The sequence below is a fragment of the Ammospiza caudacuta genome, chromosome 17 (genome assembly GCF_027887145.1).
Source record: "Ammospiza caudacuta isolate bAmmCau1 chromosome 17, bAmmCau1.pri, whole genome shotgun sequence".
Taxonomy (NCBI): Eukaryota; Metazoa; Chordata; class Aves; order Passeriformes; family Passerellidae; genus Ammospiza; species Ammospiza caudacuta.
Window position 1 is genome coordinate 12,699,082 of NC_080609.1, and position 535,574 is coordinate 13,234,655.

A 535,574-nucleotide genomic window follows, 5' to 3' on the forward strand; every position below is an offset into this window, starting at 1 on the left:
GGGTGGGGAGCTAGTGATGGGTTAGAGCACAAAGCCTCTTGCTGCTCTGTGGAGAAGGAGAGAATGGAGGGGGGATTTTGCTTTTGAGGTAAAGACACTCAGCATTTACAGCCTGTCCCACACTGAGACACCCTGGGTAGGCCCTGACCAGCCCCTGGCACTCTGAGACTGGAGGGGAGCAGATGGCTCTGTGTCCATGGGTCCACCCAGGCATCCACGTGCCCCTCAACCATTGGTGCCCAACACTGTTCCAAGACTCCACAGCTTTTTGCCCCGTCTCTAAAATACTCACCTGAGGTGAGAAGGGAGGTGGGTGAGGCCATGAAGCCACTTCCAGGCCACACTGGTGGCCAAAGGACACTGGTTTGTCCTGATCAGCTCTAGTTGAATCACACCCACCCATGACCAACAAAAAGTGAGGGTCTGAGAGCTGCCAGGTGGGTGTGTGGGAGCCCATCACAGTGAGGTGAGGTGCTAAGCTCCCCAAATGCACCCTCTGAGGCCCTGCTGCTTGCCAGAGTTTTGTTCCCTTGCATCCTGCTCACAAGTCGCTTTGGATGGACATCCTGAGTCCTGATGGATGAGCACTAGGGCCCAGGAGCAAACCATATCCCATCCTGTTATTTCAATGTTTCAAAGCGATTTTGACAGGTATTCTTGCAAAAGGTTATGTTTGTTCAGAAAGGAGCTGAGCCAGGAAGACACAGAGCAGGCTGGGAAGTGCACGAGTTCATTCCCCGTGGTTATTTGTGTAGACAACAAACCATTAGCAGGATTTCATAATAAAAGGCAGGTAATTTCTGCAGGAATGCATTCGCTCTTCCTCCAGCTCCTCCAGGTGCCCCAGATCCTGCCCACAGCACAAAGCTTCCCAGGGTTGTGTCCTGCTCACCAGGCAGTGAACAGGACCTGGAGGGGGATTTGGGGGTCACCCCTCTGTGGTTGAGTGCCTCATGGCAGATCCCTCCCCAGATCTCAGCTCCAGCACCTGGACCAAACAAACCTTTCAGCTGGAACAGCCTTTCTTTGCAAACCCTGAGTGCCTCCTCATAGGACTACAGAATGTTTTGGGTTGGAAGGGACCTTAAAAAAAAAAATAAAAGACCTTGGAAAAGATCTTAAAATGATCTAGGATTATAAAATAAAAAGTCATCATCATTTAGTTCCAGCTTCCCAGCCATGGGTGGGGATGCCACCCACTAAATCACGTTGCTCAAGGTCCCAGCCAGGAGAAATAAGAGTTGTTCAGCAAGGATGGATGATGGAAACAGTAGTGGGGCCTCCTGACACTGTTTCATGGTCCCACAGGATTCCTTATCAAGAGGCTGGGGTGCTCCAAAGTGATGGCAGCTCATGAGTTCATTTGGGCTCAGATGCTCCAGTGTTGACAGTCACTGATAGACACCCAAAGAACCCTCTCAGCTGATCTCTGCATTGAGACCATTCCCACACCAGTTTGGAAAAGGCACCAGGACCATCTCCATGGGACTGGGAGCAAATGGCCCAGCCAGTGCAGGGTGAGGCATCACTGTGGAGGCAGCAGCCAGCTCAGCTCTTTAGCTGGGGCCAATAATTTTGCTTGTCTGCCTCTGTTTCCTCCTCTGGAAATGCTTCCTTGTGGCACTGAGGGCACAGGCTGGCTGGGGAGGCTCAATTAATTAATTGGCTGTCTGTGAAGCCCATTTAGCTCCTAGAATAAAAGCTGCTATCGAAATGCAAAGCTGTTAGTGGTGTAAAACAGCAGGGGCAGATGAAATCAAAGCCTGATTCTGTTTTCACACCAGGATTTCACTGGTGATAAACCAACAGAGACCGACAGGAATGTGATACAGCAGGGCTGGCCTTTCTAAATTAAACACTTCCCACATGCAAACGGTCTGCAACTGGAAAGAAGGAGAATTAGAAAAAGTCCAGGCCTCTCTATCTCTAAGGCATCTCTAAGGCATCACCAGTACCCCATTGCTGGTGGGGCCTCCCCACAGTTCTCAGGTGGCTCCTGGGCTGCTGAGCACCTTGCAGCCCCTTGCTCTCCCTCCAAAGCAAGGTGCAGTCCTGCCAGCCATGCTCCACATCCCTTGGCAGGAGATGCCATAAAATGAGCTGTGAAAAAAGCCAGACAAGCAAAGGGAAGAGGTCCCCAGGGCCACCACCCCATGGATGAGCCCAGGGCTGGCTCTGCACAGGGCCTGGAGAGCTCTGTCCACAGAAGCTTCCATCCCTCCAAGACAGCTTCTTTACAGACCCACCTGGGGACAGAGCAGGGATTTCATCACCTGTGACCTGCTGGCTGTTTCTGTTCTTTGTTCTGTCTCCTGTTCAACCACCAAAGCTCTCAAGCTGCTTCTGCAAAGAGAGGTGATCCCTTGTGCAGCCAGGCTGCTCCTGCTGCCCCAAACTCATCCAAAGGAAGAGGGCTCCCCACCAAGCTGAAAGGAGAGGGCACAGGAAAGGCATGTTCAGTGAAGAGGAGGGGAGGCTAGGGGAACAAAAATTCACAGTTCCCTGCAGTACAGCCATAGCCCTGGGCTATGTGGACATGCATTCTGTCCACAGAATTGCTGCTGTCTCAACAACCTGAATTCAAGGGCAAAACCAAGACAGCACTAAAGATCCTTCCTCTGATCCCTCCCTCAGCACCCCAGCAAGGACAGCTCTGGTTGGAGTAAATCCAAGCCCACATTACCTATGGCTCAGTCCTCACTCTGGCCCAAAGGACCCTGCCATGTGTTACAAAGCCTGTGTGGCATCTAGAGCCTGGATATTATTTAAAAACCTGTAAATTAGCACAGAAACATCCCATTATATAGACATGCACCATTTAAGGCCAGGATTCCTGAGGGCACCTGCCAGCCCTGGTGTGCACATGGGGTGTCCATCTGCTCCACAGCCTGGCCTGTGGGACAGGCCATGTTCACAGACACAACGTGGAGCAGCACAGGGGGGCAGTGGGGGCAGGCAGTGCTGCCCAGCTCCCTCCCTGATGCAGCAAAGCTTGAGAGGGGAGCTGGGGGCTGCCCCCAGAGCTGGTGGGTGTTGGGGGTGTGAACTGCCCCCTCCCTGCCCAGCATTTGAGCCTTCTGATGGATTCAGCTAAGTAAGCCAGGCACAGATCCCATGGGAGGGGTCTGTGCAAAGGGGCCCTAAGAAGGGAAGGTGCTCCATGCACACCCTGACCAGACAACAGCCAGAATTCATTGACTCTGCTCAAATCAAGCCTCCAGTGACCTGCAGTGCTTCCTGGGGCTGCCAGGGAGCCATCCCTCTCCCAGCCCCACCGGTGCTTATGGATCTGCCCATGCATCAACACCTGGGTGATGCCCAGGCTGCATCAGCTGCACAGCCAGAGGCAGAGCAGAGCTCAGCCACCTCCAGCATGTCCCTCACTCCCAGCAAGCTCTGCCCATCTTTGAGGTCAGTCCTTCCCTCAATCAGGGCTGGGTTTGGTGAACCGAGAGCCCCAAACTCCTCCTGGTGGCTCTGCAGAGATCGGGAGCTGCACTCAGCCCCGGGCAGACACCACTGCAGCCGAGTGTGCAGCAATAAATCACTTTGCTGGCAGGAGAGGGGTCAGCAGGGGTGGAGGACACTGTGCTGCAGGTGGCCTTGTGCTGTGACCGTGTTCACAGGGGTCTCAGGTTGAGGGAAGAGACAAGGATTTGACTCCATGTTTCAGAAGGCTTGATTTATTATTTTATGATATATATTACATTAAAATTATACTAAAAGAACAGAAGAAAGGATTTCCTCAGAAGGCTAGCTAAGGATAGAATAATAAGGAATGATAACAAAGTCTCTGTCTTGGACTCTCTGTCCGAGCCAGCTGACTGTGATTGGCCATTAATTAGAAACATCCAATATGGGCCAATCACAGATGCACCTGTTGCATTCCACAGCAGCAGATAACCATTGTTTACATTTTGTTCCTGAGGCCTCTCAGCTTCTCAGGAGGAAAAATTCTAAGGAAAGGATTTTTCATAAAAGATGTCTGTGACATTGTGCTTTGGGCAAGGAGGGGCCTGGGGATGCAGCGGAGGGATGGGATGGGATGGGATGGGATGGGATGGGATGGGATGGGATGGGATGGGATGGGATGGGATGGGATGGGATGGGATGGATGTGGAGAGGCTGGACCGCACCCAGGAGCGTGGATCAATGGGGTGATTGAAGCCAGCACACACTGCGTTAGGATATTTATAGCACAGCCAGCGGAGCAGGAATTTGGGGGCCCAAGTCAGAATTTATTTGCATCTATGAGTTCTCGTCAGGGGGAGGACCAACACCAGCACCCAGCAGTGCCTTGCTGAGTGTTTTGGGACCTGCTCACCTTGGCTTTGGCTCCTCTGGGTGCACCGTGTGTCCCTCTCCTCTGCAGGGCCCTTTGGGGACAGTGACACTCCCCAAAGCTTGGAGCTGTGAGCACGTGGATGCACACAGGCACAGGATGGGCACAGAGCAGAGAGGGAAGGGGATGGACTTGAGGGGATGAAGGGTTTATTTGGGAAAAGCACTGATCCTGCCTTAAATGCCCAGGTCTTGTAGCATGGCTGCAGCACTGCCATGGCCAGGCAGGTGTGGGCTTCAGAGGTGCCCCAGCCTCTCCTCCAGCTCCTCTCTCCCATTTTCCTCACCACAGGCTTTCCACCATGGACCCTGGGGCATTTTTTTCTCTGAGATTAGATTGTTCTCCAGAGAGAGGAATAGAGCACATTTCATTTCCTTCACCTCCAACCCCTGATGCCAGCAGTGCCCAAGGCACTGAAGATGGTGAAGATGCTGGTGGGCATGGCCAGTGCTGCTGCAGAAACCAACCCAGCTCCTTGGCTTGGAGCAGTGACTTTGGCTTCACCTGAATTTACTTAGGCTCCAATTTTTCCTATCTCCTCCGTGTCACAGCTTCTGTTTTACCCCTCTCAGCCAGCTCACCAGCACCACCAGAAGGGTGGCAGAGAACATACAAATGCTGCCTTGGGAGTTTTGCTCATTTCCCACTTTTCCCCCAACCCTGCCCAGAACTTAATGGAGGGAAAAATTTGATCCAGAGTGAAGGCATTTTTCTGGACTCAGTTTCTTCTGTGCAAGGGATAAGAAGACACACAAGTACCAGGGATGTGGATTTTCATCACGTGGGGAGTAGCCAAGCAGGATGTCAGTTTTCACTTTAGTTTTGCTGCCCTTTCCTTTGGTTCAAATTGGATGTGAACATGGCTGTATCCATCCCCCTGCAACCTCCCTGTCCCTGCAGAGCAACCAGAGGAGCCTGCCAAGTCTCTGAGTTTGTGTGTGTGCCTTTTCAATAATTCAGTGGGGATGTTAATCACAGGCTTGTGCTGTTGTTCCTGTATGAGCTCGATCACTTCTCACATCCCACCAACATCTGTTTTTTCACACTCAGCTCAGCTGTCTGGCAATAGCCATTTGCTGCTCACCTTTACTTGCCTTGCCATTAAAGAGCTCATTAATGCACTCCATCCTTGCTTTCTTTGGGACAAAAAGATTTCCATTTCTGTCTTTTATCAGCTTTCACATGGCTTACATCCTGTCCTCCCTTCACCATGCAGTGCCCTTTTCTAATGAGCTCTTCTCTCCTGCTCTGTCTCATCCATTAAGATCTGTGAGTGTTGTCCCCTGCATTGTCTTGCTCATCTCCTGGGCTCTGCTCTGGGTCTATCATATTCCTCAGTGTTTTCAACTGTGAAAGGAAGCAATCAGCCCCACACACAGCATCCACATTTCCTCCCACCTCATTTGCTTTCCTAGCAGCCCTCCAGTCTGGCTCATCCCGGCCTTGACAGGCTCCTCCATCCTTGCAGGAGCCCCTGGCTGGCTTCACCTGGCCTGCAGAAATCTGATGGAATGCCTCAGTCTGTGTGTGGCACCTGCTGGGGGCCTCTTGAAGCTGTTCCTCTCTCTCAGCATTGCTTTTATGCAGCATTGAGCTCTCCTTGGGCATCTCCTGCCTTGCAATCAACAGCTCCCAGCCCGTCCAGATGCAGGAGGCCTCTCTGGGCACTGCAAAAGCTCCTCTGTGGTCTCACAAGTAAACACTGGCACTCTTCATGTGATGCAGCTAAATTAATTAATCTTGCTCCACCACATTTGGAGCCTAGACACAAAGGTTTCCATTCCCTGAAGCTGGAGCTTAAAGCCTGCTTGTCCCACAAGTTCCCTCCTGCCCAGCTGGGATTTCTGTTGCAATGAGATTGGAGAGTGGCAGCAGAGCAGCTCTTGGGAGTAGCTCCAAGGGGCTGGCAGAGCCCACAACCCCTGGAAAAGTGGCCATGGGCACAAACCATCTGCCACCATCCAGCTGAAGCACCCCTTGTGTCCAGCTCAGCTCAGGCTGACAAAGAGCTGTGTGCACAAACCTGTGATGGTGTTCATAGGGGTTCTTGGAAGAGGGAAGAGACGAGGATCTGACTCCATGTTTCAGAAGGCTTGATTTATTATTTTATGATATATGTATTACATTAAAAATATACTAAAAGAATAGAAGAAAAGGTTTCATCAGAAGGCTTGCTAAGAATAGAAAGAATGATAACAAAAGCTTCGTTCTCGGACAGAGAGTCCAAGCCAGCTGTGATTGGCCATTAATTAGAAACACCTCTATAAGACCAATCACAGATGCACCTGTTGCATTCCACAGCAGCAGATAACCATTGTTTACATTTTGTTCCTGAGGCCTCCCAGCTTCTCAGGAGGAAAAATCCTAAGGAAAAGATTTTTCATAAAAGTTGTCTGCGACACAAACCCAGTTGGGTTTTTTTCCAGCCATCTCAAGCACTGCAATTTATCAACTTTCCATACAAACCTTCTCTCAGTTATATCCTCAGATCATCCCAACACTCCCACCCACCACAGAGGGTGCACACACACACATCTCTGCCTAGGAAATCCCAGGTAGAAGCGCAGCAGTCCCAAGAATGACAAACCCTTCGTGAGCTGACAGGCCCTGAGCTGCTCCACAGCTGCCTCCAGCCCTGCAGAGAGGCCACAGCTCCCAAAAGAGCCCTGCAGACACCGGGGCTGTGGGTGTGGAAAGGCTGGAGGCTGGGGAGGGAAGTGCCTGGTATGGCCTCTCCAAACCTGGCATTTCCCTGGCAGAGCTCACAGACAGGGAGGACAGTGAGGTGAGGGGTGGGCTGGCTTCTGATCTCCCCCCATCTCACACTGGGGCCCTGAAGCCCAGACATATCCCAGCACAGCTAAGAGGAGTGGAGAAGCAGAGATGGAGGTGCTGGAGCACAGCTGGGAGCTCCAGAAACCACCTGAAAAGGCGAAACACTTTTGGATAGAGTTGTGAAGCTCTTCTGGCTCAGGTGACTGAGAAGTCCCTGGCCCAGGGTGGCTCTGGAGAATAGCACACCCAAGAGAGCCCACCTGTGGCTCTGAAGGATTGGACCATCCATCTCTGAAGCTGCCAGGAGATGGATTCACCCACTGGTGCGAAGGCTGAGCCAGTCCCACTTGTCTGCAAAGCCACAGATGTACACGGGTGGAAATCCAGGTCTGAGGAGAGAGATCTGCTGGAAGCACAGCACGGAGCCCTCACAAAGAAAAAGAATAAACCAAAACATCACAAGATGCCAGCAAGTGGGAGGAGACAGCTTATCCAGGGAGCTAATTTAGCTGGAAGGAAATGGGAAGGATGCAAGATGTTCTGTTATTAAGAAAGAAAAGCAGCGTGCAAGAGCAAGGAACCAGAGGTTGCAGTGGCCAACAGAAAGTGATGTGGATTCATTCGAGTTTAAAAAGCAAAAGCAGAGCTGGGGCAGATTCTGGACCCAGAACAAAGGCTGTTTCTACCAAGCTTGAGAGGCAAAGGTTAAGATGAGACTTGCAGAGACCTCAAAGCCATTGAGGTGGGTGAATTGTAAGTGGCACCGTGTTTAATCTGAGCAGAATGCATGAAACCAGATAATGTAATTGAAAGGGTTATTTAAAATGAGTGTTCAGAGGGGAAAATAAAGCATTGCAGAAAAAAAAAATAATACTTAGCACTTGTAATGTGCTTGGCATCTTCAAAAACTGGTCAGCCATTAACTCATTGCTCCTCTGCTCAGTCCAAAGGCTAATAAAAAGGGACGGTTCATTTAGTTATTTCACAGCTGAGCTTCTCAATAAGGCATGAGGAAGTGATTGCTGCTCTCTAGCATGTTGGTAAATAAACAGTTGGAAGTAGGAAAATACAAAATCCTCTCAGTGCTTGGTCACAGCTTCATGCTTAGCTCGCTCCTTCCTTCCTTCCTTCCTTCCTTCCTTCCTTCCTTCCTTCCTTCCTTCCTTCCTTCCTTCCTTCCTTCCTTCCTTCCTTCCTTCCTTCCTTCCTTCCTTCCTTCCTTCCTTCCTTCCTTCCTTCCTTCCTTCCTTCCTTCCTTCCTTCCTTCCTTCCTTCCTTCTCTCCCCTCACCTGACTTGACACCAGCATCCCTCTCACTGGACCTCACGCATCATTTATGGGCAGCTTTTCCATGGCACAAAGAACATTTACATGTGCCAGCATTAATTCTGAACGCCACATCAAAGCCATCTCTGCCTAACGAACCCCGCGCGCTGCGCGCAGCAAATTCCACCCCAAAAATAATTAGCGGCGCACGCCACCAAAGCGTTATGAGGGGAACGCTGCACACCACCTGCTGAAGCAAAATGAATGCCTGATTTATTTATTTTTTGTCACTTTTTAGCAATATTCAGGCGCTGACTCAAAGCTGTGCTCTGTTCTTTGTAGGGCCCCGGGAAGCGTAACGTTCCCACTCTGCTTTCCAGTCTGAGAAGAGATTGATTTGGGAGGGTTTTATAGAACCATAAAAAGGTTTGGGTTACAAGGAACGTCAAATATAATCTAGTTCCAACTCCCTCACCATGGACATGGGCAGGGCTTATGTTTTTCTTACATCACAACTGGACAGAGCTGTGCAAGACCCTGCTGATTTCTGCAGGCCAGAGGTGCCAGCTGAGAGTTTGGGTGCAGGCAGCTCTGTGACCCTTTCTCTGAAGCTGCACAAGTCCCAGACCTTTGGGATGCTGTCACCAGTTCTGACCAGTCACAGGCTGGTGGCTGGGAGCAGGACAGGACTCACCGAGTCTCACCCTGCTCTGACATTCCCACAGAGTCTTTAACTCCTGAGTGGGATCTCACCGAGAAAAAAGGAAATTGAAAATGAGATCAGGAGTTGAAGTTTTTGGTGCCCCTATCAGCCATGGTGCTCCCTCCGTGTGCTGGCTACAGGCAGCCCAGCTGTGAACAGCTCAGGGGACTGAGGTGGCTGCACTGAAATGATTTCTTCAATCTCTGCCAGAGCTGCCCAGCCCAGCTCACAGCAGAAGGAACAGCATGTTTAGCTCAAAGCCTGACGTGGTGCCATTGCCCTGGAAGACCCAGGTCACAAACCACCATGGTAGAGACCAAACCTGGAGGTGGCTGTGGGTACAGGGGGACCAGCTGTGTCAGGATGGTGCTGTATTCTCCTAGTTCTGTCCTTCTGGAGTGGAAGGAAGGTGCTTTGCAGGGCACTGCTCTCAGCCTGTGTGTCTCTCCAGCATCAAGCCACGGAATTCAAATTGTCAGTCTCTGCCTTGTTAGGATGCAAGGGGTTAAACTGTTCTTCCTATGCAAATTAAGCTTAATTAATCCTTTTCATCAGTTGCAAATATACCTTCTGAACCCTATTAAAAATATGAATATGCAAATTCAGACCTTTTTTAATACTCATTTTCAAGGACTTGGAGTCAGGCTTGATTATTCGATTCCCGTTAACAGCCTGTAAAACCTGGTGCAAAATTTAATTTCCATTTTAAGTTACAAAAAAAAAAAAAAATGAATCTGTTGGTAATTAAGCTAATTACAGTGTTACACTAAAGAGGAGACAAACAAGGAGGACAAGATCATTCATTACATTTAACACTGGTTACAGGACGTGGGGACTGTCCTGAGCTAACTGTGAAGCCAGGAAATGGCAGTGATATAAACTGGGTGTGTGTGAGGAGGCTTTGGGGGGCCTGGTGCTTTCCTTACCTTGGGAACAAACCTGCTTCAGTCCCATGAGCCATTCTCCTCCTTCTGTTAAGGACAGAAGCAAGGAAGAGGAGGTGCAGCCAGGCTGGAGTGTCCTGTCAGTGTTGTGGGCTCTCTGACATGCTTGAGGTTGGAGCTTCAGAGTAACCCATAGAACCACCTTATCTGCCTGAGCTAAGCATCCTGTGCAGGTGAGATTTCCATCTTCCCTGAGCACTTTCTCTGTGTGTGGAGTGCAGAGGGGAGAGTTGCTCACAACTCCCTTTGCACTGGCAGAGCCATCAGGGAAGAGACATGACAAGACTCTGCAGAGACATCTACAAGCTGCCATGACCAGGATGTGACCTCCTACTGTTCATGCCCATGGCTGCACATGTTGGGAGATGCCACCCAAACCAGCTCAGGCCACAGCACCCAAACCTCCCTTGTGGTCACCCACCAGAGCTGGGCAGTCAGTGCTGGTGGCTCTCAACTTGCCCATCAACCATCCCACACCTCCAGGCATTGCCTTCATGTAATTTAAAAAATCAGCAATGCTATAGACTGTTAATTATGCTTTACCACCACAATGATCTCTTAAAATCAGTCCTTAGAATACCCAGCACCTATTCTCCAAGAGAGCCCAAAAGGAGCTGAGGAAAGGCACAGGAACATGGAGGAGGCAGGAGAGCCCAAAAGGAGCTGAGGAAAGGCACAGGAACATGGAGCAGCCAGGAGAGCCCAAAAGGAGCTCAGGAAAGCACAGGAACATGGAGCAGCCAGGAGAGCCCAAAAGGAGCTGAGGAAAGCACAGGAATATGGAGGAGGCAGGAGAGCCATGCTGCAGAGAAAGATGAAGGAGGGACAGTGTGATTTGCCATCACTCCATTGTGAACAAGGCTGTGCATGGTCAGTGGGGAGTGGGAGGCACCTCCAAACTGAAGGACCCAAGTGACATCCATGGTCTGTGTTTCTTTTAGCACTCCTGGGCAGTGGTTATGGGGCATCCTGGCAGATGAAGCAGCCACTACCAGCAAAGTGAAGCATCTGCCATCATACCGCACAAATGTCACTCAGCAGATGCTCCTTAAGAGGAAAGGTTCATCTGCCAACCTTCAGAGCCTTTCATCTGCCTGGAGAACATTTCCCACCATGCTGCTACCAGAAGTTTCTGATCACATCAATGGAGTGAGAGAACAGAGCTGATAAGGGAAATGCTCTCACCCTCCAGCCAAGCCCTTTGACCTGCCTGGTGCATTTTGTCAACTGTATCATATTTTGGAGGGAGTCAGGGATGCAGAATTACCTTCTCAGTCCCTGCAGACAATCAACTTGCTCCCTGAACCATGAGATATGATTGCCCTTATTACTTTGGTTTGCATAGCAGTGAGCCTTGTTAATGGTCATAAAATTATCCAGTCCTTATTTAAATCCTACAGCCGTCTGTGTTTCCATGACCTCCCGATGGTCTCTGGCTTTGCTCCAGGCTGAAGAAGCATTAGAAGGACCAGGAAGGAAAAAGAGACAGTGGGATGATTAAAGAAAAAAAAAAAAAAAAAAAAAAAACAGAACAACAACAAGCAACAGTCAACAAAGAGAATTCAAAGTGAAACATGGAATATTAAAGGGGAGCTCAATCAATCAGCTGGAGAGTTCAAAAAAGCATAGCCTGTCATGAAGAGAAGGAAGCAGCATCAGGTAAAATTAGCAACCCTAATAAACTCATCAGTGCTGGAGCCTGGGCCAGGAAACAGCACAGGGAAGATGAAGGGGTTGGTAGAGGCTTGAGCCCATGTTGGGGATGTAAAACAAAACTGACACAGCCCAAGGCAATGGGCTTTGGTGGAGGAATGTGGTTTGGGTGGAGACCAAAGACACGGGCTTCTTCCGAGACCTCCAGCAGCAAGAAGTTGCCTTTGTGCTCCTTAAATTACATGGCAGCATTTTCTTTAAAGTGTATTTTTCTTCTGCTTTTTTCCTTGTTCTTGCTCTGAGGGAAAACACGCACAGAAGGAAGGCTGGAGACACAGACACTGTGAAGGAACAAGAGGGGCTCCTGGGATGGCCTGTCCAGGGCTGGGCTTTGGCCAGTCATCTTTCTGGAGCAAAAATGTGCTCTTTCTTTTGGATAAAAGATGGTCCCCTTGTCCTTTCAAATCACATCTGCAAACCTCCAGAGTAGCAAGATTTTACAATAATAATCCCCCAAAAGAGAAACAAGAACTGGAAAACCCCCAAGCAGCCAAGAACTGTTTTAATGTAACCAAGCTCCAACACAGATTTCCATCAATTCTGCAGCAAACCTGAGTCATGAAATTAAAAGTAGCATCAGCATATTTCCTATTAGCTATGGTTCCTTTTTCAGAACAGATCATACATTCCTACCCTATTTTTCTAGACACTTGTGTCAATGCGATATCATCAGATGCCGTTCAGTCTTTCCTCTTAGCCTGAAAAAAGCTTTCCTGTTGGGAAGGATGGGATTTTAATATTTAAAAAAGACTTTGTGAAAAAGCTTTGCTGATTTTTTATTTATTTATTTATTTATTTAATATCCCTCCCCTGATCAGAGTGGGTGCATTTTGTAGCTTTTAAATATCATGCAAGTTTTAGCGACGCTGCGATTAAATCTGAATCTGCTGTCACAGCAGGCAGCAGGAATGTGATTCACACCAGCACAGAGAGCCTGTTCTGTCCTCCCCAGCTCCTGTCCTTAGCTACAGACACCTGGCATCAGGCAGAACCATTGTTTTTCCCAATGTCCCTGAACAGCTGAAAGCTCCAACAGAACCAATCCTGCCCTGGCTGTGCCCTCTCACACCCCGAGCAGCAGGGGTCTGGCATCAGCTCGGTGATGTCTGAGGAAGGCTCTTGCCTGTCAGCCCCTGGGGTTTATTTTGGCACCTCTGCCCATCAGCCCAGCTCACACCACTCTCAGCTGCCTCTGAGCCCACTGCTGGGCTGGGAAATGAAAAGGGCAGGTGCTGCTCGGTGTTTGTTTGGAGTGAGCAGAGGAGAACCAGCAGCATGGCTGGCACTGCAGCTGCTCAGAAATGGAGGTGGCTTCTCCTTCCATCCATATCCCATTTCTTCCATCCATCCCCTGTTCTGCTCCTGCCCTTCACTCTCTAGCCACCCCTCCATCATGGCTCCAATTCTCTTTCCTCTTCTCCTTCCCTTGCTCCTGTAGTGTTACATGGAGAAGATCCAAACTAACATCCACGAACTCCAAACTTCTCATGGCTCATCCCAAAAGGGTTTCCCTGGTTCCTTCTCAGGCCTTGCACACTTCCAGGACAACGTGAGTAATACATGACAACACCAAGAGCCAGGAGACACAAAGCAGGTGCAAAAACCTCCAGATTCAGGGATGTGCCCTTAGGAGAGGCAGAAATCTGGCAAAACCTGCCTTAGCCCAGAGCTCTGCTGCTTTACCCAACAGCTCTGTGCCCATTTGTTGTTTGCATATGCACACAGATGCACAGGGCTGATTGGCAGCAGAACAGGGACTCACAAGCAGTTCGAGTGAAGGGAAGCTTCAAGCAACACTGCAAACAAGACTGTGTTCTGACACACACATATACACACACAAAATCCTGCAGCCATGCACCAATAAATCATATTTCACAGCCTATAGCACATAAACCCAGCTAGTGTGCATGGAAACCCAGCGAGCACACACGCGCTCGTGAGCGCTCCCGCCTCTCCCCTCCAACCAACTGAAAATTTATTATCCAGCTCCCAAGATTTTCTAAAAGGATTTTCCACAAACAGGGCTGGAGCTTTGCGGGTGATGAGCCAAACCCAGATGGGATTTGTGCCCTCACCACCTGGGGTGGTGGCAACTGGGATCTCTTTGCACTGCCCTGGGGGCTGCACTCATGGAGGAGGGATGCAGGGAATGGTGAACACGGCGGCAGTGCCTTTGATGGGCTGCTGAGCCCATGTAGCTCATAAAGGATGGAGCAATCACAGGGAAATTCAGTGTCACAGTTATTCCTTGCAGCTCCCTCATGGCTCAGACAAGCAGGATAATGACAGAGATGGGAGCTGCCGTGGTATCAGGTACAGCCATAGGTTTGTGGCTTCATCCTGAACTCAGTGTTGGAACTATAAACTGGGGAGCTCCTCTTCTCCACGGCCCACAGCTGGCCCAAGTGGCTTTGCAATGGTCACACCTCCATATGAAAAACTCCCACGCTTCCATGTGAGAGCCTTAAAGATATCAAGCTTCTCAAAAATCCCCGTGAACTCACTGTGGAGCAGCATAATGCCACGAGCAGGGCAGGGATGCTGCTGACCAAAGCAGGACAGTCCAGCAGCTCCCAAGCCATGGACAGCTGCTGCACCACACCACCACAACCCAGCCAAGCACCCATCCTCACCACACACCTCTCCCATATTAAACTTAGTTGAACAAATCAGTCTTGCTGGGAGAACAGGGAGCAGAGCAGTAACTCATGTCTCCTCCCCACCGGAGGCGTCTCGCAAGCCTGCTGTGTGTTCTCTCCCAACTTATTATCCTCTCACTCTCGGGAGGCAACTTTCCAGCGGGCTGAACGTGTTTTCCCTTGTCGCTCTCCAGCATCGCTTCTCGCCTCACCTGTGTTTTGCTAAGATAGAGGGTTTATTGTAAACTTATTAATTACTTCATTTCTCCTGCAAGGAGCCAGGAGAAAAATTTTCCGTGGCAGCCAGGATCCGCTATTGTGTTGGCGGCGGAGCTGAATGCGGCTGACGTCAGGATTCATTTTCCCCATGACTGGGGAAGGCGACTCTCCGTGCCACGCCGTGCATATGAATCAGGCAGCCTTCCCCTGGCACAGCATGCCCAGCAATTCATCTTCCACCGGGACTTCTTCAAGCAGAAGAGAAAATGACAAACTTTTGCTATCGCGCTTCCCTGCAGAGAGGTGAGTTGAGGAGATGGGGGCTGCAGCCTCTCCAGGTCTCATGTTTGTCCTTCCACCTCTGGTCAACAGCAGATGTTTTCCATGCCTGGAGACACATCAACAGGTCTCCAAGTGACTCCAGCAAGCTTGGCCAACCCTGCAGTCACTGCAAGTATCTCAGCTAACTTTCCAGCCTGCTCACTGCTACCTTTTCTCCAAGCCTAGGGAGTGTGTCCTACTGAAATCAGGGGGAAATCAATATACACAGAGGTTTATAGCAAACTGATTTGGTTTAAGGCAGCTGGGGTTGGGACTAAATGATCTCTAACATCCCTTCCAATCCAAACCATTGATGAATCTATAAATCTGTGAATGAGACTTGCCTGGAAAAACAGAGATAATGATGTCCTCCCTTTGTGAAGCACATCAGATCATTGATGTGCTCTTCCTCTACATGTGGGAGAGCAGAGCTAGGAACAGAGTGCATCCCAAATAAGAACCATACACCCAGTTTGGGCAGTGACGATTTATTATTATGACAGAAGAGCTACATCCATTATGATACAAAATGTCAGACTTCTGGAGATGCTCCACCCTCCATGCAGGGGAGGAGGAAGGAGACCTCTCAAAACAGATACCCACAGGGTGGTGGCAGGCAGCAGGCTAAAGCCACCAGCACTGAACACAATGGAGCCCAAACTGCTCCTTTCCACAATTCTACAGTCCTGAGATAACCAAGATAACCTATAGTCTCAGTAAGGAACCAAAAGCATGGCAGTGACTGAGCCACAGAGGTGTCAACACAGGTATAGGGGCTTCAAATGGCCATTTATGCTTGTGCTTTTTCACTCAGTGATGGCAGACTCAGGTCACTGATATCTTAAAAATAATTTCAAACTTGCTGAGTGATGAGATGTTTGCAAGAGCGGGAGACTTTCCCTGGGTATCTGTCCTCAGGGACCAAACCCTTGGCTGCCATTAGAAGAGGAAAACCATGCAGCAGAAAGCACCAGCCTGATGCAGGTTTGTCTCTTTGCTAGGGCTCAGATTTAGGGAATCTTTTTGGGGAAAGATGTGAATGGTGATGCTGAGGCTCCTCAAACCAGCAGTTCCCACCATATTTCCAGACAGATCCTGACAATCTGGGTAGTGATGAACACATGGCCCAGTTCAAAGGCAAGGATTGGATCCTGGCACAGGAGAGCCCTGGGACGGAGCTAGACTTGCCCTCCCACCAGATAAAAATTATGCTTTTCAGAGGAACTGGTGGGATTTGTCACTCAGCATGAAAGAAGGGGGAAGAAGTTCCTTGCAAAACAGAAGCAACCCAACACCACAAATTAGGGGTGGTGAACAGGAGAATTTTTCCTTGCTACCTCGAGTGTGCTGCCCAGGAGGGCCAAACCTGGCTGGCAGCTGGCAGTGGGGCACTAAGCGATGGTCTGGCGGCTGAAGAGGTCGAGGGTGAGGGCGCTGAGGAAGGCTGGGATGCTGTCCTGGCGCAGCAGGTGCAGCTCGATGAGCTCCCGGATGGTGCGCGAGAACTCCGTCTCCAGAAGCTGCATCTTCCCACCAGAGGAGCTGGAGGCCTAGAGGGAAAGAAGAACAAACCCATTAATACCTGAAGGTTTTAATGCTGCATTTTTCCACCAGAGGAGCTGGAGGCCTAAAGGGAAACAAGAACGAGGCCATTAATACCAGAGGGTTTTAATTCACCTCCCTGATACAGCAGCGGTGCCACCCTGAAGCCGCCTTTGGCATGGATCTGCTGTCACCAAGGACATGCCATCTGTTTGGCACATGGCCTTCCTGAGTCCTGCATCCCAATGTCCCCATGCAGGACCCCTGTGAGCCTTCCCTGGTGACAAATGTGGCACTGGGGAGATGTTTGACCATCCTGGAAAGAGCCCAGAACAGAGGTGGCCACATCAGGGTCACTGTCACCAACACCACCCAAGGTGGCAGGAGCTCTGCGCAGGGTTTTCTCTCCATGAAAACATTTATCCATGAAGTCATGCCACATCTGTAGGAGAGAGCAGACCTGTTCCTGATTAGCATAACTCCTTCCCAAGGAGTACTGATCCACCCTGCATCCCTAAAGTGTTTAAATCAGCTCGGCAGCACACAGCCGAAGCCACCAGAGGAATTATTCCAGGGATGCTCTCAAGAAAATAAGGAAACTCAACATGTGGGAAGACACTACAAATCTCCTGTAACATATAAAACAAGCAAAAAAAAAGCTAAATGCAAGAGAAATAAGGAATGCTTGAAGCCTCTCCTGCCCCCAGAGGCATGAAAGCAGCTTGTTTATTAATAAACAGCAAAAATATCACAGTGCAAATGCTAATTTTTTTTCCCCTGCCATTTTCTTCTTCAAAATACTCCCATTCCTAATTGCTTTGCAGCTCTGCTTCCTGTTGGAGGTGAGGTGGGACAGCATGAGTGGTGCCAGGCATGGCTGGCATCCCCCTCCTCAATCAAAGGATGCCAAGACCCAAAGTGGAAGATTGCCATGGGAGGGGAAAACATGGCTTTAGCTGCTGAGAGCCCCAAAGAACATGCTTCCTTCCCATTTCATGTTCTCAAGAGCCTGGACAGATTTGATTATGAACCCTCCATGTTTGGGTCACTTTGGATTGTGAGGAGTGCAAGGTACAGAGGATGCTCCTGCCATCCCCCAGCCAGGCAGGGAATCAAAACAAGGTTTTCACGTGGAAAAGTGAATTAGCTTTTGTTTAGATCTTTGATTTGGCTGGGCTGTTTTTCAGCAAATCCTGTGCTTTGATCTGCTGCTTACCAGAGCTACCTGGTACCTCCTGTGCACCTGAGGTACCCCTGGAGCAGATCAAAGAGGGAAGAGATGGCAGATGAAGGAGCCAGTTGGAGGCATCAGGAATGATGTAAATTCCCAGCCCACACAGAGCCAGAGGTGTCACAGCAGAGCAGAAACACAGGAGATAGGTGCTGTGGCAGCAGCACAGGTTTTATTTTGCAAATCCCCCCCAGATTCAGCTGATGAGTAGTGCCAGTTTTGGAGGAAGGTCCGAGAATTATGAATGCATCACTTCTATCTCCGGCTCTCTCAGTGCTGAGCTGGATTCATCTGAAATGGGAATTCAAGCTCTGTATGAAATACACAGCCTCCCTCGCAGATTTAAAACACTCTTTGGGCACAGAATTAATTTTCTAAGAATTTACAAGCAAATCCATTAATTGGTTTACTAGTTTAATTAATTAAATTCCTTAAGAAATTTAGCATCCAGTGCCAGACCATTTGCTTGTGTTTTATGACCTCAAAAACAGAGCAACATAAATGTTTTAAATTTTTTTTCCTTTGAGATCGCTGGTGCCATGGGTGAAGGCTACATTTGAATATCTTCTCCTTTTTTATGAGATTAATGGTAGTTTCTCTCTGCTATTGTTCATAAAGTTTCCTCCTGCAGCAGAGGCAGAAGAATAATGTTCAGAGAAAGTTATGTGGATAAATACACGCTCCTGAGAAAATTGCTATTTCCCATTGAGTTTTCTCAGCTGTCAAGGGAGGCAGCATCCTCCCTCTCACCCCCACAGCCTCTGTCTCCCCAGGAACTCTAAAAAATCAAAGAAAACCCCCAAATGCTTCCAAACCCCAGCCATCTCACCCAGGTTTCTTATGATTGCTTCTGTAACAGGCACAAGGCGAGAAGGCAGCCACTTGGAAAAAAAGCAATTCTTCCTCTGCCAGTAGATGTTTACATGTGAACTTAGAGGATGGATGCACTTGCAGTGCAGCTCATTCAATCTCACATTGCTTTAAAAAAAATGGAGAAACTTTTTTTTTTCCCCCTAGGAGTGTTTTAAAATTGCTATCATTGTAACTTTTCTTATTATTTGTTTTTATTGCTTTTTTTTCTTCACCCATCTGTTCATAATGTAGTATAGACTGGGATATATAGATAGATTTGCTGCTTTGGGTTCAACAGCGGGAGTACCTCTGCAGCCTGTGCTTTACAAATAAAGTGATTATATGAAATAATAGCAATATGTTCCCATTAATTCACAGGATTTCTTTTCAAAAGCCAGCCTGCACCCTGCCTGGTGCACTTGCTGGCAGAGAGGGAAGTGCCCGAGGCAGGAACAGGAGGGAGCAGGGATCAGAGCAGGGCAGGGGGATGCACAGGGGTGTGCAGGAGCTGAGGGGAGGAAGGACATGGGGGGATGCTCTGCTGAGTGAACGCTGCAGGCTCTGGTGTTCCACACCACTCAGGATCAATGCAGAGCATGCCTGTGGTTCCAACTCTAAAAACTGTATTTCTGAAGATAAGAAATATGAAATTTCCAGCAGTTCAAAGCTGCAAGGGCACTCAAGTCCTGCTCTTCACTGTTCATAGCTAGGATTCCCTCCACCCATTTTTAATATATTTTTTATTCATTTATAAAAGTCTCAATCCTCAAAGACAGCTCCTGGATATTCCTGCTGCAGGTGCCAGCACAGATCAGCTATTCACAGCACATTCCATATATTGCAATCACCTTCACTCTGCTGATGCATTCCCTACAATTTTGAGTTTAGGTGAAGCCAAAAGCCATCCCAGCCCATCTAGGAATAAAATACAAAGCTGAGAGGGGCATAAACAAGTGTCACTGATCCATGGGGACAGTCCATGAGTGGGAATGGGGTGAGAGAGACCAGAGCACGTTCAAAGCCAACCCTGACTGCTCTGTGCCCAACACTACTGACACCACTGCTACAGTGTGCTGTTGCTCTTAAAGAGAAGGGGCAAAAAGCAAAGAAAAAAGAAAGAAAAAAGAAAAAAAGCATCAACATTTAGAGTCGAACTGAATACACGGGATCAAAGGAAAAGCTGGATCTGCGAGTATCCCCATCCACCCCAGTCAATGCATAGAGGAGTCAATGCAAGAGGACACTTTGAGGACCACCATCGTGCTTCACTCTCCCTTTCCTCTCTGTGCTGGGCCACACAAGTGCAGTGCTTCACTAGAGATGTAAATATTCCCTCCTAAACCTCAGTTTCCCTGAGCACAGAGCAGCAGCTCATCACGATGAAAGCACCATCTCTCAGGTACCCTGTACATACCCCTGTTTTGGTTTCTTCTAATTCATGGGAAAAGTCTGTCTGGCTCACTAAACTACCAAGATTCAGGTCTCTGTTATGTTTTATTCAGATCTCAAATACTTGCAAAAGGAAGGAGTTCAGCTTTCACTAAGCTCTGTTGCCAGTTTAGTCTGATTTAAGGGCTATGGGGGACCTTTTCTAGAAAAGCAAAGGAAATTACTCTTTGTCCAGTGTTGCTGCACACCCAGCTCTGCTGGGCTGGGTGGGACATGACTCTGGTTGGAGATTTGAAGGGTGACAGCCTGTCTGTCTCCTCGCAGGCTGTGCTACCCCATAGTAACCAGATTATCAGGGGACAGACCTCTCTATATTACAAACCACAACAACACTGGTCTATTTAGCACAGAACAACATGAACCTGCAGTAGCTGCTCTGAGAAGGGAGCTGTTAGCACAACTGTTTCTTCAGGGGAATCAAGATCATCAGCCACCTGCCAGAAGGAAACATCATAAATCTTCCTCTTAACTCTGGAAACCAGTAAATTATTCAAGGCTTTATAGTTCAGATACACATGTAAAAATCTCTCCAATAACCACCAACGTGGTAGAAAAGCAGGTTCTTCTCTCCATCTCAGCAAGGAGCAGACAATGCAGAAGATGTGAGGGAGCAACAGGCATTCCCAAATGTCCCTCTTGGGGATGGACCTGCAGCTGGATGAACTGGGCTCATAAAACTGCAACATATGGACTGTAAAAGGCTCCTTAACTACTGCCACTTCAATGTAACATGTACAGGACTCTGTCTGCACTGCTCCTGCTGAGATGGCTCTTTGCACCCTTGCTGGTGTTGCACACAGACTTTCCTGAAAGCCAAGACCCAGCATTTCCCTCTCTGATTCCTCCAGCTGCCGAGGGGGACCTATGTCAAAAGTGTGACAGTGTCTCCTTTACCCACTAACAAGCTACCACATGGTTCAGAAGTGCACTCTCACCCAGATACACCCAGGTTTTATTTTCGTGTACACCCATTTCCTCTTCTCTCTGACATATTTTGGTAGCTAAAAACAGTGGCTCCAAAAGTGCCATCGGCTATGAGCTGACATGCAGCGTGAGTTTAATCACACAAAGGTTGCTTCTTAAAAAATATGGGTTGAGTGTATGACCCAAGGTCATGTAGACTTTCAGACACTGGATTAAGACTGAAAATAGGGTGGCTGCACACCCCAAGGAGAGAGCTGGCATGGGGACTTGGTATTATCAGAAAATACGGAGCAGAAATGCAGAAACGGGAAAATTCTGCACAACATGAATTCTATACAACAGAATTCTATACACCTTGAGATTTCAAAATGAAGTGAGGATTTTCAACCTCTGATTTCCACATTGAGAAAGCACAACTGCCTTTGGGGATGCAATCCATGCAGGACATGTGTTCCAGCAACTTCAAACACACACATCCAGCGTCGCAGGTGGATTTCCTGAATGGGTTTTGGCAAGCTGACAACAGGGATGGTGCAGCTTTGTGCCAGGCACAGCAGGCAAGACAGTTGTGTCTCAGCTTGGGAACAAAGGAGCTTCCAACACCTCCACAGCATGCAGAGGGATGAAGTCCAGGGTTTGGCAGGGCTGCCAGAGCCACCCCTTGGCGTGGTGACAAACCTTTGCTTTGCAGATGCTGCTTGGCCACGCTCTATGGCGGACGGTGCTTTCCAAGGCTAAGATGCATTAGGGGTCAAAAGGGGCAGGTGAATCATTGCCTGGTGACATTTACCCAGTGAATGTATCTGGAAGGCCCCATCTCATCTGCTCTGCTCCTTCCATAAATCACTGTCTGTGTTGTGTCCCCATGGATGCCAGCTCTGAGCACACAGAGCAACCAGCCCCGAGTGTGCTGAGGGAAGGGGCACCACAGCTTCACACCCAGCACTAGGGTTAGGGTTAGGGTTCTACCTTGGGTTTGGGATTTTAAACCACAAAGCCCAGAGCTCCAGGCACACTGCAGCTGCAAAAGGCATCCCAAGGAGAACACAAAACTGCCACAACATGCCTTCTACCACAGCTTATTCCTTGGAAACAGAATTAACGCTAGGCTGGGGTTATGGTTAGGGTTAGGGTTCCAGCTAGGGCTAGGGTCAATGTGCAGCTCCATAGGCTGCTCCAGCACTATGGGCCATGCTGTGGCCTCTGTGCCTGAGTTCTCACTCCCCCTTTCCCTTCTCCTTGTGGTGTTCCCCACCCTACCCTGCAGAGTGCTGTGCTGTCCACATTGATGTGGGTTATGCACATCTCCCCAGCAGATCGACCCCTTTGGCAATTTGCCTTCATCACACGAATCCCTCAGACCTCCTCTTCCAGCGGGGCAGTCACTCCCTCTTCCCAAAGCCTTCATGTGCCAGCAGAAGCCTTCAGGGCTGGCTGTTCCAAGTGATCACCTCCCAGAAAGCTATCACTGCGTGTGCTCAGAGCTTTGGGCACACTGCTGGTCCTGAAACATCCCTCAGCTCCCTCACACCTTCCCCATGGCACCCACTGACACCCACAAACCCTGCCACAGTGCAACAAACCTATTTGAAATTTTCCTTTAAGAAGCTGCTGGCTCTGACCTTTAAATGAGAAAATCCTTTTGTTTCTGCCTCTTGCTTCAGATGCCAAGATTTTTCTAAATGTCAAAGGCCGCCTTGTCCACGTGCAGATGTTGAGGGGGGAAGCAGTGATGCTGAGCAGGCTGGCACCCTCTCCTGGGTCTGCATATCTGATAAATCACCACTTCACATCACCCCAGACAGACAGACAGACAGGCAGACAGACTCAGGGAAGCCAAAAAACTAGAGTGCCCAGAAAAAACCCAAGGAAAAAAAACCAAGGAAAAAAAATGTGTGTGTGTTTGTGTGTGTGCACATGCAGAAACTGCCTGCTGAAGTTATAACAACCCAAACACGAGGTTTTGAGATTTAATTGCTCAAACTTGGCTCTCTCGGGTGATGATATCATTATCAAAATACCCCAATTGAGTTATGCCTCACCAATCAATCTCTCCTAAGCATCATGCACTGCTCAAATACCAGGTCCCCAGGTAGCCTCTAAATCACTTTAATTACAGGCCGTTCATTTAAAATTAGGGAAATATTAAGGAAAGACAAAAAAAAAAAACCCAACACAAAATTGAACCACAAGATGTGCTTATGGCTGGAAATATTTATGAGGTTATTTAGCAAACTGTTTACTGGTTTCCTTCTTTTTTGCATGGTAACTGGCAGGTTCCAGCTGGCCTGACAGGATGCCTGCCCATAGTGGCTCCTGCAGGATGTGCAGCACTTAATCAATCAGGTCACCTCCCTTTCACAAATAACCATTCCTCGTCTGCAGCAAAATCCCCCCCCTTTAATATCCTCATTGTAACCCAAAGAAGAAGAGCACTTCCTTATAATAATTGTTTCTTGCCAAGACCTCTGACCTCTGTGTCACCAGCTTGGTATATAAAGTGAATTTATGAGGCAGACAGGGATGGATGCCTGTAAAGAGCCTTCCAGGAAATGTAATGAAAAAGCTGCTTTTAGCTGCTGAGCAAAGAAAAGCAAATGCCTGGCAATGCCAAGAAGAAAATTGAATGCTGGGATGGGGTAAGTGAGAAACAGCCCTGTGTGCACTGAGATTTATAGCAAACATTTCCTTTCTCTTTCTTATTATTCAACGCTGAGACGAACCACAACCCCAGAATGTCTTTGGAACAAGAGGTCAGCTCGTATCCTTCCATCTTAATCAGAACCAGGGCCCAGGCTCTGTGTACACGAGTGGCAGCAGTGATGGCTCCTGGATGCTGCACCAGCTCAGCAATGCAGGGCAGGGTGTGCTGCACCAGCCTGTCCCCACAGCTCCCTGCTTGGATCCAGGAGAGCTCTCCTGCACCTCACGTCAAAAATGGAACATGAAAAAGAGCAGGGACGTGTGCTGAAGGGCTGCACCCCTCTCTGTGGGGGAAAGATGCTGGTGTTAATCCTGGGGGACAGTGCTCTGTGCAGCAGAGGAGGAGTCAGCACCTCCTTTCAAAAGGTTTCTCCCACAGGTTAATGCCCTTTAGACTGTCAAATGCGATGCCATAAAAATAAGATCAAAGGCTTTAAAATAAGGGAAGCGTATTTTTTGATTCATACTATTACTATTTTATATCTGAATATTCCTATAGAGCTTTTCATCCTGGAAGACAGGTCTTTGAACTGCTGTGATTTCACCTATCGCTGAGGAACAACCCCCGGGGTAAAATGTGACAGCTATTATCAGGGTGCATTAATGTTACTGAACAGTTCAGGACAGACAGAGACAAATATATCCAATTTAAATCATAGGATTGAAGAACTACTGCTCAGTGTGGATTAATACCCATGCATTTTCCAAAAGTGCTTTGAGAGTTTTTAGAGAACAAGTGCAGAAACTAAAATTCCCTGTTTCATCTGTAGGATTCATTCAGGCTCCTGTCATTATGCTGCAAATTGAACATTGTCAAAGAGGGAAGATGGCAATGGAAATGATTCACCAGTAGCATCTACTTTTGCATCCACAGATTCTCTGATGGGATGTCCAAAGCAGCCAGAAGGAGACTCACCCCGTGGACATTTGCTGAGGTGATACCTAAAAATGGTTCCACTGAGCACATGGCTGGTGAGAGTAAATCACAGCAGACTACTCACATCACAGAGAATGGAAAATCACATGGGATGTCACTCCAAACTAATACTGGCAGCCAGCTGTAGTCGGAACTTGAGCTTATAAAGTACAAGTTTTTAACAGACTTTAGATCTGCTCAATAGTGTTCACCAGCCAAATATGCTTATAAACATCAAGCATGGAGGAGTAGAGATGAGAACGAGGCATGGAGCTCCCAGAATTTTTCCAACCCCATTCCATATAAACCCCAAACTACGGCATTAATCCTTTAAAGCCAATACCTCCATAAAAATCTCAGGATCTTTACAAATCAGAGTCACTCCTTGACACACAGGGAAGCTGTGCTGCTCCCACATCCATGGCTATCTCTGACCTACAACGAATCCCTTTGGAAAGAGCAGCCAAACGTGTGTTATCCCAACTGCTGTCACACCACACGTGGCAGGGCTGGACTGCTCCAGCACCCTGGCTGCAGCTTCCCAGCCATCTGTGAGTGACTGTGTTGGACTGGTCAAGCTGCACAGTGAGTAGCTAACAAGCATTAACAACATCTAGCCCATGTGTTCTGTCTAGTAAAATGCCAACCCATCTGTCTGTAACATCAGCGACTCCGTAGAAGCCATATGCAGGAGAGACATAAATTAGAGAGAGAAAAATCTCCCGTTACTTTCTCTGCAGTGACTCTGCAGTTGTCACTGGGAATGAGAGGGACTGGGTGTTTTTTAAGCTCTGTTTTCCCAGCCAAATCTCAGGCTCATGTAGCTCTCCAGCCCTGCCATGCAGAGGCAGTTTCTGGTCTGCCCCTGACCATGGTGAACGTGGCTTGGGACAAAGTGAAAAGTAGCTGCAACTCAAGCCAGGCCCCAAACTGCTCCCCAAGGGGAGCCAGCAGAGGGCAGAGAACATGAGGGAGACACCAGGGACTGGCAAGTGAGCCCAGCATACAAGAATCCCTCAGTTAGACAGGGAGCTCATTAACCAGCCAAGCTGCTTATCACATTCCTCTTCATCTCCCTTGCTGAAAGCTCTCTGAGCTGGAAGGAACAGAGGAGCAGTAAACCAAGAACATGGAGTTTCTGGAACATGAGAAAGAAGCACCTATGGGAGAAATGCAAAAAAAAATTATCTGTGCAGGCTGTAATTAAGACTGCCTGTTGTCAAGGCAGGGAGATACTCCACTTGTGAACTGCAGCTGGGGCATGAGGTCTGAGAGATAACAGAAGCAGCACAGTTTGCCAAACCCTGCCATCAGTGAGAGATGTCTGGAACCATGGAGAGTTTTGACAGCAAAACTTTTGAGGCTGCAGCGTTGCCTGGGAGATAGGCATCCCTTCCCCAAAGCAAACCACTGCTCCCCAAGAGACAAGAGCTTGCTGGAGCCTTCATCCCTCACTGACTCACACCAGACATGCACTGTTCCACTGCTTGGCTGCTCCTGCATCATGGTCCTGCTCAGAAGCCTCTGCCTTCCTGTCTCTGGATTAGAGGAAATCAGCAGAAAGTGCCTGCACATGAGACAGAGTGAAAATAGGTCATACAGACCTCAGGACTCACCAGCTGCCAACTGGAAATGAACCCCTGATTTTTTGAGCTGGGCATGGATGGAGGGAGAGTGCCTGGGGCTGGGAATGGTTAAATGAGCAGAGGACACACTCGTGGGAGGCACATCTTGAGTGGCTGCTACTCTGCCACATTGCAGATGCCATCATGTGATTAACCCATTTATCCTCATCATCATTTTGGTATCCTTCTGGAAGCCTTGCCACGAGTGGGGCGGACAGAAGGCTAAAGAACTGAACAAGATCCTGTGATCAGTAATGGCTCAAGGGACTGTAAGTGATAAACTTAATGACAAGCAGACAATTAGCCCTTAGCTCTGTGGCTGAGGGATGGGACAGTATATGGAGCATGCCCGTTCCTGGCTCATTGAGTTCACAAGGCTTGTGGGGGAACGAGTAACAGATGGACCTGATGGCAGATTACAGCTGAAATTCTCACCATGTTTATTCACTACCGTCTTCTAGCTCTTGTTTGTCATAGTCTGGCACCCCAGGCTAAAATGCAGGTTCAAGCCTTGCATCAAGGAAATTGGTGACACTTATTTGTCACCTCTGCACAGAGGCAGCGCTCTGCACCGCAGACCAAACACCTCTCTTCTAAGAGCAACAAGAATTGGTCAATAATCACCCCTTCCTCTGGGACCCTGTGACTTGCTTACAGTCATGATCTACCAAAGTGGAATTTAAGTGTTTGCTCTGGGAATAACATTAGTTGCCATTGCAACATCAATGACCAAGTGCCACGATGCTAGTGTGGGTTGAGGAAGGTGCTTTTGTGCTTTTCCTGCTGTTGCTTTTTTGCTGGCTCATGTTTTCCTTCGTTTTTCTTCATTTGAAATCGCTGTCATCAGCACGACTGCCAGCAGGACCAAAGCAAGCCTGAGTTGTCAGTACCCAGCAAGTCAAAGAAGGAAGTTGATTCTGAACATGCAAAATGATTTTCTTGTGTCCTCAAGAAGGAGTTTTAACTCTTAACAGCTCACAATCCCACATTCCTCTGACTCATCTATAGCCATAAGTGGAAGTTTATACTGAGAAGATGTTATTATTTTTATCATGGAGCTGATGGATATCAGTAATTCTATTTGTGGAGTTACTCAACCGGACTTGTAGTCCACAGGCAGGAAACCTTGAAGAACTAGATAGCAGGGAAACCAGTAAACAGGCCTGTGCACGTTGAGTACATCCAGCTATATTGAAATGGGCTTTTAATGGTAAAATCCAGTGTGAAACAAAGACACACAGGACTCCTCTCTCCTTGAGCAGGTCTGATCTCACCATAAGAAAGTCCATGGCTCAAGAGACATAGGCTGCAGCTAAGGAATGAATAAATAGGAAGATTTCAGTATTCACTGAAACAGCAGGAGAAATTCCACTGTATCCCTGGAGGGGAGACACAGCCCTTTGGGCGAGGACGCGCTTGCTGAAAGCTCCTGCTGTTGCTGCCTGTGCTGTCATTTGGCACTAAGCTCCTGAAGAACATGGCAAGACAGCACTGCTGGTTCTCATGTCTGGATGAGCATGCTCCTCTCCCCGAGGGGAAAAGGAGAGGTTTTGTGTTTAGCAAGTGCACCATGTTCGAACAGCCTCTGAGGAGCCTGCCTGGGGCCCCGGGGCTCCCCATCTGACACACATCTGACTGGTTGTCTCTTCCTGCTGGTGTTCTCCCACTGACGTGCTGCCATCCTCCAGTCAGCTCCTTTTGCTGCAAGTGCAGGGGGGGAAGAGATTTATGCAGACACCATGTATGCAATTATGAAAACAGAAGACAAGACACCCGGATATCATACAAACTGATGCATTTTTGCTGGCAGGCTTTTTGCATGATCCGGTAACAGCTGTCATGCTCCAGCTTCTGTCATCTGAGCTCTGCTACCACTTCAGCATCCTTTCCACATCCTTTAGGAGGGCTTCCTTCCCTTCCTGGTGCAGCCTGCTCCAGATGCCACAGCAAAGTGGGCAGCAGTGTGGGATGCAAAGGGGACACAGTATGGCTGCTTTTCATAGCAGCACTAAAATGAAATGTTCACTTCTTTAGGCAAGACACTGCTCATTAGCAATGACCTCGAGGCATGCAAGCTGCTCAACCAGCAATCTCTCCCACTCTGGAGCTCTTTAAAATTTGCCCTTTTCCTGTGCCAAGTCTTTCAGCAAGCTCCCCTGAAGTGCAGTGGTGATCTGTAGACATACATACACATTGTCCTGTGCTTTCTGGAGAAATGTGGTGATGGGGAGCTGGTATGCAGCTTGGACTTCATACCTTGTTCCCTACTCAGCACAGCATTAAAAGGGAGGGAAAGAACAAGCCTACAAGTTTCCCTGCCAAGGCAGCTCCTGCTGTGAACTCTAAAGCCTGGGAGCCTGTTAGTGCCCACATCCTCCTGGTTTTCAGCACTCCATGCTATGTTTGCTTTTGTAAATAGATTTAACCTTTCTAAAATTAAAAACAGAAGAGAACTTCTCTTGGCAGAACACCAGTTTGAGAAAGATGGAGGAACACAACATTTCCCAAACACTTCAAAACTGCAGATATGTGTTAGTCTCTGCAGTGAATGCTGGTTTTGCTCATTACTCTGAATGTTAATACATTAATAGATCCTCTCTTGATTAATGCCTGCACCAGGCTCTCTTTCTAGGAACACATATGGCTCTTTCTTGCCACAATATTGGAATAGAGAGCCAAAATATTTAAACACTACACTAATAAAAGATTTTATCACCCCCATCCTGATGTAAATAACTAAGGCTGGAGCCAGCTCTTAGCTCTATGTGCCTATCTTTCAAAGAGTTCCTAGTCAAATATGAATGAACTGGCTGAGGCCCATTTTAAGGAATTGGGTTACAGTGCTGCAGCAACAAAGCCACTGTGACATCCTCTCATCCCACAGGATGCTGTGGGTCTGCCTGAAAGGATCACATACTAGTTGGGGTTTTAGACCCAGGTGTGTGTGCAGTGGCTAGTTCTGCCTGCAAGAAAAGGAAACACATTTTTTCTTTCCCCACACCTGCAAGGTTAAAATATTGTCCTGAATTAAGATGATTTTCAGGGGACTCCAAATGCTTCTCTCCCAGATATCTCACTCAGCAGATTTACCCCATCTACTGAAGGATGTGGGAATTACCCAGCACATAGCCCAGAGGGTATGGTAAAAATTCTGGTAGTGTATGTCGGGACTTGTTTGGAGTTGTAGGTCAATTGCCAATACAGAATTGCCTAAAAGAGCTGTTCCTTCCTCATTTTTTCCCATGCTGTGCCATTACCTTTCCTCTCTGCCCTATGTCCTGCTCTAATCCTACCTGTCTAGTACCATCAGCTGCTAAAATAAACAGCAGTTCCCACTTTGTGCTACTTGCCAAGCTGCTGATCAGACCTGTCACTGGCTAAGTGTGACACAACCTCACTGCTAAGAAAACCTTTAAATTAAAAAAAACTCTTTCTACATTTCGACGAGTGAGACCTGCAAGGGGAGGGACTTCAGGTTTGTACTCCAGAAAACATTTATCACTACAGAGCTGAAACATGGTGTGAAAATAAAAGCCCTCCAAACCTGCTTTCACACATTCCCCAGCGAGCCCAGAGGTGTTCCTGCTATGACCCACCTAACAATGCTCTTGAGAATTGTTTTCACAAGCAAAATATACAAACATAACAGCAAAAGAGTCAAGAAATATTTCTTCAAATGCCTCAGATCTAGGCTGTGCTCTAAATACACTGTAGAAAAGCACTGGTATATTTTCAGATGTTACAGAAGAACACAGGAAAAGACCTCAGCAAATCTGAACTGTAATACAGAGCAGGTCCTGACTAAAGTGTCAGGATTACTTGACATCACTGACCTCCTCCTGCTCAACCAGACTATTTTACAACTCAATTACATTTATTTCTGTATATACAGATGTACATGAGATACTTAACATTCTTTCTTGTGCAAGAAGCAGACAGAAGGCAGAAGATGCAGATGAGAAAACGAGCGGCTGAGCTCCCTCGGAGGTTTCATGGACAAAGATGTTTAAACGAAGTAATTTAAAACCAGAAAGAACCTCACAAACACAGTGCTTCTAAGCATCTCATTTCACTTGCTTGTTTGCAACTACATTTGAAAAAAAATCTCAGAGGGAATCAAACCACTTTAGCTGCTGCTTCCTCATCCCTGATGTCCTCTGGAGAACATCATCAACCTCTTTTTCCTACCAGTTACACACCAGAATTTCTAGAACAAGTAACTCTACAGCAGTGAGGAGAATTGAAATAAATTGCAAGTCATTGCTTGTCACACCTCTGAAGGGCAGGGAAGCACCAGCATGGCCTGAGACTGACAGACAATGTTGCCCTGTTCTTCTAAAGTTCTTCTAAGCCTTCCGATGTTTACATTTTTGTAATGGAGTTTCTCACGCACTTTTCATGTAAATAACGATTGTTTTACATTCCTTTCTGGAGGAGGAGACAATTAATAGACTGTTGGGTTGACCAGTGTGGCTGGAGAGGTGGCAATTTCATCCTGTGATCCATGGTCACTCCTGGAATTCTATAAATATCGAGCTTGGGAAATAAACATCCCCTTTTTTACCTTGAACAACTCAGAGTGTGAGTGCCGTTCATTTTGTGTGGTATTGGGACAAGACAAGAAGAAAGTGGCTTCCTACACCAGCCGGGCAGCACAGAGCCACACAAAGGATTCGGTGCTCCAGGCCCGTTTGCCTCCTTTGCTGCAGAAACCAGAGCTGCCCCCAAAGCTCTGTGCGAGATGTGGGATGAATTCTGCAATAACCAACCCCAAACTCGGTGGCACGGTGGGAATGCCCACGATGAAGCTGGCAGGGATGCCCAGGCACCTGCAGCATCCCCTGGGCACCATCCCAGCCCGGGCTCAGCCTGCCTGGGGAAGGGCCCCTCAGTGTGCACAGGGCTGTTCCAGCCCAACAACCAACCCATTCATCCCCATGACTGCCCCTTTCAGCACGAGCTGACACATCCTTCCCACAACAGAACCCTGCAAATGACTTTATTTAACCAGCAAAACAGATTTGTGTTGTTTCTAAAGACAAATGAATCTAGTTTTGGCTGCAGAGGGCCGAGCTGGGCTCCTCTCTGTGCCAGTGAAAGCATCAGGATTGTGGAGGAGACTTAAGAGACTGTGTTTACTTTCAGTCTCCCATGGATCATGACTGAACAGAAAAAAAGGGCTCACACAGCACAACAGATCAGGCTGTAACTGTAAAGGAGTCCAACACTGGAGGCTGTTTCTCTCAAGCTCTCAATGAATTATTTTTTTTTTTTATTTAGTGAAAGACTTCCCACAGTTTACTGGTCTGCATTGAGAGTGGGGCATTTTGGGGAGAGAGAGGATGGTGAAGCAGAACATTTCATAGAATCAGAGAATAATTTGGGCTGGAAGGGACTTTGAATATCATTTAGTTCCAACTCAAGTGGGATGCTGCCCACTAGATCAGGCTGGTGAAAGAAAATGTTTTTCCTTATTATTTTGTCACTTTTCACTACACACATAATCCCAAATGTGACAGAGCTCTGCCCAAAGATGCAAATATTTCTGTGCTGGAGGTTCCTAACTGTGTGCTCCCAACAAAAGGAGAATGGGGAAAGGAGTCCCCAGAGAGAAACAATGAAAAGTGCCCAGGGTCACAAAGCAGGGCAGCAGCAGAGGCAGGAGCCATGGACAGACCCTGCAAATGCCCACAAAACACCCAGGCCGTGGAGAAATCTCTGCAAAGACAGAGGCAGATATAATGACACAGATTTATCCTTAAGTTGCTATGCAGGGAGTCACAATTCTTTACTTAGTGCCCTGTTATTTAACCTTAATGCTCCACTGACATTATTTTTTTTGTATGGAATGTTATATATGTGTCTGTGTACAAATTTGCAAAGTATAAATAGCATAGATCAGAGGTGACCTTTAAGTTTGTGCATGTGGAGATTCATACAGCATGAGGGCTAGCTGGGAGGATGAAGTCATTAAGATGTGTTCTCATCTAAAGTTACTTATTAATTATTTGTAAGCTATTTTCTCACTTATTTTGTTATAATACCCCCACATAGTCACTCACCAACCAGTAAAAATAGCTTAGCAGTGAATACGTGTTTTGGAATTCTGTTTGCCTATTTTTCCTTTGTGCTGCAGCTGCTGTTGCCATGCTGTCGTTGCTATGTTTTCCTTTTTCTTTCTTTTTCTTAAGAAGGGAAAAGGCAAAAAAAAAATCTATTCCCTAAACATGCTAGGCTCATTTCATGGAACAAAATACCTGAGGTAGAGCCTAGAGGAATAATTTGGCTGAAAGAGCATTATAGTGTAGAAGAAAGCCTTTTTGGCATTAACATGCAGATTCTTCTCTGAAAGAGTTAATGAGACTACAAATATCACTTACATCAGGTAAAGATGACTAAAAAAGGAGTATTAATATAGCCAGAAAATGGTCAGGGAAAGGTAAAACTCCATGCTGAATAGGCTGATAAGAAGGTGGAGGGAAAAATAGATTGAGAAGAGTAGAGGTGGCCAAGTTTCATCTGGAAGACAAGACAATGAAGTTGCTCAATAAGCTTGTTAAAACAGTTCTTAAATCTTGAAAGCTGAAGTTTGTCTCTGTGGGACAGCCCTGAGAGATACAAATGCTCTTTCCAAAGGCTGCAAGTCCAAGGTGGAAAATTTGGTTCTGGGTTGTGGGTCCCAATCGTCGCCTTCTGCCTCTGGTCATTGTATGAAGAGCAGGCAGAGCTGGCCAGACTGGGGCTGGGGCTCAGCAATTCAGCTCTGAAAAGACAATTTGGGTTGCCCATTCCTTCTCTGTCTCTGAGCTCCAGAGGAACCTGGGTTATTCCTCCATCCTCAGTCCCCTGCCAGCCTCCAGGACTGAGTCTCCGTGGAGCAGAGTTGGCAACATGATCGCAAGAATCAATAGTTTCAGCCCAATGACTGATGATTTAGAGCACAAAAACCCCCTGTGAGATGGCAAAATGACTTGGGTGGCTTAGGAGTGTGGAGAGCTGTGAGGGACCAAGAGAACCTGTGAAATTTGGGTCACTGGGCAATGCTACAGCAGAAGAAATTCGATACAGACAAGTGCAATGTAGCACATGCTGTTCTGCCAATTTAAAGGACTCTTAAGATGCTGATGTGTTGGAAATGATGTAACCTCTGAGAAAAATAAAAAGCCAAGTGCCACCGTGGCCAGCTTCTAGACAATTTCTCAGTGTACAGTGTCACTCAAAACATCAAGTAAAATGTTAGAATAAAATGTGTTTGAAAATACAGCTGGGAGAACCATGTCATAGTTTTACACAAGCTGAGAGCATGGCCTCTTCTCCTGAGCAGTGAGTCAGCCTGGGTGAGTTCAGTACAGCATGAGGGCAAAAGATAAATTAGGTTTTCCTTGTTTGAGGCATGTGCTGTTTAACCTGCCTTTCTTCTCATCACTGACTGCATCCTGGGGTCAGTGGGAGAAACATTAAGGGCTGCAACAATTTACTGCAGAATTAAGACAGGCAAGAGTAAACAGAGGATGGTGAATGCTGGGTTAGATGCTACACTAGAAAAGATAATTCCAGTATTTCAGGTGCTCTTCAGCCACTACCTTCCTTGACTGAGGTGGGTGAGAGTTACAAAGTGCAGCTGGATTCAAGATGCCCCTTTCTCTTCATGGAGTTTGGCTGCATTAGCTGCCATTTTTCTTCATGGAAAACCATTCCTCCATAGGTCAAACAACCTCCAGTCCTGACCTGTTTGCTAACCCTGACTGTAAGCTTGAAGCACAGCTCAATCAAAACCAGTTCTGCCATCCTCTGTATATTAATTATTCCTGCCTTTACCCACATCCCATCAGCCCCAGATTTTGGGGTGTGACAGAAACCTCTCTCCATGAGGACTGCCACTTCCAGCCAAGCCAAAGAAATCACAAAGAGTTATGTAGCCCCATGATTAAGAGCTGTGAGTCAGGAGCTTCCAAGTTTATTCCTCACTTTGGGTCCCAGCATGAACTACACAAGCAGCATCATTTCTCTGCATCTCAATATCCTCACCCTCCAGTAAAACTAATAACAACTCCTCCACTGAGCAGGCCTGCTGTGAGAATCAATTGGTATTTGTAAAGGCCTTTGAGAAATGTAAGGCACAGTCTGTATGTGAAAATTATTGATATGATTCATTACCAGGCATTCATACTCTATTTATGCAACTCCCAGTCTATTACTAAATATACTGTCCATTTGAATATTGAAATCACTGCTGCTAGTAATTTCTGCTAATGTTACACTGGTCTTTCAGAGGTAGCTTTTTTGACTTGAATGGGAGAATTGTGGAGGCAGTGAATAGGGGAACAAATGCCAGAAGAGGAATTTAAAAGAGGACAACAGCGCTGTGCAGACTTCATGGGAAACAATAAAAAAATCCATTTAACAAATAACTTTGTGCTAACGCTTTCCTGACTCCTCTTCCTGTTCTCTTTTTTCCTCAGCTGAATTTGTGTGGAAATCTGATCTCCATTAGCCTTTGTCTGGGAGATGAAAATGAGCAAACCTGAGTGCATTGTGTCTCTCAGACAGACCACCTGCCCCTCACACACTCTCAGGTGATGACGGAGACCCTCTTTGTGACCAGTCTCCTCTTCAGAAAATGAGGATGCTCTGCCCAAACCATCATCCTACAACCCTCGATCACCAGCCCCAACTTTCCCCTGCCTTTTCCTTTGCCATGCTACTGAAAGCAGCAAAATCTGGGACTGCTTGGAGAGTTTCTGAGAAGAGAGAGCATATGTCTATACATTATATATTTATTCACACACTGAGACATGTTCTCACTCCCAAGACACACACGGTATGTTCCGACTTTCTCACTCCAGCATGTTTTGCAAATTTCTTCTCCACCCCCTCCATTCCCTTGTTTCACTTTATCGGTATCTTGTTTAAGGGAAATGCTGCTTGTTGTAAACTGGAAATGTTAACAGCAGGTCAGCAGACCATTTATTAAGATGCAGCTGTGGGACAGGGAGCAATGGGGCACAGCTATTTTCCTGGCTCAGCTTCTTCTCCTTCCAGTTGGAAATTTTGTTTTCTTGCTGTGATCCTTCTCCTCACTCTTGGTGCTGACAAAATGTTGCCAATATCCATGGTGTGGGAACTCAAGGACAATCGATATTTCGTTTGAATCAAATGCAATGATTTTTTTTGTTTGTTTCGTTTTCAAAGCTCAATGTTTTGCAATTAAACATGTCAAGACATGGGGAAAGTTGAGGTGGGAGTTCTTTTGGGAAAGGCAGGAGAGAGAAGCACAGAAGTAGAAACTAGAACAAACCAGCAGTGAAACCAATGGAAATCTGCTGCGTTGTTTCTCTGTCTTCTTAATACATTTTTTACAAGAAGTGAGATCTTTGATTACATTTTTGATTGGGAGAGACAGGCATTGCCCTGCCCAGTGCACAGTAAGAAGGAAAGGAGCCTTTCATGTTCACAGATATCAGACATCAAAACAGCCATTCCCAACTCTTAAAAGGATCAGATGAAACTGCAGCTCAAACTGTGCCAGGGTACTTTGGTGCAGGCAGGTTCCCAGTGGAAGGCATTCTCAGAGCTGTAAGAAATCCTGTGGATGCTGACACTCCTGTTGAGTGTGGGGAGAAATACAGGAAATTTCTCCCAAAGAAGGCCAGGACCATTGTGAGGGTGTTTCAAAATGAGCAGACAGAGAGCCATGACAGCCAGGCTGCAGAGAGAGCTGCCAAAAAGGAGCTCCTGGCTGTACAGAATGGGTAGGTGCTCCATCAGAGGGTCCAGGCAGGACAGCAGAGCACAGCCAGGAGCAGGACTGTGCAGATGAATCACATCTCTCCTTCCTGGGGCTCACTAAAACTCCCAAATGTGCTGATGCCCAGCTGCAGGACAAGAGCACTGACAGCCAGCTCCACATGCAGCACAACTGGTCTCTGTCTTCAGAGCTGCAGAGCCCCAGTGGCCCCCCTGGTTTAAAGCCCACCTTGACACCCAGACAACCCACAACAGCTGAATTGTGTGAACAAGAGATCAGAGCTCTGATCCTGCATGGCTCCAGGTGAATGTTAACAAAGGCAACCTGGTGTCCTGGCTTATCCCTCAGCACCACTGCAAATGGCCCTTCACCTGGTTGTGGGATCTGCAAAAACTCAAAGGCTGAAATGAGACAGGATAATAAATCAACACATGGATACATTCAGAGTTCAGTTCAGACTGGATCCAAGCACCTTCTCCTGCCACAGCTTGTCAGCATGGATTACAGAAGAAAAAACCCAAATCCCTGACAATTTTCCAAGTCCAAAGCAGGGTTTGTCTAGGTTGGTAGCAAACATGATGCCCACCTTCCCAGAATTTGGCTCAGCTGCATAGAAGTCCTGAAAGCATTGGCTGCACCTGAAACTAACTTGGATGCTAATTCAGACACCTGAACCTTTTCCATGTGTCCCCAGTGCTGAATACTGATCCTCAGCCATTAAATGGACTTGCTGGTGCAGAAATAATCCTATCTCATCAGGACTCCAGCCTGTTTCTAATCCTTCTTTACAGAGAAGTGTCTTCTAAAGCCTTGCAGCATCACCTCACCTCCACCATCGTCTTTTGTGCTCCCTCCAAGTCAGGATATCATATAGAGAGTGTTGGGACTGCACAGCCACCAACACCAGGACACCATCCACTCCAGCCTGTCCCTGTCTGCGGCCTCCAGCCCTGGCAGCAGGCCCAAATGGCATTAAGCTGACTCCACGCTCAGACTGGTAACAGACACATTGCAATGGGCAATCGCTCCTTCTACCAAGGCTGCTGCAGGTTTTTACCCTGTTTTCCCTTCTAACACAGCAATAATGTCAGAACAATGGAGTCTGGAGATTCCCACAACTCCCCCTCAATGGTGCACTGACACCCAGCCCTACATCTGCATTAGGGATGAGCACAGCCATCACTCAGACTGGGGTAAGGAGAGCACAGGGATGACAAAGAGCTGCAGAGGTGCTGCTGGAAAATTCAATCCCATCTTCCATATCTATCCAGGAGATAAACAGCCCTTATTTCCTTCTGCACACATCTGATACACACCAGCAGCGGCTTTGAGCATCCCTTCTGCTGCTCTGACCAGCAGCTGCTCCCAGGTCACAGCCTTTCCACTCTGACACAGGCTTAGCTCGTGAGGTCCCAGCCTCCCTTGCACAGGGTGTAACTCACAGGCTCACTTCCCAGCTGGATCAGCTTGCAGCAGCTTGTCCACTTAGCACAGAGGCAGGTGAGAACTCGCTGTACTCCAGTATTGGCTCGTCATTAACCAGCACAAACGCTGCCATTGATTTCTGTTACATTTCTGCTCCCACCAACTCTCTGGGAACACTTATCCCAAAGCCTGAAGTGCTCCTGAACACACGCCCTCCTTGTTTTCTACTGCTTATTGATGCACTCAGGATCTCTTGGTGTGGAAGGCAGACAGGAGGAAAGCTGCAATCTGATTTCCTCCCCAACATCACCAATGGCATCAAAGCAGCAGTGGCAGCACAGCCATTCTGTTGCTCTTATGGCTTTTTGCTCTGTGAGACATGTAGACCTTTGATGGTGTTTGAGGCTTTGATTTCACTGGCTGCACTGATTTGATGACACCACCAATTGTTATTTTTTAATCTTTGCCAAACAACAGTGAGCTGCTGAAGCTCAAGCACAGCCCCATGCAGTGATTAGCTGCATGGTGGAAGAAAAGTAAGATTCCTCCAACACTGAGGCTTGAATAACAATGAGGAAGATTAATTTTTCTAGGAATGCTTTCGTGCAAAACGGCCTTTAGAAAAATCCAAGGGATATTTGGTCCTCTGGATGATGAGAAGAAACCAATAAACAGTTCATCCTGCAACCTGAAGAAATATTTCTATGTATGATCTCAGAGTTAGAGGATGAACTGGAGGTATGGAAACAAACAACACGTGCCATGGACTTGTGCAGAAGTCTCCTCCCAGGTACAGCTGCCTGCTGTTGATGTCACCTGGATCCTGCTCACCCACGTGCCATCAGAGCAACTAAAGCCAAGATCCCAAGCTCTGTGCACAGCACACCTGCTGAACAGGCTGCTCTCTATTCTCATGCTACAAAGAGAGAAAAATGAGGAAAACAAGGGAGCAAATTCACATATCTAGATATCTATGACATCTAAAGGGAACCTGTGCTGGTGAGCAAAGGAGAGAGGCAGGAATGGATGCAGAACCAGGGAGTTAACACAGGCACTAGCTGGGCATGTTCAGCTCAAGCATTACCCCAACCAATTTATATGTAACTACCTTAGCTGAAATGCCACTTAATTTAAAACATCCAGGAAACAAAATAATGTCTTCAAGGTCAGGTGAGGCCAGCTTGTTAAGGCAGGACAATTTTATTTCCTGCTGACTTGCCACCCATTCTAATGGTCCACCACAAGAGACCTGTGAAGGTGAAAGGAGCCGTCCACAATTCCAGACTTTCAACAGCCCATGATGTGCAACCAGACCACTGGCAGCTTCCTTCTCATGGCTGGTACAGTCAAACTGCCCAGCTCCCAGTCCCAAATGCCCACCTACCTGCTGGGGCTTCTTTGAGTTGGAAATGAGAGCAGAAACCTTGGAGAAACATTTCAAAAGATGAGCCTGTGGTTCCTCTGCTCTTCAGCCATGTGGTGGGCACCAGAGGAAGGGACATCCCTGGACAGCACAGTGACACTCAGAATACAGGGATTTATAAACCACACTGGATGCAAATGGCTCAGGAGCCCCTCTGCCCGGGCACAGACTGAAACACTGAGGAGGCTGGGGGCAACAAAACTCAATCCACTGGTGTCAAGGGACACCTGGGATCCTGGAGCAGCCAAAGGCATCAATGGCTGCATGGCCACCTTCACCTTGTCCTGTTCACAAATGACCATTTCCATAAACGCTGAGGGATCTGAGAGAGGAAGGTGCAGAATGAAAAGCTACACAGCATCATCAGGAGACAGATTCTGGACAGGCACAGGACTGCACCTGGTGAGCAAACAAAGCCCTGAGGCAATGCCTAACATGATTAAAATAAAGACATACTCCTCCACATGCTGTGCTGCCTTGTACTCATGCTGTTCCTCAGTTTTTCGGTTTGTAAAATAGAGGAATATTTGCTGTACCTCGCAACAGTCCTGGAAGGCTTAATTCATGTTTGTGAAGTGCTTTCAGATCTTAAATTGGAAGGCATGAGAAAGCACAAGTTGTTATTATAATTGCATTATTAAGTGCTGTTTAAAAAAAAAAATCAGCTTATGTTTCGTAGAATTCAGGTCCTTCCTCAGACTAGCTCTATGTCCCTTGACACATGAATTTGACAATAACCCAAATAGCCTTGATCTTTTATTCCCAGCAGGGCTTTCTTTATACCTTAATGAGGTCTCTTCTTCATCTTTTTTCCACAGGATAAACACCTCATCTCAGGATAACCAAACTCTCTGAGCTGCTGTGTGTGAGCCTGGTTCCCTGTGCCAGACTGGATCTGCTCTGTGACACCAGTCCAGAGAGGGGTCAGGAGGAATATGGGTGGGATGTCACACACCCCTCACAAGATACCATGATACACTTGCAGATTTCCATAAGATATCTCTAATTTTTCTGCCACATAGGACATTCCTGCAATACTCAACTGCTCCTGAGAGCCATGCCAGGTTTGGTCCCAAATATATCAGAGTTTTTAGCCTTCCTGTGCACAGTGCCTGATATTCAACCTTATTTCGGTAGCATAGCAGAGAAAGCTTCCAGGATACATTCCTGACTATATTTCTGTCTTGGAACTCCAATATTTCACTTCCCTTACCCTTACCATTACCAAATCACTCAGAGATCTACAGCCTTGTTGATATTGACTTTCTTCTCTCCTCAATCCTTCTCTCAGGTTCCTTTTTTTCCTCTCCTATCATCTGCAAATTGCATCATTTTTATCTTTTGCTATGCTGGAAATCTTATCATGAAAGAGAGACTTTTCTTTTTTCTTTTTTTAATTAGTACTTGGTAATATTACCAAGCTGTGAGTTTATGGCTTTGTAGATCTTATATTTTTGACACTAATTACTCACAAAGGCTTTTAAAGCAGCATTTCAACATAGCAATTGGCATGACTGTAATTAAGTAAGAAGCAGCAAATTTTTTTTTTTACATTTCAGAGGAAGTCTCTAGCATTCCTGCCCCTTATCACAGCTCAGCCCCTGGTATTGCTCCAGTGAACGAGACCAGATGTTGAAAACATATTACTCCCAATGCACACAGAGCTCTCCCCACCCTCACCCAAGCCCTTGGCTGATGTATTAATAGTGCTGTCAGCACAGAGCACCCACAGGGATTCACCACTTGCCTATTGCCAATCTGAAGGGCTTGGCTAATTTTAGATTTGTGGTTTCTGCTACTTGTGGGAGAGTGTTTTCCCTCTGTTCAAATCTCAAAGACTCGTGTTGTACAGACCACATGACTGCGCTTGATTTATTTCCTCCCCATCACACCCTCGCTGGGACCCAGAAGGAACATGGAGGGGATGCTCTGGTTCCCATACTGATGCTGGATGTGCTGCCTGGAAGGTGCCAGGGCAGCAAGAGCTCTCATGATATGTTTGTAAACTAGCTGTTATGGAGATGATCAATTAAAGGCGTCTCAGTGGGGAGAGTTTCATTCCACTGGCCTAATTCATTTTCAAATTACTCCAGGATGCTGCCTTTTACTATTACATTATTTGTTCTGAAACTCCAAATTAAGATTTTATAGTGCCATTAATTTTTATGCAGAAAATACCATTAAAATCAATGTTTTCTGCTTAGAAGTTGACAGTTGGAGATGAGTGATTGCCCAGCCTGTTTTCTGCTGCTTTACTGTCCTGGAAGTGGATGGGTCCATCTTCATGTGCTGCTAACTTGAGCAATGTTCTCACTGCCCCCTGCCAAGCCCTGAGCACATCTGTCTCAGGGAGCTGTGACATCCCCATCAACATGTGTGTGTTCAACACCACAGGTTGTTTCCAACACCTCAGGGCAAAGGGCATCCCTGGCCATGCCAGCTCCTCCTGCTGCACCAGAACAGCCGCCCCAGCAAGGTCTGCACCTGGGGCACCACCCTGGCCAGGCTGCTGAGGTCACTGCTCTGTGCAGGCCTGTCCCCATCTGTGCCTCTTGTCCTGTGAACAGCCTGCACACTGAATTTTTGGGTGATTTTTACAAGCCACCAGACCTGGAGCAGACAGTCCCTTGCCCAGCAGTTACACCAGTCCTGAGTGGTGCTGGCAGTGACAAGGACTATTCAGGTGCAAGTGGTTTCACATTTTACACTACATCGGGAGCACTTCATACTGATGCTGGCAGGGTGAACAGCAGTACCAGCCCAGGAATCAACTCCCAGGAATTTTGTTTTCTAATTCTGAGGGAGCCTTCAGGGAGCTGGGCAGAGGAGAACATATAATGACAAAAACATAGAATGGTTCTTTAAAGATTGTCCAGCTCCAACCCCTGCCATGGGCAGGGACACCTTCCACTATCCCAGCACCATCCAGCCTGGCCTTGGACACTTCCATGAATGGGGCAGCCACAGCTTCTCTGGGCAACTGTTCCAGCACCTCATCACCCTAATAAAGAAGAATTTCTTCCTTATATCTAATCTAACCCTGCCCTCTATCAGTTTGAAGCCATTCCCCCTTGTCCTGTCACCCCATGCCCTTGTTAAGTCCCTCTCCTGCTCTCCTGTAATTCCCTTTTAGGTACTGGAAGTCTGCTATAAGCTCTGCCTAGAGCCTTCTCTTCTCCAGACATTTTATTTATTTCAAGACATCTTTTGAAACAAACAAAAAATATTTGCCCATCCCGTGGCAGCCAGAGGGAAACAAAAGAATAAAACAGAGAGGGGAAAGTTTGATCCTCTAAATATGAGGCGTATTAAGCAAAACTGCATGTGATATGTAGTGAGTATCTGTGACAAGAGCAAACTGATCCTGCTGTTGGAATATTCATGCAAATAGGAGCAATTTCACTATGATTAAAAAGGCAATTAACTGAAAAAAATGCCAGCAATTTCAGAAGCAGCCTGTGTGTCAGTGAGGCCTCCACGCAGTGCTGAACTGACATTTTGCTCACTTTCATATTCCATCAACGTGGTACTCACTACTACAGCTTGAGAGTACTAATTACCCCAACTGGAGGCAGATGCTCTTAGAAAGACTCCAACAAAGTCTCCACGAGGCACTCCATACACCCTGCACAGAGAGGGGGCAGTGCCAGCATCCTGCCTGTCCCACACACGCTCCAATGAAAGGCACAAAGAGCATCCACTGAGAGAACCAACCTGGAAATATTCACCCTGTAACACACAAAAGCATCAGGGAAGGAAGCACAGGCAGAATTGGAGCTGCTGTCTTCTCCACTGTCTGCTGGTGGGGTTGAAAGCACTTCCATCTCTGTGGTCAGATCCAGAATAGGGAGATACTGATGAAAAATCTTCAGTTACCCATGTGATAATGGATAGGATGCATAGGATGAGTGCAGTAGCCAATAATCCCTCATAAAGCAGAGAGATTTGGAAATAGCATCTGCTGATAAAACCTGAATGCCCAAATAACTTGTGCCCCCTCCAGAAGAAAGCTGAGACCAATGCACTGGGCCAGGAGCACAGAACCACCCATTTTCTGAGCTCTTCAACTCCCAGACCACCAAAGATGTCCCAAAGTACCCCAAGGAGCTGGTGAACTAAGTGTACAGTGGGCTGGCTGTCACCTCCCAGAGCCAGGCAATCCATCCCCACCAGCACAGCCTGCACACACCAAAAGGCATCAGCAAATCCTTGCACAGCTGCTCCATCAGCTCCCCAGCACCAGCACAGGCAGAGCCACTGCAATATGCATGAGGTGGCTTCAGACCTGATCCCTGTGCAAGCTGAGTGTCCTCTGCTTGTCTTTGATGATTAACTGAGCACCAGGCTCACCCTCTGCTCAGGACTTTCTGTGGCTGAGGTATTTTGCAGCTAGTCAGAAACTCAAATATATTTCCTGTCCAGCAGATACTGTCTACTCTTTAGAGCAATTTTTATTAGATTTGTAATCCGCTTTCCAGTTCTTTCTCTCCCCTTTTAATATTGTATTTTAAGCTCTTTACCAGGAGTTCACTTTCTGAAGGCCAGCAAGGAACAGTGGACAGCACCTTTGGGTTTAAAAAAGAATATGCACAGAATGTTAATGCAATAGAAATATGCAGCACTCTGACCCCTTTCAATTAAGGTGTCATCTCCATCACCTTTAGCTGTCCTCAAAACTTGGATGTGCCCTGAAACAAACAAAGAAAAGACCCAAGAAATCAGTGCTATGAGCTGAACCTGAGACCTTTAACCATTTATCTCCCCACATGACACATGCTGTGACTGCCTCTACTTATACAACCTCTCTAGACCAGTCAGTGCCAAGGGCTGATCAAGGGCAAGAAGAAATGAAACTGGAAATGTTAAACAGAACAAGAAAGGTGTTTATGTAGGGGTGGGCTTCATCACAAAAAACTGCAGCCACTGGTACCTGGAGAAGCAAATGTGGCACTGAATGGCTGCACCTCTCTGGATACACATGAAAGGAAATCCCAACCATCCAAGGAAATTTGGATCTCTTCCTCAGAGCATGAATCCAAGCTGCAGGGATTAATGGGCAGGGAATGAAATTCCTTTTAATCCACCAAAGAGTAGGCTGAGAGGTCACATAGACACAGGAGGGTAAGAGCAAACCCCTCACTTTTCTCCAAAGGGGATGAGGCCCTTGCAGAGAGGAGAATTGCAGATGTCTTTGACAGGTTCTCCAGCCATGTAGGACTTCATGAAAACCAGGAAAGGCAGAAGGGAGAAGCAGCACAAGGCAAAAGGCAAAGGAGTAGACTTGGTGTGGAGCCCTCAGGAAGCATCCCTGTGGTCCCTTACTACACCATGTCCTCTTTGCATTCAGATGAACAAGACAAGACTTGAGGTTCACTAGAAGCAAAAAAAAAGTCATTTTTAGATCACTCTAGCAGGTGGAAATACAGGACTACAACTCCTTTGTACCTCCACAATTTGGATGAACCAGACTTCCTTCCTGTAATGAAAGGTTCTGTGGACCTCTGGGGCTCCTGGTGAAACATGTCTCCAGCCCTGCAGCTCATTTCAGTGCTGCAAAGCCCTCTGCAAATTGAGAGGTACCTGAGGTTCACCAGGGTGCCTCAGCCCTGCCTTTATTAACAGAAACAGCAAAGGGAACAGCATTTCCCTGGCTTGCCAGTCTCTGGAGAAAAGTAACCAAATGAATTAATGTGTGGAAATCAGTTTGTCAAAAAGGAAATGGAAGAAACTCTATTTCTTAATTAGCACCACTGGAGATTGGGCTGGTAGGTCTTTGTGGCTGCACTGATTGTGGCTCTGTGGCCTGAAGCCTGCCCTGGGTAACAGCAAAATATGGACAACATGAACTCCATTCTCACACACACATTCTCTTTGCACCTCTTCTTTGATGACCATTCCAGGATGATCTCCTTTCCAGGTGAACAAAAGCTCCTTACGTTTATTAATTAGGAGGACATGCTGTCCTCCTAATTCCTCATTTTGGCACCGGCCTCCCTGTACAGAACAGCGAGCAGGATGCTATAGCCTCCCTGCATCATTTTGCTTTATGTCTGCAAACATCTGTACACACAATTAGAGGGCCAACTCCTTTTATGTCCCTAAATGAGTAGTCTTAATCACCGCCATAAGAAATTAAAGCCTGGCTGGGCAGCACAACTCAGCAATGCAATGCTGAGCCAGGCTGGCACTACCTGCCTGCAGGATCAGCCCTGGGGAGAAATCTCCCATCCAGCAGCAAGCTCTTCAGGCTTTTCCTCTCCATGGAGGCATTTTCACAAGTCTAATTACAGGGAAGCAGTGAGATGCCTCCCTGCTGTGCCCAATGCTTTTCAGAGGCTTTCCAGGGTGCTGAGAGACCGAGCAAATGGGTGCTGGTGCTGCTTCACAGAGATGGTTTTTGGGAGCAAATGGGTGCAAGCTGGGGTTTGGCTGCCACACTACAGCTTCCTCTGGCATGGCTGAGGGAGTTTTAAAGGGAATTGTGTGATGATATCATGAAAAATGGTCAAAGCAATGGGTGCCTGCATTCCTCCAGAAACACATCTCCTTTCTCCCCTCACATCACCTTAGGCCTCTCCACCAGCCTTTGACGTGCTGCCCTCTTTTTTCTCTGCCTTTCTTTGGCATTTCTCCATCATCACAACCAAAGTGCAAAGCCTCACAATAAGCCCACTTCCACCCAGTGAAACCATCCAGGTTCCACAGCCCCCAACAAAGGAAACAGGCCCCCAGAGGCTTCCTCTCTTGGCTGAGGAATCATAAAATATCCTGAACTGGAATGGACCCACAGGGATGGGATCACTGAGTCCAACTCCTGCCTCTGCACAGTACAACCCCAAGAATTCCACCTGAGAGCAATGGCCAAACTCTTGGGGTAGTGACAACTGCCCTGTGGAGGAGAGCTGGTCCCAACTCCAACCCAGCTCTGGTGCTGCACCTTCACTGGCTTTCCACCTTCTCCTCCTCCCATCTGTGCCTCCTTCTGCCTTTTTTCCACCCTTCCTAAAGCCACCTCTTCCTTCCACACCCACTTTCCAAGCAAGACTCCTCCCTGAGCAACCTTCAAAGTCTATATGGCCAGAAAAAATTATGGCAATATAGTGCATCTAGACCAACAGCAGGAAGCATTTTGTCCCCTGGAAAGGAGCACAGTTGGTTTGATTTGTGTATGTGCAAAATATTAACTCCATTTTCCACTTCATCGGAGCCAGTGCCTGCACGAAGCCTCTGCCTGTTCTCAGCACTCAGGTCTCCAGGAGTATTTTGCTCACCTTGCCATTAGATTTTATGGCATGCATTCCAGTGACCATTTTGGATTCCAAAAGAGTGCTCAAAATACACACAGTCCTGATTTTTCTCCTTTAGATTTATGATCTGTTCTTCCGCTATGTAGCTTTAAGTAATTTTATTTCAAGCAGGACTATTTTAAAAGAATAATCTGTATGTGCATGTCAGGAAAAAGAATTAATTATTGCTCTAATTAAAAGAGAACTGTTGAAAATAATCCCTCTCTTTTCCTGCTGATTTTGCCCTTTTTCTGTAAGCTTTACATTTTTGCGTGTATATGTTTCTCAAGTAGTTTAAAATTAACAGGGCTTATTTTATTTATGCAACAGTATCAACCAGGAGCTGTGCATCAGCAAAATGCACATTAAGCTGATGGCAAAGGCAAACATCAATGATTTTGTGTAGGTCCCAGCTAAGTAGTTGTTGTTATTATTACTATTATTGCTGTTGTTGTTGCTGTTATTATTACATAAAACCCTGGATCCTTTAAAGAAGCCTAAAAGGCATTTCCCTTTTCCCGAGGCTGCACTTCAGGTTTAAGGCTCTGAAATGTGTCAATTAAATTTTGTGACTGCAATGTGCTTTAAAAGGCACGTCCCTGGAGAGCCTCCTCCTCCTCCCTGAGCAGCACAGCCCGATCAGGGCTGCCGGGATGGACCCAGCCATGGCTCAGTTCCCAGCCTGGGGACACCACTGGCTTGGAATCCCCCTGCACTGCCTGTTTTCCTCTCTGTGTGGCTGGAAAGGTGGCTCTCAGCCTGCCCCACGTCACGGGGTCCCCAGGCAGGGCTGCTCAGCCATATGGGAATGTTGGCTCCGTGGAGCGTCCCTTCCACTGGGGATGGGGACAGCTGGATGCAGCCACCTGGCCCTAGGAGCTGCAGCCAAGCTCCAGCACAGCTATCAAAGATAATGTCAGCACAGCCTACATGCATCTCCTCCTGTTTTGCCTTAAGGGAGAAAAGATTTCTTTAACCACAGCTTTACAGCAGTGATAGACAGGGAGAGATGGGAACTGCACAAACCAGCACAACACTAGTCCCAGACATAGCTCCAGACATTTCCTCCTTAAATTAAGGAGGAAAAAAACAGATTAATCCCTGGGAAGATGTCATTACACAAAAGTATCTGGCCATCCGAAAGCCAATTGAGTCAGTCATTTGAAACTAAAAAACTTGGGAACACAAAGCAGGGAACAAGCAGGAGCTCACGATGGAATGTGTGGAGTGATCCACAGAGACCCAGGATTATGTCACAGAATGGATCAGATTGGAAAGGACCACAGTGAGTCACCTGGTTATAGCTCCGTGCTCAAGCAGATTTTCTAGAACACCCTACTCTGGATTGTGTACCCAGACAGCTTTCAAATGTCCCCACAATGCTCCATACCAACACTACGGAAAGCCTCGGCACACTGAAAGACTTGCCAAAGTTTGCATTTTAAATCATACAAAATCCAAAGTGTTCCACCCAATCTGAAAGGAAATCCTGAGCTCCCAATCGATCACTGCAATGAATTCTTCCAGCAATACTTAAAGGAGAAAGAGAGAGAAGAAAAGGAATACTGGACCACTGCATAATTCAGAGTGTTTTGACAGTCACCTTCAGGGCATGTCACACTTGACTGCTCATCATTCTCGAAGATGGATATGAAAGGGGCTGGAGAAAGAGACGCTGGATGACATAATGAAGAGGCAATTAAAGAGCACAGAAAACGAGAAGACAAACCAGCTGCATCTTTCTGTAATTTACAGGACATGGAACAGGCAGTGTGACTGATTCACACATTTCTCATCCTGCGGGAGGAGCGTACGTACGGGTAAGAAATGATGTGCAGTGTGAGGAGCACAAACTACATGGCCTCCGTTGACATGTCACTTTGTGACACCTCTCCCTCTTCCCAGGCAGATGCCTGTGGAAAAGCCATCAGGTTTTAGCACTTTCTCCAAGCACTGATGGTTTAATGAGACACCATGACACTCGCTTTTAAGTGCAGACTCAATTTTTGCAGAGCTCGCAGTACTGGGGGAATGCCTGCACTGAAGGGTGGAGGGACTTCAGCACAGTGACCTCCACATGTAGGTTCAAACTTAAACAAAAGTAATTTATAGTTCAGAACTGGTAAAACACTGTCTGCTAGTAATTTGCAGTAGATCCTCCTCAGATGATGACTCGGAAGAACTGAGCTTTCCCTCATTTTCTCTTTCTAAATGTTCTTCAAGCAACTCTTCCTTACCTTATCCACTATCACCCCCTAGATGCTGACAGTTCACAGTCAAGTATGTCAAATACATCTGTCTTTCCAGGGTACTGTAGCTGTATCCTGACTGGCTTGATCTTTTGTAAAAATGTTAAAAATATCATAAACACTGTTATACTTAACAAGGAAACAGAAAACATGGGGAAAGCCAATGATTGGTGTGAAACAGCTTGTTCTTGAATATCTTTAGAGTGCTGTCTGCAAAAATACAGGCAATGGAGAAAAGAAACCATGCTGGAGAGATCTGGGTGGCTGCCCATAAATCCAGAAGAAAATTAAGTCCCCAAAGCTCTGAAAGTTGCCATTGCTCTCCCTGAAATGAGCAATTGGGTAATCAGCGTTAATATTAAACAGCTTGTTCTGAAAAAAAAAATATAAATAGACAGTTTGAGAGATGCTGCCTTCCAGCTCCAAGAGACAGTCAGAAAACCTAAGAAATGGGGCATTTGGCTTGTTCCTGAACTCACATATGTAGCTGTGTTAACTGTGACAATGAAATACCAAAAATGGGGGTTTCAGCTCTGTATTGGGAGGATTTACTGGTGGGGAGGCAAAGGGCTGGGTGAACCATGGCAGCATTGCCTCCTGCCTGATCAATCTGCTTGCACAGCAAGTCCACCTTGAGTCAGGCTCCCTCCTGTTCTGAGTGTGAAACATCAATAAGAGACTGGATATTCCAAAACCTGAGTTTACAAGTGCTATTAACATTGGACAATTTTTATTCCATATATATATATATATATACAGAAATATATAAAATACATATACATATATATATATGCCCTTACCATGTCAAGTTTCCCATGCTAACTGAAGTCCAAAGCCCTTTAGAGACCATCAGCAAGTAGCATTTGTGTAGACAAACATGTCAATAAACTGCAGTGCATTAAGCTGAGGACTTTCTAGGCTAGATGCAAGTTCTGTGGCCTCTGGAAAGCAATGCATCTTTTCCCAGCAGCATGAATATTTGTTTCCTGACCACTTGACACTAAAGGGAAGATTTAAAATCAGCCTGAGACAGTAAGATTGTCTAGTTTGAGACTTACACAGTCAAAATTATTCTGGGGGGCAAAGCTAGAGGCACACATGAAGCAAAATATGTTAAGAAGAGCAATTTTTCTTTTTAAAGTGGCATCTGCATGCCATGGCTGGAGCAGTCAGGGTATTAGCCTGAGACAATCATCAGGTAGAGCCACTGCATCTGTGAACAGACACAACACTCATTCCTACAGCCCCAGGGATGCTCAGGCATGTTCCAGCTATCTCTGGTAGGTGTTTCAATGCATTTCCCCTCAGATGGGTGTGACTCTGGCACAGTCACACACACAGTCCCACTGCATTGTATGGAGTTCATACAATCATGGAAATGGATTCATTCCCTGCCTTTCAAATGGTTTCCTGCTGGAACCAGTTAAGGGCAGAGACACAGTTCCTGGTGAAACAGCATTTTGTGCCATTGGTATTTACAGGAAACCTGGAACTAAACTAGGAATTTATCAGCAGATTACGGCATTTATCAGCAGATTACGGCTTCAGGGACTGGGCACTCCTGAAGAAATAAAAATATACCAACTTCTCTGTCCCTTCCTTGCTCCAGTGGCCTTACAGTAGGTGCACTTATCCCACTCAGCTTTCTTGGAGGCTATTAATTTTTGGCTGCTTGCACAGGTCTATCACAGGCCGTTCATAACCAGCCTGCAGAGCACTTGTGCCACCACCAGCCATCTCCTTGAAAGTGAAGGTCAGCTGCATCAGGACCTCTGAGTTCCCTGTGCACCACCATAACACAGCATAACGGTGCCAGGGGCCACAGCACTGCTCCGTGGGCCTCTGATCCATCAGCCTGACAGAACCAAAGGTGCAAATGCTCCTTTCCCTCTCTCCCACCTGTTCAGGGCCCTGCATCATCCTCCTCCCTCCCTCCCCAGGCTCTGGGCACAAGCTCATGTGCAGGCTGGTTCCCAGCTCCCAGTTTCACATTCACAGCCACAGCTCCTGCAAACGCAGCACTACCTGCCTGGAATTGAAAAGCTGGACATTACCACCCTGGCCAGCTCTGCTGACTTATCATTTTGCTATCACCTGTGCCTCATTATCATGCAGCTTCTCGCCGGGTTCTTGGCTTTCCTAATGCATTCCTGGCTCTGCACCTCTCTCTCCCCTTCTTATTAAACATGGGTTAGATGTTATCTCTCAGCCCTGCTTGCTCCACCTTCCCTCTATTGATTATTTCCTGGGAGCTCCCCCAGCAGCACGTTTGACCTTCCCCTGGAGGAAACAAAGCCCCAATGTCAGGCGACTCTCAGCAATATGAAATGGCCACTTCAGCTCACTCCCATTTCACAGACACAAAGAAAAAAAAATGGAAAATTTGGTCAGAAAAGCTGCAGAGGATGATCAAAATACAGCATTCGAACTTTAAAGCTCCTCCCTTGCTCAGAGCTGCCTGTGCATCACTGAAGCTGCACTGCAAGTGTTTGCCATGCCCCAACCCACCTCCTTCTCTATTTTATGGAAATGGTGGAGCTTTTTATCTTGCACATCAACTGGCAGAGAGAAATCCTGGCAGCTTAATGGCATCCTGCAAATTCATCACCACTTGAGGTGCCAAGGGCCTTGTAATGACCATCCCACATACTCCTGCAAGGATGAGGTTGGCACCACACACTCGTGGTCTCGGGAATCTTTGGTTTGACTTGCATTTATGTAGCCTTCCCATTTTTAATGCATTCAGAGCTGAGCTTGGGAAGAAAAAGGGGGGAAAAAAAAGCAAAAAAAGCTTAAGAATCACTTGGGTTTCTGCAAATCAGATGAGTTGGAGGGAAGTATATGGGCTGTACCATCAAAGGAGGGGCAGGAGCACAGCGGGAAGGTACAGAGCTGACGGCAGCCCAGCTCACTCACACTGCTGAGCTTGTGCACAGAGCTCACACACAAAAGGAGGAACTTTAAATAAAGATGAAGCGGATGTGGTGACATTGTTGCACAGCCAATGAATTCCACCTGCACCTCAGGGGTCACCTGAGAGAGAGAGACCTTTCCAGTGGCCTTTTCCAACCCTTCCATTTCTCACCAGCAGGTATTTTCATACTCATATCTGGTCTATTAACCCTTAAAGCTTCCCATTGCTCTCCTCCTATTTGTTATGTCCATGCACTCCTTTAACCCAATGCTGACCTCTCTGTTTCTTGCTCCACAAACCCTCTTTGTCACATCTATGCTGAGGGCAGTCCTTGGTCTTGTCTTCTTTCAGTGATTTCCCCATCTCTCACACTCAGCCACCAAGACCTCCCTGCCAAGCAGCTTTAATCACCATGGCACACAATTTGTTTTTTCCTAATACATTCCTCTGTCGGTCACTTGCTGGGTAAGACCATCTCATGACCAAGAGCATGAACTGCTGTGTGGATACAGAGCTGTGAAAGCATCAGTGTAAAGTTATTCTGGACGCCAGAGAGCTGCTTCACTGACCCAAACCCACAAAGACACCACTCAACATTAACACAACAGCACATATTTTCAAGCCCTTAAGCTACAAGTCACTTGGCTGCAGTCTATGTTCTTTGAAGGAGAGAACATCTGTAAGAGAGGAAAGAGCAGAGGGGAACCCTGCAGCCTCCAGAAGGTGATTTTATCAAAGGTGGGAATGGAATAGAAGTGCAGCTATTGCTGTCTCATGGGCTTGTAGAATTTAGAAAGATATCCAGGTGACATAATATGATTCAAAAGTTAATTAAAGTGAGTGATATAGTATAACAGCCCCAGGTGTTTATTTCAAGCAGCCTGTTTCCACAGTACTTGGAAGGAATGAACGGGGCAGGGGGAAATCTAATAAAAAACCTTCCGCGTGTTGCATTAAGAAGTAATCACACCGTTAAATCATTCTGGTTCTGGAGCACTTCTAATACCTTAAAATCCTGGCAGTTCTCTCCAGCTCAGGCTCGTTTCCATCGTTGTGCTGTCCTCCTTCCCAGGGCTGGCACGTTTTTCCTTTTAAGAAGCCCAGGAGAGAGCTGCACCACGCAGCATCAGGGCCAGCAGCTGCAGACACATCAGATCCCTTCTGAGCACTAATGCACTGCCTGGGCTGGCACCATCCCCTTCACACGGCTGCTGGGATGGAAGGGAACAGCCTGGACACAGCTCTGGGCACGTGGGAAATGCTGACAGACCTCAGGAAAATCAGCAGAGTGGTGGCATGTGAGGTGTGAGTAGGGAGGAGCAGAAGGATCCATAGGAAAAGAGCTTTCATCAGTTGAATGATTGGGAGAGATTACTTTTCTCCCTCAAAGATGTTTTATATGGAAAATGCAATTGTAAGAAATGGCACAGGGAAGACTGAGGGACAACAGCTCCTGTTATTTCTTGGGAAATCAGGAAATCTCTCAGCATGGGCATTTGTCTTTCACAGGCAGAGATCTTTCACCAGGACCATGCTGATGGAGAATCCTGTTTTGCAGGACATTTGTGCCACGTGCCTCATTATCATCTGCCAGCAACAGCTGACTCTCTTCAGAGTTCATCACCTTTTCTTCTATGGGTTCAAAAATCTTCTAAAACTTTTGAACTTCAGACCTCAAGATCTGTGAATTCCTAGCCAACCAGCATCTCTGTGTAGCATAAATCCAAGTGACATAGTATTTGAGCAAGAGCAGGAAGATAGAAGTCTCAAGAGTCTGAGGTGAGGTAAAAAGAAAGAAAAGAGGTTTCAGTATCATCAGTGTCACCAAAGGCCCTGAGTTATCTCACAGGCATCATGTCTAGGAAAGTTCCTCTGCATTCTGAGGAAAAGTCCACTTTTCTGTAATTCCTCAGGCTAATAAATGGCTCCCTCTCCTCCCTACAGCCTCTCCTGTTACCAATTCTCATGCAGCATTGCCAGAGCCTCCTTTCACTATTAATACCACTCACTGTGAAATGTAATTACCAGCTCTATCACAAAGCGTCAGGGACATTTATCCACTGTACACCCTCGTTGACTCCAGATCACATCACTCACTGGCTGGCTTGTTCTGACAATGCTGTCCAAAGGAAAAAGTGTCTGCACAGGCTCCCAGCTACCTTGGGCTACTTAAGTGGAGCATGAAACTTCTTCTGGGGGCCCAAAATGGGTTCAGTAGGCAAACACAACACCAAGAAGCGAAAAGAGATTCCTAAATTATTACAGACTCATAATTTAAATCCAAAAGAATGAACGATGATAGGCAGAGAGGAGTGTTTGGCTGGTGAAGATGGATTAGTGAGCACTCTAGAAAGCAATTCAAAATGATAGAGTGAAATTAATGGCTCCCTCCTCTAGGCTGACACAAGCAAAATCCCTCCTTTGCTTTATGCTTTAGCTCTCCTCATTATGTTTTGATTAAAACTGATACAAAAGAGTTCACTTAGCGTCCCTTGCTCATGGCTTTCTCCTCCTGCCTCCCTCTTTACATCTCCTTGCAGCTGTTTCCACCAAGCACACAGGATACCCAGAATTCACATTGCCCAGCCCTGTGTCATTTGGTGAAGCTGCAACTCTCACAAAGGGCAGGGACTCAGCCAGACATATCAGCTTTAGCTTTATTTAAAAATCCTATTAGTTAGAATAGAAAATAACACAAATTCTTACTGATATCCAACTGAGTCTTCTATTAAGTGCTTCTAATGCCATGGGGCTAGAGGCAGCTTTTCCTGCCCTGTCTGAATATCAAGTATGTACTTTGAAGGTGGTACCTTCACTGAACTCAGTATTCCTGGAGCTGCTTAAAAGCACACAGCTTATGCCTATAATGGGGAATAGATAAAAGGTGAATTTTGTTTACTGGTAGAGTGTTACCATGGGGCTATGAACACCCAAAGAGAACCCGAGAAAGGCAATTCAAAGCACTGCTGACAAAATAAAATAAGAATTATCAGCATACTTGAAGAGGAAAGAAGTGGAACTGATAGAGGATTAGTTATGTTAAGTGCTTATCTGTCCCTGAGTCTCCAATGTTTAGACTGTGTTGTCCAAAGCCAGCTAATGATCTGTACACCAGCACTTCCCTAGGCAGAGACAGGGAAGAGATGTCTGTGAGAAACCAAAGTATTTTAGAGTTTCCTTTGTGAGAAAGAAAAAAAAAAAAAAAAAAAAAAAAAAAAGAAAACGGGAACAGAGAAATTGCAAAAACTTTCAGGTTCTAAAAAACCTGGGGATTAAACTGCTGCAGACGAGGAAGGAAATGAGGTAGGCGTCTTTCAATTAAAATAAAGCACAAGAGTGTGACCTGCTACGGTGTGTTTGTGCTAGGTACACATCCCAGCAACACCCCCAGCAAATCTCCGTGCTCCAGGACCATCACAGAGCTCCTGGAGCCTGCCTGAACACAAGGTGCCTCTTTCCACCTGAATGGGCTCCTCTGTTTCAGCCAAATGCAACTGGTGGGGGAGAGGAGAAGGAAGGAGCTGAACCTCAAACCTTTCCCACGCTCTCACTATTGCGGTGTCACTCTCAATAATGATGAATCTGTGGATCATCTTCTTCTAATCTCACACCATAATGATGTCTCCTGCTTTGATTCAAGCCCTTTTAAGCGTGATGGTGGCAGATGGCAGGCTATTACACAGCATGGCCACACAGCAATGGGAGCAGGAAGGATTATCCACAGAAATAGTGACTCTTCAAAATGCAAAAGGTGAGGGCCCATGGAAGAGCCGTGGTTTTATTTTTACACCTCAAATCAGTTATTCGAATGCATTATGAATGCTGTAAATACACCCCATGGATATAACGAAAATACATTATTAATTGACACTCATTATTAATGAAGTTATAAATTCACAAGTGATGGAGCCATGACGGTGTGAGGGAAAGGCCATGAATAATAACTGGAGATAAATAATATATGTACAGTTAGCTCACAGGATACTATGCTCATATGACTGTAGTACCTCATGTTTATTTAACTCAGCATTGCATTGACTTTTTATTCTCTGCTAGATAATAACAGAAAGAATTACAGGGACTATAATTTCTATTAATTCAACATAACAGATCACAATGGACAGCTGATACTTCTGCAGGGATGCTCCTGAATCTTAACTAATACTAAAATGCTGGAATCCTCCTCTCTGCTCCATTGTGCTCTTCCTCTATGACATCATGCTTTGCCTCATTCATCCACTGCTGTCACATGGAGATTGTCACATCCAGAAAGTCACAGCAGCCCCAGAGATAAACTCGTGACCAGCCCAAGTGGCACACGAGGGTGACTATCAGTGGAGAAATGGCAAAATCTCTGGGTCACATCCCAGTGTGACAAACAGCGCAAGGCAAGCCGTGCGCTGTGTGCACATACAGACAAATTTGTTTTGGTTCCATCTGTTAGGACTAATTTGTTAATTATTAAATGGATAATTTATCATCTCTGCTTGCTTGATCGGTGTTTATTACCCACGGTCTGAGGCAGAGAGTGCTGCGTGAATAAAGATGGGATTAATTAATTACAAAAAGTTCAGGCGACTGCAAACTTGCAGCGACTCCTTCCAGTCCCTGTCTACTCCTGAACAGAAAAGAGGCTGGGGGATGGAAAAAGCATCAGGAATTCAAGCCTTAAATGTCAAGTCCTTCTTTCCTCACAAATTAACCACTGCTGGATGATGAAAATCAACCTCTACCTCTTAAGACTTCACCTCAGCACCTTCCAACCAAATTCTCTTGAAAATCTCTGGATCCAGCTATCCTGTGAATGACAAAGTGTGAGCAAGTGGCTCTCCAAGTCAGCACCACAGGGTCATCCCTGCCTCATACAGAATGGTGTCACTGTCCCCTGGCCACTGCCAGGAGGTCAATAAACCACAGCCAGAGCCAAGCAGGTCACCCACCTGGGGCTTGGGGACCTTGGCTCTGCCTTTCCTCTCTCAGCTGTTGATCCACTGGTGCCCATCCACTCCTCTCATAGTGTAAAATTCATGATGTTGAGAGGTTCCTTCAGCAGTCACTCCCTCCTCACTGCTCTGGTATTAGAAATCTGCATTTGTCTTTGCTTGAATGGAGTCTCAGGACCAGCACAATAACCAAAGCCATACTAAGAGGTCAAAACAAGTAGGAAGCCAGAAGCTTTCAGGAACATCCTGATACACTGAACCTTGCAAACCCTCAACTCAAGTGGTAGAATGTAAAAGGGAAGGCACACCTGAAATCCACCTACTCTCACTACTGAAACGTGTTCACTGAGGTTCAAACAACATTTCATGAGGAATGTCAAGATAGAAAAAAAATTTCTTCTGAAATATGCTGGCCTATGCAAGAGGCTACAGGTGAAATAAACACCAACCTGCCTAAAGATACAGGAAAGATCCTGAAATTCAGGGATACTGAACTGCAGGAAACAAGAGAACATAATTCACATGCTATCAACTGAGGCTACAAATGCAACAGGTAATGGATAACTTCCAAGGAGCCCAGCACTCAACTCACCAGATATTCAGTCTTCTGAAGGGAGACATCAAGGGAAATATTAAGGGAAATCAAAGGCAAGAGATGGTAAGTTATTTGATCAAAGACACTTCCAAGGTTAATGGGCAGGCCACAAACAGCAATCATGCCTCCACTCACGCAGCCAGAAAAATAGATACATCATGTTTGGTTTGTGGTAGGAAAAGATCTTCCCCATAGAACTCATTCAGCCAGTTCTTCAGGGATTTTCAGGTGGGTTTTTGGGTAACTCTTGCCCTGCTATGCCTCTCTGTCACTGCATATTTGTTCTCTCAGTGCTCATGACAAATTTAACAAGTATTTTGTACCGACTAAAGTTTTCTTGCTAAATAAATTAATTATGACAGAGTAAACAAAAAACTTTTTTTAAAATGCATGTTTTCATGTGATTACATCGTTAATTGGCTGGTTTAAGATTTGAAATTTGATTTAATTTTAAACTTGATTATCCTCACGGCAGGGTCAGGCTGCCAGAGACACAAACAAGCACAGAAGCCCTTTGGCACTCCCAATCCAGCTCCCAATGGAGCCCACTCTGTGCTGCAGCATTCCTCCAGCCCCTTCCCTCTTTTATTATTCTTATTTAAGAAAGGAAGATCAAATTCAGGCCAACAGCACACATACGCTTCCTAGCACTCCATTACTAATTTCAAAATGAGATGGTGGCCCTGGAGGCCTATTAATCCCAGCTCTGACAGCTCCTTTCCTTAATTGTCTGAATGAAATCTCCACCCCATCCCGGCTGTCCTTATCCATAAAATGAGCAAGTATAACGAGAAGCCAGAAAGGTATTCCAGGGAGTGGATAAATTATGTTTGGGAATTGCTTGAAAGATGGATGCTATGAGCTGGGACAAAGAAAGCCACTGCACTGTCAGTCCTGTGACAGAACCCACATGGCATGATGAATCTGATGAGGTGACAACATCTCCAGTTTTCCTCTGGAAAAACCAGCCTAAAGTGGGAATGCAGCCTGATCCCTGATGAAACACAGGAAAGGCAGTTTCTTTCCAGCAGAATTACCAAGCTGTTAGTAAATGTTACCACAGATTTCTCTTTCCTGCTTCAAAAGAGCCTTTTGCACTATTTTGCTGCTTCCCAGTACCAGTATTTGTACTCTCAGGTGCTCTGCTCATCAGCACTATCCCTGATTTCTCATAGGTTCCCAAATTGTGGAGCTCAAAAGAACCATAAGAATCAGCCAATCTAAAAACTGATGAAAAGCGCAAGCTGGTGAATTAAGCAAAGCAGTTCCTGCATCAGGCTCATAATTACCAGCTGACTTAGAACATTTCTTGTACAAGAATATCCCATCTTCATTTAGACACTTCAAAGTGATGGCAAATCCCCTCCATACTGAGATAAATAGTTCCAATGGCTAATTACCCCTGTTGTAACAAAAGCATTTCCTTATTTCTGATCTTTTCTGGTTTCTACTTCCAGCATTTGATCTTGTTATGTTTTTGTCCGAGAGATTAAAGGGCTCTTCACTAGCCACAATCTCTTCCCATATAGGAACTCAGACTATGATCAAGCTGCTTATTAACCTAGCCTTTGTTAAGTTAATTAGAAGGAAATTCTCCAGCCTCTCATTGGTTTTAGATCTTGAGGTGAGGTAGAAGAAATAGACACTGCTCACCAAGGATTTCCCCTATTTTTAGAGAAAACAGGTTAAGATAATATCTTGATGAAATAGAGACACATGTACCACGTGCTTTATGCTGTCCATTCCATCTTTATGTCACCTTTCCTGCCTCCTCTTATCCTGGAATGGGCTGATGCAGGAGGCGATGCTGGAAGCTGATTTCCATCGGAATTTGCACATGTTGAAGATCACTGACCCCACCTCAAAGGAGACAGAAGAGAGGGAAGCAAATACTGAGATACCAGGAGGTTCTGCTGGAAGACCCAAAGGAAGCACTCTGCTTTTCTGGCAAGAGGCTGCTTGCTAAGTCAGCCCCTGTCATCTCTGAAGGCCCTTTACCAGGTTTTCTCTCTTCCCAAGGCTGCTCTGCTCTCTCCTGCCTGTGTGTCAAACGACCTACACAGTCCTCCCTTCCCCTAATGCCAACGGGAACTCTTGGACTACTTCTCCCTTCTCCTCCTACTTCTCTCACACACGTTGTCTTCCCTTCGCTGTCTCCTTCGCCAAACTGCCTCAAAGAGTGCTCTCACCCTTCCCTTCCTCCTTTTGCTTCACATCTTCTCTGTGGGAGGACTCACAGGGCTGCTGCTCTCCTCTGCATCCATACAATCCCTCTTCTCAAATCCTGCTCTGAGCAGGAGCTGGTTTTCTGCTCCCTCAATGAAGCTGTTGTGGTTCTCAGCACTGGGAGCTCACATGAGCACAGCTCCTATGTGAAATACTCCAAACCCAGACACACCCCACCCTCTTCTCCTCCCCAGCCCTTTGCAACACCCCTGTCCAACTCTCAGCCCTGCTGTGCTTCTTGCTGCCCCCTGAGCATCGCTGTAAGCACCAGCACTCCAGGGCAAAACTGCTTTACTGCCAGTAGGATCTCCAAACAACATCATCTTTTTGTGACTCACTTGCTGGGAAAGGAAGATGGGAACAGCTGTGCTGTTGCCTCAAGACTGATTCCTCCATGCCTGCGCTGCCTCACAGCCACAGAAATATTCCTCCTCAAGAAGCATCTCATTCTGACTTATGCTAACCACTGCCTGACTTCATTCATCATTGATTGTCTCCTCTCTGAGAACCAGAGTGCTGCTGCAGATGCATTTTGATTTGCTTTAAATTGAGTGGTGATGGGGGTTTCATTATGCTCGTGGAAGTGCTAAACAGCAGCGTGCCAGTGGTGAGGGAGCACAGTGCCATGGAGGAGATCTGGTGGGAAAATATGAGCACCATGGTGGGCATCTGGGGGCAAGCAGGGATAGAAATCCCCCAACAAATCTAAAACTGGAACTACAAAGAGGTGTTGAGTCATTAAACAGCATTTTGCCCCCATGAATGAGGTCTAAGTAGAGAGAAGGAGGATCCACCTTGCCACAGGAAAGGAGAAAACATGAGGGAGACAGCAATTAAGCTGAGGGAGTTGAAAGAGCTCACACTATTCCCCTGTTATCCCGATCTGATTTGTGGAAACTAGGCAGACTTGGGTAAAAAAGGTTGGGGCCATCTTGGTGTAAAGAAAAGCAGGGGGAAAATTGAGGAAAAATTATCAGCAAACAATAGAGGATGAATATAGAAAACATAATTCCTGCCCATCATTATCTCGACTGTCGTTAGTACCTTCTCCTGCAGAACAAGACCCCAAGGCATTAGTCAGGAAATGGTGGGATTCTGCTCAGCTCATCTGTGGGGCAGGATCCAAGGGTACTCTGCACGGTTTTCTCTCCCTACAAGCAGTACCAACCCCAACACGCTGTATTCTCCTGATCTACTCAAGTGGTTTAATTAGAAGTTAATTTATGAGGTGGGAAGGGACTAATGGCAAGCAGCAAGGATGAAATGAGCCATCCCAGGAGAAGGGTGGTGAGACAGCAGAGCTGGGCTCAGCCATCCCATGAGGGGTGACATGCCCCAGTGTCCCCTAGACAGGGAAGATTCAAATCCCCTCTTCCTCAGAACAAAGATTAGCATGGGTGGATCCTGGACACAAAACTGGGATGGTTTCTGTGGTGCTCATGTATCTGCTCTTTAAGAGGAACTAGATAAAGAGATAAAACCCTTCCTGTTGAGAAAAACTACTGCTCAGTGCCAATGATTTTCTGTCGCTTCTTGCCAGAACTCCGGGTGACAAAGTCTGGCCTGGGGACCTCTGGGTGAAAAAGTCAGGCCTCAATTGACTTGTGTTCTGGCAGTGAATGCTGTCTAGTGGTCTTCTGCCCACTGACAAAAGACAACTTTTCCCACCACTTGAGGCTGTGATTTATTAGTCCAGGGGATGAAATTCAATAAAATTAGCTCCGCCATCATCACCTCCCAGCAACTGTCTTGCTGCTCTGCTAATTTCACAAAGACACCCTGAGAAGACACCCAAAGCCCAGCCCCAGCGAGGCAGGAGGCTCTCAAGTACATGTGTCTGTGTCACCACAGCTTGTTGTGGCCCTTGGAAAGGCAGCTGCAGAGACACAGACTGTCCCAGGTGCAGAGCAAAGCTGAAGTTTGTGCTGGTGGCACAGCCAAGGCTCCGCTGTGTCAAAAACTCCTGGATCCAGAGTAAATGCAGGAGGCTGTTAAAAGAGTCAGCACATCTCCCACTGAGGCCTTTAGGCAACAGCAGCACAGGGAGAAGAGAGAAACCAGCTCCTAAGAGGTGGTTTGGACCAGTTGTGTGAGGGTACTCCGGACATAAATTTTGATCTATTAATGAGTCACAGCGGTCACATAACCAGCCGTACCATCATTTCTTCCTCTCTAACAGCCCCTTCCGGAGATCTAATCTCAGTAAAATGCTGGAGGAGCCTCTCAAATGGCCATGTTTTACTGCTGTCACTCTATCACTGCTTCCTCACCCAAAGGGCCGCGGGGAAATAACCTCTTATCTCAAAGAGATCAAAGCCCTGTATTAATGACTGGGAGCTGCCACTCATCCTGTGCTCAGACCACCTGAGGAACCTGCTGCTCTGCCCAGCTCAAAGCCTGGCTTGTTCATAGCAGCAGCATTAATCTGGAGGACGGCTTTTCAGTACAGGCAGCTTTTATTATTTATTTAGTACTCAATATTTATTATTTATTTAATACCTAAAACACAACAGGTCTTTGTGGCAACATGACAGAGTCCGTTCCTTGAAAAGCCTTCAGGCTGATAAAGAGGAAAAGACTAAAATAAGATGAATGGGGTTGAATGGACAAGAATGGGCTTGAAGAGATAAAGTACTCCTCACTACTCACCTCACAGAGCTATTTTATACAGCTTTCTATATGCATGGAACACATGCAATGGAATGGCTCCTTTATTTGGATACAAAATGGGGAATTGAAGGGAAGAAGGAACAAGTGGCTGTATGGACCCCAAAGAGAACAAATAAGTTGAGAGATGGGAAGGATAAGGAGCCTGAAGTCTTCTCCAGGCTCTCCTTGAGGCACTTGGCCATATTAACAATGTCCAATCTTCCTCTGGATCCAAGGCTCCCCATGCAAAGCCTATCCTGCTGCTGCACTTCATGTTGGGCTGGTTGATATAAACATTTGCCAGCTCTTATCCAGCTTCTGTGCAGCCATCTTACCTTTCTCCTTCCCATATCTCAAAGATAAAATATCAGGGAAGACCAGCTAGAGAACTACTGATCTGGCCAGCCTGCCCCAGAGAGCAATCCATGCTTTTGGACTCTGTGAAAAGAGGGACTGAGTCTGAATCTCTCAAGAATTTTATATTTATGTGCTGAGAAGTGCTCCAGAAGAAATTCCTGAGTATCTTTCTCTATATAACACAGGGTGAATATCTTCAATCTGTAGGTCAACAGACAATTTATGATCATTTAAGGTAAGGAGCAAGAAGAAACATCATTAGGATGTGATGTGGCATGTTAGCAAAGTCTAGGAAATAGAGATAGGTAAACCTGAAGGTTTTTGACTTGACAATTATCAGAATTATTATTGCTTTTTTTGCCAAGGAGATCTCTTTGCAATGTCAGCTTGGTCCTCCCATATATCACTTCCCAGCAAGATCCCCATCAGAGCTGCATCTTCCAGATGAGAAGCTGTGGGGAATGGGATGCTTTTGATGCCAGGAGAACCTGCTCAGTGCAGCCAGGCTGGAGCCAGAGGCTGCTCTGCCTCTGCCCTGGGTGTGCCACTGTGCTGAGACTCCACAAAGCTCAAATCCAGCACAAAGAGAGGCTGCAGGAGCATGAGCTCATCCAGAGAAGGTGATACTTCTGCTGGCATTAGGAATGGTGCATGGGAAGCCATCTGCTGGGAAGGAGCAGTGCCTGGCTTTGTGAGGATGCTCCCTCCTCTTTGCCACTGCTCTCATCACTGTTGGGCTGGTTTCAGGCTGGAACTGGCTGCTGCTCTACAGCAGCACCAACACCCCATCATCGCCAGTCCCCTGCCCAGTGATGCTCATTCCTTCATTTGTTCAGGTTGCTCATTCCTTCATTTGTTCAGGTTTGCCAAATGTCTGCTGACTGTGCTGTCCTTCACCCTGTGTGCAGCTGCCTCCCACCCTGTCCTGAATCTGGGGACAAGCCCAAGATCAATGATGTAAAGAGATCTGTGACCATGCTGTCACTGCCACCTCTCTGCCTCTCAGCTGCAGATGGAAACAGGCAGAGGAGGAATAATGAAACAGAAAAGAAAGCCATCGCTTGCAGAAATTGTAGTGCTTCTGCTTCAGACATTAAATACAACAGCCTACAGCATTCCCCTGGGGACCAACTCCAAATCCGTGCACACAGACTTGGACATTTCCTGGATAAAAGCTTCCCTGCCTGGGTTCATTTCAACTCTAACAAGTCCATTTCTTAAGAGAGAGACTGAGCTGACAGAACGCAAGGTTGGAGGCTGCAGGCCTGAATGGATTTGGGGGATTGCAGGTCCCCCCGGTCCTCTCTACCAGCACAGCACTCTCTGCTCCCACTAAACAGCCAGTCTCTGCTTTGAAAGGCTTTCTCCAGCATGAGAGAAGGGAAGCTGTGGCTGGGCATCCTCTTGACCCCAAAGAAGAGGGAGCAGAACAGCACCGATGGTAGCACTTAATTGAGGGTACCATCATGCCAGGAAAAACTGAGTGTTTAGCTCTCCAAGAGAGCTGCATGACCTTTCCTGTGTGCCTGGAGATATTCAGCACTGCACAGTTTGGGTAAAGAGGGTTTGTAAAAAGGGAAAACAACAGAAATCCCGGTTGTCTACACTGACAAAAACACACACAGAAGGCAGAAGAGCAGCAGAAGATTTTCATGCCTTGATGGAAAGACTGCATTTAAATAACACAGAGCACATTTCCCCCTGGTTCCCCAGCGTTGCTTGTTGAAGGAAATCCGTGTGGTTAATCTGGCAGGAAGAACACATCTCTGTGATTTTCACTGAGCTAATGGGAGCCAACAACCTGTTACCTGTAACTCTGAGGACAGCATTCCCACCCATCCCAATATTTGCCTAATAAAAGGTCACCCCATTATACGGCACCTATTTGCAAAATTAAGAGCCTCTCTCCAGCGGCTAAATGCTTGCTTTAGATTCGGAATTACTGTAATTAAAGTTACATTGTGCTCGGATTGGTGCCAATCAGTGGGGAGCTCCAGGCGTGACCCGCGTTCCTGGCGCCCGGGCTCCCACTCCATTAGCTCCAGGGAATTAGCTGTCATTAACGAAGAGATGCACACTCCTTCGTGTTGTCAAACCGCAATCAAGCGGGTCACAGGTGAAGAATAAATACTTTCAGAACAAGCCCAATTACACCATTTACATTTCATTACAGAACCTGTTTAATCCACTGATGGGCTCCCAAAGTTCTTCTGCCTAATAAACAGCATTTCAGAGGAATTAATAGGCCCTGCAAAACATGCTAATTACACTCTTTTGCATTGCATTTGCAATATTGATTTTAAAGTTGCCACTTCCTCCCCCTCCACTTTCCTTTCCCAGCCCCAAAGCCTTAACTTTAAGCAAAGTACACTCAAACCAACCTAATTACTTGTGAGTTTGGAAGCTAATGCATCTCTCTTGTCAAAGCTCAGTTCCAGCAAAGGCCAACGAACAGGGACGGATTTTAACGTCCATAACTTGTGCAAGTTTCTGCAGACAACCACTGGAAACAGCTGCAGAATAGCAATTACAGGCAGAGAGCAGGCATCAGCAGAGATTTGCCATGGCAACCAGCCTGGCTGGGCCCGCTCCCCAAAGACGCCTCCTCCTCCCAAAGACCAGAGCAGTGGAACAGGTACAATGACAACACAACCACCACAATCTCATTTTGATTTGCAACCCGAGCTCTTTGATGCTCTCCTAGGCACTGAACTGTTTAAAAAACAAAAGGAAAGTTTATTTTCAAATGGTGGGTCTCAGCTAAACCGTTTGGAAGGGAGGAACAAATCAGCCATGCTGGTGGAACACCCCGGCTGGGTGTTTATTCACCCTGGCTGCTCTGCCCAGCTCCTGCCACGGGCTTTCAGTTCCCTTCCTCCTCTTTGTGCTCACTCTGCCTTCCTCTCCACTTCTCTCAAATCCATTTTCTCTAATCAGTGGGTTTACTTCCCCACCTCTGACTTTTTGCACTGGCTTGGATGCTGTCACTTAACACTTGGGGTTTCATCCCAAGCTTACTGACAGCTGAAAGCTTTTGGAGGAGGAGATGGGAGAGGGAGAGAGTGCTTGTGGTGTTTCTCCACAGCACCTGCAGGTGGGAGCCAGCAATAGAGGACAGTAGCCTGCTGTGTTTAATTCCTTTGCTGACAACAAAGGAAGAAAGGAAAGCCAAAGGAAGGTCTATGAGGAGACAGTGAAATACTGTCATCCCACATATGGGCTGACACCTACTCCTACTCCTCAGAAACTCTGACCCACAGCAGCTTTCAAAGGGAAGGGACATAGAATCAGATACTGCAGAAATGGACATAAGGAACAGTCAGAGTTTAATGAAGACAACACATGCTGCTCAGCCCTGCTGTCCCTCCACTGGGAGTCTGGGCATGTCCTCAGCTGCACTGAGGAACCACAAAACACACCCCATGTCCAAGGATTTAATCTCCCTGCTATCCAGTCTGTGTGAATGCTCATGCAGGAGCAAGTCAGAACGGTTTGTGTTTGCCCAGCCATCCATGCAAGCCTCAGTGTGAAGTGAGGACCAGGTGCTGCTCAGTGCCCCAGGTGATGCGGGGAGCGCCTGCCCTTGCACCGTCTGGCCAAAGAACAGCCCAGGAGCTGCTCCTGCAAGCAGGAACCTCCACCCCTGCATGCCCACAGCCCTCTCCTCTCCTGGGAACATCTGCCTCACAGGAGGCAACCCATGCAAGAGGCATCCAAGCCATGTGGGAAGATTGGCTGTCATCTTGTACCCTTTTGTACCATTTATTTATCACATGTATGGAATTTCTTTTGCGCCTCGGAGATTCTGTAGGGATTTACAAACATGAAATGCTACAAATAATACCTTGGGATCTCTTCCCCCTCACAGGCACCAAACTGGATTAGTTAGTTATTGTCTGGGAAACACTTTGAAGTATCACTTAATGCTACTAATCATGCAGCACCTCTTTAACACCATCTACCAATGCTAGCACAGGCTGGGGAGGAGATATAAATACCAACCAAGCCTTGTAATTACACTGCAAATACATCAATATTTGTCAAGAACTACTCCTAATCTCACAAAAGTGCCACAAGAAATCAAGACCTACGAGCAGTTCTGCATCTCTTCCGCAGGGCACACCCTCAGGCAATGCAACATCTCTTGACTGCACACTGTGCCCATTGCTGCCTCAGACAAGGGTGGTTTTACTGCAAAACCTTCTGACAAACCCTTACTGCGGGTTTTCTAAAGCAGGGCTAACCCAGAGCAGCCCTGTATAGTTTGCAACAGCAGAGAAGAGCACAGGACAAGGAGAGTTTGCAACAGAATGGCTAAGACCATCTCTAATTTAAGCTGACAGAAAAGAAAAAGATATAGTCAACTATTGGAGGCTTGGCCCTTCTTAATCATCCACAGAAAGCAAAAGCTCAGTGTTGCCATCTCATTGCACAGGTAAGATTAAAGACAGGGAGAAGATTTTTACCCCGTAGTTACAATGATTAATGTTCCTAAACAGACATATAGTTTGAAAGCACTATTACTGGAAAAAGAAAAGTTGTTGCCTCATTCTCAACCCACTATTTTCCCTGGGCAGTGAGCCAGCAGCTGAAGAATAAGGAAAGTTGCTATTTTAAGAGTTTTCTTGAATTGCAAGGTTTGGTAATGAACACAACTTGTTACCGTCCCCTTTGCTGAAATCAGGGGCAAATGAAAAAGGTATGGATGAGTGCTCTGCTGAGCACTCTGTCCTCAGTCAGACTTGGAGGAGGAAGACTGCTGAAATGCTCCTGACAGCTGTCCCTCCATCCCAGCCTCTCTCCTGACACCAGAACAAACTTCACTCCCTCACTGCCCACAAAGAACCAGGAGCTGCTCTGCACAACTTTGTCTGCTGCTCTCAAGAAAGATGCAAGAAAATTATTCAGAGTCCCAGAATGGTTTGGGTTGGAAGGAACCTTAAAGATCATCTAGTTCCAACCCCCCTGCTATGGGCCACTGAATTCAAAGAGCGAGACACAGCAGTTTTTGACTTTTTATACAAGATAGGACACTATATAAAGCTACCGATCTCATAATGGTGACATAATACACATTCTACAGGTGATCATGCTGGGAAAAGAAAAGGTGTGAGCTTCCATGAAGCCAATGTTCCTCATTAGTTGCTGCAATACTTCTGAGAACAACTCCTGCCAGAGTTGGGATGCAACATGTGTGCTGGCACCTTGCTAGGAGACACAGGAAATAAGCTGGAATAAGTTCCTGCAAACCCAGCTTGTGGCCTGGCTGGGCATGGTGTGCTGCTCTCAGTTCCTATTGTACCTCATCATGCCCCAGTGTAATTTAAATAGTTCACTGTGGGAAGTGAGAGGAGAATATATTCCATAGGTTTTGTTTCCTGCTTAGTCTCGGGAACACTGATGTTGTGAGTTGTTGCTCTAATACCTTTGTGAAAAAAAGCCCAACATGACCTTCTGCATCCAGGGCTTCCTGCTATTATAAACGCAGCAAAACAGCATGCTGTGTCCTGCCCATGAGGCAGACAGACAACAGACTGTGGTCTAATTAGAAAAGACATGCTTCCCACATTATCCATAAAGCTGCCTCAGCCTACAACTAAGGACAAATAAATAACTGTCAGGGCTAATAAGCCCAGAATCATAAGAGGAGGGAAAAAACTGAAACTGGATCTACTCAGATCTCTGTTATGTGATCACAGAAAACACGTGTGGTAACAACTGTGAATACAAACAAAACCAGCTATGGTTGAGCCAGCTCCTCTTCAGCAGACTCAAACATGCTCCACCTCAACAGATTGTGCCAACCCCTTGGCATTTCTCTGAATTTCCAAACTAATAAGAGACACAAACTGCCATAGGTGATTAATTGGAGCATTTGAGCATCACAAGATCTTCTTCATTTCAGCATGCCAGAACACAACAGGAGGACATGAGGAGATACCCAATGTGGGGAACTGAAGAGAACAACCCTGAAATGATGAAGATTGTGAGGGTGGCACAAGCTCTGAGGGGTGGCTATATCAGGAATTGTTTAGAGCATTCTTGAGATAAAATATGCTTAAAGGGATGATGTCTAGAAGCTTCGTGTGCATTACCCATTTGGATCACAGCCTATCATTACACAAGTCCTGAATCTAAATCCCTTCAATTTTGAATTCCCTCTCTCCACATCTCCATAGGAAGAGACAGACCAATTCCAGGCACTCTTCTGAACGTCTCTGGGAGCCAGTTGTGTTGTTGGCACCCTACACCTACAATTTTACAAAAGCAAACTCCTCACCTCATTGATCAGCTCATTGTGATTGAAAAAAATTTAAGAATCCATAGAAAGGATTAACTCCAAGTGACAGTTTCCAACAGAACACACAAAGAATAAGTTGGAGTTACCCAAATTGCCTCAGCTTAGTCTCTCCATCCCTTCCTCAGCCACTGAATGACAGCTCTAGAATCTGTTCAGAATTAATTTTCATCAATCTGTTTCACCTTTATGCTCACAGATCTGAGGCAGGGCACGGGCCCTGGACATCTGCAGGGTGTTGGAGCAGCTCCCACTGGGAGCCTGTCCCTGCCAAGTGACAGGGGAGCATCCACTGGGACGCAGCAGTGCCAGCTCCCAGCTATCACTGGCACTGTGAGTCAAACGTCACCGCTCGGGTGCAACCATGCCTGACAGAAACACAGAAACACTGGGTGATGTTTCCAGAGCTCTCTCCTCTTTGGTGAGGGGAAAACAGGGGCTGGACTCGAGACCAGCAGGCTGCTCAGAGCTTTTCCCACAAGAACAGTGACAGCAGGAGCCACCATATGGGATGAGACAGGGAGCAACTTTGCCTCGGCCTTGTTGATTGAACAGGGCTAATCAGGCCGAACTTGGGGCCCATCTGCTGACCACTGATCACAGGCTACAGAACCAGGACACTGCCCATGAGCTGGCAGGACTACAGGCACGGACAGTGGGGAGGGAGCAGCATCCACACACTCATCTGCTCCTCGGTTCCTCCAGCTCTGCTCTCTAGCTCTGTCCTGGAGGGAGCTGTCTCTGCAAACAGCAAGGCAGTGCCATGTGCTGCTGCTGCCTCAGATCACTGATCAGCCTGGAATATGCATCTTTGGAATCAGAGAGCTATTTCTTCTAAAAGCAACATCTCTATGCTCAGAGACTCGATCCTCACCAGGTATTTTTCAGCTCTTGGAGGCCACCAGACTTCCCTGCTCTCATGGCTGCAGTGTTTGACAGAAGCAGTAACCCCTTTGTGAGGGTGTGGAGCCCTGCCTGAGCAGGGGTCAAGGAGAGAGCTCCAGACCATGGACCTTCTGCCCTGCCCCAGCTTCTTCTGCCCTTGAAAAAGGTCTGAGCTGGGCCCAGAGCCATTCTGGTGGGGTACAAGGAGGCAGCCCTGGGGCAGTAAGGGGATGTGACCTCAAGAGACACAATCTCTGTTAACATGCATTTCATTTCACCACAATGGCAAGCTCAGCATGACACCAAGGACTCAAAACCCCCAGCTTTTGCCCCTCCTAATTTGTGGGTGCACCAAGAGACCAGCCAGAAGCTTGGGAGCTGATAAGGTGGACATCTGCCGCAGACATCTTTTATGAAAAATCCTTTCCTTAGGATTTTTCCTCCTGAGAAGCTGGGAGGCCTCAGGAACAAAATGTAAACAATGGTTATCTGCTGCTGTGGGATGCAACAGGTGCATCTGGGATTGGCCCATGTTGGTTGTTTCTAATTAATGGCCAATCACAATCAGCTAGCTCGGACAGAGAGCCGAGCCTCAAACCTTTGTTATCATTCCTTATTATTCTATTCTTACCTAGCCTTCTGATGAAATCCTTTCTTGTATTCTTTTAGTATAGTTTTAAGGTAATATATATCATAAAATAATAAATCAAGCCTTCTGAAACATGGAGTCAGGTCCTTGTCTCCTCCCCAATCCAAAAACCTCTGTGAAGACTGTCACAGACATCCATAAAGGTAGGAGATTACAGCAAAAGCTCTAAGCCAGACTTTGTGTAAGTGCATCTTGGCCTCCAGGGCACCTCTGCATCCTTGGCTCGTGCTGAGGTGGCTCATTGGGTGCCTGTCCATGCCAGATACGTTGATTGCTTTCTGCAAACAGCTTATCTGCAGAGAACTGGACTAAACCCAACCTCATTTCACAGAGGTCACTGCTCCAGAGGGCAGCATGAAATGGCTTCTCATCTCCACTTCACCCCATCTCCTCACCTAAAGGACATCCCTGTTCCACCACCACTCCCCCAGCGCTTGTCAGAGCCAGCAGAGCTCTGCCTCCACAATGCCTAAAGGAAAATTCCCCTTTCACAGGCTCAATTACAAAGGAAAATCTCAACATCTGCCCATGTGAGTCAGCTATTTCTCTGAATCCCAACAACCTTGTCTGCAGGAGATGGCTGGGAAAGGAAAAACCAGAAAGACAAAAAGGGTTGTGTCCTAAATAAAAAACAAGTCCAAACACTTGGGGAAAAAAATGAAAAGGAAAAAAATCCATTTAGCTTTGTAAGGCAATAACAAGCAGAGCAATATGTAGCTTCAAGGCTACATAGCCAGGTCAGAAAATCCTCCAGAGAGAAAGAAGTAGGCCACAAAACTCTCATATTAGCTGCTAAATCTGCTGCATTACCCAAAATTTGTGGGGGAGGCCCCTCTGATGGCTGAGCCAGCTGGCAGCTCTCCTTTGACAGGTATTTATTCACACACTGATGGACTGTGGAAGCAGCTCTGAACTCTCCAACAGAAGATGAGATGTGGCCAGGATGCCAAGAGCTGCAGGTGATGCCTCCACCTTCCCAGAACTCACAGAGGCACCCACTGCTCCAACAGCCAACATCTGGCTGCCATCCCTGCATTAATGTGTGCAACATCTGGAAATCTGGAGAACAGCAACCCCCAGTCTGCTCCTCTTGGATCCACTGATGCCCATGGTACAGGATCTTAAAGACCATTTAATTTCAATCCCCCTGCAATGGCAGGGACACCTTCCACCATCCCAGGCTGCTCCAAGCCCTGTCCAACCTGGCCTTGGACACTTTCAGGGATGGGGCAGCCCCAGCTTCTCTGGGCACCCTGTGCCAGGGCCTAAGCACCTTCACATTAAAAATTTACCTCTGGCTCTAAACCTGGCACTTTCAAATCTGGTGTGCTGAGAGATGGCTTTTGCAGATGATTTTATGGAGGAAAAGTCTTTGAGGTTATTCATCCCTATCCTGCTCAAGGGAAATCATTTCAATGTAATGAGCAACAGCACTGCTGAAGAGAACATGCAGAAAAAACTGGAAAATGCCTCATTTTATCAACAGAAGCAAGGTCATCCAAACCCGGAGATGACGACATTCAATATTAATATCTCCAAGCAGGGTTTGAACCTCTTGGTAACCATCCACTCCCCAGAGAATTGTCTTCCAGTAACTTTGATGTGCATTAATTAGGCTTTCACAGCTGGTAAGTGCCATCTGCCTGCCACGGCAGTGCTGCAGAGTCCATGGCATGGCAGAGGATGGGCTGTCTCACCCACAGCCCCTGCTGGTCCAGCACCCCTGCCTGCATCCTCCTGTGCTTCACGAGCTGTCCCAGCATCCAGCACAGGGAACAACTCAACAGGCAACCATGCAAAAAACAAAGCTGCCTCCTCCTGACACACACAGCTCTCTAAATCAAGTCCGGTTTTTTTGGAGTTCATTTCCAGGAACTCCATGTGTTTCTGCTGCTCCAGCCCTAAGCAGTCGTGTGCAACGTTCTAATGACGTTCATTCCACTGATATAAGGGGCACATCGACCACACTGCTCAATTTATTTCTGCTTGGAGCATCCAAGAGCTGCTTCTCAAGGAGTTTGAGAAGATCTATTAAGAGTCCAGCTCTGACTGGTAAATAATGTCCATTTCTGGAGTGGCACCATCAATCCAATCAGCAAAGGCATTTAAGGACAGGATGTACAATACAGGAAAATGAAATTACTTTGAAAATATTCCTCCTTGCTTATTTGCCAGCTAATGACAGAACCAATGCCAAGCATAGCCAATCTGTGTAGGGTGTTCAGAGAGACAGTCCTTATGCCAAGATATATTTTTTTTCCTTCTCATCCACCTAAACACATCCCACACATTGGTCCTCCCCCTCACTCGAGCCTGGCAACACCTCCAGAGGCTTCTCCAGCAGTACAGACACAGCAAAATTCCCAATGCTGCATGATCAGGTCCCTTGCTTTATCTCTTTTTAATAAAATGTCCTGAATTTTGCACTTTTGGCAAAGTTGTGGTGTTGTCTTCCCCTTGTAAATACTGGCTGTTGAGAGCCATTTGCAATGTAAAATTTCTCTAAGGAAAGGGAGGAAGGCTGATGCTCTGATGTGTTTGATACTACCCGTTATGTCATCCATGATGCTTCCCTGCTACTATTTTCAAGAAAGTCTGGATGATATTCAGCATGCAGAAATACAAAACTAAAAAAGAAGAAAGGCAAGACAGCTCAGCAAGCTAAACTCAGAGAGTTAAGCCTAAGTTTGGGAGATCTAGGCTCAGTTCCTTGCTGTGCCAGACTCCCTACAGGACCCTCCTGCTCATCCCACAGAGATTAACAACATTCCCTGACAAAGGTACAGCCCCACAGCCCTCCTGACAGACCTGAGAAAAGCTTCCAGAGGGTTTGTCCCCAGCAAAGTCCAAAGGAGCACCATTAGCCACGGCCTTTGCTGCTCCAGCTGTGCTCCACAGCATCATCCAATCATACCTTGCACCTTGCCCCATCCCTTCCTCCTGTGAACTTCCATGTAATAACTGAAAAATGTGACAAGCCTAACTTTAATCATGTTTTAACTCGGGTTGGTGTCATTAATCTTGCAGCCACTGATGGGTAATTTAATTAGGGTGCATTTGTAATGAATTACAATCATAATTTAGCGCTATTGTTCCTCACACGAGCAGAGGGGAGTCAGAAAACTGGCACAGTTGATCTTCTTAATTACACTCACACACTAAGCAAGGCACCAGCAGCCCCAGCCTCTCACTGCTGGCTTTTTAGATAAAGGAACATCAGCACCAGGGACCCTCCACATCGAGCTGGCAAACATCTCCAGGCGTGTTCTTCACCATCAATCAGTGGTGGGTACAAGGCCTGGGAGATGGAACCTTAGATGGGGGAGCTGAAAAACCCTGGGCAAAGAGCTCAGGGCTGAATCAGAGAGAAAAGTACACAGAAAATACACAGACAGAAAAGTACACAGCCAGAACAGAAAGTGGGCTTCGTTCTTTCTCACCACCTGCGAACATCTGACACACGTTCAGGTATGGCAAAACACAAAATCTGAGTAACTGGATGAATTATAAACCCAGAAGGATCCCAACTAAGTGATTGGATTTATTAAACATGCTCACTTATGGTGTTGTATAGTTACATGAAGGGCTAGAGTCACTAAGGATGCCCTAATGAAAGGAGAATATTTGCCCCAGAGCTTTAAATTCATCTCTATGCAACAATATCAGAAATTTCCAGCCAAAACCTCCCATTTCTGCTCAGCTCCTCCACTGCTCCGTGCAGGATGCGTGGCAGTGAGTGCCTGTATTTATTTCAGACATGACTTCAGTCTGCAAAAGAGGAGCAATCTGTTGCTGTGGCTGAGAGCCAGCCACTTCCTCCTCTCCATCTCTGAGCTCCACAGACAGACTCCACCAGGACGCCGTGTGGTGCCATCCCTCTTTGGCAGCCAGGTTGCCCTGCCTCTGAACCAAACCCTTCTGAAGAGCTGCTCAACTTTTGCTGCTCTCAGGGAGGCGTTTTATGCAAATTTATATTTGTTTTTATATAAAAATTGTGTTTTACACAAGGGTTATTATGCACAGGACAAAAGGAAAGCAAGCCCTTTGTATCTCCTCCAACAGGGTGGTCAGGACTCCTCTCTCGGTCTCCACTCAGAAGAAATCTGTATTTCCAGATATCAGAGTAAGCAGGAGGAACAGCTGTTCCCAATATTCCCCAGCTGGGACACCCCAGTTCTGGCACATTCCTATGGGGAGGCAGAAGTTAGGTCAGATTTTTAAGAGAGAAAAGAAACATGAGGCTCTGGGTTCCATGGTCTGGGACAGTGTCCTAAGGGCAACATGGCTTTGTCTCTCCCCTCATCAAACATATTCACTGAGATTCCAACAGAAACTCCATCTGAATTGACTAAAAGTGTCCCAAAGAGCTTTTTTTCCACAATTAATTTTGTTAGGTATCATGAAGGACTCCTTCCTAAATGTGTGGAATTTGCCTGGAAACCAAAGATTCCTCAGGCAGTACAAAACACTGAGCTCTTGTCAAACCCAGTTTTTAAATCAAGGTTTGGGAAGGAGCTTACCAATTTGGACTGGCAAACTATGATCCCATGCCAGCACAAAGAGTGAGGAAAAATTATGTGCAAATCCTCTGTGGTAGTATAATATGGGAAGAGAAATAATTTGATGTCGCTCAGGGCAGAGGACAACCAGGCCTCTGTTTTGGTAGTGCTTTTTCCAAGAGTTAGCAAAATTTGGATAAAGTACCGGACAGTAATGAACAGAAAATAGGGAACAGTCTGGATTATACAGTAATGCAACTTTTTAATTGGTGGCTTATATTTATCTGAAACATTGTGCACTTTCTTTAAGATAGGCCCAGGAGAGTACTGACAAGTACTAGAGAAAGCAAGGAAAGAGGTTTTTATAAATCTCTCAGAAATTCTGGAAAAACTACATGAAGGGACAGAAAACAAGAGGCTCATAAAAGAGGTCTATAAAATACCAAGATTATAATAAGGGAAGAAAGAGCACTGCTCTTTGTTCAGAAGAGAAAAACAGGAGAGAACTCAGCGGAAAAAAATACAATGTAAGGACTTTAATTTTCATACAACATGTGTTAATTAACCTGTGCAACCACGGTTGTAGGGGAGCAGAAGCACAGAATTTAATGAAAATTGGAACAGACAACAACATCCTATTTTCTAAATGGTATTTCTGCCATTTCCATTTTGCTTCTGCGAATGAGATATGGTCAGGAGGAACCTCTTTTTAATCATGTCATTAACAATGCAGTCACTGAGCAGCATTTAATTATATTTTCCTAAGTCACGGCGCGCTCACAGCTGGGAGCTCAGATGGCAAAACCCTTCTGAGTGACTTTTCCTGGAAAAGGTCCTGCCTGCTCTGCCCCTGCTCTGCTCCAGGGGCAGGTGAGGACCAGGATGGGTGTCCTGTGCTCCCTGCCAAGTGCTGCTGTGTATGGGGATGGAGCACAGCTGGAAATGTGTGCTCACTGTCCATCATCAGCACCAAACCCTTCCCATCACGTTGGGACACTGCCAGGCCACAGACATGCTGCAACTTCACACAAAGTTTCAGGCAGATGCCTTACCTGCTCCCATCCCCTGCCACTATAAAAGCTGAAAAAATACAAGGGGGAAAAAAATTTCTTTTTATCGTTGGGTTGCTCGCCAAATGCAGAGTCGGCGTTTTTCATACATCACCATCAGCATTTCTTTGTCAGTCGCTTTTCTCCACTCGCTTTCACGTAGTGAGTGAAAAGGATAAAATACCTTTTCTAGCAGAATGATTGTGAAGCCACTTCAAATGAGGGGAGGGCTGCAGGTGCAGCTCTCAGCTGCTGCACTTGAAGATGACGGGGCTACAGGCTGGCAGCGTCGCTCTTGGGCTGCAGAACCTCCACTGCAGCACTCCCAGCCCTTCCACTCCCAACTCTCTGAAATCCTTACTTTACAGAGCTGACATCACTCAATTATTTTTTCTCCTGGAACTGATTTTTTTTTTTTCAAGAGATGCACTGGTAAAAAGCACACAGTGCTCATGAGATGCGCCATCCCAAGTGTAATTTTCCGTTTGTAAATATATTTTGGCCACCACCCAGTCTGGGTGGGATGACTGGGAAGCAGCTGATATTTGAAATCTCAACCATAGCATGAAAACAGTCTTTAATGAACTGTGCATTTGAGGGGAAAAAAAAAGAACTGGCTGCAAAATAACAAGTGATAACCATTGGAAAAAAAGGCAAAGCATATGCAGGAGGAAACTCCATTAAAGCAGCAGCCATGCAATTAAAGATGGATGTGGGAAATGTGTGTGTGAGCAGTTCACTGTGCTGCTGTGACCCACAGGCCCATTAGCTCTGGAGCACTGGTAAGCTGATTAGCTCTGGAGAAGGATGATGGCAGAACTCATCAGCTAAGCTTGTTAGCTGCCACACAAAGTTGGTGTACCTTGGAAGCTTTGCAAAGCGATTAGCTCGGGGTGGGAGGAGGCAGCAGAGCCTGCCACAGGAGATGAATAACCCAGAGCAGTCACTGCGTGGGCACCAGCTCCACACACACAGACTGGCTGCCTGGCAGAGCTGGGATCTGCCTCTGCTGGGCTGGGGGGAAAAGACATTGCCCATTGCAGGGCACAGCCTGCCTGCAGGTGCCAAGGCAGTGCCCTGGGCACAGCCAGGCTCTGCAGGTGCCAAGGCAGTGCCCTGGGCACAGCCAGGCTCTGCAGCCTCCCTGCAAATACAGTAAAGCCCCTCCAAAATCCCTGCCTGCCATGGCTGAGTGTGCTGGGTCCTCACCAGGGAAGGCTGGCAGGTGGATGCTGTCCTTGTGCCAGCCTAGCCCAGCTCAATGTCTCCAACTTGCCCCAAAACACCTCTTCACCAAGTTTATTTTAAATAAAACCAGAGGAGCAGGATAACTCAGCCCAGTGAGAAATGACAATTTTCTCCCATCTGCCTTCAGCCTGCAACAGTGATGCTCTGCTGCCATTCAAGAACAATAACTCCTGTCTTATTTGGGAAACAATTTTAAAGAGGTTCAGCTCTAAGCATCTCTCCTCCTTCTGTGGTGAGACCCCACTTCAGTCACAGAATCACAAAAGTGTTTTGGTTAGAAAGGACCTTGAGGATCATTTGAGCCCAACTGCCAAGCCCACCACTAAACCTTGTCCCCAGGTGCCACATCTATCTAGGGAATGTGACCTGCACTCCAGACATTTTTATACAGCAAGGTAACCATTTCATCCCAATGATTCATACAGCTGCTTCACATCTTCAAAAACGGCACAAACCTACTTCATGTCCACAAGCTGAAGCAAAAAAAAAAAAGAGCTCCGGTCTTTATGCCAGAGCAGTCTTGTACATGTCAGCTTCTGTTTGCCTTTTTTTTTTCTTTTTCCCATGAAAACAAGACAGAGAAAAGAATATCAAATATTAAAACCCCAAGGAATATAAATATTAAAAAAGCTTTAATCACAAACACACAGATTATTTAGGCTACATGTGGCTGTAAGAGTGTAGCAAATGCCTCTAAGGGTGAGGAAAGTTAATTCTTTAGGGTACAAACATAGAGGGAAAATACGTGTTTTAACTTAATGCTCTCTAATTTCCAAATGCCTACCTGCAAACATTCATTGTGAATGCATGGAGATGTCTGATGCATTCATTATGTCTGTTTGGTTAATCTGCTTTTACACAAAACTAAAAGAGATTATTAAACTTCCCTAAATGCCCCACCATTGCCAGCATTCTTCCCTTTCTGAAAAGCTTTGCAAGACTTGTTTGATTAAAAACTTTACTTCAATTTCGATATCCTGAAGTCAAGGTACTAGATGGCAATCTTTGTTTTTGTTTCAAAATAAAGAAACTTCACAGTTGCAGAGAAAACATGCTGCAAGTATAACTGACAGCTCAAAACCAGATGGCAAATAAAATTATCTCAAAGCATATTGTTTTTTTTTTTCACATTGCATTTACAATTTCCAACACTCATATTTGGCAACACTGCTGTCCCTCATTTTATGTAGGTTAAAAGTGAGAAGCAGCCGTCTGCTCACTTCAAAGTCAAGCATTTACCCCCAGGTAGGATCTATTTATGTGCATTTAACCAACTATTTATAGCCATTTGAAAACAGAAGGTTTCCATGAAAAGTGCTGGCACAGCCCTCACTATAACAGCATTGATAACACGTTCTCTCTGTTCCAAATGGACCTTCTAACTTGATAACTCCTTTGGTAAAGATGAACTGGAATGTGAGGACCTGTGATATTAAAATTTCCTTAAGCAACCAACCCCTCTGCTTCCCCAGATGCTTTTCTGCTGCTTGTAGCAATAAATCTTCCAGTCATGCAGCAAGGCACCAAGGCACTCATGGCTTTTATTGGACAGGCTTCTAGGGCTTTGGGAAGTATTAATAGTCCATCAGAGGAGGCACTGACACTGATCTCCAGGTAGCCAAGGCAGAACATCTCAGTGTGATGGGGCTGGTGATGAGCACAGGGCAAAAGCACAACCAGAGTGTCACCCACAGACATCATCCCCCTCCATGCCATGGATTTATCTCCCTACTGCCCTTTCTAAGAAACACAGCAGTCACACTGTGAGATTTCTGAAATGAGATCTATGCCCCAGTCCCTCAGCAAAGCAGCAAGAAAACAATTCTTTTCTAGAAGCTGATATTCATCAGCAAACCCCACCTCTCTGCTCTGCTCCACCACAGCAAACAGGGCCTTTCTCATTCCCCAGCTCGACTGCACAAAGATCCATTAGATAAAAAAAACATATCTAAATGAGAAATGCAGCAGAAAGAAATGAGTTCAGACAGCTCCTCCTCTCTGATCTGGGCTACAATAATTATGCCCTCGTCAACTGAACTCATGGCTGTGCATCCTCAGCATAGCTCATTTTACCCAACAACTTCAAGATCCTCTTCCAGAGGCTCCTCTCTCTCCTCACTCACTTTTCCAGGTGTCCAACTCACTCATTTCTCTTCACCATCCCCGCTTCCCATTCCATGGCTCTCCCCTAACACAGGTGCTCCTCGGCAGCCACGCACACACCTTGCTTTGCCAAGGAAGGTTTGCAGCTTTGAAGCCCAGACTGTTCCACCCAGGTGCCCTCCCATGCTTTTCCCCGTGCTAAAAAAGAGCCTGGAAGAGAATTTTGGGAGCAATCCATGCAGACATGAACACATTCTTCCTGCAAATTTTTCCAGACGTCCTCCTGCAGCGAGAGCTCCAGAGCCCTGGCAGTGGATCAGGACAGGCAGGTGACACTCCAGCTCTGTCCCTCTTCCCCTCACAGGCTGCCAGGCTCCTGCTGTGCCCTCCGACCTGCCTCTATTGCAATTAACAAACCAAATGAACCAACAGCCACAAGTGCAAACTCATGACATTGTGCCAGCCACCACCAGCTCATTCCCTCATGGGCTCCTCCTTCCTTCAATATTTCTTCAGGTTTGGCTTTTAGGCTGTGAAGAAAGCATCTATCTCCACTTATTTTTCCTTTTTCTGGAGAAAGCATCTATCTCCACTTTTTTTTCCTACAAGAGCCAGTACTAATGTGGTTAATAATAGCAGCTAACCTTTGGCTGCTGAAGTATTAGCAATGCCACCCATAAAGCTGTGTCATATTTAGTGAGCTGTCAGAGCAGCAGCATCATTAAAAAGCCCAAGCACATAACTAATGTATGTAAAACACTGCAAGAGATAATCATTTGGTTGGTTGGTGATTTATTCCAAAACTGATGGAAGCAAAGGGCTTGGCAGTGAGAACTGCTGAAGGGAGGGAAGCAGGGCAGGCTAACACTCACACTGACACAGTCCTACCACCTGGCTTGCAGCAGCAAGCTCTGCTGAAAGCAGTACAGGTGTTTTTTGAAACTCAAATGACCCTTCATGGTCTGTGGACTCACTCTCCTAATGAATTCTGCCTGGATTTGCAAGCTCTTTTTTTCCTTCTCTTCTCATTTCACATCAGAGGGGTGTCAAGACTTTTGCTGCCTGGTGTTAACTTTGTGTCTGTACACGATGTTCTCACTGTGCTCACTGGGACCTGCAGGCTCCATAATTAGGGCCAGATTCAAGCAGCACCAAGCACACTTGCAAAGATTTTCCTCAAACCCAAACTTCCCCACTCCTTCCCAGTGCTGTCCCTCTCTCCAGAGCTCTGCAGGCTAAAGGAGATGACTGAAGAAAAAAAGCAGCACCTTCCCCTTCTCAGCATATTGAACCTGGCTGCCTCTCCATGGGCAGCAGCTCCTGAGCTCTCCTGGTCCTGCCTCTCTCCCCATGGAGCTGAGACCCCCAGTCCTTCCCAGGAACAACAATTCCCTCTTGTTGAGCCATATCAGCCTTGCTGCCCACCCTGCCTGGCCCACAGAACCCCAAACCTGAGCTCACAGGACCCAGCACGCTCAGCAGCTTCCATGGTGGAAGCCAAGACCTGTTGATTTCTGTGGTTTCATGTAAGTGTGAATTGATGAGCTACTTCAGGAAGCTAATATTAATTCCTGGAATATTGTGCAAGGGCTGCCTGGCTGATTACCCCTCATTCCTGTCTGCTTACAAACAATGATTACAGTCTAATCTCAGCACTCTTGGAGGAGCTGAGGAGAGTACCCTTCATCTACTGTAATTATGTTCCAGCTCCCTTGGAGCTCCCTTGGAGCCAGAGCTCTTATTCACTCCTAGCATTATCTGCAGTCTAATCTAGTTGGCTGGAATGGAGGTGAAAATTACTCCAAAGAGCTGCAGTAAGCTCTGGCTGTAGCTCCAAAACCAAGCTAAAGAAACCAGATTGTTTTGTGATGGTCAGACAAAGGCACAGGATGAAGGAGAGGTGGATCCAGCACATGGCCAAAGCGAGTGCTGCTGACACTGCCAACAGTTGACATTAATATGACTCAATCCTGGTTTTTGCACAAATGTTCACCCTGCAGTATTTCCTTCAGCCTCTCAGCAGGATGGAGACACAGCAGACATCTCTGCAAGCTCTTTGAAAAGAAAGCCTTTTCCCAGTGGGACCTGGTCACACAATCTCCCCAGGCTGCTCCTCCACACTTCAGTGAGGCCTCACAAGGTGCTACAAGGCATTAGGTGTCAAAACATCACCAGCATTTTGGATGTGATGGGAAGGTTTAGCTGCTTCCAGAAGTTTTGTTCTAAATATCAAAAGTCAAAAACAGTACATGCCTGATTTAATCCTGCAAAGGCTTCCAGGCAACTTCGCTTGGCCTACAAACCAATTCTAGGTAACTGTGCAGGTCAACAACTTCTAAATCCATTTTCTGATCATGTTTTCTCCAGTATCTATAGATTAAATATAACAATAACATTGTTCCCTGTGAGGGTGGGGAGGCCCTAGCACAGACTGCCCAGAGAAGCTGTGGAAGTGTCCAAGGCCAGCCCTGGAAGTGTCCAAGGCCAGGCTGGATGAGGCTTGGAAGAGCCTGGTCTAGTGGAAGGTGTCCTTGCCCATGGCAGGGGTGTGGAACTGCATGGTCCGTAAGGTCCCTTCCAACCCAAACCATTCTGTGACCCTATGAAATGATATTTAACTGTTTCCCTTCAACATAACCACACTCTAGAACATCAACACTGCCTGCTGCTCTTGGTTAAAACACTGAGGGTTTTACACCACCTCCTTATGCAGACACAACTGAGACCCTCTGCTCAGGCACAGAAAAGACCTCTCCCTGCAAGGCTGTGAATAGAATCCTGTGCTGCCTTCCCTTGCTGCTGGGATGGCTCAGGATGATGGAAACTGTACTGGCAACCACAGCAAGGGCTGTCCAGCAAGCACAGCCTGCACTGGGCTGTCAGCACAGGCTGAAACCTTGAGCACTGTCTTATTCACTGCTGCCACAGGCACCTGTGAGACAGAACATAAAAGAAACTGCACAAGTTGCAGTTACATTTTGCCTTTGTCCATCCCTGTGGACACAAAGCAAGGGCCTGTGCTCCAATGATGCCTGAAGCACACAAGGTTTAACTGCAGCAATCTGGGAAGTGAGACATCTCTCCTCCTGATCTCCCAGAAGGCATCCTGATACCTGGGCTGCCAAAGGTCCTGTGTTCTCATGAAATGTTAAATCTAGTCTGTTTTTTTTCTTAAATCTAGTAAGATGTTTCTCTGTCCTACAGTGCTGTCACCCTTTGCTGTGCTGTAATACAGTAAGGAGAAAAGTTAATTAAGTTTGAACAACAGTGTTTAATGGCTTCTATTTAAAGCTGTTCATAAAAAAAGTATTAGAAGCCCTTAGAAATTACCTAACTTTGGAAGCCAACATGGTACCTTAAGAGAAGAAAACATGATAACCCTGCACACTTGGACTTTGGAGGTGCTGTCTTCTAGCCCAAGCAGTGCAGTGGAGCAAGGCATCCCCTCCTGCCCTACACCTGCTTATTTTTGATTTAAGTCATGATGAGAACACCATGAATATAACAAAATATCCCCAGATGCAGGGATCAAAATGAGTGCTGGCAGCATCACTGTTAAGTGCAGTTCCATTTAAATTACTCTCAGATGCTGGAGCAATGCAGCTGCTCTGTGAAACCCTGTGGTACCTGGTGGGGAAAGGAGATGGAGAAGCAAACAGGTCCTGAAGAGATGAGAAATACTGAAGAGACAGCAAAATCAGACAGCCTAGAAAACCAGCAGCCCAAACAAAGCAGCATCATCCAAGATCTCAACAGGAGAAGGCAATCTCACTACAAGTGGCTTGGGAAAGGAACTGAGGATCAGAGAAGGGGCAACAGAGGATTACCTATTCTGTTTAACCTCCTGAGATCTTAATCCTTATGTTCATCTCTAGAATTCAACAACAGAGGTTATGCTGAGACACATGATGGCATAGGAACATTGCCAGCCCCTGCACCAGAGAAACTCCAAGAATAAAACACACAGTGATTTAGACACATCACTGGTAGATGATAAACACTGGAATTATCAGAAAAATTAATAAGAAGATTGTTTAAATATTAGCCTAATTTAGCACAAAAGAGGAGATGTAGTGCAGCATTAACCTCAGACAGACCCTTTGAAAACACATCCTGGGAGTTGTGTGCTCACTACACCCACTCACCAAAGTATCTCTAATGAATTTCCTCCTACCTGCTGTGTCAGATCTGGAGGGAACCCCTCAAGGTAACTTCCTTCCTAGCCTTGCCTTCCCCTTAATGCATAGACTGGGAGTTGTTTGGATTGCAAAAGGGAAACCTTATTTTTCTTATTCTTCTTGGCAGAGAAGAAGTGACAAAGACACCCATCCATCACTGCTCTTGATGAGCATCACAGAGCCATAATGCAAGGATCACACCTGATTTATCTTCCACACAGTCCAAATAAAAACAGACCTCTGGTCTGTCTCTACTCAAACATAATAAATTGAAACATTAAAATGAAGCCTAGTTTCATCCTCCTTTTTGAAGTCAGCAAAGGGACATGCTGAAGGGAGTTCAGTCTTCTCCTGATGGATCCCACAGGTGCCCCATGATGGGGACACATATTTATTTACCTGCTGGCTGTTAAAGCCATCCTGGGTGTCACACCTGCATTTAGGCTTTCCTGTGACTTGGAGAGTTTGCTCAACTCACAAAATCATCTGCAAGCTCCCATAACACATCTCTTATCCTCAAAGGATCATGAATCATAAAAGCAGGATAATATTTGAGGACTTAAAAGTACTGAAATTGTTAAAAAAATATTAGCCTCTTACCAGCAGACAAGAAAGGAGCAATACTGTAGCCTTTGTCCAGGTTTTCAGAAACAATCCAGAGAATATGAGGCCTTAAAACTTATTTATGTATCAAATAAAACTAAACAAGAAATAATAAACCCGCAGGCAAAATTATGCTAATAAATAAATAAAACATTCTCTTCCTATCTAGGAGAATTCCCTAAAATTCTTAAGAAGAAAAAAAATAAAAAGGAAAGAAACCCTGAGGATTAGGGTTTAATTATTTGGATTTTCAAAGCCTCTGTGACAAAGAACCACCAAGAAGGCTACAAGAAAACTGTCTGAGCAATGGAGCAAGGGATAAAGTGCTATTACAAATCCAGAAACTAACTGAACTAAATTAAAAAAGGAGGTATAACACATGATCAATATTCAACATAGTGAAAGATTTCAGCGGCTGCTCCCTGAGGACCAGTTTTGTCTAACACATTCTCCAGCTATTTGCATAGGAGAGTGAGCTGAGATGTGGTGAGACTGCATATGACACCATTGGTTTGGGGGGCATTGAGCTGACCTTGGCTGCTCTGCCTCTCAGGAGCACTCAAACACTTCATCTTCACTGCAGGCTGTCTTGGGAGAGCTTCACTCGCTTTAGTTACAGAAAATATAAAAACACAGCTGTTTAGCAGTTAAGGAGAAACCTGAGAAAGCACAGAATAATGAAGATATTTACTCTTTTCTTGCAAGATGCTAGGGAAATGATACCCAGAGGAACAGAATGGCAATTTTAAAGAGATATAAAAACCCTCTTTTCTCAAGTCCTGCATTGACCTCTGCAGCTCACTGTCACAAGCTCTCTCGCAGATCAAGAGTTCAGAAAGTCCAAAACTGAATTAGATACATTCAGAGCAAAAGTGGTGAAACACATTTACCAAAGCTTATGAAAAACATCTTTTATAAAGACACCACAGTAGTTTCTTGGGCAGGTTTGCACCACTATGTGTTTTGAAACCTGAAAACAAGGGGAAGAAGAGGCTCTTCCTCTGAAAACAAACCATCTCTCTCTGTTTGAACAAAGGTGAAAACCTCCCTCTCCCTTCCAAGCCATAAAAATTAACACTTCACTAGGAACTTGCACAGCAGAACTGCAACACCTGGACAAGCTGGCAGAGCCATTACTGTTCCCAAGTCACAGATGGGGAATGGGACAGAGTGAGGTGCTCAGTGGCAGTGCTGGATTACACTCAGGGAATCCCTGGATTTTTTGGCTGTGTGCTCATCCAAAAGCTGCTGTATCTGCTGACCAAACAAGCTCAGACAACCTCAGTGGGGAAGAAGAGGCTCTTCCTCAGCTGTTCCCAGCCCTTCACCCATCCCAGATCCTCACTGCAGAGGAGAACTCCCCAGGGAGCTGCTGCTTCATCAGCACCAGAGCTGGGTATGGATGGGATAACTACAGACACTGTGGATGGGATAACTTCCCAAACCCCATTCTCTCAGCTCCCTGCAGGGTGATTTCCATGCAGATCTTCCTTTGCGGCTCCGGAGGAGCAGCAAAGCTCTCATTCAATTTGGCCAGGAGGCTCCAGCAATGCCCTCTCTCATTTTCCATGGCACGTTGCACACCCAGGTGGATCACTGAGGCTGAACCTGGCTCCTGTGCAGAGCAGGAGGGGAGGAAAACCTGCCCTTCATGGTTTCCTCTTTGGTGTCAAGCCAAGCCTGTGGCCAGCCACCAGCTCCATCCACAATCCAACCCTTGCTTCCCTCCAGATGACCAGATTTGCTCTCCAAATGTTCCTCTGGCAGACACATGTCCTGCCCCTGAGCTGTGCATTCCAATGTCTGCACATACTCACTTAAGATTAAAAAAAAAAAAAAAAGATAAAAGAAATTAGAAATTACTTTAAAACCTGTAACGGCTTGAGGAGTCTCTAGAGTGAAAGGGAGGAGGGAAGGGGGAACCTGGGTTAATAAAAGCTGTTAATTAGAGTCAAATTTGCTGCTTAATGTGTCAAGAACTAGTGAGTTACGAGTTAATCAACTGTCTCAGTTCCTTGTGAGAGCAATAAAGCTGAAGCCTGAAAATGGAAGGACAAGGTCAGAGCCTTCAAAGGAGATGTCTTTAAAATCACTCAGTCCTAAGGTCCAAGCTGTGAGACACCAGGACTCACCCTATCCTGAACATCCTGTTCTATCACTAACCATCAGCATTCCAAGCCTTCCACAGTGCAGTCATCCTTGATTTTTACCTTTTTGTCTCCTTTACTTGGGACTTTATCACATGGGACAAAAGGCACAGAAAAGATTGGTAACTCTTCAAACCCTTCATTTTTTTTTTTTTTTGTTTCTGCTGTTTCCTTTGAATGGATACTGCAAAAGCCCAAAGCAAAAGGCAGAAGAAGAAAACATGGAGGAGTTGTAGAATATCCATCAAACCCTGAGTTCAGAATCCAGTGTTCCTTGTGCAAGACCTATCAACATCTCCCTCACCATGCAGTCAAAGGAGTTGGCACAGCAGGAACTGCCTTAGAGAATAAATTAATAAAAACATCAGAGAGGAAAGAGTGAATAAAGCTTGTCAAGAAATGAAGGCTTTGGAGATGGAGCATTTCCCACATTTTAATGCATCTGGGAGACAGAAGGCAAATGATGGGTGATTTACTTTTGCCATTGAACTATGGAAAGATTTAATCTCTTTTTACTCCAATTTACTCTTTGCAAGTCTAGCCTAGATGGAGTTCATCCTTCTTCCTGCAACACGCCAGCCATCCCTGCTGCACCACTGTCACTGCTGAGAGGAGAAAATCTGCAGTGACTGTGGGACCTCTGCCATCACCCAAGAGCTTTCCCACTGCGGGAGGGTGCAGAGGGAGCTAGAAGATAAATATTTATAGCAGAGGATTCCACCAGACTTCCAAACTTCTGCTACAACAGAAGGCATGAAAAACTTCTATTTTTTTTTTTTTTATTGAGACACTCAGTTATGCACCTCCCAGACAGGCACACACCCAGCTCTAACCAAGCTGTTAATTCATGAATATCATCCATCACTGGGCATTGCTCAGTGTGGGCACCACAGTGGATCTCAATTTTCTGCTCTTGCATCTCCCTCTCTCTTCTCTTCCCTGCACAGCTGCCTCTGGAAGTTTTCAAAGAAAAATGCTTTTCCTGAGAGGTTTCTTCTCCTGCCTTACAACCTCTGCTTAGTTTAGGGGGCAAATCTAACTGCTATCTAACTGTTGTGGAGACAACATGATTCCCAAAGGTTGGGACTTGGCAGAAAGGGAGAAGAGCAGATGTTCATAGATTTCATTGCAAAATGTAATTACCCATGGCTTTGGGCACTACATACAACATATTCCAGTAAATGTAAAGCAACAGGAAGTGCCCTCTGTGTCCTTGTGGGCATCTTGGGTGCTCCTCATGATCTTACCTGTATTTTCCATACTATTCAGCAACATTTCAGCACAGCAAGAAGCATCCTTCTGAAATGTGGGGAGCACGGAGGATTACTTCACATACAGCCAAATAATATTTTTAGCACTAATTTTCTTGTTCTCTACAACTTCCAGGTCCTGAGGGAAAGCAGAGCCCAAAGCTAGCACTGGATGAAAAGATTAGCTGCTTCTGCATTAAGATGCTCGTAATGATTCAGCAACTTCAAGCCTTCTTTCCACCAACAAGGAGTCTTTGTGCTTCTTCTATAATCTGATAGCTCTAAGTGACAAATAAAAGAATTTGACAGAAGTCATTACCACCTACAAAGCTGTTGTACAATTGTGAGTACAAATGGGTCAATTGTTCCCCAGACTTGCAGCTTTATTCAGCTGGGGGAATAATCCCATCCTCCTTTCCAAAAAGAAATGTACAGTTCTGCCTTCCCTAACAAGCAATTCACCTGGAGCATCAGCAGCAGAGCACAGGCAGTGTCTCACACAGCTCTAGGGGTGGTGGTTGCTTCCCAAAGAGCAGGTGAAGTGCACTGAGGACTCTGCCATGGTGAGAGTGACCAGCTATCTCCCATCTGACACCCTTTCAGGCTCCTTTAAAAGGAGGCACAATAAACTCCAGGAGCAATCAATCCTCTGCTTTTGTTGGAAACTGTTGCTGCACCGAGCAAAATAATCTACAGAAAATCTCAGCAAACAACTCAGGGTCTGAAATTCTTCTAACAATTAGTAGAGAGCCTTTATGCACCTCCTTCCACAGCTGCCTAGTGCAGAGGGAAGTGGAGAGGGTCACAACCTTAATTCTGGACACAAATTGGCTGCTGGCTCTTCACTGCTGAAATGGGGAGAGGAGGTTACAGTCACAGAGTAATGAGGGAGATTACACTGCAATCAGGGAACAGAGATGGGAGCTGGAGAGACGTGCTGAAGGCAGGCAAAGCATCCCCTAAATTAAACCCCTATTGTTCACCTCATCTCTGCCTTGGTGGATAACCCACACAACTCTGAGCTCCTGCCAGGAGCCTGTGTGAATAATTCCAGAGCATTTCCTACCTGTTGCTAACGTAACTGTCTATGAGCACACCAGCTTTACACATCTTTGAGCCATATATATCTGGGAAGGTAAATTTTCTGTAATCCCTGGGAATATCCTCTCCTTTTCCCTTTTCCCAGTAAAACATATACTGTTGTTTTTCAGGATGAAGGGGTGCAAGTTGCACTGCAGAAAAATCATGAGTGCACTACATGACTCCTCAGCACCCTGTGCATCATTAGGGTGAGGTTATTAACAGGATTAGTTAATAATCCTGGGGGGTTGAGGGTAAGAAGCTCTCATCCCTCTGGAGGATGATATGTGAAACAAGGCAGGCAAATGCAAATTTGCAGAGGAACCATGCTTCATTCAAGAGGTGAATTAGTGTTTCCTTCCCCTGAGACACTCTGGAGATCCTCACACCTCAAGATAACCCCATGGTAGCAAAACCCTTTCCTGAAGACAAAGAACAAGAATTCCACAAAGATGGCAAGACTAGAATCATCAGTTGGCATCTGACTCAAATTCCATATTGGCACCTGCTCTACAAAAATATGAGCACAGACACAGCAACAACTGTAGCTCTCAACATTTTGGGAAATAAAATCTGGGAAATACTGCATAGGAACTGATGCAATGTGCTTTGAGATGTTCCTTCAGAAGCCTTGGTGTAAGACTGTGATGGCATCCTATATCCAGTGTGAGGCTAAATATAGCCATGCCCACCAAGAGCAGTTTCCAGCCCTATCTTTGAAACTGCTATGGATATCAGCTCTTCCTTCATCTCATTAACACTGCTGTAAAGTGCCTGGCACAAATATACATCAAATGAATATAATTACAGGGGAAAATACATTGCATTAACTTGTATGTCTGGCCTTCCCTTGCTTTTTCTGTCTCACTGCTGTACACAATTTTGTTTCTATTTTTCTTCACAATTCATCTTCTTTGTCTTTCTTTTCTTTCAGCTTTTCACCTACTCCTTATTTCAAGCCCAAAGTTGATTGCTTTCCTTTGTCTTTTTAAGTTTGATTGATTTATCCTGCACTTACATAAATTATTTTATACAAGGCATATAAACTGTAGAACTCCCTGCAGAACAACACAAGCACTGCTACCCATGTAGGTAAGGAGGAAAAAAAAAGTAAAGTTAACAAAATGCTAAATTAAGTAAGAATCTCTTACATCACACTTTAAAGCCTGCCAAATCTGACTCTTCAGATGTACTGCAACAGCAATTTTCTAAGACACAGGTCCTTTGCAGGTAACATCTTTAGTGTCAGACAGAAAAAGAAATAGAGGTTCTTCCAGCTGCTCCAGCAGGGTCTAGGAATGATGTAACCTTCCAAACAACCAGGCTGCAAGCTGCCAGGAGGTCACTACTGCATGGCCCCAAAACAATGCCATTCCCCTGGCCTGCTATAAAAAAGAAAGGGGAGGAAGCTGAGGGGAGGTGTTTACTTTTCATATCTCATCTGAAACACCTGCAGGACTTGAGGCGAGTGAGCTCTGCTGAAATTCATTGTATTGCTCCATCCATCCTCGCTTAATTCATCTCATGAAATTCTTAAATGGTACCCAGGCTACAGGCTGGCTCTCTACAGAGATGGGAATTACATCCCTAATTACAAGATATGGTACTGCCCTAATAATAAGTACTGTGCTCAAGAAGTCCCCACCCAGGGGAATGAGCCTTGACCTCTTTTAACAAAGACTGCAAAACAGTTGATAAGAACATTAAAGCAAGTCCCTGCTCCAGAAACCAGGCACTCCTTCCTGCAAGTGCTCCAGGGCTGGCTGCAGAAATCAGCTTTGAGCACTTCTCTCCAGTCTGAGCTGTGATGGTTGTCTGTCCCCCAGCTCAAATACAGCCTTGGGAATAAACATGCAGAGGTGCAGAAGAGGACCTGGAAATGTAGAGTTTTGCCTCCACAGCATTCACTAGTTTTGCCCCACAATCCCCAAACAGTACCAGGACAAGCTCAGCTCGACAGGTCCATTCCAGGCACTGCTGGAGAAATTATTCTTGACTTTTCATGCATTTTCAGGATGAACCCCCACAACCCCTGGAGATGATGAGCTCCTCTACAAAACGCCCAAAAGAACTGGGCCTTGCTACCCTATCATTATTGCTCCCTGCATTTCTTTACAAACATCACCTCTTGCCCTAAGAGCTCTCCCACCTCACACTGCAGCAATCTCAAACTGGGGCCAGGTTTACCTCTCCAGCACAGATTTGTAGCATTTAACAGCAAACCTTCTAAATTACCACAGTGCATGACCGTAAAACTTGCTCAACTGGAAATGTTCACTTATTTCTAACCTTGCCTCCAGTTGTCTTCTTTCTTTTGCCCCTGAAGCCATCTCAAACAGTATTCTCCTGGAACCTCTCTGTGCAGCCTGCCTAGCACAAACCTAAACCATAAGTCAAAATGATTTAAATTATATGGAAATATATATCTCTCCTTCAACACCAAACTGGGAATGTGGCTCCTAATGGGGACATCACTACACATTACTCATAAGGCCAAGACATGTGGCATTTCCCAGGGAACATGCACGTTCTCCTTTTTATGCTGGATGACTTATAAGGAGCCATCAGTCTTTCCCTTTTGGGGCTGTGCCTTCCATATGCACAATTTGAGTCCTTAAAGTGAACCCCTCAATGTAGATTCCACCTGCCTCAGAGAATAATAGAAAAAAAAATACACAAACCAAAAAAAAAAAAAAAAAAAAAAAAAAAAAAAAAAAAAAGTCTTGGAAATATATAGCAACAAGAAACTGGCAGGACAAACTCACACTCCCACTGTGCCAAATTGCAAGTTTAGTAATTCTGTTTTCTTCCCGCTGAGTGGAAGGTGTCATTAGCTGCTGTATTTAGAGCCACAGAAAAGGTTCTTGGAGCAGTCCCCAGCCTTCCTCTGAAGCAGGTGGCTGCTGACCACAGGAGCTCTGTGCAGCTGGGGACCTTCACCTTCATCTGCCTGCAGTCACCACGGCCATTTGAATGGAGAGGAGATAAACAGGGCAAGTGGCAGTGCATGGAGAGAAACCCTCAGGCCATGCTGTCCTCCTCCTCAGGGCTGGAATTCATCCCTGCACCACCAGCAGGGCCACTTTAAAGCCCCTGCTCTGCATAAAACACTCTGGAGTGCTTTTAACTCAAGAATAGCTTTCCTTCTGGGAGAGGATTTCTCCTCTAGGCTGGTCTCTGTGGAGCACCCATTGAACCAAATCCTCATTTCTAAAGATTACTACAACAATTCAAAGAATCATCCTCTTACTGTGAGAGCCTTGGAAAGGGAGTGCAAAGGCTTTGAAAATGCCCTGCAACCATGCAATGTGCACCTGGGTTGGAGCCCTGTTTGCTGGCAACACTCCCACAGGCTTTTGAGAATGTCAGCCCATCAGACCAGGAGGAAAAATGTCCCATCCACTGCTGGAGGTTTTGCTGTGTGATGGAGGAGGAATGGCAGAGTGTGGATGGGATGGCTCAATGGGATTGCAGATAAATAAATATACAATATTTAAGATTAATAAATATACAAAAATACAAGCGTAGGGGGTCTTCGTGATGCCTGCAAGGAGGAGGGAAGGGAATTGTGAGGAATTGCCCCCTTGGTGTGGGGCTGGGAGCACCCTGTGGTTTCCAGAACTGTTTGGGATCCTGCAAGTGAAGACCACCTGCGCTGACAGAGAATTGGGAGAATCTGTGCAAACATTCATTATTTATAAGATAGCTGTCCAGAGGCAAATTGCCTGGAATCCATTAAAGGGAGAAATCCCAGCTCCCTCTGGCAGTTGCCTGGCACAGGCCTTTTCCACTGGCAGAAAAGGGAGGGGAGAAAAAATCACTTTCATTTCTAATTAATCTTCTGGTATATAATACTTTTAATTAGGAGGGGAAAAAAAAATCCTGTGTGCTCTTGGAGAGAGGAAGGAAGGAGACAAAAGCAAAGCAGAAAGCTCTGGCATCTTGGCTGTAGTTAAGACTTTGTCTTCTTTAAACTGAGTTGCAGGTGAGCCCCAGCTCCTTTTCTCCTCATGATGTGACCCCAAAGCTTCAGGGGATGCTCTGGAGATGAGGAGTGGGACCCTGTGTGTACAGAGTTGGGATCTACCCTAGAAAAGAAAGTCCAGGTGAAAGAGAAGCGCTGGAAAAATGCCTTGGACAGAAATGAAGCAGGCTCTGTTGGACACAGCATGGACAAGAACGGAGAAAGGCCCAGGGAGAAAGAAATACAAAAAGCATACATTATCTCTTCAAATTAATAACCCCCAAAAAACACTCCTTCCCTAACCCCAAATTTCCCATCCCTTCTTTTCCTAATGTCTCTCTTCCCTGCATTCATCATTAATGCCACTGGGGGTACAGATTTGCACTTCAGTTTCTGAAAAATTAATTCAATGATTAAAATTTCAGTCTCTGAGTAATGAAAGCAGCTCAGGCAAGCTGGAGATGCCCCTTTGCAGTCTGAAGGCCTTTGGTGTGCTGCCCACTTACCCCCTGCATGAGAAGCCTCTGTAGACCTGGCTCAAGGGGGAAAATATGGTAGGAAAATGCGGCTTTAAGGTGATTAAGTTCTGGTTTTGTGGAGAAGCCATTTCAGTTTAACACCCAAAAAATTCTGTATTCACTGCAGAGAGTGAATGCCAGGTTCTTCCAAAGCTCAAGTCCTCATGGCTTTCCACATGACCCCTTGGGTAAGGGAAAATCTCCAAAGAATGTAAATATTAATCAGGGCTGTACATCTATCACTCACTGACAGGCTGATTGCAGGCTCACAGACTTTTGGTGTGGCTAATGAAATTTTCTGTGACACTGTGCTTAAAATGAAAGAATAGCAGAGAAAGGTTCTCGGAGAAAGACATCATCTCAAGACACAAAAAATATCTCTTTTCTCATCTGTTCCCAGGCTATCAGCAGGAAGGGCAAGACTCAAGGAATCTGTTAAGTGGTGAGGAAAGGGCAGGTGACACAGCACCCACCCCTGGATGGCAATTTCACCTCATTCCAGAAAAACAGAGACTCCCACAGCAAATTCAGTATCAGCTCAAGGAAGGTCCTTTGCCAGCCTCCAGCAGAGCCACCCTGCCCACCAGCTCCATGTCAAAGCAAAAAGTGGGCAAAAGACCTGCATAATTCTCCACCCTCGACTCCCAGCACTGTTATTTTTATTTATTTTAAAATAAATGTGAGAGGGATGTCAGAGCTCTGAGCAGCACAGGGAGCCAAGAAGCTCAGTACCATCTCCAGACTGAGATCGGAGAAGGACAGGGAAGGGCTGCATTTAAACCTATACATCCCAATTTCATTCCTAAGGTGCTAAAAAACAGCAAAACACAACAAATATACACAAAATCCCCCTTGCCTTCTCAATGGCATTTTGTTACAAGGCTTAGTTGGATTTTTACTCAGTGGAATAAGGACAGCTTAAAGTGAACAGAGTCCTTGGGGAGCAAAACCTTGGGAATTTGGTGGAATCTCAGGGCAGCACTGGCAGGACATGCCTCACCAGCCAAAGCAGCACTGCCTGTGCTGCCATCATGGGGAAAATAAATGGACAAAGAGAACCAGGAAGCTCTGCCAAAACCCTCCACAGGCAGGAAAATAGCAAAGCTGTGAAGCTGAGATCTGATTTTCTGTGAAGCAACAGGATTAGTGACAGCCCACATTGCACTTCACTGGGGTCAGGATAACTGAAGGAACACTGAGCGCTGACTCAAAGCCAGCTCCTGGATTCAGATGCTGTGTGGCTGCTCCTGACATATTTTATCAAAGTTTCTAAAATTCTACTGAATTGTGAATTTTGGGGGAAAACCAAATGTCTTTGGTAGCTCCAGAAGAACACATGCTGTGCATCTCACCTGCACAGTGCTAGCAGGAACAAAAAGCAACGCACAGAAACCTATTTTTCACCACATTTGCTGAAACTTTGCTGGGTGAACGTGCAGAGCATTGGCTGCTTGGAAAACTTGCTGCTTTTCTTCCTCAAGATGCAGCTTTGCAGAGATTTCCAAATACGTGGCCTTTTATGTGCTGCTCAACCTTTGAAGTTATTCTGAGCTGAGCCTTCAGCACTCAGCCCTGTGAGCACAGGGCAGACAGAGAGTCAGGACATGCAGGATGAGCTCCCTCCCAGGCTTTCATGTGCCAGCCTTCCCACCTCAAGTCAGGTTCATTCATCTTGCTCTTAAGAGTCCAGGTGGTTTACTGAACCTGCAGCTATTAAATTTTCCCTTTTGCAGAGGCTCCCGAGCAGGATCCATCCCAACCTGAGCACGAGAGTGTTGGGGGCACAGCCCCAGTGCTCAGTGCAGAGCAAAGAGGAAATGGAAATGCTGGAACAAGCACTTTGGCACAGCTTCTTGGCTGGGCTAAAGGTTTATTCCTGGGATGCTGCTTTCCTGCAGACTAAGGAAAATTAAATTTAGCACTTTGCAAATAAATAGGTTAGGGCTGAAAGGACACTATTTAGGAATTTACTGCACACAGCAGCCTCAGAGATTATAGATCCATCACCATCTATTACCTTGCTAGTTACTGCTTCCACTCTGTCTATCTTCCCTACTTACAGAGTGGTCCTTTCATCAGGTCTTTTTCTGTTCCAACTTGAAACTGTCATCACTCTAATGGAATTATATGAAGAAAAACAACTTTAGGCTGCAGTGACTGCCAAAAAAGCCAAGGACAACTCCTGTGCCTGCCCAGGACAAGGCGGTGAGATTGCTGCCTGACAGAGACACGCACAGATGTCTGACACTCTCCTGAGCAGCACACCAAGAGACAGCTGTTTACACACATGTCCAAAACCTCTGGGCCTCCCTGAAACTGTGCCTTTTCAACACCCCCACACACAGGAGGCTTCACAGGGACTGGCAAGCTGACAGCTGAAGGCAACCCTTGCTGCAGAGTCATCATCGCTACACGGTACATGGCATCACCAAAGGCACCGACACAATTACAAACCCCACCTTGTGCTGCTCTTCTCTCTCCACTTCAGAGAAAAATCATCTGCAGACAGTTGCCTCTCTGGGGTCAGAAGCATCCCAGAAATGCAAAGTAACAGCCAGCACATGAACACTCCCCAGAGCCTTCCATTAAAACAGACAAACCCTTCGCTTAAAGGTTTAAATTTATGACAGCTCCCCAGAACATGGCTGAGATAGATCTACTGCTATCAGCTACCTGCTTTAGCTGAAACAGATTAGGGACAAATTAACATTTTCAAGCCTGAGTTTGATATATTCCCTTCAAGATATAGGTAGACTGGTTTGTTTTCTTCTGGAAGCAAAAGATGCCATCAGAAGATAATCTTGGGAGTTACTAAAGCTGGAGGTCATCCTAAGCTCTCAAATTCCCTGCTTCCCCCATGATGTGATTTAGCTACAAATCCTTGTAAGACAGATTTGATATAAAATACTGTTTGAAACTTCTTCCTCAAAGGACATTCTCATGCAATTGGCAAAATAGAAAAAACATTAGATACAAAGGCCTTAAACAGTACTAAGTTACCTGCTCATAGCACTGACACTCACATGGGGCAGCAGGAATGGTTTTTGTGTGGAGCTACAATGATTCATGGACTTGCCTATTTGAAGCAAATGTGAGGAGAGGAGAGGTTTTTCTACCATCTCCATGAATGTGAATGAAGACAGTTGATACATTATCAAATCCTTAATATTATCCTTGATATTAAATTATTAGTGTAATATTAAATTATTAGAGCTGTATCCATGTGAAGGATTAACTCCTTAAGTATACAGCACATAAAGAGCTGAGCTGCAAGTGCTGTTGCTCTGTAGTGTCAGGTAGAAATCCACCAGAATCCCAGCAGCCAGCCCTTGCACAAAGCTCTCCAGGAGGATTTTCAGAGCACTGCTGCATTCTGTCACTGCCCCATGGACACAGCAATATTAATGGATTGACACCACTGATGGGACATGCTATGATCTGTGCATGGATCATCATGCTGAAGGCTCCCAATGCTGTGAAGTGCCTCAAACCCTCAGGAAATGCCACAGCTGGATGCCTGATGTGCTCGCAGCCCTCTCCAGCAGTAACTGCCCCCAAACAGTGGTAGGATGCCTTGGAGCAAAGCAGAAGGTACACTCACAGAAGTTATTATTTTTGCTTTTCTACAAGTGGTTTTATAAAAAATAACCCCTCTGTTTAGGTGAGGGAAAACCCAAGCAGGGTACAGACTGGGATCCCATGAAGGAGAGCTGCCTACAAAGCTCTTATCTTAAGCTGGCATGTCAGTTTGAGAGAAAGCACATTAACTAGTTTATGCTGTGCCAACTTCATGGTTAAGAACCATGTAAGAATTGAGCTTTTAGACTGTGAAGTGTGGAAGAAATACAAGGATAACAGAGGAATTGCATGGCTGTGAGATGCTGCCTCCTGTCTCACTCCTGGTGGTGACCCTTTGGCTGCCAAAGGGGACCTGTGACCACAGCACTCCATTCTCTGCTTCTCATTAGTGCCTCATACCATCCTCCCCCTCACCTGCCAAATGTGGGGAGAAAGAGGCAAACACCTCATCACCCAAACTGAATTTAGGCTGAAATCTTTCACCTGAAATACTACATGAAGGCACAACACAAACATTTATATTCACAACAAATAGCGAAGACCTTTATATGAGCCCAGACACACCTTTCAGATGAAGGCAATAGATGTTCCAGGGCCACACCAGCATGGGAATCTTCTGGTGTGTTTCCATACTTGTGAACAATTCTTATACACACAAACACACGTCCCTCTCCCTCCCTGAAGGTTAGAAAATCTTCTGTCCCAGTCAAGCTATAACTCCCAAAAGAAGAGATAAGTCCTAATTATATTTGTATTTCAACAACGTGCTGCTTGCTGGAGACAGAAGAGAGGCAGTGAGTGCCACCACTCCACTGGTGCCTTTGTGCAGGCTGAGCTGTGCTGCCATGACCTGGGCACTCACACGCTGGTGGGTGCTCTGCTGGCTGTTACCAGCTGTTTCCTGGAAATAACTACTTTTCCTAGAGGTCTTCTCACAAACCTGTTCCTGGAACACACAAGGAAAAGGTGGAGGAGTGGTACAAAAGCCATCTTGAAGTCCTTTGGCAATGCTCTCACTGCATGCCCTCTGCAGCACCAACCACCAGCTGGAGAGGTTTCAGGGTGTTCCTGTGGAATCACAAGTGGAGGAAAGGTCCACAGGGATTGCTGAAGTCCCTGACAGCATTTGTCACACAGGGATAACACAGAATATGATGCTGTGACAGTCCTGCTCTGGCTGAACAGAGCAGACCAACACCTGCACAGAGGCCCAGAAGGTGCCCAAGGCACAAGAGCTGACCTGTCCCTTCTCCTGTCCAAGGACAGCAAACAGAGACTGTGGAGCAGCCAGGGAAGCTGGCTGAGATGCAGGGTACCCAGAAACTCCAGGCTTTTCCCCCCTCAAGAGGATAAAAACCTCCAGCAGTTTCCACTCCTTTTCATGTGCAGCTTTGAACAGACCATATGCAAGTGACCAGGGGGCTGTGGCTCGCTGTCACGGCTCTGCAAGTTCTGCAAAATCACAAGAGAGCAGCCAGGGACAGTAACAAGCGTGCATCAAAAGCTGCTTTGCAAAACACCCATTTCATGTGTGCTGCAGTGAGGTTTGGTATTCCCCCATCGCCCAGGCTCCGAGGCACTGCCTTTTCCTTAAAGAATGCTGATCACACAACCCCTAAGTAGAACATCTTTTGAAAGTACCAGTGCCTCAAATAAATAAATAAATAAATAAATAAAATTGTTTGAAGGCATTTAATGCCAGCTGGAGGTGGTGGGCACCCACAGAAAAGAGCACGCAAGCCCTCAGCCCTCTCAGGATGTGCCCGAGGGACAATTTCCTGCATCCACTGCTGTGCAAGACAATTCCATCTGCCCTGGTTACATCTCCAACCCGTCCACACGCAGCTTCCCCACCACAGGACATTTTGAAAAGTTCCTCACACCCCTGTGAGTCCGGGAATTGCAATATCCTGCAACCACGTGAGAGGGACAGAGAAAAGCAGGAGGTTGGCTGACCTAGAGCAGAGCCACGTGGTGATTTAGCAGCAGAGATGGGAATGGGAATCCAGGAGGGGTTTTGCTCATGTCCCCTCTGCTTGATCCCTTTTTTTAACACTGTCTTCATCTCACACTGCGTAAACACATCCCTGCCAGCCCACACAGTCCTTTGTAAGCTGTTCAAACACAGCAGCAGGCGGACACAGACATCCTCCCACAGGGACACGGGCACAGCCAGCAACAGGAACAGCCACAAGAACAACTCTTCCTTCAGCAAACTGCAACCACTGGTGCTGGGGACGTGCTGGGGGGCAGAGAACAGGGAGAGGGTTCATGGAGCAGGGAAGACAGCCAGGACCTGCTGTGTCCTGCCCCATGACACAAAGATGGAGTCACAGGCTCCTGTTTGGGGCACTGGCACAACCTGCCCCATGTCCACCCCATGTCCTTCCATTGCCACACTAAGGTTTTCTGTGTTGCTGTTCTGGTGGCCTGGAAAGGCCCAGGGATGGCCTTGAAGAGCCGACGCTTCAAAGGACGAGGAGAGACTTCTGATCTTGTCTCGGTCTTGGTGTTTATTAATTGTTTATCTAAAAGATTTTCTTTCAGCCCGACAGAGGTCTGCACAGCAAGTCAGCCATGGGCACACTGCCGAAGCCCCCGGGGCGGTCACTTATCTTTATACTCTAAGTTACGTGTACAATATTTATCATTTCTCCCCAATACCTTCTACCCTTATTAACCGGTGCACTTTTAGTAATGACCAATCCCAAAGTGCCACCACCACCACAGAAGATGGAGGCCAAGAAGAAGAAGAAGAAGAAGGACAGGACACGCCCCAATTCCTCCATCTTACTTCTTTAGACCCCCCTGTACCAAAATCCTAAACCCCGTGTTTTACACTTTAGCTAACTTATCCCTTCACCATTCACCCAGTGAATTCCTCCCAGTCCTCATACAGGTCTCATCTCCTGTGTAGGATCAAAATCCTGCCACCAGACACCTCTGGCAACATTCCAGGATTCCCGAGCCCCCCAAGGGTGGTCTCGGCCTCTCTGCACCTCCATCCTGAGGTGCTGAGATCCCACACCACACCAGCCTGGATGTTCCGGTTTAATTAAATTCTTATCAGTGATTAGTGCTCCTTGATAGTGCACATGACTCACCCCAGAAAGCACAGGCTGTCTCTGTTTCATTAAATAGGAGTTATTTCAATGAAGGGGATTTCGACGGAGATAAATTGCAAGCTTATTAAAAAATAGGTGTATTCCAGTAATTTTGTTACTTGTTATTGCAGAATCACAGAATCATTTCAGTTGGAAAAGACCTGTATGATCATGGAGTCCAACTGTAAATCTAATACTGCCAAGGCCACCAGAAGCCCAGGAGAGATGGTGAGGTCCCTCAGCTGGGATGGCTGATGCCTGTCACAGCCTGGATGAGGCCATCAGCAGTTCCAATAGTGATGGGGGCTGAAGAATTTGTGTGGATAACTCAAAAGCTGCCTTTTCCAGTGCCCTCCTGCTTTGCCAAAGGAAGTGCAGACAGAGAGGCAGAGCTGATGCCAGCACAAGGAGGGAGCTGTGGGCAGGGAAACCTGGGAATGCTGCAGTGGCACTGCTGTGTCCTTGGGGAATGAAGGAGCAAAGGGAAGGGAAAGTGCAAAAGCAACTTGGTGGTCAGCAGCTGATGGCTGCAAAACAAATGGAATTGCAGAGACAGATTCTCAGATGGCATCTGAGAGCCAACCTCATGTTTCCTGTCCAAAACCAGGCCTGCTTTTGTGACAGTTTTTGTATCTGCCTCACCAGGTAACACAGCAGTCACTCCAACAGAGAGGAAGCACCCAGGAGCAAGACAAACCTCTGACCTTTCAGAAAGCCTCACCCATCCCCTTGTCCTGCTAGTCAGGAAAGACTCTGTCACTGGAATAATGCTCCCAAATCACCAACATTAATTACCTCCATGCCTGGGTCTACCTTGGCAGACTCTCAGGCATGGCAGGGAGGGGAGCAAGTGGTGCCAAGACACTGAAATGGGTACTGTGCCACACTGGCAGGTAACAGGGATGGGCATTCCCAGCCCAAAGGTGCTTTGTGCTCCCCACCAACACCGTCCATTTATTCCCACAACAGTCCAGGGACCTTGGCAGGAGCATCATCCACCTTGTACAGGTGGAGAAGAGAGGCAGACAATGAATATTCCCTCTGCTCAGCTGGAAGAAGGTTCAGCCCAGCCTCTTCAGGCCTTTGCTCAGAAATTTTGCAGTCAAAAGGAAAATCTCCTGTTAGATTTTCCCAGTATACTCGAGATGACTGGCTTCATTAAAAACAAAGAAAGAAAAAGCCCTAATGTGCACTAGGGAATAGGCAGTTGCTCAGAGAAGCATATGCAGTAAGAGAGAAACAGTGTAAGGAAGAAAAAAAAAGCATGAAGAGCAATTTGAAGCCAGTAGCAAGAATTAAAGCTGGGTCCTAACACAAAACAGACTGCTACAATATATGAAAGAAAATTACGTGTGGGAAGGTTAAACACAGGATTTGATGCTGTAACACCACAGACTGCTCAGCAGCTACTTTTAGAGGCTGCTGATTAGTGCAGCCCAGGATGGGTGCTTGCTGACCCTTGCAGGAATCCCAGCAATCATCCAGCAGGAAGGCACCACGCTCACACAGCCATGGCCGGTGCCCCTGGAGCTGAGCTGAAATCAAGCCTCCAACAACCACACAAAACACAACGTGAAAATGAAATAACTTGCAATTAACAAGAATGAGGAGTTAAGAGAGGCCTACAGTCCCTAATCAATCTCTTGCTGCCTGGCCTGCTCCACCGATGAGCCCCATTGTTAGTTTTGATTGTGTGTGCAGGAGTGTGAAGCGGCGGCTGGAAGAATACCTCTCCATCAAAACTGTGATTTCCTTCTCCTCTCAAGACTCATCAAGGGTGAAGAGGAGGAGAGGGGAGAAGATAGAGATACAAAAAGAAACAAACAGCTAGAATAGGCTTCCCCAAGACACTCTGCTAGGTTTGAGGAGGAATAACTGAAACTGCAGGTGTGCCAATAATGTGGACTCAAGAATCACAGCTCCCATCACTGCTGTCAGCTTCAGGATGAAACAAGAGCACTCAGGAGAATAAAAGTAATCCCTGCATTAACCATCCTGCTTATTCTGAGCTGTACATCATTCACCAGCGTGCCCTGGCCAGACTGGTACTCAGACTGTGCTGGAATCTCAGCAGACCAGAGTGTCTCTGCACATTTAACCACAGGAGTTATTATTCTCTTCCTAATCTCTGTAGTAAGGAGTTGCTTTTACACCTCCAAGTAGAGAGCTCTGCATGTCCCTACTTTGGATAAATGTACACATTTAATGTAAAACTAGATATTATTATTTACCCACAAAGATAGTTTAACATTTTAGAAAATGTAGTGGCCTCCTGGTCTCAGTAGTTCCTTTAAGCCACAGGATCTATCAAATAAAAGGATTTCTACTCTTTTTCTTTCAAATTGATTGACTTCAAGTGCTTTGGCTGAGACCGTGTCCTTAGGCACACAAAAAGAAAAAAGCCTGCGATTTAATTTCTTTCCACTGTTTGTTCATTTGTACAAGTGTCTCCAAATCATCTCCTCTTCAAATTTGACCAGTCTTTCTGTTTACTGAAGGACTTTCTTTGTCTGAAACAATTGTCATTGCCTTTCTAAAGACCTCATTTCCTTACTCCCATTCAGGACCCAGCCAGAGACAAGGATAAACAGCACAATGTACTCCTGGCCAGGCAATGACAGCCTGATTTGCCACCTCCTCATTCCCAGCCAGATAAGCTGATGTAGAATTTCCCCAGCAATGTTTGTTTGCTTTAACAGACATCTTTAATGGCTTGTTACAAAGGGACTTGAGGCAGTTCCTGGATATCTGATGGGTGGGCTGGTCTAGACACACCAGTGAAGCATCACACACAAGTCTGTGCCACGGCTGGACACATCTAATGAAGCAGCAACAGGAATGGAATACAAAATTGTCAAGTGCCCCAGGAGCTACAGTGCATTACAGCCCACAAAAAAAAATCATCAGAATCTAAACTCCTGGTGAGGAATCTGTAACAGCCTTTCCACAGTGTTTAATTGAAACAATAAAAAGGAGCAAACAAACGGGAGGGAGCTGTGAAGCCTAAGATGTGCCTTTGTGCCCACGCACTCACAGAGGGGCTGAAAATCACTGGGACATCCTTCAAGCTGATGAGCTCATCTGTTGCACTGATAGGGATCACCAATAAATACTGGTATGGTTTCATTGGAATTCAGTGCTCATTTATAGATGCAGTCATTGACATTCCCAGCACAGCCCTGTGATTAACCCTTTCACTGGAGCTGTAATCCCAATTAATGCAAACTGGCTGGACACATCCAGCAGGTAGATAATAAGCTCCACTATAGCAACAGCACACCTTGGCCAGGAAAACCAACATCTTTCATCTTCATTTAGCTTTGAAGGGGTTACATTACAGGAACTCCTATTGCATCCCTCACTTAAAATTAAATGCCACCAGCAGTGCTACTGAAATATGCTTTTAAAGTTTAAAGCCGAACTACAGAAGCTTGTAAAGTGCCAAGGGACTTCTCTGGTTTAATTATATAGACCCTGTTCCATAAACTGCTTGAATAGAATAAATACAAATAGCTTCCATACTTTGTGACCTCTCTGGGTTAATGAAATGCACACAAACACCCACAGTCTGCTATGGCTCAGAAATTCCACAGCATAAACACACAGCCCTGCTGGAAGCTATAGTCAGGATTCAAGCCTTCATACATACAAGAGAACCAGCTGTCTGGACTCAGCAAGGAAATAATTTGTTGTTTATATTCTACTACTATTCAAAGCTGCAGCCAGTGGGAATTGTCTGCAATTTACTTAACAGGGAGAAAAAGTCTGGAGTTTTTAAATTCATGTCGAAGTTAGCAAATCTGCTCTTCTTGTCTGGAGAGGTGGTGAGGTAAGAGAGCCTGAGGAATTCCAAGAATCAATAAATGACCCACCCTTGGCTCTAAGAAATGTGAGATCTTCTTTACCTGTTGACACTCACCTCCATCCTTCGGAAGTACTTCGGAATAAATACTCAAATGAAGAAGAGAAAGCAAGAAGAATGTGTAGAGAGAGAAATCTGTACTTTAGTATCCCCTGTCCTGCATATAAATAGTTTATATTGCCATTTCACCAAGGAGAGTTTCCTTCTACCAGTGGCAAGCCCCTGAGCTGCCAGCCAGTTCTTGTTCATGTGGCCAGCATACAATTTTCTCACATTTTCTCAACTTTCTCCAAGCATGCCATCACTCTTGTGGTGCAGAAAAAACTGCAACTTGTACTGTCTGGCCATGGCATCCAACAGACATCTCCAGGAGTCTGCTGAAGTTTCATCCATGGGATATTTAACACTACAAGTGTGAGCACAGGTCTCTGGAGGTGTTAGAGCAGCACTGCACCATCTCAACAGAGATCTGTTTTCAGGATTCAATGGCAGCACCTTAAAATCAACAGAGTTATTCTCTTCCCTGGGCACTGAGCTGCTTTTGTCGCTGCTATGTGCCTCAGGTAATCCAGAACTCTCCTAAGGCCAAGCAATATGACTGTTTTGGGGGATATTCTCCTAGTTTTACTAAAGATCCTAGGTGCTGTCTTGTACACATCCTCACTTGCTCTATTTGTTGGGTTTTATTTGTTATATATTTTTTCCCCTGAGGCACTAAAGTTGCAGAATAGGAAAACATTTGTCCTATTATATAGAGAAGCAATCTAGCAATCATCCACATGTGGCACACAGCTGTAGGTCTGCAGAAACAGAACTTCCCCACTTATTGCTTGTGGAGTTCCCTCCTTTACTGAACACCCTTCTTGAAGGAGATTTGCTCTCAGGAGAATCAGTGGGAGGCAGATATGATTTTAAGTGCTGTTGTGTTTGCCATGGAGAAGAAGAAAGTTCTCCCACTGACCTGTAAACTTGGGCTGTTGGCACTTGAACCAACCTAAAGACAGGACTTAACATCTTGGTGACTAATAACATCACACCTCAGCTCTCTAATGCATCAGCTCAGGAGGTAACAGAGGAAGAACACAGCCCCTCTATCAAGGCACAAGCTCCCAGCCCACCCAGCCACAGCAGTAAAGCAGCCGACACACAGAAGACAGACTGTTATTGCTACTCATCACATAAATGGCACTTCACACACACCAGCATGAGTTGCTGCTCAAAAGGGATTCCAATTTACATAAAGACAAGATGATGGCACGCAGACAAGCTACAGGATGGTAAAAAAACATAGGGACATATATCTCATAGTGAAGTAATGATGAGCCTTGATGGTTACATAAGGTTTTATTACTGCGGCATGTAACTGATAATATAAAAAGGTGAAGTGCCAGGCCAGATGCCTGAGGTATTATGCACAGAGAGTCTCTTCTCTTTACTCCAGACTTTGATATATAAGTGAGAGACCAGATGTCAAACCTCCTACTTTTTAACAGAAGAAAGGATCTTTACTTCCCTCACGAGCAACACTCTGCCAGGTAACAGAGGGCAGTGATTTTCCAGTCTAACCACTGAGAAAGAGCAAATACACCCTGGCACGTTGAAAAAAACCATGAACCCAAAGAATCAGGAGCAGGCAGGGGTGCACACACCTACCTTGAAGAGCAGGCAGTCCCCCTGGTGCTCAGCATAGATGGAGCTGAGCCTGTACTGGTTCTCGGTGGTGATGTCGATCTGGTAGCCCGTGAGTGTGTAGCACACCTTGCGGAACTCCTGGATCTTGGTCTGGAAAACTTCTTTCAGGCGCTGGTTTTTCAGTTCTGCACTTTCCACTTGCTTCTTCAGCTCTGGTTAAGGGAAGAAAATGGGTATTTTCTTATATGTCACCAGCACGGAGCCCTTGTGCTGTACTTGCAGTGCTAGCCAAACTGAGTGAATTGAAAAGGTTAATTAAAAAGTGAATTAAGCAGGCAAGAAACAAGCAAGCTGGATGCCTCTCCTCCTGGTCCCAGCAGACTAAAAGATAGTAAACTGGGGAGTAAGGAAAACAGACATGTCTTGGTGGGATGGATTTTTCCTTTGCTCAGCCAGTTTTTTAACAACACACTACAAAAATTCAAAGCTATAGCTTCCATTTCCCCACATGCACACGGCTTGTTTTCTACACAGAACCCAAGAGAAGGGTGCTCCTCTACAGAAAGCAATAAAGTGGAAAAATGGTCCAAAATACGCCTCTGTATGGTTGCATCAGGAGGAAGCTGCCTACGAGGTAAATCTCCTCCAGTGGAGGAGATTTGAGGTAAGTGCTTTGATCTCAAATTGACACACTGCTTAGGGAATCCCTCAAGGTTTGGGAAGGGGCTTTTACTGCAATAAAAAGCCTGGAGAGCACCTCTGCCTCTTTGCATTTGCTACCTTAACTGGACTAGTCCCTATCAGAGAGGCCCTGGGAGACTGCCTGCCACTCACCTGTGTTTTATTGCTACAAAGGGAGCTGCCAGTACTGTGAATCCTTCAAGAGGATACACAACAATTACCATGAATCTTTCACCCAAGGTGCCTTCTGAGTAATTAAACCTCAATTTATCATCCCATTAATTAAAGAGATTGGCTTTACTTTAATATACACTAGAGATGTATCCCAAGTCAGCCTGTTTTATCAACACTGCAGCCCAGGGTTAGGAAAAATCCTGACTCTTTCTAACAGCAAACAAATAGACTTCCTCAGTCGAATACCTCTTTGTCATTCTGAGGTTTAAGGCTTTGTGCTGTGATCAGAGACATAATTGCAGCATTTGCAGCCCATATGTCTTCAGTTCAGCTACTTCAGGTCCAGCAGCAGGACAGCAGGAACTCAGAGCAAGGTGACTGCTGGAATATGAGGGATGGTTTTGGCTGGGTTTATAGAGCCCATACTAAAACATTATCACTTCCCAAGTGAGCTGGAAATTTTTTTGCTGGAGTACTTGCTGGAAAGTGTTTCCATTGGCCTCCCAGGCACAGTGCAGGGAGGATGGAGGATGGAGACTGCAAGGCCATGGACTTGCCAGTGACATTGACCTCTGAGCAGCTGCAGGCACACCAGGAGAGAGACAGCCACCTCTCATCTCCTCTACTGCTCTGGTTAGGCACTGTGGGTGGAACAAAAGGATAATTCAATGTGTTAAGGTAAAGTGCCTTCAATGCCACCGAGGATGCCCCTGCTCAGAAGTACTTTGGCCTTAATCCAACTCAGTTTAATCCCCAGGCAAGGACAGGAATTCTTTAATGGTTAAAGAGAACTGCATGTTCCTTTACTTCTGAGTGAGAGCATCCACTCAGGGAGAGTTAACCCTGGCCAGCTCCTTACCTTCAGCTAATCCAGCTCCACCTTGCTGGGCAGCTTCTGGTGCTGATGTGCAAGCAATGATCGCCTTTACCCTGGGCACCCCCAGCTGCATCTTGCTTTATGAAGGGGAGCAAACCAGTTGTGGGGAACATCATCTTTGGTTCACTAAAACCCTGCTATACAGGGAACCTCCTAATTGTTGGGGGATGTAAAGCAAGTAGAGACTATCCAAACCACCCTTAATGGCCCAAAGGGTTGTGTTTTACACACAGTCCCTTCTCATGAGCTCAAAAAGGCTCTTTTCTGACCACCCACCTTCCCACTCACAGCAACTCATCAATGTGTAATTAATTCAACCCTTCTCTGGATTATTACAACCCTTTCCCCATCATCTCAGCTGGGACTGGTCTTTGATTAATCAAGTAATCAGCCTCTGAAATTGGGAGGTTAATGGGTGGCTCTGACCTGGATAGTCTCAGTTTTCATTCAGCTATGCAACTGTTAAGGACAAAATCGTATATATGAAAGTAAAAATTCAGTGACCACACTGCAGTGGTAAATAACATTTCGTCACTGTCAGAGACAGCTCTGCCTTTAATATATTGCCATGTCCAACAGCAATATTTTTTTCCTTAATAAATGCAGCCTAGCCTTGGAAAAGTAAATCTGCCTCTTCCTACTGCATCTCAGAGGTTGCTTTTCCCAACTTTTATAACCTCGGAGGTGGATGGCACCCTAATTCATTAACTCCTTGAACAGCTTTCGTTATTCATGAAGAGTTAGTGCTTTTTCCACTGTTTTGTCTCTCAGATTTGATCCTGCCAGTGGCCACCACGAGCATCCTTACCCCCACCCAACAGTGCTGGCCTAGTTAAACAACCCTCTGACTCTGCAACAGCAACTGAGTGATGGCAACTGCTTCCCTCCACTCCCCTCAGGGCAAGAAAGGAAAAACTTTGACTACAATCACTCTTTAATGCAAGAAATCTGGAGCTTTCCAGTGTAACTGAAGTACCAGGGAGCTTTCACCCCCGACTGGACTGTGTGCCCTTGCTGCCTCCCGGCTGCTCCTCCTGGCCCTCTTTCCAGAGCCTGCAGCAGTGCTGGTGTCCTGGCTGGAGGAATTATCTGCATGAAAAACCTCTCTGCGGGTTGGAGATGCCCTGTGTCAGCCACTGCCACAAGGTGCTGAACTGGGAAGCTGCTAATGTAAATGCAGCTGGATGTGCCAGGGGTGGGACAAAGCCTTGTCATCCCTCCCGTGACTCCATCAGGGCTTCTTTAGCTTAGGGACAGAGCAGGGAAAAACCCAAGCGCAGGGACACAGGAGGAATGCCTGAGTTTGCAGCTGCCCCCGGTGAAAGGTCCACTGAACCCTGACTGTAAAACAGAGATTGCTCTTCCTTTACGCCCAATTAAGCCGCAGTGCTGAGCAGCTCAGCTGCAGCTGGTGCCTCCCTCCCGCAGTGTTTATCCCCTGGGAGCAATTCAACCCGGGGCTGTTCCTGGTTTAACTCAGGACAGCACTCAGCACTGCGACCGGCCCTGCTTTCCACTGAGGGATCTGCTGGCACCACCAAGAAAGCACAGCATGAGCAGGATCCTTGCAAGAGTAACAGCAGAGGAAGGTACACTGAGACTTGAGAGAAGTCAGATGGGATCCCGCTGCTGAAACAAAGCCATTTGAGATGTCCTGGGGTATCTTTCATACCTTTTATCATACTTCTGCAGGAAAGAAGCATCCTGCAGGTTGTGTGATACCAGCCAGCCCCAGGCCAATGTCTCAGACACCTTGGGGTGTCTAAAATGGCAAAAATTGATTAATTTTAGGGTACCTATGGAGCCTCTCTGCACCATGGGTCTGTCCAAGTACAGACCTGGCACCACAGATTCCCTGCACCCAGCCAGCAGGATGGCAGCATTTGCGCAGACTTGGGGACAGTAATTAATCCTTCTAATATGTCCCCCATCAAGTGAAGATGTTAAGCTGAAATGCAGCTCATTGTTTGCTCTGCATCTGAATTCAAAGCTGTGAAAACGCTAATTCTTAAGCCTCACCTAATACCGCTAATTCCCGCCAAATTTCTCGCAGAGTCAGGAAAAATTGATTTAAAAGTCAGAGTGCAACTCAGCTGTTTCAGAGCAGTGCTTAAGGCACAGCCACAGAGGCCCTGGAAGAGAGGGAGATCCTGTTGGGATGGTCAGAGCAGGGCTCCAGTGACAGCACTGATGTGTCCACCCCTTTCATCTACCACCTACAGAAACCTGAACATCTTGATCCATTCAGATCTTCCCCAATGTTTGGAGAATTAGGTTTAATTACACCTTTAAAAGACAATATTTGAAAATGAGAACCTCTCTATTTAGAGAACTTGTTTCAGTTCCTGTATTTGTGTTTGACTTGCACAACAACACAGGTGAGAGAAGTTGCAGAGGCCATGGATGGGGAAGGTCACATCACAAACTCTCTTCATCCCAGAGAAGAGATGCCAAAGCATCTCCAAGTTTATGAAACAAATAAGAACTGAGAAAATAAGCAGGAGGTTACACAGGCCATGCCTTGGTTGGGGGTATGACTGAGCTGAAAACAAAAAATGGAGAATATAGAGAACAGGAAAATATGTAGAAATCATGTCCCATCTCCTTTGTATTCAGGCTGAGAGTATGCACAGAAAGTTGCTTGTCCTGAAGAGTTTGATGTGGGAAAAAAATCCTCACTTTAAAAAAAAATCATTAATCTGTTAGAAAATTAATATTGCCAAATGATTAATTCCTCCTAATGATACTGCTTCTTGAAACACCTTGTATTTTCACACACTTACATTGACTTTAATGAATAATTCAAACTATTTTGGATAAATAAATAAAATATGAGTTGGGCTTTTTTGGTCTCATATTGGAAATGTCACTGCTTTTTATTCCATTCCTTTGACACTCCTTACATCTGAAACTGTTCAGAGCAGCCTGGAAATACCACAGCTTTGGCTCTTGCTCCAGGTTCAGCCAGGTCAATCAATAACAATAGCAGTTTCTACACCAAAGAAAACCAAACTCACATTTTGCCTTTTCCCCAGGGAAAGAGAAGGAAACAATGCGACTCTGAGCATGCCAAAAGTGGCATGAAATTAAATGTATCACTAGTCTTTTCCAGGAAAATACAAATTTGTTCTGCCCATCCTCAAAGATGCCACAAGCCATGTAGCTGCATTAATTCAGCTGCAATCCCAGCTATTATATATCTCTCTCAGAAAGGCCTGCAGTCCTTTCCAACTCTCCATTAAAGGTTACTTTCTCTCAGTGACATGTTTGGGGGTCACTCACTCCAACACACACAGGATAAAGCATTTACACATCAATTGCTGTCCCTGCTGACCCTGCCAGGGGGCCTCAAGACAGATGCCACCAGACAGTGCTATGGAGGATGCTGCATTTTCACCAACCCTGCTTCACTTAAACAGGAGATTGCTCAAATTTTGTTTCCAGCTTACAGAGATGGATGCCAGAATCACCTTGTTCACACAATGGGAAGAGGAAACACTGTTTTCTCAGATCCAAGCAGCAAGGCACATTTACATTTATTCTTCCCCATCTACAGGAGGTGCTGCCATGCAGGGGCACTCCTGAACCACCCCCTGCACCCCCAAACTGATTCTGAATTATTCCATCCATTGCAAGTCTGTTCTTGCCATCTGTCTCTCTGCACCTGGGGCCCTTCCAGTCATTCCCCTGCTCAAACATCAAGCTGGAATTTTCTCTGCCAGCCTCAGTTTATGAGGAGCAATGTCTGAAAAGAGTTCTGTGATATTCTGTGAAGGGCACAACATAAAAATAAATTGTATCGTGTTAAATAAAGGCTAATAGGAGAAGAGCTGAACACTTTCTGATGTAGGCAAGCTTATGACCACTGCTTTTGAGAAATAAAATTCGCTTTGTTAGGTTTTATAGGCATGTTTTATGCCCTGGGGGAGTGGGACCCTGCAGCCCCACACCACCCCTACCCGACCTTACAGTCTGGCAGCCTCACACTGCTCTCTGCAAAACTTGAAGTTCGTGACATTACAGCCATGAATTATAACTTTTCTTGAAGGTAAAAACAGTTTTATATTCAACAGACTGCACTGGCTGTTCAATTTGAAACCTAAGTGGTATTTATTTGATCAGTCAACATTGGTTTATTTTTAAACCGTCTATGTACCATATGGTTCAATGCACCTCCCAGCCCCCTGCTTGCCCTTCCAGCAGCTCTGGGGAGAGTTTCCAAAGGCAGCACAGCACAAGTAAAGGTCTCCACCACCATGACCAGATGAAGCTCTTGCACTGACCAAGAACTGCCCACTAAAAAAATGATTTTCCAGATGTTTCTCTTCACTGAAGATGGTTGGCTGAAGGCTCCATTTCAGACAACCCATGTACCTTTACAAAGGACATTATTAATTATGGACTTTCTGGAAAGAAATCCATAATTAGCCTCTGATAACTTGAAGAAAGTAGCAGAAGACATTGGGAGGGTAAGGTGAGAGCAGCAGGACACTGAGGACCAAAGAGAGGAAGCTGTGGAAAAGCATGAATTCTCTCTTGCAGTACCTACACAAACATTGGGTCAGGATCAAGTGAAGGGTGATTTTCTTTTCTTCCTTCTGCCAAAACTGAGATTACAACACCAAATGGCAAAACTCACAAGCACACCTGAGGTTGGCCAATGGAGCACCCCTGAGCAAAAGGTTCTCTCAGGGCATCCCAGCCTCAGCACTGCTTGGAGCTTTCCTTGTTGGCAGAGCTGTGTTGGAGTGGGGGCAGGAGGAAAACAAGTGGGCTTTTGGAAGCTCAGCTCAGTTCCTGCAGCTGCTCTCAGTGGAGGCAGCACAGGGCTGTGTGAAGAGACCCTGGGTACCACTAAAATCTGTGGCTGTAATGGTGCGAGCAGCCTGCTTGCAGCAGTACAGAACGCAGTGGGGATGGCAGCACACACCCCAGACAGCAGATATTAACCTCAGGAGAGCTATTTATTGCCCAAGATGGACTCCATCAATTAGCATAATATGGCACAAACAGTTTGGAAATTAGGGTGGTCACACTGGTCATAAATTGTGACCCAAACAGGGAGACATCTCCCTCTACCTCCCAAACGATGATTAAGGTCTGCCAGCCACATTTCCCTTCCATATGGCAATTACAGCCCAACAGCACTTCTCAGAACAAAGTGATGTCAGCCAGAGCTGCAGCAAGTCATTAACTCTGGATGCAAAAAATAGCCTCACCTTAACAACACAAATATTCTGTGTCACTTCAGTTTACAGGAAATTACTTAACTTCTGCTTCTAGACCTAGCCAGCAAATCTCAGGTATAAGTCTTCCAGCCTACATGTTTTTCAGGTAATCTATTTTGGAGTTCAAAAAAAAAAAAAAAAAAAAGTCAGTGGGACTTTTCATGGGCTGTAGTTCAGGGAAGTCAGGTAGCAAAAAATTGGGGCATAATTTGTATCACTTGTCAGATGAAGGAGAATCACTTCTCCACTAAGTTGCTTCCAAGAAAAAGAACACTTTGAAACCACTCAAGTGTCTAATGAAAAGATTAATCCTAAGAACTATATAATTAACATATATAATATGCATTGTTAATTAGACAGGGTGGTCTGCAGAAGCATCTAATAGATTAATTTATCCTCTGCCTATCACCTCCCTTGCACTCGGCCCATTATTTTGTTTCCACTGGCACATCACTACTATCAGTACTACCCCAAAACACTGGATGCATTTAATCCTCTCCAACAGCACCCAGCATCTGCTATTAAACCAAATGAGAAAAACAGCTCCAGAAATAGCTATTTGTTCTCTCTCACAGTGAAGACTTTTTGCAGGAGTTTTACTAATTCACAGCACAGGGTGGACAATATTCAATCATGCATTAGAGAGTGCTTCACAGTTTATTAGCTGATGATGCTCAGCAAAGCTGTGAACGGGAGATTTCCACCCCTGGCAAGAGATGATTTCAAGCCTTCCCAGGAGCAAAACCATTCTGCTCTTATTCATGGAACTTTTTATAGTCAAATTCGGATGCTGAGACTCATGGAAATGCTATTTTAACTCAGTGGTAGTGTCCAAGATTATGTTACTTACAGTTTCTTGTCTTCCTCTGTTTTCTGCACTGCACATTCTGTGTTCACAACACAAAAAATCTGTAGCTTTGCAGGCAGACAAAATATAGAACTAACAAATGCCTCATGAGGTTCCTCCCATGTCTAAAGTCGCTGTTAAATAACTCTGTGGTGTAAGACAGATGCTGAGATGGGGCAGGGCACCATACAGGTACCCTTTAATTCTAATTTGGGATGCACAGACCAAACTCCAAACCCTGCAGACTCCCTGACTGTTTGGGAGCATGGCTGTCTACAAGCCTTTCTACCCACATAATAACTTCCTCACAGCCATTACAGCCCCATAATAACCCCATTCCCATCTCCAGAGCTCCCTTTTTTGTGACACTGTACCCTGCCCCGAGGTGGGGAGACTCAGAAAGGTCAGCCAAGGGCCCTGGGGTGCTGAGCACAGCCTGCAGGGCACAGCCAGGAAAATGCACAGGCTCCAGCCAGCTGGGAGAACACAATGGCACTGCCACAGAGAAAGGCAAGGCTCTGCAGCATGCCACCTTACTCGTGTTTTTAATGGCACAAGATTGTGGAGTTTGTTTTAGGGCTTTGTTCCAAAGGAAATTAAGCTTTAAAAAGCCTCCACTTGCTCCTTCTATTCAATGCTTTTTTCCTCCCCTGTTTATCCCCTTAATAGTGTTTTGAAGTGCTGGCTCTGTAAATGTATTGCTCTTGGCCTGAAAGCTCTCTGGATGCCAACTAGTCAAACCTTTCCCAAAGCCTTCTCCCTGCTCCTTGTGCTCCTGCAGCAGGACCCAAAGGCACTGTGCTCAAGAATCACATCAGATGTTTCCTCTGAGCACTCTTCTGAGTGCCCCAGACCTCCTCTCACGGGACAGCAGGTTCTGCCCTGCTTTTATTGGCATATTTTTCATGTTCTGCTTCATTGTTTGGTGTCCACTTTATGAAAACAATCCTTTAAAGATGCTCATGCTGGAGGAGAATGCTGTTGGTTCAGCGTGGAGCAGCAGCAGAGCAAGAGGGAGAAAGAGACTTTCAAACAACAGAACTGCAGGATTGTGACACAGATGGAAAGACAAGCAAACTTATTTCCCTAGAGCATGAAAGATGTTTGGAAACAGAGCCATCTCCTGGATAACCAGGCTTTCAATCATGTTACTCCAGCCTCTGGAGCTTTTATTTCCATTGCAGGAGTCTGAAGTGTTACTATGGATAAGGGAGGGTTATGTCCCTTAACCTTGTGCTGGTACTCTTGGCCAAGCATAAGGGCTTGATGTCTCCAAGCAGTGTCCACAAACTATGCCAAGGCTGGAGGACACCAAAATCATCTCTGGGCAGGTAACATCTGTCTCAGCCCAAATGCCAAGTCTCCTCTCCTGCTCCTGAATTATTCATCACGTGCTAACTTCCAAGCCAGTTCCGTTTTCAATTTTTAAATATTTAATAATTGGGTATTAAATATTCATGCAATTTTATTAGAAATTTTGGAAGATGGGCACTAAGGCTCTAATTGTAAAGTTCATCATTGGGACCAACTGCCTACTCAGAGAGACCTTCTGGCTACCTAGAAAGAGAGAAGGAAGAACAGAAAAGCTAAAACAAGTATTTATGCACCTCTCTGACTCTAGATCACAGAGACAGAAACACATATGCCTTTTGTTTCCAAAAATGCATCACCTCTTTATGAAAAAGCTGAGAAACCTACACTGGGAACGTGCTAGTCAGCTGCAGTCTAAAGAGTTTTTAAGAGCTTCATTTCAGTGCCACAGAGGAAGATGCACACCTCAGACAGCTGCAGTGGATCTGGTTGGTAAATGAAGCCTCTTATTACAAGAAAAATATGCAGAAAATCTTGGCTGGGATTTGGGGCAGATGCAGGGGCAGTTCAGCTCAATACACCCCTAGAAGGACACAGATTCCTCCCTTTTTCTGATGCCTGCTCAGAGGGGATGTCAGGAGGCATGGTCTCCCCTGAGCTGGTCTAATAACTTGGATTCATTAATTTTCCATGGCTGTTTCTCTCAGTGTTGCTCCTCCAGACCCTGTTTTCCTCCTTTTCAGTAGATGACGTGTTTAACCCTGATTCCTGCTGAGAGCAAGCCCATGTTCCTGTCCCTCTGCATTATGAGCACATGTTCCCCACTGGGGTGGAAATTGTATGGTTTACACAAAAGATGACACAAAAGGCCTGGAATTATATGCAAATGAATGGATCCATTCCTCACTTCTTACCATCAAAAGTCAGACTTTCCAACAACTGCATGGGGTAATTTCTGCACCGGCTTTCAAACAAAGGGCATCTCTGTGTTATTAACATCTCACTGTGGCAAGCAGTTTATCACCTTTCACAAGAAGTATCTGAAAGGACACCAGCAATTATTCCCAAGGAGATTATTGGGTGGCTGTGTCCCAGCAAAGCAGCTGGAAGCTCAAGAGATATAATATTCACCAGGAAAACTACTTTCTCAAGTCAAGAGAACATGGAAGAGATGAAAATTTGAAATAACTGGAAACAAACACAAAACTAGAGGTAAAATCATGCTTGTTCCCTTCACTTTTGTTCATCTCTATATCAATATTAGGAGCACATCTTCAAAAGAAAACGAAAAGCTCCTGATTATGACATAACAGGACATTAACTCTGGAGACTTATCCTGGGAAGAAGCTTGATATTAATAATAAAAAGCCCAGAAGAAGAATGACTCCAGCACCAATTCCAGCTGCAGGAATCCAGCTGATTTCTAGCTCTTGTATATTTGGATTTTCCAAGAATTTTAAACCAAGGACTGGAGAAACACAAGACAGGCAAGTGCTCTCTTCCTGGGATTGTTGTATAACTCCTGGTTTTATCTTATAATACAACCCAAGAACCAGCATTTGTTTGGGTAATGTTCATGAATGAAGTGGAGCAGAAGTCCTGTGGAATTCCAAGAAAACAATTCCTCATGGCTCTTCACAGAAATGAGAAATTAGAGTCCCTGCATGTGCAAGAAAGACAAAGAGATTTAGTCACACAAATTTCTTCAGGGAAATCAGTGCTGGAGAGGGTGATGGTGATGTTCTACTGGGTGTGCTCTGAACACAGCTCATTTCCAGTTACACAGAATCACAGAGTGGCTGGGACTATAAGGGACTTTAAAGATAATCTTGTTCCACTCACTGGACCACCTTGCTCAGAGGCCCATCCAGCCTGGCCATGGGGAGTTTGGGGGAATTAAATCTCATTAAGTGATGCTCAGCAGCTGCTAATTCCACATTCTGACCAGAAAACACAAGAAACCAGGGATGTAACCCTGGATTGTAACCTTGGGATGTCACTTTTATATTCAAAAACCAAAAAAAAACAAACTACCACCAACAAAAACAGCAAGTCTGACCTCAGAGATAAAAGTGAAGACCTCTTATACAGTGAAATACTTTTGCTGAACCACTTTGTTACCTCCAGTTCTGTGCAAAATACCTCTTCTTACTTTGATGGAAATTCTTCTGAACACTGACACCCCTGATTCTTTGGAGCCAAAGAAGCACAAGAAAATCTGAGCAAGTCTCCTGTTTGATGGTGGGAAAGAAGAACACACTATTGCTGCACTTTTGGGTGCATATTGTCAACAACTCTAAGCTCAGACTTTTCATAGAACCCATAAATATTTTTAAAAAATTATGAGCTCTGCTTGTTTCAAGCCCAAGCAACAACCATAGAGCACATAATGGTCCAAAATGGAGCACTTTAGTGTGCTCATTTCTTCACTGATGTTTTTAAAGGTTTCTCTGCATCGTCTAGGAGATATTGTCCAGAGTGAGACTTCATGTTGCTGCAGCACATTCACACAGGACATTCAACAAGGCCACAGGCAATGAGCAGAATAATACAGCTGAGGACAGAAGAAATCCATGAGGAGATAAGGACATGCAGTGACTTCAAAAAGTTAGCTTAAAGGGCAATTCATGATAAGTAATTAAAAAAAAAAAAGGTGGAGGAAAGATTTTCAGAGGGAGAACGTGGAAAAGATTTCAAGACAGAGTCAACCACTCTGAGAGCTAAAAAAATAATTAAATAGTGGCGTTTGGAAGAATGAAAAAATGGACAAATGCAGTCAAGCCCACAGCCATCCAGAAGGCTGTATGGACCTACCTGCTCAAGACAACATCTTCTCTGGTTTCAACAAGGTCAGTTTGAATAAAGGACCAAGCCAAATCATCCAGGAGGATAAAATTAATCCCACTTTTAATTCTTATCAGCTGAGGGAGTGTGATGGAGGAATAAACAGTGGTGGTGAGTGATTTCACACCTGCACGTTTGAGTTACCTTAAGCAAGGTGAGCAGGGCCATCTGAGAACTCAAATCACACAAGAATACTTGTGGATAGATCTAATAAAACAGAATCCCTGTCTTTTTTCCTAAGATATTTTATTGGCCTATAAGCCTTTTATAGACAAAACCCACACCCAAATCAAAGATTCTGCAGAAGGCTCAGCATCTTTCTTCAGAGGAATTCTACTGAAAGTGTCAAGCAAAGACACTTGATAGCTTGAGAGTTTAAACCAGAGCTTTTGGGATAATTTTGACTGCAAATAATAATAAAACACTTTGACAGCAGGGGTTTGGGTGGAGAAAAAGGGTAGGGGAAGTAGAAACATATTCTTAATTAAAATCTCATTTAGCAAATTTTTTTTAATGTGCTTAAAAATTCCACCGAGGTCACCATTCTGGAGAGATGACAAACTCCTGGGATAAAGGCTGGAAAATCCTGGTAGTCATGTCACATTTAGCAAGTCAAAGATATGTTTGTATAAGGCTGTAGAGGGCTAAATCCATTTTACATGCCGTATGTATTATTAATTTCTGACAGTGGGCTTAGAAAAACCTAATTCTCTGGAATACGAGCTCCCTTTGAGCAGAGGGAAGCCTTTTCAAAACTCATCTTTTATTGACTGAGTCATTTTTGAGTCAATCTGTCTGCTTTCGGCAAGACAAGAGTTTTAAATCTTCTCCCTTTTTTTCCTCCTTTTTGAGTCGTGGCAAGTCTATTAAAACCTGCTAATGTATGCAGCAAGGCCTCTGATTTGAAATGTAATGAATTCTTCAGATAGTGGCAGATTAGGGGGAGAAGATGATAGAAACAGCCAGAGCTGCCAAAAAAAGAACTCTCTAGAAAAAGAGGAAGAGAAGGGTGAGTGGGAATGAGAAAGATTAACCCTTTTTACCCAGAAGAAGAAAATCTTTAAGCTCCATTAATAGAATCAGTTAAAAAAGCAGAACTGGAAGAGGCAGAGCATCTTCAGGCTTGCCTGGGGCTGAATGAGACAGAGAATAAATGAATCTTTCCTCCTAGAGTCTCTTGTAAGATTAGGTAATTCCCTGAGTGAAAAAGGAATAACTTAGAGAAAATTAGCTCCATCCATATAAATAAGCTTTCATATTCCAAACTCGTCACCCAGAGCTTCCCAGGCGAATGCCCCAAAACATTTCTGCTGTTGTGTAACAGATGGTTTCCTCCTCCCCCCTTCCCTGCGTCGGTTCCAACCGCAGTATCTTTCAGGTGATCTTGTTTTAGCACAAAAATGAGCATTTTGGTTGTAAATCATCAATCCTGTTAGTGAAAGGAGGCTTGGCAGTTTTATTGTCTTTGGCATCTTTGAAGCGCTGGACAAAGCCTATGGAATCACACAAATGAGAGATTAGCACTGTCTCCATTTTACAGATAGAGAAGCTGAGGGAAAGAAAGTCAAGGATACTACTTAATTCGACAGCACAGATCTGGTGACAGCCCTGAGAGCACAGAATCTGCTGAATCACAGCACAGACCTGGGCTATCTTCCTGTTTAACAGGAAAATTCATAGCTCAGCCTTGAATTCGATGGCTTTAAAAAATAAAATTAGCCCCATAATAAAGTTCTAATGAAACAAAACCTTAGAGAGAACAGGCTGATGAAGCACAGGTGACCCAGAGGACTATAATGAAAATTAAGCTCAGCAGAAGTGATGCAAGTGAGTAAATGTGGGAGATTGAGAAATGGGTTCTGTCAGCCCAATGTCCCTTTGCTAATGACAGGCATTGAAATGTTTTAACAACTGAGAAATCCCAACTAACAGAGGCAAAATCCTTCAATTTAACATGCAGCAGAGATATGTAAGTCCATGCATGTCTTGAAGGAGAGACTGTCTTTCCCTACAGATGCAAGGCATTCAATCCTCTATCACACAACTCAAACCACAAAAGGCAAGAAGTTTTAAGAGCAAAGTTAGCTCAAAAGCTGCTGGAGGCAGAGATTGTGGAAACTAAGCACGAGCCGGAAAAAACAGCAGCAGGAAACCTTTGCAGTGGGATACAGGACACAGGTGAAAGTGTTATCTTGGAGGGCAGCAAGCCATGGGAGTCAGCCTGGATTTTCAAATTGCTTCCAGGTACTGTCTGCATCTGCTGGCAGAAACACATTTTCTTCCACCCTGGAGAATAACAATGGCTGTTTGCTTGTGTCCACATCTCCTAAACTCCATCAGCCCCTTGATGTGGTTCTCCCCAGCTGGGAAGCTGCCTTTTCCTACCTGTCTGTTTGCTTCCAAGCCTGATGTGAATGCTGCAGAACTCACGAGAACTTTTCCATTTCCACGTATTAGTGCTTTTGGGAAGAAGAGGTTGTGCTTGCTTTCATCTACGTAGACACAACCCCAACCTTTAGCTGGGTGCCAGCCCTGTGATTCAATAGCTGGCACTCTCTGCCTGAATCAGTAATGAGCTAAAGGTTATGGCAGGGAGCACGCTGAGCTCTGGATAGTCCATCTTTCAGAGGAGATAAGAGACTCAGACCTGGAATGTTACGGAAGAGGTAAAACATTTTTCCTGGCAGAGCATTTTTTATTTGGGGCTGAGGGCACAACCCAGGACTGTGGCTTCAGTCCTGTACAAATGCCATTTGGTAACCACGTTCTGCCTCCTCCATTTTTAAGTTAAAAAGACACTTCTCACTTTGTGCCATTGGGATGGCCCCTGTGTGGCACTGAGCAGCTGCTGTACTTCACACGAGCCATGGATGCACATTAGTGGAGGATGAAGCAACCCCCGTGCAGATTTCCTTTTGCTGTGAAGTTTTGCAGAGCACTTTGGGAATCCTGAGGGGCCAACACACTCATTGCAGCAAGCTCCACGTCATCAACTGTAGCAGCAGGCTCAGAGAACAGCCTACCCCAAAATTTCACTATTTTTCTTTTCCAACTTCATCTTGCATTTTCCCTGCACAGCCTCTACCTCCTTTCTTCCTGCCCTACTTGTTGGGAAGATTCTCTTGCTTTCTGACATTGCTTGAACTCTTCCATCTCTCTGTCTCCTGAGAACTCTGCACCAAACATTGGCTTAGTGCAGGACTATCCTGTTTGGAAAAAGATCAGTCAAAACATTGAGATCTCCCATGCTTAGTCACCAAAGAGATTATTTTGGTAGAGAAAAAAAAGCACAGCACTGAGGTAACCTTGACTCTTGGCTTCCAATGATCCACCCCACACCAGGGAGCCAGTGCACACAGAGTCCTGATCTCTTGCACTGCAGCCTTCCACAAGAAGGATTCACTTCATTTACGTTTAGAGAATATTTTACTCACTGCTGCTGCTGTGGACTCTTCCCACTGAGGTCAATGACACCAAGTGCCATGGAGACCATGCTGCTGGCGTGAGCAGCTCTGCCAAAACAGGTCAGAGACTCTTAGGAAAAGTGTACACTGAGGAACAAGTGAGGAAAGGAAAAATGGTACACACACAAAAGATCTGTGCGCGTGGGATGAGCAAGCAAGAAGAAACAGATTTACCCAACTCGGCTAAATCAGTGAATTAGCTCTGTGCTCGAAGAAAAAGTTATCCTTAAAGGCTGTGCTATTCAGTAGCTCACTTTACATCTGAGAAAAGTCTGCAAAAATCCTCCTGTATTATCTCTAGCCTTATAGATTTCTTCTTTTCATCTGAGGCTCAGAGTGGGGATTACCCATTAAGGTGCAGTGGCCAAATCACATTCAATCTATTCTCTGTAAAAAGAAGAAAAAGCTTTGGTTTCTCTTGTCCCCTTCCATCTCATTCACTTCTTGTGTCCACATCCAAAGCATTTACCTCCAACTTTCAATAGGTGAATAGGTTCTGAATACCAAGAGGACACAAAGGATGATACCAAATAACAATTCTCACTTCTCAATCCTACAGCCTGCATGCTACTTCTCCAGCACCACAGAACAAGGGTTCATTTAAAATATTCACATATTTCTCAACACAATCACCAGGCAGTTGGCCATTTCCAGCCAGCAAACCAATTTTGAGCAGCACAGTTCCCACAGTATCATCCCCCTTGCTCTGATCAGGGATGTAACAGTGGCAGGTTGGTGTCAGACCATCTGGGCTCAACCACACAAAACATCTGCAGTGCCCCACATCTGGCCACCCCCACGCTTGACCTGGCAGCTCCAGCTGGAGCAGATGTGTTCAGCAAGGAGTGATGTGACCAAGAGATCCAGCCCTGAGCTGTGCCAGCTCTGCCTCTTCCCCTGCTCCTGCAGCCCCCGTGGGACCACTACCAAGAGGAGTCAAACAAAGGAGTTAATAAGTACAGCTGGAGAGAGGTAATAACAGCAAAAGACAACTAGAAAAATACCTTTGCAAGCAGATGAAGCATGTAACTACAGGCAACTAAAATGTTTTCACCACGTTGAGTTTTTATAGAACTGTGTTTGCTTTTCCTTAACCACAGAAGTCGGAGATTGTAAACATCTGCTTGTTCATGCTGTCTCTCTCCCACAATGTTTTGATTTAGGTATTTTCCTGTAATGTCTGCAACTTCAACACATCAGAATTGTGCCAAGGCTTCAGTAACAAACAGTAAAAGGGATTGAAGGTATTAGAAAAGTGAAAAGCTAATAAACCCAAAGCCATTAAAACAAACTGACAAGAGCCCTGGCATCACTCTGAAGCATTCCAAAGTAGAATTTCCTGAGCTGAAATTACCTTGAATACATCTTTCCAGTAAAACTGAAATTACCTCCCTTTCAGCATGAGACCTATTGAAGCACTTGACCCTTTGGACATTATAATCTTCTTGGCAGCATTATCAACAGTTGCTTCAGAAGCTGGTGAGCTGGAAGCCCAGCATGAGTGTTTGTCATGGTTTAACCCCAGCCAGCAACTGAGAGCCACACAGCCACTCATTCACTCCCTCTCACCATCTACAGGACTCTCAGTGAGGTTTATTCTGCTGCTACCTTAATTTTATTTACTAGTCTTTGGATTCAAAACAAAAAAAAAAAAGTCAATTTTGGCTTACTGGGAATTATAAAGGACTTGTGTAATTTGGTTTCTGATGTAGTTATCAATCCAAAAAGACATTCTGTACTAAGAAGTAAAAGATAAAACCATAAAGCAAGGTTTGCATTGCAGCTGCTCAGAGTAAAAAAGAACCCAAAAAAACAACAAACAAACAAACAAAAAAGTTAGAGAAAACCTAAAGAGATTTTTATTAATGCTTTAGATGACTTAGAGAAAAAGTCACTTAATCATAACATTGTAAACAAGGAAGTTCTACAGCAGTATTTAAAAATATCCAAAATCGTTTCAGGAGCCCCATTGATTTGAATTAGGCAGCTGCATAATCACAGGGGCTGCAATTTTAATGAACATTTCAACAGGAAATGTAGAGCTGATTATATATATCAAAACAGGAAAGATCTGAATGCTGCAGCAACTCTTTTTTTGTTGTTGTTCTGTTTATTACCTCAGTGTGCAGATCCAAACTAACTCCTGAAGTAATACAGAACTTACCTGACAGCCCCTCTCTCCTTGGCTCCTAATGCTTCTGGCTGCAGCTCTGATCTTACTGGCTTGATACATGTCATTAGGCACAGCATTTTGAAAAATAATTAGTGATTCAATCAGATTTTACACTGGATCAAGTGGCTGGAAACTTCAATGCTGTGCTGCAGTTTTCCCTTAAAATACTTTAGGGCATGTTATATATACTTAATTAGATAATGTTTATACAGTGCTTTGAAGAAATAAGGAACTCCGTAAGGGCTGGGTCGCATTTTCAGAGAGGAAAAGAGCAGTGTTGAGACAGCACAGGCACAGAGGGAGAACAAAGCTCTCAAAAGCTCAACACCACCTTGTTTGCAGAAAGGTTTCAGGACATTTGAGAAAATACATGTCAGCAGCTTCCAACATCCAGGAACTGAGAAAAAAACAAAAGTTGTGAACCAGGGGATGCTACAGAGGCAATGCAATGACAGGGCTGCTAATACCAAAGTGGGCTGCTGATACTAAAGAGAGTCACAGGGGCTCTCCAGAAGGAAAACTTTGCTTATACCCAAGCCCAGGCCATTATTATTACCCTCTTAGAGCAATTTGCAACATAAGGGCTCAGACAGAGTTGTAGGCCTTGATAAAACAAAATGCATTCCACTCCTGGGAACACTCGTATTCTTAAGAGTGGGAACTAATGGAATAAAAGTACCTGGCTGCTTATTATTTTGAGGAGAGGGAAGCAGGGCTTTTTTGTTAAAGTTAGGGTGCTCTCAGGTTGCATGCTAAAATACTAAAATACACTGCAAAACACAAAAATATGTCTTGCTAGGAGGAACAGGGAGCAGTACATGGTCTTCCCCTGACTGGGCATCCAGAGCAAGCACCAGAGGGGATGCAGAGCACAGAAAGGGTGAGGGCCAGGTTCTGCTCTGGATCAGGATGAGGCACCCCATAAATCCTTCATCCAAACTTCTATTAAAAGAATTTGGAAAGCAAAAAAGCAAGCTGTGCCTAAATCCACTCAGAATGAACAAGAGATGCTGCATCAGACATTTGGCTCCCTACAGGGCAAGAGGCACAGAGAGTGCTCCAAAGAGTTTCCAGTGAGCAATGAAAGCAAACAATGTATGCAGGGAGCTTTCAAAATGATTGCAGAGAGAGCCCTGAGCTTCTGTTCAGTGCGTTTTTGGGTTTTTTATTTGCCTATAACTAAATTACATGATTTCTTTGCAAGTCTAATTATGCAGTTAATTGATGCTGGTGCCCTTTAGCATCTGGCATTTAAGATTAAGTAAATAATGGAGAAAAGTGCATGCAGCACCCAGCAATAATTAAACACAGCAAGTGTTTGTTCCCCCACCCTCCCCCGTTCTAACCTGTTACATATAAATCTCTGAGGATAACTGTCTTTAATAGCCTCAAATACACTTAAACACCATATAATGGATACTTGACAAGAGTATTTTTCCTCCTATAGATCATGGCTAGTAGGTGTATCTTTGCTCTTTGACAGGAGATTTCATGTCATGCCTTGCACTCAAGGGGAAGGAGAAGCTTCATTGTGCCAACTCTACCCAACTGAAGAGCATGTTAAATGGATCTTCATGGGGACATACTTCTAAATCCAGGACTGTGACTGTTGGCATCATGCATTAAAGATTTGTGGTCAAATTTTTCCTTTTCTCACATGCATGCTTCCTTCCTGATGGACCACTCAGTGTTATTCATGTATTTCCTGAAGACTGTGGAAATACAGGCTATGAAAAAGAAAGATTGTGTTATCTAAAATAAAGCTCCAGGGAGACTTTATTGCTGCCTTTGAGTTCCTAAAGGTGTTTTACAAGAAAGACATGGAGAGACCTTTTAGCAGGATTTCTGCAATTGGTTTTAAACTAAAAGAGGGTCAGTTCAGACTAGATATAAAGAAGAAGTTTTTTACAATGAGGATGGTGGAACACTGGCACAGGCTGCCCAAAGAGGTGGTGGGTGGAAGCATTTGAGGTCAGGCTGGACAGGGCTCTGAGCAACCTGACCTAGTTGAAGATGCCCCTGCTTATTGCAGAGGGTTGGACTAGATGACTTTTAAGGGTCCTTCCAACTCAAGCTAGAACATGAATCCATGATTTTTCACATGTAGAGCATGGCACTGAGACTTCCATCTGATTTAAGAGCACAGTTTCCTCAGAAGGCCATATGTAAGCACTGGACATAAGTTACAAGACCTACTCCAAGTCTTATGCTACAAGAAACTCTGAGCCAGCTACAGCAGACCCAGCTTCTGCTGCTCCTCCAACAACACCACTCAGGAGCATAAACTCAGTCCAGCAGGTCAATGTCAGCCAGACTCCTTTCCTAACACAGCTTTGATTCAAACTAACAACACTATGAAAGGTTTTTCATTCTTCCAGAGCTGCCTGATGGAAGGAATTCCTGCCCAAAGATTACTGCCACAATCTTTTTAGACTCTGCAAGCAAAAAAAAGCTTCTGTGGAGACTCCTGCCCACCTCCCACGAGTGCTTAATTAATATCTCTGGCATGCTCAGAGCCCTTTGGACAGAGGGTGCTACAGAAGTGGAAAATATTATCATCATTATGCATGCTCCCACCAGTGCTGGCATCCAAGGGAGAGCTTTCCCAGCAGATGGTGAAGTTGTGAGCAGGGCTGGCTTTGGTTATAATTTCCCTCATCACAGCCTCCTTGTTGGAGCAGCTTCCCTTCTTGATGCCTGAAGAGCAAACCAGAACCTGCAGAACAGGACTGCATCCTGCTGGTCAGTACCACTGACACATTCAAACCAGCCAGCACTCAAATCACTGCAAACTAAATAATCCAAGGGGCTTTCTAATTAAAAAGAGCTTCACTTGGATGGCAGCTCTTTCTCCTGCCTGTCACAGTCAGCCCTCCCCTGAATTCTGATCATTAAAAGGAAAAAAAACCCCAAAGCATTAGTCAGCTTTTGTTAAGTGTCAAACATAGCCTCTCTAAACAATGAGCAAAACAAGGAGAGGTGTTTAATAGCTCTCAGAGCAACTTTATACCTTCCTAAACACTATTTCTGTACCTCTTGCTAATTGCTTATTTGCCCTGGTTGTATGGAAGAGCCTGGCTCACTCCAGCTTTGACAGAGGAGAACAGCAGTGTTTAACATGCTGCAGGAGGTGTGATATGCCTGGTTCTAATTTTTATCCTTATTTATTTCTGTCGGGGTTAGCAGCTGAGGACTCTGAGCTACCTGAGGCGTAACTAAGACGCCATTAGCTTTAAATCTGTTCCCAAGTGCTGCAAGCAGCCTCTCCATTTGGCTTAGGACATCACCTTGCAGATGAAGCCTTTGAATATGTGGGAACATTCTCTCTTCACCAAAAACTTCCTAGGGACTCTGGAATAAAAGCACAAAGTAATGCTCCCCTCCTCTTTCCTGGGACTTTTAATTGTAAAATGTGAAGGATCCTCTAGTAGAATGAAGTGCTTTGGAAGGGGAGCAAAGAGTAATCTCTGCTACTCCTTGTAGCACCATGGGAGTACAAACATGTTCTGCAGGGAGCTTGCAAAGGCATCAGCCTCCTGCCCACGTAGCAAGGAAGGGACTCATTGTGGAAGCAACCTGACCTGGAGTTCTCCTCATGGTGGCTGATGATGGAGATGCCTTTAGCCCACATCTGCAACCGGCTCTAACATCACCGGCTCAACGCGGGATTTATTTTTATCGCTTTGCTAAAACGAGACAGAAACCTCCCCTTGCCCGAATCCTGCCTCACTTCAGGGAAGGCAGCATGGCAGTCTAAAAGGGGAATCACACACCATCGTCATTACCAGCCTATTCAGAAAGCCTTTGCTGAATCCCTCAGATCTGCAGGGGCACTTTGATGCCACCAGTGGAGAGATTTCTGATGACACATCCCCATCTCCAGCGAAGGTGCTGCTGCTGCTGCTGCCTCTGGCTCTTCCTTACAGAAACCTCTGATCTATCTAATTTAGGCACTTTTGCTGCACATCCATGATCATGGCAGAAGGTAACTTTACAACATTGCATACCCGCCCAACAACTCACCATGCCACAGCCCTCCAACAGGACCCATTGAGATTCTGCTATTCAACAGAGACAGAAAAGCCAGAGAGAGAAAAGGCAATTTGTGAATCTAATCTCATCTCCAGCTTTTCATCTGTTTGATTTTCATCCATTGAGCTGGAGCTGGTTGTATGTAAGAATGAATATGCTGTTCCCTAATGGAAGCTGGATTGACCTGCTCCTCTTTAAGTGGAGATGCCAGAAAAGCTGGCACTGAAATGGAGAAAACATGGAAACACTGCAATAGCAAGGGAAGATGCATCAGTGCTGTGACACACAAAGCACACCTAGTAGCTTTACTGTAAAGAATGGGCTGCTCAGAAATCCTTGATGGGCAGATGAGAGTTTCCTGCATTTTAGGACTTGCTATGATTTAACAATGCCTTTGCCTCCCTGGCATGAAACAGCACCAGCAGCACGAGGTGCCCAGAACACAGCCAGCAGCACAGAGAGCACTGCATTACTTACTGACCTAACACAGGGATGTTAGCAAGCCAGGTGGATAGGGGTGAAGATGCTAAGACAGGCTTTTCTCCCCTCCTTCTGACATCCTTATGTCAGCACCACATTCTAAAGGATATCACAACTCTACCACATCATGGTCAGTGCCATGATTAAGACAGCAAAGTAATTACAAGTGTCTGCTTTTGTATGCTGATTGCTTTCCAAACAGATCTTCTTCATTCCAAATAAATCCACTATGGATTAACATTTCTCCTACTTGTTCACTACCTAGAATGTATTTGATTAGAAAAGCGTGATCAAAACTCTGCTTGACCATTTTTCAGCACTTCACCATTTTTCTTTTCCTCATCAGGGAGAAAAATGTATCCATTAGTTAACCTTTTCAAACACATTCTTTTTGTAGTCTAATTCAAAGAAGGATTATAAAAAACTCGTCAGACTCGGCATGTGAATGGCTTTTTGTGAGCACAGGGAACAAGCATTCATATATCAGAACATCAGCATGGGGAGATAAGGGAGCTGTATACTGAGAGCTTATCTGAATGCAAGATCAGCCCTGTGAAACCAGCATAAACATCAAGGACAGAATCCATATATTGATGTAATTCTTAGTGCTACTAGTGCATTTGTGTGAATTTGCAATTAAATAAAGCTTATTCCTTACAAAGAAAACAAGAAGTTAAGGATACAATTCAAGGTCTATTGAGATCAATGAGAATTTTTTTTCATTGCATTTGAATATAGCTCCCTTTCCCTCCCTCCCAACGTGTCTACCAGAATATTAAGAAAGAAATTACCTGAAATTTGTTTGTACTACTTTTAAACAGACCAAGAACTGAATCCTCAATTCTCTTAGTCTGCTTTCTAAAGCAGCAAATCCAAAGCTCTCCTTTCATCCACAGCTAACATTTAATGTATTTAAATCCACATTAGTTTTGTACCAAATAAAGTCATTGGAAATACCACAAATAGATGTGGGTGACAAATTAACTGATGCAGGCAACATAACTTTGAATTTCCTGACTTTTAGGCAATTAAAATATCAACTTAATTGTTGGATCTGTGTAGCTTCTCTCATTTTAATATGTAAATCAGTCTCTATTACGCTATAGCTCAAAGAATGTCTGACTCTGCTTACTTGATTAGGCTGGGAATTGCTGGTCCTGCTGTCACTATGTTTACACTCTAGTGACAACTTTGCACATCAAATTCACATAATGCAATGTCATCAACTTACTCATCAAATACAAACTTCTTAAATACAGCCGCCGCTCTAAAATACTGAACCTTATTTTACTTCATTTACAGCTCCTAAATAATCAGCCTAAGTGAAAAGAAAAACTGGAAATTCAACTGCACAACAGTATTTCTCAGAAAAAAACAGCTTCCCACAGTCAGGGAAATGAAGCAGAAAAACAGCCCATGCCAAAAGATATCCTTTGGCTTCCAAATTTTAGTTGCATTTTGTCCCTTTAATATGTGGTACGAGGAGACAAACTTTATTTCTCAGTCTCCACACATTCACCCCACCTCATCTAGGAGTCAGTGTTAAGGAGCCCTGATTTATCCTGTGGAGACAGTCAGATGTCAGCTCGTGGCCACCTGTAAATTGATACAAGGACTACAGAGAAAAGCAGCAAACTCAGTCTTTTTTTTTCTTATTATGAGATGATCACAAGAGGAAAGCCATCTTGGACAGTATGGAGTGGGAAAGTGTAAATAGGTTCCGTATTTTCACACTGCTGTAATCTATCCTGAATCCAATAAACAACCCCAACCAAAGGGACGTTCACCTTGCCAGCACAAGGCTTTTTAAGACTTCCCAGTATCCTTGACACCCCTTGCAAAGTTCCTCCACCGGATTTCTACCACTCTACTGGCTCACAGAGGCATCAGGCTTTAATTTCCAGGAGAAACAATGCACTGACAAGATGCAGAGCAGAGATCTGAGGCTCTCTGCTGCCGGAGCGCCCCGCCACGCTGGCAGGCTGGATTTTCTGATGTCAGGGAAATCGTGTCGGCCCGAATTTGAGACATCAGCACAAGCCTTTCTTCTCAATCCTGCTGATGAATGAAAGAGCATTTTCAATTGTGTACATCCAGAGGCCTTGTGGCACATCAGGACTAATCAAAAGCTGCTCCATGATGCCAAGTGCTGTCAGAGGCAGCTCCCAGCACAGCCCCGCAGGAGCCAAAGGGCAGCTGCAGATAATGCTGCATTTCCTCCCCTTCAGGGCTGGAGCATCCCAGCCACCAAGGAGGCCACAACCAAGAAATGAGAGATCAACTCAAATATCCCAAAACAGAAATGCCAAAATTTACCAGCCACAAAGCTCAACAGGCTGCTGGCCTGTCTCTGGTTGATGAAGAAACCATCAGCACAGAGGGACATTGAAGAACCTGAGGGATGGAGAAGGATTGTGGCCACAAAGGGTGTTACCTTTCATGTGGCAGTTTCTGTACAGTACAAATTTGGTGTTTTACAAGGATTGTGGGGACGGGAAGGATTTAAAACACACATAGAAGGGTTTGGGATCCTTCAGCAGCTCATTGACTTTTCTCCTTGCAAAGGCTCTGAACATCCCCTGAGTAAAAGGAGGAGCACAGCTACTTCTGGGGGTTACTTCTGGTAGTGAGAGCAACTCTTCCACATGCTCACTTTGTATTTCACTCAGCTACTGATGGACTGGGAACTGGAATCCCAAGTAACCAGGCTCAACAATACTGTTTCAATTACCAGTTTTTCCTTCACAGCCATATACAGAAGGAGACAGAATACTCCTTGTCAGCCCAGGTTTCTCTACACATTTTCTCTTGGTTTATCTGCTCCCTGAAGTCACCTCTAACCTTGCTCTCTGCCCATCTGTAATGGTTTCAGCTACCTCTAACCTTCCCACCTCCCTCAGCACAGCAGCCTCTTCTTCCCGAGATGTAACACTACACCTTTACGGTGTCAGGACTGAGTAGGGAAAATGCATTTGCCCAGGAAAACAGCAGCTTTCTCCTCAGCTGTATTTTCTTGCACTGCTACTATTTCCATTACACCCAGATTCAAGTCAGGATCAATAAGCCCAGAGAATCTTCCCTTGGGAGCCTCCTTCCTCATATTGCTACAGAAACCATTGCAGATGTTGCTGCAGTTGTGTTTAAATTTGGTGCTCCTCATCACATATACATTTTTATTTTCTTTTCCATTTCCTTCTCTCTCACAACTTATTTTACTATTTTTTCTTTGCAAAAATGGGAGTTTTTTATGGAACAAAGCTTCTACTTCTACTAATTATTTTGTAATCCATTTCTACACAGTGCCTAGGAAGAGGGCAGAAGATGCTTTAAAAAAAACCCTTGTAGGACTTGCTGGAGCTGTGTGGAAGTATTATGTGTGTTCACAGGCTGCCTCTTAGAAAAACAGAAATATTGAGTTCTCCAAGAACTTTAGATGTGAAATTGGTAGAAAAGGAGGGCAGAAAGAAATCCTGCAGCTTTTTTTGCTCTTTGTGAAGGCTAAGTATAGTCTGGATAGTAACCTCTGACTGACACCAAGTTTTACACATTCACCAGCTACAACAGAACTACTTTACAGAATTTATTACAAACCTCTGGCTCCCTGGACAGCAGACAGAGCCTGAAAGTTCTAACAATGCCTCAGTGGCACCTCCCATCCCAGTTTCACAGGAAGCTGCCGGCTTCAGGCATCCTTGGGGGTTTGTTGGGTCAGCAACCTTTGGCCCTCTCGCAGCACACAGATTACACTGAGCTCAGGGCAAGCCTCTGCTTGTTCAACAGACTCATGGCATCTTGCCACGGGCAGGGCACACTGTTTGCAATATCCTCAGTGCTGCATGACTTCATATCTGTGTTATCTCCAAAAAAAAAACAACCTTGGGAATCTTTCTGGATGATGAATACTATATAAGATTAAAGCAATTTTCTTTTAAGACCAGAAAAATAATTCAAATTCAAATTCTTCCAGCCCTTTTGAGATACTGGACTTTCATCCAAGCCAGGACCTTTATAGGTGCCTGCAGTGACTTCAGTAGTGCAGAACATTCACCATCAAAGGCACTGGTTGCTGAATCAGAACACACAAAAGCTTCAAGGTATTTTCCCCTTACAGCTGCACTGCCCAAATCCATTGACACCATTTAGGGACTCTCCCCTGACCACTGTAACCCTGTCAATATGAAGTACAGGAGATCAAACTCAGCTAGAGTTATTTATGAAAACGGGTATATTTAGCAGCACCACCTGGCTATCTCTAGTGCTGGGCTGAGACAAAGGGATATGGACAATAATGAAGGGAATCAAAGTAAGCTCTATTTAAACTATCAGCTTATTCCCAGTCTTAATATACAATTCAGGTCCCAGACTGGTCTAAATGTCTTGCAGAAGAGAAAGTAGCACCATAAAAACAGTAATAGTGAGAATTAGCTGGGAGCTGGAGGGATTGCCCCACAGAGGCTGTGGAGTCAGCACAGGAGGGCAGGCAGCTCCCAGTGGGTCAGGACTGCTGCTAATAACTCATCCTTGTGCTGCTGGCCATGCCATTTGTGGTTTGCACACTGATGCTATGCAGCATCTCAGATGCAGGTAGCAGTAGGGGATGATTTCCTCCCCCATCAAGGATATGTGGCCATCTCTGGAGTGAAAGAGGACAGACCTTCATCAGTGCACAGCAAAGCACCAGAGGCAAAGTCAAGCTCTTTATTAACTTCAGATGAAATTGGGATATGCAGAAAGCAATTTACTGAGATACAGGCAGGGCACAAAGGCTAACATCCTGCTTTTAACACAAGTCCCTTAACATCTGAAGGCAGCAAATGCCCTGGACCTTTGTGTCTCTTTAGAACAAAGGCAATTCCTCCAGTAAGAGTGAAGGGGAACTGGCAGGTTAAAGATTAAGTGACAGAGGGGTCACCTAATGAATCCTTTCTGTGCTTCAGCATGAGACTGAAGGAGAGCTGCCCTCTGTGCACTCACCTGGCCCGAGCCCATCTGACCAGAGGGATGCTGAGAGCACTGGCACAAAGTGAGGAATGGAGGCTGCTCTGCCACATGTGCAGCCAGCAGCAGCTGAGGTCAGGGCAGGATCCTCCATCAGCTGGACTTGGTTCTCACTCACAGGTGCAGCCCCCATCGTGTGTGGATTCCCTACACAGATGGCAGGAAGCACCAAGGCTTCCAAGCACCAACAGCTCAGACAACTGTGGATGGAGAACAGCAACTTCTAAATTCCATCTGCTCCTTTTTTGTCACCTTCTGTACTCAGAAACACATTCATCAGAAGCACAAGCACAGTGGGACAGTGACAAATTTTACCATCTCTGGCTTGTCACTTCAACAAGATTAGATTATTTTAATATTAATTCATTACCCAATTTAAATCCAATTAAATAGATTTTACAAGGCCCTGGCATGGCTGTGATGCTGGGGACAGCCCCTGCTGAATGCCAGGTGTAGCATCTGTGTTAGGGCCAAACACCTGCCTCAGAGTGAGATTTCCCCCTTTTCCCACTTTTTCCCTATCAAGGGGAAAAGGACACTGAAACCATTGAGATGGATGAACAGCTTTTCTTTTTGATGGGATTATGCTTAGGAAAATAGTTTCAAAGTTCTCCACCAATGGTTGAAATCAGAGTTGATTTCCCCATCTTCCTTCCTGGTAGGGGTGCCAGCCTCTCTCTCACCAGAAAGAATATTAAAAGCACTTTTCCTCTTTCTCACAGGGAGAAGCTGCATGAAGAAAGGAACACTCTGGTGCAGCTGTGGGATAGCAATAAATCATGAGACCTCATGGAAAATTCACATTACTGCATTCTTTTAGTCAGGAACCAGCTTCCATGGATCATTCATTCCTACCTCCAGATACATTACCTTTAAGATAAAAACACAGAGATAAGGAGCACCTGAACCATTCTCTCTCATTTCTACCCATGCTTTGTTACAAGTCATTACTTCTCCAGCTCTCTATTAGCTGCCACCTACATACTTGCTTGCAACTAAGACCCAAATCCATCTCCAAGAGGTCTACCAGGACCTCACAGGGCAAAAAAACAAAAGATCTAAACAGAAATGGCCTGGAGAGAAATGGGGAAAAAAATAGGAAAAGCTATGAGATGGAAGAAAAAAAAGTAGAAGATGCAGACTGAAATACAGAAGGGGCCGTAGAGGGAAGGTGTGAAGAGCATGGGAAAGGGAAATGCAGAACTGGAACAGATTTCAGATCTGTGCAGCAATGCCCTGTGCCACCTTTCCAAAGCTGTCACAATCTGCATCCTGTTTCTGAGGCAGGAGGACTCGGAGCCTCTCCCCAGATGGCTGTCTGACCTTGGTGCTCCCTGCTCTTACACAGCCCAGCAGAGCAGCACTACATTGACACAGCTCCAGCCCACACCCCGAGCACAGCACCCACAGGAGCCCCCCAACACCCTGCACTGCCAATCTGTATTTTGGAAAGGGACAGGATGTTGTTATAGCTCTCCATAGGTCCCCATCTGAACAGTGACTATTATGGCATAAATGAGAGGAAAGGGCCACTGAACCACGTGGCAAGGTGCCAGGCTGTGCTGCAGCCTCCAGCAGTTGTGCTCAAAGAGATTTAAAGTCCAGCATAACCTTGATTTTTAATAGAGTCACATTTAATGAGCTTTAACGTCCACAGTAATAATTTTCTTATTACCTACGCAGGAGTCGGAAATACAATCAGAAGAAATGTGCTGTACTCCAGTCCAATGAAGGAATTTAACAATGGCCAACACATTATTATCAAAACCATCAACATTATTGTCCTTAATGCCTTTTTTTGGTTGGTATAATTATAATTCTGTGAACCATAAGCATAGCTGTTGCATACCACATAAGCTTGCTGGATGCATCAGACCTGGCTGGCTGGAGGCCACCCAAATCCCTCACCTTGCCAAGCAGTCAGTCAGGTTATATGGCAAAAAGGACAACAAAATCTTACATTTACCTCTATCTGTCTAAAGGCAAAATGCAAACTTACATATGACCTCTGTTGTCCTCCCAGCTTTTATCCACACTCTTCCTATTCTGTCCTTGCTCTCTCTTCACCTCATTCTGCTCTGACACCAGGGACCTCCCACCTGAAAAGCTCAGAGAAGTGAATTTGCCTCCTGTGTGTACCACACGAACGAGCAAGATAAACAGATGGGGACTACAGCTGACAGAGAGGGGTGCAAGAAAAACTCCAATTCTTGTTATTTTTGTACAGAAACAGCTTCACAAAGCTCACAGAAATCCGCTCCCTTATCATGCACAACAAACCTCCCTCCCTGGGGCAGCCAATTGGACAGTGACAAACAAAGCAGAGGGAGTTTCTGCCACACGCTCCCCACTTCACACCTTGAAAATACACTGAAGCAGAAGGCATGTGGCAGCTGTTGCTGTGGGCAGAGGTAAGAAAACAGCAAAAGCTGGATCTTCCATGTCTTATCCAGAAGGAGACAGTGTGATTTTCTGGCCACAAGGATCCATGTTGTTGAGCCACTGCTGAACAGCTGCTGTATCCACACTGTGGGTGCAGGATGGAGTCAGTGCAGAAATGGATGCAGCTTGCACAGCACGCTTGATCAGCTGCCCCAAGCCCACTGGAAGCTCTCCCTGCTCCAGCAAGGAGCCCAAATCTGGCATTCACCTTGCTAATTTAAAGCCAGCTCAGAATAACCTTGTGGTCAGCACTGTGACACCCTCAGCATCTCTTCACATCCCAACATTTGCATCTGACTATGCTGCTGAATGCTCCCACAGCAGAAAGGAGAGTTTAGGTGCATTTATGGGAATGTGCCCTGTGCATGACAGTGATGCACACAAGCACATGAGCCACAAGAAAAAATGCCCAAGATCTTATCACATAACCTGGCTTCCTATACCTTCACCCTGTCCTCAAAGAGAGTCATCCACAGGGCTGCTCCAGCCTTCAACAGCTTTTTCCCATTTTGTTTACAAGAATCACTTCCAGATGCACTTATAGGCACTCTGAGAATCCAAAGGGCCCTCCTGTGACTTTGGTAAATTCACTGAAGTACTTCCCACCCTTCTAAGTTCTGAACCTGCTGCTCTCTTCCATCTGAGCTGGTTACCAGAAGTCAGAATGAAGTAGCTTGGTACTGGGGTAAAAGGAAAAAAAACCACATGACATACATGAGGCTGGAAATACCCTGAAACCCAGCGAGCTGTTTGTTTTCCTGTTGGAATCAAAGGCAGAAGAGAAAACAGCTTTAAAAATGCATCCCTTCTGAGCTAACGCCAAACCTGGTAACATCCCAGCACAGAGGCACCTCACAAACAGCTAAAAGCAGCTGCACAGAGAAAGGCAGCAGAATAATAATTCTAACACATGACAGGAGGCACACGTGAGGAGCACATTCCCCCAGAAGAGATGGTCTAATTACTGCAGATGACACCCCAGAGGTTCATCCATCAGTGACAGAGGCAGGGGCTGACTGCAGCCTCCCTGCCCCTGCCCTCCCTGGGCGCTGCAGCATCAGATGTGCCTGGCACTGAGGGCATAAGGACAGACAAGGGCACTGGGCAGCTGCATCTGCTGCAATTTAAACACCTAAAACACACTGCATCTCAAATTGCAATGCAAGAGCTATCCCCAGGAACTGCCCACTGGGGGTCTGAGACTGGAAGCTCCTACAGACAATAGTTTTTTCTAAAATGTTTGCCAAGTGTTTCATGCTTATGCATCTGTTAGAGCAGCCACTAACAGGAGTGACAGAACTGTCACTTGCTTGTAACATGCAGTGAGCTCTTCACTTTATAAACCACCCCATCTGCACTTCTCACCATCCTATTTTTAAGGCTATATCGTACCATAATCCAGTATGAGATGCTGGAACAAACACAATCTCAGCAGTAATAAAGTGCCATTGTTTGAGCGATGGGAACACAGACAAGCTACTTTCTGAGAATTTCTGTTTCATAACAGAGAAAAATGTTTTCTTCTGTGGATTTTCTTTAAACCAGGGCTCTGCCCTTTTGTGGGTCTGAACCCTACAGCACTTGTGACTTTTGGGAAAAGCTCTGCTCTTTCAGACTCATCTGAGGGAGGATCCTGACCTCCAGACATTGACCATGTAGGTGCAGCTGGGACACACCAGGTTTGCTCCACACAGACCTCCAGTTCTCCTTCATTTTTCTCTTCTCTAACAAATTGTTTTGAGGCCATGAGAGAATTACAGCAGTAACTTCTCCAGGGCTTTTCAGCATAACTTGGTTCTGTCTGGTCCCTCACAGTGTTACAGGCGATGGCTTAGGCTTTATTGATATCCTTACCTTGATTTTCAGAGTCTGAGAGCATGTCTGGAGGTGCTGATTTTTGGGGTTGCTGTATACTAAAAAGTCTCACTCAGGTATGTGAAAGGAAGACAGACTGTACTGGAGTGCCACAGATTCTGTGAAATGTATTTAGCTCAGTGAAAGATGTACTCTGCTTTCATGGAGTATTGAATGCAGCTGTGATTAATGGGGCACATATACACTGATAAACAATATTAATTTGTTTTAAGCCAGGTCTGAAAAGATTTCAACCACTTGCTTCCCTGCAGCTATGAAAGTTATTTCCTGCTGTCTGTACTACCTCAAGGGCTAAACCAGCCCTGAAAGGAAGGAAATATTTCCTTTCACTCTGTCGGCAGCACCAGCCTATGAAGGCTGTTGTATTGGTATTTCATTCATCATGAGCAAATGATATGAATTATTACTATTTAGCCTTACCACCCACCCTCTACCACACTGCCACAGGATTGCCACCTCACATCCCCTCTCTCCTGCATCAACCCAGCTTTTTTCATTTCCCATACAACCACTCCATCAAGCACACTGTCTGCAATGCCTCCATCTGCTTCTGCACTCTGGCAACACAAATGAATAAATGCATCCCCAGGAGCAGAAGCCAGCAGCCTACCTGCAACTTCTTGTGGGGACTGAAAAGCCCCAACTCCTTCCAGACTGCCAGAGATGGAGCCGCCTCCTTTGAGCACCCGCACGAGCTCCCGCAGCCGCTCGCACTCCTCCTGCAGCTGCTGCTGCTCCTCCTTGCGCTGCTGCTTGGCCAGGCTCATGGGGTTCATGCTGAAATGGACAACCTTGGTTCTGCTGGGGTCGTAGTCGCCCTGGGGGGCAGGAAAAAAAGCAAAACAAAAGCACATTGAGTAACCCATCCAACCTGCAAGTTCACCCGGTCTGTATTGCTGGGTGAAATAAAAAAATGTTACAGCAGAAATAAGGTGACATTTACGCAGTGACAAGGTTTTATTACAACGGTTGAAGGCAGCCAAGCCCAGTGTTGTTTCTCCTTCTCTTGCTATTCCATCTTTAAAAAACCCCTGAAACAACAGGCAAAGAAACAACAAACCAACAAAAAATAACCAAACCAGAAAAACCCACCGAAACACCCCACTTATAACAGAACTCATTCCCTGGCTGATACTTCCACAGATTTAACTCCAGAAATGAAGTTTTATAGCTGTATTTAAAATCTCTTGATAGCAGGAGATTATAATGAACACCCAAACACACCCTTAAACTACAGCAGGACACCCAGTGCCAGCCTGATTTATTGCTCATATGAGCCAGCAACATCCATGGCATCCAAAGGCGGAGTCATTAGCAAGTTGTATCAGCTTATCCCAAGCAAGGGAACAGATATTCCATTCCTTTTTTCTCAAAGGAGAGTTGTATTTACAGCAGCTTAAATAGTCAGTCAAGCCCTAAGATGGCAAATTAATATTCTTTCAAAGCGAGAGGAAAACACTGATGTTTCATTTGTGATTTCAGAGAGACAATTTTCATATAAACTACAGGAAGCCTCACGACCATAAATGTAGTAAAACATGTGCTAACGCTGGCTGCCACGGCACTCTGCCCAGCTGAAACCCTATAGCAGTGCTTGCATAAAAAGCTATTTTATATGGTAATATTTTTCCTTCAATTAAATCTCGGGACCTAAAGTGATTTTGTAAACATTAATTAACCCTCAAGAGCAGCATGAGGTAGGTATTATCCCAATTTTATAATTTCATTTCCATTAAAGACATGATAGAACTTTATGTGGGGTTTTTTTCCATGCAAACCAGAGCAGAGGCTGAGTGACTTCATCCTGCACTGCTGGTAAGAGACCCCAGAAGATCCCACTCCCAAATATTCTTTATTGAAAATAGTCTATATTCTCATAGTGTGAAGCTCTTCATCAGGCACTGAACTGCTGAAACTCACTGCTCCAGAGCCAGGCAACACAACAGCATCAAAAATGGGTTTGACAAATTCAAGGACAGCAGCTCCACGACTGGGCCATGCCAGGGCAGGACATGTGAGAATCTTCCAGCACCTCTGGTTGCTGGCAGAGTGCTGGAGAGCATGGATAAATCTGTGAGCTTTCACAGAATAACAGCTTCTACCATTGTGGTCAAAGATGCTCTTCTGGGATTTTCTTCCCAGAGATAAAAAAAAGAGGGATGTGGTGGTTCCTCATAACTGCTTTGAGAAACCAGTTTGACCACAGCTGTGCATGTGGCTAGGAGAGAGTCACTGTTCCACAGAAAAAGTGCAAGTTACAGAGAAAGGAGACCACATGTGTGTGTCCCAGGCCATGAAGAGGTGGGAGGAACTCCCAGAGATCTGCCCTGGTCCAAGAGCTCCCTCCAGGGAGCTGGGAAGAGTCAGGTACAGAAACCTCAGGTCCCCTTCCCTGGTGTTTGCAGACCCCACAGTCAGGACTATGTGGTCTCCCAACCCTTGGCCACACTCTGAGCAGGGGATGCACGTTCTCCTACTGCCCAGCCTCACCTGAGTGACCTCAGGAACACCTGGGAGGGCAGCACTGCCCTGCAGCCCCACAGCAACAGGGCTCTGTGACCCCATTTCCACAGCCAGGCTGAGACAAATCTCCCTTAATTGCCAATCAAGCAGCTCAGGCCAAAATAAGAAATTATCCCACCATCAGCCTTGATCAAAAGAAATTCAGGTGAGACCTGAAGGACACAAGCAGCATGTTGGAGATATCAAACAGAGGGAGAAGGAAGACAGCTGCAACACCAGCTCATTAGATATATTTTCCCCAGCACAGACTGGCATTTACAAACCTGCTTTGGCCAGCTCGTTACCTTCTCCTGCTATTTGCACTCCAGGACTCCTCCAGACAGGTCAGGGCACTCCTCACTCTCGTGTTTGTCTATCAAGGGAAGAGATTTAACTCCAAAGTTTGCAACAGGGCTTACTCTGGCTAGGAGGATGCTCCAGGGTCAGCTGTGGATCCCAGCTTTCCTTGGGCAGCTGCTGGTTCTTCTGACCAGCTGGGAAGGGCTCTGGCCCTGTCCCCTCTGCCAAGGTCAGGCAGAGCTCCCAGCCCCTCATCCTGGCTGCCAGCACCATTCCAGCTGCAGTGCAGGGATCCACAGCAGCAGGATCCCTGTGTGAGGAAAGCCCTGCACACCTGGAGACTGCTGCTCCCTCCCTGCTAGGGCTGCTGTAACCCACACTGCACCAATCTTTTTATTCTGCAGGTTATTTACCCTTTTCCATCATCTATCTGGCCTTTCTACAAAGCCCTGCCATGAAGCTGCAGTGCTTTGGCTCTTACAGATCTTTCAGACCATTTATCCTCTCCTTTCATAACGTGCCCCCCTTGAAAAATCTTGCTGTAAAACTCATCACCAGGACTCAGCCTTATTTTCAGGGTTCACCAGCTCTCCTCAGCACATCAGTCTGAAGCTTCACTGAGACAAGAGAATCTCTTTAAAGCCCACAGTGCAACGAAGGCAGTGGCAGAATCCATCTCATTTAACATTTCTGGGAGATCACTAACATATTTGCTATGCTACTCACATTTTTGGGCTAGGGGCAGTAGCTTTCTCTTTCTTCTACACAGCACACATCAAACCAGTACATTTCTCCCTACAGCTAAAATATTAGTGCAGCTGGTTTATATTACAGCAATGCCTAAAAGAAACCAAGTGAGACAGGGATCCCAGCATGCCAGGTCCTGTACAAACCCCACAGAAAACCAAAAGCTCAAAAAGCAAACAACAAATCCTGAAGGTGCAATATGTGAGGGGAGTGCAGGTATGGAAAGATGCAGCCTCTGGTTCCAGGTTCCTCAGCAGCATGGCAGAAAAGAAAACACATCTTCAGAGCTGCTCCTCCTCACCACCAGACCATGCTGCCACCTCACAGCCGTACCAAGCAGCTTCCATGAAATTTACTGGCAATCTCTGGGGTTTCAAATAAATGCAGGAAGCTTTCCATGGAAATGGTGCAGACCAGAGGCAGTGTCTGATGAAAGGGATGGGTCTCATGTGTAGGTAATATAGAAGGTCAAAACACTATCACAGCTTGGGACATTTGGAGTGTTTTTCCCAAATTTCTGAAGGTTGAGGGTGACTTTGGGTCGTGAAAAAGAGTGGTTTAGGACTGGCTCTATGAAGACCCACAGCTGGAAACTGCTAAATATAAGAGACAGCAAAGTAGCATTAAAATCTCACTAGCATTTGATGGACATGAAACCCTAATACTGGTAGGAAAGCAGGGATTGAAGAAAGCAAACAACATCCTCCTGGAATCCCTTTCGTTCTGGAAAATGTAAATTGCTGTTTTTCTCTGTCAACTGCACTTCCACCTACAATAAATTAGTCTTACTGATCATAATTTTATCCTTTCATTTGTGCAGCAGAAGCCTGGAGAATTGTTTCAGGCACTGGGAGAGAAGACCTAAAACAGATTTTCCCATTTAGAAAATAATTTCTAATCTTGGGTGACTGAAGAGGAAGACCAAACAGTGGCATTTGAAAGGCAGGCACAGAAGAGACAGCCACGTTCCTTGAACAGGAGCTGGGACTCCCCAAACAGCTGCCCAGGCACAGCTCCAGATGCTGCTTCTGTGCTGAACCAACACATGCAAGGAGGTATTGCTTAGCAGAGTTTAAAAGCATCTTGTAACAAATGGTAATGTATCCCTGGTTTCTCCAAGAAGTGTGAAAATCGTGCTGCAGGTTTGGAAACTTGGCCTGAATGTGAGGTTTGACCAGATCCACTTAAGCTCATGGTGCCTTCAGATGGAAATTTGGGCAATGCAATCCACGTGTGACCTACAGAGCTCTGCTGGAAAGCCATCCCATCCCTGGCTCATTCAGCAGTAACTTGGTAGCTTGTTTTGCTCATCAGCACATCATAGCCAGTGTCTCAGAGAGCAAAGATAACACATTACTGCCAGTTTCTCAGCAGAATCCTCTCTTTACCCCTGTTTTCCAATACCTTAAAAACCTTAAAATACCAGAAATTTTACCTTAAAAACCAGAAATTGCAGAGATTCTGAAGAGTAAATTACTTGGACTAGAGAGAACTGCTGGCATTCATTGTTTCTTCTTTTCAGAAATAACATTGAACAAGTAATTCAGATTTGTCATAAAAAATGTACAGAGAGCTTCAATTTAGGGGGAAGCAATAAATACCTTGATTGATTGCAACCAAACCTGGTTGGCACTTAAAGTGAATTACTCATTCCTGGAAAGCAACATGTTAACTAGCTGATTTGGTGTTTAAGGCAGCAAAACCTTGGTTTTTTAGCTCTCAGAAGGGCACTGGACATTTTATAGAGATGATTTTTTGATTTCACTTGTCAATATGCTCCACAATTTGTGAAATAATGCTGTTTTGATGTGTTATCCAGACATCTGCCCCAGGGTTTCCACATGAGAACCTCTCTCATGGACCACTCCATTGCTGCTGTCCCAACTGTGGAGTCGCTGTGTGAGACGAACACTGCAGATGCCACACTCAAATATTGGCTTAGTGCAGTATGTTCCAAACACACTCTGGCAGAACTATTTAGTAAGACTCTGGCTATTAATAAACTTTCTGACAAAAGATGATGGAAAAAAGAATTTGCAACAGGGCCAATTTGTCATCTAGAACTGAGGTACGAGCTCAAGTCAGATGCTGCTGCCTCCCCTCTCACTTCCATCTTCCAGCTTGAAAAAAAACCACCCCAGGGAGATAATTGTGCTGATGCTATGTGTCATTTTTAAAAACTATATTATCACCAAACAGTCAGCATGTTGGTCTACGTGTTGAAATTACAGCTCAAAAACTTCCTAAGTAATCTGCCCATTAGGGAAGAATCAGTCAAGTGCCAAGGCAATGAATGAAGACAGGACTGCTTTAATCTCTGAAAAACAGAAACTTTTCCTTTAGAAGAGGAGTTGTTTAGAGGAACAATGAAAGCTGCCAGTGACAGCACCTTGAAAAGGGATGAACTTATTTTGGCATCTCTCCTCCTGGTTGTTTGAAAACTGCACAGTCCCAATTCAGAGATGTCTTTCTCCAGGAGCTATAAAAGCTTTTCTCTCTACTCCACTCACTTTCACAGGCACACAGGTAAGAATAAAGTACTTAAAACCATGTGGACCATTTTACATTTGATGAAACATTCAGTGCTTAACAACTCCATTTAAGGTCTCTTCATCTGCTGCAGGTATTTCTGATCAGAAGGTAGAGCTGCTAGCAAAGGGAATAGTCTCCACTGGTGTGAATATGTTCATCTAACATCACTAATAAAATTAAAGAAATCCATACATCCCAAAAAATGGTACTGACTGTCAGGATACAATGTCAGCAGGCACTGTAAAGGATTTTCAGCTGACTTCACATCCTCACAAGCTCCTTCTGTTAAACAGTTTGGCAAGCAAAATCATCAAAACCCATAGATGGGGCTGACACGCACTTAAGTACCTCATTTTTTCAGTCTTGGTATCTATCAGCCTTAAAAGATTGTGATTTCTGAGCAGCACAATAAATTCTGGTGGAGCATATGGACAGCTGAGCTTAATCACTGCTGGCTGGCAAAAACAACAGCTTGTACTTGGCCCTGCTGAGAAAAGGCTGGGGATTGGAAGCTCTTCAAGGAAAGGACAATTTCCTTCTCACACGATTCTCAGAGAGCCACCCAAACACTGCTGCCTCCTGAGCTAAGGAATTTCTTCCCATGCTGACTTCTTAAGAGAGAAATCTCCAAGGTTTCTGGGCTGGGACAGGTTATTCAGTACTGGAGAACTTAAATAGAAATCATATAAGGAGCTTAGTAGATTATATCAGCTTTAAATGGGTCAGTAGTTACCTTGGAAGAATTGTTGAAATAAAGACTGCATCTAGCTGTAGGAGACACATGGGAAAGTTTCTTATGTACAGATATAAAACATAAAACATCAGTTGGGGGAATGGTGGAAGACACGTGTTTGAAAAGCATCCAGCTGGCCAGGGAATGCTCTTGCTTCCATTTACTACCTCTTGTAGGCACAAGAGTAGCTTAAACTGTAAACACTAACACACAGCAGGTAATTGGGTATATGCAGGTGGTCAATGTCCAAAACTGAACTTTTGAACTCTTGAGCAGAGGATGGGACTCCACTGCTGGCACAGCCTGGTGGTACACTTGGGTAAATCCTGGACTAAAACAGAGGGGGCACATCTTGAATCCCCCAAAGACAGGACAAAATGGGACAAAATGTTACTCAAGGTTTCTGGCTGGTCTTTCACTGTGTCAGGCTCCAGCTACAGAATTCTTGCAAAATCCAGGTTTCTGATGCTAGAAGAGCTGACACTGCTTTTGGGAACCTGCAGGTTTATTCTTGGGATTCAGTTCCTCCTCCTGACTATGGATCCTTTACACAGCTCAAGCATGCCTTTCCCAAGGCTGGTGGTTTCTGGAATGACTGTCTGGCTTCACTGCAAACATGTGGTATTTGTGGGTAAACACAGCCACACAGGCTTTGCACACAGCTAATGAACACCCCGTTGCTTCCACCGAATTATGAAAGCAGACAAGTCACATATCATTAGAAGTTGTCTTTGAATGTGTTTATCTTCAGCTTACAGTTAATGGCTCAGCATTTATGTCAAGAATTGTCTGCTGTTAGTCCTGCATCAATACCCATCAGAAATTTCACTCAAAAATGGAGAAGAAAAAAACAGCGGGAAGGCAAAATTGGAATTTATCACATGAAAGGCACATGCAAGGTCCCCAACAACTACACAACTACAGCTCTTGTTGTAGTAGCTTATTAACTAGAGTCTGCCTGGCTATTCAGGTGGGCAGCTTCTCCTGATCTTCCTAAATTTTAACTTTAACAGCTTAAAGAAAAAAAAAATTGGTTACTCAACTCTCTCATACAAAAGGCTATTGGAGGCATTTCTGTACCCAGTACAAGGCAGCCTGAGAAAGCTTAATCCCACCTCAGGAAATGCCATTTTAATGGAAATTCTGTTTCTTGGTTTTGTTCTTTTTGTTTCTTTGCTCAGGCTCGTTAAAGTGATTAGAGTAATACCCAAAGTAAACTGCATCCCAAAGAATTCCCTGTGTACCCAGTGCACAAAGCACAGCACGCTCACCAGCCTCAGCTCCCTCTGTCACACAAGATAACCACACCAAGGGATCTTTAAAGCCTGTGGAACAGGAGCTGTATTAACAAAAATGGATTGCAAAGATGAGACAAAGCTAACTAACAAATAAGCAACAACCACCACCTGCTCCTTGTAGCTTTGCCAGTATGTGCCTGCTTGACATCAGAAACAGTTGGGGGGGAAAAAAAATGAAAAACAGAACGTGCTGGATGTTGGGAAAAGGCTCATTTGTTCCCACCAGGTCTCATGGCGCTTCCCTACCCTTTTTCTCTCTCCATGTGGTTTTTTTTGTGTGCATCTGCACACACACAACACTGAAACCTGGCAGCAGAAATTCACTTGGGCAACCTTTCCATCGTTATCTTAGCCAGTTCTTAGCACAACACCTGCTACTTCTTCTGCAAAACAGGAAGATCTTTCTCCTTGCCCAGGTGGTGCTACCTCTTGCTCATACACCTTGATTCAGGAAACCTTTCACCTCAGGCCTCCTGAACACCCACGTCAGTCACTTCCACAACAGTGAAGACACTCTGTGTTAGCCTGAGTTATGCCTCTTCTCCTCCACCAGAACAACAAATTCCACATCCCTGCTCTTAGGAGCAGTGAGTAATCCCACATCACCTTCCCCTCCCCATCAGCAAGGCCACCTGGAACAGCTGCTCCTCCTACAAAGGCTTCTACAGGGGTTTTTCTGTTCCTTCCTGAGCAGATCTTCCACACCATCCACACTCATTGATATTCCTCCCTATGGCCTCTTTCACTGCAGCATCTACAGCAAATTAGCAGTGAGACAGGGAGGTGGTTGGAGTTAGGCTGTATCACAGGCAAAAAAGCTCTAATCACCCTAATCACACTGCTCTAACACCAGACCATATCTTTGGGTACAACATGTAACACATTTTGGACACTACTACAATGGGAGTAATAAAATAAAATGCCTTAGCAGTGGTGTGGAAGCCCTTCAGGTACAGTTTTAAAAGGAGATCTGTTTTCTGTATCTCTTTCAAACGTGTTCTTCCCTGGAGGATGCAAGACTGTAATTTGCATTGAGTGAGGCATTCAGATGAGGTCTGGGATGCAAACAAACGTGACAAGAAGGTTAAGAGTCAGGACAGAGAGACATGGAATGGCATGAAGCTGAGATAATCTAAAAGAAAAAATGCATCCAAATGTTCACTGTCCTTTTCAATTGCTGCTCTTCCTTTTATTGAAATGGAGGAAAATCATAGTCTGCTCTAGGATGGTTTGTTACCACCTAGAGACTTGAATTCCAGGGTTTCTACACTAGTTTTTTCAAGTCAAGGATTCCTGTCTTTCCTGAGAACAAAGTCCATAAAAAGTTGCTATTATTTACAGTCTAGTAGCGTGCAGAGGAGACCTGTGCTGGTTCAAAAACCTGTGATAAAGACACTGAAAATAAAAAGCACATAGGTTCTGAAAACAGCCCCAAAGAGCTTATAGTGTGAGTTATAAAAATTCCTTTTCAGAGATAAGTCTTAACTTTATATGTGAGAAATGCTGGCTCTCACAGATCTGAATTTCAAAAAAACATTCTATCAACTTTCCCATACAAATCAAGTAACTTTGGTTGAGAATATTGTTGAGAGATGTCAGACCAAATCTAGGTTTTCAAGAGAAGTACACACAGTTTACCAAAAAGTTTAACTATTTCTTAGCTGCTCTCTTTTTTATTCTGCAACATGCACATACAGTTACTGTTCAGTAGACCAGAAAGACAAGAGACACTTGAGGTTTTTTTTGTAGTATTCACTCCAATTCAGATATTCAGCCACTCAAAGCTTTCCTTCCTGACAATGCTCTTTAAATCTTGCTTTAATCCTCCATAATTCTGTGTTTCCTGGTAAAGCTCTACTTTGGAATGAATTCAGATTGACTTAAAGGAGATATCCTAGAGGAGAAAAGCAACACAAATTGGCTGTGCTAGACCAGGACCCTCAGTATCCAGATAGGAAGGGAGGAGTCAGAGTGAAGTATGACAGCAGAGGTCCTGCTTTCAAGACTTTATAAAGCAAAGTGAAACTGCAATGTAATAGGATTTTCCAGTTAATGGATCTCATTAGCAAAAAGCAAAACCTCTACGGGTATTTTTTTAAGATACTATCTGGTATAAAAAGAAAGATGCATAATTAAAAATTATGTAAAAGCCTTCATGGAAGCATCAAAGTTCATCTGAGCATATAAAAGCCTGAAAAACAAGTGACAAGAAGCGCTGTCAATCACATTATGTATTTGTACAGCAAACACATGGCACAGGCTGGATGCTGAGGTCAACCTCAACAGCAATGCTGAATCTCCTAAAGGCTTTAAGTGCACCAGGACATTTTGATCCTGTAATTTAATGTATATAAAGTACTATTATATGTCCTTGCATATCTAATTCTAACCTGGCAGGGTACAAGGCAAACCCACTGTGTTTGAGTGAATGAATGAGCACCCTCAGCCTTGGCTGCCCCCTGAGCTAACCCACCACCATTACCAGATTCCTGCCTCAAGCTGGAAGCATTTCCACTCAAAAAGCAAGTCAAATTCCTTTTCCCATCACACAGAAACATGACAGACACAAGTGCTTTGGAGGACTCATTTCTGACAGTCTCCTGGGGCAGCTGGGCAGGGTCTGAGTGGGATTCACAGCAAATGTGTTGCAGGTTAAACAAGCTGCAGTGCAGCCTCTCCCTGTGCAGGTTACCGCCTCCCACACACCTTCTGCTGTGGCCAGGCTGACAGGGGAAAGGAGGGAAACAAAACATGGCCCTGCCACACACCCAGGGGAAGAGCAGCTACAGCACAACTGCCAGGTTTCATTCATTTTGTCACCGTCTCTTCACAGTGATGTGGTGGTTGTCTTGCCCCTGGGGAGAGCTCATATCCCCCAATATCACCACAAAGTCCAACCAGGTACAGGTAGGAATTCCTCTAGTAATGGGTAACTGCATAGAGGGAAAATGAGAAAGCTTCCAACATCTCGGAAAAACATGTACCCATGTACATATCATTCTTTTATCCATGCAGTCACCTACATTACTCACCATGAGGAGTCACTGCAGGTTCCCTCAGCTGCGTTGAGCAGGCAGAACCCTCTTCTGTTTGCTCTGCTCTTTCTCAAGTAAGAGACCTGAGTGTCTAAGACATCCAAATATCGATTCAGTGGTACATTCTCTTCTGTCTCCTCAGGGCAAATAGACAAATGTTTGGCTTTCCCTTCCTTTTCACCATTTTATTAATTGTTTTTTAAATTTAAGCAAGTTGTAGCATCCCTGATGAAAAGAGCTATTTTCCCCTTCTCTAGGAGCATGAAAAAGATCTCCATCTCCTTCCTCCTCCTCACCTTGTGATGATTACCTTTTTGCCCCAGGTTTCCTCACCCAACTCCCTGGAGAGCTGGACTCTTCTCCCTTGGTCCCTATGCAGAAGGGCATCACTTTGTCTCCTTTCATTCCTTGAATATTAAAAGTTTCTCCAGACTTGGGATTAACAAACATTCAAGATGTCCCAGGCAGTGAGAACAGGGCTGTCATGGAGGAGGTTGCTGTGCATACAAAGAAACCCTCAACAAGAAGAGTCAGCAATGCAAGGAGAATTAACAAGCACAGTTAAATAACCCTAAATCCTCATGCATATTTATAAACTACATCACATCAAAACTAAATCAATACCCTCACTAGTTACATATGGCCTGAGAAAGCAAGAGCTGGTAACTTGGTTGTGCTTTGCCCAACCAGGACAAGACCCAGAAAGCCTCCACAGGAGGAAATTCCTGGGCTGTGAGGGGGGAATTTCAAGCTGTAACATCACAGGGTAAGATGAAGCAGAGGGGAGAGAAGGAGCAGCCATCCACAGATGGCACAAGGAATTCACCTGAGCCTTGGCAATGGAGCACAATTTCAGTTTAAACTCTTCTATTCCTATGACAAAGAGAAATCCACCTCTGGCAAGAGAACAGGTTTCACAATTTCAGCTGCATAGGTGCATTTCAGCTGCATTTCTCTGTAGGTGACAAACTACACCTCCAAACATTTCATACCCAGTGTGCTGGGTGAGACTGTTCACATGGCGACTTCCATCAGCACAACCATCTGCTGAAACATCCCTTCTTGGCTTTCCCTGGGGGAAAATACTTCTTGGTTGCCTCCAATGCTTCAATTGCTATTCATATCTTTTCAAGTAAATGCAGTTTGAACCAAAGATATGGGAAAATGCTTTAAGAAGTCACACTGGGATCACCAAGCCATTAGCAAAATGTCTCTGTCAAACATGCTAAACCTGACTTACATCACTTCAACTCCAACAACACATTTTCCTTATTCAGGCTTAGACTGCTGTGAAATTGAGCCAAACCCAATTTGAATCTACCTTGAAATATATTTAGTAGGTACAACTGTCCAATCCTCAGTGCATGACTTAATGGTCTGAAATACAACTGTCCTGCCTCCAGTTGGATTTTATTTCACCAGTTTTACGTCACTGTGCTAATGGACTGGACAGCAACCAGCACATTTTGCAAAGAGATGTGAAGGGGCAATGATTTTAAATTTCACTGTCAGGTTTTTCCAGAATTATGACTGCCAGGTCAATCTTTAAACTGTTAAGACCCTACAAAACCTCCTTCAAAACACAATACTTCCTGCTGTATAAAACTCAGGCTTTGATTTTATCATCACTTTCCTCATTGCCAACATACATCACAGCATTTTTATGAAACAAAATGGTGGATGAGGGGAAATTCTACTTTTCTGGTGTTTCTCAGTGAGAACCCAGTTCTCCAGGCTTTGTACAACAATCCAGGGAGGAGAGGAGAGCTCAGCCTTACACTACAGCTACCACAACAAGCTCCTGCACTGTGGTAGTTGCTTCCTTCACATTAAGTTTTAATTACACAACACATGCATGACTTGGAAAGACAGCCTGGCTGCAGATGAGAAGGAATCTTTTCAACTTCATTTGAGCAAACCTGAAAGAGAGCCCTCCTGTTCTTCTCTTACCACAGATTTTCAGATGGCATCTTTAAGCACACAGTCACCCTGAACTTCGGGGATCAGACCACTTTTGCTAGGGAGAATGCAATTTTCCTTCTATGTAGGAACTACCTGGTAATTTTCTATATTTCAGTTAACTGTTTTGTTTTTAATGCAGTTTTAATACCTTAAAATTACTGCTACTTCAGCTGCACTCTTTGGTGGTACGAGGTCTCCAAGTGAGCTAAAGGTATTTATTGAGTTGTTTCCATGAGCAGAGCCCCAAAATTGTCTTTGGTATGGAATATACTGACAGAAAGCAGGGATTTTCTGCCTGAAACTGAGAAGTAGACAAGCACCTTGGAATTCATTTGACTGAAGCAAAAAGTGGCCTCAAGAACAACGATAAACATCTCAGTTGCATACATTTAGACATTTTTATCCTCCAGCAGGTCAACAGCAGAGAAAAAAAAGATCAAGAGGGGTGATAAAGGAAAAGCATATTTGATGTTAGCAATTTCAGAAAAAAATATTATTTTCTGTAATCACTGTGAAAGGAGTACAAATCTCTGCCATCGTCTTGCTTAACAGAGCTCAACAATGCTTACATTTCACTTGAGAGGAAATATCTGTTTTCATTATTTCAGCCCACTCAATCACTCCTCCTCCACTTTCTTCTCCAACTTTAAACCTCGACTCGGATGTATTCACTTACTGGAGTTTGCAAATTGCTAATCACCCATTGGCAGTATTGATCTGCACGTTTTACTGCAGTCAGAATGAGACAGCACAGGCTGGTGAATAGACTGTGAAGACTGAAAAATGAGATTAACCAGCTCGCCTCATACAGATCGAGTTATCTGCTGCCTTGTTCGCTTTTCATGAAGCTTCCAGAATGCAGCAAACTGAATCTCCTTAACTCACAAGACAGGGCTGATACGTAAGTCCATTAGAAGGAAATATCGGAAAAAGCAAGTAACACAATTTCATGGAAAACAGGTCTTGTCAAACAGACTTGAAGAGATTTCAAGTCCAGTTAACTAAGATAACTGTGTTGACACAACAGAATAGCAATTCTGTAATATATTTGCCTCGGTATCAAAATCGCATTTTCTTTTAAAACCAGCATGATGCAAAATCAGACTATGGCAGTTTTTAAATGGCCCAAAAGCTGATGAAATAATAGTGACATTTCCCTGTTACTTTCCCAACAAGAATTGCTCCTTTGGCCAATGGTATGCAGCACACATTCTCTAATATATATAAGAAAATAATAAAACCCTACTAAAATACGCAGATAACACAAAGGCAGAATTGTAGCAAACAATAAAGCCCACAAAGATAGCTTAGAAATCTGATTGTGCCAGGCACAATCATTCCCTAAGAATTCAAACGCACCGTGAGAGATCCCAGGGAGCAGAACACAGGCACAAAACACAGCAGGTACTTTCTGGGAGACACTGTCTGTCAGGAGGCCACAGTTAATAACTAAAGGTTACCTCTAATTTAATGTTGTGTGGAGAAAAAAAACAAGGAACAGCCAGAATCTTTATGTATCATTGAGCAGGAAGGGCTAAAGAAACAATAGTGTCCCTGAAGGCAGCACTGATGAGACCCCTACAGTGATAACACACCCAGGTGAGGTGTGCAGGCCTGAGAGTGTTGTTGAAAATTAAGGAAAGTGGTGAGAAGATTTCCATGAATGATTCATGGTCTGAAAAAAACACATCCTCCACTGAGAAATTAATGGAAATCAAACTATTTTATCTGCTATGGAGAAGGCAGAAGCAATTTGATCTGGGTTTTCGGTGGAAATCTGACACTAAATGGTTCTTTAATGTAGCACACAAAAGCATAGAGAGAACCTGATAGCTTCACTTCATGGTGAAGCCAATGAAATGGAAATAATATATATTTTTAATAGGGATGGCTAACCAGGGAAACCAATACATTGTCTGTTACTTAGTGTCTTTAAATCAATATTTGATATCTTATTAAAAAGAGTCTATGGAGCAACCACAAGTCACTGGGCAGATTTCTCTTAAAACTGTATTTTTGTGTTATATCAGACTAATGGGTATTCTTTTTGGTCATAAACTTCTTAATTCAACTCATTCCACTTCCCCCAGTTCAAAAAAAAAGTGTTATCCAATACTTTTATCCATTCTCTCTCATATCATTAATTCCCCCTCTTACTTTATAAGCCTCCAGACAATTCTGTAACTTCAGCATTTATTCCTCTTAGACATAACAAGAACTTAGATGTTATCACTGACAGTTTAATCTTTTTCAAGGAGAGTTTTAATTTGTAGAGAAATTTTATTAGAATCAATGCCTCTAAATATAAAAATACTTTCAAATCTATGTTCATTTCAATATTCCAGAGCGGCAGGGCTGCTCAAATCCTCAGGTGATGGAAAATCAGAATGATGCTTAAGACCCAGCCACTGAGATTGTGCTTTGTTCCCTGAAGGAAATGTCTTTCTAACAGCCATAATGACAACTTGAACATGTGGATGCTGATCCATACAGATGTAATCCGGCTCATCGGAAAATTACAAGGCTTATTTGGTGTTTAAGAGTGCAAAAAAAACAGAGAATGGAAACAGATTTGTCACCTGCAATCTTTTCTGATCTCTAGGCTTTACATTAGGGAGTGTCCATCCAGATTTAATGGGAGTAAAGCCAATTTAAGAACTACTTTTCTGGGAGATGATGGAGAGAGAAATAAAGATGGACTAAGATGTAAAAGCTCTACAAGTCACAAAAAACACGAACATATCTCTGTCTACAACACCCCTGACCGCGTGTACACATTCTTTGTAAAATAACCATTCTGCACACGTGCTCGCTCTCATTAAATGAGCTTTAACAAACTATCTCTCCCATTTCCACCCAACATCCTGCTGCCAGTCTCCCACCTCCCACAGCTGCCCTGTGAAGGCAGCACCTGACATCAAGTCTTGAGCACTTTTGGGGGGCACCTGAAAGATTGCAGAGTGGAAGGGGAGCAGAAAAGCAAACACCTTGAAAAAGCATAATTTCCCCCTGTAATCCCATATTATTTCTGCTCCAGCATGCACAAGCCACAGTAACAACATGATTGTGGTTCTTCATGTGCCTCAAGCACAGTTTCAGACAGATAAAAAATTATGGTTCTGCCCTCAGGAAAGACCTGGAACATCATGAGCTGCCACACTGGGAAAGCCAGCTTCACCAGCCAGCTACACACTGGTCTTCTGCAACAGACAAAACCCAGCCCACTGCTCTCAGGCTTTGTTCCCCCCAACTACCTCCTTACTACTGCCAGTAATTCTAACCCAAATTACAAATACAGGAGACCATAACATGGTTGCCTCTCTATACTAAAAAGAAAAAAAAAAATCACAAATATCTCTAGTTCCTCAATACATGCCTGGTTTCTCTGCATCCATAATAAGCCTGTCCACATTCAACTTGGAAATACTATTCAATTTTATGAATTCTGCCTGGATCCGTACCAACCGCAAACTCTAATTTGTTTTCTGAATGTTATCTCAACTGTAAGAACTGATCAGTGCCTTCACTTCAGCTCTGCCGCCTGTATATTAAGTTAAGCCACACACAAATGTGCTTGCCTCTCTCAAAAGCTGTTAAATGAGATAGCCTCCTATGGAAAAAGAATGGAATACCACCTGGCAAAGAACAAGGAGTGCTGCTCTGCCAGGTGAGATGGTCAGCAAATTTTGGGTTGCCAGGCTGGGCAGTCCCTGTAACCTCTGTGAAGATCAGCCAGCTGTGCCCAAAGAAGTCCAGAGCTGCTCCAGGCAAATTTAACTGTGCCAGAATCTGACAATGGATCAAACCTGGTAGATTTGGACAGATGTAATAGATGCTCAAAGGAACTGTGATACTGAAAAACCTTTTTTTTTTCAGAATTGTTTCCCTCCCTCTGTGATATCCAAACCAGACTGTGCCAACACAAGGACTGCTGTGGCCAAGGGCCTGAGCATCTCCTTCACAGCACAAGTGACCACATTTCAGGGATATTATCTACAGATTGCACAGAAGCCACTTACACTCAGTCACACCCACACCAGAGCTGGACATGGCATCACCTCCTGCCTGCCAGACCTGTGCCCTGCCAACCACCCAGCCACATCCCCAGCTCTGCTTTGGCACCATCTTCCTCTTGCTGCTGCTGAGCTTTTTCTCCTGCCTCTCCCCTCATGAACTTTACATGGAGGTTTTACTTTTCCACACGTAACAAATATTTATAAATAACTGAAGAAGAGAGCCTGAGTTCTGACTTTTTTGCTTGCAACAACCTTATTGCTAATTTGGGCTTCTGTCAGGGATGGGTTGTGTGATACCACAGAGACCAGACAACCTTTGCATTCAAGAGATTAAAAACTTGTTCCAGTGTTCCTGACAGAGGGTTGGGGGTGGAGAACTACTCTTATTGCGGGTAAGTCATTGTTCTGCACTGCCAGTTCTCATCTGGGCAGCTGCTGCCAGTCCAAAGCATTATCACCTCTGAAACAGTCATGTGTAAATAGAGTGCAACAAGCACCCTCAAAGAACAAGGTACTTGAAGGCAGAAGATGAATTAAAATCCAGTTTTTTGTATATTATTTTCTACGAGTGAACTCTCAAGTGCTCAGTCTCTAAGCTCTTGAGAAGGAACGGTAGCTGAAAAAACACAGGGACACAGGGGAGCAACAGGGGAGTGGAGTAATGAGAGATTTGTCTGCTATTTCAAAAGACAAATTTCACTTATTTTCAAACCAGACAAGTATTTTCCAATTCTCTTTGAGGAAATGGGAACATGCAGATTGACAGCAGACCCAAGGTTGCTTAAACCCTGATCTATAACCTGGCTGCCAGGGGATGCTGCAAGGGATTTGTAACCTTCAGCCTTGGCTGGTCTCTCAGACATGCAGCAGCCTTTGAGCAGCTGTGACAGGCATCCCAAACACTGCAGAAAAAAGGGAGTTGGTGTGGCTGGAGGAAGAGGATGCAGGTGGTTCCTGTGCACAAGCACAAGCAAAGAAAGCTAAGAAGGCCCCTCCATGGGAGCACACTGTTCCTCTTAGCCATAAGCAGATCCCTCCTAGGAAAAGCAGCATGAGGTAAGGTAAGATATTCCAGACTCGATTTAAATGGCTCCATCCCTTGCAGTCACATTGACCAGAACCACCTGAAATCTCCATTTATCACCTTCCTATTTTAAAACTAATCGATACCACTGCAGGACAGCAACTTTCTGTATAAGCAGAAAACAAGATGGCCTGGAGCCCTGGGAAATTCTCCCTGCTCCCCACCAGCTGATCGCAGCTCTGATCCTGTGTCTGCATCACGCACAGCCAGGGCTGTAACATGGCCTTAAACAATGCAGCAGCAGCAACTCCTTTGCTTCCAGCAGCTCAACAAGCCTTGAGCTGTGAGTAGAGAAAGAGCCCCCTCTGCTTGCTTCTCCACAGCAGTGTGTGCACAGGACCAAGGGTTTCATCAAAGGGAAAGGAAGGAGCAGGTGGGATGCAGGAGCTGTAAGTGCTGTTATAAACCCATGTGTGTGTCTGGAGAGTTTTGAAGGGGAGAGTGAATACCTGAGAAATAGAAAAAGGTGCAGTCCACAGGCATATGCAGCTCTTCAGCTGTAATTTGTGGTGTCCAGGAGACTAAAAGCTTGTGGGAATGAGGGACTGAGCTGAGCTTTACTCTGTGGGCACAGGTGGCAAAATGCCACCAACCGTCCCATCAGAGTTTTTAAGTGTTTGTCAAGAGAAACTGGGAATGAAGTTAAGTAACCGGTGAGGGTTCCCAAGAGAGAGACAGAGGGTGGCAAAAGTGCAACAGTAGAAGGAACAGATGGGAAAGAATTTGTGTGCCCCCTTGACCCTCCTGGGTTTTTTCAGATGCATAATTCCTGTGGTTGATGACCAGGTGGTTTGAGTGTCAGAGCCCATCTGAATCTTGTCACCACAACAGTCTGTGGTGGATGATACACCCACTGGGAGTTAAATACCCTGGCACAGAAAGGTTTTTAAACAACTCTGCTCTTTCCTTCCTCCCATACTCTTGCTAGTAGCACACATTTAAAAATAGCAGAGGAGCCACGCACACTAATAACACAAACCACAAGTGTTTGCATTAAGTTTTACCAACCTTATATGTAAATCAGCCCATAAAGGCTGGTAGCCCATTATATACTATTCAATTACTACAGCAAGCATCCATCCTGTGCCTTTCACAGTGATCTGTAGCCTGGAACAGGTTCATAAACAGCTCAGAAAGGCAGCTGCTGTAGATTTCACTTAACTCCTTATCTATCTGCTTTAAACGGATTAAATGACTATGTCATTAAAATGCTCGAAGTAAGCCTTTGATCATAAACTTCTCATCATTTTACAGTTATTGCATCTGATCCCTAATGAATCTTATTCTGCCATATTTCTGTCTCTGCTCCTGGCCTTGCTCCCCATTAGTCCTGGTTGCTCAGCCCTAATCCAGCTGCTTTGTATGCCTGACCACTGGCTCCTTACAGCCCTCGATCGTGGCTGCTGATTGCCCAGCCCAGAGCAAGGATGAAGTGCAGGAATTTCATTTGAGGAAGGGTCAGAAGGAGCGAGAAAATAATCCACAAAATACCAACCACCCCAAACAGGCTCTCCATATTCACTGCACAGCTGCGTGACTGCAATTCCTTTCTGAGGGCCCTGCACCGAGCAGAGAGGGGAGCACCGTGCTCTCCAACATTTACAGAAAAAAGATGGTTTATTTTCATAGTAAAGGGGTACAAGGAAAAATAAACACAGTACTGAGATCAAGGGATTTTCTGCCACTGCACAGCAGCAGATTTTAACAGCTGCAATGAAGGATGTGCCTGATCTCAGAATGAGCAAAGGTGGGGGAAAGCTTGTAGTGTCCAGAAGTGCCCCAGCACAAACACAGACAGCAGCCCATGTCTAAGCACAGCAAGTGGAAAGCCATAGCAGATCCTGGGAAAATGGAGGGAGAGAAAACATCCAGTGCCCTGGTCCATACATGAGTCAGTTGGTAATCACAGGAGAACAAATGTTTACTGGTCAGCAGTGATTACTAGAGATGGGGACCACTGAGGTCATTCTGCATTCCAAGTTTTGCTCCAAACTCAACTCCAAACAGCTATTCAATGTGGTGCTAAATCTCATTTCTTGCACCAGCTTAGTTTTGGCAAATCCAACTGCCCACACACAAGGGCTGGCAAGAGGAATCTGCAAATATTAAAAATGATAAGCAGAGAGAGTCTTCTGACCCTATTGACCCTATAAAGTAGACTTTATAAAATATTTGTTTTTAATATCAGTATACGATATCCTGAGTTCCTGTATTTTCTCCTTGAGAAGAGGAAAACCATGTTCTGAAATTTCAGAATTTGTTTTTTTCTAGGGAAGTTCATTTCCATCAGGCACAACAGGAAGAAAATGCCTAGGAATTCATGTCAAGCTGTCATTCAAAACAATGTAGAAGAATTCTATGGTGAGAGTGGCTTTTATCCTTCAGTACTAGTAGGCACAAAAGGGAAAAAAAGAAGGTTCTTCTAGTAGCCACAGGAGAGGAAAGGTACTGCGCAACGTTACATGAGCACCAAATGCTTGTTTCAGCTGTGAACTCTATTAAAGTCACATGAAAGTGTTAAACTGAATGCTGAAAACTGCATGTTTGATATGGAAGAGGCCCATTATGTCAACTTGCACAGTCCTTGCCAATGCAGCAGACTGACTAATGTTAATCATTCTGCGTTCTAATTATCTTACCATTATAGCAATTTCCCTGATGATCATCCTTCTTTTTTTTTTTTTCCTTTTTTCCCATTTTGCGGTTGTTCAGTGGTTTTCAATGCTGCAGGCTGTAAGGCTTGGACCACCTCTTGGCCATTTGAGTGTTTCCAAAGAATACACCAAAGGGTGTGTTATTATCTCTCTCCATCATTCCCTTGGCTTTCCAGGACATACTTTTAAACAAAAGGATGGGAAAGAGGCGAATGCTGCTTTGCTTCTGTCCCCTCAGATGCTGTGCACTGAAACAGATTGGCTGTGGAACCCCCCCAGTTTGCCCCAGTGCTAACCTCTGCTAGCCCTGGTCCTCTGGCAGAGCACACCAGTGTTGGCTATAATGGGCCAGCAGGAACCAGCATCTTTGCTGTCACCCAGCTGGAGTGAGACTGCCTTGGTAATTGCAGCAGAGCAAGAATGGATTTAATTTATTTTCTGCTTTATTCCAGTGTGAGAGAGAGAGGGAGAGAGGCCAGATTTACCCAGTGGCCTCATTCCTACCCCCAGAGCATGAATTACTTACGGATTTCACAGTGAGTAGAAAGTAGCAGGGACACAGACAGATTCCTAGAACCAAGGAAGTGATCGGTCTTTTCTGCCTCATCACCCTCATGTACATATTATGACATTTTAATTAGCTTCCCCCATGTCTGACAGACATCCTGTGTCATGCAGAGAAAACACGGTTTACTCCCTATCTTCACAAAATTTGGGAGCTTTAAAAAAACCCAGCAAACATCAAAAAAGCCCAACCCAGGCCCCTCTCCCTTCAAACATCAAAAACCCCAACCCAGTCCCCTCTCCCTTCAAACCCAAGCAATTCAATTACTTGCCAGATAGCACTAAGAATCCATTAGAGAAGAATATATTCTGCATTTGCTGTGGAAATCTCCTGGTGATCTTATCTGTCTCTCAGTTCAAGCTCAAAGCTCAATTGTTTTTTCTGCCAGTGCAAGGAGACTTCAAGCAGCACTGACATCTTTTCAGATGGGGACAGTCGTCTCATCTTCATTTCAATTTTACAAGAGTAAGAGAGATTTGTGGATAAACTGAAACAATAAGAGGAATGGCTATGGGACAATCTATTGGATTCTGAAGAGCTTTGAGTTAACTGCTCCAACCAGCAAATTCAACATTATCCTGAGCTGCCTGCCTGAAGAAATAAATACTTCAGAAGCAGCCTTGCCCAGACACAAGTTTTCAAGTTATCATTGAGTAAACTGGTAGAAGGGCATCATCTCTAACTTTCACACATATCTAAAGGACTCAGACTATCTTTTTGATCCCCTGGAAGCAGAAAACATCAGTAATGAGCATTAAGTTGAACGAAACAGCCAAGGAACTAAAATGGGAAGGATGAGAGGGTAGGCTTAGGAGGAATCCACTTGGTAAATTGACGTACAGGTCTGTTTGCAGCATGTCCAGTGGTTTTTTTCCTCTAGGATGCTTGAGAGAATGGACCACACAAAAATCTCCAGACACAAATCTGTCTTCTAAGCAGTGTCAAACAGAAGCATCACACTCAGAAGATGTCAGAGACCTTGGGAAAGCAGGAAAGTCAAAAGACACTGATATTCAACCCTCAAACTGACTGTAGAAGTTACTGTCTGTGTGCCACCATGGCACAGCCACTTGGCAGCTTTGGGGAAACCATTTCATGTCATACAACCACTATTCCTTCCCTCCATCACCTGAAGAGGATCCTAAGGATTGTTTCCAATACTTCCCCCTCCTTCATTTCAGCTTCTGTGAGCCCGATGGGCACAGTCTGACATGCTGGTTGTATTATATCCAAGGAAAATGCCCAAGCCCACACCCAGTGTCTGTTCTCCCTCCTGAGCAGGCATTTCCCCCCCTGCCATCCCTCTGACCACACTCCAGCTGGATGCTGTTGAGCCAATGTAGGTGATAGTCCTATTTTACACCCAGCTACATCAAGTCATGTCTACATTTAAATACATTGACATGCATTCTAATAATCATTTGCAAATACATATATATATACATATATAAAAAAATTAAATTCCCCAGTGTTGCATTTAAATGTTCAGGCAGCTCAACCATGTTAATATTAATCATAAGAGCTCACACATATCTAATCACACTTTTCCTTGCACACTGACAGATTGACCTCTGAGCAAGCCCTGACTCCTTGGGAAATCACCTTAAGGTCAGCAGCTCTGGCTGTGATGGATCTAGAGGGAAAGCAGCTCCACAGCTGAGCTCCCTTGCAGACTGCTGTCAACAGCTTTTCACATCCCTCTACTCATAAAAATGAGAAAATTTCTGTAATTACTACTGATTGGAACTGTGGTAGCACTGCACAGAGAGAAAGAATGCATCCACTGGAAGACAACCAAAAATACACAAGAGGACCTCTGGAGAGCTCATCCTTGCTGCACAGCCTTCATGTTACTGTTTTTTCAAGTTTTTCATCTTACTAGAGCCAGAAGCACAATGAACCCCCTTTTCAAAAGCAGAGTCTTTGTTCTGAAAGGTCACAATCTCAGCTGAACATCTTCTGTCATGTCCAACATGCACAACAGCTTCCAGGGAATTTTTATTTTGTTTTAAATGTCCTGCCAAAAATGCCAAGAACAGGCACAGAGCTGCTGCATCATTTAGGAAATGTGGGGTTTAAATGTCGATCAGAGGAAGCAGCAGAGCTCCTCATGGAGCTGAGCCCCATGCTTGGGTGAGCATGGTTGTGATGGATCCCCATTCCAGCTGCATGGAACACAGCTGGGCTTTCCAGACACCCTCCTGGACACACAGAACCCCCTCACTGCTCATTTAAAAAAAAAAGATATGAATAGGATGCTCTTCTCACAGCACTTCACTTACTCTGCCACTCCAACTGTCCATCCTCATTTAAACAGAACAGCCTTTCTACCTAAATTAGGCATCATCTTCGATTCCACTGTTACCTGTCTTTCAAATATAGCTAGGAAAGCTGTCAAAAACAATTACTTTTCTCCTGACTTGTCTGGATCCATGTCTCTTTAAAGTCTTATCAAACACCAGCAAATGGAAATTGAGCTAAAATTGGGCTTGGAAGGGCCTGTGTCATGATCTGTGTTCAGAGTGTGCTGACAGAAATGCTCTGTTATTGGGGTGTAACTTCTCCCCATTTACTCCCAGGCACAACAAGAGCCTGCACTGCCAGATGAATGGCAATGCCACACATCCCAGTGACAGAGGCATGTTGAGTTTCCTTCCTACTATCTGAAGAAATTCTTCAGAGAAAACCCATTTTTATAATGTAAATCTCTGCCTCCAAGTGTCACAGAGGTGGTAGGTCAGGTTGATCAAAGGGAAGAGTTCTGGGACGTGTAAGATAAGATATCAACATCTCACATGCTGAATCCCCCTGACAGAGGTCTCACAAAAACCTGTTTTTCTGATGCACACTGCCACCCCCACCAGTGCTTCAGCTCAGAGCATCTCCCCATTTCCTCATGTGTATTTTAACATTACAAACACTGCCCACTCTTCACTGTGACATGAAACATCTCCTCTTTCCCTCATCATACACTCAGAGAAAACATTATTAAATTCCAATTTATTTATTTTCTGTAATCTGGGTGACACATCCTGGCCTTTTGTCTCCTAGAGATGGTGTCAAGTTTTACATGTACCAAGAAGTAGAGGAAAAATATGGCACCATGACCAGAGTATCAAAAGAATAAAATTGCTGAGGAATATTACTGAAAACTTGGACTTTACAAAGCCAGATCACAACAGAAATGACAAAGACAAGGCCAGCACGAAACTGTGACCTATTACTTTGTTTTAATCAAAAACTCAGAAATAATTGGGTCATCAACAAAAGGCTGAAATGGAAATGAGTAATGAAAAGCTCAAAGCCTAATGTGGAGAGAGCTGCAACTCATGGACATGGTACTCATAAAAGTCTGAGAGAAAGCACAAAGCTTCAGTAAACAAACCTTGTGAAGCGTTATTTGCCTTACACAGGTCTAAATGACATTTTTGTTTTGTCTCTGTGACATGGAAGCAGAATTCAAAGCAGCAGAAAAATAATAGAAAACGAAGAAAGAACAATTGAAAACTAATTTGTGCCACTGAATGACTACAGAGAAAAACAAGAAAACTATAAAGGGACAGTCACTCTTATTGCTTCCTGAAACTTTGCTTTTTCTTTGTGAGAGAAGTAAGATTAGAGGAGTTTAAAAGTGAAGTCTCATTTTAAAATGGTTGTTTCTGTCTCATCAGCCTTGGCATTCACCCACAGGCTGATTCTGAGGATCAGTGAAATGCACAGAAGCCTTCTGGAGTTGCCACTTAACTACTACTTGACTGGCACACATTGTAAGGTTTTGGGTGGGGATTTAAATACACAACTGAGAGTTTGAATGTGCAGTTGTAGCTGAAATGCCTAATTTTTGTATATTGTTGCTCTTTTTACCATACAAGAGTACCAATGGTGTCCCTGTCCCCTCACTCCCATGAAGGCAGTGCACTCACCCCAGATTTAGTGCTCTGGTGCCACACAGCCAAGCCTTGCACGACTTTTAAAACATCACCATTTATTCTGCAACACCTGTTCACAAAACCAAGGTTTGTTCCAAGCCAGCTTTCTTATACCACAGAAGGAAGGACTGGAACAATTTCCAGCTGCGTGTTATGCCCCTGCATAACACATATACCTCCTTAGTGTAGCAGCATCCTCATCTGTATTTTGTGCTCAATTTTCCTGCTCCAGCACGGACGGCACCTCCTGAAGTTCATGCTTCCTGTGTAGTGGAACAGAGACCTTTTCCTGCAGGACATTTCCCATGGCCCAGCTCTCCCTCCCTGCTCTGAGCTCCCCATGCTGCTGCTCAGGTGCTGACACTCAGTGCACTGACCTTTCCTGCTTCAGAGCTGTTCAGGAAATCCAGCGCTCACCCTTCCTCCCCCTCTGCTCATCTAATGAGCTTTGTGATGCCACACAGCTGCTGATATTTTCAAGGGTAGTGGCAGGAGAACATTAATGAATTTATTCTGGATTTTCGTGTTAAATGTATTATGCAAATGTTAATCAGTTTCTGCAGAACTTTGAGAAAGGTGCTGCATGAAATAAACAATACGGCGGCAGCTCTGGCAGTAGAATTTATAGAGCTTCAGGTGTTTAATATTCAATGTGTGAATCCCTTTAAAAAAATTTTTTAAAGGGCATGTTGGTAAAATTTTCCTGCACAAATGTGAACCTGTGCACTCGTGGTCTCTGATGTTAACAAACATTAGCAAGTCTGTTCTGTGCCTGTCCTTGTTTCATTTGACATCCACATTGCACATCACATTTATCAGGGCCACCAAGGCCATCAAACAGCTTCTCCTTGAACCACCTAATGACAAACCTACAAGTAAATGGCATGTTTATGCTTCTCCTCTCTGCTCCTGTGGAATGTTTCTAATTTCTGTTAATTCTAAGAACAGCAATGTATTCAGAATTAACATGTACAAATATTTGCATAGCCCCAGCTAATTCAGTGTCACGTAATCCCCAGGGGCTGGATCACAGCAGGTTCTACGCTCCTTCCATTTCACACCAGTTCTAGGATTTCCTGCAGTACCTATTCCACGTGGCATGAGATACACAGTGGTTTTTCCCAAACAACATGTATAATCCTTTCAGCACCATTTATGGGTGCACTACATGGGAAGCTCTTTTCCCTCCCATTGATTTGGGTGAAATTTCAGCACATCTCCTTTAGCAGCTCCCTGAGAACACCAGGGACACCCACACAGCAGAGCAGCTCAGACTTAGCTTCTCCTGCCCAGCTCTAGAGATAATTGAAGTGAAGGTGGTGTAACAGCACAGGTGTTGCCCAGACCAACCACCAGGACATGCTGGGTGACTCCATGGTGCCCCTCTGCCCCTGGCACACTGTGCCACCCCATCTCCACTGCAGCTGTCATCCCCAGCTGCCTGTGCCATCCCCAGAACCAGACTCATTGGCCTCTTCTTCAATCAAAGCCAGTTTCCTGTGTGAATATTCTCCCCTGTTTTATGCAAGCATTGCACACCTCTGAGCTGTCATAAATTAATACCCATGATGTCTGTTTATCACGTTTTCCATCGCTGTTTTGAGCAAAACTGTGGAGTGATCCCCAGAGTGCTCTCTGCCTATACACACTTGAGCAGATACACTTCCTTAGGTCAGTGCAGACCTGCTGCTGCCTGTGAAATATAGAGGATAAGCTTTGCCTGTAAAAGATGAGCTTATTGCTGTTTAAATCCAGGAATCTGTGGAATGGACCACAAATCACTCTGTTCCCCATCCACTCCCACACGCTCCCATGAACTCGATGCACTGGATGAGTGGGTCAGCACAATATGATCCAACCTTCTGCACTCCTGGACCTGCACCTCTCTTCATCTTCTCTTTACAGATCTCCTCCTGTATGCTCTCAGTTATTCTATCTCATAATTAAGTCCCTCTGGAGTACACACAAATTTGTTCCTGCACCTTCCCACAAGCAGTACCTGACTGAAGAGAAGCCAAGTGAGTTGCCCAGAACCAGCTAAAGAACCCTCCTAGAAAAAAAAAGAAAATAAAAAAAGGAACTTAGATAGGTGAGGTTTTCTACAGGGACCAGCTGTGCCACAGAGGCTAACACAGACCTCTGCATGCACAGATGAAGAAAAAAAGGGTAGGAAGTTTGTGAAAAGGGAAGGTATGGAGATAATCCAGGAAAAATGTGAGCATTTGGGAGGCCAATTAGAGAACCTTGAAAGGTTGACTATGTCCTTTTAAGTTTTATAACAGTGTAAATGATTCATTCATCATTCTTTACTGGTCACAAAATGAACAGTTAGACTGTTAAATGACCTCAGCTTTCCCTTGGGCTCTTAACTCCAAACTAGTCACTGCCTGGCTGCCAAAGCCCTAACCATAAAATGAGTCATTAATGCTTAAAGAGGAGAAACATTCTATGTCCACCTTCCCCTGGGGTACAGCTCCCAGATGTTTTGTTATTGCCTCAAAATACAGCAATAAAAGAAGGAGGAGGCCAGCCGAGCCACAAGGGTTGCAGAGATCAGGGGAAAGAGAAACACGGGAATGCTCTGGATGTCCAGCACTTCTATCATTCATGGGCATCTCACTCCTGGAGAACTAAACTCAGCAGGCACTTCCCTCAAGGACACCATAACAGGCAATGCAGTCCCTTCCAGTCCAACAACAAAGTTTAACATAAATTCCAGCTTCTGTCTGGGGGAAACTTTCTGATGACTGTCCCCACACTATGTAGTCAGTCAGCTCTTTCAGAGCTTTGATATAATAGGCAAAAATCAATAATTTCAATATGTATGAATAAAACTGCATTTTTGAGAGTGTTGTTGTCTTATTGCTGACTCACAGAGAGGCTGAACACAACCAGTTACTACTGTGAGCAGGGACATGGCAGTCAAAGCTGGACAGTCCAGAGCTTGTGCCAAGTCATGACCCTTTCCCATAGACAAACTGCCCTTGTTGTATTTTGTCAATCCTGAGATCCTCTCCCAGTTTTCTATTAGGTTTTCTTGACTGCCAGCATGCACAGGTGATTCTTTTTACTCAGAAACAAGCCTGAAAATACAGATGCTTTCCATTTAGCCTCATAAATACACATGCACATGCTCAAAGGGATTAAGCTGCCAGCTTGGCTATGGGACTAGAGGTGATTCTCAAACCCAAACACATCTCAATGTAAAAAAAAACCACCCATCTACTTGCCTTTTATCCATACAGATCCACTTATCTGAACTCTAACTGGAGTTTCATTTTTCTCACCAACCAGCTGTGAACTAATTACGAGGACTTTAACTAGTCCTGCTCCCTCTCCAAGCATATGGATTCAATTAAGTAAAACTGCAGCTGATTTTAATCAATCTTCCTTGAAGCAGCCAACCTTGAAGAATCTCTTCTTCAGCTGGAAGAGTAGGGGAGAGCAGGAAAAGCAGGAGAGTAGTATTTGCATAAGGAACACTTCACATCCGCTTGGGTGCCTGTAAACACAGGGCTCCTAGCAGTAAGAAATGCTAATTGAACACTCCTCACAACTCCTTCCTCCCACTTTATCCAAAAAGCACTGATTTGATCAGTCTCTTTTGTTCCTGGCATCAAGCTGCACTTTTCCACCAGCACCTCTGGAAGATGGTCCAGATCATTTCAGATAACAAACAAACCAAGCCTTTCTCTGAAATCTCAGGCTGCCCACCATGGGCCAAGGAGTAGCAGCTCAGGTTTCCTGGAAATGTTTTTTTGCTTCATCAAAAGGAAGGAGGGTAGAGAAGATGAGATAAAATTGTGTGTTTAAGCCCACTCTTTTCATAGTATTTGAATCCCTCTCCTGAGCCAGGGTTTCAAATGTTTTCCTTAAGATAATATCCTGGGCACCAGGGAGGCAGTCTCAACCGGGTGTCATTTCTCTACAGCTCTACATCTCCTGTGTTTTTGTAATCTGAGGTTTTCATTAGCAGTAAAGACCTGGCCAGTGAGTGATATCCATGCTAAAGTCTTTATACCAGTGAAGGAAAATCAATGCAGCCTGCAGCTAGGTGTCAAGAGGCAAGGGGTTTTGGAAGACAGGGTGTGTGGAGGTGGAAAACACCTTCAGGCATAATTCAAGCTGTCCCCACACAAGCACAGAATACAAAAAGATGTCAGATGTTATATGGCTGTGGAGAGGTGAGGTATCAGCACCTTAGTTCATTTGCTAATACTGAGCTCAAGGAGCCCGAGTCACACACCAAAAGCACCTTTCCAGGTGCTCCTTTGCCCCTGCCCAGTCCATCAGGGTCCCCTTGCTCACAAAGTGGGCTTTTGTGAAAAATCAGCAAAATTCCTGTGCCAATATTCAGATACAAAAGGATGTAAGAGGAGGAAGTTCTTCAGAGAAATGGAGATCAGATATTGGAATGGGCTGCCCAGGGAAGTGGTGGATTTGCCATTCCTGGAGGTGTTTAAGGAAAGCCTGGACATGGCTCAGTGCCATGGTGTGGTGCTGTTGGGTCATAGGTTGGATTCAGTGATCTGAGGTCTTTTTCAACCTACATGATTCTGTGATTTGGAGACAAACACTTTTGAAACTCCACGCCTCAATACATTCAAACTGACATTTTTAATTATGAATTATTAGCTGTATCTCCCTAGATTTCATGCACCAAACACAACTTTGTGAACTCAACAGATTCAGTTCAGTGTAAAGCACTCAGAGCCTTAATTCTACAACCTGTCTCTTCAAAATTCCCAACTTTAATATGTCCCTTCTACATTTCTTTCCTTTAGTAGATAAAATTCCAGGAGTCAGAGATTTTATTTTACAAGAAAGAACTGCAGATAAGGATTTGTCAGAAATCACCCTCATTCTACCTAGTTTAATGTCAGCCCCTTCTCTTACATCTTTATTTGATTTGAAGCCATGCTTCTCCCATTTTTGTAGTTTTAGTCATCTTCTTGTTCAGTAAAACTTCCTTGTGACTTCTGTATGCAGTTTGTCTCGATTTTTTTCCCTTCATGATACAGACTTTATTTTAACCCATCATTTCCCAATGATTTCTTTCAGAGGTGGGAATAAATAACATGTCAAACTAGCAACACTTCAGTGACCTTATCTGAGTGTATAATGACATTTTCAGCATATTTGCTCAGCACCAATAGAAGAGGTGAATTTCTAAGCTTATCCTTAACTTTGTGGGTTCTCACTCTAACAAACCTTCTTTCAATGTGTTTATAAAAAGAGTCATTTTAAGCTTGGCCTGTCGAGGTGTTTGATTCACAGGGTGAGTAAAAATTGGGAAGGCTGATGTTTTTCCCTCTGAGGAGCTCTTGGCCATTCAGGTGGGCACACACTGATCAATACTGACACTTTTGCATTCAGCTGACATATTCCTGTTCTTGTGCTTTCCTCTCTACTCCCCCTCTTTCGAAAAAACTACTTTAGGCATCAAGGTCTCTAAGACATAAGCAAAGTGAGACTTTAGGGACAGGAGGAGCTCCCTCCTGTTAAATAAGGAGTTAAAGCCATGTCCTCAGCCTTGGCAAGAGAGATGGAAGGGCATCATTACCTGAATTCAGCTCACTAACTCCAAGATTTCTCTTTCCTAGACCTGCTGTTCAAGACTTGGCATCCCAAATCACTTGGTTCATCTTTGTATGAACAAATAAAGCAGATCTTTGCGATATTTCGGGACACCACAACTAAAATAGGGAATTCCTCTGGTTAGGCTTCTTGGAAAGCCAGCAACTCTAAGACCATGTAGGCAGATTAACCATGACCTGAGCTGTAATCTGGTCTGAAACCAAAGCTGCTTGTGTGTTTGTTGGAGACCTAAGCATCCAAACACCAGCCCAAAGCTTTCATCTCCTTCTGATGACTGAAACCCAATTAAAGGAGAGCAGGGTGACAGGTTTCACACTAAACATGGCTCAGCAGAGATGCTCAGCAGCTCTTAGCTCTTCTTTATCAAAGCTGTCACTTCCCCTGTCTCCAGGAATGGGTTATAAAAAATAGAAATTTTGATTCACGTCTAATAGGTGTCAAGATAAAAATCAATGGTCTGGCTGGAATCTGGGTAATTTCAAACCAGGTTTCATGCATGTTTTCTACCATGAAGCTATTTGCAAAACAAAAATTGGAAAAATAGAGATAAAAAGAAAAAAAAATTAATAGAATGCTACAATGACAAATTGTTCAGCACATCAGAGAGAAAAGAAGGAAGAGATAACACTCTTCTTCAAGAAGGGTGGGTGGGCTTTGATTGAACCAACAGGATCAGGTTCTTGTTTGTTCCAGCATCTTTCAAACAGGAAACACCACAAAAGCTCGAAGCAACTCCCCTGCCCTTCCTCTGCACAGGAAAGCTGTTCCTAGGGTGACAACAAGCTGAACACCAAGTCCATTTCTCTGCTGCAGGTGCCCTTGTGTGAGATTTCACAGACCTATCCCAAGTGAAAAGCTGAACACCTTCTGTCACAGAGGACAGCACCAGGAAAAGGCAAACCACACAGAGAGGCACAGCAAAGGGAACACAGCTCCCATCCTCCTGACTCCACAGCTGTGGATGCTGCAAGTTCATCCCCTCAACAGCACTGAGGGTTCCTGGCTTGGAAACTCCTGCCTGCTGAGGTGGCCTCTGCTTTCACCACTGACACCAGCAGAGAGGAGACTTCAACACAAACAAAGCTCAAAATTTCCCATCCACTCCATGCTGTCCAGCCCTGTCTATACTCCCACTTTGTCATGAATGAATTTGGGAACAGACAACTTCAAGTGGTGGAGCTACTTCACATGGACCAATTTTTAAGGCTCCAAGAAGAGAAGTCCTACAGAGAGTCATCCAACAGGACAACTGAATCTGTGTGATCACACCTGAGCTCAAACCTCTCTGATGGCATGGCCAGAACACAGGTGTGGCAGTGCAGCTGCCACAGGTGCCTTGCCCAGGTGGAGGGCAGGGAAGCTCCATGCTGGGAGCACTCATGGACCACGCCAGGCTCTCCAGCTGCTCCAGACCTCCACACTCCTACCTGCAGAGTGAGCTTCTCCAGCTGCATTCCCAGAGATCTGTTCTCCTCTGCCAGCTTGCTGCGCTCAGCTTCCAGCTCCTCAATTTTCAACCTGCAGAAGAAGGGAAAATTAATTGACTTTGGGTGTCCCTGCACAGTCCCACCACAAATAATCTAGTAAAGCATGAAACCAAAAACGGTACCAGATTATTCCTGCATTCAGCACCACAAAACTTCACTACTGAGGTAGCAAAAACATATGGTTAGAAGTGACATGCTTATACGATGAAACTGTAATTTGTAAAAGTATATTAAAAATACACAATTTGAACATAAAGGAAGTTCAGCTTGGATACCTTCTGAACCACAGACTGAGTCTAGACCATCATGTTTAATAACCAACAGCAGCTAAAACCTCCATGTGGCATCAAATCTCTTTTTGATCTGATTTATACTTTTGGCCTTCACAATACTCCTTGGCAGTAAGTTCCACAATTTAATTATGTGCTGTATGAAAAATTAGTTCGGTTTGTTTTATACTTCACATGTGATTATTTCACTGAGTGCCCGTTAGTTCTGCTGTGAAAAGTTGTGAATAATTGTACCACACTTCTGTCTCCACACCACAGTACAGATCTCCTCTATTATTTCCTGGACAATCTCAGTTTAGTCTTCCTTCACACCAAGGATTTTCCATATTTTTATTTTTCTTTCTTGTTCCTTCAAGTTTTATATAGAGTTTTTGACATGAAATAAGCTGGAACTACAAAGAGCTACTCAGACATATTCAGTGATACAGTGAGGATTTCTGCTTTATTCTCAACTTTCTTTCCAACAGCTTCTAGTATTCTATTTGTATTTTTAACTATGGAGCACTTACCTGATATTTTCAGAAAGCTCTTCACAATAATGTCAGATCTCTTACTTGAATGACAACAGCTCATTTAGAGCTCTCTGTTGTGGGAGTAAAAGTAAAGGTGTTTTCTCTTATGTGCATGGGTTTGGCAATTATTGACATGCAACTTCATCTCCCATCTCAAGCAGCATCCTGAGATTTCTTCTGAAATTCTGAATGCTCTGATAAGCTGAAAAATATCATATTATCTCAAACTCTGCCACCTCACTACTCATAAACCCCTTTTCTGTGTTGGACAAGTTCCTAATTCCCAATCAAAACCATTCTAGGAACTAGTGGAAAAACCCTCAGCATTGTGAAAACATTTATTCTTTGATTTTCCATATTTTAACTTTGTATTACATAAGCAAATTAACGGAAGAAAAATGCATTAAGTTTTACAAAGTAAAAAATATCTTGCCTTATCTGTGGCTCAGGAAATCCTGGAGACAGGGCACAGGGAATCCAGGAGAGCCTCCTGGCAAGGTATCCAGATGTTCTGTGCTGTTCACATGGGCACCCACCACTGGTCACCCCCACAGAAAGTACACTGGGACAGCCAGACCTCCAGGGTTTATACATTCTTATCAATCCAACAAAGAATCTCCTTTTTTATTCCATCAAAGCTTCGTTATCACCTTTGGCTCAAAGCTTTTTGAAAGGTCAAATACACTAGATCAACCATACCAGCCTTAGACAAATGATTGGTGAATCCTCCAGAGAACTCTATCAAAGTTGTTAGCCAGGAGATATATGTATAAAAGATTGGATACAAAAGTTTAGCTTGCATTTAAGTACAGAGAACAAAATCCTGATGCTCCTTCAAGACTCTCCCCTTCCACTTATTAACTTCTTGGGATTAATTGTGCAACTAATACAGAACAACACTGATCTTTGGATTCAATTTTCGCAGGAGCCTTTTCTCAGAATATTCTTAAAAATTAATTAACTTGCTTAATACTTTTAAATTATCTAAATTAAGCTGAAAATCCTTGCACCATATAATAAAGTATGCAACCATCTGCCAACATCCCAAAATTATGCAACAGCAATTTCAGGTACGAGGAAGAAGTAATCTCTCCTATTAATTTGGCAACAGTTCCAAACTTTTCCACAGAAGCAGGTTGATCTACATCATGTTCAACACAGAAATGTCTCCTTTATAAATATGCAGTTTGGATTGCCTAAATTATTTGTAAGCCTGACCCCTGCTGGCAATTTTCAAATATTATAAAGTCTCATTTTTCCTGCTCTTGGAAGCCTCTAAAATGCCGAGGAACAGCTTTAGCGCTGTCCAGACCATTAAAAAATATCATCAATAACTTTCAAAAGAGACACCAAGCTAGTGGGGAAGGAGGATGCTGCAGCAGGAGACTGAAAAGGTCAGGAAAAATGGAAATTCAAAGTGGAATTAATGCTTTTAACGATGCATTTCTAAATGGATTGCAGACCAGGCCGTGAGGAGAGCAACACTCTTCTCTGAGGAACAACAGTGCAGCAGCTCCTGAAAGGTCAGAGCCAGACACAGGACTCTCATCAGTGCTTTCTCCATCCTTGACATGCTGAATTTTAATTGGGAACAAATTTCTCCCCATCCAGACTCACAAATACTCTGATGCTGCCTTTATCTGCCTGCAGAACTTGTCTCGGTGGGGAGGTTTAAGATCAGGCCTCTCAGTTGCCCTTTGAAAATCACTCACAGCAGCAGCCAGAAAACTCTTCCCAAGGACCTGAGACACAGCTGTAATGAGGGTAGATTCAAGCCATTACATTTTTGTGCTATTTCACCTGCAATTTTAGGATTCAATAATCTGTTTGTGCCCTTTGTGCCTCGCTGCTGAGCACATGGTGATTTAAAGCCCGGGGCACTCCCAGTCAGGCAGCAGATATCACGGAATCCTGAAATGCTGGTTTGTGGTGGAAGGGACAGTAAAAAACATTTAGTTCCCCACTCTGCCATGGCAGGGACACCTTCCCCTATCCCAGTTTGATCCAAGCTCCATCCAGCCTTGGACTTTTCCAGGGATGGGGCAGCCTCAGCCTCTCTGGGCAACTCTCTCCTCACTCTCACAGGGAAGAATTTCTTCCTTATTTCCCCTTTAGCCCTGGCCTGTGTCAGTTTGAAGCCATTTCTCTTTGTGCTACCACTGCATGCCATATCAAAAGTCCCTCTTCAACTCTCTTGTAGCCCCTTAGGGTCATCTTGGAGTATTCTCTTCTCCAGAACCACCTGCAACAGGCTGAGGAGCACTCCTGAGCTGGGGGCCACAGCATCTCCTCCCTGAGCATGGCCTTGGGCTCATCCCCCAGGTGTCTGCTCCTTCCCAGTGTCCCAGCTTTGGGGGCATCCTCCTTTCCTGGCACAATATAGGGCTGTAGGGCTTGTCCCATGCTCTGGGCATTGAACCAGGGGCACTCCCTGGCTCTCCTTCAGAGACAAAACCTGCTGCTTCCTCTGCACTAAGGAACAAGAACATTTCTGCAACTTTTGTGCCAAGAGGATTTTGGGACTGACTAGTGCTCTCACCATTCATCCCTCTCCTATCTTATTTTTAACACTGTTAAGTGTCCTGGATCTCCAGTGGGAAAACATTCAGAGCCATTAGCAAACAGTTTGTGCTATTCCAGCTTTGCTTCCCAGCCCCCTGGGAAACCCTTCCCAACGGCAAAGAGAGAGAAGCAAGGGAAATCCTATCTATATATAAACACAGCAAAGCATTTGCAGCTGGTGGTTAAAATATGGAAGTAAAATATTGAAAAATATTTACTGGTTTGGCACTTGGATTTTTTTTCATTTATGGATTTTTTTTCATGAAGTTCACATACAGGGATGGTTGTGCACTGCTTTGGGATGTGCCAGCAGACACAAAGGCAGCCTTGGTGCACACTCCTTGTGCCTTTTGCCTCCAGGAATACCTGCACAAGAGAGGTGATGCTATTTTATCACCAGTTTGCAATCCTCCACTTTTTACATACTGGAGTTACCTGCAGGTAGGGATAACAACCCAAGACAAATCCGTGTGAGCACCATGAAAAGCAGGGTTCAGAAAGACCTGGGTACAGCACAATCATCTACCAGCTCAATTTTTGGCCCAGAATGGTTAAAAGGGACCTTAAAGATCATTCAGTTCCAGCCTCCCCACCATGGGCAGGGACACTTTCCACTAAACCAGATTCCTCGAAGCCCCATCCAACCTGGCCTTAAAAGCTGGTGTATATTCTAAAACCAGCCCTGTGCCACAAGGAAGGAAGAACATCAATTATTTTCTGAAATACCAACACCATTGTCAAGTTTCATAATACAGGAAGAAACTATTTGAATTAATTTCTGAGGAATTCATTCACTTCTCCATACAGGGGTTTGAAAACATGAAAATATTTAATCTCTGGCAACAATCTCTTCACCTGTCTCAAAGATTTTCCTGTATCAGACAGCTCAACCAAGAGCTGAAGGCTCCACACGCATAAGGTAAATTGATGCCACCTCCACAACCTTTCACAAGATCAAATTTAGTTCAAGAATACAGATTCGTTGGCATTTGCTCAGCCTCATGGATTTTCCCTCTTTTAAAAACTGAGCTTTATATTGCTTTTACTGCATGTTTCATTATCTCAAATCAGAAGGGAGAAGGAGGAAAAAAAAACCCACCTACAGCCTCAGGTCTCCTAAAATGACACTTGTGAGAATCAGGAGACATCCCACTGTGTGTCTTCAGTCTGTCTGAAAACCTGAGATCGTGAGACAAGGCTGCTCCTAGCTCAGAGAGGAAAAACGGGGGCAATCTGTTGGATTTTCAACGGCAGCCAGGCACTCCAAAAAGTCTCTCTGAATCCAGAGCTTTTCAGAGGAATTAACCAGTGGAAACTCCCCCCACCATCACCCTTTTATCCCGGTATTATTGGTTTTTAATGTTCTCAGCTGTGTTATGTGGCTGCCTGTGGAGATCACCAATGAGGACATGTCTCACAGAGGCCCCATCTGCCAAGGGGACAAGGCCATGTGGAAAAGCCACTGCAGAACAGGAAAATACTGAATGGAGCACAAAACGTATGTGTTGGGAAGATGCTATTAAGGGATCCAGATGGCATTGAGATGGTGTTAGGAGCAGAGCAGACAGAATTTCAGCAAGTGTGACTAATGGGCATTGGCAAGGACATGAATTTCTTTTGAATTACTGTAACTCTACCCAGTCACTAAATCCACAGAAAACATTTAGGATTTATTGGGGTTGCAGCTTGACAGGAGAAATAAAAAGTTCAGATTTGTTCCAGATGAAAAGGTCCTTCAGCTGTTGCCACTTAAGTCTTCAGTGAAGTCCTTTTTAAATATATTCCTTTTATTTATAGATTCTGAAATACCAGCTTCTGCTCAGTTATCACCTTCCCTCTAAAAGGTGCTAATGCCCAAATGCTGTACCCTACAGAGCAGGAACTCAATGGGTTGACCACTGTTTCTTTTCATAGGATCTGCAGAATATAAACAAATATTATTTCAGAGGGAGCAGCAAAAAGTGTGAGAAATGACAGCATTAGCACTGCTTTTATTGTCTCTCCAGAAACGATGGTGCTGGGAGAGAGTTTCACATTTAAAGTTATAAAAGGTCTGACGAAATAGCACTTTGTTCTCAAGAGAAGGAGGAAAAACTGATAAAGTCTTTCAAGTTTCTGGCTTGAAAATTTACTTTCCATACTAAAGAAAAATGAGACAAAAGGTATTTTTCTTAAAAGCTCTCGTTCACTCACAGGAGGTAAATACAGATTCAAAGGATTAATATGGATTTTTTTTCCTCTCCTTTATGTCTCCCCTGCTTTTGTTTTCAGAAATGAGCTCCTAGCCACAGGGCCTATATGGAAATGCCTGGAGGCTCTACAGTCCATTCCTGTTCTGCACGTTCTCTTGCTGGCTGCTATTTTTCACATTCCTTCATGACAGCAGTTAACAGGGGAGGCTGGGCTCAGCCCAGAGCAGCTGACAGGCCATCCTGTAGGTTACAGGATTTCAAAGACTACAACAAGCTACAGAGATGGAAATAACTCCCTCATAAACTGTGGCATTTCTTTCCTCACTTTCCAGTTTGGAAGTTTGTGCTCTTCCCCTTGTTTTCTCCCAGAATTAGTTTCTGGCAGTGCTGTAGAAGGAAGGAGTGACAGTGGAGTTTGTGTTGTTCTCCTTAGCAGCTACAGAAAATTGAGTGAACTGATGCTGTTGAGGGTCACGGGAGGAGGATGAGCACAGCAGACCTAATCCCTTCCCATTCTGATCCCTGCTCTCCTCCAAACCCTTTCTGTTCTTTAATCACACCCACCCAGTTCACTGCTGCTGTATGGAGAGGACACATCCAGCTGAGCCACAAGGAGTGTTCTGATGTGAATCACAGCACATTCTTCCTGAGCTCCAAAGGGCTGGGAGAATACAGTGATTTATTCTGTGTTCCTTTGAGAAGGAGCCTCTTCTGTGAAGAAAGAACTTGGCCCAGTTTCTTGAACAATGCTCAGAAAATGCAAAATAAAGTCCAACCATATTCATTGACTGCTTAAGTCTAGAAACATAAGAAAAAAAATCTTTATGGAGTCAATTCTGAGATTTCTCTCCACTCAGATGTGGAGTGCCTGAGAGTGCATAGAGATGTCTGAAGCAGTAATAGAAGCCAAGAGTAAGGAGAAAGGAGCAGGGATTGGCTTGCAGTGCTCCAGCAAAGAAGGATTCAGGAGAAAGAAAATGCTTTGCACCAAGGCATTTACTGTTAGAGCTGAGCAGTGAAAAGGGTGATCAAAATCAAACAAATCCAAGCTTTGTGGAACAGCTCTGTAACTAAATAACCAGCATCAGGGCCTGGGACAAGTATTTAAATCAGCCATGAGACCAAAATGGTTCAGTAAAAAATGACAGGAAAAGCCAGTCTGGAATTAGAACGTGGAACTGTGGCTGCTATGCACCCACAGCTTCAGGAGCAAGAGAGATGAAAAACCAAAATATCAATGTGAAACAACTGCAGAAGCTTGGCCTCTGCTGAAACAGCCCTCAGAGTATGGCCCATCACTGGAAAACAGCTCTGCACCAACAACCACCCCACTGGAAACTGGCCTGGGTTTGGGACATTGCCTGAGAGGTTTGACACCATTTCATGAAAGGAGGAGAGAGTGAGATTAGTAATCAAAGAAATTCCTTAAAAACAAAAAGGGAGAACCAGGAGCTTTAGGGCTGCTGTTGAGCTGAATCAAACACCACAATCCCATAACAAGCAGGTTTTTGTGAGCTCCACTTATCCCTGCCCAGGAAATAGATTTTCATTCAGGGCAGAGCCAGACATCTCCATCCCCATTCCACAAGCCTGTCCCACCATGGTGTGGTCTGGACTCTGTGGCAGTGGCAGTCCAGCTGCTCCCCCCTGCGCACACTGCCCCTGAAGCTGCTCAGGTAACAGTCAGTAAATGCTCTTCAGGGAAGCTAAACACCAAATAATGACTCTTGGAGGGGAAAATAACGAGCCTGAACATCTCCCAGATGAAAGGGTGCTGCAGCAACACCAACCAGAGAGAGAGAGACTGGGCAGGCACTGTAGAAAAACTCTGCAAACCTGCAGGTCCCAGAAGACAGCAGACAGGCTGCTGGCTTTACTGATACACAGGCACATTATTAATCAGGAGTGACAGGTTTAATGTTGCCAAAGAGGTGCTGAATACTCCTGCAGCAGTGTAAACCTCAGGTTTCAGAGGGTCCAGTGTGTCCAAGCACAGGAAAAGCCTGAATGAGCTAAAAAAAACCCCACAAAAGGCAAAAGTTGATGAAGACAGGTTTATCTCCCTGAAAAAGGGAAGTCATAGCATTCTCTCCTTTAGCAGAACTCAAACATATGATAGAATAAAAAAAGGAGATGTATGCCTTGGGCCTCCAGAACTATTACAGCACCTTGAGGGAACTACAGGAGCAAGTCCCCAATATTAGGTGTACAACCCTAAAATGTATTGGAATAGCTTAGCTGAACATGTGTTATTTTCAAGCACCTCCCTCCTGCTATGGAACTGGGCTTTCAAAGCCATAAAACAAGCTCCAGAGGCAAAGCACAAGAGCAAAGCCATAACATACAGGCCAGTAATTTCTGCTTTCTGCAAATTCTGCTTGCTGCAAAACCTTGCTTTCAGTCCTATGAGGCAGTCACACTTTATTGTGATGGAGCTGAAAATATAAAAGAATTAAGAAGTGAAAGTCCAGCCAAAGTCTTACATCAGCTGAGAATAAAATACTCAGGAGGAGTACTTGTGAGGACCTGATTTGCCCAACTTGAATAAAAGGAACTTCATTAAACATTCAGAAACAGATGAACTTTTTTGTGCTCGGTATTTATTGTGTCACCTGCTTTGCAATGGAAGCTATAAAAGCTTTAATAAATACATGGAAAGGTTGTTTAGCTTCACTGTAGCTTTTGTACGTGCTCATGTATCCTCTGCTGAAATGGTGTTTTGTAACTTCTCTTTCACTGAATCACAACAGGTACCCCTCTGCCATCTCCAGCAATGCACAAGGGGAAACATCCCTCTTTTATCTCCAGTGCTACACAGGCATCAGCAGCACAAAAGCTGGATTCTAAACCTCTTCACACACATGCCAACAGATCCTGTATTTACAGTCAAGATTTGGTCAAAATAACAAATAAACAGCAACGCTATTTCCACAGGAAATCAGTCAAGAGGGGGAACAGTGATGCAGGAGCCAGACTTATGAATTAACTGACAGCAAAAGACCCCAAACATCAGAAGAAAAGAGCCTGAAGCCTCCCAAAAGATAGCAAAGCTTATAAAGTATCTAAATGCAGGACAGATCATGAGCTGAGTGTTTCTGCTAATGCTTCATGGGGTTCTCACGTCCATAAAAACTGGTGAGAAAGTAAAACTTGTGCTCAGAAAAAGAACATCCTACTTCAGGAACACAAGGAAAATATGTCCTGATCATCATCCCATTGCCTGAACTTTATGCTTTAGTGCATGAATTTTATGTGTATAGACTGCCTATAGACACAGGCAGTCTACACACATAAAATTCATGCACTATGGCATGGTGAGCTCCTGTACCTGCTGCTCCACCAGGTGATGACAAAAACCATAGCAGGCAGTGGAACTACCCCAGGCATTTCCCTTCTCATTAGTTCCACCAAAAAGAGAGGAATCAGCTCAGCCTTTCCCTTGCCTTGCCTACCTGAGCGTGTCCACCTCCTCCTTGGTGATGACAGTGCTCTGCTCAGCCGTGCACTGCTGAGACTTCAGGACCTTCATCTCCACCTCCAGCTGCAGGAGACAAAAGGCATTAGTTCCTGCAGCACTGCTAAGGGCACACAAACAGCAAAGAGAGCAGGAAATCAGCAGGTTCTGCACAGGTCAGACTTCTCGTGATACAGATGTGAAGCACAACTTCTCTTGTGTTGGATGTCAAAACCTCACAGAACTCCCCTTCCCTTTGCAATTCCTTTTGTCTTTCCTGACATTTTCTCCACAACAGATGAGACACAGAAAATGGAATGTTACTAGCAAAGCTTCTGCTTCTCTTTCAGGTATTTCCCCTATTTTCCCCCATGGATAATGGGATGCAGAAGCCTCTGTGTGGCATTAGGAGCTCACTGGGACCTGAGGTTCAGCATTGGTAGTTCAACTTCATTTAATTCCCCCTCAGAAGAAATGAACCACAGCATTACACTGTCTTGTCCACAACAACTCTGAGACACATACATTGAATCCAAAAGACTGGGGAATATTTCCAGCACTTTCCAATATACACTTCTAGCTCTAGCTGCTCAGGTAGCTCTGGCTGAACAAACAAACAATTAAGAATATTTTCTGCCTCTGGCTTTGTTTGGGTAGGAATTCACAAGAAAGTATTTCAAAACTCTACAGACATGAGAACTTACCCAGATTCTACAATTCCCAGACTCTCTGACTTGTAGCAGTCTGGATCCTTAATTCAGAGTTCATGACAACACACAGATTGATAAACTCCATATGTTACCTCTTTCTAAACCTCTCAGAAAATGATTTATTATGAAGTGTAAGCAGAGACAAACTACCTAGAGGATACTCAAACTTCTGCTCCAACACCTACTCCCAGCTTAGACCTTCTTCACACACTCATCCTTGAGATTCTGGACTTCTTTTTGTCATCTGTCTTTTCACCACCTGTCGACTAATTCCCCTAATAAATCTGTTGACGGAAATTATATTTTTTCACCCAGGAGGAAAAAAATAAGCAATCCAGCTTTAATTATAAATGCAAAACTTATGACCACAGAGAGTTCAGCGCTCAGCATCAGGGAAATAATCCATTAATACACCATTCCCTGCAACAGCATAGATTAGACTTGTAGAGCAAAATCCCATTGCAAGGGCAAACTTCTGCAAGCTTTTTGCAGAAACTCTCCAATTTTACAAGAAAAAGCAGCATCTTGTCATGGGCAGTCATACTGCTTAGACAGAACTGAAGTTCTGACATGCTGCCTTCTCTGCCCTTCCATACTTAACAGAAAAGACAGGCAGAGCATGGCAGTGCTGTTGGCAGGAAAAGGGCAGATAATAGATGGTTGGATTATGCTCCCACCCCCTTCTGACACCAAAGGAACAGAGCAGAAGAAAGCACCAAAAAATGGTTTAAGCTAATTCCCCCTGACACCCCAAAAAGCCCTGCATTCTCCCCCTGCCTGTCAAGAAACATCTAGGAATAAAAAATAAGCAAAGGCCCACCTGCATCATCAGGCTGTACAAATGTTAATGCATATTAGCTGCCTGATAAGATTATCACAGCCAGAAATGCTTCCCTCAATTTTCTGATTACTGAGCTTATCTCTCCCAGCTCAGCCCATCACAGATGGCTGGGGATAAAGCAAGCACACCAGATAATTCCAGGAATGTGAATAAAAGGTACTGGGATGAGGAGTAGGCTTCAATTCCAACCTACTTCTAGCAGGAAAACACTCATTATGCCTCCTGTTTCCCATGTCTGCTGCAGCCTGGATGTGTTTGCTGTTAGGAGTTTGAGGATGTTTTCTGTGCTGAGTGAGGGCAGAACTTGAAGATGGAAGGGCTGGTGAGTTATTTATCACTGGCTAAGAGGGCTCAAGAGCCTCAAAGCCCACGCGGCACCTGCTCACCCACACAGATAAATCACTGTCACCTTCTCAGGGGACAGGGGGACATTCCACAGAGATGGGTGAGGAATCTGCTCTTGGGATCTGGGGGCTCTTGTGGTGGCTGCACAGAAAAAACAGAGTGTGTGACAGGAAAAGGAGATGGGAGAGTGTGTGTCTCACAAGTGAGCCTGTGAGAAGCATCTCACTCCATACACAAATTTAGTGCCAGGTATGCTCAGGATGAGTTTCTGCTGGGTTTCTAAGAATAAGCTGCTGAAAGAGAATGAGGAGGAAAGGGCACATGGGCTGTGAGGGCATTTCATCTCATTTTTATGTCCTCTCAATTTGCAAGCACCAAGACTCCCAGGGCTGAAAATCTGATGTGCCTGAGGTGAGAAGGGACAGGAGGACACAATGATATCACTACAGATGAAACTGGCTTGAGGAGAGAGATGTTGACACAGACCTGCTTCCCAGAACTAGGATCAAAACTACTGGAGAATTTAAAGTTCAGGCCAAGACACAATTTTGTGTCACAGGAAATTATTGCCATTCAGAGCTCACTAATTGTTGATGAAATAAGAAAGTAAAGCAACTAAGGTATTAAATACTTCATTCAAAATGCGTTTTTTCTAGGTTTCATCTCTAGCAGTCATTAGGAAAACATCCCTTACTGCCAATCTCACCAAAGACATTAACATATTCAGATATTAAAAATGCTATTTATTATTATGTTATTAATGTCTTTTCCAGGACAAAAACAGTTAATTGAGATGAGATGGAGTGGATTACTCCTGGGACCCAATTCTGCTTTTCTGAAGGCAATAGAGTGCAAGCAGCAAGACAAAACAAGAATTAAGAGAATGGGTAAAAATAAGGAATCTGTTGATAAAGCCCAAGAGGTGAGAAGCTTTCCAAGATCATTCCCTTTGACACAGCCTCAGGATAGCTCTGGGAATGGGTGATGAGCATGAAATAATTCACCACCAGTTTGTCCCTTCCTGTCCACTTGTCCTCAGTACTTGTGCTGAAGAACAGACTCAAGAAACCATAAGGAAAGGAAGAGCCAAACCCCTCCTGCTGCTTTCCCTGCCTAATTCCCATCACATCCCTTTTCCTAAATTAATTTCCAGTCCTGGTTTCTTGTTCACCAGATGCCACTTTCAGCTGGCATTTTATGCTTTTTGAACCAACTCACTATTCCTGACTAAACTCTTCCAATTTTTATCAATAATTTTATGTGAGTGGCTGAGTTAAACTTTTATTGCTTTGAATACATTAAACTAGTAGAAGTCATTACCAAGCAGAGAGGGGAAAAGGGCTGCTCAAATTACAGCTCACTGCTGCATTCCCCCATTCCATGCCAAACGAGCCAGGTCAGCCTTGCTCTTTTAACTGGCATTGAGAGCAGACAGGGAACATTGTTGTGAAAATACAGCATTGTACTTCTTGTCCTGAAAGCTGCACAAGAGGGACCTAAGGACCTACCTCAACTGCAAGAGCTTCAGGGATTATATCACCCAGGATCAGACCCCCAGTGCTATTCCCACCCTACAGAACACATTAGCAACTTGTTATTTTAATAGTTTTTAAAGCTACCTAAGGTTTTTATGATAAGGCAGAATAATGAGTAATATGAGTGCCCATGGTTGAATAAAACACATGAACAGGTACTTAGTATTTTGAGGATGTGTTGTTCTCCTCTCAAAATATAATGGTGCCCCTTGTTCTCAACCTAAAGTAATCCCATTTATCCTGAACTATTTTATCTCTTTCAATTCTTAAGCATGAATTCCAGCACAGCTTTATTATTCTCAATAAAAAGTGATCAGGACACATACAGGATATAGACTAATTTTAGAATGTCCATTTTCAGAAACATGCAAGCGCCCCAAAAGAAGAAGTGCAAATAATTTTTCCAAAGTAAGTACTGCCATCATTATTTACCAAGGGAGAAAGAGAGGAAGAACATAGATTTCATTTTCATCTAGTATTTAATTATATGAAATATCATTCTTCTTTCAGCCTTACTTTTAAACCTGCCTGGACAAGATTCCAAGAAGGTGGTTCTCCTCCAAGTGTTAATAACATAGCAAACACCCACAGCAGGGAAAGAAATATGTTCCTCCCTGATACTCTCTTCTGTAGCAATTCTTTAAAGACATATGAGATGACAGGAAAAACAAAATTATGAATTCATCTCCTGACAGCTAGAAGAAACAGAACTTTGGAGAGTTGATTTTCTTGGTATGTTTCTGGCATTTGTCATTTCTGACCCATATTTGTCCCCTCCAAGCAAGCACCCTGAGTCTCTGCAATGCCATGGACCTCTTGTTCCTCAACTCAACTCCAGCAGGTTCCAGCATTGATGGAGAAAAGCTTTCCCAGAGCCTCCCACTGACCACTGCTGTCCACACCCCATCTTCAGAGTGAGGCTTATCAAAGGTCAGATCAGTCAGCCTTGAAAACCACATTTACAAACTTCTGAAAGTTTTAAACACGCTGCCCAGAAGAATGATCAAATCTCTGTTCAGGTGACTCATTTTGGGTAGTAAAGGACTCAAAATCCAAAGTATTTCAACTCACTGCCAAAGTAGGATTTGCATGTTGAAAAAAGAAAAAAATGGGGGCTGGTTTACTCGCCCACATCATGTACACACATTTCACAGAACACATGCTGGAGACATACAGTTATTATTTGAATAATGAGTGCATTTTAGTGAGGGGCTGATACAGCAATCTTATCCTGATGAAGTGTGTCTGCACGTCATTCAGCATTTTTGGAACTGTAAAAAGCAGGAAATGCTGAATCCATTAGAAATGTCTAAAGGTTTATTTAACAATGGGCTGATGCAACATCCTTTGAAAGGCCTTCCTCAGCAAAAGAGCTGATTTTGAACAGCAGAGATAAATGGGAACTGAATTGCACAGAGCCAGCGTGGAAAGGTGAATTGAGAGGCTGTGTTGGACTACAAGTCTCAACACAATTCAAGGAGCTATTTCAGTACATAAATATTTAAAATGTATGAACACCAAGCAGACTTGGAAAGGAAGAGTGTAGGCTAAAATAGACAAGAACAGAGAAAGGGGACCCCGGGTGTGATCCATGCTCTGGGCTCTGAAAACAGGCAAACCAGCACCTTGACATGGCAGTGGTGCCATTTGTGCTTCTCTCCATTGGATGTAGCAGACTAAGGAGCTTCTCTGCCTCTTCCCACAAGGCAGCACAGCAAGCTTGGTGTTGTCTGCAAGCTTATAAATCTGGCATCAAAAATCCAATGTACATGAAACACCAGTGAGTTTAATTTGGTGTCCAGCAATACCACAGCAAAGTAAGACACCATGCTGAGCACTTCAGAGATCATTCTGCTCAGCAAAAAAAAGCACCACCATCTCTTCCATATGCCCATCCCACTGGGATTCCAAAGGGCTGATCCCCCAAAACATCTGCAGAGAAGAACACAGAGGGAGAAATAAGCCTCACCAAATTTCCTAGTGAACTTTACTCTTCTTCAAAAAATAGGACAGTATTTGTAAAACAAAATATTGCTTGCCATTTAGAAACAGGCTAAGCAGTCCAGGATTAGTTGGTACATTTTCTTGGGAAAATTAAACCTTGATGCCATTGTGAAACAAAAGCAATAAAGCCAAAGAAAATTAGATATTCAACAAAAAGTGGTTTGGAAGTGCCCATCTCCCACTTGTCTGAAGAAAAGAATATGTATTATTTTTTTCTCTTGGAAGATGAAGGCTGGCTGGATCACAGTCACCGATCTCTAGGGGCTCCACCATCTGTAACAAACTTGCTGTGCTTTTATCACTGAGAAGTCAGGGCTAGGAGCAACCTCTCAGCAAACGCTTTCCTAAAGATGTACTCATGCATATATATTATTGTTGATACACACACACTGGGAAATGGACATATGCTGACTTCTGCTTCTCTCCAATACAGTCTGGACTGTGGCTTTTCTCCTCCTGTTGCAGTAAAAAGAGAGCAATTTTTCAAGTTTATACCAAATGTCATTCTATTTCATTTCCAAATATAATCTCCCAGAGAGAAGGTTCACTTGCCCTATTTCCAATCTCTAAAGTTAATACACAAATTTATATTCCTTTCTCCCACTCGCTCTCCTAAATTAAGAGGTGTAATTACTGGGAACGCTCGCTCCAAACGAACGGAGTGCCAGGGGAGAAGGAGCTGTCAGGGCTGGACGTCTGCAGCAGCCACCCTCCCCTCTCCCCCATCCCTGGAGGACCCTGCTTATGAGGCAGTTTCTGTCTTTCCCATTAGCAGGGGGAGCTCACACGCAGGAGCAGATGACAACCTCTCCCTTTCCAGCCAGGGCAATCAGAAGGGACAAAATTCACTTCAGCCTGCCAAGGCCCACTGGTGCTTGCCAGGATGATTCCTCCCCAAACCCACCTTTTGCCCCCTCCTCAGCTCTGCTGACCTCTCAGGCAACATTGAGTTCCTTAAGAACAGCAGAGAAATGCAGATTTGTGATCTAAAAATTCAGCCCCAGTCTCATCACTCTCCCCCTTCCTCATACCCAGCACCCTCTCCAAAGGAAGATTGATTATTATAATCAGACTTAGCTCTGACACAGCATTTGCATTTTCAAAGCACAGCATAGTCATTAACTAATTCATCTACCCCAAGGGAGCGTTAACGAGCATTCACCTCTCTCCCCTCTGATTCCCAATGCTCAGGCAGCCTGCAGCTTGCCTTCCAACACCTCCCCTCCACATTGTGTGGCACCAGCACAACTTGGGGAAACTCCAGACAGGCTCAGCCCTGCTGCACAGGAACAAGAGGACAAATGCACAGCCAGCCCATTTAAACCAGCCACTCTGTGGTTTCCATACCTAATCACAGCAGGACAGGGTATGGCAGGAAACTGTTCTGCAAAATGAGGCCAGTGCCACATGGGTCTCAAAATGGCCCAAACCTGAGCTGCCAGTCCAGCTGCAAGCATGTGAAGAAGGAATCACCATCACATCACAGCCCCAAAGCCCCAAATTCCTCCTGCACAACCCATCCAACAAACTCTTCCCCAAACACCTACAACACACCTTTGCTCTGTGACTCCTGCCCCTCTCAAGGGTCTTCTCATATCCCAACACCACCAGATGCCCACCATCCCCACCCACCCACCTTCCCTGGTGCTGTATTTATTTCTGTTTAATAATCTGGGATGGGTGTAGGATGTGGCTGGAAATAAGCACTACTACTACTTCAGATGGATGGAAGCTGGCTCAGAGCTCAAAATTAACAAACCTGGAAAGTTCATGGGGAAGAAGAGCAAACATCTTGTACAAGAGACACACTGAACAGGGGAACTGAAGATGTTAATTTAAACCTATGAGTTTATTCAAGCATAATTACACATTTCAGCCCTCACTCCAAGAAAGGAGCAGACAAGGAATCTCTTCCTCTCAGCCTGTCCTGCCCACGCTCGCAGGCACTGCTGAGACCTCACTGCCACTGCTTGACAGCAAAACACCTTTGACAGCTCCACATCCAAACCCCTCTCTTTGCTCTAACAGCTCATTCTGAAGAAGGATCACCTAATTTCCATGTTCATTCAGCTCAGAGCTCTCTGCTGTTATCAGCCTTGCTCCACTACTTCCACCAGGCGTGTAGATGACTGTTTCCTTTAATTAGTACCGAAAGCTCCTCCCAGCCAGGGAGAACAAAACAGCTGGTGTCCACCGAGAGAAGGCAACTCCGGAGTAATTAGCCTTAACTGGCTGACACCTCCTACCCATTACTCCTGGTTAGAACAGCAAAACACAGAATAAGAGCCTGCTTAGGGAACCTGTCAAGGTGCCAGACAGGATGTGCCACATCCCTGCCCAGTGTGGCTGTGGTGCTGGCACAATGGAGTTGTCTGCTCTTGAGAAGAGCATCACACAGATCACTTCTTTCATGCAGGAACAGGCATATTTTGCTAGAATCAAGTCTTCTAGCAGCTATAATTTACAGGCAAAGCAACAAATAAATCTGCAAAGATGTCATACCTCCTCTGTGCAGAGTTTGAATACAGTTTGTTTCCTAAAAATATAGCCTCGAGCAGTTTCCTGAGCATTCAGTCAAGAATTCTTATCAAACAGGAGCTTGTAATCGCACCTCTCACTCCCTCCATCAGTTTTCTCGTTGAAAAATCATCACATAATAAACAGTCAGAGAAGAATCTATGCAGTTACCAAGCACCTAGGAAGATCAAAGGGGAGAGAGGAATCCAACATCCATTTTTGTTTCTTTGTTTCCTAACATAAACACGGTCGAATCAATCCCGCTTAATAAAGTAGAGAGAGCAAAGGAGCCTTCACTGAGCGCTTGAACTTAATCTTCTTTCTCTTGCTCACATGGAACAGCACACAGCCTGGGTTTTTAGGAACAGCCCTCTCTCTCCTTCTGCAGCTCCAGACCAATTTTGCAGTTCACTACAGCTGGGAGCACTGTTTGCTGGCACATCCTGGCAGGGGCCAGCAGAGCTGCCTGCTAAAGCTGCTCTCTGAACTCCCAGAGCTGGGAAATGTGAGGATGGGGCAAGGGGCCCAGCTGTGTGAAAGCAGCAGCTCTCCTGACAGGGCCTCCCAGCTGCTTTAAAGGAAGCTGCAGAGCCTTGAAGAAGCCTTGTTCCCCAAACCCTGCCCAAAGAACAGGTTAAGTAGAGCAGGCTGAATATTTTCTAGCTAAATGACCCATCCTGAGATTAGCCTGTGACAAAAAGCAATGGGCTTTTAATGTATAAGAAGTGAGCAATCTCTCTCCTGGTGCCAAAACCCAAAGGTCACAGGGCCCTGCCAAGACTGCTCTGCCCATTTCAGCCTCTGGGATGATGCCTGCAGGAACCTTCAGTTGCCAGCAGCAGTCACAGAATAAAAGACAAACAGCAATTCCCTCTCAAATACCATATGCTCAACTCTTGTGCCAAAGCACAAACCTGGCATTTTAACCTTTGGTGAACATGTTCTTGCTGCCACCAACAATAAACTGTGAGGCCCAGCTCAGAGGAAAGGTGTACTGGATGTGCAGTGATGACATTAGCACTGAACACAGCATTACCAGGACAGGGCCTGGCAGGAGCTAGATTTTAGACAGCCAGTCTTTAGAGGTTAATGAAATATTCATAAATAAGTTAAAATTCTCCTGACAAGCCAGATCCTGTAATACAACAAAGAGTTGTCAGCCTCAATTAAGCAATTCCAAAGAGGTAGGGCTCTGCCATTCATTATTTACCAAGAGGTCACAGGAAAAATTCTGCTCTATGATCTCCTTGTCTCCGTGGATAAACTGGGTTTTACAGCTCCTGCTGGAGGACTCTGCTGCCCTGACAGACCCCAGCCTGCCACAGCTACTACCTATCCCCAGCAACCATCAGCCAAAGGCAAGAAACACTGGGAACAAGCCCTTCTAAGGACACAGACACAAAAAGACTAAAAACAAATGATGTAACAAGCTGATTAGCCTGTTAGTGTAAGGACTAAGTCTTGAAACTTAAACTTTTTTTTTAAGCCTTTATCTCCCTTTTTGTACACACAAAGCCAGCCCCAGGCAAGAAGAGAAGTATCCAGCAACCTTTGATCTGCAGGCACAGCCTCTGAACATGCCCTCCGTGCCCCCCTAGATCCCAGAGCTGGAGAGCTTCACATCCCCCTGCATGTTCAGAACAAGCTGTGCTTACAGAATTGGATCTCTTGCATCAGATCTCTCAGGATGGTCCTCTTCTGATGCAGGCACAGCTTCCCAGAGCTGTGAAAGCAGGAGGAAACTGGTCTCCAACCTTGTTACAAGCAAGCTGTAAATCAGTTGTTATTTTGTCCTGTTCTAACACGATTGTTCAACAGCCCAAATTCTTCCTTTCCCTCTCTGGACATGCACAGGCACACTTCATATTCCTTCTACAGCTCCTCCAAGCTGCCTTTTAGGAAGGCAGAATAAAGGAGCAGAAATGATAGAACCCTAGAGGTCTCCTGGACCTCTACCTGGTTTTCTCAAAGTGCTGAACATAATGTAGAGACCCTGCACTTCCCACGAAATTTTAGTTTAGCTAAATTGAACCAAGTGAGCCTGAGGTAGCCCATAAACTTCTTACAGTTCCTGTAGAGATGAATGAAGCCTGGAAAAGCACAATTCTTGCACGTGTATTAATTACCCTTTTACATCTCCAGGCTGTGCCTAGTATAATAAAGCCTCTGATAGTATTCCTGTCCTGTTCTCATTTAACCAAGTAACTCAGTGTAACTCAGATTTTAGTGACAACAGTGACACTTACCAGGACCACTCCAGCTCCAGCACCTTCTAAATAGGACAACTACTCACTTTTCTCCTCTGCTCAACAATTGAAGAGAAAAAACCTCCCCACTTCTCTCTTTCCAGTCATCATCATGTCTGTCAGTACAGCTCAGGTTTTAGGGGTACACCTGTGGCATGGAGGCCACCCCAAATGCTGGGCTGGGAATTAGGGCCATGTCCATGAGTCCCACCTGAGCTGGAATTGCTCTCCAGGTCTGGGTCAGACCATTTACCCCCAGTCTGGCAGCACCTGTCCCATAGGGAAGGGCAGCAGGAAAGCAGCTCTCCACTGCAGGCAGCCACACTTCTTCCTCCTGGCAGTGCTAACCCCGTGTCAGCTCTTAGCACATTAGAAGAGCAAAAGAAAACAATCCTGCTGAAACCAAACAGTGCTGCCGTGTCCCATAAAGCTTCCACCTTAATGGATCCAACAGCAGGTTCATTTGTGTAATGGGACTTTTAAACAGACCGTTTATTTCTTTTTAATTTGAAGGGAATGTGCTATTTGATCCCATGTGCCCGGCTAGATTTTTAAAACAGAGATAAACCAGGAGAATTGACTCACTAAGTCTCTCCTTCTCACCTAATTAAAAGAGCATTGAGATAGGAACGTGCAGAGGTGTAGTGCTGATCACCTCTCCAGCTTACAGCAGTTTGGCAGCTCTCATCCACCAGGATCCCAACGATTCCTCCACACTCCCTGCTCTGCCCACAGTCACCTGCCACAGATGTTTCTGATGGTGCCACGCTTCTGTGTGCTGAACATGAATTTTCCAAGAGGGAACACAGCAGGTGCAACACACCAACTGAGGCTGTTCATCATTCCCCAGGCTAAGAGAGGGAGAAAAAAAAATAACCTTGTCTGTGTACCTCAGAGCTCACTATATTCCTACCCCGTGGGGAATAGCAGGGACCAGTTTTAATGTAGTTGTTTACAACAGGCACTGAGAGCTCTCAGCCAGGGAAAAAGAAAGGACAAGCGCACTCCCATCCCTCTATTCTAGGCTTCACCTTCAGAACCAAAACTCCACAGTTAAAACAGGGGGAAGACTCAAAATAGGGCATCAATGATTCCTGCACAATCATCCCCCTCTTCTAACAACTCATAATTCCAATTTAAGGGATCACACAATAAAGTGAAGAACGATATAAACACTGTGAAGTAAACAAGCAACAAATGGCTTTGCTGAAGTAAAACTAAAACTACCTGATAGAGAAAAAGATGTCTCAGACACATTCAAAACAAACACAATTCAATGAAGGCCTTTGGTCTAAAAATACAAACGCACAAACACAATTACTGAGAGCACAGAGGCTTTACCACAGAGGAGCATAAACTGATCAGAAAGAGGAAACAACATGAAAACAGAAGAAACAGCACAGAATTGAAATGTCAGAGTGCAAGTCCCAAAACAGCTCCTACAAACTGAGCCTTCCTCAGCCAGAAACTGGAGAGGAGGACAGAGTGGGGCAGATGAACTGATCCCAGGGTGAACATCATCACTGGAAATGGGAGATGACCTGGATACAGCTCAGCTCTTCCACCACAGAAGTGGAAGAGGTTCCTGCCTCTACTCCATGATCCCGTAGAAGACACTTTTGCAAAACCTACTGCAGGAACACCACCTGGAATGATGTGACCACTGTGATTACTCATCTTCAAAGGAGAGATGGAAAGAGGAAGAGATTTAAAGCAAGCTGCAAGATTCATGAGGAAACTGAAGAGCCTGTTTTAAGAGAAGGCTGCAAGAGCTTGATTTGTTTAACCTAGACAAATGAAAGGCTGGGAGAGAACAATTGTTCTCTATAAGTATGTCACAGCATAAATATGAGGGAGGAAGAACAGTCACTGTAGTTTAAGGAGAATATTAGCACAAGAAAAAAATGGATATTAACTGCACATATATTTTCACTTGGAACTGGGAAGATTTCAGCTATCAGAGCAGTCTTCCCATGACAGTAATGGTACAAACAACCAAAGCAGTTTCAAGACAAGCTTGATAAATTTATGGACTGAGATATATACTGAATTTGCCTCAGTTACTGAAGGACTGGACTTTATGATCTAAAAGTCCTCTTCCAGTCTTCTGTTACTATATCATTTCATTCTGGATTACCTTCTTTTGCTGTCTCTTTATAACCAGGTTCATGCTTTTCAATCTGATTTGAGAAGTGGATATTTCTCTAAGATTGCCTCACTAAAACTGTTCACCCTGCTGCTCAGCTGAGTGCCAGGCTGCTCATCTGTCTTGGCTTTGCTGGCCTCACATAAAGTGTTAGGAAAAAATCTGTCACATGGGAAGGAGATTTGCTGTCACCTGCTAAATCAATTCAGAAATTATGTAATGCACTTTTGATAGATGGAGACTTCCTGCACCAGTCAGTTGTCTCCTGCCCCTCCCAACCTGTTGGTTCTAAAGATGTTCCAGCAAAGCTTCATTTTTATTTATAACTACTGTGGTTCAGCCCTCTAATCCCACATTTAATTGCTTTCCTGTTACAGAAAACACAGAGAATTTACATTTCCACTAATGAACACCACTTTTGTTCTTGTTCTCAGTCTGTTGTATTTCTTGCATTCTGTTCAATAGCTCTTAAACAAGAATTAAATTAGCTCTATTGGCCATTAATCCAGGGCAGGTATTCCTATACTAAAGTTAATATTTTTTCCTATTATCATTGGTGTTACCTGTAAATTAAAAACATAGTAATAATTTCTCCATGTTGCCTTCCAGTTAACAGCTAGTTCCCAACTACATCCAGCTCAGTGTTCTCTGAGTTTATTTCCTTCATGTCCTCTCCTTTCTGTCTCCATTTCTACTCCTGATAACCATCAGGGTAGGCAGTCACTGACATTTAAGTTAATCCTAAACATTATGATTTCATCAGACTGAACACGTGATTGGCTCTTTAACTATTGCTGATCTGCTGCTCCTAAATAAAGGTCTCCTCTTCTCTGCAAAGGGTTAACCAACACTTTTCCCCAAGGCAAGGGGCGTTGATTATATTAATTTTGAGGTGTCTTTATTCCCTCTGTAAGGACACTCAATTTATGCCATTCATTTGGTGACGGCTGCATTCTTGGACGTCAAATCTTCTTTACCTCCCACCCTGCTAAGCAATTCCTCTGATTCTTATATCCATCCTTTTTAATCTGCTGGAGGGTGAAATTTAATTTGTTCCAAAGAGCAGTCTATAGATTTCAGAGCCCACACGGGCCAAGCTGTCTTTTGAAGATGAAAGCCAAAAGATGCCCAAAGCACCTCAGGGTAATGAAAATACAGGTGATGCTTTTTTAATACCAAGCCAACTTCCCTCAGGGATTAATGATGGAGAACAAAAAATCTTGACATGAATGCCCCCTGCTACACAACCAGACTGGAAGAAAGAGTAAGATCAGAGAGCAGAGCTGTTGCTTGGATGGCAAGCTTGAACCAAACAATCTCCTCGTGTCTATAAAGGGATATGAAAAAGGAAAACGAAAATTACAAAAACAAACACGTCTTCTGTTTCCCTTCCCTCAGGGAGGGAAAGAAAAATAATATAACAAACAAGAAGGCATTTTCCACAAATAATATTTTGGTGTGAGTGAAGCTCTCCCTCAGCTTTAGGCCAGTAGAGCACTAAACTAACATAGCATGAGAAATAAGATCCTGGGATCACAGATCAGGGAGCTGTGTGAACTCTGAGCAACCTCCTTGCACATCCTGCAAATAAACACACTGTAGCACCAACCCCAATAAAGAAAACTTCCAGTGCTGATCAAATTATCAGAAAAGTGCACATTCATACCAAAAAAATGGAAACAACAAACATTCAGCAAATAAAAGACAGAAAAATCCCATGGATCTCTCAGCTCAGTGACCTGAGCCCTATTAAGAGTGGTGACTTTTATGTGTCTTATGGGCATACATTGTTCCCTTACAGTATGAACATGCTTAAACTGTGAAAAAAACCCCAAAAATAAATAAGTGAAGGGTTAGAGGGAGAGGAAAATCAAAGTTTCATTGTTAATTACATAGCACAATGATAAGGGTAATTTTTCTTAAATCAAAAAATAAATTCTAGGTTCAAGTTCCCTGAAGGATATAAAATATTAGAGGGTTTTTTATGGTTGCAATCACAAACTCATTTCTCCAGCCACTACTGGCCGTGTCTAATTAGGGCAAAGTATGTTAATGATACAGATGCACAGCCCAGAGATGTCTTCAGTTGCAATATTAATTGCATTTAGGGAAACAGGCATGAATTGTGCTTATACAAGCTAATTAGTATGGGTTTGCTAATTAATACTGGAAAGTCAAACTGCCTTTGTCTTGTCAACTGCAATTAACTGAAGACATTTAAATTTCCTTTTTTGTTGTTCCTTCAGTAGCACGCTCGCTTTCAGTTGACAAGCAAAGAACCCCTGCACTGGAGCAGTGAGAGCAGCCCCTCCATTTCACTGGATCCCATTTTCCTCTAGAAGGACCTGACCTGGCACAGGGCTCCTTATCACACACACACACACACCACCCTTCCTCTGCCATTATCCCTGGGGACACAATTCCCTGAGCTTGTCCCCAGAGGAGAGGCCCTGACTGTGCAGATACTGTTCTATTGAGGCCATGATCCCATCAGACTTATCCCATGAGTATTGTACTTTTAAATATGGCTGTGTAAAGAATGAATATTGCTATGTAAAAAATTGCTATGTAAATCATTGACCAGGGCACCAGAGATGCCCCCACTGATAGAAAGAAGTCCTTGGCTCTCTCAGGGAGGTGCTACCAGCCAGCGTCCTGGAGCCAGAGCCCAGCTCTTCATTTCCAGTGCCCCAGGAGGGTGGCAGAGCCATCAGAGCTCTTTGGGGTGGCAGCAGAGGTGTCACCTGCACAGAGGTTTGTCCCAGAAGGTGATTGTCCCAAACACCTGCACCTGACAGGTGTTTGTTCCATTTCACTCAGAGCCTGTTTGCAGAAGAGCTGGTTAAAAGCAATATCCACATCTGTCAGCACCCAGAGCAGGACAAGCCCTTCAGCATTCCCAGCTCAGCATGGAACTGGGGCTGGAAGCTCACAGGTGAAAGGGATGAAAAGGAAAGTGAGAGGCCAGCAATCCAAACCAGGCAAATAATTTTGCTGAAGTGTCAAATTTAAAGGAGTCAAAAATCAGGCCATGCAGGTGAGACACTGATCTGGAGAGGGGGGAAACGAACCACATAAAGAGCATTTTGCTGGATGGCAGGAGGAGAGTGGGGCTGGTGGCATATCCACAGGAGCCTGTGGCAGGCAACTATGGAACAGCCCCATCCAAAGGGGAAAGACCTCAGTCACCATCACCCCTGCAGAAGACACAAGGTGACAACAACTTTTCCTACCAGGGAGCTTTTGACTGGGCATGCAGAAGAACCATCAACCATCATTGAAAAGGAGCTATACTGTCGGGTTTTCCCTCGAAAGGGGAAAAGATGGGAAAAAAAAATTCTTTTCCTCTGTATGAATCAATTCTCCTGTATTTATTGAATAAATTCAAGCTGCAGAATAAAGCCCACACCTCACAATCTGCAATCCATGATTAAACCACCCCAGAAAACAGCCTGTTCATGGGAGGCTGATGTAAGAGTTACTGGAAGATCACAAGACCAGCAGTTTTCCACTGAGAAACCCTTGGGAATAGGCACTGAACACTGACTGCAGCTTTATCCTCTGATGGATGATTCACAACACCAATTAATGCTTTAACACTGCAAGTTCCAGCTTCTCCAGCCCTCTGCTAGCCCACTTAATGCAAGAAATTTTTGAAGGCAAACAACTCAAAAAGCAGGCTTAATGAGACCAAAATAAAAACTTTTAAATGTTAAAAAAACCCAACTTTGTAACATCAGAACATTTAAAACATAACAGCAAGTTTTTCCTCTGATACATCCAGTGAGCACAACACCAAATTGATTATATAGAATTTGAAACTGTTACAAGGCAGCCCGTAATGAGATCAGCTGGTAAACAGGATTAATTCAGTTTTCTTTGGAAGTATCAGCTGTGGCCTGTGTCACCACAGAAAGCAGCTGGGCATACAAAAATGTTTGCCCACAACGTGAGACCACCCCAGAACCGGAATCAATTAACGCTCTCATGATGGAAAATCTGATGTTGAAACAGCAAGAGGCACAAATTTTAAAAAAAGATCCTAACAGACGTATGGCAACCCATTAATAGCACAGCAGGGGCACCTCATCCTGCCCTTCAGTGCCCTACTAGAGCTCAGCACAAGTCTAAAAAGACTCATGTTGGCACTCTAGTTTATGATTTGGATTTTAGAACAGATGTCTGTTTAGCACCTACTTACTAGCCAGTGCTGCGGGCCTGTTTTTATATTAGTAATAAAATTAATCACATCTACAGAATGAATCTCTGCATCTTGGATACTGCTCAGGTTTTCCTTGTGACTAGGAAAAGTTGCAGGAATCCCACAGTTCATCCATTAGCAAAAATATCAGTTCACAAAATAGCTTAACACTGACACGTCATTTATTCCTGAGTATAAAAAATCATATTCGAGTCATGAAACTGAATATAAACCTCCCTGCTACCTGGTTTTGTGTCCTTTTATTGTTTTTGGTCCTTGAGGGAAGTGCCAATAAAATAGATGAACCCAGCAGAAAATTAACAGATATTATAAAAAAATAGTTTGTGGTAATTCTCTTGTATCTCATCTGCCTGTTCTTTGAACACTTGAGACTGAATCAAGGCCCCCAAAGAAAGGAGTTAATTCAGTATGAAATTAAATGCTTGCTTCTGATCTAGAACTGCTGAGGAGAAAAGGAATTGCCAGAAAAAGGAAGGCAGACCACTAAATCCCATCCAAAACTTTTTCCAGGTGAGTATAGAGACAGGCAGTGCCAAGACTGGCAGCAGCAACACAACTTTTGCAATGTTTATTTGCTGCTCATTTCTGAATATTTGGAACTGATCCACTGTTTAAATGAACTGAACTTTGCATATTGCTGCTCTGTAGAACAACCAGGGGGAAAAAAAAGGCAGAAATTGAACACTTACCATCTCTGCTCTTTGCTTGTGGTTTCCCACTTCTTCCAGAACCTGAGACAGCTGAGCCTTCAAGACACATGGGAAAAAAAATAAAAGAAATGAGGTCTAGGATGTAATTTTGGAAGTTTAATGAGACTCTTCCCCCCCTCCCCCAAAAAAATCACATATGGCACCATGATTTTCATGGCATTGAGAAGGAATTATAAGTATTTGGTCTTATTGTGTCCTGTCAGCATCCCATGCCATGAGACAGTCCTATCCCAAATATCCTGAAGTCTAAGTGCACAAGAAAAACCAGGTTTATTGCAGAGATGCCACAAGATGAGCCAGCCCAAATTTCAATCCCACGGTCCAGCCAGAACTGTGGTCCACTCAAATTTCTGTAAGCTGCAGAAAGAGTGGTCTAAAACCCACCCAGTTTTGCCCAGTTTAACTTTGAAGAAGAGGAGGTTTAGCTCCATAGCTCCTGAAAGGAGTGTGTGTTTCAAGCTAACTTCATAGAAAATGTTCTGTGAATTTCTGGGGTCCAGGGTCAGGTTTTGTCCCACAGCCTTCCAAAATGCTGTGGGAAAACATCAAGAAAACCTGCTCTTTAACATAAACCTCTTGAATTTCCAATGAGAAAAGATCTCAATGCAGCATTTCTACTTTTTAAAAGGGAAATTTGAAATGTAAAGAATCTCAAACCAGAGCAGAAATACCTTTGGTTATCCTGGCATAATCTAAGGGGAAACAGGAACTTGACTCAGAAAAGGATCTTTTACAGAGTTTTGTTTATGAAAAGGGATTTTAAACCAAATGGGTATTTGGGAGACAGTTAAGAGAAGCCACACATAATACATGAATGCTATTACTTCCCACATCCTTGATTTTCTAACACTCTGCTAGGCTGCAATCAGCCTTTCTCTGCTTAGCAAAAAAAACCAATGTAAACAAATAAAAGAAATAAAAAAAACTTTCCTACAAACTGATTCATGTCATTTCAAGCAAATATTCATTAAAATCCTCTGGAGTCTCTCAACTTCCCACCACATATGAAATGAGTCTTTTGAGTGCCACATCCAAACCAGAGACAAACAGCAAGCAAGCAGTTTATTACAATGAAAAGCAAAACATTCAGCTTTGGAGGCTAACTGCACTGAAATGCAAGCAAATAATTAAATAAAAAAATACTGTCTAAGGGTTCAGCACAGCAGAAGTTCCATTTTGCCAACAAACAAGCAAACAGTTCCAAATTTCCCTGGCCCCAGAGCTCAGTGGAAACTGAAAAAGTTTCAGCCTCTTGCTGTGCAGGGCTGGGGATGATGTGACATTATTTGAGGAAGAGGCACTGCAAAAGGATGAAAAGGGTTTTAACACAAGCCTGGGACCTGGCAGAGGAGAATGAAACACATTCATTAAACACTGCAGGAGATGCCAGCCCCAACCCAAACTGGAGTGCCTGGGCAGGCAAGGGAAGAGAGCAAATGAAATGATCACCAAGCTTGATGGGGAAACATCAGGGAACTGTAAATTTGCAGACACCTGGGAAAGGCTTTTCCCTGCTGCTGCTGAAGCAGGTACAATGGAGCAGGCTGGAGCCAGGAGCTGCTTGGGGAAGAATTAGAAAACAAGACCTTAGAGAGGTTATTTAGGAGAGGTGATGGCATAAACTCTGCAAAACACCTCAAGACTGATTGAATATCTTTGATTACAAACTACTCCAACTGTTCTGTATATTTATTAGCTTTCTCTGTATGAAGATGACCTTTATATGGGAACCACTAGCCTATTCTAAACCAGAGATAAGAATTACTTCATTTAAAATTACATTAAAAATAATGTATTTTCTTGCAGCAGCTACCAGTCCTGAATTTGAGGTCAAGTCTGTGTTCAGCCTCCTGTTCACACAGAATCCTATGGAATCACAGAGTAACCCACCCTGGAACAGTGGGAATCCCCTCTAAGGTCAATCCTCTGTGGTTTTGGTGGGCACCTGGATGAACCCATCACACTGTGCCATGGGTTCAGTGTAAATATTTTTATTTATAACACCAAGGCAAAAGTACCCTAGCAGCCTGTTTAACTAGATGGGTATAAGAGCATTTTAAAGCATAATATCTCCATAAAAGTCAGAAGAAAAGGATAGCAAAGACTCCAATGCATTTTACTTCAGGAAAAGGCTGGAAAAACCTTTTAGGCAAGAGAAAAATAATATAAAGGGATGGGGAAAATTGAAAATACAAGTGGGAAATATGCCATAATTTATCTTGGATATAATATGGCTTGGGGAAAATAACCATTTCAAGGGGCTGTGCCAACAGAGACACAGAACCCTGGACAGCAAGTCCAAGGCAGCAGCACAACAGCAGATCAATATGATTTGGAGAAGCAATCAGATAAGAACTAAATCAAAAAGTAGGTTTTCTTCATTGCATTCATTTCTAGGCAGCTCATCTCAAAGGGAAAGAGTCAGTAACTAGTGGGAATTCAGAGAGCAGCTACTAAACTTACCAGACTGCTGGAAGAAATGATTTATGAAGATTAAAAGATTTTTAAACATTATGGTTTGACTGCAACTCTCACAGAAGAGCAAAAGGGACATATTTAATGCACTGAGAGCTGTTACAATGACAAAGCTGGAAACAAGGAGGCTTCCCCAGCTCACTGATGCTGTGGGATGCACTCACAGTCCCGAGCAGGGACCCTCCCAGTCCCTGACCCCCTATTCAGACAGCTGGGTAAGCTCCAAACAAAGCCTAAATTTTCAGCAGGGTCCCCAATGCCTGCACTTGCCAGGCTGTGATGCAGCTGATCTGGATGCTTTATCACGTCCAGTTTGTAAACATCAGCCCTATCCCAGACTTTTTATTAGCCTAAATCAAATATTGAACCTCCCTCAGCTGTTGGAGGACAGCTGCTGGCCAAGTGATTCACTGCCATATTCCTTCCAGGCCACAAGAAAATACAAACTAATCACCAGCAGCATGACAGATGCACGCATTTTTAATTATGAAGGAGAAATTAGGCTGTGAACTTAGCCCCACATCTCACTTAATCAGAGTGCTGGGGAGGAGCTGCCAGGAGCTGCAGAGGGCCCTGGAGTGGAGCCTGGCACCTGCTCAGCCCCTGCTGCCATTCCCCAGGCATTTGCCAGGAAAGATCTGAAAAAAAACAAACCAGAGTTATGTTGTTTCTTGGAATGTATCTTGTCAGGAACGAACTGTTGGTGTCTGGGTGCAGCCATCTCTGGCCACATGCAGACAAGGAAAGTGTGAGGGTTGGGCATGGGTCCCTCAGGGGGCCCAGCAGATGCAGGAGCTGTTTGCCAGTCCCACCTCAGAGCTCTGCTCTGGGAAAAGCATCCAGGTAGTGACAGGACAAGGGGTGTTGGGGAAGATGGAACAGGAAAGCCTTATAAATATGATTGCCTGGCAAAAGACTTTGAGAATATGGAAACTATAAGTGAGATTGAAATGAAAGTAAGCTTTGAGATACCTTAGTTACTGAACAACTGGAAAACAATGGTGTGGCCAGCTGAAGGTAATCCCCTTTTGATGGAACAACACCCTCTGCTTGCAGACAGGCCCAAGGGTCAGAGCAGATCCTACTAGCTTGGCAGAAGGGGTCCAAAGAGGAGTTTTTAGCGTTTAAAACATAACACAGTGTGGTGATGTAATGATTCTTATAGGCTGTATGTAAATGCTATAGGATTTGTATATTGTACTAGATTGGTTAGTGAGAATTAGAATATTCAACACAAAGGAAGAGTTATTGTATTGTAACAGGAATCTCTCTCTCTCTCATCCTCTTTACCACACTCTTGCCTTCTCTCTCTCTCCCTCTCTCAGGCCTGCTCTGAGCTGTGGCTGGCAGCTCCCAGCAGGGCCCTGCACCCAGGCCCTTTGCAATAAACCACAAATTCCAGAGATCTGGCTTCAGAGATCTCTGGTCTCTGTCTATCCCCACCATCCTACACCCCAATGCTCCTCTTTGAATTGCTTCAAGATGGAGAAGAGTAGGCTTAGATGAGACATTAGTAAACCATCTTCCCCATGAGGGCGGGCAGGCCCTGGCACAGGGTGCCCAGAGAAGCTGTGGCTGCCCCAGCCCTGGAAGTGCCCAAGGCCAGGTTGGATGCACCTCTGAGCAACCTCATCTAAGAGGGTATCCCTGCCCACAGAAAGATGATTTTTAAGGTCCCTTCCAACCCAACCCATTCCATGATTATCTGAGTTGCTCAGCTCTCCGTTAGGGTCTTTTCAACTGATCATATCCACTTTAGTACCTCAGCAATCTCTCCATAGGATAGACTTCCGTGTTGAATTTTCAGTCTACGCATAAAAGTTAACATAAAGCTCCAAGGAAATTCTCTTTACTTAAGACACATGTTAAATTCCCATAGATAACTGAGCTCAAGCATTAAGAAACCTGATATGCAAACAAATATTAGGAATCAGATATAAAAATACTCTGCAATTCACCCACTGAAGACAGCACAACCAGGTAATGGAAAATCGAGTTGCAAAGCAGGGAAAAAAAATCCTCTCGAGTACTCAGTCAATTACTTTAAGCTTTCAAAAAAAGGTTTGTCAATTCAAAATATTCATCTTACATGACAACATAGTCTAATCTACTGTCAGTGGATTGTCATCCTCAAAAGAGAGTGGCAGCAAGAGAAGAACCTGTGCTCCAGCCTCACTGGGAATCTGCAGCTTGGGCTGAAAGAGGTTTCCAAGGAGAGGAACCAACTCAGCTCCAAGGAGACATTTCTGAATTGTTTAACTTGCTTCCCTGCATCAATAATTTCTCTGCTGTACTTTCCAGAAGTCAGCCTTCACTGACAGCACTGGAGGAGGCTGGTCAGGGAGGGTTTAATGAATGAAACTGAAGCAATCTGGTGGTGACAATGCAGCTGCTAAACTGCCTGCATCCAGAGCCCCCCCACTCCCCTCTGGAGGCTGATGCTGAGCTGGCTCACCCTGAATGATGGGCAGGCAGCTCAAAAGTGAGCCCCATGTGTAGGGAAAAATTAACTACTCAGTCTCTAATGAACAGTCCTTCTCTACACAAAACAATACCCTCTGCTCTACAAGCAATTAGCAAATCGAAGTGTTCTCTTTGTGGACCTGCATTAATTTACTCCTCGATGTGGCACATTAAATAGCTCACAGGTACAGCACAGCAGTGGCAACAGCCAGCACCATAAAATAAAAGCTTGCTTCAAAGAGTTTAGGAAGCAAAATTAGGCGTGCTGCATACAGGGAATAAATCAAAACAACCTTCATTTGGAAACATCATTTTAGTCTTATGCTTTCATCAAAAAACATGATTATCATAACAGTCACATTAATATAACGGTACTCTACAAGGGAGAGAAACAAGCAGCACATTCACTACCTCAAATTAGAAAGAGCAATTTTTATTCTTTCTCATCAGGGGGAAATACCTGAGAACATACACTCTGCTGCCTATTCTGGGGTTGTGCTTTCACAGCTAGAAATCCCAATGAAAGTCCCAGAAAGAAGGCCACTTGTTGGAAGGGCAGCACCTCTGCAGGGAAGGGGAGGAGGAAGAGGCTTTCCCTGGAAGAACTGAAACACAGCTGCAAAAAATGGCATTTTTACAGCTCACTGAAGCCCAAGATACCCTTAGAAATATTTTATACGCAACAGTTGTATGCAAATCCAAGTCAAGTGTGATAATTGGCAAATTTAGGTATAATGTTAATTACCAGCTATTTCAAATTAATTAACTTCTAAGATAAATTCTTGCTTCTCCTCTTTGAGAAAGCTAACACACAATTTAAATTTACAAGGATATATCGGCTGCCGATCACAGAAATAGGGAATCTTGTACGTTCCAACATGCCAATTCACTTCAGTTTCCTTGTGCTGGCTGCTCTCCATTCCCTGGGTAATTTCTCAGTCACTTATTTCTCTGATCACTCACAACAGAAGACACAAAATGAAGCCTCCTGGCTCAAGGTGGATGGCTTGAGTGTGTGGCTAAAATGTGGTGTGGCCTCTACAGTGCCCAAGCCACAACATTTATCTGGTGCCATAGCTGGGGAAGAGGGAAGAAAAGAAAAAAAAAGCACAATATCACCTTTTTTCTATCAGATTCAGGAGACACAAAGCAAATAAAGCGCATTGAAGCTGCAGCTGAAATACAGAAGGAAACTTGAAAACATGGCAGCACTCCCAGGACAGTTCTGATAAGGAAAGCACTGACTGCAACAATTAGAATTCAATCCAATGTAGGAACATAAGCACCATGCTGATGAGTTACATGGAACAACACAGGAATAGGATGAGAACAATTTGAAGAGAACTTTGCAGTCACTAATTACCTCTCAGCAAAGAATGAGGCTCTGGCTTGTGGGGAAAACAGAAGGAAAACTTTGATTTTACAAAAGCCACAGACAGATTACTTCTGGGGGTGGCAGAGACTGAGCAGAAGTAACTCATCAGCCACTTGCAGTCAGACTTCACTTTATTTGCATATTGTGATCCTGCATATTAAAATACTGTGAGAACTGAAATTAAATTTTCATTAGTGTTCAATCTGGAATCTCACCCGTGGGATTCAGCTTTCAACAGTTCATGGAGACATTTCCCTGTTTACTTCAAAGTCAGATATCCATTCATCTCATGCCAGCCAACACTTGGGGCCTTCAACCCACTGCACACCATTACTGTCCAAGGGCAGCAGTGCAAGATTGTGTCTGCACCTCTGAACTGCACTACAGAATTACTCTGAACTAACTGATCATTTCTAATTTAATGGTTTTTGATGCTTTGTAGTTGAAATTGCCAATCTTTCACAAAACTGCATCAGTTGAGATCACAATCAAGAAGACAGTTTAGTACCAGCCATTGCTAAATAATTTCCTTGCTGCTTTGCAGGCTCCTTTTTGCTGCTCTGAAGAAAGTTCTCCTGGTTATAAAATCAAATGCACATCCTTTATAAGGTGGGAAAGAAGAGCTACAAATAAACTCTGCTGCTGTCTCCAAAGCATCCAGAACACCACGTTATCTCACAGGAGCTGGATTGGAGGTGGCAGGGGGCTCTGTCTGATGTGAAAGTGAAGAGGAAAATTCCCCAACAACTTCTGAATGTGTTTCAGAAATTTAAATTCAGCAAAACCACACTCACTCTGACTTGCAGAAAAGCTGCAATAGGCAAAGCAGAGACCATTACTTACTGACATAATTTATGAGGATAGGCTTGCAGCTCAATGAAAAGCACGTGTCTGAGGCCACAGCTTATGTAGTTTTCCATGTAATTTAGTCCTTAATTTTACCCCAAGCAAGGATAGGAAACAGGAAATAAGAATGCCTGCAAGCCAGATGTCCCACATCTCCAGGGACTCGTGCTCCTGGGCACCACAGCAAACCACAACGCCTAGGGACTGAAGGCCACTGCTTTGTCCAGGGCAGTGAAAGTGTTTTCCACCAAAAAAAACAGAGCTGCTCCTTCTCTGGAAACCAGTTTAGCACTGGATTTGTACAGGGAAATGCCGCCCCCCAGTGAGACACAAAAAGCAGCTGGTTACCTAAATCAGGGAGAAATAAAGCAGAGCTCTTGGGCACTAAACAAAAAAATGAAACTGCAAATTGAAAAATCGCCAAAGTCATGGCTGTAATTACTGAAGACAAAGGGAAAACATCTCCCCTAGCAAAGATATGGGCTTCTGTCAACACTTTATCAAGATTTACTGGACAAGGGGATAATAGCCACACCTTTCTCTAGCTCTTGAGTCCCAAGGACAGACCAATCGCTCTCCTTCTCTTTAAGAGACAGAGTCACTTGTAATGTCAAGAATACTTGACAGTAAGCTTAATATAATGAAATAAGCCCAAACTCTGCATGGTTAGACTATGAGAAAAGGGTGTTAACAAAGTGACTGTGGAACAACTGATATGAGATGAAGACAGGATTCCAAGCCAAAATTACCCACATCCTTATTCCTGGTAAATACTTGATCTAGCTTAAAGTAAAGTGCACAATCCTGCAGCAGAATCCTGGCTTTTGTTCCTACTCTGCCTAACAACTGAGGCCTGGGGGAAAGCACTAAACTCTGAAAGTCCTTCTTTTCTCTCCCTCTCTAACCTAAAGATAATACTGACTCTGTAAAACACTTCCAAAACCTTTGAGAAAGGATAATCTCTGAGCACAAAGTGCCACTATTGACACAAACCACACCTGATGGGCCCCAGCACTAAAAGGATTAAGCACCAGGATAAGTGCAGAAGTCCAGCACCAACATGTTCAGAGGTGGCAGCAACCTCATCACCCTGATCCTCAAAGCAAAGGTGACCTTCACAGCTGCAATAAAATGTAAAACTTGGGGAAAAACCCTGAACTTCTCTAAATCTACTCCATCGACACTGTTCACATAATCTCTCAGGCAGATGCTGCTGGGAAAGGAAGAGAAGCAAACTGGGAGATGGAAAAATGCAGAACTTTCTATCCAGGAAAGGATGAGTCCCTAGAGATTGGACAGCTCCATGCCAGGCTGAAACAGTTAAAATGAGGCAGGCAAATTGTGGGCTCAGGTAACAAAACCATCTTAGTTCTGCAAAAACATCTCATAATAACAACATTCATTTGTTGTTTTACTGCAGCTGAGGGTGAGGTGAGGCTGTGGGGCAACACCCCAGAGATTCCTCTCCCCTTCTGTTTTCCCTTGATGTTTTTATTCAGCACCTTGCTAAAAAGGAGCACAGAGACCAAAAGATTAGTACAGCTCTGCTGGGAACAATCTACTTTTGTAATAGGTCTCCTTCCCCCATCCTAATCAAATGGTGCTGCAGTCCCCTGGGGAGAGAATACAGTGCCAAACAAAAAATGTGAGTTTGCAGCTGCTTCCTCAACAGCAAAGGGCAGCCTGACTGATGAAACTCTGCCAAGCCAATTGCTTCCAGCATGATGCAGTCGGCCAGCACAGCATCTCCAGGACACACACAAGTGACTGTGGGATGCTGATGGACTCTCCTAAGGAGTCAGTCCCCATCACTGGAACACCCATCAGAGAAGCCTCTGCCGCTAAGATTCTCTTTGTGGCTTCAGAGAAGCAGCTGAGTGTGAAGATGTAGCAGGAAGTTTCTTCTCTTTGCTGCTCCCCACCAAAAGTTTTAACCCAACAGCAGAAAGATAAAATTGGTGTATTGAGGGTCAGCTGCAAATCTCTTGCCAGGAGTAAAACAGATTAATATATTAGTGCAACTCAAAACCATTAAGGAGTACCAGCCCATTGGACAGGGAAATAGCAAATGGGTAAAGAAATACAAAGTATCTAGAGGACACTAAAGAGAATTAATTTCACTGTGCTGTGGGGTCAAATCTCTAAAGGTGAAGGGATACCAGCACTCAATCCTGAAATAGACAAAGCATATCTGGTAATTCATCACTGCTTAGGGGATGTAAAAACAGGTACTGTAAGCAATTCTGGGATCTGGTGAGCACAATGTTGTATTAACACTCCTGGAATTGGGAAGCAGAGTGAGAGACAAACAGAAGACACAGCAGCTAATGGGAACAGAATCCCTTGCCATTAGATGCAATAAAGAAGCTGGCTGAAGTAGGGAGGAACAAATGTTTGTGCATTTGTTTAATTTTCTGGTGAAATTTTAAGCCCAGCTCATTTATTTACTTTTTTTTTTCATCCCTTAGTTATCAGCAGAATGAATTCAGGCTCCAAAGCTTTCTCTTGATGAAAGCAAACATCAGTACTCACCAAATCCAGAAAAAGGAAATCTCAAAAACTAGAAGTGATGGCAATGTGACACCCACCATCCATTAAACTGCCAACTCCTTCCTGTGCATTTTTGCCAGGACAACCTCCCTGGACCTAAGTTCTCCCCATCAAGTTACCTCCAACTAGGTTTGATAGCTAGAGGGAAAGAAATCACATCTAATTCATGAAATCTGTAAATTAGCCATCAAAAATGTTCACTCTTATCCATTCATCAGAAAAAATGGTGGAATTACAGCTCTACCTAAAAAAGCCCTTCTAATTTCAGCCTGATGAGTCAGCACTGCTGCATCTCATCACCAGGAGTGATTCATTGTCACTGCACTTCTCAAAGTCAAGAATAAGGGTATTCACCCCAATTCACTGTCATCTCCTAACTCCTCTGGACCAGGCACTGTGTTTGCACACAGCACTGTTCTAATGATTTATGTGAGTGTGTCACTTTTAATTTAAAGGGATAAAGAGTTATTGTCAAGTCTACCAACCATAAAGCAACATTTTCTTTCCACTGAGCTGACAGCTGAATACCTGGAAAATATTCCAGTTTGCCAAGAAAGGAGAGGGCTCTACAGCCCATGGCCTTAGGGTGTCAGTGCTTCTGAAGAGAGGAGTGGATGGCCAATGTCTTTGGAGAGAACAGGATTTGGGAGAGTGAAAAAAGGCTTACAATACAGCTAGAATCTGAATAAAAATCCAGACAAAAGCAGTATGGGTGGAAAGCCTCTGCCCCAAGTGAAAGTGAGGAAGGGGGTGTGCGTTATGGATGAGAGGCCAAAAAGATGATCTGTGGTCATTGCTGGATGAAACAAAGACTACCATAGGTTAATCAGCAGCACAGCTATAATGTTCTTATCCAAGACCATTAATATCACAGTCACTTTTGATAATCTTTTAACTGCTAAAACAAGGCTACTGAACAACTCTCACCGACCTTACACTCCTGAGTGGCCCAGTGCCTTCCTTTGAGCTGCCCAAGGCTGCTGATGATGGCGATAGCCCATTAAAGACATCTTTAATGGTGCTGTGAGCCCTGTCCCTGTGATATCTATCATGATATCTGCTATCCCTACAAACACACTCCCAACAGGAGCCCTCAGGCATGTGGGCACACTTCCTTGTGTTGTGAGCCAGCCAGGAAACAACATTGGGAAGTGAAGATCTGTGTTTAAATCAAACTTTTTCTGTTAACTCGAATCAAGTTTGGTTTCTGTTCGAGTTCTCAGCCCTACTGCATAGGTTGTCCCAGCTCAAATAAAGGTCAAGGAGGGGTTTCAGCCAGCACCATCCTTGGCTTGGGAAATTACAGCCAGAGTGGTTTTGGCATGCAGCAGAACAGTGGGGAGAGTGCCTGAGCCTCGGAGGGGCTCCAACAAATTTCAAACGCTCTTGGAAGTTGCTAGGTAACAACATCCACCCCCAGGACAAGATTGTGCAATGTTTGCTCTGACAAAGCAGTGCTTGCCTTGCCCTTGCTTCCACCCTGGCAATGTGTGTGTTGAGGACCTGTCTCCTCTGCTGCCAGAGCATTTCCAGCCTCTAGTCTGGGTGCATAGTTGGATTTTGCTGAATAAAGCAAACATCCCATTTTAAACATAGCTATTATAATTAGCAGAAGCTCATTGCTCAATTCCCCTTCCAGACAGGGATTTCCAAATGTCAGTGTGCTTAGCACAGCTGATCTGTGCTGGCTGCTCTAAACACAGCTGACCTAGGAGGGTTCAGAGCATAGAATCAAATCCTATCATGGGCAGTGAGATGGAAAAACAAACAGAATAATTGTCCTTCTTTAGCCTGTACCTTCATTTTCCTGTACCATTTGCACCAAGGCAAGGTTAGCAGAGACTCTTTGACACAGAAAATTCATGTTTGAGGCCAAGCAGGAATTTCTTTTGGAATTTTATACCTGTTTTCTGAGTCAGCCCTCCAGAGTACTCTGCCTCATCCTGCTTGTCCTGCCAGGGTATCATGGCACAAAATCAAAGGGCAGTGAGGGGAGAACAAACAAGGGGGAAAACCCCAAACTAGCACAGCTACTGCTGCTAACACCTTTTTGCAGAGGCTCTGGCAAATGCAGAGACCAGTTTCAAACAGTATTTTCTTTTAAAATCTGTTTTGGGAAAGCAAAAACAACTTCATCTCTACGAATTATTTGCAATATTAAAAGAAAATTGCCGAGTATTTTTTCCCAACACAGACCTCCCCACACCAAAGATCTCCTCCCCTTGAAGGAGAAGTGCAGCCCTTCCATTTCCAGGTATTGCATAAATCAGTGGCTCTCAGCTTTCCTGCAGACACTTCAGAAACCCTGGCAGTGCTCCGCACCTCAGAATGTCCCAAGCTGAGTTTATTAATGTGGGTCTTGTGCAGCCTCTCCCCTGTGGGGTACAAGTGTCTCACCCACAGCTCCTGCCTTGTTGTTTGGGATACACCAATATAATCCCCATAAAGGGATGAAGCAGATTAGCACCAAGCTGCTCAATAAAAGGAGAAACCAAAGCTCAAAGAACACATGAACTTTGCAAGGCCACATGGACAGTCATAATTTCCAGGTGCACTATTTTACCCCATCAGTTTTGTACTACAAAGAGATTAGAGGCAGAATTTGCTGGAAGTTTAAGGGAAAAAGACTGTAAGGAACAAAACCAGAGGTTAATAGCTTCTCTATCCAAAGGCATTCCTTACACTGAAAAAGTAAAAAAATCCTCCAAGATTCCAACTGGAAGAAAAAAAAAAAAAGGTGTGAAATACCCTCAAATAAAATCAAACATCTCTACACACCATGGTCATGCTCCTGTAACTTCCAAGAGGAGGAACAAAACCCTTCCACTTTTATCTGAGAATTTATTCAAAATAAATAAATCCCAATGGAATTTAGGCACACTGTAGAGGCTCCAGCAAAAATCATAAATAAAGCAAGAAAACTAAAAAGATCCTTTCTTGGCATGCTCTTGAAAGAAGGATTCACCACATTTCTGATTGACTGCCACTGTGGTTTAAATGAATCAGCTATAAATAGGCAGCAAATGCAAGGCAAGCATTTGAAGGAAACAGCAAGGGTTTTTTTTTGTTTTCTCTTGTTATTGCTTAATGGTCTGTTGGGAAGGAGGTGGCTGACAAGGTAGAAGAAATGTTGTAAAAATATAAAGACTCAGAAAAAGATGGGGTGTGGGAAGGAGGGATAAGGAGACATGATGTTCAAAGGTATGAAATGTGCAAATACATTTCTGCCTCTGGTTTTCCAGAGGAGTGAAGGATCAGGGATGGGAACAGGCACACAGACCTGGAGCTAGGGATGCCCTGGAGGTCCCCTCACACCCACAACTTGAAGAAGGCTTTTATGTTATCAGTAGCTGCAAAGTCAAGCTTCCGTGGGCCACCTTGGACTAATTTCTAGTCTTTCCCACATATCCGATTGAACATATGAAGTGCAGCATAAAGAAAAGCACTGGAAGTGTTTCTGCAGCCCTCTTGTGCCAAGAGCCATCCAAAACAGGAGTGGCCTCAAAACTATTAAAGTTAAGCAGCCATCCACATCGTAACAAAAGTGAAAATACTCGTGTCAATGAACACCAGAGCTGGAGGAATCTGAGTCACACCCAGAGAGGATCCAGTTTCTGAAAAGCATTTGCAGGGAAATCTCTAAAAAACTACTTTTAAAATATTGAATAATCACTTCTCAAAATAGCTGGAGCTTATTTCACAGCTCTTGTTCCAGCTGTCTGCTCACTCTCCTCCTCTCTCCCACAGCTAGTCTGACTGCACACAACATCCCATCTCCAGCTCTCTGGCATCTTTTTAATTACTCCTCTTAATCCTATGCTCCTTCTTTCAAGGCTGAAGGAGGCTCTCACAGAATCCAAGGAGCAGAAATCCTTCTGGTTTCCCCTCCCAAGGACTCTTGACTAGCTTTAAACATTTTCTCTACTCCTGCAAAGTATTTCCTTGCAACTCCATGGCAGATCTTGCCAGTGAGCAGCCAGGACCTCCCCAGAGCCTTCTCCTCTGGGGAGATGGAGGCTGATCCCATTGCAGCTCTGCACAGACTTTTACAGCTTTCTCCAAATTCATTGCTTCCTCCTGTAGGAAGGAGGAGAAAGCTATCAAAATGGCCTGAAATCCAAAGTGTTAAACTTCAGCAGTTAATATCTTGCCCTACTAAAAAAACCCAAAAATAACATTTTGGAATGGATAGGCAAGAGGTACAAGAAAAACCCCTGCAGAGACAAGATCAGAGCAAGTAAAGAACAAGCCTGGTACATATTCTGTGTTTGCCAACCATCAGTTTAATTCTCACTCTAAGATCCTGCAGGAGAGGGCAAAGTGGAGAGTTAATGAAGCCAGGGCTGAAGCCCTGTGTTTATCCCAGAACTGAGCAGCAGGAACAGAAGAGAATATCTCCATATGTTGCCCCATCAGTGCTGCTCAGTTTTGGGCTGAAAGAAGTAACTCCAGAGGGAGCACTGCAATTTTATCTTACACGTGGTCCATTTGTTTCCCTTGGCCCTTCTGCTGAGGCTGCCAAAGATGCCAGACAGGATGATATTTCTGAGATGTGGGTGTTCATCTTCTCTGAGCGAACAGCAACTCATTTCAGGAAAGCAATCCAGCAACTCACAGTTGCTTCTTGCTCCAGCAAATGCAGCCTGACAGGGCAAAAGGTGAAAGTGCCTGATGGTCCCATTAGAAACCTTTGAGTTTCCTCACTCCTGAATGCCTGTTGAGCAAAACTGTGCTATAGAAACACGAGAGATCTCCACTTGGCAGGGGAAGGGAAGAAGTCAGGACATATGCCAAGATAATCTCAGTTATTAGCTCCTGCCAGGTGCAGGCTGTGTAGAACCACTCCTCCATGGCACAGTGGGATGCTCAGGGCTGGGAGCTCTGCTCCAGAGGCTCCTGGTGGAAAAGCACCATGGAGCATGACAGAGAGCTCTCTCACGTAAATACTTACGCGTAAGAATTGTCAACACTTGGGTTTTTTAGCTTCTTTGCATGCTTCAGTTTTCTTTCTTTTTAACCTAGCAGATAAACAGCTCCACAGATTTACCTGTGCCCTAAAAATGCCTGATCCAGGGCAATGCCAGCTCCTTTGTCCCAGGCTGATACAAGCCAAAATAGTGACTCACTTTTGGTGCAAGAGGCTACGGAGGAAGGCAATATAACTGCACATTTGCTGCAGGAGTGGTTGTATTTGTGCCATGCAGCAGCCTCCAGATATTCATGAGGACTTGAATGTGACCTTTCCTTTTCTCTGTCCCCTTTGCTGGCCAGAAAAAAAGCATAATCCAAAGAGCAAGTGGAATGTAGCAGAAAATAATATCCGCAATAATTGCAGTAATGTGTACAGTGTTGATGGGCTGTAGGAATTGCACAAGGACTGTGGATCCTGCCTGGCCTAAATAAAAAGGTGCTCATTATCCTGAAAGGAAATGCCTCCACTTATGAATGAGAAGGTCACACTGCATTGGGAAGATAAATGTCCTTTCTCTATAGAGCTGTGATGGCCTCACTGTCTTCAAAAATGGACCTAAACAGCAAAGCAATAAAAAGCCTGTGGAATTAGCCTGGGACATTATTGTTTTGAGAGCATAAAATCACTCATTTGGAGCTCTTTAGACATGCTTTCCTAGGAACACTTATATACATGTACATGTGAATTTACATTGTGCCTTTTGGGAGTCATAATACATGAAAATAATTAACTGACACTTTCAAACAAGCCTGGATGTGTTTGGTACCAGGAATGTCAAAAGAATTTGAGACTCACCACGTATTTTATACAGCTGTACACATTCCCAGGAATTAAATCCATCTGCATAGGTAGTTTTGCACTCATCACAGCCCCCCCCCCCACCCCAGGCAGCCTCTGCCAAGCACAATGAGCAGCTTTAAATAAATACCATCCATAATGCCAACAACTCCTCTCTTTTCAGCAGCTCTGCAGGCTGCCATGCTGCAGCTGAGAGACAATTAAGTACACTCAGATGATCTTTAGGCACACAGCTCAGAGCAAAGGCAGCACTCATCCCCTGCAAGCAGGAGCAGCTTTGGGGGCCAGGTACCCCCAGCCCAGGCTCTTTGAAGGAGGGGTATCTCATTTCAGCAAGTGGGGAGCTCCTGCCCCTTCACACCACATGTGTGCAAGGCAAATAACTAATGAACATCAGTCATTGCTGGTGTGTTCCCCCCAGAGGAACAGGGGCTGTCACTGCAGATGTCACTGCTGCTGTCCCTGTCACCTTCCCTCATACAAAAGGTCACAGAATGCTTCAGAAACCAACGCCTGATTTTGCTAAGGTGGAGCTAGACCCATGGAGGACAAAGGAGCACACATTTTATCTGAGATACCAGGGGGCTGACCTATCCTAAGGCTGCATTTTCACTCATTAAATGACCTCTTGTAAAAGGGAATAAACCTTTTTATTTATTTAGTGAAGAACTCTGCCTCCGTCTGTTAATGAAATGGAGAGTACTCAGAACAGAGTTGCCAAAGGTAGGGCTGGTAACAATGGGCTGAGCAATAATATCTGCCACAAAGATCACTGGCTTAGGGTCTCAGATCCCACTGAACTTCACAGCCTAGATTTTATGAAAAAGTCAGAGTTTGTGGGCTCTCAAGAAATACTTCAATAATTAATACAGATACAGACACTCATTCTTTCTTTGTATATAAATAATGTACAGTGGTAACCTTTATACAAAGAAACCTCAAACACTCTCCCACTACACATGATATTCTACTTAAAATAACCTCTACAAAGTAATTACTCTGTTCCTGTTCATGGTTTCTGAATATCTCATTGGGGTTTTATACACCATTAATTACCATAACATATAATATTTCGAGCTTCTTGTTGATTTCCTTTAAAAATGAAAAATATTTAGGTTTAGCAACCCTTCCAAGAATCAGCTTCTCAATGAAAATGAAATGTCTCAACAATTTTCTGACAAGAAGTGAAGTTGATGCCACAAAAACCCCATTTGGGAGTCCGACGTGTGGAACACAGGCACAGGAACACAGAACAGATAAAAATCAATGTCTTAAGCCACGATCAGTTGTGTTTTTAATGTGGGCTTGAACAGAACTAGAAATCTGAGTGTACATCTGTCAAAACTGCAGCCATTAGAGCTGTTTAAACAAATTGAAACCATAAATCACATCAATATGTCAAATCGATGTGCCATGCGTTTCATAGCCATGATGCTGTCACCACAGCTGGATTCATGGCACGTGTGCTCTGCAGCACTGCCTCTTTTATTAAGCAGCATAAATAAAATTCAAAAGACAAATGTTACAACTTGCATTACAGGGAGATCATGGTTTTCTCCACAACTCTTGACTTTGAGTTTGTTTTGCTGAAAAGCTTTTAGCACCATCAAAGCACATTTGACATTAACGCTGATTAGAGCAAATAGATAAATTGCAAAGCCTCTGAGAAAGCAGAACTGTTCCTTACAATTTATCTGGACCACCCCTGGACAGAGGAGATCTATATCAACAGCTTAGTTTTCATTCACAGCATGGTGAGAACTGCTATCAGCTGGGTTTTTCACTTACTCTGCTCCCAGCCTTATCCAAATATTAGCAGGCTGGTCACACTGGCGTGAAAAGGAAAAAGAGAAAAATAAAAAGAGAAACCCATGCACCTTGCTTTGAATTCTGTTCAAGTTTGGACTAGCAATGATGTCATGCTCAAATTCATAACCTTAACACAAACCAGGCTGAGGAAATGGAGGTGCTGCATTCTCTGGACAAGCCAGGCCATGGTGAAAGGCTGGGTGAACAGATGGGAACAAACACAACTCCTAACCTGGAGAAGTACTGACAGTGACCAATTATGGATGTTCTGAAACAAAACAACTGCAATTGGCACTTGCATTTAGGCCCCGTTCGACAAACTGCTCAGGCTCTAGCTGAACCAGGCCTCTTAGACTAATTAGTTCCCTGAAGAAACACCTCTTCTACTTCTTGTAATTAAGGCCAAAATAAAGAATCAATGGGCTTCAAAAAGAAAGAACAACAGTAGTTGCTGTCTTGGTTAATTGCCACAATAACCAAAGTATTAAATGCATAAAAGTGGATCTTATAATCCTTGCAAACTACAAAGAGCAGGAGTGTTGGGATCCACAAGAGCATGGGAACAAGCTTGTGTTGATAATTGTTTTCTCAAAGCATTATTTCTGTTCATATGTTAAAACTATTTGGTAACAGGATTTCAATAAAACTGTAGCTGGACCCCACAGAAATGCAGTGGGCACAACTGTGCTGAGACTATGTGGAAGGCCCTACAGGAAACCCTTGGAATCTTCACAAGATTTTTTAAAACAGATTTTTTTTTTTCTGTTTTTAAAGAGAAAATAATAATTAAAAATATAATTCGCTCTTACAGGTCACCATCATCATGAATTAAAAGATGACACGAAAACATTTACAACTACATACTTTAAATCTTATATTAAGCAGTGATTATGCAATTATTCTGAAATGAAGCACTACAAATCACGGAATTCAAATCCAATAATTACAAAAATCAACAAATCTCAACAAGTTCAGAACATCTCAAGACTCCCAGAAAAGCGCTATTTAATCTCATTAATACAACTCAGAGCTAGGGAACAGGTAAAAATTCTGTGTAAAACGTTATCCTGATGTGTAATCTTAGCTTTTACTTTTTTTCAGGAGATATTTGTTCCTTTCTCCCCAAAATTGCTGGGTTTCCATGGGCTGTTAAAGCTTTCATTGATGTGAGAAGGTGCCTAAATAGCAGTTCTAACAAACAGGAGAGATTATTGGCTTCAGCTGATTGATTCACCCAGAGTTCAAGAGATGAGAAGCACTGGCCTGGGATCCCTCTGGGAAACATAACCTGGACAAGCCCAGCTTCTAGTTTGGAGAGAAACTGGTCAGTCCTGGCCAATTCTCCCATTTTCCCAAATTCTTCAATTCCTAAAGTGTCAGGCACCAAAATATTTATCAGGTGGTTGAGCCACACACACACAAACACACACCAGCCACTACAGGAAACTGTGGGCTAGAAGTGCTCTGGAGATGTGGCACTGCCAGCCAGGAGATCCCATCAGCTTATTCCAGAAAGGAACCATATTCCTTGGAAGTTGATAGGAAATTTTAACCATTCCTGGCAAGGCAAAGCAGATGTGTGGCACAGCAGTGACACCGGCTGTAGCTGCACAGGGCACGTGGATCAGACCAGTGCTATCTCAAATCACCACATTTTACAGCTTGGAAGAGATTCATAGAGGTTAAATCTCCAAATTAAACACAGCAAGCAGTAGTCCTAATGGTGAAGGTTTCTCTAACACTGCAGAAAACCAAACAATTCTGCAATTGTGGAAAGCAACATTGGAAAGTGGTGCAAGTTCTGGAAGAATTTGCCCAGCAACCTCTCTACTGCCTCTCATTCATCTCTCCACACTGCCTGCAGCAGCAAGTGATGGAAATCAACATAAGAACTTGCTTCTACTCTTTCAAAGCCTTCCCTCTGAAAAGCTGGAAGCCATACATTCCTAATCCATTCCCCAAAGATACTTAATTTGCCTTTTTCTGTCTTCTGCCTCAGAGGAACAGCCATCACCGCTCTGCCTGTGCCTCAGCTCAGCCCCTGCTCCCCAGGCTCTCCTTGCAGCAGGAGGGGATTTGCACCACACTGCACTGAAGCAGCTCTTTTGTGCCATGCCTTTGCTGTGGATGGGGCCACTGCTCTCACTTCAAATGTATTCCTGCTTCCTCCTCCACCTAAAGACACCTAATTGCAGAGCCTGTATCTCTCAGCACAGGCATGCAGGCTCTCCAGTGCGAAGCATTTGAAAGCTCCCAGCATCTCATGAACGCTCTCCCCTGTTCTACTGCGGCAAATGTGACTCCTAACTGCACCTCAGTTATCGGCTCTCTCCAATACAGCAGTAGGAAAGAGCCCAATTTCCAAATCTTCTCTAGGAATTTAGACACTGTTCATCTGTTTCTCATGTTTCCTACAGCCAGGGACATCCGATGCTAATCCAAATTCCTTAGGTCAAGCCTCTTTTGCGCTTGGTTATTCACAACATCACTAGAAGAGGCTACGGGAGGATTTGCTCATATCAAGAACATTTAATTGGAGTATTGTTGGGAAGAAGGGAAGATCTTTCTGTTCCTGGCACCTACCAATCTGCCAGGGCTGAAGTGAGCACTTAGAGCTTGAGTACAGGAGCATTCCCACACCCTCTGGGATCAAACCTGGACAGCAGGATGATGATATCAGCACAGTCTCAGCTAGGCTGAGTGTGCTCCTTGCAGGCTTGAAGCACTCAGCCAGCCAGAGCCCACCCTGAGCTCCCTGCACTGCTAACACAAGTGACTGGTTATATTTATCATTGCTGCACGTCTTCACATGACAGAGTCAAGATGTGACCCAGCAAGAGAACAAGGGGCAGAGTGCCACTGACTGCTTCTGCACCAGGACTGTGACTTTCAGCAAGAGGTGACAGCAATGACAATAGTCTATCCCTGTCCTTACTGCACTTGAAGAACACGAGAGCTGCAGAGCTGGAAAATGCTGGAAAATGTTTTTCTGTCCCCTGCACTTCAATGTGCAGTCAAGAGGTAAAAGTGTCCTTGAGGCTGCTGGTGTGTTTCAGCTGGGGGTATTTTTCTGGGGGCTTTTCACAGGCTGGAGAAGTTGTCTCAGTTAATGATTCACCCCATGCAAGTTAGTGACAGGACATTCTCATTCCTGAGAATGATGGAGGCTGCTTCCAGTTAGCTGTGGTCCCTGGAAACTGCTGACTTAAAGCCATTCTTAAACTCTCAGAGCATCCACACACTAAAAATAGCTGCAGCAATCTCCCTGTAGTGAAAACAATGCTGGTTTTGCAGAATATCTTCAGTGTAAGGAAGTGCCATGAACTGCTTCTCTTGATCAATTACTGACTTTCAGGACAGATCCAAAATGAGGAATCTCCTCAAAAAAAAATAAACTTAGGAGCAACTGAGTTTTAAAATCTAGTTTGACCAAACAAAAAGTCTCAGATACACGATCTGCTGCAGCATCAATTAAAGAGTCGCTGTCCTTCCACAGGGCAGGGACTGTCACCTTTAACAAATCATTAAACCTCTTGGTGACTTGACTTCCTCATTTATATGATGATTATTTGCCAGGTGTTCTCCCAAAACACAGCCACTGGCAGGTGTAAAAGGGAGGGGAGGAAACAAATGACTCAGTGACTCAATAAGGTCACTCGGGTCTGAGGGAAATGAAAGAACAGAGAACCAAGATAATCCATTCTGCAGAACTGCCAGAGCACACAGTGCTCTTTGCTCTCCTTTAGCAAAGAAAAACAAATGCTGAGAACCTCAGTGGTTGCTGGGAAGGCTCAAGTCTGCCGAGAGATGCCAAAGCTTTGGGTTCAAAGTGCTATTTCAACAAGGTGTTTGCTTTGTCAGAAGATGATGTTCAACCCTGTGACTGTTCAGCAATCAGTGGCAGCTGATGCGTGGAGCATCTCAGCACCATCTCCAGAGAGAGCCTGCTTTCTCCCACGAGCCACAGATGAGATGCTACAGTGACAGCAGAAGTCTGGGCAAGTGCAACATATGCCATTCTGGAGTGGCAGGAAAGCTCTGGTGATTCCAGTTTGCTCCTTATGGACATCCACAGTGAGCACAGTAATCATCTCACTGCTTCCTAAGAGTTGTCACTGAACAAAAAAAGGTTGGATGGCAGCAGAAAGGTAGAGAAAGTAGGCAGGAGAGAGCTGAAAATTAAAACAAACTCCTCTGTACCTTGCACAGGTGGGAGGAAACGTCTCTGTAAAGTTCCCATCACCACAGAAGCCCCTTCTGCTGTGTAAAGGAGCAATCTACCTTTCAGGGGGAGAGAAAATGTGGCAAAGGAGCAAGATAAAGACAAAGTGTGGATCAAAGGGAAGAAAAAAAAAAAGGCAAAAAAAACTGGAGAAGTGCTGATGGGGGAAGCTGGGTGAAAGACAAGGAAGAACTGTTAGATGCTCAAATTAACATTTTAATGCATTCACTGTAAAATTTAAGCACTTTAAGCACTGGGGTGGCTGCTGAGTAAACCCCCTGGGAAAGGAGCAGATTGATGACTTAACACCACAAAATCAGTAAGGTCCAGGTTTCACCAGCAGCAGATTCACTGCAGTTATCAGGGGCAGATAATGTGACAATATTTGGCCTCAATGAGTTTTGAGGTGACCAGTAATGCCTGTGATGGAATAAAACCAGAGAACATATGGCATTTCATGTGCTGAAACTGTCAGACTCACAATTAACTGATTAGAGTGCATATGGTGCTCACAGACAGGGGAAATCTCTCAGTGTAAAAGATGCTGGAGACCATTGAAGGTGTCAGCGTGAGTCTTCCCTGCAAATCTCTCTTCATTAAAGTTTCGTATGGAGCCAGGAGTGTTGTAATAAAATCACTATTAATGCAGTTATATTTATGATTATCTCCCTTTTGTGCAGCTGGATTTAACTTTTCAAACACTAAACTCCACATCAAAGCTTTTTCATAGTGGCTGCTGCAAGCACAGAAGCTTTTTGTTTTGTCATATTTAGCTTGAAATTAAAAGGAATGAAAGCTAAGATGGTAAAAGTAAACCAAGATTGTCAAGAAAACTATTAATATGACCAGTATCAAAACAAAAATTCACTCTGCCATAGAAATACAGTTACATTTCTGTTTAAACTATTTGTAACAGGCTGGCCAGGGACAAACTCATTCCTTCTACAGTTCCAAAACACACTTTTAAAGAGATGGTGAGTGACACTTCATTAACCACGTGAAATGGGCTGACACAGCCTGCTTGCTTTTCCAGCCACCATTTCAGATGACATTTTTCTTTGCATCTCTCTGTGCTTTACATTCAACACTGTAAAATAATTCCTTGAACCCTCCCCAGCCACATCAGCCCTGTGGAGGCGGGGATTGGGCTGGGGGCAGTTTTTCTCACATTCCCTCTGCTCTTTCTAGCAGCTTCCCAGCAAAGGACCTACCAGAGACCTCAGCTCCTTAATAAGTTAAAAGCTCTTGCCTCAGCCCAAAATCTTCCCAGCCCCTCACAGCTTCCTCCTCTCTCTAACTGTATTATCTCTATCGCTCCATCTTCACCAGAGCTTCCTGACTGCTGCTGAAATGGATGGGAAAACCTTCCTTTCCAGAGTAAGGAAAAAAAACCCAGCTTTTCCCCCTCTGTTTTGTCAGAAATGGTGTTTCTGGTAACAGATTTAGGCAGGCAGGATAAACAAGAAAAAAGAAACTATTAAGGGGTTCTCTTCTAGGGAACACAGATTGATTTTGTTAAATTAAGTACTCTGTAGCAAAAAATATAAAAAATAAAAAGGAAAACATTGTGATAAAAATTCATGGTTCATGGTGCAAATGTTAAGATTTATGAAAAAAGCTGAGGGGCAGAACCCACAAAATGTAATGGAGGAGGATGCATTTCCCTTAGAGTGTTCTAGGTCTTTGTTAAACCCCAGAAGCCCCTGGACCACAGCAATGCCTGGAGCCTCCCTGGCAGAGATGGAGCACACAGGGACTGTGTCCCTCTGTCTGCTGGGTGCCAGAGACCCCTCTGTGGGCATCACTGTGGGCACCCACAGCAGTACATCCCTGCTAACTAGTGGTCTTGATTGTTTTCTACACTATAGCCATATCAGCCTTCCAAAATGTGTCAGCCAGGCCTTTTCAGCTCCAACCCATCACTGCCCCTGTCTGCAGCCTCCTCTGGGTCTGTCTGGAGTAGTTGTGCCCTGCTTGCTTTGCTGGATGCTCCCAGCTGAGCACTCCTGGCTCTCCCGTGCTCCTCCCCAGCCCATGCACACCAGAGGCTCCCAGGCTGCTCCAACCCTTCTGCCACACTGATTTAAACATGCTCAAGCTCCCTTTTCCTTCTCTCCTCCTCCCCTACAGAGGCTGTTTCTCCCACATCCCAAACACCTGAGGTTCCAAGGTGCCTCATCCCAGCAGTCTGCTCTGTTTGTGAGCTGAGTCATGCAGGTGTCAACATTTCCAAACCTCATGGGGAGGCTCAGCAGAGCTGGGAGGGTGCAGAGCATCAAGTCAGGAGTTATTAATAGCTGCCATCGACCATCTCAGCAGCTTTGATCTACTGGCAGCTGATTACAGCTGCTGCTCCTGATGATGAAGCACTAGGGGTCCTGCCTGTACCTCAATTTCTCTTTCCAGTTTTCAAGTTTTTACTGGAACAAAACACTTTTCCCCAAAATTTCGAAACAGATGGGATTCAGCAGCCAACACTGCAGTCAGAAAGGCAAACACAATCAAGCTGAAGTGCAAAATTGTACTTTGAGAGGAAAATATCAGGTCTTTGAAGCTTGCTTCTAGCAAAGTTTTAGAGGTTGACATCAGACACAACAAACCTTCAGAGAACACATCTCCGTTTTGAAATTTTCCATGTACCCCTTAATCCATATCCATGAAAATAAACTTAGAATTTGTTCCCTATAAATAATTAAAGGAGTAGAACCAAATAGTTCCCACACTATTCTATGCTTTCATCTGAAGAAGAAAAGATAATTTGCTCTTGCCTGAAGACAACACAGCACACCTGAAACATTCAAGGAAACAATTCAGAAAATCTCCCTGCCACTGTTGGGAACAACTAAGGAAGCAGGATAAAATAGCCATGTATCCCTTTATGTCAGCATCATTGAATCCTGCTCTGTCTGCTGGGAAGCAATGCAGTGTTCAAAAGACAAAACAGAGAAACCTTCTGAGGCAGATGAATTCAGGCAAATTTCCTTTTTATCTGGTGTTACCAAGCTAACTTCTCTATCAGCTTGCCCAAAACTTTTCAGAATTCATTTTCAATGAAATGGATCCACACCAGGACACTGATCTACACCACATTGTGCTGTCCTTAGGATTTAAAGATCACTGAAACCAGTACTGCCTGAAATAAGGCCCCTTCTCCCAACAGGAGGAAAGAGCATTTTTAAAGATGCCAGAAACAACAGAGTTTTGTGCAGAGTGAGACAGTTCTCTGTGTCACTCTGTGACTTGAGCATGAACTCAAGGAGCAATTTCTACCATTCTACTCCACTTGAGTTATAACACCTAAATCTACATGATGATGGAATTAGACACAAAGAAAAACTCACATACTTATGACTATTGTAAAGCCTGATGTAATAAAACTGCCAAGCTCTAAGATCACAGATATATTCCAAACATTTCAACTCATGACCACAAAGCCCATTCCACTAAGCACAACAGAAGAAAGGAACAATTTGGCCAGTGCAGGTTAACTTCAGCTCAACCACAGTCACATTTCAGAATCCAAAACTTCAAAAGGAGAACTAAGGAGAATATAATAATTCCTTTCAGAAATATTTCTATCTTTGGACAGAATGTATTCTTTCTTAGAGAAAACCTAGTAAAAAACACTTAACAGTGACCAGTATTCTGGGGTTTTTCAGGCCCAAGAAGTGAAGAATTTACAGCAGATGCATACTTCTTCAACCCTTAAGTAAAGCTGTTGCAAACACAAGTTGCTCACATTGTGTACAGCAGATCCTTGATTACACATGTGATGTGAATCAAGAGTGAATCTCTTCCACTACACCACAGAGAAGACCCCACACCTGCTACCCCTTCACAACCCTTTCACCACAGGGAGTGGTTGCCCCTCCAGCCACGCAGAGCAGCACAGCACACTCAGCACACCCAAAGATGATTATTCTTGGCTCCTGCCAGCCTCAGCTGCAGAGCAATAACTCGTGCCTCATATTGATCCCGGAATTTCGGAGCACGAACGCCGCAAATCCGGCTCCGGCGAGAGCAGATCCCGTCACCAGGCAACTCAGTCTTAGAGGTCTCAACTCCTGCACCCCTGGGCTTAGAGCAGGATGCTGCTTTATTACCTCCAGCTCGGTGTTGTGAGCGTGCAGCTTCTGCACTATGTCCTCGGCCTCGCGCATGCGGCGGCTCAGCTGCGGCGAGTGCTCCGCCGGCGTCAGCTCGCTGTCGTAGGACTCCAGGATCGCCCGCATCCCATCGCGCTCCTGCGGGAACAGCAGCAAAATGCTCAGGGATGGAGGCACAGAGCACACAGCCTGCCAGGAACAGCAGCAAAATGCTCAGGCATGGAGGCACAGAGCACACACCCTGCCAGGAACAGCAGCAAAATGCTCAGGCATGGAGGCACAGAGCACACACCCTACCAAATGCTCAGGGATGAAGGCCCAGATCACACCAGGAACAGCAGCAAAACATTCAGGGATTGTTGGACAAATCCCTTTTCTGACCCTGAGATGGGGCAACTGAGAGGTGTTTTAAAAACTTTTATTCCATGTCACTATACAGCACAAAATAAAACAAGGTGGACATTGGAATATCCAAGGTAAAAAGGGCAGTTTAATTTCTGACTCCAACATTTGCAAATTTTCAGAAGTGACAATGGATTGGAGGATGACAGTGCCACCTCTCCAATGACACTGGGCAAACCAACAGTCCATCAAATTTCTCCTCCTCCAGAAATGAAGGTAAAACAAAAATTATTTAGAGAAGCGTGTGACAAAGTTCATGACAAGAATGTAAATATCAGAAGGTTTAGAAGAACTTAAAAGAATAGGGTGACAATTCCATTTTCAGTCTCACGAAAAGGTAAGGCAATACAGATGTTATAATTCACACCATCACAATCAGAAGCCAACTATTTCCTAATTACAATACACTATATAAGTGTTTCCCGGCTTATCAGCTTTAGCCACACCACACTGTAGATACCTTAAAGCCAATCATCTAAAACTACCCCCTGTGGGTCCTACTACAATGCATCTTTCACAGCTCTATTTCTCCAAAGTATTTAGTCTTATTTGCAAGGCCATCCCTTGAAACTTGTTCCTAGCTCCATTTCTCTCTCAACAATACCTGTCCTATTCCATGGCATTTCAGAGTCAGCATTTCTTATCTCCAAGTTTGCATACAGATGCATAGTGTGGACCTACAGAACTCTACAAATTTATTTCCCACATGGGATAAAGGCCCAGACCACACACCTTGCCAGGAACAACAGCAAAAACTTTTAAGGATAAAGCTCCAGAGTGTGCTACAAGAGCCTTCTGCATCTTTACCCACTTTGTTCTTTTATGCAACAACTCAACTCTGATGGATGCAGGCTCATCGTCTTCATATCAGCATCAAGGCACAGATGAACACACAGTTCTAATAAAATAAATGTTGCTGCTGTGAAAAGTGAAAAATTAAGACTTTCTTGTGTCTATAAAACCCCACATCCTTCGCAGGAAAGCAACATGCAGACACTCTAACAAGCAGATGGCAACTGAAAACAGAGCCTGCCTTCTTCCTGGAGACACTCTTCTAATTCAACATGGCTGAATGGGATTCCTCAGCAAAATATTTAGTGTTGTACTTGACATTTTTCCTGCCAGAGCCTCAGCAAAGAAAGAACAGAATTGTCACAACAGAAATGAAACAGATTTGACATCGAACAAAGTGGCTGAGAGCAAATATCCTCAAAATGGTATGTGACTTATCACTTGTTAGATGCTGCAACACTCAGTGCTTGTAACAAACATTTTTTCAGAGGTTAATGTCTGGCAGGCAGTGTTTGGCTCACTTCTCTATCTACTGGCAATTATAACCAGGCATTTGCAGAGAAAGACAAACAGAAGGATCCTTCTCCCCTCCCTGACAGCAGCTCCCCAACTACAAGGCTTTTTGTGTGGGCTGTTGTATGAAATATTCCTAATGCATTCCCAGCTTCAGAAGCACCTAATGCCTCCCTCTCACGCAGTGATGGAGGAGAAGAATGAGGCCAAAAGGAAAATTTGAAGAAGGAGGTGTGCACTGCATTGTGCACACAGGGATTAGCAGCTGGTTGAAGTTTCATCTCTTGACTGCATGGAAGAACCTGGATGCTTATGAGGCTACAGAACAGGGTCAAAGCAGCACAGGCCCTTGGCATAAACCCAAAGAGCCAAAACTCTAAGGAAACCTGAGCAGTGCTGCCCACCTTTCACTGCTGAAGTCTGCTGCCTTCCCTGCTACACAAATGCAGGAGCAGCATGGACAAACCAGCTCCTTGCTGGGAATTCTGCCATCACAAAGGAATATCAGATCATCACTGGGCTGTGCAGTTCACATCCAGCTCAGCTGCACTTAAAAGCTTCACTTGGGCAAATCAGGAATTGTTGGGGCAGGAAAAAAAGGTCCTTTTCCCCACACCCCTAAATGCAAAAGGCTGAATTTCACATAGTGAAGGTGGCCACTAACCACCCAGCTCAGCCTGGATACAAAGGTTATCTCCTCCTTCCAAATCTAAAGGTCAAAGACTGAATGTGGATAGCAAGTGTCCATGTGGGAAAGGAAGGAACATCCAAATTCAAGGTGTGACAACAAGACTGGGGGCACTGCCAGAGGTACAGTGTGCTCAGAACACATCATGGACTGAAGGGTCAGCCAAGATAGTTGAGTTGGTCAGCAGGTAAAAGGACCCCAAGACTGAAGGACAGCCTGGGGCTACAGGAACTGAGTTAATAAAATTATAAAGAAAAACAGGTTTCAACATAAATAGTACCAGCAGCTATTACCAGTTCCTAGCCCAGGTTTGACTGAAAAGAAATATTTTTCCAGGGAAATAGTTTTGCCATAGCTTAGAACTGTTCATCTGACAGACATGTGAAAGGAAATACCTCCACATTACTGAAAAAGAAGAAGAAAATCCAAATGGAGTCACATCTGCCTTGTAATGAACTCGCTAAGCAGAGAGGCAGCAGGACAGGATCTCTCCATCCTCCTCTTCCCCCTCCAGTACCCACAGACATTACCCAATGCATTCTCCATAAAGCAAACTGCTTTTGCTTGGAAGATAAATTCCATTCCCCACTTACAGCCAAATCACTTTCTAGAGCACAGAAGAGAACATAATGACAGCATTTAGTGAAGGTATTGGTTTGAGCTTTGCATGTTGTTGCAATTAGATTTGCAATTACAGCATCCTCTCTTCTTCTCTCACTCAGAGCTGCTCTGCTGCCCTAATTTCCTCCTGAGCATCTTTTATCCATGTGATAACTCACCACTGCTATGTTCTTTCTGTTGAGAGTCCCAAAATCCTTGGTGTTTTTTCAAAAGCATGCAGGACCCCTGGCACGTCCCATCACACTTGGTTTACAATTAATTAACTGCTGAATATGAGCTTATTTGAGTCATCTCCATCAAGACCCCAGCACCTCCTGGGCTGCTGAGTACAAGGAGGACAAACTCCAGCTTTCATGTGAGCATGGGAGAACTACATGGGAGCATGACCAACCCCACAGGCTGTCCGCCCCCTAAAATCAACCCCAGTCCTTGCCCTTCAACGCATCTCTCTAAAATAAAGAGTAAACTTGTCAAGAAAAAAAAAAATCACACATGGTAAACACAGCAAAAGCTGTATTGGAAAAAAATTTTCTGAAAAGCTGAACTAAAAGGTGGCACAATTAAACACTTGATCCTGGAGTTTACTTAGCCTCTTTAATTATTTCTAAATATTAATACTGTTAGTGAAATCAATGCTCAGCTTCCAAGTGGTCCCCAGCTCCATTTTTTAAATTTCTCCCCATCAAGAGCACTTACTAAAAGCTTTTCCCTCCCTCCTAAAGATCTTGTTCGTTTGGCAGGAAACAGAAGTTCTTGTTGAGAAGTCCTCTGTCTAAAAAGATTCTCTAAAATGTAATCCTAATTTAGTAATTACTGCAGTATTTCCTCATTCTTCACAACCCATCAAAATCCTCCCCAGGCACTTTCAGATGCCCTTTCTAACCTTATTCTAATACAGCTGCTTGGCTGCTTCCTATCTGGAGAGGATTCATCAGAATTACTAAAAAGCAGTTCCTCTGGGAATTACCAAAATTTCCCCAGCACAGGGGAAATCTCTGCTAACTCACCATGGCCCTACCCTACCATGGCATAATTCCAGGTGATCTTTACCTTGACCAGCTTTAAATCAACACTTGAACAGAAATGCAGCTCATTCCAAACATGCCCTAAATGCAGAATAATAATTTTGATGTTCATTACAAACCTAGGAAATTAATGCCCTACAGCAAACCCTGGTGCTGCAGCTTGCAGCTGTGTTTGAGGAGATGTAAGTTTGAAAAAGAGGAAGGATAGTGATTTTTTCAAAGGTTGAACAGTTTCCCTTCCTTCTGCCAGCACCAGCCCATTCATCAAATAAATATTCCTCCCACTATTGCATAAGTAACTAAGAAGAAAACACATTTTAACCAGAAACTAGAGCTAATCCCTTGAAAATGTGCTATGGGAAAAAACAAGATGACACCTCTAAGATGAAGCTTCTCCCCAGTCCTCCCATCAGCTCCTTCACTCCCTCTGTGTAAAACCAAAATTTGACTTGGCTACAAGCAGCTTGAAGCTCAGAGTAAGTCCCTTTCTGCAGTTTTCACACCCCAGAGAGGTTTAGAAACAGCAGGAATAGAAGTGGGGTCCTCCAGGACTTTTGGGTTAATTTTAGGGAAAGAACTAAGAAGGGTTCACATAAGCACCATCATCATCATCACTGCAACCACAGACACCTGCACACTGAGGAGCATCCGAGCCACTCCTGCCTGGGTGTGGGAAGCAACTGAAGAGTAAAACATAGCCAAAAAAACCACAAAAAGGTGTCTGACCCTATATACATACATATAAGTTCAGGCTCTTCCTCTGCTGCTGCTCTTTAGCCCCTCTTCAAACACACACCCCCCATTCACCACAGACTTTCTAATTACTTGAAGAAAAGAAAAATCAATAAGAAAGAAATTAAAGTTACAAATCTAGCTCAAGTCACTCACACACCCAGGGAAAATGTGTTCCTGGGGTAAAGTTTATCTAGTGTCATAATTTTATTGAAATCCTATATCTTCCTATTGACTTTTATGGTTTCAAGCTGGATGCCAGAGTTATCATTATTAGAGTCTCAGGGTTGCTCGCAGGCCTGAGGTTTGAGGTGGCTTTTTTATTTTTTTCCTTTTATAAACAAGCTGTAATTGTCTGGTTTATTGATCAATAAATCTTTCAACTGCCTCTCTTCACCCCGCTCCTGTTCTGGTGAGTCCCCTGCACCATTCTCTGCAGGAAAATACAGGGTTGTTGTTTTTTAAAGAACAGATTGCTTTGTCATTAGCAATGAGAGAGCAGGAATTGTGCTGGTCAGTTCCAATAATGGCTTTTTAATGACACATTCTAGTCACAGTAAAATCTGCTTTATTTCCACACGAGTGAACCCTGACTATTAATCCACAACCCAATGGCACAGCTCTCTTGCTCTCTCACTTGTGCACAGGTTAGAGCCTGGCAGAGGAGAAAGACTCTACAGTGGAATCAGAATGATATTTTGTAGAATATTTCCCTTCCCACTTGGTGCTTTTTTGATGGTACAGAAATATTCCCAAGTATTACATCAGCTTTTTGTTTAATTAATGATAATTTTTGAGGAATGTTAACAGGCTGCTTCATTATCAGAAATCAGTGGCAAGATTTCTTCCCCCTCCTCTTCATCTTCAGACTCCTAAATCCAAATTAATTGTAATAAGGGAAAATTTCAAGACTGAAGAAATATATGGAGCCTCAACATCAAACAGATGCTATTTGCAATCAGGTATAATTTAGCTAACTATTTCTTGTAAAAACACAAATAAAAGAAAGAGGCAACTGTGGAACAGAGGTCTGGGCTTTCTGGTTTTAAACTAATATATAGAAGAAGGGAGATGGCAAGTGGAGCTTGACCAGATGTTTAACATCAGTAAAATTAGTGAGAGGCACAGGAATATAAACTAAAATATAGTTAGAAATAACTGAAGAATACTTAAATATATTAGAATGTGTCAGGACCTACTGACAAAATATATCCTTAGGTTACTTGATAAAATTAATCACATTAATCTCTGGTCCATGAGCAACCTCCTTTTGTGAGGAACTCACAAATGTTAAGACAGCAACTGGAAACAGGACAGACAGATCCAACTTTTAAGAGAAGGATGGATGAGAGGATACAAATTCTGGCAATTATAAATCACTTCAATATTTCGGTATCTCATAAAATACTTGAAAAAAACATTAACAATCAAATTGCAAACAGCTAGAGAAGAATTAAGGACAAGAAACAATCAACTGAGCCTTAATATGAATAATATGAAAACAGTCTAATTTCCTTCTTTGACAGGTAAATTGTCTACTGAATAAAGGCAAATAATAAATGTGATAAATCTTAACTGCAGTGATGTGTTTATCAAAGAGGAGAATTACAATTCAACAACATCTCTGTAATTCAGAGGAATGAGTTTGTACCAGGGTGATGAAGCTCACGGAAACAAAGCACAGAGCCCTGAGTGCTGGGTGCCAGCAGAGCCACCAGGCTGCACAACAGTGGGAATCTGCCCCTTCCAGGGCTGCCTGTTTGTGCCTTCCTGATGGGAAACATGTGCAGCCCTCTCCAGGTTCACCAGGATACAGTAGATGCTCTACACCCTAAAAAAAGCATCAACCAGGGACTGGGAACAGGGATGCTGACAATTAACAGGTTCTGCCCCAGTCTAGGGCTGTTAAGCCTTACTTTGGAAGTAAAGTAACTAAAGTAAGTTCTTCTATGTTCAAATCCTGTTGTTTTATGGAAAGTGTAGGGGGAAAAGCAACAACCAAGCAACAGCAAGGCCCAGGAAGCACCAGCCCTGCAGGGACAGCTGGGGATAAAGACACATTGGGTCAGACTCTGCTCTTATCCCTCAGCTCCCTCTTGCAGCACTGCTAATTAGCACAGGAGCTAATGGACTCTTCTGGAACAAAAACCCCAAGAGCTCTCAGCCAAACAAAGCCAGCAAAAGTTAAATTACCAGAAACTTCTCAACCCCTCCTTGCCTTCAGCAGCAGCTATGGTGACCAGAAGGCAAATGGCTCCCCTTCCTCTTAGCACTCTTATCTTCTGTACAAATCACCTTTAAACCAAAATTTTCTACTCCCAAGCCTACAAATAGCTTCCTTCTCAGCTGCAGCCATTTCCCAACACTTCTCTCTGTGGCTGACCTATTTTCACATTACTTTGCAAATCAGAACTGACTGCAGACACATATGTATGCACACACCATTGACTTTCTACTCAAGACCTCAATTAAAACACCATTTACAAAAAAAACCCTGTTAACTTCATAAAAATAAAAACATCCAGCAGATTTCACTATCCTTGCCCTGACAAGACCATTAGGAAACATTTTTTTAAAGTATCCTTAATTCTCAGATGTGACTGTCTATATATCAACGCTCTGCTGGTGTTTTTGCCCCTCAAGCCAATATAAAGCTACTGCAGGAATCTAAAGATGGATTTAACCTCTAAAGAAGCCTTGCAGATGTGCTGTGCCCTAAAACTAAGGCTTCTCCAAGAAAAATAAAATATTCCTTCTTTTGAAGTCCAAGTAGCTGCATGCACACCTAAGAGGAGCAGGTGGGGAGAGGTCAGAAAAGCTGGTGCACATAACCACAGGCACACAGCAAACCAGGAATCCCTGTGTGTGCCATCATCTCTCTGCAAGGGATGGCTTTCATCTGTTTTCTAACACTCTTAGAGCCATTTTCTTGCTAGGAGAGTCAGGTTATCATTCAGCCTGAAAAGCAACTTTCCTCTCAAGGCTGGAAGTGCGGAGAAAGCAACAACTCAGGGAAACTGTGGTGGGAAGAGGGCACAATCAGGCAAAGCCTCATTTCAGGTGCCAGAACAAGGCATTCAGAGACTCTCCTAGCTTCTCAACCACCCATTCTTAAATTTTGGAGCAACTCTACAATCCAATTGCTCCTCTGGCCAACGTTCAGATGGCAGCTTTAAAACTCCTACAAATACCTGTGTACATCTCACATGCTCGTGTATTCTGTGGGTTTTCCTCCTGATTTATAGTCCTCCCTTTCTAGCTCCTGTCCCTCTCCTCCAACACTTCTCTGCAGAGAGCTCAGCTTGCCTTATATCCTGGCAATGGACCAGAGCAAATAAATCCACTGTAACTCTTTTAATCCGTCTCTGATAAATCTCCTGCTTTACTATCTTCTGGAAAATTGGGCATGGTCTCTGAAAGCCCCATTTTGCTTATAGCACATCCATATGCCAGCTGACAAGCAATCATACAACTGACACTGCAACAAATTAAATATTATCTGACTAAAATACCCCTGGGGTCCTCTTGCTTCACAGTGAGTTTAACATGTTTAGTTATGTTTCTTAGCCTCCTGCTGCTGTGGAATAATTGTATGGATTTTTTTCTTAGTTTAGCTCCCCTCTACTGGAACACTCACTGCTGCCTGTCTCCAGAGTGAGCCTGCTTTTCTGTCTCAGTGTGTTTGGCATCTCTTCATCCCAAAAAAACCCTCTTTTTCCTATCATTTCTCACAGTCCCACTGCTTTATCAGTGGCAATCTTGTGTGTGAAGCTGCCTTATTCACCTGCCTCAGCACAGGGTCACTCCCCATCTGACACCAGTATCTAACACCATGTGCATGGTTCACATGTGAAAAACAGTAATTTATTTTTAAAAAGCCACCCAAAAACCTGGAACATACCTTCTTCAATCTAGCTACTAGATTGCCATCACTGCCAGAGGGAAAGCATACAGCTGACAAGGGAATGGATTCATCCTCACTGGCAATACAAAACTAATGTTACCTATTAAAAAAAAAAAAAGAAAAAAAAAAAAAAAAACAAAACAAAACAAAAAAAACCCACTAAAAATCAGAAAAAAAGCGATGGTACAAGAGATTTTTATGCTGCTAGGGTATAAAATTTCACCCCTATGTTCATTCCTTACGCTCAAATTTCTTTCTCCTCCTGTCTACTAAGTAACCCAGAAATTGGCCTCTAAAGCTCTTAACAGACAGTTTCCTGCAGTTTTAACCACTCAAATATCATTAACTTGGGAGAAAAGTAAACTGAACTGTGCTCAAAGCCAGTGCAGTTATCTCTGCAAGAACAAAGGGGGAGGAATGGCCCCATCACCTGGGCTCTGCTCCCTGGGCATTCAGGCTAAGACAGAACTGAAGCAGGAGGGCAAAGCTCTCACATCACATTGGAGAGGACAAAAAAATAAAATAAATAAAATAAAATAAAATAAAATAAAATAAAATAAAATAAAATAAAATAAAATAAAATAAAATAAAATAAAATAAAATAAAATAATCAGACATGAGTTCGTCCAATCCAACACAGCACATTCCATTGAACTCTAAAGTAATTCCTTGATCCCTTCATGATGTGTCAACAACTCCAGAAATATGCCAGCTGTGGCGTTTTAAACAAGGCAAAGAAAAAGGGACTTTAGGTGATGCCTCAGAATATACATCACCTGACTGCTTTATTAGAAGATATTAATAATTTCCCATACTTTACTTAATTCATAAAACATTCCCTTTACTGCCTCCAGGGTATAAAAATCAGTGATTCCAATAAGAGTTTCACAAATTTTACATCAAGTTATCTCCCAGGTCAGCCATAGCATATCTGCATTATTATAAAGGATTCTCAGGGCAGAGGGGACTCAGCTCTTGGCCCTTGCAGCCCAGCAGAGAGGACACCAGGGGAAGAAGACTGAACTGAGACTGAAATCTGGCCCAGGGGGCACCTTCCATACTACATAAACCTATAAAACAAAAGAATATCCAAATATATTCTTCTTGAAATAATAAGAACCATAAAGGGTCACTTCACACCAAAACCATGTTCCTAACAATAAGATTGGACCAGATTATTCAATCATACCCAGTGATTCACCCAGAGCAGAGCAATAATAAACCTTCACTCTAAACTAAAATTCTATGCTTTCCCTGCATGAGGTCAAAATACTAATTTTACATCACATGTTTCACATTACCTACGTGATGAAGGTTCCATTTTTTAACTTGTACCCTTTGAAAATATCAGAGATCATTTTAACACCTCTGTCTTATAGAAGATGGAAAACTGCATCACCTCTTTGGCTGTTTCCAGGATCAGTTTATTCTCTCACCCAGAGCACAGCTCAGCCAACACCCACAGAATGTGCCTCATTAGCTTCATCAGGATCACCTTCAGAGTTTGCTCTTGGGCAGCAAGTGAGCACCATGAAGCTGATATTTAACCCTGTGACCTGCACTTCTGAAAGAGTTTTCTGCATTTGAAAAGGACAATGTGCCACCTCAGTGCTCTGAAGAGAGGTTTGCCATGTGCTGGCTCTTGAATCCCATCCAAACCTCAGGGCAGGCTGGCAGAGGAGCCCACAACCCCTCTGTGCCTGGGATCCTGCTCCTCCTGAGACCCTGACATGGCGAAGAACAAAATTAAATGTTTAAGAAACAGCTACAAAGATCACTTCAGGCAGGTACTTCACCAAAATTCCAGTTGCACCTTCACCTTGGGCTTCCCAACTCCAGAAAAATGACATCTAATAACAACACCTGAAAAACAACCTCTCATTGACAACTCCTCTGGATGCTTTCATTGATCATATAAATAGCCAGTCTTTCTGAACATTGAGAAGCTCCTGACTTTACTAGTTTTCTGGTGGAAATTAATCCCGTTATTTTTTTTCACTGCTTGAAAATGCATTTTCTTTTATCGGCCTTTAATTTGCCACCTTTCAGCTCCATTGAACATCTTTGTTGCTGCCTTGCACAGACAGGGAAAACAACTCCCAAACACCTCTAAAACCATTCATTCATTAGATTCTGTTCTTCCAAATTGTCACCTCTTCTTCAGCTGCTTTTTAAGGTCAACAAGTCCAATCATCATTTTTCCAGCATAGCAGCTTTGCCAGTCTTTCACACTCCCATCACCCATGTCTGACTGCTGCTCTCATTCTGCAGCAGCTCTGCCTGAGCTGGGTTGGTGAGGAATAAGTGAAGACACAAAGTTCTGGGTCCCCTGCCCTTCTCTCTGTGAGTAACAGGTGCCTCCTCATCCCTCTTGCCACGCTCACAGCAACAGGACAAGATGTTCCCCCAAAAGCTGCAGAGCATGGGGATGACAAAAAAAAACAGCAAATAATCTCCCCCCTCAACCACAGCAGCAGACAACACCAAAAAATAGAATTTATCTCTACACCTGAATCTCCAGTTCTTGTGCTAACAGCACACATGTACAAATTTTCTCAAATTTCAACATTTAAGGACTGAAATTTTTACTTTAAAATAGTCTACTAGTTAGTAAAGCTAATTTTAACTATCTGCCACTCTAAGTGAACACCTTCCCTTTAGTATCATTAGACATTGCAAAATTAATTCACAGACAAAGTGACATTGCTTTCTTTTCTCTCCCTCCACTGTCTCTGCAATATTAAGTCAACAGAATCTTTCCTCAAAACTGCACTGATATCAAGAATGTTATGCTCACACCATTAGACAAAATGTGAAGCACTGAAGTCGTGCTTCATTTAAAATAAGTGGAAAAATCAGTTTACCAGAAGAAAAACATTGTTTAGGAAAGATATTCATTATACACATCTGAAAAACAATTATGATTAAATGTACGAGACAGAAACATTCATCATCCATTTAATATTTGACCACAATGTTTGCATTTTCAACAAAACTAGATTTCAGTCAAGAACAGAAACATTATCAAAAAAAACTCCTTTGTTGCAAACTAAACCCTTTGGTTTGTTTTCATTGTAACAAACTGCCACATTTTGGAGAATGAAACAGACCATCAGCTTTTCTACTTCTGAGAACAACTTCCAAGTGTACAGACTATGGTAAAACCACAGAAACACCTGGCAAACAAAAGATAGAAAGGGAAAAGTCCCTCCCTGCCACCTAACACCACAGAAAAACCTGGTCATTATGATGATTATCCTACCTCCATACTGCAACACTTCCACACAGAACTTTCTGAACAATTTTAAGGGACTTTACTTGAATTTTCACCTTTACTGCATTCCACCTACCAGAAAGGCAATCCAAAGGATGCCCAACCCACCACAGGCAGAATTACAGAATTGTGAGTTTGTAATCAAGTCTTCAAGAAAATAAAAAGGTGGGAACAGACCCTTTTGCACTGCAGTATTTAAACCCACAACACTCACTCCTAAATTTGTCCCATCTCTGGAAAAAAGTCCATTGTGACATGCTAGGAAATACTATCAGAACAATTTTTCTTATTCTAAAGTAAGTTAAAACTTTTAAGTAAAGTCACATATCTGTTGCTATATTTGGTTCTTCTGCTTCCATTTGGAAAATACCATTATATTATTTAATAAAGTGCCTTTCAATAAACCTGGCACACTCCTGACTTAGTACAATCGTTCTCAAATACACCTTTATCTTACCAGCCAGTGCTGTAGGAGATGATGCCACTTTCAATGGAGTCTATTATCAGCACTGGGCAGACTCAAACTTGCACAACAGTTGAGGCTTGAAAGCTGCTGAGGATATTGTCCTCCCCAGCTCTCCTGGTTTCCCTTTCTCTCCAGGAGCACATTCCATGGAATTCTTCCAGGCAGGTTCATGAACAGCTCAGATTCCCCTCTCCAGAAGACCAGGGCTGTGGTCCTGCCATTGGCTTTGCTTCCCTCTCTCAGGAGTCGTTTTCAATTATTTAAAATATTCAATTATTAGTGTCCTTAACATCCACCTTAGGCTGTTTAAAAAACCCTCCACAATCACCATAAAATCACTTGAATCCACAAAAAAGGGTTGGTTTGGTGATGAAGGGAAGGCAAAAGATAACAGGAATAAATCAGACAGCTGGAATTTCTGACCACCTGACAATCACTCTCACTCAACTTATTCCAAAAATATTGCTCATATTTCACTTGCAACTATTACTTTTTACACTTGTCCTTATTATTTCACCTCCAAGAACAACATTTGTGAGCTTTAGCATGTTCAAAGACAGCAGGACAAATGCATTGTTTTTGTCAGTGCAGTCCCAGAGATGCTGCCCATGGTTATTAATTCTCTTCAGCTTCTTGAGGGTAAAGAAGCACCCAAAAAGCAGCAAGTTCCTGCCTGTCCCCCTGTGCACATCAAGGATTCTAAATGCACACACAAACAAAATCAACAAGCAAGGTTATGCAGAAGAATCTCTGTGCCAAATACCTGCCTCAAGTCCATGGGAGATGCAAGACAAATTTCACAGCAGATGTCAAATCTTTTCAACTTTTTCTCTCAATCAAATTAGCTACTAATGAAACAGATTATGATTAATACTCACTTAAGTCAAGAAGAAAATTAGGGGGAAAGCTATCAGTTCAGAACACAAGCAAATCACATCAGTTCCAGGTACACATAACGAAAGGAGAACACGCACAGATAATGCCATTGCTGTATCTTCAGAAGTCTCCAATTTCTGAACAAGCTCTTAAAACAGTGTGATCACCACGTAAGACGATCCTCTAGTGGCATTTCTGTGACACGAGGAACAAGGTACAAGCAGCTGACGTACCTGTGAAGCACAGATGTACCTTCTGGAGATGGAGCTTGTGATGGTCTCAGCACATGAAGCCTCCCAGAGGTTTGTATCTCACTGTCACCTCCACAGAGCTCCACTCATGGAAACATTGATCCCGTCCACCTCAGGCTGCTTGACAAGACCAGGCTGGCTCTCACTTGGATTCCCCCTCAGCCCAGGGAGAGGACACCAAGGTCAGGGAGGGAGGAGAGGCCAAAGCAGAGTCCATCCACCCTGTCTGAGCTCAGAGCTGCTGGGGCAGTGCCTTGGCAGCATGAGCAGAACACAAAATACCTGCTAGAAATGATCTCCACGCCTGTGAGCACAACTCCTGGCAAAAATTTATCACCTCTTCCTCCAGAGCAGTCTTGTACATATTCGAAGATATGCTTCTCTGCAGTATTCACCAGTGTAATTCTTCACTTTTTCCTCTTGCTTTTTTGCCATTTCAGTAGATGGTTAATAAATATCAATTTCTCTCCAACAACTGAGAAGAACCATTCTAGCATATCTCTCAGTTATCCAGAGCTGACTGGAAGGAGAGCCAGGAATAAATGAGATGGGGAATAAGGACAAGAAATCACTTTGTAATTGAAAACTCAGGGCCAAGCAAAATGTAAAATACTCACAGAGCCATGCTAAAAATCAAAGCAAAGAAGAAATGTCTGTGGTCTTTGATAAATAGTCTGTATTTGCACATCCAACAGGTTACCCAATACACCTAATTTTAACACAAATCTCTAAAAGCTTTAAAAACAAATGTAGTACTAATCAAAAACCCTTCCTCACCAAGCCTGTGGCAAAGTTTGTACAAAGACCTGTTCCTCCAGAGGCCACAGAATGGAAACTGTAATTGTATTTAGGTTTTGGATGCGTGAGAAAGGAAGGAAAAAATATTGTCAGTTCAATGTGTATGAAGGAAGATGACATGAAAAGAATAAACAGGTTGAAAACTTGAGAGCTCTGAAGTTTTCATCTCAAAAAAAAACTTTATGCAAAATTTTAAAAACTTCTGAAGAGCACAAGCAAATGAAGGAATTAATCTCCAGCTGAAGTCTGCATGCTTCTAAAAGAAGGTACCTATTCAATCATCTTTTTCTTAATCAACAGTTTAATACTGTAAACAGCAAACCAGCAGCATGACAAATGAAGGTTTTAGAGAGAGCTTCTCCCTGCCTCCTCCTGTGGCACCAAAAGGCAAGCAGCTGCTCGCTCTGCCTGGCACTCCCTGTCCTCACACTGGCACACTAATGGCTTTTCTGACAAGGCAAACTCTAATATTAGACACTGCTCTTATTAGCTCAGATCAGAGGGTGCTGTTAAACCCTGCAGGTACCACACTCTGCCGAGGTTGCTCTTTATTTCACAAATCATGTGTAATTGCCTCTTTAATATCACCCACTGAACTGACTTGAACACAATCATTCCTCTTTAAATTCAACATTCGTGCTCTTCAAACATATTTCATTCTTAAAGAAGACTTTTTACAATAAAAATACTTCAAAAGCTTAGAATTGAAGTTATCAGACAATTTGCCCCACTGATACCAACAGGAAAGAGACACACAAAGGCAACTCCTCCCATGCTCCAAACAGCAATTGCTTTTTCCCTCGCCGCATGAAGAAACAGGGGTTCTCTGAAGTGGTTTTAAACCCTTCTATTTCAATGAACGCCGTGTGATGGATATGGCTGTTATTTGCAACGCCATAGGAGTGTGTTATAAATAAGCCAGTGTTATTTATAAGCAGTGTGCTGTTGTGCACACCAGAGCAGCCCCGGAGGCACAGCATCCCGCGGCAGGCTGGCTGGGGAGGAAGGGTTTGATGGAATGTTGGCACAGGCTCAGGCACGCGGGTGATCCCTGGCAGGAATCAGTGGGGGCATCGTGAGACCCTCACAGGGGCAGAACAAGAGATGGGAAACAAGCAGGAGCTGGGCTGAATTCTGCATTCAACACTAAGGAAATTTCTGTGTTTGACAGCAGAGGCGGGAATGACAGCCTGTCTGTGCTGGGGGTGGTTAATGCCAGCGTGAAGCGCTTGCTCAGTGTGGACTGAGAGGGGAGGGCAGTTACTCATCACTAATGCTTACTTACACACCACTCTCCCACCAAGCTTGCTAACAGTCTGGCATGTTAATGGATAGTAAGGAAATTTTTTTTCTCCCTCTTCTCATCTTTGGTCTTACCCGCTATGTTGGAACCAATTTAATTACTGCTAAATCATCTCCAACAAAGCACGCCAAGCCTGGCCCTGCATTTATTCAAGAGGTGTGATTTTATCCCTCAGTTTCTCCTGCTTTTTCACTTATTTGCTTTTTAAACAGAAGAGAGGACTGTCAGGATGTGTGAGTTTTGTATTTCCCTGCCTTTTACAGATGACATTAGCCTCTTCCTTGCTCATCCCTACTGAAACAATGCTGTCTCCTGGCACGTCAACTTTAAAAAGCAAATGCAATTGAAGTTATCACCACGCAGCTCACAAAGAGAGATACCTGCATGATATAATTGATTCCTCTTCTGATCTCACTGGTTAACAAAAATAATTGAATTTGGTACTCTTTTTAACACACTCACATATTCTTTTACAGTTCTGAGTTGAACATCCTCGCTGCTTTTGTCCTTGGTCTCATTTTCGAAAACTTTTATCTTTAGTTCACCAATCTAGCACAAGCAAGAGACTCTCCAGTCTGGGGAAAACTGGAGCACAGACAATTAAGGCAAGAGAAGCAGGAGGAAAAATGCAGTATAATATATGCAAATGCAGATGCCTTATGAGGACACTGTTATAAGTAACTTGTTCATGACTCTTCCACTTAGCAGTGCACAAGTGCAGGGCTACCTTTAGGTTTTTATGCTACACTTTTTAGCAATTAATCCTAAATCAGCCTCTTAGGATTAAGAGGCTCAGCATCACCATCTCCATGTCTCAGGAGGAGAAAGTGGTGCCCCCAAGATGAAGTGGTTGTGGTCACTCACCAGGTTAGACCTGGGCTAAAACACAGACCTCTGAAGGCTCTCTGGGGATCTTCTCAGTGATTAGGTCATTCTTGTCAAAACAAAACACCAAAATGTGCACCAGCTCTGGCTAGGAAAGGATCACTGGAAGGTGCAGCCACTTCTGAGGTGCTGCCTCTCCTGAAGACAGAGAAGGGCAAAACCAGAAGGAAGCAGCAAAAGGAAGCAGAAATAGTGACAAGTATGAGCATTCCCAAAGCATTCCTGTTGCACGTGCTCCAAATTCTTGACATTCAAAAGTCATGAAAGACATCAGGAGATCTAATTCCTTTCTGGTTTTGCAGAAGACATGATCAGTCCCTACCAGAATCAACCAAAATGTGGCTTTAATTCTAGGAGTAAAAGGGGAAATCCAAAAGTGCTGCTTTGTCCCACTATGAGGAGATCATGCCATCATCTCCATCCCTCTGGAGATGAAGATTACCAGCTCTACCTGTAACCACTGATGCTCCATTCTATCCCTCACGTCAGCAAATGAACTCAGAAGAAAAGCCTCTCATTTTCTCCTCAAGTCAGCTTTCTGCTGATGGAACTTCAGAAATATTTTCAAACAAGTTCTGAGCAAGGGACCAGAGTATTTAGATTGGGAAGGGGAAAGTCTCAAGTTTTAGGTCACAAACCCCACAGTGAGTTCCAGCAGCACAAAGCCAAAAACCTCCCTGTATCTCCATTTCACACACAGGTGAGGAGAGAAGCCAGCCCTGATGTCAGAGCCACAAAAAGCCCCATCCTTCAGCAAAACCAGCGCTGCATTCACAGGATAACTCACTGAGCTGCTGAATTTCTATGCAGCAACAGAACCATGTAAGGATCAAATAAAATTAATTCTGTCTAATAACAAATTAATTGTCCATGCCAACCTCTAATGTCTCCATCATCAAATGAATTTCCATGTTATTTACCCACCACAACTTCCCATGGGGAAGGAGAAAGACAGCTGCTTAGATTAAAGAGTGAAACAGAGGAGCCTCCCAGACAAAGATTCTTTTCATTTTCTAAATGATTGCTCTACTCCACAACGTCTTCGGAGAAATAATGTTATTTTCTTTATTCTTTTCACAAAACCAAGATGCAAACTGCCTGATTTGATGCTGCTATTTCCTTGTCTCAGAACTGCATGCACCAGCTTCTGGTGGCAAGGAGAGAGAGGCTCATGCAGAAATAATGTTCCCATTACAGGAAAAATAAATTGTCGATAGACCTAAGGAAGTTATTTTGCTCATTTTATATTTTTTGAGGAATGGATCACTGTAGTCCTCACTTTATTTATCGACAACAGGGACATCTTTAAAAGGCAACAAACAAAACCCACTTTATGGGTAAAACTAGGCTATAAATTCCTCCAAAAGACAGGAAAAGTGACATATGCTGTTAGATCCCCACTGCTCTTATTTTACAATCTTAATGCCTCTAAAACATCAAAAATGGTCCAGTTTGACCACACCACAGAGTACCCCTCAAAATCATCTAATGAGCAGGTTTTTCTTGGAAATAAAAGCAAGCTTTTCCTAACAGCAATATCAATGTTCTATCCATGTAAGCAATCTACTGTGATGCCTGAGGACTGCCCAAGCTTAGGAAACCAGCTCTTAACAAAAAGCTGATCCATTTAATCCTGGAGAAGTCCTGGGAAGAGAAAGGCAAAAGAAGAGAAAACAGATTTGGAGTAACTTGGGTCTTTGACCTGATCAGTCCAACAATTCACTATTTTTGATCAGATAAGCAATGGCAAAAGACACAACAGACCTTTTAGACAGGAGCCAGAGTGCTTTGTCACCCAACACACAATTCTTATCTGGACCAGGGTTTAAAAGGTTATTACTCACAGGGCTGGCATGGGATAACCACCCAGTAGCATTTTTGTTATTGTATATTTATATTTGTATTGGGAAATCTTTGCTAGAAGCCAACAGCAGGACTGTGGTCAAACTTACAAGAGTTCTCAATATCACAGAGTGGTCCTACCAAAATTCTGCCCTGACTGTCCCTGCAGCCACAGAGGAAAGCAAAAATCCATGCACAGCAAAACTACAGGCCACAACCTGCAACAAATCTTTCAAAAGTGAACACGATCTATCAAACTGACGTAATTTATCCTGGCTGCAATGGCTTTTCTACACAGAGAAGACTAGGAGCAACAGAGTCACTCTTCCAAATCAGAAACAAAACAACTTTTAGTTAAGAAATGAAGCAGATGGCCTGTGCAGATTAAAGAGAAGGTACGGAGCAATGCACGAGCAAACCGCTGTGCCCAAATCCCACAGTAATTACCGTGGTGGCGGCGGCTCACTAATGATGCTGTGCCTCTGAGCTGGGACAAATTAGCACAAAGACACACATGCTGGTGACTTGCAGCCCAGGGGAAGGTGAATATTGTGGAGACTCAGGCATTTAAGGCAATCACGACAGATGAAACGCTGCGAGGTAGAGGCAGGCGACATGCGGTCCCAGGAGGAAAGGGAAATGGGAATGAATGTGTTCCTCATCTGTCCTAGAAAACAAAATGAAAATGAAAACTCATGTTCTACACACATCCATTGTACAGACTCTCTCTTATCCCTCTGTTTCTCAGTGTCTTTACTGGTATTCCATGTCCCTCAAACTCCTGTAGAGGCTGGAGAGCAGAAGCGCTGTCAATGGCATCAATCTCAGCCAGGATAAACCAGCACCACCCGGCCCAGGGGTTGTGCTGGTTCAAATGTGAACCTCCACAAAGCAAAACTGTTTGAAACCACATCCCCTGCATTGACTTTTCACTCCCAAACACGGTGAGCTGCCAGAGCAGTACATCTGGCATGGATGCCTAATGAACACTGCAGTTTTCCCCACTGAGAGGAATGGCAGCTAACATCCCATCCCAATAAGTTCAGGTTGTTTAGCCTGTGGTAGCAGCTCATTTTCTTGGACCTCTGGGAATAGAGGTGCAGTTTCCAGTGTGGCTTTTTGGATATTATTGATGCTGACTTTTCTGGGCTTCAAGATCTGTCAGGCAGTAAGAGTCTGCCTGGTCTGGGCCAGTGGAGAGCAATTCAATATTATTTTGTACTTCAGATGATGTTAAGCTAATGAAGGTCCTATTCTTTTTTATAACTCCCCATGCAAATGTTAATTTTTAATAAACTTTGCCCAAGTAGGATTTAAAGCTTATCTCACAAGACATATTTAGAGCAGTGCCATGGTGAAGTAATTCTGGGAAAAAAATATGTACAGCTGAAAATAGGATATTTCTGCATGCTTGCTTCAAAGGCTACCAAGAGGTTTTTTGCAGAGACTTGTCATCAGACTAGTCATTGTGCAGGACTGGAATTATTAATTAACAGCCCAAACCTGTGCCTCTCACGTGCTGCAGAGAAACATCATCATCATCATCACCATGAGCTCTGTGCTGCACATCAGGGACAAAGATACCCCCAGGACATCCCAATGGAATCCCACTGGAGATGGCTTTTAAAATGTACTGCTGCTGAGGGACAACAAACAGCTCGTTACATATCCCTGCTCAAGACCCTACAATCAATTCAAAATAATTAAACCTAATGATGTGAATGGCAGAAGGACTTGTACACACCCTTTTCAAAACCTGTTGAGCATTCTCTCTTCAAATCTGTAACCCCCACAGCCTTGTTTCTGTCTATGACAAGTTAATTATGGGAGAGAGTTTCAAAACATGTTAAGAGCTATCACATATCTGGGGGTCATTTGCACTGAAGACAGGAAAATGCATTAATGGAAATGGTGCTGTGAGCATCTGAGCTTTCCCTGCAGCTCACAGATTCAAGGACACAACTTATGGCCTCTCTTTTCCATCATCAGAGACATTCAAAAAGCTAAAGTTCAAAAAACACAGTGTTAACAAACCAGACCTCTTTAGTTCTTTCATTTGCTAATTTTTGTTTATATGTATATAAGACAGTAAGCATTGTGCATCACTTCTTCCCCCACAATACCACTTTTGTCAGCACCTGCATTCAACCAGTCCATCCAAGAGGAAAGGAAAATAATGCTGGAGAGCTCTCTCAACCATCAGAATTTACCTTGTATTTCACAGCTTTCTTCATTGAGAAATGAAACCTTTGACTTTGGGAAATGAATCCTTTCCTATGCATAGGTCATCAACAGATGGCAGCAGAAAGAAAAGATGCTGCTTCTGAAATATTCATGTTGTTTGCTGCTCTAAGTTGCTATTTTATTTTGTATCTTGAGGGATGACACCCGAAAATTAAAGCCAAAATGTAATTTTGGTTTTAGGATCCTTGCCGTGCTCTATTTAAGCTCCAGAAATCAAAATAACATAAAATTTTGATTAAACAAAAAAGCCATTGCACTGACATCAAATTCTTACCTCATTATTTGAAACTCTTTTCATCTATATCTTTAAAATTACCTTCTGCTCCCAATACCCACATCCATCACCAGGAATCACAAAGTCTGAAGGTGAGGATGCAGAATGAAGGGCTGTGACCCACAAATCAGACACACACAGGGGCACTGGAACTTCAGCTCCCAAAAAAGATTCATGTTCTCTTCCCAGCAGCAAGGAATGGTTGCACTGAGCTAAATATCTTAGAAATCCATATATTTACAGGTCCTAGAAAAGGGATGTGGCATAAAGTAGCAAAATCCACAAGTAATGCCTGAAAAATACTTTTTTTTCCCCCTCAATTCTTTTCTAGTAAAATGCAAAAATGTGGATAAAAATGTTCAGCCTTAACTGTCACCACTAAAAATATTCATATTCTCAGCACATGGAACTTATTAAACAAATGCCCTTTATGGCTGAAGTGCTCCTGCATGATGTGGCTCCACCATAGTCTCAAAGCAGGCCAATTTCTGATTTCTGATTGAATAATGACCATTTCTTAGATAGCAAAAGAAGCGTGGATCTCTTTCTAAAACAATGTCACAGAAATAAAAATTTCCTTTGAGCATGTGGCAAGATAAAATTGAAGATTCCACTTGATATACAAAATAGAAACCTCCCTCACACAAAGTACAACATAAATGAATGGCAAAAAAAGTGCACACACATATCACTGATAGGAAAAGCTTAAGAGCATCTCTGTCTTTTTCTTAAATATTTTCATATTTGCCAAAACCAATATTGAACATCTAAAAATCAGGAGGCTTACTATTTGTGTAACAGAGATGAGCATCACAAATTAAAATAATTTGTGTTTTAAGCATTTCCATTTGTCAGAGCTCCTGCAGACAATGCTGTGTTGGCCCAGCCCAGTAAGGGACAATGCGTGCCCCAACTTCAGTAAATTCTGGGTGCTCACTGTCTTTCCTGAGCACCCATCCCAAATTCTCCCAAGCACACAGCAACAGGATTCAGCCAGCACTGGTTTCCTCTGGTACGGGGAGTAAAGATTATTCTCTTGAAATAATAATATTTTATAATAATAATAAGACCTGCACAGGCCAAGGGTAACAAGGCTTGGCAGCATCTCCCCAGACACAGCTTTTCCCTGGTGTAGCTCAGCTGGCATTCACAGAACCACAACAGGGAGAAATCCAGCCTGAGGTTATTGCACAGCAGCATTTCATCCTGGTCAGCCCACCAGCCAGGCTGAAGAGAGGATTTGGGATATCAAATACAAGAGGAAACCTCAAACACCCAAATCCCAGAGCATCTCTGGCCTGACACCCTTTTCAGAGCATCTTTTAAGGGAGCTGTGCTACCAAGGCAGGAACAAGCAGTCATGGCTTTTCAGTGTGGGTGACCTTCTCCCCTCACCTGCCCCCAAATGAGTCTCCAAAAAAGGTTTTGTTTTTTTTTTCCCTTTCCCTCCTCTTTTAACTCTTTCACAAAATGTCACATTGATTTTTCAAGGCCAGAGAACAGCCACCTGACATCTGAGAGTAAGACCATCGTGTTTTCCTCTAGGAAAACCACAAAAGGATAAAATGAAGAGAGAAAGGCTGAGAGCTGTTTCACAAAGGTCACACAGAACACAGGGGCTGCAGCCCATGGTAAGGGCACTTTGGGTTTACTAAGCCACTCACTTTGCATGTCACCTGCACACTGGGGAACAAAAAACTACAGAAAACAAATCTGTCTTTAACTGCCCTTGGTCCTTAAAAGCTTAATTACCTCCAGAATGGTCAAACTATCTGCACTACCCTCAGCAGCAGACAAAACTCTTTACTTGTGCTCAACAATACAGATGGTTTTGATAATTTTATTTAAAAATGCAGAAAATGAGGTTTCTCATTTTCCTAAAGCATTAAACTCCCTCTTGAAGTGTAACCAGAGATCAATTTTATTTCATCTGTTATGTAGCAGTTTTAATAAAGTGTAAAAATCAAAGATATTGAAAAATTACAGGAGAAAATAATCCTCTGAAATAATGTGAAAATAGAACGGGCAAATAATAATGCAACTGGAGCAGAAAACTATTACATCCACTCTCAGTTTGCTTCCATGCTGAGCATCTCCTTTGCTTAATCTTTCTAAAAGGAGACAGCAGCAAATGCCAGTCCCCACCAAAGCTCCCAGGTTTGTACTCCTGGTAAAACTACTCACTACTTCTGCAGGAAAGAACTTTCCTCTTTAGAACAAGATAGGGAAAAAAGAAAAAGTTAAATCTGCCTGTTTATAAAACTCCTTATGGAAAGATACTATAGTGAATGAAGTATTAAATTATGCAGTGTGAGATGTAATGGAGTGAATTATATTCAGCAAGATCACACATTACTGAAAATATGCAAAAAGCTCTGCTGCTGGCTTTCAGTTGTCAAGCTACACACATGTACATACATATTATATATATATTTTGCTCATCTCATTATTTTCTACTGTCTCCATGTGTGATAACATGCCCAGTGCTGACACTTGTCCTGTTCTCCCTGGAAGACCCTACATTAGCATGTAAATAGCTGGCAGACACGAGGAAATGAGAGCAAGGAATAGCTCTTTAATTAACTTTAATCCTCCGAAAATCCATACAGCAATCTGTTCTGACAGTTTCCTACACAAGATCTTCTTAGGAGGTCCCTAAGTGCTGCCTGAGGATCACTGCCAGCCTGGAACGAGGAGGAAGAACGAGCAGACCAGCTTTGGAGTCAATATTTAGGCATTTTTCCGCTGTTAAAGGATGACTGGTGACTGCCATCTGGCATTATCAGAGCTGTCATTAGCCTGGCTCTGGATGGGATGCAGGGATGCCACGAGCAAGGCTCAGCACAGATCCAGGAGCACACACACGGAGCAGCCTCCTGCAGCTCCCCAGCCCTGCCCTCTGGAACACCTTTCTCAGCCCACAGCTCACACAAAATCCTCAAGGTTGAAGGGCAAAGAGGTTTCCTTGTTAGAAAACTTGATGATCAGCTCCATAGCAGCACCCAGATCTTCAATCTTGAGTGGCAAAAAAGGCTGGCAGACTGTAAAGGAGTGAGCTGAAATTGCTCCTCAATGGCTTACAGCTTCCAAATGTGACAAGGGTTATTCATAATCCTCTATTTACAAGGAAATTTCAAACAAATTTTGGTGTGTGGAGGGAAAAAGAAAAATCTAAGGATAAATGGGAGGAGATGCAGTGGCACAGCTTTTGGCAGCACAAGATTGTCAAAGCACTCCTAGCTGCAGGTTAGATTCAATTCTGGAAGTGGTCTAATGGTCCCATTCCTATAAATTCATATTCTCCTGCCAGTAGAACCATGCTAAGTATAAAGACTGCATGCCATCACAATTCCCCTCTCAGTATTATTAATGCTGGAATATCATCAGCAGACATCTCACTTAATTCCTCACATCAGATTCCAGGGCTAAAACATACAGAAAAGATCCAGCATGGCAACTTCAAAAACTTTGACTGCTAATGCTCAGAAGAATGCGTCCTTTTATGAATATGTGAGCATGATTTTCAATAAAATGACCTTTAACATGACAGATTTCAGCTGAAGAAAGAAGGAAATCTCTACTGACACATAAATTACTTAAGATGAAGGTGCTCCTTCTAAGATTTACCTTCCACAGACTAGTCCTTATACACACTGATCACTAATCCTCTTTAAACTATGCCCTACTTCCTGCAGCTCTGAAAAGTTATGTTCTAATCTGATCTAAATTTTCCAGACTAGAGAAACACCATAAAAAGTGCCCTTAACAGCTCTGAAGACCAAATAAAAGGTGAAATTGGAATAAGTTCATAAAAACATCATAATCACACCCAGGACTAGTTAGAAGATTGCTCTTTGGCCTTCTGGCAAGAGTACCTGGCACAGACAATGCCTGAACTGTGGCTTCTCACCTGATCTGGCAGCCAATTCCTCCCTGTAAATAAATACGCAACCACCAACCAGGTTGTTTCATAAAATGAAATGATAAAATTAAATAACTCAAATAAAATGTAATTATAAATTTTAAAGGGACAAGAAAAGTGGGAAAAATTCACAAAGTAATACCCTAAATGAAACACAACAGGTCTGAAATCTCCATCTGATCCTAGAGAACAGGACCACCCAGCTCCATACACTGCCCACAGCTGCAAATTTCTGATTCATCTTGCAGACAGGCAGGAGTGACAGCAGCTGTGATCCACTCACACTTTGCTGGGAATACAGAAAGTGATTTGTTTACTCACAGCAGCACTGTTAAGTCCCATGGGATATTCAGACACTTGTATAGGGAGAAGAGAATGAGCAGCTCAGAAATTGCTTCTTGCAATACGTGAACTTGCAAGAGTAGCTCATATCTTTAACAAAATTTGAAATAAAATTGATTTTTTTAACATTACCAGTTTCATCAAGATGCAAGCAAATACAAATATCAAAACACTGAAAGTCACAATGTTTGCATGAAGCAAGAAAAGGTCATGCAAATGTAAAATATAATGGAGAATATCAAGTAAATAAAAGCAACAGCAATAATATTAATTTGTATTTTAAAGGCAGACAAATTCCAACACCATGAAAACATAAAGCCCCAAACAAAGCTGAAATGGACAGCTCCATGTAGAGGACGATCCTTTGAGTCTATCAGAGGCACAAGTGGCTGTAGCTGCACATTGACCCAACAAAGATCCAGGCTCCAAAAAGAATCATCACAGCTCCTCTGCTCTATTTTATCCAGAGAACTGTGATAAAGGCAGCTAAATGCTTCAAGAAATTAAACTGCACTAAGAAGATATAATAATAATAATCTCAAAGCTGGATATTCACCCAGGACCAAAAAATAACAAAGGTGTTAACAGACAAAAGGAATAAAATGATTTATCATTAAAAACGGCTATCCTATTGGAGATATCAGACTGCAGACATCCTCCTCTGTTTTGAAAGCAGAGATAAGGTTGTTCTGGGAAATTAGAGTCATTGGCAAGGAAGTTTCACCTGAACATTAGGAAAATTAGTTAAGAAGATTCAGAATTCAAAGCATCTCTTTGAGTTGAGTGTAACAAGATAAAATAGAGATAGATAAGCAGGAGCTTTTGTGAAAGTAATTTAAACTGAACCAGTTAAGAATTCTTTGAGAGAACTCACAGGAGAGCCAACCAGGGCTTGAAAGTCTGTTTAAATAACCAAGCATCCCTGGGTTTAAATCATGATGTGAGAGGCAAATAGCAGCTGGTGATGGAGGAGCACACCAGCCCTCCCTGCCATGGAAAGCAATTAGCAGGAGGCTGCACTCAGGATTGGAGCCAGAAGTTTCCTTCAGGATCATTATTAGCATAGTGGAACAAGGGCAAGCAGCAAGATGTGAGCTGACAACAATGAAATATTAATGTCAGCAGAGTCTAGAGACAAGGGTGAGGCATTCCAGAGCACCTAAAAATATCAATAATGACAGATGAGCAAGGGCTGATAAACAGACTGAGCAAAGCCACACACGAATGTAAGTGTGTGAAGAGGGGAGGGAAAAACTTCAGATTTCACACAGAGTGCACACAAGCAGCTTTTACACCACAACCTCCTAGGGATTTGATTTTGACAACCTTGAAAGCTATGACATCCCTAGGGACATGCCAGCCAGAGCCCACAGAGAGGAGGGAAGGGACTTCAGCCATAACCACCACAAACAAAACCACTCCAGCAACACAGCTCCAAGAAAAATCAGATCCTTGTACTAGCACAGGTTCACCACAACAGTACCAGGTGCTTCCAGGATGTGACAAGACTCAGAAGATGTAGAAAATGAGTGAAATGCTGATACTAACACAGCAGAGCAGGCAGTGTCAGGGAATACACACACACGTGCTGCAGCAAAGGATGTGCCACTGAAGGAAGGTCATTGTCACATGGGTAAGGCACAGAAAACTGCAGTCTGCACTGGGAGACTTCATAATAAACCAAACATTCTCAGAAGGAGGTACACTCAAGATTTCACAGCTCTTCCACAGCATTCCTGTTTGACTTGGGCTCAGGTCTTCAGTTATTTCACCCAAGCATCTCTGTTCCCTATGCTCCTTTATAACTGAGAGAACAGTGCTTCCCCTGTTACCTCACAGGAATGATAGAAGGAGAAAAGCAGCTCTAGACACTGAATACTGCTAAAATGTGAGTGACAGTGTCATTCAGGTTCCCAAAATAGACAGCATTTAACCTTCATTAGCTGCTAAGAGCTCTCCTAAGTCTACCAAGCATTGATACTCAGATATTTATAACACATTTAACTCCAGACTAAGTCCCAGCACAAAAAAGAGAAAGGACAGGCAATGTATCAAGAAGGTTCCCCCCTCCCCTCAGAGTTTCTTATCACTATTTCTTGGGGGAAAAATTGCCAGGAAAAAGAACTCATTGGTCTGGATGAATAAACCTTGTAAGTCCCAAAGCTGTCCCTGGGGAGAGCAGCAATCATGCTTGTTACATCTGAACAATGCAGCAAAATGAGAAGATACCATTTTTCTTAGGTTTTATTTGCATGAAGGATATGAACTCTGTAATTTGCATTTAATGTTATTAGCCACCCTTTTAGCATATTGAAAGTTAATTACAAATCAAAACTTTTGCTGCAGATCGTTAGGCAGCCATTCATCCACAGGGAGGCAGAGCCACGATCCCAGAGCAGCTGAGGAGGAACAGCTTGCAGGTTCTGTCAGCTGAAGAACATCCAAAACACAGGGAATTCTGCACCAAGCCAAAGCATGACCCCCTGCCCACCAGCCTGGCTTGGCAGGAACTTCTTTATTTGGTTTTATTACTAATTCAACCCGGTATGCCTACTTGGCACTTCCTTCAGTGGAGCAGTTTGGCACGGAAACCAAGCCTGAGAAAGTGTTGGCTGATGAGGGGCAACAATTCCACATCCCTGCTCCCTCTTCTTAAAGGAAAACTAAGGAAAAAAAAACTACCTCTGCAAAGGGAGAAGCAGTGAGAACATAAATACCCACAAAAGAGCACCCCAAACTCAGCCTAGGTAGGTGAAGTTTAGCAAGAAATCACAGTGTCACAGCATTTCGCTGAGAGACAGATTTAGATGAGTCAGCTTGAGCTGCTTACTTGGAAGGACCAAAAATTTTAGGAGGAACCAAAAATGTTAGGGAGTGAACCCCAACAGAGGGCACAGCTCAAAGCAGAAAATGCACCAACAGCTGCAGCAGAAAGAGCTTCAGAGCCTCAGAACTCAAATCCATGCGCAGGCAGAAAGGAAAGTGAAGCAGGGAAGGTGAGCACATTTAATAATTTCTGCATTTCTGGTTTCCTTGTGTTATCTGAAGGAAAACATCAGATCCAGAACACGTGTTTCACACCCTTCAGCTTGCACATGCCCCCCAGAGAGTTAAACTACAAACCTGGCTATTATTTACAGCTCCTCAGCATCCCATTTAGGATGTTTTCAAGGAATTCAGCAGGGCTTTTTTCTTCTCTTTTATGCAAGTAAAAATCCAATATTGGAACACAAGGGCTACAAACATAGCCTCAGGTTAACACCACACATGACAAATTCATGTGCATAGATATTACATAAGAAACACGTTGCCTCACACAGAAGGAGGTTAAATAGCTTTCTGGGGCTTTTTTAATAACTTCTTTGGTGGAAAAGATTTAATTTAAAGCTTTTAAAGTGTGATGACCATGGCTCCATTAAGAACCACTCACAGAGCTACCCGTGACCTGCACCTCTGCCACAATTCCAGCACGGAGAGAAAGCAGAGGGATGAGCAGAATGGGACACTCAGCATGCCCTGCTGCACCCCACATGTTCAGAGATGAAATGGCCACTGAGCTGAGTGGTATTTTCCTGCACAGGATTGTTCAGAGGCACAGGAAAGCAGAGAAGGAGAAGAAAGCAGAGCTGTGCCTGGCTGGGACACTGAGGCACAGCAGGAACGTGCAGCCCCTGCTGCTCCTCAGTGTTCAGGGAGAACAAGGGATGGCTCTGAGAAAACAAACAGCTCTGTGGTTTTAAACTGGGAGGGAAAACAGAAAATAAACAGATTATTTGCTTGGCATTTTGCTAGAAGCAAAGAGAGGAGCTGAGATTTACTTAAAGGACTGGCAGAGTGCAGAGTGAACCAGAGATGGGAAAGAAAAGGATTCCAGGGTGATGTCTCCAAACAATGAGGTGGCAAAGGGCACCCCCAGTGCAGCCCTTGGTGGGGGCTTTGCTCCATGCAGGCTGAGCCCCTTTAGCCTCATGTGCAGAAGGAACAAGAGGTAAAAAGGATAATGGACAGGGATACTTAGTGAAAACAGGGAGTGGGAGAGATGTCACTGGAGCAAGCACTGCCTCTTGTTCATGTTTACTTCATGCAAAAAGTCAAGAATTCTCTTGTAGGGTGATTTTCACTTTTAAAAAACAACCCTGAATGGTTCACAAGCACTTTTTTCCCCAGCACCAAACCTTATATACACTATCATAATAAACATCTCCACGTTGGAGAGGGATAAAAGGCATTTTGTTTTGATTTCATTATATCTCCTGAAATTGCTTTTCTCTTTCTGCATTTTTTTTCTTGTCGTTCAGTTGTGGTGGCCCTCGCTGAGGGATAATGCAATAACACTTCTGACAAGGTCAGCTTTCCAATAACTTTGCAAATGGCATTTCCCAATGACAAAACAAGCACAGCTTCTCCTCTCCTTGTAATTAATATAATAGAAATGTCAACCTGAAAAGTTGGTCTCCAAAGGTAGTATGTTATCAACAGAAAATTAATTTATTAAAGTCAGAAAGTGTTTCTTTATCTGCAAAACTGAAAATACTATTTACAGAGCAGAATTCCTGTTACAAAGCACAAAACATAGAACTTCAGCAGCTTATATATGTGCCTGAAAAAGCAGCAACTGAGAGAGGAGTTAAAATGCTTAAATTTCTAATTCAGACACTAGATAACTTTGGGGGCTGCATACTCCTTTTGCAAATGCCCTGCAGAAAGTGTGTGCACATCCTGAATGAAACATTACTCCACACCCATGTTTATCTTTAATTTAATCACAAGTTCAGTGCACAGAATGAGTCTTCCCAGCTCCTCTCCCATCCACACAAGCAATAAAAAGCTGTTGGTCCTGGACCTGCCTGTAACCCATCTCCCACATAAAGCAGGAAAAATGAGTGTGGGAGCAGGGACTCTTCCAGCTGCTTCTCCCACTGCAGAGAAGACTCAGCTACTCAAAGGGAGCAAGAGCGTCTCCTCTCCCTGAAGGGGGAATGAATTATTGGCTCTGTCCTATGGAGATGAGCTCATGGGGCTCCAGGCACACCCCACTCCAAACCCACCAACTCTACAGACCAATAAATCAAAGCCCTCCCTTGGACCTGCTGCATGTCATGGTCTGAATCCCTCCTTCAACTGCTCACAAGGACAGGGAGCCCCAGTCCTGTCATGCATTTCTGTCTATATTTGATTTTACAGCTCCTTCAGGCACTCAGGAAGGGCAGACATGAGCCCCAGCTTGGTGCAATAGCCCAGCAGAAGTGCGCTCACATCTCAGGGGGAAGAGCATCCACCTGCTGCAGAACTGCACATCCTGCAGCTCCAGCATGGGCTGGCACAGAGAACCAGCAGAATGAACATTTTGCTGTGAAACATATTTGCCATTGATGTCAAAGCCAGAGCCCCTCAGGTGCCTGCAGGTCCCAGGCATGAGATCAGCATAAACCTTCTCAAACACTTGCAGGAAAAGTTGAAAATGCTCCATTCTTTCAGCAAATTTCACTTCAACCACTCTGTCTCAATTCCTTGCACACGGACTTGTGGCACCCAAAATAATATTGACTAAAAGCCCAAGTAGGGTGGGGTTTCCATTTTCCCCAGTATTGATACAACACTGGAATAAGCCCAGGGCACTTTGTACCCACCCAACACTGCGGCAATTGCAAGAACACATCTGATGGAATCCTTGGGCTTTACTGCCCAAGGAAAGTGAGGAGATGCAGACACAGACAGACAGATTTAAACTTTACTCTGGCCACGCTTCCCTGTGCTCAAAAAGCAGCTTGAATGCCCCATGGGGTTATAGGACCTTCCTAATACTCTTGTGAGAAGAGATCTCCTCCTCCTGACAGAAAGCAAGTCCAACATTTTGATGCGTAAAAAGCACATCCTCTTTTCCTGTCTCATGCTCACACTTTACCTGTTGATTCCTTTTTAAATTCTTGACTTCAAAAAGGCATTGATGTTTCTAGGGAAATCCTGAAGCTCTGGATTCATACAGACAGAAAACGAAGCCTCAGCTCTCCTGTTGTCCCAAATTGGTTCCACCTGAACAGGCAAGTTTACAGTTAATGACTCCTCACAGGTCCTGCCCCACATAACACTAAAAAAATCCAGCAGCTGTTCTGTATAGTGAGAAACTTGTAACGTAATAATCTCATTACATCAATCAAAATTAATTAACTGAAACTACACCAATTCTTCAAATTTTCTATGGCTTCTATTAAACAGTTGTTGACTCTATATGAAATACTACCTAAACAAATGTGCTCATAAAAGAGGGAACAGAATGTATCTCCTCAATGCAACAAATCATGGGTCAGAGACCATTTCCAAGATGCTTTGTAAAACCTCATTTGACTTCTAATATATTCATAAATTTAAGCAATGCTTGACCTGAGATGCTGTGAACAAAATACTCAGCACTGCATGATACTGTGCCAGGAGCAATCCAAAACTCCTCATTTCTCCAGGCAGTCCTTCAGTTCTCTAAAGACTTTGGGTCTTCATTTGAAAGGATGCTCTGACTGGTGTCTGAGTAGTGCAGCTGTTCTTACCAGAGGCTCCCATCACATGTTGAAATAAGCTACTGTGCAATTACTTAATTATCTCTCTCCCCTATCCTTAAAATAAAAAAATAAAAAAATCCACTGCAATTCAACTTGAAGCAAACCCAGTTAATCCAGTTTTATGGCTGAGAATTAAAACAGAGAGAAGTCAGAGATTCAAAGCTGCAGCTCCTGTGGCAGCACCACCACTCTAAGAGGCAGCGAGATTAATGCCTTCAAACCATAAGTATCTGAGGAACAAAGAATTGCAACAAAAAAAAAAAAAAAAAAGAACCAAAACCCCTTTTTGTGCAGCTTAGCCTTGCTGGTATTTCAGAAATCCTAAGCCCCTTCCCTGTCCCTGGATGCTGCCCAAGCCCCTGCCCAGCAGTCAGGTTTGTTCTGCCCGACTTCCCCCAGCAATCACTCCCTCATTCCACCCATCCATCTTCCCTGCCAGAGCTGCTCAACCATCCCTCATAATTCAGAGCTGAGGAGCTAAGGAATAAATGTTACAGCACACGCATCAAGGGAACTATAACTTTGAATTACCTGACCTGGGTGAGTTTAAATTCTCAGCCATAACATTGGATTAACCTAATTTCTTTTTATTGAATATTTTACCTTTAGAAGTCCTACAGTCCTTTCTCTCAGAGAAATATGAGAACTGAAGGTCATATGAATTCTTTTATGGGTATATTTCTAATTTTCATAATCTAACCTCTTAGCAGTGAGCATTAATATCTAGTGGGGGCAGAACAAAGCAGAATCCAGTCAGTATTCTGGGGAAAAAAAAAGATCACATTTCTATTGTTCTTCACAAATACCTCATAAAATAACTTTTAACTTTGCTGCACACTCTGAATTGTTATAAAATTTTAAAAAACCCTCTAAACTCACTGCTTAAATAGAAGCTATGTCAGAGATAACATCAATAAGAATACAGAGGGTGTCCTTGTGCCTCCACCTCAAAAACATCAGATATAAAGATAATAATAAACTCTGTATTTTTATCATTGCAAGGTTTACCAGATACATAATAAGGCAAGCGAAAGAATTACACAAAACCAACACCCAGAAAATTGCTAAGGTAATTTTTATCAGCTCTTTTATGCTTCTAAAAGGGAAAGGGAAGCAAGGCCCAGGGGCCAATTCATCTTGTGCCCCCAGGCTGGCCATTTGAACTCAGCCTCAGCATCTCCATGGTGAGAGCCCTGAGGTGCTAAAGCTCAGCTCTAACAAAGAACATCACCCTCCTGCCTCCAGGGGACAAATTCCTACAGGTACACAGAGTACAATGCACAAAGTCAGGGAAAAGGCAGATTTACCCACTAGCTAGGAGGATTTAGGACAGCAGATCAAGAGCAAAAGGTGTCACTGGAGAGGATGCAGTGCAAAGCAACAAGGGCAGACTCCAGTGCCCACAGCCTGGGAACAGCTCCTGCATCTCAGAGCCAGAGGCACCTCTGACAAATGCAGACTGACAAGTGAAACTAAGGGAACTCTCAGGCTTGGAAAAGTCATTTTGGAGCAGGGTAAGGAAGTGAGAACTCAACAATTCTGCTGCTTTCTTCATTGAGTCAAAAGTGAGCAGTAAACTTATTACCAAGCTAAGCAAAGTAAGGAACAATGGTAAAAAAAGAAAACCAAGCACTGCTCTGGGAGCCCACACCAGCAAAAACACACTCTTTGGACTTTCCAAAATCTGCAAATCACACTTCAGAAACAGAACATTTTCTGGTTTAATTTAAAGAGTCTTCCTCCTCCCAAATGGTCTTTGTGCACTGCTGCAGCCAGTCCCTTCTACAAGCACATTGATCCCAGCTTTCCTTATTCATTCTTTATGCAGACATTCTGCAATTGTATCAGTAAATGATATTGGCAGACCTCGTGAAACAACCTGTTTCAAAGGAAAATGGCTTGTACTCATTCTCTTCTGGAGACAATTGCCATTTGCTTAATATAGCCATGATATTTTACTGAGGTAATTATACTCTTAGCTATCAGTAACAATTAAACCCTTAGATTGAGGTTGCTTAATAAAGGTCTCCAAATAAATAACACATTCCAAACACAGTATTTTAAAATGTCAAGCATGCAAAATAGGATCTTGTAATGAATATAAGGAAGCATCTAGTATAAATCAGCACAGAGTTAGTTTGTCACTATACAAGTGTCTGCAAAAATTGCTGTTGGAGTATTGTGGGATTGTGCTCAGAATGCTACAGAAAGGGCAGTGCTGCAGATGAAACCATTTCAATAAATACTATGGCTGGTTCATGGCAGGGCCAGGGTGAAGCCATCAGCAGTGCTGAGCTTCTCCAGGGGCAGGGCTGAGTGACTGGGGGAACAGCTGAGGCAGATAAAATTTGGTTTTGTTCTTTTGTATTCCCTGTAGCAACTTCCTTGAGAACTGGAGTTAGGCCATTCCATTAAAAGCTAAATAAAACTCAGAAGCAGACAAATTAGAGGGTACGGACAGAGAGGGAAAAGAACATCACTTTTAGACTCTGAGATCTAGAGATACCTGAAATCAGGTCAGGTATAGAAGGTAAGAGCATGGTTTAAAGGTCCTCACAGTGCAGACTGCAAGATGATTAAGAAAGGTAAAACAGACCAGTGATAAACATGAAAAATAATAAAAATTAATCAGGAAATGTGTTGTCAGAACACATATTTGTGGGGTTAACTGGCAGGGTATCTATTGCAGGCAAAGAGTGATACAGCAAGTTAGCTCCAACACTGCTGCATGTGGAGGCAGCTGCCTGAGCTCCAGGAGGAGGTTAAGTGGATCAGGACTAAAATATGACACAGCAAGTAACTGGAAGAAGTTATTAAAAAAAAAAAAAAAAGAGTTATACAGGGGAACAAAAACCAAACCAAACTAACAAATAAAAAAACTGTGTTAAAGTAACTCCTCACAGAACTCCATTTCTCTGGAGCACTTTCCACCTCATAGAGAGAAGGCAGTCAGAGACCAACAAAAATAAAGTGTGATATTTCCTTAACTCCAACAAAGAATGTCTATGGAAACAGTCATCAAACCCCCAGATTCTGCTTTCTCCTCACAAAACTCAGCACCCTTTACCCAGTAATCCAGACACTCCTGTGGAAATCACAACATGAAGCCCAGCAACCATCCCTCATCAAACTGATCTCAGGAGCATTTTAACAGCAGCTCACAGGGCAGAGAATTATTCATAAAAGCACCTACCTCGTCTCTGACCTGTTGGTCTTCATTTTTTAATAAAGTCACCCTACAAAAGCAGTCTGGGAATTTAAATTGATGATGCTACTGGTTACCAAAGATTAAAATTCAGCAGTGACCTGTTCTGAGCCCCTGCACCCTACGCATCAATTCTCTCTTTGCCTCTTTCCCACACCTGTTAATGATCTTCTGTCTCCTTCTGCTATTATCCTCCTCCACCCCCAACTACCAAACACCTTTTCTCTGAAATTGTTGAACTGATTAATATAATCAAGTTGAAATTACAGAGACCTGCGCTCAATTTAAAAGGCTGCTGGGTCTCCTTCAAACACAGAGTGTCCTGTTTCCCTCTTCTCAAGGATGGATGGTCCAAGGAAGCACTCACAAAACCTGCCTTGCTTAATGCCTGGAGAGGGAGATCTGGAATCCCCTTAAAAGGATTAAAAAGGAAGGTAAACTTCCCTGAATTTGTATAAACCTACAAAGGGGAGACACACTGAGCAGAGGGAAAGGTTTGGCCAGGCTCAGGCTGACAGCACTTAACAACCAGGTGTGGACAGCAGCACAGCTGGGGATGCACCTGCACTGCTGAAATGCCATCCACAGAATCATGACATGGACTGAGGAAGGAAGCGATGAGAGTGATAACAGCCAGAGAAAGCACTGGATACTCTGGATACTGCTCACAGCTCCCAGGAGCGGCTCAGAGCTGCCCCAAGACCAGCTGTGCTGCCTGGATGCAGAGCACAGCTCAGGATGTGATGCCCAAAAATTCTGACACAAGGATGAGCTTTGCCAAAGTCCCTGTTTCTAGTGCTGCTGAGTGCAGCACTGACTGCTGTATTTACAATTTATCTTCCAATTTATATCCCAGCAAAAGGGTTAATTCACCTTCTTTGCTGCACACCCAGAACTTTAGGATCCTTCCCTGTGCTTTAAAATCATCTATCCACCTCCTCAGAAAAAACATCCTGCAGGACCCAATGTGACAGAGAAGCCATCAGCATTATTTTAAATCTTTACTAACTACAAAACAAAGCAGATGGCAAATCAAGTCATGAACTCTGCATCTGCCATGCTTAATGAACAGTTTAATTACCTAGTCCCATTTCTGATGCATTTTTACCATTCTCAGCTCTGGGAGTCACTAATACACTTCACACTGACTGATATCTCCAGGAACATGTGGTATCAGCAGTCAGCTGGAGTTGGTTAATCAATACTTGTTTAATCTTGAACTTTTATGGTGATGGCCTAAATTATGTCTCAATAGAAACTGATTTCCTATCATATCACATGATATGGTTGAGAGCCCAGGAAACAAAAGGGAATTTTTCAGTCTCTTCTCTGGGCAGCAGAGTACCCAAAGGCAGATAAGTGCACAGACAGGAAATAAACACAGTGAAACATCAACATCCAACACAAGCAGCTTGGTTCAGTCGTTGTGCTGTGCCTTAGATGAGAGCAAGGGCTGCAATTATGGCAGTGTGCACTCATTAAGCCCATAATTTCAGGAACAAATTAGACTAATTTGGAATAAGTTACACAAAGGAACTGAAATTGGGCTTCCCATTTTGAGTTTTGAGCTTCCTGCAAAGGATCACACCCTGGCTGCAGGAAGCAGGGCATTTTGTCTCTGGTGAAACCTGCAGTGCTGCGGGCTGATCCCATGCACTCCAGAGCTCCTTGCAGAAATTCCTCCTGGGCACAGAAGGAATCACTGCTTTCAGGAGTCACTGAACTGAACTCGTGCAGGGAAGAGGCTCCAGGTTTGAACCCTGGCAGCAGCCAAGTCAGAAACTCAGTAAGGGCTGATCACAACCAGGTAAAATCACTTGGAGAGAGGAGCAGATGATGGCCAATCTTTGGCCCTCCACATCAGAGGGCTTTGGGGGCTTTTGAGGGGGCCTTTATTGCTGTTCTCCAGCAACACTTCTGCAGCACAAGGCCCAGTTGTGCCCTCTGGAAGCTGCCCTCCTGAAATAAATAACCAGAGCTGGCTTTCCATGAAATACTGACTCAATCAGCTGCTTACACTCAGACGAAGATTTTCAGAAAGGATTTTTCATTTTGGGAAGCCTCTATGTCACATAAAATTTCTTAAGGGATTCCAATTTTAGCCATTCAGTAGCAGAATTGACTGTTTTTAACAAGCCCACTTCATAAGCAAAGACCAGGAGTAGTCTTTCTTTGAGAGAAACACTCAAAAGCTTAAGGACAACACAAAAGTCAAATACAAAACTGTGTGAGTAAACATGGCATTCAAAGCAAATGCAGCAGTAAATCAAACAGACAAAAGGGCAGAGGTGGACCAGGTGTTTCCCCAGCATTTCAGGTATCTCCCAGGACTGCTGTATCACAACTACCTCAGGAGCTAAAGCAAAAATGAAAGATTTTCCCAAAACTCTAAGCTAAGGGACAGCAAAAAGCATGACAGACAGCAAACCCAGCCAGGCAGATCTCTGAGAGAGAGAGTGAATCCATCCCTTCAAACATCAATTTCTGTTTCATCACCTCAAGTGAAGGGAGTGACACTGCAGAAGAAACCTCCCAGCCATCAATGTCGAGAGCCTTAGTGGTACCCTAACCCAGCCTCATGTTTCGTTGAATTCATGTAAATCTGCAAACTCCAGTCCTGCCCAGATTTACAAGGGCATGTGGGACAAAATGATCAACCAACATAGTCTGAAGAGCAGTTTGTGAGCAGGAATAATCAGGATGCAGCTCCCACACCCAGTGGTGGAATGGATGGGGCCGGAGCACTGCAGGGACACCCAGAGAGTGGAGAATGCTCTGCCAGGGAACAGAGATCTGCAGGGATGCACTGAAGTGTCCCACACTGACAACTGTGTCACTAAACCAACTGGAAAGGCCCGAGTAAGATCAAGAAAGCCCAAAAGAAGCAAATGAGGCAAGGAAGGAAGCAATGGACAGAGAGGTTAAATGCACTGGGATGGAAATACAACAGCAGCCAAGACAGACAGACTGTGGCAAATAGCAACTGTGCATGACTGAAAAGTGGGACTGGCAGTCTGTAAAAGCCACAAAATATTGCTTCAATCTCGGGGAAAAAATCAGCAGCCATAGCAGTGAGAAGGAGTCAGACTGACAAAGCAAGTACCCCCTGAAAAGAGTACATTTACCACTGAAATATTTGGTCCTGCTGTTACCAAACAAAAAAACAACTTACTTCTTTCTATTCCTATTTTAAAACATATTCTAGAACTGAGACTTCCAGGTTCCAACCTGAGCCCAAAGAAAGGAAAACTGTTACAGTATTAAACTTGCACTGTTGAACACCTCTGCTGCCTTCTAGGCCCTGTTTGCTCAGCACACAGGAACTGATTCACTGCCCTAGCAGAGGGTCAAACATGCACAAATGCAGAAGTCATACTATCAAAAGCAATAGCATTTCAATCATATATATAATACTCTCCCCCAAATTAGATTTTCACAGTCCTATTTAACAAGACAAAGATTGAATAGAGAGAACTCATCTTTTCCATTCTCAAATTACATAAAAGCACACCACAGTACTGATGCCACTAATTAGATGATTAAATACCATTCTAGGTGATATGCTTTCAATGTAAAATAATTATTTTTGACAGGAAATGTATTTGCTCAATCTCATTTTAAATCACAATATCATACTTTTTTAATTAAATGAAATTCTTTCTTCTGATTTTGCATGAGAAGAGCAACCAGCAGGAGAAACAGTGCTGAGGATAGATTGTCCAAGTACCATAATGCATGTGCTCCTTCACAAAGGACCCCAGCATTCTCTGGATGGAATATAAATTTTCAGAGAACAGCAAAGTCTTTATTCCTTCAAAACAGGTCAGTTGAGGAATGACTGAGCACACTGAAAACCTCCCCTGTCAAAACACAAGTTTATTTGCCATGGTCTGATGAAGAACACTTCCAACTTTTCCTATGCTCCTCCTCAGGGGGAGCACAGCAAACAAAGCAAAGGTTTGTCTTTCCATATAAATCAGGGTACAATCCATCACATGACAAAGTAATGTTGTGGTTTTGTCCAGTACTTAAAGAAAAGTAATGATATTTTTGTGTTCTATGACAAAAAGTGTTTCTGCTGAGCACTGGAAATAAGTTAACAAAGGGAATATTTTAGAAACCATCTGAGAAACTTCCTTCAGGGCTGAGCAGTCCAGCACAATATCAGACAGCTGAAAAGGTTATAAAAACAGGGTTTTTATAGGGCTTAGTATGCACCTGTGTCTTATCCAGCCATGGCAATCCCAAACCAGAACATCACAGAGAGCTGCCTGCTGCTGGGGCAGGAGGGGGCTGAGAGGAGAGAGGAGATGCCTTTTCTGTTTCCATGGAGAGAGTTTGGTCCATCCACCCTGCCTGCAGTGCCTGCCTCAGTGTGAGGCTGACAGAACCGCTGTCATTTTCCTCTCTGCACTTCTGTGACTCTCCATGGCATCAAACTCTGCAGTCAGAAGATCTGATGGAATATCCTCTTGTAAAGTGGCTGCATCATGCTTCGAGAGCCCTGCTTGCTGCACCATACATCACAGCTTCCTTGGCTCACCAATGACACGGGAATTACACAAAATTGGGCGCAGCACAATTAAAATCGATCAAAATGCTTTCGTTGACACTGGAAATCAAAGTCTAAAGCTCAGGCACCACAGCAGCTCATTCCCCTCCTGCCTCCCCACGTGGTGATGTGCCTGGCTCCCTCTCATGAGCTCTGACTACTGGAGTCTGACCTTCTGCACACACATAAGCTCGTTTACGTGAGCAGCTTTTATAACACCAGGGAGATTGCTCAGATGGGGGAAATTTTGCAAGGAGTATTCTTGGAAAGTGAAGTAACTCTCATTCTGGCTACAGCAAATTATTATTCCCTTTGTGGAAAGCGAGCTCTCAGAATTTAATATAAAATTTTCAATGCTCTGCAGACTTCAGAATTATTGTATAGAATTTCATCATGAGAGCACACCTGATATAGGATGATGCAGACCCCTTTGATATATTCTATAGAAGGAATCTTAAAACGTATTTTCAATTTACTGGTCTAGTGCTTGCCATTACATTTGAACAGACTTCCAGCGTAAGAGGAAGGCAAATCTCTTACTCCCTGTAAATTGTTTTTCCACAGGAACAGTTGACAAGGTACTGCCACTTCGTTCTCTTTAGGAAAGGAGGCAATGCAGCCAAAGCCATTATAAATTCCCTCCAGTGGCTCAAAACACTCCAGCAACAACATGATTCAGTTCTCTGCCCTCACATGGATGCCAAGGCTCAGACAAAATCACATTTCCTCAGCACAGCACGAGCCCAGCTGGGGGAACACGAGCACAGCTTTAGGAGGCACTGGTACTTCCATTCCAGTGAAGCCCTAAAGACAGGTTCCATGTCTCCCACAGCACTCATTGTGCAAAGACCCCAGAACAGTTTTGTAGCACCAATTATAGAGGTGAACAAAGAAGAAATAGGAAGGACTGCACCTGGCAGAAAGAAATAAGGACAGGACATGTGCTTTTCCAGGCTCACCTTGGTGAGGAGCACCACGCGTTTCTGCAGCCGCCTGACCAGCGCTTCCTGGTGCTCCCGTTTCTTCTTCTCATCCAAGAGCTGGCTCTGGACACACAGGAGCTCCTCCTGCAGCTGCTGCCTGGCCTTCTCCAGCATCCTGGCACTAGGAGAGATAGGACACACCTGTAACTCCTGAGTGCTGCCTCTCAGAGACATCAGGAAAGCCTCAGAGGAGAAGCGTGACCATGGCTGTGTCACTCTGATCCTACAGCTGCACTGCTGGAAACTGGGCTGCTGCATTCTCATTATCAGCTGTTGTCAGAAAAAGATATGAGAGAGGAACCACCCCAGGGACAGCCTTCTTGTGCAGCATGAGACAATTACTGGAACCTCACGGGTAGGAAACATTTAAATAATTGCACATCTGTTTCAAAATCAGTCAGTTTGCCTTTGAGAACGTGTCTTGTTTTCAACAAGCAACCCACACTCTTGGGTTCCACCGGATTTTTTCCTTTTTTTCTAACAAAAGAGAAGAAAAAGCAGGTTTACTATTATCTGCTTTGACTGACAGATAGTACTTAGCAAGTAATTGCAGCCACACTACCTGCACATTGGTCTTGCCAGCAACCTATGGTGGAAGACAAATGTCTTCTGAGGGAGCAGACTGGCACTTCTTTTGAGATGTGCACATGATTCTCACTTAAACCAGAACAGCCTGGCCCTGTGAGCTCCTCCAGGTGTGCCCTTCAGCCCCACAGTGCTGCTGGACACAGGGGCAGCTGCTCCCAGGCTCACATCAGGCAGCTCATCACACACCAGCCGCTGGCAAAGCACTTGATCAATAACAAAATAAAAGTGGAACCACTCCTGTGATTAAGAGTCTGTTCATTATTTAAATATGATGAGTTTATCCAAGACTGCACTAAGTATTTAATGAGTGAGCAGGACATGAAATAAAAGTGTTGCACACAAGTCGAAAACCCTCAAGCAAGCAAGATCAAGAAAGATCAAACTCAACATCTGCAGCTTAGTCAGGAACAGAAGAACTTTGTTTCTCTAATGCAGGAAACACCACCAGAAAATTTATGATTGCTTCCAAGGGGTCTTATTCATCATTATATTTGAAAGAAAAGAAATAAAAGCGCTGTAAATAAAATAGCACTACTGTTAAGGTACTGTTTAGATAGATCCAAAAGGGAATACTTAAAGAACACTTCTAGCATAAATCAAGTACAACCTGCACTGCCAGGTCACCAAATTGTATTCTTTGGGAAATGTATGTAGGAATTCACAAGAATTCCAAAGCAGCTGTCTCCCTACCTCAAAATCCTTCTCTTAGAATAAAGTATTTGTTTTAAAGCACTGAATGAATTAGAAACCTGTTTAAAGCTCCAATTCAATTTGGAACCATTCACAAACCAATTAAATAATTGGGAACTGTGAAAGAGTCTCTTCATTGCTGTATTCAGGTGGGAAGGTTCATCAAGAGGGCTTCACATCTGCATTTGAAACTGGATAATTGCATTACCAGGGCACCACTCCTTCCTTGCACCTGTTTTAATTAATCAGCTAAGGAGGGCACCTGTGCCAAGAGTAACATCTCTGGTGGTGGAACATGTCTGTGGGGCAGCCTGTCAAGCTTGCCCTCAAAACAGGGCAGAAATGAGGGGTTAATTCCTGGTAACCTCAATTTCTGCCTTAGGATTTATTACAGTTTGTTCAACAACATTCCTTGTTATGCCTAGGGTAAATATAAGTACAAAACCCTCATTAACTGTGATACATGTGTTGTAACAATTAAAATCACACTACAGAAACCTTACTGCAAATATCTTTTTCTTTATCAAAGAACCTTTGTCCTGATTAGAGTCAGAACAAAAGGAAAAAATGCAAGCATAAGATAAATTACCCTGAAACAGCAAAAATCTCACATTTGATTATTGCAAAACATTTTGATAAGGCAATGGAGCAATCTTTTTTCTTAATCTCCCAATATTGTGACTTATTTCTATAAATGTTGAGTGGACCAACAAATGATGATTGATTTGACATTCACCAAGAAAAATGAGATATGTGCTAGGTTTCCTTCCCAAAAGAATGAAAAATATTTGAGATTCACGTCTCATGGAGAGCACAGACATTCAGCCACACACAAACCCTTCAAGCTAGGTTGGAAAACAACTGCTTAAAAACATGAGAGAAGTTGAGCAAAGAGAGACAAATGGGCAATTTCCTCAGCCACTGCATGGAAATAGCACCTTCATCTGTTTATATTTCAGCCTCAGTACAAATGTGATGTTAATGTACCTAAAATTCAAATGCCAGAGATGGCTCTGAAAGCAAGGACAATCCTCAAGCTCCCTGAACTGACTGCTACCATAGGTTTCCTTGCTATGGGAGGCGTGAAATTCAACTTCCTCACAACTCTCCACACCATGCCAAAGTACATTATTGAGATCCTTTCTTTCTCTCTTTGGGCAGATTGATAATTCTTCCAGAAACTGCACCAAATACAGCATGAGCTGCTTCCATAAGGAAAAATCCAAAAGGAAAGTGCTCCTTCTTATTGACACAAAACAGGATTTGCAAGTAGGTGCTCAGAAGCAAAAGCCTTTAAAGCCAGACTTGTGCACTCTTCTTCCACCCTGATGACACCTATGGCTTTTCAGAAGTAATTGCTCACTCAATATGAGCATTAAAAAATAAAATAAAAGAGGCACAAAGTTCTCCATTCAACATAAGCTTAGGGAAGTGGCATTTTAAAAAATCTTTGCAAGTTCAAAGTAAACCTTTTAAGCCTTAAAGAGAAAAAGTCATTTCTGTTTATCAGCCTATTAATGTTCCTCGTTCCACAGCCCAGTGAATGAGACGCCAACATATTTCTGTTCTGAGCTGTTTGAGACTCTTCATTTTTTGCTCTTCCCTTCTGTAATCCACTTTAATGCAATCTTAATGATAAAACTTCATTTTCCAGAATATTCTTTGAAAGACTGAGAACAATGAGGGCACACAGTGAATACTGAAGCTATAAGATACATTTTAATAATCTCCTTCAAAAATGACAAAAGCAGCCGACAGCTCCCCCCAGCCCACCCCCCAGTGATCCATAAAACATTATTTTAATCATTCCATCCTTCCAGTAGCCAAGTTACCACCTCAGAGTGACTAAAAAAAATAATAATAAAACCACAAGGAAAGCAAACAGGATGCCAGAAGCAGTCTGTGTGTGAAGCTGGGTGGAAAACAAGGGGTCCACAGCGACAATTAGAAGAGGAACACTGTCTGGGTCATGTTGTAGCTCAGCAGAAGATGAGACACGTGTATCTACCCGGGCCAGCTGCCAGGAGGGAGAGCACATCAAAGAGAAAAGCAGAGTGTGATGGGCAGAGCAGTGAGCGAGCACAGGGGGAGAACACGGTGACAGCACCAGCACAGAAACACTCTGAGCTGAACAGAGAAATTCACTGCAGCCATCAGCATCCTCGTGTCAGGGCGCACCAAAAAGGGTTAATGCAGAAGCTAATGAGGCAAAAAGGAGCAGGGGAAATTGTTTTGCAGCGAGACATTTGGATGAAGGAACACCCGCTCCTGAAAGTTGACAACTCGCAGGCATCTCAATGAATCCACACGTACGCGCATAAACCAGACTGGAAACTGATAAACACAGGGCTGAACAAAAAATGTTATTTTCATTCCAGTTCCTCCCCCACAGGTTTTCTGAAAAAACACAAAGGCATAAGCAACTCCAGCATGTCTTTATTTTTCCAGTGGATAGCAACAGGACATCCCTGCCTGTGCTCTCCCTCAAGGATTCTTCCAACCTCCAATTTCTGACACAACTTCCCCCCTCAGCACTATCCAGGATGGGAATTGAAAAGGAAAAACAGAAGGGAGAAGATGAAAACAGTTTGACTTAAATAGGGACAGAAGACAGGAAAGAAAAGGTGATGCTTGGCAAAACAGAAAAATATCCATCCAATGTTAAAAAGGGACAAAACTGATCCATTACAAAATGCTGCTGAAAAGACTGATTGGGGCTCTGAGAACACAGCTACAGATGGAACTAGTTTATTGAACTAGCCTGAACTAGTTTAACATTTAAGGCAGAAAAAACACCGTCAGGAAGGAGAAAACTTTAGTGCTACAAATGTTTCAGCTCAAAATTCAGAAGTTTGGGTGCTAAATTTTTACTATAATTATATATAAATAAATACTAAATTTTTACAATAAGATTGGCATCTCTTTCTGCTTCCTTTCTTCTCCACAGACAGATCTGTGGCTATATGGAAGCAGTAGCACCCTGCCCTGCCCCTGGGACTGTGGGAGATGTGAGGGCCAACAGGTTTGTGTTGTCTATTTGCTCACTATATTCAGAAAGAAAAATGACACAAAATATGAACATCTTTAGTAGAAGTTATCACAGGGGCTATATTTTATTTAAAGCTTTAAGTGTGCCTCACAGAGAGTCCTATGAAATACTGCTACACAAAATACTACATGAAATGGTCTACAGAGAGTTGGTGGGAAAACACTCTTTCTTCTTGCTATTTATTTCTCCCAGGTCCTCAGCAAACATCTGCAAACTTTCTCTTGTATTTTCACACCTTGTATTTTCTCAAAGATCTTCTGTATAACTCACCAGACCTGGCTTCCATAAATCACAAATCATTCAAAAGCAAACAGATCATACATCATCTTGCTGCTAGACACAAAAGGAAGATTCAAATCACATTGAATTTATAATGAGGGAACAACATAAAGAGAATTATTTTGCTAGTGTGGCCAGATGAAATGGGTAAGAAGCAGACAGACATTTGGAGCTTTATTGGTACACTGACAATGTTTTATCTGTGAGACACTATTTAATTTTACTCCCTAACCAGCAGTGTAACCATCAAGCTTGGAAACACAGTTCCACCAAAGTGAGCAGTTAGAGAAAAGAAATGACCCACATTTTCTGCCCCAGCCCCAGTACAATGGCCATAATTGACAGGCAGGTGTTAAGATTCACTGAAATAAATTCATATCAGGCACCCTGAGCTTCCTTCCACTGCAGGGTCAACACACACAGGGCTGTGCTGACAGCAGTGACCCACAGGAGCCCAGGAACATTTCCAAACACACAGCCCAGGGTGGCTCCACCTGAGCAGACACTGATTCAGCCACTCAAGGTGAGAATCACAGTCCTCAACATGCCTTCCACATCACCATCAAGATGAGAATGAGAGCAGTGTCTCAGCAAATGAGGAATGTCTGTGGTTAGTTTTGGTTTCATGTGGAAACATCAATAGTTTCAACATCCATCACTAAATTCTGGAACGAAAAATATTTCAAGGGGGAGGTAACTACAGGCATAAATGTCCTTTTCCTAAGCTTCTAAACCTGAAGTGTTCATAAGGCCAAAGCTTCTACCAAAGGCATTTATTTGGCAAATAAAACTTGTACTGGCATTTAAGAACCATTGAGCCCACACTCCTGGCTGTGCACTTACTACACTTGAAAATGCTGCTGCCTTCAGTGGCTGCAGGAGAAATTCTTCTGATAGCTAAATAAACAAAGTGATTAATATTAGCTTATGCCTACAAATCTTCAAGGGCCTTTGCTATGTGCAGATGCTCATGGCTCTTGTTCTGAATCCTCAACAAGTCAGACATCAGTTACACCCTGAACAAATAGATTCCCTCTGCAGTGCTTGGAGAGAGGCAAATACTAAATGTTCTTAATAAAATGCAAGTAATTAAAAAGCAGAAGTTTAAAACAAGAGTCCTCTAGGATGATTAACACAGCATAGAGCCAGTACAACATGTGTCATCTCTCCCTGCATCATCAGTTGCATGTGGCATTTGGCAAGTACGGAGGATGGACTACTTTAAAAGGGCATTCACTGAAAAGGATTTTCCACTCCCATTCTGTGATAAGAACAAGTTTAAGGTGCACTTTCCTACACTGCAGGGAACAGCATGCCCACAGATACCCTCTGAGCACACACTGACCCACCACAGCAAGCCAAGATGTTCAGTGAGCTGCTCAAAATGCATCACAGGGAGCTGGGAAAGGAGCACCTGCACTCCCAGTACTCCATCTGGAGCTGTGTTCACTTGCTCCACCTTGCAGCTCCTCATTTTGACTCTCCTGCCAACCCTGGACAGTGAGGCAGGTCAGCCTGTGGATGATGCTGTCAGTAAGGGAATCTGTGGAGCTTCAGCACCAGAAGATGTCAAATGTCTGCTCCCCTCCCTATCACCCCTCACCCAGATTTGAGCATCCAGCACAAGGGAATAAAATACTGGAGAAAGAGTACTGTCACAGGAGAGAGGAAAAATAAACAAACAAGCCCTCAAAGAAAAATCCAAGGAAGAATTTTGAAAGGAAACCTTTTCTCCAGCCAGGATGTGAGCGCTCTCCCTGCAGCTGGCTTAATTTACATCATCTAATTCAAATTCTAAATGCTTCAAAGTGTTATTACATTTTTTTCTTTGAAAACAAAAATGACAACAACTGGAACAAAACTCTGAATGAAAAAACCCAAAGACTGAAATAATTACTAATCTAAACAGAGGCCTGTACATGGGCTGGTGAAGTCACTGGCCAGCTCTACCCAGTAATTTCTCTTCATGTCGGCTCTGATGAGTTTTGTATTTCTAACATTTCATCAATTTGAATCACTAAATTCAATTTGCATTCACAGATAAACAGAGAAGGAATAATAAATACTCTCATCTGACCTTGAAGTGTGACACAGAAAATTGCCCTCGATGATTTCATTTCAGTCTGAACCAGAATAAATAATGCAGTTGGCCCCACCAGTTACCAATCTGTGATCACACTTGTGGGCTGGAGGAGCTCATGGCTGTGCCTAAATATGATGAAGAAAGTCAAAACTTCTCACTCTGTTTTGTACTAATATTTCCTACTGCTCCTTCACTATAGGGATTAAGTCCCTACCTCAGTCCTTCCCCACCACTCAGCCCCAAATACAAGCCCCAATGATTTCAGTTTGATGCACAGTCACAAGTGAAGGCATTGCACAGTTTTCTCAACCCAGTCCAATATTATTTGCTTTATAAAGTGCACATAATAACTCTTGTCTCTCCCAGTAAGCTGTGAAGTCACTGGGGCAACTCTCCAGCGCAGCAACTGGTAACATGAACACCACAAGTGACTAAGAATATTTCCAATTTCTGTTATACATTCCAACCAACGCTTATCCAGAGAGTGGGAAAGTCATCTGGGAATAGCATGAGAGCTGAGGAGCGCTAAAGAATAAAGAACTGATAAAGAGGAGCAGAAAAAAAAGAAAATTTGCTTGAAGTGCGGAAAGAAATGAGTAGGAGAATGGTCGTGCTGAACCAACTTGTCAGCAAACAAATCTGCAGAAATTCTAGGCTCTTGACAGCTAGATAATGGCTTATCTTAATAAAATAAGAAGGGTCAAAGTGTTTAGATGAGAAAAACAAAACATTAAACCCTCCACTGCAATATAGCAAGTGAGTCCTCACAGACTGGTGACTCATTACAGCTTTGTGAAGGTTCTGTGGATCTTTTTCAAATTACCTTTTCCAATGAGACCTCATTTCCAATGTGCATTACAGTACTCCACAGTGAAATGAGGATTGAAATGAGGATTGTATATTACTGCTCAGTCACTTTTCTTTTTTTTAATATCTGAACCTAAGACTACCTGAACAAATTTACAGAAACACAATTGTCTGAGGTATTTTTTGCAGAACAATTCAGTGATGGACCCTCACCATAACTCTGACTAAAATCCAGAGCTACAGCTCAGCATTTCAGCATCAGGTTTTTGTCAGTGAAAACCCCTCCAGGTTATGTGATGAAAACTTGTCTCAGTTTTCACTAGGGACTCAGAAGAGAATTCATAGTGTTACTTGTTGACAACAAATAAACCCAAACAATTAAGTGCTACCCCCCAGCATTTCCCCATGGGACGCTGGTGCAGATAAAAGCAAAGGAATGACTGCAAAGTCACTCAGCTATCTGTGACAAGCACTCTGCCAGACTGCTGCTCTTGGCTCTCCTTTCCCACAAGCACCAATTTAACTCCATCTCATATCTGCCTCCCACCTGCTTTGACTCAGCTCGTGTCAAAGCAGTCTACCAGGATCCAAGCCATATTAAGCACAGCATTGTAACAGACCTGCTAATCCTCAAATCCTCAATATGGATGCATTTTAATTCAGCAAAGATCTTGAAATTTCCATGACCAAATAACCTGACCTGTAACCATGGATTTTTGAAGTGCCACCATGTCTTTGGGCACAAGCAACATCTCATGGTAGCGTAGGATCTTTTCTACCATGCTCCAACAACAAATCAGGATTCACTGCTAACTGCATCTGTTTTCTGCAGGATCTCTGCCTCATTTGCTGCAGAATTTGGAAGATTAATGGAGCACAAAAATTGCTTGAAGAGAATGGTCTCACATTATGGCAACTGAAAGGCTCCCAAAAAATCTGGTTCCAATTCTTGCCTCTGCCAGAGCTCCTGGTGGTACCATGACCTTTCCAAAGCAGCCCTTGGTGCTCAGCACTAACACTGGGCTAACTCAGGCCCTATGAAGCCTTGGGTGCTTTGAAAGAGCAAGTTGTAAATATTCCATATTGGCATCTCCAAAAATAAGGCTACGCTTTCTCCTCGGTTTACATCTGGTATAACAGAATTAGCATAAGAAGTAACTAATAAAATATTAAATTTCTCTGTAGAAAAGCATTAATAGCTGCTCATTAAGTCAACATCTCTGCAAAGCAAAACGAGAATGCCGCATGCTATAGGAAACCAGATTAAAGAGGTGTGAAGTGACTTGAATTTGGGATTTCCCACCCCCTAAGAGCTTCACCTTGCAACCCTGATCTTGGCTTCAAGTATCTATTTTTCTCATGGGGAAAATAGTACTTAAATTAAAACAAACAAAAAAAAAAAAAAAAAAAAAAAAAAAAAAAAAAAAAACAAAAAACCACATAAAAGCAAAACCATATATATAAGAATGAAGCAAAACAGCAGAGTTAGCTGAAGCTGCCCCAAAAACACCCACTGTGGGGTATCCTTCATCCCAGTAATATTATTTTACATTCTCACACACCCCCATTTTGGGCATGTACATAAGCACAGGCAGACCCCCAAAGAAGAGCAGAGCTGATCTCCAGCCATCTGGTGTCACATAATGAGACTAAAGAAACTGGGATCCTTCCAAGCTCCACCGTCACACAGGAATATCTGCCATTCCTCCTGCAGAGGCTGTGCAGCCCCTCTCTTTGCAAACCCAGGGAATATGCAGAGGCAAAAGGCTTCCCCACACCCCATTTCCAAGCTCTAATTCTTTCCCCATGAAAAGGAAATGCCCAAATCAGACTTACAATGAATCCCTGCTAACCCCATTCCTAAAACATCCTGTGGATGTTTGTTTTCCCTGTTTCACCTAGAAATCCAGAGCACTATTTCAATCTTCCACTGGACTGGTGACATTATTAGGATTTACATGCAGGGCACAGAGACATATCTTCCTCTAATTTTAATCCCCCAAATTAGGTCAAAGAACCCATAAACCAATACAAGGCAAGGGGAATAAAGCTGTCACCATGGAAGGAGAACTGCCAGAACAGCTGCATTTATAGCCCTGTTACATCAATTCTTCTGCATCAATATTTTTAAGTGTTTAATAAAACAATACTACATTCAAAGCAATCTTTTTGTCATGAATACTTATAGAGAAGCCAGTTAGGTTTGCATGTAAATGGCCTTTATACAGCAGTTGCAGGTTTCAAAATCACTACATTTGCAGACAAATCAGATCCCTTATTTTGTGGTGAAGATGCGACAAGGAAATGAATTTAAAGACGTGGCAACTAATTTTGTCTCTGCATCACTCATAAAATAAATACTCTGTTCAATGTAATTTGGCATCAGCCAGTTGGCACCACAAATCCTCCACCAACCAGCTCCATGTTGGAGGGGCAGGATGACAGACCAGCATGGACTCAACAGGTGCAGCAAGAGGTTTCTGCCCTCAGAAATGTGGCACCTCAATTCATCATTGTCTTGGTTCAACCCCAGCAGAGCATGACATCACATGGAATTCCCTGAATTCTCTGGTATTCTGGAACACCATGGAAGCAGGGGATGATTTGGGCTGGAAGGGACCTTAAAGATCATGTGATTCCAACCTGCCTGCCATCAGCAGGGACACTTTCCACCAGACCAGGCTGTCAGAACCCCATGCAGCCTGACTTGAACATTTCCAGGTAATTATGTAGAGATACTTGGCAAGGCTGATTTATCTGTCACTTTCAAAAATTGTTATCACCACGTCACTTTACTTAAAGCAAAACACAAGACAATGCCACTAATGTGTTTATTTCTGCAAACTCCTTTAGGAAGGAAAGAAGTAAACTTTCAATGGGAGTTTAGGTGGGCCAGCAAAACAAATTGACAAGACAAAGTTTCCAAGACCAAAAGTAAAACCCCAAGGCAGTGACTGGGAGACAGAGTTCACTCTCTGGAGCTGCCCATCAGCACAGTGAGAGCTGGTCCCCACCAGCCCACACCCCCCACTCAATAGAGGCACTTTGGCAGCCAATTGATGGGCTGTGCTCACACATCCTTCGATTGCCACCTGTCTCCCCTCATCACCTCCCCTGCTGCCTCCATTGTACCTGATTAATGCAGCCCTTTCCCCCTGGCTATCTCCCTATCGATCCACCATCCCCTGCATGGGAAAAGGCATCAATGCAGTTAAGGGCAGGCACCTGCCTGGAGACTTGAGCCTTCAGCTGCTTTCTGAGAGAGAGTTTTGTTCCTACTGGATAATAAGTATCTCTGGTTGGGGGAGCTTTTAGGCATTGGCAATGTCATAAAATGTTCCTGGTGTCCTACTTCAGCAGAGCTGACAAACTCTCCACTCGCTGTCACCGGACTAATGGGAAAAGAAGCACTTCTAAAGAGCTCTGGGTACTTTTGCATTGCAAAGTGAAAAAGAGAGAGTAAGATATTTCAATGATGCTCGTTCCAAAGCCCCATAAAGAGGAAAGAAAAAAGGGAACGTTTCTGCACAATCACTGTATCAAGCAAGCAGCTCACTTATTAATCTCTCCTTCCTCTGCATTCACTGGCTCGGGGGCTTGAAAAGTTGACACTTGACTTGAAAAATGCCAACTCTAAGCAGTTTATTTCCTCTTGAACTTTAAGAGCTGACTGAGACAGAAATGACCTTTAAAAAGGCAGGGTTAGTTCTTGTATGAATTGATAGAAGGATTCTTTGCTTACACAGCACAGCAAGGTACTGAGCAAATCTCCTGTACAAACTCCCCTCTCTCACCAGAGGCAGGAACAACACCATGTTCCATCAGCCACAGCATCCACTGAGCTGCAGGATGTGGGACCTGTTGACCCATCTTGTCTACAACAAAAGGGAAAAAGCCTCATACAGCCATAAATCCGTGACCTTTTACATGCCCAGGACAGAGACTACACCAATATTCACAACCTGGAGACACCCAAACTTCCATCACAAGGAAGCAGAGCAGGTACAACCAAAATTAAAGAGCCACCACCAGCCCCAGCCAGAGAGTCCTGCTGCCACTGGGACACAGAACAAGATTCCAGGATTGCTATTTTGGGGCATCTCCCTGGTTGTGTGACTTTGCTTACATCCATCTCTACTGAAAAAGAAACCAATCACTACGTGGCTCATTAATGGTCTTCAATGCAGCTGGAAAATGCAAATCAATACCCAGCAATAACTACTACTAATACTTGCTGCCACACCAGTAGCCAGACATGGAACTGGGCAGAATATTCTTGTCTGAGGTTCACCACAAAATTAATACCACCAGATGTCCAAAGGAAGGCAACTGAAGGATTTTGTGGCAGCAGAGGACAACCTGGGAAGTTTGATAAAGGAAATTCATAAAACAAATATCTGAGATGTTAACAGGGCTGGGAATGCACTGGGGACAGGTAAGTTTAGTAACCCTTTGTGAAAATTATGACACTTACTGGTACAGTATTCGAACATACAAAGTGCCCTGCTGATGGGCATGATACCTACACATTAAACTAAGATATCCAAATGATATTTCATTTATCCAGACAGTGTAAGAGTATTCACCTGTTTCTCACTCTGTAAGGAAGGCAGATATAGCCATTTTGGTCACAGCAAAATATTAATGCAGAAAGTAAGTAAACTTTTCACTGCCTGGCAGAGAAGCTCCTCAGAGGCAAGGTTGAAATTTTGCCTCCTTCTTTTTTTTTTATTTTATTTTCTTTCTAGCCTTGATCTTCAACTGCTAAGCCATGCTGACTGCAAGCAGTAAAGGACTGAAGGAGTTCAGAAATCTCCAGTGAAGTATGAAGTATCACTTTGCCATCAGCAGCAATGAAATGCTTCCAATCTACCATCAGCCCACTTAAGCAGAAGCAGACATCTCATAAAGAGAAGCCCATGGCTATTCTGTGCAGGATTTTCTTTTTCTCTGGAAGGGAAATACACATCAAACTCAGCAGGGCAGACAGAAAAAGTCAAGCCTTATATAGTCTAGGTTAACTTATTAATAATGAATCATTTTTGTCATTATTCCTAAGGTTTAGTATCAGGCACTTTGGTGGGGAGAGGTGTTTTGCTCTCCAGTGCAACTGGAGGCATGACAGGGAGCCGTGGCCTCAGTGGGATATTGAGTGGAAACTCTCAGATAAGAGCTTGGCATCTCCCTGCTGGCAGAGATTTAGAAAATTCCTGACATATATATACAGTTATATGTGTAGTGTGTAAATATATATATATATTTACTCATAGAGAGAGAGACACACAAGAACACAGTACGTATCAATGAATACTGAATAATATCTATGCTGTTTTATCCTCTGTAGCATTGCAAGAGTTGCAAGTATTAATTTTTTTCATATTTTTAAATGCTGTCTGATTTCTCTGAAGGGGCTTTTCCTGTGTGTATAATCACAGGAGGCCTTGGAGAAACCTGTTTACTTCTGCAGTCCATTAGAGAGACTCCCATTTCCAAAGTTACTGCACAATCTCTTCTTTTAACAGTCAATTTAACAATGTTTAGCCTCCAACTGTTGCTCTCACACACAGAATGCTGCTTTTGGGGCTCTGACTCTTGTGCATAGAAAAAGCTTCTTAACATCTTTAGGGCAATATGAAAATATAGATTTATACTGTAGGTGTATAACTGCTGCAAAAACAGATTTTGCTCAACTGTAATACACATCAAACAACATTAAAAACCAGTAAGGAACTGCCATCTGATTTACATGAGATGTACTTTGAGACTTGTAACTTTTGCCTGAAGGTTTTAATTAAAGCAATTCATGTCCCAGGGCACTTTTCTTGTAGAAAAGTGTCTTCCCCATTCAGCCGCTTCAAGGACTGTGCTCTCTGTGCTTTGGCACCATCTAACCACTCCCATGGGAACAAACGGGAGCACAAATGCAGATCAGAAAAACAGCTTTAAATGAAGCAAGAGGGATGAAGGACTAAACGTAAAAGAAGAAACAATTTTGTACCCTTTATTCAAGAGTCTGTCAGATCTCTGGGATGACAACAAAGGGGGGAGAAGGGGTTGGTCTGAGTAAAATCTGAGACTCCTGAGTTCTGTCACTGCTTGCTGGAACACCCCCAACACCTGTGATCCCAGATCTGACTTCAGCAGTGATCTTCTTCAGTCCTCTGACTGAATTTCTCTGTCCTCACCACCCCTTTGAAAGAAAAAAGCAGTGATCAAGAATCCGTCTTTGTAATTTAATTCACTCTGAGGCAGGAGAATTTACAAAAGTCACAGCTGCTCTGGTTACCGCAGGTGTTTCAGCAGAAATGTACCCAGTGGCCCAGAAGAAGAGGTGGAATTTTTCCCCAGATTTCATTCAAAAGTACAGAAAACAAAGTTTACTGAAGGATGAAGAAATGCCAAAAGACAAGACACAATAAATTGTCTTACTAGCAGGTTGTGTAAACCAGCTTTTAGCAGCATAAGCAAAGCAAAGCAGGGTTTTTGCTGCAAATGAGGAGTCCATTGTTACCATAAGGACTTGGACTCAAATACTGCAATAACACACCACTGGAGTATTTTTAGTCTAGGTGGAATCATTAACAGAAAGCAGTGCAACAATGAATTTGCAATTGTTGAAATTCTTGTCAAATTTGTACAAATTCCTTAAGAAACCCTCTCACCAAATTCATCAACATAGGAAAAAGAAGTCTTTTTCTAAAAACTTTAAAATGCAACTCAAGCAGAAAACTTATAACTTTATGGCAAATTCACGAGAAGGTTGTAAAAATATAGAAAATATCTCTTTCCATCAACAGCACTGTCACCCTTGAATGCCAGCAGAGTTCCTAGTGGGTTGACTGGGAATTGCTGATGCTTTGCACAGAGCAGCTCCACCAGCTACAGGTTCCAAACCAAAGAATATTTGCAGGGGCTCCTTTGTATGCAGGTGTCAGCCAGGAACAGCCAGCAAGAGCTTCCCAGGCTTTCTAAATTCCTACAGATACATGAAATTATATATAAAAGATAACTAGCACACCAACTCTATATAGCCTTCTTTCTTTATTTTTTTAATCAATTAAAAAACCCCAATAAAATAGAAATAATATTTAAAAACACCCAAGAAAACAAGCTAGATAAGGAAAAACAGGAGAGTATAGTAAGGACACACACAAAATCACCAGGATTTTACAGAAGGTATTTTGTGCATGTGCACTGACAGAGTGCTAACCTGGGAGAGGATTTTCTTTGATGTTCTGGCTGTTCAAAGTTATTCTCAAATTGAATAAAAACAGTAAACAGCAAACCCTGAAACCTGTTAAAGTATCCAAATATTCTGTACTGTAGAGGATCATGCTTCAATGGCATGCATGCTTGAATGAGTAAATATTTTCTGGTCTTTAGCTAATTTTATGACATTCTTAGTATCTCAAAATGAGTATATATTGACAAGTGTACTTGGAATCGCTTAAATCAATTGAACAGCCAATCAATTTTAGTTGAAGTCATTAATCTGTTTAAAGGAAATGGATTCCATAGCTCCAACTATTAGACACTGATAACATTTATACATTTAACAACCTGAGAATGATTTGAAAATCCATAAGCCTGTAATTACTTATCACAAACTTCATACAGGAATATTTTAAGACCCTAAGCTAGCTGATTTCATCAGTATTTTTCTGATCCTTCTCTACCTCTAAACAACAATAACCAATTCATTCCAAGGCTGTTTCATGCTCTCATTTTCAGGACCTTGGTGTTCCAATATTTGTGTTTCTATTAAGGCAGGACAGTCTAGGGAAATGACTATTTTAATAGTTTTATAAAAAATGTATAGAGACATTTCTATCGACTGAAGAATCCTTTTAAGTAGAATTAATGTTTGTATTTTACCAGTAGTGTTTACAGAATAAAACCAGTTTCACAAGTTCATCTTTCTCTTTTTTTAATTGGATTTGTGAAATAGTTCATCCATTTGTCGTGCAGTACATGGGATAAAAGCATTGGAATAAAAGAGAATGCAGGCACAATCCAACATTTACATTGCATTGAACTTTCAAACCACCACTGTTAACTACAGCACAGAGAACACTTACAAAGATTATGTGGGCAAGTGGATATTTCTAGACCAGAGGAGAAACTTTTATTTGATTTTCTAACACCACCATCCACCGAACAAAGGCTGAGAAAAAGACATGATCGGTCAAGTCCTCAGAGTGGGTTTTTAAAGGTTGAATTAAAGTATTAAACTGAAATATAAGATTGCATCTGAAACTAAAACATCTCCTTTCCCGTGTTAACCAACCAGAATTCCAGTGAAACTGTCAGAGACAAGCAATAAAAACCACAGAGTAATGCCTGGCTGTTACATACAATGCAAGAATAATGTCTTGTGACCTACCAGTAATTCAGGAAACATTTGTACAATACCAAAAGTATGGAATTTTCCTTTGGTTATGAGGTACCTCACCTCTCTGGGCCTGCTTCAGCACTTGGACCTACCACCAGCTTATTCTGGTACCCAATGTTTATTTACTGCAAAGCTGTAACACAAAGTACAACTGCTTTAACCTAGGAAAAATAACTTCAGTTTTGCCCACAACTGAGGACTAAATTTACCCAGGTCCTCAGCATTTATTTCAAATGTGGGGCAGGGTTGCAGCCTGCATGGCCTAGATTGGCACATTCCTGGATTTTAATTTTCATATTGGTGGGGCTTTTTTAAAATTCCTTTTAATTCCCTAAGGAAAGTGCTGGCAATTGGGTTTCAACAAGGAAATATAAGCTTCCTATGAGGTCTTACACCAGGCTGTTAAGTAGAAAATCCTGCATTTAGCACTTGGCAGGTTTGAGCTGGTGCAGAGCAGGGCAGTGACATGAGCAGGGGCACTGGGTTTACTCCATGAAAAATACCAAAAGGCAGAGTAGCAATATTTGAATATTCAAACAACTTCCAGCACTTATTCCTCTTTTTCTTCAAGCTTCTATAGAAACATGATAAGCAATCATGTTAAATAACATCAAATTTATTTTTATAAAGCTAATTCAGTGCCTGTCTCCACTGACATCCCAAGACAGATCTTGCAGCCAGGAGAGAGCCCTGAAGAGAGGAAAAACTAATCCATGCAGATGCCTGAACAATCTTTGCTAGCCTTCATGAGATTGCCTGCTGAATGCTGAAACCCTGGATCAATTTGACATCAACTAATTGTGGTTTTTCTCCCCATCTTTCCAAGTGAGGGCCAGACAGAAATCCTAGGCAGCACAAGTTACCAGCACTCTGTGCAATTGAGTTCTGCCTCCAAAAGGTAAAATCTGGATTGCTGAGAAGATTAGAGGTGTCAGCCTTACAGTTTCATTAAAAGAAATTAGTGTGGTTTTGCACAAGATTCAGTGTGCATTGATTTTTTTAAAAAACCATCAGAGATATTGAGTGTCATCAAACACAAGGTTCTGCTGGTAACTCTGCATTTTAAAAAATCAATCTGAAAACCCAGTGCCTCCAAACACAGGGCAAAACCAGCTAATATCACATTTAAGAGCACAGTAGTAGATCTAAACGCAAGTGCAAGAAAAATGAGACTGCAAATAAATATGAGACTATAATAGCTGTAAATGTCTTGCCTTTAGGAACACCTAATTTACTGTTTTAAAGGTAGGCGCTTAGTCTCCTGTTTGCTTTCCTCTGTGTCCCATCAACTGTGACTGCATTAAATACAAAGCTTAGTCTGCTCTTAAAGAACAGCTGAGCAGATTCATTTCTATTCTAATCTTCAAGCAAAGGTTGTATCTCAAGCAGGCTTTTCCCACTCTTTTTGTGTTGTGTGGGGTGGGTCGCCTTTCTTTAGAACAATTCAGATGAAGATTCAGCCCAAACTGGTTTGCAGGAGACACAGGCATTTCTCATCCAGCCACATCTCTTCTTAAAGTGTTTTAAAATCCATTAAATCCAGAGCTCATATGCTGGGGAGGGTCCCCTGACACACACACACGTGGTCTGTGCAGTTTTACACTGCCTGCAGACATGGCTCAAAAACAAAAAAGAGGGGAAATTTCCTATTTGCTCCACATGTTAGCTGGGGATAGTAGTGCTAATTAACCAGAGAGATGTAAATTTATTTCATAATGGATAATTTCAGTGGAAACTTCCAGCTGTCCTGAAACTGGTTTGTGCCTGGAATTGAGACCAAAACCCGGCATTTTCCCTCCATTCTGAACACTCCCCAAATATATTCATTCCCTAACCCTTGTGCAGTGGAGAGTTTGGTGACCAAAACTACAAAAATTGTAGTAGCTGTCCCATCTGCTGACCTGTCCAGCTCAGAAATACATCTATAACCAGAAGGCTGTTGACTGAGTGGCTTAAACATTGAATGTTTGTTTAATTATACATTTTGCTTTCTAATCTGAAGTCTGCATGTATACACATGCACATAAAGTCATATTTTAAAGTATTACATCTATGGGCAACAGTGCAGCTTAGGAAAGAGGAAATTGAAGTTTTCAATCAAACCACTCCACACACAGAGCTCCACTGACAGCATTAAGCCTCACCCATTTGTGTGCAAACACCAAAACCAACATTATTTGTGTTGACACACAAAGAAATAATCTTTGCTTTCCTTCCATCCAAGGCACATTAAGCCTGAAAAGCAAAAGCAGGCACCACAGTGTGCTGACTAGAGAAGACATTTCCAAAACTGCCTGTGAATCACAGCAATTAAGGGAATTAGACAGTGACCCTTTGAATACATTCCAGGACATTGCTCAGATGTGGGGAAACACAGTGTAAAAGGGGAAACTTTGTGTTACATCTCCAGCCCACCAGACCTCTCCTGGCCTGGCTGGAGCTGTTCCCATATTCTGGGTTATCTCAGCCAGTGCCTCTCCTGGACAGGTGACCCAGCAGGATTCACATCAGGTGCTTTGTAGGGATTTTCAGGGATCCATTTCAAAGCTCTGTGGCTCCTGACCAAGGGCTTTACCTGAGCTAATCCTCTGTATTTCTGTACCAATCCAGGAAACTGAAAAGGGAGCTTTTTGGGGAAAAAAAGGTGTCAAGTGATGCTCTCCCATGAGCAAGCTGCTCTGAGCTGTCAGCAGCCAGAGCACATAATTCTGCATGCAAGGACCAGGACAGTAGGACCAAGATCCATGACCCTCAATTACTTCTATCCTAATTACCTACTCACAGAACTTGATGGTTTAGTCCCTTTTTTCTTAATTTTTTCCCTCAAATTGCTTTTCTGTTCATGAAAAAAATTATGAAGTGACTGAAACTGAAGGTAAAATCCTCCAAATTTGTTGGGTTCTTGCCATGTCATAGTTGACTTGTGAGAAACAGTCCAGATCCAAAATTCTTACTTTCCAAATGAACACAGAACCAGGTTTGAATTAAAACTTTATAATACACAGATTGAGGAATTCTCTTTTTTACATTTCCCATGGCCAGACAGTGCAATGCAGCCCCCCCTAAATGAGACAAAAAGCCATTCTATGTGGAAATGCTAAGAGCCCTTCATATTCACAAACTCCTCACCTCATTTTTCAAGGAGAATCTCTCGCAGAAACATCACAAAACCATTTTCTTCCCCTTTCATCTATGTGAAACAGCACATTATTTCCAAGCAGGGAGCTGAGGTGCAAGGGCATTAAAATCCAAACAGAGTCATTATGGTGACTGAGCAACCAGGAGTCATTTCTAACTAAACCCAGCTGCAAATCTCTTCCTTCAGACCATGACACCTTGGAAGCTCCACGGACTGAACAAAGGCTGAGGAATTTCATCCTCTACCCAAAGAAAGTAATAAAGCACATAATCCCATTGCAAGGAAAATGAGGCTGAAATGGCAGACTTTGATACAGAGAGAACAGAAATGCTGGGCCAAGCTAAATTACCTCTATAGTTTTTATACTATGTATGACAGCTGCTAGCAGTGCTCATTCAAATGGGAAAAGATCTTTGATACTCTATTTGCAGTATTACAATTTTGACACTCAGACATTATAAAAATAGGTTGATGCATAGGGACAATTAGGAAATGCAAGCCTCCAGCATCTATTACATAATTTCATTCTAAACAGTGCAAACTCAGTACCAAAACTCCCAATATTGCAAAATATGGTGAATTTTTCTATAGTGTTTTGAAGGCAGACAAACAGACATTTCCCTGCACTCTGAGCTGAAAATTTCCACAGTGACTGTTACCATATGAATCTAGGGGGTCATGTTCTTCTAGAAACAAAGTGTGTTAAGGAATTAATCTCCTTGCAGTACTAAAGGCTCTGGACATCTTAAAGCACAGATAAAAGTTTGGTTTCTCTAAAAAATACCACAAATATATCCACCATTCAAATGTCCCAAATCCCAAATACCAGCAGAGGTGACTTGCTTTAAAAACCCTCATTTTTAAAACACAATCTATGAGAAGCCACTTCAGAGCACACTCAGCTGTGGATGCCAGAATCAAGTCTCAGCCAATTACCCGTTGAAGCTTCAGGAGATAAGGAACTAACACTAAAGTTACATTGTAGAAGCAAGGAAATTTATTATTTGAGAATAAAGAAACAAACAAACAAGCAAAAAAAAAACTTCAAAGAGGAAATTACTTTGGACAACTAAAGTGCTGAACAACACTGTTAGCAGTTTAGTCCATCTTAGGAAGAGCTATCCTTACTTATCTTTAGCCAAAGATAGACTAAAGAGTTAAAAGTAATATATTTTCCACTTTTCATAATACTTTGAAAATATTTATTAGTGGTTGTCCAGTTCTTAAAAGCAAATTCCATCTAAAATTGATAAAACAACTCTTTTGTGTTTAGCTATTGACACATTTTGCATTTGATGATACAGTTATAAATTAATTGCAGCAGGAACAGATCTAAGAAGAAAAATTACCAGGTTAGAGCTCTTATCTGGGATTCAGCAGATCTAAGTTCAAAGCCACACTGAGCCTCAGGCTTTCAGCTTAACCTCAGGCAATTCATTTAACCTCCTCTGTACCTCTATTATTCATCTGTACAACACTGTATTTAATAAGAATGGCATAATCCTTTTTATGTGCAGTGTTTATATGATAAACATGCACAAAAATCTGGCACTAGGATCTATGTGGGTACCTATAGACACATACAAGGCTGAAAACCCAGACATTTCTCAACAGAACCTTCAGGCACAAACAGCATTTCCTCTCAAAAAGAGAGTAAAAAGAACCTCATCTCCCAAAAGCCCAAGAATTGTCATAAAAGAACTGTCAGAAAGAAGACAGAGCAAACTTTTCTCTCAGTATCAGTAGCCTCAGTGCAAGAGTACAATAAATGAGAGATATAGGTCTGCAGAAAAGCCTGCTCAGAGGGAAAAAATCACCTTAATTTCAGACAACAAAAGAGAAATGAGAGGAGACAAAACCAATTGGTTCTGCTGCTGTGTTATGGATGGGGAAATCAGTTATTCCCTGCCTGGAGAGAAGGAGCAATGCTGGAGACAGCACACAGTGCCTGTGGTTTCCAAAGGGAAGCCAAGGCGGCAATCAGGGGCTGCTGGTCAGTGACAGCACAGCAAGTACCTTCAGGAGAAGATTTTTGTATTTTCCATCCATCCTGGTGCATCAAATCCTTTGCAAAAGGAAATCTGGACACAAGTCCTGGCACAGGAGCCCAGGACACAGAAGAGGGGGAGGATTTTGAATCCAGATGAGAAAGCCAAAAGCAACAATCAGCAGCTTTCTGATAACCTTAGCACTTGCAGTAACCTGTGGTCAAGGTTGGCAGGTAATAACACACCGTGTATTTTATCAGATAAAATAGATTAACCTTATGGGGCTGAGCCATATATTAGATTTCCCAATAAATGGCTGTGATTTACCAATCTAGTAGAGAATGCAGAGCAAAGAACTGCACTTGTGCTTCCTCACAGCCCTGCCACAAAGCAACTTCTGTGCAGAGCTAAGGAGGAAATGCAGCCAAGAACTGATCAAACAAACCCATGGAAGATGCTCAGAGCTGCCACTGGAAATAAACCACTTCACTTAACTGAGCTGCATTTCTTAAAGAGAGAAATCTGAAGAAATATAAAGGCATTTCAAAAGAAGATTCTCCTAACAGGCTCCATGGGCAGCAGCACAAGCAAGCTGGCTGAGAAAGCAGATTCAGCTACTAGAGCAAATGGAATTCACATTCAGTTAGTGGAAATCTACTGGATACCCGAGGGTGATGAACATTAAACAGTGTGAAATTTTATTGCATTTTTCTGCTCCCCTCCTGGGATTTTTATGACGATAACCATTTTTTGCATATGAACAGTGTGAGCTCCAAAAGCTTCATTTTAATCGAAGATGTTCCATTAAAATTTAACATGCACCAAAGGTTTGAGTGCTGAGGCTGCCTTGTGAAGAATGTCATATTTAAACAGCTGGTGAATTAAACCCACGTTATGTTGTGCATGGTAAGGTGACTTACCCAGCAGGTTCTGAAGCACAGTGAATTTGCTCTGTCCATAATTTGCAGTGTATTTGAATATTTCTGGTGTACAGAAACTTAACTGTCTTGTCATGCAGAAGATGGATTTCCTGAACACCTCCCTACATTGTTAACATTTGTACATCACCACGCTTTATACTGAGTACACAAATATTCCATTTTATAAAGACTGTTGCTATTCCTCAAAAAAGCCTATTCTCAGCAGTCACTCTGGGTCAGACCAAATCTAATCTAGCCCAGCATTCCACCTTCAACAGCAGCCAAGGCAAATGTCTTTGCAAAATACAAGAGCAGGACAAAGGCATATCAAAACTTTTGCAGGATATTCTCCATCTTTCCAGCAACTTCTACCTCAGACTCTTGTTGAATCCAATGTGGTACCTTTGTAATAATAAAAAAAGATTATATTTTCGTCCTTTACTGTTCTCACTCTCTTTTTGAACTTTGATACCCATCCTACTGTGTGGTATCCCAGAATTTAATCCTACACACCATAATGAGCTGTTTTACACCTGCAGATTTTATTTGCTGGTCTCCAATTCCTGTAGCACAGACAGACCCTCAGCTTTAGAATAAACTGTGTTTTCCTGAACACAAAAAGACAGCAATAAGAAAACACGCAAAGGAAGCTGAGATGATAAAAATGCACATCCACACAGTGAAGAGACAGGCAATTCTTCACTAAGCAGACATCTTACCTGGCTGCAGAAAATACTGCAGAGAAATGAACAAAAATTCACAATAAATTAGGTTATTTTAACACATTTTTTACGGGTAGCACACGGGTAACAAATCTCTAAAGAAAATCCCAAACCAGATTACAACTGGGTTTTTATAGCCCAAGTATCTGAGAAGTTTTATGAGACAGAGGAGAGAGTCAGCAGCTGCACAGAACACCTTTCATTTAAAAGACAGGATAATAAATGAATCTAAACACAATGGAAGGAACAAGGAAAATAAATATTATCTTGGTGTCCTTAGTCATGCTTACAGCTTAAAAGGCAGGTTGGGGGATGCAACTCCAATGCATCCAAAAACTAAACAGCATTTGGAGTTTAAGCAAGGAAGACAAATAGCAAACAGAAGGGACTACATGAATAAAATGTCTGTTTTAAAAGGATGGGGGAAAGAGAAGGAAAAAAGCAGCTCAGGACTATGAGCAGCTCAGACTTTGTGGCAAGTGAAAAGGTGATATTAAAAGGGGACTAGCCACCAGTGAAATGTATGCAAAATATGACCCAAAGTTGGTGCTGAAATTTGAGCACCAGTCAAGAAATGCTGCAGTCAAGAAGCTACAAAAGTCCCTCTGGATAATAAAGTCACTCTGAACTCACAAGATTTAGAGGGATGTGCTCTCAGGGTGGCCACAAAGAGATGGAAAAGCTTACCTGGTACCTCCTGCTTCCTAAAAACATTGCCCCAGAGCTAGAGAGTACTGAAAAAAGGGGAGCAGAGTTTCTTCTGCAATGTTAGAAAAGGAAACTTGTAAATATACAGCAGGCAATGGCCTTGCATGGACAGACTTTGTACTGAAGCCCCCACAGACAGCTTTGTGTACTGAGAATTAACAGGAGCTGTGAGAGAAGCAGCACAGGAAACCCTCACCCCAAACTGAGTGCACACCCTCTCCCTTGCTTAGACAGCAATCCAAATAAAAGACACAAAGGAAGATTTCATCCCCACTTAGATTCCTTTATTCAAAAGGAAGTGTCTTCTACTGCCTCCCATCTCTGGATCCAGGAAAGAAAACCCACAAATCATCTCTGTGTGCTCTAAGAAAACTCAGAGCAAGTGATCGGAAGCAGACGGAACCAGAAAGTTTCTGTACCAAAACACAGTTTCCTCTACCTCAAAATTTCTCCCACTGCTTTCTTTTTGTTTTGTTTTGTATTTTTTGGAACATCTATTGATTTTCCTCCCCCTCCTTCAGGGAATATTCACAGATGTGCAAAGCCACCTCTAACAGCAACATTAGCTGAAGCAAAAAATGAAATTTACACTTGACTGCCTTCTTCAACAATGTGCAATCACCATTTAATAGGAAAATGGAGCAGAGTGCAAACAGGAAAAGGAAAGGCCTGATTAAAACCCAGCCATCCCCAAGCTGACAATCCCCCAGCATGGAAAGAGGCACAGGCTGAGCTGGGAGGAGCAGGAGCTCGGCACATCCACAGCCCCTCTCAGCACTCACAAACCCAAAGTGCAGGAGAGGGGCCAGGGCAGGGATTGTCACTGAGGAGTGGCTGGTGGGCACCACAGCACATCAACTTTCCTGTTTGCTAAGGAAAACCAAAGCAGGTGCTGAAGATTCGCAGCTGTGAATCCATTTTTGCTCACTAACCAAAGGCAAAGCCACCAGGAAAAGCCAAGAAATGAGTGCTGAGCTCTGAGCAGTGTCCAGCAGTGACAGCAGGGCCTTTGCCACTCAAAGACATCAGAATTTGGGCACAGCTGCACTGCCCAGGAGTGAGGTATCTCCAGGAGGAGCTGCTGTTTCAGTGCTGTGACTTCAGTGACATCTCAAGCCCTGCCACTGCTCCAGTGCCCTTCAAGCCAGGCTGGGTCAGAGTATCAGCTCACATCACGAACCAAAAAAAAATCTACCTTCACTCTCAGACCATTCCTGACAGGTTGATCTTTTTTCATTGTTATTGTTGTTGTTTTCATTTTTATCATTTATATTACAGGTCTCTTATTAGTGGATTCTCATTTACACGTGTCAGAAAATGAAAGAAATCACCTAATTACCTGTTTTTCCAATCAGTTATGGAACAGGGCTAACAATTTGCTTTCCACTCCTTTCTCTTATTTCTTTCTTTCTATATATGTGATTTACCATCTCCTGTCAGCTGCAAGCTGGAAGAATCATTTTCTAATTATCAAGATTTCTCACACACCAACTTTGAATTATTTCACATTTTTTTTCCTCTTAAATTAGAAAAATATTCCTTTGAAACAATGTTTCATTTTCAATTGGCTCTGAGAAAAGTCTGAATTTCTGCTTAGCTTCTAATTGATATTCACAATACATTATTAATGACAAAACCAAAAGAATATGATTAGAGCAAACAAGTAAACAACCACATTCTTGTTATGTTCTGGCACTGTGAATAAAATTATAAGAAAAAGCCTTTAATTTTCTTGAGCTAGGCAGAAACTTTACCTTTTTATTTTGCCAAGAATATATTTATTTGTAAGATGAGGGAACTTTAAAAACTGCATTTTGTTCTTAGCTTACTGCCTCAGAATGTTAAATTATACATTTACGAGCAGGTTGGTGCTGTGATGCCACACAGCCAGACTGCAGCAAGATAACACCACTGGGGGATGAATGTCCCCACAACCCTCTACTGCTCCAACCAGAGCAGAAGTTAACACCAAATATTCCACTCACTGTGGAATTTCATTTGCCCTGCTGCAGTTATTTAGTTCTTTCAGAACACCTGATTTTAAGAAATCTGCACATCCACGTGGTTTTGCACCTCAGCTCCCTCCTGGAGTTATTCTGCAGAGTTGAAGGCAACTAATCCTTCCCAGACAGAACAAATTGAGACATGTCATGGGTAAAATCAGTTGTAATGCCAGCAAAGCTCATACCTACAACAGGCTCCTTAAGCAGCTGTAAATTATTAGTAAAATATTTATTGTATGCAAATTATAATAATTAAATAATTATTGTGTTGGATGTAAATTATTAATAAAAGAAACCTGCTACCCAAATGGGCTTCCAGTGCCTCTGAGAGTGAGAAATCCCACTGTGCCCGAAAGAGAAGATGCCAAGAGGCAAAGGGCACTGCTGACTTCAATTTCACTCCTGTTTCCCTCACAGACTGCAAACACTGACAGCATCTCACTCATACCCATGGGGAAGGTGCAGCAGGATTCATCTAAACTGAAATTGCAGATCCCTTCTAGATCCCTGCACTGATACCACACAAGATTAAGAAACCACTACAGACAATCTTCAGAGCAAAAACCTTCCAAGAGAAGTATCACAGGGAAAGGAGTACGCTGCTTATATCTAGAAAACGAAAAGATAAAGATAGGAATTTATCTAATCAGCTGCCTGGGGCAAAACAGCACGCTCAGATAAGTAATGATCAGAGTCTCACTGCCCAACTGCATGACAGGCAGTATCTGTTATTACAGGCACTGAGGCCCATTACAGGAAAGCTCTATTGAACACTTATGGATCATCCCCCATTTGAAGGGACCGTGGGAAGAACGCCAAAAGGAAAAAGAGAGTCCGAGCACTCCAGAGCTCAGGGATTGAACCCAGCCCAGCAGGGCCAGGTTCCAGCTCTGCAGGTAGTTCTTGATGTATGAGAGAAACAAGCAAATCCTGGAAGGATTCTACATGCAAAATATACCATTCATTTTCCTCATCTGGTAAAAAAAATCCAGCAAATTTACCTCAAAGCACTGCTGGGAAAAGTGAGCAGAGAGTAAGAAGAGGAGTAACACAAGGCTGGGGAGAATGGTTCAGGTGTGAGCAGCCACACAAACACAAAGTCAAGCTGTAGTTCTCACTGAGAGATGCTATTCCAGAGGACTGGGCAATCCAAACAGTTACAGTGGCACTCAGAATCATTTCAGCCATAATTTATCTCTTGAAAAAGTTTTCTATTAAATACTTAAATACATGTCAGTAATAAAGCTCCAGTTGTATATTTTATAATCCATTCTGTTAAGCCAACTGTTTCAGTAATTGACTTCATACCTGGTAAGTTCTCAACTTTAAAATGTCATTATTTTGTTTTTATACATCTAATTCCAGCATTCCCAATGCATTTAACAAAAGGGACAAGTTCTAGATCTCAGAAACCAGGTGAATCCAAATCTGGATGGCTCCTTCTAAGCAGCAAAGCCTGACAGGAACCAGCAGCATAATTTTTGGTTTTAGAGGGCCTGGCGTGTTTGGGGTTTTTTGTTTGGTTGCTTGTGGGTTTGTTCTTTGGTTGGTTTGGTTTTGTTTTGCTTTTTAACATGGTGTGGAGGCTGGAAGGTCCCAGCTTTGGAGCATTACAGAGAACCAGCATCCCAGAACCAGGACTCCTCCTTATCCCACTCACAGGCACCAGCAGAAGCCACAGGCTGCAACACTTCAGTGCTTTTCTACCCACACAGTGAAAGACTTAACCTAATCTGTAAGAAATAAAGTCAAAACACCAGAATCTTGTAAATGATTAATCCTGCTTTGAATAAGATCCAGGCAATGACACACAGGCCAGCAAATTTTGCAGCAGTGCATGGAGTTTTGAGTAACAGAGGGGATTTCTCCCCCTCAACATATTCCATGTGGGTTCTCACACCCAGTCTGTGCCTCTGCAGGAGCAGCTCTGACCCACAGCACAGGATCTTCCCTTCTTCCCATCCCCAAAGCAGCAACCAGCCTCAATTCATCACTTATTTCTTAAACTATTAGGAACAGGACTGGTGAAGTTATTTTTACTATGGAGGGTAATATCAAAATAGATGCTCAGCTGAGAAAGGGGGAGTTGGCTTTACATCCAGAGAGAGATTTTTTTTCACCAACCCCAAAACAATTTAAGACAATTCTGTTCTACATGGAGAGCTGAGAAGTCATTACAAGCAGTGTTTTCAATATTCCAGATACTGATAATTACAGCAGTGAAGAAAAACCATGGAGACCTTGGGTTTTCTGGGAGATTGAGTACAAAATTGTGATTTCTGTGACAGACCTGGAACTGCTGTGGTTTGTAATCCCAGGTCAGGCTCACACTTCAGTACATTGCTATATATTCCAGCCCAGGAATTCCAGAGGTGCATGTGAATGAGGACAGGCTGCCATCCAGCTGGTCACAACACAGAGGAGGACAGAACTACCAAGGATGAAACAATGATTTGGCTTAAGAAACAGAGCAGGAAAATTGCTGTAGGTGTAAAGCAGCCCTGACATTCACAGGAAGCTGCACTGTAGCTGCAGACTCTTCTCAAACACTTTAGTCTGCAAGCCAGCAGTATCTCCAGCAATATTAATAATGCATTTTAACACTAGCTGTTAACCCAAGAGTTGCTTTGAGGCAAATCTGGAGACAGGCTGAAGACAAATGGTGCTACCAAAAGAAAAACACACTTAATGAAGAGAACCCATTCTCTGGGGGCCTCAATCCACTACTAAAAGATAGTCTTTTGATTAATTCAAGCAGTTATTTTTCTGCATATAGCTGTTCTGATTGAGAGGCCAGCTCATCAAAAGGTGACAGGACAGGATAATGGTTTAACATTTCAAAAATTCTATTTTAAAAACTATGAACACTCTCAAAAAGCCAAGAATTATACTTGTTTAAACAACTGGACTCCCTGCCACAAAGAGGGCTCAAGAGTTTAATACATTTTGTAATATAGGACAAATAAAAAAGCCCCAAGGGCTTCCACCTATGAGTAATACAAGAACAAATTAAATTGTACAGGAAAAATAGAAAGGAATTTTCTCCTTTCTTTTCTACTAGGTTTCTGAACCTTCCCTTTATAAAACTACCCTGGGTAACTGACATTGTGCTAAGTCCTCAGTCACAGAGACAAAAAAATTATACTTGTGTGACAGACAAAATCAATCAGACAGTGGGCTGGACACACCACTGGCAAACTGAAAAGACCAGGCAATGGCTTTTCATTCCGAGCCTCAGCACACACCAAGGACCCCTGTGCAGCCTTTTAGGGGAGCTTCTCCAGCGTCCTAATTAGGATTTAAATGGGCTCAAAGTGCCTCTGATCCAGAGCCTGGCTAAGAAGCCTCCTGTCCCCACACACCTGTGGCTCAGGAGTTCCTCTCATCTCGTAGAAACTCTAGAATCAATCACAGGTATTGACATGGCATTTCATCATAAATCTGATCTGAACTGACAGGATGGTTTGATCGTGCTCCTAAAGCCAGATTGATCTGCACTAAGATCCATCTGAAACAGAATCATTTCCCTTGAGATGTTCTAGGGGATAAACTACTGAGTTGTCTAGAAAATGGAATTATGTCTTACACAACCACAAAAATTTGGATTACACATCTTTGGTCACGTTGAGTTCTTTCTAATGCAGCTGATCAAAACGAGAACACCTTCTATTTCTAAATATAGTTGTATTTCTTCACTCATAGGTACAGATTACCAACCTAGCAACTACAACAAGAGGCGTCTATACCTTATCTCCTGTTCCTGATCACCAGCTGTGGAGTTCCACTCTGTCCTGCACAAACCACCCTCCTGCCAACACATTGCTTTGGATAACCATGCCAAAAACATAATTTAAAAATTATGGCATTAGATGGTAGAATCAATCTTTATAAGGGGAAAGCAGCCACTTGTTTTGGTTTGTGTTTTACACTTCATTGATCTAGTTCTTTTTCTAAAAACACTACATTATATAAGGACATAATATAGTGTTTATTTTGCATGTAAATGTATACACACATGTATATTTACAGAATTAATCCCAGTTCTTGACATCAGAAGCCTGGGGGATCTGTAGTAAAATAATATTTTTATGGAATATTGTTATGTGGAACTCCATGACACAGACATGGAATGAATGTGCAAGAGAACTCTGTGCTGACACAGACATCAAACACTTGCAAAGTTTTCTTTCAATCTGACACAGGCAAAGACAATAAAAGCAAGAGTACCAAACTCAGCCCCCATGACAGCTCCTTTGACCTTATCCCCAAACTGAACATGTTTGGAGATTTTTTTTGTTGTTGTTTTTATTCTGTGCCTGGAAATTTTAATAGAAATGTTATTGTACATTTGAAAACAGCACAAACTTGAGGGATTATATCAAATCAATTCCGCTGGGATTTGTGTCCGCTCTAATCCCCTATTCAGTCTCAATCTCATTAACATACCAGGCTTAATTGGCATTTCATCCCTGCATTGTGTCTCCAAAATGAACAAGGTGTAATTATGTTAAAAAGAGCACTTGAACGGTTTTAGTTGAATTCATGTCATTCATCCGCGTCAGAATGAACGCAGATGTTCCATTGCAGGATACAGCAAGAGATGAGCAGCTTTGAAACCACACTTCTGAGCTGCAAACTTCATGGTAAAAAAGTTATTTAAGTGAAAAGTAAAACACAGTATTTTCTTCCTTTGTTTCCGTGGCTATACAACATTAACTTTCAAAAGCTGGTTCTGCTTAATTTGATTTTTCATTTTCAAATGAACAGCTGTGTTTAAGTCTAAAAGCCTTTTGTTTAAGCATACAGAGCCCCAGAAAAGGTTTGAACAAAGCATCTTTCTGTAAACACTTGATTACCAGGAAAGGCCTGGCTTCCAAAGTAATCTTGGGGTGGTTTTGCTCTAGGTTCTCTTTTAAACCAAAAAAATTGCATCACTTCTCAGATGTCAAACAACAAAAGCAACAAATGTCTTACTAATTGCATGGACTTCTTGTAGTCAAGGTAAATAAGGGAAGACAGAAGAGGCTTTTCCAAAGGGCCATTTTCCATCCTTTTTTCTCCCCTTCCCCAGTTGCAGGCACAAACCCACCTTAATTAAAACCGCAACTAATTGGCATCATATTTAAATTGTTCAGAGAAATCAACTACTGTAGAGTTTTGTGGTCAGACAGGTCCTCTTAATACTGCTATCTCCCAGATAAAGGGAATATTTGCATAAGATATGCCATTTTAATTAATATATAGGTTGTCAGGTAAGTCATTTAATAGAAATTCTTAACCAAATATTATTGAACATTAAGAAAAAGGCTCTGTGGGAGAGCTCAAGTATTCGCCCAAACTTCCAATTTCAACTTTATTTTGTTAGTGCTGTACTCCCCACTTCATGGTTCTTGTGTGCAAACAAATACTTAAGTATAAATCTCTTTATTAAGATTAGGAAGCTTTCCTAAGTGATTACAGCTGGAAATACTTTGGATATTGAAACATATCTCCCAATTAATTTCCTATTGTATTTTTCCAACTATGAAACATGAAAAACACATCATCTATTGTATAAATTGTGTAATTACCTAATTACATGGCATCAGGTAAATATGTGACAATTTAGAACGGTAGGTAAACGAGTAATTAGGGAATTAAGATTTATTATTCAGAATGCATAATAATGATGACTGAATCAAAGGTGCATCCAATCAAAGCAGCAGCAGAAGCACCTCCGTGGTGGCTCTTAATTCTCACATAACAGGTGACAGGAGTGAGATATCCCAATGCACACTGAGTAATTCATTCATAAACTGTTTCTTTAAATCATGTCAAGGTTCTGGTCAAAATTAGTGTGATGGAAAATCTTTAAGAAAAGCACTGACAGCATTTATAAGAAATAATTATGTCTTCTTAATAGAGAAATAGCAGTTAATGCTGCTTTATCAAAATATGACATGGCTTTGGGAATCTCAATGGAAATTCCTCCTAGCAGACACTAAAAGACAACACTGTGCTTTTATCATCTTAAAGGAAAAGAATATTAAATGCTATTGTATCAAAGAGTACGTATGTACTCTTTGTATGCAAAGAGTATGTACGAACTATTTTTATGCAAAGAGTTCCATGTTACTCTCATTTTTAAAAAACTAAATACTTCTCAGTGCAAAATCCATACTTTTATGATTTTGTTAATCATTATTACTGAAAATCAAGGTTAGACATTCACTGTATCTTTTCCCTCCCCTACAACACCCATTTCCAAAAATCATCTCCCTAGGATGCAGAGTAGACATCTCAAGGATAATGCTCTTCCTCCAAGTTTTGTGAAAATAAGCAGCTGGTGAGGAGACAATTTGGAATTCACAAATTTTCCCTTAATTTCTCTAGTCCCTGATCTAATTGGTGGTGTTGAATAGAGCAGCACACATTCTGCTTTCCAAAATACTCTGTGGGAAAAGAGCAACGGGGAGAAAAGGATGGTTGTTTTTCAGGCTAATGAAGAATCAACAGAAAAATTAAGCCAAATTCAGTTTAGAGACAGCTAATTAACCAAGACAGAGAAACCCACAGGAAATTAAAGCTGTTTCATTGTTCATGAAAATGTTTGTTTGGTCATTCTGATAAGAGCTGCTAAAAGGTCTGTTCAATATTTGAAATACTGGAAATACTTTTCCCAGAGGAGAGGAACACCTCAGGTATTCAGGCTCCATCATCTCGTGCAGTGGAAACCCAAACACAGATGTGGTCAAGATCTTCTCTGGACTGAAGCCTGGAGAGTGTTACCCATCACTGATCATGGAGTCACAGAATGGTTTGGGCTTAAAAATCATCTCCTTCCTATCCATGGCCACCTTCCACAATCCCAGGTTGCTCAAGCCCTGTCCAGCCTGGCCTTGACACTTCCAGGGATGGAGAGCCCACAACCTCTCTGGGCACTTCTTTTCCTTTCTCTACTGATGTACAAAGAAAAAAAACATAAAAGCAGGAGAAGCTGATCAAGGAAAAAAATTCAAGTTTATCTTCAATGAAGCCAGATTTAATACAAACCAAAATGTACTCACTGATTGCCAGTAATAAAAGTCTGTTTATTCCATGCTACTGTAACTTGGGAGCTAGAAATTATCTCCAGCAATACCATTATGTTCAGTATTCAAAACTTATAAACAACATAAGACCCTCTGGGCTTGGAAACAAGTCCAAAATCTGATCTGTGTTTTTACTACAATATTGCATTTATGACCATACAGTACAGTTTGAATATGAGCAGTTTTAAAGCCACCTGCTGTTGCAAAAGTTATTTTCCATAATTAAATATCTTCATATCAAAGTCACCCAGGTCATCTAAAAACATGTGGTTTTCTCTCACACACATAATCAAAGTCAGCATATGCTATGAAATAAAACCATAGCTATAAGAAAACCGGCAGCATAATGTCATGAAAATGATTATTGCAAATCTCAGACCTCAGAAAAAGCAAGACCTCATCTTACATCACTGTCTTCATTCAAATAACAGCTGCCATAAGCTTGAAATGATCCTCAATGCCAATTGCATACTTTATTACCTTCTGTGACTGTGCTGTTTACCAGGGTCTTGCATCCCATCCCTGGGAGTGCTCATCCCAGGCTGGACAGGCTTGGAGCAAGCTGGTCCAGTGGAAGGTGCTCCTGCCCAGGGCAGGGGGGTGCAACAAGAGGGTCTTTAAGCTCCCCTCCAGCCCAAACCATTCTGTGATTTATCCTGTTAAACCACATCAAGCTCTCTTAGCAAAAGCCCAAATAGCTCATCACACATCAGTGAAGGGACACAGCACAGCAAATCAAAGGTGACTCCAGCATTGGTGAGGGAGAGAGAATCATGATGCATCCAACTCCATGGATAACAGAAGGCTAATTATTACTTTATTAGGCTATATTATTCTATACATCTAAAACTGAATCTGCCAAGCACTCAAATCTGCACACACTGCACAGAATCTCGTGACTGTCACCTGACAGTCCTGACACAAACACACTCTTGGCCCTGATAAGCCAAGGAATAGAAACACCACCAATTTGGTAAATAATCTCCATGTTGCATTCTACTTTTGCACAAACACAGGCACAGCAAATGATAAGAATTATCTTTTCTTTCTCTGAGGTTCAGAGAATGTGAATCCCACAAATATTCTTGGGGAGAACTGTGCCTTGCTTTTCTCTGTGAAGAGAAATGTGGGGCTACATCACAGGACTGTGCCCTCGGCGTCTGTGGATGCCACCACACCCAGAGCTCTGTTCTGAGCCCCCTGAGCAGCCTGAGCCAGGGTGCTGCTGCTCTGCACAGCCTCCCAAAGCTGCCAGACACAGAGGGCAGCACACCAAACATCTGTCCTGTCTGCTCAGGAAATGGAGTGACCCACACCTTGTAACTTCCCATCAGGTGAGGGAATGTGGCACAACCAGTGACAATCACAAACCTCTGCCAAACCCAGGGAAAAAGCTGCAATGGTTCAAACACCGCTGAAATAGTTCATATGGTCTGCAATTCACTCCTGCCCTTGTCTGGAAGTTCATCAAGAAGAAAAAGGCATCAGTTAAACACCCAAAATGCCACATACAGGTCCCAAGTGCCAAGTGAACCATCCATTTTAAAGAAAGCTGATTTCTGTGAAAATCAAAAGCTAGGCAGCTCAGCTGCTGAAATATTAATGAACTTGCTATAAAACTTAAGTAAGGGAATACACAGGTAGGCACAGAAAATAGACAAGTCATGCAAATATGGGCTTCAAATAAGAATTCTGAGCTTGCTCTTTAAATCTCTGACTCTTAAAAGTCGGCTTGTCTAGGATTCAGGGTAATGTAAATATAAGTGCACAAAAAGTTCCTAACATACAGCTGGGAAGGCTCCAAACCAGTCTGCTTTTCTGGAAAATCAAACATGCTAAACTGGCATCACAAATCAATGAAGAGAGGGATGCAGGTAAGGAACAGTAGTAGCTGAAAGCTTGCTTAACACAGAGCAAATGGAAATGCTCTGGGAACACCAGTGAGTGCAGTCTAAAAGGAAAAAAGATCAACAGCTATCTTCAGAAAACACTGAAAACACGCAGAGACAGGAGAAAACAAACAGTTGTGTATAAAACGGTAATTTTACCAGAGATGAGAAAAATGCTTGTTTATCAAGGCACAGAGTGCTCACCTTGTCTCTGAGGAAGATAAACTAGAATACCACCTGTGTGAGCAATCAATTTTCCAACATCAGGAGGTGGAGCTGGGTATTGAATAGGCAGCAGAAAATATATGGGGCAAGTCAGGTGGACTGAAAGCAAACAGAGAACACATCTCAGTAATTTCCAACCACTGCTATTAAAGCAATCCCACTGCAGCCACTTACACAGGACAGGAGCTGGAACAAGTATTTTTAAAATTTCCAGTAACATCCAAAATTCAGCTCAGTTTCAGGTACAGCAGCAGAAAATATGAGAAGCAAGAAAAAAAAAAAAAAAGAAAAGAAACTAAGGCATCATTACATTATAAAGCAAAATATTTTGGCATCAGTTATTTTTAGCAGAAGTTGGCAGGAGATGACATTGAAGTAAATCATAAGTAGCAGAACTGAGAGAAAATTCTACGACTAAACAGAATTTGTGTTAATACTTCCTAGGATAAAAATTCAAGGAACTGGCAGGAGCTGCTCTCTAAGTCAGTTCTTGGCTACAATTCTGTGTTTATAACTTCTAAATATTTTACTGAAGCTTTCATTGTAGGTAACCAAATTAAATCAACAATAGACCAACTGTTCTGCTCTGGAAAAATGCACCTGGAGTCACTTGGGGATATATCAAAAGTTAAATATGTCATCGATTGTGACACAGCCATATTGGTCTTTCCCTCAACTACAAATCAGAGCATGAAATGCAGCATTCAAGACCTCAATAAATCAATTAAAAGAATATGGAATGATCCCTACAGACATAGGGTCTGGACTGGAATGCAAGAGGTCCTTGCCAGGCCTTTCATTTCCATGACAGGCTCGGAAAACTGCAAAACCCCAGCTGCTGGAAGGAGAAGTTTTATTCCAGGAAATGGGAAAAAAATGGTGAAAAGACAATGTACAGAGTGCATCCACGTGATAATCCCTTGGGAATGCAGGGTCAGGCCTCCCCTGGTGTCTTGTGCAGTTCCTGCTGAGACAAGCAGCAGGCTGGTGGTTTATAAAGCTTTTTTTTTTTTAAATGCCATCTGTACTACACCAGGAAAAAATTAAGGAATCTTTTTTAGAAATGCCACAGAGAATTGAATATAATATTTCTTTAAATTTTAATGGAACATCAAAATGTTTGGGATTCCCCCCCTCCTCATATGGAAATCACAGTACATTGTTGGGAAGCAGGCTTTCATGGTAGTTCTATTATTAAGCCATCATGAAAAATGTATCAAAGACAGTTCCACAAAACTAGTATTTATTTTCTCAAAAGTGAAAATACAACACTAAAAAAAAAATCCCAACCTATCAGTGTAGAACCATGCAAAAACACAATCTAACAGAACATTAACAAATAAAACCCAAACTGGAAATGCTGTAGAAACAGAAAATCTGACAAGCTTCAATAGATACATTCCCACAATATAAAAAATTGCACACATCTTAACCCAGCTGTTACACCAGCCACTGACTTTCTGCCTGGCCATTTTCCAGGCAACTCAATAGCTGGAGTGCCATGAAGGAATACCCTCATTTCTATTTCAGAGTTAAAATATTAATTTCCAGAAGCCACCTTTGCTGTCTAGTGTTGAGGTATTTGGGGAGAACCAGTTTACAGGTGACATCTCCTCCTCACAGGGATCACCCCAGTGCTCTCTGGACTGTCCTTGTGAAAGATGTTCCTCACTTGTAGCAACCTTGAACCTTGCCTAAGCCAGATGATGGAGTAAGCACTGCTGTGGGTATTTTTCTCAAAAGCTTTGAGTCCTTCACCAATGCCAAAACCTTTGCAGTGCTGTCTGTGAGGCCTTCCAGAGCATTCCCTTTTCATCCAGGGCCACAGGATCTCTGATGCCCCCAGGGTGTGATGCCATGATGCTTCACCTCTGACAATGCTAAATTTTCATCACCTCGGAGCAGAAATCATTTCATTTTAAACCAAGATGGGGCAGAGACTGGTTAATCCTTGTGAGACAAAAATCACAACCCTGCCAGTGGGGAGGAGAGCTGCATCCGCTGCTCTCCACTGCCAGTGGTGGACAAAGTCACATGAAACTTGTGTGAAATGCATGTTTTCAAGGCATATATTCCTAGGAATTGCAACTAGGTCCTAGAAGTTTGTACCTCCACATTCCCCATCCCTGTGGGAGACATTAAATCTGCCCAGACAAATCCTACATCATCCCACGTCTCCTGTGATGGAGCTTGGGATGGAGGAGCTCTCTGACAGCAGCAATTACCCCTGGGTGTGCCCATTTCCTGCACAGCCTGCTCCACCTTCACCTCACAGAGCCAAAACACATTCCAGGAAGAAATCACAAGCTCCTGGGAAGGAAAGCTGGAAAGCAAGATGCCACATGTGCAGCAATTCCTCCAGCTCACTGCCTGCATCCAAAGCAGCCCTGTGGGGAAAGTGAGACAGGAGCAGGCTGCCATGCTGGCTCTGAGGAGCTGCAGAACACAGCATTTTATTTCAGAGACACCTCCCACACTCTCCCATATTTGGTTTATTAATAAGTCAATGAGACTTATTTACAGAATGTATTGGTGACACCAGAGTTCCCAAATCTCCCAACACCCTCTCATCAGCAAGGGATTTTATACCTTGCACACTATAAATACAGCATCTTAAAAATTAAATAACAAGAAACCCTTGAAAATTTTAGTGTGCTGGAAAAAGATATTTCAAGAACACACCATCCAGTCCCAGCTTTATGGATGCTGTTAAGAAAACAGTTCTCATTCCTTTAAGGTTTTTTTTTCTTTTTTTCCATCAGCATTTCTGTCGCCCTCCTTTCGCCTGGGACAAAGCACCAAACTGGATTTGCCAGCACAATGCACACCCATTCCTCAGCTTGGCTGTTCTCCTTAGGCACAAACAGCCTATAATCAAAAAGAAATAATAATCATAATACAAACAGCTGGATTCATATTCCCCTCTGCAGATTGCAAACACATATATCTTCTGTACAAAGAGATGAACTCTGTATTTCTTGCAGCTAAATGCTATTTGTGTAAAGAAGGATTGCTCCATGCTGGGCTGATGGGTTCACTTCTCTAGGGTATTATTTTGTAGTAACTCTTCTCTTACCAAACCACTTTTTTTCCCTCCAGATCAGGAGAGGAAAGCACAATAACAAGGTAAAAACAAATATTTCAAACTCTAAGATTTAAGGGTTAAACACAACACCTATTTGTCCTTGTAAGCTTAGGAAGTGCTGGCTTGCTAGAGTGGCCCTTTCAGTTGATATTAGAAATGCTCAGTTTCTGTTAATACTGTCAGGACTTTGGTTCCTGAAATATTCATCCATCCTGCATTGTACTCTCAGTTTGTAAATGACATTTGATTTTTAATTCTGCAAACTACACAAGCAGTGACTCTCACCCTATTTTCCTCAATAATGAGCAGTGACTTAAAACCAAAAGGACATCCACGCCAATGGATGGCAGCTTGCAGTCATCAGTTCTCATTTCCTCGGTCAGACAGAGCACAGCCAGTCAGGCCACAGCACTAAATCCTGCACAGACCCTTACAGACAAGCCAGCAGCCACTGGGAGTTTAGATAAACTCAGAACAAATTATTTCTTCCTCTTCTGACAGCAAGTTGTCCTTTGATTCAACATGAGAGCAGGTACATGAACAGCCTCTCTCCACAACACAGTTCATGTACCAACCAAATTAATTCTATTTATTGTCTGAGTTCTGAGATTTTCTCTTCCTCCCTACACCTTATCCCAATTAGCCTTTTCAGTTGTCAGTGTCCTGGGTGGCAAATGGAAAACTCAGAATACTGAGGCATCACCAAAATGCTCTGCCAGAGCAGCAGCAGGCTGGCTGCCTGAAAACCCAAGCTGCTTGTAGGGAATGTTGGTGGTCCCTGCATCCCCAAAAAAGACAAGGCAGCCTACATGTCCCTTCAGATAAACCTGAGCTGGTAAATTAGTGCCAAGGAATCAAGGAACTGATTTTAAAGTGCAACAAAATACTTTAGAGGAGCAGATAAACAGGAGCACAAACACTGCTGGGGTGATGTAAACAGTGCTACTTTAGCTTCTTTTATTTGCCTTCTTTACACAACAACTAAAATACACAACTATCAACAAAGAAACCCCAGACTTTCCAGCTCAACACATCTCCCTGTCTGTTTACAAGCGCTGAATTATTCAAGTTGTATAAGAGTATATACAGGAAGAGATCCATGTATGTAGGAAAACAGAGAATGTCAACTCCCAGAGCCTTTGCTTAGAAAGCTATGAGAGAGAATCACAAACTGTTTAAGCATCACGGAATTTCTGTAAAACTTTAGCTTCTAAATTACTTTGATACTTAAAAATTTACCTTATGTTCACAATCTGCTCTAATGCAAATCACATCACTCTGGGCTATAGCTCAATTTCATTTTTCTAAGCGAGGAGCTTTTATTGGCAGTGAAGCCTCAGAGAACGAAACTTGGCCTAATTAGATTGTTCACAGTGCCTTTCCTCCAGGAGCAGCACGTGCCACTCCCCACAGCCATGGGACTTTGGTGTGTTTGCTGTCACTCCAAGGAAATTTCACTTACACCACAGTGGATCAGCACCACGTTCCTCTACATGGAGCATTTTACGGCACACAAGCTCAGCAAGGTTTAATGGCAAAAGCAAGACCCCAGGGCCTTGGGTTTTCCTCACAGAGCTCTGACAATGTTTGTAACTCTAACTCTGCTGCACCCTCAGCACTGTGCCAAGAGCTCCAACCAATGCCAAGGGTTTTATGTGGATTTTTGGGGGCGATAGGATCAAAAACCTGAAGTTGTTTTCTTGGAGGTTCGACTAGATGACACCATAGGTCCCTTCCAACTGCTGTTTTCTTGTAATGTATATCTTAACAAACCCTTGTCACCACTCCAAAACCATCCCACTACAAAGGCTTTTCAACACATCTCCCTTAAAATTAGTCACCCAACAGTTACCCTCGTACTTTATTAAATTCCCTCTGCTCTGCAGTCAACTGCAACCCAGCTGCACAGCCAGAATGATAAATGCCCCAGAAAAGCACAGAAGAATCCAGGATACAATGCTTAATTTTGTTTGCTCCTTTGCCTGGAGCCACTTCCTCCTCTGACACAATATTTGATATTGGCTCAGAAACCTTGGATTTCTCCAGGCCATTGCAGGGAGGCTCATTCGTGCACAGCCCTGAAAGGGAACTGGAGAGAGCAAGTGAGGACTGTAAACAAACCACATCCTGTTTATGACAGTCAGCACACAAGAGCCATTTCCCTCCTGCTTGGCACTTCCCAACGTGTCACTTGGCATCTCCTCGCTGTTTTGGAAGGAAAGCTCATTAGAAAATTCATTTACTGCTAAGAAATTCTTGTCCTGGAGGACTGCATTTCAAGTGGGAAGCATCAGGAAGGGATTGCAGCACATCCAGAGGGGTTGGGATGCTGGTGGAAATTGTCAATTTTCCAGGTAAAAGGAATCAGATGTTTCCAAATCGCTGCATTTCCACATGAAAATAAATGGGTGAGAAGCTGCAGCTCTTCACTGGCTCCTACCAAAGTCTCCATGGCAGATGCTGTGTGCTCCAGAGGCCATTTCTAACTAATGGATCTTTCTAAGATGCATTTTAGTTGTATGACTATTCAATCCCGTCCTTCTCTACTAAAATACAGATGGCATAACACAAATTCACCTCCTACAGAGCTGACTATTGTTAGAATGCCCTTCTACAAACCTCAGCAGAAGCATCTCAGAGAGAGAGGGAAAAAACCCAGCACAGTTTCCTGGTTTCCAAATTATTTTACACAAAATCCAGCCCAAGGCTGGATTGAGTTTGGCAAGTAAAAAGTTGGCATTTTCCCTAACAAACTCTTTTATTCTTTCCATCAGGTAGCAGTAGCACAAAGGATGCAGACAATCAAGAATGTGATAATACAGCCCTGGATCACATTGGACCTGGGGGTAGGAGAAAGGAGCAGCAGCCCACAATCCAAATCAGTCACAACAGTCCCTTCTGTACTTGTCTAAAGGTGCCTTGAAAATGGAAAATAATACCAGGAGAATGCTGCAAAAAAAGAGAACTTACAGCTGACAATACCAGTTTTTGAGATTATTTTAAAAAATTGTGAATTTGGGTAAGTTTAGTTTTTTAAATATACCTTAGAGGCAGATCTTTCCTGCCAGGGAAGGCTTGACAACTAGCAAGGAGTGAAATTATGACATGGCATAATAGAAATTGAGGTCACAGCCCTGAAGTGAGTGCCAGCCCCACAGGAATAGGATCACCATGGCCATCCCATAGGATGGCAGCATGTGACTGAACAAGGCACTGAACAAGTCATTAGATTCCACAAGGCTTTAAGCAATTCCTCTGAAGTCATCTCTTAATAACATTTTTAAATTATCAGATGGCTGTGTTGAGTCACTACAAGTTTATCATACAGTTCATGGGCTAATTATTTCACTCTGGCAGAAAGCAGACATGCAAAACAATGCTCTGAGTTTTGGTAAACATTCAATATTCCTTCAGTCTTATAATCATTTATCACACTGAAGTTCTTCTTCACAAACCCCAGAAACATTATGTTTAAATTTAGGGTAAACTGGAGCGTGAGGGCTGTCAGTGAAACAGCTGAAAATTTACCATTCTTTAGACCTTATTGACACACCTTTCACAAGGTAATGCACAATATACACAAATAGATTTATTTACAGCCTTTCCAGCTCATCATTAAGCAAAATCCTAGGACTGGAAAAATGAAGATCAAAGCCTACATACAATAAGTGCTTACACAAATTAGACCTAATGAATTTCTATAGGAGGTACCTTAAATCTCCATAAAGCCAAGAAAGAAGAGAGAATCCCACATATCACCAACAATACTGGAGAAAATGAAGACTGCAAATCTGGCACTTCGGCAAAAGCAACTTGATAAAAAAAGTGAAATCTGTAACAGATGTGCCTACAGACACACCACACACACAGAAAATTATATCAAAGACTGAGAACAAACAGCAGCTGGGTCAGAAGGGGTCAGAGCAGGAGAAATGGTGCAGTTCAGGAGGAAAAGCCACTCTGGGACCTGAAGACAGAAATATCAGATGGACGAATGACATGAAGACCCAGTACATCATTAGCACCCATCTCCTCTATGAAATAGTTTAAAATTTGCCACAGTACCCAAATACTGCTGCAAACTCAGAACATTCTGTCTGAAGTTATCCTGGGCAAAGAGGAGTCTGTGAAAGAGCAATTAAATATATTCCAAACTGGGTTCAGCTGCCTGCAGGGAGTCACAGATCCCCCTGCTCCTGTGTCACTGCAAGTAACAAATCAAGCAAGTGCCTGGCTCTACTCCCACACAGGAAGCAAATCTGTTTACAATCCTGGAATAAATAAATAAATGAAACTCAGCACTGGTTAACACCCAAAGTTTTCCTCAGTGCACAGAATAAAGAGCAGAGGAGTGAAATGCCAATTGCAGCATTAAAAGAAGAAACCCAGGCAGTGTCTGAGGTCTGTGTGCAGCAGAAATGTGGCAGCAATGCACAAACAAGGAAATACCTGATATAAACAGGCATGTCTCAAAGGCAAGAGGGACATAGGCAGAGCAACACCGTGCATCTGACATGAGAAAGGTTTGACTGAAATTAGTTCTTCCCTGTAGAAAAGCCAACTAGCATCAAGCTGTTCCAGGCACTGAACAACAGAAGAACTGGAGACCTGACGTGTCTGTGTGAAACACTGTGCATTTAAAGATAGTTACAATCTGGATCTTGAGAAAAAATGTCATTTAATTGTTATGGAGGGAGGAACATATTTATATCCACCTCCACTGAGTTCAATTCTGCACTGCATTGATCCAATCCACTCTGGACTTGGTCTGCTAAATGCCAGCTTTTGATGCAGCTGAGCTACTGCAATCACCCGGGGAATGCACAAAGCAAAGCCATTAAGTACATAGCTCCTGCATTGTTATTTTTACCCAAAAACAGAAACAGAGGCTTAATTTTATACAAGGCCTTCACATCTGGCAAGGAAAGGCATAACCTTTGAAGGGAAAAAAGAAAGGAGAAACACCAAATTGCTCTTTTTATCATAAAAAACCTTTGGAATCATTTGGCAAGGAGTCAGTTCTGGACTTCTTCAATCCTGTGAGGGAGATTAAAAAGGAATAAAAATAACCTGAATTAACTATACAGGATTATTGAAATCCAACAATCTCTTGGGAGTTCAGCTCTGGGCTCAGAAGAGGTGCAAACAAACTCAGCCCCAAACATCAGCATAAGAAAAACTCTCTTACAAAGCAACAACTCTCCAGAGAAGAACAACTGAGTCTGAATTTAGCCAGTTCTACTATTGCTATCCATCAGCCTCTCAACCTAAGGGAAACAGAGCAATACAATAAATATGTCAATGTTTACTGAGCATTTGAAGAACTGTATGTTCTTGTGATGCAAAATTAATCTGTACTGTTTGGTCAGCTTATTTAAAATATATAAACTCTGTCTCAGCTGCCTCATTTATAAAAGAACTTTTGCCAGATATGGGATTTCAACATTCAAAATAGTTAAACAACTAACAACCAAGCTGTACTTACCAGAGTCCACTCCGCAAGGTTTATCACTCCATCCTGTTTTTTCCCCTACTACCTGCTTTTTTTATACCCAGTTGTTTGTTAGATCTTGAATGAAATTACATTTCAAACTAATTAAGATAATAACTCCTTTGTGGATTTGTTTTGCAACTGAAACAACATTATACCTCTTGTCTCTGATGGAGTCAGGGTAATAAGGAGCCAAAGAGTAATACAACTACCCCAGAGATAAAATTTAATGTCTTTAGATCTACAACACAATATTAAGGAAAACTAGTACAGAAGAGAGCCAGCAGGCAGCTGTGTGATGTACAGGGCCTTCCCTCATTTTTGTGGGACAAGTTCCTTTTTCCAGTGACACTGAAAGGTGATCAAGGCAGGCACAGACAAGTACTTGACTCCTTTGGTTAAACAGCCTGAGCAAAACACACTCATTCTACTCCCACTTTTCTGAAACAAATTAGATGTGAATAATTGGATGAGGGCAAAGAAAATCCAGCTCAGTAGTGAGAGTGCTGTTTGAATGTCCATCTTACAGCACTCCCACTGCACTGACTCAACAGGGGAATATCTTCACACAAAAATGCTTTCATAGCTCTGCTTTCCAACAAAAATTCTATTTAATTAGAATACTTCTCTTCTTAGATCCAAGTGAGAAAGGTCTGCACACATGGACCTGAGCACCTTCAGGTAAATAAGGAGCACATCTGCACAGATCACGTTTTACTTGCTGGCTCCCAAGGATTTTGTGTTTGCCCTAGACACCACTTCAAGAAATACATCTTTATTGTTTTGGAGATTCATCTAATTTAATTGCTTATTACATTTCACAAATTGCTTTTCTGGGTAGAGGTGATTAATAGATACACTTGTAGGTGTCCTCCTCCAGAAGGTTTCCAACAGAACATTTAGAATAAACAGAACAGCACTTTCATGGCTTCCCAAATTAGTGCTTCTCCCTCCACTCTAAAACAATCAAAGTTCACTTCAGAGGTAACATCTCAATCTCCAACAGGTGAGCACACATTCCAGAGCTACTGCAAGAGCTCCAGAGCCTTTTTCTTTTTTCAACCCCAGAACTGGATCTGACATTAACAAAGCCATATATGTTATGGCAATACTTGGCAGTGTTCAGCACATTTTTAAGGGAACAGACTGATTTTTTAAAAGTCAGCAGTGAAAACTGGAGGTTATTTTTGGTTGCTGGCACTTAGCTCAGAGCTCTTGCTTCTTGTCACTTCAGCCCCCCATTCTGCCACACAGAGCAGGTGGATCCCAGTGGCAGAGGCACCAGGGAAAAATCCAGAAACTCTGGGATTGCCTCAGAGAAGTGAGACAAGCACAAGGGATGCCAAAGGGAAGGCCACAGCACAGGGAATATTTACCAGAAATTACAAATGAGCAAGAGGCACTGCAAGATTTTAGTAATTAATTTGAAATCAAACTCAGTCAATCCCAGGGCTCTCTGAAGGATCAAACCTTACTTTCTTCAATACCTGCACTTTTCCTCTCTTGCTTCTATCCGTGCATCAGGCCCTTGGTGACATTTCTAATGCTCTTGCTTGGAATAGAAAGCAGATGTCAAACATCCCTGCTGCAACCACAGCTTTGATGCGGTAAAGGAGGCCACGCAGACATGGATGAAATGGCCATTTAGAGCCAAAGAAAGGGAACATTAAAGATATGAGTCAAAGCCAAAGGAATTCAGTTCAAAAATACAGAGTAAACTGAGTCCACCCACTGCAATAGTCTTTGGCAATTTTCTGCTGCAAAGTTCTTTATAATTAGCACAACACCAAGCATGTTAATCCTCGGAAAAAAAATCAATGGATTCAACTTTGGAAGACACAAAGTGAAATTCTCCATACTGAAATGTCTCTCTTTAGCTCCATAGTCATTAAGAAAAAGAGGGTTTAAGAAAATCAATTATGGTCTTAACCTGCTCAGTCACAGAATGCATGTCAGGAGAAAAATACAAGTCTTTTTAAACAGCCGTTATTGAGCAGGTCCCCTTCCAGGCAGCCCTCTCTGACCATGTTAAATTACCTCATGGACACACACATCCTCAGATACTCCTGTTATCCACAAAGCCACCTAACTAGCAAAGCTCCATTTCCTTTGGACTGTGCTTGTACATCTAATTCCTCCCATACAGCAATAAATCAAATGTCCTCCCACGTCACCCTCATCAGCCCTACATTGCCCACGCTTCCTCTCCCCACACTTTCCCTCTGAATCCTGTTCCCTATGAATGTGTGGGCTACAGAACACACTCACATTCTGCTTGCCACTGTCAAACTAAACAGAGCAAACCAGCTGTCTCTGCATTTGGCTGGAGTGAAAGCCACATCCTTGCTCCTTCCTTTGCACAAAACTCCCTGGCTTTAAAAGATTTGTCCCCCTCTCTGGTGTGACCAAGGTAGCCAGAACATCCAAACTCAAAGTCCAGTGTAACTGCTCCAAAAATAAATTTTTCTTCTGTTCTTAGATAAAGAAGGTGGTCTGATAGCCTAGGAAAAATCGCAACAATTCCATCCATTCAATTCAAATACCTCAACATCTCTGCATCTGTTTGTAAAAATGTATTAAAGTTAAAATCTAGGACAAAAAAGTTCAGTCATCCATTCTAAACAGAAAGGTTAAAACCCCTGTCATCTACAAAGCACCTGGGCTTGGGGGTTGGAACAAGATGATCTTTGAGTTCCCTCCCAACCCAAACCTTTCTGGGATTCTATGATTTACCAAAACTTTCATCTCCTATTATCTGGAAACAAAGGTAGTGATCTCAGCACGACATTCCAAAACCAGATTGAGACTGTCCACGGAAATGAACATGCACCATGTCTTCTCTGGAAGACACTGACAGATGGATAACACAGTTAATTAATAAAAGGACAGAAAAGCTTTGCACAGTTAAATGCCCCATTCAAATTCCTTCATGATTAACAGCTCAACTGTCAGGGTACCTAACAGCAGAATGTCACTTCCAGCATCTCTTTGGCAGACAATTAAAAACCAGATATCTGTGTGGTTCCAGTCAATGGAATGGTTAAATGAGAACCTCACATAAGTCCTTCCTGTGTCTGAACTTGTTCACATCCCAAAAACTGATAACAGCCCTGAGAATAAACCTGATCACAACACTCTTCCTCAATAAGGTATGTTAGAGGAATAGCAGTTGCTTGGCCATGATCAAGGATTTCAATAGAAATCACTAATCTTGGTGGGTTTGTTTCCTAAAGAGCTTCTTCCAGCTCTCCTGACCAAACTGTGATTATCAACCAATCTGTACCTTGTCATGTAACAGCTGGTAAAGATAAGAAACCATGACTAAGTATTCATAATACTCCTATTCATAATACACATCTGAAATGTGACTGTCCATGCAAACTCCAGCCCAAGCTGCAAATCCTCAGTTCTGAACTCACCATTTCTGCTGGCCCCAAAGAGACCCGATGACCTCCAGCCAGTACAGCTTCCATCAGCCTACAAAATCTTCCTGCTGCCACATAAGTGTGATATTCCTCAATGGAACAACAGCCTGGAGCTTTCTACTGTCTCTCTATGTCCCTCACCAATGGATTTCATCTTTCCAGAAAACCAGAAATACATTTAATGCATGTCTAGGTATAAAGATTTTAAGCCAAAGAAAAATGGCATTTGAAGCAGGAAGAGAAAGAGGTTGCCTTTGTTTCCTTTCTCCTAAGAAGGTCCCAAATGAAAGGTTACTTCTAGGCAATTCTTCAGTTTATGCCATTATTTGTCTCTAGCACAGGTTTAATATTTTGGCCTGCAGTGCACTAAATTATGCTTTTTCTTCTTCTACTTCTACCCAAGTCCAGTACAAAAGCAGAACTTCATGAGCCAAACCAGGCAGGGCTCCTTCAGAATTGCATGCAGATGCCCATTTTAAAAGAACATTAAAATGCCACAAACATTAATCAGATGAAAATTACTGAACATCCTTCTCATGAAAAAGAGCTCCCAGACAAAAGGAGAACTGAAAACTTGGCCCAGTAAACACCTCTTGCCATTTTCCCCCCATACCTACAGCACAAATCCATGCATAATTAACTTGGTCTAAGCACTCTCATTCATTTCTAGCTTTCCAATATTTAAACTATTTAAACTACTCCATTTTCAATTGTCAACCCACCTAAATAACTTTGCCAGCAGCACAGCTCATCTCTTTCATAATTATAAGAGATACGAAGAGTCTCCTTTCATCTTCCAGTGAACATGTATTTAGCTGGTTTCCAAATACCTGCTGCAATTTGTTATCCAGGGCTGCTTCTTGCCCCTGGCAGTCTCCCTTCTGTAATTCAGTGACATTCTGAGGATCCAACAATGTCCTGTTCAGTGGTAGAACAGAACTCACTTTAAGACATTCAACTTTTTTCCTGGTACCAATGAAAGTGTTTCTTCAGCCTTTCAAACTACTGCTACACATCAGCAGAGTTTTTTTGAACCACTGAACATAACATCTAAAATCTTTTCTCTTCATTTGGATGTACAGCCAGAATATCCTTCCAGTGGGCTCCTTACTAACAACTGGTTTAAAATTCTAAGAATACACACTGCATTTATTAAGTAGCTTAAATGATGTACAGCCTTTTGAGGCTGGGTGAACTATTATTGCTCAGTCAGAACTTGTTCTGCCTTCCATTTCCAATCACCTTCAAGCTTAAATTTTACTCAACACTCTCATTTCCAGTTTTAATATGGCCAAATCAAGGGAGTATATGGATGTAGTAGTATTAATAAAAATGGAGACACTCTCCTCTAATGGTGTGATAACTAATCAAAGCAAAACTCGTAAAGCCAACATAATGAAACATTATAACAGCATTACAAAAGACAACAACCCATCTTTCAGCATTTGACAGCACTGAGGAAAACTAACTACTAATAACACATCACACCAAAAAAAAATAAATAATTTTTTCATTGAAAAAGAGTTTAGGGCTCCTGGTCAGTGTCTTTCTCCTGTCAACACATTGAGTGGTTTGTTAGCTATTAACTCTCCTGTGTGTTCACCCTTAATGCTGTATTTCTTATCTTACAAACCCTATTGACAGAAAATCTCTCTCCACTTTGTACTGAGTCTGTCTTCCACTTCTGCCCTATTAACTCATGTCAATACAGCAAAGGGAGCAAAAGAAAGCAGCCAAGTCAATACCCATCCATCACATTTCTGTGCAGCTGCTGCAGTGAAGAGGAACACAGGACAAAGGAAGTGGCTGCACAGGTCAGAAATTCATCTGCCCAATTAATATGGAGCACTCTGAATATTCAGAGCAAAGATCACATGCTGAAGCAGAAGCTGCTCTATCTCCACTGTGCTTTTGCAAATAAAAGTCTCTCACAAGACATGCTATCCTTGTTTTAGGGAAATCACAAGCTGTGGTGGGATTTGCTATAGTCCCACATCCTTCCTATGCTTTTTCTGCCCTTTTTGCAATTGCATTTCTCCTACTAAATCACAAGGTACCTCTGGGAATAAAGGAAGGCATCATCAGTGAACACTTAACTGGACAGGATGATCTCTTTTCTCTGCCAATCCCTGCACCAGTAGGAACACTAGAGAACTGAATTCAGAACAAAGAAGAAAGCATTTATCAGACAGAATAGCAGAGATTAAAGCATTTCTCCCTCTGATTGAATGACCACAGTATCACATTCCCTCTGCTCCTGCTGCTGCAGAGGAAGTGATTGAGCTCTGGCACAGGGGCCTTGCTGAGTGAGGAAGGGGGCAAATCCTCTCACCAGAATTTTAATTTCTTGCTCCTGGAACTAGGAAATCATTACCCAGTGCAGCAGAGAAATGAACGCTGCATCACGTCCAGTGGTGTCCCTGCTGGCAATCTCTATGTGAGAGAGTTTCTTTCAAAGAGCCTGAATCAGGTATTGCAGACCTTTAAGTTACATGGGACCCATGAAGGGCTGAAAGAACTGAGACAAAAAGAAATTAAAAACAGAAAAAAATGAAATTGTGAACACAATTTAAAGACAGATGGAAAGAGCCCAAATGAAATCTGCGATTTCCACTGTGGAGCAGTAAAACACATTAACTCATCTTGCCAAAATACTTGGTACAAAATATATTATTTTAGTACCTTGTACACACTCCTGGGCTGCACTCAACTGAGGTCTCTCAATTTCCAAGCCTCATTTCTCCTTTCCAGTGGACAATGTTGGGGGTGCCAGGAAGAGAAAAAGGTAAGATTCCAAATGCTGGATTGATTCCCACATGAAGAGCCTTGTGCCTCTGTTGCATATAAGTAGTGATATTAGAAAAGAAAGGTCTTATAAAATATGGTTTAGCCCCTGCTACTCAAGCTAAGTTAGCAGGAGCTTGTAGGTTCCCATGCAAAACAACCTTGGGAATGAAGAGTCAGTTAACACAACAATCTATTCTGGTAAGAAAAGTAAATCTGCACCTGCATAAACAATAGATCTGTCCACAGAGGAAAAATGTAAACACCTGAATCTTAGCACATACACACAAAACAGCCTTTAATCAATGAATAAGGTAGCAAGAATACTACAAGCCAATCAGAGTTACCACAAGGTCTGTGAAAACTGTATAAAATAAGTGATGTAAATAAAGAATGGGCTTTTCCTAGACAAAAAAAAACTGAATCCCAGCTAATTATTATTCCAACACGTCCCCTCTCCAATTCATACTGTTCTGTGCTGAGCAGAGCCCACCTTGCACAGGGAAAAGCCAGAGGCACAGCTTTCTAATTTTCTTTTTTTCCTGCTGTAGAAATCAAGAAGCATTGGCATCTTATTGCAGGGGTTCCATACTGCTGTCTCCTTATCACAAAAGTTCCATACCTTCTTGGTGTTTCTCATGGACATCTCCTCAGAGCACTGACTCCTCCTTCTTCACAAAGCAGCCACTGACTCCAGCTCCCTTCTCAACCTCCCACCCCACTCTTTTATAGCACTCCTCTTCTCATTGCTTACACCTGTGGCCTGTTAAAGTCAGGCCTGTTCCTAATCTTTGCTAATTGGCCCAGCTGCAACTCCTTAGGGGTGAGATTACTTTCTACACTACCTTTATTTTCTTATATTCTATCCCCCTACAAAGAAGCAGCAGGAAAGTAATGCAGATTTTTTAAAAAATTAAAAGTTAGCTGTCCAGATATTTGTTTGGATGCAGACAAAACTGGATGAGTGATGGGATACCTGTTTTGGAATACTCCAAAATAAATCTGTGCTGGCTCCCAGAACGATTAAATGGATGCCATAAAGGAATTATTAAAATAAATGTATTTAATGTGGTTCTGTGTCCAAGTTCTCTGACCATCAGATCATTTGCACAAACAAAAAGCAGCCTGATTTATCACAGCCATTACTGCCAGCCTGTAAAGTTGTTCAAGTTTACATTGAGGTTTCAGGGTAGCGGGCAGAGGACTCCAATGTGCCAACTGTGCCTGAGATGGACGCTGTGTTCCAACTCACTCTGCTTTTGTGACATCTTAGACAAACATATCTAATAATTCTGATGGATTAAGGGGATTTTTGTTTGCTTCTTTTAAACGGAAGCAGCAAAACAAATTGTCCCTGTTGTTATATGGTGAAAAGGATCCCAAGCAAGTGTGCTCAGCCCCTGGCTCCTCTGTGGCTCCCAGGCTGTGCTGGATTGGTGTAAAGCAGCTGTGAAGGTTGGTGTAAAGCAGCTGCTGAGATACAAGTTCAGGATGTGGGAACTGAAGCTGTCACTTGGAGAAACCATCATAAACATTTTACAGGAACATTTACCAACTGTTAAGCCATGATGAAATCAGAACAGACAAAACCACAGGCATCAGTCCTCAAACAGTTTTAATGTCAAAAGGTATTAAATGAAGCTGTGACCCATGTGGAGATCACACACCAGCCCTGCCACTCTCTGAAGGAAGTTTCAAAGCCAAATGCTCAACAGTTAAGAAATGTCAAACACATCCATGGAACCATCCCCCAGTCACTCCCTACCTTCCCACGCTATTTCAGCTTTTAATGCAGCAGGAGTAATTAACCTCCTGCAAGCAGATGTATGAAATCATAAAGACTTATGGGCTGCAGGTAGAATAATTGCAATTAACAGATAAACTGGAGCTGCTCCTCAGCAGTCAGCTAGGAAGTTTCCCAGCTACACCATATTGTACCCACTTATATTAAATATATATATATATATAATGTACAGCTATTCAGTGTACATAACTTGCTGAACCTTTTTATGAAAAAGAAAGAAACAGCCTCCCTCCTCTCCTCACACTTGGATCAATGCCTCAAAGCATAAACCAGCTCCTCAGATGAAAGGAAAAGGGAGGAAATTTTTAACAATGAAATTCATTCTCAGTTGTGACAGGTTGGGGCTTTTCATTTCTGCACTGGCTTCACAAAGCAGATGATTCTGGAGTTGCAGTTTGAGCCTCTCAGTGACTTGCAAGTATCCTCCCTGGCTAAATCCACCACTGCAGTGGACACTACCTCTCGTTTCTTAATTTTTATGACCTACTATATTAAAACTAGTTTAAATGTAATAAAGTCTGCAACATTTACAGCTACAAAATATGGGAGGGCCATAAAATTAGCCAAGCATAAAAGTAAGGGAGTCTTAAGCATCCTCTGCTCACTTTCCAGTGACAATATACACAGAATTGGCATGGACTACAAAATCAAAGGGAATTTGAATTCAAATTAGAATTCTAGCAACCTTTCTCCTGCCTGCTGGGGGCTCAAGGGACATTAACACACACAGACTCACTCTTCTGCATTGTTTCCTCAGGTTTTCATTCTCACATTCTAAAATTTGTTTATCAAAGTGGCGATCTGAAATATTGATGATTTACTCTCCTACATGGCTCTGCTCAGCTGCAGCTGGTTTGGCAGTAATGACACACTTTTTCTCTTCACACTCCACCCCTTTTCTGCAGAAGCTGGAGTCTGAAAATGTAGTTTTTAGAATCACAGAACATCCTGAGGACAAGGATCATTGAGACCATTGAGCACAGACACCAATCCCACCCTGCACATCCTTGAGAGTGTTGCCCAAACATTCCTAAGCTCTGGCAGCCTTGGGGCTGTGACCATTCCCTGGGGAGCCTGGGCAGTGCCCCAGCATCTTCTGGGGGAAGAACCTGTTCCTGATCCGCACCCTAAAGCTCCCTGACAGAGCTCCAGCCACTCCCTGGGTCCTGTCCCTGTGCTGCCCTTGGGAGGAGCTGCAGCCTCAATGAGTCTCCCCTCAGTCTCCTCTCCTCCAGCTGAATAAACCAAGAAATCTCAGCCACTCCTTGCATGGCTTCTCCTCCAGATCTTTCACCATCTTTCACAGGTTGCTCTTTATTTTTTCCTCACTACATACCTTTAAAATGTGTAAGGCAAACCAGCAAACCCACACCAAAGCAAAATTCTCAGTGTCATAACAAATCCCTGTTGCAGTGCCAAAACAAAGCTGTTCTCACAACTCCTCCTGGCTCTCTGTCATTCCAACAGTGCAAGCATGGACTGTGCAGGGGACTTGGGCAGCATCTCTGCAGAGTGGTCTGCTCCAGGACCATGGCATTTTGCCAGCTTCTTCTCTTCTTTAGGAGGGTTCCCACTGTTTTCTTAATAGGATGCTGTTTGATCAATGAGACACAAAGCTGATTGAAGCAAAACAAAATTTACCTCCTTTCTCTCATGTTTATATTTGAAAGAAATCAAAAATATCTGTTTGGGGCACAGGCAAAAGCTTTAGGATTTGCAAGTGACATGAATTGCTCTTTGAGAAAGCCCTGCACAAGCAGTGACAAAGACATGCTCTGGTAAATTCTGTCACAAGGTTTGTTAACTCCCACCAGCCAGAGGACAGATTGTGCTGACTTGCTTAACATTACACACAAGTCCTGGGTCAAAATCAGAGCCCAGAACAAAATTGATTCCAAAGGTCCACTGAGTTTTGAATGTTTCTGCAGTCCTGTCTTACAGAGGCCTCTCAATTTCCATCCAGCCTCTCCCTCATCCTCTTTACCTGAAGCAGCTCTAACACATTAAAAAGCACCACATCATTGACCACAAGCAGTAACACTTGTGCACACCTGGGGAGAACATAAATAACATTTACTCTACTTCAGAGAGGCTCCAGCCTAGGTCAGGTGTAAAAACACAGCAGACACACATTGCTTACACCATCAGCCTCCTTCTGAGAAAAGCATTTTTACAAGCCCTGGTTCATCTCTGCTGCCGGACATCTGTTGGTCACAAATTTTCTGCACTTGAGCTGAACTCCACATAAGCCTGTCCTGACACAGTGATGAGCACTCAGTGGCATGAATCCCAGTAAGGGAATGATTTTATATGTCCAGAGCTCCCATGTTTCAAGAATGTGCTTCAATATCTTGCAGCAGAGTCAATGATGGTGGTTTACTTCTTTGAAGAAAGGTACCTAGAGAAGGAACTTATTCTATAAAAGTGCTGTAAAAAAACTTGAATTAAAAAGTAGCTTGACTGATCAAACATGGTACCATCTACACTGAGTCCTTGGCTTCATTCATTGCTTTAAGAACAAGAGGAACTTCTTCAAAGTCTGTACACATCAACAAAAGATGGCACTCACTTTATTTTTAAAACATCAAAACCAATGAAGTCAGAGACTGTCTGACCAGGACTGCTGGGTTTGCTAGGAGAAGAACACAGGAACTTCTGTCAGCCTCAATGACAGCTACATTATCCATGGGAGCTGCAACAAATCTGCTCTCTCTTGCTCAGTTCTCATTCAGGAATTAGACAACTGTCTCCAGAGGATGGGAAAGGAGAAACCACTAAAACTTCATCCAGTCTCACTCTCCTGTGTTCAGTTCAAGACCTTCAGCATTCATTCAGGGAAGATGTGAAGTATTTATTTCAACACAACATTAAAAAATCCAATTTAAAAGCTTGCAAATACTGAGGCATTTCTGCCTTTTTTGTGGCTCATATGTTTGAAACAAGGCCCACAGTTCATCATTCATAAGCTTGCCACTGAGCCAAAAATTTCACAAGGGAGTCTGAACGAATTTCTGGCTCCTCTGCCTTTAAGTATTAATGAATACTTCTGTAGGTTCAAGAATGCCCCCCATCCTTGCTCATACACTGAGCCCTCGCCTTCAAGCAGCAGCTTGGTGAGATGACTGACACAGCCTGGGTGCTCATCTTCTCCACCAGGAAAAGCTCTCCCTGCAGTTCAGAACAAGCCTGTTATGAAGTCCTTGTGGGAAAGGGCACATTCTGCGGAGAGCAGACCTGCATTCTGCTCTGAGGAGATGACTGGAATGCATTTTCCCTCTGCATAAAGGCATTTCCTTGGAGGCATCAGCAATCCATGTAAATAAAAGGTTTCCAAAAGGTCACTGGCAATATAAAATGTAATTAGCTTAAAAACAACAAGTATTTTTAGGCACTACTCTGCCCCAGGTTATCTTACTGTTACTTGGGGTTTTATAATCACAGTTATTATCAGCACTTTTTCCCCCCTTTTGGAAGTAATCGGGAAAGAAAAAACCTGACAAATACACTGTTAAAAGACATCTTGTCACTCTCAAATAGGAGAGCTAGAGACTTACCACCCATGGCCGTGCACAAACTGCACATATGATTCAAGGTAACACAGCAGCAGGTGCACTTGTGTTAACAGGACACAATTAAAAATAAATAAACAAGTTAATTACGCTGCTGTTAAGTCCAAAATTGACAACAGATTTTGCCATGAGCACCAACATCCCACTTGGTACCTGCAGCTGGCCTTTCCCAGAGTCAGCAGAGCCCACAGCACTCGCAGCAGGGCTCAGGGAACAGTGACTGATCCTAGAAAGTGTTCGGACAAACAAAGCAAAACTCATTCTGCAGTCACTGTATTGGCAGTTCAGACTTGCTGCTGCACCCGACTGCCCACAGGAGATAAGTCAAACAATACAGCAAAATTATTTTATTGACAGTTTAGAAAACAGTATTTTTGGGTAATATAAAATTGAAGTCCTAGTCCCTTAACTGCAAGGCTGACACCCCAGTGCTGAGTCAGTGAAGCACAGAATTTACTGGGACGTGGCTCCAATAAAAACATGACACACACCCTTTGCTTTCTATAAGGAGAAAGTTCATTCTGCTGATGGTCTGTCTCCTCCAAGTACCCAAACCCTGCTATCAGAATGAACTGGACAGTCTTTTTCTCATGGGTGCTAACAGCCCTTCCATCTCCTCTGCTTCCCGTCCCCAGTGTGCCCACCACCTTCTCTCTCAAATTGTCCAATTGATGAATCAAGTTAAACTCAGAGCAATTGTTCCCAACCTGCATTTAGCTGCAAGGCTTTTCCCTCTCCATCAGATGGGAGTGTTGGCTGTGTGCCCACACGTGTGTCTGTCTGCTAATCCTGTCACTAATAAAAGGTATCACTGCTCCTCACAAACCTGGCCCTGCTGAGTCTTCTGTGAATCATCAAAATGCACTCTGACTCCAACAAGCTCCGATTCTCACACCAGAGCAAGATTTGTAGAATGAAAAGCAAGGTTTAAGACCCAGATGAGCAAGTTCAAGTCAGTAAATTGGGAGTGTGACACAGCCAGACAAGCTGTGCTGCAATTCTGTCCCTGGTGGCACAGGATTCAACAGGAGGGGATGGGAGCAGCCCTGCTCCACACTCACAGCTACCACACCGAGAGCTACAAAGTGATTTCAGTCCTGCTCTTTAAGCAGATAAAGATGCATCAACATAAATGATGCTTTTGGTTTTAAAAGGTCAATTAATGTATTGTCTCGTTAATTTTTACCTGTAATGCAAGATGCACAAAGAGGGACTTTTTCATTAGGATAATCCATGGAAAATGTGCTGTTTAGTCAGTAGAGTCCCATTAAAACAAAATAAAACCTCACAGCTTTTTTTAAAGCATACACTCTATGTTATTAGTTGAAGATGCTTTGGACTCTATGTACTGCAACTGCCATAGGCTAGATCTGATAATCTCTTATTTGTACAGTCAGAAAGGGACACATTTTGGTTTATTTCCATAAATATTTCAAAAGCTTTCTCTGGCTGAGAAACAGAGAGCCTCTTCAGTAGTTATTCCAGTCATAAGAATTTGATTGTTGTTGCCTGAATAAAAGGAAAGCTTGGGGGATTTGTTGTGGGGGTTTTGATGAGATATTTTTTGTATGTGCTTTTTGTTACTGATTTCCATCTCTTAACAGTGAGAACATATTTTAAAAGTTATTAATATGGACATTGTTTTAAATATTGAAAATATGCAAAAACAGCCCATACATAAAATATGACAAGGAAATTACATTTAGCTGGAACACTGTGCTAAACTCTAACAGAGCACCATGCTCCAGCTTTCTTTCTGACCACTCATCCAGCCCCAACAGGCCCTCTGAATGTCACATCCCACCACAGGTTAAGGGAAAAACAAAACAAAAACAAGCCAGCAGCAACAAAATAGCTGTACCAGTAGGATGCATCCCCTCTGAACCCATCTCTATCTCCTTCCTAAGGAGGGACACATTTCTGCAACTCAATGACTGCACTGAGAAATTGCCAACATTTCTTCTGAACAAGGGCATGGCTGAGCCACTACTCCCTGAAAACACACCAAATACTGGTTCAAAGAGAGACAGAGAGGATCTGACTATAAACACATTTCCCTTCTGTGATGCCCATGCAAGAATTAAGCAATTGGTCTGACTTTGGGAATTTAAATATCAACAAAATTTTCTTTTTTCTATGAATTTCCTTCAACAAGAAATCTTGTGGACAAGGGTGGAGAAATGAGGAAGCACCAGTAAGGCAGGAACACAGCCAAGATCTTTCCAATATCTAACCTAAGACTTTACCAGCACCATTTTCTAAGGAGGCCTTGCCTTGACTCATCCAAACAACTTATCCTTCCTTAACCAGGCGCCTCAAATGTATCTGATGCTTCAACAAAAGCTGCACCAGAGCTGCAGCAAAAGGGACAGCAGGGCCAGGAAGATGCCCTGAGGGTTGGAGCACCTCTCCTACAAGGACAGGCTCAGAGAGCTGGGGTTGCTCAGCCTGGAGAAGAGAAGGCTCTTGGGAGACCTTTTTGTGGCCCACAGGTGCATGAAAAGGAGGGAGAGGGATATTTCTACCTTTTATATGGGTAGAAATAGTGATAAGACCTGGGGCAATAGTTTTAAACTGGCAGAGGGCAGGTTTAGATCAAATGTTAGGAAGAAATTCTTTACTCAGAGGGTGGTAAAGCACTGGGACAGAGAAGCAGTGGATGTCTCATCCCTGGAGGTATTCAAGGCCTGGTTGGATGGAACCCTGAGCAACCTGGGATAGTGACTGGCATCCCTGCCCATGGCAGGGCGTTGGAAATGTGATTTTTAAGGTCCCTTCCAACCCAAACCATTCTGTGATTCCGGGATTCAAGCTCTCCACAGGAAGAATTTCTGAAACAGGCACATTCACATCAAGATGTTCTACAGCTTCTTCTCTTTCCTTTCACTTGTAACATTTTTTAGCTAATTGGCTCCAGAATTTATAATGCTGGTGACAGCAGCCTGGCTGTGCGAGGCAGAGGAGGTGGAGGAGGAGGAGGAGGAGGGGAGGCAGAGCAGCTGCCAAGGCTGCCGGCACCATCTCCTGTTCTCAGGCTGTTACTGCAAAGCCCAGCCCAGCCCGGGCTGCTGATGCTCAGCCAGGCAGCTCAGGGTATCTTGTGCTTAGAAATATCACAAGACAACTTAGGAGGTTTTATGCAGACTCCAGAAAAAGCAGGAATCCAAATATGAAGTGCAGCTAAATCCACCGAATTTTGAAAAGGAGCAAATTAAGCAGCCAAGGAGGGGGGGGGGGATGCAATTACAGCAGAAAAAACTGTGTTTCACCATTAGCATTGCACAATAAGAAGGTTTGTCAGGCACCGGTTTAGCCTCCACATGTTCACATCCGTCAGCATTTCCATGATAAATCCTAATTTTCGCCATTGTTGATCACATTGAACTAAAACTTGGTATGCAAGTTTTTAGCACAGATGCTCAAATAAATTATGCACATTAGTCATTTAACTTTCAGAGCAGCAAGAGAAAGCTGCTTTTTGGGAGGGGGGTTGACTGCAATTTATGACAAGTTGGGGGTTTTTTTTGCCTTACACAGCTAAAAAAGACAAGCAGCTCACTTCTTGAATAAACTTTCCAAGCAGTATGTCTTTTGTATAGATGATAAAACTTTGACAGTAGGAGAATATTTATGAGTAATTAAAAATGCCTTCCCACCACCAGCAGTGATATACCTTCAGTATTTTGCTCTATACATTCACAGGTGCATGCAAGCAGCCACAAAGAATATTAAACACATAATGAAAATACCAATAACAGCAGCCTGAAGGCAGCAGGCACTAGAGAGGATGTGATCCAGATGAGAAATTGTTCAAGAAGCAGTTAGTTATGGAGCTGAACAAAGTGTACATGCAGATATGATCAACTGATTGAGACATCCCAGGCCAGACAATCTATTTTTCAGGCATAACCATATTCTGTGCAGTATTTGAACTGACACCACTTTACAGCAAGTTAAAAAATCCTACACAATTCACATTTACCTTGGTAAAATGTCTCAGTGTATTCTGGCTGTCCTCATCAATCTGCTCAAAATAAACAATATCAACAGTACCATAAAGTACTTTAGAAAAATCCATAGTCTGTTTTGAAACTCCTGTTATTACAGCAACTACAGTAGGTGTTCAAATAAATGAGCACAAAAAGACAGAAAATTCATTCTGCATTCTGCCACCAATCTTCCTCTGTCTTCCCATGACTGCTCAGGAAAGCTGTATTGCAGTTCTAGCATTACAAATTAAGAGACAAAACTGTTAAACACAGCTTTGTTTGACTGTTGATGCCTTCCCATGAAACAGTTCAGGAGCCACAGTCACTACAGCCATTTTAAAATACTGTATGGGAGGAGACAGATGTGTATTTGGGGGAGAAAGGAACAAAAAATTCTTAAGAGATATGGGTAATAGGAATTAATGTTTATTTGCCTTAAAATCAGCAGAGCAGGCAGGATACAATGTTTGTTTTCATCCGTGAGGTGACAAACTCGTGTCACTGGATAAAGTGACTCAGCACCCAGGAAAGAACTCCAGAAACTGAGTCCAGACCTCCTGGGCTCCAATCATCTTCCTCATTTATGGAACCACCCTGGTGACTTCAACACTGATTCCAAAGATATCACCAAACAGACAACTCTTTCCAACTCCCATCACATTTTTCAAGGCATGCTGCCATGTTGCATAGAGGAAATAGAGGAAATAAAAGACAAATCCTAAGAACTGAAAATCTTAAAGCACTACAATTCCCAGAGCTCTATACAAAGCTTGGCAGCGGGCTGAATATATGGTTTTACATAATACTACTGGTTTCAAAGTAGAATATTTCTGTACTGCTGCCTACTGCACTGCTGAGATTACAATTCCTCCCTTTGTGTTCATATCACAAATATAACATGGATGTGGGGCACTCTGCCCATCAGCCTCCTGCAAATCATTAATTTGATCATAGCATCCCCCTGCTAAGAAGGAAAGAATAAGAATAATGATAATAGATAATAAGTTTTGACTTCTAATTACTTCAATATCTAAATATTCATTCTGGTTTCTGAGAACTTTGGACTAGTATTAAGATACATCTATTTCATCTAAGATTTTTAGGAATTTTAATCTCACAGAAGTGGAAGATTTATAGGGTAGATGTGAGTCATGCACAGGAGAGATGCAAGGCAGATTTCTCCTTCCTTAACTTCCACAGTGCAGCTCCAACCACGGTGTCTGCTGTACCACACGCTACCAAGAACAGCCTGTGCTTCCTACCAAATTAGCTGGTTATTTTTACACATTTTTCTGGTCAATAATACCCACTGCTACCAAGGGAATGCTGAATCAGCATCTCTAGATTAAATGAAAGCTATCATTCATTCCAGTAATAAAGAGATGCACAGACATCAGGGATGTTGGTAGGAATACTCAGGGTCAATCACGACCCTGGAACAAGAAGGATTATTAAGAACAGAGTTAAATACCTTCTGTAGGTTTTTTTTTAATCATTAGAAATGATCAGAGCAATGAACAGAGTGCTCTCACACATTATTTCTGAATGTTCTCCCAGGAGCACAGTCAAATAAAAGGTAAGAAACCAAGCACTAATATTTGTACTGGTTTTTCACTCTGCAGTCTCCACAGAGCTCCAGGGTATCATTATAGCTTTGTCTATCCCCTCTACGCTGCTTTTTTTGGCTTTTTCTACATATTTTCTTTTTAAATACAGGGAGAATGTTCCATGAGCTCCAGAACCAAAGTTGCCTGGTTTCCTGAGGATTTCTCTCTGTAAAGGTGACTCCTGACTCAGGCAGACTTCTTTTCCTCATACCAAAATGACACAAAACATGAGAAGCATGAAAACCATGCCAGCAACATTACCATGGTACTCTCAAATGCCACGAGCCTTTGGCAAGCATGGAATGGCATAAATGATGGATTGTGATGCTGCCAGGGTGTGAGGCCAGAGCTCCCTCAGTGCTGCCTGATCTCCAAATGGGAGATTCCCAAGGGTCTGTTTGCCTGCAGGGCTCTGATCCCTGCCACAACCTCAGGGCATGGCCTCAGGATGGAGATTTCCTGGAGATGGAGATCTGACTGCCTTAAACTTGCTGGAATTCATCACTTTTGAGACCTCCACCATCTGCCAAGCTTGACAGAACACAACTTGCAAGTTCAAAAGTGTAGGGTAGGCACAGACAAATCTCATCTACATACACACACAAAGCACAGTAATAAGCCTCACTTCCTCAGGAAATCAGACTAAAAATGGCACAATCATGAAAAGCAAAGGTCTGGGCAAAATCCCATGTTTTTCAAATTGGAAGCGTAAGTCAATGTCTTGGCTAAATTATTTTTTGCTTTCCTATTTTCTGCTAACTATATGATAGAAAAAAAAATAGAAAAGCTTTGTATCTACCTAATTAGAGTCATGAATAACCAGATGTTGCTCTAGAAGCTTGCTATATGAATATGTAGATTGGTCACTTAATGAGACCCTATTGAGTACCTTCTGGTATAGAAGCACAGATCCATTTTGGAGAAAAGGAAAAGCAGCATCTACAGTAATTTCTTCATCACCTCACTCTGGAAAATGAATGCAGAACCTGCCAGCAGTTAATATTGCCCTGAAGCACCGTGAATAAACATTTGTCTGATATTAGGTACACAGACACCTCCATGTATAAATCAAGGTGCAATGTGCCATATAAATGAACAAAGGAAGAAAAAAAATCCCTACCTAATCCTATATTAGACATTAAGTGCTTCTTTTGATCAAAAAATAACTCATAAAGCCTATTAAAAAGCTAGCACTTCTCTCTCTGTCAGATAAAAGACACTTCACTGTAATTAAACTTCTGTCCAACTTTCCAGAAGATTAGGGGAAGAAGTCTGACAGGCTCTATTTGTTTTTGTGACTGACATTCATTGGGACATCCAAAGAAAAGAGAGGTTGGGCAATAGATTTACAACACTTCTGATCTAACAGCACTTATGAAGATGGACAGTTCTGGGCTTATCATCACTCATTCTTTTTTTTATTTTGTTTAAAAAAAATCCCTGCTGCCCAAGTCTAAAGCATTTTCTGTTCAGTTTGCAATCTACATTCCCTGGTCTTCAATGGTTTGGGGTTTTATTTCATCTTAAACAACAACACACAGCAGGTTGTTTGGGTAAATCAGTTTGACATGATTTATATGAACAAAGGTGGTAAACAACCATGTCTCTTAGCAGAACTCCATGAGCACTTGCAGCAGGAAAATTCTTTTCCAAACACACTCTCTGTGTCCCTTTTCCCATATGAAACAATATGTCAAAACACACGGCTGGGTTTCTGGCACAAGGTGATGGGAATAAGCCATCAGCTCCAGGATCTCAACACCAGAACCAAGGATTTACTGCTCTTCCATTTTCCCCTCTGTCCTTCATCCTGCCCAGAACCAACTTCACCTATGTATTTCCTTGTATCTGACCTTCCACAAGACATCTCAAGGTCCAAAATCAATCCTGCACTTAGACCACAAGAGCAAAAGTAGAAATTATCCCTTTGGGAGGAGCCACAAGTAACCATTTTCAAAGCCTGTCTTTCCAAATGCAGCAAAGCTCAAGCCATAAAGTAAAATCATTCCTTCACATGAGCCATCTCATAGGACAACATTCCCAATTCCAGAATACTTTGCCAGGATTGTTTGAGGAAATCTCTCCAGAGAGACCAAATATGTAGACAGAAAGCAGGCACAATAAATATGCAGCTTTTCTCACTTTAAAAAATATAATGTATATAACTGCTACATGATTTCTCCATCAGAGAAAAGCTTATGAACCACTTGGCTGACTTTCCATATTCCAAACTACAACCACCAACACATTTCAGTGTACCACACCTACAGCAATCACAGCTGGGGGGGGGAAAATGGCCTTTAACTAATGGTGGCTGCGTGGTTAAACTGACCCACTAATTAAACACCTCCCTTCCATCACCTTTCCCTAAATAGCAGAACAGGTACAATTCTTGCTATCAAAGTGGCCCTGAGCAATCCTCTTTTGAGCTTTTGAACCTTTGGCTTGTTAGCTTTGCTCTGCAGTTAAAAAGCTCCAGGACACTCCCTGCTGCTGCAAGTGTAATTTACTCTATTTATACGACTTCTAGCAACACACTCCAGAGCAGCACAGAGTCCATCACGCACGATTAATGGCACTTTCAGCTACATTACTCAGCCATCCTGAAGTTGCCAAGAGAAGTGAGTTGCTGCCCATGTGTTCAGTGCTAAAGTGACCCTCCTCCTGCCCCATGCTGGCACCACAGGAAGGTTTTCTCCCCTTAGCAAAAATAGCAAGCTCCAAAGGAGTCGGCACAACTCAGACGTGTAAACAATCACTGTTAAAAGAAATTGATTTCAACCTACTGCTCAGGAAATTCAGTCCTGTGGCTCTGTGTCTAAAAGTGTACAATGTGAGTGATGGAGCAAATAGGATATGCATCATCATTTGAGACACTGGCAATTGCACAGGCTACACAAAACACAGATTGCAGTGCAGATCCCCACACAGGGAAATACCACTGCAAAAATGGGTTTATAGTGATGTTGCAGATTCCCACAATGGGAAATATCACTGCAAAAATGGGTTTATAGTGATGTTGTCTCTTTGTGGCGGGATCATCTCTATTGCCTTTTAATTACACAAACACTGGCTCTAAAAAATGCACAGTAATAAACAGAAAGCAGGTCAAGAATGCAAAAATGAGAAAAAATAAATTTTCTGTTTAGTGAAGCCATTCGGAAAAGGTGTTTATCAACCATAACTCGCCACTCTAGATCAACTACAGGACACTGGAAGCAGAAATAGCAGCTGGCAAGTGCCCACCCCAGTCACTGAACAGTGTGGGAAAGCATCACTGGGAATACAAACCAAGATGATTGCAGTGTAAAGACACAGAGAGAAATAATCAGCTTGCAAACCCCCCTCACACACCTTCCAGGCACTGTCCTGCCTGTGTTTAAAAGCTGGTGATGAGCACACACACACTGTACAAAGACTCAACATCTGCCAGGTAGGGAAGGGAGCCATATAATGCTCTTTACCATCACACTCAAAAATCTCATTACTAAACAGTTTTGCACTGTAGCAACAGGTGAGCCAGGATTATCTGTGATTCTCTCCTTCGTTGCCATAAAAATAAATTCAGATGCCAACTTGGGATGATGTTTTTTTAACTATCTGCTAATTCATTGTTTTTAATGGAGAAAACTTAAAGTTCTTAGGGTAGACACAAATTTTGTGGTGTTTGTACTGCACATTGCTCTGTACACGCATAACCCCTGATGTTATAAATCAAACATTGCACTATCAGCACCAAAAACAACATATTTCAACTAAGGGCAAAAGAACCTGTGGCTGAAAGAAAAAAACAATAGAAAGCTGAATAAGTGCTGGGCTTCATCACTAGAGGGAGGCATGATCACATATTAAATTACTCTAATACACAGACAATTCCAAACACAATTATGAAACAAATAAAAGAGAAGACCATCAGCTAAATCTGGAAAAGATTCATGGAAAGGAGAAAATTAGGTTTGCTTCCTTAACAAGGTTTTATTTCCAAAAACTCAAAACCTTCTGCTGAGAATTTTCAAATCACTTGTAATGAAAGGTTTTTTAAAAATTTATCTTATTACCTTCTTTTTAAGACAGAATAAGGTATGTGATAGAAGAAAGTCAAAATGATCAGTTTCAGAACTGACACATCAGGAAAATGTTAGAATTTTAATTTCAGCAGCTTTACAGTCCATTTAACTTGAAATCAAAAAGTAATTTTAATCATGTTTTTATTTTTAAACTAAATTGGCACAATTATATCTAGATGAACAGGCACTATCAAAAAGGTGCTTTTTCAACAGACATTTCCCCTTGGCCATTAATAAATTTAGGAAAAGAACTTCTCTGAAGGGCTGTGAAAAGCAGTCTAAAAATAAAAACCCAAATCTGTAACTCAAACACTACCATCATTCTTTTATTTTATCATTTAATCACTTGTGGATTTGAGGGTTTGCCTGGTTTATTTTTAATATACAGAATGTCTTTTTTATATTGGTGAGATATTTTTTTCTCCGCTGTAAACTTCACAGATAAAACCACACAAAAATTTGGCTGGCTCACTCCTGGGAATTTACACCTAGCTAACCATTTTACAACAGTTTCATTAACAGCAGCAGCACAGCCAAAACTTTTTACCACCCTGCTTGAATCCTGCCCATCATGAGGAAGGTGGAGCCCAAAACAGGATCATCACCTACATCAGGAGATACATCAGGAAATGCTGCTCACAATAAGCTAAGTGTGCCCACCCCACACTCCTGTTGCTCAACTCTGCAGTGCAAGCAGTCCAGGGTATTTCTGAATGACAGAGGTTTTGCTTTTAACAAGAATGGCTTTAACAGAGGGCTCCCAATGTATGGAATAAACAGGGAAGGAAGAAGATGTGCACTGAGGGTGAGCAGCACTGTCTGGCATGCTGTGTGTTCAGAAAGGCTGTGGAACCAGGACAGACTGAAAGTTTAGCTCTGGCAAATTCATTTCCCCATTACACATTCACTCCCACAGGAGGGCAATGGTTTAAACACCCTCATGTTTCAAACACACGTCTCACTCCATAAACAGGCTGCTCCTCTCAAAGTCTGGCAGCATTTTGCCAGCAAAACTGCAAACATCCTTCTCCTTCACCATCTCTACTACCTGGTCCTTTTAGCAGTCAAATCACAGTCCTCAGAGCTCCTACTCCCTTTCCCATACCCACATGGATACTTGGCACTTTTTGCTTTGTGACATTTCCTTTCCAGATGAAATGGTCTGGGGAAAGCAGCTCATTTTCCCTTGCAAACATTCATAACATAAAGCTTGATTAACTCTTCACTGCATCATCCACAGTTATTCATTTTTTTTTCATGCAAGGATTTCAGTAAGCAGAAAACCCTTTGTCCACATGGGAAAGAATAGAAGGTGGCACAGAAAGAACATCAAGGCAATATAAAGAGCTGGTGTCTCAGCTTGCAGCCCTTGCTTCCTTTCTCTGGGCTTTAACATAGCAGGGTCTTGCTGTCAGCATCCCCTGCTGGAGTCACTCACCTGTTCATGAAGGTGGAATTCTGCTCCTTCAGGGCAAGCTCCCTCTGCTGCAGGGCCACAATTTGCCTCGAGAGATCATCAGGTGTCCTATGCAATTAAAACAAAATAAAAACTTTCAATGAATCATTGGTTGCAAATCTATGTTCCACACACAGCCACGGAACAGCTCTCACCAAAAGCAGCCAAAGGTGATTTCCTGGGGCCAAACCTGTTGCAGTCCCTTAGAACAACACAGAGCTGCACCTTGTCCAGCTCACATAAAATCTAAAGGCACCACAGTATGAGCACAGCATTGGTACTAAGAGAGGAAGAAAAGGAGGAAATAAATCAAAATGCAGACTGTACAATTCAACAACTCTGGCTACTGCTGAACACCCTGTGAGAATGTAGATGTTCAGGTACATCACAGGTGACTCAAAGCAGGGCTCCCACAGAGTTACCAGTGTGGGGACTTCAGAGTCCTTCACACACACCATGACTCCAGAGCCACAGGAGAAAAAAACCAGAATCCCTCAGCTCTGGGTAACACTTCAGATATCACTGATAACCTTTCCTTGTCAAAGAGATCAGAGATTTTTACAGACCTGCTAGTAACAACTGCACAGCTGTCAGAAATAGGTTTATTTTTTTCATCAAATCCAATGACAAATGCTTAAAGGTAATGGAATGGGATCAAGATAACTCCAGACTGGCAGTTCCATGGACCACATCACAGCCTGTGCAGGAGGAAACTGCTCTTTCAGAGGCCTCTCTTTAAGTCATAAAAATAAAAAATTGTCTTGAGCCATCAGAAAGGTTTACCCACCCTAAAATATAAGCATCTTTATCACACTCCCCAGAGGAAAGTAAGCTGGAAAGTTCACCCCTGTATGAACTGGGTCCATACATCCCTCTGCTCCACCAAGATGCACCACCCACAAAGGGGAAGAGTACCCAGACCTTGAAAGGGATTTTCACAGGGACCAAGTGGGGAGTCAGTTTTGCAGCAGTGAAATCTGCAGACACACAATCTATCATGTACCCCAAAAAGCAAATCAAGGTTCCACTGCTGCTGGCAGATGAAACCAGGCCTGGTCAGAGTCTACAGTACTGAAATACAGTGCTGGAATGAGGCTGCTGCCACTCCAAAAACTGAACAGGGAGAAGCTTGATCATTGGATTCTGACTGGATCTAGGACTAGAGCAGCCCTTTTTCTGATGAAAAATATTTTTCAGGCAACTACTCACATCAAAAAAAGGCATTGCTTTTTCTCTTTAATCATCTGTCACTTCCAGTTGAGTGAAAATTAGTTAAACGCTGAGTTGGTGCAGATAGGATTCAATTTTGGCAACCCCAGCTGAAAGATTCCTGCGTTTCACTTCCAGAATTACAAACCTTTATCCTTCCTCAGCAGAAAATTTTGAGGCTTCTAACACCACTTGTGTTAGATCCAAGTCTTAATAGTCAATATCCAGTCAAAGAGATGGAAATGTTCTCCCACGAGACAACAGAGGCACAGATTGCAGCAAAGGAATCACTCAGGACAGGACATCACACTCACTAGCCAAGGGAATTATGAGAAGAAACCAAGACACGGCCTGGAGATGGCTTGGCTAGAACATCTGAAAATAAAATTCTGTTAGCAAAGTCAATTTTAAGCCAACATGCACCTGGATTTCAAAATGTGTTGCAGCATTAAATAACATTTCAAAATTTTGTAACTGAGCCTGAAGGGATCCTTAACTTGAGCAGTTCACCAGCTCTTTACTTAGGGCTACCAATGGCTGGGCATCAGAGGGAGCACTAAGGGAAATGGACTGGGCACACCTAAGTCTGTTTGGCAAGAAGAAGCTGTAAGCAGACACAATGATTTGTACAGGAAAAATCTCTGTACAATGTAAGGCCATGTCAACAAGGCTCTGAAAAATGCACTTCTAAGCTTCTAATAAATCATCCAAATACAGGAGATTTGTCATAAGCAAAGTTAGTATCAGGCAGCTCTCTGGTCATGTTGAGTGCCAGCCCTCACCACCAGTGTATGGTCCCTGCATCAATGAAATAATTTCACAGATTCTTTTTTTAATGTATAAAAAAAGTGTATCAGCCTTGATTTTTTTCTCTTTTTTTTTTTTTTTTTTTTTTTTTTTGCAGAAATTCATACCATCATCTATTAGGACTGAGATCAGGAACTGAAATTAATCCAGTAGTAAAATGAGAGAGTACTATAAAAGCCACAGATTTCTAGTAATAACAGCTCCTGACCGATTACCAATAGAAAACAATCATCCTCATCTGCTCAGCCATTCAAACCAACAATCAGCTTCCAATCTCAGTTCCAGCAATTGGCAGCTTTAGGTTTACACTCAGTTCTGGACAATGTTTTATTGGCATTAAACAGCTTTTATTATTTTTTTCTAAGTGGAGCAGCATAGCTATATAACAGAAAACAAAGGCCATGGGCATTAACCCCCGTAAAGAAAAGTTCATTTTCTGTAACACTAAATCATAGCATGTGATCAGAGCCAAGGACACCTTTGTGTGCACTCTGCTGTCCTAAGTGAGAGGTTTCAAAGCCTAGTTCCAAGGTCTACACCCTATCCTGAGCATCAGCAGTTTGGCAAAAGCCAAATTTCCACAGATCCAAGCAGAGAAACGATGCTGCATGCACAATAAAATTAAATCAAAGCTTTCAATTTGAAGAGAATTGGTCAAGTCCCAAGGCACTGCAAACAGCAACCAGCTGTAACCAGGCCTCCCATTGCACGAATTTCTGCAGACAATGCAATGCAAAGAGAGAAGTCTGTCAGCATCCCAACACACAGCAACGTGCTCTGGCCTTGAGAGCCTTGGCTGATGTCTATAATTTTTGCAAAGCTCTGTCCACTCCCTATGGAACAGCTGATATCAAAAGCAGCACTGGAAAGCCAAGGAATCTGCTTTAAGAGGTTCTTTGTGACAACACAGCATTCCAACACTCCTGGAATCACCATGGCTTGTTGAGGGAAGTTTGAAACCCTGTCCTGAGCCAAAGAGAGCCAGAAGTCCCTTTCTGAGAAGCGGAGCAGCGCCACTGTGTTTGCCCTGCAAACGTGCAGGCAGCTTCCTTCCCCAGGGAGTAACCACCAAAAACCCCACACCTCGTGTGCAGCAGCCATGCACAAACCTGTAAAGGGACCAGAACAGTCCCATTCAGGGCAGTGTGTTATAAAACTGATTCCAAACTGCAGGAGCAAATCCCTGCCTTCAGTTCCCTCCTCCTGGCTAAGGCACAGGAGCTAAAAGCTAGAATGTTCCTCCTCTGTCCCACCTTCCCATCCTGAGATCCCCTAAATCAAAATACATAAAAACAAACACTTGAATTTAAGCCTAATTTGGATGAGGTTTTCTTTTGCCCTAAATGAGCAAATTAGTTCATCAGTTTAAATCACAGTAAGGCAGGAGGGGGACAAAACTGCTGGTAACCAAAGCTCTTTGCCTTCCTTTGAAGCACATATGATATGAAAAGGAGCAACTTAAGAATGATGAAAACATAAAACCATTCAAATGAAGTGAAAAATTAACTTAATGGGATGTCCAACCAAGTCATACAATGACTTTAAGTGCCCACTGTCACACTTTTTAAACTTCTGATGAAAACAGCTTATGTTATTTTGTATTATCTTTTTTTTGATGCACACAACTGACATTTGCCAGGATTTGGAGGAACACACAGTTCTTAGTTAAGGATCTATTACCATTTCAGTATAAACTGTGACAGTTACACACTGAGAATTAGCTGTCAAAGTAACATTAAACCAAGACTCTCTAAATAGACAAAAATGTTAAAGAAAAAAAATTTTAATTTATAATTTATCAGAATGTCAACTTCTTATTGCTTCTATAAAATGCTTCAAAATGCACAGCAAAGGAAGAGTTTTGATCATAGCTAGAGATCAGACATTAAACTTTAAGTATGGAAGTGCAAGACAAAAGTAAAACTGAAGAGAATAACAGGCAATTCATCAACTATGTTTGGAGGACTGATTTCTTCACTGCTTTTTGTTTAATTAAATTTGATTCAAACAACCAAACTAATACCACATTTATAACACTAAATTACTCAGAATTATTTATTTTTCAAAGTCTGCTTAATTAACATTTCACAGATTTAGCTCAGTATGAATACACAATGACAGGTTTGGTTGTCTCGACCAAGTCATATTAAATTGAAATGGAACATTACCAGATTTTTGGCACAGTATTTTTAGTTTTACACTTAAACATAATTAATTGACAAAGACCAGAGACTGACATTCTTATTAAAGTGTTTGTCAAGAAAATAAGGCACAGGAAGGGAGTCCACATCTGTTTAACTTTCTTCTATGAAAAACAACTTCCAGGTGTTTTTTGGAGTTTTGGTTTGTTGGTTTTTTTTTAAGGTAATCTCCCAGAAGTATAAAATATTTACTTTGTCCCTTTTTTTTGTATTATGAACATAGAAATGTTATAAGATTCTGAAATTCTGCTCTCCACAAGAAGATCCTTTTCTACTTTTATAAAAATAATTTAATCTTCTTTCTAGGCAGGAAAACAGCAGCATCTGAAGAACAAACAGAACAATAACATGACAACAAGAGAAGATTTCTGGAAAGGCAGTTTAGTTGTTTTAAATATTTCTGTATGATTAGAAAGGCCATGGAATGCCTGTAACAGTCTTTTCCTGTATGTTTGAAGTGAGTCTCAAACATCCTTTTTGTATATTTGATCTCCTCAACTGCTTTAACTCCTCTAGCTCTGGTTTACAGGACTCCTGTCTACCTCTGAAGCTTCACCAATCCAAAAGCAGCTCAGCTCCTGGAAGGACTTGCCCTGCAAGAAAGTTCAGCAAATATCAATAACCACAAGAGCTCATACAGAATTCTGGGATACAGCACAGAGTCCTTATGTTTCATTTGGTCAGATTAACTCCATGTTTGTTATGAGAAAGGGAAATTAAGCAATTTGAAGCTTTCTCCTCAAAATATACATTGCCTCCTTGGGAGGACTCCTTAGCTCTTCTTCACCAGACTAGAAGAAAATATTACCACTAAAATCTGGTGTCCAGACCTGGAAATTCTGAGAATTAACTTTCACAACTCCTGCAGAAAAGCGCCTCCAAGCTCCAGTCCAGGCAGTTCCCCCTGTCTGTTCCTATCTCCATGCCTATATCCTCCCCTCCTATTCATGACTACATTAACTAATGCACATGGTCTGGAATCTCCTACACACATTAGTCACAAAAAAAAAAATATTCAATGTTCCCAGGCAATTAGGACATATTTAGTGCTTTGTAGCACTTTGACTAAATGTTTTGAATAGCAGTCACAAACCTTTACTCATTCAAATGAAGGTGCTAAGAGCTGTCAAACCCACAAAACTAAGGTATACCTGAGACTGTTTCTCCAACAAAGTGGCTGCTCAATATTTTATGTACAAAGTAAATGGAGGAAATCTGAAGTGCAAGTGAAAGCAATAAGCAATCTCAGCCTCAGAGGTTGCCCTCATTTAGAGAATTCTTATTTGTGTACAGATAGAATCAACAAATCCAACTGCTCTTTACCAAAGCAAATGTCCCCATTAACCACTTGAAGTAGAAGAACAAGTTATTTGTAAGAAAACATTTGAAGTGTTTATAAGTGTCTTGACAATTCCAAAGACAATTGATATGTCTCTTTTGAAGCAATTGCAAAATTAGCAAATTAATCCAATCAAGCTATCATTTGAAGAGGGGAGGGAAAAAAAGGAAGAAAACTATCTTAGATTCCAGTTAATAACCTTTGGGTTTTAATGAAGAAAGCTTTTTTCCCTCCCAAAGTTATGGCATGATAACAACACATTGTTCAAGTCTCATTTCTACTTTAAAGATAAAGGTAAGGGCTCAACAAGATTAATTTTATCTTACTTTGGAAGAAAAATGAACCATTGGGCAAACATTTCAGCAGTCCAAACTTCTTTCTCATCCCTACCACTGCTCTTAGAGCAAGCACAGAGCAATTCACAGAAGCATGCCAGGTAACACACATTGCACAGTGGAATGGAACCTCAGCAGTGAAAAGCTTTCAGAGACCTCAGGAAGAGGGGATGTACACAGCAGCACCAAGACTGCTGATCTGGAAGATAAAAACACTCACCTTTGGGGTTTGCCACTGCATGCTCAATCACATGACATAATTTAAAGCTTTTAGAGGTCATGGTGAAACAAAAATTTCCCAGAGTCATCAAGAGACCTTCATAAAATGAGACCATTTATAAGGCAGCAATAAGGAATTTAACATACATCTCAAGACATAGGGAGGGTATCTACAAAGCTCTGAAATACTCTTTGTCCTATGTTTTTCCTATACAAGAAAATAAAGAGTTCTTAAGGTCTTAAACCCAATAGATTAGACACTGAAGAGAAAGAAAAAGCCACAAAATTCTAAAGCAACTTTCAGGTACTCACCAGCAGTAGTACAGAATTATTGAAGTTGGAAATGATCAAAAGAGATTTTAAAAATGGCTGTTACTGCTCTCATGCTAACAGAGATATCAGCACAATCTTCACAATTAGAGAAGCAAATGTATTTTCTCAATTCACAATTAAGTGAATGTAATTATATATTAATTATGATGTTGAAAGGAAATTATTGTGCTACACAATTTCATACCTACTGCCCTTAAGACTTCAAGCACAAAATGTAAACACTTAATAATGTAATGTTTCATTTTACTACAGCAGCAGCAAAAGACATTTTAAGCGTTTTTCCTAATCACAAACCTTATCTGAGAAAAAAACAACAGCTGAAGGGAAAAATAATGCCATAAAATGAATAAAAACTCCTTTTAGGGAGTCATAAGTAGGGCTGTTTTTCCTATAGTTTCTATTTGTCCCTGGAGTTGGAACAATCATTTTGGCAACCTGAGGTTGGGCTGACAGTACTGTGTGAACAGAGGAGCCAAAAGACTTCATGAGGAAGGTGAGGGCAAATCAAACTAATCTAAAGAACAGAATGTCAGCAGAACACCAACTATGTATTAGATTTTCAAGGCATTTGGATAGTTTTAAAGAGCAATAAACAAAAAATTAATATCTGAAAACCAGACTAAAATACAAAGATGTGTTCATTGGAAACAAACTCCAAACAGAAAGATGTTGTTTCTTTCAACAGTGGGTCATTAGAAACCCTAAAAACCATTACAGGCCAATTACCAGGATTATACAAAACTGGGAAAGAACCCTGACAGCTAAAAAGTCAATTTTACCAAACCTCTGCTGATTCCATTTGCAAAGTCACTCTCAAGACATTTGAAGAGAGATTTGGACCAAGCCTAGAAACACATCATCAACTTATTAAGGAAGGAGGAGTGGGACACAGGGACAAGATGCAAAATCTTTCAAAACCTAAAAACAAATATAATTTGCACATATCCAACATGCCCTTCTGGCATAACTCCTAGCCCCATGAAATTACCAACAGAGACATCATTTCTGCAGATAGCCAGGGCTCTGTCTGACAGGAGAGCTCCTGCTGCAGCCAAGGCTGGCTACTGACAATTTATGTACATTTGACTATTTTACAGATTGCACTGAATTGATGGTCTTGTTCTTTTGACACCTGTCTGAGATAATCCTTGCAGAATAATAATTTACCCAAGTCCTTGTATTGTTTTCAACATCTTTATTGATCCTGTTGTTTACCCAGACTCTTATCAGCTGAAAATATTAGCCAGCAGTAACACAAAGCCCCTAACCTTGAGCAAGAGGAAATAATAATAATAATAATGGCTGAAGACAGGCTCTTGGGAGAGTCCAGACCATATTTTCAACTGCTTTTATATAAAGTGATTTGACAACCCATATATTATTTACTTCTGATTACAATCACATATTTAATCTCATGCCAAGAATGGCCACTTTAAACTACAACTTTAAGCTACAGTAAAAGTTATTTTAAATGGGTTTTTTAAAAATATCAATACAATAACCAGTCACAGGTAAATTTATGGTAACAATTTTAGAATGAATGAAAAGCATACTGCTTGTATGTTCAGCTGGAATTCTAAGTTATTCTTTCAGCTAGAAAATTGAGGTTAAGCCTGTTGCTTTGATTAATTAAAAACTACCCAAATTCAGTAAAAGATTGTCTCACCTCTGCCAGAAGCAGAACATAAAACATCTAAGCTCCAGCAAATGTTAGAGGTTAAAAGCCTTGCTGAAGTACAGAAAACACAGCTGAAAAATTATTATATTTATCATGAAAATCAATAGCAGAACAACAAAATTAGGCAATGTCTGAGGAAAATGCTTGTGCTGTTAGCAGCCACAGGGTATTTGTATTAAGATGGAAAAAAGGCATCAGCTGCCACTGAAGCTCTGTTTGTGGTATTACATCAAGTGCATGAAACATCTGAGGTAGGACTAGATATCCCCTGAAACCTGAATTTTAGAAACTGAGGCACAAAGACTAAGCAATATCATTAGCGACACCCAAAAGTCTCTAATTTGATGTAGAAAAATAAAACCTCACACTGATTTAATAGATTATTAAAGCTATCCATCATATGCACTGTCTCCTAAATATTTTGCTTCCTAACTGGTAAAAGCCAAATATCAGTATGCAACACCATTTTTGTGAGCCATACTAATCAGTTAATCCTAAAACACGAGTTTAAATCCCAGCTTTTTGCCTCATGTTTAGCTACCACATCGTTTCCCACCGAGTTCATTTCCAATTCTGAGCCTGTTGCTGAACTCCTGGTTTTAACAAATGCAGGAGCACGTGAGCTCAGTGTGCAGAACCCCCACCTTTGGCTCAGGCCTCCCCACTCAGGGAAGCACATTTCCCACTCAGCTGGCCACGGGCTTCATCCAGGAAAACAAATTACACACGTCCCCAGACACATGTAAATAAACCAAAGAAATTTCAGATTTACAGCTCTGTCTTCAAACCCTCTCCCCCAGCTCAGGGAGGATTAAAAAGGACTTCAAAGAAGCCTGAGTTCCAATTAAAACACTGTGACCACCCCGGGGACGCAAAAATATTCCTCTGATTAGTGAGATGCGCTCTTTGAACTGTTTGGCTAAAAAAAAGCTTTCAGAACTTTAAACAAATGCAGTAATTCTCTCTCATACTTTTTTTTTTTTTTTGAAAGTTTCTAAAAATTTAATATTCAAAGTGAAGGACAAATAACATTTAAAATGGAAAGTTTAATGGAAGCCCATTAGCACATCAGCTCTAGGCATCACTAACATGAGACACAGCAAGACCTGAGTGCTGCAGTCCCAGCACAAAGCAGTCAACTCAAGCTGTCAGAACAGAAGAGCCCAGAGTGTCACCATTGCTGCAGAGGTGGTGGCACCCCTGTGCTATGATATCCCAATCCCAGCAGCCCTCAGAACCACTCTCCCTGAAAGGCAGAGCACAGCAATCCCACCTCGTTTTGAAATTCTGCTTTATTTCCTTAACACCCAAAGCTCCCAAGCCACACATACAAAGTGTTTCACATCCAAGTTCTTTGACACATGGTGATAATACAATAGTTACCCTCAGACTTGGCAATTAGCACAAATTTAAATAAAAAGCTCTTTCTATGCTTGCTGCAAAAAAAAAAAAAAAAATCAAAAGAAAGAAACCAACACTCTCCATCCCCTCAGACTCTCACTCCCAAAACCAGAGCTGAATTACATAGTCCAAAAGTTTTAACATCAAGAACAATGAATGCTAAGAACAAATGCTGGGAAAATAACTGAGGCTTGGAGCATGCCAAAGGAGTTGGAGCTAAGTGGGTATAATAAACCTGCCTGTGAAAGCCAAGCCCCAATCACCCTCATCCACAAGGAATGAATAATTCATGGCAGGAGGAGATAGAAGCAAATTTTAAGACTTATTCACAGAAAGTGGAACTGCTCAAGTATAACTGCATTACAGATGTAAACAGTGGCATTTCAACAATTTCTGTTCTCCTTTTGCCAGCCTGCTCTCACAGCCCTCACTGAGCTCAGGTACCTGCATCCAGCACAGGGGTCAGAGCAGCCAGAAGCAATTGTGGCTTCCCTGGGTCTGCCAGGGCTCCTGGGACTGGCATTCAGGCGAGGACTGCACTGGTGTCCCAAGCACTTGGGACATCATCCTGGCTTGCTGCTATCATCCAGCTTTGAGCACTTTCAAGGCCTGAAGCTGCTGGGGGAGGCACTAATAAGATCAGATTTGATAAACACTGGCAAAGTTTGAAATGGATCCACAGAAGAGAAAGCTCCTATTCTCTCTGTTAAAAGAAACAAACACCCTTTTCTCACACCACTTTCACATCCTTCCTTTCATTCACATTTACCTTGAAGACCTTGATCATCATGCTGTGATACAGAACTACCCACAAACCAGTTACTTTTCCTTTTTCAGCAAATGGATGCTACAGAACCAACCAGACAATAATAAAAGAATTAAACAGCTTTCCCAAAGCCTTCAAAACATCCACCCTTCTGGAGATCTCCTCCTGCTTTCTCTGGGATCTTCAGCTTCCAGATTCTGCTCACTGCTGGTGTGACTGCAGCTTGGTACAACAGCTCCACCATCAAGGAGAAGGTGCATCAGACCTTCCCAACTCCTCATATTTCACTGGAACTTGATTGGGAAGATACTGCAAGGGAGTCCCATTTATACAGCATGTATTATGTACCTGAGATGCTAAACCTGTCTTTGGACAACAGTTTCAAAAAGCACAAATGAAAGCTGCAGCCATTAAACCACAAAATAATTTTAAGCTGCTGGTGCAGAGCTCCCTGAGCCAGCTGCCTTCCTCCAAAGCTTGTCTGAATTCTCAGGTTTTCCCATTACCTCACCAAGAAAATTTTTTATTTAGTTCAACCATTCTGGTTTAAAACCTGAGCACATGCCAGCCAAAAATATTCTCAAATCTTAGCTCAACTCTCATAGAACTCCCCACTTCAGAAGCACCCCAAAGAAATAGTGCCAAAAATCCACATTTTTTGTAGAACTTGATACCACCACTGTGTTTAATACTAAACCTGTGCAAAGACAGGAATAAAATGAAAGCACAAAGGCATATGGAAAACAAGTCCCTCTGTACTTGAAAGCAACTTTGTAAATGCAAATGCTTACAGAACACTTGGCCACATGCTGAGCATTTACTCTTTGCAGTCATGTATCAAGACCAAGATTTCTTCTCTCTCCTTCTGCCAAAACCTTTTTTCTACCACATTTACTGTATTTTTTTTTAACAACAAGAAAAAAATCTGCACATAGCACATGACAGAGAGAAGACACTGTTCAAAATTTTGTAACTAATGCTTAAACAGGCAAAAAGAGCTTTTTGTAAGTCTGGGTAAGAGGATGACTGGCTGAAAAATAAAAAAGTCACACCTTCAAGTTGTACCTTTCATGTAAGGAGAAGAACTCCTCGATCAACGTAAGAAACACACAAAGGTTCAACAAGCAGGAGCCTCCACATGAAATCACCTCCCTGCACAGGCATCCTGCTGCCCTCTGCACCAAGCCAGACAAACACACCCATCCTGCACTTGCACACCTTTTCCCAGAGAGGACTGGCAAAACCCTGAAGTGATGGGCACAATTACTGTACTAAGAGATTCAAATATATCCTACCAAAAAACCTTTTTGTTGCAAACCCAGGGAACTACGTAAACAAGCCAAATTTTCACGTGCACATTCACCAGAGTCTGTCAAACTATCCATTTTTTAGCAGGTTTAAAAGAAACACTCCAACATACAGCTCCTCAGAAAGGAGAAACCAGAGCTGCCTATTGATTAGGTGTCAGGGCTACCTCAGGAAAGAGAGAAAAAACATAATAGTGGAAACAAAAGTTGCCCACTACATCCTCCCTTCAGAAAGCACAAAGGCTTTAAATACATGAAACCAACCCGACTGTGTAGTTACCCTCTGAAAGGCCGTCAATTACCTAAATTGGGCTGTGTGGCAGGGAGGAATAAAAATGAGACAGGGTCAAAACAGCTCTGGAATTAATTGGGAGGGGAGAGGGTATACTTCAAAAAAGGGGGAGTTTTCATTCTCGCCTGCCTTCCTTCTCCCTCACTCTCCAGCAATCACCATGGCCCAAAGAGACAGCAGAGGAAGATTTCATTAATAAATTTATTTCAACTTTCTTTTCAATGGTGCTAAGAATGTATGCAAATCCATTCATAATTAGGTTTAAAAATTCCATTTCATGGGATAATCAGACTTCAAAAAACTCAATTTTAGTTTTAATCAGATTTTAACAAGGATATTAAGTCCATTTCGTTCAGAAGAGGGAGAAACGGTGAATTTAACACAAAATGTATTCAAGCTTAGCCCTGGGAGATAATTAAATAAAATTAATTTGGCAAGGGTTGTCTGTAAATGGAAACGCTCCAGACAGCAGAGCAGGTTCCTGAAGGAAACAAAAGCAGTTCATTACTGTACAAACAGATACAAAGCTTATTGTTCAGACAGAAGAGAACTGCAGCTCCTCCACAACAGCAGGACAACCTGAGCCCTTGAGCTGCCTCTGACAAATGCAGCAGTGTGTGGAGGAGAAGGTGGTTATTTCCTTCTTGTTTCAGCTAAGTCCCCACTCCCCTGGCACAGCAAGGAGGGAAAATGCAGGGGATAGCATATACAAACCTAACAATTCCAAATTACTAAGCACAGAAAATTATAAGAAACAACCTAGTGAGAGACAGCTCCTTTAAACTCTAAAAACCCACGTACAAACTTGAGGCTGTCAGCAAGATTCTTGCCAGATATGGTTCCATCAAATTCCATGTAGTGATTTAGTCACACCATAGAACTGAATCCAAACTTAATACCATAAGTATCCCATTCTCCCTGACAGAAACCACAGACTGATACAGATGCTAAAACTTTGGTAACTGTCCTTCTGATGCTGGAATTCTGAAGGGCCAAATATTTATTTTGTAGCCCTTACAACCTTAGACACAAAAATGCAGTTCTTTCAATATTGTATATCAGATGTGTCTGACATTATTAACATCAGATGGGTACCAGAGTATGAAAGTAATTTCTGGTAAACACTCATCTGCGCTGTAGATTCAGACATTCTGGTTTAGGTTTTCATGATGTATATTGGTTAAGGGTTTACCTAAACTCTCCTCCAACATTGGGCACTTAAAGTTCAGCTGGACCCAGTGCTGGGCCATCTTGTCCAGACCAGGCTTTTGTCTGGAAAGGCTGAACCTCGAGCTCCCTTCCAATCTGGTATTCTACAAATCTGAAAATCTGGTGACCTGGACACACCACCACTGAAAAGAACAGAATACAAAAACCAGACAGATATTTCTGGAACAGAAAAAGCTATTTTAACTATCTAACTACAGTCAAATGACATTGAGAAAGAGCATGTTTATCTTTAGCAGCTGTCACAAGCCATCCAGGCAGGAGCAAGTGCTTTTCCAAGACCTAGGTCTATTCAATTAGGAGAAAAAAAAAAAATAAGAGCATTTTTTCACTCTTCCTCTCTACCAGACTTGCAAATATATCACTTATTACAAAGTGCCAATTGCATTTCCCCTTGCCAGGTACTTGCAGACAGGTGAGCCAAAAGGTGTTGTGTGACCTTGACAAGTGGGCCAGCTCTCCAGAAGGCAGGTGATGCCTTTGCCAAAGTCACACTGGAAACCATCAAACCTAAATGAAAGGCTTGTCACAAAATAGGCTTGATGCCATCAACCTTGGCTGCTGCATTTGCAGAAAACCACCTGAAGCCACAGAGCTTTATCTCTGGGAGTACAAAGAGCACAGAGTCAAATGTCATTTGCAAACACAGTGGCAAAACTGAGTACAAAAAACTCATAACTAGGTTAAAGCATCTTCTTCTAATGGAGCCAGGAGCAGAGCTGTGAAGCATTCCCAAAAGCTGTCCCAGTTCAAGCTGACTTCTCTAACTGAGGATGCAGATACTGAACATATTCTCAGGCAAAGCCAGACACCCCATTTCTGCCCTCCTTAGAAAAGTTAGCAGGATTTCAAGCCATCACTGAAGAGCTTGATGTGTATCACAGCAAGAGGATGACTGTTTCATTAAAACAGAAAATAAATCAACTTGGTCAGCAGGGAATAACTCAAGTAAATCCAGAATTTCATATTTCTTCCTACCCAAAAGATTTATCTTCCCTTTTACTACACTGCTCATATCAGAGTGTCTCTGGAAGACAGTTTAAACAAGTAATAAGAATTCAAAAGCAATTACAACAAGAACAACTTGTGCCAGAAAATGGTTCTTGCAATAGCTGCCCATTACTCCCTGCAGAGACACAGAAATTGTTAACTCTGCTGACAAGGGAGTTGAGAATAATGCAGAGAAAGGGAGTGAGTAAGGATTGAGTCCAAGAGGCACTAAAAAAGCAGAGAAGAGATGCTCGAAATGTGAATCAATCAATTTCTAGAAAAGACAAAACTCTGCCTTTTGTGGGAAGTTTGGGCTTTGTGACAGATCTGTTCGGATTATATAGCAAGAGGCAGCAGAAGTTGAGAGCAGCTTCAGAGGTTTCTACCACTCTGCTCAAAACGGTTCACGCTCTTACAAAAACACCATTCTGCAGGACATGACTTCATTAGAAAAAAAACATTTTGCAGCAAGGTGATGACCAAAATAAGTGCAGAACATCTGTTTGAAAAAAATAAGCTTTGCCAATGCACTCCTAGAATTTTATATCAGTGGAAGGGAGGGAGAGAAGGTCCCATGCACCTCCAGCTCTTACCTGCCTTGGCTAAGTGGGAGAGCTGGCATGTTTTATTATCTCCTTCCTGCTGAGCAGGTCTGGCTCCATTTCCTACAAGCTGCTCTAACCCCACTGAGAGCTGCATTTGAAAGCAGGAGCCCTGAGCTCTTATTTCAGGTATGCAGGTCAGCACTTTGAAAACAGCCCCCAAGCACTGATTCTGATGTTCACTAAACACAGGGACCCACTCAGCCCCCAACACCTCCCATCTTTGCTTCCAGAATGGGAATCTTTCCAATTATCATCCCAGCCCCAGTGCTCTTGCCAGCCCAATGCAGTGTTTGCTCTCATTCAGGCAGCTCACTTCAGGCTGTGGGTTTTGTAGGTTAAGACAAAAAACACTTTTCATTTTGTCTCAAACACAAAAAGGCATCATTTATAGAAACAGCAGCAATTTAGGAAGCTCACTTCTAATACCTTACAACTTTGTTGAATACTGTTTCAAATAAGAAGGATTATAGCTGAAAGCAAAACATTTTTCTATTTACTCTATGCACACATAAGAGGTCCAAACTGCAAGAGTCTTTACTTTTTAAAAGGGATGGAGGGCACCAACTGAAAATCTTTATGCTTATTTAAAATTCATACTGATGAGAACAAACTTTCTAAAAAAAAAATCTGCTTCAGGTCTTGCTCTGGATTTTTCTATCTAGCCCAAGATAGCACTGACACTGACCAGAAATGGATGAGTAAATAATCCAATCCACCATGCTAATTTCCATGCTATGAGTTATTTTAAAATAACAAACAACACTTACATAATCACAGCTAGTTCAAGAGAACCTTGAGGCACTTATCACATTAATCTTTTAACTCACTAACATTTCAAGTTCACTGTGCCCTTTAAGAAATGTTTGAAAATATTGTGCTGTGCTTTTGCTACTCCAAGCCACATGAATTTTTCTCTCTCCAAGCAATGCATGGACAAAGGTATATTTGCAAGAATATTCCCTTTAATAGAGCAGCTTGTGAGGAAAAAGAATATAACCCAGGTAAAGATAAGCTTTCATCAAAAATATTCAGCGGGAAAGCAGTCCCAAGGGAGGACAGATTGGAGCTTCAGGACAAAGCTTACATAATATCTTCACAGAGCACATAAGCAAGCTTGTCAGAGCAGGAGCACTTTAACAATGCTAAAAAACTGAAATACTGTAATGTTCATACATTTCCAATTTCCTCCTGCCCAAGTTGATGTTGCTATGCTGGCTGTTAGGTACAATTAAAACTGAAAATTAGACCTTTCCTGGCCAATCCAGCACAGAGCTCTTCACTGCACAAGGACAAACCACAGCCAGATGATTCAAGCAGCCCCTTCCCAGCTCCCTCAGAAGCAGGAATCCGTGCTCTAGGCACTGATGAGGTTAAGCACTAACCAGGAGTGAGTCATTCTCAAAACACCATCAAGATAACCTGCACCAAATACACTCAGAGAAGCTTCTCCAAAGATACAAATCATATTTTGGTCTTATCAGAACTGACAGATAAGCTCTTCTTAATAGTTCAGTGCATTTTCCAGCAAACTGCTTATTTCTCAACATGAACAAGGGTCAGCTGCTCTCACACTTCGTGTCCCTGTCTACAGTTTTGTTCTGCATGGGCAGAAAGATGGACATGATCTGCTTTTACTCATTAAACTCCACTATCCCTTCCCCACCTCCAGTTTTCAGAACCCTGGTATTAAATAAAGCCTGCAATTCCAAACTAAAATGTACTGCCCCTCTTCCTATTCTTGAATACATCCCCTTGTTTACAGACTGGCACATACACATTCAAATCAAAGTGGGATTGAAAAAAACCTCCTAGTTTAGGTCCTGTCCAGTCCATTGCTATAATGAACTCATCTCTTCAATAACCCTGTGGAGAAGAAATTTGGATACCTTTGATTCCACTGGAAGCTGCATTCAGAACTTTAGTCTTTCTAAAAGTTACAACACCTCCTTGTAACTGCATTCATGGCAGGGTTACACCAATTTTATTTAAATGCCAGTGCAAGTCTTAGGGATAGCTGGTTTCTTTTCTCACCAGTATGGATCCCCCTTCCTTCTCCTGCCTTCTATCCATGAATTTCCTGGCAGCAATTACATCTCCCACCAGACTCTGTCAGAGGCTGCTCCATTCCACACTCAGGAATGGCTCCCAGGCTCCTTCCAGCAGCCACTTTCTGCATCCCCCACCATCTTCCTCCACACTGGGTGACCAGAACTCTGAGCAGCATCTCCCAAGCCCCTCAAACACTTTCACCTCCAAGGCAAGTTTTCTCCTGGTGAGAATGAACAGTGATTTTAACAAACACACAGCCCTTCTGGTTCTTTCTATTACATGTGCAACATTTTCCAAAAGAAGTTTGCATTCAGCTCCCAATTCCATGGAGCATTGTGCTTTGTTTCATTGAATTTTGTCCCATTTCTGCACTCTAATCCTCAGGGTCATTCAGTTCTGCATATCCAGCTTTTGTGTATTTATGAATCCTCTGAACTTGGCATCATTAGCCAAGTTTTATCAGCACACACCAAATTTTTGCACCAAAACCATTAATAGAAATACTAAATAAAGCAGATCCTAAGGCTAATCTTTGAGGAATTCTACTTATCCTTGCATTTTCCTTTCAACAATACTGAATCTATCCCTGCTTAAACAATTCTTATACATCCTACAATTCTTCTATTAATTTCCATCTCCTCCATGGTTTATACTTTCCCAAGTGGTTCCTGTTTCAGTCAAGTTCAAAGAAATAAGATTTATTGTGATTTATTTGATAACATAATCAATTCTCTAGACAAAGAAAGCTGTTACATCAGTCTGGCACAATCCATCTTGGTATTCCTTGATCCAATGAAGAAGGGAGATTCTTTGCCCTGCAGCTAAAGGCCATGCCCAGGAGTACAGGGGAGCAGCACACAAGAGTTTGAATCCTTACTGAAACATTTTGTTTAGCTTCTGTATAAAAAAAAAGGTTTCTTCACTTAGTGAAGAGCTTTGAAAAAGACATTGCTATGCTAAAACAAAATCATCCCCAAATATGCATTTATGAGATGTGCATTTTTGTTTAAAAGTTTCCCTGCAAAAGCAAAACTTTGGGGGTGAGGGATAATGCACTGCACATCTAAGGGCACACCAACAGCCCCAGCTTAAAATTTAGAGCTGAAATACTGAAAGATGCTAAAATGGAAATGGAAAGGTAAAATTAAAACTGAGCTGGAGATTATAGTGGTTATTGGGTTTTTGGAAACGATCAAATGATAGGCTGAATAAAAATCAAGCACAAGCATTTGAGCCGTCTGACAGGAGCAAACCATCCCCTTGCTGATTAGTCTCTGCTATTTAAATGATAATTTCACTTTAAGGCAAACAGGGCTGCCTAATGCAATCAAAGTGGCTCTTTAGAAGGGTCTGTATTTTTGAAAGCTTCTCCTTCACAGCAGAGTGAGCAGCAAAGTTGGAGCCATTTACACATAACACGGGTCACTACATGCTGCAAGGAGCCAAAGCAACTTTTACCCAACTGTTTTCCAACAGTGTCAAACAATGTTGGCAAGAAACGCAGCAGCAGCAGCTCAAAATGGAGTGTCTGGCTGGTGAGCCCCCCATGGCAAATGAAACACCTGCTATGGAGCAGCCAACACCAGCACACATTGCTAAATTCCTCTCCACACAGTTCTTGGACTCAAACTACTCAAGTTCCTCAAATCACCTTTCAGCAAAGATGGACAGTGTACTAAGCTACTGCTTAACAGCTTTTTCTGTCTCCAGAATGTCAGATCTGTGATCCTGGGAAGACAATCTCTTGAACTGCTCCCAGAGCTTTGAAATGCAAAGCAAGGACAGATATATTTTTGATCTGAGCTTGCTTACTTCTCACTCTGATTATCTGATTATACATTACAGCCTTGCTCTGCTTCAATGTCAGGTGCTCATCTGTTTTATTTTATACTCTTCCCATCTCTCCTTTAGCCTCCGGAGTTATTACTCTGATATATTCAAATGGAAATAAAAGCATTAATGGCAAAGGAGAAGGAACACTAATATTTTTGAACATCAGAGATAAGTACAGCATTCTTTGGAGAAAATTAGTATCAGATAGGAAAGTCTGGCAGAAAGTTTTGCCCAGCATTTAAGTGAAGAACCGTAAAACACAGGCCTACAACACTTAAAGATATCTATGAAAAGTGGTTGCTTTATTAAAACTAAGTGGATAAACCCCAAGGGAATGGGAGAAAACTAAACTCTGGCTAAAGTACAGATTTGACATCCATTTCCAAGCACCACATTGAAATGCAGTCCTCCCAACACCCTCCCAACACTGAAAGTCCACCAAAACTGCATCTGACTGCTCTGGAGCCTGGAGCTTCAAAATTGAGATGACAAAGGAGCATTTTCTGCCCATGAGGCACAATAAGAGTTCTGTCATGGAAAGCTAAAACCTAAGGCAGCATGGAAAGTGAAGAATAATGTACATTTTAAAACAAGAGAACAGAATAATGAAGAACAAAAGAGCTTACAGCAACACTCCAGCATATGCTGCATGTCACATTCAACAGGTGACAGCTTCCTCCACAACTTCATGTAAATACCAGAGGCTTCAGCACATGCACAATTAGTGTGAGAAAACCACAAGTAGTTTTCTCTTCACACTTGTACCTCACTCTAAAGCCAAAGATGGCCTTTGGAAGTGTTCAGGCACCTCCCCCTCAAGAAGCTGCTAGACACTGCTGAGGCAGTGCTTTCATCTTTCACACATGCCAAGCCCTACAAATACTGAGCACGTAGCCTTTATTTCTGTATTTCTATATAAACACAATGATTACCCTCATCATCCCTTCCACATCCCCTGCCCCTGCTTTGGAACAGCACAACTATTTATGCACCAACACAGGAGAGCTGATGAGGGAACAGATCAGGAATGGGACTGCTGTTTCCCATTCCAGACTGCTTTTTTTGCTCTGCAAGGACATCTCTTTCAGCTGCAGACTTCACAGAATCAGAAGGTACCAGGGAGGAACAGAATATTTTAAGACAGACACTGGATTCAGAAGCCCCAGGTGAAACAGGAATGGCAGAGCTGCTCTAAACTGGGACTAACTCATCCTGGCAGAACAATGCAAGGCAAATTCACTCAGCATTAATCCCTGTGCAGAAGCCAAGAGAAAGCCCTATTCTGAGGGATTTGGGGGAATATTAGCAGCCTGCATACACTGGCCGTCTTCAGAGGGTGAATTCTTTGCCATTTCCCAAATCTTCACCTTGAGTAGAAGGCAAAAAAGTAACAGTAAAATGCAGTACTGTGCCTGTACAGGAAAACAGCAGATAACCCATCCATGAGGTAAGCCTAGACATCATACTATAAAAGTTTCTCTAAGAAGCACAGTGCTTTTTGGTTGTTGTTTTGGTTTTTGGTGCTTGTTTGTGGTGGTTTTTAATTACTTGTTCCCCCTACGCAGCATTTATCTCCCTACTGGGTACCCTGGGAATTCCCACTGTGAGGAGACAGTTTGTTTTACACTGGGAATCTTGTAAACAGCAGTCATGCAAATTTCAGTCTGTTCACAGATCATAAATTACAACTATTTATGAAAAACTAAGACAGAACATGAAGCTTCAATATCCTCATACTATGCAAATCCTAATTTTCTCCTCCAATTAGGGATACAACTCTAAAGCTGGGGGCCACCAGTGATCAACCCAGACAAACCAAACTTCTCACCCTCCAACAGAGAAATTGGCACTGTAGTTCAGGGCAGTGGTACAGTTACAAGGGGCAGCCAGCACCAAATGCTTTCAATTAGACTGATTTCTAGCTTGGTGACAAAAGACCACAGGGCTACAATAGGCTATCCCATAAAAATATTTGCTCCACTATGGAATGATCATGCCAGAATTATGGCATTACTGGAACCAGCAACAATAACCCTCAGTCTTGTCTTGATTAGCTGCAGTTAATTAAGTATCCAGAGCAACATGAGTAATTCAAATTATTTCAACATGCACTACTTTGTATATCTGTCAACAGATTTTTTTTTTAACCAGTAACTACTTACTCATAATGGACATTCAGAGAAAGACAAATTACTACCTTCTGAGAAAGGAAAAGATTATGAGCTTCATTCACCACTGCAAAGATATTCAATGCCTTGCATGGAAGAGAGTGCACAGCAGCTAAGCATAGTTAATCAAGATTCAAAAAGGAAAGTAGAGAACTCAAATATCCTCCTTTTTCTTCTATTCACTGAAAAAAAAGAGCACTAATCCACCACTAAATGCAGAATCAAGAAATCCAATTCCCTTTCCCTCTCTCCCCTCCCTTCCCCCAGCTCCCAAAGCAGAATGTGCATAGAAGGACTTCCCGTACTGAGTGTAGCACCTGGGTAATTATGAATTACAACTGTGCAAACCACTGTACTAAATAGAGATGCTTGCCACTTAATTAAACCCTTTCTTAGAGAGGAAATGCATACACATTCACACTATCTCCTCTCTTAATTGGTCTCAGACACTGCAGGAAGTTAGTCCCCAAGATTTGTCAGGCAGCCAGCTCACAGATGTTTGAGAAAGAAAACCAGGTCAGCATTCCCAGGTTCACTTCTTTGGCTCGAGGCGACAGGTCAGCAGATCGGTGTCTGCTGTCTGCAGCTGGCAGCTCCACCAAGGGAAAATGATTCCTCAGCACTGGCCCAAATTCCTGCCAAACTGCACTTCCCTTGCAGGGCTGGCCTGGCCAGTGAGCTCCCCAGAGAGCCCCGGGAGCTCCAGGAGATGGCACTGCTGCAGCCACCTGCACTCACCCTAAAGGCCTCTGTGGGCACTCCCCAAACCACACCCAGGGAACCCCAAGTGTCTCTGGGCAGCCTCACACCACCAGCACCTGCCTGACACCACAACTGCAGTGGGATGTGACTCAGAACACCCAAACCCCTGAGCAGAGCGTCTGAGCTCCACACAAGAGTACAAGCACACTCCTCTTTGATACATCAGCTCCACCTCTAATTTCCACACTGTATTCCATGTCACACACTGTATTCCATGGCCCTTCAGAAAAAGACAGCTGAGATCCCCACTGTGGAAAAAAACTGAAACTATTCTAAAAAGTTGTATGAACAATATCTTTTGGGTTTTCCTACACATGAACACCAAGCCTGAGCTGACAGTACCATTGGCAACAGAAAACAGCTCTCCAAAAAGGAAACACTGACTTAAATAGGCCATGATCAATATATTTGATCACCAATATAAAATAACTCTGCTGTGTATACAAAGATCTTTCAACTCAGCAGATGAATCTGTAAAAACTTTATACTCATTACTTCCATTAAAAAAACACGAAGCAAAATAGCAAACCAAAAAAAACCCTATATCACACCTTACTTTTTATTACCTCAGAAAAGGAAAACAGCTTGGACTAAAACTCCTCTGAAGCTGTTGTTTGTGGCCCACCTGGCAGCCTTCACCCACTTGTATGACTCTTCAGCCAAACTCCAAGCTTTCAAAATTTGCAATCTTCTGCCACTTATGGAATAACACAAAGACAAATTTAGCATTAAACCTTGTCAGCTGCTATCAGTGGCTATCAGTACCTTCAGTATCTGAGTTACTGCCTCAGCTTTAACAAATACCTGATGCACATCTTTTTCCATCACTCAGTACTCCAGGGTATATCTATTTATGGAAAGCAAATCACTTGCTAAATTCATTAGAGGACAAAAACAATATCAACCAAACACAGACAAACAGCAGCAAAAGAGGCTTATTTAGATTAATAGCTCACAGAACAAGCACCCTCATTTTTTATTTGGGCATCCTCTCCATGCTGCACAAGGGAAAGGCAGAACAATAACAGCACTGCTCTGAAAATGCAATTCTAAGGCTTGGGGTGGGGAGAAAAGAACCAAACTGTGAAGAACTCCTATTAAACAACACAAAATTAGGAATGTGTGGTGTAAACATGACGTTTACAATGTCAGCTAGAGAAATAGTTTCATATTCCATTAAAGCAATCTGCACAAACCATTTTCATACCAAGGTACAGCCCGGAGTACTGGGCAAGGAGACGGTGAGAGCATGCAGGCAGCATGAAAGAGTTTAAAAGTTCTGCCGGCAGCAATGGCGAGTTTTCCTGAGCGCAGCTGCCCCTTCCGAGGCTGATGGATTGGATTCACGGCGGGCTGAGCCCCGGCTGCAGCGAGCCCGCGCCTTCCCCTGCAGGACAGCGGGCGCCATCCTGTGGCACTTCTGAGCTTTGTCACCCAAATAAAGCCGCTGCTGTCACCCAAAACCTGCCCCAAGTATTCTTCTGTTAAAATAGATAAACTGTTAATTGGCAGTAGAGGAACTGCCTGGAAAATATCTATAAGCTAATAGTTCACTGCTGAAAAAACAACCGAGTGTGTCACGATTAACGTGGTTTGTCAGTGAAGATGGTCAACAACTCAATTTCTCAAATACTAGATTTTGAAGAAATAGAAACTACATCAGCACATCCTGAAGAGACAGAGTATAAGAAGCTTGTTTTCTCAACACAACCCTTTCCTAATAAGAGTCCTAAAAAAATCTATGTAAAAATATCCTTCTATAGGACAGCACACTCCAAAATAAATAAGACTTTCTGCTCACAGAGCAAGAATTTAGCATTTTGTGGTTTTTATCCATTTACAGCTGAAACCAATTCTACAGCAGAAATATCAAGTCAGAGCAACACATGACAAATGTATGAAAATCCCTGGCAGCATAACAGTAACACACAAAAAAGACCTAGATCCACAATAAAAACCAGAGCCAACTATACTGCAAGGTAGGCAAGAGGAAGCTCAAGAAATCCAAAGGACAAATAACTGAACACAAGAAAGAGGACAAAGATTTATAATGTGTACACATGAACCATATATAACACATATGATGAGTCCTATTTCATTATCTAGCTACTGTTCAGCACAGGGATATTTTGCTATAGACTACAGCTGTCTTTGTTTCCACTGTTTATGAAGAGAGAGAAAGCCCAGGAGCTTACAAGTGGAATCCAGAACAAGCAAACAGAAGATTAGCCAGAGTCAACTGTTAATGAACTTGCTTTCCCCCCACAAGGTGAAGCATTATAAACACTCTTCCATTGTCACCAAAAAGAGACCAGTACTAAAAACAGTTGGATTACCACCACACTCCTGAAAGCTGCACCTCCTTCCCAAGTATTATTACATAAAATTACACTGCAAGGGCTGATCATAAGCCAATCTGACAAAAAGCCTGCTGGGAGCAGGCAATCAGTGAACAGAAACCACTGAGAGCAGACACTGAACAAGCCCTGTGGAAGTGCTGGAGGAAATGAAAAATCATCCTCTGCTAAAACGCCACACGCTGCATGCACTTCCCTTACATCCTCTGTACCCATGAAGAACCTGATAAGAAAAGATGAGAAATCCTAATTTATTCCCTCTTCCCTTTCTTATCTAGTTATTAGCAAACAGAACATTCCTCTGGCTCCTTGGGACAATCAGCCAACTTGTTCCTGTTTCTTTTCTACTATGAGATGGGCAATTAACTCTTCTCAAACTTTCACCAACAGCATTTTCCAGGATCCAACCAGGACAATGATCTCTCACCATCTTCATCACCTTCACAAAAATTAATGTAATTCATGCTGTAAGAAGTCTGAGCAAGAAAAGAAAAAGAACAATAGGGAGGGAGGGGGAAATCATCCAGTCCCAATTGCATGAAAAGATGATCTTTCTCAAGAGCAATTCCCCTTTCTGTAGAAGGTGCCATTAATAGCACTAAACAATATGGCCCAATCACAAAACTAGCACTTCACAGTGAATATTCTGATTTTAAATGAAGGAGTTATTAGACTTCAACAGGCAGAATCACTTGGTTCCATTTCTCTCCCACTGTGAAATTACCTCGTTAAACCTTTAACAGCTTGAGGTAAGTAAAAAGCTTTTACTCCAAAAGGTTTTGTGAAAAGGATTCCTACAATTTCTGTCCATACATTACCATAGGAGACTTAGCATAATTCCATCTTCATCTAAATGTATGGATCCTCAGCAGATGCAGGAGAGAACCTCAAGCTTGCTACCTACCAGCAGGCCTCAGGAAAAGGTTTGTTACCCTCATTAAAAGAAAACACTGAGGAAATTAAGGGAGCTTTCCCAAGTGGGAACACAAGTACTTTTTACATGAAGCAGAGATGTGTCCAAACCATCTGTGCATTTCCAAACAATCCCAGCAGTGTGCAGACACAGCTCTGTGGCTGGGTGTGTGGAATGAATGGAATGGAGACACAACTGGCAAGATGAGGTTCTGCTGCTCATGTTTTCAGCTTTGACCCAGTGTGGAAAGTGATCAATCCTCTTATCAATTATTTACAAAGCATCTCCTTTTCTCATGTAATAACACTGTAAATATTTAGAGAAAATAAAACAGTGTTGAAATATGGCACACAAAAGACTCATATATACACAGAAAACCTTCTGCAGCAGAAGAAAATGATCAAAAATTCCACTATTTCCCACTTCTTTTTATACCACATACACAGGGACCTTAAAAAATCTGGTTCACTGCTCCAGATGTCAGGAGGAGCTATTGAGTACCAGCACACAGACCAGCTGGTGTTAGAAAACACAACTGGGGAGTGGCTTTGACAAAATAACTAAAATAACAACATTTATTCAGCTGCTTTAGGGAAAGTCACAACATGATCCAGCAGCTAATTTTGATATCCAGATTTCAAGGGAAATATGTTTACAATAGTTTGCTACAACAAGCACACATTCTCTTCTCTGGACATCTAAAATTCTTCAAAATTCACTTATTAAGCAAGTGGAATCTCTTAACCAAATAAAAATGCAGCTATACATAAAAAATTTCAAGAATTCAAAATTGATCCCCAGTCTCAAAGACATTACTCAAGGTGACTTGGTGAAAAACATTTCTTAGTTCCCAAAGTTACTTAAAAAACCATGTTATTTTCTTCTCATATATAATAAAATGTACTAGAAGAGCTTCCACATGAAGAAGGGACAGAAAGAAGGCATGGCCAACACACTTAAGAGATCAGTCAGAAGATTAAGAGGAAAGGGCTGAAAAGTCTTACTTCCCTCCAGAGCTGTGAGCACATACCTGATATTTAAGCCAGTGCTCTGATCCAGTTTCTCCCAGCTTTGTAATTTTCCCAGAAGTTTCTAAAGTGAAGATTAAAAGTAGAGTTAGACATAGACACATGTTCTAACAGCTCACCACCAGAGCTGTAACAAAACTCAAAACCAGCGTTTTCTCATAATCCTCCATGCAAAGTCAGTGTCATTCCTTCTCCTGTGGATTTCCTGATCTTATCCAGCATTTTGGGTTTATCATTCTGCAGCCCTGGGTACCCAGGCTCTTCACACACCTGTTTGACACCACCATGTCTGGACAGAGCTTGATGCCAGAAAAAGCCTTTCCAGCAAAAGAAAAGTAACAGAGAAACATCAAGGCTAAAATAGACACTTATGATGAGATTATTCTGTACACAAAATCTCCAGCTGAACAGTAAATATCCCTTTTGCCTTTTACACATTCCTTGCCATGACTCCCCTCATGCTGACTTTCCAGTTTGGGAATGCCTGGTTTGAGTCCATTAATTAAAGGAGGTAATACAATACAGGAAGAGCCTAAAAGTCAGAACAGGCAATAGAGCAAACTCCTGTTCTGCTCATCCACCAGATGTCCCAGCTCCTCACCTCATTTTCCAATTCCACAGTCACGAGCTGTGCTTGGACTTTCTCAAAGCGTTCCAGCTTTCTCTGAAGACTTTCCACTTCCTCTTTAAGCAAACCATTGTTTTCTTTCATTTCCCTGTGATGAAGAGAGACAATTACTAGAGATTCATGCAACTCAATTCCCTTTCCCAAACTTTCAGATATACAGGAATCCCAAGGGAACCATGACATTCAACTGTCTCACTTCTATAACCTTCACAGCAAAGATGCTGCTACCAAAAAAATACAGTTTTATTGAAATTATTTTTTTCTACTCAAAATACCATCCTAATTATGCCCAAACAAGCTGAAGCTTTGTGTCTGCTTTACTATATGTCAAGACAAGGGTAACAAAAGACTCCAAACTCTGCTTTTCAGACTGGCTGGAACACAGTAAGCAGTACAGACGTGGGCTTTGGAGCACTGCTTGGTTTTACTTCTTACTTTTACTTTTCAATAGAGGTGTACAAGGGTGAAATAAATCTGTACAAAAGCAAATGACCTTTAATCTCTTGGTATGTTCCAGTGTAGAAAAACAAGCATGAGAAAAAATTCCAAGACAAGCAATTTAAAATTATAATGAAATAATTACAAGACCAAAACCTAGGAAAATTACTTAAAAAAAAAAAAAAAAAAAAAAAAAAAACTGGCAGGGTGACTCATGTAATTTTTTAAAAAGACAAACAACAATAACAAGAAACACCCAAAACTTTAAGGCAATTTATTTCACATTACATTTAATTCAATTTTTCAAACTGATTGCCACTTTGACAATCCAGAAAGCCTACCATACCCAATGGCTATATCAGAGTTTAGAAATTTAAACAAGACACTTTCTAAACATTATGCTGGAACAACAGGCCTTTAAAACAGTGTTAACAATAACTAAGCAAACCAGTTCTTAAAGGAATGTTCAGCTGCCTCTTTCTTCTACAGGAAATTCTTCCCCCAGTCTGTATGGAGTTCAACAATACATTTAAACATTGCATTTTGTCCTGGGTGGTGATTTTGGATTGTTAGAACAATGAATGCACATTCTGTGAGGCTCCTGTGTTCAAGAAGATTCCTCAGATCCTGTCAGATCCTCTCATCTAGTAAGCACCATGACACTGCTCAATTCATAGGCAGTATTTATATAAAATACTTCCTTCTGAGCTTTCCCATGTGGAAACCCTAAAGAGGGATGTAAAGTGCAGACAGTGCAGGTGTAGCATGTACAGAAGAACACACTGAACCCTTCCTTCACCTGAAGTAGGTATTTTCCTCCCTGAGCTGGCACAATTCACGCTCCATTTTTGGGAAACGAGCCAGTTCTGCCTTCATGCTCTTGACAATTACAGCATCATGTTCCTGCTGGGACAGCTTCTGCTCCAGATCCTGGAAAACACGGGATGAGAACAGGACAGCAATGAGGAAGTTGGAATTTGTAAGAGCTATTTCTGCACTGTACCTTTGATGCTCAAATCAAGGACTGGAATGAAGTTGGAAGGGAACTCAGGAGGTCATGTGGTCCAATCCATGCTCAAAGCAGGGATGACTCTTGCTGCACTTTTAACACCTGGGCTGGTCTCTTCTCTCTACACCTGCTTAGTCCAAGTTCACAACAAAAAAACCCTCAGTTACTCATTAAAATGATCCTCTTCTATCAACTGAACCAAATCTGTGATTTTCTTGTCCTCTATCCCTCCACCAACGAAATGCAGAGGGAAGCATTTGAATGGCCTGTAAGAATTAGGTACAGAAAGAAACACAAAAGTGCATTTCAACATTATGGTAAATGTTGGGGCATTTTCCATTAAAAACCCAAATTATTCAGGGCTGCGTTGCAGACTTATATCTTTTCATTTCAATGGAGAAAGTCTCCTCTTGCTGGCCATCAGGTTGGTTTTACAGCAAGGCAGTGCCACGGTCAGCACTGCTCAAACCAAAGTAACTCTCCACATCTGCCTCTGCTAGGAAGACAGGATAAATGAAAATGATACGCTTCCACCAACCTATGTGCTCATTTGGAAGCACAAAAAGCATCTCTACACTGATGTTTAAGATAGTGTAGTTTTGAAAGCTTTACAAGTAATTGCACTTTCTAAACACAACTGCAGAGGAAGGATTTTCTGGGAAGCAGAAAATAACTGTAGCTCATCACACACCATTGGAAAAAAGATCACTCTACAAGCAGTATTTTGCAGAGCAAATTTCTGCTGTGGCACAAGACCAAAAAAAAGCATTCCTACAGAGCACTGCTTAAGGATATAAATCACCTTTCTATAGAGAAAGCATGCTTTTTTCAATCAATTGATACAATAAAGGCAAAGTGTCATGTTACAGCTAATTGTGGATAGCCTGGCCCACCCAAGCTCAACTCTTGCTAGCAACCAATTCAGGTACTTACATGACAAACTAAACTTTACTTCTGCAACAGCCAGTTTTTTAAAAAGCAATGTTCTGTTTTTCCACTGAAGGAATTAAAATCTAAAGCTTTATATAGATCACAAAGTTTCTTACCTTAATTTTCTGTTCATATTCTGACAGTAAGGCCTGGCTTGCCTGCAGTGTCTGGATTTGCTGACTGGCCTCCTGCCATTTCCTGTCAGATGAAGACACAAGAGGCACTTGAGCAGCCAGAATTCAGGTACCAGAAACAACCCACCTTCACAAGTCTCTGACCAGCAGAGTCAAACAGCACTAACAAGGTAAATGTTACTCATATATAACATTTGCTCTTTCAGTCTCACAGTCATATCAGCTCCCTCTTATTTAGAGGCAGAAATATCCATTCATTTTAATAAAAAGAATCATATTGAGAAAAATACAAAAAAATCAAGCCACTTAACTCTAAGAACAAATATATACTCAGAATAAACAAAAATTCACAACTTAGAAACTGAAGAGCAGAAGTTAGCAAGCAAGAAAAAACACTCATAGCTTTCAATTACCACTCCGCTAAGATTTAAGGTTTCATATTTCTGTTCTGTTCAGTCCATAAAGTTCAGATCAGCCCTTCCCACCCACGTGCCTTCTGGTAACTCTTCACCAAGAACACAAAACATCACTGAGATTTAAAGCTCAAGTTTGTGGTTTTTTTTCCTCAAGGTACAATTAAAATTGCACCTCAGAGTTGCTTTCAAACAACAGCTATAACCTGCACACCCAGATCAAAGAAGCCCTTTGAAGAGCAGAAATCAAACACTGTTGAAAGTTGTCTGAGTGATGACAGCTGCACAAGACTGAGGTTCTGTTTGCCTTTTTCTCCCTAATGTCATTCATCCCTTGCTTACTTTTTTTCAATATCCAACTGCTCCATGAGTTCCTGCTTCTGAGAGTCTTGGCTTGTCATCTGCATTTCTTGGTTCATTATATCCAATTGCAGCTCTGATATTTTTCCATTTAATACAGTGATTGTCTGAATTAATGGGAAAAAAAAAAAAGCATAAACACACAAGGCTGTGACTTTCCAAGCCAGATGATGATAGAAATCATTTCCAACTAAAAAGTAATGACACAATCTTAGAAACAAACCCACACTCCTGCAAAACTTCAGACCTGCAAACCTATCTCAAACAAATACAAGAGAAAATCATTTTGCACTTTATTTGCCATCCAAATTGTCATTTGCATTATCTCTTAAATAGGTAACCTCAAATTTTAAAGTTAGGTGATGTTTTTTTCTAAATATATTAACTCTAAAGAAAAGCTCACAGGTTTGTTTCCAATAGCCATTACTCAGCTCCCTGTAACAGAGAAAGAGAAATATCTCAAAACATCACATATGCAATGTGTCTTCTAGACAGAGAGACAGGTAGAGTTCTCATCTTGATACTGATAAGAATAAAACAGACACATCTTTTAGGTGGCTTTAATTTCTCTAATGTACCATCACTCTCCCCCTGGTTTTAATCACTGATAACTGGAACATGAAATCTGTTTACCTGCTTTATCACATTGCTACATTTCCAGTGACACCAGGCAGGAGCAGGGCTTAAGGACTTAGTGATTGCTGATCAACAGCTGGTACAGGAAAGTTACAAATTAAATAGTTGAACTTAACTATAATGCTGTCTGAGGACATTGAGGGTTGAGAGGATGGTCTGGACATCCAAATATACTGAAACTCTTACCCAAGCATCCATTCTGCAGTAGAATGCACAGGCATTTAAGACCCTTCAGGAAGACACACTTGGTACTTAATGTTGCTCTCATCCACTTTGCCATTCTTTTGACTTCCCTGAACACTTTCCTACATTATTTCCTCCATCACTGTCCCTTTCTTCACACTTCTGAACCCAGATGCTGGATGTTGCATTACACTTTTTTTCTTTTTCTCCATAACACCTTGTCTAAGAAATCTCTTTTCCTTCTGACCTGCTCACTGTATCTGGGTTTGTTTTGATTCTAAACACAGAAAAGACACACACCACCAGGGTGTATTCATTTCCAGGTGATGAACACAATGTTCCAGTTATTTTTTTTAAATCAAAAAGGGCATTTTCAAGTCACAAGATCTGCAAAGTCACCTGGAGCTATGGATGGATTAAAAATTACTCTGTTCTTACCTCATTAGCTTCAGCTAATTTGCTCTCCTTCTCTTGCAGCTTCTTACTCATGGTCTCCATGCTCTTCTTGTAAGATTTGTTCATCTCCATTTGTTCTTTCAGCTTGTTTTCAGCCTCTGCTTCCCTTTCCTGGTACTGTTTTATGCGTGTGAGCAGCTCCTGGTTACGGTCGGCCTCTCGCTGGCCAAGGGAAAAAACACAGAGAGATTTAAGAAGAAAGCAGCAGAAAGGTGAAGCCATTTTTCCTTCTTTTGTCCTCATTCCTCATTACTGTGATCACCAATGGTAATTGCTTCATCATGAAGCAAAGTTACTCAGACTACAGCTTTAACCTAGCAAGGACAAAAATTTATCAGCAGTAACTCAGTGGAATTACCCAAGGAATTACCCAGGGAAATGGAGCTTGAAAATTAAGAGACCACATTTTCCAAATCTCTTTCACTAAGACATGACTGTGAGAATACAGATGTGGCTTCACAGACTCCACTGCACACTCTCCAGCAGATTAAAGATGAAAAAATTCAATCTCCAGTTTAAAGCTGACCCACACACAGCAAATTGACTTTCAGAAACTCAGCCCTCAATAGCTGGGTTAATCAGACAAACTTCCCTCTGCAACTTCTGGAATTGAGGCTATTTAAAAGAAAATATTAACTAACACAATAAATACTCTTGCAGTCTGACAGCCTTTCATATACCATTTCAATTTACTCCTACCACAATTGATCAATACTTATTGAAAAAATGCATAATAAATTGCTTTGCTAATCAAAGCAACTGGAGACATGGATTTGCATAGTAAGCAAGGATTATGCAAAGCAATGTGAGGTTCCTAAAACCTTTATCCACATGACTCAGAAAAACACAGAATCTGAGCAGGGTAATTACCACAGTGCTGGATTAATGCTGCTCCCTTTTTTTGTACCAGTATTTCAAGGGTTTCTGTGACTGACTCAGCTGCATTCCAGTTTGAACTCTTCCTGGCCTAATCCCACATCACCTTACTTCAGAGGAAGGAGGAATTTAGTCACTGACTCTCTATTTCACAACCACACACTAAATCTGTCACCCTCATAAAACACAACAAAACATACTTATTATTTTTTACAGATTTCTTTTTCAATAATCAGCCACACAGAAGACTTTTATTATGCTACAAAAGCCACTGATCCACAGCTTATTCCAGTAATGTCGTTAAGCAAACATATGTGGGCAGAAAAGCAGAACCCAATAAAAGCTATTAGTCCCTGAGTGAGGCTCAGTGTTTTATCAGTGCAGGCTCTCTAGCGTGACACTGCATGCCTGGAACTGCTGCCATTCCAATTAATTACAGTCACACAAACCAAATGCTGCCAATTGTGCCAGCAGAACTTTAAACCCTCTAGGAGAAAAATTATTAAATACTTCTGGGAGAAACATATAACAAATCCCTTTTGTTACTGCTACCCGTGACAACTTGAGGGCTAAGCTAAGAGAATCCAGTGATCAGATCATCAGTCTGTGAACCTAACGAGGTTTCAAGTTCAAACTCTTGTGCACATTAGTAGGTTAGTGCAGGGCACTGAGAGGGGACCTGCAGAGCAGTTCTGCAGATGTATTGGTGCTGGCAACTTGATACCCACACCTGCAGTAAATGCATTACAGAATGACTGAAGTCCTGCTCTGAAGGCAGTGTCCATTAGCAGTTAGAGAACACCAGGCTTGCACCTGCAGTGCACCTCTGAGTTTAGTTTCACTCCAAAAAGAGAGTAACCATACACATTCTGAGACAGACCACTGCAAACCAGTGCACATCCCTGAACCAGACCACTGATGTAAATGCTCTCCATGTGTTCTGGCTTAGGCCAATGCTCCCAAGCCATGAGCAAACACCACACTCACCTCATAGTTCCTGGCATTGGTGTTGGCTGCCTTCTCCAGCTCGATGCGAGCTCGTTTGTGGCTCAGCTCCATCTGCATCTTCTCCCGTTCCACCTGCAGCAGCTGGGATTTGGAGTGGATCTGCCCAGCCTGCTCCTCCAGCTGGCCAGGTCACGTGTGAAAAGGGACATTGCACACCATTAACAGCACAACAGTATCATCATGCCTGCCCTGTACTGCTCAGCTGATATTAATTTGTCATTTTACAAACTATCACCACATTGTGGTACCTCTCACACCGGCTGTACATGGGGAAACTCAGAGTTCAACTCCACACTCAGAAACCCACAGCAAACCAAGGTGAATTGGAAATAAACTAATTCATGGTTCTTAAGTCAGAATTTCTCAATCTCTAGATGCAGCCTGACAAAATCTACTCTCTGTCTAAAAAGCTAATTATGAAGTACCCAAGCCTAAGAAGCACAAATTATGCTCCCAATAAAAGTAACTGCTGAGCAAAATAACACATTTTTGCATGAGCTCTACAACATTACCCTTCATTTATTCATTCAAATTACCTGAGAGCACAGACAATACTAACAGAACTGCTCACATCCTGGTGATGTACATCCAACACACAGTCAATGGAGACTCTAACCAGAGAGAGCTTCCTGCAACTACTGCTGCCACCAGAGATGTAGCACAGGCAGAAAAAGCTTAAATTTTTGTCAACATTCCACATGCAAAGCAGATTTACATTCCAAAGAAGCAAACTTATTTTTTACTTGGAGACTAAAATAGAAATTATATTAAGATACAGAATAGAGAAACTTCATTCCAGCCTAATAAACAGTCCCTGGGATCTAAGATGTCAATTTACTTTATGCTTTATGAGCCTGAAGCAGCTAAGACAACAAAAAAGCAAATAACCCAGGTGGATAAGAAAGCACAACTGGTTTGCATATCAAAGCCACAGCTCAATGCAAGTCTCCTGGATGTGTCCAGGCTAAGAAGCCTTTAAATCCTGAAAAAAGGTAACAAAGTGTCTTACTAGAAAAATGTTAAGATATAAAGCTCCTTTGTTCAGCAATATGAAAACAACTCACAATTTTATTTCCTGAGCTGGTACACAGATATAACCAGCAGGGAATAAATTCAAAGACCTTTCTTAAACTTTTACAAAACAGAAATAAATCTGTCTGACACTGTAAAAAAAATAAATATATTCTGGAAAAATTCCAGAATGGTGACAGAAAGCTTCCTTTGTTTGTTTGTGTCAATTTCTGAACGTCAATTTCAGAACGTCAATTTCAGATCTGAATGAAATTCCCAGCTCCTGGAATCAAAAGGAGCACACAACCACACAGAAATGATACTGCAGGAATCACCAAGATGAGGACTCCTCACCTGCATCCTCTGCTGGTACTGCATCTGTAAGGAGCTCTGAGTTGATCCTGGTGTAGCCATTCCAGACACTCCCTCCATACGCTGGGAAATGAAGTTGTTGAGGGATCTCAGCGTGGAGAAGACAGTGGTATTATTTTCCAAGTCCTCCATGGCTCTGGAAATGGACAGAAAATCATCAGCAAAACACTCAGAGCAAGATGCTTTGCTAAAGAGGGATCCACCACTGCCCTGAGGGAACACTAAACACGAGGTCTTCCAATTTACAGGGTAAAAATCAACCTGCAAATCACTGCTGGGATCCACAGAAAACATGACCCCACCCAGGCTGAAGTTGTAATTTTCTCTGAAATGAGAAAAAAATGCAAGACCACCTCTTCTTCTCTGACCAAACCAAACTCATTGTTCTTCCCCTCAATTTTTGAAGCTGATGGGAGCAGAACTAACTCCACGGTAGCAGCAAACCCTTCCTGCTACACAACTTGTTTCTGGTTTCCCAGAAGCACTTTGGACTCCACTGATCACTTGTATAAGTGAAACTGCATCTCATTATTCATATAATGAAATGTAGCTCTTCCTTCCAATTCAGAAGGGGACTAACTAGAAGAATTAAGGGTGGAGCTCAGAAAAGCCTGCAAGGTTTCCCAGGAGATTTCAGGAAACCTTAGGTGAGTGCCTCCAGTGACTGCACACTCCATAAATCCCCAGAAACACCTGAGAAAGTCCCGGACCAGGAAAAGCAGCCACAACAAGCACATGGCTTGTGGCACACACAGAGCCCTGGGGCTGCACCCCGGGGTCACACTGCAGCCGCTGTTTGCATTCACAGCATCACGAGCAGGCGGCGTAAGAGCGGCGCACAAGCAACAGATCTGCCAAAACCCAAACTGAGCGCTGGATACCAGACACACCTGCCGGCAGCAAGCCCTTTCTCAAACCTATAAATAATTAAGGTGACACTGAGGTGTGGTACTCGGTCCGCTTCAGGAACCCCCGTGGCCAAGGCTGCCCCGGGGCACCGAGAGCGGCCGCGGCGGGCACGGGGCAGCTCCGGGCACCGAGGGATTCGCCCGCACGACTCCGCCAGGGGAAGGGCGGGGTGAGACGGGCGCGGTCGGAGCCCTCCTTCCCTCCCCTCGCCCTCCTTCTCTCCCCTTTGCCCCGTCCCTCCCTCAGCGCTCACCGCCGCGCGCCCCGCTTGGATCTCCCTCCTCGCCCCGGCCACGGGATCTCGCGGGAACTCCGCGCCCGCCTCTCGCGAGAACGGCGGGGCCGGCAGCCGTAAGTGCGGCACTATGAGCGCAGCCCTGCCCGCGCTACCGTAATGTCCTGAGCTCGGAGCGCGCCCTCCGAGCACCGACCCACTCAGCTGCCCCAAATAAGCTGCTGATGATGATGATGATGAGAAAGGCCTGGGAGTCTTAAAACAGCTTCTCGTATAACTCGTGCCACAGTCAGCCTGATAAAAGCAGTATTTAATATGAAATTTGTCACTTTCAGATAAGGCAGCAGCTGAATTTGTTTGTGCGAACAGATTTCCGGCGATTCAGTTATTCTCCCTGCTGGGATCTTAGGAACATTTTGTCTTGCTGCCTGAGAAACACCACTGGCCACACCTAAAAAGCACTGGGGAGATGATCTGCATGGCCATGACCCTTCCCCACTGCCACTGACTGGATTTATGAGTGCCAGGAAGCAGCAACTCCTAAATATAACCCGAGTCTGCAGGAGAGGCAGCAGAGCCATGGGGCTGAACATTCCCAAGGCAGTCGTGCCTCTCTGTGTGTTACACACTCTGCATGAGGATGCAGATCCTGATGTGCACAGAAACATTTTCTAAGAGGCACTGAATTGGCTCAAACTCCCCTTTGCTGTTCCCTCATGTTCTAACAATCACCTTTATGGTCAGTCTCATTCATGACATCATGAACCCATTAAAAACTCATATAATCAACATTTTATTTTCATTTCCATTACTCCAGCCCCAGAGGTTGCCTTTCAGATTATTCCTCTCCATTCCTAACCATTTTGTCCACAGTATTTGAAAAGCCTGATGGACTTTAAGAAGAGTAGCAAACTTCCCCAAGGTCTTAATGGTGGGATTTTCCTTGAAACACCCACTAAACTGAGATTTCCAACCAACGTCACAGAATCTGCAGCTCATGACTTTCATTTCCCTCTGTATAGCCTTGCCAAGTAATAAGATTCTGCGGAGTCCTTCCTGCTGGCCTGAGGCTTTATAGTCCTCACATCCTGGAACTGCTCCTTCAGTCTGTTTTGCAGCAGGCGGGCCTCGGATCCATCCCAGAATTTACAGAGCATCGTTCCTTTTGGCTTTAAAATGCTTTGGGCTATATCCAGGAGGCCTAAACACAGCGTGATCAGCTTCTGATGATCCAGCTCTTTAATGCCCGTGGCGTTGGGGGCCATGTCACTCAGGATGACATCTGCCTTCCCCAGGGGAAGCCGGCTCTGGATGGCCCTCAGCGTGCTGGGCTCTGCCATGTCAGTCTCTGACAGGAAAACTGCTCCTTCCAGGGGAGAAATCCGCAGCAGGTCAACGCCAAGCACGAAGCCAGTGGGGACAGCACCATCTGTAAGGATGAATGACACAGGGAACACTCAGACTGGCTGCAAAAAGCTGCACATGCACGAGCTCTGTGCCAGCAGACACAACCCACCCCCTGCCACAGCTGCCTTCTTGTCCCCTGGCAGTTTGCTGGGTGCATCTGGATGGAGGGTTTGCCATAAGCTCATCTGTTCAAGACATAAATTCAGCTACTTTGGATAAACAAGGAGGATTTTTCTTGGTTTTCTGCTGCTCTTACAAGGCTGACAGTCCAGAAATCCTGGATAATGGTGCAGATGGTAACACCTCACTTTGTAAATATCACTTGCTTCACCCATGTAAACAATGCAAAGCAGTTGCTTCCATTTTTTGAGAAGGGAAACAATATTTCAAATAAGCCAAGGTAGTTGCTAAAGGTGACATCAATCTCAGAACTGGATGAAGGATCTTCCCTACAACAGCTAATCAGATCACTAGCACCACATGGTATGTTTTATTTCATAAACAAGTAAATTTCTCTACATGAAGATTTACTAGGCTCATCCCTTCATGTTTTTATCAGTGACTCTGGCACTTGCCAGTAGCCATGTCCCCTCCCCATACTGTTACCATCATAATATTTCCTTGATTTCACAGTATTTTGATTTAGATTCTGTGGTATTTCACAGACCTCTCACATACTTCAAGAGGAGTACCATCCCCATCTTGCCTGCCAAAAAACTGCACTTACCAATACCTAAGGCATTGACCCTCTCTACAGCAACCTGGCTCCAAGCACCAGGTGCTGCTCCACAGTCAAGAACAGAAAATCCTGGACGAAGAACACAGAGCTTGTCATCAATTTCCAGCAACTTGAAGGCACTTCGGCACCGGTACCGCTGCTGCTTCGATGCCTTGACAAAGGGATCCTTCAAGTGCCGCTCCAGCCACCTCTGCTCATTTCCAGTTTTCCTCAGAAACTTCACCGTGGTGTGCAGGCATCTGCGCAGCCAAAGCCAGGAAGAGAGGCAAGTCAACCAGTTAGTACATAACCACCCACTCTGTATTTTAAAAGTCTTTATAGTAATTAATTCCAGTCACTAGAGGCAGCCAGGGAGGATGTGGAGTGTCCATCACGAGACATTCTCAATACAGCTGGATATGTTCCTATGCCACCAGCTTCATTGGGCTAGATGGTCTCCAGAGGTCCCTTCCAACCCAAACCATTCTGTGATTCTAAAAAGAAGCCCCCAAATTTGAGATTTCTGGCACTTTACTTATCAGTTCCTATCACAACAGCAGGGTCAGACTTTGGATGAGGCCTCATGTCCTATCCTGAGCTAAGGGGGGAAAGTGATCCCACTCCCGCTTCTGCTCAGGTGTTTTAAGGACAGGACACAGCAGAGTGACCCCAGCACTCCTGAGCTGCCTCAGTGGGGCCGGTGGCCCCTGTGAGCCCCTCAAAGGAACGGAGGGATGGCCGAGTTCCTGCAAGCCTGGCAGAGCAACCAAGAGGCACGGCCCGCGCAGAACCCAGACCCGCATTAACCCATTCCCGAGGGAATCTCCAGGCACCGGCTCTAGGGCACCCCACCATTCCCCTCGTGGGCGCCGGGATCGCCTCAGCGGCCCCGCCACGCACCTGCCCCCGGCAAGGACAGCTCCGCCCGAGCCCGCCATGGCTGCCTCGGCCCGCCCTGTCCCGCCTCCCCTCACGGCGGCCGCGGGCGGGGCGGCGGCGGCGCGGGAAGAACGGGGACGGGCCGCGGCTGAGGGTGACACCGAGGCGGGCGGGAAAGCCGCGAGTGCGGAGCTGAGGTGCGCGGGGACGGGGATGGGAGTGCAGGGGGGTCAGGGATTGGGATAGGGGTTCAACGATCTGGGGAAGGGGCGCTGGGAGTCAGGGATTCGGGGAGGGGATGTTGAGGGTGATACGGGATTCGGGGAGGGAGTTTAGGAGGAACAAGGATTTAAGGAGAGAGGATCGGAGATTTGGGGAGGGTTTTCTGGGGGCTCAGGGATTCGGGGAAGGGATGTTGAAGGTGCTCAGAGAATCTGGGGGGACAGGGATTTGCAGAGGGGATCGAAGATTTGGGGAAGGGGTGCTGTGAGTCAGGGGTGCTGGGAGAGGGTGTTAAAGATGGTCAGGATTTGGTGGGGCGGGTTTGGGGAAACAAGGATTTGGGAATGGAGGATCAAACTTTGGGAAGGGGGTGCAGAGGTAGCAGGAGAGCGAGGGTCGGCGGGAGCATTAGAGAGGGAGGTATTGGGAGAGGTGCTGGGGGACCAGGCTTTAGGGACCGGGCACTGGGGAGGGCTGCTGGGTGTTCGGGGCTCTGTGCACCCCCGGGTCCCCTCGGAAGGGACCGGGAACCCTCGGCACAGCGTGTCCGCCTCGTCCCTCAGCCAGGAGCCATGCACACCTCCAGACTCTTCACCCTCGTCCTGGTGGTGCAGCCGTCCCGCGTCCTGCTGGGCATGAAGAAGCGCGGGTTCGGCGCCGGGCTGTGGAACGGCTTCGGGGGGAAGGTGCAGCCCGGGGAGAGCATCGAGGAGGCTGCCCGCAGGTGAGGGCCGGGCCGGTGCCACGGGGACAGGTATGGGGGCACAGGGGGACGTGTTGGACCATCGGCTGTGGGCTGCAGGCGGAGCTACCGCGGCTCATCTGGTCAGTGACACCCTCGTGTTACCCACCAGTGCAGTCATGGCCCAGCTCTGAACACCTGCTCCACAGGTGATGAGGGATCATCCACATGTACAGAGAAACAGGATTGTTTCTCTGCACAGGAGAAACAATCATCACCTTTGTCACCTGCATATCTTAAACTTATCCAGTTTGTGAGCAGCTAGAACTTCCTGTGTCCTCCCTGGATCTGATCTAAACTGAGAATGAGTCTGAGTGGTGGATAGAGGTTCTTGCAATCTTCAGAGAGGTACAGGATTTAATTTTGACTATATAGCAGAATTACAGCTAATTAAATTTAAATAATTACCCTAGCTGCTTATTATTTGATCATATGGTGTGACATTTTTAAGTGCTAATGCTGAGTTGCGCAATTGAATTTCATCAGTAAAAAGGCAGAGTGTAATTTCTGAACCCTTCAGTACTGATTTCTTGTAGTTCTTTCATCTATCTGGTCATTAAAATGAAGTAGCAAATCACAGCTAAATTGCTAAATTCCTCTAAAAATTAGGTACCTTGTCCTTTACATGAATGTTGCTGATACAAAGCTGTGCTTTGCCATCTCCTCAGTTTCTGATAACGTGCCCAAAGCTGCCCTTGCACCTGCAGGAAGATCAGTCATGGTGTGCTCAGCTGGTTCCCAACAGCTTCTGCCCTCAACAGCCTCCCCAGCTGTGCCAGCACAACTGCCCAGGCTCTGTGGTGAGCTGGGCCCAGGGACAGCAGGGTCCCTGTGCAGATGTGCTCCCAGCAGCCCTAACGTACCTGACATCTCATTGTGGCTTTTCATGTAATTTATCATCTCTGAGTGGAGGGAGGGACACAAGTTTTGTCACTTAACATTTGCTAGACTTACCTGCAACTGGCTATGAGGTAAATCTAATGCTTTAATGTAGCATTTGATTTCCTTGGTGTGTTTACCTGTGCTGGCTCCAAGTTTGACACCAAAACCTCTGCTCATACAAGATGTCAAGTGCTAAAATTTTCCTCAATTCAAATGCAGTGTGCCAGAGCACAGCCAGCACCTGCTGCTGGGGACTGTCCCCACCCCTTCAGCTGCAGTTTCCTCCAGAATGACACAGCCAGTTCCTGCTGAGGTCAGCTGGGCAGGAGGCTGTCCCCAGGGCCAGGAGCAGCTGGACACAGTGGTCACCTTGCTGAGTGGTGCAGTGCTGCCTCAGGGCACAGCTCTGCTGCAGGAAGCACCACACACTCCAAATCAAACTTCCCTTGTGCCACTTCCACTCTGCACTGCCAGTTGAGGTCTGAGGTTGTGGTTCCACGTTGCTCTGTCTCAGCTGGGTTGGCAGAGGCAGCAGGTGGGAAGTCTCAGCACAGGTAGTTAGTTAAATATTAACCCAAAACATGAACAAAAGTTCCCAGAAGATTTCCATCTTCTGCTGTGTACAGCACATTCCCATGAGCACATGGGCAGGTCCTCAGTGGCACATCTGGTAAGGGGAGCATTTAGTGAATGAGTTATTTATAGTTTGCCACCTGTAATGTTTCCACTTGCTACAGACAGAGCCAAGCAGCTGATGGATAAATTGCCTGGAGAACTGTAGCAATGTTGTGCTTTGTTGTTCAATTATCAGTGCCTGTAAAAGGAGGCTTTTAGAGTCATTGCTGGAAAACTGCTTCTATTTTAGACATAGATAGCTTCTCAGAAGATAAACTAAAATTAGCCAAGACATTAATTTCAAGTATTATTTTGAAAGATGGGATCCATGAAACCAATGCCAAAGAAAGCTGGAGCCTTAAAATCATTTCCATTACATTTTAAAATTGTTGTTCCTGCCAAATAGGCAACTATGTTAATTATTAACTATAACTAAAGATACACAGTTTCAGAGTATTCCTTATTTTTGTACATTATAAAACCACGACTAACTTCAAGCCGTGCTGCTTCTTTTACAGTGAGGTAAAATAAAAAAAGCTCTGAGCACAGAGCATAAAGAGAGGAAATAATTGAATGTGCTTCAAGTAGCTGTGCATGGTGGTGTGTGGAAAAGAGCTGGCACAGCTCTCCAAGTGCTCTTAAAAGTCTTCCCTTTTGGCCCCTGGTTATGCTCAATGTGCTCCCAAGGAGCAGAAGGGCAGAGTTTGCACAAGTGCTTTGTGAGTTTTACACTGCATTTGAATGGGAACCAGAATTCTCAACCTCCTGTGTGCAAATGGTGTGATGGAGTGTGTAATTTAACTAAGCTTGTTTGCTTTAGAAGTAGCTGATTGTGTAGCAGGTATAGATGTTCTTTCTGGTGTTCATGACCTGCTTCTCCACAATTCTAAAAGGTTCAGCTTGAAGCTGGCAAAGCTTTTTGCCTGTCTAAATGACGTGTATCTTGGAGTTCTGAAGCCACACCCAGCCACAGTCAGATGACTTCACATCCCCACTTCTCCCTTACCTCAGAGAAGAGCTGCATGTTGCAAGGACTAAATTCTACTAAATGATCCATGTTCCTGAATCTTCCCCTTCCAACACTGAGTGTTTTCCTGCCAGGCTCAGGAGCCTGGAATAACACACAATCCCACCTGGCCTGGCTCCACTGTGGTGGTGTAGCCTCGTGGCTTGGTGCAGGTCAGAGCCCTGCTCTGTTGTACTATAAGAGCTTTCACCTTTGGTTCACTGGAAGGCTTTTAAATGTGTGAGTAAAGCTAATAACTGCATTTTTGTCCTCCCAATGCTCAGTTTCATGTAAGAAGCCTTTTTCTTGTGCAGGGAGCTCCTGGAGGAGAGTGGACTGACTGTGGACACCTTGCAGAAGATGGGTCAGATCACATTTGAATTTGTGGGCAACTCTGAACTCATGGACGTTCACATTTTCCGAGCAGATCACTTCCATGGAGAGCCAACAGAAAGTGAGGGTAGGTGGCTGGTCTGGGGAAAGAAGGAGGTGCATGCTCTTGCCCTTAGGAAAAGGAGAACTATTCACACTAAAATGCCTCCCAGAAGGAAGGCAGCTGGGCTGGAGAGGGAAGCTGCTCGTTGACCAATATTCAGCGTAGGCAGCAAAAATCCACGAGCATGTCCCACGCAGAGTTCTTTTGTTTTGTGCCACCAGAAATGAGGCCCCAGTGGTTTCAGCTGGACGAGGTGCCCTTCCATCGCATGTGGCCTGATGACAGCTACTGGTTTCCCCTGGTGCTTCAGAGAAAGTTGTTTCGTGGCTATTTTAAGTTCCAAGGACAAGACACCATCCTGGAGCACAGCCTGAAAGAAGTGGAGGAAGTTTAAGAAAGCAGAAGCATTCAGCCCACATGCTACTGCCCACATTGGGCCACAGCATCCTGAGTGTGACTTATGAGGGTCGCGTTGCTCAGCTCGCCAGAACACAAGACTTGTTTTCCAGGTCACTGCAAAGTAAGGGGGTTTCTTAGAGCAGAAATAAAAGTAACAAGATTTTCCATGCTGTGAAGTCCCTGGCTTTGGTGGTTATGTGATCACAGCTATTAAAAAATAAATGTTAACCCTTTTTAGTGGCTTAAGTTTTTCCCTTATGGGTAGATTGTTTTATTATTATTATTATTATTATTATTAAAAATACTTTTTTAGTAAAAGCATGTGTTGTTCTGTTATAAGGATGCTGTGAAAGCCTTTTGAAAAATTCAAACCAAGATTTCTTCAGGATCATCCAGCTGAAGGCAGTGTGAGGTTATGGGAGTTAACAAAGCACAAGCCAGAGGCAGATGTATAGTCCTGTCTCAGCCCAGCTTTCACTGTTACTGTGAAAGTCAAACTATTTGAGCATTTCAGGTAAAAATATACTGAATAAATTCAACTTCCAGCTAGTTCTTGTTGCAAAGTGCCATCCCCTAGGGCTGCAGGCTTTGTCCCAGGGCAGGTGACTGCTCAGCACTGATGTCAGCCCAACCCAGCATGGTGGTCAGCACAAGTTTGATCCAATCATGCCAGAAATAACACATCACATATGTAACTTCTTACACAAGTTGGTTTTTTTTTTTCCTTTTTTCAAACACTTTTACAGACATGTAACACTTACAGATAGAATCTTGGAATGTCATGTAGGATCTGTAAACATTTCCAGTCTACCAGCTGTAGTAATAGTTCTTTAATTCCTGCATTTGAATAAAGTGCTTCATACATAAGGCTATTTGAGCAAAGCAAAGATACAGGATATTCCAGGCAGGCAAAATTCACACCCTCTGAACTATGCTTGTTTCTTGTCTCCTTCCAGCAGTTTTGAAAAATTTATACCACGCAAAACATCCTTCTTAATCTGCTCAGCAAGCCACAGCTCAGACTTAGGAGGATGAATTAACACCTTCAAACCTTACTTTTCCTTTTGTGCTGCACACTTATTTACAGAGTAAATAGAGATACCCACCTTTGCTTCTGACCTGGCAGTGAGGGTTCCTGGCTGCTCTAACAGAGAGAATGGCTTGGGGCAAATAGAATAAGCACAAAAGGACAAGCAGCTTTTACAGAGTTGGACCTTACTGCATGGTAGGAAAGGGCATGACTGGCAGCCAATACCTGTTAAATACCTTGGTTTATTTCCTGATGGAAACCGTAAATTGTTGGGTGAGAGACAGCACGTGACAATCGCACAGAATTACTTTCTGTTCCTCCAGGAGTTTGGGTAGGAAAAGAACAAGCATGGCTCAAGCTTGCACTTGTTATCCTGTCTGCAGTCAGGTGAGTCCTTTCAGGAAGGTGCTTTCCCCAACCCTGATTTTTAGCTCATGTCAAAGAGCTGGGATGGTACTGCTCTTTTAAGTAAGTTCTGTCCCCAGATGGTGATCTTTGTGTTTCAATAAACAGCACAAACAGAAGAGTGTAAATTAGCCTGTTACAATTCCAGGAATTACACCCTTGCATGGTTAAAGGAGAGTTAAAAGCACTGGAATGTAGCAAGGCACCGTTGAACCTGTTACAACTGAGGAGGAGCAACTTGCCAGGAAGATGGAAGGAGAGGGAAAGGAGGATACAAGATTTAAGGTACTGTAAATAGTTTTGAGCCTTTCAACAGGATACTGACAAAAAGCCTGTGTATTCCCACTTCACAGCTGGAAGTGGAGAAGCCCTCAGGAGTGACAAAACTCAGAGCCCTTTTCAGAGAACAATTTTCAGGCAGCCTTTCAAGGTCTCAGGTGTTTGCTACCCTGGTAGCTCCAGCACTGCTCTGACAGAACTGCAGGCTTTTCTACCATCACTCCTTTGAGCACATCAAAGTCCCCTGACCTCAAGCACACACAGAAAAGCTTCCATTCACAAAAGCACATTAACACTTTGGCACTGCATCTTACAGGAGCATCAGATCTCAGACAGGCAGCACACACTCCTCAATTAGTCTGGCTTGATTAGTGTTTACTGCAGAAGGCAGGAACATGGAGGTAACCACAACTGTTTTCCCCACATTGGCTAGGACAGACAGACAGCTTGATGGATCCTTGAGTCCCTGCTGCTTCCCTCTGGAGGAAGGAAGCTGTGCTTGATGCTGCCCTCCAAGTCTGACAGATCCATAAACTGAACAAAATGAAAACAGTAAGGAAATCCCTCACACACTGAGGTAAACAAACAGTGCTATTTGCACACTGACCAGTCTCCCAGAAGAAAGGTTTGCAAACTAAGGGTTGTATGAAATAGTGTCTGCATGTGTTTAGGAATGAAACAAACTTGACAGTCCAGTATGAAATAAATTCTGAAAGTGCCAGCAGCTGGATCAGCTTTGGGAATACTGGGCCTCAGTTCTCAAATACCTGGTGAACAGAGTAAAACCAAAACAAGAAAAGCCCATCCCCAAAACTCTCCTCAAAGACACAAGGGCTGACAATGGAGGAAGGGGATATTTCTCAAAACAAGGTCATTTCAGTTTCTTTATAGGTCCTGTGGTGTGTCTATTATTGTTACAGTCTCTGCACTAGGACTGTACAATTTGTGCTTGAAGGCAAACAGGAAAGAGGAATTAGTCTAAAGCCCTAATGTCATTTTGATGTTTGCTTTTTGGGGGGTTGTTTTTTGATTTTAAATCAAGTTCAAAATTGTAATGTTTTTCTAAGAGTGAGAAGTGCGAGATTCCATTCAGGTTAGTCCTTTGCAAGCACTCCTACAGAACACTGCCCAGTCAAACAAGTAACTTATGAGACCCATCATAAATTATCAGATCTTGCCCCAAAACATACAGTATTTTCTCAATTTCACTGTTCATCACATCAGGCAAACCAGTGAGGGAGGATGGGTGCTGAGACTAAGCCAGCCATAACCAGCCAGCACCTTCTGATAATGTGAAGAGCATGGAAAAGTCTGGTAACACTTTCCACACTTGAACCACAAACCATCTTTCTAATCAAGACAAGGTCAAGCAGAAAAAACCTGTTGTACCATGCCTGAGATTATATCTTCGCTGTACCTGGACTGTAGAAACATTTCCCTCCCCTGACAGTTTGCTCCAGTTTGTGAGCAGAATTTCTTCTGCATCACTTAGGAAATCTCCAGGAGAGAATCAAATCTGTCACAGCCATTTGCAGTTCATCTATCTCACTGGACAAGGCCCATGTGCAGGAGGAAAGTGAGTTAACATTTGAATTGTTGGAAAAAGCTCTTTAATGCAATCTGTGCAAGGTTGGCTACACGCTGCTTAAGGCCCAGCACTCAAGGAATTCACCCATAGCAGTGTATTTACTCCATGTTGAGGAGTGTGAGTAATGGTTATTCAGTCTCCTAAAACTGGGCAAATAACTTTTCTTGCTCCTAGCTGAAGAAACTAATCCAGAATTTCCATCTGGGCTAGGAAGAGTTTCATGTTGCACTGAAATTTCTAAAAAAAAAAAAAAAATCAAATCAAAAAAGCTTTTGTGATTGGAGGATTTAAATATACTTCCTGGTAATGGGGAAGTTCCCCAGTGGGAAAATACTGTAATGATTCTGATTAACAGCACGCACTCATCCTTGTTCATGTGCTTCCTTTTTTACCCATTCGAGGAAAATGCTAAGAAGCCAAGTCACAAATTCCCCTTTGGGAGCTATTTTGGCCCCAGAGAAGTCAGGTTCAGGGAGTCCTGTTCACACAGAGCTTTGCTGCAGACGTTTGCAGTTTGATTAACAGTTTCTCTGGAGGATGTGCACATTTCCCCTGAGGTAACATGACTTACATGTTCTCCCCCTTTGCCTCCCAAGGCAAAGCCACTGGAGATGCAAAGTGGGGAGTGTTTAGTCCCTTTATCACAGCCGCAAACCATTCTGAAAACCCCATTACCAAGGGCTGTGGTGTTTTTAGAGATGAGAACTTTCACTTAATCATCTACTCTCCTTCTCTCCTTCACAAACAAACATACTGCAATGCTGCCCACAGCCAGGAAGAAAGACAGTAACATCCTGATAATACTGAATTTTTGCAAATGAACTTTATCAGCACTGTGTTCCAGCCTGCTGGTGCAGCAGGATACTTCTGATATTACACCAAAGAAAACACCAGCCTTTGGGTCAGCAGCTCTCCAACAGATCTGAGCAGCTACTCACCAGATGGAGGTCAGAACCTCCAGAAGAAATAAACAAGCTACCTTGTAGCTGTTCCACTCCTGTAGTACAAGTGATTTACAATTAAGGAATGTTTTAGTCAATTATTTTCTCGTTTATGCCAGGCAAACTCCTCTGAGTTCCTGAACCCAGCTGTCTTTGGCCCCAAACTGAAAAATATGAGCAAGTCCCCAGAGTTCCCTTCAGCCATGAAGGGAAACAAACTGACAAGAGAGTCCATCCAGCACCATCAGGAAAATCCCTGTCACAGAGCAGCACTGACCCCTGCCCAGCTGGGTTACAAAATCCAACCACTTCATTCATTTTGTGCTAAGGTCTAGCAGTTAAGAAATCAAATCCAGACACCTACAACAGGATGGGGGATGGCTTTCAGCTTTCCTCATCCACACACGTCCCTAACACAGGCCCTCCAAGGCATAAAAAGCAATTTATCTCCACTACAAGCAAGTGCTTCGGCTATCCTGTTCATCTCAGCACTTGAGAGACGTGCAGAGATGTGTCAGCACAGCTGCAGATAAACACCACTGGAGGACTGTTAGTACAAGATGCAGAGGCCCCAGCAACAAACCCTGCAGCACTCGCTGTGCCAGGCCCTGTCCCAACCCCATGAGGAGTGTCTGCAGGAGAATGAACATCAGCTCTGCCCCTGGGCATTGCAAAATTACAAAATTGTCTCTATATCCATTATGTTCTGCCCCACATCCAGTCTGTCTAAATCAGAGAGCAGCTCAAAGCAGCAATATTAAAAAAAAAAATAATAAAAATAGCTGTTTTGGAGGATTCATTGGAGGTAGAGGTCCCACCCCTTCGTTGATTGCCCTTCTTGCTCCGTGTGGGATGCTTGGAACGTTAATTGGAAAAGAAGTTTCCCTCTGGAGGTGACAGTGGTGGAGTTGGCATACTGCTGGATCCCACAAAAAGGCAGCTCAACTTTGGCTTCAATTCATTCCAAACTTTACTCATCTGTGAGTGGAGAAGGAGAGAGAGCAGACATGACCACACAGCAGGTAACAGTCTCCCCACATGGAAATTTAGCAGCAGTCTCAGACATACAGAGACAACAAATTTGCTGAAGTATTTTCAGGAAGTTCACTACACCCAGAATGTTCCTGTCAGACCAGTGCAGTTCCATGAACATTGTCCTGAGCCTGTATGGAAGGGAGATTTCCCTTCATCATATTCCTTCACTGAAAGGATGGAAGGGAGCTGAAGGAGAAAAGACTTTTCTAATATAACCGAAGCAAGAAAGTTTGTATATGGGGAATATTAAAGGGTTTAACAAAAAGGAGTTTTCTAAGTTTTAGAGCAAAACCTGGAAAGTTTTCTTGTCATACAATATGTTGTGTAGCTCAGCAAAAAACCATATTAATCTAACAAACACACATCACTCATTACAGAGTAGAGACTGAATGGTTGGGTCTTTTTCCACTACTCACAGGGTAGAGCCAGATACAGATGAGAGAAGCAAAGAAGAAAAAAAAATTGCTGCAAGAAGATACCATCTTTTTAGAGGGGTTAGAGGCCAACCCTGATCCTCACCCCAAACTGGAAAAACCTCAGGGAACTTCCTAAGCTATGAGAGAACCCAACTGCACAGGTGATTAGAGGATGGAGCCAATGGGTGAAAACAAATCCAATCAAATTCTCATTCATATTTTGAGAAAAAGGAGAGTCTAGAACTCACCTCTTTGTGACCCTGAATCTGGGAGTTGACAAAGGCCCCCAAAATGTGAGATGTGAGAGGCAGGTAGATGTGGATGAGCTGTGTCTCCTGATGCAGGCAGTACAGGGAGAAGTAATTCCGCAGCTCCATGGTTATGATGGCGTTTTCTTGCTGAAAGAAGAGGAACTCTGTGACCAGGAAGAGGATGGGGAAAAGGAGAAACAGGAGAAAACAGCATTCCTCCCCATACCAGCAATTCAAACACATACCAAAACCCTAAAAAGGCAGTTCTGAACCCATTTGACACAGCAGGAATTGCCCTTCCCATCATGCAGACTGATGCTTCCCACAGCTCCTGCGAATTATGTGCTACCAACACATTTTCCACGTGGCACAGTGGGTAGCACGGATTTCCCAAAGCACAGGCTACCCTCTCAATCCAAAAACTGTCTGCAAATGTGACTGAGTTCCAGAGCAGCACCATCAGAGCCCAGTCCCACCCTTTGCTCTGCCTGCCCTACCTCCACAATCCGAGACTCCAGCTGCTCCACCGATTCTGGCTCTTTGTTCTGCACAGTGGCACTCATCATCTGCTTCTTCATCATGCTGTACTTGTGCAAGGCTCGCTGGTGCTTGTGCAATACCCCCTTCTCGTGCCTCTCACACAGGTCCTTTATGGGAAAAGAAAACAGCAGTGGGGCCAGGAGTCAGCAAACACACAGCCAAGTAAATCAGGAGCACACACGTGTGGTCACACTTTGTGTCATTTCTACGCTGCAGATTTTTGCTCCTTTGTTTTCAAGAGGGTCAAAAAATGCCAGCAGCTAAGAATTTAAGAAACAAAACTGCTTGAACCCAGACCATTGAGCTTAAGAGGCAACCTGGAGCATCACTTCTGCCAACATTTTGGATCTTATCAGGCCTCTTTTCTGACCTTCTCAGTATTAAGTGCTGGCAATTAATTAAAGTGCTGGCTCAAGTCCTTCAAATTCAGTCCTGGCCTGGGAATGTCAGGAGAGGCTGCCACATACAGCTGAAAAAATCCTTTCATTCATAACTGAACTCATGTCTCCATGAGCAAATCAGCAACAATCTAGTTCACTCCTTTGACTCAAAAGCAGCCAAATCTAAAACCAAGAAGTTAGCTGATCCATGCAGTTTAACCAGCCATATTTTTAAATTCCTCACAGAGTTTGCTCTTTGGCAAGTTCTCATCATCAGATGAGCTATCAGGAAGGCTACAGAGCTCCTTGTGGCCAAGAGCCACTCCCCTGCCTCTGCCAGATGCCCAGTTTGCCTCTGAACTGGCCTCACAGACAGTTTTCCATCCAGTTGGCGTTACACCCTCTAAAGAGCACAAACTTGCTCTAAACAACTTTCTTGTTGGCAGAACAGCAGAGCTCACTTTATAGGACTGGAGTAAATCCAGGAAAAGGTTCAACTTCTCCACCACATCATTCTCTTCCTGTTTACCCTAGAAAACAAGAAAAAAGTACATTTTACGTCAGCCTGGCATCACAGCCCTTCACACCCCCCCACACCACGCAGGCTCTCACTGCTCTCTCCAGGGCACATCAGAGCTTACACAACTGCATCAAAAATCTCTCCAATGGCACTGGGGTGTTTAGTCTTCAGTGTGCAGAACAAAGACCTGACTGAGGCAGGAACAGCTTTTCCAACTGACTGATCATTAGAACAAGAGCAGTTGGTTTCACAGGCCTGCGTGTCAGTCCTTTCAGCACACTCTGCCTGGAATTCCCTGCTCTTGCAGATTCCTCCAATCTTTCATCTTCCCTTCCTACAAAATAGCTAATCCATTAAAACTCTGAATACCTGCTTGTTCTCCATAACAGTTCATGCATCAGAAGGCAGAGATGAGACAGAGACCAAGACAAATTTTACTGCCAGTTTTTTTTATTTTATAGAATATTCTTTTCTTCCTGTATCAATAGAGCTCTCTGGAGCATAAACTCCAGAGAAAGAGACCTGGCCTGACTGATCTACAAAAGCACACTGACTGTTTTAACACAATGAGATGAAGAGCACTGAAGACAAAACTATTACTTTTCCTTCCCAGAGTGTCGTGTTCTCACGTCACTCTGACAGTCATTACCACACTGTGCACTTAGACTGGAATGTGATGCTTCTGTCTGAATGATTCTCATGTAATGTTTAAGTACATGAATTAAAGTACTGAAAATTTGATTCAGAAGTAAGTTATTCTGGGTTCTCTGTAGCAGATTAATAAAATGGAACACGGCACTTTTGGACAGCTCACCCTAATAGTGAGTTTAATGTGTGCAGTAACCATTTAAAATTAAGAAAGAAAGCAGGTTTTTTCTTCCTTTCCCTTACCTGTTACATTTTTTCCCATTTAGACACAGTCCAGGTATTTCACACAAGCTTGAACAAGCAGGCTGTTAGTTGAGGATGTGAGTTTGGACTGCAATCTCCCTCTTAACTCTTGAAGAGCTTATGCTCACAGAGCTCATGATTCAAGATAAAATTCAGGGCAGCAGTGTACTTCATTCATGTTACAAAAAGGAGAAAAAAAGGACAAAAGTAAAGGACTCACCTGCTGCACAGCCTTATCTGCCAGAAGTGCAAATTCAACAGACAGACCCTTCAAGGCTTGTTTGAGAGTCCCCCATGTGTTGTTATTCAAAGCAGCCCAGGAAGGAAGGGGAGTAGTGTCTGAGCCCAAAGCACTGGAAGGAGAAAAGCAATGGTCACATCTAGGAGACAAATTCCACTGAGCAGATAAAGTTATTTGCAGAGAGCAGTTTCAAATCTGCCTAAATAGCTCACAGTGCTGAGCTACTCCTGTCCTATCTCAAATGCAGAGTTAACTGTGTACATACTGGGGAGAGAGACAGTAACACAAGTACCTGAATGCAAAGGTATTTCTGTTTTCATTCCTCACTCTATAAAATGCAGCTTTATTGAAAGGCGTGTATTTCCTTCTTTTATAGAAGGAAAATTGATTATGTCCTACAGCATGCATTAAAACACCCATTTTTACCAGACCATTTGCAACAGTTTTGAGTTCTAAACCAACATCAGAAACCAGCAAACCCTGTTGCTCCAAACCTACCTGAGCTCCTTCCCAAATATGAGGAGGTCAGAGGCGTTGTCGATGGCGCGGGAAGCGATTCTCTCTGCGCGGTCCCGGAGCTTATAGAAGCTGTTATAAATATTTCTGATCAGCTCCCTGCTGGCAGCAAACTGCGCCTGAATGTCAGCTGGGAGGAAGTCCTGAAGGAGTACAGAGGGATTACTGGTGGGTAAATCAGAGGCACAGCACAGTCTGCAGACAGGGACAGGCTTCCCTCCTGCGCTCACACTCTCCCTCTGTGCTCTAACAATTCTGCAGAGTTCAGTTTCCCATTTAGGTGTCCAAGACACATGTCACACAAACAGCCCTAATTTTCACAGGCAGAAAGAGGTTCATATACCCAGCATAGACAGAGTTGGCAAAATATGCAATTCTTCTATGTAGTTAAAAGAACATTTGTGAGGTTTCAAGCTCACAAGTTCTGATCTGATCCTACTGGTAACTCCCAGCCCAGTAAAGTCAAGCACAAACTGAAAGATCAGCTTTTTTTTGACCAGTTTATCACTGGTAAAAGCCTGAATTAAGCTCCAGTTGCAAAACCTTCTGCAAGCACTGCAGGAACCTGAACAACAACTTGCTTTGAAATTGCTCAATGAACACAGTGGATGTGTACTTAAAACTTGTCATAGCAGTAATCACTGGGATAAACAGATATATGGAGAATTTATAACTAGCTTTTCCATAACAGTCCAAATTGCTCTCCCACAGGGAGAGAACAAGACAGAATGAGGGCATGAGCACAAGGGAAAGACATCAATCTAGACATTACCTTTTAAATTGTGCAATTTGTGCATTTGTTTGTTATGCAAGTACAAGTAATTACAGAGAAATGAGTTCTGAGCAGGATTCATTGTTTAATCTATATCATATTCATGAGCCAGAATTTAGCTAGAAATATCAAGAGTCAAAAGTTTATTTGATCTTTTCAATAAAATTACAAGTCCTTCAAACTCTAGAAACAAATATCTCCTACTTAAGGTGTTCATCACTGCACAAATGCCATAACTGAAGCACCAGGAGAAGAAAGCCATTTAAACCAGAACAACATGTTGCAAGAAATTCATATACATACCTTGGCTTGGGTAGCTAATCTGCAAGTCACAAATTCATCTCCTACTCCCTGGACCAATTCCCTTAGCTTATTCTGTACATCCTGGAGAAAATATAGAATCAAATGAGCATGAAGGAACTATGAAAAAACACAGGCAGTTCATGCAGGTCTCAGATATATTGCAGCAGCAAGGCACAACTCAGCAGATACAGTTTTACCCAGGTTAGATTTAATTTAAGGAAAAGCATAATCTCTGCCTAAGAACAGTCATAATTTTCAAAATACTACACTCCTGGCACTGAGTGAAATTACCTTCCACTTTCCACTGCGGAAACACCTACTGAGAGAAAATTCTCTTCCTCCCAGGGAGCAAAGCCATGCAGGTTAACAGCAATCCTGAACGCTGTGGCAGTTACAGCAAGACTTGCAAGCTCAGGACTATTGCTAACAAACACTCACTGAGCCACTGAAGGACAGGAAGAGTTTCAAGAGCACATCTTCTGAGAAGGGGGGGTGTCGAGCCACCAGGTTTATGAACCGCTTCAGCGCTCTCCTCCTCGACTCGATGAACTCACGATCAGCTGCGGGAAGAAACATGAAATTTCAGTTAATGTCCCTCACGTGGCAGCTCAGAAAGAAAAAAGAAAGCACTGCAGCAAAAACTAAAGACTGGATACCTATAGTCTGTCAGCTCCCAAAACCAGACCTTTCAGACTGACCACCCAAACAAATACTCTCAAAGTTGTCTGAGGCGAGCAGAACCCAAGACTTTCAATCTTTTAAACATTTCTTTTCAACACTATCACACTTGCAGCATGAAGCAAACCCCCTGCAGCCCAAAGTGCAGGTTTACCTCCCAGCACCCTCTTTGGGGGCAGTGCAGGCACCATGCGGTACGGGAACTTGTGCAGCAGCATCTCATGGAACACCACAAAGTCATTGTATCTTCTGTACACCGAGCACTTGAATCTCTGCAATTAACCAATTAACCAGGGGGGATAAATCAATGCACAGCTTACACAGCAGCACCTCAACAATTTTTTTTTTTTTTTTTTTTTTTTTTGCACTGTAAATACAATTTCAGTTTGAAATGCCCAGCTACCTACACCAGTTTCTTACAAAACCGTTCTGTTTCCATTGTCACACACCTGCTCTGGTACAGAGCTCAGGTTTTCAAGCAAGTGAACTTGCAGACCATCCTTCACAGCTCAGTTAGATGGTGCAATCTGCAGAGGCCCAAGTCAACAAGGCCCAGTGCTACTACATTAAATATCAGCCCACATAACTGGTCTGCTTAAAACCAGCATCACCCAGCACACCTAAATCACTCAGGACTTTGCCAGCAGAAACTGCACAGACATTTTTAGGAGGATACATTCTCAGCAAGCCCAAAGTTTGTTCACATTACCTTGCTGGAAACCTCATACTCCACATGTTTCAGAAAAAGGCCCTTCTTCTCAGGTATAAGCTCCACCTGCACACTGTCCTTGCTCAAGAGCTCTTGTAGGGTGTGGGAAAGCAGCAGTGGATTTCCCTGGGGCGTCTGCATTAGAAACTGTTCCGCTTCCCTTGGTTCATTTATTGGAGGCTTTGCCAAATCTACAAGACAAAAAGGGAAAAAACAGTAGACCTGATAAGATATAGTAAAAGAAGTAGCCTTAAAATATTCTGTTCCTTTGCTTGGTGCTGCCAGAGTGGTGCAACACCACCAGAAGCCCAGCCAGGCCACTCCCCTGGGAGGTTATGCTGCTTCTCACACGTTCACATCATGAGTACCTCCCTGCTCACAACAGCCAGGGGCACCACCAATTATATCGAGTCACAGAGACATCTCCACTAAGCAAAGGATCACAGGCCAAATTCGTTCTGTGAATCAGCTAAGAGGCCTGCATTTCCTGTCTGTCCAGCTCCCACCACAGCAGGATCTGCCAAAATGAACGAAACCCTTGCTCAGCACTTCTGGATCCTGCCTAGAACAACTCATGGAAGGAAAGAAAAATGTGTCCTTTTACCACGCTGAAGAAATTTAATCCATTAATTTTGCACATCATTACAAAGGAAGGAGACACTTCATTTGACATAATTTTATTAACTCTATGACAGTGTGCTACAGAGAGTGTGAATTACAATAATTGACTATGTCAACATACTTAAGTTCCAAAGCAGAGGGAAAAGGTTCCTAATAAGGGCTCCCAACCCAACAATTCTTCAGTCACAGCAAGTGGCAAAATCTTTCAAATTTACCTATTGTCTTCCATTGCTTGTAGCTAGAAAACAAACAGCTTTTGACAGCAAATTTGGCCATAACTGGGCAGCTTTGGACAGTGACTGACTCTCAGATGCAGAAGTGAAAGAAGATGGCTCTTAAGAATGTGGCCCCAGAGGACAAATGACATCAAAGAAAGGGCAAAGCTGATGACTCAGAGTGTTCTCTTATCAAGTGCCTGACTGCAGCCTGTTATCTCACCCTGACTTCATAACTGCATCTATTATGTGACTGTAAACTAAGCTTACATTGTTTTTCAAAGCCCTCCTTTCTTTTCTACCCATTCCACACATAGGGAATAGTGTGAAAAATGAGGGTACAACCCTGGGCTCTGTCCACTCCATGCCTGAGTTCTGTTCTCCAGCCTGGAGCAGCTGGGTTGCTGCCTCTCTGTAAGAGGCACACTGTGAACAAGCTCTTTCATAAAGCAAGTCAAGTCCATGATGAAAGGTACCTAAAAAGCCAGGTAGGATTCATTACCCCTTCCTTGCCATGGTGCAGAAGTTCTTAAATAGATCTGCAATTTTGAGAACACAGTAACACCACAGAAGCAAGAAGCATTTCTTTCAGCTTCGATACATAGTTCAAAAAGTTGTTAACTGGGTAACAGATTAACTCAAGGAAGATAAGAAGTCATAGCCTTGACTTGAAAGCCCTGACCTCCTCCTGATAAGGATTTCCTACCTGCTCCTTCATGTGCCCTAGGCCCTGATAAACAGGGAAAACGAGCAATCTTTAATTCTTTAGATTTATCACTTCATAACAGACACTTGGCTATTTGTTCCCATAAAATGACTTTATGAAACCAAACCAAATCCAGGACAAATGACCTTATCCCACATGCCTCATCAGGCTTCAGATTCCTGCTAATGTGACTCAGAGAAGCAAGTCTTAACACCTCTGCCTTAATAGACATATCAGCTGCTAACCCCACCTATGGAGCAGCTCCTAAAGATTTCCAGCTACCTGCCAGAAATCTGCAGTAAAATAATATAAACTAATTCAGTGTTGATCGATGATTTGCTGGATGAAGTGATAACACCTGTAGAGCACAAGGCATCCTGGATTTCCAGAGCAGCAGCTCTCTGGGTGCCCACCCTGGTGATTTTTGGGTTTAACTGCTCAAGACACACCAGTGAAATGCAACACAGGACAGCAGATGTTGTTACTCCTCCAATGCACGCACACACACCTCCCTCCAGAGAATTCCAGAGCCTTCTGTGATGCTCAGCCACTGGCTGATGTTGCAGAGGCCTCCCCCAAAGGGGGCTACTCAAAATGCACCCCAAATAATCCCCCAAGCAGTGCCAATCTGTGCTAACACAGCATCTCCTCCCGCCTATTGAGTCACTGTCTCTGCTTCCCATCCTTCTGCTGGACATCAACAGCACAAATCAGTGCCTGAACTGGGCTCAGCATTGTCTGGTAAACTCCTGAAACCCCACAGGCAAGAGACAGGAATGAGGAGAAAAGATGTATAGGGTGAACCATGAAACCATCAGTGTTTGATCTTTAAGTCCCAGAACAAAAGTGATGCTGAGGACTCTGCAGTTCCTTACAGGTCTGAACCCATTACCCAGCAGACAGCACAGAGTGATGCCCCACCAGGCAAGAATCCACAGTCCTTTGTCAATTCAGCCATGTTGCCCTTTTCTTGGTAATTTCTCCCCAGTTTTTATCAAATTATTCTCTAAAAATCACCTACAGGACATGTCCTCTCTTTATCAGCAGTTCACACTCTTGGCTCTCCCTGAAATATTCTGCAGCTTCTTTACATCTCAACCTTGTCTAAATGTGTGAAATCACACAAACCAGACAACCATGCAAACAAGTTTGAATAATTACCGTTTAATTAATAACCTCAGCATGCCTGGTATCAACAAGACAGAGTGAATCTACAAACACCCACAAACACAGCTCTGAGAACACAGTAAAATGACTTGGGAACAGCTGTGAACCTGCTTTAGGAAATGCTTATCATGGCATTAACACCAGCCCTACAGAGCAATATGTACTGGAGCTATTCTTCAGCCCATTTTTCATTCTGCTTGCTAAGGAGCCAATTTGGGAACAGCCTCAAGAGCCCCGGCCAGGAATGGTGGATAATAGTGGGAACTCATTGGTATGAGCTCCTGTGTTCAGGCACTAAAAGGATTTACATGCATTGTACCAGAACACTTAAAACTTCCCATCACGCACCCTCTGCTGCAGAACAGCTAATTTTGAAAGCATTCCCTTTGCTTTCAGCAGATCATTATCTGGTAAAGTTTATATAGAGACAGGAGCAAGTGGATACAGAAATGAGGTATGGAATGGTTCCCCTGGAACACTGGGAAGCAGACAAAATAAAAAATCAGCTTTTTCCTACAAGCCAGGCTTTTGCTACAGCAGATTCTCAATCTGTTGTCAACAAGGTATCAGGAAGTGGCCTGATACAATTGAAAACAAGTTGATATAAAAGTTAAAAATAATACGTACAAACATACATATGCAAACAAGACAACAAGATAACAAGAACTAAAAGTCTGAAGAAGCATTCAAAGCATGGCCTAGTTTTTGTTTGGTTGTAAAAGAAAACAGCTACAGCTATGAAAACACTAAAACACTGCATAATACTTTTTTTTTTTTTTTCAGCAAGTCAGATAGCCTTTGGACTGAAGGGAGTTGAGAAACTTACCCAGAGAAAAACTGCAATAGAAAATTTCTCTAGTTCATGCTTTAGTTCGTGCTCAACATTCATTACTCCACTGATACAACTGGGCAGCAATCTGCCTTCCATGGAGTTAGCAGTTTCCTCCACCCAAATTTCCAAAATCATGCATTTATGAAAGCCAGAGCAAAATTCCAAGTTCCTGCATAGCTGCACAGAGTTTTCATATGTGAGAAGGCACATCCAGGGCTGGAAGCACAGGTGGGAAATCACAGCATTGATCTCCCTTCCCTGTTAAAGCTCTGTCAATCAAATTTGGAGGCCTTATCTTCATTTTACAGATGGCTGATGCTACCAACTCCTTATTACACCAGGCAATAATCAGATAAATTTATCAGACATGCTTAAGTAGATGGTGACACAGAATTACTTATTATATTAGTAGCATTTTTACTAGAAGGAGAAAGGAGCCTGTAAGGAAGCAAAACCTTCAGGAAAAGCAGCTCAGATCTCTCCTCCATCATCACAGGCCACAGCTGTGCAGAGCAGAGGGATCCAACCCACAGGAAATATGAAAACTGACTGGTTTTGTGCACAGATACCTCAGATTCTTCCCTGGAAAAAGTGAGGACTCCACTACCAACTCCTGGGCCAGGAATTACAAAGCAGCAATGTAAATATCATTCATCAGCATTTCCCTTTCCTTTCTGTCTTCTCATGAGAAGCCCCAGGAATTATGGAAATGCCTCTCCCCCTTATCATGTCAAAAACATTCCTCCATAATTCCAGAATCCAGCATCCACATCAGCCTCCCTGAAAGCTGGCACAGATTTCAACTACAAATTCAAACAGATTCCCATCCTAGTTCTCGTTTTTTTAAAATATTACATAATTTGAAATCCCCTAAAAAAAAAAAAAAAAACAAACAACATAAGTACACCAAAAAAAAGCAAACAAAACTTTTTTCCTATTAAAGGCTTTACGTATTTTTTTGAAACAACTGCGCACAACTTGTTTGGGTTGTTTTGAACCACGCAATTCTTATTTCAAAAGCAGAAAAGCAAAAGAATCAGAATTAAGAATTAACAAAAGAATTAAGAAAGCTAAGTGCTGCACAGCTGTGTGTTCAACACGGAAAGCAGGTCTGCATTTCTTACTGGGTACAAGAAAAGTTATCATATTTAGCTTCACTCTAATTAAGAGTCTCCTTTCTCCTTCCCAACAATTCCCATGTAAATACAAGCTACCCACAATGTCAAAACAAGATAAAATAGCACACACTCTCATAAAATTAGATGCTGGAAACAGGCTCCAACATTTTGTTTTTCTCCTTTAAAAAAACCAAAACACCACTACCACAGATGCCAAGTATGTACTCTGCACTAGTTACTCTGGGTTTTCTGGGTTTTTTTCCTTTGGTTAGGTTTTCCTATTTCCCCTTTTTTTTTTTTTTTTGGTGTTGCAGGTAGTTTGGTTTTTGTTTGGGAAGGGGTTTTTGGTGTTTTTTTCCAAGTAAGTTTAACATAGTTACTCAGCACTTGGTGCTGCTAAAGATGAAACAGAGAAGTTATGCCTCAACTCAAAAATAGATGAGACTACCTAAGCTTTACTTAGTAATACTTAAAAAGCACCTGAATTTCTGCAGTCCCCTGCTGCTTCTCAAACTACAACAATCCCATACTCCAGCAGAAAAAAAAAAAAACCCCAACACCAACTTGCCACACAGATTTACTGTGTGTAAAGAACTAACCTTAAGCCTCTTGCCCTGTCAGATCATCAACTGATTCATCCGACTCCCCAGGTCTGGGGATCCAAGGGACACATTCCATTCACAAGCCAGCCGTGAGCCACAGCCCCCAGCTGCAGCAAGCACAACAAAGTGAGATGCAGCTACTTTGAAGAAATAACAGGATTAGCAGAGAAAAATCCAACGAGGAATGTGCCCTAAGATTACAGGGACGAAAAGTCAAATGCTCGCTAGGGCTGGTTCCCAGCAGCTCAGTGGATGACTGCTAAGCTATCGTTTTTCAAAAGAGGTTGGAAGTGTAAGAATTCACACCCAAAAATGTAACCCAGCACGCAATAACCCAAACAACTACTCTGGGAAACTTACACAAGGACGTTTTAGCCTGACTACAAAACTGGCAAGTTTCCACATCCAACCATCCTTATACAGGTCAAGAATATCCCATGAAAATAAATATATTATCTTTGTTTTGCTTCTCATTTTCCTTACATGTTTCTCACCCTCCTGATTATGCTTGATGTTAATATTTAAGCATTAAAAATAGCATTGCCACTCCAGACCCTACAGGATCCCAATGGTCTTTTCACACATTTTATAGTTAAACAAGCTCATTCTTATCCCAAATCCTCTTGAAAAGCAATTATTAAAGCTCTCCTCCTGTTGTATCAATTCCATATGCCTGCAACTGGTAAATTTTTCTCCCTCAACCTGCACCAACCCATAAAACTTGAAGACTGTGGGGGAAATCATGTGCAAATTATATTGTCTGTAACCTGTACAGCCTCCCACAGTTAAAGGTTTACATCAGAAGAAAAGGAGACACCTCGCTCCCTACACAGCCAACACCTGCATTACCTCCCTGCAATCATTGCAAAACAGACTCACATGGAAGTAAAAGCAAAAGGAAAAAAAAAAGTCAATAAAAGCCACTCTGCAGAATTGACTTTACAAGCTGGACATTATCCTTTTTTCTTTTCTCTTCGATTGTATTAAAGTAAAGTACTTCTACTTTTAGTACTGCTAAATCCAAACCACAGCATTTGTATGCGCCCTCAAAGGGGAGCATCAGTGATACCTATCAGGACTCTCATTACTGTGTATATTTCACTGACAAGCTGCTGGTCTCCAAAAACAATTACATGTGGGTGTGAAACTTCAAAGATCTCTGAACCTGCATCATGATGCTAAAAATAAAAAACACATTGCTGCATTCACAGCATTATTTTTCTTTAGCCAAAATCATTATGTACCCTCTGTCAGTGTTCATCATAAACTCTGTGCCAAAGAAAACCAGGTTTTCTAAAGAAGGCTGAGTAGGTCAGAAAGGTACAGAAGCACCACCACCAGAAGTTAATCAGTTCAAGAATACTCTACTTGGAGACAACTGTTTTATCTCTATAAGGCTCCTGAAGCAGATGGTAAATCCATAACAGACATACCTGAGCAAGCTCTCTCTTTGGTACAGTAGGACATTTTTTCCACAAAGGCTGCTGTTCAATATGTTACATCAGTCCTGGACAGAAATATTCCAAAATAATTTATTTATAAGCATTATCTGCATCGGGAGCATCACAGGCCTATCAAGAGCAAACTCACAGTGGGTTCTAAATGCAATCAACCAAACCTTTTTTCTATGCATTAAGCTTACCTACTCGTTTTCTTTCCAAACTGAGCAAAAAATAGCATGGACAGAGCAGGTACAAAAGTTCAACGACTTCAAAGAGAACTTCTAAAAGTTTCCTTCAGTTTAACTGCTAAAGGAGTCTAACACGTTATTCCCTCAATTCTCCCAGGAGCTCCCTCCTTCTCTCATTTCGCAACAAGCGCTGGCAGTATCTGGCTATGAGTTTCTCCATCCCAGCCCCAGCTGCACGCTGCTGGAACCCCAGCGCTGGGAGCCGGCGCTTTCTCCGCGGGCTGTGCCGGCTCGAGCGGGGGCTCCGGGACCGTCCGAGCCGCTGTCCCGCTGCGGGAGGGTCCAAAGTGCCCGGAGCCGCTGGGCGGGCACGGAATAAACTCGGTGCGGCACGGAGGGAGCGCTCGGCCGCGTCAGTGCCCGCGGGAGAACTTCGGGACCGCGCCCAGCCCCGCACAGGGAGCGGAGCGCCTGCGGCAGAACCGGGGCGGCACCGGGCAGGTAACCCCGGCGGCCCGGGCGTTACCTGCTCCTTCCCCGCTCCTCGGCACCCTCGGGACCCCCACGGCCCCGGAGGGCAGCGCTGAGCCCGGCCGTGAGCAGCCACCGGGCGGGCCGGGGCCAGCGGGGTCCGGCTGCCCCGGGAGGAGAGGGGAAGGCGGCGGCGCTTCCCCGCAGCTTTTCTGCTTCCCGACGGCTCATTTGCGTCCCCGCAGCCCCGACCCCGCCGCGGGGACGCGTCCGCTCCCGGGCGGGCAGCGCAGGGCGGGCGCGGCTGCACCGAGGGGCGGCCCCGGCACCCGCATCCCCCCGTACCTGCGGCCGTGCCCGCGGGCGGCTCTCCGTCCATCGCGGCCGCGGTCATGTGAGGCCGGGGCGGCCGCCCTCCCCTTCCTCCGCAGCGCCCGCCTGTCAGCGCGGGCGGGGCGGGCGGGCAGAGCCGCCTCCCGCGGGGCCGGGGGCGAGGGGCGCGGGGGGCGCGGTGCGGCGGCTCCGCCCGGCCCGGCTGCGGCTCCGGCTCCAGAACTGCGGGGCTGTGTCACATTGCAGCGGGGCTGTGTCACATTGCAGCGGGGCTGTGTCACATTGCAGCGGGGCTGCGGCCCCGGGGCTCCGGACACGCTCCGGCGGGGCAGCGAACCGGCCCCGCCGCTGCCGGGAGCGCTGCGAGCGCCGCTGAAGCGCTTCGGGATTAGTAACGCATCTCACAAGGATCTTACGGCGTGTAAGAGTGATCGGCTCACGGGTTTAATGCGGGATTATTCCGAAGTATAACTGGCTTAGTTTTTGAAATCTGAAAAGGAGTGTTGTGAAGTTCTAGGAAAAGTAGGTAACTGGCGAGGCTGTGCTTTGGGTTTCCTGTCACACAGTCTCAGAATCAATTGGGTCGGAAAAGAGTTTGAAATCAGTGATTTATGACCGAACAGCACCTTGTCACCCGGCTCACGGCACCGAGTGCCACCTCCTCTCTATGCTGAAAGAGCTCCAGGATCCGTGACTCCCCCACCTACCCATGGGGACAGCCCATTCCAATGTCTGATCACCCTTCCTGAGAAGAAATTCCTCCCGATGTCCAACCCAATTGTTGGGGCTCACGGCTTGAGACTGTGCCCTCTCATCAGATTAATTACTCCATGTTAATTCTGGTATATTTTCTTTACCTAAGTTCCTTTTCCCATGGTATTTCTGCTGCCTGCCATCTAGGACATTAATCAAGTTTCCTATGCTCAGTATTTTTTTGTATTTTGGATGCACCTGGATTTTTGGTAAATTTGGTAGAAATGAACACTAAGCTATTCAGAAAAGCACAGAAATATGAATATTTGAAATGCAAATACACCTTCCAAAAGTGCATAAAAACAAGAACTCCATGTATGAGCACCTCTCATTTTATTAATGATTTTTTTTTTTTCCCACTTCCTGTACTTTATTAGTCAGGAATGATATGGTTGACAGTGGTGAAAAAAAGGTACATGTTTTGTACAGTGATTTTCCTAAAAACACCATCAGACACAAAAAAAAAACCTTACAGATTTTGGACCTCCAGATTGAGATGTTACAATCCATAAAAATGCTTTATATTTCCGACATCCTAAGGATTGGATGCATTCCATAATTAATATTCCTGATATTTCTTAATCAAGGGAAGATAAATATGTATGCAGAAAGAACTACAGCAGAAAATGACGAAGTGAGAATTATTTCAGGGGTAACTGTGACCACAATAAAAAGTTTTTGTGCTGCTACCAAGATGTAAATGAGTCAAGTGATTCTCCTTTTCCTCCTCCCTCGGTGCTATTTCAGCCCAGTCCCCACGAGCGTGGGTGCAGACGAAAGCTGTGTATAAAATTAAAAAAGCATGGCATTATTTAAGCTGAGAGGCCCTTCAAATCATGTTTGTACAGCAGCCCAGCAGAGTTCTGCCTGCTCAGCACTTCTGAACACCGCAGGATTTTTCGCCCATACAGCATTTTTGGAGAAAATGAATGGAGGAATCAACATCTTCTCATTCAGCTATAGATTTTTGATTGGTCTGTACTTAAGCTAATAGCATAACTATTTATTTGGTATAAATAAGATATTCTTAAACTGAAGATTGCTTCGGAGTCTTGAAGAAAAATACCGTGGAAAATAATTCAATTGCAGAAATAATTTTTCAACGGGGCAGTTGAAAAATTGAAAGACTTTCAGCTGCTTGATGTAAGTTATTGAACACTTCTGTATTTGCTGTTACTGCAGCAAAAGCTTCTGGAAAACCTTGAGCATAAAGAAATAAACACTGAAGAAAAAAAAAGGAGACATGTCAGAGAATCACAGAATGGTTTGGGTTGGAAGGGATCTTAAAGATCAGGTTGTTACAACCCCATTATGTGGGCAGGGACACCTTCCACCATCCCAGGTTGCTCCATGCTTCACCCAACCTGGCCTTGGACACCTCCAGGGATGGGGCAGCCACAGCTGCTCTGGGAAATCCATGCCAGGGCATCCCCACCCACACACGGTAGAGTTTTTCCTCATATCTAATCAAAACCTATTCTATTTCAATTCAAAGCCATTCCCCCTTGTAAAGATTTTTCTCCATGCTTCTTGCACGCTCCTTCAGGTATTGTAAAGGCCACAGTCAGGTCACCCTGAAACCTTCTCTTTTCCAGGCTGAACAATTCCAATTTGCTCAGCCTTTCCTTCCTTTCCATCCCTCTGATCACCTCAGCGGCCTCCAAGAGTTCCCTGTCCTTGCTGTGCTGAGCCCAGAGCTGGATGCAGGTTCCAGGTGACAAAAGCAATGCAGAAATAAATCCCTACCCCAGGCCCTGCCTCACAGAGTGCCATTCTGAGCACGTCCTGTCAGGATGAGATGAAATTTCATACAAGAATTTGCTTACTCCTTCAGAATTCAGTTTAGGAAACAGAGCTGTCAGCTCCACTATTCTCAGATCACCTGCACGCAATAAAATTCACGAGGCACTGCTGGTTGGAGAGCTGGGTTATAAAAAGCCTTTCCTGCAAGATTTTTTTCCCCCCAAATTTCCCATTGATTGGGAGTTTTGCATGTGGAGTACTTAAAGGAACAGGCTTCAGCTGGCAGTGCCAAAATCTGTGTTTTTAAAAGCTGCTCCGCTCTCCCTCAGATTGCTGAGTAAGGGCTGGAAGGAAAAAGAATAGCAGTGAGATAGGGCAGGGACTGAGGGGAAATTTCAACAGAGAAAGGAAAAGGAGAAGGAAGGAAGAGCAGATAAATCAAAAGCTGCTGAAAAGTAGAGGAAAGTGCAAAGAGTCAGGGAAAGGAGAATCCAATGTTCAGATCCACTGCTTAACCAAAGGACTGGAAAAGTGCAAACAGGAAAAAGGGGACAACTGCAGAAATTGCACATTCCAGCAATACAGACAGTGGGAGCGGTGAAATAAAAGCAGCACAGACCTCATGCACACCCCTGGAAGGGTCATGGAACACTGAGGAGCCAGCTGGGACCATGGATGGACCATGTCCTGCCCCCTCACATTTGGAAAAGCACATGGCTGTGATGGCAGGAAACGGCACCGTGCGCTCACCTCAGAGTCAGTGCTGGGGCTGAGCGGGGAGTCAGGGGCTGCTCAGCTACCACGGGGTAACGAGGGGAAAAAGCTGCTGCCCCAAGAGCCAGCCATGGTTTCCACTGCTGGGAGCTTGTGCACTTGTTGCCATGATCTAGTTGAACAGTTAGAACATCGACTGGACTTGATGATCTCATAGGTCTCTTCCAGTCTTGAACTTCTGTGATTCTGTGAGCTGCCTTCCCTGGGAAGGGACTCAGGGACACACTCAGCTGGGGAGTGGAGTTCGGATGCCATCGTGTGACTCCCGGCGACATTACACAGCTGGCCTGGCTCAGCCTCCCAAACACTGCCCCAAGAGCCGCTCAAAACATCCAAGATGCTGCAAGAGACGGCAAAGTCTAATTTTAAAATGTTCTGTACACTACCTGCTCTGCCTTTCTATTTTTTTTTTAAGGCTGGCATTGTGCTTTGATGATTGATTGAAAGCATTGGGATAAAAGAAGAAATCCTACTCAAAATGCAAGTGTTCGTCTCTTAAGTTTGAACAGATGAGACATTTCCCGAGAACTTTTTCCTCTGAAATTGTCACCTCAAGATGGTATCCGAGGTAAATTCCAAGTTCTCTGAGCCACTCTGAATATACTATATAAATATATATATATATAAACACACATGGTGACCGAAGTCACACAGCATGTATCCACTCTAAATGTACAATATATACATATACATATAATATATATACATATAAATATATATGTGTGTGTATATATAAACCCACATGGTGGCAGAAGTAGAAAACACTTCATGCATTCTTTGTATTCTTCATCAGCCTAAGGTGCCCGGGACAGAATGCGATGCTTTAATGGATAATGTAGGGTTACATCTCTCAGGCCAGTCATGTTGGTAGCCAATATGAAGAGAGGAGAGCTTTATCAGTTCAGAAACCATTTAAAAATCACGCTAAAATGCCAGGAATGACCCTTCAGATCGCTGCCCTGTGTGTCCGGCTGCACCGGGAGGGAGCTTTAAGGCTTCTCACAGGGCATGTAGAGATACCACGGCACGGCTCTGTCATCTTGTACCTCAGGAAAAATGTTATTTAAAACCCACAAAGTCACGGTAGGATAAAAGAGCGCTCGGAAGCCGCCCGGCCGCAGCCCCCGCCGCTCTCGCCTCCGCCATCCCGCCCGGATGATGTGGCGCTACCCTCGGGCCCTACCACACGGCCCCGCCGCCGCAGGGGGGGCGCTGACCCGCCGCCCTCGCCGCGCCCCGGCACAACCGCGTCTATGTCGGCGAAACACCACGCGTCTCCCCCTCCACACCAACTTGGTAGCGCCCGCGCGCGCGCCGACTGACATCGGGCGAAGTCATAGTGAAAGATTGTAGGGGGGTAGTGGGGCGAGTTTCGTGCCGGTGCGCTGTCCTTTCACAGTGGCATTGTCCCGTCACCGGCTGCCCAGTGCTGGGCAGCGACATGTGCAGAGGGAGGAGGTTTTACTAGGCATCAGACCAGTTAAATGTAGCGGCGCCCCCCAAGAAATGGTTCGGCCGGACCCCGCCTCAGTAGAATTGAAGGCGGCGCCATCTTGGACGCAACCACAACAGTCACGAAATAGGGGTGGCAGGCGTGCAGTAGGGTGAGAAGGTAACGAAGCCGCCGCTGGCGGAGCGAGCCGGGACTAGCAAAGGCACCGGAATCGCCGGTGCGCGGCGGGGAGAGAAGGCGGCGGCGGGCGGGAGCGGCGGCGGGGACAGCGATCCCCCTCTCGCCCTGCGCGCGTTGGTAGGCGCCGGCGCGCGCGGGCCGCTGGGCCTGGCGCACATGGCCCGGCCGTAGGAGCCGCCCCGCCCCTCCCCCGCCTTTCCCCGCCGCGCTCCGGACGGGACCGACACCAGCACCGGCACCGAGACCGAGAGCCCGCGGCGAGCACACGGGACCGGGCACCGCACACCCGCCGACACCCGCACACCGCACCCGGGCCGGGCAGCGCCGCCGCCCCATGCAGGACACCGAGGAGAGCCCCGCGGCCGCCGCGCCGCCCGGCGCGCAGGGCCCCGCCGAGGAGCCCGAGCACACGGACGCGCCCCCGCCGGCCGCGGAGCCGCCGCAGCAGCAGCAGGAGCCGGAGGAGGACGAGAAGGAGGATGAGGAGCAGGAAGGCGGAGGCGAGTCCCAGGCGTCGCCGGGGCCCCCCGAGCCGCCTCCTCCCGCCGCGGAGCCCGAGCAGCCGCCCGAGCCGCAGCCGCCGTCCGGGCAGCAGAGCCCCGGCAAGGCCGAGCCCGAGCCCCGCTCTGAGGCCGAGCCCGCGGCGGAGCCCAAGTCCGAGGCGGCGGCCGAGGCCGAGCCCGGCGCGGCGCAGGAGAACGGGGAGGCCGCGCCCGCCGGCCCGGCCGAGCCCGAGGATGAGATTTCCTTCAGCGACCCCGAGGACTTCGTGGACGACATCAGCGACGAAGGTGCGGGACGGGAGCAGCCTGCGGGGAGCTGGGGCTGGGCTGGGGAGCGCCGTGCCCCGAGCCCTCGGTCCTGCTGTGGGGCAGCTGCACATCCACATCGGAGCTGGGCTTCGGAAATCGTCTGCTTAATGAGTTATCTCTGCCCCGCACAACGCTGCTGTTCTAAAACCTTTGTTTAGTTTAAATCATCTTCTTCCCGAGTTCTAAAAGCTGCTGTCAAAGTGGTTCTAAAGCCGCTGTTACACCTCAGGTGTGAGCTGCCCTCTGAGTGCAGGCACCAGCTCGTCTCCCTTCCTTTCGTCTCCATTAGTTAAACTCAGCTGTAGAAACAGAAGTTTTAAATGGCTGATGTGGTGGTTACAAATTATGGTTCATAGTTTTTGTTTTTTCCACGCACCCAGAGTGAAATCTGTAGGTAAATAGGGTTTGAGGAGAGTTGCTGCTCGTGAAGATGTGATGTAGGTGCTTTGTGACAAGAAAATAGGGGAAAAATCGTTTCTGGCAGTTAAAAATGTCAGCCCAGGCTCTTTTAAAAGTAGTGGATATTGACTGCCTCAAAATGGTCAGGCTGTTGTGTAACTGCACAGACAATAAATGTTACACATGGGCTTGTAATACAGAATTTAGAACTCTAATTTAATGTTCTTCAAATTACTCTTTCCAGATAAATTTTCTTAGTACTTTGAATAGGAAAAGTACTTGTTTCCCCATTATTGTTCAGTATTTGTGCCATTTTAGGGTCTGTGACGTGTATAAAAAGTGGAAGGATGTTTCCAAAGCACAGGATTGTAAATCTGCCAGTTATCTCAAGTGCCAGTATAATACAGGTGATACAGGTGCATTCTTGTGTTCCAGTCCTTTGTTTAGTTTATTAAATCAGCAGCCAAATATCCTAGATTAAGGAAGTGTTTGCTGTTCCCAGTTTAGCAGTCTGTATAACAGCTCTTTGAACTTTTACATTTGTTTCTTAAAGAGACTTTGGCAAAATTGCCTTGGAGTTGGATTCTTTTTGCTGAGTGCCTGCTTAATACACTTTGTGTACATTTAGGATTGTTATGTTCAGTTCCTTCTTGGAAACTGGGCACATTTTCCATCCCCACCTGTTTTGGTGTTAGTTAATTTGGTTAACTTCTCAGCTGTCTGAAATCCAGTGAGAGTGGCTGAATTACAGGGTTTTAGTTTAGTCACTCTTGCTGGTCTGGCTTTATATCTGTGTGTATTGCTAGCTGAGCTTCCTTATTCCTTTCCCATTATTCTGGTGCCTCCCCAAGGAGAAAATCAGCCCAGTGTGACCAAGCCAAGGCTCTTTCACTGCTAGGATAACTCAGATGCTCAGGAGCACCTGTGAGCTGGACCAGCTGCAGCACTGGGACATCTCAGATGTTTTTGCTGCCTCTCCTTTTCCCCAGGAGGTGTTGGCATGGAGCAGCTGGTGTGAGTTAAAACAGAAGTGATGTGTTGGACAAGCACTTAGGGACCAGTGAGGCTTCATTTCAGATAATGACAGTGGTCCTTCAAATGCTGCCAGCTGGAGATAGCCCTGCACCCACCACACCCTGCTTCCCTTCTGGCTGCAGCAGGAGCTGGCTGAACCTGCTTCTTGCTCTTTGAAGATTCCTTTGTTCACAATTGGGAATTTAAGGGCACAGTGTGGGAATTTGGCTTCAGTCTGTTACAGTTTTGACTCCATGCAGGGTGTAATTCAGCCACTCTCACTGGATTTCAGACAGCTGAGAAGTTAACCAAATTAACTAACAGCAAAATAGGTGGGGATGGAAAATGTGCCCAGTTTCCAAGAAGGAACTGAACATAACAATCCTAAATGTACACAAAGTGTATTAAGCAGGCACTTAGCAAAAAGAATCCAACTCCAAGGCAATTTTGCCAAAGTCTCTTTAAGAAACAAATGTAAAAGTTCAAAGAGCTGTTCCACAGACTGCTAAACTGAGAACAGCAAACACTTCCTTAATCTAGGATATTTGGCTGCTGATTTATTAAAGTCTTTTGTGAGAAGTGGATATGAAAAAAATGACTAAAGGAGCCTTAAAAATGGCCCTTTTGTGTTTTACTTTGGTTTTCTCCTTTTGCTAATAGATTCCTATGGAAATGTCCTTGTGGGACATGCTTTCTTTTATATATATTATTTTGTTATTTGTAGTTCCTGCATGCACATGGAGATACTATTTTTGAGTGATAAATACTGCAAACAACAACATTTTGTGGATGCTACCTAAACTTGGTGGTAATGGGCTAAATATTTGTGATTTATGTTGCCCCAGACCAATAGGAAGCTTCATGTGTAATAACCTGTTGAAGCTTAAAGTTGAAGAAAGCAACTTTTTAGTAGTTTGAAATTCAAAGTAAGCATGTTTCTCATATTTCTTCATTGCTGGAGATCTTCCCAGTCATGTTTCTGGGCAGAAAAATTTCTCGAATTACAAAACCATCAAAAAATCAGATGTCTTTGAAATATCAGCATATACAACACGTTTTTAGTTTATTCTCATGGTTTAAGTCTTTCTACATTGGATTTGGATTTTTTTCCTGGTCTGTGGATGCTATAGATAGTCTGACTTTCCAAATTTGATCTAATTCAAAGGTATGGTGGTGTGAACTAATTTTCTCTGTAGTCTTGTACTTCATAGTGATCTTCACATAATCTTAAAGCTTGCTGCAGATATTCAGGAATTAATATGTTCAAAGAATATCTAGTGTGAAAAGAAGTGTGCTTGTCTTCACAAAGTTTGAATATGGCTTTCAGTGCCTTAGACCTTCGTTTTTGTGCTTAATTAAAGGTTTAGATGGAGTGTGAGTTCTTAATTACAGTGATGCTGAGACAGGCAGAACTTCCAGTATGGTGGATAGTTTTGAATTATGCTAAAACTTGTGTAATTTGGGAGGGAGGTACAGGTTACATTTATTTTTATCAAAGTCACCTGGTTATAATTTTGAGCAAGGGGACTGGTCAGAGGTCAGGTAGTAAATCATGCATTTGTCTGTGCTATTGTCAGTTTTGGGGACTTTGTGAGCCAGTTCCATCTCCTGAAAAAATTGATAGATGAAGCATTGACAACCTCAGTGTGTAAACCATGTTTTTAAGAAAGATTTAAAGAGTTGGGTGATCAGAGTTTGCCATAAAACCACAGCTTAGTCAGAGTGTGCTGTTGGAGTGTTTTTCAGTTCTTTTTCTGATAGAAGGTTCATTCACTACCAAGTTTCTTAAGTGATTCTTGAAATTTCTTGAAGTCTCTCTGTTTTCTTACTCTCACTGTTCTTTTCATCCTTGTCTTCCCTCCATGGTGTGAGCAGTGCCTTAGTTTTCTGTCTGTGCTGTCTTTGCAGAGCTGCTTGGTGACATCCTGAAAGATCAGCCCCAGGAGGCAGATGGAATAGACTCAGTGATTGTGGTGGATAATGTGCCCCAGGTTGGACCAGACCGACTGGAGAAACTGAAGAATGTCATCCACAAAATATTCTCCAAGTTTGGTAAAATTATCAATGAATTTTACCCAGAAGCAGATGGAAAAACAAAAGGGTAAGTCATGATAAGCCAGAGGTGTGTTTCAATCCTTTTTCCAGTTGGAGTTATCTTTGATTTTTGGTGTCAATATTTTATGGCCGGTTTTTATAGTGACCTCACAGTTGTTATCATCACCTTCTTATACCTCAGCCTGTGCTGTCCTCACATCAGTCTCAGTGACAAACAAGTTCCTGAAAGAACTGAGAAGATTAATAGCTCATTAGGTTGGATGGTGGGGATTAATTATGGAAACAGTTTAGCTGGGTTTGGAGACAGATTTCTGTGCTACATGGGGAGTTTTTTTCTTAATTTTCTGCTATGGCAGAAGTTAAAGATCCTCTTGAGCTAAAAACTTAGCAGCAATGGCTGGACTGTTTGTTGCAAAATAGATTGTCACTATCTGTAGCATATATTCTGAGTATTGGAGGAATCCATACTTACAAGGCATGAAAAGTTTTCTGGAGAGGAGGGATTGTTGCTTCTGTAAGGTCAGCATGAAAATTATTCTGTGTTCATGCCTCTGAGATGCTGTTCAGGATAGCATTAGTTTTGAGTCCACTGGGCTGCAAGCTAGCTTGGATTAAGTGGCCAGAAGGAATCTGAGTTCTGTAATAGAAAAACAAGAGTGATGCTTTGAGATCCTGTGACAGCAAGTTCCAGTTCCTAAACATGACCTGTTACTCTTATGGGAGGAGCTGTGGATGTTCCTGCATGTTCCTGTCTCTCACTTGTCCTGGTTGTGTTGAGCTTGCATTCACTGTTCTGTCTGGCCCATTTCAGAAAGGATATCAGATTAACTGAGGTCAGATCTGGAGAGCTAAAAAATGTGTGAGCCTGTGGCCAGAATGGGAATTCATTTGCTGTTAACCCTAATTGGTTAAGGACAAGATAAGAAGTTATCTTGTAGATGCTCTGTACTGAATTCTTAATTCATTGTTTCTTCTTTATTTTGAGTCTGTTGTGTAGTCAATGTCTTGTACTTTGGTTTTCCTTCCTTGCAGGTACATCTTCCTGGAGTACATGTCTCCCTCCCATGCTGTGGATGCTGTGAAGAATGCAGATGGATACAAACTGGATAAGCAGCACACTTTCAGAGTTAACCTCTTCACTGACTTTGATAAGTGAGTGCAGCAATTGGGTGTTATCTGTGAATTTAGGGATTCTAATCCTGAGTGCCTGCATGGAGTGTAACCATCCAAATTGCTCTTTCAGGTACATGACAATCAGTGATGAGTGGGAAATCCCTGAGAAACAGCCATTTAAGGATTTGGTAAGGAATTTTTGGAAAAGTGGAAAGAATATTCAGCTTAATATTAAATGGTTGCTTCACTGCTGAAATGTCCATATGAAAATAGAAACCATGTGTTAATGTGTTGTAAATAGCAGTGCTGATCACATACTGCTGTTCCTTCATGCTCTCATGCAGTGGTGGGAGGAACTCAGTGCTTCTGCTTAATAGTTACACATAGTGTGAAGCTTAATTTACTCTTATTATTTAAGAGTGAATAATAATTTTGCACAAGTCATTTAAAAATAGATTTTCAAAAGCATCTTTTTATATTCTTAATTGTTTGAGGCAAACTTTGGTGTTTGTTGCTGGTTGCTTTATAAATAGGCTGGTGGAAGAAACAATAGTTTGCTTTTTCTTTAAAAACCAATTACCAAATGACTTCTTGTTTAAATTACCTATTTAACATCAAAACACCTTGAAGGTCCACCTGTTTATGGTGTGCTCTCAGCCTCCAGCATCCAGTAATTGGAATTGTTTAATTTCACTTCAAAAGCTTTTTTGGAGTGGTAAGACCCCAAAGCTGCACTCCTCTGGTAAGACCAGCTTTCCCCTGCCAGGTGGATACTAATTAGTGGAACTTGCTGACTTGGCCTTGGACTCACTAACAGTCTTTTGCTCTGTTTTTCTCAGGGGAACCTCAGATACTGGTTGGAAGACCCTGATTGCAGGGATCAGTACAGTGTGATCTTTGAGTCAGGAGACCGGACATCCATTTTTTGGAATGACATCAAGGAACCTGTTCAAATTGAGGACAGAGCAGTGAGTGTCCTGGAAGTGCTGGAGATTGCAGATACACTGCCAATCTCCTTTATTTTATGACATTGCGGGATTTTAATTAAAAAAAAAAAGGCTTTTTCCCATTGCTGAAATATTTTTTTCCTTGTGAAGAGTGGTGAAACCACATCCTTTTGAATTAGCCTTAGCTGCTTTGGTAAGAGAACTGTGAAGTGAACTTTTTAAGAGTTTGTGGTGGTGTTTCTTTTTTTAATAACTGGCCTATGATGCACAATAGTTTCCTTCATCTCTCTGTTATAGGTGATTCAGAAAGACCTGAGAGTGCAGAGTCAGAGTTTGAGGAGCACTATTCATTCGAGCTGAATATGTGCTTATGTTTGCTGCTTCAGATGACTCCTTGCTTTTGTGCTGACCACAGAGGTGTTAAAGAGGAATAGCTGGTTTGGTAATGGCATAAAAAAGGGAGAGTTAGTCTGCCTGTGTGCTGCAGGCACTGGACTTGCTGGGAACTGTTAGGACCCAGGAGCATTTTCCTTAATAACCATTGTACATTTCAGTAGGAGGAAGCTGGCTTTGAGATGGTGAGAATATTTGCTCATCACCATGGTCTCTGGCTGTGGTCTGTATTGCTGAGATCTCTCTAACTTAGCTGAAGGTCCAGAGCTATGTTGTTCAGAAATTCAAAATACCCACCCTTACTTTTGAGAACAGTATGATCTTGCCAAGGCTGAAAGAAGGAAATCTAGGGTGTTAGGTGGGTTTGTTATTGCACAAAGGATGTGACTGTTCCTGAAAAACCTTTTTTGGTGATCCCTAAGTTGAAAGGGTCTCAATTGACAATTTTCAACCTGAAGAATGAGTACTTATTTCATGCACATTGTGTGCATGAAATAAAACTCCACAGTTATCACACATCCTGAGATCTTCACTTGGCAAAGGGATTTACAAAATGTGCTGCTACAAGCCATGCATGAATTCTTTCCCTTTTAGGGACACAGCATGAAAATAAACTTCTGTGTGTACTTTTTTGTTTAAATGCAGAGGTGGACAGAGACCTACGTCCGTTGGTCCCCCAAAGGCACCTACCTGGCCACATTCCACCAGAGGGGCATTGCTCTGTGGGGTGGAGAGAAGTTCAAGCAGATTCAAAGGTTTAGTCACCAAGGAGTGCAGCTCATTGACTTCTCACCCTGTGAAAGGTAGAGTGTGATGTTGGTTTGGGCTATAAGGTGTCTAAAGCATGAGGCATGAGCAGCATCCTCCAAATCTGGAGTGCTGAAATTAAGTTCTTAAGATTTTTTTAACATTAAAGAGTGCTGGAGAGAAGGATAAAATAATTTCAGGACTGAGATGCATTGTCATTTGAGTTTTCAAGTAACACATTTGGAAGCAGTTGGGTTTTATGCTTTTTTGTATTAAAGAGATTATTTGCCTTTCAATGGAGAAGCCCAGCATCCTTGTAATTTGTGTTGGATAAGTTCAGTGATTTATGTTTGATTTGAAACCAGTGGTATTCTCATGTCAAACTATGTAACAGTGTATTTGGTGAGTTCCCCTCCCTTGTAATATCAATATGGAAGAACTTGCACATAAATCTAGAACCTTTTCAGCCAGAGGGATGCCAGGGAAACTTTCTCCTCCTTTATCATCCTGTTCTTACTTTTCCTTCCCCTGAAAAATCCTATTAGAGAAACTGCTGTTTGAAAGTGCCTGGTATTTAAATACCACTTGGATAAAAGCCTGCTGGTACTGACATATTAGATGAAGTTTCAATAATGAATTGGTTTATTTCTTTTATAGGTATTTAGTGACCTTCAGCCCTTTGATGGACACACAGGATGACCCTCAGGCTATCATCATCTGGGATATTCTGACTGGCCAAAAGAAGAGAGGATTCCACTGTGAAAACTCAGCTCACTGGCCTATTTTTAAGTAGGTTGAGAAATAGAATTGGAGTAGAGAGTTGTGGTCCCAGACTTCATTTAATAAAAAGGCAGTTCCAATTTAATTTTTTTCTTTCTTGCTTAGATGGAGTCATGATGGTAAATTCTTTGCTCGAATGACTTCAGATACCCTCAGCATCTATGAAACACCTGTAAGTTCTTGCCTTTTTTACATAATAATGAGAGTAGAAATATGTGTGTAAATGTAAGAATGTTACTAACTTGAAACTTCATCCTTTTCTCATCTTTTAGTCTATGGGTTTGTTGGACAAAAAGAGCTTGAAAATCAATGGGATAAGGTGAGTTTATTCCCTTGTAATCATAACTCCACTCTTCAGCTTGAATCTTTTAGTCTGGGGATTTGTTATGGCAAGAGCAATCTTTATTTTGCCTGGAGCAAAGAGCTTTACATGTTGAGGTGGTCAAATTAGACAAAGTAGCAAAAAGAAATAAAAAACTCTCCACTTGTTGATGAACACACTTGGTAGATTCTGTGCTTTGAAATCCTCTTTGTGGTACTGCTTAATCCATCTGAGGAATTCTGTTCCTTGTCTACAAAACCAGACTGGAATGCAGTGTATTAGGGAATATCTCCCTAACAAGGTGGTTGTGCTGGCTTAGAGCAGTGTGCTGTGTCTGCACAAGACACATTGACTCCTGTGAGAGTTTTTAAAGTAAATCTCTGTAAAGCAGCAAGAAAATTAAGTGTACCCAGGTGCAAGAAGATGGTCTCCATGGTAATTTAGTAGGGATTTTTTTTGGCTCATTTGTTCTTAGAGCTTTAGCAGTTACTCTGTGTGCAGCCCCTGCTTTTTGGTGAGATGTACTGGTGAGACAACTTTGGTGATACAGCAAATTTAAACAGCTGCTTAAAGGTATGTTTAGGTATTGTTATTAAATTGCCCTCAGTTCTGTATCTGTGTCTGTCTTTTATTACTGAGAGTTGATCTTTGTCTGCAACATTCAGATACTATGAGGAAAGTGATTTCTGCTTGTAGTATCTCACTGAAAATTAAAACGACATATTTTTAACTTTGTTCCTGTAGAGACTTCTCATGGTCTCCAGGTGGTAACATAATTGCTTTCTGGGTGCCTGAGGACAAAGACATCCCAGCAAGAGTGACTTTGATGCAGCTGCCTTCTAGACAAGAAATTCGTGTGCGGAATTTGTTCAACGTAGTCGATTGCAAACTGCACTGGCAGAAGAATGGGGACTACCTGTGTGTGAAGGTGGACAGGACTCCCAAAGGCACACAGGTACATGGCTTCTGATCTTCCTGGGAATATATGGCTCTGCCTCATGCTTCCTTTTCTTACAATGCTGTTTTTAAGTAAAGGCAGTGTCAATTATTTTGTGTCAAAGCTATTTTTAATTTTTTCTGTTTGAATTTAGAGTATGTGGAAAGCAAAATGTAGGTAATGTTTGCATCCAGAATTTGCTTTGACTTTAGTGGCCTCTTGTTCTCTGTGAGGTCTGTCCCTCACCTCTTCTCCTGATCACAATTGTTGAACAGCATGTAGGTCAAGCTGCATAATATGCCACATGTTCATGTCTTAATTAAATTTTATAACAGTCTGAAAAAAAATTACTTTCTACAATTCTGAAGTTATTCTTTATCAGAACAAATTGGGAATGTTTTTGGTAAGGAGGCATATTGTGTTTATCTGCTCTCATTAAAGGAAAAAACCTTGACTCACTCTCATCCTATGTCCTAACAGGCTAATTGAGGAATTGTCCTTCTATGCCAAATGATAAAGTTATTTACTCTGCTGTTTTTGTGCTGGTAATGAGCTCATTTTGGCCTTCACAGGGAGTAGTGACCAACTTTGAAATATTCCGCATGAGAGAGAAGCAGGTGCCAGTGGATGTGGTGGAAATGAAAGGTAATGCCAAGTATTTCTTACTTTTGAGCTTGAACTTTTCTGCAGAGATGCTTGTGTCTTTCTTAGAAATTCTTGTCAACACCTGACATAATTTAACCCTTTGGAAAAGAGTAGGTTTTCAGTGTTTCAGAATGTCTCGTGTAAAAATGAGAAATCAAAACTTCTGTTGCTGTTCATGCTTGTGACTGACTTGAAAAATGACAGAACTGAAAGTCTGGTGTTAATCAAAATGGTAGGGCTGGTAATAGCAATGTATTTTGTAGATGATGGAAAGCTCAGAGCTATGGTTAGAAACATTTCCCCTAACTCCCTGCAATTGCCTTATCAACCTGTGTTTTAAAAGAGAGTCCATTAACTGATGGGTTCTCTCTCTTCAATATCTTGGTTTTCTTTGGTAACTACTTGAAATCAGAGGTTTGTATTGTCTTTTAACAGAGTTTTGGCTTCTCTTGTTACAGAAAGCATCATAGCCTTTGCTTGGGAACCAAATGGAAGCAAGTTTGCTGTGTTGCATGGAGAAACTCCACGAATTTCAGTTTCCTTTTACCATGTCAAAAACAACGGGAAAATAGAACTTATAAGTAAGTGAAAAACAAGTGAGAAGTGCAGATACTAAACATTTTGCACAGTAATAGATGCAATAAAGTCAAAATTACATCTGTTTGTGATGTTTTGTGAGAAATTAGTGGGGTTGATTCTTGTAATTGATGGCATTGGATTGAGATCTCTTTCTGAATTTGTCTAATTTCTTTTCAGAAACTTTTGACAAACAGCAGGCAAACACGATATTTTGGAGTCCCCAGGGGCAGTTTGTGGTGTTGGCTGGCCTCAGAAGGTGAGTGTTGCACAGGTTGCTGAACATGGATTTTAAAAGGGAAAAGAACTACAGTATTCACCAGGAAGTGTTTGGTGTCTCTGACAATGCTGATTGCTGTAATCCTGATTGAGCTGTGCAAAAGCAAAGGCAGGGCAGAGATGCAGCTTCATGATATATCTTAGTCCTTTGCAGCTTTCACTTCCTATTTTTGCCACACCAGATAGAGAATGCATTTTTCAACAGAAAAGTGGATCTTTAGAAACACCTTCCAGCTGTTTAAGTTAAATCTGACTGAACCAATCCAGTTTGGACATGCTTATGGCTCTTGTGATGAATTTGTTGTCATTGCTTATGCCCTTTCATGGGCCATACCTGTTACTGACAGTGCTGCTTTGTGAAAGAACTAACAAGAAAGTTTCACTTTAGAGCAAGTGAAAATTATTGTTGTCAATCAGTCAAGTAATATTTGCTTTCACGTGCTTTCAAACAAGCACTGCTGTTCATATTAGAAATCTTTAATCTCTTCTTCACTACTATGTCTAAGCATATGATTGTTAAACTTTGGCTGTAGCTTGCCTAGAACCTGTTTTTACAGTGACTTTACCCCATGTATTTGTATTTTTATGGGTCCCTGAACATAGAAACAGAAGTGTCATTCTTATGTGACATTTTGTTTTTATCCACTGCCTTCCTTTCCAGCCACAGAGACTGGCAGGAACCTGGCTGCTCTCTTGGCTGCTGTGAGACTTTGTTTGCAATGAGTTGTAGTAGAGATGCAGCTTGTGGCCTGTTTTTCAAAGCCCAGGCTGTGCTGGTGTGTAAAGCAGTGTCCTGTTTTGCCTGTGTAGCATGAATGGTGCCTTAGCCTTTGTTGACACGTCTGACTGCACCATGATGAACATCGCGGAGCACTACACGGCCTCCGACGTGGAGTGGGACCCCACGGGCAGATACATTGTCACCTCTGTGTCTTGGTGGAGCCACAAGGTACTGATGCACCTCTTTTCCCACCCCTGCCTGCTTTTCCAGTGGTTTTGGAAAGGGTTATTGATTAGGAAGAGAAAATGAACCCTGTCACTGGTCAAATTACTTAACTTCCACCACAGTTTTAAACATTATTTCTGAGCACTCTACTGTTAAGTTAAAGTTTATTTTGGCTGAGCTGCTGCATTGCTCTTCCAGGTGGACAATGCATATTGGTTATGGACCTTCCAAGGCCGTCTGCTTCAGAAGAACAACAAAGACAGGTTCTGTCAGCTGCTCTGGAGACCACGACCGGCCACCCTGCTCAGCGAGGATCAGATAAAGGTAGGGCACTCCTTTGTGCTGACATGGATTTGGGGCATAAAGCATACTTGGTGTGCTCCCTCTTCTTGGGCATGAGGTTTGTTACACAACTGCCTTTTGCCCTGAATGTGTGAATAAACACATTGCTGTGTGGGACCTCACTTCTGGGAATGTCTGCAGATATTAACTGTATTATAAGCTCAAAATAGAAGTGATTACCAGTGGTTCTTACAGTTAGGGTATGATGAAAGGATATAAAGAAGACTAAATTGAATTTTGCTCTTCAGACCTTTCTGTTGTATGTGTACAGGAGTGCTTGTATGATCTATAAGCCAGGAGGTACAAAATTATAGTGAAAGGAAATTGCCTAGCAGAGAGATGTTTTTCAGAAGGGCATAGCCTGCTTAGGCCTACCCAAGAAGTGCTTAGAGAAGATGATGGTTGTAATTGCTAGCCTGAAACTCCAGTTGAAATAAAATTTCCTGTTTCACAGCAAATTAAGAAGGACCTGAAGAAATACTCCAAGATATTTGAGCAGAAGGATCGTCTGAGCCAGTCCAAAGCTTCAAAGGCAAGACACTTTTGAAATATATTATAGATGAAACTCTTGTAGCCTAGCCTTAGTTTGTACTGGTGATAGATAAGTTGCATTTCCTGTATCACAAATGTTCATTTGATCCAGATGGTTAGAATTAGTGCAATGGGTGGTTCAGAGAGGTGCTGCTGTAAAGAGTCTAGAGAGGAACTGGTGTTATGTCATTAAGCAAAGGTGGTAAGTTCTGCATTAGTCAGTATTTAAATTAAGAAAAGCTCTTTCAATTAGAAAAAAGGACACCTCACCAAAATAGCATTCTGATCAGAGAAGAGAATCTTTTTTTCTTCTAAGTCAGTAGAAGTTCTTTATGACAACAAAGTTTGCCTTGGTTGGGCATGCCTGGGGTGTGGGTTTGGTTTCGTTCAGGGGGAGGTTGAACAGCCCTGGGGTGTGGGTTTGGTTCGGGGGAGGTTGAACAGCCCTGGGGTGTGGGTTTGGTTTAGATTGAACAGCCCTGGGGTGTGGGTTAGGTTCGGGGGAGGTTGAACAGCCCTGGGGTGTGGGTTTGGTTCGGGGGAGGTTGAATGGGCCTGGGGTGCATCTGGTTTGGTTCAGGGAGAGGTTGAAGAGCCCTGGTGTGGGTTTGGTTTGGTTCAGGGGGAGGCTGAACAGCCTGCTGTGGGTTTGGTTGAGGGGAAGGCTGGGTGAAGATCCCTGTGTGGCCTGCAGGAGCTGGTGGAGCGGCGGCGCACGATGATGGAGGAGTTCAGGAAGTACCGCAAGATGGCACAAGAGCTGTACATGGAGCAGCGCAACGAGCGCCTGGAGCTGCGCGGGGGTGAGACACCCAGGGCTGGGCTGCACCACTGCAGCTCCTCCTCCAGAGGGGCATGGGGCCCCTCAGCCCCTTCTCTTCTCCCTCTACTTCCTGCTAAAGCCAGTCTCGTGTTCTCTGGAGGTTTTTGTACTTTTTATCCTGAATCGTGGCAGGATTTAAGGGGGGAAAAAGGCATTGATTTGACCCTGGGGTAAAACTGGAGTAGGAAACAGTCATAACCACTGACTGTCATTTAAAGCACCAAATACCTCTTTACCTCCTGTTTCACTGCTGCTCTAAGGGCTTTCTGCCAAGAGCATCAAATCATTCTATTGCTGCCTTGTTTGTTGTGTTCAGTTCATATTTTCTCCATTGCAGGGGTAGACACAGATGAGCTGGACAGCAATGTCGATGACTGGGAGGAGGAGACTGTGGAATTTTTTATCAATGAAGAAATTATTACCCTTGCAGAACCAGAGTAATTAATAAAACTGTGGTAAGATAACATAACTCTGAGAGAAACTCTCTGTCAACTATTGCTATAGAGTTGATAATTTGCTTTAGGGAGTTAGGTCTGTCTGTTGCACTGGTGAATGTTCTGTTCCCTGAGTTGGTTTATGTTTTTTCTGTGGTTAGGAAAGATAAGTTTTTTTGAAAAGTAATTGTAGACAGTCAAAATTGTGAGTAGAATAACTGTATGAATCCTGTCTTGCCAGAGGGATCAAACCCACAACAGAGTCGGGGGCAGCCTGTGAACACAGTGTAGCAAACATTTTAAGTTCTGTCAGTAGGAGGAATTGTAGTTGGTATGAGATCAGAATTTTGCCTTTTGGAAGATTTGCATGTTAGTCCAAGACTGGACAGAGTTTAAATACTGTATTAAAGATATTACAGCATTTGTTTGTGGGCTGATAAAATTTTGAAGATTTTTTAAATACCTGCATTAACTCAGTTATTACTTTCTAGAAAAGTTGGATAGAGATCATGTGGTAGCAGATTTTTGTGTACTGGTTTGCATAGCTTGCTGGGAAACCTTGTATTTAATTCAGTGTTTTTTCCAGCTTCTTCTTGTGAATTCTTATGTTTTATGTTGGCAATGGAGGGTACTTCCAGCCTCTGTTGTATGAGATGTCCTTTAGTGAGCTTGACAGTCTATTGAGGAGAAAAAACACTTTCACAGACACTGACAGGATTTAAAACTTGCAGAGTTCCTGCTCTGTCATGTTTAGGATCTTGCTTAAGGAAGAGGAAGGGGAGACTGGAAATGCAGCTGTAAGTCACCCTGCAGTTCTTCAGCCTCCAAAGAGCTCAGGTGCAACATGTGCCTCTTGGAGCTGTAGAAAAACAATAACCTTGATAGCTTTGACTATATTTGGGTCTGGCTTATGTGTTCCATACATGGGAGATCTTTTTCTGGAAGGAGGAGGGAGAGAAGCTGCTTAGTGTATGAATTTAAACCACCTGAGTTTAGGAGGAGGTGAAACACAAGCTAGTGTACTTTTCACCAGCCCAGCTTCTGAGGTTGAGCTGTTGGTATAAAAGCACAGTAACTAACTCACCTCTCTTTTTTGTTTTTCTGCAGCTCCACCAGATCTTGTGCTGAAGAGAAGTTTGTTTGTTTTCCAAAAGCCTATATCAATTTTGGAATTCTTAATCCATATTCTTGCACTCTGAAAGGGTGGATGCACCAGATTTTCTCCATTCTGACACATTGTAGTGCCTTTAAGTCTTGCTGCCTGCTGCAGTGAGATACTGGAAAGGCGCTGCTTTTAAATTTATATTATTTTTTTTTCTAGGGTTTGATTATTATTTTTTTTTTCTTTTTAAATCCACTACTACCAGTATTTACTTCCCCACTCCTGTGCAGTCCTTGCCAGCTGGCAGTTTTTGCCTCGTGCCAGCAAGGTGAGATTCACCAGTGCACCCCTGTCTCTCACACACAATGTTTGGGTTCCAGGACTCTCTCTGTGCCCCCAGGGCATGGACAGGTGTTCGTTTGGGTTGGGGCAAAGTCACCAGAACCATTTTCTGTATGATGTGTTTTAGTGTGCTGAAGCAGCACTACAGCGGGCTATACCCTCCTCCTTTCAGATTGTGAAAGGATGTCTCCCTCAAAGAGCTGAATATGGAAATAAAAGCAGACCTATACTAAAACCAGGCTGGCTGTGTGTTGTTTGTGGGGAATCTTTCCCTGAATGATCAAAGTCAAGAATCACACAGCAATAAGAGTGTGTTTTGGCTAATGGTTCCTTGGGATTTTTTTCAGATCTTGGTTCCTCATCGCCCCTCTGGCTTTGTGTTGTGGTTGCTTGGTTTTTTACAATATGGTGCAGCTCATTAATCTGTCACCTTGACCTGTTCGTGGTGGTGGAGTGACTAGAAAATGACTGGATTTTTAAACCATTTGCAAACTGATAAAAGCCTCAGGAATTACTGGGTTCGTGTATCCTACTAGGGAAACCTGCAGACTTCAGAGCACTGCTCTCTGCACATGCTTTTTGTTCCCTCTTACAGCACCTGTTTCATTTCCAAAGGCCTCCAGGCTCAGGATGGAGAGCTGTACCCAGAGCTGGTGCAGCAGCTTCTCTGTATTTTTATTTGTGAGCAGAGCTGGGTGTTGTCAGAGCAGTGAGAGACTGGCCTGTTCCTTGCCCTTGGAGAATGAGGCTGTTCCTGTCTCCTCTCCTGGACTGGGCAGGGGAATTGCCAAGGTGAGCACTTCTGACCGGCTTTCCTTAAGCCCAGGGCTCACTTGTGCAGCAGGGTGGGACAGCTCTGGAGTGGGAGGCCCTCTGGGCACAGGGCAGCCCCACTCAGCTGCAGGTGGCCAAGGGACAGGGATGTTCTCAGCACTCACTTTGGCCTCAGGTAAATTTGCTGTGATGGCCAATTAAAAATGCCCCAATTAACTCCCATGTTCTCTTCACCAGGAAGTTTTCAAAATTATTTTCCCATAAATGGTACTGACTTAGTTCCAACAATTCACTCTTTAACCAGCACGTGTTTTTCCAAAACTCTGTATTAATTTCCAATTTTCTGCATTTGTTCATCCATAATTCAACAGGTACAGTTGATTAAAGTTTACTCCATGGTATTTCCATGCCTCATATTTCAAATAGACGGGGATGAAATACTTTCCAGAAAAACTTAGAGCACAACTAAGTTCTCTGGTGATCATGGAATGATTTGGGTTGGAAAGGATGTTAAAGCCCATCCAGGGACACCTTCCCCTAACCCAGGTTGTTCCAAACCCCTTCCAGCCTGGCCTTGGGCACTTCCAGGGCTGGGGCAGCCACAGCTGCTCTGGGCACCCTGTGCCAGGGCCTGCCCACCCTCATGGTAAAGAATGATGGCTGGAACTTGCATAGCAGGAATCATTTTTATGACCCTTTTGTTGGGAAGAGCTGACTTCTCAACCATTTTCTGAATCACAAATGGAGCTGGAAGGTTTTTTCCCCTGTCTCCGCACAGTGAAGGTTTCATAGGCTACTGTGTTCTATTCCTGGCTCTTCTCTAAGTAATTGAATGAATTGAGTTCTCTTCTAAGATGGTTCTCTGAAGTGTGGATCATCAGTGGAGGAAAACAACAACCCAAAAATTGCATTTAAAATTGTTCCTGCAGCAGCTTTGGAAGCTGATGAGATCTTGTACAGACCAGCAGTTCAGACCTTTTCTTATCTAACACTGGCATTTCTGACATCACTCCCTTCAATTACTTCATCTTTTCTCTGTGTTTTTCTTACTTCACATGCCTTTTGTAAATTATGTGCTACTGAAATTGCTTTATGGGAATGCACTTGGTAAATTATCCTCTTTGCCATATCTTGGAATAGCACTGGGAGGTGGAGGAGGGAGGAGGGTCCTGTGGGATTGAATCCATCTGTAGCTTTGAGCTCTCTGCCACTGCTGCTCAGCCTGTGCCTTTGGAAGGGCTGCAGAGGATGGTCAAAGCAGAAGCAGGTTTGGAGGTACTGTCTAAAGCTGTGTATGGTGGGGGAAAAGGCTTCCCACAGCACTTGTTCCTCCACTGAGTGCCCTTAAGGGTCCAGAATTTGGGTGGGAAAGGAAATGAACCTTAAGCATTAAGATAGTATCTCTCCTTGGTTTTGTTTAAGTATTGTATGAAGTATTTTTAATGATTATTCTTAAATAGCAGGATTAACTGGGCCAATTCATGTAATCCTGGGCTAGTCTTCACCCTGTCTTTATTTTGAATTTGTGATAAATATTCTCATGACCTTTTAACCATCTGCAGCCCTTAATGCAACTTCACAGAACAAATTTCGGTCACTTGCTATACTAAATTTTAACTCCTTAAATTCTTCTTAATTTTTTTTTCATTAAGCCCTGCTGTAACTTTTATGAGCTTTGACTCCTTTACAGTCAATGAATACAGAAGGTGATCTTGTGGGGTTTTTTTAATGGGATGTTGTACTGCATGGACTCCTGGTGTTCCTGGGCTCCCTGGTCCAAATGGGGGGAAAAAATCCAGACTTGCGCTGTCCATGCATGGTTTAAAGCAAAAATGGTGTGTAAGTAATCTTATAGAGAGAAAAATGTGCAGTAGGGTGAGGGAGGCTGGGTCACCTGGCAGGTGGTGGAGGTGTCACTGTGATCCTGATTGTCCCCATCTCTTTGGGACCTGAGTGACAGATTCACAGTAAGCAGCCAAAAGCAGCTGGGATTAAAGTCCTGCCAGAGTCCTCACAATTCCTGCAGGGCCTCAGCATCTCTGTGTTGATCCCAGTCAGAGGAATGCTTTGAAAATGTAATCCTCTCCCAAGTTTTAACCTTCAACCCAATGCTTCTCAGTTAAACTGAAGCACTGCTCTCACAGTGTGCTGAAACAGGATTGGGGCAGACACAGAAACCTCTGCTCTAACTGGAATCGCTTAAAATAAAGTCAATAATATGTGGAATACCTTGCATTCCTCTCTAATGCAAGGAAAAGCCTTAGTACTTGGTGTGACCTGGCTCCACATGCTGCTCATTTGAGCTTGTTTTCTTACCCTCAGTGGCTGGGGCTCCCAAGTGCAGTGATTAACTGGAGCATTCTGGAGTTTAGGGATGTTCAAGAGATTTGCACGATCCCCTCCATCTCCTGGAGGATTTGGGATTATGGTGTACACGATAATATTTTTAAATGCTTTTAAGAGATGTGGGAATGAGCTGCTCATAGCAGTCCCTCAGCCCTGTTTAGAGAGCTGATGAAACTGCAATTAACTTATTCTTGTGAATATTAAAAGCTGTCTAAAGCTAGGGAGCTCACCTGGTATTCTGAGATGTTCACAGCAAAGAAATGTTCCTTTACTGTTGCTGGAACTACTCAAAACTGTCTATTAACACTGCTTGAGACTGGGAGCTGTTGGTGAGACCCTTGTTTAATTGGTACATGGTTTGTTATTGTGGAGATAAATCTGGTTCCTATAGAAACTAGTTGCTTGTGACTGGTGGGGCTGTAGAACAAGTCTGTTTTGATAAGTGCTCACTGGGTACAGCATTGTTCCTGTGCACTGTGAAATGTTTTAGCAGCATCAGCTCTTCTGCCAGGAGCTGCAAAGGGGCTGTCACTGTGTTTTATGAGAGCAAAAACCCCCATGGAAAGGTGAAAATAGAATTTTTCCAATCTCTGTTATTATCTGAGATACCAAAGGCAGTTCTTGGGTGGAATTTCAAACAGACCCTCTGCCAAGCACACACAGCTTTGGGTCTGTGCCACTCACCCACAGTGAGTGAGGGCCAGAGCAGGATCCCAGCCTCAGGGGGCCCATTAACCCCACAGCAGCATTGCCTCTGGGGCTTCACCTGTACATGAAACAGCCTGAAACACATGTGCTCCTGTCTGTTATTAATGCTGACAAATAGGCTGTGCCATTGTGTTTTACATCTTGGAGTGAAATCCTGTGTTTCAAACAGAGCACAGTGTTTCTGACTGAGTTGTGGCACGAGGCACTGGCACTTAATTGCTACTTTTTAATTGCTGCAGTCCTGTGATGAATTCCAGATGAATTCCAGCTCCTGGGGAACCCTGTGGGACCTGCACAGATCAGGGCCAACTTGCTCTGATCTGGTTGAACAGGCTCATAATGATTGTTACCTGGGATTAAACAAAATGGGTACTTAGTGAAATGCAATTCCCTTTCTTTGTCGTGGATAACTTTAATCAGTGTTTGGGGAACACCAGGGGAATCTGTGATTGTGCTCAGCTCCACAACTGTGGGTCCCAGACCTCTGAAGGTTCCTGCTGGCTGCAGCAATGACACAGCTGAGTTCACTCTGCCACCTTCCCTGTCAGTCAGTCAGTTCTGCTGTGTTAGAGACAGAGGCAGGAAGAATTTGTCAAGATAAACATGCAAACCATGGGAGAATGAACTGGTTTTAACTTTATAAACTTCATTAAACTCTCTAGGCTTTAAAGCTTCCTCTGCAGAGGCACTGCTTTTTTTCCAGTTCTGCATCTTCCACCTCTTGCTCACCTTTACAAGAGGCAGGAACTGCAGAAGGGTCCCACTTACCTCTTCCACATTGCTACATCTTTTTATTGTGCCCTTGTTATTTACCTTCATTTTCGATGTAAATCCCATTATTTTTTATTGTGCTTCAGCTCATCTCTCTCTAACCCTTCCTGAGCACACACTAATTCTGTAATATATCTTGTCTCCACAATAATCACATGGTAGCAGCTCTCAGAAGCAAAGAGAGCATGAATCTCTCTTTCCCCTTTATGGATTACAAATGCAATTTTTGTTCAGCACCTTACTTGTGAAATCCCTTTTCTTTTCTATTTTGAAGCAGCCATTAATCTCACAAGGATATCAGCTTTATTTTTATACAGCTTATTCAGACTTGCATCATTTTCCCCAAGATCTATTTTCTCTAATGGAAATCTGGGAAGGAAATGTGCATTACATTAGTCTGAGTAACTTCTGTCTATGAGAATGCTTTTCTCTTAATAATGCAAATAACTGTAATTATGGAAGCAAATTAATTGACTGGGCAGTCAAAGTACTTAAACTTCCTGGTGTATTTTGATTTGGATTCATGTTCCCTGCTATTTTTACTCCCAGCTGAACTCATTTAGAACTGCTTCTGTCTGCTTATTAATCCTGATTCAAAATTGACTCTCCTTGTGGCTTGTTATATTTTAATGCCTCCATGAAACAGCAGAAGATTTGTGCTTCTAGAATACTGCTAGTTAGACAAGGCTTTAGCCCCAGGTTGGAAAAGAGCACTCTTGGATGTATGGTTACACACAAATATTGTGTGAGCAATATTTGGCTGTTGCAGGAGCTCAGTGAAAGGGTTCTGAAAGTGTTACAGGACAAACTTCTCAAAGAAACAGGCTGACCTCATTCTCCAGACTCTGCTCCAGCCTGTCACACTTGCCTGTGCACATGATTACGTGTCAGTCTGCCTTCTGCAGGCAAATGCTGCCACCAAGGACAAACCAGCAGTTCCCTTCGCAGTTTGTTCTTGTGTTGCCTCGGGTTTTAAAGCCCAAGCTGGACCACTGAAAATGAAAAAATTAAAAACAACAACAACAACAAAGTAATTCTGGTAACTGAAAACTTGCAGATCAAAGAGATACTTGTTAGACTTGGAATTTAGCAGGAAATGCAAAAGAAAAACCTCAAAGTTCTGAAGTTCGCTGAACCCCATGGGCACTCATTTCTCTCCTGGGGTACCAATGGGGTTATTCTGCTGGTCTGTGCTCAAACTGCTGATCTAACAATCTGTTTGCCTGAGACAGCACTAAGGCTGCTCTGGAGAAGGAGGCACAAGGTTCTCTGTCCTTCCTTTGAGCATCTCCTTGCGAGCCCTCTCAGTGGAAGAGAAAGAACCCCATTCTCCACAGTAACTACACACTGTGATAATCATGTACTGAAATAAGTCCTGAAGGACTGAGAAGAACGAGAACCATTCTGTAACCTGCTTCTCACCTTTGCTTTTTTCCTTACTAAAAGGCAGACACAGAATGAAGATTCTGTCCTTGAGCAATGCAGATATTTCCCTCAGTCCTTCTGTACAAAAGGCTTCAGGCAATTCTGCTGCTGAGGAGCCTGACTGTTTCATTTCACAGCTCCTGTGTCTGAATCTTAGCTGAAAATTGAGGTAAGAGGTGCTGTCCCTCCCTGGGTCTGTTGTGTCCCTCAGGCTCTGCTCTTACCCAACACCAGCGACCGTTCTGCTGCTCAACGGCCCTTCCAAGGATCTTGCAGTTCTCCAACTGCAGAAATTGCCAAATCAGTTGCAAAACCCAGTGTGTCAGCCTCAGCCCTGTGTGTGTGAGTGTTTTCCAGGCAAAGCTGCAGTGCAGCATTCCTCTGGCCTAGGGATGGTGCTGTGAGGGATCCCCACAGGCAGTTACCCAAACCCAGACCTAGCGGTTCTCCCTCTGACTTCATCCCATCCCAGAGTGGGTCCTGATGGCTCCAAGACCCAGAGGTAACAGATCCTGAGGAAAAACATTTGTATTTGACATGGTTTTTGGTCACACAGCAACCCAGGTAACAGCCTTCCTTTTTTTTTTTCTTTTTAAGGCTTAACATTAGAATTGTTTTCCCTGCTTAGATAAACGTTTTTGGCAGGTGAACAGAACTGCACAGCCCAGAGGCCACTTGTCACCCAGATAAAAGGTGACAGTGCTGAAGGTGAGAGGGCTGTCAGGGTTTTCCTTTTGCCAGAGAAGGGGGGAGATGTGTGGGGTTCATTCTGCCTCTCTCCCCTCTGACCCTCCCCAGGTGCAGCACACCCTGAGCAGGGGTGAGGAGCTTTGTCTCCCGGGGTCTCTGCTGAGTGAGGTCACTGTCACGTTGTTGGCTCTGCTGCTCACACAGCTCTTCCCTGTGCTCTGTGGTTTTACAGGCTCTGGTGCCCTCCCTGAGCTGTGTTTTGCAGGCTGGGGAAAGGTGCACTGGGAGGATTTAATCAGTGCCTGCATTTTGTGATCGCCACGATGTGACTGCAGCCTTGCCTCTCACAGCAATTCAGGCACCTGTGCTGTCTTTAACACCAAACTTCATCCTTGTATGCAGCCTAAGACAATTTTGGAAGCCCAGTGGCACTTCTCAATAAAGGTCAGGGAATGAATTTACTTCTTTCTTCAGCACTCACAAAAAACCTAAAGCATTTCATGTTCAGAGTCCAATAAAATAATGATATTGAAGGATATTTCTTTCAGTAGGCTCCTGCATCTTGCCTGCCTTTAGAAAATTCAATAAACCTCTGTGCTTTTCTGCTCATTCTTATGATGTATCAGAATTCAAACAGCTTGTGAATCCTTCCAAAGCCCAGGAAATTTCTAAAACAGAGTGAGAAAATCACAGGGAATGTAATTAGGTATAGATCATTCGGACAGCTGTTGTGCCTGACCAAAAGTTTGTGCTTTTTTGACTGAATTAGGAGAAAGGAATATATGTCCACAACCAAGAGCCTGGTAGGAGTAATTTCTGGCTTCAGTGCAACCATTTTTGCATAATGTCCAACAGGTAAAGTAGTCCCTGTAGCTGTTCTGCTCCAGAGGAATAAAATACAGCTGTGCAAAGCACAGCTAAAATATAGAGCCAATTAAGTGCTCACTGTGAGGACAAGGGTGGAGAGTTAAAATACCATTCTCACTGGGAAGTGTGGACCTCACTTAAATGCTAACAGTGAAGCTGCCATGTTAGAAAAGTCACTTAATTGAGGTAGAATTCAGAAGAGACAAATCTTCCCATTAACCAGGAGGAGGTGATAAGGGCATCTGTGCCATGCTGGAGGCTGATTTAGAGAGAACAAATATAGCTGTAGAAAGCATTGATAGACTACAGCTTTAGCTCTGAACACCTAGGTGGGCAGTAACCTACCTGTCTGCCCAGCTGCCAGTCCTCTTGTCACCCTTTTTGGATGGCACACACTGTCTCTCTCCTCAGGCAGTGTCACTGTGGGCTGAGACACTGAAGTAACTGGAGGAAATTATGGAGTGAAGGACAAAATAGGAAGCCAAGCATAATTTTTTGAGGAAATTTGCTCACATGGCAGTTGGGCTTTGCTGCTGTGTCTTGAACAGGAACAGCAAAGACCTTTACACTTTGCCTCTTAGAGGATTAAGGAAGGAGCTTCTATAGGGTTAAAGAAATTGTGTAGATGTGGGTCATACATCTCTAAGCTCACAGGTGACCAGTGAGTTTTTAAATTAATTTAATGCCTTTGAATGTTTCATCCCTTCTCTAAGATTTGGCTGAAATTGGACAATAAATTTCTGGGGCAGGAGGAAGGAGTACTGAGAGTGAATGTGTGCTGTCATAAGCTGTCTGTCCCTTAGGAAATCAGAAAGGCTGCAGACACGCTCTTTGCCACGCTGGTTATTTCATGGATACTTTACAAGCCCATTTCTGAACCTTGCCTCAAGCCTTGGTGCTGAGCTCTCACTGCTGCTCATGACAGATGTGTTTTGTAGAGGATAGAGGGAAGGAGGAGACATGGAGGGAAAGGCAGGTTCCTTTTGTGAACAGAATTGGGATGCTGCCAGTGCATTTGTGTAAATTGCAATTTTCTTGCAAAAATTCTTCTTTTGTAGTAAGTTAATTACTTATTGATTCTACTGTTGATGGAGAGAGGGCCTAATGAATGGTCTTTTAGCAGCACTTCCTTCACTCCTAATTGGGATTCTCCACCAGAATCTCAATGAACTGCAGGGTACCCAGCCACAGTGGTTGCCCCTGAACAATAAAACCCTGTCACATCCACATTAACCACATCAACATTGCATCTCTCCAGGACCCCTTAGGGGACAACAGCAGGACTGTTGTGATTGCACACATCAGCCCAGCCAGTGCCTCCTCCCAAGAATCTCAAATGACCTTGATCTCTGCCTATTGAGCAAAACCAGCAAGACACAGGTACCAGAACAAACAATTCCCAAGAAGGTAAATTTCAGAGATTTATTGAGGGTGCTGAGGCCCTGGCACAGGTTGCCCTGAGAAGCTGTGGCTGCCCCATCCCTGGAAATGTTCAAGGCCAGGCTGGACAGAGCTGGGAACAACCTGGGATAGTGGAAGGTATCCCTGTCCATGGCAGGTGTGAAATGAGAGGATAACCATCCCAAAACCATTTTATGATTCTATGACTAAAAGCTTGTAAGTGGAAATAGAAGATGCAGTGGATGAAGAAAGAACAAACTTCAGGAGTGGGCAGTGCATGTTGGTATAGAGGTGTGAGTGAGAGAAGAAATGCAAATGGAAAGCAAATTGTGTGAGTTGCAGGTGAGAAGGGAAATATGAAGGTGAAAAAATGGGGCAGAATAATGGAAAGGCAGAAGAGGATGTGCAAGGTATGGATGTGGGAAGGTCTAGTGGCTGAAGGAGAGGGCTGAGAACCAGGAGAAGGAGAAAAGTGCAGTCAGCTCCAACCTCGAGGTTCTGCAATGTACAGCCAGGAGCTAAAACAGCTCTGGGGTTTCTGGAGGGAAGAAAGAGGGAGAGGGGCTGTGTGAGGGGGTTGTGGTGGTGCCTGCTGGGTCTCTCGTGGCTCAGGAATGCTTGTAGAGGAGCAGGTGGGAAGCACATTCCGATGGGCAGTGGAGGCGGGCAGGGGAGCTGAAGTTGTTTCTCTGCATGAGCCTTTCCGATGTACTGTGTGACTCTGGGTATTGCCCTTCTCAGCATCTTCCTCAGCCTTAAAATGTGCTAAATTTCACAAAGCTGCCCTTGAAAAGAGATTTGACATCAAATGGCGGCATTTGCTGTGGGGAGTCCTGTGTCTCACAGAGAGGTGACCGAGTTTGTAGCCTGTGTCACCGCAGGCTCTGAGGCAGAGTCAGGACACCGAGCTCTGCTCTATGGGCCATTGAATGTAATTTTAAAAAAGAAAAAATAGAGACTCAGGCAGGGTGAAGATTTTAAAATACTGATTGTTCTGCCCCAGGGATTGTTCCTTTTGTCAGTAAATCTGGCAAGAAATGAAATAAAAATAGTCAAGTTCTCTAACAGACTATACATGAGATATAATAGGCCTCTGCTACCAACAGCCAAGGTTATTTCCAGATTACAAGCACAGAAAACAGATACCTTTTTCCTTTTGGTGTGTGCAAAGGCAGAAGAGATCTCCCTGCAATGCAGTTCCCCCTTTATATTCACAAAAGCATAGCAATGAGCCTTAGGTATTGCTAATAATGTAATCATAAAGCTGTATCAGATTTCTTCAGCACATTATGAACTTGACAAGACTGCAGAAAGAAGCAGAATCCTATAAAGGAATGTCTTGTAACATCTGGCCTGGTCCCAGAGTAGTTTTGGGGGGACATCACAGAATTTTACCTGGCCCAATATCAGATCAGAAATGTCTTCTCCTGCAGCAGAGAGGCGCCAAGGGCCTGAGGCACACGGCAGCCAAGTAATGAACACCTGGGGGGCACAGCTGATAGATGGAGGCTTTCAGAGAGCAAATGGAGATGTGTCACAGCCTGATGGAGCTGGAAAACCAACACTGAGCTGCATTGGACACCTGCAGGCACCTCCCAGCAACTGCTCAGTGAGAATCTCCTTAGCTTCCAGCATGATGAATACTTGGACTTCCAAACTCACCAGGAGGAGCTACAGTTCCATAAGGCAACCAGCACACAGAGCATCAAATTTAGGCTCGAGACTAAAGTATAAACGGGACACATCTCATCTCTTTTGGTCCAAATTCTGAACTTGTGTTTTAAGGGAAAAACTGGGTGAAGCACAGACTGGATCGGTCCTTCCCTGCTCCAGTCACTCAGTGCTTGTGAAGTGGTTTCCATTTGGATGCAGAGCCTCTAGGCATGATTCCATGCCAGGAAATGCAGCAGCATCCTATTCTTCTGGATAAATTTATAAGTAGGCATCAGTTCCCTATCACTAGTCACCCACCTAATGCCTCTGTAAATATTATAGAATCATAGAATGGTTTGGGTTGGAAGACCACCTCATTCCAATACCCCTGCTAAGGGCAGGGACACCTTCCACTGCACCAGGTTGCTCTAAGCCTCATCCAGCTTGGCCTTGAACACTTCCAGGGATGGGACATTCACAGGTTCTCTGAGCAACCCTCACCACCCTCCCAGTAAGGAATTTCTTCCTAACATCTGATCTAACCCTGCCTCTGTCAGTTTGAAACCATTTCCCCTTGTCCTGCCACTATATGTCCTTGTAAAAAATTTCTTTCCATCTTTCTTGTAGACTCCCTTTGTGTACTGGTCATTTACGGTTAAAACAATCTTGAGGACATGAAAGATATCAAAAGATATTCAAAAAGCTCCTGTAAACAGGCAGTAATTTGTGTTGGGGCGTTCTTTCCACAGAAAAATCACATAGGAGGCAAAGGGAGGAAGGTAATTGTGTTCTTTTGCGTGGTTTGTGCAGCTTCAGAGCAGCCTGGACTAATTAATTCTGCTGTTGTCATGGAAGAAGAGGCTGGACAGACACAATGAAAGGCTATGCATCACTAGAGCTATGTCACTGTGTCTCAGAAGTTCCTTTCTTCTTTTTTTTTTTTTTTCCTGGCAGCTGGAAACCAGAGAAGGCTCAGGGTGCATGCAGGGATGATATGCTATGAAAGGAGGAGAAAGGAAGAAATACAGAGGAGGAAGACAGGGATGTCATGGATTCATGGATTCACAGGACCCTCAGGAAGCAGCAAGAGAAGAGATCAACCTGCTGCTGGTAGAACAGCACAGGACAGGCATGAATGATTCCCTGGGGGGTGAAATTTGACATTCCCTCCACCACCCTTGAGTTAGACAAGTCTTTCTTATTATTAGACTTGTTCGCTAGGGCATGGAGACCTAGCACCTCCCAGGTAAGTCCACAAAGCTGGGAGATACCAAACTGGGAGGACCCCTGGAAAGTGAAATCCCTTAAAAAAGTTTCCTGGTATATTGCTCTTGCAAAGCAGCTCTGTTTTAGCAGGAGCCTTCTCTGCAGGGAGAGCTACGGGACATGTTTCAATTTGCTCTGTTGCCAGGTTTTAAAACCAAATAAAGTAGCCAAGATAGTGAGGATCAGAGGACAAAAATGAATTGGAGGTATTCCTTGCTGTGTTCTTTATCACCAGGTTTACCAGCTTTCTTGCTTTCCCCACAGCTTGACAGCTCTCAGCTAGACATGTTCCATCTCTGCCTGTCGATAAGGGGTCTGTGCTTTCATCTGTTAACCTCTTGGCATATTCTGTTCACAGTGGCAGTTACAGATCATCTAAAATGACACTCTGTAGGAAGTGTGGTCTCTGGATACCCATCTCTGCCCAACTTTCTCTGGTTTGCCAGAAACCTCAGTTCAGCAGGTCAGTACGGCAGGAACTGAATTCAAGGCACATTTGTTGTGGAAAGCATCCTGCTCTTGTGATGGCAGAACATGCAGAGCAGGTAAACCCAGTGTATGTGAGATTTTCCATGGGGAAAAGCCTCCTGTAGACTTTGCTGCTGTTCTACTGAGTCCAGAGACCTTGGAGGAAATTGCTAAAGAACAAAAGAACCAAACTTTCACAGGGTGGGAACACAAGCTTATCTTAGAGGTTTTTTTCTAAAAGGGATGAGCTGAGCAAAAGGCACAGATCCAGGGGAGCAAGTGGTTTTTAAATAGAGTAAGAGAAACATAGTACAAATTGCATGAGGAAATAAGTTAAATATCTTTATTCTTCTACAATGCCCCTGACCTCCTGCCTAAAGAGCAAGCTGAGCTGGTCAGGTGGGAAGGGCAGGGAATATTTTTGGTGCAATGTGGAAAACAGTCAGAGGTCAGAGACAACACCACTGGGTTTAACTCATATTGATGTTTTTCAGATCTTGAAAGATAAGCCCTGGAGTCCCTCAAGCCCCAGTACAAAGTCTGTGAGAGCCCCCTGCACCAAGCCACCCTCTTCCATCCATCCAAAGCTGCAAGCAACAGATCCATTGTCACCAAGGCCAGGGCTCTTGTCAGCCACCATTCAGGTAGGGGGCAAAGAGATTTCTCTGTGCCTGACATCACATCTCACAGATGGGAACATTCTGCATCAGCTCTGCTGGAGAAGATGGATTGTCATGTGACAAAAAAGTCAGGCTAAATGCTAACAATCAGAACTATCAGTAAGATAATAATATTTTTTCCATGGTGTAAGTAGCTTTTGTTGGGTAAGAAAGCACATCCTTTGTAGACAACTGCCTCAGCTATGCCACTGTAACCTATGGGGAAGCATTAATGTTCAGTTGGGTTCATGTGCAGCAAGTTGTTGATTTCAGTTTAGTCTTTGTTTCATATCCCAGCTAAGCCTCAGAAGGACACCATGATAGGCTGCACTGACCATCTGCCAGCTTGAGTTGCTTTGCTTGTGCAGACACACAATACCAGGAGGAGTTAAGGGGAACTGGACACCCCAATCCTATTGAAATGTTGCCAGAATCCTTCACAGTTCTGGGAAGGAGTGTTTACTGATCCTCATAAGTTTTTCTTAATTTTTTTTTTAACTGAAGAATGGCTAATTTTTGATTTACAGTGCACTAATTTATTTTGGCTAGATATTAGCAACTTGTACATTGCAAAATACTTTTAATCTGTGTTCTGTTTCTACTGTTTATAACAAATCTTTCTCTGCTTCCAACGGAGGGGACTCCACTCAAGGTACTGCCAAAAGGCAAAGCTCCTGCAAGCACCACCCAGCACAGCAATGCTGGTCACATCAAAGGACAGGAGCTACAGAAACAAGTGAGTGCATGAAATATCAGATTGGCTGACACCGGAGGAACTGTGGCACTCTTCAGCACTTGCTCTGGTGCAATCTGAACTAAAAGAGCTGTAAATGCAACACAAATGGTCCAGTTGTGAAAGCAGTCACATGGGTAGAGGTTTTATAGCCAAGTTTTAAGCCTTTTTTCTTTGCAACAGATGACATGGGCAATGTTCCAGAAGGAGTTACACTCCATCTCCCTTTAGGCAAAAATAACCTCTTAGGAAGAGAAAATAACATTTTCAGAGGTGCTCATAACCCCACTCTAATCCATATGTGAAGTACAGAATTTTATCTGAGTTAGCCACCTGCCAACATACTGCTTCCACTGAAGGTGTCAGCTTGGGATCTTCCAGTTATGTGCAGATTCTTGGCTTTTGCCAAACTCATCCCTCCACAGCCTGTAGCAAACTGTCTCTTCCCCATTTTGACTGGCAAAGAGAGTCAAATGAAGGTGTGAGAAATTTGTCAGAGTTCTTCCTCTTCCCTCTCTTGCAGGGCCTGCAGATGGTGCCAGCGGTTGGCAAAAGCCACAGCCTGGGGAGCCAGCCCAGGGCTGAACAGAAGTCACCCGTGAACAGGACTCTCTTTGGCCCAAATGGACTGCAATTTCAAGATTGCTGGAAGTTGAGGATGCAGATTCAAAAGTGCCTTAAAATGTATTTAAGCTTCTCATGCTGCTGAAGAGCAGAGGGAAGGTGAGCAGGGAGGAGAGAAGCTTATACACTGTAGATTTCCTGTTCTATATCCCTACTTCAAATCTTTGTTCTGTCCTGTGTGCTCTAGCTGTTAGCTTCAGTCTAAAACAAGCAGGGTGTTAACAGAGTCCAGGAGAAGAGGAAATCCTCCTTTTCCCAGCAGTGTCCATCTCCCAGAAGATGTCAGCATGGAGCCCAAGCCACTGTTTTTTCCCAGGGCAAAAGTGTGGATGCCACCCATGCATCCAAAAGGCTCCCTGACTATTAAAACCAAATGTAAATGCCTGAGACACAGTTTCCCTGTTCTTTCCCTGTGTGCTGCTGTGAAGCTGGGAGGTGTACTGCACGTCTGGAATGCTGTTTGGGTGAGCAGATGTTTGGCTGCGAGAGCAGCCAGAGATTGCTCTTAGCTCTCTCCTGTCTACAGAGTATTTCAGATCTCACTGCAGGCAGAGAGGCAGCAGTGGTGGTAGGTGAAGACCCTGATAAGAATTACTGGCCTGGAGGGAAACTGCGGGAATGTGGTTTCCTTTTTGGAACAAACATCTTCAGCTGGCAGCCTTCTCCATTAAGAGTCTTTTAAAACATGCTGCAAATAAAATGGTTCTGATAATTGCATGGAATAGTGACTCCTTGCCCCAAGCAGAAGTGGCTTCCCTCCTCTAAGGTGACAGTCTCAGGTAGGTTTGGGCATTTATTTCAAATGGATGGAGAATCTATTTTACAGCTGCAGCACTTGCAAAGGATTCTCCTGTGTGCTGTTTCTCACTGGGTGACACTGTACACGCTCCTATTTCTCTGTGCCTCTTGCTCTGCTGTTGGGAAGATGAGGGATAATTCACTCCAGGGATGAGGAAGCTTAATTACTTGTCTCTATTAATGCCTTAAACCCCTGAAGTGGGGATGCAATCAATGCAAGGGTGCGAGCGGGTGTAGCAAGCAGCCAATTTTCCTTGCGAAACAGAAAGCAGCAGGAAAAACCGTGACAGGGAAGTGGAAGGTCAGTAACACTTGTCTCTAGAGCTGACTTTTTGAGATAAACAAAGAAATAAAGATAAAAATAAAGATAAAATAAGCACAGACTGTATGTAAGACAAATCTGTGCCAGCAAGTCCTGAGCCAGGATTGATTTACAAGACCTCACATGACCTGCAAACAGTGCAGGACCAAAAATGAGGGAAAATGAAGCTTTCCAATCATATACATCTCTGCTAAATACCTTTGGGCTGAATCACCATGAAAAAGTTGCAGTGTTTGGTGTCATTTCAAGTGAGCTGAATTGAGATGAGCACCTCAGTCTGAGGCTGCATCTCCAAAGGGAAAGTTTGTGTGACAAAGAGTTTGATAATTTTCCATGACTGCTGTGAAGAGTACAGAGCCATGGGATGTGCGAACTTCCCTGTATGAAAAATCTACATTTTAAGTCTTAATTTATGTAAAAGCTGGGGCTTGAAATCTTGGAGGTGGGATTGTAAATTATCACTTGTATGTTTGATTATTGCTGGATGTGAGGCTGCAGCCCGTGTCTTGTGCAAAGCGGAACTTTTCAGTGCTGGGCTAATTTTTTTTTTATTCCATTCTTACCAATCACAAACAACTAGAGAAGCAAAAGGAGCTTAAACTGTGCTGGGATTTCTCAGCAGCATTTTCTAGCCTTACTGTGTCCAGTTATTTAAACTTTGCTCCTTATAATGACTGCTGGCCACCCAAGCTTCAGGGACATTAAATACCCACACAGCGTCATGGTGTGGTAACCTGCAATTAATTTAAAAGTGAGCTTTACGTTAAATTTTTACAAAATCACAGAATTTTCAGGGTTGGGAGGGCTCTCTGAAGATCACCTATTCAAACTCCTTGCCACAGAGGAGTCACCTAAAGCAAGCGACAGAGGAACGTGTGCAGGTGGGTGTGGGATATCTCCACAGAGGGAGACCCGCACCCTCTCTGGCCACCCTATTCCAGTGCTCTGCCCCCCTCCATGGCAGGCAGCCCTTCTACATGTTGAGGTGAATGGTGTGGTTTATTTTATGGCCGTTTCGCCTCACGCTGGGAGGGTGTGAGGGCTCAGGAGCCGCCCCACAGCCGCCAGCCCGGCGCTCCCTCAGGCGAGGGCGGGCGCGCGGCCGGGGCCGCCCCTGGCGGGCGGAGCGGCGCCTGCGCGGCCCCGCGGGGACCCCCGCGCGCGGCGTCTCGCGAGAGGCGGCGCCGGGAGCGCGGCGGGAGGAGGGGGAGGAGGAGGAGGAGGAGGAGAAGAAGGAGAAGAAGGAGAAGAAGGAGAAGAAGAAGGCGAAGGCTGCGGTGCCCGGGCGGGAGGTGAGCGCGGGGCCGGGCAGGGCTCGGGGGTTGTCCGAGAGGCCGGGCGGGGCTCGCTGAGGTGGTGCCGCCCCGGGGCCGGACCAGCTCCCGGTTATGAGCGCGGCGTGCCCCCGCCTGTCCCTCCGCTCTCCCCGGTGCCAGGTAGGGCTCGGTCCGGCGGGACGCGGGGCTGGGCTGCGGGGGCTCTGCGGGGCAGATCCCGTTCTCCGCACACGCGGCACCTTCCCGGCTGGACGCTCCCCAGGGAGCTGGGGGGGGTTTAGCCCGGATTAAAGGAGGAGCGGGGGGATCACATCGTTTATGTACGGCCACCGGGGAGGAGGTTGTAGACAGGTGGGTGTCGGTCTTTTCTTCCAAATATCAAAAGGCCAGGAGAAGAGGAAACAGCCTGGAGCTGACCCAGGCAACGAGCTGCCCGGAGAGGTGGTGGTGGTGGCACCGTCCCTGGAGGTGGATGTAGATGTGGCACTTGGGGTCACGGTTTGACAGCGTTAGATTGATGATCGTGGGACTCGATCCTCGAGATCTTTTCCAACCTTAATGATTCTATGAGTCCCTCCAGCCCCGGTGCTGGGCCTGAGGCTGGTGCAGCCGTGCCGGCTGCTCTGCAGCCCCTGCCGGGCTGGGCAGCGGGAGCGATGCCGGGATGCAGCCGGCACTGCCCGGCTTCCAGCGCTGCTCCCCGAGCATCCGGCCCTGAACGCTCTTCTTCCGCCTGAACTTCACTGCAGAGCTCAAAACTGCCGGAACCAGGTGTTTGCAAGGTGATTACAGCAAGTGGTGGCTCTCAGGGGTGACACACAACAGATGTCCCCGGGTGTTGTTGGCCCGGGCTGCAGCATCGGGGCTGCCTGAGGTGCGATTGTGAAGCTAGGGATGGTGCGTGTGCTGGAAGTTTGTGATAAAAGTAATGGATGAACAGTATGTCCTTTGTTTTGGGAGTTTCTTCCTGAAATTCAGGAAATTGTGACAAATTGTGATATTAAAAAAGAGGTGACAAATGCTGCCGAGCCTGTAAATTTGGGCTTTGTGGCAGCAGTGGTGGGCAAGGTGCTGGCAAACTCTAGATTAGGATGGTCTTCTGCTGGTCTCTAACATATATGGGCTAAGTTGTGGTACAACATGCAAAGCAGATCCATTTTTTTGCTTATGGTGTACATTTATACTAATGTAAGTATTGGTGTCATTTGATGAGGTAAAACTTGCTTGCTCTGCAAAGGGTACAAGACTTTTGGGAAGCTGGGCAGAAACAATGTGTTGAGTGATAGCCAAGTGCATGAAATTTGTTTATTGGTACAGACTGCTTTCACTGGTGGGTGCTTGTTCTCCTGCACCTTTAGGAGATTAAATTAGATTCCACTTTTCTAGAGGATGCTGATTCCCTAAGCATAAGTGGTGTGTACCATGATATATAAGTGTAGAAGGCTGCAGGAGTCCAGTGATCCCTGGTGAAGTGCCCCAAAGGAAGGTATCCATTTGAATTTGGTGAGGGTTTGATGTGTTTTTAAAAGTTCTTACTGCACTTCTTTCTGTCTTCCTAAGCAGGCGAAATCCAAGTAAGTTGCCAGAAATCCTGTATCTTTTCACGTTAGATCAAGTGAGCACTGGAGGAGTTGAGATAGTTCCTACTGCTGGGGAAACCCAAAGCAAGAAGAGAGGGGATCTGCACCCAAGCCTTTGGAAGGCACATTTCTTTCAAAACCACTGCTGTTCATAGAGAGGGTTTATTGTCCCCTGTGTCTGGCACATGCCTTTCTGTAAGCTGCTTTATTTTCTGCTCCTGTAAGTGAGCTGGAGTTACTTTTGCAGAGAGGCTGGAAGAGAATGTAGTTGTTCCATAAAGCCAAGAGGAGAGGAATAAAGAGACACAAATTACTTTAGCTCTTATCTATCTTAAGAATAAACAGTTACAATTGGGCTGTGAAGTGGAAATAAAGTTTCCAAACCCCCGAGGAGTTGCATCTGCAATGGCTTTTGCAATAAGATGCTGGGGACATCCCCTTTTTCTGGTGTTAAATGAATTTGAGAGGTGGTTGTTTGACACAGCAGGGGTTTGACCTGTCATGGTATGAGTGACCTCAGACCATGGCGTCTTTCCCAGGCCTGGCATGGGGAGCAAAGCTCTTGGTTCACACCCAGGCCAGGTTCAGGTTGGAGATGGTCACGGGATGGCTGCTCAGGGGACTCTGTAGGGTGATTATAGCACTTGGTCCACTCTCCAGTTTGCCAGCACCGTGTCACAGAGGCAGCTTTGTTTGGATCCTGGTGCATGTTCCTGTTGGCTGGTGACTTTGGGTTGAACTTGAATGTAAATTCTTGGCTCTTTCTGGAAGCTTTCCCTTTTGATTCTTGCAAGGGGAAGACAGAGGCACGTTCCCTCTAATGTGCACAGAGAGCTCTAATTTGTGCTTTCAGTCTGGCATCCTTTATGAAGTGCTCAGGAAGGGGATGGCTCATAATCAATAGAGCAACTCTTGTTTTCTGCAGTGCTTTCTTTCTGAGGGGGCATTAAGCTGTCTTACTGCTCTTTTCCAGGGCTCCTCTCTGGCACTGGCAGAGTTAATAGAAGTGGAGTCTTTCTGATTTTATGCTGCTTGCTGCTGTGTGTGTGTGTGTCTTGGAAAAGCCAAACTCTCTGGCAGGCCTGTGTGCAGTGTCCTGGAAAGCAGGCTGGAGCCCTTGGGGTGCACTTGGTGAAGCTGTATTGTGGGGTGGCTTTGGTGAAGATCCCTCTTTTCCTTTGCCCCAGGAATGTGGGTGCCACACACAGTGTCCAGCCTGCTCCTGTCGCTGCTGCCAGCAGGGTGATGTGTCCCTGCCTGGCTGGGACAGCTCTGCTGGGAGGCTGCAGTGCTGCCCAGGGCTGTGGGAGCTGCTGAGCTGGGCACAGCAGGAGAGGATGCTCCATGCAGCTTTCCAGGCTCGCTGCATTCCAGGCAGCCCAGAGGGCTCGAGCGGCGCTGGAAGCGCAGCGTGCTGGGATTCTGTGCGCAGTGGGCACCCTATTCATCCAGAGTGGGAAGCAGTCCCTGCCCTGAGCAGCTAAATGGGATCAAAAGCAAGAACAGACTTGGGCAAAACTCAAACCCAGGAGTGTGCCAAGCAGGAGGCTTGGCAGTGTCCCTCTATTATCTTCTGCTGCTGGACTCAGATGCTTGGTCTGAAGTGCTGACGCACATATGTAATTTGCCCCTTCTTTAGCTCTCTGCTGATCTCTCTGAGTATTTCTTCTCAGATCTGCTCCATCCTCAATCTTGACTAGCTAAATAAGGAGAATTACTGCTGAGTAATACCTGCTTCTTGCTCTGCAGAGTGTAAAACGTTATGTCTGCAGTTCCTCCAGATCCCCTTCACAGGCAGAATAAAAACCTGGCTTCAGGAGAGGGCACTTTTTGGTGTGGCAGTGCAAAGCCTGTGTTAGGCTACAGCTCTGCTGAATTTCTGTCTGTCCCTACTTCCAAATTGTAAATAAATACACCAGGGTGGAGAAACCATAAGCCTTCAGATATGTGTTTTGTGTCCTGGGACAAGTTGACCTAATACTTTGACACGTAACAGTGTCTAGTATTGTTCCTCTTTGTTACTAAATTCTTGTCTAATGTTTGAAACCTGGACTTTGGTTGTTAAAACCCGTCACTCCTGAGACACAAGCGCAACCATGCAAGGGACTTTTTACCAAGTCATTCACTGCAAGGCTGCAGTGAACTTCAGAGGTACTGAGCACCTTTTCCCTGGGAATGACAGAGCTCAGCACTTCTGCGAATCTGGATTTGAGTTCTTCTGCATCTCTGTGTAGGGTGGGGTTGATGTTGTTTAAGGGTGGTGTGAATTGGCTGGGGAGCAACTTCTGCGTTTTGGGAAGAAGAGACACCCAGCCTTCATTTTAACAAAACTTTTCAGGGCAGCTTGCCCTGAAGTGGCTTTGTTTTCAAAGCTGGTGTTCTCAGGGTTTGTGCTGAAGTCATTGGAAATATTTAGGATGTCTGTGGAAAGGACAGCTCTTGTTTTTTATCTGTAGGTGCTGCTCTGTGTTTATAATCAGAGCTTGGACTATGCTTGGAGGGGTGGAGAACATTGCAGTAACTACTTGTACCTCACTTTTGCTGTGCTGTTCTTCCCTGGCTGTAGGCACTGGCTCCTTGCTGGCTTGGGGAGAGCTCAGGGCTGGTTTGCCAGCCTGCCTCTGCACAGAGCCTTGGACCAGAAAACATGCAGCAGGGCGGGGAGATGGGTGTTCCCTGAGGATCTTGTGGGAAGAAAGAGGCTGGGAGTCATGGAAAGCAGACAACAGTGAAAAGATGGGGCTGGTTAAAGCAAAAACTCAAACCTGCTGCACCCCTCAGAATGGATGATCTGAGCTGCCTCTTTATTTCTCACCTGTCTTTGGTGATCAAGAGTTGTTAGTGTTGAGTGTGACAGAAATATAAATTACATTAAAGCAGCAAAAGAGGTCCTGACTCAACAGTGTCTGGGCACAAACACAGATTTACCAGAGCACCCTTAATCTCAAAAATCATTCAGTTAAAGGTAATGTCTCCTTTAGATTTTTATTGATGTGTGGCTCTTATCGGGACTGTATCCCTTGGCAGGGGATTGTAGGAGAACTGTTTGTGTAATCTTTGTTCCTGGCAAAATGAAATAGCTACCAAGAGAGGTCATGGAGATAACACCTACTGGGTGCCTTCACACAGAGTAGATAAGATGGTGTGTTCAGGTCAGTGATGTTCTCTCAGCAGGGACTTGCTTTAGCCACTGAGCCAGTGGCACCTTCAGCCCTGTATTCATAACTCCAATAAGGAATTTGTTTTCAGTGATACCAAAAGCTGAAATCATGGATCTCCTGCATGGAGACTTCTTTCTTCTTATGTGCTAGACGGTATAAAAATCAAGGAGGTCTGAAAGGTAATTGGCTCTGCATACTTTCTGTATATGTATTTTAATACTCTCCAACTTGCCTCAGTAAGCTCTAGGCCTGAAATCATTACATTTTACTATTTTTTTTTTAAATTTAAACAAAACTTCTCTTGAAATAATTTAATTCCAGAAACTTAATATTGATAAAAAGCCATGACTGCTATGAAACTGATAAAATTGCGACACATTATAATGCCTGCTTTTGGCCTGCCAGCTCTTTTCCACGGAGTCTCTATGGGCTGTGCAGTGCGGGGATGCTGGGGTGGGGATCAATCCTGGCACAGCTGGGCACAGATCTGTGCCTTGTCCTGGACACTGCCCTGCTCAGAGCCTTCCTGCCCAGCAGTGAGGCCAACAGCCAGGGCAGGAGCAAGGGCACATTCGGACACACTTGCTCACACCTGGGCACGCTCACTCACACTCTTGCACACTCGGGCATGCTCGGACAATTTTGCTCACACTCGCGCACACTCTTGCACACTTTCTCACACTTGCGCACACTCGGGCACGCTCACACACGCTTGCTCACACTCTCACATGCTCAGGCATACTCGCGCACACTCAGGCACACTCTCGCACACCTGGGCACACTCACTCACACTCAGGCAGAGGGCAGGATGCAGAATTCAGGAGGACTGAGCTGCAAGAAGTGATGCCATCCTCAGACTCCAGGCTGCTGCTCCTGAATTGAGGAATTTGGTCCCAGCATCAGATTGAGCTGCTGCTGGTGGAGCCAGCAGGAGCAATGTCCATCCAGTCTCAGACCTCAGAGTGTGTGTCTCCTTGTGTGGCACAAAGCAGCACATGGGGGTGTCTCTGGCCACCTTCAGCCTCCACTGTGTAGTTTGTCCAGGTTTAGACTGGTTTAACCTTCAGCCTCCACTGTGTAGTGTGTCCAGGTTTTGTCAGGTCACCTGATCTGGCACAAAAGAGGCAACCAAATCCTGACCTTTAGGAAATTGGCCCACTCCCTTCCACCCTTTGCTGCCTGTCCCCCCACATATATCCAGATGCTCCCAGCAGAGTCCCAGCTTGGCCCCAGGCTGCTCTCTCACCTGCTGCTCCCACATTTTGTACTCATCAGGCAGCCTGTGTGCAGTTCAGCAGCAGCCAGTGACATCTTTGTACACACAGCACTGCCGAGCTGCTTTCTGATGCAGCAGAAGTCTGTAGACAGTGTACTGATAAAAGGGTTTCACCTGTTCCCAGTGAAGTGACAACTGACAGGCCATGTTCTGATGAGCCTCTTTCCAGCGGGGTGCTTCTCACAGCTCTCCCCATGTGGAAATGGGGATGGTCATACCCACAACAAGTTTTGACTGTGCCAGGTCATTCTCTCCAAACTAGAAGGATTTCTTAAGGATTAACTTTTCTTTCCTCATACCTTTCCAGGCTCCTGCTCTGCAGCACCATGCTGGATCCCAAGCCTCACTCCACAAGCCAGAGGTGAGTCCAGGTGAAAGCCAGCTACCACAGTAGTGTCAGGATGACCAAAGCGCGGCTCCTCCGTCTGTCTGTGGTGCTGGTCTCCATCTTCATGATCCTCCTGATTATTGTGTACTGGGACAACGTGGGCACAGCTCACTTCTACCTGCACACATCCTTCTCCAGACCCCATTCCCCGGGAGCCATCGCAGCAGGTGAGGACTGGGAAACTTTGCCAGATGTAGATGAATTTTTGGCAAAGCTGCTGAGCTCGAGCCTGAAACAGAACAGCTCTATCGCCCGAAAGACAGAGCAGCTCCTCGTCCAGGGCTCCAACAAGCCTGTGGTGAGTAACTTGGAGGAGAATGTGCGGGGCTATGACTGGTCTACCCACAAGGACAGGAACAGCTTGGACCAAGAGAAGCTGCAGGTAGAGAGGCAGAGAACACTGCGTGAGTTTTGTGCCAATTCCAGCTTCACCTTCCCCACCAAGGAGCGCTCCTTCGATGACATTCCCAACTACGAGCTCAACCACCTGATTGTGGATGACCGCCACGGCGTCATCTACTGCTACGTGCCCAAGGTGGCCTGCACCAACTGGAAACGTGTGATGATCGTGCTGAGTGAGAGCCTGCTGGACCAGGGGGTGCCCTACAGGAACCCTCTGGATATCCCCCGCGAGCACGTCCACAACACCAGCACCCACCTGACCTTCAACAAGTTCTGGCGCCGCTACGGGAAGTTCTCGCGGCACCTGATGAAGATCAAGCTGAAGAAATACACCAAGTTCCTCTTCGTGCGAGACCCCTTCGTCCGCCTCATCTCCGCTTTCCGCAGCAAGTTCGAGCTGGAGAACGAGGACTTCTACCGGCGTTTCGCCATCCCCATGCTGAAGCTCTACTCCAACCACACCAACCTTCCCACCTCCGTCAGTGAGGCCTTCGGGGCGGGCCTCAAAGTCTCCTTTTCTGACTTCATCCAGTACTTACTGGATCCCAGGACAGAGAAGATGGCCCCCTTCAATGAGCACTGGAGGCAGGTTTACCGTCTGTGCCACCCGTGCCAGATAGACTATGATTTCATCGGGAAGCTGGAGACGCTGGATGAGGATGCTGCTTATTTACTGCAGCTCCTCAAAGTGGACAGGCTGCTTCGCTTCCCACCCAGCTACCGAAACAGGACTGCCAGCAGCTGGGAAGATAACTGGTTTGCCAAAATCCCACTGGCTTGGAGGCAGCAGCTCTACAAGCTTTATGAAGCAGATTTTGTACTCTTTGGCTACCCCAAGCCAGAAAACTTGCTTAAAGACTGAGAGTGATTGGGCAGTGGGTGTGGGAGGGAACATCTGAAATACCAAAAATGTTTCAATCCTCCTCGTTTTTGCTCTTAACTCCCTTCCCAATGCAAGTTGGTACAATGGAATATATTTTTTCTACTGCTTCCCCTTCCATTTTTACAATAATGCCAGAGTCCAGGGTATTACAGCCAGCTCTGCATATGCAAAAAATGCCATTTTTTTGGGTTATCATTTGTTTTCTGTTTTTTAAAATGCCCCCATACTTTGCAATGGGTTGCTGCCCTTGGTCACTCTGCCAATCATGTCCTTCAGTAGCTTTTTATTAATACTTTTTAAAAATTAATATATTTAAGATATTTAAAACAAAGCGTGTGTCATGGCAAAGGAAGGGAAGGAATAAAAAAAAAAAGTAAAAGAAAACCATAAGAAATTATGTACCTGCCTCTGTGTGTTATCTCAGGGCTGCTGTTTCGGAGGTCCAAGGTTTGCAGAGCACTTGGATGGGATGTTGGTGGTGGTGGCTGCTGGTCACTCCGAGATGGGCTTGAGGCAGTGGGATGGGTCAGTGCCTGACTCTGCCAAACAGGCCTGGAAGAACACTCTGAAGGATCTGACTCACACTGCTCACAGGTGTGGAGTGTGACACCAGGGTCACAGGAAGGAAATGGCATTGGGAGCAGTGACTGCAGGTCCTGTGGGGTGTTTTGGGGCATGCAGGTGGCCAACACAGCACCTCTGCACTGCCTGACCTTTTGGCCAAGCACTGTGGGGCTCTGCTGTCCACAAAGCTGAGCTTCAGCCCCTATACCTTGCTTGTGTGGAGCATTCCCATGCCTTGTCCCATTCCAGGAGGGTGGGGATGTTCCTAGGGGTTGTGGCCAGCCAGGATGGGCAGAGTGCTCCTGGATGGGTGAACTGGCCAGGCCCTGGTGCTCTGCTGCTCCGTGTCCCGCTCACTGCTGCAGGCAGTGCAGGTCCCTTGAGATCTGTGCTGTGTCCTCATCACCCCTGTGCACCCTTTAAGGGAATGGGCAGGGATGTAAATGCTTATCCCACGGAAAAGAAAATCCAAAAGGTTTCTTCCAATAAGCAGATGTCAAGGTCAACTCAAAGTTTTTCTGTTTTCAGCATTCCTGCTACTGCTCGTGACACCACATCCTCATCTGCTGCCTTTTTGCTTATTCCAAATGGCTGATGCAGATTTGATCATCTGCCTTGCTGGGACCTGCTGCAGGAGTGATGGTTCCCACTGTGCTGGGAGCATGTGGGCTGCTTCCCAAAGGAAATTAATGCCTTTAGAGACTTTTTGTGTCTCATCAGCTGAATCTGCTTCTCTTTCTCTCTCTCAATTGCTCTGCAAAAACTGTTTGCTTAGCAGATTAGGCAGGCAACTCTTTCAGAGCTGAAATGCTTAATTATTTCCCTGGACTGTAGATGGTATTGGTGATTAAGGTCCAAGGTCAGGCCTTGGGAGACAGCTCTGTGTTTTGGGGAGACTTCTTTGTATTGGCCTTTAACTCAGTTTCTCTCCAAGGCCATCAGCAGGCGTGATTTTTCCTCTCTCTTTCTCCCCTCACTTCCCCAATTTCTGCACAAGTACATCTGGGCACTCCATGCTCTTTCTAATAAATGTGCTGTATCAAGCTTTATAACCTATAAATGAGAGGTAATTGCTGGTAGTTAGACTCAAAACAAAGGGTTTGTTTCTCCTTGTACTCACACCACTCTCCTGTAATTTGTGCAGAGATATTTGCAGTTTAAATGAGCCTGAAGCCGTCGTCAGGGTCTTGGTGCTTTGCTCCTCATAGCTTGGGGAAAAAGGAAGTGCCTGCTTCTGAGTCATTATTTAAAACTAATAATAGAAAAGTGTTGATCTATTCAATTTTTTCCCCAGTTAACAGTTAATTGCTGCAAAACAGAGAGATGTGGAGTCTCGTCTCCTGTAATGAGTAATCCCGGGAGTCTCTTGATTCCTGCTACATTTACATTTCTTCAGGGTGGGTTCATCCCTCTCTTCAAAAAACACAGCGTGGATGTTTTCATCTCTTGTCTTTTCAAAGTGTTTATTTTTTCCTCTTTTAATTTCCATGTAATTGATGTTTAGTATGTGCAGGCATGGCGGGGGCTGGGGCCAAAGCACAGATGCCGTGTGAGCTTCCCACCAGCTGCTTCCCCTGCTCTGGTCCTCTCTCTTCCTGCCCCTCTGAGCAGTGCTTGGCTGCTGGATCCCAGTGCCACCCTGCAAACCAGCTGCTGCCTCCCCAGCCACACTTGTCCTGTGATTCCTGGCCACAGCCTGTCCCAGGAACATCTTCTCAAGGTCACTGGCTGGCAGTCATCCAGGCCAGGGCAGGAATGGTTTGCAGTGTGACCATTTTTGGCAGCAAGGTCCTGGTTGTGCAGTGGGCAGACAAGGTGCAAAACGGCTGCAAAGGCTGCCCAGCAGCTGCTCCATGTGGTGTGAGAGTTTATCCTCTCCATGTGGCTGCCTTGTGATTTAATAGCCATAGAAGATGAAGGTTTTTCCAAGGCTCCCTTGCTGACACTGGCTAGACAGGGGAGACTTGGAACACACTGATTCCTCTTTCCACATCCAAAGCTGGATGAAGTGAGTGAATTCCAGCTTTATGTGCTAACACCACTCTGCATCACACTGAGGTCCAAAACAGCCCATGTGTGAAGCTGAGCAAGCTGCCTGCATCCCAATGGCTCCATCAGCCTCCCTGGAACTGCAGGCAGGAAAATGTACGGATGGCATGAGGCCACCGAGGGCCCTGTGTTCTCTACTTTCCCTTTTTCATCTCACCAAGTCCAGCCTTTACTGACATCTTAGACATTTTAGTGCTTGCACAACTGTCCCCAACCAACATGCTGGGTGCTCCTGGCTCTCTCCTCATTTTCCATTGCCACGCTTCAAAGCTCTTCCCAGGAGGAGCAGTAAAACTCCGATGGGGAGTGTTCATGTTGCAGTGGTTGGCTTCTGGATTCAAAATAACTTGTTCCTTGCTGATCCTCCCTTTTGAAGCTCTTCTTCCCCACCCTGCCACCACTGTGAATGTATTGTTAAGAAGTCAAAGGGGATCCAGGCTGTGCTTTGTGGTAAGACCATTGGGTTGCCAGAACTGGGATGTAGCCTCTGGCTTTGGAAATGTGCATTTTTTGTGGGTTTCTTGCTCTGTTCTCATGATGTGAAAGTGTGTATGTGGGGGGGAGAAGGACAAAGAGTTCAACCAGCCATGCTTCCTTCCCCCCTGGTTTCGTAAAGGAGTTGGAATTTGGTATTTGACAAATAATGGCAGGCAGAATGCATCCGTGCTGGCCTGAAGTCAGCAGAGGGCTAAAAATCCTGGAATGTAGATGGATACAATGCTCATATCAGTTTCATGAGGGCTGGAAAATGCTTTGAAACAGGCTATTTGTGTCTGAATAAACCTGGCTTTGTCATTTCATGCTCAGTCTGCAAAGTTGTGTCCTGTTCCCCTCCTGGCTTGCTTTTCCCTGGGGTTGACCACTTGGCCAAAGACAGCACGGAGTCTCTGACGAGGCAGAACTGATGTGCAGATGCAAAAATAACCTGGGGTTTGACCAAGATGTTTCCAGCTGGGTAGAACTGAAACCATCTTTAGTGCTTGCTCAGCATCAGAGCCAAAGTCTTTACACAACCATTGAACAGATTTGGTCCCTCGCTGTTTGATGCTGGGTTCTCTGGTGGATCAGGATGCATGTGACCTGGCTTTGCAGCCCCTGTGTCCTCCAGGAAAGGGCTGTCAGGTCAGAACGCCTTGTTTTTTGAGCAGTGACATGACTTTGTCAGTGTGGGAGTGTCTTTAACACATGGGTACCTTTGCATCTCAGTATTTTTCTGCCTTAACCCTTTAATTCACTTGTGGAGACAAAACTATAGACTCATCACCCACAGACAACATTCACCCCGGGACAACATGCGAGATGTTTTGGCTGTGTGTTTTGCATCCTTCAAGGTGGCACTGGAAGGATGGAGGGCAGGGGATGAATGGCAGCATTGAAAGGGTGGTGAAGAAAAGCCAGTTTGTTCCCTCTTACGTAAGCTGGACCTCGGAGCGCCCGCGGGGCAGAGCCGGTGACTTGGCAGGGTGCTGCTGCAGGGCTGTGGTGCACAGCGGTGCCAGCGAGGGTGTGGGGTGTGGTGCCTCAAAAGAAACTCGTGTTGCTTGAATTTAAGGGCTTGCCCACGCTGGTCTTGCTCATAAACCCTCTAGTCAAGGGTAGGAGGGATAAATAAAGCAGAAGTTAATAAAGCCATTGATACCTGGCTGCTTGGGAAAGAGATGGGGAGGATGGGTGGTGCTGGCTCTGGAGCTGGCACAGTGCAGCTCTGCTCTATCCTTGATTCAATCAAATCGGGTATCCAGCTCAGACTTTGCCCTGGGGGCTGTGGCAGAGTGCCATGCTGTGCTGGGAGTGGTGTGGAAGAGCCCTGGGCTGGGACAGAAGGAATGATGGAGAGCCCCGTGCTGGTTTGGGAGCGATGCTCGGCAGCCGGCGGGGCTTCCCTCTCCTCTCCTCTCCTCTCCTCTCCTCTCCTCTCCTCTCCTCTCCTCTCCTCTCCTCTCCTCTCCTCTCCTCTCCTCTCCTCTCCTCTCCTCTCCTCTCCTCTCCTCTCCTCTCCTCTCCTCTCCTCTCCTCTCCTCTCCTCTCCTCTCCTCTCCTCTCCTCTCCTCTCCTCTCCTCTCCTCTCCTCTCCTCTCCTCTCCTCTCCTCTCCTCTCCTCTCCTCTCCTCTCCTCTCCTCTCCTCTCCTCTCCTCTCCTCTCCTCTCCTCTCCTCTCCTCTCCTCTCCTCTCCTCTCCTCTCCTCTCCTCTCCTCTCCTCTCCTCTCCTCTCTTTTAAAAAGCACAGAATCATAGTCACCCTCTTCCTGAGCTGGAAGATACCTGCAAGGATCATCGAGTCCAACTCTTAGCCCTGCCCAGGACATCCCCAAGAGTCACACCATAGGTGCTAATGGAGAATGCTGCAGCAATTTTAGCAGACTGCCCCAGAGGGGAAGCAGGGCAAGCAAATGTGGCTGTTCATCAGTCTTTTCTCATTGTTTATACTTTAGGACTATTGCCTTTTATATCTTTTTAGGTATTTGTGTCCTTGCCAGCTGGGCTGTGAGCTGTGGACCTGTTCCATTGCATTTGGAGAGAGGCAGTGACCCCCAGGTTGGGGTGGGATGCAGGGCAGCAGGAATTTCCATTGCAGGGAATGATGTGACCCAGAAACTCGTGTAATGGATTATGTTTTCCTCCTCAAACTATGAGACAGAGCCGAAGAGCATGTATTTAATTATCAGGGATGCTAATTGTAGCTGTGAGAGCCCTTTGGTGAGTTCCTCCTGTTTGTCCTTCATAAATGGGAGTGGTAGACACCTGTTTTCTGAGGAGCTCCTGGGTCCACAGGAGGTCTGGGGAGGATCAGTGATCTGGGTGGGAGTGCATGGCAGTGAAAGCCATGCAGAACTGCCTCAATCCAGGCATGTTCTACCATGGGGTTGATCTGGAAGCTGATGGCATAAGAGCTGTGTTGATTCAAGGAGTGCATATGCTTTGGACAGCTCAAGGGCTCATACGGGTCTGTGAGAAAAACTCTGCCACAGAAATGCAGAGGTCCCAGCTCACCATCCTGCTCTGCCCCTGGCTGCCTTCCAGAGGAAGAGGAGGCACAGAGAGTACCATCAGTCTGAACAAAATGTCTTTCTTCATCTGGGGAAATGCTGGGCATTCTTGAGCACAGTGTGCTCAGCCAGCTGGGATGCCATTAGCAGGGCTGGCACTTCTCACCTGATGAGGGGGTTTGTAATTTTGTCTCAGATTCTCATCCTCAGACTGTGCCAGCATCAAAATACTCCCAGTCTGGCCCAGACCATGTGTTCAACAAATGAGGGTGAATTTTCCTGACCCACCAAGCAGTGCCTTCATGAATTCCATGTTTTATCCCCCGGGCAGATGGATCACACACAGCTTTGGCAAAGGCACATTTTGTGGCAGAGAAGCTGCAGTTTCAGTGTTTATTTCTCTGTCATTGTAGGAACTCAAAATGGATGGAACAAAATGCCATTGGGATTGACTCTTGTTTTGTTTGGACACTACACAGGTCTCTGTGGAAAACATGGGAGGAGTGCAGGGGACAGAGAAGAGCCAAGAAGATGTGTTAAAAAGGCAGCGGTGGCCAAAAGAGTGGCCAGCAGGGAGTGGAGCTGGGCTGGGGATGTTTCTGAAGGATAAAAAGGGTGGGGGGAGTGGAGGGCATCTCTAAACAGAAGGGGGGTTCTGTGCAGTGTGTAAATGCTGAGATGAGTGAGAGGGGCTGCTGAGAAACCAGGTGCCATCTGCTGCATGGAGACCTGTCCTGTCTGCTCCTCCAGGGGCTGAAATAGAGGAGGGAAGAAGCAATTGAAATATCAGATAGTGAAAGCTTATCACAATGCAGCAGGCACAATCCAAGGGGTTCTGATACAGGATGTGGGGACAGATTATTTGAAATTCTGCTGGGCATTGTGCACTTGGACTAAACAGTCATTTAGAGCAAACTAAGAGGAGTGGTGGCCTAGGGTTCACCTGTGCTGGGGGAGGAAGGCTTGCAGCTCTGCCAGCTGCCACTCTCTGCAAGCAGGGCCATGTCCATGGGGGGTGGAAGTGCTGGAGAGATGGTGCCACTGACCTTTCACATGTTATTGGGCTCTTCTGTCTGTCTCCAGTTTTTCTTTCCCTCAACCTTTGCGTGCTTTATTGATTTCTGACTCTGTATATTTTGTGTCTTGGGTAAATCGGAAGTATTTGTCACCTAGAATGATCATGCTGAGAGGATAAAGCTTTTTACAAAGCCTTTGGTGACCTTTAGCTAATGATAAATCAGTGAACTGAGTTTGTATAAGCATCTCTCAAGTGATAGGTGTTGCTGTGCACAGTGGGGAACCCACCTTGGCATGACACAGCTACCCAGTAGCAGGCTGGGCATGCAGATCTTCTGAATAAAGGTTCTTGCTGCAGGTCAGGATGACCTAGATTTGTGTTCCTTGATTATCTTCCCTTGTATTTTATGTATTGTGAGTGTGAATGTAGTATATATGAAGTCAAGTGTCAGAACCAATCCACAGCTCTGGGCAGGTGAACACCTGAGAAATGTTTATAGGAACACATTTCTGATGGAGTGAAATGCATGCAAGTGATGGCTTTCAGTTTTCTATCAGCAGAGGATCATTTTTATGGTTACAATTACCCAATTACAATGGATTGTGGATTCCAGGACATTTCTCTTGACTAACCCAGTTTTTGATGGTTCTCCTGAGCAAACCTTGTTGTGTCCTGGGATGGTTTGTGCTGTGCAGCCACCAGGGTGCTGTGGGTATGGGACAATCCAGCTCTGCTGGTGGCTGTGGGTGTCCCTCTGTCTGTCCATCCCTGATCCTGTGTGCTTTGTCCCTGTTCCAGCTGCCCTGAGCATCCAGAGGGTGAACCCAGGCACGGCTGCACCCTCCAGTGTGCCCTGCATGGATCCAGCCCCTGGTTAGTGGGGCTGGGAGTCAATCCCAAAACGATGGAACCATGTTGGGTTTCCCTCTTCTTCTTTAGATGCCTCAAATCTGAGCTTCATGGATTTCCTGGCTTCTCAAAATAGCACCAGGTTTCCTTTGAAGCCCTGCCAGGTGCAACAGGAGAGTGAGTACGGCCTATGGTAGCAGTAAAATGTGTGGTGTTACTCCACAGATACTCCCAGCGAGTACAGCCTATGGTGGCAGTAAAATGTGTGGTGTTACTCCACAGATACTCCCAGCAAGTACAGCCTATGGTGGCAGTAAAATCTGTGGTGTTATTCCATGGATCCTCCCAGACAGAAGCAATTCTTGGATTGATTTTGCATCACACACACAGGTTTTCCTGAGGAAATTGAGGGTTCTGGGAACAGCCTGGAAACAAAAGCTCTTTGTAAGACCAAGACAAACTGTGTTTCTCTTCCTCCACAGCACCAGGTAGGGGCAGAGCAGCAGGATGAAACTGCTGTGTGCTGAGAGCCCTTCATGTACCAAACCAGGCCCTCAGCACAGCCATGGCTCCAGGCTCCAGCAAAGTTTTGGGAGCAAACCTGTTTAAAAGAAGAATCAAACTTATTTAAAAGAAGAATCAAACTTGTTTAAAAGAAGAAGCAAAGCATCTTTCATCAGCAAGTGAGAATGTGAATTCAAGATGTCAGGGCAGGTTCCAGATGCTGTTGCACTTTGCATTTATTACATTTTTTAGAGCTTAGCAAAAGGTCAGTGTGCTTGGGCACAGTTCCTGGCTTTTGGAAAGTCTGCAGGTTTGGGATCTGTATTTTCAATAAGAAAACTGCCTGCTTGCAAAGTTTGCCTTCGGAATTGAAACACCAGTGAAAATTTAGCTCTCATAATTTTAGGCTAAAAAGACAATGAGGGACAAGTTTTTTGGGGGTGGAGTGGGTTTTGTGTTATTTTTTCTCTCTTTGTTTTTTCCTCCAATATTCAGGAATAAGCTTTCAGTATACATTAGGCTGCTGCTGGAAGTGTTAGCTGGGGTTTTTTTTTTGGCCATGACGATTGGAAGGAAATTTCCAATACAGCTTCGTTGCCAGAAATGGATTCTTTGCTGGAATATTTTTGCTAAAATATTCCAACTTGCTCCTTGCAGGGATGCCACTTAGTGCAGGAACACACAGCAATTGGTTGCCTCACTCTCAGCACTGAGTTTGATCTTTTCTTTATTTTTGTTGGGGTTTTTTTTAGCTGGTGTTTGCTTTGGACAGGCCTGTTCCCACACTATGGATGTTGTGATGCCACAAGCAAGGTCCCTCTGTAGGATCCTTTCTTGGCCCTTCTAGAGGTGTGTGTTTTACTGGGAGGAGTGCAATGGCAGGAGGAATTCCATCAGGATGGAATTAATTAGCTGGGGAAGGACCAACATGTGGGCATGGCCTTGGAGGCAGCCTGGGTTCCCTCTCATCTTCTGATCTTGGATCAAAGCTGGGACTCACTGACCTTGGAGGTCTTTTCCAACAAAAAACGACTCCGTGATTCTCCCTTCTGGGAGTTATTAGATGTCATATATTCGCCTCCAGGATCTCATGTGGTACCTTCCAAGTAAAAATGGGGAAATTACACGTGTTTGGCTTGATCTGCCTGACCCTGGCAAGGCATTTCTGAGGCCATTGTGCTGCTGCTGCTCCCTGCCCACAGCTGCAAGGAGCTGAGGCTCACACAGGCACCCACAGACAGCAGGAGCTGCACTGGGATTTGTTTTTCTTCTTTTCTTGTTCTGTCAAAAGCAACAGGGGATTTGCCCCCCCCCCCCCCCCCCCCCACTGAAAGAACAGCAGTGTTTGGTTTGAGAAGGGATGAGGTCAAGAAGCGGCAGGAAAAGGCTGTCTCATTGTGTTTTTGGTTCCCTGATTGCTTCTTTGCACCTGCAGCAGGCTTGCCCTGGTGAGAACTGGGCCTGTGCTGGGCTCCCAGAGCGGTGCAGAGGAAACATCTCCCACCCTCCAGTTGCATCCTGTGTTTTCCTTCTCACTCTGTCATCACTTCACGGAGCAGAACCCCCAGCTCACGGCGCACGTTTCCACAGCCATCCACCCCTGTGCTCCCAGCTGCTGCCAGCATGGGAAAGGGGCAGCCACCAGCAGCAAAGGGATTTACTGGCAGGTGGTGTTAAGGGCTCTCTTCCCATTAGGGATGTGCCTCTTGGTTTTCTCCAGTCTGCTCCCTGCAAATAAAGGGAAATACTGCAAAATGAGAAGTTTAGGAACACAAAAGAAGAAAGGAAGAATAAAAGAGTTTTGTGAATGAAAGGCCTGAGAAGAAAAAAAAATTAAGAATTAAAAGGGAAGATAGCAGGAAACAGGATTCACAGGTCATGTTCTGGGCTGTTTCAATAGCTGTTTAATTCAAATAAATTCCTCTCTGTGTGCTGAACTTCCTTTGCACTGCCTTCCCCAAGATCAGAGACCATTAGGAATGCAATTGGGATACAAGGCTGAGAGGCAAAGGATTTTCCATTCTTAGCTCTGAAATGGGTCATGCTCTGACCCTCCGTGAGTCACTTATCTGCTTGATGCCTCCAGTTTTACCCAGGCTACAACTGCTGACTTGTTCCTAAGGGTTTGGGAACACTCTTGGGCCAAACAGATACAGAGAATTACAGAGGACTGGCTTTAGGTTAATGGCTGCAACAATTAAAGGGAATCAGCTCTTTCCTGCCCGGGGCTGTGGCTCCATGACAAGTTAAGCAAACAGCTCCAGTGCCTGCAGGGAGGGACTGACCCATTAAAAATCTCATTTTGCTGGACACCTTGTTGAGAGGCTTTAGTTTGTGCTAGTTACCCTTAATCTGGATCATGTGTGGTTGATAGGCTGGCGTGCTGCAGCTGGAACCTTTCCTGTTGTGCTTTTCAGGGATGTGCAGGACGTGCCTTGTATTGGCTCCAGGGCACTGTGCACAAGATTTTCTGCATCCAGTGGATTCTAATAACTTATTGGGCAGCTTGGTGGTGAGCTGACATATGTCCAGTCCTATTGGCACCTCTGTAGTTTTATTTTTTACTTAGGAAACTGCAATATGAAGCAGGATTTTTTCCCTGCAAATTAATTTTTTGTCCAAGGGTGTTGTTGTTTTTTTTTTTTTTCCTTTTTCCCTTTTTCTGTTTCTGCTCTAACTTTTCCTGCTCTGTGTATTCTAAAGGCTGAAATAGGTTATCCCCTCTTCTCCTTCCTGCTCCCACACAGGCACGTTTTGAAAAGTACCACAGCCTCAAATTTGCAATCTGTGCAGTTTGAGTGTGCCAGGTACTCCAGTCTCTAACACCAGCTATTAGAGCTGTGTTTAGTCTAGCAGTATTTGAAACAAATTTGAGCTGGTGGAATGTGAGAGGACTTTAGAGATTGCTGGAAAAGAGAAGTGATTCCAAGAAAACCCATATTCCTCTCAGGAATGCCAGAGGCAGCAAGAGAGAGAAGAGAAATAGGTTATCTATAGCCTGGGCAAATAAAATATTCTTATTATAACTCCATGGGCACTATGCCAGCACTCTGCAAGCAATATTTCTCTTTGCATCTTGCTTTGCCAGTTAATTGGACATCTATTATTTCATGATTTCAGCAGGAAACACGGCCTGAGTGATGGCTTTGGTACCCAGCCCAGTGCTGCTGTGCACTTGCTGAGCCCTGAATGGTGGCAACACTTCCAGTCCCTCTCTGCTCCTTCTCCAAGTGTGTGTGTGGATTGTCAGAGCGTCTGGGTGACATTTCCTAGGGACAGGGGTGTGTGACAGGTTCCTCAGCTCTACCCATGGTGTTCAGGGCCCTGCAAGGGTGGAGGCAGCTCCTCCTTCCCCATCTCCTGCTCCTTTCCCTGCCTGGGGACCACTCTGGCTGCTCCCTCGGGGACATGGGGGCAGCTGCAGGACAGAGCCACACACCCCGTGCAGGGATGTGGCAGCCCAGGGCTGGTCCTCGATGCCCAGTTCTCTCTGCCAGATTATTTTGGTCAGTTATATCTAGAAACCAGGGTGGAAGCAGCTTATTTTAAGATTACACAATATTTTTTCTCCTTTTTTTCTCTCCAGATCCTGATTTTGTAAACAGGTTTGTTTACCCTTCCTACCCAACCCAACTGTGGGGTTCTCCACCCCCAGACCAAAACCTGAGCATGGTTCCAGCTGCCTGCCCAGATGCTCACAACGAATTGTTTGCTGACAAGCTTCAGACCTGCAATTACTCAGACAAATTATTCAGCAAATAGTTTTGAATAATGAACCTCTTTGAGAAATTTGAGTTGTTTTGCTGGCAGATTCCAGACGGAGAACATGCTCAGGAAGTCGTAGCTTTCAGCACATTTTGCCCTCTGTTCGCCAGGCTGTGGAGTTGGCAAAGCTTCCCCTCCTGATACCTTCCCCTGGGATTAAAGGGCTCCACCAGACTCGTGTGGTGCAGGCTGGGGGTGCCCACAGCTCAGAGCAAATCCCAAATCCCCCCAAATACCCCCATATCTCTTCCTTAATGGTGATCTCAGCTGCTTTTTCTTCCAGTCCAGCTTCCCCAGAGCAAGGCAGCAGGGCTGTCTGCATCCATACATGTCACCAGCAGTGCAGAGCATCAGGGTTTGGAGATGTGTCACCCATTTCGGCCAGTATTGCCTCTGGGATCTGCAAAATCAGCACCTTAAATTGCTGATGGGCTGTGGAAGAGCAGAGTTAGGAGAGGGCTCTGTGAGAATTCACGTCCTGAGAGCTACAAGAAAAGGAAAAAGCAGCTTTTGAGGTCAGTTATCTGTAGGTTTCTTCCAGATCTCACCTGCCAGCAGAGCCCAGTGCTGGATGTTTTATAGCTGGGGAAGGAGAGCTTTTGGCAGGGAAGGCCAAAATGAAAATGAGTGACATCACTTTGAGTCTCTTGGTCCCTGAGTCGCATCAGGGGCTGATCACTGTGGAATAAAAAGATGGCATTTGCCAGCAGGGAATCATGAGGGCAAGGAGCTGAGGACCTGTCCCTTTCCAGGCCTTTCAGCCACCTGCTCTGGACTCTGCAGCTGGGCAAAGCAGGGAATGGTGGAAGGCAGAACCTGCTGGGTAAAGGACACAGGATTCCAGCCCTTCAGTGAATGCAACATCACCTTTTCCACCAGAGAGCAACATGAGAGGAGAAGGGAGAAAGTCACACAGGGCATGGAGAGGTGTGGGGGAGCTAAAAGGGTTGGCAGAGGTTGCCCAGAGAGGCTGTGGATGCCCATCCATGAGAATGTTCAGGGACAGATGAGGCTCTGAGCAACCACATCTTGGTGTGGCATCCTTCCCCATGGCAGGGGTGTTGGAACTAGATGACATTTAATGTTTTTTCCTACCCAAAGCAGTCTATGATTGTATGAAATGGCCGTTTCTTTGCTTTGGAGCTGCCAAAAGCTCCAAAGGAGGAGGAGGAGGAGGAGGATGGCAGCTCTGCCAGGGCTGAAGGTTGAGGCATCCTCAGGCCATGTGCTGCACTTTCCTCTGACCTGTGCCTGCACAGGGAACCAGAACATCTCTGCAATCAGAAATGGCTCTGCCCTCACTGGGGCTGCTGTAGGAACCAGAACATCTCTGCAAACAGAAAAATGGCTCTGCCCTCACCGGGGCTGCTGTTTGCATTTTTGAAGCTCTGTGGCCACAATCTGTCAGCGGGAGAGCAGAGGAGGAAACAGCTCCAGACGCGTGTACGCAAACACTGCTGCCCAAAGGTAGGACAGGAATACAAATCACCTCCTCTCTCTCTCTCTCTCTGCGCTCGCATTTGCAACTTCTGCATATTCAGAGCGTTTGAAACGCTCTCCAAATTCCCTGCAGCCCCTTCCGAAAGAAAGAGCCGAGGTGGGAAATTCCCTTTCTCGGGATGTTTTGCCATCTAGTGCCCAGCTGGGAAATCTCATCCGGCTGCGCCTCGGGGAGGCAAAAGCACCAGGAATGACTTTTTGAGAGACCATAAATATTTCAGGAGGATTAAGCCATGCAGGAGCCTAGATTTAGGCACTTTGGTGGGTCAGACTCATTGGGAGGCAACAGGACATCCTGGTATCTCATTTCTGACAATAGGCATCAAACTCTAGAATCGTTCCTCTGCTGTCATTCCTGTTGCACCTCTGGAAAGGTGATGCTGGAAAGAGTGAAGAAAGGATAGGAGCAAAGTGCTGCTGACCTTAGGGATGGGTATCACAAAGGGCAGTAGAGTTGGAAGCGAAGAGGAATGGCAGGATGATCCAGAAGAAAATCAGGCAAGAAAACAAATGCACAAACGTGCAGAGCCTGGGCAATGCCTTGGTGGTCTTTGTAGCCATGAGCTGACTCAGGAGAGAAAGTCCTGTCCTGAAGAATCCTGTCCTGCCTGCATCTGGAGGATGCTCCTGGAGGGGCAGACACCAGGCTGGCTGTTTTGCCATCTCAGCCAGCATTGTCATGGCACTGAGCACCAGGCTGGCTCAGCAGCAAGGACAGGCAGCAGTGTCCACATCCTGCTGTCACTTTGTGTTTGTGCTGCCAGGGAATCTGGTATTGCGTGCCCCCGATGTGACCAAGCACTCTGAGCTCACAAGGATCGGATTTTCAAAGCTATCAGCCTCCCAAATATGCCAATAGGTGACTAATGGCTTCTGAGTGCGCTGTGCTCCAAGAACCCTGAGACACACAAAGGGGCTGAGATAAGGCAGGAGAGGGAAAAGGCTTTGTGTCGTTTTAAAAAACACTGCAACTCTCAAGTTTTTTGAAAGAACGTGTCTAATCTCTAATATGAATTTCTAATGAAAAGAAAAACATGAAAGAAATGCCTTCAATATTTCAATGACTTTATTGATTGGGATTATAAAGTATGTATTACTAAACCGTGTTCTGTCATCGTTCTGCAGCAACTGATAAACAGAATCTTCAGCAAGTGTTCTCACAAGTTGTTTTTTCTTTGTATTCCCCTAGTTTGTGAAATGCAACTCTGTGAGCTTAGCTTACCTCTATCTATTTATCTTAAGAACAAAGTACCAAAATATCACTGTAGGAGATACACGAATCGTCTCAAATAATATCCTTCTGATGGGCTTAAAAATAGAAATAAATCATTGCAAAACGGTCATCATCAATGGCTGGAGTAAAAATAGAACCATTACTACATGCTTTTTAAAAAAAATTCAAGTTTAAAGGTCACCAATATCCAGTTTTGCTGTTTGCTTTAAGAGCTCAGGTATCAGAGGAGTTGTGGTCAGAGCAGAGATAAGGCTTTTTTCACCTAAATGAAAGTTGGTGTAAGTAATAATATCTATATCTCTGACCTGTGACAGACACAGTGCATGGGGAAGAAACTACAGCTCCAAATCACCATGAAGTCAGCAGAAAATCTTTTCCAAATTGTTTTTATCTCCAGCTGGGAAATGTGGTGAAATTTAGAATTCCCTCATGCCTCACGAAAATTGGTGGTTGAAGTAGCTCATCTATAAATAATTTAAGTTCCATTTATATATGGAATGAAGATTCCAGTACTTCACCAGGTCATCATAAAGACAATCAACAGCTTCTGTTCTGTTACATCACAATTCCCTGTGGAAATCCCCTTTTTTTGTCCTTGAGACATGGTGTTGAAGCCTTGATGTGAGCAGGCGTGGGATGCAGGGCCCTGATTCTGCTGAGCCATCAACCACCCTTCAAAGCTGCATCCTAAAAAAAAACCAAATTCTCAATTTCCCTGTGCCTGGGATATGTTACACAAGAAAGGAAATTACATTAAATGGTCTTTATAGAGCCCAGAGAGTCAATAATTTGAATGCTGCGTTCTTTTCAAGCTGGTTTTGAATTTGTCATTGCTCTTTAAAAGGGTTTGCTTACAGATTGGTACGATTCAGATAAGGGCTTGGAATCCTGGGCAGTTTTCTACAGAGGTGCAATGAGATAAAATCCAATGAACCAACATTTCAGATGTTCCAGAGCCCACTCCCAGGTAGCTGGGGAGTCTCCAGTGCACAGTGACACTCCCAGCTGTCACCAAAACCTGGGGCATGGAAGCACTGATAGCTTTCAGTAGGTCTGGTGAGATATCACCCTGCAGCAGCAGACACAGGATAAAAACATGACTTCTATTAATTTTATATCATCTCAAGCATCTCTGGGCCAACCATGTCATGGAGAAGTGTTTTATTTCTGCAAGAATCTGCAGAATCTGTGGTGGTGGAGGCTGAATGCAGATAATCATGGTTTTTGGGCACGTATCTGAAAACAGCCTTGTGAAAAACTTGGATTAGTGTTAAGCAATTTAACAGAGGGCCATGCCAAATTGGCATCATCTTCTTGCAATTGCTCATGACTTTATCTTGCTCAGTGACTAGCACAGCATGTAATTCTCTAGGAACAAGGTGTGAGTGTTTGGGAAATCTTTATATAATCTATGAAAATTGGAAGGAAAAGATCAAGAACAGGAATTCTTTATGTGAATGCTGTGAGTTCTGTTCCTGTTGAGCGAAGGTGCTTTACAGAGAGCAGAGATGAACACCTTGAGTGCCCGGGAGATCAGCGCTTGGGAGGAGGAGTTTTGTTGGAAATCCAAGCTGAACTTGAGGATGTGGGGCAGGAGGGCATGGGAGGCCAAGCCCTGGCATGGTGGAGGGGCTGGGTGCTCTCATGTGTGCCAAAGATGGGCCACCAAAGAGCACAAGGATGAATCATCACCATCTCTGAGCCTGGCAGAGATTCTGTGAAGCATCTTCATTCCTTGTGGAGGCATTGTGTGCCTTGAAGGCATTGAAGGCTTGAATTCAAACCTTTCTTCTGAGCTGGCTCCACAGCCTGTCCTCTCTGTGGATTGAGAGTTCAAACCAGTTACTTAACGTTTCTCTTTGGAAGTTCTCTCAGGTTCACAGGTCTCGGAAGAGGGAGGAGAAATGTGCACGCAGAATTTCCTAGCTGAGCTCCAGCATGGGATTCGTGTGCTGTCACAAGAATGACAATGCAGGTACCCTGCTTTGCTATTTTCTTTGAAGACTACAGGAAAAGAGATCCTGTGGGAAACAGTCTCTCACCTGGTAGGGGAGACTGAGATGGAGCCAGAGCTCTTCTGATTTTGCAGGTGCTTTTGCACATCCCACACCCTGAGAGTCCCACATCACACCCTGACCTTGTTCTGCTCCCTCTCTGAGCACAGCAAATGCCTCTGACTCCTCTTCCTCCGTGGCTCAGCTGTTTCTGTCACACCCAGTAGATGGTGCCACCAAGTAGCGCATTCACATCAGCAGTTTCTTGTCGGAGGCATTTTAAGTTTCCTTCAATTACTGCACTAGTCTTAGGATCCAGCAGAATTCCTTCCTTCCGCCATTACAAAGAGTTTTTCCCCCAGGCTTGGGATATTGTCACAGGAAACATTTATACTTTAATTTTTCCCCCATTTTCGTCATGCCATCTAATTAGCATCATATTTAATGTACAAATATTTAGGGAAAAAAAAAGGCTAAGCTGTGATCATTTATTTTTGAATTTATAAAATTTCTCTGGCTTTTCAAATTTTTTGAGTAAAATTCAGTGCTCAGATTTTTTACTGGGACAGAATCTATTGTTAGGAAACAAATGGTTCTGGGTAAGAAATGTTAGGAGGGAGTGAGTTCTCAGCACCTTCAGTCATGTCTTGAGAATCTTTGCTCTTTATTTTCTACTCCCTTAGCAGCACATTTGCAAGTGAGAGATGCACTGATGGTTCTGTCCCTGGCCAGGCTGGAGGTTTCAGAAACTCATTTCTTGTAACCAGAGCTGGCAGCAAAGGAACAAATGGTGAGCTCTGTTTCCATCTTAGATGTCTTCTGCTGCACCGGCCCCCAAATGAGAATCCCTCCTGTGTAGCACAAATGCTTTGATAATTCAGGCTGTCAACTTGTCTGCAAAAGCCAGAAAGAGAGATATGAGAGAAGGCTCCCCTGTGGGTAAAACGCAATACTTAATTCCTGATCCTTTGTGTTTTTCTTGGAAGATTCACCTGTGGAGCATTTGGTTCCCTGTGTCTCAAAGCATGGTTTTCCTTTTGGAGGCTGTTTAAATATTTACCTTCTCTGCCCTTCTCATCCCACCATCCTTCAAACCAGAGAAGGGAACATTTATTCACATGCAGCCTGGAAGATGCTTTGGGTGAGTAACAAATACCTGCAGTTTAATGAAGACTGGAGTTTTCAGTCTTTGAGAGCATGTATTACAGCCTCAATTTGGAATAGGTGATGAGGTGATTACTAAACCCTGGTTGCCATGGGGAAAGAGAGGAGGGTGATTGCTTTTTGATGGAAGAAACTGAGAGGTACCAACAGCAACTTACTGCTAATACACACTCAAGGTGCACTTGGCATCAATGCATCTGGTGGGGAGCAGCAGTCAATCTTGCTAATGTCTGAGGAGTCAGCTTTAGCAGCAGCAGTTATTGATGCAGAAAGTCAGCTTTTTGTGGCTGGTCACTCCTTGAAGCCTCCCTGGAGTTTGGTGTGGCTGTGGGAGTGATTCCCACGAGGGCGCTCGGTTGGATTTGTGAGCGGCTCAGGGGTACCCACAAATCAAGCAGGCATTGGCCACCTGCAAACAGGAGTGAAGCATCATCCCAAAATGGGTCTGGAGCCTGAGGGATTCTTAATCAGGCAGATTATTGTGCTGGTGTGCTGGAGAGCAGCTCCTGCCTTAACATTCCAGGGGCTTGGGAGGGAAGCTGTGCAGTGCTGGGAGTGCAAGGACGCCCCAGCTGAGCAGGGTGTGCCAGAGGGTTTGTGTCTGTGCTTTGGTGCTTGGGGCACAAGGGAGACGTTGGCTCCTTGATTGGATACACCAGGGTGGACTCTGCCCAGCCTGGGATAAAGCTGCAGTAATTCCTTCCCTGGAAAAACAGCCAGGCAAGGGGAATGTGAGAAGGGAGTGAGACCTAGCGAAGTAGAGTTGATTTCCATCACTTTGGTGAACACTTCGATGGAGATCCCACTGAATCCACGGCTGCTTGTGGCTGTGACACCCTCTGCCACCACCTCACAGCCCTTGGGAAGGCATCCTGACTCTGGCCCCTTTCCAGGGCAGAATTTGGTCTGGGAAAGCAACACCAAATTGGCTGAGATGGGGCTGAGCATTTCTTCAGGAGCTTGAGAGTGACAGAGGGGCTGGAGCAGGGGGTGGCTGCTCTGTCTGCTGGTGCTGAGAAGCTCTGAGCACCTTCACCCTTTCCTACACCACTCTCCTGTAGAATGTGTTTGAGGGCTGCCCTTGGTGTCTTGTTTCTCTCTAAAATGGGAAGTATTTTGGGGATAAATACTGAAAATCTGGGCTAAATCCTGCTTTCTGTACCAGTTGTCCCCCAGTATTTCTGGGGGCTCCTGCACAAGTAAAAAACCAGCCTGTTTGCCCTGGATCACTGTGGGTTTTCCACCTTGTTCTTTTTCTCCCCTTGGTGCTTTTCATGTCAGAAACAGCTCCAAAATAGCCAGAGTCTTTGGAATGACACTTCCCTTATCATCATCCTTAATGATCTGACAGTGGTGGAGACACATCACTGTAATTGTGTTTGTCTCCTTCACTGGCTTTTCCTTGTAAATTTGTTCCTTGCATTTATTTCTGGATGGCAGATGTGTTAATGGCTGGGCAGTTTAATGTGTTTATCTTTTGTGTGCTGTATATTTTGGATATAGAAACAGAGAAGAGAAAAGTGTGAAGAAACCACTTCTGCATTAATGCCAGCAATTCTGACATTATAAATATATATGAGAGAGTTCTCATGATTATATTTTAATGTTTTGTTTAATGCATTGACTCTCTGGGGATGAAACAAGATAAAACCTCATTTGTATAATTTAAATGGCTAGCAATAAAACTAGGAGCCAAAAAGGAACAATTAAATAGCCATGCTTTCTAACCCATGCAGATCCCATTCCCTTGGAAAGTCCAGTTTCTGCAATGGAGCCTGTGTGGCTTCAGCCCCTTCTGTCCTGGACAGAAGCCATGGGCTGTGGAGTTGTGGCACCAAACCCTGGAGGGAAGTCAAGCCAAGCTGAGGCTCATGTGATGCTACAAGGGAGGCAGGGGGACCATTTTCCATTGGAGAGGTAATGGAAGGGACAGCAGGACTGGCAGGGCCAGTTGTCCTCCCTACTACCTGTGTGGACAGCAGACCATCCCAGACCATCCCAGACCATCCTAGACCATCACAGACCATCCCAGACCGTTCCAGACCACCCCAGACCATCTCAAACCACTCCAGACCATCCCAGACCATCCCAGGCCATCCCATAGTAAGAGGTGAGGCATATAAAATAAAATTTGGGTAGTCCCCATGTTGGTTGTTTGGTTCTTGAGCAGTTCCTCCTCGCAGAAGTGCTCAGCTGTGGTTTCATAGTTTAGGTACCTTCTTGCTGCTTTACAGTCTGTGTTGTTTTCAACTCTGTGTCTTTTTTTTCAGGGTGGCACTCCATCACCTCACCCCTTTGTTCCCAGATTTCTCTTATCCAGCACAGCATGCCAAGGAACAAAAATTACAATTCCTAGCTTTTCTCACAGTTGAGAAAAGGACTTGGGAAAAAAAAAAAAAAAAAAAAAAAGCCCCAACAAAACCCCAAAACAATAATCTATCAAATAATTTCCCATGGGCAAAGGTTGCTGGACCAAACATGCTGAAGCTTATCAGCACAAATGAAACACTGCTTTTCTCTTTGCCTTTTGAGCTGTCCCACCAGCCCTGCCCATCTCCGCTCCCACAGAGCAGGACACAGAAGGTGCCGTGCCCTGAGAGCTTCCTCCAGTCACTTCTAATTGCCAGCATGGGAGCAGCCCATGGGTTGTGGCCCTTGTTTCTGTGCTACAACAGCAGGCAGCAGAGATTGCCTCTGGTCAGGCAGCTTTGAGACAGCAGATAAGGAAATTTAAGCTCTTGCTGTCCAGTTGTGTTGTAGCTTTGCAGCCAAGCCAGCCTGGAGCCAGGAGCTGCCCAGGTGCCCTGGCAGAGCCTCCCTTGGCATCCCCTGGCACTCGGTTTGGAGGAAGAGGAGCTGCTCCATGAGCACTTTCAGACCCCCACATCCATCACTGCGCCCCCGTTTTCCCAAGTTTTGTTTTTTGTCTGATGAAGCAAAGACTGGGAAAGAGTTGTTTGCTGTTCCTAGGAGTTCTGGCTTCCAGCTCTGGCACTGAGCCTTGAAGAAAAGCTTTGCTGTTTCCATGACAAATTTGGCAGCTTTCTGGCTTCTGGGCTGTCATGCTTGGACTTCAGGAAGAGAATTAAGGAGATGAGATCAAAAAGAGCATTTTGTTATTTGAGAGCAAAGACTTTCCCATCCTACTCAGCCTTCCCACGCTGTGCTTGCAGATGCAGGAACGTGGCTGCTGTAGGTGTTTTTCTTCCAGGATGTGTGTCTGTAGATCCATTTGAATCCACACAGTTGGTCCTGTGAGACATGGTCTTGGTTAAGCCATGAATTTCCATTCACAGCCTGTGATCACACAGATATTCACCAGCTTTTGGAGGGACCACGGTGTTCTAAGCTTGATATGCTTACACTGTAATTGGAATTATATTCATATTTATGCATTCCTTATTTCTGAAGTCCACAAGAAAAACCCATACAGATTGAAAACTATTTATTCTTCTTGATCTGAATTTTTTGCTGTAAGAAGCTGCACATCATCAGGACTGTGTCATTCCCTGCAAAAACCAGCCTCAAGGAAGGGGCTTATAATCTTTCACATCAAATTACTGGGGGACACAGTTGCCCATTTTGGCCTCTGACAGCCTGTGTGGAACAAGCAGATGGCCAAAAAGTGCCCAGCCTTGAGACCTGAGGGTAATGAAACCACTAGCAAGAATTTCACCTTTCTGCAGGGAGAGAAAAGAATCCATTGCAGCTCAGACCTCTTGGAAAGATCTAATGTGGTAGTTATTTCAGATATAAATTTGACTGTATAAAAATAACACCTTTTTTACTCAGCCTGTGGTGCCAGGTCCAGCTCTCACTAGTAAATTAGGAGCAGATCCATTAAGGCTGTGGAATTACAGCAGCTGATGTGCCAGCATTTCATTCACTGTGGGCTTCCCTCTAATCTCCTGCAGAAGAAACTCTGCTGAGGCCAACAGAGGTGGGGAGGCAATGAAGGAGAAGCAGGATTTGCATTTTTTGGTCAGCAAGGAGCCTGGAACTCTCTCCTGCTGCAGAGGGGCAGCATCTCCACTGCCCCACTGGGCATCAGAGCCCTGCTGGAGAGGGGACATCAAAAATGCTCTTGCACAAACTCTTGATCACTGGTGCTGCTGCTTGGATGCACCTCTGCACTTCCTCCCTGATGTCCCAGGTCACCACAGGGACCTTGCAGGGCTCATTGTGCCCCCACAATCTGTTTCCCTCTCACAGAGGAGCAGACTGCAGCCTTGCCCCTGCTGTGGGGATTTAGGAGGGGGATTTGGGATAGTTTTGCCATTTTGTATCATTTCCTTGATGCATTTCTGCCAGGGGCTGTGCTGGGCTGTTAACTCCTGCAGAAGAACATCCCACCTCTGTGAAGCTTTATGAGTCAGCCCACTCCAAATACCAACGTGCACCAAGAGGCAGCGCAGGCATTTATTGTTTGCTCCCGTGCTGCCAGAGCCCAGAAGAACAACCAGACAAAGCAGAAGGGCTGGATGCAGCCTTGGGAGTTGCAGGCTCAGTTCTGAGCTGAGGGAGGCAACCAGGGAGGTGGCTGAGTCCCACAGGTGCAGGCAGCACTCACCTGCTGCTGGCTGTGCCCAGCCGTGCTGGAAAAGGTCTTCCTGCAGGCATGTGACTTTCTGAGATCCTTGGGCTGCCTCTGGTACTGATTACAGCAGATTTAATAGTGTTATTAGTTTAGCCAGTGAGACCTTTATCAGAAGAGATTAGCAGGTGGATGAGAGCTTTAATATCCTCGGCAGATCTATTTCTCCCCCAGTAATTGCCTTAAGATGGTTTTATTTCACTGTCTGGACTTTCTCTCCTTCCCCTTTTTATCTTTTAGCTTATTTCCTGAATGTTTTGCCACATTTTCCTTCCTCACACGAAGAAATAGCAGCTCAGGACTTGTGAGCCCTGGCTAATGGGATCCATCTGCCTGAAGACTCATTCATAAAGCCCTTTAATTCAGCAGCTCCTTTCTTGTGCTGAACGTCTGAGGACAGGAAAGTGGGGGTTGACTGAAAACACCTCAAGTGGAAAATTAAGAAAGGCAGAGACTCTGCAGCACCTGAGGCAGCAGCCTGGACACCCAGGGATGCTGCTGCTTTTGTTTGGAGGTGTTTGGCCAGCCTCAGAACCTCTGGCAGGGACAGGGGGAGGCCACTGCTCACGGCTCTGCAGATGGGCCCCAGAGCACCTGGCAGAGGGCCATGTGTCACCGACATCTTGTATGAAAAATCCTTTCCTTAGGAGTTTTCCTCCTGAGAAGCTGAGAGGCCTCAGGAACAAAATGTAAACAATGGTTATCTGCTGCTGTGGAATGCAACAGGTGCATCTGGGATTGGCCCATGTTGGATGTTTGTAATTAATGGCCAATCACAGTCAGCTGGCTCGGACAGAGAGCCAAGCCACAAACCTTTGTTATTATTCCTTCCTATTCTATTCTTAGCCAGCCTTCTGATGAAACCTCTTCTTCTATTCCTTTAGTATAGTTTTAATGTAATATATATCATAAAATAATAAATCAAGCCTTCTGAAACATGGAGTCAGATCCTCATCTCTTCCCTCATCCAAGAACCCTGTGAACACGGTCACAGGCTGTGCATGGGAAATGCCTGCCAGGTAAAGGAATGATTGGAGTTTGGTGATTTTATCCTACAGTGCACACTGCATTTTGTGCTCCTCAGTGCCATAAAACCTCCCAGAGACAAGGGTAGGGCACGTGGGGACAAGTTGTTAATTCCCGGATCTTTCAGGTGCAGAAAGACTTCAATGTGATGGTGATCACAGGGGTTTTAGGATGAGGGAAGAGATGTAGATCTGACTCCACATTACAGAAAGCTTGATTTATTATTTTATGATATGTATATAACATTAAAACTATACTAAAAAGAATAGAAGAAAAAGTTTAATCTCAGGAGGCTAGCTAAGCTAAGAATAGAATAAAAAAGAAAGATAACAAAGGCAGCTGCCTCAGACTCTCTGTCCAAGTCAGCTCTGCTGTGGTTGGCCATTAATTACAAACAAGCACATGAGACCAATCACAGAGGCACCTGTTGCATTCCACAGCAGCAGATAACCATTGTTTACATTTTGTTCCTGAGGCCTCTCAGCTTCTCAGGAAGAAAAAATCCCAAGAAAAGGATTTTCACAAAATTATGTCTGTGACACTTCATGTGTATTTTCAAAAATAAATTATCCTTGGATAATTCACCCACCCCCCAGTGTGCAACATAAACCAGCTGTCTTAGAGTGCAATGAGTTAAGAAGGAAAAGGTTGAACGTAGAAAATATTTAAAATCAAAGGTCACGTTGCAGCTCCATGAGATTTCCCCTTCTCCCCATGGGGTGGGGATAATCACCAGGCAATCAGTGCCCCCTGCCCTGGCAGTCCTGAGCCAGCTCCTCACCACGGCCCTCCAGGCATCGATTTCTCCTGGGGGTGTCTTGCAATCAGCAAGAGACACCAAACAGGAGCACTCTGCTGTAGATCCCTCACTTGGAAAAAAGTTCTCTGCAAGTGCTGCATCCATCTTCTTTTTTTTTTTTTTTTTTTTTTTTTTTTTTTTTTTTTTTTTTTTTTTCTGAAATATTTTAAATTATTTCCTGGCTGTTTCAAGTAAAGGAGGGAGAAATCCCTGGATCAGGGCAGCCAGGAGGCTCCTTCAGGGCCTGGCAGAGCAGCCTGGGGGTGGCAGCCACACGAGGCTGCACTGACTCTGCAGCTGTGTTGTGTCAGTTCTGAGATGTTTGGCAGGCAGAGAAAGCAACTCCTGCAGTTCCTGTACCCCTGGGCTGACCTAACCAGTAATCATTCATCCCCAGAAATTTTGGGAAAGTCTAACATGATCCCTGTACCTGCCAGTACCTTACTGGAGGCTGAGTTTCCCACAGGGCTCCACCAATCTCTCTGGTTGTACCTGCTCATAGCTGCTCTTTATAGCAGCTGACAGGGATTTATTTTCATGACAAGTATAATCAAAAATGTAAACTGAGGTGCTCTGCTTTTTCCTAGAAGATTCACAGTGATAATTCTCTGATTCCTGACAAGGGCATCACAAGACACTGGAAACTCGGGCAAGTCCTGCAGTCTCTGCTCTTTTAGATATTTCAGTGTTTAGATATTTCACATCACAAGAACTCAGGTGCTGTTATGTGTGGGATGTGCTGTGCTGAAGAGAGTGCAGGAGGAATTATGCTGATGTTGTGGATAACTTTCCAGCCAGCTTCCATCCGTTTTGCATGTCAGCATCTGTAAGAATAACGCATAAATTACCAAAATTCCAGCAGGCAGGACTTTCCCTTTGGAGGGCATTCCTCTTTCTGGGATGTTGCAGGGAAAGTGCTGACCCCTTGAAAGGGCTGATGGATTTAGAAGAGGGATGGATCAGTTGGTTCTGTGGTGGGCACCATGCACCATCCCCTGGGGCTCCTCAGCTCTCACTCTGCAGTGCCTGAGTGAGCATTTCTCATGCTGTGTCAGCATTAATGTGCCCTACCTCCAGGTGACTCTGCCTTGCTACTGATCACATTTTCCCAGGTCTGAAATCATCCTCTGCTCTTGCCTTGCTCTTTAATGTGGAAGGGTTTTCCATAGGGATGTAAAAACAAGAATAGAGCAAGAAATGCTCAGCTCCCAGGGATGGCTGGCAGCACATCCTGGGAAGGAGCAAGAGTGGAAATCACAGCTATACACCCAATGTACTCTAGGTCAGAAGTTTCATCATTGTTTTAAAGAGCTGCTGATGGCCTTTTCTGCTCTTCTCTTGGACATTTTATTGCTTTCAGCCCTCACCACTTTGTCTATCTGTGAGCCCAGCAAGTCCATGGTGTGAGGGTAGGAGCTGCTTGCCCTCACACACCCTGGATAATTCTTCCACTGGCTTCCCCTGAGTAATTTGGTATAAGGAGCAGTGATTCATCAATCTCCATGTGAAGGCTAGGGAGCAGTCATGATTGTACCTACCTCACTGATACCTGCTACAAAAAATTGTCTCTTTTCCATCTCCCTGGTGGTTCCCAGAAAATAAACCTGTCACATCTTTGAGGCAGTGCTGACAGGAAGAGAACAGATCCTGGAATATGAGAGGGTTACTGAGCAGCAGCTGCCTGTAAGTCCTTAGCACAGCAAATGGATCCAGGGACTGGGGCAGTGCTGGAGTCCCCATTCCTGTAGGGATTTTAAAGATGTGGCACTTGGAAATATGTTTTGATGAGGCTTGGCAGTGCTGGGTCAATGGCTGGGTCTTAGAGGTCTTTTCCAACCTAAATGAGTCAGTGGTTCTAAGGAAGGCTGTTCTAAACATCCTGTTTCTGTGAGGTGGTAAAATGCCTGTATTGATTTGAACAGCAAAGCAGAGAAGGAAGACCCATGGGGGAAGAGTGGGACTGAGATGCATTAGCAGCATTGCTGTGGGAAAACATTGTCCTTGAGACGCCTAAAATTCACATTTCCAGTCTGCCTGGGCGCATTCAGAGAGAAACACATTTCCTCAACCACACAACGAGTATGGGATGTCTGGCTGGAGCTCCTGTGAGGAACCCTCTGTGCTCACCAGCCAGAGCTGTGTCTGCTCCTCAGAGGACCAGGAGTCCCCTGAATGCCTATCAAAGCTCCTGCCAAGTGAAACAAGGATTTTATGTGGCCTGGAGGGCACTCAGATGTCTTGTCAGCCTTAAATATAAAAGATCTTTTATCAGAGAGGAGAGAGAAGAAACCACCTTCCCAAACGCTGAGGTTTCACCTCTCTGGGATCCAGGATGAGTCAGCCAGGCCCTGCTGAGCTCCACAGACCTGTTCAGGTTAATAAAATCCCTGCCAGAGCCTGGGCAGCTCACAGGATGCTGTGTGGCTTCCACATTGACGTCACTGCTTCTCATTTACCCTTGGGTGAGAGGGACCAAAATCCATCACTACCTGGCAGCCACTGGGTAAAGCCCTGCGAAATAAATCAGCGTTCAGCACAGCAAACAGGTGTCTGCAGCACAAAAGGAGCCATTCACATCAGCAGGGCACAAAGGGATTTTTCATCAGGGGAGTGGAGACATGAATGGGTCATTAGAGTGAGGGGAATTCACAGGCAGAGAGAGATAACAGGGAAAAGCAGGGGGAGGTTTCACTGTAGAGACAGTGGAGAAGTGCTTGGAGTGTGGGGGGATAGAGAAGAAGCAAGCAAGGAGGCAAAGAGCAGTTAAGTGAGCAATTTTGCTTTATTATAGGAAAACAGGGACACTGAACAAAACTGGAAAATACATTTAGAAGTGTGGAGAGGAGATAGCCTTGCCTAGTGGAAGTGACTTTTGCCTCTGTGAATTTCAGTGGTTGGGAGTGCTGTGGGGCTGGAGGAAGGCACGGGCACCTGTGTCAGGAGGGGAAGGCCCAGGTACACTAATGAGAACACAGTTCCTGGTATTTGTCCTCCATGGAGGGTACAGAGGCTTCCAGGTAGGACTCAGGCATTAGCACACAAATTCAGAGAAAAAAATTCTCCTCTGGGATATTTTAAAATATGAATATCTTGCATCTTTGACTGCATCACTTGATCCTGTCCATTTTCAGAGCCAGAAAACCACAGGGAATGGAGCTCTGTGGTCCCTTCATTGTAGTTTATCCAGGGCAGGATTAAATATACAGGTCAGGGCAATGTAGGGGTTACAATATTGAGTTAGATTTGGGCTGGGGATGGAGAACATCCTTTTACAGACAAGGAATCAGCTTTTGATGCTCCTCAGTCTGCCACATTTTGCCAGCCCTAAAAATATGCCTTGAAAGAGAAAATAAAATCTCTGCAGGCTTTTCTCCACAGCTACTAAAAGATCAGGCAGTAGGTATGGTCCTATATCACCTGCAAAAATGCAGATGTTCTCATCTCCAGCACACATAAAAGCCATAAATCTGGGTAGTTGTAATGTCTTGTTCATTCATGTAAAGAGAACACAAATTGTGGATGGCACTGCCTGGTAAGGAGGAATCTTTCACTTCCCAGGCAGATCATTGTCAACATTAAACACTATTGAGTGATCATTACAAGGGTTACTTTGAAAGGCTATTTTCTTATCTTTATTTGTTTGCCTACAAAAGGCACCCTGGAAGGCAGCAGGATATTGTATAAAACTTGGATTTCCTTAAGCATCCTTCCCTTGTTCAGTAATAATAATAATAATAATAAAGCCCCCAGTCATCAGAAGCCTGAGCTCCTTTAAATTCAAAATCCTCTCGCGGGGATGCTGCTGTGTTCAGTCTGGGCTTTGCTAAGGGGACAAAGCTGCTGTGCCAGGAGCTGGGGCACAAGCAGCTGGGCATGGGCTCTCTCCCCTGGCACTGGGCAGGGAAGGGGTTCATCTCTGGTGTCATTCCAGCCTTTTAGATCTTTGTTGCACATTTTTTTGCCTCCTACCTGTTGCCTGATCTGATGTGTTTTCTCTTAGACCTTGGGGAGAAAGGTCTCCTTTGTGCTCAGAACAACAGAATGCTCAAGCTGTACTGGAGCCTTTCAATGCTAACAGAATAAAAGTATGCCATTTATTTATCAAAGTCTCCTTTAAAGGAGGAGATGGACGAAACAGGTTTTAACCTACTTGTGATGCTCAGGAAAAGCAAGCACTTTGATTCACTCCTTCCCAGACAAACAGCATTGCATTGCTTGTTTCTGATTTTATTACCTATAAACCACTTTCTATTTTTGTTTTCACATGCCATTGACTTTGTTTGGTACAGACACAGCTGAACAAGGCTGGTTTTTCAAGTGCAAATCATGTTAATAGATGCCCAGTTCTTTCCACTCCACACACAGGAGCACCGCTGTAAGAAAGAGAGCTGGTGCCCAAAAAAATATTTTCCTGTTTCATTTCCTAAATTACCTCTGAGGCCACATTATCCCTTCTGAATCCCCAAATGTGGAATGGTGATGGTTGCTTTAGTACTTCTGGCATGGTCTCTTCACATAAGGAGAATTTATTTGCGTGGAGGAGTGAAACAATATGAGCAGACAATGAAGTCTCAAGTGGTAAAGTGTGTGAAATTCTCCATTTACTATTACTTTTTATGACGCTGTTTCCAGCTTTTCTTCACTGCTTGCAACTACAACTGATGGATTTGGAGCACAGAGTGCCTCTTATCACTGCTCTTCATCAGCAAGTGTGAGCAGCAGCAAGCAGTCAAATCGTTGCTGTATCCAAACAGCATCTCTGCATCCAGGGATGGAGCTGCAGGGAGAGCTCACTCGTTGGGAACTTGATCTGCCTAATTATGTGACTGTTGACTGGGCAACGGGCTGCACATCCAGTTGTCCCCAGTAAAAAATAATTTGTCTTAAAATTTCATCTGAGTTAAAATACATAATCTTTTTATCTCATTACCTGTTTCTTTCCCTGTCACGGCATTTTTGAAATGGTATCAAGAGTTATTAGGAGAAAGCTCCTTTCCATCATTAAAATACCGGGTTCAGAAAGATCTCCAGAGTCCTTAAATGCAGATGAGGGCATGAGTGGCACTTCCTGAGCAGAATTACAAGGAAGTGCTCTCACTGGAGACAGTATTCAGAGGTGGATGCTGGCAGGAGTTCAAGTGTCCACACTTGTTCTTATGGCCATGACTCCCCTGACATCTCCTGTCCATGGAGGGCGTGCTGGAGGGTCCATTCCTTGCAGGCTCCACTGAACTCCGGTAAGAGAGCAGCTCTGGGACTGAGGAATGAGTTGTCCCTTCAGACAGGGAGAAGTTAAAGAGAGAGATCATCCTTTGGTGGTATTTGCTCTTCATTTCCTTGGCTGATCTGTAGAGGTTCCCAACAAAGCAATAGCATATCGGGTTGAGGCTGGAATTGGTGAGGCCGAGCCACTGGGCAAAAGGCCTGAGCTGCAGGATCCAAGGAGAAGGAGTCACATCCTGCAAAGACTTGGGGATGTTGAAATCGATCCAGATGTCCATCAGGTAGACGGGCAGCCAAGAGATGGCGAAGAGCAGCACCAGGGCCACCACCATCTGTGCCACCTTCCTGCGGATCTTCAGCCTGGAGGCGGGCAGGGAGCGGTTCAGGGCAGAGCTCTCCTTCAGCTGGCTGCTGCGGCTCCACAGCCGCCGCACCGTGAGGAAGCAGATCACCATGTTGAACAGCACGGGCAGGCAGTACAGGGCGCAGAAGAGCAGAAAGTTGTAGGCTTGCTTGAGCCTCTCCTGAGGCCAGATCTCCCTGCAGATGGAAAACACCAGGGGCAAGCCCTCCACCACCCCGATCTCATCCCGCTTGTTCATGAAGATGAGGGGCATGCATATCCCTGAGGACAGCAACCACACCACCAGGATGGTGCTGAGGATCCTCCTCTGTGTGAAGAAGGAGCGGGCGTTGAGCGGGTTGTGCACGCTGTAGTACCGGTTCACACTGATGACCGTCAGGCTGAGGACGCTGGCGGACACAGAAACAGCCTGGATGAAGGGCACTGCCCGGCACAGGAAGTCCCCGTACACCCAGGCTTTGTAGATGAGGTTGCCCACGGTGATGGGCATGCAGATGCACACCACCATGAGGTCGCACACTGCCAGGTTGATGAGGAGGCTGCGGGTGGCGCTCAGGCTGGACACGCGGCTCCGGCGCTTGCGGGTCAGCACCCTGATGGACATGATGTTGCCCACGAAGCCCACCACAAAGGACAGCAAGTACATCACTGTGAGGCTGATTGTGACGGGCTCCTTTGCAAAGAGGAAGAGCATCTTCTCCAGCTCTTCCCAGCCCAGCTCCTGGCTGCCGTTCCAGAGCCCGCCTTGGGTCCGGTTCTCCTCCTGCCAGAGCTGCAGAGGGTCAGGGGGAGCCCCGGGTTCTGGGGGGGACGAATCCATGGCTGAGTCCCCCCCGGGTGACCTGGGCTAACGGGGCAGAGCCTTGTGCGCTGCTTCCAGTGCTCCGGACATGGCGAGCCGGGATCAGCCCTGCCTGCAAAAGAGGGTGTGGAGAAGGGGATCAGCGGGGGGCTCGGAGCAGCGATCGCCCTTCAAGGGGAGCTTCTTATCCGCAACTTAGTTGGGAAGCGGCTGGGCAGCGCGGCACCGGCACCGGCACCGGCACCGGCACCGCTCCGGCAGCAGCGGCGGGACCGACGGGAGCCCCTGCCCGGCCGCGGAGAGACGGGGAAGGAGCCCCGGGCCCCCCGCAGCCCGGAGAGCAGCCCCGGCCTCGGTCCGCAGCCACTCCCCCGCTCCCGCTGTCCCTCACTCCCTCCTTCTTCGAAAAGTTGCGTGTCCCGCGGCCGCGCTGCCGGACCCCTGCCCCGAGCTGCCCACAAGTCCCGGTCCCCCCCGGTCCCTCCCGGTCCCTTCCGTTCCATCCCGGTTCCACCCGGTTCCCCGTCTCTCCCGCGGTCCCGCGGCGCGGCGGCACTCACCGGGCGGAGGGCGGGCAGCTCTGCGGCAGCTCTGCCGTGGCTGTGTGCGTGTGTCCGTGTGTCCCCGTGTCCGTGTGTCCGTGCGTGAGTGCGGCGGCAGCGCCCGACCCGCTGCCACACGCGCGTGCTCGCACCCACGCACCCACCGCACCGCCAGCCCGGCGCTCACCGCGCGGCGCGCACACGCTGCACACCCCCCACACAACCCCGTACACACCGCACACACTGCACACAGCCCCGCACACGCTGCACACCCCCCACACAACCCCGTACACACCGCACACACTGCACACAGCCCCGCACACGCTGCACACCCCACACACAACCCTGTACACGCCGCACACACTGCACACAGCCCCGCACACAACCCCGTACACACCGCACACACTGCACACAGCCCCGCACACAACCCCGTACACACTGCACACACCGCACACAGCCCTGCACACAACCCCGTACACACTGCACACACCGCACACAGCCCCGCACACGCAGCACACAGCCCTGAACACCCCGCACAGAGCCCCGCACACAACCCCGCACACCGTGCACACACTGCACAGAGCCCCGCACTCAGCCCTGCACACCCCGCACTCCGCACACACACTGTATCCAGCCCCGCACACAGCCCTGCACGCCCCGCACACGCACAAAGCCGCGCACACAGAGTTCTGTCCTGCGATCCCCGCGCCCGCACGCACACACGCGGACCCCGACAGACCCTACACACATCCGTCAGCACGCCTGTAGACCCGCACACTCCCTTTGCACACTCCCTTTGCACACTCCCGTTGCACACTCCCTTTGCACACTCCCTTTGCACGCACCTTCCTTCAGGCACCCTGACCATCCACCGCCCCGCTCCCTCCTCACCCCCATCCCCGCACCACTCCCGCACCTCTGCGTGGCCCCGCACGCTTTGCACCCCCAGAGCCTTCCCGTGCACCCCTCCCCGCACACGCAGGTTTAACCCCGCAGCCCCTCCGCACCCCAAGAACACACACCACACACACACACACACCTACACACACACACGCGCACACACACACCTACACACACATTCACGTACACACGCGCCCCACTCTCTCTCTGCAAAGCAGCCCTGGCCGAGCCGGCCCGGGACAGCCAAGCTGGAAGGAGCCGAGCCGAGCTCTGCCCGGACCATCCCGGGATAGTTAATCCGAGCCGAACCGTGCCAGCCGCCCGTCCCGCCCGTGGTGCTGAAGGGACAGCTCCGGCAGGGCCGGGCACGGAGCGGGCAGGGTCCGGGCGGGGCTGGGACAGTCGGGGATTGCTCCTGAGGGTCGCCTCCTCCTCTTCCTCTCGCTGGGTTCAGCTGTAGCAGAGCGGGGAGGATCCTGCTTCACTTCTACTCAAACATCCCCCATCATACTGAGTTTCTGGCGGATTCCGGCATGCCAAGGGTTAACAGCACCACAGGTGTGATGGGAAGTCATCCGCACAAACCAAACTTCTGGTGTTTTCTGTGGAATTGAAGGAATGGGGAAAAGGAACGTTTATGGGGAAAAGTGTCTTGAAAAGTTGGGGAGCAAGGTTGGTTTGTAAAATTGGACTTTTGACTGGAGGTGCTCAGAGGGTGCCAGTGTATCACTGAGGACAATGTTTGATGAGAGGGATTCATAGCTCTGCCTGAAATGTTTAGTTTTTATTCTCTTTCTTTGCCTTCTTTGAGGGAGAGCAAAGTAACAAATCCAGCCCAGTGGAGGCTGCTCGTCACTGAACGGTGAATGCCCTTGATTTCACTGGGAAATTCCCCATCCTTTTTATTCTATGCATGTGAAAGAATAAAGTAAATATTTTTGGTCAGCTTTACGTGAAATGAAAGGAAGATCAGTGGTGGAGCTCCGCTGAGGGGGGTGACAGGCAGATGTGATCAGCCTGCAAACCTCGCCTGCCTGAGAATGCATTTGCTCCAAGTGTGTAACTGCTCATTCTCCTACAGTTCTGTCTGTATATTTATAGGTCTTCAGAGACAAACAGCTTCCACAAACTAATTGCAGAGTGTTGCCCAGAGCACCAGGTACACATTATTCCACATTATTCCACACAGTGAAATGCGTGGATTCTCCCATGGATACCTAAAATCTGCTGCAGCTTCACAGCTGCTCCATAAGCAAATAGATCTGTTGCAATGAGGCAACTACAGAGAGCAGCCTTGGAGCTGGCAATTGGAAATCTCCATGCACCCGAGCCCTTGCCAGCCTCTGACAGCCTCCCTACAGCACACCTGCCATTTACACATGGAAAACACAGGATGGAGGTGTTTAAGTCAACATTTTTAGTAAGGTATTAAGAGAATAAAAGAGAAGAGAGTGCAGAAATGTGACAGGGCTTGTTTTGTCCAGGTAGTTGCCTTCCAAATGTTCAAGCTAATAAATGCATTTAACTTCTTTTTTTCTCCTTGATGCACTTTATTTGTAACTCGCATGATTTACTGCAGAGGGACCTTTAGGACTTCAAGACTAAATTACTAAGTTAATCAATGGTTTGATATAATTAGAATGAATCTGCTTTTGCATCCATTGACACAACTCAAAAATGCCAAGTCATCTCCAGCAGCAAATGACAAATTCATCCACTGTGTGCAGCTGACAGAGAGCACAGGGCATTGATTATCACGAGTTCATTGATTCTAACAAGTTCAAAGTCACCAGATAACTCAAGATGGGGAATCTCTAGCTAAAAGAAATGCTGTATGCTTTCCACTTTGGTTTGCCTCTTACAGAGCAGCTTTGAAGTGGAGGCCAAATAAAGTCCACCAGAGACAGGAGTCAACCTTCAGCAGCAAGGGCAATGTGCTGTGATCATACAGCAAAGCCCATCAGAAATAACCCAATGGTCTCACTGGAGTTACAGCTGTGAACAACTGACCTGAGAGGAGTGAGTCAGCCACTTTGGGGCTTTGCCAGAATCTCAAAAAACCTCACATTTCCCATGCCAGCTACAAGTGCCCAGCCCTGCCCTGCCCACTGCGCAGCAGAGTCCCAGGCCAGGGTAAATTTAGCTTTGCAGCCTCAGCACAACCTCCCTGCTCCCACTGCAGCAGGAGCTGGGCATCACACAGAGCTGCAGTGATGCTCTGCTGTCTCAGTCATGGGTGCAAGTTCAGGAAACCCTGAGGATTTTCCAGCTTGGGCTGGACCTTGAGAGTGTGAAGCTAGAGCAAACCCTCTGGTTGTGCATCTACTTGTGCTCTCCATACTCTAACTGTTCCCCTTGCTAGTCAGGCTCCCTGCCAGGATTTGGGGGATACACTGTGTGGTCCCCAGTATATCTGCATCCCTGAACTCTGTGTGATGGCACCTGACCAAAGGGCGCTTGGCTCTCTTGGCTTTGTCCCAGTGCCCATCTTGACATGCCTGATGTGTCTCAGCTGGCACAGTTTGAGGTGAAGGCCTCTTGTGAGGATATAGCTGCCTTTCCCTCCTGTGCTTGCCCAGCAGGTAGGTGGGATGGGCTTTGCCCCCTTCACAGGGGTGAAACAGAATTTGGGCTTGTCTCAGTGCAGCAGGGCTGGGTTGGTGCTGCTGGGACAGATTGTCAATGGTGCTGCTTGTGTCAGGTGAGCTGGGAGCGCATTGCAGGGTGTTCGGGGTGAGCACTGGCCCTTGGTGAAATTGTTTCCCACCTGATTGTGCTGGGAGGTGCTGTTAACACTGAAAGCACTGGATAAAACCCACCTCCACTGCCACTTGTCCCTTCTGCCTGCCACACTTTGGACCGATGGACACAGGAGGACCCGGGGCTAAAGGAGACTCCCCCAGCCCTCCCAGGACCCTGCTGGGAAGTTCTGTGTGAGCATTTCTAATGCTGACTAATACAGAAAATACAGAAACCTGTCTCTCTTGCCATCAGGAGAGAGTAACAGCATCACCGTTAACTCATATTGGATTAAAAAAAAAAAATCTGCCCTTCTCCGGGACATTTTCATATAAATCTCTAACCCAGCACCAAAACTCCCCAAATCCTCGGTGCCATCGGCACGGGGATTTCTGAGCTGGCTTTGTCGCTCCCTCTGCTGGTGACAGCTCTGTCCCCGTGCCAGCGCTGCTCCGGCACGGCCGTTTTGGGGCCAAAACGAGCTATTTGTGGTCCCAGGGTCCGGGTCCTCATCACAGTTCCTGTGTGACATTCGCAGATGTCAGTGCTTTGATGCTGCTGTCAATCCAGGAGGAGATAAGAGGCCAGCGCTGCTCACAATCAAAGGCAATACAAAAGAGATGCCAAGTGCACTTCAGATTCTTTGAAAATAAAATAGCGAAGTAAATAAAAAACATCTGGGAATTGATGTTTGTTGTTTGTAATTACTTCCATGAGAGAGAAAATCTTTGTTCTCCCACTAGTCTTCCCCTCAAATCAAAGAATGAAACATTTAAACTATCCCCAGTGTCTTTTGGAGGATTTTAAATGGAGAATGTGTGCATTTTTATGTCTGAGAATATTCACTGGTCTATTTTCATAAACAGATATGTGCCAAATTCCATATCTTCTGTCCTTTTTATTTGATGCCTTTTAGATTGAGTGCTCCGGAAATGTAGTGGCTGAAAGAAAAAGATAATTTTGCACGGAATAATTTGTCTAATACAACGTTCACCAGCTCAAGAACAATGAAACACCACTTTGGCACTGGAGTGATTGAAAATTCTGTCTTTCAGATGTCTTTGCTTGTGGTTTCTGCAGAAGTTCAAGCTAGTAGCAGGCTGGAAATGCAGGACTAAACATGCTCCTGCAGAGCTTTGTTTAAACCCAGGGCCACACCAAGTGAACTTGACCCTCTCTGATTAAATGGAGGATCCTGAATGGATGTGCAATGAGTAACAAAGTGAGTGTTTTAAGGAGAAATCAGCCTTGTGGATCCTTAAATCACTGCACAAGTTTACAGAGAAGATTTTGAAGTGATTATGAGCATCAGGTCAAGCCTTTGAGAAGTTAAGAGTGCCAGGACTTGGCAGAGGAGGCAGCTGACACACAAAGCAGCCCTCTAACACTGCCTGCATTCATGCAGCCCTTATTTCCCTGGAGCTGGGACCTAGGATCCTCTGAGGCAATAGTGGGATTTCCTCCATGCACACGTTCTCACCCTCCTGCTCAGTACAGGCACCACAAACCCTGGGGAGAAATATTCAGAACCAGACTGAAACCAAAGCCCAAACAAGCAGATTTGGTGATTGAGGGAATCTGGTGGTCAGAGCAGGTTTGTAGGGCTCCATTTCACCCTGCTATGACTCCAAGCAGTTTTTCACTGGAGTGGCACTGCCAGGTGAGACAGCATTGAGAGCAGGGGCTGTTAAATCCTCCCTCCCTCCTTCTACCTGCACTGCTCCACATTTGAATATCAATACATCTTCCTTGGTGCGCTATACCCAGATGTAACAGGCTAATAAAGGGCTTTTCAGATGACAAATCTTCCTGGGTTTCATCAGCTGATTGCCATCTGGGGGAAGTCTGACAAAGGCTTTAAATTTGCCACTGTTTCGCCTTTTCCCAGCTGCAGAGGCTTGCAGAGGGGAAATGCGGGGAGGCAGGAAGGAAAGGCTCTGCAGAAAAAAACATATTCTCAGGGCCCAGATCTGCTAGTATCAGAGAGGAGATAAAGATTTTAGAGAATACAATAGAGGGAGTTTGTCTTTCTGAGTGAAATAACTTACTCTCAGCCTAGGTGTTACTTGGTCTGGCTGTCACAAAGCAGATACCTCAGGGATAAGTTTGCAATAAGAATTAGAACTTGAGCATGTTTGCAACAGGGGCTTAGTGATCAGTCAAGTGTTATATGTTAAAAATCAGCTTTCCTATATTTTATACTTGCAGTGAGGACATTCTTAGGATTTGTGCTCTCTGGATTCAAGAGAGGATTAGCTGGGAAGCAGGGAGAGATGCGATTCTAGTTCTGAATGTTCTCCAATGTTTTGACAGTATAAGATAATCTGTGAGCAGTTATTTATTTGCAGCAGCCTTTCAAAAGGAATCCCCACAACCAAAGCAAACCAGGCAGGCAGAGGCTTCGAGGCGCTGTTAAACTCTTGCCAGGATCAGTTGCAAACTTCTTTTCCTCCCTAATGCCTCACCTCTCTGGCTGCAGTGACTCATGTGGAAAGGCTCGGGCAATTTACTGGAAGTACAATCACTGTCCTCTCATCACCACTGACTGTGCCTGTCCCCCTGCTTGCAGAGTGTGCTCACAGCTCAGAGGAGCTGCAGGAAATGAGAGCTGACAATGGCTGCAGCTCGCCGCAGAGGCAGAGGAGGTGACAAGGTGAAAGAGCCGCATCTCAGCTTCACTCCCCATTTCTGAAACCAGAAAGGTTTTCATGCCACAGATCAAACAGCAGCTGTTAAGCCTTTGGAAAAGGGATGTATCAAGGAAGGGGAGGAAAATGAAGGGTTTGGTGGTGGTTCTTTCATCATTTCTGGCATGAAACAAGCTGGAAAAATGCTGGTTAGTACGGAGAGCAGAATGATGGTGTCTGTGTGCAGGTGGATGGAAACTCCTCGGGCTGGTGAGCTGCTCAGCAGCCTGGGTCCCACTGAGACAAGGGGCTGTGACACGTGGAGGGATTCAGCATGGGGCCTGCTGGCTCACTAAGGCCTGGGGAAACACCTGATAGATGAAGAAAGTCCCAGCCCAAGGTACACATGGGCTCCAGGGTCAGCCCAGAGTGCAGGGTGAGAGCCCCAGGCTGGAGACAAAACCTCCTGGTTCCCTCCTTCCTTTCTGCTCTCATTTTCTGCCAGTGCCTTGATTCCCTTTTTATAATTTTTATATTGGATCTTTTTATATTTGGATCTTTATAAGTGCTTTTTAATACCCCAAAATATTGCAATAGTGGGGTGGTGCAGAGAAAACACCCAGATCTCCACAGGCTGTTGCCTTGTGCTCTGCTAAAACCAGAGATTTGGCTACTGATGTCCATGTAGCTTGAAGAAATAACATGATAAATTGCATCTGGCCTTGGCAAGAGGGTCTTGAACAGACTGTGGGACTGCAGGACCAGCAAATCTGGGCATCAGGCTAATTTCTGTCATGCTTTCCTCAGGCAGTATTGATGCACAATAACTCAGCTGCCAAATAAAGTGATACCATCAGCTTCCAATGCTTCAACTTCTAGATCAGAGCCCTTCTTTCAGAAAATAATCCCTCTCCAGACTTTCATGTCTGGAGCTGGTACCTGCCACCATGCATACAAAATCAGGGCTGGGAGGTGAGCTTTTCTGTCTGAGCTGGCTCTGGATGGGGATGCTGAGTTAAAATGGTTAATAAATCTCTTTTTAATTGCAGTGCAAGAAACACCCCTTTGCTTTCCTGCAGAGACTCTTCTAGCTGCATTCTGGGGCTGCCTGTAGCCTCAGAAATTCCCTTTCCCCACCAGAACTCAGAGCTACTGCTCCTTTCCTCTTGTTTTATTTTCCTCACACTCTCCAGCAAAAGGCTGAATCTTTTCTCTCCATGTTCCTCAGTCCTGCCAGCAAACACCTGTGACTGCTGAGCATTTAAGGAGTTTGGACAGCCCACAAGGGTTGAATAAACAGCCTCTTATATAGGGACTCAGAGATGCAGTGCAGAAAGTCACTGCTGATAAGGTCTGCACTTGTAGCAGGTATTTCTGTGCTAGGAAAACAGCCCTTGGGGGATGGGGGAAATTAGAGATGCCACAGACAAGGGGCCAGGGTCAATGAGCTGTGCCACAGCACAGCTGCTGAGTGTGAGTCGGGAGATCTCTGCTGCTGTTTCCATCAGGAGATGTTCAGGGGGGCATTGAAATAGGGGGAGAAAAGGAATTTTTAATTAAATGGTTAATAACTGCCCTCCTCCTGCCTTTCTTCACCAGAGCTGCCTTCTAGCACCGAGGAAGTAGCTAAACACCCAGTATCAAATTTGGTAGGTTTGGGGGGTTTCTGCAGGGATGGAAAAGAAAGAAAACAGATGTTGAAACAAAAGGTACCAAGTTGCAAAGTGAGTATGGGGCAGATGTAGCCTGTGTGACTTTCTTCTTTTCTAGAACTTTCCTGAAAGTTTTTGTCGCTGCATTGGCAACAAGTCCTTGCCCTTTCCTTCCCCCTGCCCCCAGGCAGGACCCAGGCTGATATTAATTGTCACTTGCCGAGGCTGGCAGGGCTGGTGTCAGCCAGCCCGATGTCCCCAGGCTGCTGCTGCGCTGGTGAGACTGAGGATGATGAGGGAGCTCAGAGGCCTGTGGGGGAATTGCTGGGTGTGTGGGGATTGCCAGGCCTGTGGGGGAATTGTTGGGTGTGTGGGGATTGCCAGGCCTGTCAGGGAGTTGCTGGGTGTGTGGGGGTTGCCAGGGACACCATCCTGTGGGGGAATTGCTGGGTGTGTGGGGATTGCCAGGGACACCATCCTGTGAGGGAATTGTTGGGTGTGTGGGGATTGCCAGGGACACCATCCTGTGAGGGAATTGCTGGGTGTGTGGGGATTGCCAGGGACACCATCCTGTGAGGGAATTGTTGGGTGTGTGGGGGTTGCCAGGGACACCATCCTGTGGGGGAATTGTTGGGTGTGTGGGGATTGCCAGGCCTGTCAGGGAGTTGCTGGGTGTGTGGGGATTGCCAGGGACACCATCCTGTGAGGGAATTGTTGGGTGTGTGGGGGTTGCCAGGCCTGTGGGGGAATTGTTGGGTGTGTGGGGGTTGCCAGGGCTGCCAGGGAATTGTTGGGTGTGTGGGGATTGCCAGGGCTGCCAGGGAATTGTTGGGTGTGTGGGGGTTGCCAGGGCTGTCAGGAACACCAGCCTGTGAGGGAATTGCTGGGTGTGTGGGGATTGCCAGGGCTGCCAGGGAATTGCTGGGTGTGTGGGGATTGCCAGGGCTGCCAGGGACACCCAGGAGCAGCTCTGCTCACGCATCAGCAGATGCTCCACAGGAAATCTGTGAAACTGCCAGAGGGGCCCTCGGCCCTTGGAGCTCTGGCACAGCTAAAGCACAAAGAATTATGAACCTGACTTTCCCCTTGTTGATCTGGGGGTGAACCAGAGCATTTCTGAGCTCTGCAGATCCACTCCAAATGAGGAGAACTGGTGGGAAAGGAAGAGCCCACATGGGAGGCCATCACTTCTGTATGTTCTGCCTCCTATGACGCATCTCTCTTTTCCAGGTGTCCCTTCCTGGTCTGTGTGAGCCACACAAGCAGCAATTGCTGCTTTGTCTGCAGATCCTGACTAGGACAGTCCCTGCCCCATCCCACAGCAATGTTCTCTCTGGAACATTCCAGCTGGATCCTCTGCAGAACTTGGCCACAGCAAAGGTGCAGAGCTTTGTCACAGACATGTTTTATGAAAAATCCTTTCATTAGGCTCTTTTCTCCTGAGAAGCCTCAGAAATGAAATGTAAACAATAATTATCTCCTGATGTGGAATGCAACAGGTGCTGCAGCCCCTTCCCCTTCAAAACACCCTGGGCAGGAGCTTGTCTTTATTTATTGTCTTTATCAGCTCTCCCCCCAGTCATGAACAGGAAAGCTGATAGAAATGTGGAAAAAGATTAATTTGTCCCCTTTGATCCCCTCAGTGCCAGCACATGATGCCTCCCTGCAAGCCTGGTGTGCCAGGCCTGCTCCAGAGAGTTTAATTCACCATTGTAATTGCACGGCTTAATTTTTTTCTGGAGTTTTTCCTCACGGGACAGATGAGGGTCACAGACTCGGAGGGCATCTCATTCCCCATAAAACTCTGCAAAACAGCTATAAACAGCCAGCCCTGAAGTTTTGCTTCCAGCAGGGCTCTGTAGATTCCCAGACCTCTCTTGCTCTTCTGCCCCCTTCACCCTTTGCTGTGTTTTGGCTGGAGGAGGCAGCAGATAAAGCCCTGGAGGCAGCAGCAGAGCTGAGGATGTGTCAGGAGAGATTGGGCTCTCCTGGTGCAGATGGCAATGGAGTGAGATCAGCTGCTGGCAGGAGCTGGGGATGATGTGTCCAGGAGTCAGGGCATAATCTCTGCCTCTGCCTGATTTTTGTGGCATCTCTTCATTTATTTGTACTTGAAATGTTTTTGCCTTCTTTGTCTTTTCTGGGGAACAATGAAATTGTGGGGTGTTTCTGCAGCAGGGGCTGTGGATGCAGCTGGTGGACATGTAAGTACAAAGTATTAGCCTTATAAATCATTTTGTCACTTTTCATCCATGAAAAATGATCTGACTTTATCAGCACCCAAAAAAAGCACAAACAGAGAGGACAATTTCTTTCAAATGCTGCTCAGCGCTATCAGATGGATGACACAGAGATCCCTGCAGGCCTGGCTTTGTCTGCCTTTGTGCCTGTTTTGCTGAAGGCATGGCCATGACAGCAAAGTGTGCTGAAGCCTTGGGTTATATCATAACACCCAGAATTTGGGTTGACTCTCTTGTCCCATAGTAATGGATTTATTCCAGCCCAGAGGAACTCTCACCATCTCCAACTTTCCTGACTTGCCATTCAGACCCCTGCCATTTCCAAAACGTGTTTTCTGTTCTTTTTGGAGGGGAAAAGGCACCATTTGGCACCATTTTGTGTTCCCAATGAGCCCTTTGCTGCAAGAACAGGATGGTTTCCCATTAGTGCTCTTGACAGTCTGGAAAAACACTGCAAACTTCTTAACAGGTTCATGAATGTGAGGTTTATGGCATCATGTGTTGTGGTTTTCTACACCCACATCTTCCTCACAAGTCCTTGAAACTGTAAATAGAATGAAGTGCTGGGAATGGCCAATTTGAGCACTGAGAGAAGGCTGGAGCAAAGCTGCAACCTTCGGAGATCCCATGCAAAGGCAAGGATGGATCAGGGCTGACTTATTAAGTGATTTCTCCTAAGTGGAAAGGACTGGCAAGGCAGAGCCATCTTTGCCTTTTCCATCAGGAATGTGTTCTGTCTTATATGTGAGGAACAAAGGAGTGATTAGAGGGCAGCTGTAATTGCATTTTTGGAATAAGTTCTGTTCAGATTTAACACTGTGACATTGTGCTGTTTATGATGCGTGTAATTAAAACAAAGTAAAAATAACAACTTTTACTCTGTTGTGTCCTGGTCAAGGAGTCACAGATATGTTGTGCTACAAGGAAGAGGCTGGAGAAGAGAAGAGGGTGCAAGCGATAAGTGGGTTGTTTTGAAAGACAGCTAAAAAGGGGGAGAAAGGAAAACAATAAAGCAGAGAAAAGCCAGAGGCTACCCATCCATATACCCAGGCTGTTCATTCCAAGCTTATCAAAATTTCTAGATTTACTCAGTTCCTTTTGTTTGGAGTCCAGCTGCATTCCTGGTACATGGTGGAGGAGCCACGTGCCTTTATGTGCCTCTTCAAGCTCTTGCCCTTCTCTGACACACAGCATCACCCTGGGGTCTGTCTGAGGAGCCTGGAGTTGGCAGGGATGATGAGCAAAACATCTCCAAGCTGGTGAAGGGAATTCCTGGCAACACCTGGCAAGCTGAATCTGATCACACTGTTCTGCATGCCAGGGACCTTCACCTTGCATTAGCCCTCAAAAAAAAGCAGTATTTTCCCAGAGCCAAAATCACACAGACCTCAACAGTGTCCTCCAGCCCTTGCTCATGCCAGGTGCCTGGACTGGCAGGGAAGGAATGATGAGATTGACCTCCCCAGGGAGGGATGTCTCAGCAGGGATTACCCTGGTTGATTTTATTGGCAAATCTGGCGTCATTCTTCCCCAGCTCCTGGAAAGAAACATCCCTTCCCACCCCTAACATCCACATTCCCCACGTGCCCAGCTGAGGACTGGTGCTCATGCACACACTACTCTTGGGCAAACACAATTTCTAAGGTAACAGTCAGGTGCCCAGACTGCTCAAGACAGATTTTGAAGTGCAGCAAAGATGATCAGACCTACAGAGCCTGTTGAGCACTCTGAGCTGTAGAAGGTCTTTGATGGCTGGGCTGTGGTCAGCAATGTGGCTGGGTGATGGGAATGACCATCCCTTCCACTCTGAGGACACATGGTCACCTCCCTGGAAATGGGGAGGAAATGATCCTTGGCTGAATCAGAAGCTCAAGGGGAAATGGTCTGTGAGAGAGCCCCAACTCTGGTCTCTAGTAAAGAGCTCGTTTGGTGATTTCCACTGAAGAAATGTCAATATCATCCAGAATCTGCAGCTTGGTGATGGATGAGAGATTCTTCTGCCGATGCTTGTACTGCAGGACTTTGTTTTCATTGATGAAAACATGGAAATAGTCCTGGTCAGAGTAGATTTCAACCTGAAAGAGATACTGTGTGATGTTCATGTGGCCTTAGTGGACCTTGCTTCCATCACATCAGGGAGCTGCTGCATCTGCCCAGCCACCTCAAATCCTGCCAGAGCTGACACACACACACTGCTCACCCCACTCTGGGCAAAAAGAGGGAATAACTGAGATTTTCCTTTCATGATAACAAAATCTGGTGGCAATGCAAAGCCCAAATTGAAAACAAATGCAGCATCCAGGGATTATTGCTGGAGCTCTGCATGGCTGTGCCAGAGTTGGGTATAAATCACCAGGTTTTAACGGGATTACTAACAGCAGACAAAGCCAAAGAGGGGATGTTGCTGGGTATGGTGTTGGCAGGAAAGGCAATGGGAGCACGCCAGTATTGGCTGGGTTATTCCTGTTACACCTGAGGTGACAGAGTTACCTGAAAGGGCTCCTTTGCCTTGAAGGGGAAGGTGCTGTTAACCTCTTCCTGCCCCCAGTGGCTGTTGAGGAAGGAGTTGCAGACAATTCTGGAGCTGGAGAGGCGAGGGTTAAAGTGGAGAGCGATTTGGTCCCCGGGATCACAGAGCAAATTAATCTCAAACCTGTGACAGAGAGAGTAAAGGGATGGAGAGCTGGGGAACGATGCTTCTGGCCCTTGTGAGCCAGGACAGCCGGGAGCAGAGCATTCCTTACATGCCTGAACTGGAGCAGGTCTCACCCTTGACCACGATGCTCCATCCAGGACAGATCCCCTCAGGGTGCAGGGCCTCAAACTGCAGACAAGGAGGAGAACACAGCAAAAGTGGCAGAGATGCACTGCCCCACTCAGCCCTGACACTCCTTTCTCTCATTTTCATTATCTTCTGTCTCTCCCCTCCCCACACAAGCACATTCTCTATCCCAGTCTTTTTCCCACTCCTAAATAATCTCAGAGACTCTAAACTGATAAGAAATCAAGTCTCTATGACACCCAGTTGATGAGGTGGGATTTGCTGTCCCCGAGGTCTTTTGTAAAGAGCTGAGCGGGATCAGAAAGCAAAAAATAAAAGAAGAACTTGAATGCCTTCATTGTTGTCAGGACACAAAGATGTTCTGCTTCTCTCTGTGCCTGAGCAATATAAAATCTGAAGCAGAAAACTTAGTGATGCTTTGAAGCAGAGGAACAGGTGTGAAGTGACATCCAGCCCGAGCTCATCCAGTGTTACACGGCTGATTCTTCCCAAAATTCCTGCCTGAGGCCCTGTTCCACGTGCTCTCCCCATCTCCAAGGTTAAATTTGCATAAAATGAGCTGGAAAATGCTCCTTTTTGAATAATTCATAGTTTTATTAAATAACTCATTTTAATAAGAAGTTCTTGCCATTTCACCCCATTAAATTTTTTTTAAGCACTCTAATGATCTTGCATTTCTGAGCATCGCCTCTCACAAACTTATTGCTCACATTAGGAAAAGTTCCCCAGCTTTGACATCTCCGCTGCCAGTTGTGTGCCTGTTTCTCCTTCCTATAGCTCAGGACTTCAACTCCCCTGTTTCTCTCTCTGTCACAAGTTCTATTTCCCATGCTTTTTTGGGATATACATGTTTTTGGGCAGGAGCTGAGACATTTAGGCAGCAGTTAGCAATGACCAACCTCATACCTTCATGTCTGGCTATTTTAGGAGGGCAGCTTTGGGACCCCACATGTGGGCACTGAAAGGCTCTGACCAGATTTCACCCCTGTGAGGCACAGAAGCTGCTGGAGCTGATGAGTTCTGGATTCAAAGAGCACCTGGCAGCACCCAGGTTCACCTTGCCCTGACTTTTAGTTTGTAATCATTACACCAACCCCTGCAGGAGACACAGCACACACAGCAAAGAGCTGTTCCCTCTGCTGCTGGGGGAAAATCTGTCCAATTTCTGGTTACTGAGCATCACAAAACTCATTTTTGCAGTAGCCTGGACCAGACTGACATAGAGGAGCAATAACCCCTGTGTTATTCAGGATTTCTACCTGTCTGGACCTTCTCTTCCACTTTCCTTTACCCACTGTCACACCCATGCTTGTCACTGTCACATTTTCTAGAAAAATTCCTTCACCAGCATTTCCTTCCTGGGAAGCTGTGAAGCCTCAGAGAGAAATGAAAACAATAATTATCTGATTGCTTCTCCTGTGTTTTGCTGCTTTGGAACGTGGTCTGGAGATTGTTTACCACCTGGTCATTGATTGGTTTCATGGGAATTGTTTTAACTTAATGAATTGTTTACCAGCTGGTCATTGTTTGATTGGTTTCATGAGAATTGTTTTAACTTAATGACCAACCACATCCAGCTGTGTCAAGGCTCTGGAGAGTAACAAGTTTTTCATTATCATTCTTGTTAAGCCTCCTGTCTGTATCCTTTATCTTTTAGTATAGTTTTAGTATAGCATTCTAATAAAATAATGCAATATAATGCAATATAATATAATGCAATAATAATATAATATAATATAATATAATATAATATAATATAATATAATATAATATAATATAATATAATATAATATAATATAATATAATATAATATAATATAATGCAATAGAATAGAATATATAATGTAATATAATATATATGCTATGTGTAGAATAATATAATATAATATTACATAAAATAATGAATTAGCCTTCTAAGAGCATGGAGTCAGACTCACTCATCTCTGTCACCCCGCCCTGTCCCCATGCTCACCCGCAGTGCCATTGCTCTCCAGCCCCGCAGCCCAGCCTGGGCACGCACAGAGGGGTTTTTATGGATGCTGCCGGCCAGGATCCCACGTGTGCAGGGATTGGCATCCCCAGGGGGCTGAGCTGTGCTGTCAGAGCCGGGGCACGGCCGGGATGGGGAGCAGAAATCCCGCTGAGCCCAGCAGGGCAGCCCGGTCAGGCGTGCGGGTTAATCCGGCCCTGCTGGTGCTGGGCTGGATCAGGAGCTGTGTGATGGGCCAGGATGGAGCCCTGTGGTCCAGAGGGGTCTTGTCAGAACTCAGTGCATCCCTCCGGGTGTCCAGAGTTGCCAAGTACCCCGTCGGGGGGCTTGGAGACCTTGGCATGCTGCCCACAACACCTGCGGGTTTGATTTTGACCCCTGGAGCAAGTTGCCAGCTTTGTATGAGGACATGAAAGTCACACAGGTTTGAATGGTGTAATAACAAAATGATCACAGCGTGAAAATGTAGATTTTAGGATTTTTGGTATGGGACAAGATGGAGGAATCTAGGCATGTCTAGCCTTTCTTCTTCTTCTTCTTGTTCTCCATTTTCTGCAGTAATGTTGGCACTTTGGGATTGGTCTAGAGTAGAAGTGCACTGCCTAACATAGGTGATAGGCATTGGGAATTAAGTGTAAATATGTTATACATAGTTTGTAGTATAAAAGGACAACACAGAGTGCCTGTGGCTGCCCTGCTGAGCAGACCTCTGCTGGGCAGAAAGACAATTTTATAGATAAGAATTAATAAACAACCTCAAGACCGAAAAGTGACGAGTCCAGACTCGTTCTGCAGTTGCGCGGGCTGAAGCAGAGACATCCTGCACATCTCGGGGCAGCAACTAACAACAGGAACCCGAGAGGGTCTGATGTGTGTGAGGCATGAGGGAAGGATGGGGACTCCCAAAGCTGAGGGAGATACCAGCAATCACACCCACCTCAAGGTCCAGAGAGAAGGGAGGTGGCAGAGGAGGAATGGTGCCTCAGACAGGGTTCAGCTACACCCTGACCATCAGAGATTGCTTTTTCTCCCTGTTTCCTTTATTCTTTCTTTATGAGTCACAGCCTGGCCTGAAATGAGCTGATGCCAGCTTTGTCCCAGCCACGTTTCCCCCTCGTGGTGCCCCGGGATGCTGCTGTGCTGAGCTCAGCACGCCCCGGGTCTGCATTTCCCTTCCCTGCTGGGGACAATGCAGGGATTTGGGAGCAGGGTGAGCGAGCCTTTGTCCAATATTTCCTGACATGGAAATGCACCAAGACATGAGCAACGTTGAAATGAATTCCAGTGATGAGGTGTTTTCATAAACTAGGGAAGGGAGGGATGGTTGTGCATGCCCCCCTTCCCACAGTGTAAATGTCTTAAAACTATGAAGCACTGTCCCCATCTCTGCATGCATGGGAGGATGGGATGGTCCTTGGCTGGTCCTACAGGAATCCATGGCTTTTGTAGACTAAAACCCCCTTAGTGTATTGGTCACATCTCTGATATGGTATTATTTAATGTTTGTTTTATTTCCAGCAGATAAGCAGAATGATTACTATTCCAGGCTCCGCCCTTGTCAGACAACTAAAAATGCAATTCAACAGACATAAAAGCCAACAGCCTCTCTTGGGACTGAAAAAGCCAAGTCCCAGGCCAGGATTTGCCCTTTTGGACTCTCACAAAGCCAAGTCTAGTGAAGCTGAGCTCTGCCCTGTTGTCTGCAGGCTCTGCTGTGCTGGGAGCAGGAGCAGAGCTCTGTGCTACAGATGGCAGCATTGGGACGTGCAAGGGAGCCCTGAGCTGCAGCAGAGGTGCCCAGGCGGTGCTGGAAGGACAGGGACAGGGACAGAACATCCCACTGTCCCTCCTTGGGCGGCTGAAGGATGATGGACATTGGTGTCTCCAATCTGCCGAGCTGCACTTTTCCCCTTCTTATGGCCTGAACCCAATATTGTGTTTTCAGCCCCCAAACCATCACTCCCTGCTCATTTCTGCTGCCTGCAAGGGACTGCAGGTACAAAGGGCTGCTTTTGGGATACTCAGTGGTGGTGGGCAGAACCAAGAAGAACTGCTGTCCTGGGTGTAGGAAGGGAGGGGTCTGCAAGCTAAATAAGTGTGTCCAGTTTATAATAATGATGTTAGTGATATCAGTGGATGGGGGTAAGGCTTGGGCACTGCAGAGCAGGTTGTGTTTAGGCAGGCTCAGCTCCTTCTCAAAGGGTGAGTCTGGGTCACCCCAAATCCTCCCAGAGCCATTTCCCACCAGACCAAAGCAGGGGCTGTGATTTCCCCAGAGCACACCTCTGTGCAAGGCTTCTCCAGCCTTGCTCCTCTGCTGCCTGGCAGTTTTTACACCTCCTCTGCAGCCATTTAATTTCTTAAGGGAATTCCTAAAACTCTCCTGTGCAAACAGGGGTCAGCCTGTGCTCTGGCCATGGTGCTTTAGGAATGTGTGACCCCAGGAAGGGTTTGGGATGTTGCTTTGCTGGCTCTCCCCCATTCCCTTTCCCCCAGATCTATGCTCTGCAATAACCTGGGATCTCTTTCCAGCACTACTGTCTAGTGCTGTGCCAGGGCCTGATGCTGTGAATGCTGTGAATGGGAGAGAAAATACCTATAAAACCTTTGTGAGTGAAACCTTGGTGCCACAGGCTGTGGTATCTCTCTGTTTCTGTGATCTCACACTGCTGTGCATTATGGAACTGGCCAGGAGAGGGCTGGAGAGTGCAGGCAATTCCCTGAGGTAAATTATAACAAAATTCACACATGGTTCTAGCTCTAACTCTCCTCTAACTCTGGAAGGGTCTGGTGCAGCACCTGCTGCTGCTCTGCCAGGGGTCAGTGCTGCAGCCTGCAGCTCTCATCCCTGCTGTAAGGAGACCCCAGGCTCTCTGGCAGGAGCCCCTTGCAGCTGCTCAGCCCAAGGCAGATCATCAGAGAGCACCGAAGGAAAACATCACACCCTGAGAGGTGGCAAGAGAAACAGGGGAAGCTGACACCCTGGCACACGCTGCTGGGCTCCAGCTGAGCCCCCTGCCCCTCATTTGGGGTCAGCCCTGCTAACGAGGGCGGCCTCAGTGCTGGCAGCTTCTGGGAACGAGTGCTTGTCAGACTTTCCATTCTTTGGCCTCCTGTTAGCATGTCCCATCACCCTCCCAGTCAGGCACTGGTGCTGGGGAAGGGAAGAGCATGTTCTCTCCCTCAGCAGCTGTCTGATAGCTGCTGGCTATGGAATTCCGCTTTTATTCTTGTGGATGGTAAGAAAAGGAGCCTGGTTCTGTTGCAGACAGTGTTGTGAATGAGACTCATTGAAAAGTGAAGTCTCTGCCTCTCATTGCTCTTTGGGTGGAAAGGGGAAGGTGATTCCACCCCTGCACAGGGCCATGAACCCACACAAGTGCAGCTGAGGCCAAGGCTGGAGTTGTTGCTGTCCCCAGCCCAGCTCCTGCTCCCCGCTCAGGACTTCCCTTCCTCGGCTTTGAGGAGCGGGGATGAAAGGCAAGGAGTGCAAACACAAAGCATGCCTGGTTTATTTTATTTATGACTGGCCTCTGCTTAAAAGGAAACCAGCATTATCAGTCCCAGCACTGCCAGGTCAGATGAGTAAATGAAAGAGAAGGGTTTCGTTTATGACTGGGAGCTCGAGTTTGCTCTTATAAGGGCATCCCGCCAGGCACGGCTGCTGCCACTGCTGCTGCTCCTGGCAGGGGTGGCCAGGCCCAGCCAGAAACTCAACCAGGCTCTTCCAGAGGTCAAAGCCCTGAGGCAGAGAGTGGCTGAGATCAGGTTGTACCTACCCCTCCTTCTTTGGCTTGGGGCGGCCACATGTGCTACAACACAGCATCCCTGCAGGCAGCGGATCCCTGTGGGTCCGTACCCATACCTGCTGGGTGTTGTCCTGCCAGGCTTGGTGAACCTGACCTGCTCAATTCCCCGGGGAGAAAGTGGTAAAACCATGTCAGAATAGGTCCCTTTGCCCTCACCAGTGACTCCTGCTGGAAAGGAGAGCTGGGTTTGGGTCGTGGCTGGTGCTGATCCCAGTGCTCCAGCTCTGTGAGGTGCAGGCAGAAGGTGAACACAGCCCCTGGCACAGGCTGCTGTTTGATGCCTGGGGTTTTCAGAGCCAATATTTGATGATCCATAAATAATTGCCCTGTTGTATATGCAGGGACCTGATTTATCCTGCTCCTTGATGATACCTTCCAAACTCCTCAGGAGACATCTGTCTGCCTGTTCCTGGTGATTGATGGAGGAGGAGGAGAGCTGGCACTGGGCCCCGTCGTGCTCCTCAGTCAGTGTGTGGGTGTGCTGCCTGTCCCTCCACGGTGGCTCAGAGCTACAGCAATGACAGATCCTCAGGGGAGGGAGGTTATGTATGAACTCTCCCTGCTCACTTTTACGTTGAGTCCCTGGTTCCTGAGGAGCAGCATCAGCACTGTCAAATCCCCCTTCATTCCCCATTGCTAACTCTTTCCAGCTCAGAAGTGCTTCCCAGGTGAGGTTTGTCTCTGGAAGCCATTCTTCCTCAGAGTCTGAGCAGCTCTTATTCCATGCTGAATGATTTACTGCCCCAAAGCAGAGGGGGAGGACGATGCACACCACTGGAGGGGCTGCAGCCTGGCCGTGTGCTCTGCTCCTGCTCTCAGCTGCGAGCACAAGCAGCAGCACAGCCATCTCCTGCTGCAAGCCCCGTGCCAGCCCCCTGGCCAGGGAGCCCACATGGCAGCAGGCCTGAGCACGGCCCAGGAAGGGCACTCTGCGCACCCCAAAGCCTCACTCGTGCCCGGGAGCAGCGCGTGGGCTGGAGCCCAGCCTGAGCCCGCAGGTGGGTCTGGAGAGCGTGCAGGGAGAGGAGAGCCTGGAGCAGTGGAAAGAGGGAGGGAGGGAGGGAGGGAGGGAGGGAAGCAGCCTGTGAGGTTTTAGGGATGCTCTGGGGTTCAGGGAGCAGCCACAGGTGTCTCCCATGTGCTGGAGCCCTTCTGGCTATTGGCAGGTTTCGAGAGGATTGTTCGGGTCTTGGAATTTGTGTAGCTCTGCTTTTTCACCATTTTCTACTGAAACTTATTATCATAAGGAGTGCTAGGTTCTGACATCATAAAAACTTTTCCATGCCCTTGTTTGATGTCCTCATCACACCTGAAAACATTTGTCCCACAGGCTGCATCCTGGACAAGGTCCAGTTTGGGGTCAGATGGTGACTGGCACTAAAGGGGGCAGAGAAACTCTAAAAAGGAGAAAACAATGAAACCATCAGCATCACAAACATCTCAGCCTCCTCCAGCCAGTTGCCCAGCCCTGAGTGACCTTTCCCAGGCACAGAGAAGTGCAAATAATACTTACCCAGGAGGAAGCTGTGCCAAGGCCAGAGCCAGCTCAGCCCCTTCCCAGCAGGAGCTGTGTCCAAGGGCCACCATCCGTCAGGGTGGCACAGATAGTGCTGCCTCCAACCACGATGAGCAGTTTTCCCTCCAGGCAGATCAGTGGTGGTCAGTGCTGGGACACAATAGATGGCATCATGATGGGTTTCTGGAGCTGTGGTAGAAGTGTGAACCCCACCCCAAGGAGACACCAGGGAGCTTAGAGGGGGCTTGGAGGCATTTGTTGGGGAGGAACTCTGGGTTTGGTCATGAAAAGGCTTTAGGGACTGAAAGGCTTGCAGCTCTGGGAGCCTGAGCATGTCCTCCCTCCTCCTCTGAGTATTTGACCACTCCTTGCACCACCACTGCTTCCTTCTCTTGGTCCTGTGGCAGTGAGGCACCAGCTCATCACTGCCCTGCAAGAGAGGGACAGTGACAGCAGCAGAAGGGATGTAGGGTCCACTCCCCATCCCAGGCTCTGGGAAAAGGTGGAATGACACAGGGAGGACATTTTCAGCCTGGCAGGCTGTGGCACACATCCAAAGGTACCAGCAGGACCCCACACATACGTGCCTCAGGCCACCCAGTCAGCAAACCCCAAACCCTTGGGCTGGGAGCACTGGTCCCCTCCAAAGGGCTCTGACCTTTGCTGCTGGTGGCTGAGCAGAAGTGCTGGCTGTTGCAGCAACCTCCAAGAGGCAGCTGGGGGAGGAGGATGCAGCTTTTTGCTATTTTGGAGAGCAGGGAGGAAGAGGAAGAGCTGCTAACAAAGAGCGAAACTAGAAAAATGACGACGGTGACAAAAAAACCTTCTCCCGTTTGGGGAACCAAACGCATTTTTGTTTCCTGGTGTGACAGGGATAGCTCAGAGTGAGAGACACAGCAGAGGCTGAGTGGCAGCTCTCGGGTCCCAGGGTGAGGGTGGGACTGGAAAGGACCAGAGGCCCCATGAGCCCCCTGACCCCTGCCCTGCACAGGGGCCAGGAGCTGCCTTTGCCTCCCTTCTTTGCCTGGCTCCCCTCCATCCTCTCCCCAGCCACTGCCCAGGAGCAGCTGCCCTGCTGTCACACCAGGCAGGAGCCAAGGAGGTGGTAGCCAATGGCACCACATTTTTTTGGAGATTTTGGGGCTCAAAGAAGTGCTGAGGAATGAAGAGGGGGTGTCGCAGACATCTTTTCATTAAAAATCCTTTCTTAGGATTTTTCTTCCTGAGAAGCTGAGAGGCTTCAGGAACAAAATGTAAACATGGATTATCTGCTGCTGTGGAATGCAACAGGTGCATCTGTGACTGGCCCATCTTGGATGTTTATAATTAATGTCCAATCCCAGCCCAGTTAGCTTGGACTCTCTGTCTGAGACACAAAGCTTTATTATTGATTCCTTTCTACTCTTAGCTTAGCTAGCCTTCTGAGATGAAACTTTTTCTTCTATTCTTTTTAGTATAGTTTTAATGTAATATATATAATAAAATAATAAACCAAGCCTTCTGAACATGGAGTCAACATTCTCGTCTCTTCCCTCACCAGAAAACCCCTGTCACCACCATCACAAGGGGGAATCATGGCCCTCCCTACAGCCATGTCTGCTGCTGCCCATCCTGCTGCTGGCTCCTCTGAGGCTGCAGGAGCCACAAACCCACCTTCCCCTTGAGAACTCTGCTTCTCTCTGCCCCTTCCTGCTGCAAGACTCATTCACAGACAGTGAAATTGTTCTAGAGACAAACAAACAGGCCCTGCCCCCTAGGGAGCCTGTGGTCAAGACCAGGAGATGCCGTGTTGCTTGGTTTCTTCTCTATTTTCATTTTGGCTTTTAGACTTGCAGATGGGCTCCAGCCACAAAGTCTGGAGGCAGGTCCAGCTTGCAGCCAACTCCTGGCTTGGGTGGAGGCTGAATCCAGGCTGTTGATTCAGTCCCTCTCTATTTCTGGTGCTGGCTTTATACGTAATTTGATTCTATATAGTTATGGATAGGAGTAAGTAGAGCGTGAGAATTTCAGCACGGGAGCTGAAGGGACGCTTTGTGAATGAAACATTTGTTAGTGCAAGGATTCAGCAAGAGGAAGGGACACAAACTGGCAGGAAGAGCACAGTGTGGGGGATGGAGGGGTCCAGCAAGGGGTTTAATCCACAGAAGGCTCCACCCAGACCCACCCACACTTTGGCTGCAGTTTGCTTGCTCACAGAGCAGCTCTGGGAGTTGGGGTTGAATCCCATCTGCATCTCAGTAGCAGCTCATGAGAAGCCAAGGCACGCTGAGGAGCTGAGGACAGAGCTGCAGCTCCAGAATGTGCTGTATCCATCTTTCCCTGCTCCTGCCATGGCTGGTGGTGTCTCCAACCCCTCAGGCTCAGAGGGAAATGCCATTTGCTGCAGCCAGGGGCAAAACTCCCACTGATGGTAAAGGACAAGGACTGCAGGGGTTTGGCCTTCATCTCCAAGAGACATCTGTGGTAGCTCTGACCTGCCTCAGCACTTCATCAATCCTGGTTTGTGCTTGATGTGGATTGTAGCCTGGGGAGATGTTATCCAGCCGTGACTCTGCTCCTCACATCCTCTGCTGCTACTCCTCCTCCTCCTTCAGATCTCTCTGATGGGAGAAATTATCTTGTTTTCTGGAGCTTTTACCCAACTGCAAGGGGTTTTCCAAAACATCTGGAACAGCTCATGGAGCTGGAGTGGAGCATAATGCTGAGGGTGGAAACAGGGTCATGGAAACAGAGGCACCCTGTTAGATTAATGCTTGGGAGCCACGCTGGGATGGGCTGAGTTCAAATCCTCACCCCACTCACAAAGGAAAACAGCTGGAAACTGAGACCCTCCCCACACCACCATGTGCCTCAGGGTCCTGCTGCCCAGGAGGAGCCAGCAGTGCCCACCTCAGCACAGGGATGGGGCTCTGCAGGGCAGCCTGGGTGTCCTGGTGTCCCAAACCCTGGTGTCCCAAACCCTGGTGTCCCAAACCCTGGAGTCTCTAAACCCTGGTGTTTCAAACACTGGAGTCCCAAGCCCTGGTGTCCCAAACCCTGGAGTCCCAAACCCTGGGTGTCCTGGTGTCCCAAACCCTGGAGTCCCAAACCCTGGAGTCCCAAACCCTGGGTGTCCTGGTGTCCCAAACCCTGGAGTCCCAAACCCTGGTGTTCCAAACCCTGCTCCTAAATTCAGGCTGTGGGAGGAGCTCTAGAAAGAAGCCAGCATTTTGCAAAGGGCAACGAGGCCCCTTGGGTTATTTGGAGGCTGCCAGCTTGGCATCCCTCACTGCTGGAATACTGAGATGGCTTTGAATACAAAGCAACATGTAGTTAATTAAAAGAGGGGTGTAACTGGTGCCAAGCCCAGAAAATGATGAAAATAGACCTCTGCTAACATCTCCATTTCTCCATTGGACTGATAAAGAGGATCTTGTCAATGGCACAGCCTTGACTGTGTGGTTTGACTTGGCATCAGCCCGTGGTACAAATAGAGCTGGAGTCTGCTGCTCAGATAAATTGATAAATTCTAACAAAGCAAAGCCATCAGAGCTCACCCGATGGGAGGACAAACGGGGATGGGAGGTGCCTTTGCTGCTGAGCTCCCTCTGTGGTTTCCTGTATTTGAACCCCTTATCTGGTATCCTGCCACCAGAACATGTGCTTGGGAGGGTGAGTTTTATGGGTTGATAAGGTTTTATTGCAGCCAGACTTATTGGGGGATGTCTGAAATGAAGAGATGGGGAGCCTGAGGAGATGGGGTCCAGGCAGCTCCAATTTCTCCTAAACTCAGTAGTCTGGATACAGGTTTTAAGTAAAACCCAGGCAGTTTTGAGTCCAGCTCAGGCATACCTGGGAAGGTCCTTGTCAGAGAGCTCCAGGGCAGTTGTAGTTTGTACCTGGAAATTAGGTTTCATTGAAATATTCATTTCCATCCCCTGGAAAAGGGAAGCAGCCACAGGGCTGTGGTGTATGCTGTACCCTACCCACACACCTGAGGACCCCCTCAGAACCCCAGAACAGTGAGGGCTCCTCACTGCACCCCACCAGGCCATCCCACCAGGTATAGGTGCAATATCTATATCTATATCTATATCTATATCTATATCTATATCTATATATCTATATCTATATCTATATCTATATCTATATCTATATATCTATATCTATATCTATATCTATATCTATATCTATATCTATATCTATATCTATATCTATATCCATATCTATGTATTGCACCCTCTTCTGCCTCAGTTTCCCTCTCCACTGCTCACACCTCCATCACAACCTTCCCTCCAACATGGGCCAAGTTCTTCTCTTGGCAGCAGCTTGCATTTAACTTTTTCTCTTCCTTAGCATCAGATTAGAAATAAATTAGGCTGGCCAGTAATGACTTTGCCAGGTGCTGGCTGCTGCTGCACTCCAGCTCTGAGTGTCCTTTGTGTGCGTGTGTGTACAAGCGACCAACAATGATTAAAGAGCCTTTATTAGTCCCATGACTGAGCTGTAATAGGAAAACCCTGTGTCCTTCCTGCCAGTGAGCAGCTCTGCAGGAGTGCTCTGCCCCTGCTCCTGCACTCAGCAATGCTGTGGCCACAGGGTTAGAGGGTTTTCTGATCTATTTTACCCTAAGGGACACACAGGGAATGTGATGTCGGACATGGAGATGGTTGTGTGTGGTCTCCTCAAGCTCTTTGTGGTCCCATGTGTCAGCTCCCATCAGTGTTGCTCCCTGGGTGCTGCAGGGGACCCATTCAGTTCCCTTCCATGAGCTGGTGCTTCAGCCTGACCCTGCTCATGTCCATCCAAGGACACAGGGTGATGTGGAGGCTGCAGTTCTTGGGAAGGGATTTGTTTGCAATGATTTGAACCAATCTTCCCCTAAATCCATGTTGTGACCTGACCTCCAGCACAGAAACCCCCACAGCACTGCCAGGCATCCTGGTCCTCCTGATTGATCCATCAGTCTAGCAGAAAAATTACCTTCTAATAAACTTCAGCTTGCCCTTACCCAACCAAACACACCAGAACCTTTCCAGAATGTCTTTTACCTCTGAGATGGCAGATACCAGCAGCCACACTAGCTGCAGGCTGAATTTCAGGGCATAAACAGACATCTTCAGGACAGATATTGTCAGCCACTGGCTGTAGCTGTGCTGTTGGCATCCCTTGGTCCCAGGGATGTGTGACTGCCCTGGACCCACCACCGTGGAAATGAATTAGGGACTTTTGGGAGCTGGGTTGTGCTGTGGGAGCATCAGGTCACACAAACAAAGCAGCCCAAGTTACTGCTGCTGTCTCTGCAAGAAAACACCAATTATTTCGGTGTTCTGGGCCAACAGATACAAACTGTGGCCAGACACAGAGCCTGCCCTGTGGATGTAAATCTGTCAGGAGGCCAAGTGATGGGGAAAGGGCTGATTTTTACATTTTGGTTGAGACCTCTTCCCAGCACAGGGCTTTAAGCTGGTGGCTCACCCCAGCCCCACCACATCTCAGCAGAGTAAATGCTCTGCACTTCTGCCAGCCTGCAGCCAGCCAGGGGATGCTGCAGGGGCATTTCAGGGGGCAACTCGAGTATTGCAGCGAAGAGAGAAAACAGAGCAAGATATTTACTTTCCTCCCCCATAGCTCCGCTCCTGTGGCATCCCTTCAGAAGCTCCATTAATAGCAGAAGGCAAACACAGGGAGTGGGCTGCCCTTTCCCCTGGACCTGCCCCCTCTGAATCACGCTGGGCTTGCAGCATTTCCTGCAAATGCCCCCCTGGGCCCATCCCGCCCTCCTGCAGGGGCTGCCATCCCTGCCTGCATACAAAGGAGGTTGCATCATAACTGCTTTTTAAACTCCCAGCCTTTTGAAGTCAACGCCAACGTTTGTTTTTACACCTGATCCGAGCCAAGTCCCTTGTTCTGGTGTTTACAAGAGTCTCTTTGGTGAGCAGGAGCTCACTCACCTTTATAACAGTCAGGTTATCTCAGCAATGTTTGTCCAGACTGGAAAGAACCTGGGCTCTTGAAGAACTGAAAATCAAAGGAATTCTGGGCTCTAGAAGGACCGAAAATCAACGTCATGAGAGACACCAAACAACAGCTCTGCTGGAAGGCTTCCAGCTCTCTCTCCAGCCATGTGTGAGATTGTCAGAACTCCCTGGAGGGGAAGAGACATATTTTGAGGATTGACATCCTTTAGAGGAAACAGGGAGAACCTCAAAAACAGGGCCTTGATCTTCATGGGGCAGGGATGGAGTTGGCTGCACCATCACTCATTTCACACTCATGGTGCAGGAAAAGATGCTCAGACTGGGCAGGGACCCCCAACATTCCTAGGAGCAGTGGGTTTGAGCAGGGAGTGACTGTTCCTCCACTTTGGGGCTCATTTTGGAGCTGTGTAACCCTTGTGACAGTTCTGGCCATGGCACAGCAGGGCACTCCCAGGATCCCTGGCATTCTGTGTCCTCTGCTGAACATTTACAGCACAGCAGTTCACAAACACCACCCTGGCCGTTCACATCACCCCTTTTTTCCCCAAAAGCCACCCAGCCAGGCTTGGAACACACAAATCCCCAGCGCAGGGCCGGGGCTGAGCCGGCAGCAGAGGGAAGCACCACCCGCAGCAGGAGCGCAGGGCTGCGGAACCTCAACCCAAATTCCTCACCGAGGGCACGAAGCAAAGCAGGCGCTCCGGGCGAGATGAAAGCCGAGTGCTTAATGCAGCAGCATCTTCCCCTAGCCGACTTTCCAGTCGCGGCTTGCACGGGCTTCCTTGCGGACATCTGGCAGATGCGCCGGGAGAGGAATGCGATGGGTTGTGCAGATGGGAGGTGCCGCGCTCAGGTTGCAGCCGTGGGGCAGGGAGTCAGTGTTTTGTTTATAAACACGGGCAGGATGACTAAGATAAGAAGGGGATGGTAATTAAATTAAATTAAGGCTCTGGAAGTCGTTAGATGAGCCTGAAAGCATCAGCAGCCGCTCGGATTCCTGGCTCTGCAGAATAGGGGCTCTCTGTAATGGAGTATCAGGGGATGTGCAGGGGGGTCTTTCATCAGCTCAGCGGGAGGAGATGGACACAGTTCTATCCAAACAGGGGACACAGAGGGGAGCCAGGTAAAAATGAAATACCAGAGCATCAGGGGAGGAGGGGAAATCCACAAAGGTTCTTCCCGTTCCCCTGGGAAAAACATTCCCAAAGCAGGGATGTGTGACAGTGGTCACAGGGGTTTTCAGGTGAAAGGAGAGATGAGAATGTTGACTCTATGATCAGAAGGCTTGATTTATTATTTTATTATATATATATTACATTATAACTATACTAAAAAGAAAAAGAAAGGAAAAAGTTTCCTCAGAAGCTAGCTACGCTAAGAATAGAAAAGAAAAAAATTATAACAAAGCTAGCTCTCTCAGACTCTGTTTGAGATAGCTCAGTCCTTGATTAACTATTAATTATAAACATTCAAGATAGCCCAATCAAAAATCTACCTGTTGCATTCCACAGCAGCAGACAACCATTGTTCACATTCTTTTTCTGAAGCCTCAGCTTCCCAGAAGAGAAAATCCTAAAGAAAGGATTTTTAGTGAAAAAGATGTCTGTGACATGGATGGGGAACTGAGGCACTGTGGGATGAAGGGGTGAGGTTCCCACCAGGATTTTGGTGCAAAGAGAAGAGTTTTGCAGAACTCAGTTGGGTTGTAAATGCCCCTTCACATCCAGAGCATCTCTGCAGATGGTTTGAGCCTCTTGGTGAGAAGTGGGAAGCAATCAGGTGAGAGCAGATCAGGAAAGGCAGCCCTGACCCAAACTGTCTGGGAGGCATTTCTTGGCTGAGGCAGTGGCAAAGCCTGTCAGCCCCCACAAGCTTGGAGAAAGATGACTTAGGAATTGTGACGGCAGAGATGCAGGTTTTGGATGGGTTTCTGTATCCAGCATGGAGGCTGCAGCTCTACCTGTGTTAGGTCAGAGAAAATGATGCTCAGAGCCCAACAAACCCACCCAGCACTGGGGGCTTGTGGCTTCTCTTCCCAGGGCTGCTGGTTTGCTGTGAGATCCTGTGCCTGTTTATTTTTCTTTGCTGCTTGCAGTGGCCCTGATACACCTCCAAGCCTTAAATGCTTTCCCTGCTGCCCACACGGGGTAAATTGGTCCTGGGAGCTTTCCTGCCTCCATGGGAAGAGGGAATGGCCTGGGAAGGTCTGGATGCTGAAGGGCAGGCAGGCTGGGGGGCTGGGGCAGCTTGGGAGAAGGATGTTTCATGGACATCTGTGACCCAGAGACCAATGTCTGCTGCTGTCCCAGCTTGGGAGCCTGGCCCCAGAGTACATGATGCAGAGACATGTGCTTTTTAGCTCAGCAGGCCTTTCAGCCTGCTCTCCTGGTGCCAGCCCTTTGCAAAGGGGAAGCATGGAGGAAATACCAGCAGTCCTTGCAGCATTAATCACGGCCAGGATTATGAATGCAAATAAAAATGCTGGATCCATGGACAGGGGGAGAGACCCTTTTCCCACCAAGTGTCTGCAGGGTGCTGGTTGATCAAAGCTGGGCTGAGGGAAAGCTTCTGTCTCATGCAGGTGCCAAGGGGAGAGCAGGTAACTTATTGGTGGCTGCATGTTTCTAATTGGTGAAGGAAGGACCCATAGCAGCCCTCAGAGCACCCTGCTGCCACGCTCCTCACACCCTCCTTAATCTCAGCCCAAGGAAACCATCAGCTCAGTCCCTGCCAGGAGCTGCAGGAAGGTGACAGCTTGCTGTGATGCTGATGGAGAGCAAGGCAGCACCCCAGTGAAGAGGCTGGAGCAGCCAGAAGGATGGATAACAGCTTTTGGGGGTGTTCCTGCAGCCCCACCTGTGTGGGCAGGTACATCCCATGGGGAAGCCAATGCATTCCCACATGGATTCACTGGTTTGTGGTGACAAATGCTCTCCTCTTTGCCCAGCAGCCCCCACAAGGCCTCTTTCCTTCCCTCAGGGCTGTGGGGAGTGTGCTGGTGGCTGGGAGGGACAGGAGAGCACGGGCTCAGGCTGGCATTGCTGCTCTGCTCCAAGAACAGCCCCCATCTGTCCAGGCTGCTCATGGCTCAGGTGTGCCAGAGCTCAGGGCTGAACCCAGCTCCTGGCACAGCTGAGGGTGCAGTGGGAGCTCAGCAATCCCTGAGAAGCAGGGACTGGTCCCTGCCACCCCTTCCTGGTCAGTGGGACACCCCAAAGGAGATTTCATTGTTCTGTCCTGTGGTTCCTGGGGCAGGCTGAGCTCCCCATGCAGCTCCCCAGGGGACAAGCTGATTTTCCAACCTCTGTCTGGGGCTTTGGGGACAGCATGTGCCAACTTAGGTCCTGCTGATCTCCCCAATTAGTCTCCCATCTCCTTTTCTGCTCTTCAAAGCACTGAGCATCATTAATCTGTTTGGGGGATTAATGCCCCATGAGCTGGGGAGGCCGGGCCCTGGCCCTCTCACACACACAGCCCTGCACTCTAATAGTTTTTGCTGCCCCTGTCACAGCTGTTAAGGCTACAAAAGCCCCGAGTAATGTGATCTCCCAGGGCCCTTGTGCACAGAGGCCCAGGCTCTCTGGACCCTTTTGAAGGCAGGAATGTGGCTGAGCATGACCAAGTTTGTCCCAGCCATGGCCTTGTGTTCTCCTTCCCGACCATCCAAGCAGGAGTTAACTGTGCATGAAGAATTGGATCAGCCTGTGGGACAGCCAGCCCAGTGCCCCCATTCCACCCTCCCAGCTCCCATCACCACAGAATGTCTCAAATTCAGGGCTGAGTGGCCCAAGAGCCAGGAGAGTGTGCTGCAGGCACTGATGGGCACAGAAGGGTTGAAACCAAATTTAGGACAATAAACTTGGCATAGATTGCAGACCTTTTCCCATGATTGTTTTCTCAGGAGTCAATGAGTTGGACACTCTGCAGGAGAGGTCTGACACAGCCACAGGTATGTGCCATGCAAAATGGACCAGATTGCTTGGGGATACAAAATGCATCCCTGTGTATCACTTAGCAGGAGCCAGGGGCTTCTCCAGAAGGAAATGGAAAGAAAAGAAAAATAAAAGAAAGAAATGGAAAATAAATGGAAAATAAATGGAAAATGGCCACACAAGGCACAGGAGGGTGCTGGTTGCTCTGGGGGCTGTGGGAGCCTTGCTCCAGGTCTGAATGTCCTTTTCCCTTCCTCCATGGCAAGGGTCAGAGAGGTGCGCTGGCTCTCAGTGCCCTCCCTGGTGCCCAGGGCTGGGGTGCTGTGCCCCACGAGGAGGGAGCCCAGCTGTTGTTGGAAGCACTGTCTGCTCCAGCCTGGATTTCAAAGCAGCTGCCGGCTCTTGCCTCGGATCTGAGGTGGCTCAGTGGGATTGGGCAGCTTTGTAACTTGAAACAATGGGGTTAGGGGGGGACTGTGCCATCAGCAGCCCCAGCCATACAAGGAAAGAGGATCCCACTGTGTGTGCACAGCCCTGCATTCCCCATCCTCCCCCTGCCCGGCAGCCCCAGCATCACCCAGTGCCCCCAAAGCAGAGGCCAGAGGACACTGAGATGGGCATCAGGCACAGATGGGACCTGTCCCTCCTCAGGCTGTTACAGGTGGGGTTTGGGTTTCTCTCCCTCTTGTTTTCTACACAGTGCTGAAACTCAACGCCAGGGCGGGAGATGCTCGGGGGAATTTGCCACGGCAGATGGTGGGGAAAGAGAAAAGGGCAGAGCATGGGGAAAAGAGAAAAGGGCAGAGCACAGCACGCTGCCTGTGGGCACGGGAACACAACACCCCACGAGGGAGTGTGCAGTGAACAGCCAAAGGTGGGCAGCCTGCAATGAAAGCTTTTAATGCCCATGGCTCTCCTGCCTTCCCTACACTCACACACCTGCAGGCCAGGAACAATCCCGCTCCCGACGCCTTCTTCCTTTCTTTTTCTTGCTTTTGCTCTCTTCTCCCTCTGAAACAAAGATGCTTCTCCAGATGCACTGGTCCCCATCCAACAGATCCCTTTGTCTTGTCGCTTTGAATTATATTTTCTTTGTCTGCATTAGCCATCCTCCCAGGCTGAGCCCTGGATGTCTCATTAGGAGGGAGATTCTGGCCAGCGGTGCCAAAACTCCTCGCAACGCTGACGCAGAGGGATCCTTGCTGGAGGGAAGATGCTAAAAGCTAAATCTCAGCCAAAGAAAGACTGCAGGATGAAGTCAGAGTGGAGAGATGATGCCCGAAGGGAATTAGGAAACTTCGGGATGATTTTAGGATTATAAAAGGGATGAAGAAAAATTACAGGAGCAGAGCCAGAAGACTTCTCACCCCAAGCACAGAATTTCCCATCCCAAATGAGGCACATTGGCAAATGAGATTCCTGTGGATGTTGTCCCCGGGGAGAGGCACAAGGGCAGCCCTGGGTGATGACAGCTCCTGCTGTCCCCTGCTCCAGGGCAGGGCCCTGAGTCACATCCCTGGGTGGGATGCCCTGAGCTGCCAGGCGGGTCCTGCTGAGCAGCCCAGCTCTGTGGTGACTTTACCCCAGACCTCAAAGGGCATCTGGGTGCTCAAACCCAGACTCATTCCTCCCCACTGGCTCAGTCTGGAGTAGAAAAAGAAATGAGCTCTCCCCGCAGGCCTGCCCTCACTTAACTTTGCAAGAGGAAATTTTCCTTGCGAGCTCCAGGGATTGCAGGACATTTTTGATGTGAGGGAGATATGGAAAGCAAACCTGACCTTTTCAACCAGAGAAAGGCTGTTTCCCCACAAGTCTGTGTCGCAAAAAATGTTGGGTTTTATTTCCCTCCCAGCGCTGCACTGAAAACAAACATCCAAACTTCAGACTTTGCTACAAGGCACAACTGTGTCACAAAACCAGCTCTCAGCCATTTCTATCCGGCCCTGCTTCCCTGTGCTGCTCTCTGCAGGCTCAGGGAGAGTGGTGGGATCAGCCTGGGGAGTTTTTCTGTTCCCACCAAACACCTTGGCTAGCGTGGAGTCCTTTTACTGCTGGGATGTAACTCACACTGTGCTTGTTTAGCACACACACCAGCTGCCTCTGTTCATGCTACTGCTCTGAGAACCAGGGCTGAACTTCCCAAGTTCACAGGAAGATATGGGCTCATTTGGGGACCTGGGATGTAGATCCCCTCCAACACTGCATATATTTGCATCTGCATCTGATTTTATCTCCCCTCTCACACTGCAAGATTCCTGTGCCCTGTCATGTTGGGGAAAGGAAATGCATCCCTCACAGGTTGAGTTTGGGATTCTTTTTCTGCTGTTGGTGACTGCTTTATTTTATTGATTTTTAGGGTCCCATAATGACCAAACAAAGGTTTTTTTTCCATCAAACATGATGGCTACTGCTCAACCACCACGTGTCCCCCAGACCAGCATCATCTGGAGTGGCACCACCTCCTCAGGCAGCCACGGTGTGGCACATGCATGGAGCAAGCCCTTCCTCAGCCACTGTGCCTGTTTTCCCACTTTGGGACATAACAGAAGATCCTTTCAACAACATTTCCTTTGAAAAATAATCCATCTAGCTCTGTTTTTGGAAAGTGCTCCGTGCTCTGCACAGGAAGAAGTTAATTACTGTCCGGGGGGTGAGGGCGTGTGTTCTCAAATGTTTTAAATGTTTAATTTTCTTGAAAGAAAAACCATCTCTGATCTCTGTTGGATCCTCTCCCTGTTTACACAGAGGGTTTCTATTAGCAGGGCCAATGGTACATCCCTGACTGCCACGTCCGTGTCCTTTCCTCCTTCCCTGCAAACAGGAACCCCTCCCAAGGGGGTGTGCCCCACCTCTCTGAGCCCCTCTCTCCAGGGAGCAGGGAGGGCCCCAGCTCTCCTGGCAGTGTCTGCTCCAAGCACTGCTCCATCCAGACCCTGAGCCCTGGTGGAATGCTCTCTAACCAATGCAACTTTTCCTTTCCTGCCCATTTTCCAGGAAGATGCGGAAAAAGTGAGGTGGGTGACCCCTTCCTCACAGCCTCTTCCAGCAAGGAAGATCAAAATGTCACTGAGACATTTGCTGGTGGATCCAAGGCAATCTCTGCTCACATCATCTGGGGATGGACCATGATGATGAGGCATCCTCAGCTATTTCAGATGAGGTTTTCAGGCAGAGGGTGCCCCACAGACATCCCTGTGTCCCCATCGTGGAATAGTGTTTAGATCAGGGACATCAGGAGCTTTGCTTAGTCCCAACCCCCTCTAATGTCATTGTGGCTCTCTCCTACATCCCCTGTGCACCACGGATGGGCACAGGCTCCCAGGCCCACCCAGATGACCCCAGTTGTTGGTCCCCAGCTTGTTGAGATCCTTTGTGGGTGCTGAGCTGGTGTGGACGTGCTGGGGAGGTGATGGGCTCTGTGGTGGGACAGCCCTGAGTGCCTGGCCATGGACACCCAGAGCTGGCCATTCCCTTGGAGAACTGATTTCCTTTTGCTGTTGCTGCTTATCTCAGCCCTGCTGGTGCCTGCAGTGCATTGTCAAGGGTGCTGATTTAATGCTGATGAGAGGATTATGAGAATGACCATCAGTGTGGTAATACCCATTTGATTTTTAATTTATCACAGTAAGGAAGAGGTGACTAAGTGGAAGGGCTGGGGACAGCGGTCAGGGTGACCCAAGTGTGCATGCTGTGACATTTATAGGCTGTGCTGGAGACTGAGGTGGGCAAACCTTGTGGGGATTTTAGAGGTTGTTCTGTGAAGAGTTCAGGGCTGGGGCTGTCACCTTCTGTAAGGAACCACCACATGAACCATTGTGCGGGGTGCATGGTGTTCTCAGGGTGTGATCCACTTCCAGAATCTCTAGATTAGTGTTTAATGAGTGGGGTCCCATGAGAGAGCAGATGGACAGGGCTTGCTCTTTGTGCACATGGAGGGCATTAGTTGTGGGGCTGCTGAGAAATGGAGAAGGAGTTTGGCACCTGATCGTAGGGCAGGGGGGAGCATTGGGCAGGTTGAGGTGAACAAATGGGACCCTGAAGGCTCTGCATCTGGGCTTCACAACTCCATCTCCTGGGATGACTTCAAACCTCTGCCAGCCTTAATTTTCAGCTGTTTCCCTGTGGGCCACTCTCCCAGAACAACTGGTATCTCACACCTGTGGCTTGTGTTCTCAAAAGCGTCCTGCAGCAAGCAAAGCCACAGCACCCCTTCTGCAGCAGGCTGGGTGCACAGTGCAGCTCTGTGAGCTGAGGAACTCAAATTGCTCCTCTCAGCTGCCCTTCCACAATGTCATCCCTATTTTGGGCTCCAAACATCCACCTGTGTTCAGGACAAGCCAAGCTCAGTCCGCAGCAGGCAAACCAGGCTGGTGCACTGACTCCATCTGTGTCCCCTCACCAGAGTGTGGATGGCAAAGAAAGCAGCAATGCTCATGGGAGAAATGGGAGATGGGGAGGACAGGAGGAAGAGGAGGCAGGGCAGAAGGCCGTGCTGGGAAGGCTGTGGGGGCCGTGTGTGCATCCGGCCAAGCCCACGTGCTGCTCTTCACACTGAGAACCGCTGTGGCTGGAGGAAGGGGCTGCCTGGGGAGCTCTCAGCCTGGCCTCTGCAGGGTCAGGGCTCCTCACAGCTTTACTTAGGCCGTGGGGGCGGCAGCGATGCTTTGTGGCGAGCTGTTGTGTGGCTGGCGGGGCTGGAGGAGCACCAGAATGACTTTATTTTGGAAATATGTCCCTGTGGAGCACTCAGTGTCCCTTGGCTATCCCAGCCCAGGGCCGGTGGAGCCGCTGGGACCTGCTCCACTCACAATTGTACTCTCCCCATCCCTTATGGCTCTGCTGGGAAAAGAGCTGGCGAGGAAAGGAGCCAAGCCCGCGCGCGCTCGTGCTCCCTTTGGCACGCCTGAGCCAAAGGCTGGCTTCTTTCTCCCTTTCTTTTTCCTTTCTTTACTCTTTCTCTCTTCCCCAGGTGCATTTTTCAGGTTGATAGTGCAGCAGAGAGGATGAGAACGTGGTGGGGCTTTGGCCAGGACTGTGGAGGGAGGGGAAGCAGTGTGGTGGTGCTTGGCAGTGCCGTGTCTGCTGTCGGGCCAGCCGGGTGCCAGGCAGGAAAGGGCGTCCCCAGCCCTGCTTGGAAAGGAAAGGGATGGGGACAGAAAGGGCAGAGTGGCGCCCGGGGAGGGTCACACCAGGTGGGAGAGTGCCCAGCTCCCCCCGGGCAGGTTGTGCCCTTCAGCCCCACCGTGGGCTGGAGAGCGGGGCTGGGGGGACAACGCGCTCTTGAATCTGGCCCAGAATAAACAACCTTCTGCTGCTGGAGAAAACAGCTGGCCTGTTTTCCAGCCTGACTGGGAAATGGTGGAGCCTTTTTCCTCTGGCCCTGTTCCAGCAGGGAGTTGCGGCCGCATTAACCCACTCTGGTGGATGGGAGTGAGGAGCTTGTCCCAGGATTGGTGCTGGCTCCTGGGATGGGACAGAGCTTTTCCCATTTGGTTTTTGCTCTGGCACTGCCACATTTCATGCTCTTATTGTGTTGACCATGGGTCTCCTTGGATGCTGTTGAATAGGAACCCTCTGCCTCGAGTCCTCCTGCTCTCTGGAGGTGCTGGAGACCAGCTGGAAGAATGAACAGAGCTGGAGATGGGTCTGGATGTTCTCACTCAGCTTCCCACAAAACAGGAGTGAGGTGGCATTGCAAACCATGGGGTGGAAGGAGAGCAAAGAGCAACCCACACTTTCATGAGGGACTTATCTTTAAAGAAGACACCCAAAGAGCCACCAATAGAATTATTGTAGCTAAAACCATGTATTTCCCTTCCCTAGAGTACATGGCAGCCCCATGAAGTCCCCGTGTGTTTGCACTCTGGAGCAGGGCTGAGCTTAGCACAGACACGTGAGTGAATTGGCTGCAGACCCCCTGGAGTCAGCCATAGGATGCCTCCCCACGGGAGGACCAACTTAGCATAAATATTTAATAGCTCCAGTAAATATTTAACTTCTCTGACATGAGTGAGGATGGAAAAAACAGACCCTGGCGGGCAACCTCGCAAAGCCCCTGGGTGAGAGGCTTCAGAGCGCTCTTCCCAACTCTGAGCCCATTGTATGGGCTCCTAGGCAGGACCTGGCTTTCATTAGATGTATGTGCAGAGCCTAACACGGGGAGGCTGTGATCTGGAACCAGACCATTACAAAAATAGCATGCCCTTTGCACGAGTCGAGAAACACCCGCTCCCAATTAACCGGGAACGTCATCCCTCTGAGGCTCAGAGCGGCACTCAGCTGGCTCGTGCTCGGCATTGTGATCATCTCTTTGGGCATTTCCAGCTTGAGAGAGCATTTCTGGGAGGACAAGTTTTTTAAAGGGTGGGCACAAGTTGTGCAGAAGAGGAAATTCTGCTCTTGTTTGCTCTTGAGGCTGCTCAGTGCAATCAACAATTACAGAGGGGTTTTTGCCCTCTCCAGTGGTGGACAGCACACGTTGATTGTGGTCAATGCAAAATGCCACCCCTCTACTGAGGGATCAGGAATGTCTGGAGCAAGAGGAGACCTGCACATCCTTTCTCCAGGCCAACCTTCTCCTCTAACACTCTGAACTTCAAAATTTGCTTTTCGTCATCATTTCCTCTCTTTTTTAGTTGAGACACCAGTGTCTGAGAGGATATCCCACATGTGCAAGATGCTAAAACGCCCTTGTCCTGTGTATCCAGCTGCCTCAGTGCAGTGGTCTGGGATTTCAGGAGCTGGCAAGTGGTCACAGAGCTCTGTCACAGCCTGTTTTATTTTGAAGAGCCAGTTTTGCACAGCAAGACCTAGAAACTCTGCCATCTGCTCGGATGTTTCTGCGCTAATATTAGTGCAGCTAAATATTTGCATGTGGGCCTCTTTTAGCACTGGGTGTCCCAGAGGGATATGGGCCACGTTTCTGGGGTTTTTAATAGAAAGCAAGAGAGGCCATGAAGTCAGAGGAAGAAAAGGTGTCAGAAAACACCAGGTCAATGGAATGGGGCACTCCAGAATAGAGAAGAGTCCTGTAAAGGCTCTGTGTGACCAGTTCCAAGTGATGCTAAGGGGGTCTGGGCTTGGGTGATGTTCTGTGTTGTGTAAGGGAGGAAGCCTGGCAGGTCAGCAAAGCTAAAACCACTCAGACTCATCCTTCCTGAGACACATCACCCGATACTGGCTCTGAACTGTGGTTTCCTGATGCAGCTGTTTGATAAATATTTATCTCTGCTCTATTGCAAAGCAATTAGGACAGCCTCAGAAGTGGGTTTACTCAAGAGGCACCACAAAAATAAGACGATTTGGATAATGAATGTATCTGTTTATTTTCCATTCATAAGGGCTCTCCTGAAAGGTCCTGTGGAAACAGGCACTTCCCAAAGCTCTGTGTGTCTCTATGGTGCTGCACAAAGGTTGAAATTCACACCTCTGCTGTCGCTCACCTCATGTTGGTTTCACCCCAGTGTCCACACACTGAAGCTGCCAGCTTGCACCAGTAGAAGGGAGAGCTGCACAGGCTTTAATCAGGGCACTGGCTGCAATTTTGGAGGCTCCAGTGTCCACGTGTGCATCTCCCTGTTCAGGCTATTGGGGAGCACCCAACAGGTGAGCACCCACTAACAGCAATTAGGCTGTGAGGGCTTGGGTTTTGCTGCAGAAAAGAAATATGTTGCTGTCCCAGAAACAGGTCTGGGGGTCTTATATGAGCTTCTTGGTCATGGGGAGAGCAGTGGAGGGATGCAGTCTCCAAATCAAGCAGTGAGCTCATGGGAGATGGGTTTCATTTTCCTTCTTTACATTCATTTTAATATTCCTACTGTCAATTTTGCCCAGGACAGAGAAGGTGCTGGGACTACTCCCAGCCTGCAAACCCCTACAGTGCAGGGTGGACACAGGCAGGTCACACTGAGTGCTGTGGAGTCAGATCAGGGGTCCAGCCCCAATTTCCTGCTCATACCTACCAGGAGCCTGATCTCATTCCAGTCCCAGGCCACGGCCACAGGGTTGGACCAGGACATTCCTCAAGCCCTGCAGTCAAACAGGGCTGCATCTCACCCATTCCTGAGGACCAGCTGCAGGTCACATCATCCCTGGAGAAGGTATGGAGAGACCAAGGGGTCTGCACATCCCTCGTGGAGGGGCTGCAGGGTTGCACAAGCTTTGTGGAGGAATCCAGGGTGCTGTTGGCAGAAAAAGGAGCTGGTTTATGGACTTGTAGCACAAACCAAGCGAATCCTCCACGTGTCAGGCCACAAGATTAACTGGGGCCCAAGACTGGGAGGCCGACAAAGGGACAGAAGAGGTTCCTTTGTTGGATTTGGGAAGAGGCAGCCCCTGCACTCTCCTTTGTGCAGTTGCCGCCTCTCGCTTTGCTTTTTTCCCTTCCCTCTTCAACAGGTTGCTCGGCACAAGCCTCCCTGGCATTCAGGGCCATCCCACACCCCCTCCCATGGCCCATCACCATCTGCTCACCACAGCCCCTCACAGTCCAGCCCCGAGCCCTCGTCCAGCGTGGCTCCACAGCCCTTTGTGCCACTTTATCCCCTCGGTCATAACTCCTCCACCACTTGCCCCTCGCTCCCTCCTTCTTGCCCGTGAAGGCGAGAGGTGGGAAGGGAAAGGTTTCCCCAGCTCTGTGCAGAAATGTTCGAGTGTGTCAAAAGACAAAGCCTGTCCCCTTTGCAACCCACCAGCTGCTGCTGCCACAAAAGCAGCGAGAGGAGGGGGGCCAGGAGCGTGGGGGGCACTTTGTGACCCGAAAGGAAAAACCTTGAGAAAAGAACAGAATAAATATCCCCTCCTTCCGCCCCTTCTTAACAAGAGGGGACAGAATTAAACACTTTTGTTAAGTGAGGGGCTGTTCCCCACACCAGTTAACACGGCTCCTGCGCCCTGTCCTGGTGTCGGACTTTAACTCACTCTGTGTCGTGTCCTTCTCTTCACGGGCAGAAAATTCAATTAGTCTCGAGCAAATGCCTTCCTAAAGGACACAGAAAACGAAAATAAAGAGGAGAAATCTGCTTTCATCCTGTACAGAAAGAGGCTCTGGGGGGAAAATACAGATTAGGGAGATAAAGAGGCAGGTTTAGGGCTTTCAAAAGGAGATTTCTTTTCTTTTCTTTTCTTTTCTTTTCTTTTCTTTTCTTTTCTTTTCTTTTCTTTTCTTTTCTTTTCTTTTCTTTTCTTTTCTTTTCTTTTCTTTTCTTTTCTTTTCTTTTCTTTTCTTTTCTTTTCTTTTCTTTTCTTTTCTTTTCTTTTCTCTTCTCTTCTCTTCTCTTCTCTTCTCTTCTCTTCTCTTCTCTTCTCTTCTCTTCTCTTCTCTTCTCTTCTCTTCTCTTCTCTTCTCTCTTCTCTCTTCTCTCCTTTTCCCTTCCTTCCTTTCTTTTCTTTCTCTTTTGGTTTGCTTTCTTTGTCCTTCTTTTTTAATTCCTCACCTATCGTCTCTCCCTCTCCATCTCTTGTTGTTTTTCTCCTGCAGCCATCTGATGACCAAAGCCTGATCCCACACACTCCAGTGCTGAATCAATCCAAACCCCTGTGTAAGCAGAACCGTGTTTGTCTTGCTGTGAGTGAGGCTCCAAACCAGCCCTGGGTCTTTGCCTGTCTACACAGCTCCTCCATCCAGGTACAACCCTACCCCACTGCCAGGAAAAGCCAAGGACAGATGCAGGGAACCCTTCCCTGATGGGCCAGCCATGCTCCAAACCACCAGCCTTGGGGATTTCTGTAGGATCCTTGGCAATCAGTGACCGCTGGAAAACCAAGGGGAACATTTCCAGTGGTTCTGCATCAAGGACCAGCTCCCTGTGTGCTCAGAGCTGGGGTGCTGCTGGCCGGGCAGGGTGCCAGGGGGACACGGAAGGGCTGGTGCCTCCTTCCTGCTCCTGATTGCAGATGCTGCTGTCTAATCACAGCTTCCTCCCCTGCCTCTCAGGGCCCCCAGGGCAGGTTGGCATCATCCCACCCTTCGTGTTCACCTCCCACCACTGGTTTTCCCCATGTTGTTCACCTCCTCCTCCTCCTTTTCCAAGAAGTTCCTGTTCGTGTGCTGCTCTGCTCCTCGGCTGCCAATGCTCTGGAGCGAGGGCTGGTGCCTGATATTGCTGCGTGCCAGAGATAAGAGCTAATCTCTGTTTTATGGTCATGAATAAAACTTGCAGATCAGAGTCTCTGTGCGGAAATCAGGACCATACAAACCCTCACGGGAGGAGGGAGGGGGCTGGCAGCACATCCCGTGTACTAAAGCTGTTGTTTTTGTGTGAGCCTGCCCCTACAATGCACCAGGCTTGGCTGGCAGGGAGGTACAGCTCAGCAAGCACTGGGCAAGAGGGGCCAAAAACATTGGTGGGGCAGAAGACTTCAGTTTTTTACTCATGAGAGGCTGGGCATGTGGAATTCACCCTTGAGCCTCTCCTAAACACAGACTGCTAGAAGGTACAAAGAGGGAGAGGAACAGAGAGGCACCGAGCCAGATGAGAACCTGAATTTGTGCTGCAATAGCTCATAACAGTCCTGCAGCAACATTTTTAGGCATTGATTTTGTCTCTCAATGTCAAGATTTGGGAAGGAAAGAGATTCTACAAACAATGTAGGAATTGTGTGGAAAGGAGAAAAGTTGGCTGTCCTTTCCAGCCGCTGCCATCTCTTTATGTGTACCCAACATCTGGTAGAAAACCCAACATGTGGGGTTTATGTGCACCCAACATCTGGGGTTTTAGCTTCCATCCTTCTCCCCAGTGCCTCTCCTGCAAGTTCCCTGCTGCACAAGCAATGGGTATGCTCGACTCTTCCTGCTGGCGTGGGGTTCACTGCCCAGGGCACAGGGGATGATGGACTGGACTGTTTTCAGGTTGCTTTTGGAGATGAATCTGTAGCTGTGGCCTCCCAACATTTGCCAGTCAGCAGGAGGATGAGCCAAATATCTGAAGTACCAGAGGACAAGACCAAGTGGGATGGATTGAAGAGAGGATGGAGTCTCCAGGTAAAAGGGTGGAAGAAGAAAACGTAGGAAAAGAGACAGACTGTAGAATCAGAGGGAGAAAAATCAGTTTGGGTCAGGGGTTTGTGTCTTGGTTTTTCCCTATGTGCAGACTTCCCCTAGGTTATCTTGCTCTGGCTGAAAGCTGAAGGGGGCTGGTGAAGGAACTCTTCAAAACCAGTAAGGCAGTGGCTGAGTGCTGGTTAATGAGTTACTCATAGCCCCGAGCTCCCGTGAGCTGCTTTGATCTCCGAGCCAAAGGAAAGGATGGATCATTCTTCAGCAGCTTCCTCTACAACATCTGGGCTCAGCAAGAGCCAGCTCTGGATCTCTGGGAGCAGCACAGCCCCCCCAGACATGGGGTGCTCCCACTGTCCAGCACTGCTGGAAGCTGAGCACAGACTTGGTGCCACCAACAGCTGCAATTCTGGGCCTGACTCAAGTTTTGGATCTCTCCAACATGGACAACCCATTGTGCTCCAGCCCCTGCTGATGTCTCTGTGCACTACCCATGGCTTAAATAGCTTAAAGAGAATGGTGGCAGACACTACCTCATGCCAGGTCCCTCATGGTATTCTTAAAGTCATCATGGCCTCCTTGACCATTGCCCTGGACTCTTGTTGTCCTGAGGTTCTGTATTCCCTCACTTTAAATAACATTTTTTCCCTGCTCTACCTCCCATAGACAGGGCTACCAGGCTCCACGCTCCTGGGAGAAATTCCCACTCCTGTTCCCTTCATGGTCTGATGAGACAAAGTAGAAAAAGTGGTCAGAGGGGAGAAGAAAGCATCTGGTTTTGGAATGAATAGAAGCTGCTGGTCAGGCTGCCACTGAGCAGACAAAGGCTTTGCAGCGTGTAGCTGCTTGCTTATGCAGGGAAATTAATTGGAACAGCTTTTCCAAATTAGCTGCATCTGATGATGATAAAAATAATAAAAACAAATAGTGGATTAAGTTAAATTAGGAAAAAGCAGCTTTATTCTGGAATAGGCGTGTCCACATTCCAGCATATTTTATTCCACAATAGCAGCTTTGCTGTGCTGCTCTGTGCAGACAAGCCCCGACACCGGCCCTGTGCACGCTGCTGCTGCTCCTCTGCAGGGCAATCCTGCCTGCCTGCTCTCCCCTCCTGCTGCCAGAGCCTCCTCCAGGCTTTCTCCTTCAGGCTGCTGTTTTTCCAGCACTTCTCCCTGCTTGAAAGCCCCCCAAGAACCTGGTGCAGCCTGTCCTGTGGATTTTGTTGTTTCTCATCCCGGTGAAATTGGCCCCCAGCCCTTCCCAAGCGTGTGTGACCCTGCTGTCCCTGATCTCTGCAACAACCTCCCATCCAAATTTGGGCTAATTCCCACTTTGAAAATTCACTCCATTCCTTTGCTTAGCATCCAGACCTTTTTTCCCTCAAAGCTGGCTCCTGGGTTGCACAGGCAGCTTGTCTACCTTCAGCTTAGCTCCTAAGTGACATCTGCACACACATACAGAAATCCCAGATTTATTTTGGATTGGGAAAGATGAGAATTTGGCACACACAACCAAACTGTGACCTCTCTGACCATGCTGCATTTGCAGAGCCTGGTTGCTGGATCTCATTTCATTGCTGCCAATTCCATGGGCTCAGTCTCCAGTGGGGTGAGCAGGAGTGACTCCACTGACCATACAGAGCTCCAGCATCTTACATCAGATTAGCATCTTGCCCTTTCTATTAGATGAAAGACATAATTTTAATTATCTTGACATGTTTATCACTGTGAGCCTGGGCCCGTTATCTCCACGGGTTCATTCTCAAATGTGCAGAGCTGCAAGGACACGATTGTCTTTTGGTAAAATCCCCTTTGAGGTATTTCTGCAGCTGCACTTTGTGTCAAAGGATAAAAAATGTGCAGGGTGACTTTCCTCACATTGTTGGGCAGGAGTAGCTGCTGTTTGCTGCGAGCCATTGCCTACACAATGGGGCTTCAGCTATTACAGTTAATTTATGGATCTGCCTATGTTTACCCTCAAACCGTCTTGCAGGGAGCGTTTAAAGACATCAAAAAAGCAGTTTGTGTAAGTTTCCCTAGAAGCTGTTTCTCTGTGAGGGTTGAAGTGGAAGAGCTGCTGATTTGCTGGGTGTCAGGTTGACTCCTGACCCCACACAGCAAATCTGGGACTCATCCCAGAGCCCCCCACCCACTCACAGGAGCATGTGTGATTTAAGGAGTGCCCATTGCCACTCAAACCCAGCTGCCCCATCTCCCTTGTTGGTGCACCCAAAGCAAGAGCCTACTGCCTCTTTTACTTCTTTGAGCTTTATATCATCTCCACAAAGGTTTTCTTTTTTTTCATTGACATTTTTGATGTGAATTTGAAAAAGACTTGAAACTTCTGCCCTCTAGTCTGTTGAGTTACCAGCTTGATTCTGCATCCATCCCACTGTTAGGCTGAGCAAAGCCACCCTGCAGATTTCCTTCTCCCTGTTTGAGCAGCTTGCATCAGAAGTAGTAAATTTTTTGTCAATTACTATTTGTGTTTATTAGTTGCTACACCAAAGGGCCCAGGCATGCTAGGCATGGGGTCCTTGACCAACACACAGAAAATATTCTCTCTTTCCCACCAAATTTTATGATCCAAGAACAAAACATGAGATAACTGAGGCTTGTCACAGAGCCCCAGACCACAGTGTCAGCCAGCCCTAAATAGTCCCAGCATCATCAGCAGGGCTAAAAATAAGTCTGATGAGGTTTATTTTCATTATTATTCTGCCAGAATATGTCTCCTCCAGCATATGGCCTCTCTCCAGCCCCATTCCCAAAGTTGCCAGAGCAGCCTTCCCTCTTCCTCCTCTTCCTCATCCCTGTCCCACCATTCCCATCCCCTCGGGGAGCCCTGGGGTCCCGCAGGGTGCAGAAGCAGCAGATGGCAGTGGCGGGGCCAGGTCACTTGTCACTTGTCACTTTTGTCACTTGTCACAGCGCCACCGGTCACCGCTGGAGCCTCCCTTGCCCCAGGCTCTGTCTTTGTTTGTCCAATGTGGCCCCAAGGGCTGGCCCTGCTCTGGTGGCAGCTTCATCCTGGCCTTGCTCCTGCTCTTCTGGATGTCACTGCTGATCCCCAGGGCTGGTGCTTTCCCCAGACACCAACACTCACCACCTTATTCTGGTGGGGTCTCTATAGGTCAAGGCAGAGCCCAGTGGAATCCGGATCCAGCAATATGGGAAGGGATAAAGCAGCAATAACACATCCAGGATAACAGCTCTGCTCCTCAGCCAGCCCAAGATATCATAGAAGGGCTCAGCAAGTGGCTTTGTCCCTTTCACACCAGCGTTCAGCCATTTAGGGCAACATGGGCATCTGTCAGTGCCACATTGGTGCGTGGGGACACATCCTGGCCTTTCAGCCCCGTGCTGGGGGATGAGGGACCTTCCTCAGGCAGGTGCAAAGTGCTGCTGGCAAAAGGCAGAGTGACAAGTGAGATTGGCAATGAGGAATTGCTTGTGGTCACAGGGAAATTTCAGCATCATAAAAGCTCACTGTGATCTGTAATTATCAGGTGGAGGTTGGGGAATCACATTCAGCAAGTAGGTTATGAAAAGGAGAAAAGGAGCAGTGTGGCCAACGACAACAATCAGGGGAAACTTATCTCCAGGCTCAGGGTGCAATTTTAATTTTACCCTTTGCTCTCCTTCCCTTCATTCAGTGGAGCACAGTGGCAAAAACACAGCCTTGGGTATTTCTCCTTCCCCTGAGGGATGCCTGCTTGCTCTGGTGTGGCAGAGCCCAAATTTTGGGATAAATGCCCTAATCCCAGGGCTAGAAGAGGAGATTCCCCTGGTAGGCTCCTGTCTCCTGTGCCCTTTCATTCACTGTTAAAAGCAGGAGCATTGCAAATCTCACTAATGGTGAGCAGAGCTGCTCTGCCAAAGAACTGCTTGGTTTCCATACAGCAGACAAAAGCAGAGACAAAAGTACAGCTCAAAGCAGGGACAGAACATGCCCAAGTCTGCTGCCAAGGAGGGGACAGAGGCTGTAAGTCACTGTGCTGCAGTGACAAACCCGATGGCAGCGCTGAAACAGAGCCCAGCCCCTCTCACATCTTCAGGGATGATTGTCAGAGGGAGCCTGGGGATGACAGGGGGACACAGAGCAACCCTGCCAGCCCCAGGGCTCATCCCACGGCCAGTGCTAAGCATGGCACTGGGAGAGGGAAGCTGTCAAGAAGCAAACCCGTTCTCCCCTTGGAACAGCATTGCTTTCATAGCTGCACCCCGGCCCTTCTCAGCCTGTCTTTTGCTTAATTAACTGCAGAGCTTGTACGATTTTCTTTTTTTTTAGGGTAAAAAAAAAAAAAGAAGAAGAAGAGAAAGAAAATCAGAGCAGAATGCCGTTTTTGAGAACGCCCCCGCCTCCGCGGCACCGCACGGATCTGCAGCTTCCGCCGCCCCCGCAGGAGCCCCGCGCTGCCCGGCTCCCCCGCACACACATGTGCGATGTGCGATGTGCGATGGGGGCTTCCCCCGGGCCCCCCGGCAGCGCTGGGAAAGGCCAAACCTGCCGCGGTCCTTTCACAGCTCTGCAAGAGCATCCCCGCCCCGCTGGGGCATCCCCGCACCCCGCACCGCGGTGACAGCCCCGGGCCCGGGGAAGCGCTCGGTCCCCTCTCCATCTCCCCTCGCTAGGAAGGATTCCCGCTAAATAAACAGCAGCTGCTGGTGAAGCGGATCGGAGGCGTTTTCCCAGTCTCTGAGCGGAGCCGTGATTGCATCCAGGTGCGGGGAGCAGGAGCTCTGAGATGCTGAGCTCTGAGATGCTGGTTTGGCACAGATTTGGCACCGCTCACTTTGAACAGTGATGGGATGGCTCAGGGCTGACCCTCAGCACTGAAAGACAAGACTCTTGGGGTGACAGTGACCGTGCTTCACGTCCTGGGGCTGTCAGCGTTAGGGGAGGCAGTTTTGGGGAGCTCACAAGGCTGGTCCCCAACCCCAATTCCCTCTCATTCACTCAGCTCTAAGATCCCTCTCCCCAAGACACATCCCCATCACCTCAGACTGTACCAAAGCCCTCAGTCTTGGTGGAAACTTGGCTTGAGACACAGGAAACCAAACTCAGTTTCACTTCTGTTTGGTGTTTTTGTTTGGGTTTTTTTTCGTTTTGTTTTGTTTGGTTTTTTTTAATGTTGAGCTGGATCTACAGATGTGAGATCAGCCCACGCTCAAGGGCCTTTGCGGTGATCCCTGGCTGGGCAATACCCGGGGGAGTCTCGGTGTTGCCCTGCGCTCACGGGCAGCCCCAGAGCCGCAGGGATGCTGATTGAGATGAGGTGTGAAAGGCTCATGCAGCTCATCCTGCCTTGGCAGCTCTGTGCTGTCCCATGGGCTCCCAGGAGGACCCACAAAGGCCGCGGGTGAAAGTGCAAAGTCGCATTTTCACTCACTGAGCTCAGGTGAAAGGGGTCAGAGTGGCCCGGGAGCCACATCCCGTAGCTGCACCTGCTGCCATCTCCAAATAAGTGATTTCTCAAATTGCCTGATTTCCAAACACCCACAAACTGCCCCATCAGGGACTTTCTCACCCTGGGCTACAAACCAGAGCTATTGTCACTCTGCAATGCCAGAGTTGTGGGGAGTAGACCCCAACAAAACCCCTCCCCAAGCCCACTGTGCTCCTGCCACTCAGGGAGCTCCGTCCCCTGCACCCTGTGCCCTGGCAATGGCACGGCAGGCCCGGCCATGAATCACTGTCTGGCACGGACAGCATCCCCTCCATACCACACCTGCCACGCTTTGGTTCGCCCTTCCCCTGGACAAGTTTTTCCCCCTCCCTTTGAGAGTGGCTCTTTTCAGCTCCCCGTGGAAGGAGCCTGTTCTCCCGGTGATGGATTGCACCTGATTTCAATATCAATGAGGCTCTGCCCGCACAGCCCCGAGCAGCCTGTTTAGCCGAGGTTTGTTAACAGGATCACATCCCTCCTCCTCCTCCTCCTCCTCCTCCTCACATCCCTCCCCGCTGCCTCCGGCTCCACACCGAGGAGGCAGCGGCTGATCCACGCTTGGGGATGGATTTTGGTGCTGCTGGTGATGGGGCTGTGATGCATCAGACACAGGGATGGCCTCGCAGTGGGGTTTGCAGAGGGCTGTTCAGTCCCAGAGGGGTGGTTTAGCACGGGCTCTCCAGCAATGAGCATGCCGCCCCAGGAGGCTGATGTTGCCATAGTGCCTCCTCTCCCTCTGCTGATTTAAAAAAAAAAGTGAAAGAGAAGAAAAAAGATGATCCTTTCTTTTCTCCCGAGCTTTTATCTCCCCCTCTAAGGCTGTTGGTTTGAGTCTTATGTGGAAAACATCCATTGCTAAAGGAGCCAGAGGGAGCCATAAATTCAGGCGACCCCGAGCGATGCCTCTTGCCCCACACCCCATCCAGTGAGGGCCCTTTGTTCTTCCCACTGGCTGCAATTTATGGTGCTCAATCCAGGCAGTTCCCAAGAGAGCTGTCACCCTTGTCCCCAAACTGACAGGCCACAGAGAGGCACTGACTGTGTTTTGGCAGTGCAATACCTGCTCCAAAACAGCAGCCAAACCCAGCCTGAAGGGATGCCCGCTGCTCTGCGTGCTGTATGTCCCACAAGGATCAGAGTCCCGATGACAGCCCCCTGCTAACCAGCTTTTCAAAGCTGTCCTGTGGTTTGGAGATCCTCAGCTCCATTCCCACCATATGGGCCAAAGTGGTGTCAGCGTCCCTGCAAGGTGCCAACATGGGAACAGGCCATGGCTGCCAGGCTGCAGCTCACTGGGAGAATCCCAGGGGCTTCTTCAGCAATAAAAATCACCTGCTTTACTAATATCTTACCTGAGAGAGCAGGAAAGGCAGAAACTCTACTGATATCAACCTCCCATGCTGAGAAAGCAAAGTACAATCATCCCAGAGAAGCACATCCTTCCAAGACATCCTGGCTGCCACATGTGGTCAGATCCCAGCCCAGATGAGAGGAATGGAAAGTCCCATGGAAAAGGTGAAGGAATGGTGTGAATTACTCATCCAGCTCTGGCTGGCCCAAAAGGCAACCCCCCAGCTCTCCATGTGAGTGCAGGACATTGAGATCTGTGCCTGTATCTCGGGGGATGTCACAGAACTGCTGAGCCAGAGTCAGCATCTGTTCCCCCCTCTCCTCTCCCCTCCCCAGAGTTTAGTTAAGCTTCGTGTCATGGAGAGGAGGAAAAGGAAAACAGAGGGCGAGGGGAAGCAGTGCAAACTGTAAAAACAGTGAAGGACTCCTCCAGTGCCCTGGGGAGCTCAGGAATGGGAATGAGGGTCTAAATTTTCCAGTAGAAAAAATAAACTCTCCTGATGAACCAGGGAAGTGAGTTCCTCTGGATTAGATCAAGACAGTCTGAAATTTTGGGGCTGCCAAACAACTCATCATTCTCTACAATCCCACAGCTTTGTTCTTTGATACCTGGGCTTGTCTCCCACATCTGTGGTGGAGTTTTGGGCTCCTGTGCTTGTTCCTGCACTAATGCTGCCCCAGGGATCCAGGGGAAAGCCTGTGGTACTGTCAGTGTAGCCCATGTGGCTTCTAATGCTGGGATAATGCCACAGCTGTCCTGCACCAGGACCTGGCTGGATAAACCTGACCCCATAAAGACCCCAATGCCCTGCTTTTATTTATGAACTGGCATCTGCTGTCCCACACAGCACAGCGTGGTGGCACAATGGATCACGCTCCCTCCAAGCCCTGTGGTGTCACCCCACGAGCCAAGTGCACAGCTTGGCTTCCCACCATGGTGTACATTCACCAGGGTCCCTGTGACAGCAGGTGGGGTGGCTGCCCAAACTTGGCTCTTGACAGAAACTGGACAGAATTGAGATGAATTTTCCTCTCTCCACAGCTCACATGGCTACAGCAGCCATGAGGGCATGTGGATTTCATATTGGTCACCACTCCTCCTCTTGACTGACCAAGCCAAGGCTTCACCCCTGCACTTCTCCGCCAGGAAAGGTTCTTGCTGACTTTTTGTTGAGATTCACTTTCCAGACTGGGGCTGAGCAAGCAGCTGGGGATGTGCCAACGCTGCTGCTGCTCCACAGACCCGCTCCCCGCCGGGGGCTGCTGGCAGCCAGAGGAGCAGCTGCACACCAGGAATTGCATCACGGAGGTGGAGGGATGGATGGATGGAGGGATGGATGGATGTAGGTGGGGCTCGGTGGCGGGCGGTTCGTGCCTTGGGGCTGCTCCTGGCTGCGGTGTCTGACAGCTGCTGGCAGGTAAGGGCTGGCCGGCAGGATCAGCGCTGTCTGAAACAACGAGAACTCGCACCAGAAAAAGGCGCCCGGGGGCAGGGATGGGCGAGCACGCTGGAGCCTTCTTGACAGCTGGATTTCCTGTGCCTAAGCCAGCTCCCTGACGCAGGTCTCTCCCCAGGGCTTGTGCAGCTCCTGGGGCTGCTGCTCCCCTGGAGATGGGGAGCTGGAGAAGCTCCGGGTGCAACGAGGGATCTGCAAACCTCCCACTGTACGGGCAGCTTTGGCCCCAGTCCCCCTGGGGGGGATGGGCTGCAGAGAACAGCAGCTTTACCCTCAAGCAGAGATGAGTGGGATGGAAATACTCTGGTAAAACCTCTTCCAAGCCCAGCTCCCTGCAAAGGTTTCCTGGGGGGCTCAGCTGGAGGCTGTCCAGGGATGCAACCTCGCACGGGCGAGACGTGCAGCCGCCTCCTGCAGCCACTCCACTGCCTCCTGCCAAGCCACAATCCACAGAACAGAGGTAACTGGGATCACACCAGCTCTCTCTCCGTGGGTTTTCCAAGTGAACGCCTGGGAAGACTGAATGGTATTGATCTCTCCCCTTTCTTCTCTGGAAATTCCCTGTGTGTATGGGTTTTTCCATCCAACCTGCACATCATCACAAAGAATCCAGTTTTGGTAGCTGCTGCCTTCCCATTCCATTTTGTAGGAAGCATGAGCACAGCTTGAATGATGCTGCCAAGTTGTACCACGTGCCCACCAGGCACTTTTGGCAAGTTCTGGAAGTGAGTGAAGCGCGGGGCTGACATGTGTGGAGCCATCCGTAATATTTTCCTGGGCAGCTCTGTGGCATGCAGGGCATCAGCACTCTGCTTAATTAAACTGCAGTCTCCACAGCAACCGGGCAGCAATAGGAGGAATTATATATTTGCTTTTATTTATAGTGGCAGCCTTCATCCTGAGATTAAATGGGAACCAGCCCCTCTCCCCACACACACAGCAGCTCCGGGGCAGCTTCTGCAGAGGGAGAGGGAAGAAAAGGCTGCTTGTTTCTCAAGATGCCCTTTGCTATTCAAGTTCCTTCTACGTGGTTTTATTCAGCTGCATCTTACACCAGGCATCAAACAAGCCCCAGACTATTATGTGCTGGAAGTTTTCCCCATGGAGAAAGCTGCTTGGATCCGCCTTGCGTTTTCCAGTCCATCTCCCCAGTGAGACACACAGACAAGTTAAAACAGGCAGATTTCGACAGGGCCCAGAAAGAGGGTTGTGAAGGATCTGCCAGGCGTGGAAGGGCTGCCTCCCCTTGCTCCCTGTCCTTCCCAGTGGAAATCAGGAAGGATCAGGAAGGCTGCTGCTTTCCCAGCTTCCAGCATGGGAGTTTTCTCCCCCAGCAGCACCCACAAATTCCCTGGCAAAGAGGAGGAAATTTGTCACAGTGGTGATGGGTGGGGAAGGGATGGGATCTACACATCAGGGCTCCCAGCAAGGGTGGGGATTTCACTGCTAATGTGAGCTGAAGGCTGGTTAGGAAAGGGCTGCTCACAGCTCTGCATCCCTGAGAGAGATCCCTCCCTCCCTGCTGGCCCCGAGGTACCCCCAGGAATAGGGGCAGGGCTGGGGCACCTCTTTGCCCAGGGGGAAATTTTTCCCATATCTAGAGCTGGAGAGTATCCAGTGGCCAAGAGGATCCCCCAGGGTAGATTACTCATCTCAGTGATGAGCTTTTTTGGTTTTCTGGACTATGTGAGGCTCCAAGAATTTGCATCCAAGCCTGGCAATATTTATTCATTAAATTACCCAAAAAAGGGAGCTTGAGGAAACAAGAGGTTTAGGTGAGGGGTTGGACTAAGTATGGAGGAAAAAGAAGAAGGGGCAGTGAAGGAAAAAGGGGAACAGAAAAGGGGAACTTTGTGGGGTGAAAAGGCCTATTTTAAGGTTCTTTGGGGAAGAGGATCTTCACCTTTATCCAGACCAACCAATTACACAGTTTTGAAAATTTCTGCTTGCAGAAGCTTGGCTCAGGAGCTGAGCTGCCTCTGGTGAGCAGGACTGAGTTCACTAAAAAATGTGCCCTTTTGTGGGGAACCAACAATGTGCAAATCCAGGACAAATGCAAATGCAGGGCTTCAGCCAAAACAAGGGAGAGAGATCATTTGGGAGATGTCGAAACATCTTGTTTCAACGTGGTTTTTTTTTCAGAACAAAGTGTGCTTTTTTAAATCTTCTTTATTTCAGAACAGGTTTTCCTATTTGAACAGCGCTGCAAGCCAAAAGGAGAAGAAAGGTTAAAAAGGTGCAAAGGGAAGGAAACATTGTGGATTTGGTTGGAGGGATGTTTCAGGCTGGGCTGAAACAACATTTTTTGGTATCTTGCCGACTTTTTTCCACTTGGTACTCCTTTGGCACAGACAACAAGAGAAGAAACCCTACCCTTGCCAACCAGAGATGGAGTGATACCCCGAAACACCCCTCTGCTGCTTAAAATAACCCAGTTTCTCCTGTTCTCCACCAAAATTTCAGGGCTGCGGGCACAGCATCATTCTCACACTCATTCTCCCTGCCTGCCGAGGAAACACACGGGGAGAAGAGCAAATCCTGCCCGGGGTCAGAAGTCCCCCCGCGTCCCCGAGGGGAGCCAGCTGCTCCATGCCAACGGTCCGGCCCCTTCCCGCAGCCCCGGCCCCGCTTTCCCACCGCACGGGGAAGAATTCGTCCCTTTGTTGAGCTGAATGCGGGCCATGTGCTGGGCCAACGCTGCCGGTGAGCCCACCCCGAGCTGCGCTTTCAGGCCGAGATTAGCGCAGCTATCAGGACGCATTTAGATATGGACGATTTCCTCCGCCGTCGCCGGCCAGGGGGGGACGGAGTGTGGGAAAGCTCGGGACCCTTCCCTCGCCCATCGCGGCCCCATCCCAGGGCCGGTTGTTAATCGGATTCCCACCGAGCTCCAGCAGCGGCGTGTGACCCTGCCGGAGGTGCGGAGGAGCCCTGTGGGAACCAGGGCGAGGAGGGCTCCGCTCCAAAGGAGGAGATTTTTCAGGGTTCAATAGCCAAGGGCTTTTCCAGCGGGCCGCTGTGCCTTGCGAGCGCGCATCCCACCTGTGATTTCTCCCACCAGTGTTAACCCTTGTTGGCCTGGGTGCTGGAAATTAATTTAGAGGGACAGAAAACGTGTGGGGGAGGCAGGGGAGAGGGAGATGCTTCACCTCAATGGAAGTGGCATCACCCTGTGCCTGTTAATATCCTGAAATCCTCCTTCTCCAGGCAGGAGGGCTGGATCCTGTCTGGAGCAGCAGTTCACCTGCTAAAGCAGTGTGCAGGTGATCTGTGACACTGTGATACTGTGACACTGTGATACTGTAATACTGTGATGCTGTGATCTATGATACCGTGATCTGTGACACTGTGATACTGTGATCCTCACAGCCCTGATCTTGCCAGCTCTGCCCAAAACCGGAGTCCTGCCTGGGAACACCCTGCCAGGTGGGACTGATGTCTCCTGTCTGTTTCTGGAGGCAATATGGGCAATACAGAGGTTATGTGGTTTCTTTCCAATTAGCAGCATGGCAGGGACCACCGGGCAGGACTTCTGGCTCCCTCCCTCCCCTAAAACCACGGTGCTTAGGGAAAATATATATCATATGGATAGAATTGAGGGCCACACTGTGCAGGCAGGGCTTCAGCTGTGGCAGGAGGGCAGACCCAGGCCTGGGCCAGGCACCCAGAGCTCTGTGGGACCCCCTCCCATGGCAGGGAGATGGGCTGCAACAGGGCCACAGCTTCAGACCCGTGGGCTGACACGTCCCTCTTGTCCCCTCCACCCGAGCTGAAGCTCCTGGAGCAAACATGGGCTGCCAATACCCCAGGTACGGGAACCATCAGGATTTATCAGGATGGAAACCTCGAGACAGGCTTTGGGGGATGGGGCTGGGATGGCTCGTGGGAATCGGCTGCAGCGGAGAGCAAACCCCAGCGGGGACACTTCCAAAGCGAGTGCCAATCCTGCCACCTCCTCCTCCTCCTCCTCCCATCCCCGCAGCCGCGGCCGTGCTGCCTGCGGACCCCCGCCGGGAGCGGCTCTCCCCGCCCGGCTTCCCAAGGCAGGGAGGAAGGACGGCAAACTTCACACCAGCGTGTCAGGCAGGCTCCCAGGACACCTCCGCAGCATCCTGCCCCGCCACCCCCGTGCCTTGTCACCCACCTCCCGCTCCTCCCTCAGATGTCACCATAAAGGCATCAGCGGCAGTAAAGAGGTTAATGCGGGTGGGAGGAGGAGGCGGGGGAGAGGGAAGCGGTTCCCATGAACCGGGTCCAAGGCTTATACAGCCTCCTCAGCAGAGCGGAGCATCTGGCCCTGGGGTTCATTTGCCCCGGAGCAGATGGTGCTGTCCTCCATCCGTGCGGGCGATGGGCGCGGGCTGACGCCGAGCCCCAAAGAGCCTTTTGTCACTTGGGCATTTCACAGGAGATGAAGCTGAGCGGGATGGGGGGAGGGAGAGATGCAGGAAAGAGGTGCCTGGGAGAGTTCTGAACCTCTCAGTCTGAACAGGCTCTTAGAGGTGTTTTTTCCTAGTGTAAAAAGCCTCCAGAGCTCAGTGCTGAGCCCTGAACACACACCTCTTATCTTTAGCTGTGCCCAGCTCCAGCTCACTTCTATCCAGAGTGGCCCAGGGACCTCCTGGCTCTCACTGTGTGGAGGGCATGGCCAGCAGTGTGGGGAGGAGAGCCTGGCTTTAGTCAGCCTGCCTGGACACGTTGTCTGGCTGGAAGGAGGTTTGGCATGTTCAGAGCCACATGTCCAGCTCGGCCTGCCCTGTCACACTGCCCAAGGAGGCTCAGCTGAGAGAGGCTGGCAGCTCCCGCTGGGAGAGGAAAAGTCACATCTTCTTGGGGAGAAAAGTCACATCTTCTGTCACCCCCTCAGGGCCATGGTGCTGGTCTCCCAAAGTTTGAGCATGCCCTGAGGCAGGAGTTTGGGGATGCCCTGCCCACAGCAGAATTAGAGCCCCCAAACCAAACCAGCTGCTGCATTCATTGTCTGTGCTGCTAAGCAAGGTGTTTGCTGGAGAACACCCTTGCCAAGGATGCTGCAGGAAAGATTTATGGCATGGTGGTTCAAGGATGAAATCAGAGCTGAACTTAGCAGGCTCCTGGTTTCCTAAGAGGAATCTCCCTCCAGTCCATGCCTGGGGCTGCTGGACAAGGCTGGAGCAAGGTGATGGAGCAGGACCTCAGCATTATGTTCTGTGTACCAAGTGTGAATCATGCCTCTGGTTTGCTTCCTTTCATGTGTGACATCTCTCTGTGGTGTCTGCAGGGAACCCAGGCCTCCACATCCATCCACACTGGAGAACAACCTCCTTGCTTATCCCCCTCTGAAGAGAGAGTTGAGTTCCTGATTTATCCATATCTGGGCTTACAATCTCTAACAAAACAGCTCTGGGCCGTGTCCTCACAGCTGTGACATGATTATTGTTACCAGATATTTAAGCAAACCCTCCCCTCTTTTGCTGTCCAAGGACTACAGCACTTTCTCATCACTTCCCTTTGTGCTGGAATAGGATTTCTGAGACAACCCCTTCCAAATTTCTGTTCCAGGTCTGAGGACCTGCAATCCTTCTCTTGGATCTTTCCCCATCCTGAGATGACTTCATACTGTGGCACTTCTTCTTTTGTCTTCTCAGCAGCCTCTGAAAACCATAACCCATGGTCAGTGATGCTGGATGTTATGCAATTGTTATAAAGATATCACTGGGGGTTTTGGGACCCCCTCTGTTCAGGAGGAGGAGGAGTATCAGCTGTTCTGGCTCCTCCAGGCTTTCTCCTGAGCCTGGCCCAGAGACCCACCTGTGCTGCTGCTCCTCTGGGTGAATGGAGGTGGAAGAAAAGCTGAACTCAACAGGGACACCAGCTGGACCTCCATCATCCCTGCTCTCCTGTGGAAACTGGATCTTCCACTGGCCCTTTGCCAAGGATAAACAGAACTGATTACATCTCTGACTTTGCCCACACTCTCCTCAGCCCTCTGGGTCTCTGAGCTTCCAGGACAGCTGTAAGTTATTCCAGGGGAGTTTATATCCTCCCATCCTGCTGGGTTTTCCTACCATGGCTCCACTATGTCCCAAAGGGAGGACAGCACTAGCACAGACCTTCCTCTGCAAGCCTGTTTACTAAAGGATGGGAGTAACTTTCCAGATGTGCTGGAGGGGAGTTTCTTTATCCAAAGACCTGCCCATGGTGTGTTTGTCTCCCTGCTAAGGCATCTTTTCCTCGTGTGGAGGATGCTGGGCAGCCAGCCCGATGTGCATGAGCCTGGACCTGCTCCCAGACACCTCTGCAGGGCTGTGTCCGATGGCTGCACGCTCCTGCACGCGGCCCAGCCTCAGCAGCTGCGGGCAGCTGTCCCCACAGAGCACTGGGGACAACAGTGCCACCTCCCCAGCTGCTTCATGGGCATTTACACCCATCCAAGGGTGTCCCTCCCCATCCAGGGACATGGCAGCAGGTCAGCAATGCTCGTGACTTCCCACCCAACTCAATGTGCTCAGCCTCTTGGAGGCTGCCTCATGGCCTGGCAGGGGATTGCTCTTCCCAGAAGAGGTAGCCAGGAGCCAGCTTGGTTTAGGAACAGAGAATAGTAAAAGGAAACACAATGAGCTGAAGTGCAGTAGGAAGCGAGCGGCCGCATGCGAAAGGCAACGGGAAAGCCGATGGCAAACAGCTGTGGGGCAGATGCTGAGCAGAACCAAAAGCCTCTGCTCTGTGGGCAGACCAAGATGAACCAGCAGATGCAGCCTGGGATGAGTAAATTGGTTTATCACTGTGGGAGAAGGTCATTTGTCACCTTAGGCAAAACCAGCGTGTCACAAATGGGAAACTGCGAATTCTCCGTGACATTGCAGAGAAACCACAGAGCAGGCTGAGGAGAGCAGCCAGGACACTGGAGGAGCAGGATTGGGCAGGAAGAGAAAGGTCTTGACCCAACTATGTCCCATGTTTAGGTTTAAGCAAGTAAACAGTCACATTCATGTTCAAGTGCTTTAATGCTTTATTGGGCCAGGATTTTAAAAGTGTTGAAAAGTCTGTGTGAATCCAGAGCAGAGGCTCGGCTGAGAAAGAGGGAGGAACCAATCAGTCAGCACGAGAAGGCTGGAGATAAGGGATCAGTCAGGGACTGGTTTATATCAGTCAGGCTTCACTGGGGTTATGCAAATCCTCAGCATGAGGAGCCAGAAGTGGCTCTGCATGGACTAAAAGCAGTCAGTATCTGTGCTAAATCAGGCATTTTAATGGCTTGGGGAGGGGAGAGTGCTGATTTCTTTGAAGAGAAAAGACACTGCACTCTCCTTGGGCTTGTCAGAGCTCTAGATGTCCCATCCCAGGACAGACAGGGTCATGCAGCAGCCAGGCTCTGTCTGTGTTGGATAGGGCTGGATATTCTCAGATGGGACACCCAGCAGTCTGAGCTTGTGCTGCAGAGGAGGCTGAGGACCAATATTCCTTCCTGTGTCTTTAGGAAGAATTTAGCATCCTTGAAAGTCTCTAAGTGAAGAAGACAGTCAGAGATGAGATCTCCCATCTTTTGGGGCTGTAGGTGCTTTGTACCCAGAACCAGCTCTTCCTGGCAATGCCAGAAGGTACATGGGAGGGAATGGAGACAATCCTGGGCTTTCCTCTACATTTTCCCACAGGTCACTGAGTTTTTGAAGTTGTTGCTACTCCTCCAGCACACAGCAAGTGTTGTCACCCTTATGTTGCCTTCTCCTTGTACATTTATGGCACCAACCCAGCTTTGTACCTGGTGCACCTGTCCTGTGTATGTGCGTGCCCCCCTCTCCATGGGCTCAGGGATGCTTGCCAAGGGCACAGGGCTTCCATCCATTCATCCATCCATCCCTGCTCTTTTGTGGACATCCGAGCTCGGAGGAGAAAGCCCCGGGCAGCAGCTGTCGGCCCAGCCTCCTGATCAGAGCTCAGGGTCCCTCTGGAGCAGGTCAGGAGCACCCTCGGGCATTGTCCCCGCTCCGGTGCTGTGCGGGTTCCCACAGCTGCTCCACAATGGAGGCACAACAGGCTCCTCTGGGGACAAAACCTAATCTGAGAGATACCAGGGCTGAGAAAGCTCTTCCTAAAAAGATGCAGTGAAAAGCTCCTGGATGCCCTGTGTCCAGGGACACCCGATATGCCCGCCTGCGGTGTGATTACCTGCAGGCAGGCTTTGTGTGCTCTGGCTCCCCTGAATGTCACACTTGTTCCCAAATACCAGCAGGGAACAATGTGGGGGCAATGCAAGGAAAAGCCTCCTCTGTCCCTCCCGGTCTGAGAGTAAATATCAGATGCCAGTGGTGGAGGGGAGGGAGGGGAATGGTGAGAGCAGTGACAAAAAGGAAAAAGCCAGGGGTTGAGCAGTGCCTCGGTGAAACTGGGTCATGGCTATAGGGTGACAGCAGAAAAGGGTCCCTGTTCTCAGGGAGGATGAGCAGATGCCTCTGCCCCGTGGCTTCTTGTTGAGCAGACAGGGCTGGAGGGAGCTGAGGTGAAGGGGAGACATAGAGCCATCCAGGCCTATCCCTTCAGCTACCCTGCACAGTATTCCACATGCAGTGAGGTTCTTGGATAATCCCATGTAAGCCTTCCTGGGCTCAGAGAAGGGCAGCCATGGTGAGATACAGCAGAGATTGGAGGGCAGTGAGTGATGGTGGAGTTGGCTTCACTCTGCCACACTCAGACCCTCCTCATGCAGCTGCCACCATGGCAGGAGACACCACCTTCTTGGGGACAAAGGAGCTCCCTAGGGTCTCCTTCAGGATCTCACAAGTCTGCCCAGCTTCCAGACCCTTCACACTACACATCGATCTCGTAGCCTCTTCCCCACAGACTGCCCAGACATGAGCTGGAAACAATCTGATTTTCCATCCTTATCTTCCCTTCCTGCTGCTGATGAAGTCAAGTCCTCTTCAGCCCCCTCTTTCCTGTAGGCCACGCATGGATTCTTCCTCTCTCAGTGAGTCCCTTTGTCCCCTGGAGGGAATGTGTGTCCAGCTGAGTGTGCTGCTGGGCCAGCAGCCTGGTCACTGGCTGTCCTGTGTCCTGTCCCAGATGGGGAGATGGTCATCCCAGCATTCCCATGGTCCCTGGAGCTTGGGCAGCACAGGCAGGAGCTGTGCTTTATCAAAGACTTGCTGGAAAGGCAAACAAACACTGTCATGGATGCAGTCACTATTCACTGTGTGTCCTCTTGGAGCAGCCACAGGACATCCCCTTTCTCTTCCCTGCCTGAGGCTGGAAGGGAAAATCAGCTAAAAAAGCCTGTTTATGTCAGCATGGCTGTCCCTGACCCCAGCAGCCAAGGGATACTGACCCCAGCAGCAGGTCCAGCCAGGGAAACGGGGCAGGAAAAGATGTTTTTCTAGGAATTCAAGTTCTGACCCAAACTCGTTGATGTTAGGGGCAGTTTTTATCAGACTTTGGTGCAAACTTTTAACAAATCACTGGGAACATGGGAGGAGGCAGAGCAGCAGGAGCAGAGACAGATGAGCCACAGAAACAAATCTGTCCAAGCACAAGGGACTGTAATGCTCCAAGATCCTTCATTCTGTAGGTAACTGAAAAAACCAGACATATTTCAATGAAATTGAAGAAGTGACTTAGTAGTGTGTAGGATCCTAATGGGAGATCCCTTGTGAGGTCCTGGGAGCAAGGCTGGGAACATCCCAGTGTGTCTCCTTGGAGCAGTGGATTGGTAGGAGGGATCATAAGGAGAAGTCCTCTCGTTTGAGCAGTGACCCACTGAACACAGCAGGGACAACTGCTGAAACCACATTTTGGGGGGACACAGGGGTTCATGCCTTGCAAGAGTTGATGGAAGACTTCCTGCAAGGAGAAGACAACCCAAGGGGCAGCCCCAGATGGCCACACAGAGAGTGTGACCTTACCTCACAAGATAACAAGATTTATTCTGCTCCTTTTGATAGGACTTCGATTAAGGCTTCCATGCAAGGGCACTGGGCGTTCAAAGGGCTGAGGGGACAACACAGAGCAATGAAAGTCAGGATTTTCTTGGCTTCAGCCAGAGATTTATGGATGCTGTTTGTCTTAGAGCAAGACTGTTGTGAACATCCAACTGCTTGTGACTGGAGCAGCAAGGCAGAATCCATCAAAACCGCCGAGCTGAGCTGAACTCAAAACAAGCCCCAAGACCCCTGGCATGTGAGAAACCCAAACAGACCGTGCTGCCAGTGCTCACAGGGCCCAGGGTCAGCTGGCAGCGCTCCCAGCGCCGGGCCTCGCGCTCCGGGCGCGATGAGCTCACCACGCGCTCGGCCTGCACACCAAACCCCGCCTGGGAGGGCAGCCTGGGTGTCTCATGCTCGGTCTGACAGCCAGACAGGCCCAGCTTTGTGTGCATTCAGGAAGAATGGCCGGGCTGAGTGGATGCAGCAGCCTGTTCCTGGTGATTTTTGGGTGGCAGCTCGGGCAGCTCGGTGAGGCTTTGCCAATGGAACAGCATCAATGTGGAAGGGGTCCCTTGGGAATAAAGCTCAGCTGCAGATGCCGTGAGGTGATTTGTAGCTAAGGAGCCTTTGATTGGTTGAACTGACCAGCACTGAGCAGTTTTAACCCAATATCAGGCGAGTAATCCCTTGACACCTGTGTGTACCCAAGGCAGGAGGGTCAGCAGGGCCTTGTGTGTTCCGTGGGCTTGCTGCCTCTGGGAGCCCTTCCCACTCTATTTTTTACTGTGCTGACCTCATGGCTCCTATCAGCCTGCCTTTTCCAGCTTCCTCTCCCTGATAGTTGGCTTTTGCTCCATATTTCCTCACGTATTGAGCAATCACCTCAAGCCTCTTTCCATATTTCTAGGATTCTTGTTTATCCCCTGCATGGCGCAGGGCTCTGACGAGGCCCCGCTTTCCTGTCCTGCCTGCCCAGTTCTTCTGTTTACCTACAGCACAAACTGGATTTGTTTGTTTTTTTAAATGCAAAACAACAACTCAGGACTAGGAGGGATGTTTTCTTCTCTCCTTTCTACTCATTTCTTCATGGCCCCAGGTTTTACCACCTCCAAGGTTTTACCATCTTCTCCAGGTTTTACCACCTGCCAAGAGCTTTTCTTCTCTCCTCTAATAAGCAATGTATAAAATTTCTGCTGCAAACAGAAATTCCCATCTTGAGAGGCCTGGAGACTCCCAAAATCTCTAACTTGTCCCATACTGGCCACTATTGTTTGCAGGGAAGTAAAGACTTGGATCCCAATGGGACACAGAGGGGAAATGAAAATTGCTTTGCCACCCCCACCTCCCTGCACTCCTCCAATGACCCCTCTCCCCTGCGTGATCCCACACTCTTCCCTCACAAAGCAAACTCTTCCTGGATTATATTTTAATATCTGCAAAGCCTCATGTTTGAAAGAAAAACAAATGTGAGACCAGCTCATGTGAAAAACAGAGAGATGGCCTCTGTTGCTCCTGAGAGCCGCTGTAGGAGCCACACGAAGGGGTCAGGGTGGGCAGAGCTGACAGACAGGCACTGTGTCAGACCAGGGACTGGGATATCAGGAGCTTAAACTGAAAAGAGATGGTCACACAGTGCAAGGGGAGAGGATGATGGCAACAATCTTGGGAGCTCAGCTTTCTTTGCCCACACATTTCTGATTCAGGATTTTCTTCTTTCTCTTTCTATTTTTTATTTTCTTTTCCATTTCTTTTCTTTCCTTTCTATCTCTTTTCTCTATCTTTTATTTCTCTTTCTATCCCTGAGCTTTTATACAAACTCCTGGTAAAAGCAGTGAGGTGGCACCGTGGGGTCAGAGCACCAGCAGGAGCATGGTCCTGCCTCCTGAAGAAAACCCTCTCTGCAGCATCATCCCACCCTGCAGAGGCTGGGATCGAGCTGGAAACAAAGTCTTGCTGTTCCCTGAGCTCTTCTCTTTTGCATTTGACCCAGTTTGGGGAAATGACAGCTTGTCTGTGCACAGCCCTCACTGAGGGCAGCTCCAGCCCTGGCTGGCCCTGGCTCAGAGCTCCGGCTCCCGGAGCCCCTGTACAGCCCTGGTGTGTTTTTCTGTTTTGCAGAGGGATGGGGTTGTTACGAAAGGGAAGCAAGGTGAGAGATAACGATAGAATATGGTTTCCTCTTCCCTCTCAGCTGCCAGCTTGACTCCAGCCCAGGTCAGTGGTGGAGGACATTGCTGCTGCTGGGTGCCTGTCCTGGTGTGTGCAAACCTCGCCTGGCTGCTGGCCCACTTCCTATGGGGCAGGTGGCTGTGTCCCCTCCATGGGCTTGGCACACTCCCTGAGCCCTGTTCCAAAGGAGCAGCCAACAGCCAGCTCGTTTCAGGATAACAGCCATGTCATTCTGAGTGTGAAAAACAGGATAACAGCTTCATGATGTCCTTCATCCACTTGAGCAGGCAACCCACACCTAGGATGCTATTCCTAGGTGGAGATTGCATTTAAAAAATAATAAACCCAAAGAAATCCCCTTGACCACTTCCTTAGATGTGGTCCTTCATGGTCAGGGGATGGGGCATGAAGGGGGGCTTTGGGACAAGGGACAGAGCTGTTCTGCAACAACAAGAGGAGCAGTCGAGGACGTGTAGTTCCTTCCAAGAGTACAAAACTTGTTGCCTCCACCCTTCCTGATGTACAACTTTATGAGCCATGGGGAACAGGAATAAGGAGTTTCCTCATTTTTTGCTCCCAGATTTTGATGATGATCACTGACCTAAGCTTTTTCCCAGTGGTATGCAGAAGTACTGCTCAGTTCTCCTCCTCATCTTGGTTTCCCAGCCTGCAGATCTCTTGCCTGCTACTTGCCTCCTCTTGTTACAGCAGGGTAACAAGTGGCACAGGCTGTACCTCACAAACTGGGGCAGCTGCTCCCGGGGCTAAAATTGGTTATTTTCTTCCCTTCCAGATAGGAAAATTAATTTCCCATATTTTTACTCCTTTTCCTTTTTTTATGTAAGTAAAACCAGCCCTGAAGAAAGGCTCTTGGCCTCTTTGGGTGCTGTGAACATCTTTCCAGCTCCCTTGATTGGAGACCTCCTCACTGGGCTCTGTGTATGGGACAGGCACAAGGGACTGGGGGAGGGACAATGGCCAGCATGTCCTAGTGTCACCTGGGCTCCCCAGGCCCCCTGCTCATACACACGTGACAATAACCTCCAAGGAACTGCTGAAAACCTCAGGAGTGACCAGCACTGGGTATCTCAGTGTGATATTCCAGCACAAGGATGGAGCTGGAAAGGTGCATGGGGTGGGGGCTAGTCCCAGGCTGAATTATCATCTGGGGGTTTCTCTGTGACTGGCTGATCTGAGGAGAAATGTTCCCAATTCTCTTGTTGCCACATGTATTTGTTCTGTCTTGTCTGTGTTTTAGGGTTTTAAATATTCCCTTCCCAAAGGGATCATCTGTTCTTGGTTAGCTACCATGAGGCCACCCCACGGCACTGGTGCATTTCAATGGCTAGAAGGACTTGTCATAAAAGACTCTAAGCTCCCCAAAGGCTTTTAAAAACCACATTTTTAATGAAGTTTAAGAACTGGATCTGAATGCTTCTGAACAATGTGATCCTGGAGCAGCTGGGCTGAAACCTATTCCTGTTGGAAAACCGTTGCTGTGTGTGCCAATATTGCAAGAGCAAATATTGATTTACAACCATTGCATCTGCATCTATGAAGAATTTCCCTCTCTTGTTCGAGTATCAGTCTTTTTCACCTGCAGCCTTCCTCCTGATTAAATTGCTGCTGTAAATTCCACTGTTTGTTAACATCCTTGTCCTCGGGATATGGGTGTGCTCTTCAGGCTTTCATGGAAACACAAAGAGAAGCTCACCCTTTTTATACAGAGAATTACAATATTTTTTCCTGGAGAATTTTTGAAGTTTGTGTTTTCTGTTTTCAGTGGTTACCTTATATCCTCGTGGCTGAGCTCTGTGTGACTAATTCCTCCTTCATCTGCAGTTGGTCAAAAATTATTCTCAAGAGACCTGAAAGACAAGAGCCTTGGGTTGGGAGTGAGGCAGAGGCCAAGCACATCCCTCACCTCTGTGGCAGCTGGAAGAAAATGACTCCAGCCACAGATGTCTCAGCTCCTCTGGCCAGCAGTGACAGCCCAGCAGCAGCAGAGTTCCTGGGGCTCCAGTGGAGGCTAGAGTCAGGTTCACTTTGAGATTTGTGCTTTGAACTGTGTGACAATCTGTTCACACTGATCTGAAATGATTGTTCTGAGTGGCCAGACCCACCAGGGTACTGCTCATAATACTGCTTATAAAGGCAAGAGCTGCTCTGTGATGGAGGCCACAGAGCAATTAAACTTGCCAAGTGCAAATTGCATTGCAGTGACCCTAAGAGCTCCTGGAGGGGATGAGGGGTGGTACAGGGGAGCAAGGAAGGCTGGTGGCTTCTTGCTGGTTGAAACCCCCAGATGTTTGCATTCCCAGGGAGATGAGACACCTCCAGAAGTTACAGATCAGCTCCATCAGGGTCCAGCCTAGCAGGTGCTGTATTTCAGAATCAGATCATACACATTAAATGACTTTCCCTGCCTAGGAAACCTCATGGCCTGGATGAAGGTTCCCCAGAGGATGCTGTAGAGCAAGCAGAGCTCTGTAAGTTGTTGGGAGAATGGGAATGCAGTATTGTACTGAGCTTTGTGCACCCACCCTGTTTACAGCACAGTGCTGAGCAGCAGCAGAGCTGCTGTGCTGTGCCTTGGGGAGACAGCGGCACCCTAAACAAACCCTTCTCCCCCAGAGGGAAGCTGCTGGGGCCCTGCAGTGTTTCTGGGTCGCTGCAGTCTCAGAGGAGCTATTCAAGGGGAAAAACACATGCACATTCCTGAGCACAATTCCTGAGCACAATGGAGCCCAGCGCCAGGCCATGCTGTCCAGGAGCATCCTTGGAGAAGGAAGATTTACAGGAATACCTGAAAGAGGAAGACTATAGTTAAACTTCCAGTTCCCCCAGAAGGTGGAAGACAATAAGCAGCCATCAAAAGGCATTTCCTGGCCATCTATTGTTTCCCTCTCTGAGTCGTGCTCATGCTTTGCACATGGTCTGCAAGTGGACAGACTTTCTAATTATAGCACCAGGTAAAGGGCTGCACATGTGCTGTGTGTGCCAGAGCCTTGGAGCAGTCCCTGAGCAGCTGGATGAAGGTGTTTCTTGCAAACTTTTGTGCCTGGCACCATTTCTCTGTCTCACAGCTGGCCTCACCAGCCTCAAGAGCTGTCACAGCCTCCCACTCCCATCCCCAGTGCCTGCCCAGCTCTCATCCCACTGGAGGCTGGTGCAGAGCAGGGACTGTTCCCTCTCCTCTCTCCAAGCACACACAGCATTGTCTCCTCTCCAGGTTAGGGCACCCGACCTATCCTCCATCTCTGCCAGTCTTTATCTCACCCCATTTCCTGGCCCCAGCTTTTCTGTCCTAATTAAATGGTAAAAACACGTGGGATCCAGGCCAGGCACGAATGGTTTCAGCAAAGCAATTAGCCCTACGTGAGCGAGGAACAATTAGCGCGGCTCTCTGGAATTCGGCCATTGTGCCGGCTCATTGTATATTTTTGCCTTAAAAGGGGGCCAGCGTGTTGGGAGGGGAGCAGGGCCCCCGTTCGCAGAGCCGGGCTGACATTTGCACTATGTTAGTCATGCTACATGTCAACATTTTTGTGAGCTTTCCAAAAACAGAAATTCTAATGGGATGTTTTAATCCCATCTTCACCCCCGCACGTCCCCCCTGCGCCTCTCCCCCTTTCTGCTCCCACCTCCCTCCTCCTCCTCCTCCTCCTCCTCCCTGCCTTGCACAGCGCTAATGCCATCCCCTCTCGGCTTTGCCTCCCGGAAACCAGCGGAGCCAGAGCACTGAAATTCCTATTTCAACTTGCATCACATGAAAAATGAACTGTTGCTTTTAATCCCTTTTGCAGCGGCAGTGGGAAGGGAGCAAACAAATTTCCCAGGGGTGCAGTGGGGGAATTGGAAGGGGTGGGATTTTGGGAACACCAAGGCAAGCTGGGGGAAGTGGTGGGTGAATATTGACTCGCTCATCTACCTTTGAAAAACCTCTCAGCAAGTAAATTGGGGCACCCCAAGGGTAAGGAAGAAGCCAAGAAGCTGTGGGGGCCCAGAGAGAAGCCAAAATCCCTGTGAGCAGCCAACATTTTGAAGCAGCTTTTGCAGGAATGTTTCAGGGCCAGAGTGGCACACATATCTGATCTGGGTTGGGTGCAGAGGGTGTGCACAGGAGGCTGTGGGACCTACCACAGGCCCTGAGATGCTCAGGTCTGAGCAGGGAGTTAAAATGCATCCCTGATCCTTCTGCCTGGCTGCTTCTCCCCAGGAGGTTTGGGAAACCTGGAGCTGTAGGTAGCTGTGGCCAGGAAAAGAGTGGTCAGTGTCCCATCATGGAATGTGGCCAGCCACTGCATCAGACATGGGCAAAACCATGATATTTAAGGAGTTATTAAAGCAGATGCTGGTCTGGAAGGGAGCACAGTGCAGCGTTTGGCTGGGATGGGCTCTGGGAGCAGCCTGCCTTTGGTTGCTGTTCCTTATACATACACAAAAAAAAAAAAAAAAAAAAAAAAAACAACCCAAAAAACTAAACAAACTATATGTGACAGTTCTTCTGTTGCTGGAAGCTGCACATGGGGCTCACTGGGCCTTTGTCCATCCAGTCCAGCCCAGCATGAGATTTGATTCCTGCCTTCTCCTTGGGGTAATCATCAAACACTTCCCCTGACATCAGTGTCTGGCTCCTTTTCAGAAAGGCAAAGCAGAGAGGGACAGCTCACAACAGGAACATGAGAAAATTTGGGGCCAGAAAGCATGAGAGGCCAAAAATTAAAGGCCAGGAGCTGCAAGCTCTGCTGACCACACCTCTGGAAGGAGCTTGGGACAGGCTGGCCATCATCTACAGCAAACTGTGATCTCAGCTTGTTGTGCTCCTGCTCTGCCCGTACAGATGGACACAAACAGACACCAGCCCAGGGGACAGGGACCATGGTGTCTTTGCCAATGTCACCTCTTGGGAAACTGAGGCCTGAGCACTGCTGAAGGCTCTGGCTCCATGATAATCTCATGCAGTGCAGTGTTACCAATCACAGTCACTGCTTATTTAATTATTGGTTTTTTTCACCCCAAATCCACGCTGCCAGTTATTCTGAGCAGTGTGCAGCAGTAAATCTCACGCTGGGAGATTAGGGCAGCTCTAAATCTCCCTGGTTTGCTCTTGGGGTCAGCACCCAGTGAGGCACCTGCAAGCAGAGGCTGCTGCACCCAGCCCAGCATCCCTGGCTGGCAGCAGTGTGATCCCTCCATGGCCCGGAGCTGGACCCATGGAGAGGGAGTGCTCCAGCCCACCAGCCCAGGGATTTTGGGGTGACAAAGCCAGGTCTGTGAACATAGTCCTCAGCTGCCCCAGGAGTTGCTATTGGGAGGAGAGAGATGCACAGGCTGTGGGAAAGAAGGGTTACATCCAGCTGATTCTCCTAGTTCAAGTTCCCTTTCCCTCATGTTTTTACCTTCATTCCATGGTTTTGACATCAAAATTCCATGCCCCAAAGGAAGGAGTGCAAAGCTGCTCTTGCACACCTTACACTGCCAAAAGTCCCTTGAGATCAGCCTCGGTGGTGAAGCACAGGGAGAGGCATTAAATCAGCAGTGGATGCCCCACCAGCCTCCCCTCTCCCCACACCTTCCTCCCCTCCCCTGGGCTGAATAGAGAGCATGAGAAACCAGGCTTGGCAGGGACGGCCCCGTGCCCCTCGCTTTCTTTCAGGATCAGAGCATCCATGGGGCCGCTTGTGTTACCCCAGCTCCTCCTCTCCCCCCGCAGCACCGGGAGCTGTAATCTGGAGGCAGCGAGCCTGGAGATGGAGAAAAATGCAGGAGCTGGGGAGAGGGGGGAGACAGGGACCGTCCCTTCCCGCTACCACCACCGCCAAAGCCCCAAATTCTTAGACCTGGAGGAGTCACCACCAAATTCCATTCAACTGACAGAAAAGAAATCAAATCCTTTTAAAGAGAGCCCACTTTCCCCGCAAGAATGCTCCCTCGGCCTTTTGTTGAGGGCTTTGCTTGCTCCCAGCAGCTCGGAGGAAGCTGCTCCAATACATTAACCAGTTTAACTTGCTCGTGACCCCCTCTGCCCAGCGCACAATGAAACTCCTCGCCCGCTTTTCTCCCTGGCTCCTTTTCAGCAGCTAAATCCCCCGCTGTTCCCTGCTCGCTGCCTCCCTCACTCAACCTTTCTCAGGCCTCTGCTTCAGCCCCGGGAAAATAATGACGCTTTGCATTTGTATGGCCCCCGGCCCCGCGGGATCTCACAGTGCCCCGCACGGATGGAATCGTGTCCTCCCGCCCCGCCGAGGGGACCAGCAGACCCCAGAGGTGGAGGGGAAAAGCGATGGAGGGTCTGAGGCCGCGGAGGGTGGAGGGGGCTGGCAGCAGGAGCCGGTGGTGCCAGCGTTGGAGCACATCGGGGATTGATGGCGTGGGGACAGTTCAGCATCAGGAGATGCAGCACAGGCACTCCTTGTAGGAGATTTGCGTGCTGGGCAGGGAGATGCTGGCGTGCTTCACCCCAAAGGCACTGCCAGACCCTCTGCTACAAGGGCAGGAAGGTTTTTTGTTTCGAAGGTGTTTTAAAAAAGCCGCGATAGATGAAAAAAGCTGAGCCCTGAATAGCGGAGCCTATCAGACAATGGGAAGTTAACCAAGCCCGGAACGGGAGCGCGGAGTTCTGCCGCGGGGCTCTGCCGCTTTCCTACCAGTAATTGATGCAAAAAATCTCTTTTGTGCTCGCAGAAAATCCCAGAAAGAAAAAAGCGGGGGGTGAGAGGCAGACCAAGGGCAGCATCCAGCTCTTGGGCCGCCCTCCTCCGACATCTCCCTCCCAAACCTGAGCTGCTCAGTGGGAGCAGTGGCCGCCCGGCCGCACGTCGGGGCCGAACCCCGTTAAACACCCCCGACAATGCGACAGCAGCGAAGTCGGCGCCTGACAGAGCTTTTAACCCCTGTCCGGCGAAGCGCGTAAATCGCTGCGGGCAGACAATGCGGCTTTGCAGCCCGAGCGCGACATTTCTCTCGGATGACCTGAACACTTTATTCCTGGGGATTTATTAACCATTTTTAGCAGCCCTGAGAACCTGGGAGCCTCTTAGGGACCACCTATTGAGCGCCGGGGTCAGGCTGCGAGCAGGGGCGATGCGGAGAGTTTAAACCAATTTAAACCGACCTAATACCGTGGTATGGCTGAAAGGGAGATGCCCCACGTGCAGCCCCGGCTCTGGGTTTGGTGCGGGGCTGAACCCAGCTATCTGCAGTGGAAAACTAGTCTGGAGTTTCAGTGAAATTGATCTGAAGTGGGAGCGATCATATCCTTGAGATTTGGGGGATTTGAGCAGAATGTTCTGTCTTGGAACCATCCCTGTGGAGTCAGGAATGTGGGGAGCGCACCAGCACCCTGCAGCCTCACCTCACATCTCAGTGTGAGGAGTTATGGACTGTGTCCACAATCCTTTTTGGGGAAGGGAGTGAGATGCCCCTCCTGGTCCAGCCTGGGCATCTCTTCTGCAGAACAGCCATGACAGAACCCATCTCCCCTGCCCCTTGTATTTACAAGCCACCCAAATTTGTCTGGTCCTGGAGTCACCCCTGTTGGGCTTAAGCTTTTTGTACCCAAAAAATTGTCTGAATACCAATGAACCAGGCACAAAACCTTCCTCGGACATCCTCCCCATGCCCACTTTTGGCTCCCTGCCCCTCAGGTGCCATCCTGTGCCCACTGCAGAGCAAGCAGGGTTTCCCCGGGGGAATCGGTGCCTCGTGGCAGGTGAGGGAGGCATTAAATCAGGAGTGGATTTAATGCCTTGGTGTCAGCACCAAGCGAGGCGCCTGGAGGGGAAATCTGTGGGGATGCCGCCAGCATCTGGACGGTCCCGGAGGAATCTTGTTCTGGCAGGACGGTGCTGCTGGAAGAACAACTTCCCCTCGCTGCGGGGGCAGCGGGGCTGAGCCGAGTGGCGGAGCCGGGATGGGGTGAGGTAGGGATGGAAGGCTGGGACAGCGCTGGTGGCGGCAGCGGTGGCATCACAGCAGCTCCTCCAGCCCCTGCATCCCCGAGGGGCAGCACAGCGGCTCCTCCAGCCCCTGCATTCCCGGGGCCCGGCGCACACAGAGCCCAGCGCACACAGAGCCCGCATTGTCACTCGCAGTTGTGTCCCCAACATCTGGCCACAGCGCGTGTCCCCAGCCAGCGCCGGGGCTGCGGGAGTGGCAGAGCAGCTGGTCGGGGGAAAAGTGCCTTTCCTCCCCTTTTGGCTCCTGGAGAAAGGGGCTCTTTCTTCATTCAGGGTTTTGCTGCTCGGGCTTTTCAGCTGCCTCTCGAGCCGCGGTTGTTGTGCCATAGGGTTTGGAGACAAAGGGCGCCCAAAAAAAAAAAAAAAAAAAAGAGCAAATTGAGACTGGAAGGCTGGGCAGCAATAGCGGGAAATGGGGAGTGTGGGATTTGGTTCCTGTGTTTGTATGGTCTAACTGCCTTTTAAAAAAATTTTATTATGGAAGGCTTCTTTGGCAACCCAGGTCTGTCTCCAGATGTGGCCAATGCCCTGAAAAACGAAGCCCCAAAGTCTCCCCGAGTGTTTCTAGCCTGGGATAATGGTTCAAGTGCTGACCAAGAGAATGCATGGCCTAAAATCAAGAGGAGGCAAATGCTGGGGCTTGCCTGAGGAAGCAGTTTCCCTGCTTCATCCTGCCTGGTATTATGGTATTGTTTATCCAGTGCCAGAGATGAATGGAACACGTGACAGCAGGAAAAATGCAAGTTGGACAAGGTCCCTGCCCAAAAATGCAGCAGCCCCTGATTATGGCATTACATTGCAGCCCAGGCCCAAACCCAAATCCGCCTCCCTGTAGCAGCACACTCCCTGGGAAAGAAAACCCCAAGAGCTCCCTGCTTGCAGAGACAGAGGGGAAGGGGGAAAAGAGGCCCCGGGATTCGGCGCCAGGAAAATATCGAGTTGGTGGCACATCCAAGACCCGATTTCAACCCAGTTTTCTCTTTCAGGCACCACTTCTCCCACTGTCTGGCTGGAAAAATGGTGTCTCATTTAACAAGTGATCATTATCATGATTAGTGATCACTGGAGGTGAGGGGAGGGGGCTGCTTGGTACCTATACAACATTTATTTTCAGATATCCCAGCACTTTGAGGCTTCAAAGCACGGTGCTGTGCCTGGGATGAGGTTGGTCAAGTCTGGGAGCCTGTCCAGATCTCCCTGAAGAAGGGATGAGAGCAGACGCTCCTGGCTCCCTGTCCCCAGATTTGCCCACTGGAAAGGAACTTGTTGGAAGTGAGAGGAGTGCTGTGGTTTTTTGGGGAGAGGTTTGGTGTATTTGTTTTCAATTATGCTTTGCCTCACGGGAGACTGATGGGATAATGCCTGGAGTATGGTCAGGCTGCTCAGCTTTCTGGAAACCTCTTGGACAGGGCTGTGAGAACATCTCGGTGCAGGGCTTTGGGCAGCCCGGGACGGGGAAGGAAGGAACGCAACCCTCTGCTGCCGGCAGGGCAGCGAACGATGCTCCCAGGGCAGCGAACGATGCTGCCAGGGCAGTGAATGATGCTGCCAGGACAGTGAATGATGCTGCCAGGGCGCTGGGGGCTACAGGGGACCAGAGTGTCCCCATCCCTGGGTATCAGGGGAAAGGGAGGAGGAGAAGGAGGCGCCGGCTCCCTGTCCGCACC

At 45.1% G+C, this 535,574-nt stretch overlaps 7 protein-coding genes across 13 annotated transcripts; 3 read left to right on the top strand and 4 right to left on the bottom strand.

The window, feature by feature from the left end:
• Positions 1 to 15,422: 15,422 nt before the first annotated feature.
• Positions 15,423 to 362,228, bottom strand: MAD1L1 (mitotic arrest deficient 1 like 1). 6 transcript variants are annotated; one of them, XM_058815934.1, is made up of 18 exons: positions 362,110 to 362,228; positions 360,930 to 361,083; positions 359,544 to 359,684; positions 357,663 to 357,842; positions 356,388 to 356,512; positions 355,615 to 355,696; positions 354,359 to 354,489; positions 353,095 to 353,209; positions 352,496 to 352,557; positions 326,657 to 326,743; positions 260,822 to 260,966; positions 220,395 to 220,535; positions 194,761 to 194,817; positions 177,504 to 177,592; positions 168,436 to 168,526; positions 136,664 to 136,871; positions 104,649 to 104,839; positions 15,423 to 16,472 (listed from the first exon to the last, which is right to left on the bottom strand). In XM_058815934.1, exons 2-18 carry the CDS (start codon positions 361,077 to 361,079, stop codon positions 16,314 to 16,316), a joined length of 2,154 nt encoding a protein of 717 aa, XP_058671917.1. In that variant the 5' UTR covers positions 361,080 to 361,083; positions 362,110 to 362,228; the 3' UTR covers positions 15,423 to 16,313. The 6 variants fall into 6 exon arrangements, with proteins under 6 accessions (XP_058671917.1, XP_058671918.1, XP_058671919.1 ...); XM_058815935.1 differs by lacking the exon at positions 362,110 to 362,228 and adding an exon at positions 361,838 to 361,852; XM_058815936.1 differs by lacking the exon at positions 220,395 to 220,535.
• A 655-nt stretch (positions 362,229 to 362,883) lies between these two features.
• Positions 362,884 to 365,159, bottom strand: MRM2 (mitochondrial rRNA methyltransferase 2). The gene is made up of 3 exons (XM_058816272.1): positions 365,117 to 365,159; positions 364,226 to 364,476; positions 362,884 to 363,520 (listed from the first exon to the last, which is right to left on the bottom strand). The coding sequence occupies exons 1-3, from the start codon at positions 365,152 to 365,154 to the stop codon at positions 363,096 to 363,098; spliced, it is 714 nt and encodes a 237-aa protein (XP_058672255.1). The 5' UTR covers positions 365,155 to 365,159; the 3' UTR covers positions 362,884 to 363,095.
• A 68-nt stretch (positions 365,160 to 365,227) lies between these two features.
• NUDT1 (nudix hydrolase 1) lies at positions 365,228 to 370,232 on the top strand. The gene is made up of 4 exons (XM_058816157.1): positions 365,228 to 365,292; positions 365,881 to 366,041; positions 368,877 to 369,022; positions 369,220 to 370,232. Exons 2-4 carry the CDS (start codon positions 365,890 to 365,892, stop codon positions 369,390 to 369,392), a joined length of 471 nt encoding a protein of 156 aa, XP_058672140.1. The 5' UTR covers positions 365,228 to 365,292; positions 365,881 to 365,889; the 3' UTR covers positions 369,393 to 370,232.
• Positions 369,907 to 388,665, bottom strand: SNX8 (sorting nexin 8). 2 transcript variants are annotated; one of them, XM_058815766.1, is made up of 11 exons: positions 388,600 to 388,665; positions 380,893 to 381,083; positions 380,338 to 380,455; positions 379,944 to 380,065; positions 379,506 to 379,586; positions 378,413 to 378,573; positions 377,894 to 378,026; positions 376,724 to 376,792; positions 375,840 to 375,989; positions 375,340 to 375,489; positions 369,907 to 374,618 (listed from the first exon to the last, which is right to left on the bottom strand). In XM_058815766.1, the coding sequence occupies exons 1-11, from the start codon at positions 388,646 to 388,648 to the stop codon at positions 374,505 to 374,507; spliced, it is 1,338 nt and encodes a 445-aa protein (XP_058671749.1). In that variant the 5' UTR covers positions 388,649 to 388,665; the 3' UTR covers positions 369,907 to 374,504. The 2 variants fall into 2 exon arrangements, with proteins under 2 accessions (XP_058671749.1, XP_058671750.1); XM_058815767.1 differs by lacking the exon at positions 388,600 to 388,665 and adding an exon at positions 387,587 to 387,627.
• Positions 388,666 to 393,690: 5,025 nt separating this feature from the next.
• Positions 393,691 to 409,264, top strand: EIF3B (eukaryotic translation initiation factor 3 subunit B). Its single transcript, XM_058815812.1, has 19 exons — positions 393,691 to 394,281; positions 397,624 to 397,816; positions 398,803 to 398,922; positions 399,014 to 399,071; positions 399,723 to 399,851; positions 400,869 to 401,026; positions 401,628 to 401,759; positions 401,856 to 401,922; positions 402,023 to 402,069; positions 402,817 to 403,027; positions 403,582 to 403,654; positions 404,113 to 404,235; positions 404,411 to 404,489; positions 405,320 to 405,458; positions 405,654 to 405,779; positions 406,252 to 406,329; positions 407,023 to 407,131; positions 407,489 to 407,606; positions 408,693 to 409,264. The coding sequence occupies exons 1-18, from the start codon at positions 393,825 to 393,827 to the stop codon at positions 407,590 to 407,592; spliced, it is 2,403 nt and encodes an 800-aa protein (XP_058671795.1). The 5' UTR covers positions 393,691 to 393,824; the 3' UTR covers positions 407,593 to 407,606; positions 408,693 to 409,264.
• A 16,516-nt stretch (positions 409,265 to 425,780) lies between these two features.
• On the top strand, positions 425,781 to 433,848 carry CHST12 (carbohydrate sulfotransferase 12). The gene is made up of 2 exons (XM_058816148.1): positions 425,781 to 425,826; positions 432,136 to 433,848. The coding sequence occupies exon 2, from the start codon at positions 432,230 to 432,232 to the stop codon at positions 433,478 to 433,480; it is 1,251 nt and encodes a 416-aa protein (XP_058672131.1). The 5' UTR covers positions 425,781 to 425,826; positions 432,136 to 432,229; the 3' UTR covers positions 433,481 to 433,848.
• A 28,779-nt stretch (positions 433,849 to 462,627) lies between these two features.
• LOC131565463 (galanin receptor type 1-like) lies at positions 462,628 to 463,956 on the bottom strand. The gene has a single exon (XM_058816356.1). The coding sequence runs from the start codon at positions 463,954 to 463,956 to the stop codon at positions 462,628 to 462,630; it is 1,329 nt and encodes a 442-aa protein (XP_058672339.1).
• Positions 463,957 to 535,574: the final 71,618 nt, after the last annotated feature.

Coding starts and splice junctions, on each gene's coding strand:
- SNX8 (XM_058815766.1), bottom strand. CDS start 388,648: ATGACCGCGGCCGCGATGGACGGAGAGCCGCCCGCGGGCACGGCCGCA. Junction 375,990..376,723: donor ATTTACTCCAGTCCTATAAA/GTGAGCTCTGCT, acceptor TTTCCCATAAAG/GACCTGTGTGAGAGGCACGA. Junction 375,490..375,839: donor TGGAGTCTCGGATTGTGGAG/GTAGGGCAGGCA, acceptor CTCTTCTTTCAG/CAAGAAAACGCCATCATAAC.
- NUDT1 (XM_058816157.1), top strand. CDS start 365,890: ATGCACACCTCCAGACTCTTCACCCTCGTCCTGGTGGTGCAGCCGTCC. Junction 366,042..368,876: donor ATCGAGGAGGCTGCCCGCAG/GTGAGGGCCGGG, acceptor TTTCTTGTGCAG/GGAGCTCCTGGAGGAGAGTG. Junction 369,023..369,219: donor AGAGCCAACAGAAAGTGAGG/GTAGGTGGCTGG, acceptor TTGTGCCACCAG/AAATGAGGCCCCAGTGGTTT.
- EIF3B (XM_058815812.1), top strand. CDS start 393,825: ATGCAGGACACCGAGGAGAGCCCCGCGGCCGCCGCGCCGCCCGGCGCG. Junction 402,070..402,816: donor TTGAAAATCAATGGGATAAG/GTGAGTTTATTC, acceptor TTGTTCCTGTAG/AGACTTCTCATGGTCTCCAG. Junction 407,132..407,488: donor GCGCCTGGAGCTGCGCGGGG/GTGAGACACCCA, acceptor TCTCCATTGCAG/GGGTAGACACAGATGAGCTG.
- LOC131565463 (XM_058816356.1), bottom strand. CDS start 463,956: ATGGATTCGTCCCCCCCAGAACCCGGGGCTCCCCCTGACCCTCTGCAG.
- MRM2 (XM_058816272.1), bottom strand. CDS start 365,154: ATGGCGGGCTCGGGCGGAGCTGTCCTTGCCGGGGGCAG. Junction 364,477..365,116: donor GCTGTCCTTGCCGGGGGCAG/GTGCGTGGCGGG, acceptor TTGGCTGCGCAG/ATGCCTGCACACCACGGTGA. Junction 363,521..364,225: donor GGTCAATGCCTTAGGTATTG/GTAAGTGCAGTT, acceptor TCATCCTTACAG/ATGGTGCTGTCCCCACTGGC.
- MAD1L1 (XM_058815934.1), bottom strand. CDS start 361,079: ATGGAGGACTTGGAAAATAATACCACTGTCTTCTCCACGCTGAGATCC. Junction 354,490..355,614: donor AATATGAACAGAAAATTAAG/GTAAGAAACTTT, acceptor CGTGTTTTCCAG/GATCTGGAGCAGAAGCTGTC. Junction 16,473..104,648: donor GGGACTGCCTGCTCTTCAAG/GTAGGTGTGTGC, acceptor CTTTCCCTCTAG/GCCTCCAGCTCCTCTGGTGG.
- CHST12 (XM_058816148.1), top strand. CDS start 432,230: ATGACCAAAGCGCGGCTCCTCCGTCTGTCTGTGGTGCTGGTCTCCATC.